The 576,716-nt window shown below is 39.3% G+C and overlaps 7 protein-coding genes, 2 non-coding genes and 2 pseudogenes across 10 annotated transcripts; 7 read left to right on the top strand and 4 right to left on the bottom strand.

Annotated features, from left to right (window-relative positions):
• Positions 1–56,499: 56,499 nt before the first annotated feature.
• On the bottom strand, positions 56,500–77,565 carry PSMA6 (proteasome 20S subunit alpha 6). Its single transcript, XM_052659716.1, has 7 exons — positions 77,386–77,565; positions 63,726–63,820; positions 63,268–63,349; positions 62,390–62,545; positions 59,849–60,027; positions 58,512–58,606; positions 56,500–56,729 (listed from the first exon to the last, which is right to left on the bottom strand). Exons 1-7 carry the CDS (start codon positions 77,459–77,461, stop codon positions 56,672–56,674), a joined length of 741 nt encoding a protein of 246 aa, XP_052515676.1. The 5' UTR covers positions 77,462–77,565; the 3' UTR covers positions 56,500–56,671.
• A 20,719-nt stretch (positions 77,566–98,284) lies between these two features.
• On the bottom strand, positions 98,285–236,459 carry PRORP (protein only RNase P catalytic subunit). Its single transcript, XM_052659499.1, has 8 exons — positions 236,404–236,459; positions 234,777–236,082; positions 232,734–232,781; positions 232,119–232,251; positions 178,599–178,706; positions 106,485–106,633; positions 102,991–103,186; positions 98,285–99,825 (listed from the first exon to the last, which is right to left on the bottom strand). The coding sequence occupies exons 2-8, from the start codon at positions 235,763–235,765 to the stop codon at positions 99,694–99,696; spliced, it is 1,755 nt and encodes a 584-aa protein (XP_052515459.1). The 5' UTR covers positions 235,766–236,082; positions 236,404–236,459; the 3' UTR covers positions 98,285–99,693.
• On the top strand, positions 155,335–155,441 carry LOC128067168 (U6 spliceosomal RNA). Its single transcript, XR_008201369.1, has one exon. It is a non-coding gene; the product is annotated as a U6 spliceosomal RNA (small nuclear RNA).
• LOC128067146 (U6 spliceosomal RNA) lies at positions 219,969–220,075 on the top strand. Its single transcript, XR_008201348.1, has one exon. It is a non-coding gene; the product is annotated as a U6 spliceosomal RNA (small nuclear RNA).
• Positions 236,460–236,886: 427 nt separating the features above from the next.
• PPP2R3C (protein phosphatase 2 regulatory subunit B''gamma) lies at positions 236,887–264,789 on the top strand. The gene is made up of 13 exons (XM_052659500.1): positions 236,887–237,113; positions 243,286–243,413; positions 246,719–246,823; positions 247,752–247,864; positions 248,271–248,368; positions 249,206–249,276; positions 255,250–255,382; positions 256,587–256,642; positions 256,720–256,795; positions 258,076–258,212; positions 260,441–260,578; positions 262,665–262,724; positions 264,499–264,789. The coding sequence occupies exons 1-13, from the start codon at positions 237,056–237,058 to the stop codon at positions 264,685–264,687; spliced, it is 1,362 nt and encodes a 453-aa protein (XP_052515460.1). The 5' UTR covers positions 236,887–237,055; the 3' UTR covers positions 264,688–264,789.
• Positions 264,790–266,694: 1,905 nt separating this feature from the next.
• Positions 266,695–335,314, bottom strand: LOC128066390 (signal recognition particle 54 kDa protein). 2 transcript variants are annotated; one of them, XM_052659419.1, is made up of 17 exons: positions 335,110–335,314; positions 325,412–325,522; positions 323,140–323,231; positions 322,103–322,187; positions 318,266–318,370; positions 317,606–317,672; positions 317,467–317,524; positions 313,536–313,686; positions 311,887–312,035; positions 311,484–311,584; positions 310,896–310,982; positions 308,180–308,253; positions 307,874–307,982; positions 303,295–303,465; positions 300,533–300,628; positions 267,738–267,835; positions 266,695–267,439 (listed from the first exon to the last, which is right to left on the bottom strand). In XM_052659419.1, exons 2-17 carry the CDS (start codon positions 325,487–325,489, stop codon positions 267,233–267,235), a joined length of 1,728 nt encoding a protein of 575 aa, XP_052515379.1. In that variant the 5' UTR covers positions 325,490–325,522; positions 335,110–335,314; the 3' UTR covers positions 266,695–267,232. The 2 variants fall into 2 exon arrangements, with proteins under 2 accessions (XP_052515379.1, XP_052515380.1); XM_052659420.1 differs by lacking the exons at positions 266,695–267,439; positions 267,738–267,835 and adding an exon at positions 298,842–299,484.
• Positions 270,660–271,075, top strand: LOC128066391 (histone H3-like centromeric protein A; annotated as a pseudogene).
• A 469-nt stretch (positions 335,315–335,783) lies between the features above and the next one.
• LOC128066920 (uncharacterized) lies at positions 335,784–364,000 on the top strand. Its single transcript, XM_052660043.1, has 8 exons — positions 335,784–335,918; positions 351,700–351,821; positions 352,761–352,899; positions 355,545–355,666; positions 357,506–357,616; positions 359,285–359,391; positions 362,313–362,403; positions 363,839–364,000. The coding sequence occupies exons 1-8, from the start codon at positions 335,822–335,824 to the stop codon at positions 363,953–363,955; spliced, it is 906 nt and encodes a 301-aa protein (XP_052516003.1). The 5' UTR covers positions 335,784–335,821; the 3' UTR covers positions 363,956–364,000.
• A 60,041-nt stretch (positions 364,001–424,041) lies between these two features.
• Positions 424,042–511,086, top strand: BAZ1A (bromodomain adjacent to zinc finger domain 1A). The gene is made up of 27 exons (XM_052659643.1): positions 424,042–424,175; positions 424,636–424,806; positions 436,345–436,623; positions 461,979–462,122; positions 463,953–464,054; positions 465,597–465,684; positions 469,011–469,145; positions 469,937–470,036; positions 470,773–470,939; positions 472,993–473,088; positions 473,813–473,951; positions 475,240–475,386; positions 479,563–479,658; positions 479,781–480,005; positions 481,160–481,325; positions 481,774–481,887; positions 484,727–484,851; positions 487,566–488,162; positions 490,042–490,205; positions 490,883–491,037; positions 492,169–492,317; positions 498,853–499,100; positions 499,187–499,413; positions 501,316–501,788; positions 508,396–508,538; positions 509,817–509,904; positions 510,294–511,086. Exons 2-27 carry the CDS (start codon positions 424,694–424,696, stop codon positions 510,488–510,490), a joined length of 4,677 nt encoding a protein of 1,558 aa, XP_052515603.1. The 5' UTR covers positions 424,042–424,175; positions 424,636–424,693; the 3' UTR covers positions 510,491–511,086.
• Positions 511,087–525,876: 14,790 nt separating this feature from the next.
• CFL2 (cofilin 2) lies at positions 525,877–528,628 on the top strand. The gene is made up of 4 exons (XM_052659586.1): positions 525,877–526,001; positions 527,080–527,387; positions 527,505–527,581; positions 527,666–528,628. The coding sequence occupies exons 1-4, from the start codon at positions 525,999–526,001 to the stop codon at positions 527,776–527,778; spliced, it is 501 nt and encodes a 166-aa protein (XP_052515546.1). The 5' UTR covers positions 525,877–525,998; the 3' UTR covers positions 527,779–528,628.
• A 31,922-nt stretch (positions 528,629–560,550) lies between these two features.
• On the bottom strand, positions 560,551–561,230 carry LOC128066927 (cleavage and polyadenylation specificity factor subunit 5-like; annotated as a pseudogene).
• Positions 561,231–576,716: the final 15,486 nt, after the last annotated feature.

Here is a 576,716-nt window from a genome sequence, read left to right as displayed (position 1 = left end):
ACAGGATGAAGTGCAACAGTGACACTTAGTAGGGTTTAGGGTGCAGTGAGCTGTAAGGAGCCCAGCTAGCAAGCTGCTGCAGTTGTCCAGCAGTGAGAAAACACAGATCTGGCTGGAGGTGATGGGGGATGAATTAGGTACGAGATGTACTGCGAAGAGAAAAGTGTGGGGTACTCCAACCAGCTCCCAATTACCAACACATCAACACATCAGGTGAGGGGTTGATTCGGGCCCTGTTCTCTGTCTGTAAGCCATTAACCAGCTCTAGCTAATTTTGAAGCAAAGGAGAATTTAGTGGAAGCCCACAGGGGATGGCGGGCTCACAAAATGGACAAGAGACCAGGGAGTCCAGACTTGGGGAAGTCAGGAATTGAGAGCTCTAGCCACCCAGAAGGTCACGGCCAGGATGCCAAAGCTGCAGTCACCTCTCCTGTAACTCCTTCCCTAAATGACTTCTGACCACCTGCTGCCCTCAGCTCACTCACTCAGGGTCTGAAGTCCTGGGCAAGAACATCTGATTGATCAGGCAGAGGCCATGTGCCTGTCAAGACTGGGCTGGGGTGGGGGTGGAGCTGGAAGGATTTGGCCCCCATGGCTCTCTTGGAGGGAAGTAGGGATGAGGCAATCTCCAAAAAGGGGGTCAGAGTGCTCTTAGGACGGGGCAGTGGACACCGCCAAAATGACAACTAGATTCCATTTGCTCCATGTTTCCAGCCCACTGACTGCAGTTTGCCAAGACCTCTGACCATCACTATTCCTCTCCTGATACCGCTTTCCAACGTGACTGCCCAGAAGGGCTTGCCAGGGATCTCTGAGCTCCAGGACCTTCCACCTGGATCTGATGTTCCTGCCCACGAGAGGGAGAGCCTGCCACGGGCAGGTGAGTGACTGGTGGGCTGACCACCGACCTTCCAGGACTCCTCAGGATGGTCCCTGCCTCCTTGGGACCCTCTCTCCCCCAGTTGACCTTCATAGAGCCCCCAAGTGAGCCTTCCAGCACCCTCAAGATGAAGCATAAGGTCTTCTGGGTGGGCACAAGGCCCTTTATAAGTGGACCCTGGCTGCCCGACCTCCCAGTCTCTCTGTGCACCCTTGCTTCTTCTGGTCCCTATGCCCAAAAGGCCTCTGTCCCCAACCCAGCGGCCCATTCATCTGGCTGCAGTTGGCCAACTCCTCTTCAGCCTGCAGAACCCCTTCCTTATCTTCCCCAGGATTCTTAAGCATGCCTCCTTTTATTCCCTCACATTGGTACATCTCAGTCAAAGCATTTCCCCTCCAGGCATATCACATTTTGTGATATTTACTTGTAATACTTTCCTCCTTTCAGAATGAAATAGGACTCTGGACATAAAACAGAAATCCCCTTTAACTACCACCTGTGGCACCCGATGCATCGTGTATACTTTCATATACTTAAATGGCACGTAACCAGCGCCTGGTACCAGTCTTGGCAGAGTTGACTTCATTCTCATTTATATAACGGTCATCACACTCTAGGCTTTGTTCCATGCCTTCATTTCTCCTGCTCAGCATCATCACAGTCAGCAGACTGTGTTGCGTAACATTCAACAAGTGACTATTGTAATGGACCTGATCACGTCTCTAACATTAGATATTTAGTTTATTTCCTTCTTTTAGTACCTGAAATGATGTTGAATATAGAGCATCTTACGCATTTAAGGCTATATACTTAGGGAGGTGTTTCACAAGGGCATGTACTGGGTCAAAGGGCATGTGCTTGCTCAGTTCTTACATCTATTGCTAAATCAGTGCCCTCTCAGACAGCCAGTCTCCCTTCTCCAGGCAGTGGGTTAGTAAGAACACTTGTGCTGCAACAGCACTTTTTTTTCTAATCCTGGATGTGATACATTTTTGAAGTCAGCTAATTTGATACATGGAAAAGTATGTCTTCTTTTAAATGTGCATTTCTTTGATTATCATATCTTTTTGATTATTTAATAATAATTGTGCTTTTATTTCTTCTAATAAAATGGAGTAGCCCTCATTGTCAACAAAAAAGGGTCCAAAATGCAGTACTTGGGTGCAATCTCAAAAACAACAGAATGATCTCTGTTCATTTCCAAGGCAAACCATTCAGTATCACAATAATCCAAGTCTATGCCCCAACCAGTAATGCTGAAGAAACTGAAGCTAACAGTTCTATAAAGACCTACAAGACCTTCTAGCATTAACACCCCCCAAAAATATCCTTTTCATCACAGGGGACTGGAACACAAAAGTAGAGAGTCAAGAGATACCTGGAGTAACAGGCAAATTTGGCCTTGGAGTACAAAATGAAGCAGGGCAAAGGTTAACACAGTTCTGCCAAGAGAACGCACTGGTCATAGAAAACACCCTCTTCCTACAACACAAGAGAAGATTCTACACATCGACATCACCAGATGGTCAATACCAAAATCAGATTGATTATATTCTCTGCGACCAAAGATGGAGAAGCTCTATACAGTCAGTGAAAACAAGACGGGAGCTGACATGATCTCCTTATTGCCAAATTCAGACTTAAATTGAAGTAAGTAGGGAAAACCACTAGGCCATTCAAGTATGACCTAAATCAAATCCCTTACAATTATACAGTGGAAGTGAGAAATAGATTCAAGGGATTAGATCTGATAGACAGAGTGCCTGAAGAACTATGGACAGAGGTTCGTGACACTATACAGGAGGCAGTGATCAAGACCATCCCCAAGAAAAAGAAATGCAAAAAGGCAAGATGGTTGTCTGAGGAGCCCTTAGAAATAGCTGAGAAAAGAAGAGAAGTGAAAGGCAAAGGAGAATAAGAAAAATACACCTATTTGAATGCAGAGTTTCAAAGAATAGCAAGGAGAGATAAGAAAGCCTTCTTCAGTGGTCAATGCAAAGAATTAGAGGAAAACAATAGAATGGGAAAGACTAGAGATCTCTTCAAGAATATTAGAGATACCAAGGGAACATTTCATACAAAGATGGGCAGGATAGAGGAGAGAAATGATACAGACCTAACAGAAGCAGAAGATATTAAGAAGAGGCAGCAAGAATACACAGAAGAACTATACAAAAAAGATCTTCATGACCCAGATAACCATGATGGTGTGATCAGTGGACTAGAGCCAGACAACCTGGAATGCGAAGTCAAGTGGGTCTTAGGAAGCATCACTAAGAACAAAGCTAGTGGAAGTGATGGAATTCCAGTTGAGCTATTTCAAATCCTAAAAGATGATGCTGTGAAAGTGCTGCATTCAATAAGCCAGCAAATTAGGAAAACTCAGCAGTGGCCATAGGACTGGAAAAGGTCAGTTTTCATTCCAATCCCAAAGAAGGGCAATACCAAAGAATGTTCAAACTACTGCACAATTGCACTCATCTCACACATTAGCAAAGTAATGTTCAAAATTCTCCAAGCCAGGCTTCAACAGTACATGAACTGTGGACTTCCAGTTGTTGAAACTGGATTTAGAAAAGGGATCAAATTGCCAACATCCATTGGATCAAAAAAGCAAGAGAATTCCAGAAAAACATCTACTTCTGCTTACTGATTACACCAAATCCTTGACTGTGTAGATCATACCGAACTGTGGAAAATTCTTAAAGAAGAGAATACCAGACCACCTGACCTCCCTCCTGAGAAATCTGTATGCAGGTCAAGAAGCAACAGTTAGAACTGGACATGGAACAACAGCCTGGTTCCAAACTGGAAAAGGAGTACGTCAAGGCTGTATATTGTCACCCTGCTTATTTAACCTATATGCAGAGTAAATCATGCCAAATGCCCAGTCTGGATGAAGCACAAGCTGGAAGAAATTGCCGGGAGAAATATCAATAACCTCAAAATCAATATCAATAACCTCAGATATGCAGATGACACCACTCTTATGGCAGAAAGTGAAGAGGAACTGAAGAGCCTCTTGATAAAAGTGAAAGAGGAGAGTGAAAAAGTTGGCTTAAAACCCAACATTCAAAACACTAAGATCATGGCATCCGGTCACATCACTTCATGGCAAATAGATGGGGAAACAATGGAAATAGTGAGAGACTTTATTTTGGGGGCTCCAAAATGACTGCAGATGGTGATTGCAGCCATGAAATTAAAAGACGCTTGCTCCTTGGAAGGAAAGCTATGACCAACCTAGACAGCAAATTAAAAAGCAGAGACATTACTTTGCTGACAAAGGTCTGTCTAATCAAAGCTATGGTTTTTCCAGTAGTCATGTATGGATATGAGAGTTGGACTATAAAGAAAGCTGAGCGCTCAAGAATTGATGCTTTTGAACTGTGGTGTTGGAGAAGACTCTTGAGAGTCCCTTGGACTGCAAAGAGATCCAACCAGTCAATCCTAAAGGAAATCAGTCCTGAATATTCTTTGAAAGGACTGATGCTGAAGCTGAAAGTCCAATACTTTGACCAACTGATGTAAAGAACTGACTCATTAGAAAAGACCCTGATGCTGGGAAAGATTGAAGGCAGGAGAAGAAGGGAGTGAGAGAGGATGAGATGGCTGGGATGGCATCACCAACTCAATGGACATAAGTTTGAGCAAGATCTGGGAGATGGTGATGGACAGGGAAGCCTGGCCTGCTGCAGTCCATGGGGTGCAGAGTCAGACACGACTGAGCAACTGAACTGAACTCTGCTTTTATTTGTGATTTGTCTACTTGTTTCCTTTATTTATATTGAAGTAATACTGTTTTTTCTTTCCTACTTATTGATACTGTAAGAATTTTAATACTTTGTCACTTTGCTTATCAATATCTTTTACCAGGTTTTATTTAAATTCTTAAACACTTTATAATTACAGCATCAGACTTAGTTGAAATGTTCATTTCAGGTGTACCACATATATTCTCCAACTGGTTTCCAAGCAAAGTGGCACATTACTTCTGTGATGTTCCTGGAAAGGGATTTTTTTCATTACCTATATTTCAATGGAATGCAGAGGACATCAGCCTTTGCCTGGAAGTGTATTTCCCTCATTGCCTCAGGAAATGGTCTTTACTCAGCTCAGTGTGGCTTAAAATATTTTTTAAATCAACTCTATCAATATTGTCTTACATGATCATTTCCCTTTTAGACTTAGAAAGTCTTTTCACTTCCAACAATTATATTATTTTCTATTGTTTTCCTTTAGATTTCATGAGGGCTTCCCTGGTGGCCCAGATGGTAAAGTGTCTGCCTGCAGTGTGGGAGACCCAGGTTTGATCCCTGGGTTGGGAAGATCCCCTGGAGAAGGAAATGGCAACCCACTCCAGTACTCTTGCCTGGAAAATTCCATGGACGGAGGAGCCTGATAGGCTACAGTCCATGGGGTCTCAAAAAGTCGGACATGACTGAGTAACTTCACTTTCACTTAGATTTCCTAGTGGGGGTGGGGATGTTTGTTTTTTTCATATCTGACTCCAATACATCTGGAATGTATTTGGGTGGCTTGGGTCTAGGAACAGTTTGGAAATAAGCAACAAGAACTATACATATATACCCCCTGACTCACCTTAGAGGTAAGTGGGTCAGGGAGTATAAACTTATTACCTTCAAGGAAATCACCTAAAATAAAAGACTTGCAAAGATGTTTAGAGCAGTACTATGGTACCCCACTCCAGTACTCTTGCCTGGAAAATCCCATGGATGGAGGAGCCTGGTGGGTTGCAGTCCATGGGGTCGCTAAGAGTTGGACACGACTGAGCAACTTCACTTTCACTTTTCACTTTCCTACATTGGAGAAGGAAATGGCAACCCACTCCAGTGTTCTTGCCTGGAGAATGCCAGGGACGGGGGAGACTGGTGGGCTGCCGTCTATGGGGTCACACAGAGTGAGACACGACTGAAGCGACTTAGCAGCAGCATTTATAAAGGCAACAGTGTAGAAAGCCTAGATAGATGTTCTCCTGCAGAGGAAGAGTTAAGCAAACTGTGATACGGAATAGGAAAAAGAAAGGTATGATGAATTTTTAAAAGAACATAAAATGTACCTACCCCGTGTTTACACTTATAATATATCATCCAGGAATATGACCACAGCCTGGGAAAACACACAGGTGACAGGGCTGTGAATCACTGACTGCTGCTGAGTGGGTGAGTGGTCCTGGCTGTGCGTACCTTCTCTGAAAGGTGTTCAGAAAGGAGCTCTGGAGATGGGAAAGTTGCCACTGGGTGAATTATTTACCTTTTATATTTAAATTACATTCATATCAGCAAAAGAGTAATTATTTATTATTGAAGTGTAGCTGATCTAATATTGTGTTCATTTCAGGTACACAGCAAAGTGATTCAGTTTTATATATATATATACACACACACAAATATATATATATATATACACTCTTTTTTAGATTCTTTTCCATTATAGGTTATTACAAAATATTGAAGGTAGTTTTCTGTGCTATGGAGTAAATCCTTGTTTTTTATCTATTTTATATTTAGTAGTGTATATCTGTTGGTCCCATACTCCTAAATTATCCCTCCCCCCTACTGCTGCTGCTGCTGCTAAGTCACTTCAATCGTGTCCGAGTCTGTGCGACCTCATAGATAGCAGCCCACCAGGCTCCCCGTCCCTGGGATTCTCCAGGCAAGAACACTGGAGTGGGTTGCCATTTCCTTCTCCAATGCATGAAAGTGAAAAGTGAAACTGAAGATGCTCAGTCGTATCTGACTCTTACTGACCCCATGGACTGCAGCCCACCAGGCTCCTCCGTCTATGGGATTTTCCAGGCAAGAGTACTGGAGTGGGGTGCCATTGCCTTCTCCATCCCTCCCCCCTACACCCCCTGCAAAAACGTATTACAAGAAGACAGTAGCCACCTGACATTTGCAATGGATATGTTTCAAGATCCTTGCTAATCTCCAAATCTGAACATTGGGAAACAGCCGTCTCCGCACCCCTGGAGTCATGCCATCACCCAGGGGCCCTTTAGGTCTTGTGCTCACTCCTGCACCTTTTCCACCATCACTAGTTTTACCTCTCACATGGAGTCCCCCTCCCCCAGCCCCACAAATAAAAAGGTATTGATTTCTCCCCTCAACCTGTGTCACAACTTTGCAAGAGCTACCCTGTAACCAAGACAAATGGAGGCCATCCCAGCCCTGGTAAGAGTTAGGTGCTCTGTTGACAGCCAGGCTCACTCACTGGTAAGTGATTCTTACTTCAGCACTAGCCTGGAGGCACGAGTCTAATGTCATCCGTGCAAAGTCACAATGCCAACATCAGGTCCGCTCTCAAAGAGTTGAGCCTGAAAATGTCAAATCCATAACTATTACTCAACTGCTAGAATAAGAAGGAAGTGGTGGGAGGCTATTCCAGCGTGGTAGATAGACTGTGCCCTCCCAGGAAGCCTGTCTCCTCGAATCTGTCCCCTTGTGTAGTCCCTTCCACATCCTCTCTGGCTTAACCAGGTGCCTGATGATGGCCAACAAGCCCAAGGAAGCGTAATAAGAGAGCAGCCTTTATCAGTGCTGGTGCTTTAGATCTGTTCTCTTGGAAGGTGTCCTTCTTAGGACCCAGCTGCCATGCTGCAAGGAAGCCCTGACTAGCCAGTGGGAGGAGGAGACATCTTTGTGAACAAGGCAGCTCAAAAAGAGGAACAGAGGTGCCCAGGAGAACTCCTGGCTGAAGGAGCCACCTGAGTAATACTATATGGCACAGAAGAACCCCAGCCAACCCATAGGATCTTGAGGAATCATAAATCAAGGTTGCTTTCAGTCACTAAATGTTGGGGTAGTTTACACTGCTGCTGCTGCTAAGTCACTTCAGTCGTGTCCAACTCTGTGCGACCCCTTAGATGGCAGCCCACCAGGCTCCCCCATCCCTGGGATTCTCCAGGCAAGAACACTGGAGTGGGTTGCCATTTCCTTCTCCAATGCATGAAAGTGAAAAGTGAAAGTGAAGTCACTCAGTCATATCTGACTCTTAGCAACCCCATGGACTGCAGCCTACCAGGCTCCTCCATCCATGGGATTTTCCAGGCAAGAGTACTGGAGTGGGGTGCCACTGCCTTCTCCAGGGGTAGTTTACACTACATAGTAACAAATAACTGAATCACATGGAAATGTGTGCTGTGTACACTGTAGGATGTTAAGACAGAAAGGACAAAAACACAGGATCGAGTCTATATAAAAATACATAAACATATCATGATCCAAGACTAGGGGACGCTTTAAAAGTATTGAAAACATTTGCTGCTCCCCTGGTTACTTTTAAAGTATATATGTTTTTTGAAAGTGCTATAAGGAGTTTCCAAAAGTGTGCTGTGGCTCCTGTTCTCGAGAACTTCCAGTCCTTGAGGAAAACCAGTGCCAGGCTGCTCTTGGGACCAATGCTTGTGATTCCCAGCCCAGAGAGAGGGCAGGCCGAATGCAAGAAGTTCCGGGGCCAACTAAAGGCCAGCATGGCTTCCAAGAGAAGCAACTGACATCCTCTTTTTATAGAAAGGTGGTTCTCAGTAAGGAAGAAACTACACTTGATAAAGAGCTATGCATGTGTGCATGTGTGCGTGAATGTGAGCAAGAAGAAATCCAGCCTTAGAAAACCCCCCAGTTCTGAGTCCCCGGGGTTTGCAGCAGTGCTGGGCTCAGTTCCCTGGCTCAGGGAGATTTGGGGGGACTCTCAGACAAGTCTTGAACTCTCTCAACTCTTCCTGTCAGCTCCAGACCAAACCATGCTGTGGTTGCCATCCGCAAGCAGGTGATAGGATGTGACATGTACAGCTGGGATGTTCTAAAGTTGACTGAATTCTCACCGGCTACAATACATCATATCTGAGGCCTGTGCAACATTAGGAAAATTGCAGCATTGGTAAGGAGGGCATGGCATCTGGGAAAGGACTTTTTAAAAATAAACAACTTAAGTAACTTGGCAAAACAAGCTACTACAGAAACAGAAAACTCTATTTCCACTCATCTAATTTCTTGATGAATTATAGTTAATGTTCATATACCTGTTACAAACCACATTTATAAGAGCAAATGGATCATAGTGAACAAACTAGAAAACCACTGATCATGCTGTCCTTAAAAGATTTTTTTGGACACTTGCTTTTGATTGGGATTTCATGTCCTATTTGGGCCTCGCAGTTGGCACAGTGGTAAAAAATCTGCCTGCCCATGCAGGAAAAACAAAAGACTCGATCCCTGAGTCGGGAAGATGCCCTGAAGAAAGAAATAGCAACCCACTCCAGCATTCTTGCAGGGGAAATCCCATGGACCGAGGAGCCTGGTGGGCTACCGTCCATGGAGTCGCAGAGTCGGACACAAGTGTGTGCATGCATACTCTACACACAGGCTCATGTCCTATTCCTAGGAAAATCTTCTGTTGGCACTATTGCTTCTGGTCTGAGAAATGGATCAATAGTTCAACAATCTCTGGTGTTCCAGAAAAACACGCTGACTACCAGGCCTGAACCAACTCGTGATCCTTGGCTGAATCGCGTCTCTCAGCCATTCCAGACTCAACCATTTTTGAAAAGGTGAGGGCGCTCCTCCTGCCAACAAAGAATGTTCTAACTGAGCCCCAGGGGCACTCAGCAAAAAATTTAGGTGTCAGGTTCCTGGTTCAATCCCCTTATTTAGCAAGAACAACGTCGTATTTGCGAAACTTCTGGTTCCCTTTGTGAAATGGAGAAGTGCTGAGTCATCTTTCTGAGGTATTCCTGCAATGAGCTTCCTAGATTTCCCAAGACTTTCTATTTCATTTTTCCTAAATTAAGAAATTAGTACAATGAGTGGCCTAGTAAATGTCACAGAAGGTTGGAAAGCACAGGTGTTAACGGCTAGAGCTGCTTCAGATTCTGGAAGTTCTAAGCAGGACATGCCCTTTTTCCGTGCTGTGGGCTCCATTCACGTACACAGGAAAGATGGCCCAGACCCTGCCCTGGGAAACATGGGACTGGATACACAGTGTCTTTCCTCCAACACCCCCTCCTTCAGTGGCTACTTTGAGTTTTCATTGGAACTTTTTGTTCCAGCTGCTCCCTGAATGCAGCCTCTGTGATCTTGATAAGGGAGGTACCTTTCCTATTTTTTCTGGCTTCCCAGCCCTGCATCCTGGCTTGGTTTCCAGCCTTATTGTTTTGCAGTCTGTTTGAATAACCAAGCTTTCTGGTGAGGGTTCCATGACAATCCCCCCACCACCACCCCCGCTACAGTAGGCAGTGCCACGGATAAGGTTGGGGTGGCTGGATGAATTCCTCATGTTGTCCTCTCAATTCTGACCTTTCACCTCAGAGGCCCACTGGGCAACCATGGGTACAGGCTGGGCAAGGACTTCTCCCAGCTCAGGGGTCATGGAAAAAGCACAACAAAGAAAAAGCTTTTTGATTTTGGAGTCTGCCTTGCCTGGGCAGCCTTTGTGACTCTGCTCAGCAGGTACTTCAATGCCCTCAAAAGCAGGGAAACCACCGTGGATATCACTTTGGGGAGGGGGGCAATAGAATGGAGTAGTTAATGGAGGCCTCCGAGCCTCACCGCTTGCCAGCCATGAGGCCTTGAGCACACCACTTAACTTTTCTGTGCCTCAGTTTGATCATCTTTAAACTGGGGCTTTGGTAGTTCCAACCTGCAGGGTTGATAGAAGCAATCCAAACATGCAGGATCCATAAGCTCTCAATAATACAACCACTGATACTAGTCGTAGGGTAGTGGGGACAAGAGGAAGTCTTACCTGCTTTGCTTCAGAAAATAATCCGTATTAACCCCAGCTCATCTGGCGTCCACCCTCATCCCTGTCTGGGAGATAGAAGGCCCTGTCCCAGCTGGGATGGTCTGGGCATCGGCACCCAGTCCTTCTTTAATCTCAGTCCTTGGATTGCTGTAGTTTCTATCCTAGGATGACTATGCAACCAAATTCAATACACACTGCTCAGGCTGGGTATGAGGCAGGCTGGAATGTTGCCTAGGAATCGTTGCCAACATTGTACTGTGCAGGAAGAAGGAGAACTGAAATTCTCCAGGAAATGTGGACTGATCCAGGTGAAGGTTAGAGTTTACAGTCTACTTTGGGAGATCCTGAGAAACAGAGGATTTCAGAAAAGGGATGTACTCCCACAAGGCTCCTCAGGAGGAGGGGCTTCAGGAGGCGGCATCTACTTTCCTTTATGTGCCAGGGTCCTCTCTCCCCAGCTTCTGAGCAACAACTTTTCAACAAAGCTTCTTTGACCTGAGCCTGTGGGTATTCAGCAAGAGGTTTAGAAAAACTGCTCGGAAAACAGCTCAGTGCCAGAGAGCAGGGTTGGGTGCAAGGGTGCTTGCTGCTGGGTGCTGGGAGTCCTGGTTACCAGACCAATTCTGCAATCCAGGTCCCCTCCTTGTCTACAATATAAGGTGATTAGGGAGGTGGTCGGAAGCTTATCAACCTCTCCTCCTGCCTGCAAAGTCTAGGACTCTTCACTCTCCAGTCCCTGCCCCCACCTGTCAAGCCATACACCTGGGCACCTCGGGGAGAAGCCCCAACAGGACAGAACTGACTCATACATTACCGTAACAGGGTGCGTTTGATACTGCTTTCTGGACCTGGAAAAAGACCAGAGTGCCAAGGAGGGACCGGCCTATGAGCGTTGCCCGTTTCTCTTAGAGCTGACAGGCCGGAGGTCAGTATCCTGGGTGCAGCCCCTGCCAAAAAGGGCCGCGTTCCCTGGAGCGCGGGGCGGAGCCTCCCCTCGGCTGGTCTCGAGCTGACGCGGGAGCTGGGCGGCGGCGTCCCAGCCCTCGTGTCTGCAGAGCGGGTAGGGAGGGGTCGTTCTCAGCCCGGACGCTCCTGGAGGTCACGTGCGCCCTGCGGCCCGCAGCATCGGCCCTGACCGAGCGGAGGTCTCAGTCCGCCCCGTGGGTGGCCCGACCGGCCCGTGCCTCCCGAGGCTCCACACCCTGGAGGACTGCGCTTGGCACATCCGTCTGTCGGTTTCCTGCGGCGCCTCTCCCGGGAAGTAACCCGGCTTCCACTCGCCAGGCCCATCAGTTCCATTAAACCCAACGAGCTGGGATCTCCTGGGCTCCGGGCCCCTCAGAACGGAGGGTGGGGTTGGTGGAGGTCACTTTGACTTGATACAGTGGGCGTGAGGAGTGGTTGAGAGGAGAGGGTCCGCATAACTGTTGTGCACATTAGAGATGTAATAGGCCGCAACCAGCCCTCACCCGCAGATGGGTAATTGGAGAGCTTAATAAAGGGGCTGTTTAGAGGTGGCTCAGATGGTAAAGAATCTGCTTGCAATGCAGGGGACCTGGGTTCGATCCCTGGGTTGGGAAGATCCCCTGGAGAAGGAAATAGCAACCCACTCCAGTATTCTTGCCTAGAGAATTCCCATGGATAGAGGAGCCTGGCAGGCTACAGTCGATGGGGTTGCAAAGAGTCAGACACGACTGAGCGACTAACACTTTGAAAGATGAGGATCATGGCCCAGGCCTCGCAGCAGCCTCTGTGTTCGAGGCCTGGCCTGGCAGGAGTCCGGGCAGCCTGGTGGGACCTGAGCCCAGAGAGCCTGGTGTGGGGTAAGGGAATAGGCCAGCCTCACTAGCTCCTGCGTGCATCTCCGCTGTGTGCCCCCAGGCTGAGCCCAGCCTGGTCCTCTGTGCCCCCAGGCTGAGCCCAGCCTGGTCCTCTACGGAGAAGCACAGACTGGTGAGAGGAGCCCCAGGGACAAATGTCCAGCACTGCAGTGTAGAGATAACTGTTACAAAGAGCTGTGTCCAGATCCAGTCAGTTACCCTAATAGCACAGAGAACTATAGTCAATATCTTGTAATAACCTATAACGGAAAACACTTTCGAAAATATATGCGTATATGTATAATGCACTCACCTTGCAGGGCACCTGAAACACTGTAAGTCAACTCTACTTCAATCATATATATGTTAAAAGTAATTAATTTTAAAAAGTTACCCTAAAACACCAGGCCTCATGCTGGGTTGGGTTTGTGTTCTCCAGCCATTCACTGAGGCCCCAGTCCTGAGGGCAGTGCCGTCTGCAGCTGGTGCATGCCAGGTCTTCTGGCCAGAAAAGCCCTAGATCACGTGTCCCTTTTCCCGGTCAGGCTTGTGCAGAGTCCAAGCTGATGGAAAGCACCTGTGCCTGCAAATAGCTGAAAAATGAAGACCCCTGTACTTCTTACCCCAACAACATAAAATACTAAAAGGAATTTTGCTTTTACAAAATCCAGTAAACCACCCTCCATTGTACCTGCCAAGCAAAAGTGCACCTTCGTAAGCAGAGGGATGACACAACAGGTTAGGGACACTTGTTTTCATGTTCAGGGCACAGATGTAGGGACCAGTCTCATTTTCTGCCCAAAGGAGTCAACAGTCCAAAAAGAGCTGAGGGAAAGCCACATTTATTGGCTATTTTCTAGCTGTGTAACCTCAGACATGTTTCTTAACCTCTCTATGCCTCTGTCCTTTTATCTGTAAAAGGGAATCAGATTTGCCTTCTAGGGTTTTATGGGGATTCAATGAGTCCATCTCTGGAAAGCATGTGAAGTCCGGGACATTGTAACATGGTCACATTACCTCACTACCAGCTATGATCACGTGTTGGCCCAGAGGTGGTGCAGTTTCCCACCCCAGGAGACCACAGCTTCTAGGCTTTCTCAACACCCAGAGTAGACCAGCCATTTAGTGCAGCCAAGGGTCTCCTGGCTTGTGTTCCCTGGGAAGAGATGTCCCTGGAAACTCTCTCTGAGCCCTGCCTCTTCTAGCCTGTGTGTCAGGCACCTGCTTCTGTGTATACCTGGTGGTAAAAAGTGGCTCTGAGTTGGGATTCAGAAGACAGAGAAACAGTTGAGTGACCTTAATCTCTGGACCTCAGAGTTCCTATCTGTAAATTAGAGATAATAATTGTCCTCCTCATGTACTCACATGCAGGCTGGTTATAAAGATCACATGTGGAATAACTACCTTTTCCCAGATGTAACCATCGTGTCTCCAATTCCAAATTGCATTCTTGATTTAAAAATATTTATTTGGCCTCACTGGGTCTTAGTTTTGGCATGCAGGCTCTTAGCTGTGGCATGTGGGAGCTAGTTCCCTGACCAAGCATCAAATCTGGGTCCCCTGCATTAGTATTTGAGTCTTAGCCACTGGACCACCAGGGAAGTCCCCAAACTGCATTCTAATGCTCAACTGGGCATAAAATGGATTAAAATAAACCAACCTCGATGGGTATGAAAGGGCCTTAGAGTTGCTCCTTTGCCACGTGGACTCGTGGGCTATTCCCACTGCCAGGCTGCTGCAGGGAGGGGCCACTAGTCCAAGAGAACCCTTGCTGGGGATGGGGGAGAAGGAAGATGTCACATCTCAGCTGGTTCCCAGGTTCCAGGAGGAAGCAGCCCAGCATTGGTCTGGGGGTGGGGTAAGAAGGAGGGTCCCTGGAAGAAGTGACACTGGTACTGGGGCCCCATAGAGCTCAGAGGGAGTGGGTGAGGTGAGTGGATGTGAAGCAACCAGTTCCTTTACAAGCAAAGCTTGTAGTTGCAGCTGCATGTAGGGGAAAGTGCCAGGGGAGGAAAGGGGCCCTGTGAACAGAGCACCCTTCAGTGGGGGAGATAAAAATAGAATAGAGCTCTCCTCACCCCCACGCCTGCTGAGGAATGTACATGAAAAGCCACCCTCAAAGCAACTACACAAATGACCAAATGACTTGATGAAATGAGATACCCTGCGTAGCAGGTGCACAACGAATCTGCATCCCTTACACACCCCCTTTACACATGTATGTGCATATACACAGCTGCTTTCAGCCTCCCCACCAGACTTTCTACAAATGCCAAGCACCCACTGTGTGCTGGGCACTGCGCAAGTTTCAGGGGACCAGGCACAAGAGCTGGCCTTGGCCTCTGGGAACCCCAAGGCTGCTGCTAAAGACCGCCCTGAGCCCAGGAGGATGAGATGGATGGATGGCATTACCAACTCAATGGACATGAGTTTGAGTAAACTCCGGGAGTTGGTGATGGACAGGGAGGCCTGGCGTGCTGCAGTCTATGGGGTCGCAAAGAGTCGGACACAACTGAGCAACTGAACTGAACTGAGGCCAGGAGAGAATTGGAACCCTGACCGGGATGCTGGAGACACACTCCAGACCCGGGGGTGCTGGTGGATGGGCCTTCAGGCTGAAGGAAGAACAGACACACCACGAGGGGGAGGGAGCTTCGAGGTGGCGGTGGAGACCAGGTAGGGAGGAGGCAGGGTCCTGGGCAGTGTTTTCTTGTTATACATCTGCTTGATCTATTCCTTTGATACCTCCTGGAGAGGCGTACCTGGGCTGCCCACCCTGCAGGTATCCCCATAACCGGCACTTGGTAACCCCAGCATGGGGCCCCTGTCATGGACGGGCGGGATGGGGGCAGTGCAGCCCTTGCCCCTGGCGACAGCACAGGTGGGCTGGAAGAGTCCATAAGACAATCCTGCCCTCTGGGTTCCAGGGGAACATTCTAACCCATCAGAGTCCTCATGGGCTGAAGGCTCTCCCAGAGGTGGTTCCCAGGACTAACTCCAGACACAGGGCCTGGTGCCGCCCATCACTTCTCTCCTCCTGCGCTCTGGTCACCCTTCTCCTCCAGCTTTTGGGGGCAGGGAGCCAGTTCCCCCCACTCCAGAGTTCTCTGCAGGATGGCCCTGGGGGGTCCGATAGGAGTGGACAAGAGGAGGATGGTAAGAACCCTCCTCAGTGGCCCGCCCCTTGCAGAGTGTCTCAAGCAAGGCCACTCCTTCACACTGCCCAGAAGAATCAACTCCTTCGTGATGATGGCATTTCTGTCTCCTCCTCTAGCCACATATTTGCATGAAGAGTTGGGAGCCTGGATGCGGGGGAGGGACAGCTCTGAAAGTTGAGCCCTGGAGGTTGGGGCCAATCTGAAATTTGCCTCAGACTGAGAACGAGGGCCATGTATTAGAGCCCGCCACTGTGCCAGGCCCTTTGCATACAGCATCTAACCCTCACCACAGCTTATGGTAGGCATTCTAGACCCACTTGACAGATGAGAAAACTGAGATACAGCAAGTTTGATTTAGTTGTCCAGAGTCACACAACCACCTAAGGGGAGAAGCTTCTGGTTCTGTTAGCACTGTCCTTTTTTAATGAAGGCCCTTGGCAGGCTCCCAGGGCCTGTGTAGACTGTGGGAGGACTGGGATCTGTCACCCCAGGAGCTGTGTGTGGAAGGCTGATTTGGGGAGCGTGGCAACTCTGTCACAGATGGGCTGGGGCTATGGGTGCCCCACCCACCAGCAGGGCGCGATGGAAGGGGTTTGCACAGGCCATCTCACTCCCGTGGTCACCAGGACTAACCTGAAGTCAGTGGGGGTCCCCAAGCCTGAGCTTCCAGTGTGGGTGAAGGCTGCTTCCCAGTTGATGCACTTGGAAAAGCCCCTGCCTCTACCATGACCACAGAGTGCTGTGTAATTTCCTCTGTGGGTCAGTCTGCCACCAGGAGTTATGACAGGGCCATGAGTCAGGCTCAGCTTGTCACCAATAAGCCACCAGCTGCCTGGCTTCCAGCCGGCTCAGTGAATATAAGTGGCTGGCCTGCCTTCTCCCACTTCTGCCCCATCCTGCAAGGATGGTCAGGTAGACATCCACTGGGGTCACAGCAGACCCAGGGCATGTCAGGAGCTGGAAGCAGTTCTGGGCTGTGGCTGGCATGATTGTGACTGAGGCAGACCATCACCAGGTCGGCCATGAGCTTTCAGGGTCAGGAATTGAGGTGCCCCCAGCCAGCTATTTGAACTGATTGCCCCACTCAACTCCCTTGTAAGAACATTCTTCACCTTCCCCTCAAATTCGGAGGTCCCACAGAGGAATTTGGGCTTCCCAGGTGGCACTAGTGGTAAAGAGCCTGTCTGCCAATGCAGGAGACATAGGAGATGTAGGTTCGATCCCTGGGTCAGGAAGATCCCCTGGAGGAGGGCATGGCCACCCACTCCAACATTCTTCCCTGGAGAATTCCATGGACAGAGGAGCCTGGCAGCCTACAGTCCATAGGGTCGCAAAGAGTCAGACATGACTGAAGAGACTTGGCACACACAGAGGCATTCACTCCTCTCAGAAAAAGGCACTTAACCTAGGTAGGTTAAAAAAAAAAATTAGTGGTTACTTCAGCTGCCTTCAAGGAATTCACCATATACAGAGAAGGCCTTGAAACTCAACAACTGGCTTTTAGAAAACCAGAAGGCTCATCTTTGGATCCCTTGTTCTGTGTTGACAGTGGGTCCCCCTTTGGGGTGGGGAGGCACAAGCTGGGGTGCCAGTCATACTTCTGGGCAATTTGACGCCACGTGCTCTGTGTCACCAAGACTGTGATTCAGCCGCACGCTTGCCAAGGCTCATTCATGTTCACAGAGGGGCGAAACTGCTCTGTAGGCACTTTTCAAAGCAAGGGCTCTCCACCTCCTGGAGGAAAAACCAGGATACACCAGAGATAGGCCTTTCCAGCCGCCCAGGGGAGGGGCTGTCAGAGCCAAGACCAGGCAGTGTTCAGCTCTGTGTCTGTTAGATGACTAAAAGAATAACAGAAAAACCATGAAGCAAAGCTGGTATAAACCCTAAAGCCCATACTTTCCCATGTAGGTGCTCCCTGCTCTCTTGCTTCTGAGCACAAAGGAGTGATGCTTGTGGGGTCTTCATGAGGAAGCCTGGACCTCCACAGAGGTCGGCTGGGGACAAAGAGGCCTGGACACCCCAGGGGCTTGCCTTCCCTCTGCCTCTCTGCACAAGGTAGGGGATGGCCTGGCACCCTTTGAGGGAATGAGATCACTCTGTATCTGGGCTATTGCTGGAATTATCAAATTTGTGTTGGCTGAGACCCTCAAAAGAGTTTTTGGGTTTTTGTGTTTTTTCTTTTCACTGTGCTCCGTACAAAGAACAAAAGCCAGCCTGCTGACAGGTGCTAAGGGTCCAGGCTAGGTGAGCACGGTCCAGCTGCCCCGACAGAACGGGCAGGCAGCTCCCCACACTGTGGGCTCCACAGTGCCAAGGCATCCTCTCCACCTTCAGCTGGGTCTGTGGGTTGGACAGCAGCTGCCAACACAGTTCTCCACCCCTGCAGAGAGAGGGCACAGACATCTTGGCTTGGGATGGCTTTTTTTTTTCTCTTTCCTTTTCTCTTTTCTTTTTTTTGCCTTCTCTTTACTTAATCTATTTGTCAACCTGGCTGGTGGAGACCAGAAGCCAAAGAGGGTGTGGCTCTGAACAGAGGCACCCAGAGAGAGTGAGGGCTCAGCAGGGACCCCTGGGTGAGGAGTGGCTCCCAGACCAGCCCACAAGGCAGGCAGATCCTGCTTGTCTCCCTGATACTTGGTTCTCCAGGATCCAGCTGAGAGATACCTATAGGGCAGGAGGGAACAGAAGCAGGGCGGGACACCAACATCAACAGTGTATGAGACTGATTATATTCATGGCTAAAACACCAGAGTCTGTTGGATCAGAAATACAGAAGGTGTTGGAGCCCAGCTGGATAATTCAAGTTTGCTCCCGTGCTGGGGGCCAGGGCGTCCCCATGGTGGGATTTTTTACTTGCTGGGACCTTCCACAGAAGTGTGTTTTGACCATTCTCTGAACCATAAACAAAAATTCTCATGGTAAACAGCTTTCAAAGACAGTTATCTCTAAAAGGAAATTGGGACTTTATTTTCCCACAAGAAGTTCAAGGAATTGTGATTACTCAGAAATCCCTCTCAACATTCTTGTGAACATTTGAGAAATTCCCAGCGCCTCCTGTTGCCCCAAGAGCGGGAAGCCAGGGACGTACCGACTCACACATAGCTACGCAAGTGCTTTTGGGCTCATAGCAACTGCATAAATCATTGCATAACTGCAATTGTGTGTGTGTTTACTTTGATAATGAGAGGAAATGCAAGTAAAGAAGTAATGACTTCAGGTAAAATTATGCCTAGAAAATGACTTTCTATTCTCTATCTCTCCTGTCCCCTTAAAAGTCCTCCTCTCAAGATCTCTTCTCCAGGAACTTAGCTCCCAGAGTGGTTTTCCAGGATTGCTAAGGGACATGTGACAATCTCTGTCATTAACTCCATGAGACCTCTACTTGGGCGCTCAAAGTTTCCCTCAGGCCCAGAGATGGATGCAGGGACTCTCCAGGCTAGAGGAGTCTCTGGCCAGCAGCCAACTTCCAATGCAAAGTGCAACTCCAGTCACGAAAAAGACCTGGGAAGTCTTGCCAAGTGCTGAAGACTCTGCCAGAAAAGAAGAAAGGGCCTGCATAAGCCTGCCCCCATCTCCTCATGGAGAGAGCCAGCTCAACTTGTTCACCTACAACCAGGGAGGATGAGCATGTGGGGGCTAGATGTGTCCAGGGGAGTCTGATAAGGAGGCTGCCAGGAGCCTAAAGAGGGTATCTGCTCACATGTCAGCTGCAGCAAGCAGGAGAGGACAGCCCCCGGACAGCAGAGAATTCCAAAAAATAAGGCTTTCCAGGATTTCCTGCCTAGGTGAGCATTGTAGGCAGATAGGCATATGCCTCAATTTCTTAAAAATGGTATGTTTTAAAAAAGAAATATAGATGGAAGGAAGGAAAGAAGGGAGAGAAGGAGGGGAATGAGGAAGGAGTGAAAAGAACGAAGAGGGAAGGGATGGAAGAAGGAAAGAAAAGGAGACAGATAAAAGTTGTAGATCTGTGCAGTTTGATACAGTAGCTTCTGCTCACATGTGACTGTTGAGTACTTGACATATGGCTGATCCAAACTGAGATATGCCGTAAGCTGGATTTCAAAGACTTAGTATGAAAAAAGAATGTTAAAAATTTTTTTTTGATCAACTAAATACTGAAATGACATTTTGGAGATTTTGGATTAAGCAAAATATATTAATTATTTTAATAGTATGTTATTAAAATTAATGTCACTTATTTTCCACTCTTTTTAATGTGCCTCCTAGAACCTTTACATCCGTGGCCTGCACTCCGCGTATACTTGCTGGGGGGCGGGAACCATCCGGTGCGCAGCGCAGCAGCGGAAAGGAGGCGGGGCCACAGTCCCACCGCTAGTTCCCACCAAACTCTTCAGGTCTTTAGCCCCGCCCCTTTCCCCAGACAGAGAGTAACTGGCCCGGGCTTGTGGTGCCTTGATTCCTACATTCTCCACGTGAGATCCGAGCATCTCCCTGGAAAATCCTTTCTGTTTTAAGCTGCTAGTTTCTGACCTGCTTGACCTTTTAAAATCCTCAGCTTCATCTGAAGGCGCGCAGGGGCTTTCTTGCACTCTTGTTTGAGAAAGCCGGTAGGTGGCTGTGTGATAGTAACGGAAACTTTGAATAGGATGTGTGAGTCGTGGGAGGGTTTGGTTAGGCTTCAGTGGGGCTGAGGCACTGGCAGACGCTGTTCAAGTTTGAATCCAGGTTCAGCAGTAAATATTTAGGAGAGTTTTTAAAGCGATACTAGAGAACATCATAGCAACATTAAGGAAACATTTCTTCCAAAAGTATACCAGTTGAGCGACCTGTCTGTGCCTGAGAGTTCATTGGGTGAGGAATTCAGCAGGCTGTGTTGGACCCTGGAGGCCGGAGGAAAGGCTGGGTGTGTGATGCAAATGGAAAGGATCCAGGTGCCAACAGCCCAGCTGCTCAGCTTCCCAGACCTCCAGCCCATGTGTATACTTCTTTCTCGAAAATGCTCATAAGCATTTTCCATGTTACTTCTCATATACGTTTAGTACTCAAGTAAGATTCCACCAAGTGACTATCACTTTGTAAACTTCAGTGGAACATTTAAATAGTTTCAAGCTTTGTTCATTTGAATAAAATAGCAGCAAAATGCAATTTGTTTTTCCTGCTGTCTTTTCTCTGGGATTTATTTTCCTTGTGATTAATTTTCAGGAAAGAAACTACTGTGTTCAAGGGTATGAATGTTTTTCTACTTCTTCACAGATATTGCCAAGGTGGTGTCCAAAAGGCATGTATGAACTTATATTGCTCACAGTGATGGGTGTCTGTGCTGAAGTTTCTTGCAGCTTTGCCAGGATTGAAGTGTTACAGCATATATATTTATATTTTTTACAGCTTTTAAATTTGTAAATGTATATATAAATGTGTATATATATTTGCAAATTTAAATGCTGTAAAAATGGAAACAGATTTTTGAAGCTCTTATAAGCAAAATATTTATAGACAAGTAACACAAAAAATACATATTATATGTGTGTGTGTGTGTGTGTATTTCCTGCCTGAAAATGACAAGATATTGACTTGAGCATTTCTGGAATTTACATGCACTTCTCTTTTTAAATTGTTCTGCACAGCGGCTTCCCTGGTGGCTCAGTGGTAAAGAATCTCCTGCTGATGCAACAGACATGGGTTTGATCCCTAATCCAGGAAGATCTCACATGCGGTGCAACTAAGCCCATTGTGCCACAATTACTGAGCCTGTGCTCTAGAGCCTGAGCTGCAACTACTGAGCCCCCATGCTGCAACTCCTGAACCCTAGAGTCCTACTGAGCTCATGCACCCTAGAGCCTGTGCTCCACAACAAAAGAAGCCACCGAGATGAGAAACCTGTGCACCGCAACTAGAGAGAAGCCCCTGCTGGACGCAACTAGAGAAAAGCCCACACAGCAACCAAGACTCAGCACAGCCAAAAATAAAATGATTTGTAGAAGTCGCTCTGCACAGAAGATATGTCTCTTTTCCATTTATGAATATATTCAATCATTTATTTATATCAATATGGACTTGCTTTAGACTTTGGGGTATAGTCAATACTACTTTTTATTGTACTGCTCAAAATTCTCCGCTTAGCCATTGGGAACTCTTTCAGTTGACTCCTGTGCCCCTTTGCCATTTCTCTATCCATGTGTTTGTTTTGTGAGCACTGCCTTTCTCTCTGGCACTACAGGATGCTTCAGTTTCATCTTGTATATTTCCCACCTTAGTCCTGGAATCAGACCATTCTCCAGGGAGCCCTGGTTCTGGTTATGGGAGAATGATTCTAGAAACCAAGATTCAGGTACTTGGTGTTGCTCATTGCTACTAGAGTGTCGTTTCCCAGGTAACAGAGCAAAGATAAAAATGTGTTTACTAGTCTATAGATAGACATCCATAACTATTTCTACATGTAACCATCTGTGTCTGTATTAAGATAAACATGAATTCTTACTTTGCCTTACTCTATTCCAGTACCACATGGATCATTCTAGTCTTGCTTATCTTTCCACTCTGATTCTGACGCATTTTAAAGACATTACTTTGCCGACTAAGGTCCGTCTAGTCAAGGCTATGGTTTTTCCCGTGGTCATGTATGGATGTGAGAGTTGGACTGTGAAGAAGGCTGAGTGCCGAAGAATTGATGCTTTTGAACTGTGGTGTTGGAGAAGACTCTTGAGAGTCCCTTGGACTGCAAGGAGATCTAACCAGTCCATTCTGGAGGAGATCAACCCTGGCATTTCTTTGGAAGGAATGATGCTAAAGCTGAAGCTCCAGTACTTTGGCCACCTCATGCGAAGAGTTGACTCATTGGAAAAGACTCTGATGCTGGGAGGGATTGGGGGCAGGAGGAGAAGGGGACGACCGAGGATGAGATGGCTGGATGGCATCACGGACTCGATGGACGTGAGTCTGAGTGAACTTCAGGAGATGGTGATGGACAGGGAGGCCTGGCATGCTGCAATTCATGGGGTTGCAAAGAATCGGACACAACTGAGCGACTGAACTGAACTGAACTGAACTTAAAAGACCTCATCCCAGGGAGGGCTGATCACCCCTTTTGAAGAATTTCTTTTCTAGAAGCATGTTATCTGTGAAGAGGGGAAGAAAAGTCATGCCTAATTTCTGTCAACAGAGAGGGGGAAATATCATCTATGGGCAAAAAGTTTTAAATGTCCTTTAAGTTATCAGTTGAATCTGTTGCTGATGGGAACACAGCAGTCTGCGTAAGTCTCCAAAGCACAAGGTCTACACAGGTGATTCCGGGTCCAAGGCCTGGCTGACTTTGCTCCCAGCATCTCCCTGTTAGCACAGAGTACTAGTGGCTCCTGACCAGAACCCACGGGAGGATCCCAAACACAAGTGTTGATCTTCCAAAGTCACTGCTTCTCAGTGTCCCCCTCAAAGAGGTTGTGTCTCAGACAAGAGGGGCTCCCTCACCTTGGCTCACTGAGATTGGTCACCTCAAACTGCAGCTTACCAGCATGATGTACCACAGAAAGACTGTCCACATCGGCCCAGCGGTGCTCAGGGAGCACCTTCTGTGCCTTCTTGGCCTGGCTCCTCACCCTCCAGGGTGAGTTGTTACTCTCCCTTTGACACAGACAGACGCAGCAAGTTTCTCCCTCCCTTCTCAAGCCCTTCATGGGATACGTTTGGCCATATTGGTGTGGGATTCTCCATCCAAGCAGGCACAGACTCCTTGTGAAACAAAGTTTATGTTTAATTACACAAGTAGTGATAATCGAAACATTTTCCATGGGTCGGCTCTGTTCAGAGCATTTTGCTTCTATAAATTTAATCCTCATAACAAGCCATTATTAGCCCTATCTTTTTAGAAAAAAAAAAAAAGTAAGGTTCATTGAGATTTAGTTTTGTGCCTCTTATACAGCTAATAACTAATAAAACCAGGATGTACGCTAACCACGGCCATACATACTGCAGCTAAGCAATACACTGATGCAGGCTCATTGTCTAAAAATAAGTAATTAAAAATCCCCAAGCACAGAAATGTATAGTCTCTCTTTGTCACACCCTTCCAATTCTTCTCTTCCTCTTCCAATTCTTTTCCTCAGAGGTAACATCCTTCTAGAACTGTTTCTTTTCTTTTTGTCCATTTGGCTTGTGGGACCTTAGTTCCTCAACTAAGGATGGAACCCGTGGCCCCTGCAGAGGAAGCATGGAATCTTAACCAGTGGACCACCAGGGAATCCCCTAGACATATTTCTATGTATGATATAGTCTTTGGATTTGGGAGGGTCTTTAAATACAAGTATTACACTATATGTGCCATGCTTTTGACTTGTTTCGTTTGTCAATATGCCTTAAAGGTCATGTCCTGCCAACATATGTAAATCTGCCTCAGCCCTTCAAGCATTTTAAGGATTCCATGGTGTGAATGTCCCATAAATTATTTATCTGGTTGCCAATTGATAGCCATTTGGATTGTTTCTAGTATTTTGCTTGAAAAACCACAGTATGTTGAACAATCTTGAATATGCCTTTGTCAGAATGGCAGAGGGCAGATTCTGAGGAGTGGAATTTCTAGCTCAGGGTGAAGTGTTAGTGACTCACTCTTTGTGACCCCATGGACTGTAGCTTCCCAGGCTCCTCTGTCCATGGAATTCTCCAGACAAGAAAACTGGAGTGGGTTGCCATTCCCTTCTGCAAGGGATCTTTCTGACCTAAGGATTGAACCTGGGTCTCCTACATTGGCAGGCAGATTCTTTACAGTCTGAGCTACCAGGGAAGCCAACTTAAGGTAGTGTAGTAATATCAAGCTCAGGGTGAATCCACATTTAACTTGTTGCTACTGCCTAACTGTTCTTTAAAATGATTGGGGTGATTTTTCACTTCCCTCAATGATGTCTGAAATCACCTGTCTTTCCACATCCCCACCAACACTGAATAGCAGCGATCCTGAACATTGTTTACTAATCTGATGGGTAGAAAATGAGATCTTCCTGTTTGAACTGGAATTAACTCTGCTTGAATTTATGCTTCTAGTTCCCTCATTGCTCATCTATTACTAGGCTTTGGATTTCTTCTCTTATCCTGTGCAAGCATTTGCACCCTCCCCAGTAATAATCTAAAATGACTGTTTAAAACTCTTTACTGATCTCACCTTTGAGCTTATGTACATTCTGCTAAGAATGCTTATCAGTTCTTCCCAGCCCTTCCTGGAGCCCCTTTGGGGCTCCTTTCTCAAAGATAAATTGTTCTGGAACATGTCAGCAAAGCTTGCCTTTGGAAGGTTGTGGACTTTTGTCACAGTTGTGACTCAGCCCCTGTCCCTGCAGTCTGCGGCCATCCACGTGGAAAACGCTAATTCCCTACGCAAGAACCTGCTGCCCACTCGGCCCTCAGCCAACAGAAGTACTTGCTCGGCCTTCTTCCCACTGCTCCTTTGCTCCTGCCTGCCCCTTTACCTCAAAATGCTGGTATAAACAGAAGACACCCAGAGAAGCTGAACCATTCAAACACTACAAAATTATCCCATGAGAACACATGGATATTTGCTTAACCTCTGCAACCTCTTTAGAAATGTTCATGCATAAGCATGCATATATTTACATAATCTTTTTTTAATGCAAATAGAAGGAAACTATACATTGTATTCTCTACCTGGCTTTTTAAAAAAAATTATTTATTTATTTGACTGCATCATGTCTCAGTTGGGTGCTTAGGCTCTAGAGTGCGCAGGCTTAGTAAGAGTGAGCTGGCTTAGTTGCCCCTCAGCATGTGGAATCTTTGTTCCCAAACCAAGGGTCAAACCCACGTCCCCTGCATTGGAAGGTGGATTCTTTTAACCACTGAGGCAAGTCCCTGTTTTTTCGTTTTTTTGTTTTTTTAAGTAACAACGTATCTCCAAGTTCTTTCCGTATCAGTATACACAGACCTTTTTCATTTTGAATGGTCTTAGTATTTCATTGGTGTCATTATTTATTTATTTATCTAGTCTCCTATTAATAGACATTTGGGTCCTTTCCACTTTTTTACCACTACACACAAGGCTACTACTGTGAACGTTCTCGAACAAACATCCTTGTGGACATGTGAGGATGTACCTGCAAGGTCAATTCCTAGAACTGGAACTACAGAGTCAAACAAAAGAAATGTGTACTTTAATTTTGATAGATTTGCTGTGCCAATTTACCCAACCATCTAGAGTCATGGAGAGGTACTTCCCAGATGGTCCAATGGTTAAGACTTTGCCTTCCAATGTAGGGAGTGTGGGTTCGATGCCTGGTTGGGGAGTTAAGATCTCACATGCCTTGCCAAAAACACAAAAACATAAAACAGAAGCAATATTGTGACAAATTCAATAAAGACTATAAAATGGTGCACATCAAAAAAAAAAAAAGAGTCATAAAGAAAGGGTTGCCTGTCTGCTCTCTCATAGGGCTTTGTTAAACTTGCAAACCTTCTCCCATCACGTAGGTGAAAAATGGTATCTCATTGTAATCTTACTTTGCATTTTTCCAGTTATGGCTTAGGAATATGTTTCAAGCATTAAGAAGTCATTTGTATTTATTTTTCTGTAAACTGCTTATTTATATCCTTTATGAACTATTCTATTTGTTAATAGGACTTCCTCATATATGAACGAAATTAGTATTTTCATTATATATGGTATAATAATATCCTCCAGTTTACTATTTATCCATTATTTGTAGGCTTTTTATTAAATATTTGTTGTTGTTTAGTTGCTAAGCTATGTCCAAATCTTTATGACCCCATGGACTATAGCCTGCCAGGCTCTGCTGTCCATGGGATTTCCCAGGAAAGAATACTGGAGTGGGTTGCCATTTCCTACTCCAGGGGATATTTGAGACCCAGGGATCGAACCTGCATCTCTTGTGTCTCCTGCATTGGCAGGCAGATTCTTTACCACTGAGGCACCTGGGAAAATTTGCTATCTTATAAAAGGTTAGATTTTCAATATGCACATTTGGGTGGACAAGGGTTGATTTCTGTACCTCATCCTCATTTTTGCATTTCAGTCCCCACTCCCTTGAGGTGGCAGACACTTGATCTTGGCAATCAAGAGATTGGCTGCTTCCCTCATCCCCTCAAGGTTCCTGGGGGATCCTGAGTCCAGGTGGGCTTACTCAGGATGCAGGAGGGGGCCTGAGCTCATTCGATCCTTCTTGCCCACAAGGCCCTTCCGAGGCTGTGCTCTCCTCCCCAGTCCTGCAGTATAAGTGGAGTGCACAGGAATCCTCTGCCGCCCACAGGGTTGCAGGGGCCCAACTGCCTGACACCCCACTTGCCCTTCGTAACCTGGACCTTTGCCGCCTCCTCTTGGCTCATCCCAGAAAACTGGGTCAGGACCCCTTTCTCAGGGCCCCACCAACGTTTATGTATATCTCACAGACCCCTGACTCTGCTCCCAAGCCCAGGATGCTGACAAGCCTTGTTTTTCCTCCTCAAACAGTTCCCCAAATCTATTCCTGTGTCTGCCATTCCTCTGAGGAGCTGGAATTCTGGACCACAGAGATCAGGAAGACTTTTTATACTTTTTTCTCCTTTTTATATTGTCACTTCCCTTCCCTGAAGCAGTGTACACAGAGAATGGCCAGAAATGTGTGACAGTGTGTGTGTGAGAGTGTGTGTGCATGTGTGTGGCTCCCAGAGAGAGGAAAGGTCAAAGCTTATCAGAAACTGCCAGGAAGAAAGAAAGCAAACGGGTATTAAACCTTGCCTCTCCTGACAAGTGTTGCCGCACCCGCTGGCCGCCCCAGGCCTGGACTCCCTCAAGCCCCTAGCTGACACCATCTGGGGCTACTCTGGTCTGTATGCCTGCAAAGTCCCCTTCCCTAGAAGCCCTTTGTGGGTGGCGGGGGGTGGCCTGTCTTCCTCTCCTCGATGGCATCCAGCCCCATGGGCCTTGCAAGTCTGGGCACTCGGTCAGGTGCACGGCGCTGAATCACCTACTGGTCGTAACAGGCCAGGCTTTTTTCATCCTGGGAGCTCTCCAAGAAGGCCAGGATGGGTGGGGTCCCAGTGAGGGGGCTACTTAGGGTGTCCCCCCAAACGAACTCCCTGGCTTCTCCTCAAGGCTTTCCTCAGTGGAGCTTCAAGGAACCAGGAAGAAAGCTTTTCTCCAGAGAACTCTGTCTGCAGATAGGCCCTCCTCCCCATTTGTCTCCCCAGCCTGCCTTCCTGCCTTGTTGAGGTTTCATCAGGCCAGGGAGCTGGACAGTGTTAAATAACCTCAGACCTGGGCTGCTCAGGATAGGGAGCCGCAGGGGCCGAGCCACAGGGACGGTACCAGACAGGAAGCTTCATTTGAGCACAGCTGAAATCATTCCTCACAGGGTTTTCACCCATCGCTACTGCAGCCCTGGTGCCGCCATCTTTACTTTGCCTCCAGCCAAACCAAAGCTCCACCTCTAAGCCTTCTGGTCATGAGGGACAAGCTGTCACATTTCCCGAAAGTGGTGATTGCTGTAAAATCCAGCCATCTGCACACAAGAGGCTCCTCCCCACCCAGCAGCCCCTTTCCTTGCCCCTCTTTCCCTCTTCTGGACAGCACCAATTCTCAGGATAGTGCAAACGCATCCTCAGCTGTCTCCAGGCCTCCAGCCATTTCTAATTGTCTCCTCCAGCATCCTCCATGAGCTCAGCCCCAACCTGATCTAATTTTCCTGGTCCGTTACCCACCTCAGTGCCCACTACCTCCAAGGCCTTGAGGCCTATAGACCTTTCTTTAAAAAAAAAAAAAAGTGATTGGAGGATAATTGGCTTTACAATATTGTACTGGTTTCTGCCATACATCAACATGAATCAGCCACAGGTATACACATGTCCCCTCCCTCTTGAACCTCCCTCCCACCTCCCACTCCACCCCACCCCTCTAGGTTATCACGGAGCCCTGGTTTGAGCTCCCTGTGTCATACAGAGAATTCCCACTGGCTATCTATTTTACATATAGTAATGTATAGGTTTCCATGCCACTCTGTTTGTCCCACCCCCTCCTTCTCTCGCTGTGTCCATAAGTCTGTTCTCTATGCCTGCATCTCCATTTCTCCCCTGCAAAGAGGTTCATCAGTAGAAGATTTCTAGAGTCCTCTCCTCAGTAGCATCTCTGAGCAACATCATCCACCAACAGGCTTGCCTTAGGGCTGAAGGTCAAACTCAGGGGGAAATGCAGGCATTAGTGGAGCCCCACCTCTGGCACTTCCTGGATGGTCCCTTGATCTTCCTGGACCTCTTTCTTCATCAGTAAAGTGGTGAAAAATTCAGTACTTACCTCGCACGGCAATGAGGGGGGTCCATGGGTATCATATGGGTGCTTATAAAATATACACTATTATTCGTAGTATTTTGTGAAGAGCATTTTTCATTGTAAGTGATCCTGACCCACGTATCTAGCATAAATCTTGAGTCTTTTTTTTGGGGGGGGGGGGAGATTTCTCTACTATTTTCTTTCTTTTCTTACTACAATTTTTATTTTAATTAGAAGGTGGGATGGGGGTAGCAGTGTCAGGAAAAATAGTGTAGGATGTGGACGGAAAGACAAATGGGCTATATGGCAGCCTCACCTCCCAAAGTAGGTGTCAGCAAATTCAGCTAGGACCAAATAAAGTTTGGAAACCTAGTGCTGAATTCCTGGCCCCTGCGGACACTGACAGAACTCAGACCTCCACCCCTGCAGGTGTAATGTAGGTGCTCTCCAGCAGCCTGTGGTAGGAAGGCACCCTCACCCATGGGCACCCTCTCCAGTTACCTGACGTCACATCTGATATACAGGCTACCAGGCGAGTACTGGCTCCAGGACACATGTGCTGGGGTCACTGCAGAGCCGGGGGTGAAGGAGAAGGGACAGCAAGTCGGGAGCCCAGAGGACTGGAAGGCCCTGAAGTCACGGGGATGGTTGGTTTCCCTGTGGGGAAGCAGAGCAAGAGATGCAAGGTCATGAACCGGGAGAGGAAACAGGACGTTAGGAACAAACCGCAAAAGATTGAAAACACCCTCGGTTTCCATCAGTGTGGGAAAGGCTAAGCTCAGGGGAATATCCAAACAAGGGAAAGCTGAGCAGAAGGATGAGCGCGTGTATTATGGATGGATGTGAAATGATATTCAAGATAAAGTATAAAGTAAAAAAAGCAAGATGCAGGTGGTACATAAAATAAGCTACCACTTGTGGGTTTATTTATATTATTTGTTTGACCATGCATAAAATGTCTCCAGAAGGCGTCACAGAAAATCATTTTAGGAATTTTGTGATGGTGATGGGGTTCAGGGAAGGCCACTCCAAAACATGACACTATGGTATATTGATTATTTTGAATTAAAGTTACTTAAGAAGTAGCCAGTGCAAGGACAGCTACTCTGACCTTCCTTTGTGCCTCTGAGAGCAAGAAAAAAAAAATCCCCCATTTTGGAGATTTTGTGCCTATTTTAGTCGCTTTTTTGGGTCTCATATCTTTGGGACCCTCAGAAATATAAAATAAAATTAAATCTGTTTTTCTCCTGTTAATCCCTCTTTCATGAAAGAGGTGTCTTAGACAAGAACCTCAAAGAGTAGAGGAAAAAATTATTTTCCTTCCTGACAATGAGTACAGAGTTTCAGAGGGGCAGGATGAAAAAGTTCTGAAGAATGATGGTGGTGATAACGTGAATGCACTTAATTCCACAGAGTTATACGCTTAAAAACAATTAAAATGGAAAATTTTTATATTACTTTTAACTACAATTTTTAAAAACCCAAACATTTCATGAGCTGCCTGTGGGGAGAACTGGGTGTTCAAGAAAGAAAGGAAGGGAGACTTCACTGCACTTCCTTTTGTAACCATGGAAATCTTTTCAGAAAAATAAGGAAGGAAGGGACTTCCTTTGGCAGGCAGTGGTTTAAAGACTCTGCGCTTCCTCGGCAGGGTACACAGGTTCCATCTCGGGTCAGGGAACTAGATCCTACAACCACACAACTAAGAGCTCCAATGCCACACTGAAAGATCCTGCAGGCCTAACTAAGATCCACTGCAGCCAAATAAATAAAAATAAATATTTTTTAAAAAGAGGCAGAAGAGGAAGCAAACTGATAGGGCCCAAGACAAGGTAAGCCTTGCAGGATGGATGGCTGAGAGGCAGTACAGGGTGGCGAACACTTCACTGACAAAGGAACTATTTACAAAGATTGTAAAGGGCGAAGATGGTTGGATGGCATCACTGACCCAATGGACATGAGTTTGAGCGGAGTTGGAGAGATGGTGGAGGACAGGGAAGCCTGGAATGCTGCAGTTCAAGGGGGTCTCAAAGAGTTAGCCACGACTGAGCGACTGAACAACAAAACCGGAACCAAGAGCAGTGAGGTGTGAGAGGGTAGGGGATTGGGTGAGGGGGTACAGCACCTGGGCTCAATAGCAGTGAAGCTCCATGCTCGGACTACTTACTGGAATCAAGGAGAGAATCAGTGCAAGGGGCTACCTGACAGTAGCTACGACCTTCCTTCCAGGGTCACAGCCAGCCTGGGTGACCTGGCAGGGAGGGCGTCGGGGGAATTAACACAGACCTCCCTCTCTTCCCTCCCTTTGATCTCTCCTGGCTGCTCCACTGCCCAACGCGGAAAGGCAGCCTGTGGGCAAGGGCGCGGGGCGGAGCAGGATTGGACGCAAGGGTCACCCTCCTCCTGACACAGGAAAAGGGTGGGGATAGCATCTAGGGGGACAGCGGGACAACCTTGGAGGCAGCCTGCCAGCCGAGGAGACGGCCTGCCTGGGCGTGTAGCCTGGTTCGGCCATTCACCCCCTAGGCCTCCCGGGTTAATGACTGTAGGGATCCTAGACGCCGCTGCCAGAAGTACATTTGTTAATGTTGACGCAAAGTGCTTAGAACAGTGCCGGGCGCGGGGTACACACTGTACACGCGAATTGTGACAGCCTGCGGAGTGGAACCTCGAGCTCCCCGCGGCTCCAACCCAGGCAGGATGCGGTGGGCGGGGCGTCCTGGGAGGCAGGAGGCGGAGCCAGCCCGAGTGTCCAGGGGAGGCTGCACCTGCGTGTAGCAGGACTGCAGGTCCACTGAGCGCCTCCACGTGTCAGCCCTGAGCTGCGCCTGCAGTGTCCACTGTCACGAGACCCTCACCGCACGTGCCAGCTGGGTGTCAGCTGGGTGCCGGCTGGGTGCCGGCTGGGTGCAGCCGGGTGGAATCCTTGCTCCTTACAAAAGGGGGGAAACTAAAGCTTGGGAGGGGAAGCCCCGGTCCAAGCAGCCGCCGCCGCTAATGAAAACTTTACTCCCAGCTGGGCTCTCACTGCTCCACCCCTCCCAGTTGCTAAGTGTTCCCGCAGCAACTCAGCGCTGAAAGAGTTACAGATTGTAATATCAGAATTTAGAATAGCCATTATGTGCAGAATTTTCCTAAGCTGACGGGGCACTTATACAAAGGGTAAATTCTCATTCAAAAATTGTGGTCAATTGAAAGAGTCAATTAAAGTCTCCAAAATATCAAATTTATTAACTTCAAAACACAACTTTAAAGAAGATTGCAGGCAATTTTATGAAAAATTAAAAGTGATAAGCCGATATTGAAAGTAATGCACTTTTTTTTTCCTCAGAAAAATACCAGGGGCGTGGTACTTAGAGATAGCAAGAATAGTATTTTTCTTTTGCTATTTTAAAATACTGGACTAATTGATATAAATAAGTTTGCTATTTGCTTGAATGTACCTTATCTTTTTAAAGAACCTTATTTTGAAAAAGTTTAAAATAAATTATTTTATAAACCCAATATAATAAACACAACTTCTCAGTCAATAAATACTAAAAATTTTTTAAAAATCCGAGGCCACTTCACATATCAGTGGACGTGTGGATCCCTTCTTGCTCTGTCCCTACTCCTTCACAAAACGAAAGATGATTTTCATCCCTATAAATCACTGTTCATGGTAAATACAAATGAACAAATAAGTGGATGGACGATTAGTGTATTTGAAGGACAGACAGACCTGGCTGGAGTGGTGATGAGGCTGGGAAGGCAGTTTGGGCTGCGTGGGAAAGGCTAAAGAGAGGATTGTACCCAAGAGGCAGTACTGTACGCTTTGGGGTTTGGAGTTTGGGACAGAAAAATGTTGACACCAGACTGTAAGGAAGATCTATCTCACCAAGGGATGAGAGAGGTTATAGAAGGAGCCATGTCACGGTCACCATTTGGGGGCTCAAGGTGACAGCATCTTTATTTCTATTTATTAATTTTTCGCCATGCCACATGGCTTGTGGGATATTATTTCCCTAATCGGGGATCGAACTCAGGTCCTGGACCCTCGGCAATGAAAGGGTGGAGTCCTAACCACTGGACCACCAGGGAATTCCTGACAACATTTTTAGAAGGGCCTGGAAAGGGAGGCAAAGAAGCCTGAGAAGTGGTGAGAGGACTGGCAGGATCTGGTGGGTGCCTGTGTTCGGGGCCTGGGAGAGGGAGTGGTGGGGGCAAGCTAGCCCCTTGGCAGCACCAGGGAGGTCAGGATGTGGGGAGGAAGCCTTTTCTCTCTGCATTTCTGTTAAGCCCCCTGCTTCCTGAGGGAGGGGGAAGGGTTTCGATCATCTGCAGGTCATGACTCAGGTCTGAGGCTGTCACCCCAGCACCCAGAATGGAGGACCAAGGCCACAGCACTGTCACCTCCTCTGATCCTGGCGCTGTTTCCAGGGAGAGGCTCTACCCTGTCTTGAGTGGCTGGTAGGGAGCATCAGGGACTGTCCCATCTTATAGTCTCGGGACTTCTCCTACGCAGGTGGACCCTGGCCAGGACACCTGTCCAGACATGGTTTTGTGTCTCTCAGCATATTTCCAGGATACCCCGTGGAGAACTTCTCCACCACCTGCCACCATCCTGCTGTGCTGGAACCTGAGGGATTGAGGAAGCACTGGGAATCATCCCGAGATGATTCTAGATCATCTCTCCCTTGCTCTCTGCAGTCCTGCCTCAGGCGTCAAAGTTCAAATAGAACTAGACATCAGGGAGAAGTAAAACAAACCATAGAGGAAGTGGCCAGCCTCCTGTCGGCGCACACAGAAGGCACGCCGGGAAAGAGGGTGAGGGGCCACACCGGAAGCTTCTGATTCTGGTCTGCAAGGCCAGTGCTGGCCAGATGGGGTCTTTATCAGCAAGAATGTAGACCAAGTGGTCAGCAGCCCCTTCCCACAACACATGGATGATCTATGATACATGTGAGCTTCAGGCTGCTCCTCAGGCCCAGGGGTCAAGCCCCTTGCCTAAGGCAGCCTCAGTGCTAATTTTCAAATGAACCTCCTGAGTGATCAAAGGATGAACACCTGTTCCTGGCAGAGAGAATGGGGCTAAACCATGGGCATTTCATTCACTCAACACATGTATGGAGCACCTGTTAACGCACCATGCATTGCGTAGGAGAGGGGTCATGGAGGAGGGGCAGAAATCCCAGTGAGCAGAAAAGAGAAGGTCTCTTATGGAATGCACGTTCTTGTGGTAGAAGATACATGATAAACGAATATCTGCTCAGTCACTTCAGTTGTGTCCGACTCTTTACAACCTATGGATTGTAGCCCACCAGGCTCCTCTGTCCATGGGATTCTCCAGTTATCTAAGTTAATTTAAACAGTGGTGTGGAGAATGAGAGAAATGAAAAGTGTGCAGGGAGTACTTAGAAATGATGGTCAAGGAATGATCGTTTGAAGGAGATAAAGATGGCACTGGCGGCTCAGTGGCCAAGAATCTGCCTGCCAATGCAGGAGACACAGGTGCAATCCCTGGGTCAGGAAGATCTCCTGGAGAAGGAAATGGCAACCTACTCCAGTATGCTTGCCTGAGAAATCCTGTCATGGACAGAGGAGCCTGGTGGGCTACAGTCCATGAGGTCACAAAAGAGTCAGGCATGACTGAGGCACTAAACAGCAACGACACCATATCGTGAACTGTGAGAACTACCTCGATTTCTAGCAGTAAATTCCTCAATGAACCCTTGCAGGAAAGACCATTGTGTTAAGGGTTTATGATGCACATGGGTCAAGAGTGCCAGAAGCTCTGACCTTCCAATGGGCCTTTACTTTCAGGCTGGATGGCTGGGGAGGAGAGAGGAAATGGTGGTGGGTCCTCCTACCTCAGGGGGTTTGAAGATTCTGCCTGCATGGGTTGTGGTACTCTGGCTGCCGGAGGGGAGACCCCAGCCAGAACCCAGATGGACCCCGTGACGGTCCCCAGTGGCCCCCAACAGTGGGAAGGTTTTGCTCCTGTTCCTTTCTGCATAAGCACTGAAGTCATGAGCTATGGGCCAGTGTTTTGCTAAGTAGGGCACGGTCCCTGGGGAACACTTGAGGAGATGGTGTATGCTGGGGGCCTCCAGGAGTTTGGTGTCATTGCTGGGGAATGACAGTATAACTGAAAGTGGGGTTTGGCTGCTTGCTGCTCAAAAACCAATAAAGAGGCAAAGTTGGTGGAAAGGAAAGTTTGCTTTATTTTGGATGCTGGCAACTGGGGGGAGGGCGGACGCTTGTCCAAAGGCTGACTGAATCCCCCCTGCACTGACAATCAGTGGGTCAGAGTTTTTACAGGCTGATGGAGGGGGCAACATGTAGAAACAGCACAGTCAGCTCTGGCAGTTATTTTGAGATTGGTCATTGGTGGTCTGATCAGCATCAAATACAGTTAGTCTTTAGTTCCAGGGTTGCTTTGTTCCCATTTCCCTGAGGCCAGTTCTGGGAACTGTGGCAGCTAATGTCCTGGCTACAGTCTGGTCATCATAGAGTTAACTTCTTCCACCTGGTGGGGCGCTCAGTCTATATAGGACAGCTCATAGGAAATGGCTTAGAATATTATCTGTAACCCTTGAGAAGGATCTAAAAGGTCCTTGACTTTGCTTAATGACTATAGTAGTATTTGATCTCCTTTGATAGTTTTCCTTTGTTTCTTCACCTCTCTGATTAAACTTATTCTTTGACTAAATTTTATCTGCTGACAAAAGGCAGGCTGAGGATTGGGAGTGTGGGCCCATAGGGTTCTGGCTCTGTTTAAACAGGTTGTTATTGGAGGCTTGGACTTCAGAGTAACCCCTGGCTCTGCGTGCCTTCCAGAGTTTCAGCAGAGTCTGGAATCATTCCAGAGTCAAGGGCAATGCACCTGCCAGTGCCTGTGCCGCTTTCCTTGGCCACAGAAGACCAGGGCCAGCAGCAAGGAGGTGGGAGCCAGGGGTGGGATGGGGTGCAGTGGAGAACGGGGCCAGCGAAGGCCTTGGGACAGGCACGGGGCAGGGGAGGCCCTCGAAGTGCTGGACGGCAGGTTCCTCAAAAGCAAAACCACTTGAAACACCTCATCTGGGCCAGCCGAGGCCCCTGTGGCCAAGTCCCCCACAGCCCAGGACACTTCTGTTGTAGAAACCCTCGGCCAGTGAGGGCAGCCACTGGCCGGAGATGCCCAGAGAGGCATCTCCCCACCTACACCCTGCACAGGGTCTGGGATGGCTGAGGGCAAGGGTCTCAGGGGCTGATGGACGAGGGGGACACTCCAAGGCCTGCTCCGGGCTCAGGGACCCAGCCCCGAGCTCGGGCCTCCCCGACATGGCTCTGTTTCCCTCTTCTCTATCTGTTCTCAGCTCTTCCTCTCCCCACAGTGAGGGCAGGCTGGGAGGCTCGCCTATCCTGGGTGGCTGCCAACATGCTGTAGAAGGCAGGGGCTTGGCAAGCACAGTGTCGCCTCTGTGGGAGCGGCAGGCTAATTATATTTCAGCTGGCGGCCGTGGCTTGGAGGTGGCCGGGAGTTTCCCAGCTCACTGGCTCGCCGGGCCTCCTGTGTGGTAAACACTGCGAGGAGGTGTGTGGGCAGGAGCTCAAGACAGGCCTTGAAGGGGAGCCAGGTGGGGCAGTCCGACCAGTCCCTGGTCCCAACTAGGAACCTCACTTTGAATCCTGGGCCATGGGGCAGGTCCAGCCCCCTCCAGGGCCCAGGGTCCTACTGAGGGGGTGGGTAGCCCAAGATCCGCCCAGCTGGGATATGGTAAAGCCAGATGGAATGGAATGCTTGGGGAAGGCCCAGAGAAGGGGCCCGATGGAGAATGTACTGTCCGCCTTTCCTTTTCCTACAAATCTTGGGGACTTTCCTGAGGTCAGGACTATTATGTACAGCCATGCAGGTGTGGGCGGAGGTATGAGTGGGGGCCCATCCAGCCAGGGTTGGGCTGTGACCATCTGGATGGGGAAGTGAAGTGAAGTCACTCAGTCGCGTCCGACTCTCTGCGACCCCATGGACGGTAACCTACCAGGCTCCGCGGTCCATGGGATTTTCCAGGCAAGAATACTGGAGTGGGCTGCCATTTCCTTCTCCAGGGGAATCTTCCCAACCCAGGGATCGAACCCGGGTCTCCTGCATTGCAGACAGACGCTTTACCGTCTGAGCCACTGGTGGCCTTTATTTCAAGTTCACAAAGGCCCTGTGCCGGCTGGTGCCTGGTGCCCAAAGGTCAGGGTCAGAGGGGGTTACTCATCAGAGAGGAGCCCTGGACACTGGGCAACCCACCCCTGAGGCCAGTGTGGCGCTTTCAGGATCGAACGTCTGGCCTGGTCGTTAGCGCTTCAGGCTCCTGGGGTGAGCTCTAAGCCTAGGTGGTGAGTGGCAGGTTGACTGAGTAGCCTGAGGGCCCTGAGTGAGAAAGCCCAGACCCTACCCCAGGCTGTGTGCTTCCACAACCTGCCCTTGTTGTTGTTGTTTAGTTGCTAAGTCGTGTCCAACTCTTTGTGACCCCATGGACTGTAGCCCACCAGGCTCCTCTGTCCATGGGATTTCCCAGGTAAAAATACTGGGTGGGTTGCCATTCCCTTCTCCAGGGGATCTTCCAGACCCACGTCTCCTACGTTGGCAAGCGGATTCTTTACCACTGAGCAACTAGGGAAGCCCCATTCCTCCCCTACCTGTGAGCTAACTTAGGCCACTGTGGCAGGTCACATCCTAACCAATCATATTTCATCCCAGTGGCTTAAAGTCATGTCTATCCTTACACAATTCACAAACATGTTTAGGTTTACAAACAGTAATCTCGAAGCCCTGTGCACTCAGTCAACAAACATTTAGTGAACACTTGCTGGGTCTCACTTGCCATCGAGTCTGAAGACTCAGTGAGGAAGCAAATACACCCCATCCTCACTCACACTCTGGAAAACCAAAAAAAAACCGAGAAAGCAAACCAAAAAAATAATGGCAAATGGCAATGAACATCAGGGAGGAAATAGCCAAAGTCGAGAGCCATGAGCCTACCTGAAGTGTGGAAGGTGTGACTGAGCTGGTCTCACCTCTGAAATGAGATAATAGAGAACCCACCCAAATCCTTGTTAGGAGGGGAAAAAAAGAAGCTTTCAACTAACTCCAGACCACAAGCCCAATTAAGAACCACCTTTCTCACACACCTACTCCCACCTGTGGCTGCTTACAGAGGTGCGCCTGCAGGGGCGCTCTGCGTGCTGACATGAGGCCCACGGCGTGAGGGACATGAGGGACGTGCCACCTCCCCACAAGAAGGGAACATCAAGGCTCTGTCAGCTTGGCAGAAGGATTAGCAGAAAAGGTGAGGGGGCGGAGGTTGGTTTTGAAAGATGAATCCAAGTCTGCAGATTGGCCAGAGCAGGCCTCCCCGGCTCTGAGTGCAGAGGAGGAAGCAGGAGGGGGCGGGTGCCATGGGATGGGGCTCAGCCGGCACCCCGAGGTGGGGAGGCCTTGGCCTGGGGTGCCAGCAGTACCCTCAGGGGAGGTGGGGTTCCCAGCCCTCGCTGGCACCTCCTCTCCACCACCTCTGCGGCTCTCACGGGGCTTTCCCATGCTGTCAACCTGGCCAGAGGCCCTCGGGGCAGGGTCCAGGTGGGGTTACAAGGGTGGAAGGCTCTGGAGAGGGGCTCCTGCGAGGAATGGCTGCTTCTCAGGCCTAGCCACTGGCTCCTTTGCAGAGAGCACCAGGAGAAATGCTGCTTTTCTGGAATGTCTGGCCTTTAACCCAGAAATCCGGGGGCGGAGAAGTCTCCAGGGAAGAGGAAACAGGCTCTGTGTGGGGAGCTGCCCCTGGTCTGGGTTCGGCCTGAGCGCACAGGGAGATCGTTCTTAAATTGAGAGTCACCTGGGTGGAGGGGCTGGGAGGCAGTCCCTGTCCTTCCTCCTCTGCTTTGAGATCAGAACATCCAGGCTGGAACCCAGCATCGGGCAACTATAACAAGCACCCAGGCAATTCTGATGCAGGCAGCCAGGGGCTTCAGAGCCCTGAAGTGGGGCCTACTGGGGCCTGGGAGCCACCGGGAGGCTGGGAACTGAAGGCTCGCTGTGGGCATGGCAGCTCCCAAGAGCCCAGGACTTGTCCTTTAATCCTTATCAGTTCCATACCCCACTCTGCCACAAGTTCTCAGAAGGGGTCTTTTTCTCCCTGCCATCCCCACCGGGTCCACCTGCGTGTCAACAGAGTGGCTCTAGACCCTGGAGTCTCGAGAGGCCCCACCCCCATACTCTCAATAACATTTTTCCCAACCGGAAAACAGCGCAAATAAAGCAGACGTGAGGATTTGCGGCGGTCTCCTGTCTGGGAAGCCAAGGCTGAAAGGCATTTTGCCTATCCGTCAGTCCTCAGCCTCTGGGCACTCACAGCTGATAGAGATGTTGTCAGCTGAACATTCCAGAAGAAAGGCTGGAAACCACCAGGCAACAGAGAGAGCTCCCAGCTGTTAAGAACCTGGAGGCATTAGGGCTTAACGTCTCTGCTCACCCTCCACAGCTGTTAGACCACAGATGCGGCAGGTGGGGGTGAGTGGCCCGGGGGGTGAGAAGGTCAGAAGAGGATGGAGCGGTCCCCAAGGGGGATCTTGGGCGGGTCAAAGACATTGCCCTCTCTCCAGGGTCACAGGCACACAGCGCTCGTCTGAGGGCAGATGGGCCTCATTTCAAAAGCTTTCCGGCCTCAGTTAAGTAACTCATCTTCTCCTGTAGCCTGTCTCCTGGGTTCTGACCTGCAGTCTGAGGGCTGCAGGGCCTGAAGGCAGACAGGCCATAGGCCTATAGGCTTGGCCCCAGAGCCCTAAACCCCTTCTGGCCTCTGGCTGGTGAGAACCAATAATGGGCCACAAGGATAAATGTAGCTCATCCAACATGAGGTCAATTCTTCCTTGGAATCAGAAGGCACAATTACTTCGGCTTGCTTCTTATTAGGCCTTATACCTCATTTGGTCTATGTCCTAATTTGGAGGCTTAAGGTGAAAATGGACTTCCCAGGTGGCCAATGTGGGAGACATAAGAGACGAAGGGTTCAATCCCTGGGTTGGAAAGATCCCCTGGAGGAGGGCATGGTAACCCCCTCCAGCGCTTCAGTACTCTTGCTTGAAGAATCCCCATGGACACAGGAGCCTGATGGGCTACAGGCTATAGGGTCACAAAGAGTTGGACACCCCTGAAGAGACTTAGCATGCACACACCCAGGGTGGACATGGGACCTTTTCACCTACTTTATGTCACTTTTTTTTTTTTTTGGCTGCTGCACATGGCTTGCAGGATCTTAGTTCCCCAATCAGGGATCGAACTTGGGCCCTGGGCAGTGAAAGCATCAAGCCCTAACCACTAGACTGCCAGGGAATTCTCACTGCCATGTTATTCTCCTCCAGTCAGTCCCAGGCCAATCCAGAAAGCCGAGTTTTCAAACACCTGTCTCTTTTAGGGGCACCCAGGGAGTCCCTGGGCTCCCCTTGGTAGGTGCAAAGATGCTATGGGTCTTGGAGTTTGGAGCTGGGTGAGACTGGATGTGCTGGCTTTCACAAGGTGAGGGCTGTGTCTTCTGGTTGATGGCAGCCCCGAAACTGGGAAAGACTCCACAGCTGTTGCATTTCAAATAGCCTGGCTTTGAGTCACCAGCTACCACCTGTGTGACCTCACTCATCTCTCTGAGCCTCAGGAGCCCATGTCAAATGGGCATGAACACATTTACCTCATAGGATTGCTACTGAGAGAGTCGACGGGGTAGAGTTCATGTGCGGTGCTGGTCTGAGGGATGATACACAGGAGACGGTAGGTGAGTGCTCCCACCACCTCTGCTGCACCAGGAGCCAGAGCCCCTGGGATCCCACTCCTCTCCTGATCAAGCATGGCGGCATCATGGAGGCGGTAGCCACAGGAGAGGAGAGCTGGGGATGGGCCACGTTCTCCTCAGCCCCTCAGCGCAGCGACCCCGAGTGGTGGTGAGGGGAGGGGTGAGAAGAGCTGAGGGGTCAGGCCACTGAGAGGCTTTGGGCATCACTCGATTCTGCCCCGGACACTTCCCATAGCCCCCACCCTACTGCCATTCTCCTCTGCAGAGGGCAACCCTCACCCCTGCCTCGTGCCCTGTGCCCCTGGGCGTGCAGGGCATCAGGCCACTGTGACCAAGGGGTGTAGGTCAGGGCACGGCCCCCAGACACTGCCCAGCCAGGATTCGTTGCCCTCCTCCAGCCCCACCTTGGGCACTCCCCAGGACCGTGGGGCTTGGAGGTGTCTGTGCCCATGTCTTCCCTTTCTGCTCCTGACAGGGCAAGGAGTGTGAATCAGATAAACAGAAACAGCTGAGCACGAACACAAACTTTTCCTATTATTAAACAGACAGAAAGGGTCTGGGAGCGTCTGAGGGTCTCGTGTGGCCTTTCCCTGGCTTGGTTCCCTTAAGACAATGCGCCAAGGCTTTGTCTGTCCCAGGCCCTGCGGTGGCTGTGGCTTGTTCTTGTCCCCTTCAGGGTGTCTGGAGAGGGGGGACCAAGGGGCATTGACCTGCCTCTTCCTCCCTCTCCAGGTCTCTGGAAGGCAAAGAACACTGTGGCCCAGGCAGCCTCAGGAGCATATTTGCATTATTTTGTGGCAACAAGCATATTTCCTGGAGGGGGTTTTTGGAAGAGTCAGAAGCCGCCCAGAGGGAAAGCCAAAGGAAATAAGACAGCAGGAGGCTAGGAGGAAACAGGCCTGGGCAGAGGCTGGGTGCAGGGTACCTGGGGCCCGAAACCCGCTCCTGCCCTTGTGAGCTGCAGAGCAGAAGCCTGGGCTGAGCAGGTCCAGGCCCTGCAGGGAAGCTTGCCCAACCCGCCTGGTGTCAGTGGCAGGATAATGATCTGAGGAGGAGCCGACAGGGCTGCAGAGTCAGATGGAAAATTCCCACAGCGCTCTTGCCCCTGAGCCGCACCGGGAGGGGGCGCCGGGCTCCAGGCAGGCCCTGGCTGCATGCTGGGGGGCAGGGCAGACACTGGGAGCAGCAGAGCTGAACAACTTCAAGGGGAGGGGAATGGAGACCAGGCCTCCCTCCTTTTCTCTCTATTCTTGGGAACTGGCCTGACTGTGGGCTTGGGTGACGTGTTCATTGGGTAGGACCTGGACTGCGCTCAGTCGTGCGTGCTCAGTTGCTCAGTCATGTCCAACTTTTTGTGACTCCATGAACTGTAGCCCTCCAGGCTGCTCTGTCCATGGGATTTCCTAGGCAAGAATACTGGAGTGGGTTGTCATTCCCTTCTCCAGGGAATTTTCTTGACCCAGGGATCAAACACACCTCTCCTACATTGCAGGCGGATTCTTTACTACTGAGCTACCAGGGAAGCCCAGGATGCAAAGGCCATTAGGAAATGAGAGAAGACAGACCTATTTTCTGCATATAAAGGAGGTCCAACAACCCTCTAAAATAGGCTGAGAATCTGAAAAAACAAAAACGACCCACGTTTGTTTAAACAAATCAAGCAGCATTCCACCAGCATGTCAAGATTTTAAATTTGTCACTAGTAACGCTCAGGTGCAGACACTCACAGGCAGGATTCATACTGATGAATATAGTCCTTTGCTGGGCCCAGGGCCTTGAGGGAGCACAGTCATGGGCACCTTTGCATTGCCTACTGTTCAGTCCTAGGCTGGTAAGGGCCCCACCAGCAGGACATGCTCCATGAAGTCCAAAGTAACCAACGTTACTGCTCGGCTTCTCACAGGAAGCCAGGCTGGAGCAGGATGTTTTGAGGCCCTGCAAATACAGGTGTTTTCCACGTAGTCTCCAGAGCAGGAGCCTCAGGTTCCCTGTGCCCCAGGAAGACGAGAGGGAACCAGGTGGCAGGAAGGGTGTCCCCTGGACACCTGGCAGAGAGCCCAGCAGCCTGGGTGCCAGGTCCAGAAAGGCTGCCCCACCCCTGTGAGGTCCAGTCAGAGAGGGGGAGGAAGGAAGCCATGCTAGATGGGATTTCCCCACCCCAGGCCTGCAATCTTCTTGGCTCCAGTCACCTGATAAGCAGGCTGGTTTGTAAGATGACCTGTGTAGTTCCCCACAGGTGACAAAGCCATGGGCAATTTGCAAAATTCTCCTGCACAGGTAGGCTTCAAGAGGACACAGTCTTCCGACAAGGATGTGAAGAGAAGGTGGAAGATCCCTGGACGTTCTATCAGGGTGACCCTCTTCAGGGTCTCCTGGCTCAGCTCAGAGAAAGAGCTCCAGAGGACCTGGGCAGCCGTGGAGAAGGTTCCATTTCCCCTTCCTTCCTGCTGTCCCCAGAGCTCCACCATCTCGGCCCCGCCCCCCCAGCTGGCCTTGACTCACACTCGCTGGGTGAGGCACCTGTCCTCTGGCCCCCCTCCATCAACCCCACCCAGGTCCTCAGGACACCCTGGGTGAGGTGAGAGGGGTGGGGTGTGGGGGGAGGGAAGCAGGCTCCAGGGACCTCATAGCTGGGGGGCAGGCTGAACCAAGCATTGCTTTGCAGGCCCTGCCTGGAAGGGGAGGTGAGTGGGAGTCGACAGGAGTCCAGGTTCCCCTCGGAGCTCCAGGAGGCTTTGGGTTCATGCAGGGTCAGAGAGGCTGGCTCCCCAATGCCATTTTGTTCAGCAGGAGAATCTGGAGCCAGGTCAGCCATTGTTTTGAAGGCCAGGGTCCCGCCTGAGGAAAGGCTGCGTGCGGCCTGTGCATGTTGCGGGCAGATGAGCAATGGGGGGTGCCCAGGAAGGAATCTCTTCATCCAGAAAGAAGCAGGGATTTGGCTCCTAGGCTGAGCAGCAAATGTGGCTTTGCAGGTTGCCCAGGGCCACACTGGCTCTGCTCTAGCTGAGGAGGGAGGCTCTGTAACTGCAGGCTGGCTTCTGCCTTGCTAACCCCATTACTTGGGTGAAAACATTCTCATATTTTGGAAGGTCAGGACACTTTTGAAACTTTTGAAAGCATTTAAGAGGAATGTGAAGTCAAGTGGGCCTTAGAAAGCATCACTACGAACAAAGCTAGTGGAGGTGATACAATTCCAGTTGAGCTATTTCAAATCCTAAAAGATGATACTGTGAAAGTGCTGCACTCAATATGCCAGCAAATTTGGAAAACTCAGCAGTGGCCACAGGACTGGAAAAGGTCAGTTTTCATTCCAATCCCAAAGAAAGGCAATGCCAAAAAATGCTCAAACTACTGCACAATTGTACTCATCTCACACGCTAGTAAAGTAATGCTCAAAATTCTCCAAGCCAGGCTTCAGCAGTATGTAAACTGTGAAATTCCAGATGTTCAAGGTGGTTTTAGAAAAGGCAGAGGAACCAGAGATCAAATTGCCAACATCTGCTGGATCATGGAAAAAGCAAAAGAATTCCAGAAAAACATCTATTTCTGCTTTATTGACTATGCCAAAGCCTTTGACTGTGTGGATCACAATCAACTGTGGAAAATTCTGAGAGATGGGAATGAATACCAGACCACCTAACCTGCCTCTTGAGAAACCTGGATGCAGGTCAGGAAGCAACAGTTAGAACTGGACATGGAACAACAGACTGGTTCCAAATAGGAAAAGTAGTACATCAAGGCTGTATATTGTCACCCTGCTTATTTAATTTATATGCAGAGTACATCGTGAGAAACGCTGGGCTGGAAGAAGCACAAACTGGAATCAAGATTGCCAGGAAGAATATCAATAACCTCAGATATGCAGATGACACCACCTTTGTGGCAGAAAGTGAAGAGGAACTAAAAAGCCTCTTGATGAAAGTGAAAGAGGAGAGTGAAAAAGTTGGCTTAAAGCTCAACATTCAGAAAACGAAGATCATGGCATCTGGTCCCATCACTTCATGGGAAATAGATGGGGAAACAGTGGAAACAGTGTCAGACTTTATTTTGGGGGCTCCAAAATCACTGCAGATGGTGATTGCAGCCATGAAATTAAAAGATGCTTACTCCTTGGAAGGAAAGTTATGAGCAACCTAGATAGCATATTAAAAAGCAGAGACATTACTTTGCCAACAAAGGTCCATCTAGTCAAGGCTATGGTTTTTCCTGTGGTCATGTATGGATGTGAAATTTGGACTGTGAAGAAAGCTGAGCGCTGAAGAATTGATGCTTTTGAACTGTGGTGTTGGAGAAGACTCTTGAGAGTCCCTTGGACTGCAAGGAGATCCAAACAGTCCATTCTGAAGGAGATCAGCCCTGGGATTTCTTTGGAGGGAATGATGCTAAAGCTGAAACTCCAGTACTTTGTCCACCTCATGCAAAGAGTTGACTCATTGGAAAAGACTCTGATGCTGGGAGGGATTGGGGGCAGGAGAAGGGGATGACTGAGGATGAGATGGCTGGATGGCATCACTGACTCGATGGACGTGACTCTGAGTGAACTCTGGGAGTTGGTGATGGACAGGGAGGCCTGGCATGCTGCGATTCGTGGGGTCGCCTACCAGCCACACCTGTCCTTCACTATCTCCCAGAGTTTGCTCAGATTCATGTCCTTTGAGTCACTGATGCTACCTATCCATCTCATCCTGGGTTACCCTCCTTTTGCCTTCAATCTTTCCCAGCATCAGGGTCATTTCAGATGAGCCAGCTCTTCGCATCAGGTGACCAGAGGATTGGAGCTTCAGCTTCAGCATCAGTCCTTCCACTGAATATTTAGGGCTGATTCCCTTTAGGATTGACTGGTTTGATATCCTTGCAGTCCAAGGGACTCTCAAAAGTCTTTTCCAGCATGACAATTCAAATGCATCAGTTCTTTGGCACTCAGCCTTCTTTAGGAAGTGGCAACCCCCTCCAGTATTCTTGCCTGGAGAATTCTATGGACAGAGGAGCCTAGTGGGCTACAGTCCATGGGGTTCCAAAGAGTCGGACACGACTGAACAACTAACACTTTCATCCTTTTTCACTTTCTTCTTTATGGTCCAACTCTCACATCCATATGTGACTACTGGAAAAACCATAGCTTTGACTAGACGAACCTTTGTTGGCAAAGTAAGGTCTCTGCTTTTTAGTACGCCCTCTACATTTGTCCATAGCTTTCCTTCCAAGGAGAAAGCAGCTTCTGATTTCATGGCTGGAGCTGTTGGCTTTGACCTTTTCAGCAGGAATTTCCCCACTCCCAGTTTTGCTCTGTTGTCCTGTGTCCAAGTTTTTGGACAGAGGTTCCTGTGACTATCTCCTTCCCTGGAAAGCCCCTGCCTCCAAGGCCATCAGCTGCCCACCTCCTCCACTTTGGGTAAGGGAGGCTTAGGACTGGGGTTTTTCAGAAATGGGAAAGGAGCAGTGAGCACGTGCAGCCTGTCCTGCTTCAGAAGAAGCTGCATTACTCCCTGTTTTACAATGATGTTTTGTTTTTTAAGAACACAGAGGAGAAAAGAAAAGCCATCCCAGGAGGGATGTCCACATAGTGTGTGGAAGGAAAGGAGTGTACTATGCATGTGACAGTCAGAGTTGTTAGAGGCATCTGCTCTCTCCTCCTGGGCAGGTGGCCAATGGTCCCCGGGGATCCCCCTTGCAGAGCTTGTCTAGAAGGGGGCCTGGAGCCTGGTTTAACACAAGAGGCCTCTGTGCCCAATCTGCTTCTGTGAAGGGGAGCAAGCCCCTGCCCTGCTAGATGCAGACAGGAAGCGAAGCTGCCACAAATTTCTCTCAGCTCACTTGGAGGAGACACTCTCCAAGAGCTGCAAGGGCCAAAATTCTTAGTCCCCGGAGAGGCTTAGCTCACGTGGCTTTGTTCATCGCCGTGTCCCCGGGCCTCAAGGCAGGGTCTGACTTGGAGGCCCCACGTTTTTGGTCATCAGTAAGAACTAAGGGGACTTTCCTTGCATTGACAGGAGATGGTACACTCCCATGGCAATTGCAAGACAGCACTCCTCCCCTGGTCCCTCTCGGAGCTCATTTTCTCAGGAGGCTGCTGGCTGGACACAGAGGCACAAAGAAGCTGGTGGCCTTCTCCAGGTCACCCTGCAACAAAGAGTCTCTCCAGCCATTCTGTCAGGATCAATGAGCTACTTTTGCAGAGGGAGGTGATTTTGTCTGATGCTGCTGCTGCTAAGTTGCTTCAGCCGTGTCCAACTCTGTGTGACCCCACAGATGGCAGCCCACCAGGCTCCCCCGTCCCTGGGATTCTCCAGGCAAGAACACTGGAGTGGGTTGCCATTTCCTTCTCCAATGCATGAAAGTGAAAAGTGAAAGTGAAGTCGCTCAGTTGTGTCTGACTTCTAATGACCCCACGGACTGCAGCCTACCATGCTCCTCCATCCATGGGATTGTCTGATGAGTCCATCCGAAACTTAGAGCTTAACCTATATTACTTAAGGAACACCAGCATGGCTATCTTCAGCTTTTTTGCCTTCAGTCTTGGCAAGAACTTATGAAGTTCCCCAGTGACCGTCAGGCCCCTGGAGTCTGCCTAAGGAGAGTGACTCCAGTTATACGACCAAGGCGAACATGGCTCTGATGGGGGTTACCAACACCAGCTAGATCCAGATGATAACCAAGGTGCTGTTCTCAGCTTCTATCCCTGGAAAACCCAAGCTCAGGCGGGCACTCTGAGTCTCTTAGATGGGGCTGCCCCTGGTTCATCCCTACTCTGACCAGGGAAACTAGGTCTGTCCTGTTCTTCTTCTGCTTCTCCTTTTCACCCTCATTCCAGTAGTACCCAGTAGAGGATTAATCACTGCAGTTCTTGGTAAAAACCTACATGATTGGATTAACTCTGAGGTTTGCAGGTCAACTCCTGAAATAAGGTTAGCTGTTGATGTCTGTCATGCAGACAATCTTGTGGTAGCTGCTCAAAAGAAGCATCAACAACTTCATCAAAATTTCGGTAACACCACTTGCCTTCTGGGACAATGGCACGTTCTCTTCTCCTGCAAGCACTTTCCCCTGTGTTCCCTCCATGTCCCCCTGGATCTGGAGGAGCCCTAATATTGCACAGGAGGGGGTGGTCTGCAGAAAGCCCCGCTGGAGCTGCCTGGAGCCTTTGCAAGGGGCCCCCAGGCTGAGGTTGCCACAAGCGGAGCTGCCCAGAGAGGTTAATTATTGTTGAATATTTGCATATTTTGTCCCCTGACCGGCTTTAGGAGTCAAGGATGAGATCAGCAAAGGCACAGATGACAAGAACCTAAGGCATATGGGTCAGTTCCTGGAAAACTGCTTGCCTCCTCAGCACACTAGTAAGCTGCCCACTGACCAAAAGAGGGGTAAAGGTGGGATGAGCCCCAAATACCCTTGACTATGACCAGGCTACCTGCAGTTACCTCTTACAGCGTTTCCTAACGATAAGCAAACACCAGACCTGACTGGGTAGCATCCTCAAAATACACATGCCCAAAGCAGCCTCCTGAGAACCCTCTGTGATGTGAGAGATCAAGGCAAGGGGCCAGGCTTGTACACTTGGGAAAAGTTCCTCTGGTGGTTCTGATGTGAAATTCTGGCTAAGAACAGTCAATCTAGCACATTTCAGTTTAAAAGTCTTCACTGCTTACTCTCATGGGATGTGGGCATAGGAAAGTGGTATTACACAGAATTTCAAACCACACCGAGTTCAGTGATTTCCTTCTTGTGTAGGGGTATCATTGAGCAAATCGTGCTTATTGTTACCTTGGAGGTGCTTTTTGAGTCAGAAGCAAGCACCAACACCCATCTGATGGTGTGCTTTAAAATCAAGAAAGGCAGGACCCTCTCTTTTAAAGGAAGGGTCACTCCAGCTGAGGTCAGTCAGATGGACAACGAGTGAGAAAGGTGAGAATGTGCGCCAGGGAATTCTGGAGACTCTGTTTCCCCTTCGGAGGCACCTGCATTATGTGTGGCGTTCACAGTTTTGCCTGGGGGAATGGGAACACACTTCATGCGTGTGCTGAGTTTAGGCCACCTGGGTTAGGGCTTTCCTGTGGTCTGGAACTGAGAAAAGCCAGTGTCATACGCAGGGTTCACACGAGGAGTCTTGACCAGCACATGACCAGATGAGCAGGGCTCCTCTCCAGTTAATATGCTAGGATGTGTGAACACTTCAAAAATGGGTATGACTACCCATACCTTCACTTTTGGTATTTTACTGGGAAAATTTAGGCCTGTTTGCTCTTAGTAGGACTGAAACTTCAATCAAGTTAAAAAAAAAATTGTGCTTTTCAGTATAGGGTTTTTAGAATTCAGGGCTTAATGTTTGTCTGATTCTATGAATAAAAACTAATCCACTGGAAAACATTTTAAAAATACATTAAAAATAAGTGAGAAATTATTTATAGCCAGAAATTATTTATAAATTTGTTAAAATTTATGAACATTTTACATTTTTTTTTAATTTTACATTTAAAAAATTAGTAAGATTTATTTTTTAGAAAGTTTTAGATTTACAGAAAAATCTAGTGGTAATTGTACTGAGTTCCCATTAACATCCAGCTTCCCACATACACGTTTTCCCTATTATCAACATCTTGCATTAGTGTGATGTATGTTACAATTAATGGACCAATATTGATACATTATCATGATCTAAAGTCCATACTTAAAGTTAGGTTTACCATTATGTTGTACGTTTCTTTTTTATATTTATTTTTTGGTCGAGCCACGTGGCTTGCAGGATCTTAATTCCCAGACCAGGGATTGAACCCGGGCTATGGCAGTGAAAGCTCCGAATCCTAACCACTGGATTGCCAGGGAATTCCTTGTGTTGTACATTTCTATGGGTTTTGACAAATGCAAAATGTCCTGTATCCACCATTATAATATCAAATAATAGTTTCACTGCCCTAAACCTGTTCTCCACCAGTCTTTCCTCCCCACTCTCCCCTATTCTCCCACATACCCCTTCCAAACTCCTGGCAACTACTGGTCTTTTTACTGTCTCTATATAGTTTTGTCTTTTTCAGGACGTCTTATAGTTGAAATCATACACTATGTAGCTTTTCCAGACTGGATTCTTTCACTTACTTAAAGATGCATTTCACAACTTAAAGATGCATTTAAGTTTCCTCCATGTCTTTTGTGGCTTGATAGCTCATTTTCTTGTCACCACTGAATAATACTCCATTGTCTGGGTGTACCAGTTTGTTTTCCATTCACTTAATGAAGATTATTTTGGTTGCTTCCAGTTTTGGGCCAATTATGGATAAAGCTGCTATAAACATTTGTGTGCAAGCTTCTGTGTGGGTGGGCATAGCTGGATGTTATAATAAGAGTGTGGTTACCTTTGTAAGGAACTGCTGTACTGTCTCCTAAAGTTGTTGCATTTTGCATTCTTACCGGAATTCTTACTGCTTATTGCTCTGTACTGCTCTTACATTTTTATGATGCTCTGAAGCCTCATCAACAGTTGGTATTGTTGATTTGAAAAAAAGTTTTCCATTCTAAAAGATGTGTAGTGTGGTATCTCATTGTTTTAATGTGAAATTCCTGAGGACATAGGATGTTGGGTGTATTTCACATGCTTCTTTACTATCTATATTTCTTCAGTGAAGTATTTGTTAGGATTTTTTGTGAACTTTTAAATTGGGTGTCTGTTTCCTTATTGTTGAGCTTTGAGAATTCTTTGTAACTAATATGCACACACATACAAAGAATTCTTAATATATTTTGGATACCAGTCCTTGGTATTCTTTGGACACCAAACACATGTATGTTCCAGTCTGGCCTTGTCTCTTTAAAATGTCTTCATAGAAGTTTTCAATTTTAAAAGTCTATCAACTTTTTCTTTCATGGATTGTGCTTTTGGTGTTTTATCTAAAAGCTCATTGCCAAACCCAAGGTCACCTAGATTTTATGTTATTGTCTAGAAGTCTTACAGTTTGGTGTTTCACATTAAGTGAAGTTTAACTTAATGATCCAATGTAAGTTAACTCTGTGACAGACGATGGTCTGTATCTATTAGTAGATCCATGTTTTTGCATGTAGATATAGAATCGTTGCGGAGCGCCATTTTCAGAAAGCATATTCTTTCCCCAGTGGATTGCTACTCTCCAGTGGATCCACACAGTCAAAGGCGTTAGCATAGTCAATAAAGCAAAATTAGATGTTTTTCTGGAACTCTTGCTTCTTCGATGATCCAACGGATGTTGGCAATTTGATCTCTGGTTCCTCTGCCTTTTCTAAATCCAGTTTGAACATCTGGAAGTTCACGGTTCATGTACCGTTGAAGCCTGGCTTGGAGAATTTTGAGCATTACTTTGCTAGCATGTGAGATGAGTATAATTGTACTATAGTTGGAGCATTCTTTGGTATTGCCTTTCTTTGGGATTGGAACGAAACCTGACCTTTTCCAGTCCTATGGCCACTGCTGAGTTTTCCAAATTTGCTGGCATATGGAAATCGTGAAATGATTCTAAACAAAATTTAGTTTAGAATCCAACCCATACCCACCAGAGATGCTCAGAGAGCTCAAACAAACCTTGTGCACACCAGGACCCAGAGATCCCACAGAGCCTGAACCAGAACGGTGTTTGAGTGTCTCCTGCGGAGGTACAGGTCAGTAGTGGACTGCTGCAGGGACAGGGGCTCTGGGTACAGCAGACTGGGGTATGGCATAAGCCCTCTTGGAGGAGACTGCCATTTACCCACAATAGAGGCGCCAGAACTTACACAGGACTGGGAAACAGACTCTTGGAGGGCACAAACAAAATCTTGTGTGCACCAGGACCCTGGAGAAAAGCAGTGACCCCTCAGGAGACTGACCCAGAATTGTCCATGAGTGTCCAGGAGTCTTACTCCTTGGAAGGAAAGTTATGACCAACCTAGATAGCATATTCAAAAGCAGAGACATTATTTTGCCAACAAAGGTCCATCTAGTCAAGGCTATGGTTTTTTTTCCAGTGGTCACGTATGGATGTGAGTTGGACTGTGAGGAAAGCTGAGCGCCGAAGAATTGATGCTTTTGAACTGTGGTGTTGGAGAAGACTCTTGAGAGTCCCTTGGACTGCAAGGAGATCCAACCAGTCTAAAGGAAACTCTTCTAAAGGAGATCAGCCCTGGGTGTTCTTTGGAAGGAATGATGCTAAAGTTGAAACTCCAGTACTTTGGCCACCTCATGCAAATAGTTGACTCATTGGAAAAGACTGATGCTGGGAGGAATTGGGGGCGGGAGGAAAAGGGGACGACAGAGGATGGGATGGCTGGATGGCATCACCGACTCAATGGATGTAGATTTGAGTGAACTCTGGGAGTTGGTGATGGACATGGAGGCCTGGCGTGCTGCGTTTCATGGGGTTGCAAAGAGTTGGACACGACTGAGCGACTGAACTGAACTGTCCAGGAGTCTCCACTGGAGGTGTGGGTTGGCGGTGGCCTGCTGCAGGGTTGGGGGCACTGAGTGCAGCAGTGCGTGCATGGGACAGTCTGAAGGAGGTCGCCATTATCTTCATTACCTTCACCATAGTTTGGCCTCAGGTCAAACAACAGGGAGGGAACACAGCTCCACCCATCAACAGAAAATTGGATTAAAGGTTTACTGAGCATGGCCCCATCCATCAGCACAAGACCCAGTTTCCCCCTCAGTCAGTCTCTCCCATCAGGAAGCTTCCATAAGCCTGTTATCCTTCTCTATCAGAGGGCAGACAGACTGAAAACCACAATCACAGAAAACTAACCAATCTGATCACATGGACCACAGCCTTGTCTAACTCAATGAAACTATGAGCCATGTGGTGTAGGGCCACCCAAGACGGATGGGTCATGGTGGAGAGTTATGACAAAATGTGGTCCACTGGAGAAGGGAATGGCAAACCACTTCAGTATTCTTGCCTTGAGAACTCTATGAAAAGGCAAAAAGATAGGACACGGAAAAATGAACTCCCCAGGTCGGTAGGTGCCTAATATGCTACTGGAGATAAGTGGAGAAATAAATCCAGAAAGAAGGAAGAGACAGAGCCAAAGCAAAAACACCCAGTTGTGGATGTGACTGGTGACGGAAGTAAAAGTCTGGTGCTGTAAATAAAGTAAAAGTCTGATGCTGTAAATAGAGCAATATTGCAGAGGAACCTGGAATGTGAGGTCCATGAATCAAGGCAAATTGGAAGTGGTCAAACAGGAGATGGCAAGAGTGAACATCCACATTTTAGGAATCAGTGAACTAAAATGGACTGGAATGGGTGAATTTAACTCAGATGACCATTACATCTACTACTGTGGGCAAGAATCCCTTAAATGGAGTAGCTCTCATAGTCAAAAAAGAGAGTCTGAAATGCCATACTTGGATGCAGTCTCAAAAATGACAGAATGATCTGTTCATTTCCAAGGCAAACCATTCAATATCACAGTAATCCAAGTCTGTGCCACGACCAGTACTTTTGAAGAAGCTGAACGGTTCTATGAAGACCTACAAGACCTTTTAGAACTAACACCTAAAAAAGATGACGTTTTTAATTATAGGGGAATGCAAATGTAGGAAGTCAAGAAATACCTGGAGTAACGGGCAAATTTGGCCTTGGAGTACAACATGAAGCAGGGCAAAGAGTTATGCCAAGAGAGCACACTGGTCATAGCAAGCACCCTCTTCCTACAACACAAGAGAATACTCCACACATGGACATCACCAGACGGTCAATACCAAAACCAGACAGATTATACTCTTTGCAGCCAAAGATGGAGAAGCTCTATATAGTCACCAAAAACAAGACTGGGAGCTGACTATGGCTCAGATCATGAACTCCTTATTGCCAAATTCAGACTTAAATTGAAGAAAGTAGGGAAAACCACTAGACCATTCAAGTATGACCTAAATCACATCCCTTATGATTATCCAGTGGAAGTGACAAATAGATTAGGGATTAGATCTGATAGAGTGCCTGATGAACTATGGATGGAGGTTCGTGACATTTGTACAGAAGGCAGTGATCAAGACATCCTGAAGAAAAAGAAATGCAAAAAGGCAGAATGGTTGAGGCCTTACAAATAGCTGAGAATAGAAGAGAAGCAGAAAGGCAAAGGAGAAAATGAAAGATATACCCATTTGAATGCAGAGTTCCAAAGAATAGCAAGGAGAGATATGAAAGCATTCCTCAGTGATCAATACAAAGAAACAGAGGAAAACAACAGAATGGGAAAGACTAGAGATCTCTTCAAGAATATTAGAGATACCAAGGGAACATTTCATGCAAAGATGGACACAATAAAGGACAGAAATGGTTATGGACCTAACAGAAGCAGAAGATATTAAGAGGTGGCAAGAATACATAGAAGAACTATACAAAAAAGATCTTCATGACCCAGATAACCAAGATGGTGTGATCACTGGACTAGAGCCAGACATCCTGGAATGTGAAGTCAAGTGGGCCTTAGGAAGCATCACTGTGACAAAGCTAGTGGAGGTGATGGGATTCCAGTTGAGCTATTTCAAATCCTAAAAGAAGATGCTGTCAAAGTGCCTGGAAAATACCATGGACAGAGGAGCCTGGTGAGCTCTAGTCCGTGGGGTCGCAAACAGTTGGACACAACTTAGCAACTAAACCACCATGGCCCATTCCAGAAATGCCCCGCAAGAACTTAAATGTTTACTCACCAGTTTTGGCAGATGTTCTTTATATAATTTTTGGTGTGTTAGGCTTGCACACACTGAACAGGGTTTCCTGTTCAGAGAAAATGCTGAGACAGGGAAGCAGAGAAATGTACAAATTAGTTGGATTTTCCAGAATGTAAAATAAATGAAGGTTAATAGTCATCCTAGGATCACTCATGGTTTCAGTCGAAGTGCTATTATCATGTTAGCTGTTAGGACGTGTTTCTTGTATTTTGTGATTATTTATCATCAGAATATATTTAACCTTAGCATTTCTGATTCTTTAAGAGACCCTGCTAAGTCGCTTCAGTCGTGTCTGACTCTGTGCGACCCCATAAACGGTAGCCCACCAGGCTCCCCTGTCCCTGGGATTCTCCGGGCAAGAACACCGGAGTCGGTTGCCATTTCCTTCTCCAGTGCATAAAAATGAAAAGTGAAAGTGAAGTCGCTCAGTCGTGTCCGACTCTTCGAGACCCCATGGACCGCATCCTACCAGGCTCCTCCATCCATGGGAATTTCCAAGCAAGAGCACTGGAGTGGGGTGCCATTGCCTTCTCCGTTAAGAGACCCAAAGATCCTTAATACAGTAATTTGATTGTGGCACGTATCTGAATGTTAGATTTGGGGCTAGTGAGGGAGCTGAGTACCTAGTCAGTTGTTCATGTAATCTAAACGGTAAAAGATGTTTCTTCATGTGGGTACTAAAAGAAGGAAAGCCATATGTTTACCCAAAGAACTTCATATTCATGAATGTCTGGACATACCCCTCTGAATGTCAGTATTCAACTGCATATTTCTTACTAGGAGTTGATCAAAATGCCCTTTGGGTAAAAATTTTTAGTTTTAACATTTTTTTTTACCATTTGAATAAGACTTCCATGTTAACCCTGCTGTCAATCCAAGACTCTGTTAAAAACACTGAATGTTTACATACTTAAAACCAAAAAGCACTGAATGTTTACATACTTAAAACTCATCTCTGTTTCTTCCAGTTCTTTTAAGTATAAAATAACCAATATTGGTTCACTTAAAACTACTTCTTAAATTCATCTAGATTTTGTATTAACATTTTTCTTAACAAATGAGTAAATTTCCACTTTCTACAGTAGAAGATATTTTCTTATAGAAAAAATCGTTATTTGTCTCTCTCACCCACGATTCCAGGAGGGTGAAGCTACTCAAGGCCGTCAGAGTACAGAAGTTCAGAGTCTTTTCAGGGGAGCAGTTCTTCACAGACTCTACTTTCAAAATCGAAGCAGCACCTTTATAGAGCCGAGTTGATCTGGATGGGTAATCCCAGGGCAGCGGCCTCAGAATCGGAAGAACTCTGCTTCCCTTTTAGGACACAGTACAACTCATGACTCAGTTCTAAAGAGGATGTGGTCGGTGAAGTTTCCTGCATCTAGTGGTCACAAGTTCACATTGCTCCCCTTCTACGGGCCTGTTGGCTACAGGAATAGGGGCAGCTGACTACAGGGATTGGTATTAGACCAGCAGCCATGCTCACCTGCCTGAGTTAACATCAACAGCACCAGACTCACCCGGTGTAAACAAGAACATGGAATGTATTGGCCTTAGACATTCCAAGATTTTTGAATCCTCTGTAATAATTAGTGAGGCTTCCTAGGTGGCTCAGTGGTAAAGAACCTGCCTGCCAATGCAGGTCTGATCCCTGGGTCGAGATCCCCTGGAGAAGGAAATGGTAATCCATTCCAGTATTCTTGCCTGGAAAATCCCATGGACAGAAGGGCCTGGTAGGCTACAGTCCATGGGGTTGCAAAGTTGGACAAGACTAAGCTACTAACCACATACTTACATAAAAAGAGCAGAAATACTGGTTCTTATTGAGTATAGATTAAATGTGTACCCCAACTACTGAAGATCAATAATGCTAATCATTTTACTATAGTTAAAACCTCCAATGGTACTTGGAATTCAAGTTCAGGAATGAATGAGGAATTGTAAAAAAGACGGCTTCCCATGCCAAGTAACTACAGTCAGAGCAAGTTTTGAAACCAGAGTTTTAGTTTGTGATTTATTAATTATGCCATACTAGCTACAGTTTAAATATCTGGCTATTAAATTCCTTAAGCCAAAGAAACGTGGATCTCTCAACAAAGATGAATAAAAACTACCATGTGAAGGTGGTGAACATTTATTTACTAGTCTGCACGTACCAAAGACTTAATACTCTAAATCTGAGGTAAAAAAGACAGGAGGCGATTATTTTCCAAAAGCATTGGTTTTATTTATACAGACAGAGTCCTAACCATGTCAGTGGCAGCAAGAGTGGGAGAAGTTCCTTTTTCAATCGAGGGGCCCCCAAAATGTTGGTCTGTTGTTACCAAACACACAGGCAAGTGGCGTCACGGATTTGGTAAACTAACTACAGTGTCTAGTCTCTCTCTGCTAGAGCAACAAGGTGAGCGTCAATCTCTGCTTCTGTCAGAATCCTGGAAGGCAAAGGGAAAAAAACCCCACAACTATTTACTTTTTGAAAACCTTTTATTATGCAAAATAAACACCACACACACACAAAAGTAGGATAGCAACGACCTCTTGTGTACCTATCTCCCAATTTGATAGGTTGATACCCACCTGATTCCAGATTTAGGAAGATGCCCTGGAGGAGGGCATGGCAACCCACTCCAGTGTTCTTGCCTGGAGAATCCCATGGACAGAGGAGCCTTGCGGGCTACAGTCCACAGGGTTGCACAGACACAACTGAAGTGACTTTGTATGCATGCAAGTGGTTTATACAGTTGTTTATGCTTATTATTTAAATACTATCTAGCTATTATTTATATATGTAAGTATATATATATATTCTATTTATTATTTAAATACTATCAATTTATAAATGATACAAGAGTTTTCTGAAGACATAGGCTCTTTGGTTTCTTATTTAACTAGTAGATGAAAATAAAGACTTGAAAGGTTATAGAAGGGTCTCAGAATAGAACAAAAGAACTGGAGGTCCTTTAGAGAAATTGCTCCTGCTGGAATTTTACTGCTTTAAGAAAAAAAAAAAGAAAGGAAAAAAAAAAGGCAACCTTTTCCTCCAGGGGATAAAGGGAATTCAATTATGTTTTTTTAAAAAGTTCCATAAATTTTTTTCAAATCTTTCAAGTTTATATCACTTATCCGAAGGCAACAAAAAGGACAAACTAGAAAAATGTATTAACGAAGCTCTGAAAGGTCTGGTTAAGCTTAGTTTACTACTTTTGTTTCCCAGCCCTAACCTTGACATGTGTTTTAAAAATTCTGACCTAAGAGTAGATACACGTAACAGTTAACGTGCCTTCTAGCAGGTTCTCTGCATCTGTGATTTAACAGAAACATTCTCTATTCACAAGAGTATCCAGGTTCATGGTAAAAGTAAACCACCTCACAGATTTGCTGGGAGGATTAAGTGAGCTGATAACATGTTAAGCACCCAGTACAGATTTGACTCATGGAAGCTCTGAGTAAGAACAGACAAGCATTCAGTCCAGCATCAGATATTCAATTAGCTGTATGCAAAATCTGGGGGTTTCAAAGATGCCCAGATAGGGTCTGATGTACATCAGTATTTCATATTGTTCTTCAAAGCTTCATTTAAATAACCACTAAATAATCAAAGCTCCATCTGAAAACTACTAGTTTGGAGCTGAATTTCTATTGGCTTTAAGCTAAAATAAGAAAAACACTTATACTTACTTTACTCCTTATATAAAGGAGGTTATTATACATCACCTCTGGTATTAGGTATAAAATAAATAAAGTGAGAAAAAAAGCAGTTATGTCTTTTAAGGAGACATCCAATAAGTTTTAAAACAGACCTCTCAGGACCTCGCTGATGGTCCAGTGGTTAAGATTCCACCTTGCAATGCAAGGGGACGCAGGTCCAATCCCTGATGGGGAACTAAATCCCACAGGCTGCGGAGCAACTAAGCCTGTGAGCCGCAACTACCAAGCCTGTGAGCTCCGGAGCCCACACACAACCACAGTGTGCAACAAGGATGCTGCGTGCTGCAACCAAGATCCGACGCAGTTAAACAAATAGTAAAATAAACGACAATAACAACAAAACCAGATCTCTCAGGTGCTGGGGAAAAAACCCAACTCTCGTTCAAAAAAGTGGTTTTTCTTCAAGTTATAGGACAAATGAACCAACACACCTCTGCCTTTCTACACTAGAATTTATCACTTGGCAAACTTCCTTAAGTACCCAGCCAACAATAAATATATCTCACCTGAATTTAGGATTTTCGACTGTAACTACTCCAACTTCTATTTCTGAAGGTTTGAAATCAATTGATAGAACAGTAGACAGGCATGTAATCGCAGTCTGAAAAAAAGTATCAATATTTAAAATAATATAGAATTTTTCAGAGATTCCAAGATTTTTCTCATCCTAGTCTTATTCAACTCATGAATTAACCACAAGCTATTCATTTTTTAGGTGGTAGTTCAACAGCCACACAGATTGCTTAATTCTAAGATGCTGCCTGCCAATAACAAACTTGTTTATACCAAGTTGAGCTATAAATGAAAGGCGTCTCACAAGAAAAATAGGGTGATTAAGACAAAACAGTCTGTTTACCTGATGATCACTACATGCCAGACAATATACTCAGCACTTGGAGTGAGATGCGGAGAGGATAAAGATGAATACAGCCTTCTTTTAAGCAATTTACAGTGATAACACTTTAAGAATGTTTTAAGTGGCTTTGTACGTGATGTGATTAATTCATTCACATAACTATAAATTGCAATTTAAAAAAGGGACCTTAAGAGACATTTAGACACTACCTCCCACATAAGAATGAGATTCACATTTCCTGTTAGTATATGATAATACTGCCAACCATACATAAAATTATTAGATGATAATTTTTCCTTTCTTGTTTATCAGAATCATGTTAGTCTTCAGAATTGCTGTATCCCAGACCTTCTTTTCAACAGTTCACTAAAATTTTGTTTTTAACTTCTTGGCAATAAATAAGAAGCTTCTTTAGTCTAAGGTTACTAAGTACTTGTATAAGAATTTTGGCTTGTCCTGTCAATTTAAAACTTTCCAATCATAACCAACAATCTCCTCAAGAATACTGCTTAATGCTGACTCTAGGCATTTCAGTTATGATTTCTCTGTCAAGTCCTCCTGTGAGCATTCTATTTTACTATGAAGATATCTGCTTCCCTGAAAACTTGGTGTGTGACTGCTTTTCTTTTAGGGCCGTAAGAGCAATATTACTGACTCAACTTTCTCACTTCTGCTTCCAGTTAGCTTAAGTCTAATTTGAATCACAGCCATGCAGGTTTTCGGCCTGGTCCTGACTTGATTCTCATTTATATTTTCCCATTTTATGTGTTTTGCTGAAAGCAGTCTAAAATACAGTATGAGACAGAGAATTAGATGAATAAAGCAGTCCTCACTGTTCCCATGTGACACCAATTTTACTATTAACCTGACAAACTTGGATATCATGAATATCCCAGGAATAGCTTATAAAGATTGTCAATTATGCAATGATCTTCATTATTCTATATAGCATTAAAAAAAAAGGTCAGCTCCTTTCAGTTAACTTACTTCCACTGTCTGTTCAAAGGTCCAGTCAAATTTCTTCTTTACTTTTTTTTCAAGGAAGCTGGTTGACTCAGTTTGTTTAACTCCTGCTGCAGTTGCTTTAAACCCACAGTAGTAACCTGCAGGATCACACTTGTACACCTGAGGGCCTTGCTCTTCATCTATACCAATTAAAATCATACCTAAACAGAAAGAAAGACCCTCATTAAATATCTTCAACTTTCATACAACCAGATTCCGTCTCTCTTGGTGTTGTCACGTATCTGTTAATCATTACTCTGGCTATTTTAGGATATATACATATATGTAATTCCTGAGAACAGGTTTTTCAATGTGACAGATAGTAAGTGCTCAGTAAATGTGGAAATTAAATGATGTTATATAGAAAAGGCAACTGATGAAAGCAAATAAAATCAAGTTAGCCGACTTCATAATTCTTTAAAAAAATTTTTTTTAATGTTTTGCTTTAAGAAAACTAGTAACAAAACATAATTTATCACCACAGATAAATTAGGTAATAAATCTCCACTTTGCAAAAGGTTTTATCACAGATTTTTAAAAGGTCTGAATGATCAGAAATATAACATATAATTTTCTAATCCCTGCTATTACCTAAAGCATGTTCCTCTGAACCCCAACCTCTCAAGATGTTAACTGGTCAGATAAATTTGGAAAATAGACTTTTCACATATTATTTTTAGAAAATATACAAAAGCATATTAAGTGTTCTAAAATCTTCTGCTGTAAGCTGATCTACTTTACCTCAATAGTTCTTAAATTTATTTGCTCACAGAATACTTTTTTAAATTTAGGAACTACCTATTAAGGTTCCAGAGAACTGTATGGAACTCACCTGGGGGAATGCTGGCACTAAGTGAAATAAACCTAGGGACTAGTTGCTCACCTCTATCTGTAATGCCCCTCTTTGTTACTGTTGATATATATTCCTGTACTAGTCAGTAAAAACCAAATTCTAAATTCTGTACACATAACGTATTATAAATGTTATTATAATGACATACAATTAAGATAAACACCACTGCCAAACTTCTCTCTACTCAGCAGAACAGGTAACAAAGTATTTAAAGAAGGGCTTAACCCCATCTGAACCTTTTTAATATAGTGTCTTATGTTATCCATAACATTTCTTTACATTTTATACTTGACATACAATAGAAAGTACCAAGGACACCACAAAAGAGATACCCACTTACTGCCTGGGGGGTGGGGGTGGTGGTTAGTTAACACTTCCTTACTCCAGATGAGCAGGGTTTAACACATAATAAGGAACAGAAGGGCAATCAAGGCAAAAGAAACACACACAAAGGGACACAAAAGGTCAGGATACACCCAGGACAAAATACATGGACAGAAAGATCCATGTATTACAGTAGCTTCAGGAGAAAGAAATGCAGCACAAGAAAGAAGCAACTTGGGAATAAACTGTAAGGGACCCTGCACATCATATTAACAACAAAACAACAAAACTCTAGGATGACAACTCAGGTAGCAATATGGAACAGTCTAGGAAAGAGTAAGAAGGGAGAAAGGTGGTAAAATAGGTGGCAAAGGCAAGAGACGATGGAAAAGTGACACAGGAGGCGGAAGGGCCAGGTATTCTGCAGTAAAGCTTGACAGTCTGACTAAATAGAAGGCCAGGGAAGGTGAGGTGGGGGGAGGAAAAAAGTTGAGGATGAGAGTAGGAAAACAGCAATGATTTCGAGTTTGAAGTATCTGTGGGACATGAAGGAAGAGACTGGGATAAAGCTAATGAGGGAGTGACTGGCATATAGATGAGACAGTAAAGTAAAGCCAAGAAAGCGGATGAGATTACCCAGACCAAACAAAGAGGACAGAAGGACCAAGGAGAGAAATCCGATGAACAACATTTAAGGGACCAGTAGACAAGGATAAACTAAGGAAAGTGAGGAGGCGGAGGAGAAGAGTATCACTGAAGAAATGAAGGGAGACTTTTTAAAGTAATAGGTCAATCATTACACTGACTGCTTTAATTCTCATAAATAAATGACATGCTGTCTGAAACAGTCATGTTGAATTTTCCAGGCTAACTTATTCCATTAAGTTTAAATCAATAAATCTTATTTCTCTCCCAATAAAAATTTACTTGTTTTTTAAAAGAAGAAATTTATTCTTCTTTATACGACTATAAAGCATATAAAATATAAAGTATATGAATCACAGGCCTATGTGTGTGAGCCTGAATCTTTAGGGTGGTCAAAAGAAACAACTACAATGTTAAGATGCCTAATTTAGGCATTTTCACTGAACCAGTAATCTGGAGTTGCAGTGGAATCTCACTACAAAAGCCTAATTGTGTCTCATGTTTAAACGTAGTGCCTAAAAGACTGCTGTGAAACCTATCCTTCCAACACCCATTTGTTATAAAGAGTTTTCTCACCCTTCATAATTTTCCAAACCACATGTTCAAAACCCAAGTCTTACTGAAATAACTTTCTTAATGTATGTTCTCTAAAAAACAATCTGAATTCATTAATTACTTGGGAGACTTCTTTGCATACTTACAACAACCAAGAGGCCTCATTTCAGCATTCTGTGTGTAGACCTGAGAAATATCAGCGATTCTTTTACACAGCATGTCCACGGGAATTTCGTAACCATACTTGTATTTCCAATTAGCTGCCTCATAGCGTGCCCTCTGTACCTGGGATCTACTGTCAGCTTAGAGCATAAGAAACAAAGGTTTATTTCAGGAGAAGGAAAGAATGAACCTGAAAGCCAGGTAACTGTCCCAACATATGCACGCATCTCATTATGACTTAAGGAAACCAGAAGCGGTCCACAATGGCTTTTTCTCCCACCAACATACAGTGAATGACTCAGCAATAAGTATGTGACAAAAAAGGAAAAGAATGTGAAAGACGAAGTCCTATACATAGCTCTGCTCTTTTTGCTGAACTCTCCATCAGCCATCACAATAATTTCTAGAAGTGTCTAATCATCTCCCAAAGAACAAGGTATAAGGAGAAAGAATAAGGTTTCTCTCCACCTTTTTGTAGGCTTGAATGTTCCCTTGATTTCAGAAAACAGAAACCCAAAGTTATTTTCACAATTGTCACCCACTTCTAACCAGTGTCACGATCACCAGGTTTGAGATATACTGACTTATGTCCTCTTAAATTTTAATCATATCATAGATGAAATAACTTAATAAACCATTTCATAGATAAAATCAATCATTTTTGAGAGGGCCTTCGCTCAGTTTCCCTGAGAGCAGCATAGGTATCTAATTCTATTAAACTTACGGTTTCAAAAACGCACACAATACTCTGAAGACTGATACTAGCCTTGGAAGATTGCAAATCAGATATGCATGGAAGCCTTTTAAAATTAAAAATAATGTGAAGAAAATAACAAATCTAAGTAAGTATCAAGCCAGTCACCTGTCATTCCTGTCATCACACAGCCAATGTTTTCAGTTATCTTGAATAAGTGAGTCACTGTGCTGGAATCCAGTAATTTGTCCTAAAGAACAAACCAAGATAATTAAAAAAAAAAAAAAATCACAGGTCTCTGTGTAGTGATAAAAAAACATTATGGAATTATAACAATGAACTATAAATGTCTTCTGTTCATTTTACAGTTAAAACCAAAAAAAAAAAAAATGGAGGTGTGGATACTACCCTATTTTCCTTTTTAAGATGATATGTTTTCCGTGGGCAAGAACTTTAGCTCACCAAAGTGTGTTCTGAGGTGCCTGAAGACAAAAGACCTAGGAATGCCATTGTGCTTATAAAAATAACATCAACATATACAGATAATAATATACCCTTGTACAAACTCATGAGACATTCTTACACTGCATTCTGCAACAAGTACCTATCTGGGCAGTACTACTTACAGGTACTTTCTTCTGTGTGACAATCACTGCACAGTCTTTCCCTCTGACAGCTACTGATGTAAGGCCACCCTGGTTAATAGCCTTAAAAGCATATTCTGGAAAATAGAACAGTTTTTTAAAAATGTAAAATAAATGATCATAGATCCATGCAACTGAGTAATAAACAGTTATTAAAAATAAACAGCTTGATTAACATGGAATGCCATCTAAGATACACAAAATCAAAATAATAATGATAATAATAAACCATGATTAAACCAACTGTATTTCTTTTCATTTTGATCATTTTCATCAGGAGCACACCACCAAATTTCCAATAAACAATTTTTATCATATCATATCTTTATCAATTGTTTTATCATTTAAAAAATCTTTTATAGCCGTTATTCCTACCACATTTGGTTTTTCTGGGTCAACTTTGGATGCTCTACATTTTCTCAAGATTTACTATTTCTGTTAACTTTTGGTCAATAACTAATTGACTGTATGCAGCTTTAATTGCTGTTAGATTACTCTGTCTTTTTTACCCTCTCTACCAAGTTGAAAATTTCTGGATCATGTTTTTTGCAACTTGCACTTTACCTACACTATTGGATTCTTTAGTTTATCTATAACAAACTACAGCTTGTGCACTTCTCTAGTTGCTGTCAAACCACTCCCACTTTAAAACAGCTGATCAAAGTGATTTATAAAAACTAACTACTTTGCTACCAGGTGGTTTAGCTGAGACTGCCTATGGAGAGCAGAATTACAGATGAGACTATCCCTTTCAACGTTATTTATTTCTGTAATATTTAAACTTAATAAAAACATATTTTGTAATCAGGAAAACTGCAACAAAATTTAATATATGCTCACTGTAGAAAATACAGAGGAAATATAGAAGAAAAAAAATCACTCACTACTTCAGTTGTTATTTACATCTGACACATAATAAATGCTTTCAAAATTCTGTCAAGTATTACTCTGCACACCAGGTCTGAGGCCTGGTCTCATTTGGTTCAAAAAGCCACTGGTGATGAGGCTCATCTAAGGAAGATATTACCTATGACACCAAAGAATTTCCTTTAATAGGAGCTGTGATAAAAATCCTTTATCAAATTATAATAACTTGTTTTTACCATCTCATTATACCACAAATAATTTCTAAAATATGTTTCATAATGCTTCTCAGTTCTGTTTCTCATATGGTCAATAAAGTCTGTACCAGATCAATCCTCCAGACAAACTATAAACTCTAGCCAAAACAATAACTGCCCAAAGATACCAGAGAGAGGCCCAAAGTACACAGATTCCAGAGAGGGAGTTAGTGCCTGAAGAAGGGAATGGAGTGGGGTCAACCTCCCTTTTTCGTGACTTATAGCTTGCCTGCAGGCCCCAGTCTGGGCTAAACATCCACAGAAAATTCAGTCCTTCTGACCTGTAGAGCTAGAGAAAAGCTTGGGGGTGTAATCACAGCTGCTGGAGAATGAGGGAGAAGAAAGGAGAGAGGGAGAGCCTCAGTGTCTTTATTGCCCAAATCTCTGGCTGATTCCATAACCACACATAACAAAAGACAGACTCCAAGCATCTTAGCTGGGATAAAAGAATTAAGGTTAGATTTAAGCTGCCATCAATTAACTGCCTGCTCGAAGGAGGAACATAACAAAATCCAGTCTTTACTACCCAACATTTACAAATGCCCAGGATATAATCCAGAATTGCTCAACATACTAAAAAAGGAAACAAACGAAACATAGTTAAATGTGATCTACTTATAGGAGACCAACCCTGAGATGATCCAGATGATCCAAGTTATTAAAACTATGTTCAGTGACATAATAAAAATATTCAAGATGAAGTAAGAAATCTCAGTAAAGTACAAAAGAACCAAGTAGAAATTACAAAACTAAAAAATACATTTAAAATTTAAAAATTCACCAAATGGACTTAACTGCAGAATGGAGATAATATAGCAAAGAGTATGAAAAATGAATCAAAGTACACTTTTTGTTTTTTGCCTTGCTACATGACAATGTGGGATCCAGTTCCTGGACTAGGTATAGAATCCACGCCCCTGCAGTGGAAGCACAGAGTCCTAACCGGTGGTCCACCAGGGAATTCCCTACCCAATTTTAAACAAGAGAAAACAGGTTTAAAAACACAAGTCTGCAGATTAATATCAACAGGTATAAGTGTGTTTAACTGGAGAGGAAAGAATGAGACCCAAAACAGAAACAAACAAACATTTGAGAAATAATGGTTAAAATGTTCCAAATTTGGCAGAAGACATAAAATTCCATATTGAAGATCCAGCAAACTCCAAGCAGGATAAATAAAAAGAAACCTGACTCATTACAGTCAAATTCCTGAAAATCAAAATCAGAGAAAACTTTGAGAACAGAGAAAAGGAACAGATTATATACAAGAGAACAATGATTTAAACTCCATGGATTTCACCTGAAGATAGTGGAACATCCTTAAATTGTGGAAAGAAAAACCATCAATTCAGAATTCTATTTTCAACAAAAACATCCTTCAAGAATGAAAGTAAAATAGACACTTTCAGATCTGCAACAAAAATGCTAAAAGAAGTTCTCTGGGCTGAAAGAAAATAGTACCAAGAGAAAACTCCAATCTTTAGAAATGAGAAACATCAAAAAATGGTAAATATCTGGATAAATATAAAAGACTTATTTTATTCTCTTTAATTCTTTAAAAATACATAACAAAAATTATAACATTTATGGAGTTTGTAAAATATGGAGATGTATTACTTATAGAAGGAAAGGGAGTAAGTTGACTTACAATGTTTTAAGGCTTGTACATTTTGTGTGAAATGATAAACATTAACTCTAAGAAAGATGGGAAGAAGTTAAGCATATATATTGTAATCCTTAAAACAAGACTAAAAAATGCTAAGATGCAGCCAAAAGGCTAATAGATTAAAATGAAATCCCCAAAACCGTTCAAATAATCAAAAAGAAGGCAAGGGAGGAGGTAATGAGGAAAAAACAAGCAAACAAAACAGAGACAAACAGAAATAAATAAAATGATGTTAAAATCTAACCATGTCAAAAAGAGAGAAATCTAACCATGTTGACAATTACATTAAATGTTAATAGATGAAATACTCCAATGAAAAGCATAAACTGTCAGAACGGATAAAAAAGCAAGACTCAAAATATATGCTGACAACCGGAGACACACTTTTCAAAATGGATGAAAAAAGTCAATTAGCCTGGGATGGAGTGGGCACACAGGGGAAATGGATGGTATTGCAAAGTGCTAGAAACCCTATATTTTGGAAATTTTTTAAATTTGAAAATTTCAAACCTTATTTCTAAATAATCCATAGGTCCAAGAAGTCATCACAAAGGAAATTTTAAAATATTTTGAACTGAATAGTAATGGTAAAATATAACAAAACTTGTAGGTTGCAGCTCAAAGTGTTCAGAGGGAATTTTACCACTATGGTGGATGGATCCTAAGGTGGCCTCCTCTCAACAATACCTGCCTCCTGCTGTTCACATCTCTGTGTAATCCCCTTTCCTGAGTATGGGCAAAATCTCTAACTCCCTTCTAACTGAATACGTCAAAGGTGATGGGATGGCATCTTCCTGATTACATTATATAAGACTATCTTGCTAGCAGACTCACTCTAGACCTTCTTCCTGCTGGACTGGTAAGTGGCTCCAAGGCAAGAACCACTGGTGGCCTCTGGTGAAGTCAGTCAGTCAGAAAGCGACTAGGGCCCCCAGTTCTACACTGCAAACCTAAGTTTCTATTTTAAGAAGCTAGAAAAAGGCAAAATAAAACCAAATTAGAAAAAACAAATAATAAAGATCAGAAATCAATGAAATAGACATAAAAGAGGACATGAGCAAAGTCAAAAATTGATTGTTTGAACTAATTCCTAGAACCTGCAAACATTACCATGTATAGCTTCTTTCCCCCCAAAATACTCTCTGTACACATGATTAAGTTAATCTTGAGATGGGGAGATTATTCTGGTGGTCTCTAAATGCATTCCTATGTATCCTTATTAAGAGAGACAGATGGAAATTTTACACACAGAGAGAAGAAGGTGCTATGAAGGAGGAGCAGAGAGATTTGCAAATGCTGGTCTTGAAGATAAGAGGGATGGAGCAGGAGCCACAAGCCAAGAAATCCTGGTAGCCTCTCGAAGTGGACAAGACAAGGGAAGCATTCTTCCCTAGAGCCTCCAGAGACAGAATGGCCCTGCCTGACACTCTGATCTTGGTCCAATGATACAGATTTTAGACTTCTGGCTTCCACAACTGTGACAGAATAAATTTCTGTTGTTTTAAGCAACCAGGTTTGTACTAATTTGTTATAGCAGCCACAGGAAACTAATAAAAACCTCTAGCCATACTAACTAGAAAATGAGAGAATACAAATGAGCAGTTAGTTATCAGTAATAAAATGATTATCACTATAGATACTACAGAGATAAATATTAGGAACAACCTTTTCTATACAGATGTATATCTGGGTCTAATAACTGGATCACTATCCTTGATCTCACTTAATTCCAGTACATTTTCAATTGCCAGCTGTTACTACCTGATTGTTCAGAACACAATTTTGGCCTAAAAAATATTCTGTCTATGGGTGTTTTTGTTTAGTTACTAAGTCGTGTCTGACTCTTTTGCAGCCCCGTGGACTGTAGCCTGCCAGACTCCTCTGTTCATGATATTTCCCAGGCAAGAATACTGGAGTGGGTTGCCATTTTCTTCTCCAGGGGATCATCCCAACCCAGGGATTGAACCAGCATCTCCTGTACTGGGAGGCAGATTCTTTATCACTGAGCCATGTGGGAAGCCTGTCTATGGATATGGAAGGCTATTAGTTTGCAATTTTACCATCTCTCCTCTTACGATGTACTTTTTGCTTCTTCAAGTCCTCTCTGGACTGCCCTATCACTCTTATTTCCACCTAGCTAAAAAAACCTAAAGCCTGTCCTTCCCCTCAGGTGTCCCATGGATAAGTATCCCATCCATAAGTATCCATGGAAAGTATCCATTTCCCATGGATACTTTCTCTGATTGTCCTAGAAGGGATTCTTCAACACTTTCTCTAAATTTCCATAGCATTTCCTATTTCACTAGAAATTTTAGCATTTTCAACTGTGTTACTTCCCCCTCCACCACCAGACTGCATAGTCAAAGTAGGAACCAAGGAGCTTTAAAATTGCATTTGCAACCAGTAGACACTAAGTCAAAGGTTGGCCATGGATCCAATCCAGCTTACTCAAATTGGTTTAGAATACACAGTTTTCTAGGAAAATTTTAATTAACTAAAAGTTGGATAAAATAAAAGCAGGATTATTTTTTCTTAGAAAACAATTCTCGTATCATTTGACCCTCACAGCAACTGTTCAGCAGAGCATAAATCATTTAGGGCTGACATGTGTTCTGCAGTTTTTCACAGTTCCCATCACTCCTCCTCCTGGCTCACCAGCTGGTTTCACTCATGTGCATTACTTACCTGTTCTGCTTAAATAATGCAAAACATAAAAAGCCACAAAGGAAAAGAGCTATGGCTCTCACCACATATTAAAATTTGCTCCCACAAAATATAAAAACAGTTTTTACGTATAAAAAATGTTTCTCAACAGAGAATGTGCCTATGAATTAGCAAAGATCCACTAAAGGGGTCCTAGTCCTCTCTTCCTCTCTCTATAGACTACTGCTGTCCAACAGAACTTTCTGTGATGAAGCCACTGTTCTATATTTGCACGATCCAATATAATAGGCAATAGCCACGTGTGACTACTGAGCACCTGAAATATGGCTAGTGCATCTGAGAAACTGAATTTTTAAAGTTCTTAGTTAAGAATATCATTCCTGGACTTGCCTGGTGGTCTAGTAGTTGAGACTCCACACTTCTACAATAGGGGGCTCAGGGTCAATCCCTGGCTAGGAAACTAGGATCCCATGAGATGTGGGCCCCCCCAAAAATTCCTGCTATTTATCTCCTACTTTTCTGTCTCCTTCACTGCTTCCATCTCTTCAGCTGGCTCCTTAAATACTGGTATCCCCAAGGATTCTATCACTTCTCCCTATCACTGGGTGATTTTCCTATATAATCACTACTACCTGTCATTTTTAGCTCTGAACTTATATTTGTAAATGCTCATTTCTCCCACAGGCATGGCTGAGATTAAATAACTCTTGGGCTTCCCAGGTGGTGCAGTGGTGAAGAATTCGCCCTGCCAATGCAGGAGACTCGGGTATGATCTCTGGGTCGGGAAGATCCCCTGGAGAAGGACGTGGCAACCCGCTTCAGTATTCTTGCCTGGGAAATGTCATGGTCAGAGGAGCCTGGTGGGCTGCAGTCCATGGGGTCACAAAGAGTCGGACTGAGCATGCACGCAGGTATCTCTGCAAATCTGCTTCTTATAGTTATCTCAGATTACCAACCACTCAAGTTTTCAAGCTGCAAACCTGGGTATCATTCTTGACTCTTCACTTTCCTCTTATCAGAGAAATGTCCACTCTTGTATCTAGGATTTGCTTTAAAATATTCCAGCAGAGAGGGCTAAGTGTTTGAGATTGACAAATGACAACTGAGATTGACAAATGCGGACAGTCATTAAAGCTGGGTTATGAATACATGTGTCATTGTACTATTCTACCTACTTTTGTTGGTATGGATTACTGGAACAACCCTCTCCAAAATGGTCTTCCTGTCATCTGTCCCTTTCTATTCTTAACTCTAATTCTATACCCAACTCTTCTGCTATCTTACTTAATAATCTTGTTCTTAACGATTTTTACTGGATATGTCCAAAATCCATGGGACAAAGTCCAAACTGTAGTATGACATCCAAATCTTTTCAAAATTTTGCTACAATCTTTTTCCAGTTGTCACTGTCTGCTCCAGCTACACCTGACTAACCAATACACAGGTCTCCCTAAGTTTCCTTATCTAATCTTCATGTAAATCAATTTATCTCCTCTAAGGAAACATTCCTGGCTCTCTCTGTCAGTGTCACTTCCTAAACCCTTCTCTGTACCAATATTTTGGTACTTACCATGTGGCATTACAGTGTAATTTTCAGTAAGATTTTGTGTAAATGAATCCCCATTATAACACTACCACCAGCATAAAATAAGCTATAAAGACACACGCTGTACAGCACAGGGAATATAGCCAATATTTCATAACAATTATAAATGGGGTATAATGTTTAAAGGTTGTGAATTACTATGTTGCACACTTGAAACTTATATAATATTGTACATCAACTATACTACAATTTAAAAAAAAACACCACCATAAAATATATTAATTTCTATAAAAATGGAAACTGTCACGTAAAGAATTTAGAGACAGTAATTAAAAAGAAACACTGGTAGGGTAAAAGTAGTATCAGTTTACAACAGAGGAGAGCATGAAGGCCAATTAAAAAACAGAAGTTTATAGGCAGTATTTAAAAGGTATATTTAGTTTTGAGTCAGAATTCAAATGTCAAAAACAGTAATTAAACACTTTATTTCCATCACTAAAAATTTTGCTTTTTGGATGAATTTCAGAAACTTACAAAACTAGCAAACACTGTTATGCTGATCTCAGTAATCTGTTTTTGAATGTCCAAGATTATGCAAGAAAAGAACTGATAGCCCATTTCTTATTTTTTAAATAGGAAAAATTATAATGGATTATAGTTCATCTCAAATCCTCAATTTCTTAATCTTTAATTTAAATACATAATTAGTTACCAGTATATATGTGTGTGTGTATATATATTAGGTTGAACCACATGAAAGAGCTAGTTTTACAGGTAAAAAGCAGTCAAACACCAGCAGGTTCAGAGGGCTCAATCTAACAACAAACCGTTAAGTTAGAATGAAAACTGCATCCTTGATTATAAATAAACAGTTAATAAACAGTTGTCTGTATATAGAGACCTCTTTCCACAGTAATCTCTCTTATACATTTTGCTTCCTCCCCTACAATTTTCCCCAACACTTTCCAACTTTTCCAGGACCGAGTTGTATAACATTAGGAAAAAACAAGGGCTAAATATAAAAGGTACTGTGACAAAATGTTCAGGACAAGCACACAATGCCCGACAGCGGCTCACAATAGGAGCTGCTGGTGCGATGCTAGCAACAGCAGAGATGCACATCCCATTTATGGGCACTCACTGCGAAGCATCTACAGGTGATTCTGAAATTCTGATAATTAACGGAATGTAAGCCAAGATTTTTCACCCATAATTTTGTCTAAAACACTGTACTGAGATGGAAACTAAATTTTTGGTGGTGATCATGATGTAGTATGTTGTACACACAAACTTATATAATGTTATAAGCCAATGTTACTGCAATAAAAAACAAATCTAAACTTAAATTTCAAAAAAGAATGCAGCCTCCTTGTGATTTTCAGCCTGTGTGACCCTAAGCCTACCAGACTTCTAACTTACAAAACTGGGAGAAAATAAATAGATGTTGTCTAAAAACAAACAAAAACCTGTGCTGAATTCTGGAAAATATTTTTCCCCATATTAACACTGGCTGGAAAAATATGGCTCCTACATTCTTTGAAGTTTGCTTATCAAAAAAATAAGAGGTGTTCTACTGGGATAAGGCAGGTATTCTGCATGATATGTCAACATCCAATTTGAATGCTGTACAACTAGAATCTTATCGTTAAAGACTTTTTTTGAAACTGCCATTCTGTCTTTCCCTAACCTTTAAACTTAAGCAGGAAGTGCTTCTCATTTCACAGTGCCTCCTAATATTACATTCCTCAAAATGGTGATTTTTCAAGCATGTGGGGTCATTAAAAATATTGGTGGTGTGTGTGTGGGGAGGAGCGTGTGTATGTGGGAGGGCAGATATAAGGTTGAAAACATAGCAGAGTTTGATCCCATGACTTTTTTGTATACTTTTAATATGTGGAAAATTCTGAAAGAGATGGGCATACCAGACCACCTGACCTGCCTCTTGAGAAACCTATATGCAGGTCAGGAAGCAACAGTTAGAACTGGACGTGGAACAAGACGCTGTTTCCAAATAGGAAAAGGAGTACGTCAAGGCTGGATATTATCACCCTGCTTATTTAACTTATATGCAGAGTACATCATGAAAAATGCTGGGCTGGAAGAAGCACAAGCTGGAATCAAGATTGCCGGGAGAAATATCAATAACCTCAGATATGCAGATGGCACCACCCTTATGGCAGAAAATGAAGAACTAGAGTCGCTTGATGAAAGTGAAAGAGGAGAGTGAAAAAGTCGGCTTAAAGCTCAACATTTGGAAAACTAAGATCATGGCAACTGGTCCCATCACTTCATGGCAAATAGATGGGGAAACAGTGGAAACAGTGAGAGACTTTATTTTTTGGGGCTTCAAAATCATTGCAGATGGTGATTGCAGCCATGAAATTAAAAGACGCTTACTCCTTGGAAGGAAAGTTACGACCAACCTATACAGCATATCAAAAAGCAGAGACATTACTTTGTCAACAAAGGTCTGTCTAGTCAAGGTTACGGTTTTTCCAGTGGTCATGTATGGATGTGAGAGTTGGACTATAAAGAAAGCTGAGTGCTGAAGAATTGATGCTTTTGAACTGTGGTGTTGGAGAAGACTCTTGAGAGTCCCCTGGACTGCAAGGAGATCCAACCAGTCCATCCTAAAGGAGATCAGTCCTGGGTGTTCATTCAGTTCAGTCACTCAGTCATGTCCAGCTCTCTGCGACCCCATGAATCACAGCATGCCAGGCCTCCCTGTCTATCACCAACTCCCGGAGTTCACTCAGATTCACGTCCATCGAGTCAGTGACGCCATCCAGCCATCTCATCCTCTGTTGTCCCCTTCTCCTCCTGCCACCAATCCCTCCCAGCATCAGAGTCTTTTCCAATGAGTCAACTCTTCGCATGAGGTGGCCAAAGTACTGGAGTTTCAGCTTCAGCATCATTCCCTCCAAAGAAATCCTAGGAAACTCCAATACTTTTGCCACCTGATACAAAGAGCTGACTCACTGGAAAAGACCCTGATGTTAGGAAAGATTGAGGGTAGGAGGAGAATGGGACAACAGAGGATGAGATGGTTGGATGGCATCACTGACTCAAGGGACATGGGTTTGGGTGGACTCCGGGAGTTGGTGATGGACCAGGAGCCCTGGCGTGCTGTGGTTCATTGGGGTCGCAAAGAGTCAGACACGATTGAGTGACTAAACTGAAATGAACTGAATATGTATGTATTTATGAATATATATATATACACACACATAAATATGTATGTATGTATACATTTAATTTCAAATCAGATCCAAGGACGGCATGACAAGTCTGGGTTGAGAAACACTACTTTGAAACAAGAATTCTTATGATTATTGTTACTTTTTGGCTCCACCGAGTCTGGGTCGTGGCACACAGGCTCTTTAGTTGAGGCATGTAGACTCTTAGTTGCGGCATATGGGATGTAGTTCCTTGACCAGGGATTGAACCCAGGCCCCCAGCACTGGGAGCATGGAGTCTAAGCTATTGAATCACCAGGGAAGTCCCCAAAACAAGAATTTTTTTTTTTTAAACATTAAAGGAGGCAAACAGTAAGTAAGTGCATTTACTTGTGAAACTCCTGAGGTAAAAAAATTTCCATTTTTATCAGCCATGGGGGTGAGGGATTTTAACAGCATTCCTCACAGAAACATTTACTGACTGTTTATTAATACTATGTGACAGACACTAAGTGCTTTACATCTATAGGTAAATGGGATATATTCTACATATGTAGTATATGTAAAATTCTATACTTCCTCTAGTTGGTGTGGAGTTAGGATTCCCCAGGAATCCTGGCTTCAATTCACACTTTCACTTTCTAGATTAGAAAACCATCCTCTCCAGTCTGTCTCTACCAGTCCATTTCTTTCCTGTTTCTTATCAGCATGCTCCCTTCTCAGGAACAACCAGGCAGTGCTCACTTCACCTGAGAGGCAAATTCAAGTGACTGCTTCCATCTCCCTTGCCAGACATATTCAGCAAAAAGGCAGAAGACAGGGGCTCTAAAGTAGCCAGGCTTATGGACCTATTTCCCCACTGATAACATATGAAATTCCTGAAGTTGGATTTCAAAGCCAAATACTCTTTATATAGCTCTACAGTTTACACACCCCCCCCATCTTGAACACATTAAGAGAAAATTTTCAACAATTATTAAAGTGTACAGGTAAAAATAAAAAATTTCCCTACTCCTTGAGAACAAACACCATCAACAGTTTATGATTATAATTAAGATTATAACTTTAAACTTATATCTGTATTTTTCTAAACGTATCAACTTTAGACCACATTTATCTTTTGAATCCCAACTACAGAAGATGAGGAACATCTTTAATCCTTTCCACTCCCTTGTCATCTCCCTATTTTTCCACTGTCAGCCATTAACAATTTGCACTCTGTCTTACATGTTTTGTCTTGGGCAGATTCTAAAGTTTAGAAACTAACAAACAATATTCATAACATTGTGACGATGTATGTATATTTCATTAGAGAATCAAGCATGGATGGACCATAAAAGAAACAGTCCATGTCTGCAGAGCTACTATCTAACAGACCACACACACACACAAAGGCCAAAGAATCAAACAAAAAATAACATTTACTGAGAACTTAATACTGTGCTAAGCACTATACATATATTACTTTATTTAATCCTCAAAACCAACACAAAAGGGAGGAATTATTAGGCCAACTATGAAAACAGAAACTAAGGCTACAGTTGTATCACTTGCCCAGGTGAGGACTATCTATGAAGCAGAGCAGGAATTTGTATGTAGTTATGGCTCCAGGGCCTGAACTCTTCACCACTATACTGCTTAATCATACTATTCTTTCACTTTCCCTTTCCTGCTGCTGCTAAGTCACTAAGTCATGTCCGACTGTGTGCGACCCCATAGACAGCAGCCCACCAGGGCCCCCCCCGCCCCCATCCCTGGGATTCTCCAGGCAAGAATACTGGAGTGGGTTGCCATTTCCTTCTCCAATGCATTAAAGTGAAAAGTGAAAGTGAAGTCGCTCAGTGTCCAACTCCTCGCACACCATGGACTGCAGCCTACCAGGCTCCTCTGTCCATGGGATTTTCCAGGCAAGAGTACTGGAGTGGGGTGCCATTGCCTTCTCCGTTCCCTTTCCTAGCAATGCCTAATCAGTGCTGCCCTGAGTTGCAGAGGGAGTTAGCTACAAAGACAAAGCTTAGGGAGTTAGCTAATAACAGACAAAGCTTAAAGTTATTCTGTCTAGATAGATATTTAACCTGTTCTGAATTGCATGCTCTATTCTAAGTCTTTTTAAACTATTAAAATGACACCATATTCAGCCTTTCAACTCACCAAATCTGGGAAGCATTAAAGCCTATTGCTGGACTTTACAATACAGTATACAAAAGTCTACTTTAAGTTACTTTCCCTGTTGGCATATTAAAAACCATGAAATAGAACATTCAAAGCACAGCCAATACAGAAGTCTTTAAAACTCAGGAATGAAAATTTTAAAACGAAACTTCCTTGAAGATACAGTTATTATGTCTGTTTCATCTTAGATCATATTTTTCAACTGGGAATGAGTTAGAAGGGTTAGCAAATTACCCTATATGATGTTGCTTCTTGCTACATTATATCCAGTGTGTAGCCATAAAGTAGTCTGGTTTCATTCCAAGTTACCTTTATTTCTAACATTTACACTGTGAAGAGAACCTCCTTTATAGGCCAACTCCCTCCTTATGATTTCCAAGCACAGACGATCACTGACCTCACCAAGGCACTGGGGTACTAAATTCACTCAAAAAGAAAACCATCACCGGCCAGTTGTAAACCAGGTTCTCCTAATACTGACTTCTCCAATCACAGCCTAAACCCTGATACCTTTTTGATCCACCAAAATGTACTGCTATACTGAATAACTACTTTAGGGTTTATCTCCAGTGAAGCTGTTCTTCAAGAAACAGCTAGTTCACTATACCTCACCTACAGTTCAGAACCAACTTTTAAATTACAGTAGCACCCAATCAGACGTGGGTTAAGACAGGATGTTAGTTTCAAGAGCAGCTCTAGAGCTGATCGCCACTCATCCCGTCTACCAGTTTTTCACAGATGTCCTGAACTCCAGTAATTTGTTATTTGGCACTTTTTATCCATTTGTTTACGTATGTCACTGCCTTTAAGCCGCGAGCTTCAATATAAGTGAGGGTGTGACATCTTTGCGTCCCCTAGGACCAGCACAACGTCTGACACACAGAGGTTCTGAAAGTCTACGTGTAATTAACCACAGGACCAAGAAGTCTATACTGCAAAGGAAAACGAAGAGGAAACGTTTTCACTAGATGGTTAAGGAATCAATTACCCTTTAGATGGCTACAGACGTTGGGCCCATTCAGGCTAAACAGCCATACCTTCCTGTAACTCTTTATAGTGACCAGGCAATGCGGCCGCTTGCCCAGGAAAGCCCGAGACCTTCCGCCTTCAGGCTCCCATCCCAGCCTGCGGATAGCAGTGGGAACATCAAGGGACCTCGACATGGACTCGGCCCTCTTCCAGTCCCAGCTCAGGCCACGCTTCAGCCCGGGACTGAACGCCGGCCGCGTCTTCCTGCTGCAGGCCGTACCATGACAGAGCAATTCGAGTGGACCAAAGGCAAACGCGATTCACTCACCTACTTGGTAGAGCCGCCCCTCGGGAGAAAAAATGGTAATGTGCCGGTCAAAACCAGCGCTGGAACCTCGGGACATGGTGCACCACTATTCCAAGCACAATCTCGGGCCCCTTAGCTCCCGCACCAGGCATACAAGCCCCTCCGGAAGTTGCTACGACTGTTTCCGGGGCATCGGCGGGCTTCTTCCGCTCTTGCGCACCGAAGTTAAGACCCCAGCGCGGAGAGAGCTCCAAGGCCCCGCCTCTGGTGGGGGTGGGGAAGAGCGGGTTCTTCGACTTGAGCTTGCGCCAGCCCCACGTGTGGGCGGCTTGAAGATTGCAGGTGAGGTTCGGCTTGTGGCGGTTTAGAGCTTTCATCTGGAGAATGAATTGACTGTAGCAAGAGCAAAAAAGTCTTCCGGGGCCTCGAGTAGTGATTTGCCTCTCTGATCGCGTATTGAAGTCTTCCGTTAGTTTGGGTACCTGTGTATCTAGCCTGGATGTGGCTTGCTGGCGTTCTTAATCTGTTTACCCACTGGCTTTCTTCCTTCCTTCCTTCAACTGGAGTATAGTTGCTTTTACATTGCTGTGTCAGTTTCGCTGTACTGCAAAGTCAATTAGCCATACGTATACATATATCCCCTCCTTCTTGGATTTCCTTCCCATTTAGGTCACCACAGAGCACCAGGTAGACCGTGCCTGTGCCGTACAGTAGGGACTCATTAGTTATCTACTTTATACACAGTGAAAAAAGTGAAAGAGAAGTCGCTCGGTTGTGTCCGACTCTTTGCGACTCTTTGCGACCCCATGGACTGTAGCCTACCAGGCTCCTCAGTCCATGGAATTTTCCAGGCAAGAATACTGGAGTGGGTTGCCATTTCCTTCTCCAGGGGATCTTCCCAACCCAGGGATTGAACCCAGGTCTCCCGCATTGCAGGCAGACGCTTTACCGTCTGAGCCACCAGGGAAGCAATATACACAGTAGTAGTGTATATATGTCAGTGCCAGTCTTAATTCATCCCACTCCCCTCCCTCACCCTTTGGTATCCATAGCTTAGTTCTCTATGTCTGTGTCTCAGGTTCTGCTTAACAAGATCATCTTTACCATTTTCCTATTTCCACATAAAGGGCGTTAATATACAATATTCGTTTTCCTCTTTCTGACTTCATTCTGACAGTCTCTAGGTTCATCCACGTTTCTGCACATGACAAGTTTCTATCCAACCACTGTCTTTCCTGCTATGAGAGGGAGAAATAAATGGATCGCAGCTGCTCTGGCAATGAAAGTGAAGTCGTTCAGTCATGTCCGACTCTTTGCAACCCGACTGTAGCCTATGAGACTTCTCCATCCATGGGATTTTCCAGGCAAGAGTACTGGAGTGGGTTGCCATTTCCTTCTCCAGGGAATCTTCCTGACCCAGGGTTTGAACCCAGGTCTCCTGCATTGCAGGCAGATGTTTTATCCTCTGAGCCACCAGGGAAGCCCCGGCAGTAGCCAGTTAATTTTAGGTACAGAAGGGAGAGGGTGTTGCTAGCCACTCCAGAGCAGAATTTTATTCTGGCCAGGTAAGATCTTCCTTTGGCCAGGAGCTCTGGACAGTTTTGTCTTAAAAGTGGAACTGAAGTTGAAATATTCGTGTAATAGGGCTTCCTGATGGCTCAGTTGGTATAAAGAACCTGCCTGCAATGCAGGAGACCTAGGTACAGATCCCTGGGTCTGGAAGATCCTCTGGAGAAGGGAATGGCTACCCACTCCAGTATTTTTGCCTGGAGAATTCCATGGACAGAGGAGCCTAGTGGGCTATAGTCCACAGAATTACAAAGAATTGGACACAACTGAGCGGTTAACAATAGGAAACATAGGTGTAATAAAGGAATCAGTAGCCTTGATTGATAATGAACAAGAACTGAAGGGACAAGGCTCAAAGCAGGCTTGTGGTAGATCAAGTAATGAGAATAATTTCCAAACAGGCAAGTTAGCTCTGGGAGAACAGCAAGTGACTTCTGAAACTGTAAAATGTGCCTGTTTTGACCTACCCCAAGATACACACTTCTATTTAGTGACTGTAAAATGCAAACCAGGTGTTAAACTAGTGTAGCTGGCCAAACAGCTTGTGTACCAGGAAAGCCAGGTATAACAAGAGTCTGGCACTTCAATACCAGTTGCAAGTAATATTGAAGAAGGAATTCTTACCTCTTTAATGTATTTTCTCTTAAACTCACTTTCTATTTAAAAGAAAAAAATTTTAAGAGCCTCCTAAGGAGTTTCTTAAGGAAGTTCTAATTTTTCAAGAGTATTTTAAAAAAAATAAACTTCTATTTCACTACTGAAAAAGAAAATCCAAAACTGAAACTCAATTAAGAAAATACTAAGTGCAGACATCATTTCTGGCACACAGGGTACTTTCCGGCTCCCTCTGATTCCCAAGTGTCCTGATGAAAGGTGTTCCTAGGTTTAGGTCCCTATCCGTGGGACCAACTCCTCCTGACACTGAGTACTTTTTTTCTTAGACTCTGAGCAAGCCCCTTAGACTGTAACTTCAAAAGTTCACCTGAATAGTCAGATAAAATGACTTCTCTGTAAGGCTGCTTGGAGGGTGAACTCACTCAACAACCCCCTCTATGATGATATTTCCTCAAAACTAGGTCTCTGGCTGTATGACTCTCTAGTGCTGAGTCTTCTCTAATTGCCTATGGGGTACTTTTCATGTTGAGACACATAGTACCTCCAAACCTAACATGTTTAAAACAGAACACACCTCATTCCATCTCTTTTCTCCCAAGCCAGTTAGTTCCCTTCCCTCATACTACATTTTCCAAGTCCTCAGAGTCAAAACCTTGCAATAGTTATCAGTTCCCCAAAATCTCCCCAGGTAATTCTGATCCTTTTTATTCTGCTCTCCTCTTTTCCACCATATAATACATAATTTTGCTCACTGTTTATTGTCTCTCCTCACCCAACCCAAGGGCCAAGAGGGCAAGAATCTTTGTTTTGTTCACTTGTACAATTCAGGCAGCTTGAACAATACCTAGCATATATTTAAGTGCTCAATAAATATTAATTGAATGAATGAATTCCCTTACAGCACAGGGGCTAGGAGTGCATCCCTTTCTATTTAAACTTGAATTTAAATACCATTTGTGACAGTTACCAGATATCTGACCTTATGCAACCTCAAGGCTGGATTCTTTTTATGGGGGCTGTTTAGGAGATTAGATGAGAGAAGGCAAGAAAGTGAGGTACTAGACAAGATACGTAGCACATCTGTGATTGCTGCCTTCCAGTCACCAAATCCTGTTGATTCTCCCTATGGGATAACTCCTCCTGCTTCTCACTCCCACTGCCACTGCCTGGATTAAGACCAGTTGGCATGGCCTGGCACAGTAGAGTCTCTTCCTGTTGATCACACTCTGGGAATCATTTTCCTGAGCAACATCTCACTGAGTTGCTTCTCTGCCCAGACTTCTTTGAGGTACTCGATAAAATTTAGTCTTGAACTTAGCTGACCTGTGCCTTTCTTTTCAGCCTTGTCTTGCAATTCATCCTCCTGTTTCCACTGCAGGGCTACATTCCATGGCACAGCTCTGAGATACACTGCCTGATCCCTCCTCAAGCTCTCCAGTTCCCTCACACCCCTATTCCTCCTGTAAGGACACTCATTCTCATCTCCTCAGCTAAGAAGCTCAGATTCACCGATCTGCCTCTTGCCCCCTATATGCCCAGTGCATATAATTTGAATTTCTATTACCCTGAACCAAATAAAATGGCCACTTTTGTAGGTCAAAAGCTTCCAATATTAGTAATCATATGGTTTAACTTAAAAGAGCTGTAACAGGCTTCACTAAAGATTGGCAAAGCAGGACTTTCCTGGTGGTCCAGTGGTTAAGAATCTGCCTGCCAATGCAGGGGATATGAGCTCGATCCCTGGTCTGGGAAGATTCCACATGCTGTGGAGCAACTAAGCCTGTGCCTCAGAGCTACTTAGCCAGCACACTAGAGCCTGTGCTCCACAAGAGAAGCCACCACAATGAGAAGCCCTCACACTGCAACTAGAGTAAGCCCGTGCACAGCAGCAAAGACCCAGTGTAGCACAGAAAGAAAGATGAGCAGAGCCTGAATACCTTTTATCTTTGTATTCTCTACCACCCTTGCTATGCGGCTTGGCTCATAAAAGTTCAGTAAATGAAAAGTTGAACTGAAAACTGTGGAAAGATAAGGGAACAACTGAGAAATGTTTTCATAATTGCCTTTCCTTCCCACATAGACATGACTCTCAGTGAGGCACCCTGGGTGTACCCTGCCATGCAGTGATGGAATATCTAAAATCACACACACACTGGGCTATGAGAATTACTTCACAGGTTCAAATAAATTCTGATCTTCTGTTGAGGTTGCCTTTAAGCTGGGCCCTAAAAGAGGCCTAGGATTTTGGATGGCATATACTTATTAATGGTGAGGGACAGAGAGGCCTGGTGTGCTGCAGACCATGGAGGGTCACAGAGTCAGACAAGACTTGGTGACTGAACAACAACATACATTAATACCCTAAAGGATACTTCCTGCAAGGAGTCAACTTCATTTTCAATACAACACAAACTGAAAGCTAGAATTAGAACATCAGGCTCCTTGAGGGCAGAGGCCATATCTGCTCCTGAGTGTATCATCAGTGCTTGGCATGAAGTAAGCACTCTGATCATTCACTGAATATGCATTCTCACTACTTGGGTTTTGTACTATGTTGAACTGTTTTTATTCGAAGAGATTTGTGAATAAATGAGAAATTCAAACTCAAAAACCTAAAAGCCCAGAGATTTCATATTAGAATTTGAGTTTTTTTCCACAGGCAAATAGATTTCCTCTGGGAAATCTTTCAGAAGGACGAACCCCTTGCTGATTCCATTGCTAAGGGAAATCCCCAGGAAACAGAGACTTCAAGAATATGTGCCTTGGGTGCCAAGCAGCAGCTAAACTACTCACCCAGGTGGAGTTCCCCCTGGGCTGGGGAGCTTTCATGAAAGTCTGGGTACGAATACTCCTGCAGCTTTAACACAAGCCTATGGGGGCAGACTTGCTGTGTCTGTGTGGAAAATTTGATCTTCCTCTCTGTGGGGCCACTAAGTTAGACATTCTGAAATGACTTTCTGGTTTTTTGAAAAATTTTAGAGATGACTTGACATCTCGTGAGTCTTGGAAAATCTCCTGGGGGCCTCCATTTGGCAAGGCCCACATTCTCCCCTGGGGGTGGAGGTAGGTGGAAGGTAGGGGTTACCCACAAGGCAAAGGTAAAGTGGCAGCGTAGATTCCCGGTGACTGCAGACATGCTGAATCACGTGGCATTTAAAGGCAATATAAAAATTTAGTCCTTGGCTTAGGATGCTCTGCTGGTGGTTTCAGTGAGCCAGGGAATATACAAATGAAGCTTATCTGTGTTTCCATGTGATATGAGCAGGTGTTGGAACACTGGTAGGTAGAGTATCTTAGGAGAGTTAGGATGCCCCAGAAGTCAACTGTGGCCACGAAAGAGCTGGAGACGTAGCGGCTCTGGCTGATCAGCTGAAGGGAGGTAGCTCCCAGGCCAGACCATCACCAATCAGGTGCCTCAATAGAGGACTGAGGGCAAGAACCTGGTTCTGTTTGTCTCTTTCTCATACCAGTCAAAGTCCTTAAGTTCTTTCTGTACCCCAGCAGCTAAGGTAGGGAACCTAGGAGTTGTCATTCTTGCTGAGTCCTGGGGAAAGAGAAAACGGTGATTTCTCTGTACTCCAGTTCTACTTATACAATTTATGGGCAAAGGAGAGGGACAAATGGAGCCTCAAATGTGGTGTGGGATGTGCTACTGTGACTTACAGGAGGCATATGGTTATGTTTCTGCTCAAAATCTCTTCAAACCACATTTCAATAAAGTAATATACCCCAGCGCTCTCGGCTATAACACCTAGTGTGTGGTTCTCTCACTCTCCAGTACCAGTGGTGGGTACAATATGATGTCTATCGACAGAGCAGTCACAAATTATCATTGCCTTGCTACTCCACCCTTCTCTTACCAGTCTATATAATTCTGTGCCTGGAATTCGATCGGTCATCTCCAAAAATGGTAACACTGTCCTTTGATTTGAAAGGGAATAAACTTGTATCGGCTCAACCCAAAGGACATTTTACTTAACTGTATCTATCCAGGAACTCCTTCTAGAGAGCCAAAACCTTTAGCTTTCAGGTCACCCTTGATTTTTAGCTGTAACACCTTTAGAATTACCCTCTTAAAACTTTTGATGCTTCTCTTGTTTTTCAAAACTCCCCCTTTAAAGGAAGACCCAATGCTTGATGGATGACTGAGCTCATTTCTGAAAGCCAAGGACTTAGAGGAACACTAAGAATTCTTGTGGGTCTCCCCAGAGTACTGGAAGCAGCGATGGAAGGCCCCAGCTGGTTTGGGCTTAACCGTTGGTGGTTTTTTAACATACAACTTCCCCTTAGGCATGATAACACAGGAAGCCCTTCATAGCTTGAGAGAACAGCAAATGTTCCAGTGAAAAATGAGATTGGGGAAGGGAGGGGCCTGAGTCCTGAACAGGGTCGGGCTTTGCTCCAAGTGTCAGAAGCACTGGATTTGGATCTGACGCTGGCCAGAGATCACCTGGTGACCACCACCTCGATTTCTTCTCTCAAACAGGTGAGCACGCTGTACCTACCCTTAAAGGCATGGAGGAAAAAAATATTAAGCACTACAAAGAAAATAAGTCACCTACTAAAGACTTGCTTCTGCCATTGTGAAAGGAGGGGACACCAGTGAATAAAGCCTGGATCGGTGGTGGTTTTGCTCTTTCTCTAGCAAGAAGGAAGCCAAGTACTGCACCAGGCTACACTGTATGCTGCGACTGTTCAGAAGAGAAACTCAGTCTGTTTTCTTAACTTTGAAAGCAGCCAGTTCTTACCCACCCTATCCTGCACACATGTGGCCTCAGCCGTGAATGTGGACAGGGGATGGGAACTGTAAGCATCAGTCAGTTCACCGAGAAGATTTTCACACCTATGATGCATCCCTATATCTTTGTGAATGTTATTTGACTTCCTTCACTCTACTAACTCCAACTTCACCTCACACCCATTCCCGGGCCCTGATCAGGTGGAGAAAGGTGGGTGCAGGAGTTGGTCAGGCACTGAGAGGATGAGTCAAGAACAGAGAGGAAATAAGACTCAACAGCCTTCTCTTCAGCCTGGAGATACTTCCTCTTCCTTGAGGTTTCCTAATTGGCTTCCTCTCATTCCTATTTTTTCACCGCAAAATTAAGTCATCGCTGGTGCTCAGAATAAGCCCAAGTTCTCTTTAGATAACTGGGGGAGAGAGAGTAAATGAATGAGGTGTCTAATCATTATAACCAATATTTTCAGTCACTAATTTAGGAACTAGTTCTTGAGAACCCAGGTACTGATGAGAAAGCAGAGTGCTCCAGTTTTACTTCCTACTTGCTTTGAAAGTACCTGATAGACCTCAGCTGAGATCCGCAACTTCTAGTGTGCAATTCATCCATTGTGGTGAGAAAAAGGCAAGTTTCAACAATCAACCACAGACAACAGATTAAACACTTTTCCAGACTAAAGACTCTGAAATGATGTCTTATAGGTGCAGAGCAAATTTTATTCCGGTTTTCATAGTCTATGTAGATGCCTAATATTTAATTCGTTTAAGACATGGAGGGGGTTAAATAGTATGATCAAAGAGGGTGGCATTGAGAGGTTATCATTATTTCTTGAGGACCTGTCAAAGCACCAGACACCAAAGACTATGCTCCTGAGCTAGCCAGCACACACACACACACAATACCAAGGAGCAAGAGGGGGAATTCACTCAAAGGAGAAGTGGGAATCAGAGGTAAAAATTAGGAAGACATTTTCAAACAACTTCTCCAAAATAATTCAACTAGCATCTATTCAGCTTCTTCTATGGGTAAGCAGCTGGACCAGTTGCTCTGGAGACACACAGATGAGACAGATGGGGCCCCGCTGGAATTCAGTGGGCAAGAAAGATGAAACACAAATGAGAGCTAAGTACAGGGCAGCTCATGATACATAAGGTAGTGTCCAACAGAGCACGGCAGATGGGAAATGACCGTGGCCACAGGGAATGCAAGCTGCCTGCTGAAAGAAATACGTCTGAGCTCAGCCTGGGAGGACAAGAACTCGGACGGATGTGTTGGCTGTTAGGGGCAGTTTGAGTGGCACCATGATGCAACGTGGACTGGGAGTGGCCAAGAACAGGGAGACATAGGAAGAAAAAAAGAGTCTGTGTTTAGGTTATGGCAATGGCTTAGCCTGACCCAAAAATGTTCTGGAGTACAAATGCAGGGAGGAGGCCTTGAATGCCAAGTAAAGGAACTGCTGTGGCTGAAAGGTAATGGGGAGACATTGAATGTTTCCGAGTAAGGAAAGTGGCATGATGAGCATTACGCTCCCAGAAGATAAACTTGGTATATTTATGAACTGTAGATGGGGATATCAATCAGGAGGCTACTGCTGTTAGTCCAAGTGAAAGTTTGAGAAGGTATGAACTGGGGTGGTAGTTAGGGAAATGGAAAGGAAATAAGATGCCAGAGATTTTTAAATAGTTCTCTGCCCATTATTAAATGTGATAAACTATTCATAGCACTATTTCTAATAGGCAAAACCTAGAAGCTATCCAAATGCCCATCAAAGCAGAATGGATAAACTGTGGTATATTCACACTGGTGTTAGTCACTCAGTTGTGTCCAACTCTTTGTGATCCCATGAACTGCAGCCCCCCCAGGCTCCTCTGTCCATGGGATTCTCCAGGCAAGAATAGTGGACTGGGTACCTGTTCCCTTCTCCAGGGGATCTTTGCGACCCAGGGATCAAACCTGGGTCTTCTGCATTGCAGGCAGATTCTTTACTGTCTGAGCCACCAGGAAGTCCATATTCACACTATAGAACATTATAGAATAATGAAAATGAATGAGATACAATTACATGTGACAATACAGATGAACCTCCCACAATACTGAATGAAAGAAGCCAGGCACAAAAGAACACATCCTCAATGATTCCATTTACATGAAACGTAAAAACAGGCAAAAAAAAAAAATACTATTAGAAGACTAGAGAGTGGCTACCTTTATGAGGGCAAGAAATGATGGAAGCAAGCAAAAGGAGGCACCTGGGTTCTGGTGACAAGCATGATGAACAGGCTGATAAAACTACAATCTGACTTTCCTTCTCCCACTCTTCCTTTCATTTTTCCTGCCTTTAGACAAAAACTCTGGAAAGCCCCCTTACTTTTCTGTTCCTCTTAGATAATATGCAGTGCTATGGTCACTGTAAGTCACCAGTGCAGTATCAGTTCAGAAATTACAATACACAGTTCTATACCAACAGATTCTAGGCAGTACTGTATCATTTTTTTCCTGCCAGCTTAGGTCAGTTTCACACTAAAGCTTCCAGTGGAAAGGGGTTGGGGCATGGTTGACTTTTCCTTCCTGACCACTCCTGGCTCAGTTTTACACCTACCTCCCTCATTCACCCACCTCCACCAGCCAAGGTGGAGGACAGGTAAGGGTGGGTGTCTTAATGCTTTCTAGGCCTAGCCGCTGTTTATAGCTGGTGTCTCTGGTGAGCCTGACAGATAGTTAAATTGGATGCTTCCTGCTTGGCCACTTTTCTAGGCTCTTTGGTGGTTCTGTGCTGAGTCCATCTATTTTTATATGTAGGTTGCCCCCTTGCACTCTTTCCTCAACCCCTGGCCATCTAGAAGTTCCCCTCCAGGCTAAGAAAAAGTAAGGCAACTCTCTTTCCACCCAGCTGGCCTCCACCTGGCCCTTGGGGCAGCTTCAGGGCAGCAGCCCTCTCTGGCTCATTTTCAGTGTCCCTCGTCAGCTCTGCTGTCATCTTCTAGCTTTGCTGGCAGAGTCAGGCCCGTCCACAGAGGCTTCAGCTTTCACTGAGGTTGGTGGGTTCCCCAGGCTGCTGAAGGAGCCCCGAGTCTTCCTATTGAGGCGATTTCCCAGAGTCCTGAGGTCAGAGGGCACCCAAGGAACCGGGAACCTAGCCACAGCTCTCTATAAGGGAAGATCTTTATCTTTTTCCTTCCTCTGACTCTCTTACATCTTTGCCCTGGTTGAGGGGATTTCAAATTCTAAAAGATGATGCTGTGAAAGTGCTGCACTCAATATGCCAGCAGATCTGGAAAACTCAGCAGTGGCCACAGGACTGGAAAAGGTCAGTTTTCATTCCAATTCTGAAGAAAGGCAATGCCAAAGAATGTTTAAACTACTGCACAATTGTACTCATCTCACACACTAGCAAAGTAATGCTCAAAATTCTCCAAGCCAGGCTTCAACAGTCCATGAACCATGAACTTCCAGTTGTTCAAGCTGGATTTGGAAAAGGCAGAGGAACCAGAGATCAAATTGCCAACATCTGCTGGATCATTGAAAAAGCAAGAGAGTTCCAGAAAAACATCTACTTTTGCTTTATTGACTATGACTATGTGGATCACAACAAACTGGAAAATCCTTAAAGAGATGGGAATACCAGACTACCTGACCTGCCTCTTGAGAAATCTGTATGCAGGTCAAGAAGCAACAATTAGAACTGGACATGGAACAACAGACTGATTCCAAATCAGGAAAGGAGTATTTATTTAACTTATATGCAGAGTACATCATGCGAAATGCTGGGCTGGATGAAGCACAAGCTGGAATCAAGATTGCCGGAAGAAATATCAATAACCTCAGATACGCAGATGACACCACTCTTATGGCAGAAAGCAAAGAACTAAAAAGCCTCTTGATGAAAGTGAAAGAGAAGAGTGAAAAAGTTGGCTTAAAACTCAACATTTGGAAAATGAAGATCATGGCATCTGGTCCCATCACTTCATGGCAAATAGATGGGGAAACAATGGAAACAGAGAGAGACTGTATTTTGGGGGGCTCCAAAATCACTGCAGATGCTGACTGCAGCCATGAAATTAAAAGACACTTGCTCCTTGGAAGAAAAGCTATGACCAACCTAGACAGCATATTAAAAAGCAGAGACATTACTTTACCAACAAAGGTTCGTCTAGTCAAAGCAATGGTTTTTCCAATAGTCATGTATGGATGTGAGAGTTGGACTATGAAGAAAGCTGAGCACAGAAGAATTGATGGTTTTGAACTGTGGTGTTGGAGAAGACTCTTGAGAGTCCCTTGGACTGCAAGGAGATCCAATCAGTCCATCCTAAAAGAAATCAGTCCTGAATATTCATTGGAAGGACTGATGCTGAAGTTGAAACTCCAATACTTTGGCCACCTGATGCGAAGAACTGACTCATTGGAAAAGACCCTGATGCTGGGAAAGATTGAAGGCAGGAAGAGAAGGGGACAACAGAGGATGAGATGGTTGGATGGCATCACTGACACGATGGACGAGCTTGAGTAAGCTCCAGGAGTTGGTGATGGACACAGAAGCCTGGCATGAGTTGGACATGACTGAGCGACTGAACTGAACTGAGGGGCCAGGAGTTGTGAGGCAGAGTCTCCTTTATTCCTTTTGTAAATTCTGCATGTGCAATGTCTGCCTCACACTCACCATTTGGGAATCTTGGTATGTACTGACATTTGTGCCTCAGTGGAAATGGAGACAGACAGAGTCCTAATGGTTTGTTACTCAAGTATCAGTTTGAAATTGTGCAGAAGACAAAGAGAACTAAAAATCAACCACAATCCCAGAACCCAGAGATTCTGGAATCAACAAAATGTAACACTGTGGAATCAACAAAATCTTATATTGTGGAATCAACAAAATCTTAACCCATGCCAAGACACAGAGTATCATTTTAATCACTGTAACATTTTAAATTATATTTGTCTCTTCCTTCCCTTGTTTTGAACATTTCATTATTCCCCATTTTGTTATTCTTCTCAATAACATTATTATGAAGAATATCTTCATGTACAAACCTTTTTCAAAAAGAATTATTTCCTTTGGAGAAGTAGTTAAGAGTTGAATAACTAGTGTGACAGATATTTTGAAGGTAAAATCGACATGCTTTGCTAATTGAGTAAATAAGTAAGAGATAAGGAGGAGGAAAAATAAAGTAAGGCAGGAGATCACTTTGTGGGGGTGAAGAGGAGTTGTTTTCATAGTGGTTGAGGGTCCACAGGCTACCAAGGTAGAAATGCTCAGCTGCAAATGGAGAACTGGAAAGAAAGCAAGGGTAGAGATGGCTCCTTCCTCTGAGAAGTCTGGCTGTTACACTATACCTAGGGAACCACATGTCAGGCTAGAAGTCGAAAGGAATTTGTAGTTAGATGAGGGAAAAGTGAAAGTGTTAGTTGCTCAGTCGTGTCTGACTCTGTGACCCCGTGAACTGTAGCCTACCAGGCTCCTCTGTCCATGGAATAGGTAGCCACTCTCTTCTCCATGGGATCTTCCAATCCCAGGGATTGAACCTGGGTCTCCTGTATAGCAGGCAGATTCTTGACCATTTGAGCCACCAGGCAAGCCCAAAGATGAGGGAAAGAGCCCATGAAAAGAGATTACCTGAGAGGACAAGTTCTGAAGTTAGCAAGAAAGGATAGTATGGATGCAGGTAGAAAAACTAACCTAGAAAAGTAAGAAAAAGGTGAGGGCAGAAAGTTGTTGGAAAGAGCAAAAACTGATGAGGCTCTTAACAGATGGTTCTTAGTTCCTGCTAAGTTCATCTGCCAAGAATGAGTGGTGAGGTTATGACTCAGAACATAGAATCCTGAGTGTTGTATTATAATTATTTTTAAATAACCTTGGAGCTCCTTTGAGACTATTTAAAACATGGTCTGTAGCACTGGCATCACCAGGCACATGAGACCTGAACCAACTTTTTAAACAAGATCCTACATCCATCAGAGTGTGAGAGGTATGCTGACTACCTTCCCCACTGAACAGAAAGGAAATGAAGGCTGCAGGAGAAAAGCTATTTTTCAAGTTAGGATGACAAAGACTGCGAGAGCTCCTTCAGGAAATTAATGGGAATTCACTGAAAGATGAAACAGAGAACCTTCAAATGGGAGTAAAGTTCCAGCAGCGTAATTTCATGACTTTTGTAGCAACACTGTGGTGTGTAGGAGCAGAGGAAGTGGACAGATAGATCTCGGGTTACCCAAAGTTAGGTTTAAAATTGGTAAGATGGGCACCACAGGAGGTAGAATGAGTAAATGAATCTGAAGTGTTACTGAAAGTAAAAGTCGCTCAGTCGTGTCAGACTCTTTGCGACCCCATGGACTGTACAGTCCATGGAATTCTCCAGGCCAGAATACTGGCGTGGGTAGCCTTTCCCTTCTCCAGGGGATTTTCCCAACCCAGGGATTGAACCCAGGTCTCCCACATTGCAGGCAGATTCTTTACCAGCCGAGTCACAAGGGAAGCATTACTAGAAGCACAAGGGAAGTGTTACTGAAGCATTCATGAAATGAATAGTTTAAGGGCAGGGTGGGATGAGAAGGCAAGCAAAGCCAGATGGGAATGGACGAGAGAGGCCTCTAGGTGAGGAAGGAAGAGGCTTAAGAACAGGTCTAGGAACTGAAGGTAGGGATGAAGCAGTGGGACAGGTAAGGAGGTTGTGCTCAAAATGAAGAGCTTGAAAGTCTGATATCCTGAAAGTGGAGCACTTTTACATGTTTAAAAGATCCAGGTTGGCATCTCCTGGGAGGCATCATCAGAGCTTAAGTGGTTAAGAAACCATGAGAACAAGGACTTCCCTGGTGGTCCAGAGAGCTGAGACTCCGCACTCCCAATGCAGGCAGCCTGGGTTTGATCCCTGGTCAGGGAACTAGATCCACATGCCACAACTAGAGGTCCCATCGGTTGCAATTAAGACCTGGCACAACCAAATAAATAAATAAAAGTATTGAGGGAAAAAAACAAAAGAGAAGGAAATGATGAGACCAGAATATGGAAGCTGTTGAAATCTCTGGGGGTAATAGCAGTGGAAATGGGAGACAAAAAAACTGCCACTTATAAAGCACAAACTGTTCAATACTGACTTCCTCACAGAAACTTCCCTATCAAAGAACAAAAAGAGCCACATGATTTACTTTTAAAAATACAAAGCTCTCTTAGTTGTGTAAAGCAGCAAAACTTCCTTAGGCTTTGCCTTCAAATAGTTGGTCTGACCAGAGGTTTATTTCATTAGGAGTTGGAGATCAGAGGGCCTAACTTGGAAAAGACCCATTTCTTTAAGGATTTGATTATTCCTGCCAGAACACGACTATGGGCCAAAAGACATGATCTTTAATTTGACCCAGTAGCTATCATCAGGGTGACAGTTTCCTGGAACACAAATTTCCTTCTGAACACAAGGAAACCTTGATTAGTGTTTTGTGAGTACACCACCATGTGAGCAGGACTTTATGGTGTACAGCAATGCCCTAGCTTAACTCGACTGCCTTGTTTTATGAATTTATATTATGATGTTTGAAGTAAATGAGGAAGAAGTGCTAGAAGACTATGAGAACAAGGAAAAGTTTGTTTTTTGTCTGAGGGGGAGGAAACGTATTACAAAAGAGCTCAAAGAGAATGAATGATCTTTTAAAAATTATGTGGATAAATGTGTAATATATGGGACTTCCCAGGTGGCTCAGTGGTAAAGAATTCTCCTGCCAAGGAGGCTCAGGTTCAATCCCTGGGTTGAGAAGATTCCTGGAGAAGGAAATTGTAACCTACTCCAGTATTCTTGCCTGGGAAATCCCACAGGCAGAAGAGCCTGAGGGGCTATAGTCTGTGGGGTCCCAAAGAGTCAGACACAACTAAGTGACTAAACAACCAACATATATATATGTATATATATATAAAACAGGCATAGATATATATAAAAACTGAATAGTGTTAGATTACTGAGCTTTGCAGCAGAGGACAGAAAAAAATGAAGCTTTGGATTCTATGGCACGGTCACTGGAAAGAGGAAGAAAATACAATGATTTATTTTTAAAGAATTAATAATACAGTACATCTTAAGTAATACGTCTGGGTGAGGAACTTACCTTTGGTTTGACCTGCCATAACTACTTCCAGAGGAACCTGTTTCAGGAAGGTGGAGGCCCCATACTATCCTGCCAGGCCAAGATGTCACCCTGCCTCTGAGAGCCAAATGAGGAGCGGAATTGTCAGGGAATTCCGGACATTGACATTCTTGGTTCTGATGCAGTCATAGAAGACACAAGAGAGCTGTTTTATTAATGGCTTTCATAAACAACAAAGATCTACTGTATAGCACAGGGAACTATATTCAGTATCTTGCAATAACTATAACAAATACACACACACACACATATATATTTGAATCACTTTGCTGTACACCTGAATCAATGTAATTCAACTATACTTCAGCTAAAAAAACCCTTTTTTAATAAATAAAAAAAGAAAAAAGTGGACTTTCAATATACAGATGTGAACTAAACTTGATATGTAGTAATGTTCTAGCCCAGCTGAGAGTGACAGGATGATCTCAATTGGTCTCCTTAAAATGAATTTATGTGTCTATCATATAAGAAATTATGATTTCTCAAGCCTTTGCTTTTTGAGTTGGACTTTAACTAACCCTGGAAACATTAATGTTGTGATCATTTAAATGTGGTTGAAAGTAATCCTACATTAACTTCATCAGAAGCTACCAAAACCCTGTTACATAACACTGCTATTTACAATAAATTAACAAAGGTCCGTCTAGTCAAGGCTATGGTTTCTCCAGTAGTCACGTATGGATGTGAGAGTTGGACTCTGAAGAAAGCTGAGCGCTGAAGAATTGATGCTTTTGAACTGTGGTGTTGGAGAAGACTCTTGAGAGTCCCTTGGACTGTAAGGAGATCCAACCAGTCCATCCGGAAGGAGATCTGTCCTGGGTGTTCACTGGAAGGACTGATGCTGAAGCTGAAACTCCAGTACTTTGGCCACCTCATGCGAAGAGTTGACTCACTGGAAAAGACTCTGATGCTGGGAGGGATTGGGGGCAGGAGGAGAAGGGGACGACCGAGGATGAGGTGGCTGAATGGCATCACCAACTCGATGGACATGAGTTTGGGTAAACTCCGGGAGTTGGTGATGGACAGGGAGGCCTGGCATGCTGTGATTCATGGGGTCGCAAAGAGTCGGACACGACTTTGTTATTTGAATAACTTAATCCATTTGATAAGAGTGTACTTTTTCAAGTACTCTGGTAGCAAAACAGATTATTTTTAGCTCTTATCTGTGACTAGATAATTGGCTTCCTGTTTACTTCAATTCCTGGTTGAGAGCAAGTTGTATATATATAGTCTCTGGAAGTATCTGTCAAATATTGCCAACAGAGACAAAATGTGGGGACAAAAGTCTTCAGGGAATCTTGAAACACCATAACAGAGACATGACAAGAGAAAATTGAAGATTATTTCTCAAGATTTACTGCATTTATTCATTGGTGATCCCATCTCTTTTGTTTTGTGGCACTTATTTTCATTAAATACTGTGTGGATCACAATGAACTGTGGAAAATTCTGAAAGAGATGGGAATACCAGACCACCTGACCTGCCTCTTGAGAAATCTATATGCAGGTCAGGAAGCAACAGTTAGAACTGGACATAGAACAACAGACTGGTTCCAAATAGGAAAAGGAGTACGTCAAGGCTGTATATTGTCACCTTGCTTATTTAACTTATATGCAGAGTATGTCATGAGATACGCTGGGCTGGAAGAAGCACAAGCTGGAATCAAGATTGCTGGGAGAAATATCAATAACTTCAGATATACAGATGACACCACTCTTATGGCAGAAAGTGAAGAACGAAAGAGCCTCTTGATGAAAGTGAAAGAGGAGAGTGAAAAACTTAGCGTCAAGCTCAACATTCAGAAAACTAAGATCATGGCATCCAGTCACGTGACTTCATGGCAGATAGATGGGGAAACAGTGGAAACAGTGGCTGACTTTATTTTGGGGGCTTGAGAATCACTGCAGATGGTGATTGCAGCCATGAAATTAAAAGACGCTTACTCCTTGGAAGGAAAGTTATAACCAACCTAGACAGCATATTCAAAACCAGAGACATTACTTTGCCAACAAAGGTCCGACTAGTCGAGGCTACGGTTTTTCTAGCAGTCATGTATGGATTGAGAGTTGGACTATAAAGAAAACTGACCACTGAAGAATTGATGTTTTTGAACTGTGGTGTTGGAGAAGACTCTTGAGAGTCCCTTGGACTGCAAGGAGATCCAACCAGTCCATCCTAAAAGAGATCAGTCCTGGGTGTTCATTGGAAGGACTGATGTTGAAGCTGAAACTCCAATACTTTGGCCACCTGATGCAAAGAACTGACTCACTGGAAAAGACCCTGATGCTGGGAAAGATTGAGGGCAGGAGGAGAAGGGGACAACAGAGGATGAGATGGTTGGATGGCATCACCAACTCAGTGGACATGAGTTTGGGTAGGCTCTGGGAATTGATGATGGTCAGGGAGGCCTGGTGTGCTGCAGTTCATGGGGTCACAAAGAGTCGGACATGACTGAGTGGCTGAACTGAACTGAGTGAACTGAATACTAAGAGAACATTCTGTCTCCTATATTTTCTTTCATCTCACTGGTCTGTATGGCTTCCTCTAAGTAGACCTGTGAATGGAACTTACTTCATTTGTATCATGTAGACTCTAGATTGTCATTGGCTGGGATAAAGCAGAAAAAAGCTGGTCTTCTCTCCTCTGCCCTCAGCCCCACCTCCTGCCCAGGCTGCCTTTTATTTGCATCTTTTCTTATCCTTGCTCCCCTCCAGTCTCCTGTAGTGCTATGGGCCTTATAGATGCCTCATTCCCCACTACCCCTCATCTTCCCATCTAATTCCCACCTAGAGTTTCCAGATGGAGCAAATAAAAATGTAGGATGCCCTGCTAATTGTGAATTTCAGATAGGCAGTAAGTAATTTTAGGGTAAATAAGTCGCTGCAATACTTGTGACATATTTATACAGAAGAACTGTCATTTATCTGAAATTCAACTTTAACTGGGAGACTGTATTTTACCTGGCAACCCTACTCTCATCCTGTGGGTTATCGGAGGCTCGAGCAGCTGCTTTGTTCCACTTACTGAGAACTCTGTCTGCCTAAGTCCCAGCTCTGAAAGAACTCAGACCTAAACCCCACAATGTCATCACACTGGTCTGTGTTCCTCTGCTCCCAGTCATTCCCACAAGGGCTCCCTAGATGTTTCTCATTCTAGAAATTCCAAGTTGCTGAAAGCTGGGCAAATGTATCAGGTCCAGGACTCCATTTAGCTTTGCCCTCAACTATCCTGGTAATTTTGATTTTTAGCAAAGACTCACCATGATAGGCCAGAATTCAGGTGCCTAAACTGATGAAAGTGGAGAGTGAAAAATTTGGCTTAAAGCTCAACATTCAGAAAACGAAGATCATGGCATCGGGTCCCATCACTTCATGGGAAATAGATGGGGAAACAGTGGAAACAGTGTCAGACTTTATTTTGTTGGGCTCCAAAATCACTGCAGATGGTGACTGCAGCCATGAAATTAAAAGATGCTTACTCCTTGGAAGAAAAGTTATGACCAACCTAGATAGCATATTCAAAAGCAGAGACATTACTTTGCTAAGGTCCGTCTAGTCAAGGCTATGGTTTTTCCTGTGGTCATGTAAGGATGTGAGAGTTGGACTGTGAAGAAGGCTGAGCGCCGAAGAATTGATGGTTTTGAACTGTGGTGTTGGAGAAGACTCTTGAGAGTCCCTTGGACTGCAAGGAGATCAATCCTGGGATTTCTTTAGAAGGAATGATGCTAAAGCTGAAGCTCCAGTATTTTGGCCACCTCATGCGAAGAGTTGACTCATTGGAAAAGACTCTGATGCTGGGAGGGATTGGGGGCAGGAGGAGAAGGGGACGACAGAGGATGAGATGGCTGGATGGCATCACTAACTCGATGGACGTGGGTCTGAGTGAACTCTGGGAGTTGGTGATCGACAGGGAGGCCTGGCGTGCTGCGATTCATGGGGTCGCGAAGAATCAGACATGACTGAGCGACTGAACTGAACTGACCTAAACATATCCTTCCTTTCTATGCCTCCTTTAGAATGAAGTTATCAGGGAAAAAGAAATCTATTAATAATATGAACACATATGCATCTTATAATATCTTAAGACAGTTTTTTTAAAAAGCAAGAAACTTGCTAGAGGACCAGGGAAGCAGTAATTATATTTAAGTACAAACTTGAAGAGAAAAATTCATTTAATGTGAAGAACAAGGCATCTGAGGTGAGACAGTCCCAGTGGAACCCTAAGAGAATGAACTCTGGCTTCTCCTTTGAGATGTTCTCTTTATTGGATCTGAGAACAGCATGAGGAAAAGAGAATATAAACTCAGGGGCATGCCAGGGGGAAGTACAAAGCACTTTAGAAATACTTTTCAGTGGCAGAGTTTCAAAGCCTCCGTTGTTCATGGCTGGCTGACTCTAAAGATACTCTCAATCCAGGGCGCAGGTTTTAAAGAATTCCTTCTTCCCACAGTGTCTGGGACTTTGAATTAGACAGGTAGCTTTTGTTTCACTCAGGTGATCAGAATACAAAAGTAGCCCAAGCGCTGGGTACCAGCTGTCTTCATTCAGAGAAAAATCTGCACACCCCAGGGTTCCATGTCAGTGCAATTGACTCTGAGCAGCCTAAAATTCCCCTCCTTCTGGACAAATGACAGATGCACCTCAATTTACCTCCAGCAGAGATTAGGGGTTTTGTTTTGGAATGGCATCAAAGAGTTCAAAAATAATATAATTTCCCTACCACAGTTTTCTACCCTGATGAGCCGCTATGGAAACGTGGGCCCTTTAAGACATTGTCCTCCCCGTTCCCTTTCTCTTGTTTCCTACTTTCTCTTTTGTAGCTAACAAAGTTTCTAAATCTATACACCGGATGCTCTACCATTCAGGCTGAGTTTTTATGAACTACTCTAGCCTAAATCACAGTGTACAGTACAAGAAAGACTATTTGGCTGAGAATCAGAAGAGCTGCATTATGGCTGAAATGTCTCCACTAACTAGCTGTGGGATCCAGGGGAGCCATCGCATCTTTCTCCTCTATAAAATGCAACTGTTTGGCCTTACATTCTTCAAGGTTCACTTCTGCTCCAAAGTCCCACATTCTTTCTGCATCCTACCCCATCCCTAGGAGCAACTTGTGAGGAATCTGCATTAAGCTTTTAGACAGGCTTATTTAACAAATGCATTTCCCCCTAATTTTCTTTAAACTAGGATAGATCCTTTAAAAAAAAGTTTAGCTCACTGAAAGCCCAGTGTTCTAAGTATATAGTTCATGAAATGTAGGAAAAAAGGTTGGATTTGAGAGCGTTCTGCCTCTCATCATCTTTCAATGCCCTCAATTTATCAGACCCTTGTCTGGAGAGCTCCTTCCTCTGGGGGTGGCAGTGTTGAATCCAATAATGGGTAAGGAAATCAAACATCCCTGCCTCTGTTTTTCCTGGATTGTTTCCCTGTGCATAATATATACCCTATATATATGGTATATATCTGTGTACATGGTCTTATGTAAATTAGGTCGCTGTTCATTTCACGTAAATAACTTTTTAATGCGAATATACTTTTTTCAGTTATGTTGTTGTAAATGCATCAATTTTAAGTGTTTAGTGGGATGAATTTTGACTAACATTACATACACTATGTTTGCACCACCCAGAACCTTCCATCACCCCCACAAAGTAAGTTCTCTTGTGCCCTTATCCTCAGGCAACTACTATTCTGATTTTTTCTAGCATAGATTGGTTTTGCCTATTCTTGAATATGAAATCAGACAGTATGTATAAGGAAAAATATATTATTGTGTTGCAGACATGAATTTTTTCAGTTAAAATCAAGAAATAACATTGCCAAAAAAGGAAAAAATACACTGCCGAGCAAGCAAGTAAAACAGAAATGCAATTATGAAAATTTACTCACTTTGGTAAAGTAAACCAAACTTGATGAAATGAAACAAATCTATATGATTTAGAAAACCCTCATCCCAAGTGATGGAATTAATGAAAGTGAAAGTTGCTCAGTCGTGTCCAACTCTTTGGGACTCCATGGACTATACAGTCCATGTAATTATCCAGGCCAGAATACTGGAGTGGGTAGCCTTTCCTTTCTCCAGGGGATCTTCCCAACCCAGGAATCGAACCCAGGTCTTCCACATTGCAGGTGGATTCTTTACCAGCTGAGCCACAGGGCAAGCCCAAGAATACTGGAATGAGTAGCCTATCCCTTCTCCAGTGATCTTCCCAACCCAGGAATTGAACTGGGGGTCTCCTGCATTGCAAGTGGATTCTTTACTAACTGAACTATCAGGGAAGCCCAATGGAATTCACAAAATGATGTATCAATCCTGAAAAGGCATTATAGGATGAAGAAAAATTATCATAGTCTAAAAAGAAGGAAGTGCCCCCTTTCCTCCAAGCCAAATCACTGGATACTAAGTAAAAGTTGCTAATAAGCCTTTGACATCTGAGCCAGTTCATCAGAGCTTCATAAGTGATTCACTGTGGGTAGGAGATAACATGTAGAGGATGAGATGATACCAGAAATGGAGAAGGGGTTTACAGATAACCTGGAGCCCAACAGCAGATGAACTGGTTCTGCTATTGATGGACCTGGAAGAGCAGCAAAAAGGATACCAGAAGACCCTATTGCCCATGTAAGTGGAATGGCTGGCCCAATAAGAGAAAGGTAGGCATCACTCTGTCTTCCCTGGTGGCTCAGAAGTAAATAATCTGCCTGCAATTCAGGAGTTGGAGGAGACTCAGGTCTAATCTCTCGGTTGGGAAGATCCCCTGGAGGAGAGCATGGCAACCCACTCCAGTATTCTTGCCTGGAGAATCCCATGGACACAGGAGCCTGGTGGGCTATAGTCCACAGGGTCACAAAGAGTCGGACATTACTGAAGTGACTTAGCACACACCAATGCAGGCATCACTTTGTATTGAGTTCCCAAACTTCAGATAAGCCTTCAGTCAGTTCAGTCGCTCAGTCGTGTCCGACTCTTTGCGGCCCCATGAATCGCAGCACGCCAGGCCTCCCTGTCTATCACCAGCTCCTGGAGTTCACTCAGATTCACGTCCATCGAGTCAGTGATGCCATCCAGCCATCTCATCCTCTGTTGTCCCCTTCTGCATCCGGTTATGAAAAGATATTATATCTCATTTAATTAAAAAGTCAACTTATTGATATATAAACCAACTGGACCAAACAGGAAAAACTGAATCAAACAGAAGCAATGCTCTAAACAAGCATCAATTTAAGAGCTCTGATGCCAACCAGGAGGACACCCAGACACAAGTTTAGCATGGGGTAAGAGTCTTTACATCTTCCGGTGAAGGCAAAGCCATTTGGTTGGCACTTCGTAGGAATATCTTTCCACCAGGTTGTCATCATAAGGTATGTGCCACGAGTCTCCAGTTGTTTGCACCACGGTGTCATAGCTGAGAATATGCTGTTGAATTAAAAAGGGAACCACACATTGAGAACAACACTAAAGGAATATCTGGCCATTTCCCTTTCTTTTCTGACGGTTTCTTAGTTTGCTTCAGAGATGTATTATTTGTCTTACTTAAAAATGGATTTTCAAAGAGCAGCTAGCTCTGTGAAGATGAATTCTGGCAGTAGGAACAGTAGGGGTTGGAGGATAAAATAGGAGTTAGGATTAACAAATACACATTACTACATATAAAAGAGAAGACTTCCTTGGTGGTGCAGTAGATCAAGAATCTGCTTGCCAGGACAGGGGACATGGGTTTGATCCCTCATCTGGGAAGATTCCACACGCCAAGGAACAACTAAGCCCATGCCCAGCAACTGCTGAGCCATGCTCTGGGGCCCTCGAGCTGCAACTGCTGGAGCCTGCACGCTCTAGGGCCCAAGAGCCAAACTACTGACCCCTGTGCCCCAGCTACCGAAGCCTGTGCACCTAGAGTCTGTGCTCCACAGCAAGAGTAGCCCCCACTCTGCACAATTAAGAAAAAAACCTGCGTGCAGCAATGAGGACCCAGTGTAGCCAAAAATAAAGACAAAAGAAGAAAAAAAAAAAAAGACTTCCTCACTTAAAAGAAAATAGGTAAACAACAAGAACCTACTGTATAGCACAGAGAAAGATAATCAGTATAATAACCTATAATGGAAAAGAATCTGAAAAAGAATATATATATACATATACATATACAAACACCCCCCCCCCCGACACACACATATATATATCTACCATTGTATTACTGCTGCATACTGGAAGTTGACACATTGTAAATTAACTATACTTCAATTTAAAAAAAGATGAACCCTATTGTTAGGAGTTCGTTTTGGGGGAGGTTTCATATTTAAGGTTAAGGATCTCTATAAGAAAAAAATATATATATTCCTTTTTGTCTTTAATGATTTTGTATGCAACAGAGAAAACTTTCAAATATACAAAAATAAAGAAACAGCACAATGAACTCATATATACCCATTACCTCAGAGAGGGCAATGGCAACCCACTCCAGTACTCCTGCCTGGAAAATCCCATGGACGGAGTAGCCTGGAAGGCTGCAGTCCATGGGGTCGCTGAGGGTCAGACATGACTGAGCTACTTCACTTTCACTATTCACTTTCATACATTGGAGAAGGAAATGGCAACCCACTCCAGTGTTCTTGCCTGGAGAATCCCAGCGACGGGGGAGCCTACTGGGCTGCCATCTATGGCGTCGCACAGAGTCGGACACGACTGAAGTGACTTAGCAGCAGTAGCATACCCATTACCTGGCCTCAAAAATCATCAAAATTCATGGCTAATCTTACTTCATCATTCATCCAAAACTCCTCAGATTATTTTGAAATAAATCTCAGATATTATATCACTTTTTCTATAATTCAGTATGTATCTCTGAAAGATAAGAACTTATTTTGTAAGTGTAAAAGGAATATTATTATTATACTTAAGAATTAACAACTCCTTAACATCATCAAATTTCTACTGTTTACATTTTTCCAATTACTATATGCGTGCAATTATATTTTACAGTTTGAATAGGAATTGAAATAAGGTTGTTACATTGTGACTGGCTAAACTTTCAAGTCTCTTACAATCTAGAGCTTCTCTTTTCAACTCTGTTTTTCTTGCAGTTTTTTGTTATTGAGGAAACCAGGTCCTATACTATATCCCGCAGTTGATTTTGCTGATTGCATTTCTGTGGTATCATTTGATACCGTGTTTCCTACAAATGCTGTTTTTGTCTGTTTGTTGAGCCCTGGACTGTATTTACCATTGGCTAGTGTATTGGTGACTGCACCCATGAAATTAAAAGATGCTTACTCCTTGGAAGAAAAGTTATGACCAACCTAGAAAGATTATTCAAAAGCAGAGACATTACTTTGCCAACAAAGGTCCGTCTAGTCAAGGCTATGGTTTTTCCAGTAGTCATGTGTGGATGTGAGAGTTGGACTGAGAAGAAAGCTGAGTGCTGAAGAATTGATGCTTTTGAACTGTGGTGTTGGAGAAGACTCTTGAGAGTCCCTTGGACTGCAAGGAGATCCAACCAGTCCATTCTAAAGGAGATCAGCCCTGGGTGTTCTTTGGAAGGAATGATGCTAAAGCTGAAACTCCAGTACTTTGTCCACCTCATGCGAAGAGTTGACTCTCTGGAAAAGACTCTGATGCTGGGAGGGATTGGGGGCAGGAGGAGAAGGGGATGACAGAGGATGAGATGGCTGGATGGCCATCACCAACTTGATGGATGTGAGTCTGAGTAAACTCCGGGAGATGGTGATGGACAGGGAGGCCTGGTGTGCTGCAATTCATGGGGTCCCAAAGAGTCAGACACGACTGAGCAACTGAACTGAACTGAACTGAGTGTATTTTTCTATAGTAAATTGCCTTTAGATTTTCTCTTTGCTTTTACACGAGACATCCTTGAACTTACATGTATTTCAACTAGAATCAAAAAAGAACTCAATTGAGATTGTGCCACAAAAGTGGATTAAACAGGAAAAAGAGTTATTCAGCAGAAACAGAAGTATGATGAGTCATAAGACATACAGAATTTTGAGCTATGGCAAATAAATAGGAAAATAAAAAACACATATAGGATTTGTAACTGATAACATAACTGAAGTCATAACTGATGACACTTCAGGGGTTTTCAATACATCAGTTAACGTGGGGTTGGCCTAGGAAAACATTGCTCTGGCAGACTCTGTGTTTTTAGGATCTGGCTAATTCCAAATACCAAACTGATGCTGCTGCTGCTGCTAAGTCGCTTCAATAGTGTCTGACTCTGTGCGACCCCAGAGATGGCAGCCCACCAGGCTCCCCCGTCCCTGGGATTCTCCAGGCAAGAACACTGGAATGGGTTGCCATTTCCTTCTCCAATGCAGGAAAGTGAAAAGTGAAAGTGAAGTTGCTCAGTTGTGTCTGACTCTTCGCGACCCCATGGACTGCAGCCTACCAGGCTCCACGGGATTTTCCAGGCAAGAGTACTGGAGTGGGGTGCCATTGCCTTCTCGGAAATACCAAACTAAAGCTAAGAAAAACAAAACATTGAGAACTAGATGCACCGTTCTTTGACTATGTCACATTCTTACTATATAGTTGGCTCTGCTGATGTTATGGAGAGGATGGATAACATACCTGAAAGGTTATTTTTGCTCCTGGATGCTTACTAACAATTGCCAGCTGATGTCCCTGCTGCCACTTAAAGAACAGGCGCTGGGTCTTGGCATCAGGCAGACAGGCCCTGTGGTCTCGCATCAGGTCTTTTGTGATAAACTTGCAGTGGTTTCCTGAGTGCAGTGTGGCATACAGAAGGAACGGATCATCCTCAGAGCTGAGCCGGACATAAGAATGGACACAATCAAACACATGTCCAAAGAGGCAGAGAGCAGCATTCTTCACCATGCTAATTACTTCTTTCTCTACTTTCCTCAGAAGTATTCTTTGCTCTTAACTGATATGATCAATTAAGGATACTTATGAACCACCTGCAAGTCTTCAGCTGGTAGACAACATGATTGAGAACACAGATGGACAGCTACAGGGAAAGGAATGCTAATGCTTAGGATTCTTAGCAGTTCAACTGGACTCTACCGCTAGAACGGAGAATTCTAACGGTAATGCTCTCTTCATACTTAAAAGCTGGTTCTCTGGGTCCCCATGGAGTTTTCCTCATCTGCCTCATCCACTACAGAGCACATCTTTTCCCTGCCCCTTTCTTCACTTGAATTCAAGAAACATTCATAATACTAACAGGGCAGGAGGACACTTTCTTGCAAAAGTAAGGGGCTAACCTCAAAGCTGAAACTGGTATCTCCAAGTAGCTTCTGGGTAGCCATCCTGATCAGCACCCAAAGGCACCTCTAGAGAAGAGCCAGGAGCTCAAAGTCTCCAATGAGCCCTCAACATCAGTAGTGAGTGCTTGAATACATGTGCTGTAAAAACAGCAGTAGTTACCTTGACTCAGGAGATTCAGATGGCAACATGTAATTAAGCTATATACCTTGATCCAAATGACCCAAAGTGGACCCTTTACAGGATACCTTATACAGTTCCTTGACCAGGGATTGAACCTGGGCCACAGCAGTGAGACTGCTGTCCTAACCACTGTACTGCCAGAGAATCCCTCCATTTGACCTTTTTAAGAACAAATAGTTTGGACAATACTGACAAATCTTGAAGTTATCACATTCAACCCAACAAAACCTAGACTCAGGACTGAGGTTCACTCATAATCCATGCTAAGTTGTAAATCCCTGGTATAAGGTATCCCTTTACAGGATACCTTATACTAAAGTATTTCAATTTCAAGTGAAATGATAAAATAACTGGAATCTGTCTTTAAAATAATCTTCAGGAAAAAGAAAAACTGTGGGGGTTATATGGAACAACATTAATAAATGACAGTAGTTACGGGAGCTGAGTGACAGTCATGGGGGCATTCACTGTACTATTCTCCCTAGTTTAGGTTTGAACACGCTTCTTTGGCACATTAGTGGCAAACAGAGTTAATGTTAAAAATTTAAATACTCAAATCCAAAGCCACAGAAGGTGGCTGAATCAATCTTTACCACTGGGTTTGGAATTTCAGCATATACAATATATACAGGCTCCAAACCAAGCACGAGACCAATTTCCAACAGGCTTCTTGGTTATAACACTACCGTTACTTAGTTCTTCCATCTATGAAAAATAATGATGATGGTGACAACAACAAATATAGATGCTTTCCATGTACTTGGTGCTGTGCCAAGAGTTTCACATGTATTATGTGCAAGTATTTTCTCACTGAATCCTCATGAGGGTTACCTATGAAGAAAAGAAGACACAGAGAAGGGAAACACTTCCCAGACAGGAAGTGACAGGGCCATGATCTGAACCAGGGTAGACTGATTCTCAAGCCTGCGATCCTCAGGTTTAGCCAATGCTGCCTAATGTGACTGAATGAAGGGCATTACTACTATCTTATAGTCTTGGAAAGATGGAAGCACCCACTCCATGAATAAATAAAAGAACTTAGCTATAGAAAAATGAGATTTGGTTTGGGACCTGAAGGAGGGGTTAGCTTCCAGCTTTATGCATTGAGTGCCATTCGACTTTTTTTTTTTTTTTTTGGCTGCAGTGTTTGGCCTGTGGGATCCTTAGTTCCTTGACCAGGGATTGAACCTGGGCTACAGCAGTGAGATTGCCATCCTAACCACTGTACTGCCAGAGAATTCCTCCATTTGACCTTTTTTAAGAACGAACGGTTTGGATAATACTGACAAATCTTGAAGTTATCACATTCAACCCAACGAAACCTAGACTCAGGACTGAGGTTTGCTCATGATCCGTGCTAAGTTGTACATAAACCTTTGTCAGCATAAACAGTATGAGAACCTAAATGCATGCTAACAGTTAATACATGGTGTTGTAGATCTGTGCTCCTCCTGACTAGCTACTTTCTGCATACTGTATGGACACTGTGTATTTCCTTGCTGATCATGTTTTCCATCTTCCTTTGGTTTCCTGGGAAGCGGTAGCTCACAGCAACACTCCCTTTATATTTAGAATAAAATCCAGAGCCCACGAGGTCCTCTGTAATGCGGTCCCTGCCTTCTCTGTGACCTCAGAACTGACCATCCACACTGGCCTGCCAGCTCCCCTCATTCCTGACTGACAGCCCTCTTTTCCCCCCTCCCCATCTGCGGTGGGTCTTAGTTGTGGCACGTGAACTCTTAGTTGCAGCATGCAGGATCTAGTTCCCTGACAAGGGATCAAACTTGGCCTCCCTGCACTGCGAGTGCAGAGTCTTAGCCACCAGACCACCGGGAAGGCCCTCTTTTGTTGTTGTTCAGGGCCTTTTGAACACTTGCTGTTCCTTTTGCCTCATAGTTTCTTCCCACTACCTCTCCTCGTTTCTCAAACGACTCACTTATTTTCTTCAGATCTGTGTCCTCCCCAAGGCCTGTCCTGATGATCTCTCCATTCACCCCCCTCGATATTGGACCTAGTCCTCTTCCAGCTCCCTACTCCCTTCACAGCTTTGATCATTGCCTGTTTATCTGTTTACCTGTCTACTGTTACGTTCCAAGACGATAGGGACTTGGTTTTGTTCACTGGTGTTTCTCCAAGAACACAGATGGTGCTCGTATTTGCTAAATATTTGTTAAATGATCTGTTCAGGAATCTATGGCATGCATTCTGTGTACTAATCTCATTTGGGTTTTAACTTATTTCTCCTTTTTGGCTTCCCTGGTGGCTCAGATGGTAAAGCGTCTGCCTGCAATGCGGAAGACCCGGGTTCAATTCCTGGGTCGGGAAGATCCCCTGGAGAAGGAAATGGCAACCCACTCCAGCACTCTTGCCTGGAAAATCCTATGGACAGAGGAGCCTGATAGGCTACAGTCCATGGGGTCGCAAAGAGTCGGACACAACTGAGCGACTTCACTTTCACTTTATTTCTCCTTTAAACTGATTTCTCATCTATTTAAGTTTATCCTGCTATAAAAACGATATTTTTATAAATTTTTTTTTTGAATGAGGCTGAGTATACTCACACACACATGCACTTTCAAAATAGAAAAACAAAAATAGGTAACAAGCAGATGACTGGAGCCTAGTGTAATTCACTTAATAACTTCAATACCTACATGTTGTCAGCGAAAAAAAAGCTGGCTTGCTTTTGCATCTTTTCCATCTCAACTCTTCTCCACCGGGAATTCTGCGTTAACATATGCTTCCGGCCCAGGACCAGCACTTGAAGATTCTGCTTGGCGAGGTGAGAGACCACATTCAAGAGCTGAAAAACACAAAGTCAGTCCCCAAGAAAGTCAGGGAAGAATCTCAAGTAAGGGGAGTGATTCTGCTAGATGGTAATCTCAATGGGTCCAACAGTCTTTTCTGGTAAGAGGTGAGAAAACATTCCTAAACATTCTTTTCTGGTAAGAGGTAATTGCCCATCTTTGTAAATAAGCCGGAGGAAAATACTTCCATGTTACAAATGATTATCTAACACCTGCCCACTGGCCAGGCTACATGGGATACCTGGGGAGGTTTCTAAGCATAGACAAGATGAGCCATTTTAAAAATGAGTTCTGTAGGGCCCACTGGGAGAGAGGTAGGGGAGCTAAGAAGGATGGGGTTTGGTTCCTATACACTCCCAACCCTGTTTCAACCCAAACAGCTCAGTTTTTGTCACTTATATATTGGTATTCTGCATAGATTTTTATTTAAATAAAGGATGGCTCAGATGGTAAAGAATCTGCCTACAATGCAGGAGACCTCAGTTCAATCCCTGGGTCAGGAAGATCCCCTGGAGAAGGGAATGGGAACAGTTAGGAGCCTAGCAGGCTATAGTCCATGGGGTTACAAAGAGTCAGACACGACTGAGAGACTAACGCTTTCATTAAAAGTTTGTAAATGGCTGGAATAGACATTTCTTTTTTTTTTTTACTTAAGGTTTTTTACCTTTTAACTTTGTATTGGGATATAGCTGATTAACAATGTTGTGATAGTTTCAGAACAATGAAGGGATTCAGCCATATGTATACATGAAGATACTGAATTTTCAGTCAACTTTTCCACATCATGATTCTGCTAAGACTGCTGCTTTTCATTGAAATCCCTCTTTCCTCCAAAAGGTCTGTCAACTTTCATCCTCCAGCTAATTTTCCACTCCGTGAATTTACCCCATATTCTTTCCACTTCCCACATGTCTTGTGTGCACATGGATTCCTCTTAAAAGTTTGAAGTGGGATTTTTAGTAAATCCTACACTTTGGTGAGCTTATTTACATTCAATCTTTCATAAGTAAAAGTCTATAGACTACTTTCATGTACAACCTATTAAACTAAGCTATAAATGAATATTACTAAGTGTAATATGTAAAAGCTAATAAAATATTTTAACTTGTTATATAACAGTGTATCGGAAATATAAAAGTTCTATAATTTATAAAAACTCCAGGGCCTATGAAAATCACAAGTTGAAAGTCACTGAAGAAATCCTTAATTTTCTTGGGTCTTGGTTAGAAAGGCATTTATTTTAGCCTAGCTTTCCCTAACTCACAAATTTATTCCCATGTAGACTTTCAGGATATTAGCTAAAATTCTTTATTCAATAATTTTTCATTCATTTATTTGGTCAGTTGTCAAATACTGCTTGAGTACCTGTTAGTCTAACACACATGGATTCTCTCAGTTAGTCTAATAATGAATTAGCGAGAGCTGAACTTTTAAGTACTGTTTAATGCTTTGGATTTATATGTATTTTTGGCCCATTCTACCCATTCTACTCCATTACTAATCTTATTATTTTAGGAAACAGTAGTTAGTTATATGATCTCTAATTCTTAGTTCTAGAATGAATGGACAGAATGAACACAAGTTGGCCACTGAATGTGAGCAGAGAAATGTACCAATACCACTGTGAGGACTCTGACCCAAAGCTTTACAACCAGAAAAAGTTATGAGTAATGGCTTCTCTGTTCACTCAACAGTTACTTCCCAGAACTCTCCATGTATAAGGCACATAGTAGGTATTATAGCTTATGAAGTTTTGAAAGATATGGCCCCTGACTTCAGTGAGGGAGCGCCTAATAATTTTCTTATCCAACTCTCAAGCCTGGAAAGATGTATATGCTGGTTCCACATATACTGAATGGTTAATAGACATTTTCTGATTAGCTGAAGAAAACGCCTACCTCTATTACTGAAAACTTGAAAAATATAGGCAAGAAGAAAAGTGAAAAAGGAAATCACTTATAACCTCACTACCCAAAGATCTAACTCTATTTGCCAGTGTATTTATCCTAAGCATTTTAATATAATCTTATAAGGTACTATTTTAAAAGCTGGGTTCGTAATCAAACATCTTCACTATGGAAGTTTAGTTCAGGGATTCAAACACCTCAAAACATTGAGAGTGAATCTCTTTCAAAATGCACTTATAAATTTTCTTCTTAAAGCTATGCTGAGATTACAGATTATTTTCAATGAGCCCAGATACAAAATGGCAACTGAATTCATTAAAAGGAATGACAACTGCTTTCTAAAAACTCCTGTATGAATTCCCATAAAGTTACTCTCAATGCCAAAAAAAAGAAAAAAAATCAAACAAAACCAATTTTTGATACTGATTCCACATACATGAGAAGACATGGCTTAAAGAAAAACACAATTGGGTCTTCACATTTGTGTGTGTGTGTGCTTAGTCACACATATCTATACCTCGGTTTAAATAAATAGCCTTGAATTTACTAATATTAAGTTAAAGACAGGGGCCCAAAGAAGAACAGAAAGGGCTTAGGTTAGCTTGAACAACTCTGGGGCACCATCGTGTGGCCGAAAGGTCTCTGCTAGCAGCAGCTCTCTGGTAATGATGCAAACAAGGGAGAATAAAGACACAGGAAAGAGAGATGAGTGTACGGGATGGAATAGAGGCATTTGCCTGAAACTCTATAGCAATCTAGCTATGAGCCTACTTCCTGTGAGGTAAATTCCAAGACTGGATCCAATGGGCTGGCCCAGAGTCATAGATATACTTAGAATAGTAAAGAAAAAGAAAAGTGACCTTAATTCTATGTTAGATCAAAAATAAAAATGGGAGAAATTTCTACTTCTGGGAAAACAGAGTGGATGTACTCTTCCCTATTTCTTCCACTATGTACAACTAAAACCCTCAGATGTTTTATATATAAAACAAATGCAAGACTTTGTAGAGATAAAAAGGCAGACTGGCTAGGGACCTTGGGATTTCCTTTTCGCCTCATGTATTCTATACTTGGAGACCAAGAAGCCAGCAGCCTGGAAATGCCATGGATACAGACAAAAAAAGACCAATAAAGGCTGGTTCTCTCTAGCCAAAGGACTAGAAAAGATGCAGTCTAGCAAGACAGAAAACCTGTTAAAGTGATAACACCAGCAGACTGATGTTACATGTGTGTGCGTGTGTGTGTGTATACATATGTGATGCTTTTAGCAACCATTAAAAATGCTATGCAAAGATATATATTCAAAAACACTATGATTTTTTTTTTTAAAGCCAACTATAGACACATAAAAATGGAATTCTAAGAAAAGTTCAGGCAACCCACAGGAAGGCAGGAAAAATAAAACAGAAATAGGAAATAATGGTAACAGAAAACAAAAAATAAAATGGCAGACATAATGCCTAACATATTCACAACAACATAAAATATAAAGCATTTTAATACATCAATGAAAAGACAGGGCACATATCAGAATTTTATTCATTTTTAAGGCTGAATAATATTCCATTGTATCTATATACAACATCTTATCTATTCATGTCCATGGATATTTGGGTTGTTTCTAAAACTTTCCTTCCTGAACTTATCCTATAATGAGGAATATTGACCATAGCTATCTTGCTTGGGAAACCAGCATAGGACTTCTATAATGTCTGCAGATGTCAGATCCTAAAGGCTTTAGAGTTCTGAAGATCTACAGTCCATAAAACCCAGGAAGTTCCAGAGACTGCAGAGGGGAGGTAAAAAGTTAAAAGACTAGGGAAAGGAAGTTACACTTGCTATTTAGGGTTACTCAGAATAGCTCTTGCTCTCATGACCCTCTCCCACCTCTCAGGCAGCTTTTCTACTTCCTGAGCATCCCTACCCACTTATTTCCAACACATGTAGCTCGGCCAATTGTATTTTTAACCTAAGCTCAGGAACTACTGTTCAGGTTTACACCAAAAGTAAGTCATGTATGAGTAATGTCACTTATGAATTAAAAAAAAGAAAAACTTCTTATCTATTCCTACTAGAGACAAACCAAATTAGAACAGAAGCCAAGCCAAATATTAAGCTGCAATCTGTGTTTACTCTTCTGGTTTTTGGAGAATTATCCTTTAGACATCGTAAAGAGCAATGTGGGAGGGAGCATGGTGAGAATGGATCTCAGCTTAACCTTGAGGTGCCAAGTACCTGGAGTTCTGGAAGCAATTTGGAATTTGAGATATTCTCCAGAATCAGCGGTACTATGTATTTTGCTCTGCTGTGTGGTTCAGACTCCAGACCCCTTGGGCAGGTCCAGAACTGTCCTCACCATCTCTGGATTCTCCAGGTTGAGAACTTCCCAGAGTGGATCTCCGCTTCTCTTGTCAGAACTGCCCTGAGCTCAAGGAAACCCGTCCACAGCTCTCATTTAAACCGAATCCCTGCTCAGAGTCTCAAGGGGAGAACCGCCTCCTCTACGATATCGACCATTCTGTACACATGGCTATTTGTCACACACTGCTCGATCCTTCCTATGAAGGCCTAGTTTGGTCTTGGATGAACCTTGAAGATACGTCAGACACAAAAGGACAAATTTTATACGATTTCATTTATATGAGTTACCTAGAGGAGTCAAATCAGAGACAGAAAACAGAATGGTGTTTGCCAGGGGCCAGAAGAGAGGTGAATAAGGAAATACTGTTTAACAGTACAGAGTTTCAGTTCAGGTGATGTTCTGGTGATGGGGATGGTTGCCCAACAATGTAAACTGCTTAATGCCACTGAATGGTACACTTGAAAATGGTTAAAATGATACACTGTATGTTATGTACATTTTACTACAATAAAAGTTTTATTACCAAAAATTTTAAATATAAACAAAAGTAAGCAGAATAGCATAATGTGCCCATCACCCAGCTTCAATAATTATCAGCTCATGGCCAATCCAATTTCATCTATATTTCTACCAACTTCTGCTTTGGATTATTCTGAAACAAATCCTAGACATCACATCAACTGTGAATATGTCAATGTATTTGTAAGTATAAGGACTCTTAAAAAAATAAGCATAACACCATTATCACATCTAAGAATATTAACAATTCCTTAATATCAAATATACAATCAGCATTTATATTTCTCTAGGTTATATTGCTTTTTAGTTTTAAAAAAAATCAAGATTTAAAATAACTCTATACACTGTGATTGTCTGACTACCATTAAAGAAATGTGGCTGCTATTCTGACAGAAGTTCCCACGTTTAGACTTTGCCAACAGCATCCTTGTGGTATCATGTAACATATTCTCTAGTCTTCCTTGTTTCCTATAAATTGGCAGCTGGATCTAGAGACTTGATCAGATTCAAGGGTTTCCGGGTATGTACGAGTGTGCACGTGCATGCGTGGCCCTGATAAAGTGAAAAGGGTAGTTTATTCATTAAAAATGAATGACAACCTTCTCTGTCAGTCATTAGGCAGAGGGTACTGGGGATGTGAATACCAATATGAAGACACATTATTCCCAGCTCCGGGAGTTTGCCGTCAAATGACTGTAATGTGATGTAAAAAGTGCTAAGACAGAGGTTAAAGGACGGGCACCTAAATCAGACTGGGGGTGGGGATGGTGGTCAGGGAAGTCACCACTAAGGAAGCGATGACTGAGCTGAGTTTTCAGATGAATTATTCAGGCAAGGAACGGGAGTTTCCAAGGACAAGAAGCAGCATGTAGTTTTTTTTTTTTTTTTTAAAGCAGCAGCATATTGGTTGAAGGTGAGGGCTCTTTATTAATGCACTGAATTCAGGGAACCGCAAGCTATCAAATGTGGGAGGATGTCACAAGGAGTCCCAGAAAGAAGGCTGGGAATGACTATAGGGGTCAGATCATGAAGGTCCTTGTAAACCGTGATAAGGAATCTTTTACCAGCTGAAAGCAGTGGAGAACAACAAAGTATTTAAATAGGAGCATGACATGACTACCAGTTTAAAGAGATCAACCCTGTGGATTGCAAGGAGGCTGGACTAGAATAGGGTGATCAAGTAAGGGAGCTTCTGCAGTATTTCAGGTAACAGATGATGAGAACTGAGATGCTGGTGGTAAGGATGGAGAGAAGAGAGCCTTCTGGAGTAAAGCAGAACTAAGCAGACTTAGTCACTGACTGACTGTGGGAAACAAGGAGAGAAACAAACCAGAGAAGAGTTGGACAACTGGACAGATGATGGTAGCAAGCCAGGGTCTGTGAGAGGAGGAGCTCATGATATGTACCAGGGGGTAAATAAGCCAGTGGGCAGCCAGTCAGGAGACCCTATCCAGGAGAGGACTTTGGGATGAAATAAAAGATCTGAAGTCATCAGGAAACACACATTGGCAGGAGCCATCAGCAAGTGGAAGAGGTCTCCAGTTCAGTTCAGTCACTCAGTCGTGTGACTCTTTGCAACCCCATGAACCTCAGCATGCCAGGCCTCCCTGTCCATCACCAACTCTCGGAGTTTACCCAAACTCATGTCCATTGAGTCAGTGATGCCATCCAACCATCTCATCCTCTGTTGTCCCCTTCTCCTCCTGCCCTCAATCTTTCCTAGCATCATGGTCTTTTCAAACGAGTCAGTTCTTCATATCAGATGGCCAACGTATTGGAGTTTCAGCTTCAACATCAGTCCTTCCAATGAACACCCAGGACTGATCTCTTTTAGGATGGACTGGTTGGATCTCCTTGCAGTCCAAGGGACTCTCAAGAGTCTTCTCCAACACCACAGTTCAAAAGCATCAATTCTTGAGCTGTCAGCTTTCTTTATAATTCAATTCTCACATCCATACATGACTACTGGAAAAACCATAGCCTTGACTAGATGGACCTTTGTCAACAAAGTAACATCTCTGCTTTTTAATATGCTGTCTAGGTTGGTCAAAACTTTCCTTCCAAGGAGTAAGCGTCTTTTAATTTCATGGCTGCAATCACCATCTGCAGTGATTTTGGAACCCGCCAAAATAAAGTCAGCCACTGTTTCCCCATCTATTTGCCATGAAGTGATGGGACCGGATGCCATGATATTAGTTTTCTGAATATTGAGCTTTAAGCCAACTTTTTGACTCTCCTCTTTCACTTTCACCAAGAGGTTCTTTAGTTCTTCTTCATTTTCTGCCATAAGGGTGGTGTCATCTGCATGTCTGAGATTATTGATATTTCTCCTGGCAATCCTGATTCCAGCTTGTGCTTCTTCCAGCCCAGCGTTTCTCATGATGTACTGTGCATATAAGTTAAATAAGCAGGGTGACAATATACAGCCTTGATGTACTCCTTTAACAAACTCAAAAGGAGCAGAGGAAGAAAACTGAGGAATCCTATTCTTTAAAAGATACAGAGCTATAAGAAAAGCCATTAATGGAAGCTGAGGAATGGCCTGAGAGATAGAAAGAAAACCAGGAGACAGTGATGTCTCAGAAAGACTATAAGCAGCACTTCAAGAAGGAAGGAAAGAGTAGGTAACAGCACTATAGAAACACCAAAATGTGGCCTGCACCCCGGAGGAGACATCCTGATGATGCCATGGTGGCAGGAGGGAGATTGCACTTGCCTTCCTTAACTCTCTTCAGCTAGTTAGAGCCCAGCACTCTTGGACACCGTACCCAGCGTCATTCCCTGACAGCTTCTAATGCTGTTATTAGATGTGTGAAATGAATGTCAGTTGCTCTTCAAGAACCAAAGGAAGTTTGAAGATAGTTTTCTTTAACGGATCTGATGTAGAAGGGGAGCTTGATAAAGTAGAAATTATTCTCCCTGGAATTGTCAGATGCTGTTATAGGTGCAAACTGCAACCAGGTAAGGGTGTTTGAGAAGCAAGGCCTCATGTATTTGATGAGTCTAAGCTTTTGAAGGCTTCACTTTTCTCAGATAAAACCATGAAGGTGTTCACACCGAGGAGGCTTTGAACTGATTTCATCTTTGACCTGTCCTTCTTTACATACACATATACACACACACACAGCCCTGCAGTTCAGCACCTGAGCTAAGAAAGGAGATCAAATTAATTTTAAACAGAATGTTGACATTAAAGAAACTATTTTTAGTTATAGGTGGAAAAACTTAAAATTCCATTAAAAAAAAGAAATTTTTAAAACAACCACAACAGCCTGCATACTGTTCCAACATGAAAAGATATCGATTTCTCATAACAGTTACACACTGGTTATCTGGAACACTAAAGCCAGGAAACACATCCACTTTTTATGCTATTGCTTCACTAAAGACAACCTCATGGTAATGTGGTTACTTGATCTAGGATGGAAGGTGGGGGGCTTCCTATTTGAGTCTGGGTGGATTTTAGGATATGATGAGATTAAGTCAAAGACAGACAAGAGAAAGCAAGAAAGGAAAAGAAAGACCCTGGATCCTTTAAAACCTCAGGCACAATGACTGATGAACTCTATGGAAGGCAGTGTTCTCAGATTCAGAAGACCAGTTATAAACACAGTGTTTGTAACTGATGCATTGTGCTCTCCACCAAGTTTACAGCAGAAGACACACAGGAAGTTATAGTACAACCCTGGAGTTTTCTACTTGTTTCTATGTTCCTACAATCTGCAGGTAAGCTAATATTCAGTTTCAGTCCCTTTGTCTTTGCTCCTACCACTTTTCTCCTGAACTATGTTTTTGGAAGAGAATCCCTGTTTTAGAAATAGTCCTTGAGTGACTGCTATAGTCAGCATTTTTCTGTGCAGCTCTGGAAATGCCAACTAGGAGGAGAGTGCAGGCAACCCACCACTGTTGTGGCTCAAGGCTTCTCATGTTTTCATCTGCCAGCTACCCACTGGTACTGTTTCAGCCTCAGTTCTATGTTTGAGAATTATTGCTGCCTGCTAGACAGAATGGAAGGGAGTAATATCACTTTCTATTTAAAGAATGTTAATAATACTTCCTTTTAAATTAAAAAAATAATAATTTTATGTATTTATTTATTTGGCTGTGCTGGGCCTTTGTTGTTGCAAGGGCTTTTCTCTAGTTGCAGCAAGTGGGGGCTACCCTCTAGTTGTGGTATGCGGACCTCTCACTGTGGTGCCTTCTCGTGTTGTGAAGCATGGGCTCTAGGCACGTGGGTTTCAGTAGGTGCAGCTCTGAGGTGCTAGAGCACAGGCTCTGTAGTTGTGTTGTATGGGCTTAGTTGCTCCAAGGCCTGCGGGATCTTCCAGGATCAGGGATTGAACCTGTGTCTCCTGCATTGGCAGGAAGATTCTTTACCACTGAGCCTAGTGATACTTCTTTGCTGGACTTGTTTAAGTGTTGTATACCATGTAAGATCCAGATTAACATTTGTTGAGGATGAGAGTACTGCGAGAAGGTAAGAAAAGGAAATGTTTTAGAGAAGCAACAGAAGCTGGGGCAAGGAGGGAGACGGAAGCTTTCACTGGGTGGTATTCAAGGAGTGGAAACTTCGTAAGCCTGTTGGCGTAGTTTCAGAGAGGAGAGACGGACACTGAGCTGGAGTCCTGCTCTCACCTCTGGGACCATGTGCTTTAAGTACAGCTTTAAAAATCTGATTATTGACCAAATATATAAAGCTCTTTGAATCTGTTGGGAGAAATTACATACACAAAATACTACTACTTTATTATGATGTCATAAATGATCCCATTGGTTTACATGAGACTCACCATGTCCTGTATCCTGCTTTCGTCAGTCATTGGTATTTTAGGGAGATTTCAATGATCTCATGTTGTCTTTAGTCAATGAAACAATTCTACCGAGGAAGAGAAATGCCCTTCCTGCCTTGGGAACATCCTGCCAAGTGTGGGATGTGTTTCCTGCCTGCCATGTCTTCTCTGATGCCATTAGCACCCACACAGTTATCCAGCCTTTTAGAAAATGATTAAATTATTGGTCTGGATGGATTTCCCCACTCAGCCGAGAGTCAGAGCTGTCTAGGAGTCAGAAGATTTGGCTCCTGACTCATAGTGTGACTTGTCTGCAAACATTTACACACATTCTTTGGTCTTTCTAGTTTTTCTGTAAAATATCTGTCTTTCCTTTATCATTGTGAGGCAGGAAAGCATAGTATTTTGAAGACTGAAAACTAGTTTCAAGACAATTAAATTAACTTATTCTGATACATATTAATTTCCACTTTTTTTTTTTTTACTGCTCTGCATGGCTTGTGGAATCTTAGTTCCTCAATCAGGGATTGAACCCAGGCCCCTGGCATTGGAAGCTCAGAGTCCTAACCATTCAACCACCAGGGAATTAATTTCCACTTTTACAAGTTGATCAAAAACTTCTCCCAGGGTTCTAGATACAGTCCATGTACAGGGAACAATTTGCTCATTCTGGGAAAGACTTTCAGGCTCATAAGCCACCATTTAATGACTAAAAGAGAGAATATGGTGAGCAGGGCTCTGGAGGATTGAAAACTTCAGTTTTCTCTCCATGGCTGCACAGCTTCACACAGCTTTTGTCTTGGCAGAGAGTTACAGACAACTGTACACTATGGCTGTGCTTAGTCGCTCAGTCGTGTCCGACTTTTTGTGACCCTGTGAACTGTACACCGCCTGGCTGCTCTGTCCATGGGGATTCTCCAGGCAAGGATACTGGAGTGTGTTACCATGCCCTCCTCCAGGGGATCTTCCTAATGCAGGGATCGAACCCAGCTCTCCTGCATTGCAGGCAAATTCTTTACCGTCTGAACCACCAGGGCTACTGGTTTTGTTTTCTGGAAAAACCTAATCAGTTCAAAATATATAAAAGACCTACGTATATAAAAAGACACCTTGGACATGCCCAGTTAATGCTCCAAGCCATCTATCTACCTGTGCAGTAGAAGGGCTTATATAGTATGAATCTAACAGACATAAAAAAGACTTTTCCAATTTATATCTACTATTTAATAGCACAGTAATTAAGTAATAAAATAGTAATAACAACAGTAATGAAGAGCACAAGCTTTAGCATCAGGCTGCCAGGGTTCAAATTCTAGTTCTTCTAGGACAGAGCTGTGTGACCTCTGATACATTTCCTCTTTGAGCCTCTACTTCATTGTTGGTAAAACGGTGATATGATTCTGTGATGGCTGAGAAGGTAAAGAATCTGCCTGCAATGCGAAAGACCTGGGTTCAATCACTGGTTCGGGAAGATCCCCTGGAGAAGGGAATGGCCACCTACTCCAGTATTCTTGCCTGGAGAATTCCACTGACAGAGGAGCCTGGTGGGCTGCAGTCCTTGAGGCTGCACAGAATTGGACACAACTGAAGCAACTTAGCACATGCACACAAAATGGACATACAAATTGGGTTATTGTGAGGATTAATTCAGATGCATGTAGATATAAAGCACATGGAAAAGTATTCAATAAATATTAGCTATTACTAGACAGTACAGCCTGGATTAGTAAATTTAGACCTCAGAAGCCTGGCTGTTCCAATGCCCCCTGCTCCCCCATCAAAATAAATAAATAAATAAAAGGAAAATGGAAGGAAAGAGAATAAAGTTTAAGAAGAGAAAGAAAATAAAGATTCTTTCGGTATTATCACAGACTTGGATGATTTTTGTGTTACTCTCTCAACATGTTAACAGTAGAACATAAACTTACAAGGTTCAGGTGGCAAAAAGAACACGTGCATCTAATCTTAATCTCACTTGAGACTCCTATTAAAACTATCATAGAGTCTTTCTAAAATGACAAACCCACAGAAACCTGAAGAATAAGAGGGGAGGCAATAGCAATAAAATCTGGAAGCTGGCGAGCAGACACACAGGTGGCAACTACCTTGCAGATCCGACAGTCAAATCTGCAGAGGGGTCAGTTAAGAGGCAATCCAGCCTTTCAAGACCCCAGAACTGGAAACAAAGGGGTGAGGCTAAATGGGGGTGTGAGGTTAACTAAGGAGAAGCAGGTAAACACTGCTGAAGAAGCATTAGATTCCTAAATTTGTGTGCCTTCTGCCTGCATCCAGCTTCCTTGATGGCTCAGTGTTAAAGAATATGCTTGCAATGCACGGGATGTGGTTTCAATTCCTGGATCAGGAAAATCCCCTGGAGAAGGAAATGGCAATTGACTCCAGTATTCTTGCCTGGGAAATCCCATAGACAGAGGAGCCTGGTGGGCTACAGCCATGGGATCACAAAGAGTAGGACACGACTGAGTGACTGAGCATGCAGGCATGCCCCCATCCATGTCACCTCTGACAGGTGGGGAGGGAAGTCTGAAGATTCATTACTTGGATGTGGTAAATGAGGGGAAATCTAGACTAAAGCACCTAGCACATGTGACAGTGTGGTCACCACACTGAAAGTAGAGATTGAATGAATGCATGCATATTGAATACAGAATGCAGAGAGACTCAGATTTTTTTCCCCTGTACTTGGCTCTCAGAACACTGGTAGGAAGGCCTTTACCCTGCAGTCAAGAGACTGAAAACTCTTCTATGGGGAATCTGACCAGTGAAAGAGGGAAAAAACCCTAAAGAGTCTGATTACTGGGAATTCCCCAACAAATGACCCACCCAGTTCACCTGGCTGGTAAAGTCAACCGCAACAAGCCCCATCTACATACGTACTCAAGAGCTTCCAATGAGCTCTTGAGATCATGTTTAATCGTAAGCAGACAGTAGATAGTTATCAGAAAGCTGTGAAGAGAACTCCGAAAGGGAAGAGTCTAAAACAAACAAAAAAAACTGAAATAGCAAGGACTGTGAAGTGAGAAGGCAAACCCCCTGCAAAAACCTCTTGTAAAAATCCTATGAGGGGCTTCTCTGGTAACTCAGTGGTAAAGAATCTGCCTTCCGATGCAGGAGACCTGGGCTCAATCCCTGATCTTGGAAGATCCCACATGCATGGAGCAACTAAGCCTTATGACACAACTACTGAGCCTGCGCTCTAGGGCCTGGGAGCCACAAGTGCTGAGCCCACGTGCTGCAACTACTGAAGGCTCATGTTCCTAGAATCCGTGCTCCACCACAAGAGAAGTCACTGCAATGAGAAGCCCGTGCACCACAACTAGAGAGTAGCCAACACAGCAAGGAAGACTCAGCACAGCCAAAAATAAATAAATTAAAAAAAATCCTATGAGGTAATATAGTGCATTCATGAAACAGACTTTTGTTTAAAGGAAGAGAATAAAGAAAAGCCCTTGGGAATTAAGATATGACTGCCATTCTTAATAATAATAGAAAAAGTAATACATAGAAGACCCTGAGGAAGTCTGCCATGAAAGGAGCAAAGAGACAAAGAGTAAGAAATTAAGAACTAGTCTGGGAGGTCTCACATCTGAGTAACAGAGAGGAAGGAGTCATCAAAGAAACAGCCAAAGGACACTTCCCCAATCAGAAAGATGTCAGTTTCTAGAATGAAACAGTCCACTGCATATCCAACTTCATGGATGGCAAACAGACAATACCAAGTTGTTCTACCGTAAAATTTCAGAATACCAGAGAAAAAAAATTTTCTAAAGCTTCGGGGAAGGAAAAAAAGAAAAGCAGATCATACAAAAAAGGAATCAGAACAAACTTCAGGGGTAATTCTGGAAACATGATAACACTGTCTTCACAATTCTGAAAGAATGTATCTTCAGGGAGCTGTCATCTAATAGTGACAATAGAGCCCTTTCCTCACACAGCTGGGGTTAAGTTTGCTATTCAGGTTTTCAAACCTAAATAACGAAAAGCAAGAAAACTTACACTATAGTCAAGGTGGCGTTACCTGGCTGGGTTTGGGGGTGGGTAGGGGAAAGGAGAGGTTTAGAATAAAGAAAAGATTAGTCAGGGCACATGGGCTTCTCAGGTGGCCAAGTGGTAAAGAATCCACCTGCCAGTGGAGGAGATGGAAGAGATGTGGGTTCAATCCCTGGGTCAGGAAGATCCCCTGGAGTAGAAAATGGCAACCCACTCCAGTATTCTTGCCTGGAGAATCCATGGACAGACAAGCCTGGTGGCCCTTGGGGACACAAAGAGTCAGACATGCCTGAGCACACAGGGCACATAAGGAGCTTCTTAACTCGGTGGGTACAGGGGTGTTAAGTTTTATTGTCAGTCTTTACATTATACATTTCCATTTAACGTCTTCATACGTGATATGTTTTACACACACACACACACACACACGCTTTGTACTATGAACCGTATGAAGTTCCCAATATTCTACCATTTTTGAAGTACAAAAAATAAGCCCAGAGGTTTAAACCAAACAGTTCAGGCTCAGCAATGTAGCTTGTGCCCCTGAGGCAATTAAGAATCTAAGTTTCCCCACAGGCAAAATGCAAAGTGAAAAAAAAAAAACCCCAGAGGATTTCTTAAGTGTCAAGAGCTCTCATAACTATAAAACTCTCCTATTGTGTATGTGTGATACAATAATTCCTGTCCTCCAAAATGTTAAAATGTAAGACTTGAATGGGGAAATTCCTTTGTGTTTCCCAGAGAAAAGATCTGGCAAGTACTATATTCGCATAACTATAGTTTAATATAATAACAATGAGGACTTAGGAACAGCTTTTAGAAATCCCCAAGCCCTAACATTTCCCTCACTTCTGCTTTTCTTAGCAGAAATGGGGACACAGAAACTGGAAATGACAGGAAGCAATAAAGGGGATGTGATGTGAAGGACAGATGTGAGAGGAGGAATTAGATATAAAAGGAGACAAGGGTACTTGCTATTCTCTAATCAAAGTAGAGACACGGGTGGACCTCGTGGGTTTGGGGAGAAGAGCTGTTTTGAGGCTCTTTATTTCAGGCATATTGACTAAAAATTAACATAAACCAAAAAGTAGAATCTTTGTCTCCCTTAAGCTCTAATTTATCTGGCAATTATGATGCATCAGAAGCACCTTACAAATCTTTGTATATACATTATCATTTCATTCTCATAGGTGCCCTATGAATTTGAATCATGTTACCACCCTGCTTTAGACACCCTTTTCATATGAGGTAACTGAGGCTCAGTAAGGTTAAGGAAGTAGTGCAAGGTCACAGGCCAGTCAACAGCAGAGGTAGGTTTCTACCCTGAAACCCACCTTAGTAATCTGTAACCTTATGGTGATTCAGATGGTAAAGAATCTGCCTGCAATGCAGGAGACCTAGGTTTGATCCTAGGGTCAGGAAGATCCCCTGGAGAAGGGAATGGCAACCCATTCCAACATTCTTGCCTGGGAAATCCTGTGGACAGAGGAGCCTGGTGGGCTACAGTCCAGCAAGTCACAGAGTCAGACACAACTGAGAGACGAATGCTTTCACTTTTCACAACCTTATGCAATAAACTCTCGATCCTAACTCCTTTCTTTTCAAAATGTTCCCTTCTTAATCCTGCTCCTTATTCGTCAGCTATCTGTAACTATGATTTTTCCAGCAGCATCTACTGCCCCATCCTTCCTAAGTGAGTTGTGGGAAATGCCTAGGTACTTTTGTTTGAAAGCCTAACACTGTATTTCTCACACTGGGCTATACATGAGCAGCACTCGGCAATATCCTCCTGAAATGACAATTTACTGCAGGTTTTATTTTGTGGGAGAATCTTGGTTATAACAAACACAGAGATGCTGTGTTATCTTTAAATGCAAAATGTGCACTAAATTTTAGGATAAAACAAGGCTGCAAGATACTTTGTATTACTTCCACATGACTTGAGTCATGGGAGGTCAAATCTTCCTTTATATTCATTCAGTATGAAATACCTTCACACAGACATGTGTCAAAAAATAAACCAAAATAAATAAATAAACCCTCCCAAGTATGTGAGGTTGTACATTCCATTTCCAAGGTAACAGTTTCTTGCACTAATAGTGCAGCCATAATCTTCAATACTTTTGAAGATAATAAGATTTTTTGAAATGTTCCTAATTTAAAAACTGATGTAAAAAATATGGTCTCCAAGGCATTTTACCCAATTTTGTAAATACAAACCTAAAGTGGGATTTTAAAATTTCATCAAAATTATGTCCATACTGTAGATGAAGATATTAATTTCTAAGAATAATCTAACAGAAAATTTCCAAAACCTTCTGATATGCTAAAGATTCAAAAAGTGAAAGGACCCAGTCTGATTAGTCTGATTCTATAAACTAATTCCAGAATATTTACTTGACCTTAATTTTGGTTTCCCGCCTAGCAGCATAGGAAAAATGATACCCTTAAAGGGTAGGTGACACCACAGCTGTCCCTTAGATTATCTGCCATCTCAAAACACAATCGGTCGCCTTAGAAATGGCTGTGATTACACACACATGCATGCATGCAGATGTGCAATAAAGGTATCCATGTATGAACAGGAATAAACAAGCAAACACAAAAACCAAAAAACCCAAAATCTGTTTTTAAAGGCATGATCTTCCATAATAGAAATAGGTAAACTGAAAAAAACCCCACCTGAGTACATTTTAAAACAAAGGAAAAAGTGGTTGAAAAGTTGACCACTATCTAGGAAATAGGAACCACAATATTTTTAAAGGATGCTAAAATTAGAATGTATATATGCAGAATGCAAGGAAATAGTTTTGAGTAGTCACTTCAGTGGTAGTGGAATGATTTATGAACCATCAGTTGTTATGCCAGTTCATATAACATTCCTGGTTAAACATTTTGTTTCAAAAAGTTCTTTTTTTTTTAAACAGAGGCCTGAACAGAAGATCCTTGGTTTTCCTTAGTTAGACAAGGCATGACAATTCATGTGAGTAGGAAACTTGCTTCAAAGTGACATGCCACAGAGTTAATGTGACACTGATACGCCTTCATTTACATACTGCTAATAGGCAATGTATGAAATGCAGAAGAAATAATGCGTCATGCATGCATCTGTCACCTGTCAAAGGGAATGAGTATCCTGTTTACAACACACAGACCAGGCATCCGGAGAAGGCACTGGCGACCCACTCTGGTACTCTTGCCTGGAAAATCCCATGGACGGAGGAGCCTGGTAGGCTGCAGTCCATGGGGTTGCTGAGAGTAGGACATGACTGAGTGACTTCACTTTCACCTTTCACTTTCCTGCATTGGAGAAGGAAATGGCAACCCACTCCAGTGTTCTTGCCTGGAGAATCCCAGGGACGGGGGAGCCTGGTGGGCGGCTGTCTATGCCATCACACAGAGTGGAACATGACTGACACAACTTAGCAGCAGCAGCAGACCAGGCATCTAGTTCTTGAGTATACTGCACTTGGGAGTTATCATGAGAAAATAATCTTATGAACTACCTTATTAGCTCAGGCTGCTGTAGCAAAATACCATGGACTAGGTGGCTTAAACAACCTGGACGAGGTTCAGGTGAGGGCTCCCTTCCTGGCTTGTAGATGGCTGCCCTTTGCTGTGTCACATGGCAGAGAGAGAGAGCTCTGTGTCTCTTCCTCTTCTTATAAGGACACTAATCTCACCAGAGGGCTTCCCTGGTGGCTCAGGTGGTAAAGAATCTACCTGCAATGAGGGAGACCTGGGTTTGATCCCTGGGTTGGGAAGACCTCCTGGAGGAGGGCATGGCCTGGAGAATCCCTATGGACAAAGGAGCCTGGCAGGCTACACTGCATGGGGTTGCAAAAAGTTGGACACTACTGAGAGACTAAGCACACACAATCTCACCAGAAGAGCCCCATCCTCAGATCCTTATCTAAACCCAACCATTGGGGGTTAGGGTTTCAACACACAGATTTGGTGGAGGTGCACAACTCAGTCCATAGCATGAATCATAAACACTTCCCTGTCCTCATCTATTCATTAGCTGATCTAACCAACTCATAACATGCTGCCAAGCTGGCATTCAAATGCTGAGAAGAAGAGGCTTCAATTTGATCATCTGCTTTAAAAAATACTTTTGTTCTCAGCAAAGCAGAACATCTCTGACAGAAGCCCAGGATGTGGATTCAGTGTAGTACTAGAGAGCTGTTACCACCCTGCAAATACTTTTTGCTTCTAAGCCAGTTTCCTCATACATAAAACTGACAAAAATACATAGAGATATGCGAGGGTAAAAATCAGATAATATCTATGAAAGGGCTTATAAAAGACTACACTGTTATTGTTAGGCCATGAAAGCACAAATGTGGTACATTTATATATAGCTTTGATATGCCCTAAAAGATTAAGATTTTAGGAGACTTAAGTTTTCATGAAAACAAAGTTGACAGATATTTTCAGAGATCCTTTCCTTTAATTCCTTGACTTAAGCACATTCATCTTTTTTAGATCCACTGTCATTACTTTGGTTCAAGGTGCCATAAGATCTCCAGATTGGTCTCCCAACCAGGTTCTTTCTCCCAACTATGTTTTCCTGCAACACTGCTTTCTTTGCATCATTTTCCTATTCACTCCAGCTTCTGGGATTGGTAGGCTGTCTAACCTGCAAGTGGGAACAAATGGAGAGAACTACCTGGTGAGGGGAGGGTTACATATGTGGGTTTGGAAATTACAACTGCATACTACAAGTCATCATAATGTGACAGAGCGGGAAGACCATGGACTTTAAATCATATTGGCTTTGCATTCTGGATCTAGTACTGTAGTTTTGACCTCTGGGAAATGAGTTAATTGCACCTCAGTTTTCTTATTTGTAAAACAGAAATGTAATCACTCACTTCATAGGATTGCTTAAGCACAGTATCCAACTTTAATAATGTGTATAATATGTTTTAGTTTCTGACCCTTCACATAAAACAGACAGAAACATAACATGTGTTTGGTGGGAATGTAAATTGATGCAGCCACTATGAAAGACGGTATGGAGATTCCTTAAAAAACTAGGAATAAAACCACCATATGACCCAGCAATCCCACTCCTAGGTATATACCCTAAATAAACCAAAACTGAAAAAGATACATGTACCCCAATGTTCATTACAGCACTATTTACAACAGCTAGAACATGGAAGCAACCTAGATGTCCATCGACAGATGAATGGATAAAGAAGCTGTGGTACATATAGACAATCAAATATTACTCAGCCATAAAAAGAAATGCATTTCAGTCAGTTCTAATGAGGTGCATGAACCTAGAGCCTATTACACGGAGTAAAAGATAAACATTGTATACTAACACGTATATATGGAATTTAGAAAGATGGTAGCGATGAAGTTATTTGCAGGGCAGCAATGGAGAGACAGACATAGAGAACAGACTTATGGACACGAGGAATTGGGGAGGAGAGGGTGAGATGTATGGAGAAAGTAACTTGGAAACTTACATTACCATATGTAAAACAGCCAGCCAATGAGAATTTGCTGTATGACTCAGGAAACTCAAACAGGGGCTGTATATCAACCTAGAGGGGTGGGATGGGGAGGAAGATGGAAGGGAGGGGACATATGTATACCTATGGCTGATTCATGTTGGTGTCTGACAGAAAACAACAAAATTCTGTAAAATAATTATCATTCAATTAAAAAACAAATTAAAAAAACCCAAAATGGTTATATGCATTATATGCATAGAATTTTCTTTGCTCTGCTTCAGTTCAGTTCAGTTCAGTTCAGTCGCTCAGTCGTGTCCGACTCTTTGCGACCCCATGAATCGCAGCACGCCAGGCCTCCCTGTCTATCACCAACTCCCGACGGGCAGATATTATATCTAATTCAATACAATAAAAGGGCTAAATTGGAAGGGGGAACTACTTAACAAAAAACTCATACTAGTGACCAAAATAAATCTTTTAATATATTCAGCTATCTCCATGACCAAAACATAAAATGTAAATCTACAGTCAAACTATAAATCCATTTCAGTTTCAGAGTCAGATGGGTCATTTTGGCCTAAGGAAAAGAACTGGATTTGAAAGACATAAACTAGAGATGAGAAACCATTTAGGAGGGTATGGAGCTAATAAAGATCTAATGAGAGGGCTACAGAATAGAGGGAGAAAAGAGAATTGATTTAAGAAATAATTAGAAGGAAAAACTAGCAAGACTTGGTAAATGACTGGATAGAGGGAAGAATCAGAGATCATTCCCAGGTTTCTAGGGTGGATGGCTGGAAGAATGGTGGTACCATCTGTAGGTGGAGAGGGCTGGAAGAAAGACTCTGAGTTCAGCTTCGGATATAATTAGCTTTAAGTACTTCAGAGCAGAGATGAAGATCTGGGCCTTGATAGCATACAAAATGGATGAGATCCACCATAGTGGAGCCTGAGACAGAGCCTCAGGTTAATACCAACATTTAGGGGGAAGAGGAACTAACAGATAAGCCAGAAATGACAAGGATGGTCAGAGTATAATGAGAAGGATAACATGGACTCACAGAATTCAAAGACAATTAGTTTCAAGAAGAAAAGAATATATAACAAACACTGAGAATAGGTATGAATGTTATGTTTCCTTCTAAATTTACATGTTGATACTTATTTCCAATATGATGGTACGGAGAGGTGCGGGTTTGGGGGAGGTGGTTAGGCATGAGGACAGAACCCTCATGAAAGGTATTGATGCCCTTTATAAAAAGAGGCCCAAGAGAGCTCTCTTGCCCCTTCTGCCATGGAAGATGAAAAGATGACTATCTATGAGCAAGGAATCAGGCCCTCACCAGATACCAAATCTGCAATGACATGATCTTGGACTTCCTCAGCCTCTAGAACAGTGAGAAATAAATGTTTGTTTTTCACAAGTCACCCAATTTATGATATTTTTCTAATAGCAGCCCAAACAAATTAATACAAGGACTAAAATTTGTTCACTGGAAGTGGTGATTAGGAAATTATTGATGGCTTCAGTGAAAACAGTTATGATGGAGTGATGGAGGCTAAGCTATCCCTTAGGGGTTAAGGAACAAATGGGTAGCAAGAAAGAAACTGTGTGCCAGTCTTTTGTGAAGTTTAGATGAGGAGAGAGACGAGAGCAAGCTAGCTGTTTAATGATTAAAGCTGTTTAGTGAAAGAAACTAAAGACCTATATATAGAAAACTATAAAACACTGATGAAAGAAATCAAAGAGGACACTAATAGATGGAGAAATACACCATGTTCATGGATTGGAAGAATCAACATAGTGAAAATGAGTATACTACCCAAAGCAATTTACAAATTTAATGCAATCCCTATCAAGCTACCAGCGATATTTTTCACAGAACTGGAACAAATAATTTCAAGATTTGTATGGAAATACAAAAAACCTCGAATTGCCAAAGCAATCTTGAGAAATAAGAATGGAACTGGAGGAATCAACTTGCCTGACTTCAGGCTCTACTACAAAGCCACAGTCATCAAGACAGTATGGTACTGGCACAAAGACAGAAATATAGATCAATGGAACAAAATAGAAAGCCCAGAGACAAATCCACACACATATGGACATCTTATATTTGACAAAGGAGGCAAGAATATACAATGGAGTAAAGACAATCTCTTTAACAAGTGGTGCTGGGAAAACTGGTCAACCACTTGTAAAAGAATGAAACTAGAACACTTTCTAACACCGCACACAAAAATAAACGCAAAATGGATTAAAGATCTAAATGTAAGACCAGAAACTATAAAACTCCTAGAGGAGAACATAGGCAAAACACTCTCCGACATAAATCACAGCAGGATCCTCTATGATCCATCTCCCAGAATTCTGGAAATAAAAGCAAAAATAAACAAATGGGATCTAATTAAAATTAAAAGCTTCTGCACAACAAAGGAAAATATAAGCAAGGTGAAAAGACAGCCTTCTGAATGGGAGAAAATAATAGCCAATGAAGCAACTGACAAACAACTAATCTCAAAAATATACAAGCAACTTATGCAGCTCAATTCCAGAAAAATAAACGACCCAATCAAAAAATGGGCCAAAGAACTAAATAGACATTTCTCCAAAGAAGACATACAGATGGCTAACAAACACATGAAAAGATGCTCAACATCACTCAATATTAGAGAAATGCAAATCAAAACCACAATGAGGTACCACTTCACACCAGTCAGAATGTCTGCAATCCAAAAATCTGCAAGCAATAAATGCTGGAGAGGGTGTGGAGAAAAGGGAACCCTCCTACACTGTTGGTGGGAATGCAAACTAGTACAGCCACTTTGGAGAACAGTGTGGAGATTCCTTAAAAAATTGCAAATAAAACTGCCTTATGACCCAGCAATCCCACTGCTGGGCATACACACCGAGGAAACCAGAAATTGAAAGAGACACATGTACCCCAATGTTCATCGCAGCACTGTTTATAATAGCCAGGACATGGAAACAACCTAGATGTCCATCAGCAGATGAATGGATAAGAAAGCTGTGGTACATATACACAATGGAGTATTACTCAGCCGTTAAAAAGAATACATTTGAATCAGTTCTGATGAGATGGATGAAACTGGAGCCGATTATACAGAGTATAATCGATTATACAGAGTGAAGTAAGCCAGAAAGAAAAACACCAATACAGTATACTAACACATATATATGGAATTTAGAAAGATGGCAATGACGACCCTGTATGCAAGACAGCAAAAAAGACACAGATGTGTATAACGGACTTTTGGACTCAGAGGGAGAGGGAGAGGGTGGGATGATTTGGGAGAATGGCATTGAAATATGTATACTATCATGTAAGAATTGAATTGCCAGTCTATGTCCGATGCAGGATACAGCATGCTTGGGGCTGGTGCACGGTGATGACCCAGAGAGATGTTATGGGGAGGGACGTGGGAGGGGGGTTCACGTTTGGGAACACATGTACACCCATGGTGGATTCATGGCAATGTATAGCAAAACCAATACAGTATTGTAAAGTAAAATAAAGTAAAAGTAAAAATTAAAAAAAAAAAAGCTGTTTAGTGATTAAGCTAGAGTTAGTGATTAAAGCAGTGGTGATCCAAGAGATCAGAGAATCAGAAAAGCATGTCTGCAATAGCCCAGGGTGGTATTTCAACAAAGAAGGGATAAGCAGATCTGCTACAGAAGAAAGAACATGGATTTTGGAAAGGGGTATGTCTAATCCTTTGACTCTGCCACTTATTGGCCATGAGGCAAGTTACTTAACGCTTTTTGAGCCTTAGTTTTCTCATCCTTAAGAAGGAAACACCACTATCTATGGGACTGTTGCAAGAACTAAAATGAGACTCTGCATATCAAACTGCCCAGCATAGCTACCTTCTGCTTGATCCACAGAAGGTCCTCAACAATATGAGCTCCCATTTTCCCACAGAAGTCACTGGTTATCACTGAAGAGTGTTATGCCAATGTAAGCAGTAAAAATATATGCTGGGTTGCCCAGGATTAAGGCATTGAGTTACGAAATATTAAAAATAGGAACAAGAATCAAAAGAGGAAAGGATTTGAGAGCATTAACCATGTTTGAAGTCTAAAAAGGATGCAGCAAGTGAAGTACCAAGAGGGAAGTGAGGCTAGGGGAAAGCAGCCTTCATGTTTTATATGTGATTCATATACATCCAAAAATTACTTGAAACAGAGGTCCCTCATAGGCCTATAAAGGATGGGATCTGCAACAGAAATGAACTTTTAGAAGGCTGGACATGGAAAAGATCAAAGGACAAACTTTCTTAGGGAAGACAGTTGGTGGAGGTGATGTCTGATGTTCATCATTTCAGTAAAGATCTAGGAAACAAAATATTTGGGAAAATTAGTTTCCAAAGCAGATTTGAATCTCAGCATCCTTGAGCCTAGTTATTAATGAATGTACAGTACCCAGCAAGTGAATTTGTGGATAGAAAACTTTCCCTAATTGCACAATCTCTAAACCTTTCCATCTGACTAGGGAAAGGTTTATTATTAAAGGGGTATTACTAACACGCATTTTAACTCCATATTTTGATTACAAGGAAAACCTGAGCTTTAAAGAATTTAGAACTGAGCTGTTACAAGGCAAGATAATGGTATAATGAAATTCAACGCTATTCTTTTCTCAAATCTCTCTTCCTAATACATACATGAAATGCAACTTTGTCTTCAAAATACAGGGTACAGACTCCTTACCAACTGCACATTTAGTGGCCACAAATCAAGGTGGAAAACCACTACACAGCTCAGGGAAAAATGCTGTAATCATTGTGAGGGAAAAGAAGTTAGAAAAAACACTTCATGTTTCACGATACAAAGAAAAAAAAAGAACTGCTCAAGGCAAAGGAAAAAAGTCCTTCAATTACTACTGAAGGTAAAGAAAGAAGTAGTAAGTGTATTTTAGAGTGGCTCACACAGGTAGTCTGAGGAAAAGACAAAGGCTGGTTCCCCACAAAATCCTCTTCCACCCCACAGGAGAGGAATGCGTGATTTCCTTTAAGAAGGGGTTGCATTCTGGGCACTGTTGGAACATAGCAACTGATTGACTTTACTATAAGAAATGAATTTTGACTGGTAGACAGTCAATTCAGCAGGGTAGACAGGACCACTGTGTGGAGCTGAGCTGGCCATGCACCGCACAACTCTGGGGGCAATATCCACACAGGCGAAAATGTGAGAGGAACCTGGGAGATTATCCACAGCAGCAACTCTGATGGTTGGCATGTAGTTAAAAACAAGGTGAGCTTCATGAGGGCAGGGAGTTCTCTTTATTTCATTCACTGATATATCCCTGGCACAAAGAACAATATCTGCTGACTGGGTGAATGAATTAATCATTCAAAGAAAAGGGAAAACAACTTTGAGAGCAGAGAACAGAGATGAAGTATATGTCAGAACAGGATTCCTTACGATTGGAAGGTATCAAGTGGGTCAAAAAAATTCCACCACTTTAGAAAGGAATCCTACCTGCTATGAAGGAGCAGGAGGAAGGGGTGGCAGAACCAGTTTGGAGAGTCTTGCCACGTGTTACAGTGCTCTGGCATGGACTTACGAACGGCAGAGCTAAAAGTATATAAAAAAGGGGTGGAAAGATGGGATGTTACCGTAGATGTGAGATTTTTCTAAGGACATGGGCAATGGCTTCTTCAATGGGATTTCTTTTAGAATACTCAGTATTTGAAAAATCTTTCAACTACAGAAATTTATTTCAAGAGAGCTGATACCGCTACATATCCTATTATGAGTCCTTCAATGGCATATCACAAACAATTCATCTCAAGAAGGAAATCTGCTAAGCTGCTCCAAATTCTGAGCAATGCATAGGGACTGAACCACATTTTTCTGTTCACAATCTGTTTTGTGCCAGGGTTTCTGGGCACACATCATCTATAATTTCCATTAAAAAACAACCAAACAAAAACACACAGCTCTTCGCTACATTAAAAAACAAAACAAAACTATAGCTGGCTTCTCTGGGAGGAACTACTCCCACTCAGCCACTTGATGTTTATCAGGATATACTTACTAGTTGAGCTCTATGAAAAGTAAGAGTGGGAAGTTCCCTGTAACCAAAACAAAAAATGTTACAGATGCCTAAGTGATCCTTAGCAAAACTTTTTTCTCTTGTCCACTACATGTTTAGGAGTTTAGCAGGTTATACAACCCACCAAATAAAGGAAAACTAGTATACAGTCTCCTCAAATATGGTAATGTGATGTACCAAAGAAGTAAAGCATTAACTTTATTTTTCTGGGTAATAAATTCACATGGCTCAAACTCTAAAAGAAATCAAAGGTACTCAATTAAAAGTTTCTCTCCTATGCTATGCCCCAGCCACCTAGCTCCTCACCCCAGAGGCAACCAACATTGGCTATTTCTTAGGCAACCTTCTAGAGAGTTAAGAACAAGGAAGTGTGTGTGATTCCCTTATCCTCCTTTACACAACTGGTGGCCTAACTTATGGCCTTCCCAGGTGGTGCAGTGGTAAAGAATCTGCCTGCAGTGCAAGACTCAAGTTCAATCCCTGGGTCAAGGAGATTCTCTGGAGTAGGAAATGGCAACTCACTCCAGTATTCTTGCCTGAAGAATCCCACGGACAGAGGAGCCTGGTGGGCTCTAGTCCACAGGGCCACAAAGAGTTGGACACACTGAGCACACACACATGGCCTAACTTACACAACTTCTAGTTAGACTCTTAGGCACTTCTCCCTCTGGCTATGGACAGGAAATAGGCTTCTTCTTGTGTGTCTTTTTTGATAGAACAATAGTAGCTTCCTCAAGTGCTGTGCTTTGAAGGAGTTTAATGCCAGCAAACTTGGAAGGATGGCATTTTGTGATTATTTTTATGTCTGTTACATCTATCTATTCCTCTTCTATGTCTTACTGTATCTTCTACATGCCTCTAATATAGGAATTACCACACTTTATACTTGGGAAGAGTGTCTGAGGGTAGGTACCCTGTCCTTTTATGTACATAATGCAGGATATGCCTACCCAGCACAATGCACAGTATATAATTAGCATTGAATAAATATTTACGAAAGAATCCTGCAGCAGAATTCCCAATGCTTAGGGAGAACAAGAGAACTTTTCATATTCCTGAGTGAGGTTCTTCCCTCCATGCAAAGAGACTTCACTGACCCTGGAACTGTAGATTTGTAATGAACGTGTATTTGAAACACATATGACAGTGCTTCCCTGTCCCTGTTAGAATTTATAGCAATGCCATCTGGTACTCGACCTGCTTGAGAAAAAATACTCATACAGAACTACACAGGAACCCATCATGGGCCTGATCAACTAGTTTCCAATCACTGCCATCTAAAGAGAAAATGGTTGTATAAACATGTGATTTCTGAAACCAAAGTGAGGTGAAGAGGGAGGTCAGGTGATGGTGGAAGAAAACTTGAATGGAAATAGCATGAGTGAAAAAGAAAGTTTATGATTGTTTAAAAAAAATCCAGTGAGTGAGAAAAATTAACAAAGAAAGAACATTTCAATTGAACTTTACTCATTAAGACACGACCTGCTAATCATTCTCAAATCTCTTGTATTGCTTATATTTTCCACTCAAGTACTGCCATCTACAGTACATGTAGGAATCACGGTTTTCTTAAAGGGGCCAAATAACTGAAATGAAAGCATGGCATATTATATAGGCTTACATTTTTGTATCCTTCAAACATATGCATTTATCAAAGTTATATGGTATATTTTCTCTTTATCACATGCAAAGAAAGGCAATAATACTCAATGGGCTGGTTATTAACTTTTAAAAATTAATGTTGTAAAGCTACAGCTTATGGACTAAGTCTTTAAATAACATGTTATGTAACTATGAACAACATAGAAAAAATAATTTATAATTTGAACTATAATTTTAAGAAATGTTTTAAATATGCCCCAACTTCCATTTATTTCATTTTGCTGTGAGATACAAACTGGGACTCTCCAAGAAGTAAAAAGAATCTCTTATTTTTGGTGGGATTCCTCTTTTCTGACCAATAGGTTAGCCTAGGGATAGACAGGACAGAAGAGGAAGAATATAAAAAGCAAACAGATTAACTCAGATTTACAGAAAAAAGCAGAAAAACCTAAATGAAGGTATCCCAGACCACAGTTGGCTTTCATGCTCCCAAGAGGACTTTATACCAATGTGTTATGTTATTATAAAAGAACTTTCAAGGTAAATAAGCAGACTCCATTAAAACTACTTTTTAGAATAAAAAGAAAAAGAAAATATGATTTTAGAGATAGATAAACAATACTACTGGGCTTCCCTGGTGGCTCAATGGTAAAGAATCCGCCTGCCAGTGCAGGAGACACAGGTTTGATCCCTGGATCAGGAAGATTCCCTGCAGCAGGAAATGGCAATTCACTCCAGTATTCTTGCCTGGAGAATTCCATGGACAGAGGAGCCTGGTGGGCTGCAGTCCATGGCATGGTGTTGCAGAGTCAAGACACGACTTAGCAACTAAAACAAAAAGCCAATAATATTAAGAAGACAATGAGAAATTTTCTGCTTTGTTTAACCAACTATTCTCAACTGGGTATAAAATTTCATATTTCCTCTCAAATTATATCACATTAAGCTGCCACGTGTTGATAAAAGAAAAAGAAATTAGGTGATATTTTTTACTTTCCCTCGACTCTTTACCCTGTATCTCCTAAGTACTACTTGGCTACATGGTGCTATTTGAATAGTGTGGATGTGGAATCAGCCTCTCTTCTTTCCCATCTCCTAACTCTAGCTCTCAAAACCTAATTGTCTTGGCTCAAATTAAATGCCTATGTCTCCATAAAGTGTTCTTTGATTCCTCCTTAGCTAGAAGTAGTTTTCTTTAGCCTAGGCATTTTTTTTTTAAAGCTCTTTCCTTAAACATTTCTTAAGGTCCTTATAAATATTCTACATATTAAGAATTTAAATATTTATAGGATTATAAGCTCCATAACAAAGAAAGAAATGCTTTTTGTTCATCTTTGCATGTCACAATACCTAGCACAGTGCCTGGCACAGAACAGGAAGTGAATCTAATAAATAATGAATGTTCATATTTGAAAGTTAATATGGCTCATAATAAACCAAACAGTTCTTTTGAGAAACATCATAGCACAAAAATCAACAATAGAGGGTCTTCAATAAATATTTCTTGTACAAGTAAGGCTAAAACTATGGCAACTAATGTAAAATATACATATTTAAATTCACAGGTTTTATGAGAGTAATAATTAAGTCATAATAATTGTCATTAAGTCACCAGCATTCTAGCAACAATGCTGCAGCTTGTTAGAACTTTGGTCAGGCTAAGGTATGTGATTCACCAGGAGCTAAATTTCTTAAGCTCTTTTCTAATCATACTTTAATTTATAGATTAGGCAGGTTGTACTATTGCCAGAGAGATGTCACAACTACCAAAAAGGAAAGCATAAACAAATTTTAAAAAATGTGAAATGTTGAAAGGAAAGGCAAGTATTAAAAAGAATCCTTTGCTTAATGTTTACTAACTTTGTTTCTTGGGGCTCCCTTTACTGAAATAGAAAAATGGCCTATCAAAGTAGCCAAGCCCTTGTATATTTATTCAGAATACGTGGTAAGTTTATGTGTGTGGTATGTGATACTCTATAAAAATAACTGTAAGAGTTTCCGTTAAAACAATTAAGATTAACACACTTAGAAAAGAGGAACAGAAAACAGACCCAGAGACATATAAAAGAATTAATTTCTGATACTAGCAAAATCTACCAGAAAAAGTAAATTAGATGTGAACACGGATATGTACAAAAATTAGCAGACAAGAATTACAATTAAGCTAAAGGAGAAACAGATGAAAGGACATTATTAGTCTAACCCTGAATATAATCAATTTCGCACAATCCCATAATATACCACAACCTAGAAAAAGGAGCTTGTGGTCAAAAACACCCACAAAAGAGCTAGATATAAACCATGTCATTTGAAAATTGGGATACACGTGGAAGAACCAAGCAGACAACAAACAACAGGGAGGGAACATTACTGTAATTAGCAGCTTTGGGGGAAGTTATAACTACAAAGATCAACACACTACACAGATGACAAAGTCCTTAATTGGTTTGTTTTTTAAATAATGTTTCATGCTCATCAGGTATTTTCTGATATAGGCTTTAACACTGAGGTTGTATTATGCAGTGTTTAGGGCACTAGACTCCAACTCAGATTTCCTGAATTCTAATTTCAGCTCGTTTACTTACTAGCTGTGTGACCCTAGAGATGTTACCTAACCCAAGTCTCAGTTTTCTCAGCTATAAAATGGAAACTAATACTAGCTCTTCCTTGAGAGGAGGATTTGTTATGATGATTAAATACCAATTTACTGAAATATTGTTTATAAAGCACCTTTGATATATATCTCACAGTAAGCATTAAATAAATGTTTGCAATATAAAATCTGTTGTAAATAGTTGAAGATTTCATCTGATTTAAGAATAAGTTTCTTGACTTCCTACTTTTGCATTCCAGTCCCCTATAATGAAAAGGACATCTTTTTTGGGTGTTAGTTCTACAAGGTCTTGTAGGTCTTCATAGAACCGTTCAACTTCAGCTTCTTCAGTGTCACTGGTTGGGACATAGACTTGGATTACTGTGATATTGAATGGTTTGCCTTGGAAACGAACAGAGATCATTCTGTCATTTTTGAGATTGCATCCAAGTACTGCATTTCGGACTCTTCTGTTGACCATGATGGCTACTCCATTTCTTCTGAGGGATTCCTGCCCGCAGTAGTAGATATAATGGTCATCTGAGTTAAATTCACCCATTCCAGTCCATTTTCCAGTCCATTCCAGTCCCATGATTCCTAGAATGTCGACATTCCTAGTATGTCTGCCATCTCCTGTTTGACCACTTCCAATTTGCCTTAATTCATGGACCTCACATTGCAGGTTCCTATGCAATATTACTCTTTACAGCATCGGACCTTGCTTCTATCACCAGTCACATCCACATCTGGGTATTGTTTTTGCTTTGGTTCCATCCCTTCATTCTTTCTGTAGTTATTTCTCCACTGACCTCCAGTAACATATTGGGCACCTGGCCACCTCATGTGAAGAGCTGACTCAATGGAAAAGACTTTGATGCTGGGAGGGATTGGGGGCAGGAGGAAAAGGGGACGACCGAGGATGGATGGCTGGATGGCATCACTGACTCGATGGACGCGAGTCTGAGTGAACTCCGGGAGTTGGGGATGGACAGGGAGGCCTGGCATGCTGCGATTCACGGGGTCGCAAAGAGTCGGACACGACTGAGCGACTGAACTGAACTGAACTGAAGAATAAGTTTGGGCCCCCTGAGTGAGAAGGTCCCCAGATATCATGATAACACTAGGCAGAACTTTCAAAGTTCTTTATTTTGGAAGAAGCTCTGATTTGGAAAACTCAGCAGTAGGCACAGGACTGGTAATGGTCAGTTTTCATTCCAGTTCCAAATAAAGGCAATGCCAAAGAATGCTCAAATTACCGCACAATTGCACTCATCTCACACGCTAGTAAAGTAATGCTCAAAATTCTCCAAGCCAGGCTTCAGCAATACGTAAACCGTGAACTTCCAGATGTTCAAGCTGGTTTTAGAAAAGGCAGAGGAACCAGAGATCAAATTGCCAACATCTGCTGGATCATGGAAAAAGCAAGAGAGTTCCAGAAAAACATCTATTTCTGCCTTATTGACTATGCCAAAGCCTTTGACTGTGTGGATCACAATCAACTGTGGAAAATTCTGAAAGAGATGGGAATACCATACCACCTGACCTGCCTCTTGAGAAACCTACATGCAGGTCAGGAAGCAACAGCTGGAACTGGACATGGAACAACAGACTGGTTCCAAATAGGAAAAGGAGTACGCCAAGGCTGCATATTATCACCCTGCTTATTTAACTTCTATGAAGAGTACATCATGAGAAACACTGGGCTGGAAGAAGCACAAGCTGGAATCAAGATTGCTGGGAGAAATATCAATAACCTCAGATATGTAGATGACACCACCTTTGTGGCAGAAAGTGAAGAGGAACTAAAAAGCCTCTTGATGCAAGTGGAAGAGGAGAGTGAAAAAGTTGGCTTAAAGCTCAACATTCAGAAAACTAAGATCATGGCATCCAGTCACATCACTTCATGGGAAATAGATGAGGAAACAGTGGAAACAGTGGCTAACTTTATTTTTTTGGGCTCGAAAATCACTGCAGATGGTGATTGCAGCCATGAAATTAAAAGACACTTACTCCTTGGAAGGAAAGTTATGACCAACCTAGACAGCATATTAAAAAGCAGAGACGTTACTTTGCCGACTAAGGTCTGTCTAGTCAAGGCTATGGTTTCTCCACTGGTCATGTATGGATGTGAGAGTTGGACTATGAAGAAAGCTGAGTGCCAAAGAATTAATGCTTTTGAACTGCAGTGTTGGAGAAGACTCTTCAGAGTCCCTTGGACTGCAAGGAGATCCAACCAGTCCATCTTAAAGATCAGTCTTGGGTGTTCTTTGGAAGGACTGATGCTGAAGTTGAAACTCTAATACTTTGGCCACCTCATGTGAAGAGTTGACTCATTGGAAAAGACTCTGATGCTGGGAGGGATTGGGGGCTGGAGGAGAAGGGGACGACAGAGGATGAGATGGCTGGATGGCATCACCGACTCGATGGACATGAGTTTGGGTAAACTCCGGGAGTTGGTGATGGACAGGGAGGCCTGGCGTGCTGTGATTCATGGGGTGGCAAAGAGTCGGACATGACTGAGCGACTGAACTGAGCTGACTGCTTTGACTTTATTTTCTGCCCTTCTTTTTCTTTTCCCCTGTATTATTTCTAACTCTGCCTCTATAATGCAAGTTAAAAGACAGTTATCCAGGAAATACCACAACTCTTGATCAAGTTTCCTAAGTGTTCATTTCCTTGAAATCTGCCACACCCCACAGGAAATGAGAGGGAAAAAGAGGATATATATCATTTCATATTAGGTATATGACAGGAAGCATTAAAGCAGATGATTGGGTGGTATCTGAAGTCTCAATGTGCTCAGCCATTCAGTCCTGTCCAACTCTGCGATCCCATGGACTGTAGTCTGCCAGGCTCCCCCATCCATGGAATTTTCCAGGCAAGCATAATGGAGTGGATTGCCATGCCTTCCTCCAGGGGATCTTCCTGGCCCAGGGATTGAACCTGCATCTCCTGCACTAGCAGGTGGATTCTTTACCATTGTACCACCTGGGAAGCCCCCAAGAAGTCTCAATAAAATAATGTAAAATCAAGAAGAGCTCCAACACAGAGGTGCTGGTATGACACCTAAAGAATACTATAGTGAAAGTGAAAGTGACGTCACTCAGTCACTCAGTCGTGTCCAACTCTTTGCAACCCTGTGGACTATAGCCCACCAGGCTCCTCTGTCCATGGGATTTTCCAGGCAAGAGTATTGGAGTGGGTTGCCATTTCCTTCTCAAAGGGATCTTCCCAACCCAGGGATCGAACCTGGGTCTCCTGGTTCAACTGGGTCTCCTGCATTGCAGGCAGATGCTTTACCCTCTGAGCCACCAGGGAAGCATGGACTATACAGTCCATGGAATTCTCCAGGCCAGAATACTGGAATGGGTAGCCTTTTCCTTCTCCAGGGGATCTTCCCAACCCAGGGATTGAACCCAGGTCTCCCACATTGCAGGCGGATTCTTTACCAGCTGAGCCACAAAGGAAGCCCAAAGAATACTACAGTAGAGCCTTTAAATAATTTATCAACAAAAATATCAAGTAGAGAGCAGGCTATGGCCTCATTCCTAATTAACAATCTCTGCTGCTGCTGCTGCTAAGTTGCTTCAGTCATGTCCGACTCTGTGTGACCCCATAGACAGCAGCCCACCAGGCTCCCCGTCCCTGAGATTCTCCAGGAAAGAACACTGGAGTGGGTTGCCATTTCCTTCTCCAATGCATGAAAGTGAAAAGTGAATGTGAAGTCACTCAGTCATGTCCGGCTGTTAGCGACCCCATGAACTGCAGCCCACCAGGCTCCTCCATCCATGGGATTTTCCAGGCAAGAGTACTGAAGTGGGGTGCCATTGCCTTCTCTAACAATCTCTAGAACATGAATAATAAGAAAAGTAAACTTGAAAGGTTAACACAAGGAGGCAAGTGTCACCGAGACCCACAACACTGGAAAGGTATGTTCTATTCTAAGGATGCTATTGTGGTCGACACACAATGATGCTTTCCTAATACAGATTACAAAACAGATACAGACACAATGTACAGCAGTAACGGGAAATGTCACCTCTCCTGGCACTGGGGAGAGGTTTCATTCTGGTAAAAGTAGAACACCTGATAAATTGATACCATATTGACAATTTCTCAGAAAGCAGAGGAAATGACAGAGAAAACTGCTATTCAGGACTGACAGAGAGGAAACTGTAGGTGATGTAGCAGTGACAAGTGCTTGCTTGATTGGACTTTGTAACAGCAAAGGCAGGAAATCTTTCACATGTGAGGACCTCAGACTCAGAGAGAGTAAACGTCAAAGTGTTCACAGATTAGATGGAGATGTGGGTTGGAGGTGCAGCAACGGAGATCCAAGACAACCAAGAAATAATAATTAAAAATTTAAAAAAAATAGTAAATAATAGGGTCATGCTAAGTTGGACTGAGGGTGCCAAATGCTCTATAGAAGTCAGGGAGTCAGGACAGGCCTCATCAGTGAATCTAGTGAGGAGTATCGATATTTCTCTTGACCTCTCCCTCGGGTAATTGTTACTGTTAAGCTTCTTGTTGCTTTTACCAAATATGTTTGAATTTTTATTTTCTGAGTTTTGCTATGAAGTTCCTGAACCAGACCTGTAGTTACTGCTGGACATATGACAGCTTGGGGACTATTCTTTCCCAAGACTGGAGTTTGGACATAAGTTCTTACTGAATAATGTCTCTAAATCTTCCAGCTGTCTCTTAGTAAACATTATTGTTTCCTCCATGGATGCCTCTGGCACTTGTGAAATCCTCTGAGTCTAGAACTCATTAATCTCTGCTGTTCACATATTCAGGGCCAATGACTAGCTGTTATTTTTATTTTTAAGTTATAGACAACAAAAAAGTCATTTTATTTATGTTTTGACAGTTAGTATAATATTATGAAATGATGACTAAAAATAATAAATGTTCAAAATTATGTTCAAGCTGGAAATTCTGGTCAAAGACTGAATGAGAAAAGAAGTACAAGGCAAGGGGACGTGACTGAAAAAAGTCATCTCAAATGAGTTCGTTTCTCCAGCCCTGGCTGAATTTCATCCTAAGGTACCAAGAAAACTTACACATACAAACAATCATGCAACCATTACTGGTTTTCTCTAAAGAAGGGAGTATAAAAGTCCGCAGATAAACAAAGATGATTGTGATTTTCAAAAAGGAAGGAAATATGGATTCTGAACACAACACCACCAGCTCAGAAAAGGAGCAAGGCCAAGAGGGGGCCACAGTAGTACATGACCAAGATCATGGCACAGGAGGGGCGTTACACACGGCCTCTGGGACAGCCTCTAGAGGTGTGCCTGAGAACACACATCACACAGTCACAATGGAGTAGAACACAGATGTCCACTGCCATTGCTGTGAGATATTTCTAACCACATCTCTGTCTTTACACCCTCTAGAGTCAAGCCCCAGGAGAGACTGCCCAATGGGCTAAGCATGGATCCTGTGTGTGTGTCTTAGTTACAGGGCTGGGACCCGGGTGAGGTGACTGAAGAACTTACTAGCCTTGAACACACAACATAAAGGGGCACCAAAAAACTCACTAATCAAGATAAGTAGTATGTTAATGCAGTATTTTTAAAAGTCAAAATTGATGAAAAAATCTATGATGAACAAAATATTAAAATTTAAAGAAAGCCACAAAACAGTGCCATGCTGAAGAATTGATGCTTTTGAACTGTAGTGCTGGAGAAAACTCTTGAGAATCCCTCAGACAGCAAGGAGATCAAACCAGTTATTCCTGAAGGAAATCAACCCTGAATATTCATTGGAAGGACTGATGCTAAAGGTGAAGCTCCAACACTTTGGCCAACTGATGTGAAGAACTGACTCATTGGAAAAGACCCTGATACTGGGAAAGATTGAGGACAAGATAAGGGGGCAACAGAGGATGAGATGGTTAGATAGCATCATTGACTCAATGAACATGAGTTTGAGTAAACTCTGGGAGACAGTGAAGGACAGGGAAGCCTGGCATGCTGCAGTCCATGGGGTCACAAAGAGTCTGACACAACTTAGCAAATGAACAACAAAGAACAACAACAACAATGCCAAAGTGTATTGGTGCCTGAGGCAAAAGAGAAAATCAATACTACTGATCCTTCCTTCTTTAAATTTTTGTTATTTTCTTCAAAGATTTTTTTACATTAATTTTAATTCTTAAAATACTGCACTAAAATAGTCCTTAGTTACTGAAGTTTTCTGGCATTCCCTGAAATGCTATAGTTGGATGAGTGACTCATTCTCTTCACCCCAGGCTCACACCTGCCCCTACTTGCTAGGGAGCAACAAGAGGGAACTATCAGGTGCCATTTTTGATTTCTCCTGTAGGAGGTGTGGCTCTAAAACAGGAAGTGAGTATGGATGCTCCTTTCTGCCTGGAACACTAATCTAGCCACCTCCTTCCTCTCTCCTTCCTTTTGATCTTTTGTTTTCACTTTAGATATCACTTTTTCACTACTGATCTAGGTGTTCCTTCTCTGTCTTACCAATTAATACAGTTCAGTTCAGTACTCAGCCATGTACGACTCTGTGTGACCCCACGGTCTATAGCACGCCAGGCTTCCCTTTCCATCACCAACTCCCAGAACTTGCTCAAACTCATGTCCATTGAGTTGGTGATGCCATCCAACCATCTCATCCTCTGTCATCCTCTTCTCCTCCTGCCTTCAATCTTTCCTAGCATAAGGGTCTTTTCCAATGAGTCAGTTCTTCACATCGGGTGGCCAAGGTATTGGAGTTTCAGCTTCAGCATTAGTCCTTGCAATAAAAATTCAGGACTGATTTCCTTTAGGATTGACTGGTTTGATCCCCTTGCAGTCCAAGGAACTCTCAAGAGTCTTCTCTAACACCACAGTTCAAAAGCATTAATTCTTCAGCACTCAGCTTTCTTTATAGTCCAACTCTCACGTCCATACATGACTACCGGAAAAACCATAGCTTTGACTAGACTGACCTTTGTTGGCAAAGTAATGTCTCTGCTTTTTAATATGCTGTCTAGGTTGGTCATAGCTTTTCTTCTAAGGAGCAAGCGTCTTTTAATTTCATGGCTGCAGTCACCACCTGCAGTGATTTTGGAGCCCTCTACCAAATAAAGTCTCTGTTTCCATTATTTCCCCATCTATTTGCCATGAAGCGATGGGACTGGAGCCCATGATCTCAATTTTCTGAATGTTGAATTTTAAGCCAACTTTTCCACTCTCCTCTTTCACTTTCATCAAGAGGTTCTTAGTTCTTTGATTTCTGCCATAAGGGTGGTGTCATATGCACATCTGAGGTTATTGATATTTCTCCTGGCAAAACTTGATTTCAGCTTGTACTTTATCCAGTCCAGCATTTCGCATGATATACTCTGCATATAAGTTAAATAAGCAGAGTGACAATATACAGCCTTGACGTACTCCTTTCCCGATCTGGAACAAGTCTGTTGTTCCATGTCTAGTTCTAACTGTTGCTTCTTGACCTGCATACAGATTTCTTAGGAGGCAGGTCAGGTGGTCTGGTATTCCCATCTCTTTATAAGAATTTTCCACAGTTTTCTGTAAGCCACATAGTCAAAGGTTTTGGCGTAGTCAATAATGTACAAGTAGATGTTTTTCTGGAACACTCTTGCTTTTTAACACATCAGCATATCAAAATACTTATCACCAAATACTTATCAATGTTTCACAATTAGTTAGCATGCTGTAAATTAACCTGGCAGAATGTGGAGCGAGACTGGGAGTGCAGTACTGAACAGTGTGCCTCAGAAAGGCATATCCATGGCCTTAATCAGTGAATGAGATCTTATTTGGGAAAAATTTTCAAGTGTAATCAAGTTAAGGATCTCTGAGATGACATCATTCTGAACTATCCAGGTGAGTCCTGCATCCAATAACCTTGCAAGACACAGAAGGAAAGAAGCCAGGAGACAGATAAGGCAGTCACATGAAGACAGAGGCAGGGGGAACTCAGACAAGTAGACTTGTAAGATTTTCTAAATCTAAGAATCTTTGTTCTACTCACTTCCTGCCTAGTGGAAAAAAGTAATAACAGGGTCCATGTGGAAAGCCACCACTTAGGAAAGTTTTTCTGCAGTGTTTCTAGAAACTGATACCTCTACTCTCCAGGCAATAGACAAAAGGAGATACATTTTGATATAAGCAAGTAAGCATATAGAAATTCACAGGTAAATTTGTTAGGGGAAGCACACTGATTGAAACTGCCCACCCTGGCCAGGCACCATAGTAACCATTTGCATGAGTTGTTTTATGACAGGAGATCCTGATATGGAATACGGAACTAATAAGCCACCACCAACCGGAAGAGTTTGGGAAAGGTGGAAAGGAGACACTGCGTGTCTGTCCACTTCCCAGAATCCCTCTCACCAGCATCCATCTTGGCTGAGCAATGCGTGCACCACCAGGAAAGACCCTGAATTAGAATGATTGGCCAAAGACTACCCGGAAACTAATCCCATCACCATAAAACCCGAGACTGCAAGCCACGCGGCAGAGCAGTTCTCCTGGGTTCCCTTACCCTACTGCTCTCCACCTGGGTGCCCTTTCCCAATAAAATCTCTTGCTTGGTCAGCACATGTGTCTCCTCGGACAATTCATTTCCGAGTGTTAGACAAGAGCCCAGTTTCAGGCCCTGGAAGGGGTCCCCCTTCCTGCAACAAATTCACTGTGATATTATAAAATTCATAGTACCAGCCTGTCTCTAGAAAATACATGAAGCTGTGTCTAACATGTAGGGTGCTGTTAGATGTGGACTCCATTCAAATATCATGGTCACAGAGGAAACAGTAGCTGAGCCAAATCATTCAGGTAGGGTCCAAACTATCTTCTGAGTGGCCATAAAACACTTTTCAAATGTAGAAAACACTTTCAAATGTTAGAATCTGTTTACACCCAGAGTCTAAACACTTTGAAACGTAGGCCCTAGCTTTCATGTATGTTTTATGTCACTTTGTAGAAAAAATGTCACTATAGGTCCATCTCACTCTATCCTTAACTCGCTGTTAATTTACAAAAGGGGCTTAGAAAAGTCTGAAGTCTTAGAACTTCACGAATTCTTGAAGAAAATGTAAATATTCCAAAATAATGAAGTTCCAATTTCATACCTGTTTCCTAGTGGTTAATTAAACAGGGGGACAGTACAGCTAAAACAAAGGGATACATCTTGATTGTATGGCACCAAAGAATGTGATTTACATCTCTAAATTATTTTTATTTTTTTTCCTACTAAAGTTTTATTTGCTGATCACAAAACCATTTTATTGAACAGTCCAGTATATGATAAGAGTTGGCTGCACACAGATAATAAGTGGTAGATCCAAACCCCATTAACTATGCTCTGCGCTCTTAACCAGTCTGTCATCCTATCTCCCAAGTTACTATTCTGCTGGTGTTAGAATAAGCTACCCTCGTAATAGGGAAGAACAAATCTAAATCCTTAGGTTCTATTTGTTTCTTCTACATTAACCTCTGTATTCTATTGCTTTTGCTGCCATCCCTAAAGGGATGTTGCCTGTAGCTTAAAGTATATATAATGGTCTATTTCTGGGAACCCTGCCTCCCATGCCTATGTTAAACTAAAATCTTTGTTTAAGTTCACAGGAAACATCCTGGCCAGGCCCACCTGTGAATGGCTGCAAGAAAGAAAAAAATAGCACATCCCCTCTAAAGTCTGGCTAAAACCAGGAAATATTTGCAACAACTTACTGTTACGCAGATGATACCACCCTTATGTCAGAAAGTGAAGCAGAACTAAAGAGCCTCTTGATGAAAGTGAAAGAGGAGAGTGAAAAAGTTGGCTTAAAGCTCAACATTCAGAAAACGAAGATCATGGCATCCGGTCCCATCACTTCATGGCAAATAGATGGGGAAACAGTGGAAACAGTGCCAGACTTTATTTTTCTGGGCTCCAAAAGCACTGCAGATGGTGATTGCGGCAATGAAATTAAAAGATGCTTACTCCTTGGAAGGAAAGTTATGACCAACATAGACAGCATATTAAAAAGCAGAGACATTACTTTGCCAACAAAGGTCTGTTTAGTCAAGGCTATAGTTTTTCCAGTAGTCATGTATGGATGTGAGAGTTGAACTATTAAGAAAGCTGAGTGCCGAAGAATTGATGCTTTTGAACTGTGGTTGGAGAAGACTCTTGAGAGTCCCTTGGACTGCAAGGAGATCCAACCAGTCCATCCTAAAGGAGATCAGTCCTGGGTGTTCATTGGAAAGACTGATATTGAAGCTGAAACTCCAATACTTTGGCCACCTGATGCAAAAAGCTGACTTATTTGAAGAGACCCTGATGCTGTGAAAGACTGAGGGCAGGAGAAGGGGACGACCGAGGATGAGACAGTTGGATGGCATCACTGACTCAATGGACATGGGTTTGGGTAAACTCTGGGAGTTGGTGATGGACAGGGAGGCCTGGTGTGCTGTGGTTCATGGGGTTGCAGAGTCAGACACGACTGAGTAACTGAACTGAACTGAACTGAACTGAACTGTTTTCGGGTCTTTTTTTTTTTTTTGCTTTACTTCTTTACCCTTCTCTCTGTTCTATAAAAGAACTAGCATCCAAACTTGGAAAAAATGGTTTTGGGGACACCAGTCTACTATCTTCTCAGTCTGCTGGATTTCCCAATAAAGTTGCCATTCCTGGCCCCAACACCTCATCTCTTGATTTATTGGCCTGTTTTGTGTGGCAAGCAATAGAGCTTGAATTCAGTAACACCCTGAGCTTGTTCACCAGTTCAGTTTCTAAGTTTATTTACTTATTCAAAATATTTAATACTACTGTACTATGTGAGAATGTGTTGGATGGACTATGAGGGTGAAAGACACATTGAGAACTGTAAGGAGTAGAATGACAAGTGTAAGAAAAGACATGTACATTAATAACTATAACATAAGGTAAAGAGTGCCAAGTGCTACAAGAAAAAGAGAAAATACTTTTCCAAGGAATTCCAAGGAAGGTGAGACTAGTTTTAGCTTGAATGAATAGCGTAGAAGAATCAGGGACAATTTTTGAGATATGCCTAAGTGCCATCTCGAAGGCAGCTCAATAGAGGATGTGAGCAATGGAGTAGTGATGATGGTAATACAACATCTACTTTTAATTAAGCATTTACAATGCGGTCAACAATTAAAAAGCATTGTTTTATTTTTGTTGCTGTTTAGTCATTAATTAGCGCCCGACTCTTTTGTGACCCCCATGGACTGTAGCCCGCCAGGCTTCTTTGTCCATGAGATTTCCCAGGGGAGTATACTGGAGTGTGTTGCCATTTCCTTCTCCATAAGATCTTCCTGACCAAGGGATCAAAACTATGTCTCCTGCATTGCAGGCTGATTCTTTACCACCAAGCCACCAGGGAAACCTTCTTTTTTATTTAATTCTCATTAAAATCCAATCAGTAGGCAGCCATTAAAAAGAATGAAATAAGACCATTTGCAGCAACATGGATGGACCTAGAGAGTGTCATACTAAGTGAAGTAAGTCAGACGGAGAAGAAATATACGACATCCCTTAAATGTGCAACCTAAAAGAGAAATGACACAAATGAACTGACTTACAAACAGAAAGAGACTCACAGACTTAGAAAGCAAACTCATGGTTGCCAGGGGGGAAAGGATAGTTAAGGACTTTGCAAAGGTTATATACATACTACTATATTTAAAATGGACAACAAGCAAAAACTGACTGTATAGCACATGGAATTCTGCTCAATGTTAATGCGCCAACCTAGATGGGAGAGAGGATTTGGGGGAGAATGGATACATGTATATGTATGGCTGAGTCCCTTCACTGTTCACCTCAAACTACCACAACACTTTTAATTGGCTATACCCCAATACAAAATGCTTTTGGTGCTAAAAAAAATTAAATTAAAAAAAAAATCCAGTAAGTAGGTATTTATCCTCCTTTTATAGATGAAGTTATCAGAGAGATATAAGGTCATTCAATTAATAAATGATAGCTCATGGGCCAAGTACATAATGCCAAAATGTATGCTATGGCTAATATAAGGGATGCTTCTGATAGAGCATCAAGTTATAGATCTAATGGGTAGAAAGGAAGAATTTTATTTGGTTCTAGTTGGGGAATAGGTAAGAAAAGGTAGTGAAGAAAATACAGTTGAGATAGGCATTTGCATTTTGGAACTAGAATAGTTGGTTTGCTTTGTCAATTACAGGATTCTTAACTGAGGGATGGTTTTGCCCCCATGATATCTGGCAATGTCTAGAAACACTGGTATTCACAACTGAGAAAGGTGGGGAGGGAATGCTACTGGCATTTAACTGGGGAGAGGCCAGGGATCCTGATAAACATCCTACAATGAATAACATAACCTCACAACAAAGAATTATCTGGCCTAAAATGTCAGTAATACCAATGTTCGTTGTTAAGGTAGAACCGGGAATGATATACTTTAGAAAGTGAGTCAGAATGAAGGTGAAAGGTCAACAGATGATTGACCTAGAAATTATCATACTAAGTGAAGTAAGTCAGACAAAAAAAGACAAGTACCACATGATATCACTTTTACGTAGAATCTAAAATATGATACAAATGAACTTGCAAAATAGAAACAGACTTACAGACATAGAAAACGAACTTATGGTTACCAAAGGGTAAAGAGGGGTGAGGGATAAATTAGGAATTTGGGATTAACAGATACACATTACTATATATAAAATACACAACCAACAAGCACCTAATATACAGAACAGGGAATGATATTCAGTATCTTGTAATAATCTATAATGGAAAATAATATGAAAAAGAATATACATATATATAAATGAATCACTTTGCTATATACCTGAAACATTATAAATCAACTATAAGTCAATTAAAAATTAATTTTTTTTTAAAAAGAATGAAGATGAAAGGGGTAGTGGGTTAATTCAGCACACAAAAAAGAAGAAACTCTGTAGCTCAAAGCTGGCCAATTAGAATGAGAAGCAAAAGGAAAGAACAAGAGAAATAGAGAAAAAAGAGAGAATGAGAGAGAAAGAAAAGGCTGCAGTGGGATGGGGGAGGGTAGAGAGAAGAATAACTACTCTTCTTTTTACAGTTTCTGATGCATGGAAAGAAGTAAGAACAGAGCGCATAGGAAAAGAAAGCCAAATTAAACTCTTTTTTCAGAATTAAAAGTAGAAACAGGAGAATCAAGAATATACTCTTCCTAAAGGAGGCTGTATGTAAGAACTTGAAGTTACACTGTTGTGCTGAATGCACAATGACAGGAATGTGCATAGAATACTCTTTTATCATAGTAACTATTACATATAATAGCAAGATATTTTGGTGAGGTTTGTGGGAAAACAAAAATAACACAAAAAACCCAAGATAGATTGATGTATTATAAATTATTTTAAAATTTGTTTTTTTTAATACTAACAAAACATGTCTATTACATATATTTTAAGAATAAGTGAGTTTTTTTCAATATTTTATATATAATTTTATTTTATCTCAATTGATGATCAGGCAAGGAAAGAGACATATTCATCCATGGAAGATACAGTAATTGCATTAAACTGGTAAGTTTCTTTTTTCCTTTTTTTTTTGCTTTTTATGATTTTTTTTTATTAATTTTTTTTTAACTTTACAATACTGTATTGGTTTTGCCATACATCAACATGAATCTGCCATGGGTGTACATAAGTTCCCACTCCTGAACCCCCCCTCCTACCTCCCTCCCCATACCATCCATCTGTGTTACCCCAGTGCACCAGCCCCAAGCATCCTGTATCCTGCATTGAACCTAGACTGGCAATTCATTTCTTATATGATATTACATGTTTCAATGCCATTCTCCCAAATCATCCGGCCCTCTCCCTCTCCCACAGAGTCAAAAAGTCTGTTCTGTACATCTGAGTCTCTTTTGCTGTCTCACATGTAGGGTTATTGTTATCATCTTTCTAAATTCCATATATATGTGTTAGTATACTGAACTGGTGTTTTTCTTGCTGGCTTACTTACAAAAATAACACAAAAAAACCAAGGGATTAAGGTAGATTGATGTATTATAAGTTATTTTAAGATTTTTTTTAATACTAACAAAACATATATATTTTAAGAATAAGTGAGTTTAAAAATGTAATAATCTAACTTTAAATTGTTTAACTAACCTGACTTTCTGGATCAAGGTGGCCAAGGTTCACCTGCTTTACTAAGAATTAATTCAGGAAGAAGCAAGATTTTCTAAATTTAAAAAAAAAAGGAAAAAAAATGACCTGATTTCTTAAAAACTCAAAATTTCTATATACCAAAGTTCATGAAAAAAAAGTGACATGTTAGTTGCTCAGTCATGTACAGCTCTTTGCAACCCATGGACTGTAGCCCACCGGGCTCTTCTGGGCAAGATGACTCGAGTGGGTAGCCATTCCCTTCTCCAGGGGATCTTCCTGACCCAGGGTTTGAACACAGGTCTCCTGCATTGCAGGTGGATTCTTTACTATCTGAGCCACCAGGGAAGCCCTAAGCAACATGAAAAGGCAAATCAAGAAAATATCTACAATAAATATCATAAGGGCCAATAAGTTAATTTACAAAGAGTGCATACAAAGTAAATAAATATTAATAAGCCCAGTAGAAAAAAGCATAAACATATGAACTTACAGAAATGATATGAATTCAAATAACTGTTAACAAACATATAAAAATGTCAGTCTCATCATTTATTTTTAAAACACCTAAAAATATCTAGATTCAATGCAATCCCTATCAAAATTTCAGATGGCTTCTTTGTAGAAACTGACAAGCTGATTCTAAAAATTCACATGGACTCAAAACAGGCAAAACAATCTTGAAAAAGAAAAAGTTGGAGGACTTATACTTGCCAATTTCAAAATCTACTATAAAGCTACAGTAATCGAGACTGTATGGTACTAGCCTCAGAATAAACATTAAGATCAATAAAACAGAACTGAAGGTCTGTTAAAACCTTCAGTTTTGTGGTCAATTGATTTAGGGAGGGCAGGGGTCAGGGGGAGCGTGCGGTCAACTGGTTTTTAAAAAGAGTTCTAAGATAATTCAACTGGGGAAAGAATTGCTTTTTTAACAAATTATGCCAGACAACTGGAGATCCATAAACTAAAGAACAAAGTTAGGTCCATACTTTATGCCATATATAAAAATCAGTTCAAACTGATCAAAGATCTAAATGTAAGAGCTGAAACTATAAAACTGTAGCAAACAAGGCACAAATTTTATGATCTTAGATTAGGCAATGGTTTCTTAAGATATGAAAACAACAGAAAAATATTAGATAAATTAGACATTCAGTTTAGTTCAGTCGCTCAGTCTTTTGTCCGACTCTTTGTGACCCCATGAACCGCAGCACACCAGGCCTCCCTGTCCATCACCACTTCCCAGAGTTCACTCAAACTCATGTCCATCGAGTCAGTGATGCCATCCAGCCATCTCATCCTCGGTCGTCCCCTTCTCCTCCTGCCCCCAATCCCTCCCAGCATCAGAGTCCTTTCCAATGAGTCAACTCTTCACATGAGGTGGCCAAAGTATTGGAGTTTCAGCTTCAGCATCAGTCCTTCCAATGAACACCCAGGACTGATCTCGTTTAGGACGGACTGGTTGGATCTCCTTGCAGTCTAAGGGACTCTCAAGAGTCTTCTCCAACACCATAGTTCAAAAGCATCTATTCTTCAGCGCTCAGTTTTCTTCACAGTCCAACTCTCACATCCATACATGACTACGGGAAAAACCATAGCCTTGACTAGATGGACCTTTGTTGGCAAAGGCATGTCTCTGCTTTTGAATATGCTACCTAGGTTGGTCATAACTTTCCTTCCAAGGAGTAAGTGTCTTTTAATTTCATGGCTGCAATCACCATCTGCAGTGATTTTAGAGCCCCCCAAAATAAAGTCTGGCACTGTTTCCACTGTTTCCCCATCTATTTCCCATGAAGTGATGTGACTGGATGCCATGATCTTAGTTTTCTGAGTGTTGAGCTTTAAGCCTACTTTTTCACTCTCCTCTTCCACTTGCATCAAGAGGCTTTTTAGTTCTTCACTTTCTGTCATAAGGGTGGTGTTATCTGCATATCTGAGGTTATTGATATTTCTGATATCTTGATTCCAGCTTGTGCTTCTTCCAGCCCAGTGTTTCTCATGATGTACTCTTCATAGAAGTTAAATAAGCAGGGTGACAATATACAGCCTTGATGTACACCTTTTCCTATTTGGAACCAGTCTGTTGTTCCATGTCCAGTTCTAATTGTTGCTTCCTGACCTGCATATAGGTTTCTCAAGAGGCAGGTCAGGTGGTCTGGTATTCCCATCTCTTTCAGAATTTTCCACAGTTGATTGTGATCCACACAGTCAAAGGCTTTGGCAGAGTCAATAAAGCAGAAATAGATGTTTTTCTGGAACTGTCTTGCTTTTTCCATGATCCAGCGGATGTTGGCAATTTGATCTCTGGTTCCTCTGCTTCCAGCTTGAACATCTGAAAATTCATGGTTCACGTATTGCTGAAGCCTGGCTTGGAGAATTTTGAGCATTACTTTACTAGCGTGTGAGATGAGTGCAATTGTGTGGTAGTCTGAGCATTCTTTGGCATTGCCTTTCTTTGGGATTGGAATGAAAACTGACCATTACCAGTCTTGTGGCTACTGTTGAGTTTTCCAAATTTGCTGGCATATCAACATTCAAAATTTTTGTGGTCCCAAGGACACATTAAGAAAGTAAAAAGAATCATAGAATCAGAGAAAATTTTTACAAATTCTATATCTGATAAAAGTTCAGTATCCAAAATATACATAAAAAATTCTTACAACTCAATAATAAAATTAACCCAATTTAAACATGGGCAAAAGATCTGAATAGCCATTTCTGCAAAGAAGATAAGCAAATAGATAATAAGCATATTAACAGATGATCAACATCATTAGCCAACAGGGCAAATCAAAACCACAATAAGATACCACTTTACACCCACTATGATGACTAAGACAGTAACAACTGTGAATGAGAATATGGAGAAATTAGAACCCTTATATATTTACTAGTGGGAATGTAAAATGGTGTGGTCACTCTGGAAAACAGTCTGATAGTTCCTCAAATGATTAAACAAAGAGTTACCATATGACTTGGCAATTCAATTTCTAGATATACAGCCAAGAGAAACAAAAATACATATCCACACAAAAGTCTGTACACAAATATTCATACACATTGTTATTCATAATAACCCCAAAGTGAAAATAATAAAATTGATAAATGTATAAACAAAATGTGGTATATCTATACAATGGTATATTATTTGATGATAAAAAGAAATGAAGAACTGATACATGCTACAACATGGATAAACCTTGAAAACATGCTAATTAAAAGAAGCCAATTGTGGTGATCATTTCACACTGTGTACAATTACCCAATCATTTCATTGTACACCTGAAACTATGGTGTTATATGTCAATTATACTTGAATTTAAAAAAAAAAGAAAGAAGCCTGAGATAAGAAGTCACACATTGCATGATTCCATATATGATTTGATCAAAATGGCTTTATTTCAGGAAAGCAGTTTGACAAATGTATCAAGAACTGTAAAATGTTTATAGCTTTTGATTCAGAAATCTGAACATATTATGTCACAGATTCACATCCAAGATATTCTTTACAACACTATTTTTAATATTAAAATATGAAACAACCTAAATATTGAATAAGAATGTGGCTATATAAACAATAGTTCCCAAAACAAATTCTATAGAAAGTCTCACCAGATGGGAAAAGCCAAAAACAAAATAAAATCTCTACTCCCTCTCCCATTCTCTCTAGATATAGATATGGGAAAAATTGAATGATTAAAAAAAAACCCTCAGAAATACACTAAAATGTTAATAGTGTTAAGACTGTGCATTTTTTATTTCTTCTTAGAAATTTTATTTGCCAGATTTTCTAAATCAACATATTAAAAAAAGCTTTTAAAAGTATCAACAACATCAAGAATTAGTTTATGTCACCTCAACTAAACAACTAAATAAATTTAGTGAGTTCAGTGAAGTTGCCCAGTCGTGTTGGACTCTTTGCAATCCCATGAACTGTAGCTTACCATGCTCCTCCATCCATGGAATTTTCCAGGCAAGAGTACTGGAGTGGATTGCCATTTCCTTCTCCAAAATAAATTTAAGGAATCAGTATTTCTCAAAAGCGTAAAGTCTAAAGACAGGAAATTAAGCTGAGATTGCACCTCTTTTCAGTTCCTCTCAAGAAAATGCTAGAGCACTCAGAAAAACCACAGCACCCTCTTTTGGAAGAAATGCATTGCTGTTCATGGGGAGCCTGATGGAATCATTAAGTTTTTTAGAGCTGAGAGTCTTTAAAGATTATTAAGCCTGGTCTTCTCATTTTATAAACAAGGAAATTGGGGTTCAAAAAAAGAGACCACCCAAGATCATAAAGGGAGGTAGCAACAGAGTTGGGAACAGAGCCCTACATCAGATCCTAACCAGAGTTTATTTTTTCTGATCTTTCCATTTTTTATTCAACAAATTTTTTTTTAAAGACAAAAAATAATAACTCTTCCAATCTTTAGTAAGTATGAAGGCCTATACTCAATAGGCAATCTAGGCACCCAGCCATTTAAAAGCATTGTTTTAGAAAGACATGTCCATTCTTGCGTATTCCTTGACACAAATCAGAATAAGAATTTATAAAACTTCACAACCTCTGCATTTGTCTATTGATAACAGACATTTGTCTATTGATAATTTCTTCTTCTAAAACAGTACATAACTCTTTCCCAAAATATAAAATACTATAGGTATTGCTATTTTGGCTTTTATCATTTTCCTATTTCTAGATCTGAATAGTACCCTGCTTCCCTGACAGACAGTATTCTTTGTAATACCCTGTTTTTCTCATCATCGAAAGATGATTGACAAAAGAAACAAACAAATATTCTGATAAGTGAAAAGGATAAGGTGTAGCTTTTTATCATGAACAGCACTGACAGTCATTAGAGTATACAGAGCATATGCCCTGGCGATATTTTCTCTTGGCTAATCGTTATTTACTGATGAATCTATAAAGATAATCACTCGTTCTTTTGACAATATTTACTGAGCAGTCATTATGTGCATGGCATGGTTTTAAGTGCTTGGAATACAGCAGTGAACAAAAGGGGTAAGGTCCCTATTCTCATGGAACTTACATTCTTGGTAGGTGGGAAACTGTTAGGAAACAAAAACAAGTAAATGAATAAGGTAATTGCAAAGCATGAATAAAATGATAATCTAAGAAAAACATTAAAAAATAATCTTTTCAGTGTTATACACCCACTAAAAATGTTCATCAGTTTCATGGTGGCATCTGAGCCAGTCCTATTAAGATGTAATGTGAGTGCTCGCTTTGGCAGTACATATACTAAAATTGAAATGATACAGACAAGATTTGCATGGCCCCCATGCGATGATGACACACACATTCATGAAGTGTTCCATATTTTTACAAAAAAAAAAAAAAAGATGCAGTGTGATGTGGTCATGAAGCCTACAGTGTGTGACTTGCTCTGCTCAAGAAAACTGGAGGAGGGGAATTGTTTTGCTCTTTTTATCAGAAACTCAGTAGGCATGTCTTAGTCTTCCAGGGATTCAAATCAATCTATTTATCCAATACCTGAATTAGGCAACATTTAAGGTACTTCTAGCTAGTCACATATGTAGATTTTTCAAGACAATTAATACTTATTAACATGAGCCTCTTCCTCCAAAATTGTGTCACTATCGGAATTATTAGTTATTTTTGCTACTCCTGCCAAATTCCCAATCTAAGTTTTTGCTATGTGCTGGTCAACACATAACTAGAAGCTAAAAGTTAAAAATAAAAACCACCCAGATGTATCTGAAATCAGATAAATTTTGTATGACCTGTGGCTTCTCCTCATCCACTTTCTGGATAAAATATACTAACTGATCCTTTACTCTTCATAAATAGGAACATCTTTCCAGTTACTCAGACAAAACTCTTTCTTCTAGCCAATAAAGTAAAAACTTCAATTTATAACAACTAGTCAATTTCTTCATTTGTGCTTGTGTATGTGTGCACGCATGCATACAGGTGCACAAACACAATTTTACAACTTTTAATTAATACTGCAATCAGGATATAGAACAATTCTACCATAGATCAATTTTTAATTTTTATAACTGGACTCATTAATATTTTAACACTAGCATGTAGTCTTAATTTTTACAAGTGAAATTTAAAGTTCTTACCTGTTCTAGAAAGAGTGTTCTAGCAAAAAATGAGAGAAGACAAACTGGTAAACCCTGATATTAGAAGGGTAGCAGAAAAGTAATAAAATACACTCAATATTGGTATAGGGAATGTAACTCAACTCTGAGTGTAGATGAGAAGTGATTGAAAGAAAAAAATGGGAAGTTTCTGACAAGGAAATGAATAAAAATGGCCTCAACATGAAAGGGTATAATTAGGGTTTGCTGTGATGAATATCACTACTTCTTTCACATTCATTAGGAAATTTGACTGCTCTGTCAGCACTTTCAGACATTGGACATTTATGAGGAGGAATGGTATACCCATTAAGTTTGAAGGTCTAGAACTATACTGTTCAATATATTGGCTAAAGTTACTACTAAGCACTTGAAATAGAACTAATCAGAATTGAGATATACTGGATTTCCATGAAAATTACCATATAAATAGAATATAAAATATTTTCATTAGTAATTACTAACGTATTAATTACATGTTGAAATGCTATTTTGGATTACGATGGGTTAAAAAAAAGCTAAAGTTATTTTACCAAACAGGTGAACTTTTCACTTTTAACATTTTTAATGTGGCTACTAGAAGATTTTAAATAACATTATATTTCTATTGGATAGTGCTGATTAGAATGTCCCTCTAGAATGTCACTGGTCTATTCTGTGAAAACCACTTCATATAGGCCAACAGCACTGTAGGAAAAGGCTTGTGATATGGGTAAAGCCTTGAATGAGTCAGTCAGAAATGGTCATGCCTACACACAAGAGTTCAGTCAGTTTTGGCAGAAATGAAAATACTGATCAAGAGAGAATAGGTATAAATATAGATATCTGTAATCTATTTTGAAATGCATAAAAAGTCCACATGAACTTATGAATGGACAGAAGACAGAACAACAGACACCTAAAGAAGAAAGTATAGTAAAACGGTAATAGTAGAATCAAAGAATTGAGTATGTAGATATCCACTATAAAATTCTTTAAACTTTGATGTATTTAAAAAATTTTCATAATAAAATGTTAAAAAAAACCCAACTAACAGGAAGGTTGCAGTTGTATGGAACAGTAGAATAAGGATAGAGTTGGGGGGGTTAGGAGCCCATTGACAGATACTCTCACTGTTAAAATGTTGTATACTGTGCATTTCTTTCTTGGTGGAGAACAGGACAATGATCTATTTATGTATTTACGGTAATACCAAAGGAGATACCTTTTTCTGATGACTATAGTTCTTAACTCTTAAAATCTGATTTCTGTTTTCAGGAAGTAAGGCTTTTGGTAAAGTATAAGGGCTTTTACATAATACTTAAGAACTTTTTTTTTGAGAGTAGAGAGTTGAAGGGCCTAGACAAAAACATTTCAGCCTTTATCTCATGTGTTGATTGATGTAACATGCCCCAAAGGTACTAGGTGTCCTTAGGTAAATACTCTGGCAGTATATTCTTGCTTAGCATATTAGGCCCTTACCCCTAAAGAAAAATATAAAAGAAAAACAATCACTATAAGAGGCCTCCATGTGATATTAATAATCCTAATACCAGGAAACTTTGGGGTTAAAAATCAACACACTAAATGCAATACATTCATGTGTTAGAATTTGAGCACTGCTAAATGGCAAACCAATGGCAAATACATAATCTCTAGAGGGGAAAAATATTTTGATCAGCCCTCTCAGTGAACAATGGCACACTGATAAGTAATTCATATAAATTATGTATCTTAAAATGGATAGAGAATGGACCTTGAGAAGTAATCCAGTTTAGTTCTATGGTCTCAGGAACACAAAAAACAGGACTCTCACTTTCAAAAGGAGAGGACTGAGGCCCAAAGAAGCTCCACTGTCTTACTTACAGTCATCCAGTCAATAAATGGTGGGGGAAGGGGTAGTTTTCCAGCCATCTGATAGATGATGGTGCTGCTAGTCTACAAACTTATGATAAAGAAGATAGGGATCTCAAGTCAGGGGTAAACACTTAAGAATGATCTTCACAATGAGCTACAAAGGTTCAAACTTGCTGATTGGTGGGGATATAAAGTTGCATTAAAAAACTATGGGTCCAAACAGTGTGGACCTGGCCAGTACCTGTCAGAGGTCCCAATCAGTCAACAGTGGGCTACTGACAGACTCTGAGGTTACATGTTTGACACTATCTTACCCCTAACTTTAAAGCATGGCCCTGTTCTCACTAGGGAGGGAAGGAAGCAGAACACCAGTGTCCTCCGCCCCACTCAGAGAATCTACTAGCAGCATTCCCTCCTTCCTCGCCATCTATGACCTCAAGGCTTCAGGAAAATGAAAAGCACTTGTTATTCACCAGAAACCCTTAAGAGCCAAAAGGTACATTGTCCCGCATAAGCACCACTATCAAAGTGATGTGAGGTGGCTTCCAGAGTGTTTTGCACAAGCCTCAAAACACTTGAGTCAAACATCCATCCATTCAACAGTTTTCGCATACTCACCACAGGCCAGACACCGTGTTGGACACTGAGATTGCTAAAATGAAGGGCAGTCCCTTCTATTAAAAAATGTAGACAATTCAATCATACAACTGGTGTTATGACAGGGATGAAAGCAGGCTGCTTGGAGAGCACACAGACGAGGACAACATAGTGGGAGAAAGAGGACCTCCTGGGTGGTGGGGCAGACAGAGAGATGGGGGAACTTCCTAGAGAGGATTCTGAAGCTGAGCTATGAAGAGTGAGAAGAACGAGCCACACTAAAGAAGCTGTGTGTACAAGGACACACAACCACGGTGATAGTAAGTTTGAACTCTTTGGCAGGCTATTTTCTGTTTTAAGATCACGTCAACAGCTAATTAAAATAAATGAACAGACACTGTTGATGGCTTTCCTTTCAATCCTGAAGCTGTTTTCCTCTGTTAAAAGAGCAGAGGTATTGGCAAGGTCCATAGAGAGAGAATGTAATAGAGTAATTAAGATAAGCCTCTGACATTAGAGAGCCTAGGTCTGCAGCTCAACTCTGACATTTACTGGTTGTAAATTTATCACAGGCAAGTTTCTTGAATTCTCTAACCCTTAGTTTCTCCATCTGAAAGGTGAAAATAATAAGATTCTGATAAGGATTAAATGAGATAATGTATGTATGGTACTCAGAGTAGTTCCTGGCATTTGTGAAATTCTTAATAAGTGTTAGCTAAAACTAAGAAAAACAATATTAACAACATTATAAATAAACTGGAAACACCATAAATGTTTATTACTTCTGAGTAACTGGACAGAAAGAGTAGTTTGAACAACTAGGAAAATCTAAGAAATGTTACTTGCAGTTTGTGCAGAGTTACTGGTACAATTAACATGCTGATCATATTCTGTCTGTAGACATTTATCTTTTTCTCCTATTTCCCCTAAGAGACTATAAAATCCTTCAGGAAAGAGACTATGCCTCTTTCACCTTTGTACTTTGGATACACTCTGTACAGGGCCTTAAAACAAGGAAGCTTTGATGAATATTTGAAGAATAAAATGATTACAACATTCTGATTAATATAACTGGAATAAGTGGAGACAGACTAAATGATAAATGAGTTCGGTATCGCTACTCCATGCTCTAAAAAATATACTGAAGTCATAAAGTGATTAGAATGTGATCTATTAAAGAAAAGAACAGTATTCTTAAGAAGTTACTTGGTGACTAAGAAGGTAGGAGTCTTGACATATGCCTTTAGTGTGAGCACAGAATTCAACATTAGATCTTGTGGTCTATTGACCCATTTCTTTTTCAGTAGAAAGCATTTTTTTTCTCCTTTCTTTCACAAATCTCCCAACATTACTTTCCAGTAACATGATCATGTGGCATGAGCATCACCTTTAACAAAGGTTTAGGGTGGAAGAAAAAAATTAAAAAGCAGAAAGGTAAGCAAGCAAAATGCTAAAATGTAAGTTGTTTCTCTGCAGGAAGTTTTTTGTGGTTGCCAGATTAAAGGAGATAACAGATACTATTTATGAACTACAAAGCTCAAGATTTAGTGGTTCAGAATTTAATGAACCAATTCACTAAAAAAAAAAACTTTAGGATGTTCTAACTTAATTTTCAAGGTAAAATTTTCTTTTAACCTCAATACAAAATGAATTCTATCAAAAGAACATCTTTACATTAAAATCTATGTAATTAATGACAAGAATCTAGCAAAAGTGAATAAAATATAAACCTACACTAATATATAATTTCTTCGCTCTTGTAGACTAATCTTAAGAAAGTACAAAGAGCATTTCACTATTTAAAATTACTCTTGCTGCTGCTGCTGCTGCTAAGTCACTTCAGTCATGTCCGACTCTGTGCGACCCCATAGACGGCAGCCCACCAGGCCCCTCTGTCCCTGGGATTCTCCAGGCAAGAACACTGGAGTGGACCGCCATTTCCTTCTCCAATGCATGAAAGTGAAAAGTCAAAGTGAAGTCGCTCAGTTGTGTCCGACTCTTCGCGACCCCATGGACTGACTGCAGCCTACCAGGCTCCTCTGTCCATGGGATTTTCCAGGCAAGAGTACTGAAGTGGGTGCCATTGCCTTTTCCAAAATTACTCTTAATTTACTCTAAAAATAATTCAGGATTAAAATCCACTAAGGAAAAAAAAGAAACAATTTTCAGTATCTGTTACAGCTTCTTGTGTAACAAGTGAACAGTAACTGACGCCTTAGAAAGTTCAAAAGATAGTTATGTTTTAGGGTAGTATTTCCCCAAGTATATTTTGAAGGACTAGTATGTCCTTCAAAATGCTCTGTGAATAAAAGTTCCATGGTCAAATAATAGATCCTCTTTTGGAAAATATCTGCTGCATACACTGTATTCTCCTTCCTCCACACTTCTTGTTTTGGCTAATTCCTCCATCTATGAGTTGGACCCTATAGCTTTCTACCCTCTCAGATACTCTACACTGCCATTCACTCCTTTTCTCTTACACAGTCAGCTTCAACCCTTCATCTGGATCCTCTCCTACCTGACCACACACCTCATTCTCCCTTCAGATACCACCCTATTCCTATACTCCTTGCCTTACTGTTCTGCCTCAATTTCCTTTACTCTTTGGAAAATAAGAAATTATATATTGTTTTCTGCCTTTGGTTCCTGTCACAGAGCTCCAAAAACCCTTATAATTTCCTAAGTGATAAAGGTACTAAGGTCATCTTTTGTTCTAATATTTGGTCTTTGATTCCAGTTCCTGAAACAGAGCTTCTAAATCCCTTGGAATTTCCAGGGTGTTAGATCCATCTTTTATTCTCATGAGGTAGGTTCCTAGAGTGCTTCAGGATGGGGGCTGGTCACCAGAAAGACCAAGCCATGTTTAAAAGCTTGAAATTTTCAGCCCCAGCCCACTTCCATCCTCTAGGAGGGCAAGAGGAGCCAGAAACTGATTCTATGATGATGGATCGTGCCTGTGTGATGAAGCCTGCACAAAAACCCTAAAAGGATGGGGTTTAAGAAAATTTTTGAGCTGGTGAACACATCCAGGTGCAGGGAGGGTGCTGTATTTAAAATGTATCAAACAAATGTTATAGTAAAACAAACTTCTTTGGTTTTGAGTTATATAAATGTTTGGTTGTTCTGTGCATAAAAATAAGAACACATAGGACATAAGGATGTATTTTATGGTTTCTAAAGTGACACAAATAAATGTAAATAAAGCCCTATCAATATTTTACTTATTCTTTCTACTATTAAATCTTGGAATATCTTAATTTCTAAATGGGATAGCAACAGCTTAAACTTTTAGATTTTTTTTTGGCAGGGGGCAGTAGGGAGAGTTGGAGAAATAGAGAGTGGAGTTGTTTCCTTCTAGAGCCTGAAAGCACTTAGGTAAGTGGCCACAGGGCACTCTCATTTTGAGACCAAGCCATATCCCATGAAAATCTGGAAAACGCTTTCCTTGAGTTGGCAAGTAAATGCTGGAGAGTTAAAGGAGAGAGAAAGGACACAAAACGTTAAGTAATCTCAGGGTGTTAAGGTTCAGCAGGTGTGGAGCAGAAAAACCAATGGCTATAAATAAAAAAGAAAACAAATCTCAGGACAGCATGGAAAAGCAGCAAAATCAAGAACCAGTAGGAAAGATTCCTACCTATTCCTTTACAGCAACACACCAAGATTACTTTTTATGAGAAATACATGAAGAATGGTCTCTACATATACTGTATTTATAACCTTGCTAAAGAGAAGCCTTACATACTTGAGACAATCATCACAGAATTCAAGTAATCTTTAAATCTAAATATAATCTTGCAGTTACATAAAGTAACTGTGCAGATGTGCCAGTTTCACTAATGCAGCTAAACTAGTGAAAAAACACAGGTAGAGCTAAACAGAACTCATGCAAAATAACCTAGTGTTCCGTATATCAAGGGTGGAAAAAGTTAAGTTCTAAAGCATTTCAAACCACAGAAAGGGTAAGTTCTTTTCTTTGCATTTCCACTGACTCTAAAAATAAACCTCTATTATTATTTTCCAGATTATAAAAGAAATATAAGCCCATTATTTTAAAAAATTCTAACATACAAGTGCATCATAATGAAAACCAACATTCTATATAACTATTCCCTTTGGAGGTAACGGGTGTTATCAGTTGGGAAATAGCTCCTGTTGAAACACTTGAGACACAGGAACAGGAGAGCCACTCTAAATAAGTGGATGCTATTACTTCAGTTTCTCCTTTGACTTGGACCCTTCATTCTCCACTGCTAAGAACAAAGAAAAGGAAAAAAGAACATCCAAAACACATGCTGATCCTCCAAAACAGGCAAACCACAAACAGATTAACCCCTGGGTGGCGGGGGTGGGGGTGGGGGTGGGGAAAGGGATCAAAGGTGACTGGGTAAAATCGTTATACTATGTGGGAGAAATAAATATTACTTGATTTTGAGAAATGAAGTAAAAGTACAAAAAATGCTACCCTTTCCTTTTCATTGTCCTCAATAGTCAAAAAAGCAGGTAGCACATTTTTCCTTCGAAGAAAATTGAAGCAGCCTACCTAATTAGCTAGCTTTTTAGTTTTTTAAAAAATAATGTAGTACCAGCAATGAATTTTGCCAGAAGTAAGGAAGTACTTGAAAAAACACACAATTATGGGGTTTTGTCAAAGGAACATGGGAACAAACAAAACGCTTGTAGTTGCCAAAGCTAAAGTGGACAACAAAATAAAGTAATATTAGATTATAACCCAAGTATAAAATAAATATCCATGAGTTCATAATACTATAAATAAATTATTAAAGAAATAAGTAAGTAGGGGAGAACAGACAAATTTCTAAATCAGAAGAATTCCAAACAATTTGTGTCAATATTCTGCCCCCAAAGAGGTGGAATATGACCGCTCGCTCTTTAAGTGTGGGCTGCACACTGACTTCTTTCCAAAGATTAAAGTATGAAAAGGGGGAAAAAAGAATAACTTCACAGTGGAGAAACCTGACAAACACTTGCAGAGCCAGTGTTTGACTGAAGTTAACATCAACAGTAGTTAAGTTATGTTGCTAGTGTCTACTTTTACTACAATGCTTTGGCAATGGCATTTTATCTCTGCAACCTTCTTCCCTCAAAGCCATAACACTAGGCTACTCAATGAGAAAAACATATAAATCCCAACTGAGAGACAGTCTACATAATACCTGACCAGTACTTCTCAAGACTGTCAAGGTCATCGAAATAAAGTAAAGTCTGAGAAACTGTCACAACCAAGAAGAGTCTAATGAGATATAACAATTAAATTTAATTTGGTTTCTTAAAAGGGACTCATGACATAAAAAGGACAGCAAGTGAGAACTAAGGGATCTGAGCAAAGTATCAATTTTGGGTAAAGAAAATGTATCCACACTGGTTCATTAATTGTAACAAATGTACCACACTAATGGAGGATGTTAATGGCGGAGAAAACTAGATATAGGCATATGGGAATTTCCTATATTCTTTTTAACTTTTCTCTAAATCTAAAAATACTCTAAAATAAAACCTTATTCATAAAAAGCTTTAAAAAAATCTAAAAAAGGGGGGAAGTATATCATTTTTTTGTATGAAGAGAATAAATGTCATATCAATTTTTTTCTGAATAAAAATAATGCCAATAAAAAGAATACTATTTACAAAAATGAGATATAAGATGATGCTATACTTCTGAGTTGAATGAATAAACAGCCAACCTTTACTTTTTCTATCTCTGTAACTTAATCCTTTTTATTACCCAATAAGACTGTGTCACCAATTTCTTCATTGTCAAAATATATTTAAAAGAATTATATGAGATCCAAGCTGGATGTCAAGTCATGATGGCAGTACAGAAGAGTCAGGATATGAGCAGACTGTTGAATCGACTGACTACTTTGAACACTGACCCTCTTGTTATTAGCAATGTGACAAGCTAACTTAATCTTTCTCTTCTTAGTTTCTTCACTGTAGAACAGAAATAATAATAGTACCTGCCTTATGGAGTTGTACAGATTACATGAGATAATGCATTCAATTTTTAACACAGAGAGAGAAATCAAAGTTTGTTAGCTACCCCCCGTTGTGGTTCTCATCTTCAGGGTCAGTGTTTACAATGAATAGGTTAAAATCACGAACAGAACCTGTAATTAGACACTACCCTGTGAGCATGAGTGACTGTGTGTGGGTGTGTGCATGGGGATGGCGAAGGACTTGGCTAAGGCCTGCAGCCTGACATCCTAGCACAAAGTGGCTCCCTAAAGCTAGGACTTAATTAGAAATCAAAGTGTAAGGAACCAAATATTATAATGTCTATGTGTCATTCTTTCTCTCTGATGACAAATCAAAGTGATAACCAACCAGGTGATGGACACTGAAATGTAACTGATAAAACACTGCAAAGAAGAATTTGGTATATTTAAAATGTTTTTACAACCACAGAACTATATAGCTTTGTGATTTTCCCTTTCAAGTTCTTATTCTGGTAAAAGATAGATATCGATAAAACATTTTATGTATATTTTGTGGGGTCATTTTGGTCCATTTGAAGAGGAACTACTGTTTCCATTTATCTTCCAAGCTTAAATCCAGTAAGATCTGCCTATCTATTACCTCTTCCCTAAACAGATGAGAAATTTTTCAAGAGGTTTTCCTGCCATTCATAACATAATGTATATGTATCTTTATGGAGAGGGAGACCTATTACATATAACTGCAAAGCTTCAATTGGAGAAGGCAATGGCACCCCACTCCAGTACTCTTGTCTGGAAAATCCCATGGACGGAGGAGCCTGGCAGGCTGCAGTCCACGGGGTCGCTAAGAGTCAGACACAACTGAGCGACTTCACTTTCACGCGCTGGAGAAGGAAATGGTAACCCACTCCAGTGTTCTTGCCTGGAGAATCCCAGGGATGGGGGAGCCTGGTGGGCTGCCATCTATGGAGTTGCATAGAGTCAGACACGACTGAAGCGACTTAGCAGCAGATGCAGCAAAGCTTCAATTAAGACTAATTCTATAACTTTATACACATAAGAAAGTTCTTGGTATTTATAGTTCAGACAAGACTGAGAAAAATGCTCTACTGATTGAATGATGTCATGTTGAGTTTGTAAGTTTCCTTTTTCACAGTAAAGAAATGGTACTTGCTATAATCACTTAACAAAATCCAAAGGCAATTCTGATATTTAAACTCACCTATGTCTTCAAATCTTATTTACTACAAATGAGATATATTAAGGATATCTGCTTTCTGACCAGATTTTTTTTAACTGCAATGAAATTATAAAAATTTAAAACAAGATTTAGTACTGCTGTCAATTACTGTGGACCAGAAGTGAAAAATCAGCTTACCCATTTCCCAAAGAGATCAAGAAGCTTGAGTCCCGCCACCAGGCATTCTGACCAACTGGAAAGAGCATCCGTGATACTGAATTACTGAATCAGAGGCCTCTCTCAAGCTCATACATGTCTGATTCCTTTACTGCTGATGTTTATACAATTCATTCACCTGGTCATAACAAGGATGCTGTGAAGGGCGTGCACTGAATCATTAGGGCCCACAGGAGAAATCTGTCTGGCTTATGCTAATACATAACAGTACCTGTCCTGAACAATTTGTTTCTATTTGAATTTATGAATTATGTGAATCCTACAAATCAATGAATCCTATAGTGGAAGTAACTTCCTTGGAAGAAATCTTGGAACTGGATGTCTTCAAACTTCACTTTCTGCTCTCTCTCTCCCTCCTCGTCCTTAGCCTAGCTCCCTTGAGTATCTCTTTAAGAAAAAAGAAATGTTATAATGGGGTTATGGGGTGCTTATGAATGATGTGCAGGCAGACAAAAGTTTGGATCCCTGCTCATCAAGGATTGTGTTTTCATCTTCAAGTTTGTCAACAGAATTTACAGTCAAATTAATAGAGCACTTACTTCATGGCACAAATTTCGTGCACCAACTTCAAACCTCTTATTTTTCCTAAGCTTGTTTTCCTTTTGTGCTCTTTTCTTAAGTTTATTTTCTGTATGTTATTATAAGCATTTTATATCTCTTATAGAACAAAGTTGAGCAGAAAATAATCTATAAATAAATAATCTCCACTTCAGAGGGCAGTGAATACTTCCTAAAAATACCCAGGGAAAAAAGCCACATCTAAATGAAACAATGCAATAAAACCTATGATCTGAATCGACTGATCTTAATTGTATCTGAGTGAGAGAAAAATCAGCCTTTACAATGATGAAAGGTCTGAAATAGAAACTATTTTAAAAAGAAAATCATTTTTATCTTAAAATAAGTATCTTAATACAAAATAATGAATAAAGTGGTATCACTGTGACAATAATTAAGAATAATTTACATAGCTTCAAAAACACATTTAAGTAAATTTACTACTCACTCTGGAATTGCAGCTCACCAGACTTAACAAATATTTAAAAAATTTTTTGGTTAAAGTGAGTACTCTACCTACCACATTCCTGAGATACATGTTTTAAAATACTGTCATAGAAGTAAAGTACACACAGTAATGATTCACAAAGACAATCTCACCACACCCTAAATAGTTATCACACAAAAATTATCAGTGACACAACAAGAGGAGAATCAACTTGCCGTTAAGATTTCACCAGAGAGAAAACAGATACGGGAACGTGGCAACGCTGTTTCCCTAACAATGATGTTTTAAGATATGTGATCACTTGACTAATGCAATTGGGGAAATTTCTGTTTCAAACACTATGCAGAGTATATCTTTTAGGGATATTTGGAAAGAAAATGACATGAGGCCAATTCATTACCAAAATTTTGCCTGACTTCCTCATCTTTCTACTTACTTCCTTGATCTCTTCACTAATAATATTACCCACTTTTCTGACAATTGATCATTCGCTTCATTAGCAACTCGTACATGTAAGAATAATTCTGAGTGGTGCATACCATTCTAGCAGTCACATGACAAGACAGAACTCTTATACATGTCAAGCAGGTGAACTGGGTAGAATGGCACGTGGATGAAAGGAAGCACCTCCTCAGTTTGGTATTATTTGACCTAGGGCAACGTGACTTCTCTGACTTATCAAGTCATGAAAGATTGATAGTAAGAAAAAAACCCAAGAACCATTTTTTGTGTTCAGTGAATTCTGGATTGGCACCATCCACTAATGCCTATTTATTTCCCCAAGTCACTTGGGGGAAATCACTGCTGACTAGTTAAAACTAACTTTTAAAAATGAGGAGTCAAGATTAGGTCTATCACCCATGCCCAAGTAATAAATTAGGGATGAGAGAACTCATCAAACCTTCTTAAAATCCAAAGAAATAGGACTTAAATGCCACTTAAATCCCAATGAAACGGGATTTAAACGCCACCAGATGAGTTGCCTTAAGAGTTTCAGTCCAAGTTTATGGTTTCCACTGATTAACAAAAAATCTTCAGGCTTATAAATACATACTAACAGTGACTTATTTGGGTGATTATTTCAGATGCCTTATAAAGAAACATGCAATTCCAGTGCTTTGATATTCCACATAATTACTTTCAATCTCAGGTTTTCCCCAATTAACATATTCTCTTTGGATCATTTAGCAGAGTTTTGTGTTTTTTTTTTTTAAGTTATTCTCTAGGCACCGAATGACTTTAATCATCATAATGCTAGTATAACTACTTGATAACATAGCTGTTGGTTATGGAAACTTGACAAACTTCTATTTTGAAAGTGGAAGAAGTATATTATTCTTAGGACCAGGTTTCAGTACTGTAAAATGAGTTTCATATATTCAGTTTAAAAAATAGATTTCTACTAGAAGAATCATTTAGACATCTAATAATCTTGAGTATATGACTTCTATAATTGCTTGTTTTTGTAAAGTAGTATGAGTGCATTTCAGAAGAAATGTCTTTCTATAACAGTGGTTCTCAAAATGTAGTCCCCAAACCAGCAGCATTAGCATTACCGAGGAAATTTTAAGAAATATGAATTCTCAGCCCTAACCTAGAACTTTTTAATCAGGAACTCTGGGTGTACGGTCAGAAATCCTGTTTTAGCAAGTCCTCTAGGTGAGACTGATGCACACTAAAGTTTGAGAATCAATATTCTAAAATATAGCAGAAACATTAGTAGTTAAGTTTAAAGATTTTAAATGTTCTTTTCTTTAAAAATACATGAATTTTTAAAAAGAGATCTAGTGAGTACTCATAAATATATATAATTCTACAAAGTAAAAAGTGAAGTCCCTTCCTGGATTATAAATAATTGGATTAATAATTGTTCCTGTAATCCTTCACCTTAAAAACACTGAGAGAATCACTTTTTAAAATTCACTGGAAAGAAACTATTGTTAAGTAGTTAACTACAATTAAAATGTTTAGATGTAATCTCCAATCACTTATTTCCAGTCATTAGCAATGAGCAAAATTTATGAAAGTAAACTGGGAAAAATGACACGTTCTTGATTCCAGATTTCAATACAGGAAAAAAATTACTCAAACACCTCAGAGCAGACATGGGTCAGCCTTCTTTGAAGGCAATAAAAGCAGCATGACCCCCAAGTTCTGAAACCCCAGGAAAAACACCTTCTACCTCTAAAGGCAATCCTTAAGAGCTAGTCTTTAAGCAGGAGAAACAATTACATAGAGAAGAATATTAAAAGTTGAGGAGGTATAATAAAAATTTTACTTCAATACTTAATCTAACATTTGCACTTACAAACCTAATAAGGAGTTTCCTTGTCACTATAACATTATTGAAACATAATTTCAAGCACAGCTGGTGTCAAACTCGAAACATTTCTTTCTATAACTTGGTTAAAAAAAAATGCCCAGGTTTTATAAACGCATACCAAAAAACACTGAGTATAGTTTATTTTATCTTAGGTTCTTTATGGTATTGAAACATTTACAAAGGGTTATGTAAATCAATAGAAAGAAATAAAATAACTTGGGTGGCAGGAAAAAATGAGAACTCACTGCCAAGTAAATGCTACTGCCAAATAACTTTTAATGGCTAATACCCTTTCTTCCATTTTTCTCTCACTGTAGTAAAACCCAAAGAGATGGCAATCAAAACAAATTCTGCAGTGCTTCTATCAAACTACTTTCTATTCAATGCACTAAGCATGCTGTAAGAATGAAAGCATTTGGTGCTGATGCCTGAACATAATTCTTTTAAATTACATTATAAATTTTCTTTCTGTGGAAGCTATTTTAAACCAATTCTCTGTTATCTACAAAAATAGGGAACAGAGTTTGGAACAGCTAGCAACTAAAATGATGTACTTTTTCCCCTATACACCCTCCACTAGAGGAGCTTATGAACAAGTGAAAACCCTAAATGCAACCTGCAAAAGGAGCAAGATACAAAAACATTAGGACTAAATCCTGGGTAGGTACGTTTACGATGGTGACAGGGGAAGTGGTTAACAAGAGAGGAAAATGTAGGGGGAAAAAAAGGAAGTTTTCTAGTTTATATCCTTCTGTTTTCTGGGTGAAAGCTCAGTATTTCCCTGTCCCCACAGGCAAACTTACATCACCAATTATGAACAATGACTTGATGGCTCAAAAGAAAAATCCATGTAAAAATGAACGTTATGAAAGTATGTGTAAAGTATGAGTTATAGAGACTTTAGAATTCCTACTTGATCATTCTAGGGAAAAGGATCAATAAAAGCATCAGTTCTTCTCACATAAAACCACAGTAAAGGAATCTGATACTGAAAAAAGAACTAGGCACAGACAGGTTGCGTTGACAAGATAAACCTCATTTCTGGTTCCTGGATTTGACCATTGTAACAGGCAAGACATCACTAACTAGTGTGGTAGTCATCAGAGCTGTGAAAAAACACTAATCCTCTTTCTCCTCCTAGATGCATGGTGGGACTGTCTTTCCTACCATGCTGAACTCAGGTTAGCTATGTAGCTTGTGTTTGCTGGAATCACAACTGAGCAGAAGCTCTGAGTCAGTGTGTACTTCACGACTTTCCCTTTTCCCTCTGCCACGGTGACTGGCGATATTCCAGAAAGTTATTCTAGGTCCTGGAATCAGAATGGTGATGACAAAAATGACCTAAAATGGACATACAGCATGAACAAAAAATGGTTCATTTTAAGCCACTGAAAATTTGAGTTTATTACTGCAGCATTACCTAGCCTATCCTGACTAATATAGTCAGTCTTTTATTTTCTCTATACTGTTGGTATATTTCTTATTTACTTACTCTACAGAGAAGTTAGGCATTTATTTACAGATTAAGTTTAGGTTCTAAGCATCAGTTCAAAAAGAATGAAGATCTCAAACTGAAAAAACTACAAGATTAGATAGTCAGTTATTTAAATTAGGAGACTAAACACATAATAAAAGAAAACCATGCTTTTATTTTTATAAAGTTAAGACCATGAACAACTAAATACACTCACAGATTGTTGTGGCTTTTTCCCTTTTTAGTTTATTGGAGTAAGTGCCAGACACTGCAATAGTGCTTTCCAAGAATTAGCTCACTTAATCATTACAAAGGAACCAGGAGGTTACATAACTTATCCTAGGTTCTATAGCTACTGCGTGACGTAAGCAGCCAAAAGTAAAACTCAAGAAGTCTTTCAGTTAATCCTGAAAAGCAGATAAGTCATTTCTAACAGGTTATATGAATTACTTTACATTCATTTGTTCATTCTTTCATTCATTCACTAAATACCTACTGAGTACTTATTATGTTCAAGGCCCCTTTCTCAGTGCTGAGGATATGACAGCAAGCAAAGTACACAATACGTTGAATCTCAGGGTATTCGCATTGTAATGGAGGACACTAATAAAGTAAATAGAGAAATGTATAGATAACTATAGATACTAAGTGCTACGAAGGAATTAAATCAATTATCTACTGCTGTGTGATAAACCACTCAAACACTTGGGTTAAAATAATCACTACCTTTCTCACAACACTATGGGTTGGCTCAGCTGGATATTATTCTGTTCCACATATTATAGGCTAGGCTAATTCATGTGCTCACAATCAGCTGGCAGGTTGCCTGGACGTTGTCTGGTCCTAGATGACTTTACTCACATCATCCACCACAGAAACAAATAAGTCTGTATAACTGAAAATACAGGGAGACGTTGGGTGAGGAGCGTAAAGTTACTTCAGAAGAATCAGGGAAGACCTCTGGTATGTTTGAGAAATAGGAAAAGTTATACTGTATCTATAATTCAGTGAAAGGCAAAGAAAAAAAAACAGAGATGAGGTTGAAAACAGAGGTAAAGATAAGATGATGAAAAGTACCACAACCCATGAAAAGGAACGTGGCTTTTATTCTAAGTATCCTGCAAAATCAGTGAGGCAAGGATGAAGAAGCAAGGAGGACACTTGGGAGTTTAGGTGAGAGATGATGTTAATGGAGATAGAAAGAAATGGTTAGATTACAGGATATACTTAGGAAGTATGATAATTAAGATTTGTCAGTCAATTGGATGTTGGGTTACTGAAAAAAGTAGCTGAGGTTACAATCCTTGGAGGATAGTGGTGCAAATCACTCACTCACTTAAGTTTTAAAAAAATGGCTACCCCTTAATTTCTACATAGTTTCTAACTTAATTAAATTTAATTTCTTAAATTTAGCTAATTAAACTTAATCTCTAAGCATAATTTTTGCAGTGTTTTTCCTCAAAAGTATCTGTAAGAGCCAAAATAACATGTTGTTGGGAGGTGACTGTTCATAAAATAATCCATGCTGCTCCATAAACGTAGTTTATTAAATTAAAAGAAATTGAGTTCAAGAAAATCCAAAACACTGCATCTTGCAGCAGGTAACAAACAAGACATTAGTCTAAGTGCTATATAAAGGCTGGCTCAAGTGCTACACAAGGGTTCACACGTAACACTTTCTAATCTAGTCATTGTTTCTCCAAAATTACAACATGTTCTGGAGAAAATGTTACAAAACTGTTTTGTAATACTTGGGAATTTTTTTAAAAAAATTCTTACCCCATGTATTTTGGGTAAACATTATTCTCCATCTGACATTCCAAGTAAATTTTTAAGAAAAAAGTTATATATAAACACAAGAATCGCAGTCATGGACAAAAGGATGCGAAGTATACTATGACTTTCTTGTTTACATAACATAAGCGTTAGCCTAGTCATGTTCCAGCATTCATAGCATTTATCAGCCTGCAGACACATCTTCACATTTCAAAACCTTTTACCTGGCACTGAACAGTGGTCAGTAAACAGTAACTGATTCTACACTGGAATTCCCTGCTAAGATGCTCTGTTCTTAAAATGAAAGCTATATTAATTAATCTACTAGTTACTCAGAACCCTTCCGTCTTCTCAAAAGTAAAAATGCAAACCAAAACCTTTCTTCTGAAAACGTGCAATAAAAAAAGTACTGTTTAAAAGCAGAATACACTTAACCCTTGAAAAACATCTAAAAGGTGAGTAGCAAGTTTTATTAAACAAATGAATTGGGCTTCCCTCATAGTTCAGTTGGTAAAGAATCTGCCAGCAATGCAGGACACCTGAGTTCGATTCTTGGGTCAGGAAGATCCCCTGGAGAAGGAAATAGCAACCCACTCCAGTATTCCTGCCTGGAGAATTCCATGGATAGAGGAGCCTGGCAAGCTACAGTCCATTGGGTCGCAAGAGTCGGACAGAACTTAGCGACTAAAGAAAGAAACAAATTAGAAAGGGTCAAGGCTAGTCCTGTCTAAATCTCACTGTACCCTAAAATATGTTGGTTTATCATCCATTTAAGATTGTTTCTCTAAAAGGGAACCCTCCTACACTGTTGGGGGGAATATAAATTGGTATAGTTACTATGGAAAACAGTATGGAGGTTCCTTAAAAAACTGAAAATAGAGTTACTATATGATCCAGCAATTCCACTCCTGGGAAGATATCTGAAGAAAACTCTAATTTGAAAAGATAAATGCACCCCAATGTTCACAGCAGTACTATTTACAACAGTCAAGACATGGAAGCAGCCTGTGTCCAATAACAGATGAACAGATAAAGATGATGTGATGTACATATACAAGGGAATACTACTCAGCCACAAAAACAATGAAATAATGCCATTTGGAGCAACAGGAATGGATCTAGTGATTATCACATTAAGTCAAACTGAGACAAATATCATAGGATATCACTTATATGAAGAATCTAAAAAATGATACAAATGAACTCATTTACAAAACAAAAAGACTTACAGCCATAGAAAGCAAACTTATGTTACAAGAGAGGTAATACATTAGGAGTTAGGGATTAGCAGAAACAAGCTATTATATATAAAACAGATAAATAATAAGGTACTACTATATAACACAAGAGAACTCTGATCAATGTTATATGGCAGTCTAGATGGGAGGAGAGTTTAGGGGAGAATGGATACATGTATATGTATGGCTGAGTTCCTTTGCTGTACACCTGAAACTATCACAACATTGTTAACTGGCTAATACTCCAATATAAAGTAAAGTTTAAAAAAAATAATAAAACTTCCAAAAAAAGAAAAGACATGCTGTGTACAGTTAAACCTGTACATTCTCAGGCAATGGCAACCACCAGTTAAGTCTCAACTCTGCATGGTAACTGGCAAGTTTCTACTGATATCAATTATAAGATATAATCTGACTTCCAAAAAATTCCAAATATAAAAAGATATGTTTGAAAATTGAGAAAATAAATTCACAACCAGAACTATTTTTAGTTCCTTAAATCTCAATCACCCCTAAGCTGTAGGCTCTGAGTTCAAGATATGTGATGATCAAGGTGCTACTCCCTAAGTAATGAATTTAAAATGGTCTCTTCTTATTTATGAACTTACAGAGAACAATGCTGGCTATATAATTAACCATTAATGCAAAAGGACAAAGTAGAATTTGTAATATATAATGCAGAGAGTTCATGAGAAGAACATAAATGAGCTGTACATTATTCCACAGAAAAAGGCTGGAAGATTCTGCACACAAAGATGAAAAATTCAAGAATTAGGATTCCTAATCTTTTCCTTTGTGCACACTTAAAGCCAACCATATTAAGAGAGAGAGAGAGAAAGGACAAATAAAATGGTCAAGAATATTTCCTTTCCGGGCTATTTTATTAAACTTTGTTTACAAATTTTAAAATGCTTCAGCTAAGGAATCTGGGTTAAAAACTGTTCAGCTCTATTCACTTAGCAGATTAATAGCACAAATGCAACTAAGTAGTTGAAGCAATCATGTAATGAGCAACTCTGAATAAACGTACTCTATTTGGGCACTTTCATAACTGTTGGTGGGAATATAAATTGCTTCAATCATTTTGGAAAGCAATTTGGTAATATATAGTGAGACCTTTAAAATTATCTATACCCATTGACTCAAGAGTCCTATTTCTGGGAATCTGTTCTCAAAAAATCATCTGAAACATCCTGAGATCTTCTTCCAAGCATTATTTACCATAGTGAAAAATGAGAAACAATCTAACATGCCCACCAACAGGCAAATGATTAAAAAATTGTGGTACATCCATAAGATACAGTTATTTTAGAATATTTACCAAGAATGCCTTTTTACTTTTCCTGATGATGAGTTTTAAATTTCAAACATATATTCATTGTGAAAGAAAATTTTAAAAACAAAAAATTGAAATTCTCTTGTTGTCTTATACTATATCCCCAATTCCTAAAGTTAACTATCCTAAAGTTTTTATGTGTAACTTCTGGAATTTTCCAGTCATATACAAATTTACCTAACAAACATTTATATACGGGTAACCCTTTGGTCTGCTTTTAACACAAGTAGGGCCATACAGTTGCTGTACAACTGGTTTCTTACACTTACTTGGGCTATCATTCCATATCAGTACATATAGATCTATCTCATTCATTTAAAATAGATGTTTCAATATGTATCAGGTCCTAGAATGATAGATATTTAAGTTGATTAGATTCTCTGCTTACAAGCAATGCTGTAACTAACACATTGGGACATAAAATTTTATATACTAGTGTGAATATAACAGTTCCTAAGAGAAGAATTTCAGCATTTTAGGCCTTCAAAGTTACTGCCAAATTACCCACCAGATAAACACTGTACCTAACTACATCTAAAAATGCTCAAACATTTTTAAAATTTGTAAACAAAGTTTAATAAAATAGCCCAGAAAAGAAATATTCTTTACCTACTCATTTGTCGTTTTTTTCTCTCTCTCTTAATATAGTTGTCTTAAAGTGTGCACAAAGGAAAAGATTAGGAATCCTAATTCTTGGTTTTTGTTCTTGAATCCTAACCCTCCTCTCTACCTCTCTAAACCAATCAAAATATAGGATACTATTAACTTTTAAATTTCTGCCAGTCTAGAAGACAAACATTTTCATTTGCATAACTATAATTATGAATAAGGTTAAACCACTTTTCTACTGCTTGGTTCTTCTTTTTCTTACAGACTTACTTATAAGAAACCTTGGTACAGTCAGGAAATTAGCCGTTTGTCATCTGTGCTACAATTTTTTTTTTCAGTTTGTTTTTATGTTTAAACAATGTTATAGTATTTTTTATCTTCCAGCAAATTTCTCTATTCTTCCCATTAGAGTTCCTGAATTTTATATATGCTTCAAAGGTCCTTTCATCTTAAATATTTTAAAACAGTCCTGATTTCTCTTACTCCTTTTATAGTTTCGCTTTTATTGAGAGTTTTCAACAACTATGAATTAAAATATAGATATATAAGCTCACTTAGGTTAAAAAAATGGAAAAATACTGCAAGGAAATAAAACATTGACTGTGATTATAGTTGAATGTTAGGATTATATAAAATTTTCTTTTCTATAACTTCCAAATTTTCTACTGTGAACATGCATTACTTTTATAATCATAAAAAAATAACATTTCTTAAAATCATATTTTTAATTTTTCTTAAGTTTTTGATGGAACTGGCTTCAATTCTCAATCAAGTATTATTTGAGTACCTCACCTAGAGTCTAACAGTAATACTAAATCTAATACTAAGGCAGAGATTTGTTATTTCCTTTTAGCTCCGTTGACATGGATGACAAAACAGGAGAAAATCTTAAACTGCTCAACAGGGGATAGCTGAAAGCAAGAGTTACAGTTCCATTTGGGAAGTTACTTTGAATAGTAATCAATAATAGTGACACCTATTAGGTACTTAGTATATACCAAGTATTCTTCACAACATCTTTAAGAGATAGGTACTATTATTAGGTCTGTTTTACAAATTGGGAAAGTAAGGGACAGAGAGGTTAAATAAATCATTCAAACTATGAAAGCAATTTAAAGTGGTAAGTTGACTATAAAGAGCCTGGTTCCAGAATCCCCGTTCTTAACTTCTAATCTAAAATGCTACTTTAAAGCTATTTAAAATGTTATTAAATGCTATTCAGGTGATGTCTCTTAAGCTGAGTCTCCAAGCTGAAATTTCCCAAATATAATGCCAAGTGCACTGCCACAAGTGCTCTGAAAAGCTGGGTAATAACAACTACTTGTCACATAAGCGGTTGCTTACATTAAATTATTTAAAGAGTAGAAGCTAAAAGTAGTGGCAGACATCATGATTTCCCTGGCCCATCATTTGTTCTCTGCCTCTGTACTTGCCAAAATCTGCTAAAATCTTAAAAAAAGTGCAGTTTTCTCCCACAAAGCTGGAAGATGTGTCCACTACAACATATTCAACATTGTACTGGCAAAAGTGAGCCCATTTGGGCTACATATTTCAGGCAAGCTAATCTTTTGCTTCGTGTGAAGCTGAAAGTCAACCAAAAAGTAAACAAACAAGAAACTTTTTATTCTCACAGATTAAATGGGAATGAATCCTTCTGATTCTGAGCTCTACCATGCCTTAGTGATAATACTTTCATGTTTCCTATTCTGGCTTTGTCTTTGTCAATGTTACTGCTTCAAAAGACCCCTCGAGTACCTAAGAGACAAAAATAATTTCAACTTACTTTTGTCTTTTTTAAAAATAAAGCAGTAAAAAGTACATATCTGACCATAAAAATGCAGCCACAAACAAAGGAAAGGCATATAAAGAAATTTCTATAAATCAACCTTGTCCTTTGTGAGTACTTGTAAGCTTTTCTGAGTATAAATGGTCAAATTGGACCAGTATTGATAGCATCTCTGAGAAAAAGCTTTTAAGTTGGCAGCAATTTTTACGAAATAATAGTTTAACTACAGATAAATGGCCATAGATTGCCAGTGGTAAGATCCACAAGTCTGAAACCCAAGAGCTCTCTACAATCAAATTTTGATGTTATGACTGCTTTCTAAGGATGTACTGTACAAAATTGGCCTTAATTTTCTAATCTGTAAAAATGAGAATTAAAATAATTGCTCACTATGCTATAAAAAAAATCCTTATATTCCTATTAAAAACTACTAAGACACTTAGAAATTGATTGAACAAATGATTATCTTACCAAAAAAAGAAATGCTTAGTTTAATTTATGAACACAGCATGTCTGGAAGAACAGATATGTGAGTAATGGGTAGCCTATCCCTTCTCCAGTGGATCTTCCCAACCCAAGAATCAAACCGGGGTCTCCTGCATTGCAGGTGGATTCTTTACCAACTGAGCTTTCAGGGATGCCCCAATGAGTGATTAACACTTCTTAATAGTATAAGTTGATAAATTTCAAGTGGAGGGATGTGATCCACAGGGACAAGATAGAATAACCCAAAGAGTAGAGACCTATAATGTTAGCTAAAGGTTACACAAAAAAAAGGCTGAACTGGCCCTTTATTACATAGACTTTTGAATCTCTCACTCTTGCCCAGCCAGCAAGAGCCACTTACTTGTCAGAAACAAAAACAGTGAATCTTAGATGACTGGTTGGTCACTGTGGCACTTTTGAGAACTTCTTTTTAGAGGAAGGGAAAATGGGGAACTAAGAGAACCAAGGAAGATCACAAATGAGTCCAATAAATATTTCTAGAGATGCGGAATAACAAAACTTGTACTTACAACTTGAGATTCACGAGCTTTAGGAAACATCTTGGCAACATTGAGCCCATCAACGACAACATCAAAAGGAGGACAGTATTTTACAAAGTTCTGAAATCTCTTAAGTTCCTAAAAAAATAGTCAGATAAAATAATAAGAACCTAGTAAGGTCTTTATCATAAACATACAGCCATAACTTCCATTATTATTCTGGAAAATCAAAATATTCTTTCCTTAAAAATATACAAACACACACACATACAGAAATATGCTTTCAAAATGAAATCTGTAAAGACTAGCCTACCAGGTGCAACTGCATGTAATTATCTGATATCTCGTAATCTCATAGTGCTTTACACTTCACAAAGTACATAACATGGTATTTCAACTGAGCTGTAATCAGTTATCTAGCCTGCTAAACTGACACATACAGCAGTAATGAGGAGAATAAAATGTCAAAATCTCTATGCTCTATTCTGTAAACCAAGGAGAAATTAATCTGAGATATGCTAGTCTACCAATGTAACCATGTGCAAGAACAAGGCTCTATAATTTGTACTCCTCTTTTATCAAGAGGATTTGGTTACTCATGGCTATTTTGAAGAGCTGAAAATTCATTCAACTTTCATCAGCAAATATTTGTTCAGTGCCTACTCAATTTTTTTGCCTAGCAGTTACTAAAGAGAGAAAATCCCAACTTAATGGAGCCTGCATTTTAATGGGAAGAGACACAATATAAACAAGTTAATATATGAATGGCAAAGGTGATGAGTGCTATGGGTGGACGAAACGTAGAAGAGAAAGTTCTACTCCTGGTAATGAAGTAGTCTATAATGGACTACCAGATAACATGACATTATCTATATAAAAAGTAATTATTTAATGGCACCCCACTCCAGTATTCTTGCCTGGAAAATCCCATGGACAGAGGAGCCTGGTAGGCTGCAGTCCATGGGGTCACGAAGAGTCGGACACGACTGAGCGACTTCACTTTCGCTTTTCACTTTCATGCATTGGAGAAGGAAATGGCAACCCACTCCAGTGTTCTTGCCTGGAGAATCCCAGGGACAGGGGAGTCTGGTGGGCTGCCGTCTCTGGGGTCACACAGAGTCGGACACAACTGAAGCAGAGACTTAGCAGAGAATGACCAAAAGCAAGGGAAAATTGAAGGGAACACAACATTTAAAAGGTTTGATAGTTTTAAAACACGTCTGAAAAATTATGACATTCCTCACCCTCAAAAGTGTAGTTGCTCAGTTGTGTGCGACTCTGCAATGTCATGCATGGTAGCTTAGCAGGCTTTTCCATCCATGGAATTTTCCAGGCAAGAATACTGCAGTAACTTGCCATTTCCTTCTCTAGGGGAGCTTCCTGACCTGAGATTCAAACCCAGGTCTCCCACGTTGCAGGCAGATGCCTTATTCTCTGAGCCACCAGGGTGGAGTCTAATTCTCCCCACTTGAATAGAAGCTTTTCTTTGTGACTGCCTCAATGCATGAGTGTGGCAAAAGTGACACTATGTGACTTCCAAGGCCAGTTAATAAAAGGAAATACAGCTTCCATCTGGCTCTCCCTCTTGGGATGCTTGCTCTTGGAAGCCAACTATTATTAAAAAGCTCAGGCAGAGGTCATGCACAGGTATTCTACCTGAAAGTCGAACCTAGTCTCAGCCAAAAGCCAACATCAACTGTCAAATCGATGAGAGTGAGGGAGATTTCAAGATGACTTTAGCCTCCATTTGATCACAACAGTAGAAGAGCCAAGCAAGAACCACACAACTGAGTTCAGTCAAACCCTAGAATCATAATAATAATAGGTGATTGTTTCTGTTTAATGCCACTATATTTGGGGTGATTTGTTATGCATCTATGGATAACCAGAAAAGAAGTGATCTGCAGCAGGAGAAATTTGCCTGCATACAGCTTTTTGCCAGAGGGCACTCTAGTCAGCATGGTGAAAGTGAAAGTGAAGTCGCTCAGTCATGTCTGACTCTTTGCGACCCCATGGGCTGTAGCCTACCAGGCTCCTCTGTCCATGGGATTTTCCAGGCAATAGTCCTGGAGTGGATTGCCATTTCCTTCTCCAGGGGATCTTCCCAACCCAGGGATCAAACCCGGGTCTCCCACATTGTAGACAGACGCTTTACCATCTGAGCCACCAGGGAAGTCAGCATGGTAGAGAGGGGCAATTGAAAATCAACCAGAAAACTGTAGACTGATTGGTTTGAGAAATCATAATCAATTGGTTTGAGAAGATAAGAGTTTCAGGTTGTCAGAGAGGCTGGAAAGTTATAAAAAGAATATTAGGAAAGAGGCAACTGCAAAAATCTGTGTATAAATCTGCTAAATCCTTAGCTCTTGATCTACTCATGTACAGAAGCGACTCCAAGGAGCCCAGGGCGGGGGGTGGGGGGAACAGGTGAAAGACTTGAACAAAAATTTCAATTACTATCCACTGCAAAAACAGCTTCCCTGGTTGCTCAGATGGTAAAGAATCTGCCTGCAATGCGGAAGAGTGGGATTTGACCCCTGGGTCAGGAAGATCCCCTGGAGAAGGGAACAGCACCCAACTTCAGTATTCTTGCCTGGGAAATTCCATGGACAGAAAAGCCTGGCGGGCTACAGTCCACTGGGTCAAAAAGAGTCAGACAGGACTAAGCGACTACACTTTCACTTTCAGCAAAAGCAGCAGAGTTTAGACTTTGAGTTTAACCAAGTTTAACAGTCTGGCAAAGCAAAAAATCAATTACCTCTAGAGGAAGATAACAGAATCCAAAGCCTTTGAATTTTACAACATGCCCATCACAATGTCCAAAACACAATTTAAAAATTAATAAACAAGAGAGGAAATAGGAAAATGCGACCCACAGTCAAGAGAGAAGAAAGTCAAAAGAAATCAACCCAAGGTCCAGATGCTGGAGTTAGCAGGCAAGAAATTTATTTTTATTTTTTATTTTTTTTTTAATTTTTATTTTTACTTTATTTTACTTTACAATACTGTATTGGTTTTGCCATACTTTGACATGAATCCGCCATGGGTGTACATGAGTTCCCAATCCTGAACCCCCCTCCCACCTCCCACCCCATATCATCTCTCTGGATCATCCCCGTGCACCAGCCCCAAGCATCCTGTATCTTGCATCGAACATAGGCTGGCGATTTGTTTCTTACATGATAGTATACATGTTTCAGTGCCATTCTCCCAAATCATCCCACCCTCTCCCTCTCCCTCAGAGTCCAAAAGTCCATTCTATACATCTGTGTCTCTTTTGCTGTTTCACATACAGGGTTATCATTACCATCTTTATAAATTCCATATATATGTGTTAGTTTACTGTATTAGTGTTTTTCTTTCTGGCTTACTTCACTGTATAATTGGCTCCAGTTTCATCCATCTCATTAGAACTGATTCAAATGTATTCTTTTTAATGGCTAGTAATACTCCATTGTGTATATGTACCACAGCTTTCTTATCCATTCATCTGCTGATGGACATCTAGGTTGTTTCCATGTCCTGGCTATTATAAACAGTGCTGCGATGAACAATGGGGTACATGTGTCTCTTTCAATTCTGGTTTCCTCGGTGTGTATGCCCAGCAGTGGGATTGCTGGGTCATAAGGCAGTTCTATTTGCAATTTTTTAAGGACTCGCCACACTGTTCTCCATAGTGGCTGTACTAGTTTGCATTCCCACCAACAGTGTAAGAGGGTTCCCTTTTCTCCACACCCTCTCCAGCATTTATTGCTTGCAGACTTTTGGATCGCAGCCATTCTGACTGGTGTGAAATGGTACCTCACCGTGGTTTTGATTTGCATTTCTCTGATAATGAGTGATGTTGAGCATCTTTTCATGTGTTTGTTAGCCATCTGTATGTCTTCTTTGGAGAAATGTCTGTTTAGTTCTTTGGCCCATTTTTTGATTGGGTCGTTTATTTTTCTGGAATTGAGCTGCATTAAGTTGAGCAGGCAAGAAATTTAAAGTAGCTATTATAAATAGATCTAAGAATTTAAAGGAATATATAGTTATAAATGAATGAAAAGAAAGGACCTAACAGAAGCAGAAGAGATTAAGAAGATGCAGCAAAAATACACAGAAGACCTATATACAAAAGGTCTTAATAACCACAGTGGTGTGGTCACTCACCTAGAGCCAGATATCCTGAAGTGTGGAGTCAAGTGGGCCTTAAGAAGCATTACTACGAACAAAGCTAATGAAGGTGATGGAATTCTAGCTGAGCTATTTCAAATCCTGAAAGATTATGCTGTTAAAGTGCTGCACTCAATATGCCAGCAAACCTGGAACACTCAGTAGTGGCCATAGGACTGGAAAAGGTCAGTTTACATTTCAATCCCAAAGAAGGGTAATGCCAAAGAATGTTCAGACTACAATACAATTGTACTCACTTCACATGCTAGCAGGATAATGCTCAAAATCCTTCAAGCTAGGCTTCAGTAGTATATGAACTGAGAACTTTCAGATGTACACGCTAGATTTATAAAAGGAAGAGGAACAACCAGAGATCAATTTGCCAACAGCCACTGGATCATAGAAAAAGCAAAGGAATTCCAGAAAAACATCTACTTCTGCTTCATTGACTACACTAAAGACTTTGACTATGCAGATCACAACAAGCTGTGGAAAATTCTTAAAGAGATGGTTTATTCTTAAAACCACCTTACCTATCTTCTGAGAAACCTGTATGCAGGTCAAGAAGCAACAGTTAGGACTGGACATGGAATTAAAAAAGTACTGGTTCAAAATTGAGAAATGAGTTTGTCAAGGCTGTATATTGTCACCCTGCTTATTTAACTTATAGGCAGAGTACATCAGGCAAAATGCCAGGCTGGATGAATCCCAAGCTGGAATCAAGACTGCCCAGAGAAATATCAATAAGTTCAGATACACAGATGGTAACACTCTAATGGCAGAAAGTGAAGAGGAACTAAAGACCCTCTTGATGAAGGGTGAAAAAGAATGAAAATTAAAACAACATTCAAACAACTAAGATCATAGAATCTGGTCCCATCACTTCATAGCAAACAGATGGGGAAAAAGTGGAAACAGTGACAAATTTTATTTTCTTGAGCTCCAAAATCACTACAGATGGTGACTGCAGCCATGAATTAAAAGATTCTCGCTCCTTGGAAGTAAAGCTAGGACAAACCTAGACAGCATATTAAAGAGCAGAGAGATCACTTTGCCAACAAAAGTCCAAATAGTCAAGGCTATAGTTTTTCCCGTGGTCATATACGGATGTGAGAGTTGGACTATAAAGAAAACTGAGTGCCAAAGAATTGATGCTTTTGAATTGTGGTGCTAGAAAAGACTCTTGAGAGTCCCTTGGACAGCAAGGAGATCAAAGCAGTCAATCCTAAAGGAAATCAATCCTAAATATTCATTGGAAGGACTGATGCTGAAGCTGAAATACTTTGGCCACCTGATGCGAAGAGCTGACTCATTTGAAAAGACCCTGATGCTGGGAAAGATTGAAGGTGAAAGGAGAAGGGGGAAGCAGAGGATGAAATGGTTAGAGAGCATCACTGACTCAATGGATGTGAGTCTGAGCAAACTCTGGGAGATAATGAAGGTAGGCAAGTCTGGTGTGTTGCAGTCACGATGCTGCAAAGAATTGGACATGACTTAGAACTGAACAAATAATCTAAACTCTAAGTGGACTAGGTTAAGAATTCATATTATAACCCCAATTCATATATTTAAAAATATAGAAAAGTATAGATAATAAGCCAACAAAAGAATTCAATGAAATTTTTTAAAAACATTTGATTAACCCAAAAGAACATAAAAGTAGGAATAGAGGAACCAAAAATTTTTTGGATAAATATAAAACAATACCAAAATAAAATATTTAAATTCAACACTACCAAAAATGCTGTATATAAGACATGTACTTTGTTTTCCCTTCTAATTCCATTGCAATATAATTGAAATACAACACTGTATAAGTTTAAAGTATATGGCATGATGATGTGACTTACATATATTACGAAATGATTACCACAGTAAGTTTAATGAGCATTCATCAATAAGAACCCTTAGGACTTACTCTCTTAACAACTTTTACGTATGACACACAGTAGTGTGAATTTGATAAACAGAAAATATAAAATAAAGTAGATAATAAAACTATTGTATTTATAAAGTTTTACATTATATCCCTAGCACTTATCTAAGTAACTGGAATTTTGTGTCTTTGGACTAACTTCATCCCATTTGTCCTCCTTCCATTTCCTGCCTTTGAAACCACAAATCTGATCTCTTTCTTAAATTTATTTGCTTGTTTTAGAAACATCAGTTCAGTTCAGTTCAGTCGCTCGGTTGTGTCCGACTCTTTGCGACCCCATGAATCGCAGCACGCCAGGCCTCCCTGTCCATCACCAACTCCCGGAGTTCACTCAGACTCATGTCCATCGAGTCAGTGATGCCATCCAGCCATCTCATCCTCGGTCATCCCCTTCTCCTCCTGCCCCCAATCCCTCCCAGCACCAGAGTCTTTTCCAATGAGTCAATTCTTCGCATGAGGTGGACAAAGTACTGGAGTTTCAGCTTTAGCATCATTCCCTCCAAAGAAATCCCAGGGCTGATCTCCTTCAGAATGGACTGGTTGGATCTCCTTGCAGTCCAAGGGACTCTCAAGAGTCTTCTCCAACACCACAGTTCAAAAGCATCAATTCTTCGGCGCTCAGCCTTCTTCACAGTCCAACTCTCACATCCATACATGACCACGGGGAAAACCATAGCCTTGACTAGACGGACCTCGGCAAAGTAATATCTCTGCTTTTGAATATGCTACTTAGGTTGGTCATAACTTTTCTTCCAAGGAGTAAGTGTCTTAATTTCATGGCTGCAGTCACCATCTGCAGTGATTTTGGAGCCCAGAAAAATAAAGTCTGACACTGTTTCCACTGTTTCTCATCTATTTGCCATGAAATGATGTGACCAGATGCCATGATCTTCATTTTCTGAATGTTGAGCTTTAAGCCAACTTTTTCACTCTCCTCTTCCACTTGCATCAAGAGGCTTTTTAGTTCCTCTTCACTTTCTGCCATAAGGGTGGTGTCATCTGCATATCTGAAGTTATTGATATTTCTCCTGGCAATCTTGATTCCAGCTTGTTTCTCTTCCAGTCCAGCGTTTCTCATGATGTACTCTGCATCTAAGTTAAATAAGCAGGGTGACAATATACAGCTTTGACGTACTCCTTTTCCTATTTGGAACCAGTCTGTTGTTCCATGTCCAGTTCTAACTGTTGCTTCCTGACCTGCATACAGATTTCTCAAGAAGCAGGTCAGGTGGTCTGGTATTCCCATCTCTCTCAGAATTTTCCACAGTTTACTGTGATCCACACAGTCAAAGGCTTTGGCATAGTCAATAAAGCAGAAATAGATGTTTTTCTGGAACTCTCTTGCTTTTTCCATGATCCAGCAGATGTTGGCAATTTGATCTCTGGTTCCTCTGCCTTTTCTAAAACCAGCTTGAACATCAGGAAGTTCACGGTTCACGTATTGCTGAAGCCTGGCTTGGAGAATTTTGAGCATTACTTTACTAGTGTGTGAGATGAGTGCAATTGTGCAGTAGTTTGAGCATTCTTTGGCATTGCCTTTTTTTGGAATTGGAATGAAAACTGACCTTTTCCAGTCCTGTGGCCACTGCTGAGCTTTCCAAATTTGCTGGCATATTGAGTGCAGCACTTTCACAGCATCATCTTTCAGGATGTGAAATAGCTCAACTGGAATGCCATCACCTCCACTAGCTTTGTTCGTAGTGATGCTTTCTAAGGCCCCCTTGACTTCACATTCCAGGATGTCTGGCTCTAGATGAGTGATCACACCATTGTGATTATCTGGGTCATGAAGATCTTTTTTGTACAGTTCTTCTGTATATTCATGCCATCTCTTCTTAATATCTTCTGCTTCTGTTAGGTCCATACCATTTTTGCCCTTTATCGAGCCCATCTTTGCATGAAGTGTTCCCTTGGTATCTCTAATTTTCTTGAAGAGATCTCTAGTCTAGACAGGTTGACCACAACTTATCTATTCAGGTTACTATCTGTTATTGATTATATTTCCCACACTGGGAAGTGTGTACCTCTTAATCTTCCTCAACCTATTCCTCTCATCCCCCACCTTCACCCCCTCTGGCAATCACCTGTTTGTTCTCTATATCTATAACTCTGTTTTTCTTTTGTTATGTTGGTTAATTTGTTTTTTAGATTCCACATATAAGTGAAATCATACAATATTTGTCTTTCTCTGTCTGACTTACATCAGCATAATACCCTCTAGGTACATTCATGTTGTTGCAAATGGAAAAATTTCATCCTTTTTTAAGACTGAGTTCGTATTCTGTTGTGATACATATACATACCACATCTTCTTTATCCATTCATCTACTGATAGGCACTTAGGTTGCTTCTATATCTTGGCAATGTAAATAACGCTGCAGTAAACATGGGTGGGCCTTTATCTTTCCAAATTAGTGTTTTCATTTTCTTCCAATAAATACCTAGGAGTGAAACTGCTAGATCATATGATAGTTCTAGTTTTAGCTTTTTGAGGAACTTCCATACTGTCTTCTATAGTGGCTACATTCCTATAAACAGTGCACAGGGGTTCACTTTTCTCCACACCCTGTGAAACTTGTTATTTGTTGTCTTTTTAATAATAACCATTCCAACAGTTGAGAGGTGATATTTCACTGTGGTTTTATTTTCATGTTCCTGGTGATTAGTGATGTTCAGCATCTTTTCATGTGCCTTTGATATCTGCACGTCTTCTTTGGCAAAATGTCTATTCAGGTCTTCTGTCCACTTTTTAATTGGGTTGTTTTTTTAATGTTAAGGTGTATGAGTTCTTTGAGTATTTTGGATGGAATTCTCTAGGTAAAAATACTGGAGTGGGTAGCCTTTCCCTTCTCCAGGGGATGTTCCCAGCCCAGGGATCAAACCCAGGTCTCCCGCATTGCAGGAGGATTCTTTACCAGCTGAGCCACGAGGGAATCCCAAGAATACTGGAGTGGGTAGCCTAACACTTCTCCAGTGGATCTTCCCAACCCAGAAATCAAACCAGGGTCTCCTGCATTGCAGGCAGATCCTTTACCAACTGAGCTATCAGGGAAGCCCCGTATAGTTTGGATATTAACCCTTTATCTGATATATCCTTTGCAAGTATCTTCTCTCATTCAATAAGTGGCATTTTCGTGGCGTCTACAGTTTCCTTCACTGTGCAAAACCTTTTCAGTTTGATTAGTCCCACTTGTTTTAAACCTGAATTCAATCCTATTTAAAAATACTGTTTATAAGAGAGGTACTTTAAATATAGCAATATGGATAAGCTGAAAGTGAAAAGTAGGAAGAAAATACACAGCACGCATGCATCAGCATGCTTGAGAAAGTTGAAGTAGCAATACTAATTTGAGACAAAATAGATTTTTTTTTTAAAAGGGTATTATAAAAAATAAAAAGGGACACTTTGTAATGACAACAAAATCAATATATAAGGAAGTCACAGTCATAAATAAGAACAGAGCTTGGAAATACAAGAAGCAAAACTTGACAAAACTGAAAGGAGGAACATCAGTTCAGTTCAGTTCACAAATGTCTATAATTATAGATGGAGATTTCAACACTTCTTTCTCCATAATTGATAGAAAAGGTAGACAAAAATCAGTAGGGATACAGAAGAGCTAAACTATAGTATTAACCACTTTGACTTGATCAATACCTAAAAGAGAATACATCCAATAATGGCAGAATATTTCTTCCTTTCAGGAACACATAGAACATCAAGACAAACCACAGCTTCAGGTCATAAAATAAGTTTCAATACATTTCAAAATATTAAAATCTGAAACATGTTTGCTGATTACTCACACATACACACACAAAAGTGAAGCCCTGTATACTATTGGTGGGAATGTTAATTGATGCAGTCACTATAGAGTGTCAACAGCAGCAAGATACCTAGAAAAGTTCCAAATATTTCTGAATAATACTTCCAAATAACCCAAGGATTAAAAGAAAATTACACAAGAAATTAGAAAATATTTTGAACTAAGTGATAGTAAAATATTCAGTTCAATTCAGTCACTCAGTTATGTCTGACTCTTTGCAACCCCATGGACTGCAGCACGCCAGGCTTTCCTGTTCATCACCAACTTCCAGAACTTGCTCAAACTCATGATCATCAAGTCAGTGATGGCATCCATCCAACTCATCCTCTGTCATCCCCTTCTCCTGCCTTCAATCTTTCCCAGCATCAGGGTCTTTTCTAATAAGTCAGTTCTTCGCATCAGGTGGCCGAAGTATAGAAGTTTCAGCTTCGGCATCAGTCCTTCCAATGAATATTCAGGACTGATTTCCTCTAGGATGGACTGGGTGGATCTCCTTGCAGTCCAAGGGACTCTCAAGTCTTCTCCAATACTACAGTTCAAAACCATCAATTCTTCGGCACTCAAGCTTTCTTTATAGTCCAACTCCCACATCCATACATGACTACTGGAAAAACTATAGCTTTGACTAGATGGACTTTGTTGGCAAAGTAATGTCTCTGCTTTTTAATGTGCTATCTAGGTTGGTCATAACTTTTCTTCCAAGGAACAAGCATCTTTTAATTTCATGGCTGCAGTCACCATCTGCAGTGATTTTGGAGCCCCAGAAAATAAAGTACCTCACTGTTTCCATTGTTTCCCCATCTATTTGCCATGAAGTGATGGGACCAGATGCCATGACCTTAGTTTTCTGAATGTTGAGGTTTAAGCCAACTTTTTCATCAATATTTGTTGGTTGCTACCCTTATCTTGTCCCTTCCCTGATTCCCTCTCCCCATTGGTAAACACCAATTTGGACTCTATATCTGTGAGTCTGTTTGTGTTTTGTTACAGTTATTTCATTTTTTAGATTTTATATATCTAGTTGTATATATAAATAATAACACACACAAAAATATTTGTGGACTGCACTAGACTAATACTTAGCTTTAACTGACTACACGAAAAGAAGAAAGGTCTAAAATCACTGATCCAAGTTTTCACTTTAAGTTAGAAAAAGAGCAAATACATTTCAAAGAGAACAGAACAATAAAGAACAGAATCAGAGAAACAGAGAACAGAGAGGAAAATTAATAAAACTGTGGAGAAAAAAATGTACCTCAATCTCTAGCTCACATCATAGTCAAAAATTAGTTATAGATCATAAAGGGTTAAAAAGTAAAAGTCTAAACCCAAAAGCCAAAATTGTGAAATCTAAATGCAAGAGCCAAACCTAGAAGAAAATAGAAATCCACATAACATCAGGATAGAAAAAAAATTTCTTGGGCAACACAGTCATTACCAATATTCACACAGTGTGCCTCTTGACACGATGCCTCTGACAAGGAGTATTGTTGTTTAGTCGCTAAGCCGTATCCAACTCTTTTGCAACCCATGGACTAAAGCCTGTCAGGCTCCTCTGTCTACGGGATTTCCCAGGCAAGAATACTGGAGTGGGTTGCCATTTCCTTCTCTGGAGGACCTTCCCAACCCAGGGATGGAACCTGAGACTCCTGCATTGACAGGTGCATTCTTTACCAGTGAGCCATCAGGGGAAGACCCTAACAATGATACAACAACATTTTTGTGATATCTTGCCAAAAACGCATGAATCTAATCATAACGAAATATTAGGTAAACCCAAACTGAGAGACATTCTACAAAACACTAGGTCTATAGTTTTCAGAAAAAAAAAAAAGTCAAAGTTCAAGAAAGACAAAGAAAACAGAATTTTGTTGCAGATGAAAAGAGACCAAAGAAACAAGATAACTAAACTTAATGTGTAATCCTGGACTGGATCTGGGCGAAGGAGAAACTTACAAAGGACATTATTGTGACAAGTGACAAAACCTGAGTAATCAACTGTGGATCAGATATCACTGTGTCAAAATTACAAAGAGGAAGTTTCCCTTTTAGGCCAATAAGCACATGATTAGATACTCAACACTGTTAGTCATTAGGGAAATATAAATTTAAAACCACTGTGAGAAATCATTAACCACCCACCAGCATGGCTAAAATTTAAGAGACTGACAATAGTAAGTATATGGAGCAGCTGTAACTTCCAAATATTGCAAAATGTAACAACTATAGTCGGGAAGGAGATCCAACCAGTCCATTCTAAAGGAGATCAGCCCTGGGTGTTCTTTGGAAGGAATGAAGCTAAAGCTGAAACTCCAGTACTTTGGCCACCTGATGCGGAAGAGTTGACTCACCGGAAAAGACTCTGATGCTGGGAGGATTGGGGGCAGGAGGCGCGACAGAGGATGAGATGGCTGGATGGCATCACCGACTCGATGGACATGAGTTTGCGTGAACTCCGAGAATTGGTGATGGAAAGGGAGGCCTGGTGTGCTGTGATTCATGGGGTCGCAAAGAGTCGGACATGACTGAGCGACTGAACTGAACTGATAAGTCGGGAAGACAACTGAGCAGTTTCTTAGAAGATTAAGGGCTTCCCTGGTGGCTCAGACGGTAAAGAATCTGCCTGCAACACAGGAGATCTGGGTTTGATCCCTTGGTCAGGAAGATTCACCTGGAGAAGGGAATGAAAACCCACTCCAATATTCTTGCCTGGAGAATTCCATGGACAGAGGAGCCTGGTGAGTTATGGTCCTTTATAAGGTTAAACATATATTTATCCTACATCTCAACAAATCTACCTCTGGTATTCAAAGAAGAGAAATGAAAACGTGCATCCACATGAAGACTTAAGTGTGGCTGTTAATAATGGCTTTATTTGTAACTACCCCAAAGTGGAAACAACTCAAATATCCATTAACTAGTGAATGAACAGAAAAATTGTGGTATATCCAGACAATGGTGTACTATTCATCAATAAAAAGAAACTGCTGCTGCTGCTGCTGCTGCTGCTGCTGCTGCTGAGTCGCTTCAGTCGTGTCCTACTCTGTGCGACCCCAGAGACGGCAGCCCACCAGGCTCCCCCGTCCCTGGGATTCTCCAGGCAAGAACACTGGAGTGGGTTGCCATTTCCTTCTCCAATGCATGAAAGTGAAAAGTGAAAGTGAAGTCACTCAGTCGTGTCCGACTCTTAGCGACCCCATGGACCACAGCCTACCAGGCTCCTCCATCCATGGGATTTTCCAGGCAAGAGTACTGGAGTGGGTTGCCACTGCCTTCTCCGAAAAAAAAGAAACTATAGATACACAAAAACATATGAATGGGTCTCAAAAGAACTATGCTAAATGGGAAAAAAAAAAAAGGGCAGACAAAAAGGGCTAATCCATACTGTATAATGTCATTTATATGAAATTTAAGGCAAAACTATACCACAGAAAGGAGATTAATGGTTTCAGAAAGGAAGGAAAGGGAACTGACTGCACTGAATGCAAGAGAACTATTGGGGGGTGATATATCCCATACCTTGTTTTCGCTTTTATTTGGCTGAGCAGCATGGCATGCAGGATCATGGTTCCCTGATCAGGGATTGAACCCAGGCCCCCTGCAGTGGAAGCGGGGAGTCTCAATCACTGGACCACCAGGGAAGTCCCTAAACATCCCATATCTCAATTGCAGAGGACATGACACAACTGCATGTATTTGTCACAACTCACCGAACTGTACATTGGCCAGTTTTATTATGTGTGAAGCTGATTAAGAGACAAAAGAAAATCCTAATAGTAACATGTATTTCATCATTAAAATAACCATTGATCCATAAACATGCTTTCATGTGTCACTTGGCTGCTTTAGCTTTTCTACCCCTGCCAACTCCAACTGTGTGGGACCATCCTCTTTCCTTTCTACTCAGCAAATACTTTGTTTAAAATTTCTCTGCTCAAATATATTTCCTATACAATGTATAGAAAGTTTCAGTTCATATCAAAACTAAATATTGGTTGGAATACTATTTTTTTATAAATGGAAATAAAACTACAAGGAAATTAAGTTTACATACAATGTGACCATTTCCTGTTTAAGTCTGAATAAACCAAGGAAAATAAGTGCATTAAATTTCTAAAATTCAGGTTTCACTAGTAATTCACATGAAAAATATTTCCCATTATATTTCCAATTTATCATCTTAGTGCTATACTTGGTACTCATTATATTCACTTCAGGATTAATGATAAACAAAGGTAGTTCAGTATTACTGGAAAAATGGACATCTGTAAAAATCAAGAGTTAAACTAGACAACGTATAAAATCCCCTTCCAGTTCTGATATTCTATGTTAACAACTTTTGGAAATCCCTTAAAACCACAGAATGGAAGAGGGTATAGTTAAAAAGCTTTGTTTGAAAGGTAAGTCTCTGGAACCTCTGTGCAATCACAGAATGTGTAATATAATCTCATCCAAAGATTATCCTCCCAATCCACATCTTCTAATAAAGAACAGAAAAATCTAAGATGTTGGGTTGTTTTTTCTCCCATTACTAAAGTTCTGCTCAGTAAATAAATTACTAGTCAGACAGTAATACTTTCAATTACTTTGTAATACTTTTGGTGGGTCCCCAAGATGTTCCCTTTCCAAACTAAACAAATTTATATCATTGCGCACAAAAGCCCTTGAATGGAACGTGCGGAGAAGGCACGAAAAAGAATGAGTTAACCCACTGAGACATCAACTTACTTACTGTGGCATGTGCAGCACTACGCTACGTCGCCTCAGTCAAGTCTGACTCTTTGCGACCTTGTGGACTATAGCACCCAGGCTTCTCTGCCCATGGGATTTTCCAGGCAAGAATGCTGGAGTTGGTTGTCGTGCCCTCCTCCAGGGGATCTTTCCCACTCAGGGATTGAACCCGAGTCTTTTATATCTCCTGCATTGGCAGGTAGGTTCTTTACCACTAGCACCACTTGGGAAGTTTACTATGGCATAGGGCAATACAAATATGCAAGCTTAGCTGTTTTAATGGGTGGTACGTTAAAGCAAGAAACAATTATTTCTTTCTAGGGCTACTGCCAAAATTGTAATTGATAGATGATTGGCTCATGATCTGGGGTATGAAAATTCACTAATCCTTTGACCATTTGTTTCTTGGCTATTAATAAAAGAAGTTCTAACTAAAAAAATAATTTTACAGACATAATTCATATACCACACAATTCACTAGTTTGAAATGTACCATTCACAGGTTGTACCACATCACCAGTCTACTTTTAAAATAGTCTGTCCCTCCTAGAGAAACTCCAGGAATTCCCTCGAAGTCCAGGGATTAGTACTCTGCCCTTTCATTGCCAAGGGAGTGGGGTTCAACCCCTGGCTGGGGAGCTAAGATCCTGCAAGCTGTAGCGCCGCTCCCTCAAAATGAAAGAAGAAAGAAACTCCATACTCATTAGTGGTCAATTCTCATCCCCAGTCCCTGCCCCCCAGTCACTCAGCAACCACTAATCAATCTACTTTGTTTCTATAGATTTAACTATTCTTGACATTTCCGATAACCAAATCACACATTTATGTGACGTTCTATGATTGGTGGTGGTTTAGTCACTCAGTTGTGTCCGGCTCTTAGTGACCCTATGGACTACAGTCTGCAATACTCCTCTGTCCAAGGAATTTTGTCCAAGACAAGAATACTAGAGGGGGTTGCCATTTCCTTCTCCAGGAAAACTTCCCCATTCAAGGATTGAACCCGGCTCTCCTGTATTGCAGGCAGTCTCCTACACTGCAGGTGAATTCTTCACCAACTGAGCCACCAGGGAAGCCCAACTCTATAATTAACTTCTTTCATTCAGCATAAATCTTTTCAAGGTCTATGTTGCAGCACATATCAGTACTTCATTCTTTTTTATTGCCAAGTGATATTTCACTGTATGGATATTGTGCTGTGCTGTGTCAGTCACTCAGTTGTGTCCAATTCCCTGCAGCCCCATGACTGTTACCTACCAGGCTTCTCTGTCCATGGAGTTTTCCAAGCAAGAATACTGGAGCAGGTTGCCATTTCCTACTCCAGGGGATCTTCCCAACCCAGAGATCTAATCTGCATCTTCTGGTGCAAGAACCTGTATCTTCTGGTATCATCTTCTGATACAAGAAGAACCTTGGATCTTCTGCATTGACAGGAGGGTTCTTTACTACTTAGCACCACCTGGGAAGCCCCTGTATGAATATATCATATTTTATGTACTTATTCATTAATAGATGAACTTCTGGGTTATTTCCACCTTTGGGCTATTATGCAAAATGCTGCTATGAACATCTGTGTACAAGTTCTGCATGGATGTATGTTTTCATTTCCCTTGAGTGTATGTATCTAGGGAATGAAACTGTCAAGCTACCATATGTGGTAATTCTGTTTAACTCAGAGAGGAACTGCCAGACTGTATTCCAAAGTGGCTGCACCATTTTATTAATATATTCCTGACTGCAAAGTATGAAGCTTCCAATTTCTCCACATCCTCAACCAAAACTTGTTATTGTATGTCTTTTTTTATTACAGTCATGCTTGTGGGTGTGAAGTGGTACCTCCCTGCAGTTTTGAGGTACATTTTCTTCATGACAAATGATGTTGAGCATCTTTTCATGTGCTCATTTGGTCCAAAGGGAGTTCTTCATTTTTGTAACATACAGGTTTTATAAATTCAATATATATCTCCTTCAATAATAGGCACAACTTCTATCATCTTTACTCAGTTTATATTTTTAAGTTTAAACCTGAGAGGTTTAACTGCATAGGAATTGTAAAAACTATAATTTACAAGTGTTAGTCACTCAGTCGTGTCCTATTCTTTGCAACACCATGGACAGTATGGACCATAGCCTGGCCAGGCTCCTCTGTCCATGGAATTTTCCAGGCAAGAATACTGGAGTCGGTTGCCATTTCCTTCTCCAGGGGATCTTCCCAACCCAGGGATCAAACCCGGTCTCCTTCATTAGAGAATTCTTTACCATCTGAGCTACCAAGAAGTTGTAAACTCAGATGCCTACAGGGACTAGACAGGTGATATAAACAGGTAAAGTGAACAAAGTTGAAGAAAGCAGAGCAAGCAAAATCATAATTAGCAAATAACATAGATCTCATTGTCCAAGACTGTACAGAAAGAGGTGACAACTGTGACAAAAGGGGAGAAAGTAGGTCCATTAAAATAGAGGAAACAGCCCAGTGTTCAGTCCAGATAATTGTTGCCACATAAAAATACAGATGCAGAGTTAGCATGTTTGATTTTTTAAGGAAAATTTAAAAATTGGCATTTTGAAATATGTGAAATAACTTTTTAAAGAGTAAAACACAAAAATGCTCAAACAAAAAAAGAAACTTATAAGGGCTAGATCTCACCCTTAGGCCACAAGTTTATAATATATTCACTTGGTCAGTGAGTCAAGAGATTTTCATTGAGCATCAAATGTATGTGTAAAATAATGCTCTTATTCCTAGGAACAGAAAAGTAAAAACATTTCTTGCCCTCAAGGAACTTACAGTATATTAGCTAAGGAAACAAGGAACACCAAGATCACAAATACTTAATTTCAGGTAGAGAAAAGTGCCTTGAAAAAAAAATAAGACAGGCAGGGTATTAGCATCATTGTGTGCATGTGTGTGTGTGCGTGTGTGCGTGCACGTGCGCACACACCTGACTCTTTGTGACCCCATGGACGGTAGCCCACCAGGCTCTTCTGTCCATGGGATTTCCCAGGCAAGAACACTGGAGCAGCTTTCCATTTCATACTCCACAGGATCTTCCCAACTGCCTAGCCTCTATTTTAAATTTGGTGAAAGGGCCTTCTAATGAGGTGACATTTGAACAAAGACCTGAACAAAGTGAGAGAGTAAACCATGCTCCCTCTGGAAGAAGAGTCTTCTAGGCAGAGGAAAGAACCACCAAGGTTAAGAAACACCAAAGAGCTTGGCATGTTTGAGGATTAACAACCAGGCAATTTGGAAACTCCAAAAATAAGTATAAAATCTTCATGTAATTAAAGTTTGAGCTTAAATTAAAAAAAAAAAAACACCGCTTATTACTACAATATGGAAAAGAGTAAATAAATGTAAAAACAGTTCTAAAACAGTTAATTAAAAGTTTTAAATTCTTTCTTATCCAACCTTTTATTAGAAACAATTATGAAGAACTGATATTTTTGCTTTGTGGTCATCATCTAACTACAAGTGAGCAGCAGAAAGATCCAAAGATGCATAGTAACAAAGAGAAACAAAAGATTGGCCCTTACACACCAGCTTTCTACTCAGAAGAGGTGAAGATTTTCAAATTTGGGGGATGATGATCCATATGTTTATGACAGTTTACTTCTCTTCTAAGACTTTCATACAGGTTTCACAAGGAAATTAAAAACAGATCTCTCATTTATTTTATTTAATTTCCTACTTTAAAATAGCAACTAAGAGGAAACAGAACTATAATAACATATACTCAAAATTTCATATCCTAAAAGAAGTAGTTATCTTAACATGTCAATTATATCCAATGTGCTGCAAACATCAGACAATATTTTCCAAAGATCAGAAGAAAGGGAGTGTTAAAACAACTGGCTTTAGTCACAGTGGATACGGAAAAACAGGGGAATACCAGTTATTTTGGTTGGAAGCACTGTTCTAAACATGGGAACAACAGTAAAAACCAAATTTCTTTATGTGCCTTTAAACCATGGGATCCAAATAAGTCTTCAATAAAAGGAATACTAGGATGACTGCCTTAATTTAGCCAGGGAAAAATGAAGTCACATGTCTGGAAAATGCCACTCTAACTAATAATTTTAGAAAGTTTATACTCATTTAATAGCAAGTTATATTTTAGATGTTTTTTCATTCAGTAATTATAGTTATAACTACTATTGTGTAGAATCCTATTTAAGAACAGTTATAATTTTATGTGAATTTTCTGATTCCACTAAGATGAAAACACAAACCAAAAAACCTTCCTGCTACAAATATGTAAAGAGCCTGGATAAAATATAACAAAAATACTTAATACATGGTGAACTTTTAAGAAAATAAGTGAAATAAATCTCTAAATGCCAGAGATGAAGCCAGATCTGAAAATCAGAATGGTATAGATAAGAGTTGATGCTAATGTTGTCCAGAAAGGAAGTTAAAAAGCAGAAATGGACTGGGTATCAGCAAACAGGGGAGTGATCTATCAAACCTTGGGCTCAAATGGCAGCGGGGGGGGGGGCGGAATCTGGAAGTCAACTCTACAATAAAAGAAGAATCTTTACAAATGAGCACATTGATGTTCAAACACAATATATCAGCTTCTCCACCTTTACCAGGGGTCTGTGTGCTAGCTCAGCCATTTCAGTCATGTCCAACTCTTTGCAACCCTATGGACTATAGCCCACCAGGCTGCTGTGTCCATGGGATTCTCCAGGCAAGAACACTGAAGTGCGTTGCCATTTCTTTCTCCATTACCAGGGGTCTAAGTAGGAAAAGAGAAAATCTCTTCAGAAAAAAAAATTCCAAGAATTCCCTGGTGGTACAGTTGATTAGGACTCCATGCTTCCAATGCAGGAGACATGGGTTCGATCCTTGGTCAGGGGACTAAGATCTCGCATGCAATGTAGCATGGCCAAAAATACAATAAAATTTAAAAAAATAAACAGAAACTCCAGGCTTACTTCTTAAGTAAGTCTGAAGTACAAATTTAAACAAACTGTATGATATCAATGATCATGCTCCATTAAAAAATTACATAACAACGGGTTCTGGTCCAGTAATATCTCCTGGGCACTTGGCAGAAGTAAACACAAAACTTCCCTGGAGAGACACCATCAACAATCCAAACAATAACGGTAATCTCATAGAAAAAGTAAGCTCACCAATTAAGAGTTGTAAAACACAAGAGAAAATAATCCACCCTGTACGAGAGTCCTCTAACACAACAGAAGGATTAAAGCCCAAAATACTCAGGATAAAGGACAACAGAAAACTCTAAGAGACAACATAAAATAAGTACATAAAAATAACTAAAACATAAAAGAATCTGAACTTAAGACAGAGACCATGAAAAAACAAAGGAAAAAACTGCAAAGAGAAGCTCTAAAATTAAAATTCTGAAGTAAATGGAGTTGAATGGACATAAACTCCAATGTCCATGAGCTGGTACTGGAATACTATTCAGCCATGAATAGAACTATGGATACATGTAACAACATGAACTCAAAAACATTATGTTTAAAACTAAATATAATATACTGCAAAAGAATTACGTTAAGTGAAAGATAACAAACCAAAAAATTACAGATTATATGATTCTATTTATGTTCAATTTTTAATAAAGGCAAAACTACAGAGACAGAAAGCAGGTCATGGAGCTGGGAGGAGGAGTAGGGATTGACCTCAAAAGGACATGATGAAACTTTTTGGAGTGACAAATATTCTAAAACTGAATTGTGTGATGGTCAGACAAGGGACAGATTTACTCAAAATCACAGAACTGTATACTTAAAATGGGTCAATTTTATGGTCTGTAAATTATTGAAACATTAGGGGGGAAACCCTCAACACATGGGTAAAGAGAAGAACAGACACATCTCAGATGAGAAATGGTGAACTTGAAGATAGATCTGAAGATGTTACCCAGAATGCAATTCAGAAAGATAAAGAGATGAAATATATGAAAAAGAGAGTAAGTGACATGAAGGAGAGTAAAAGGATCCAACAAAAGTCTATTAGGGATTTCAGAAGTAACATTTGAACATACAAGGTCTGAGAATTATTCAGAATTGATTCAAGACATGAAACTTCACATTCAGGAAGCTCAGTGAATCCCAAGATGGAAAAATATATTCCTACATACCCATCACAGTAAAACAACACTAGTGAAAAAAAAAAATCTTAAGAGCAACAAGATGGATGGACATGGAACAAAGATTGGACCAAAAGCAAACTTTTCAACAGTGACTAAAACAGAGGTCAGAAGACAATGGAATACTATCTTCACAGTGTTGAGGGAAAATACATAGTTAAGCTGTCACTCAAGTAAATACTTTCAAACAAAGAATAAAATAATTTACCACCCTTATCCTGTTACTGAAAGAATGTTATTCAGGAAGATGCCCAACGGGAACTTTGGGGTGCAGTGAGAATGCAAGGGCTGAAGCTATATAGATCTGTGCATCACCAGCATACAGGTGCTAAGAGAGGCGTACAGAGAAGGGGGTGAAAATGAACAAGGAGAATGGGTTGAGTAGGAAAAGAGGAAGGAAGCTGTGGAAAACTGGAGCCTTGGGAATCACCAAAAACTCAAAGGATAGGCTTAGGACAAATTGTACTATTGTCCTTTTAACATACAGGGAAAACTTAGTTGCATCTATAAAGAAAGAGCAATGAACTTTAGGGAGAGCATGGCAACAGATGGAAAGGGATCTGACAAAAACAAAGTAGAAGGGCAAGAAAAAACAAAATGCAACAGAATTAAAATCTTCATTGAAAGCATTAAGAATAGTTACACACTAGGATATGGATTCTGTGAAACCCAGCACAAACTTAGAAAAATTCTATTAGAAAAAAGAGAACAAAAGATAAGAGAAAAAAACATTAGAGATATGAAGGAGAATAGAAATCCAACTTAAGCCTCATAAGGGTGTTATGGAATAAATCAGAACAAAAAGATGAGAACAAACCATTTTTTAAAATTTTCCTAAGATAAAAGTACGTCTTTAAGGACTCACAAGTTTCAGGGAAACTTAATGAAAAAATTCATCTAGTCCTCTTCCCACAAAATTTTTAATACTGAAACTGAAGAAAAATTTCTATAAATATCCAGACCAAATAATAACAATAACACAAAGACATTTATAGGGCTTTCTACATGCTATGTAAATCACAAAAATATAGAAAAATAAGAATTTTAAGTGCTTTCCATGGATTTCCACAGAAATCCATGTTCTCACCAGAGGTACAGTGGAATAGAGCAACATCAATCAAGCTGGGAGCCCTAAAAGCCAGAAGACAATAAAACAACTCTGTTTAAAGATGGTAAAATCATCCTCACATGGGCCTGAACCTCCTGGCACCTGCAGTCCAACAGTTTTTCCTTTTCCTGAACAGTACATATGAATAATCTGTGGCCTATGTTTTTAAGAAGGCATTCCAATCCAGACTACTGTCCTTCCTTACAAGGTACTTGCAAAACGGGAGAGAAATCCAAGTGCCCTGCATGAGTTCTTCTGTTGAGAAGTCCTGCTTGCTTTGATGTGGTCTTCCTAGTTCACATAGCAAGAGATAACCCTTTTTCTCCTGCTCCCTACTCCAAAAAAGACTGATAAGGACTACTGGGATTTCACTGAAATAGAAGTCCAATGAGTTATTTTTCAACTGCAGGTCACAACCAGTGACTGGGTCATGAAATCAATTTAATAGGTTACAACCAGCTTTTTGGAGGTTTACAATGAAATAACAATTAAAATGCAGTCCAACACATGTAGCAAGAGCAGGTAAATGTTTTTATTGGTTATCAAATGAGTTGTTACACAGAGTGTATTTTATACTTGAGTTGTGGTTAAAAATGTTTAAAAAACACAGGACTGTCATATTTACAAGACACGATTTTGCCCCAGGGAACGTTATTAGTACATTTTATCATGGGCCTATAATATTTACTCCTTGAAAGTTTATAAAGAAAGGGCCAGAACCCCAGTTCTAAGGATTAGCATCACCAGATATTAAGACATATTATAAAACTACAATAGTCAATAGAGTATGGTCATGTAAACAGATTAAAGAATGAGAATAGGTAAGTCCAGAAGCAGACCCAAATATACTGGAAATTTGGTATTTGATGAAAAGTGGCAACCCAAACTCAAAGAAAAAAAGATGGGTTGTTAAATAAATGGTGTTGACACAACTGGATAATTAACTGAAGAGAAAAAAAAATCAAATTGGAACCCTATCACATTTACTTCAGAAAAAGTTCCAAATGGATCAAAAATGTAAAGGAAAAACCACAAATGTAATAGGGGGCAAAAGGAAGCTTGTATTTGTATTTATTCATTCTTAAATAATCTTATAAAGGAAAAGGTCTTTCTAAGTATGAAACCCAGGAGTCATAAAAGTTTAATAAATTTGACTATTTTAAAATGTGCAGAAGGAAAAAAACTACAATTCAAATTACAATTTTTCAAATAAAGAGCTTCTACAAATGAACTAGGATTTCCCTAGGGGTTCCGATGGTAAAGTCTGTCTGCAATGCAGGAGACAGAGGTTATCCCCAGGTTGGGAAGAACCCCTGGAGAAAGAAATGGCAACCCACTCCAGTATTCTTGCCTGGAAAATCCAATGGACAGAGGAGCCTGGTGGGCTACCATCCATAGGGTTGCAGGGAGTCAGATACAACTGAGCAATTTTCACACAATTCAACTAAAAAACCTCAATAACTCAAGTGAAAAGTGGGTAAGACAGAAGCAAGCACTCTGAGCTTTAAACCTAAAGATGCTTGACTTACCCATTAAGAAAATGGTAAATTAACCCTATACTGAGGTTTCATTTTTCACTTGAGATAGGCAAAGATCAAAATGTTTGATGACACACTGGAACAAAAAGATGTGGAGAATCAAGACTTCTCATACTTTGCTAATCAGTATGTGTAAATACTGACAAAATTTCCACAAAGGCCAATCAAAACTGACGCAATCTCCACTGCCCCAGCAATTCAATCTTCAGGAATCTTACAGCTGTGTTAGAATATGTGAGAAATTACAAATGTGTAAGGTGATTCACTGTTGCATTTTTGTAATAGTAAAAGACTAAAACAACCTAAATATCTATTAACCAAAGACTGAATAAGTAATTAAATTATGGTCACTCGACAAAATGGAAAACTATACAGCTTGAAATAGGAAAAAGAGGAGGAAAAGGAGGAGCAGGGGTTAAGAAGGAAGAAGATAATCTATTTTGGTCTTCAAATACAAAATGATAGCCCAGTATCAATTACATAAAAGACTGAAAAAGTTTCACTAAAGAATCCTTAGCCATTCAGAATCACAAGTTAGAGACAAGTTCTCTAGCAGCCAGTTATATTTCCAAGCAGATTTTTCTACTCAATACCCCAGGCAGAATATAATTTACTCATAGGATAAAGTTATTTCTTAAATTTTGCTTGTGCTTTATGGAAATAGAGGTTATTCAGGTAAAGATAGTTTAGAAACTAGATTAAGAGGTAGAACAAAAAGGTATGTTCTTTTTAATCCCACTCTCCTTCCCTTTCGTATCATATCCTGAAAGACAGAGAACAGTTAAAAGAAAGGCAAAAAGACAACATGTTTTTCATCATAGAATCTTGCTCCCAAATTAGAAAAGAACAAATCAGGCAAAGAAAGGCAATAACGTGGCTTGGATCCTGGAAACCCAGAAATCCTGTTAACCACTTTTTTAAAAAAATTCTGCTTTCAATTCAAGGAGTGCATCCACACTTACACACCCTGGAAATCCCCACTGGTTCACAATCAACCAAGAACCGGCTCTAAAACACCAACTCAATGCCTAACTTCCCCCATTCCTTGGAAGCAAACATGCAAAATATTTAACTCCTTTCACTGGATGATCCCAAAACAAAATAAAAATATCACTCACCAGAAATAAAACTAAAATAAAAACTAAAATAAAATAATAAAATAAATTAAAAAATAAAACTCACCGGAAAACTCCCCCTCCCCAAAATCTGAAAGTAAATACTTATTTTTCAAATATGAGACAGAACAGTCTTATAGAAAAATTGAGCACTATACATAGATAAAACTTAATTCAGAGTCCTCAAAAAGAATTTCCAAAGAAAAGAAAATATGGAGAACTGCCCAAGGCTCTTTTTTTAAGAGTCTTTATCGTAAGAATTAAAGATTTTAAAATTAAAAAAAAAAAAAAAAGAAAAAAAAAAAAAAAAGAGTCTTTATCGACGTTTCACTGTTCACTCTGAAAAAGTGACCAAATTCAAAATGCTTCGTTTAACAATAACTTTGGATACCATATTATTATCATCCTCCTCAGGTACACAGCACAAGCCCCTGGATGCTAAAGGAGCCTGGGCTAGTCATGATAAGCCAGTTTGGGTTTGTATTATCTCTGCTGGGGCATCTACAAACTGATATGACTTTGGTCAAGTCTCTTCACTTTTCTGGGCCTCAGTATAAAGTGGGGCTAGTACTTACTGAGAAGGGCTATTGTAAGGACTCAGTAAAATTAAATGAGCTGACTATAAAAAGTCTATACTCTAAAAGCCTCCACAGGTGCCATGGTAAGCAGTTAAGAGTACAAGTTGTACCAACAGTTTGTCACCATCTCTAACTCTTTGGTTTTTAAAACAGGACACCAGGAAAATAACTTTTCCATGCTTTCTGTTCCTGACTCAGAAATGGGTTTCTGTCTTCATATGGTGGCAGGATATTTGAATCCCTAAAGTAGTAATAACCCAACTCCCTCTATATGTGACAGATTTTATTTTCTTGGGCTTCAAAATCACTGAGGACAGTGACTGCAGCCACAAAATTAAAACATGCTTGCACCTTGAAGAAAAGCTATGACAAACCTTGCTGACAAAGGTCCAAAGAGTCAAAGCTATGGTTTTCCAGGAGTCATTTACAGATATAAGAGTTGGACCATGAAGAAGGCAGAGCACCAAAGAATTGATGCCTCTGAACTGTGGCACCAGAGAAGACTCTTCAGAGTCCTGCAAGGAGATCAAACCAGTCAATCCTAAAGGAAATCAACCCTGAACATTCATTGGAAAGACTGATGCTGAAGCTGAAGCTTCAATATTTTGGCCACCTGATGCAAAGAGCCAACTCACTGGAAAAGACACTGATGCTGGGAAAGATTGAAGGCAAAAGGAGACAAGGGTAGCAGAGCATGACATGCTTAGATAGCATCACGGACTCAATGGACATGAATCTCAGCAAATTCTGGGAGACAGTGAAGGACAGGGAAGTCTGGCATGCTGCAGTTCATGGGGTCACAAAGAGTCGGACATGACTTAGCTACTGAATAACAACAACTCTATACATATAAGAAAGGTATGTTTACATGTCATTCGTTTCCATGTATTCTGATTCAAAGGCCAAAGAGACAATTCAGCCCACCCCATTCAGAAAGGCTAGATCCACTGCTCTTGCAGTACATATGTATGTACAGATGATTCATAAATCAAGTGTTCTCTGCTGGGGATTGCTTGAAGCGCACACTTGCAGATTACTCTACACTTTACAACATGTATACATCTTCCGATATATCCTCAAAACAATCCTGTGAGAAAACTGAGATGCAGAGGGGGGAAAAAGGCCACATTAATGACTACATAAAAAATATATGATCTCTAGTTCTGACTCCTACTTAATTCATTACTTCATTGAACTGAATAAGCTATTTGTTTATAAAGCAGAAAAGAACAATTTATCAGTTGTACCTGCAAAAGTAACCAAAGTTTAAAATTTTCTCATAGCAATGAAGCAGAATCTATTATCATCCAAACTCAGTTTTACTGCTAATATAAAAAGAAAATGGTTTACTCTGTCTTTTTGTCCTCTTTTAATGAAAAAAAGGAAAGGAATAGAAGAGAGAGAATAGAGAAGGAAAAAATTTAAATCTTGGAATTTCCAGTGCTTAAGTTAAACAATACTAAATCTGCCTCATGTTAATTAAGTATATTACTTACTGTCTTTGTGCACTGCAGGAGTGAGAAAGGAGCCAATGGAAGTTGTTCCCGTGGAGGGCAGGGAAAAAATGGGAAGTGATTTTACTCTGAAAGAAACTCAGAAGGCCAAAGAATCAAACAGTATATGGAAACGGCAAGACAGGTAGAAATCTTGGGGATATCCCGGGAACACTCATGAACTCAGACGACGTGTCCTGTACATCTCATCAGTGGTTTTCCCTTCCATGTGTAACTTATATAAATATTGAATAACTTAGCAGCAATGTACAACTGGAAGATGAGTCATCCCACCAGTAATAAAGGAGATTAAGGGAAATTCTATCTTCCTGTGAACTTTGACACAGTTTGCATCTGTTTCATTATTCCTGCTAGCAGTTACTGCTAATTCATGTCTGTACACCTTCCCTTCTGCTGCTGCTAAGCAAGTAATAGCAAGCTAAATATTGAGCAACATCATGCTCAAAAGTGTACACCAGACTATCAGTGACATAAAAGTAATGTGTACTTTTTACAGACATAGGTACATGCTGTTTACAGGTACAGTGTAAACAGCATGGGTGAATGGAATCCAGAGATGAGGGTTTGAATCCTGGCTCTGTGACTTAACCCATGTGGCTTTAGCAAGTCAATGAGCTTCTTTGACCCTGTTTCCTCTCTGTAAAGTATATAAAATACTCCTTCCTTCAAAGTTATTGTAATGATTAAATGGTACAATTAAATAAATGGTAACTATGGCATGAGAGTGAAGTCGCTCAGTCGTGTCCGACTCTTTGTGACCCCATGGACTGTAGCCTACCAGGCTCCTCCCTCCATGGGATTCTCCAGGCAAGAGTACTGGAGTGGGTTGCCATTTCCTTCTCCAGGGAATCTTCCCGACCTAGGGATTGAACCCTGCTCTCCTGCATTCCAGGCAGATACTTTAACCTCTGATATAAACCTTGGATGACTTAATGTATAAATAATACTTACTGCACACCTACTGATGCCAAACATTGTGGAGAATACAAAGAAGGGTGTCCTGCTCCTCAAAGAAGGAGAGGAATGTACTCCTGCACATTTGAAGTGAAAGAAAAAGCAAAGAAAAGAGCAGAGTAGTCCATAGCCAGTGAGTAGCCAGCTCTGCCTGAAGCAGGCATTTGTAAAGAATAGAAGAGGAGATGAGGCTTGAAAACTGGGTTGTAGCAAAACTGTGGAGAAGAAGTTACTTTCAGGGTAGGAAGGAAAACTGCAGAAGATTTTTGGGCAATGGAATAATATGATTAAACCAGTGTTTTAACAAGACTGATTTAGGAAGATTATTTTTTTTTAAATGGAAGGAATAGACACAAGAAAACCAGTTAGGAGGTAACACAGACATTGAAGCTCAGATGCAAAAGGCTTACACAAGATAGAAGGAGTAGAAATCGAGTAACAGAAGCAGATACAAGAAGTGCTGCACAATAGGGTTACTGATGGATTTGACACAAAGGTTAGGGATAAGAGAGGAGTCAAAAAATTAGTTTTAATTGCCTCAGTCTGGGCAGCAAAAAGGAAAGACACAAAAGGAAACTCAATGGTATGTGTTCAGAGACTAGAAAAAAAGAAGCATTTATGAAGTACTTGACTTTTGACACCTTGAATTTGAGTTCATAATGACATATTCAGGGACATCACTTTGCCAACAAAGGTCCGTATAGTCAAGGCTATGATTTTTTCAGTAGTCACATGTGGATGTGAGTTGGACCATAAAGAAGGCAGAGCACTAAAGAATGGATGCTTTCGAACTGCAGTGCTGGAGAACTCTTGAGACTCCCCTGGACTGCAAGGAGATCAAACCAGTCAACCTTAAAAGAAACCAACCCTGAATACTCATTGGAAGAAACTGATGCTGAAGCTCCAATATTCTGGCAAATCTCACGTGAAGAGCTGACTCACTGAAAAATATCCTGATGCTGGAAAAGATTGAGGGCAAGAAGAAAAGGGGGCGATGGAGGACGTTATGATTGGATGGCATCACTGACTCAATGGGCATGAGTTTGAGCAAACTCTGGAAGATAGTGAAGGACAGGGAAGCCTGGTGTGCTACAGTTCATGGGGTCAGAAAGAGTTGGACACGACTTAGCAAGTGAATAACAACAACAATGTCATATTCACATAGAAATGTCTCACAAGCAGTTAGTTGTATTGATCTAGCATTTAAAAGAATAGCCAGGATAAAAAACAAAACAACAACAACAACAATCCAAGAGTCCCTTGGATAAGAAGAGACTAAAGCTGAGGAAGAAATCCCACCAGGGTCACTGAAAGGCTCTGGGTATTCTTTCAGGAGAAAAATACACCTGCTCATTGTAGGAAAATGGATTTTCTCTGGTAAGGAGAGGACATGGATTCCAGGAAAGTCCAACATTCATAAAAGAGGCACACAGATTGTGGCTTAAATCTCTGTGAATAGTGGTATCAGTCTAACTATAAAAGGTATGTGATGCAACATGAATTAAGATGCAGAGCTTACCTTGAGTGGACACTGTTACTAGCTATTCAGCTCCACTGGGGACTCCGGGGGCCTGCGGAAACACACTGAAATATGCTTCTTCTCTAACTGGCCCCCTTCTGATATATGTCAGCATTTTTACTTTATAAACTAGGAATTAAATCTAATTTTACTCTGGATGTAATGTGTGGTGTCTGCCCGCTAGTCCATAACCCAACTGAAACACTGCACATGAATTTGCACATTTCTGGGTGTTCAGAATCCCATAGAACAAAATCTGAAAATCACCATGACTTATCATAAGACAAGGAAGGGAAGAAATGCGGTCCTTGCCTCCTCCTAGTGAATCCATTATTGTTCCTTTACTTAGAGGGGTATTCTACTTTAAAAGTTTTACACAATAACAAGAAATACATTTGGATTGAAATACTAGCTTTATTGTTGTTGAGTCGCCAAGTTGTGTCCAACTCTTCACGACCTCAAGGACTGTACCATGCCAGGCTTCCCTGTTCCTAGCTCAGCTTCATTGATAACATGGCTGACAGTCAGGACCAAGAATGCTGTGCTTCAGCTATGTTCTGGAAGTGGTCTGTCAGGTTATTTTGGTACATAACAATAATCAGTTTCTTACAGATAGCATATCATTTATGGTGTTACACCTCAAACTAATACACTTATATGCCAATTATACCTCAGTGAAATTGGAAAAATAAAATTATAAACATTTACAAATAATAATAATAGTCACTTCTTATTTTCTGATAATCATAATGGAGTTTCTCTGAAGGTCTAGAAACCTTGTACCATCAACAAAATAGTGAGCAACCTTGGAAGAGGTCACTTCAATAATTTCTGTCTTCAAAGGTCTGGCCCATGTGCAGAGATAGTCCTGCCTGCCTGCTAAATTGCTTCAGTGGTGTCCGACTCTGTAACCCCATGGACTGTAGCCCGCCAGGCTCCTCTGTTCATGGGATTCTCTAGGCAAGGATACTGGAGTGGGTTGCCATGCTCTCTTCCAGGGGATCTTCCTGACTCAGGGATCAAACCTGAGTCTCTTACATCTCCTACACTGGCTGGCAGGTTCTTTACCACTAGCTCCACCTGGGAAGCCCCACAGATGTAGTACAGGCCCCTAGATGTATTTTGAAAAAATGAATCACAGTTATCAGGCCATGAGACATTGACAACGACTGCAGAAGGGGTATTAACTTATAATAAATCCTTTCATCTTTCACCTAATGCTGAATAGCTCCTAAGCATTTACTAAGTTATTTTCATTTCTCAGTGACACTGCATGTGGGCACTGCCTGATAAGGCTGTATCCTATTTCCCTGAAAAAATACCCCCTGCTCACCATTCTCATGCTGGAGAATTTTACAGGTTAAATAATCAATTCAACCCAAAACATAAGCATTTATATGGCATGACTCTACAAAGAAAATATAGTATTTTTATTAACATAGGAGAATGTAATTTTGCAATTCTTTGTCTTTTAGTCAGCTTGCAAAGAATCACATTTCTAATTACAGCAATGGTCCATGAAGACGGACGTCTGCCTGAGTTTGTCTGCTAATTCAAATCATCTGAGCAGATCTACCACTGGCACAAATGCAGGGAGTCAAGTTTTTAAAAAAGTGTTTAAATCATCTGTGTAGCTAGCTCAATCCACACACATTCCACTCTTCCAACTATAAATCTCCAAAAAAAAGCCAGCACTCCTAAGTGTAGGAAATCACATTTGACCTCCCTGCAGCTGCTGCACAGCTGAGGAAAATGCGAAAACAAAAAGGAAATGTGTCTGGAGATCTTATTAACAAAGAGTGGAAATCCCCTTCCTCCACATCTCCCAGCCAGCACTGCTGAGGATGCAATGAGCTCTCAGGTTCAAATTTCCCTTCACAGAAGGCCTCACCACCCAGAATCAAGCTGCAGCTGCTGCCTGCACTAAAGGCAGGGGTGATGCACACTGGAGCGCGCCAGATTGCCACTTCAGCTACAGTTTTCACTACAAATTAGACTCACATGTACAGGATTTTTTTTCAACTGCAGAAAAAACATTAATAGCAAAAGCAATGTGGTTCAGTAGGAAATCTCTCCAGCTCTGATCTAAATTTCACCTCTCACGCATTTCGTGAGTGGAAAAAGAAATGTACTACCATGTGCAAATGTTATGACAATTTTCAGTATTTTTAAAATATTTTTTGACTAAAGAAATGGACTTTCACTTTCTATGATGACATTTCTAAACTATTTTCATCTTTTATAATGATTATGTTTGTTAGGGGAAAATACACTACAGGAGAATTTGCCTCTGCATGAAATTCACTAAGGATGCATTATTTTATAATCTCCCTCTTCATAACTTCTCCTGAAAACATATAAGCATTTCTTTAACATGTCGTCATTTCGAGAAGATTTTTACAATGGAAATTTCAGACATATACTAAAGTATACAGAATAATCTAATAAGAAATCTCAGTGAATCCATACTAACTTTATCAACTCATGGCCAATCTTGTTTCATATGTAACCCTACCTACTCCATCCCCCAATTTCCAGTTATTTTTGAAGCATATCTCACCCATCACATCATTTCATCCATAAATATTTCAGTGTGTAGCTCTGAAATACTTCTGGGTTCGGGGGGTGTTTTTGGTCATGCCGTGTGTCTTGTGGGATCTTAATTCCCTGACCAGGGACTGAATCCAGGCCCTCAGTAGTGAAAGTGCCAAATATTAACCACTGGACTGCCAGGGAATTCCCTGAAATACAGAGTTTGAAAACAACTCACTAGCATTATTACATTAAAAAAAAAAAATCAGCAATAATTTCTTATCATCTCCAACAACTGTGATTGTTCAAATGAGGAATATAAGCCACAATACAGTCCATACACTGCAAATGATGGATAAATCATAAATCGCTTTGATCTACAGGTCTTTTCCCTCTCCTTCTCTCTGGTTCTCTTTCTCTCTGTCTGCAATTCATTTATTGGGAAAAGCTAGCTTGTTTGTCTTAGTTTCCTAGTTTGGATTTGGTGACTGTATTCTTGAGGTATAATATGTCCCATATATTTCCTGTATATGGAATTATATATGCAGGATTATATACAAATTAGTGGTTGGGCCCTAGAGGTTGATCAGATTAAAGTTTGATATTTTCACATAACAAATCCTTAACTCTTCTATTTCCTATTTCTTGAAACCCCAAAGGAGAGAACCACTTGCAGAGCTTCACCCTTTAGATAACAAGTACTCCTGGATTCCAAGGAGGTGTTATGTGCTCTGCTCAAGGCTTCATTTATACTCTGTAATGACCTCTATGGGAATAGAACCCAAAAAGAGTGGACATATGTATATGTATAACTGATTCACTTGCTGTACAGCAGAAACAACACTGAAAATCAACTATATTCCGATAAAAATTAATTTAAAAAATATATAAAGGAAAGGAAGTGAGGTAGTCTAAAAAGCTTCACACTATCAAAACCTCAGCAATGATTTGATGTCCTTTTCTTCCTTTCCAGACTGACACCATGCTAGACACAGATTCTGTACTTTTATTCACCTAAATCACAACTTCCTCTTCTACCCTGCACTGTCTTCAGGGCTCTACCCTCATCTCTGCCCCCACTAGGAAAAGATGATCTTATCTGACTTAAGACATAATTAGGTTGCCTGGCAACAGTCAGAACAAGAATCATGAAGTAACTTTCTCATGGTTATTATAAAGATGATGTTAACTAAGCTAACAGTTGTAAGGTACTTATAGTAGTGATTAGGATACAGTAAGCCTTATACAAATGTTTGCTTTAGAAAAAAAGCAGTTAAAACAAATCAAGCAGAATTAATATCTGAAAAGATCTCTCAAACTTCTTCAAGAATACAAATATACTCCTTTATATCTTGTATTTTGGTGGAATAATGTGTTCTACATACAAATAAACCGCATTATTCCACCAAAATAAGGGCTTCCCTGGTGACTCAGACAGTAAAGAATCCACCTGCAATGAGGGAGTCCTGGGGTTCAATCCCTGGGTCCCCTGGAGAAGGGAAACGGCAACCCACTCCAGTATTCTTGCCTGGGAAATCCCATGGACAGAGGAGCCTTGCGGGCTGCAATCCATGGCATCAAAAAGAGTTGGATACGACTGAATGACTAACGCAACAACACAGAAGTAAACATTTCAGATAATGAAGGTGTGTTCTTTTAGACATTTAATTTTATTTCATTTTAATCTTTTAAAAGTCTAGATAATACAAAATGGAAACTGTTGTTAGAAATGCACTACATACTTTCCTTTATCAAATGAATATCAAACAGTATCTTTGAAAATTTCTTAGGGACCCAGTATATCATTATGAGCATAAGAAAACTTAATGAACAAAACTCAGATTCTGGAAACAAGAGAGACAAATCTTAGCTCTGCTACTAACAAAGTTGGCTCAGGAAAGCCACTTAACCTCTGTGAGGCCTAGCAAAAATGAGATGCTGCCTTCCCTGTAGGATTAACTCAAGGATTAGAAATAACAAAGACCCTTGGGGGAATTCTCTGGTGGTCCAGGGGTTAGGACTCCATGCTCTCACTGTAAAGGGTGTGGGTTGACCTCCTCGTTGAGGAACTAAGATCCCACAAGCTGCCCAGTGAAGCAAAAGCAAAAAAAAAAAAGAAAAGAAATAAAGATCTTAGCACACTGCCTGACACACAGTAAGCATACTGCAGGGTTCAAACAGACAGAAATTTCTACTCTCATGGAGCTTCTAATATGGAGAAAAGATAAATAAAAGCATATAAAATACATAATATGTCAGATGGTGGTAAGTGTTATGGAGAAAAATAAAGCAGGGACCAAAAACAGAGTGCTTGGGTGAGGGGATACAGGCAATTTTGAATAGAGTAGTCAGGAAGAACCACTCTAAGAAGGCAATATTTAAGAAAAGAGCTGAAGCAAGTAGATAAATAATCACACAGATATCTGGAGTAAGAGGAAATAGCTAGTACAAAGGTCTTGAGGCAGGGGCATATCTGGTAGGACCAAGAAACACCAAGCAGTCCAGCCGGCTGGAATGGAATGCAGTAAGATCCGAGAGGCTAACTGGGGTTTTAGAGGTCACTGGAAAGATTCTGTGTTTCAGCCTACTGGAGAGTTTTAAGCAAAGGGGTAACATGATCTGACATGGATTGACAAAAATCACTCCAGCTGATAGCAGGGTGATCGGAAACAAGAACAATTAGATAGATGGCTATTGTAGTTGTCTAGTCTAGAAATGATGTGCCTTAGATAAAAAAGTGGTAGCAGTAAAGGTGATGAAAGTGAAAGTCGCTCAGTCATGTCTGACTCTTTGTGACCCCATGGGCTATCGAGTCAACGGAACTCTCCAGGCCAGAATACTGGAGTGGGTACCCATTCCCCTCTCTCCAAGGTATCTTTCCAACTCAGGGATCGAACCCAGGTCTCCCACATTGCAAGCAGATTCTTTACCAGCTGAGCTACCAGGGAAGCCCAGGAATACTGGAGTGGGTAGCCTATCCCTTCTCCAGCAGATCTTCCTGACCCAGGAATCAAACCAGGGTATCCTGCATTACAGGTGGGTTTTTTACCAAGTGAGCTACCAGGGAAGCCCAAAGGTGATGAGAAGTGGTCATATATGCCCTGAAGAAAATTGATATATTTTCTGGTAGACTGGAGGTGGGGTATGATGCAAAGAGGGGAGTTAAGGTTGACTTGCATTTTTGATATCTGAATAACTAGAAGGAAGTTCTGTTTACTGAGATAAGAAAGACTGCAAGATGGACATCGTATAAAGATCAGAAGTCTGGTGCTGGAGAGAAGGGAGGAGGCCTTTGCTGTTATTCTCAACATCTCAGCAGTTGCTCTTTCACACTGGTAGTTTTCTCTTCCCTCAGAAGCCAGCTGTTAGACTTCAGTACCCATGTGTTATTGTTTTTATTCTTCTGTCTTATTCACACTATTCTATTCGCTTGGAAGAACAAATGAAAAGGCAATGAAAATTGATACCTTTAGTCAACACTGAAAGAAAAACTGAATCAGAAATCTGAGGCAACATTTTCTAAGCAAAACAAAAACTTAAAACTGTGGCCACTCTGGTACTACCTCACTTTCATCACACTGCTTCTACAATTCATTTATAAAATGCTCACTTAGAACCCACAATACTTTTCTCATAAACACAGATTTATAAAAAAATGACTTGGTTTTCAAGCCAAACTATGTCATGGGGTTATATTATAACAATAAAAGTACTAGCTTAGATCTGAGGGAGGAAAGATCACAGGATATAAGAAAAACCAGACCTTCTTGCCCTTGGCTTAAGAAAAAAATAAGTCAAGTTTCTCTTCACACACTTCTACCTTGTCCAAACCTCCTCAACCAAAGGTGCCCCGTCCCTCTGCCTCCAGCACTGTAACCTACGTGAGACCTACCACTCTAGCATCCAACTCAGAAGTTGCCCCCCAAATGTCCTCCATGTCTAAAAATCACCCACCCAACTCTAAAACAGCAGTTACCGCTACAGTCGCACATAATTCTCCTTCCCTTATAGAACAGAACTCAGCTAGCCATCAGGAGGAAATGCACCGCTTTAAGCTAATTCTCATAAAAATGACTGGATCCCAGTTGGAAGAATTTCAGTAAGTGCTATCTCAGAGCAAATGAAGAAGGATGAAGAAATGGAGATGTCTGATGTCGAGAAGGCAAGGAGTCAGCTTGCTTTTCTTTTTACATTTTTACCCTTCCTGGGCCTCTGAACTCATTGATTTTTCTAGAAGTTTCACATCTTTAACCACAACTTTTGCACCAAACCACCTGGATGATCCAGAGATCACATGCCTAGTGTTTTACTGTGGAGCTGAAGAAAAGGAAATGGGGAATAACATTCGTGATTAAGTATACACTGGGTAAAATGTTCGTAAGTTGAGGATCATTTGTCCATTAATGAGCTTTTTATAAATAGACTTCACAGCACATGATTTTAAAACTATACCTGAGAAACAATTACATTTCTCAGGTTTTTTAAACTACCAAATCTGCGAAGTTTGCCATTTACCACTCGACTTTTTAAAAAAAAATTCGGGGGGAAAACCTCTTATGCCTCTTAGAGATAATCAAATGTTCAAACCCACAGAAGATGAGAGTGGAAGGTTCTGAACACTGTGATGAAGAGCTCAGTTGGTTCACATCTTTCATGGTTTGCAGCTGCAACTCTCAAATTAAAAAAAAAACAACCTACATTAGATCAGTTTTATACAGACATTTCATTTAGGTCACGTGTGCTGTTTTAAATCTGCAGTTAGAGAAACACCAGAAGGCCTCCCTTTTGTCAATTAACTGAAGAGATATTATCAAGCAGAACAAATGGTCTGATTTAAACTTAACCCTAAAAATTCAATTAAGTGGACTACAGGCAATTTGCCTTTCTCCAATTTCTTTTCTAGAAAACAGAATCTTAAGTCATTAAGGTTTTAACAAGTTCTAAATCACAGGATTAAGGGGGACTGTTATCATGATTAAAGTTTCATTAAAAGTTACAAAAAAAGCAGCTTCATTAAAAGTTCTATTTCTTTCTTTACAGTTATCTATTTCAACTGCAGATTTTTTATAATTAACAAGTTATTTTTATTTTCCATTTTACAAAGTGAAAGATGATGAAATAAGAATAAGAATTAAAAGAATAGAAGAAACTAAATACAAGATGCACTGAGTAGTAAGGCTGCTGTCTTTGTTGTTTTTAACTTCCTTTGTTAATGTTTGCATAATAAAGTTGAGGAAAATAAATATTACGGAAACTTTTAAAGAGAAAGAAAAAGCAAACTACAGCTAAAGCAGAGTATTTCTAGAGCAGTGGTTCTTCAACTGTGGTATGAGGACCCCTGCACATCTTTAAGACTTTTTCAAGCTTAAAAATTATTTTTAAGGCTTCTCTGGTGGCTCAGTGGTAAAGTATCCACCTGCCAATGTAGGAGACACAGGTTCAATCCTTGATAGAGAAATATCCCACAACCCCCGGAGCAACTAAGCCCAAGCGTCACAATAATCGAGCCTGTGCTCTAGAGCCCGGGAACCACAACTACGGAGCCCATGCGCCCTAGAGCCCATGCCCCACAACGAAACAAGCCACCGCACTGAGACGCCCATGCACTGCAACTAGAGAGTGGGCCCCGCTGGCCACAGCCAGAGAAAAGGCTGAGCGACGACCAAGACCCAGCCCAACCAAAAATGAATAATTAAAAAACAAGCTGTTTTTATAATAATACTAAGATATTATCTGCCTTTTTCAAACTCGTTCCCTCACAGGTGCACAGAGGAGACTGGTGTAATATCAGAGAATAACTATCTGAAAATGCCAATAAAATACTTTCACCCTTTCAGACTATCTCTAAGAGCCTCCATTGTCTTTATATGCTTCAACCAAAATAACAAACCACAAGACTGAATACAGAAGCAGATATGAAAATTCAGCTATCTTCTAGTGAACCAGGTAATTAGAAAAATTTACAAATATGTAAGATGGTGCCTCTCTTCTCCCATAGTGTTCTTGTTTTAGATGATAGAGCTATTCTTGAGAAAAGATATTATTTATGTTCATGTGATAGTTTTTATTTTGTTATTTTAAATTAATATTACTCTTAAAGGTTCTGGATTAATTTCTAGTCTGGTAATTATCAAAAGATACAATACTACATGAACAAAAGCTCTCAGGAATCCTTAATTTTTAAGAACATAAAAGGGTCATGGGACCAAAAAGTTTGAGAATTGCTGTTCTAAAAGGTTTCCTACTCTGTCAGAAAAATATCACTTTACAAAGGAATATTTCTTAAGAGATACAAAGAAAGTTGCTTAAAATTGAATTTATAATTTATAGGATAAATGATTAAGCTCAGATTTGCTTTACAATGATCTGAGCCGCAAGGGAAGGATGGTGGGAGTATAAGTGAAATAAGAGTGGCCATGAGTTAACAATCATTGAGTAGGAGTTTGTTATTCTAGTCTTTCTACTTTTGCATAAGTTTGAAATTTTCCCTATTAAGAAGATTAAAGAGAAATTCATACCTGGACAACTGAATATGAAAAAAAAGGTGTAATTTTATAGTATCACTATTATAAGAATGAAGGAAAATGAGAGGGAAAAAATCTTACTAACATTAAACTAACACTTTCCTCATAGCTCCAAATTTACCTTTTTTATTTTTATTGATGTCAATGAATTTCATGTAGTTGAATCAATAGTACATGGATATTATTTGGAGCTCTGCCTCATTCACTTAAAATTTACATATACAGCTCCTCTCTTTACTAAAACTAACTTGACAAAGAAAAATTATACAGAAATCTTTCAGTCTAATATTAAAAGCTCATCAAATCCTTTTAACCTGACTGACCTGGCCATAACCTAGAATAATTTTTTTTATTAATACATGTTACACTATTGCCATCTGCTGGTTGTGATGTGGAAGCACAACTAACAATTTACCTATGACTATGGTTTTCTCCCAAAATTATCCTGTAGAAAAGAAGCTGTCATACATACATTAGAGTTCTTCAAAATCTCACATTAGAAGCAGTGGTTCTGGACCCCACTTGCACTTTAAAATCATGGGAGTTTTTGAGAATCCTGATGCCTGGACCCCAAACCAGAGCAATTAAATCAGAACCTATATTCTGTAAAAATGAAAGGCAAGCCAGACTGAGAGAAAATATTTGCAAATGATATATCTAACAAAGGACTTTACCTAGAGTCACTTTTCAGTTCAGTTTAGTCGCTCAGCTGTATCCGACTCTTGGCGACCCTATGGACTGCAGTATGCCAGGCTTCCCTGTCCATCACCAACTCCTGGAGCTCCCTCAAACTCATGTCCATTGAGTCGGTGATGCCATCCAACCATCTCATCCTCTGGGTCATCCCCTTCTTCTCCTGCCTTCAATCTTTCTCAGCATCAAGGTCTTTTCTAATGAGTCAGCCCTTCACATCAGGTGGACAAAGGATTGGAGCTTCAGCTTCAGCATCAGTCCTTCTAATGAATATTCAGGACTGATTCCTTTTAGGATTGACTGGTTTGGTCTCCTTGCAGTTCAAAGGACTCTCAAGACTCTTCTCCAACACCAACTCAATAATAAGAAAAAAAAAACAATTTTTTAAATGGGCAAAGATCTAAATACTGCCTCACCAAAGAAAATAATAAATGGATGGCAATTCAGTACATGAAAAGATGCTCTACATTATTAGTTAATAGGAAAATGTTCATTAAGACCACAAGAGATATCACTTCACATCCACTGTTGTCTAGTTGCTAAGCCGTTTCTGACTCTTAACAACCCCACAGACTGTAGTCCCCAGGGAATCTTCCTGACCCAGGGATCAAACTCATGTCTCCTGCACTGGCAGGCAGATTCTTTACCACTGAGCCACCAGGGAAGCCTCTTCACATCCAAAGAATGGCTAAAAGTGAAGAGACTGACCTTAATATTAAGTGTTGGCCAGGATGTGGAGCAACTATAAGCCCTCTCACACTGCTGACAGAAATGTAAAATGGGACAACCACTTTGGAAAACAGCTTGGCAGTTTCTCAAAAAGCTACACACATACCTACCATAAGACTCAGCCACTTCACTCCTACATATGTACCCAACAGAAAGAAAAGTTGTAGTAGGTTAAACAGTGTCCTCTCTAAAATTCACGTCTACCTGGAATGTGACCTTATCCAAACAGGGATCTTCACAAATGTAATTAATTAAGATGGGGTCATATTGTAAAGTAGGTCCTATGTTCTTACAAGAAAAGATGACACACAGAGAAGAGGAGGCAAAGAGTAGAGTGATTCAGTTAAAAGCCAACAGACAGCAAGGATTCCCAAGAGCTGGGAGCTTCTGAAGCTAGGAAAAGGGGATAAGCTCCCCCAGAGTCTTCAGAAGGAAAATGGTCCTGTCAACACCCTGATTTCAGACTTCTAGCCTCCGGAACTGTGAGAGAATGACTGTCGGTCATTTTAAGCTACTCAAGCTGACGAACTTGGTTACAGCACCCCTAGGAAATAAATACAAAAGCAGAAAGTGCAAAGACGTGTACAAAATGTTCTTATGAGCTTTATTTTTAAGAGCCTCAAACTGGAAATAACCCAAACATTCATCAACAGGTGAATGACTATACAAAACTGTGGTATAGCCACACAGTGGAATTTCATATAGTGGAATTCCTCCGTCCATGGGATTCTCCAGGCAAGAATACTGGAGTGGGTTGCCATTTCCTTCTCCAGGGGATCTTACCGACCCAGGGATCAAACCCAGGTCTCCCGCATTGTAGGCAGACACTTTAACCTGTGAGCCACCAGGGAAGGAAGCCCTTTTCACAGTGGAATACTATTCAGCAATTAAAATGAATCAATGACTGAGACACAAAATGTAAGTGAAATCTCAATTATGAATTAAAGAAGTCATACAAAAAGGATTATATGTAATATGATTCCTATGGTGTTTATCTGAGGTGGCAAGAGTGAACAGTGGGTGGGTACAGAAGGGGGTCATTATACAGTGGCAGCACACTTTTGACATTGACAGATATGTTCACTGTCTTGATAGTGCTGACAGTTCCACGGGTGTACACGTGCGTGTGTGTGAAGTCGCTTCAGTCATGTCCGATTATTTGCGATCCTATGGACTATAGCCCACCAGACTATAGGAATTCTCCAGGCAAGAATACTGGAGTGGGTTGCCATGCCCTTCTCCAAGGGGTCTTCCCAACCCAGGGATCAAACCCATGTCTCTTCCATCTTCTGCATTAGGCAGACAGGTTCTTTACCAATAGCGCCACCTTCTCCATATGTCAAACTTCATCAATTTGAAGAGAAGATGGCAGAGAAAAGTGCACCAAGAAATTAGTCTCCCTAGAAAGACTAGACAACAGTGTACTGACAGAATCTGTCTGATTCTGTAACCACTTGGCAACTCTGAAGCCTGTTAAATGCTTGCAACTTTCAGGCGAAGCCTTAAATGATGAATTCTGGTTAATTTAATCAGTTTTAGCTCTCTGAACAGCAATATCTACCCATCTCTCACCCCAACCCACATGGCAGGCACCTGTATGTTTAACGTGTTCCTAAAGCAGTCTGCACACAGCTTATGGGAGCCAGGTTGGGCAAAAAGGACCTTGTCCTCCAAATATTGGAGATTTGTGCTCTGATTGCAGACTGCTGCTTCCGGTCACAGGAGTGTAAACAAACAGGCATTATCATCAAGAAAAAGAAAATTTGAATATACACTATAATGAGTAAGCAGAGTGAATTACTAATTTTAAAAATCCCTCGTGCTCGCTTCGGCAGCACATATACTAAAATTGGAACGATACAGAGAAGATTAGCATGGCCCCTGCACAAGGATGACACGCAAATTCGTGAAGCGTTCCATATTTTTTAAAGATCTAAATGTAAGACCAGAAACTATAAAACTCCTAGAGGAGAATGTAGGCAAAACACTCTCCGACATAAATCACAGCAGGATCCTCGATGATCCACCTCCCAGAATTCTGGAAATAAAAGCAAAAATAAACAAATGGGATCTAATTAAAATTAAAAGCTTCTGCACAACAAAGGAAAATATAAGCAAGGTGAAAAGACAGCCTTCTGAATGGGAGAAAATAATAGCAAATGAAGCAACTGACAAACAACTAATCTCAAAAATATACAAGAAACTTATGCAGCTCAATTCCAGAAAAATAAACGACCCAATCAAAAAATGGGCCAAAGAACTAAATAGACATTTCTCCAAAGAAGATGTACGGATGGCTAACAAACACATGAAAAGATGCTCAACATCACTCATTATTAGAGAAATGCAAATCAAAACCACAATGAGGTACCACTTCACACCAGTCAGAATGGCTGCGATCCAAAAATCTGCAAGCAATAACTGCTGGAGAGGGTGTGGAGAAAAGGGAACCCTCCTACACTGTTGGTGGGAATGCAAACTAGTACAGCCACTATGGAGAACAGTGTGGAGAGTCCTTAAAAAATTGCAAATAGAACTACCTTATGACCCAGCAATCCCACTACTGGGCATACACACCAAGGAAACCAGAATTGAAAGAGACACATGTACCCCAATGTTCATCGCAGCACTGTTTATAATAGCCAGGACATGGAAACAACCTAGATGTCCATCAGCAGATGAATGGATAAGAAAGCTGTGGTACATATACACAATGGAGTATTACTCAGCTGTTAAAAAGAATTCATCTGAATCAGTTCTGATGAGATGGATGAAACTGGAGCCGATTATACAGAGTGAAGTAAGCCAGAAAGAAAAACACCAATACAGTATACTAACACATATATATGGAATTTAGAAAGATGGCAATGACGACCCTATATGCAAGACAACAAAAAAGACACAGATGTGTATAACGGACTTTTGGACTCAGAGGGAGAGGGAGAGGGTGGGATGATTTGGGAGAATGGCATTGTAACAGGTATACTATCATGTAAGAATCGAATCGCCAGTCTATGTCTGACGCAGGATACAGGATGCTTGGGGCTGGTGCACGGTGATGACCCAGAGAGATGTTATGGGGAGGGAGGTGGGAGGGGAGTTCAAGTTTGGGAACGCATGTACACCCGTGGTGGATTCATGTCAATGTATGGCAAAACCAATGCAGTATTGTAAAGTAAAATAACGTAAAAATAAAAATTAAAAAAAAAAATCCCTCAAAAAAAATGTCGTGGATCTGATGATTCACTGGTGAATTTCACTAAACGTTTAAAGGAGAACAAATACCAATCTTTTTAAACTTTTCCAAAATCTTAAAGAGGAAGGAATACTTCTCAACTCATTCTACAAGGCCAGCATTACATTGATACTACAGTGTCTTTATGCTACAAGAAAGGAAAACTATGAACACTGATGCAAAAATCTTCAACAAAATACTAACAAGCAGAATTCAGCAGCATGTTAAAAGGATTTATACACCATGACGAAGTGCAAGCATGCAAGGATGTTTCAACATATGAACACTGATCAATACAATATACCACATAAACAAAATGACAGAATAACACATGATCATCTCAAATAACGAAGAAAAAAGCATTTAACAAAACTTAACACTCTTTAAAAAACTAGACAAACTAGCAATAGAAGGAAACTAACTCAACATAAAAGCCATAGTTAAAAACCAACAGTCAACATCATACTCAGTGGTAAAAGACTGAAAGTGTTTCCTCAGGACCAGATCAGGAGCAAAGGAAGGATGTCCCTGCCCCTTGTACCACTTCTACTTATTGCAAGTTCAAGCTGGAGCAATTAAGCAAGAAAAAGAAATAAAAGGTACCCAAATTGGAAAAGAAGACGTAAAATTATCTTTGTTTGCAGATGATACGATCTTATATACAGAAAACCATAAAGATTACACACACACACACACACACACACAGAAGTAATAAATCAATTCAACAAAGTAAGAGGCTATAAAGTCAACACACAAGAATCAGTGTGTGTTGCATTTCTATAAATAATGAATAATCTGAAAAGAAAACTACAGAAACAATTCTATTTATAAAAGCATAAAAAAGAATAAAATTCCTGGGAATAAACATAACCAAGGAGGTGAAAAACTTGTATAATGAAAACTACAAAACACTGCTGAAAGAGTAAAGGCATAAATAAATGGAAACAAATTCCATGTTCATGGATCAGAAGACTTAATATTGTTAAAAGTCAACACTATGAAAGCAATCTACAGATTCAATACAATCCCTATCAATATCCCCATGACTTCTGTTGCAGAAACAGAAAAACCCATCCTAAAAATTCCTATGGGGGACTTTCCTGGTGGTCCCCCAGGTTGACCCTTAATCTAGTTAATGATTAAGAATATGCCGTGCAATGCAGGGAAAGCAAGTTTCCATGGAAAGGGAAGGAACTGAGATCCCACACGCTGTGGGACAACTAAGCCCATGCGCGACAGGTAGGGAAGCCAAGCACTGCAATTAGAAAGTCTGCGAGCTGCAAAAGAAGACTCAGAACAATCAAAAAATAAAAAAATAAAATGCATTTGTTTTAAAATAACTAACTAAAGTTCATATGGACTCTCAAGGGATCCTGAATAGCTGAAACAATCTTGAAAAACAAAACCAGAGGATCCGTACTTAATGATTTCAAAACTTACTACAAAGCCACAGTAATTAAAAACAGTGTAATATTGGCATAAAAATAGACATACAGGCCAATGGAACAGAAATAAATTCAGACCCTCCCATATACGTTAAGAATGACTTTTAACAAGAATGTTAAGACCATTCAATTGGAAAAGGACAGCTAAAGACAGTGCTGAGAAAACTGGCTACCCACTCACACACACAAAAAATAAATTCAACCCTTTCCAAATACCGTATACAAAAATTAACTCAAAATGGATCTAAGACCCTAAATATAAGATCTAAAGTAATTAAACTCTAAGGGATTAAAACAGAACAAAAGCTTTACAACACTGGATTTGGCAATGATTTTCTTAGATATGATGCCAAAGGCACAGGAATTGAAAAAAATAACAAACTGGACTTCATCATAATTTAAAAAATTTTGTTCATCAGAAAGCACTATCAGAATAAAAAAAGGCAACCCACAGAATGGGAGAAGATATCTGCAGATAGTATATAGGGATCAATATATGTCAAAATATACAGAAAAACCTAAAACTGAACAACAAAACTCCAACTCCCATTCAAAAATGGGGAAAGGACTTGAACGGGCATTTCTCCAAAGAAGATAGATGAATTGCCAATAAGCACATGAAATGATCACTAATCATTAGAGAATGCAAATCAAAACTATGAGATACCACCTCACACTCATTAGGATAGCTACTATGGAACAGAGTATGGAGATTCCTCAAAATATTAAAAATAGACATAGCATATGATCCAGCAATTCCACTTCCCAGTATATACCCAAAAAATTGCAAGCAAGGTCTCAAACAGGTATCTGTACACCCATGTTCATAACAACACTACTCACAATAGCTTAAAATGTGGAAGCAACCCAAGTGTCCATTAATTGATGAACAGATATACAAAATGTGATATAAGCATTATATGGAATATTATTCAGACTTGAAAAGTAAGGAAATTCTATAATATGCTACAACATGGATGACCCTTGAGGACCTTATACTAAATAAGACAGTACCAAAAGACAAATACTGTATGATTTCACTTATATGAGGTATTTGGAGTAGTCAAAATCATAAAGACAGGAAGTACAATGGTGGCTGGCAGAGGCTGGAAGGAGTGGAAAATGAGGAGTTCCTGTTTTATAGAGTTTCAGTTTTATAACATGAAAAGAGTTAGGGGATACATGATGGTGATGGCTGCACAGTAATATGAATGTATTTAATACCACTGAACTGTACACTTAAAACCAAAACTTCGAGGGGGTAGGGCCAGAGCATCAGTAATTTAAAAAAAAAAAAAAGCATAACTCAACATGGATTTTGTTTTGTTTTGTTTTGGGGGTTTTTTTTGGCCACAGTGCACAGCACGTGGGGTCTTAGCTTCCTGATCAGGGGTCGAACCTATGCCCCCTGCAATAGAAGCTCAGAGTCTTAACCACTAGATTGCCAGGTAAGTTTCCATCAGTGATTTTTAAACATCACCTAAACTATTCTAACAAGTAGCCATGGATGAGAACCATTTCATTAAAGGGTGCCATTTCATTTATTTTGTTTTGAACAAAAGAGTACTTCCTGATAAAAACATATAAACCTGAAATCATTTTTTTTTAACTTTTTATTTTGTTTTGGGGTATAGCTGATAAACAGACAATGTTGTGATAGTTTAATTAACCTGAAACAATTTTGATAATGCTCTTTTTGGATACTTACGGAGATCAGCAGAAACCATAATTTTTTAAAGCAAGCAAACTCAATGTGGATTAGTACTTACTCCATGGTTTATACCTCACATTCCCAAATTATAAACAAGCTTTTAAAAGTAATATTGAAAGAAGTTCCAGCTGTTTACATCTAGTACAAAATAATTTAAAATGCTGAACATAATACAGTTTTAATACATATTTGCAATGAATGGTATTTATAGACTGAACTATGGCCTCCTCAGAATCCTCAAATTGAAGCTCCTTAGCACCTCTTACGGAGAAGGCGATGGCACGCCACTCCAGTACTCTTGCCTGGAAAATCCCATGGACAGAGGAGCCTGGTAGGCTGCAGTCCGTGGGGTCGTGAAGAATTGGACATGACTGAGCGACTTCACTTTCACTTTTCGCTTTCATGCATTGGAGAAGGAAATGGCAACCCACTCCAGTGTTCTTGCCTGGAGAATCCCAGGGACGGGGGAGCCTGGTGGGCTGCCGTCTATGGGGTTGCACAGAGTCGGACACAACTGAAGTGACTTAGCAGCAGCAGTAGCAGCAGCACCTCTTAAGGTGACTGCATTTGAATATAAGGCCTTTAAAGAGGAAATTAAGATGAAATTCGATCATAAGGATGAGCCCCAATCCAATCTGACTGATGTTCTCAAGTGAAAAAGAAATTCAGACACATAAAGACGCACCTTGGATGCCCTGGCATGGAGGAGGTCTTTATGAGAACAAACCAAGGACCATCTGCAAGCCAAGGAAAGAAAAAAATCTTCAGGAGAAACCAAACCTGCCTATACCTTGATTTTAGAATTGTGCAAAAATAAATTTCTGTTGTTTAAACCACTCTGTCTATTGTATTTTGTTATGGCAGCTCTAGCAAATTAACACACATAGTAAGCCAAAAAAACAAACAAAAAAAAAAACACCACAAGATGAAGAACCTTTGGGCAATGACACTCTGCAGCTGAACTTTATCCTGGGGCACAGGCCACACTCTTGGAGAGGTCCCCCTGGATCGGGACAGGGCTCAGGATGGCTTGTCCTCTGAAATTTTAACCTCAAATTTTTACTCACCTGCTCTCTGATTTTGGCCTTCTAGCTTTCATTCCCTTACTGGCACAGTATCTCCTATTACTCCACATGAGACTGCGAGGCCCTGGAGCCCTCCCAGACAAGTGCTCTCTGGCCTGCCTTCCTTTCCTATCTAGTCTGGGTCCCATGATGATCTATCAGAACTACCTTCCCTAGCTCCCTGCTACGTTGCCACAACTAAACAACGAAACCCAAAATCTGAACCAACGGTGCATTTTGTCTTCACTACTACCACTTTAGATGAGTCAAGCTCTGTTGGCAAAGTACTAAACCACACATTCATGCACAGTAATGTCTACAAATTCACTGATTCAAATCTCAGCACCCACCCCTTGCCACATCCTTCTGTTGGAGTTGGCATCTCTCAAGGACCACTCCTCTCAAGAACCACCCCAAGCCTCTTGACTCTCTTTAGTCCTGCATGGATGCCTGTCTCTCAACATGCACCATTTAACACAGCAGATGTCATTTCTTTCAGTCTTCTCACCTCCTACCTATATATTTATCTGTATCCACACCCATCCTCACTTTCTTTTCTAGTCTCAAAGAAGTTTCTTCCATTTCTAACCTTCCTATCTGTGCTCTTTTTGTCAACCCTTCCTACTTTTGAACCTTTTCATCCATTCTCTCCCTACTTGCCCTGCTTATTCAACACCTTTATCTTTACTAAGAACTCTTACTTCATCCTATGAGTATGCACATCTCTCTCACCTCCCTAAACCCTTCCTTGATCTCTATCAAACTCAAGCCACCACTATCCATCTGTCTTCTTCTTTTCATCCAAGCTTCTCAAAAGAAGAGTTCACCCTCAAGAACACACCCTCAATGTGTGTTCACTGAGTTACAATAACCTGGATGGCTTTGGCCCCCAGTGTACTACTGATATCCCTCTTCTTATGGTCATCAATGACTCCTTACTTATTCTTAAGTGATATCTAATCATTCTCTCAAAGCATCCTATAAGAGACATCCTTGGTGGTCCAGTGGTTAAGACTCTGCACTCCCAAGGGGGCAGGGGTTTGAGTCCCTGGTCGGTGGACCAAGTTCCCACATTAAAAAAAAAAAAAAAAAAAAGCATGTTATAGAATTGAGGGGGAAAGAGAGGCCCTCTCCTAGTCCCTGCCGAACCTTCGAAGCTGCTACTTTTCCACCTCAACTGAGGTTCATGAGGTTCATCTAGACCAGGGGTCAGTAAATTGTTTTCTGTAAAAGGCCAGATGGTAAATAGTTTAGGTTCTGTGAGCTGGTCTCTTTTGTACCTTCCCAACTCTGCAGGGCACAGGAAGCCACAGAAAAGACCAGCATACCTATCTGATTTGGTCCCAGATCCTCACAATAAAGCAATACCACAATGAAGTGAGTCATACAAATTTTTTGGTTTGCCAGTATGTATTAAAAAGTTATATTTACATTTTACTTTATTCAGTGTGCAATAGCATGTTTTTAAAAAATGATGTATATACCTCAGTTTAGAAATACTTCATTGCTAAAAAATGCTAACCATCATTTGAGCCTTCAGTGAATCATCTTTTTGCAATAGTAACATCAACGTATCACCCTAGCAAACACAATAAAAATGAAAAAGTATGAAATATTGCATTGCTTACCAAAATGTGTCACAAAGACATAAAGTAAGCAAATGTTGTTGGAAAAATGGCACCAGTAGACTTGCTCAGGAGAAGGCAGTGGCACCCCACTCCAGTACTCTTGCCTGGAAAATCCCATGGACGGAGGAGCCTGGTGGGCTGCAGTCCATGGGGTCGCTAAGAGTTGGACACGACTGAGCGACTTCACTTTCACTTTTCACTTTCATGCATTGGAAAAGGAAATGGCGGCCCACTCCAGTGTTCTTGCCTGGAGAATCCCAGGGAGAGGGGAGCCTGGTGGGCTGCCGTCCATGGGGTCGCACAGAGTCAGACACGACTAAAGCGACTTAGCAGCAGCAGCAGCAGACTTGCTCAATGCACTCCTGCCACAAATTTCCAATTTGTAAAAAAACAAAATACAATAAAGCAAAGAGCAATATACTGATATACACCTGAACCTAAGTGAATGAGTGTGGCTATGCTCCAATAATACTTAATATACAAAAACAAGCAGTAGGCTAGTCTTTGTGGGCCATGGTTTGCTGACTCCTCTTAGCTGTGATCTGTGTTGTTCCCGGAACCTGTACATTTATCAAGAATTTGGCCTCCAACTCACAGTCTTCACTGCCAGCCTAAGGGACAAAGTGCAGTGCCAGGCACCTGATAAGCATTCTATAATGTGGTTGCAATTATTATTTCTTAAAATTATCCCATGGACACTGTAATTAGCTTTGTGGATGACCACCTAGCACTTTAGGCCTCTCAGTTTCTTCATCTGCTTAACCCTCATACCGTGGATTTTGTCATCTAGAGCCCTCTATCTCTCAGATCAAATACCTACTGGACACTGATCCCTCTCACTCCCTTTATACTTGCTCTCCAACCTCAGTGAGCCTCCAGTCCACTTGTCTCTCTTGTCTCCTAAACCCTGAATACTCACTGGAAGGACTGAAACTGAAGCTGAAGCTCCAATACTTCGGCCACCTGATGCAAAGAGCCAATTCACTGGAAGAGACCCTGATGCTGGGAAAGACTGAAGGCAGAAGAGGACAACAAAGGATAAGATGGTTGGATGGCATCACCGATTCAATGGACATGAACTTGGGCAGACTCTGGGAGATGGTGAGGGACAGGGAAGCCTAGCATGCTGTAGTCCATGGGGTCACAAAGAGTCAGACACAACTTGTCAACTGAACAACAACAGCAGCAACGAGTTGGGCATGACTGAGCAACTAACACTTACTTACTTACTTCGTCTCAGAAACAGTTGGTACTACTTCAGTCTACCAGAAATGATCTGGATCCATGTCTGTCCCTTCTGCTTCACCAATACTATTGTACAAAAGCTAAATCCCGAACCAATCCATCCGCATGTTTTCCTTCACTGCCTGTTAACTATGGATATGGTTCAGATCCTGAGCTTCCCCATCTTCAAATGGGTGATGTCCTTTCAAGACTGTTATGTGCTATGAGTTTAACAGGCCTAAAAGTGCTCAACATAAGGTAATGATTCCATAAATGGTAGCAATGTTCTTATGTTAAATCAATAGCTTAAGACGAAAGGTGGATGACAAAAAATAAAAAACGGGATACAGATTTGGGGAGCTACAGGAGGGAAAGGGGAGAACATCCGGAAAGAGAAAGGGAGAAAATTTCCCTCGACATAAAATGTCCCAATCCTTCTGTGAATATATTTAGTTGCTTTGTGAATTACTGGTAACCAAATGTATGATTATTCTTTTACTAATCTCACCAGTCTGGAGCCTGAAGCTTCTGTAGTAGAACACTCTCCAAGGAGAAGATTTGCTCCAGAGTCTCAGTCTCTGTCAGGAAAGAAAACTAACAAATCTTCCTTCTATTAATCTAGACTTACAGTGATATCATTAAAAAGGAATTATGATGGGGGACTTCCCTTCTGGTCCAGCTAAGTCCAAGCTCCCAATGCAGGGGGCCCAGATTTGATCCCTGATCAGGGAACTAGATCCCACATGCTGAAACTAAGAGTTTAGCCATTGAGAGTGTTAAACAAAAGTATTCAACTAGTGATTCCATGACTGAGGCAGAAGCTATTCAAGGTAAAAGCGTAGGACATCTTGTGCCAGAAAGCACAGAAGTGCCCCCAAATTGATGTGTATATTGGAGGGGAGTGCATGAAAGGGTGTCAAAGAGACAGAGAAGCTGGATTGCAAGAGGTTCCAACAGGCCAAATTTGGGAAAATTTGAGCAACAAAAAGAATGATGATGGTAATGGAATCTAACCCCATTTTTTTTTTCAATGAAATAACCAGAAATTCATCACTTTGCATCCTTCCAAAGGCAGAGTTCATTTTCATGTTGCAAAAAACACTGGGTGAAGTGTTAATGGGTTACAGAATATCTGCATAGTTTCAAACTATTACTCCACAGATTACTTAACTTTTAATTACAAAAATTACAAAGGGAAATTATAAAGGGAAAAAAATGAGCCTTTGCAATGGAGATATCTGGCAGTCGCCTCCTTAATCAAGCGCTCAAAGAGCATCAGCAATAGAGAGCAACCTGCTACTATGTGGCTGCTGTAACGCAGTAAGAAGCACACACCATCGCCTATGTAATACACCCCAAAAGCTTATAAACTGAATTAATGGAGAGAAAGCAATCAGACAATTAATCCACAGTCTTGTTACTCAAAAGTGGTCCAAAGACCAGAATTCCATCACCTGGCAGCTTGTTCAGAAGACAGAATCTCAGATTCCACTTGGGACAAGTGAATCATAATTTGCATTTTCAACAGATTCTCAAGTGATTCTGAGGTACAAAGTATGAGAAGCCCTGAACAAGACAAACCACTTAGACTTCATAAAAAATCAATGTCATAAAAACAAAAAAGGCAGAGAGGTGAGCTCCGGATTTAGAGACACGAACAGCCAAAAGCAGTGAGTGAATCTTGATTGAATCCTGGATAAGAGAAAAATGTTTTAAAATACATTTTGGGGGAACTGGAAAAATTTGAATATGTGGTCTTTACTAAAATGACACTGAATTAATGTTAAGGTTCTTAAATGTGATAACAGCATTTAGTTACACAGAATGTTCTTATTCTTAGAAGATACAAGGGGTTCCCTGGTGGTCCAGTGGTTAGGACTCGGCTTTCACTGCCACTGCTCGAGTTCAATCCCTGGCTGGGGAACTGAGGTGCAGCCAAAACCAAACAAATAAAAAAAGTTACATACTGATATATTTAAGGTAATATGTCTAAAACTTACTTTTAAATGGTTTATAAAAACACACAGAGAGAAAACATATGTGGAATAATAACTGGTTATTCTAGATGAAGAGTATGTGTCCGTTGTGGTTTTTTTTTTTTATTAAATAAAAAGTTGAGGATGGGAAGAATATTCAACTAACCCACAACAGAAATGGTTAAGTCTTTAGGAGCAAACAGCATGATTTACACAGTCCTGCATCTATCTTAACATTTACTTCAGAAGATACATGTACGTGTTCAATAGATGTTGGATGAGAGAAAGAAATTTGTTTAAATCAGTTTAGCTGGCAGAAATTCCCAAGGCATTAAGAACTGCTACAGCCAGTCAGCTGTCAAGTACATACAGAACTACAACTAAATTTTTGTTCAATGAGAGGCAGCAGAGTGTAAAGGCAAAAATGTGGCAGTCACTATGACCTAATTTTATTAGTGGAGCCTCCTAGGGCAGATTTAACCTTGCAAAGTCTCAATCACTCTATCTGTAATACAGAAATAAACCAACATCTTACAGGGTAGGGTGAAGATGAAATAAGATATAAGATAATGAATATAGAAGGCAATGGCACCCCATTCCAGTACTCTTGCCTGGAAAATCCCATGGACGCAAGATCCTGGTAGGCTGCAGTCCATGGGGTCGCTAAGAGTCAGACACGACTGAGCGACTTCACTTTCACTCTTCACTTTCACGCACTGGAGAAGGAAAATGGCAACCCACTCCAATGTTCTTGCCTGGAGAATCCCAGGGATGGGGGAGCCTGATGGGCTGCTGTCTATGGGGTCACACAGAGTCAGACACGACTGAAGAGACAGCAGCAGCAGCAGCAAGCATCATTTAACAAATGTTAACTATAATTTTATCAGTAAAGTCAGCTAAAAGGTGTTCCATAAAATGAACATAATGTTTTCAAGGACCCAACTTTGACTTTATTCTGAGGATCAAAGGTCTTCATATTAGCATTTTCTAACAATTTTAAGTCAAAGTGAGATGGCAGAACCCTTTACACTTCTCCTTTTTATTTGGTATTTGGAGAAAGAGCATTCAGTAAGATGACAGGCAGCCTCCCCTCAAGGTAAAAGCATTTTACGTCAACTTAATCTTAGTAAACTGGCATAAAATACTGAAGATTAGCAAAATACATCTATTAAAAATGACTTCAAGAATAAACAAATTCAATATGAAGAAGACTTGGATATAATTTTGTCAAGTTATCTTAGACTCTCTTAACTAGAAAACTTATGAGAAACCTATGTTTCCAAGGAATTTTATTAAAAACATCTTTTGGAAGCACTTACACAAAGAATAACCATCTATTGAGCACTTGTGCCCAGATGAAACAGAATTGAGCTCAACAGATGGATGATAGTCTAACCCAATTATTCTATGAAAGTCTAAAGCAATCTCTCCTAAGGGTTGGCAACTATGGCCAGCTGAAAAAATCCAGCCCATGACTTATCTTCATGAATACAGTTTTACTGTATTCATTTGTGTATTGTCTGTGGCTGTTTTCACTACAACAGCAGAGTAGAAAAGTTGCATCAGAGACATTATGGCCCACAAAGTCTAAAACACTTACTATCTAGTCTTTTAGAGAAAAAAATTGTCAACCTCTGCTCCAGACAAGCAATCCAAGAATGAAGTTAAGACCTGTCCCAGACTCACCTGAGGTGTCGTCTTTTTGTATTGGTCACCTCCATCTATCACATCCCTCATGATTTTTTCCTTGAGAAATTCATACTCTTCCGAACTCAGGTGAATAGACTCTATAGTTTTTCCACAGCCCAAACACTGACCACTGTAATTATAATTGAATGTATTAAAGAATGTCCTGGGCAAAGAACTTTTTCTAAAATGAATATTTCTAGGACACGAGAAAATTTGAAGGTAATTTAGAAAAAGAACATCATAACCTTTGTGATTATCATACACATCTCATTTTTTGTAACCCAGACAATATAACAAATTAGGGTCCCAGAAAAAGCCAAAAGAGTAGACTGCTGACCTCCAGATAAAGTTTTAAAAGTCATTCTTAAAACACAACTGGGCCCACATTTGTAGGGAAAACATGTCAGAGAAATCACACCAGGCTCACAGCACCTACCAAGAAAACGATTTTGGATACTGCAAATTCTCGAAATGCGAAATATGACCTTCTTGGCAATCCTAAGTAACTTAATCTATCCTATTTCTAAAATGTTCTTAAATTCTTTTTAACTAGTAGCAACACAACCTACTAAAGCTGAATTGAAAGATTAAAAATAAAACATTGATCTTTACCTTTGCTGGATTGTGGTGAACTGTCCTTTCCATTGTTCTCCAGGAATACTACAAAAAAATTGCAAAACCAAATCACCAGAGGGTCAAATCCCTACTGAAGAGATATTAATTGTAGGAAAGAGCTCTGAAAAGTTTGGGATAGTTTCTTAGAACAGTTCGATTAGCAGAGTGGATGCTTAGACAGCGATGGTACACTACTCGGGACCTCCTCCTCTTTGCTTCTTCTCTCATCATCTGACTCTCATCTTTAAGTCTAAATTTACCTTCACAGGACCTACCCAGAAAGGAGCTATAACTTCTACACAAAACTCAACTCTAGGGACTTCCTTGGTGGTCAAGTGGCTAAGACTGCAGTCCCAATGCAGGAGGCCCAGGTTCTATCCCTGGTCAGGGAACTAGTTCCCACATGCTGCAACTAAGACCCAGCACAGCCAAATTAAAAGAAAAAACTCAACTCTAACCTTCTCCATAAAGCTGCCAGATACTGTTCGTGACCCATTCTTTCTCTTACACTATCAAATTTTATACACCACTCTTAGATAACTGTCTACTATTGCATTCCCAACTACCTCATGAATGCCATTATAATAGATCTTACATCACAAAACACCCACAGTGCTTAGTCTAAAACTGCAGGCATTCAAAACTACTTACTCATTTATTTGCTCAATCAACTTACCCTTTCTTCTTTCCTCGTTCATACACTGCCATCATTTTTTTTGGTGGGGGAGCTGTGCTGGGTCTTTGATGCTGCATGGGCTTTTCTCCAGTTGCAGCGAGCACAGGAAACTCACTAGTTGCCGTGGGCAAGGACTCCTCTCTGTGGTGGCTTCTCTTTGTGGAGCATGGGCTCTAGAGTGTGCAGCATCAGTAGTTGCAGCTCACAGGCTCTAGAGCACAGGCTCTAGTTAGTTGCGGTGCAAGGGCTTAGTTGCTCTGTGGCCTGTGGGATCTCCCCAGATCAGGGATCCAACCCATGTTTCCAGCACTGGCAGGTGGATTCTTTACCACTGAGCCACCAGGGAAGCCTCATTGATTCTATAAATTCTACTGCCTTCTCTCCTTTCTCCGTTCTTAATTCAAGATCTCATCATCCCTTACTCAAATCTACAATTGCCTCCAAACAGATCTCCCTGTTTCAAATCTTAATCCCTCTCTAATCTTATCTCACTGCTTTGGCATCATCTTTTATAAACTACTCCAAGATCAGCATTCTTGATAAGAGAATAAAATCCAAGATCCTTGGCCTTCAAAGACTGTCACTATCTAGTTCCTCTGCAGATATTCAATAAATGTGGTAAGAAAGATAATTAACCATGATTGCTACTGCAAAGCTCTGTAAAAATAACATACAGTAGAAAAGCAAGAGAAAAGCAGAGATGAAAGGAAAGAACCTGTAGGAAAAAGCCTGAGGCAAATTAGCAGTAAAGAAATAAAGAACAAAAGAACATCATCAAGCTGATAACATGAAGGAAAGCAAAGGAGAGAGTTTTGGAGAGAGTAGTCAAATATGATCAAGGACGGATGAAGATTTTCTTTTTTAATGCATATGAGGTTTAAGCAGAATCCCTCTCTCTGCTCTAACTACTCAAGTTGGTGAAATGCAGACAGTAAACAGAATATATATAGCATTATATACATTATACCAATCACAATTAAGTTTCAGAAGAACTTCTGAAAATAGTAATATGACCCAAAGACAGCTCCAGTTTTCTTGCAACGAACTCCAGCCACAAGTGCTATTTGTAAATACTCATATACTAGACACCTCAGAAAACAAATGAAACTTCTAATAGGAAAAACTACATAAAAACAAGAAGTGTTCTATAATCTCCCTTTTATGTGATGAGCAGAGATTATCGCAACAGGTTTTTCAAAGAGAAAGAAAACTGTCTTAAAGGGGAAACAATCTTACTAAGCGAAAAAAAGTATAATCTGAATAGAACAATCCTCAGCAACTAATTATTAAAAAAAAAGGAAAAGGCTACTTTTAGGTATCAGTATTAAAATAAAAATACACATATAAACAGAAATCAAAATTACCTCTCAAACCATGTTTTTATACTGTGTGCAAAAGACTCCCCAGGATAAAGTTGATTATTTCTTAAATACAAAAGAATGTTGTGCAGTTTGTTTGAATACTGATCATCTTTCATGTCTTTTCCAAAATCAAAGAAGGCTTTTAAAGTTTCCAACATAGGAACAATATCATGATTTAACAACTCCTGATACAAATTCCAAGCTACATTTACATCTTGATGAAACAGGGCTCCCTGGATACAGTCATCATAGTTCTTTTTTGAAGGAATCATGACTTTTTTGAGGTCTTCTAACAGGAGCAAGGCCTCTCTCCATCTGTCTGTATAGATTAATCCCCGCATGAGAAGAGTGTAGGCTCCAGATTCTAAACGCTTGTATCTGGCTTTCATGATTTCATAGACATCAATAATTTCTGATGTCTGCTTATGAAAAACACAGAGATACAAATACTTGACCAGTAAATCATAACCTACAATACCATTGTTTTTTGCAGCTACCCAGGCCAGCACAGATTTGGCCACATCTAGAGAGCTATGGCATTTAACCATCTGCAAAATAATCCAATTTTCAAAGTTAGCCTTTTCTTTGAACTCTTCCTTAAGTTTATCCCACTCATCTGAGTTCAAAGGTTTTGTTGGGAGCTGGATAATGTTCTTCACAGGTGGCAAGACAGGAGTTTTACTAGAAGGATTCATCTGTGATCTCTTCTTAGCTGCTCCAGCTGCAAACATGTGAGAAGAATCAGCAGAAACTTGCTTATTACTACCCTCATCTAGTTTCCTGACACATCTGGCCTTGGCAATCAGCAGGTTCATTGCTTTGGTATTTTGTGCAGACATCGTTTTAACAGAAAACCACTTCTCTTGATTCCTGATGCCATAACAGTCTTTGAGAAAGAGAGAGAGGTAAGAATGACTTGAACTTAGCCCAAGGTATGAGTTGCTCTTCCAAAGCTTAGGAAAGCTTCGAATACCAGCGAAATAGAAAGTCATTATGCAGTTAAATCAGCACTAGATTGTGAGAAAGATGTTCAAAAAGCCCCAACTTCTGCAGGCTTGTGAGAAAGATGTTCAAAAAGCCCCAACTTCTGCAGGCTTGTGGCTGGGGGCGGAGAATCGAAGGGCAACTTTCTACAAGGCGATTTTCAGCTTCTCACAAATCGAATGCTTTGGGAGCTAGCAGCAACGAAGCTTGGTTGAGTTCTCTCCATTAAACAAAGGTATGGGGATATCCAACCTCTCTCGCAAGTTCCAGGACTAGGAGACAGAGCAGGAATCCTCTGCTGCCTCTTATATTCCAGTCAGCGAACCTGAGGGAAAAAGCACAAAGACCCGCCAGCTGACTCACGCGGAACACCCCTCTTCTTGAAAAGGAACAGGAACCCATGGGAGACAGGCTGCATAAGGGGCGAGGAGTCGGAAGCCTCCTACCTCAGGCCCATCCGTAGCCTAGGAAGAGGCTAAAGCCCAAGTCTAGGGGCCCTGGCCGCCAAACTCTTCAAATGGGGGAATGAGAAAGGGCGGTTAAGAGAGCCGAGCCAGAGACACAAGTAAGGAAGAGAAGTCCACGAGGGCAACCCCTCTGTGTACGGGTCGGTCACAAACGAAGTTCACTAGATTCAATCACCCACCTCATCACTCACGCTGTGTGCAACCATTAGCGGCGAAACTACGGCGTCCACAATGCACCGCGACGGCCCCTGCCGCAGAGGCGTGGCTAAGCTGGTCGCAGGCGTTCCGTCCCGCCTGGAGGCGAGAAAAGGCGACTTGTGAGCCTTTTAATGGCGGGAGGGGGCACAGGCGGCTGCTGAGCCCACCTATTACATTCAGGGAGCATCTAAAGCCGCCAGATATCCGCAATAAACAATGAAAAGAAACTGTGAAATTAGAAACCTCTTCCATCCAGCCGGGGGAGCCAAAGGAACCCCTGGGTCACGTGACGCACAAGTGCCAAAGGGCCAAGATGAAATAAAAGCGCGGCCTCCCTTATCCGGCGCCTTTAGAATCAAGCATGGTGAGGCTGGGAAGCTGCTTTAAGGAAGCAGCTTTTCTTTTTCACGTCTGCCCTCCCTGTTGTGACCGCGTCCCTACCGTTGGCCTGATCGTGGTATTCTCCGCAGTGGCCTCTGGGATCGATTTACCCCACTTCCGCCCGCGTCCAAGATGGCAGTTACGCGGCCTTCATGACTTTTTACGGGACTGGGCGGCGTTGACGCCGGAGCTGGCAGTGGGTGGAGCGGTTAGTAAACAGCAAATGCGGGAACTGGTGGGCCGGAATCAGCCATGGACTGGAAAGAAATTCTTCGCCGGCGGTTAGCGACACCCAGCACCAGTCCAAACAGTGAGTTTGGGAGGAGCCGCCCGCTGAGAGATCCTGGCCCCAGGGACCTGGGTGGGACGATGGATGGGGAGGAACAGCACCTTTGGTAAAACCTCTCCTGACAAAAGAGGCTGCCTGGGATGTGGTTGAGCGATCCAGAGGGGTTTGACCTACACTTCTTTGGGAAGGGATTTGCAGGAATGAAAAGCTACCTAGACAATCACTTGCTTGGTCCTGACCTCGACTTGTGAGGGATAATTCAAAGTCTCGGTGCCAACAACCCTTCGATCCTACCGTTGCTCTTACCGCCTTTTTATTGTCACACTTTTTACTTCCCTCCTTGCCCATTTTAGACTTCATAATCCGTTTTTCCTTGTCTCTTTCCCACTACTTCACACTTGTTTGTTAATCAGTCTGGTTAAATCTATCATTCCTATTCCACACCTCCATCCAGGGCAGCTGAATTGTCTCACTTTTAATTCATGTCCACTAGATGTTAAAGCTGAAACTCCAGTACTTTGGCCACCTCATGCGAAGAGTTGACTCATTGGAAAAGACTCTGATGCTGGGAGGGATTGAGGGTAGGAGAAGGGGACGACAGAGGATGAGATGGCTGGATGGCATCACTGACTCGATGGGCGTGAGTCTGAGTGAACTCCGGGAGTTGGGGATGGACAGGGAGGCGTGGCGTGCTGCGATTTATGGGGTCGCAAAGAGTCGGACACGACTGAGCGACTGAAATGAACTGAACTGAAGCTAAAGTAGATGTTGCAGTCATTCAGCTACACTTCTTTCATGTGTCCCTAGACATTGACTCTGCTACAGTCCAAGGCAGTTCCTTCTCTCACCTCCTAAACCTCCAATCCTCCAGTATTTCCTATCTACTCTTTATCTGCTCTCCCTCATCTGCTATTCCCACTGGCTCTTTCTGCTGCAGCTCACTGGCCGCCTCCCCCTTCCCTGCATACACCAGGCATACTCCCATTTTCGTGCCTTGGCACTGGCTGTTTCTTTTGTCTGGAATGCTCTTTTGTTTGGATATCTGTATACCTTCTTCAATTTTTGTTGTTGTTGTTCAATTTTATCTCAGTGAGAGTCAGTATCCCTGACTCTGGAAAGACGCATGTGTGTATGCACTCATCCACTCACACATATACTTGTATATCCCTAGAATAGGTGAATGGTAGAATGAGAGTGCAGAGAAGGCAATGGCAACCCACTCCAGTACTCTTGCCTGGAAAATCCCATGGATGGAGGAGCCTGGCAGGCTGTGGTCCATGGGGTCGCTAAGAGTCAGGCATGACTGAGCGACTTCACTTTCACTTTTCGCTTTCATGCATTGGAGAAGGAAATGGCAACCCACTCCAGTGTTCTTGCCTGGAGAATCCCAGGGACGGTGGAGCCTGGTGGGCTGCCGTCTGTGGGGTCGCACAGAGTCGGACACGACTGAAGCAACTTAGCAGCAGTAGCAGAATAAGAGTGACTCTTGGGATTTGGGCTCAGTTGATCGTAGTACCACTTACTGAATTGGAAATAAGGAATTAGAAAAAGAGTAGTAAGGTGAAGGAAAGTAGTGAGGTAAGGAAATCAACCCTGAATGTTCATTGGAAGGACTAATGCTGAAGCTGAAGCTCCAATACTTTGCCCACCTCATGCAAGGAGTAGACTCATTGGAAAAGACTCAGATGCTGGGAAAGATTGAAAGCAGGAGAAGGGGGTGACAGAGGATGAGATGGTTGGATGACATCACCAATTCAATGGACATGAGTTTGAGCAAACTCTGGGAGATAATGAAGGACAGGGGAGCCTGGCATGCTGCAGTTCGTGGGGTCACAAAGAGTCAGACACAGATGAAGCGACTGAGGACCCAGGCATGCCCAGTATACTCAGTTGTTGGTGAAATGAGCGGGATTCTCATCTGTTGAGGGTGAACAGAGCAGGTTTGAGAAATGCAGTGAAAGTTTGGAACAGTCAGTCACCAAGAGGAATAAGCAAGAGGACCTCAAGGGCAAATAAAATATGTTTTGGTGGTTTTGAGAGGCTGAGTTACTAACTACCATGAAATAAATTTGTGGGACCAAATGTTTACATAGTTTGGCAGTTTTCTCCAACACAGTTATTAAAAAAAAGGCAAATCCAGATATAGGAGAAATGCTGGCAGAAGAGTTTCAGGAAAAGAACTACAGGCATATTGAGAAGGAAGTGAGACCAGGAAGAGGGAAAACTTTTGAGAAAATAAATCATAGAATCAAAGATCTCAGTGAGGTTGAAGTGCAGCGAGGTTTTGGTAACCATAAGTTTGTTTCCTATGTCTGTGTCTTTCTGTTTTGTAAATAAGTTTATTTGTATCTATTTTTAAAATATTCCACATATAAGAGAGATAGTATGATGTCTGGCAGGCCTTAGGAAGTATCACTACGAGCAAAGCTAGTGGAAGCGATGGAATTCCAATTGAGCTATTTCAAATTCTAAAAGATGATGGCTGTGAAAGTGCTGCACTCAATATGTCAACAAGTTTGGAAAACTCAGCAGTGGCCACAGGACTGGAAAAGGTAGTTTTCATTCCAATCCCAAAGAAAGGTAATGCCAAAGAATGCTCAAACTACTGCACAATTGCACTCATCTCACACACTAGTAAAATAATGCTCAAAATTCTCCAAGCCAGACTTCAGCAATAGATGAACTGTGAACTTCCAGATGTTCAAGCTGGTTTTAGAAAAGGCAGAGGAACCAGAGATCAAATTGCCAACATCTGCTGGATCATCGAAAAAGCAAGAGAGTTCCAGAAAAACATCTACTTCTGCTTTATTGACTATGCCAAAGCCTTTGACTGTGTGGATCCCAATCAACTGTGGAAAATTCTGAGATGGGAATACCAGACCACGTGACCTGCCTCTTGAGAAACCTGTATACAGATCATGAAGCAACAGTTAGAACAGGACATGGAACAACAGACTGGTTCCAAATAAGAAAAGGAGTACGTCAAGGCTGTATATTGTCACCTGCTTATTTAACTTATATGCAGAGTATATCATGAGAAACGTTGGGCTGGAGGAAGCACAAGCTGGAATCAAGATTGCCAGGAAAAATGTCAATAACCTCAGATATGCAGGTGACACAACCCTTATGGCAGAAAGTGGAGAGGAACTAAAGATTCTCTTGATGAAAGTGAAAGAAGAGAGTGAAAAAGTTGGCTTAAAACTCAACATTCAGAACACTAAGATCATGGCATCTGGTCCGATCACTTCATGGCAAATAGATGGGAAAACAGTGGAAGCAGTGGCTGACTTTATTTTCCTGGGCTCCAAAATCACTGCAGATGGTGATTGCAGCCATGAAATTAAAAGATGCTTGCTCCTTGGAAGGAAAGTTATGACCTACCTAGACAGCATATTAAAAAGCAGAGACATTACTTTGCCAACAAAGGTCTGTCTAGTCAAGGCTGTGGTTTTCCCAGTGGTCATGTATGGATGTGAGAGTTGGACTATAAAGAAAGCTGAGTGCAGAAGAATTGATGCTTTTGAACTGTGGTGTTGGAGAAGACTCTTGAGAGTCCCTTGGACTGCAAGGAGATCCAACCAGTCCACCCTAAAGGAGATCAGTCCTGGGTGTTCATTGGAGGGACTGATGTTGAAGCTGAAACTCCAATACTTTGGCCACCTGATGCGGAGAGCTGACTCATTTGAAGAGACTCTGATGCTGGGAAACATTGAGGGCAAGAGGAGAAGGGGACGACAGAGGATGAGATGGTTGGATGGCATCACCAACACAATGGACATGGGTTTGGGTGGACTCTGGGAGTTGGTGATGGAGAGGGAGGCCTGGCATACTGCAGTTCATGGGGTCACAAAGAATCGGACACGAGTGAGCAACTGAACTGAACTGATGATATTTATTTTTCTCTGACTTATGATAGTCTCTAAGTCTATCCTTATTGTTGTAGATGTCATTATTTCATCCTTATGACTAAGTAATATTCCATTGTATGTATGTATGTGTATATGTATATACACACACACGCACACCACATATTTAGCTTTTCATATGTCGATGGACATCTGGGTTGCTTCCATGTCTTGCCTATTGTAAATAGGGCTGCAGTGAACTATAGAGTGCATGTATCTTTTCAAATTATAGTTACCTTAAGATATATATACAGGAGTGGGCAGTGGCCACAGGACTGGAAAAGGTCAGTTTTCATTCCAATTCCAAAGAAAGGCAATGCAAAAGAATGCTCAAACTACCGCACAATTGCACTCATCTCACATGCTAGTAAAGTAATGCTCAAAATTCTCCAAGCCAGGCTTCAGCAATACGTGAACCGTGAACTTCCTGATGTTCAAGCTGGTATTAGAAAAGGCAGAGGAACCAGAGATCAAATTGCCAACATCCGCTGGATCATGGAAAAGGCAAGAGAGTTCCAGAAAAACATCTATTTCTGCTTTATTGACTATGCCAAAGCCTTTGACTGTGTGGATAACAATAAACTGTGGAAAATTCTGAGAGATGGGAATACCAGACCACCTGACCTGCCTCTTGAGAAATCTGTGTGCAGGTCAGGAAGCAACAGTTAGAACTGGACATGGAACAACAGACTGGTTCCAAATAGGAAAAGGAGTACGTCAAAGCTGTATATTGTCACCCTGCTTATTTAACTTCTATGCAGAGTACATCATGAGAAACGCTGGACTAGAAGAAACACAAGCTGGAATCAAGATTGCCGGGAGAAATATCAATAACCTCAGATATGCAGATGACACCACCCTTTTGGCAGAGAGTGAAGAGGAGCGAAAAAGCCTCTTGATGAAAGTGAAAGATGAGAGTGAAAAAGTTGGCTTAAAGCTCAACATTCAGAAAATGAAGATCATGGTCTCCGGTCCCATCACTTCATGGGAAATAGATGGGGAATCAGTAGAAACAGTGTCAGACTTTATTTTTTTGGGCTCCAAAATCACTGCAGGTGGTGACTGCAGCCATGAAATTAAAAGACACTTACTCCTTGGAAGAAAAGTTATGACCAACCTAGATAGTATATTCAAAAGCAGAGACATTACTTTGCCGACTAAGGTCCGTCTAGTCAAGGCTATGGTTTTTCCTGTGGTCATGTATGGATGTGAGAGTTGGACTGTGAAGAAGGCTGAGCGCCGAAGAATTGATGCTTTTGAACTGTGGTGTTGGAGAAGACTCTTGAGAGTCCCTTGGACTGCAAGGAGATCCACCCAGTCCATTCTGAAGGAGATCAGCCCTGGGATTTCTTTGGAAGGAATGATGCTGGAGCTGAAACTCCAGTACTTTGGCCACCTCATGGGAAGAGTTGACTCCTTGGAAAAGACTCAGATGCTGGGAGGGATTGGGGGCGGGAGGAGAAGGGGACGACCCAGGATGAAATGGCTGGATGGCATCACAGACTCAATGGACGTGAGTCTGAGTGAACTCCGGGAGTTGATGATAGACAGGGAGGCCTGGCGTGCTGTGATTCATGGGGTCGCAGAGAGTCGGACACGACTGAGCGACTGAACTGAACTGAACTGGGATTGCTAGATCATATGGTAACTCTATTTTTAGTTTTGTAACGAACCTTAATACTGTTCTCCATAGTGGCTATCAGTTTAAATTCCCATCACCAGTACTGGAGGGTTCCCTTCTCTCAACACCCTCTCCAGCTTTTATTATTTGTGGCCTTTTTGATGATGGCCATTCGAACTGATGTGAAGTGAGATCTCATTGTAATTTTGACTTGCACTTTTCTAATAAGTAGCAGTGTTGAGCATCTTTTCGTGTGCCTGTTGGCCATCTGTATGTCTTCTTTGGAGAAATGTCTATTTAGATCTTCTGCCCAATTTTTGATTGGATATTTTGTTTGATACTGAGTTGTATGTGCTCAGTGAGTACTTTTGATTAAATGAATTAGAACATGTCAGGTCTATAAGAGAGGCAGTGACTTGAGGAAGAGCAAGTACAGTGATAAGAAGAAGTAGGAGCATCTGAGAACTTGTTGAAGATGTAGAAGAGGCTATTTCAGTGGAAGATAGTGATTCTTGGTATTTTAAGAAAGTTAATAGATGCTTAGTATCTAAACACAATTGTGAAGGCCTTTTTTGTGCCATAATTAGAGCATAGTATATAGATGTCTTGAAAAAAATGTTGTCTGATTTTAAAAGTTCTTTCCCTCCTTAATCTGTTTTGTTACCAGAAAAAAAAAGTGAACAAGAGTTAAAAGATGAAGAAATGGATTTATTTACCAAGTATTACTCAGAATGGAAAGGAGGTAGAAAAAACACAAACGAATTCTATAAGACCATTCCTCGGTTTTATTACAGGGTAAGTGATATCTAAGCAAATGTCTTGCAGAGTTTATAAATTAAGTATAATTTTTTAATGGGATAAAAATCTTTTATTTTATAAACAGATAAATTGATTATATTTTAAATTTTGTATATTGTTTTATTATAGTTGACCTTATTAATTTTGACCTGGTTAAATCTTAGTTTTTCATAAAAATTGGTATAAGAACACAAAGTTGTTGCTTGCCACTTTTTTTAAGTTCTTTCTTCCTAATTTTTATTATGGATATTAGTTGTGGTATTCTATTGGGTTCTGTTGTCAGGCTTTCTATAAGACTTAGATTTACTTGGTTGGTCATAATTTTTAACTTTGTCTTTTACTCATATGGTGTAAAATGTTTTGCTCAAGGCTAAACTGAAAAATAGATTGAGAATGGAAAACTTTAAGAGCTATACTTAATTATATGTTTCTTTGTGCCAAAATGGTAAAAGAAGGCTTTGAAGAGCCTTATAGATAAAACAGTAAGACTTTCAGAAAGCTATTTACAGCTAAAGTCGAAGGCTACTGAAAACAATAAGACCTATTTAGTATTGTGGAAAGTGTAGCTACCATCATAAAGTTAACTTTGGAATTTTAGCTGAATGTCTCTTAAACTTATTGCCTTCTAAACTCAATTAATTATAACATTATTTGCAAAGAAAGTAAATATTATGTTTTACTTCCATTAAGGTAAGTGAGGTATTGATATAAGTGGATTATCCAGATAATTTTAACTTATTTCTTCAAGTACAAACTTTTTTCATTTGAATCATTTTACTGCAAACTTTTTTGTAATACTGTGTCTCCCAGCCTTTGAAAAATTATGAGACTAATCCATGTTTGTTGTGGAAAAGCAGCTAATGCCAGAGACATAAACAAAGATTTTTATATGTGTGTGTTTAACAAAAAAGAGGTCACAGCATACATACTTTTCTTTTTGCTTTTTTGCATTTCATACTTTCTTAATCAAAGGCAGTTAGACAACTGAGAATTTTTTGTAGTCTGAGGGAGTGGGAAGGGAATTGACATTTATTGAGTGTCCACCTACTTCAGAACATTTTATGTTCATTATCTCATGTAATCAGAATTGTGAAATTGTTATCTTACTGACCCAGAAGGAGCCCTCAGATGCTGACATCACTCCATTCCCAGGACTCCACTTTCCTGTATTTCCAATACCAGCTGTCCCCTTGTGGTTCCTGAGGGAATCCCCTTTTCCCCTATTTCTGTCTCTTCTCTGACCTCTTCTAGATCCCAAATGGTTGCTGGTTTGCAGATGTGGACTTGTGGGATGTTCTTTCCCTGGTTTCTTCTTCTCCTTCCACTCCACTGCTTCAGAGAAACTACCTGTCACCTTTGGTCACCACTTCTCTCCTTGGCTGGTTAGCTGGTTGACTAGCCACTGGCACACAGTTCCTATCTCAACCCCAGCCTCACCTCCTGATGCTTATTCCTTCTCCATCCTCTTTGATGGGAAAGGATGGCATCTTAGTTCTTAGAAATAAAGTAAAATCATAGCCCCGAATTTGGATTATGGATTACACAGCTACATTTGATGGGGCAAAGATACATAAAAGAAAGAAGAAATTCTCAAAGCAAATTATTTGAAGTTGTTGGGATGAGTCATTTTAAAGCCCAGCTTAGGGAAATCACCACAATAAGCAGAACCTCTGCCTTGGAGGCCAATTAGTTAGACTTTGGCTTGACCATCTGTGAGAAGTAAGGTGATCCAATCTCACCAGGCATACTTGGCTAAAAGTCACTCTTCAGCTAGTCCTGATTTAATTCTGTATCAGGCTAAGGTTACACTGGGAATGGTTCTATGAATATAAAGTGAAACTTGGGCTACATTGAGAAAATAGAAAAAGTGGTGGGTCATAAAGAAAAGTAAGCATGACACATTCTGATACATTTAGTTTGGGGATGGTTATCTTCCGTTGATTATCTGTCACAGTACTTTACTCCTAGCAGTCACTAGGAAGTAGCATTGAAGTCTGCTTAAGGGAGAGATAACCTAACTACCCAGTAATGGAAATGAGATGGAGAGAGAAAATACACTGAATCCCTGATGTCAGAAGACCCAGATGCATGTTTTATTATTCTAGTTGCACAACTTTGGGCAAGTCATTAACATTAGGACATGAGGATATAGGGGAACAAGGAACCAAAGAAAACAACTCATAAAAAATTAAAATAGACTGGAACTCCGAAGATTTAAATCTTGGGTCTGGGACTGATTAATTGCATATGAATTCTTGATAGTCATCCAGCCCTTGATTTCCTTACCTCTAAACTGAGTGTGATGAAATCCATCACACAGGGCTAGTAGGATTAAATTAGAATGTGTGTGATATTTGATATATTGTGGACACATACTAAATGTGTTTATATTTAAGTAAACTCTGGATCACAAAAAAGAAACTTGGGCTAGATGGTTAGCTTTTTCCAGGCAGAACTGGCCTTGCTGATCACTGAATTCTCTGTGGATCTCTTTTTGTTAACTTTTTAGATAAATGATGACTTGAAGTTAAGCAAAATTGAGATACAAAAAGTACTTTTGAGACAGTTGCATATATAGTTTTTTAGACCAGATCAGTTCAGTTCAGTCACTCAATTGTGTCTGACTTTTTGCGACCCCATGGACTGCAAGCACGCCAGGCTTCCCTGTCCATCACCAACTCCTGGAGCTTACTCAAACTCACGTCCGTCAAGTCAGTGACGCCATCCAACCATCTCATCCTCTGTTGTCCCCTTCTCTTCCTGCCTTCAATCTTTCCCAGCATCAGGGTCTTTTCCAGTGAGTCATTTCTTCACATCAGGTGGCCAAAGTATTGGAGCTTCAGCTTCAGCATCAGTCCTTCCAATGAATATTCGGGACTGATTTCCTTTAGGGTTGACTGGTTTGATCTCCTTTCAGTCCAAGGGACTCTCAAGAGTCTTCTCCAACACCACAGTTCAAAAGCATCAGTTCTTAGGCGCTCAGCTTTCTTTGTAGTCCAACTCTCACATCCATACCTGACTGCTGAAAAAACCATAGGTTTGGCTAGACAGACCTTTGTTGGCAAAGTAATGTTTCTACTTTTTAATATGCTGTCTAGGTTGGTCATAGCTTTTCTTTCAAGGAGCAAGCATCTTTTAATTTCATGGCTGCAGTCACTGTCTGCAGTGATTTTGGAGCCCCCCAAAATAAAATCTGTCACTATTTCCATTGTTCCCCCATCAATTTGCCATGAAGTGATACATTTTGCATAATCCAATGGTCTAGAATTTAAGTGTAGAAATTAACTGCAGTGCATTTTTAGCTGCCAGCTGAAGATGAAGTGTTACTACAGAAATTAAGAGAAGAATCCAGAGCTGTCTTTCTGCAAAGGAAAAGCAGGGAACTATTGGATAATGAAGAATTACAGGTAAGAATGGAATAATTCTTGGCCGTTTCCTATTTGTACTACATGTGTCATGTGGGATCCCAGGGCGCCTAAATGGAGACAGTAGTGCCAAGTGGCTGAAAGCACAGGCTCTGAAGTGATGATTCCCACCAGAATCAACTGCAAAGCTTATGTGTCCCAAGGAGAGTTTTGTCTTGTTTTTTAAAGTCCATAGGTAATTTTAATGTGAGGCCAAAGTTGAGAACCACTATTGTAGGGAGTCATATTCAGAACAATATCATCTTCTTTATCCTTTGATTACTAATAACATAATAAAAATAGCTAGCATTTATTGAGTGCTTACTAAGTTCTAAAATTTTCATATACAGTTCCTCTTTTATCCATATAGCTGTATGATGTAGAGACTGTTATCCCTACTTTACAAATGAGATTTGAAACACAAGAAGCTGAAGTCCACCATCCAAGATTAAAGACAGGGCTGGGATTTTAACCCTTGCAGTTTGACCCTACAGTGAAAGTGAAAGTCGCTCAGTCATGTCCGTCTCTTTGTGACCCCATGGACTATACAGTCCATGTAATTCTCCAGGCCAGAATACTGGTGTGGGTAGCCTTTCCCTTGTCCAGGGGATCTTTCCAACCCAGGGATCAGACCCAGGTGGAATCCACACTGCAGGTGGATTCTTTACCAGCTGAGCCACAAGGGAAGCCCAAGAATACTGGAGTGGGTAGCCGATCCCTTCTCCAGTGGATCTTCCTGACCCAGGAATTGAACTGGGGTCTCCTGCATTGCAGGTGGATTCTTTGCCAACTGAGCTATCAGGGAAGCCCCAGTGATAGACAGTAGTCTATCATTTTAATGGAAATAACACATTTTAAAACTATTTTTAAAATTTTTTGTTCTGTTGATAATAACATCTTAAATATCTTAAAATTTTGCAATTCTCCTAAGAACTTATGGTTTTTGCTGGACAAGCACCAGACACCACCCATGATTGGAGAAGAAGCAATGATTAATTATGAAAATTTTTTAAAGGTTGGTGAAAAAGCTGGACCGAAGTGCAAGTAAGAATAATATAATTAATGTAAGAGTATGTTACATTAAGCATTTTAAATGCATCAAATAAATGTTAATGAAAATTTAAGTCAATGATATGATCATTTAAGTCAACTTTTCATTAAACTAATCAAGTTTAATAAAATTATTTATAGTCAAGACTATTACATTGGTATAAAGTTGTTAAAAGAAATAATATAGTTTATTTACAACACTGTAGTCCCTCATTCTTAAGGCAATAGAATTTAAAGATGTATGACTTAGTATTTTAAGTTTTGATAGTTCTCACTTTGATTTTTTTCCCTCTACTTTGATTTTTAGTTGTTTGAATTTATGCTATTTTCTGCTGAATCATATAGAAGTCATTTTTTTATTATATTGGCAGATGATTTAACATTTATTTTCTTTTCTTAGGCAATTTTTCACAGCAAAAGTCTTTGCTAAACTCCTTCATACAGATTCTTATGGAAGAATTTCCATCATGCAGTTCTTTAATTATGTCATGAGAAAAGGTGACTCCATTTTCATTTTGCTTCAGCTCCTATCTGAGAATCAAGAATTTGGGTCTTTGCTTTTATAATAGCCCTTCCATGTCAAACATCTCTTTTATTACATTTGAATAGCAGAATTTCTTGTCTTTTGACCAAGATTTGTTTTCCTATTATTATGATTCTCTCCTGGAACTTACTAGAGCTGAAATTTGCTACCATATATTTGGGTTCACTATTATAAAAAAGTTTATTAAAAAAAAAAAAACTCTTCTGAAGATGCTAGCTAACTAGATATATCAAAAGCTGAACCAAGAATTTTAATGGATTGTTATTTGAAATATTTTAATTCACTGGTCATTTCATTTCACAAATATATTACAGGTTGAGTTGCCTGAGAGGATAGTTTCAAACTCAAAACTGTAGCTGCATACTCAAGGAGCTTTTATTAAACAACATGGAGTTGTTATGATTCCTATAAGTTCCATAATGACTTGTCAAATTCTGTGTGTACCATCTTTAACTGATATTTGGTTGCAGTAATTAACCTCAGTAGAATAAAATCTGCTTCATTGAAGGCATAACTTATACTCCTTTTTGGTGGAACACCAGGATTCTCAAGGGCATCAACTTTATTGTCACTTTAGGCATGGTAGAATTGTTGATATCTGTAGTTAATTCTATGGTATATTTATTTCAAACAGTTTTTGGATTAATGAATAGTATATGTGAGAAAATATATGTTTATGGAGTTATTAAATTAGCTTGTCCTTCTAATCTCTCTTTATCTCCTTTTATGCATATATATACCAAAGGCTAGATCTTAATAATTATATTTCATTTTCTCCCGTTTACTGTCAGTTTGGCTTCATCAAACAAGAATAGGGCTCAGTTTATATGATGTTGCTGGACAAGGGTATCTTCGGGAATCTGTAAGTATTAACCTACTTTCATAATTACTCTAGATACCAAAATGCTAAATAATAGTTATCACTGGATGTTGAGATTACAGATAATGTAAGGGCAAGGAGTTTTTCCTTTTTTAAGAAATATAAGAAAAATAATGTGACTATATTCCTACCTGTAGGTTTGGGTCATAAGGTCAGTTACCAAGAGGATATTTATTACCCATTAGGTGGTTGTGAAGAGTTGGACATGACTGAGCAATTGAGCATGCACAGACACACACACTTACACACATATACTAATGTAATTAAGCCGGGTTATCAGCAAAGAATTATATTACAGCCTCATGATACAAATCATTATTTTTCTTGTAAGTGTAACTATTTTAATTATATGGACATGTTTCTTTTCAGCTCAGAATTTTTTCCCAAATATATATAAAACAGGAATGGAGTTATGCATAAATATGAACCAAGATAATTAATCACTTAGGTATATGTTCAAATATAAGATTTAAAGAAATGCAGATTCCCTGTTATAGTTTGTTTCCTGTTATAATTTGTTGCACTCTGTTTTATCCAGATTTATATAGATAGAATCTGTTAGCTCATACTGAACATTTACACTTAACCTTTCTAGGGCCACAGTACTGTTCTTGTCCTTTAAGGTTCAGATCGACTTGACAATAAAAGGTTCTTGGTTCTATCCATCTCTCTATAGCAAAGAAGATATATTAACTCTTTGTTGATACTTATTCAGGTCAGATATTGGAATACTTTTTTTTTTTTTTTTTTTGTGTAGCAGAGTTTTCTTTTTTTTTTTTTTTTTTAATTTTAAAATCTTTAATTCTTACATGTGTTCCCAAACATGAACCCCCCTCCCACCTCCCTCCCCATAACATCTCTGTGGGTCATCCCCATGCACCAGCCCCAAGCATGCTGTATCCTGCGTCAGACATAGACTAGCGATTCAATTCTTACATGATAGTATACATGATAGAATGCCATTCTCCCATATCATCCCACCCTCTCCCTCTCCCTCTGAGTCCAAAAGTCCGTTATAGACAGCTGCGTCTTTTTCCTGTCTTGCATACAGGGTCGTCATTGCCATCTTTCTAAATTCCATATATATGTGTTAGTATACTGTATTGGTGTTTTTCTTTCTGGCTTACTTCACTCTGTATAATCGACAGCTTTCTTATCCATTCATCTGCTGATGGACATCTAGGTTGTTTCCATGTCCTGGCTATTATAATCAGTGCTGCGATGAACATTGGGGTACATGTGTCTCTTTCAATTCTGGTTTAGATATTGGAATACTTTTATAGCTCTGAGGATTCTTGTCAGCCATTAGTTGGTTTACAAAACAAACATCTCTTTTTGCCTCTTGCCATGAATGGAAACAAAAATTTTAAAAGGGATGGGGAGAAGGGAGGAAAAAGCAACAGTGTATCTCTATAGTTGTGTTTAAAAGGGAATAATCTTCCCTTCTGTCAATGAAAGGAAACACTTCTCTCAAAGGAAAAAAACCTCTCTCCTAACCTTGGTGCTTTGCCTTTTGAAACCAGACTTTGTGTCTCCCTTATTTAAAAGATAGTGATTTCCAGCGCCGACATCTGTAATTTGAGTAGTATAGGCAAACTTTCATTCAACTATTAAATCTTAAATAAGCAATTACCAAACACTTAATTTATGCTAGGTACATCGCCAAGCCTTACCCTTATGTATAATAAGGTGCTTTTTTCCTAACAGAGTGAGGAGCCAGACACTAAATTATCTGCAATATGATTTCAAAGAGTGACAAGTTCTAGGGAAAAAATAGGGTCATAGGAAAGAGTATGACTGGGGTTGCGAAACTATTTTAGATAAGATGAAAGGTGCCTCTTTGAACTAGTGACTGAGTTTTAGCCGTGAAGGATGAGAAAGAACCAGCCTTTTGAAAATGTAATACAAAGGGAATAGCAAGTTCAGTGTCCCCAAGGCACAGTTAAACCTGATCTGTTTTAGAAGCAGAAGGAAGCCAGTGTGTCTAGAGCATATGAGCAAGGGTTAGAGTGACAAGGGGCTTCCCTGGTAGTTCAGCTGGTAAAGAATCCACCTGCAAAGCAGGAGACCCCAGTTCGATTCCTGGGTCAGAAGATCCCCTGGAGAAGGGATAGGCTACCCACTCCAGTATTCTTGGGCTTCCCTGGTGGCTCAGACAGTGAAGAATCTGCCTGCAAAATGGGAGACCTGGGTTCGATCCCTGGGTTAGGAAGGTCCCCTGAAGGAGGGCATGGCAACACACTTCAGTATTCTTGCCTGGAGAATCCCCCTGGACAGAAGAGTCTGGTGGGCTACAGTCCACGGGGTCACAGAGTTGGACATGACTGAGCGACTAAGCACAGCACAGCACCAGAGTTGACAGAAGGGGAAGTTGGAGAAGTAGGCAGGGCCACTTGTATTAGGGCATGGTAGGGAGTGTGGGTTTTATTTTGAGACTAATAGGAAGCCAAGAGAACTTTTAAGCTGACTCTGTCAGATATGGTTTACATTGTATTTGTTTATTTATTGGCCACAAAGCATGTAAATCTCAGTTCCTCAACCAGGGATTGAACCCAGGCCACAGCAGTAAAAGTCCAGACTCCTAACTACTAGACCATCAGTGAACTCCCTGGTTTACATTTTTAATTTGGGGGGTTTTTTTTGGCCATGCTGCTCGACCTGTGGAATCTTAGTCTCCTTACCAAGGATCAAACCCATGGCCCCTGCAGTGGAAGTGCAGAGTCTTAACCACTAGACCACCAGGGTACTCCCTGGTTTACATTTCAAAAGATCACTGGATGTGTGGAGAATGAATTGTAAGGAGCCTGGAGTCAATGAACAATTAGGAAACTACTGTAGTTGTCCAGGTGAGAGATGATAGTGGCCCAAATCAGTATGATGTCTGTGAAGAACCCAGTAATAGATCAATTTAGTGTTTATTTTGGACACACACACCCCAACAACAGCAAAAATTTGCTGCTGGATTAGATGTTGGAGGTAAAGCGTAGGGGCCTTGGTAGGAACCAAGTTTAAATTTTTTACTTTGAATAAATAGTGGAAGAGGGGGAAATAGGTGAGGACTAGGGTTGGGGATGATAAGAGTCCAGTTTTGGGCTCACCATGTATGAGATGCCATTGGTTATACAACTTAGATTATAAAGTATCTCAGAGGAAGTAGAAACATTATATATCAGGAGGGATAAAGCAAAAGTAACAAAATTGTAAAATATAAGAAACCATGAGAGATATTTAAATATATAATCTTGGAATAGGGAAAGCTTTTCTGAATATGACAAAGCTGAAAAGTCTAAAAAACAAGTTCAGCTAATTTTTTAAAAAATCTGTAAAGCAAAGACCATCATAAACAAAGTAAAAACAAGAAGCTGGGACTTCCCTGGCAGTCCCATGGTTAAGACCTTGCCTTCCAGTGCATGGGGTGCAGGTTTGATCTGTGGTGGTTGGGGAAGTGGTCTGGGAGCTAAGATCCTACATGCCTAGCAGTCAAGAAGACAACATACAGCAGAAACAATATTGTAACAAATTCAATAAAGACTTTTAAAAACAGAAAAGAAAACAGTAAGCCAAGAAAAATATCTGCAACTTATTCACAGACAAATGACCAATTACTCTAGTGGATAAAAAGCTCCTGGAAATCAAGAATAAAATGGCTGTTAACCCAGTAAAAACTGGGCAAAGGATATAAATAGTTTGCAGAAAGTAAATACAAATGCTTCTTAATCACAGGGAAAAAATGTTAACCTCACTTTATATGAGAGAAATGCCAAATAGATCTACACTAAAATATCATTTTTTACCTATCAGATTGTCAAAGATCAAAAAGTTTGATAATGACTTTAATGAAGGAATGTAAAATAGACCATGAGTTCCCAAACTTTTCCAGTTCACTGAGGTACCCTTATTGTCTCAGTAATTTTTTCCATAGAAAAATGGCCAAAAGAAATACCTAACAACTCCATTTATTAACCAGTTGTTTTTGTTGTTTAGTCACTACGTTGTGTGTGACTGTGTTGCGACCCCTACTATACCCCACCAGACTTTTCTGTCCATGGGATTTCCCAGGCAAGAATACTGGAGTGGCTTGCCATTTCCTTCTCCAGGAGATCTTCCTGACCCAGGGACTGAATCTGTGTCTCCTGCATTGGCAGGCGGATTCTTTACCTCCAGTGCTGTGTGCTCAGTCATGTCCGACTCTTTGTGAGCCCATGGACCATAGCCCACCAGGCTCCCCTGTCCAGGGAATTCTCCAGGCAAGAATACTGAGGTGGATTGCCATTTCCTTCTCCAAGAGCCACCAAGGAAGCCCAGTAACCATTAGTTTTAGCTGGCACTGTACAGTTACTCGGCCCTGGGTCGGACACGGTCATCCTTGATTCCTTTGCCACACTAATTTTCACGATACTTGCTTTATCACAGCAACCGCCAAAACCTAGCTTTGCAAGGATGAAATGGAGTCAAGGGAAAGTAGCTCAGACATGTCCAATTCTTTGCGACCCCATGGACTATAGCCCGCCAGACTCCTCGCCCTATGAGATGTAGCAGGCAAGAATACTGGAGCGGATTGTCATTCCCTTCTCCAGGGAATCTTCCCGACCCAGGGATTAAACCCAGGTCTCACACACTGCGGGCAGATTCTTTACCGTCTGAGCAAGAATAGATGTTATCAAAAGGACTAAATTTCAATCTAATGTGATTGAAATGTGAATGACCTTGAATTCATAGCTCTAGCCCATGGTGATATGTTGTGCAGTATCCAATAGATGTCGCTGTGTTTCCTAGAGTTTAGTGTATCACTTCTGGGGCATAATTTGGAAGCTGTTGATAAAGCCTTCACAATGCTGGTGGTAGTGTGAAATCAATATGTCCTTCCTGGGGAAGTGTGAAGTTTGCTGATGTCTATCAAAATTATAAATGTGCACATGCTTTTGACCCAGCACTTCAACTTACAGAAGTTATGTCCTATATTCTCCCATAGTATCTATGAGTGAAAAATTACCTTGGCCCCTATAGTATGTTATTTTTTTCTTTTTTGGCCATGCTGAGTGGCATGTGGAATCTTAGTTCTCTGACTAGGGAATCCAACCTGTATGCCTTGCAGTGGAAGCATGGAGCCCTAACCATTGGTCTGCCAGTGTATTGCCTATAGGATTTTAGTGTCGCAAAATATTATAAACAGTGTAGATGTCCATTAGTAGAAGACTGGTTCAATAGATTATGGTACATTCATACAGTGAAATAATAGACAGCTGTATTTTAAAGAGTAGAAGTTCTTCAAGAGCCAAAATGGAATGACTGCAAAGTATATTGAAAGTGAAAAAGAAAGTGAAAGTGAAGTCGCTCAGTCGTGTCTGACTTTGCGACCCTGTGGACTGTAGCCTACATGGGATTCTCCAGGCAAGAATACTGGAGTGGGTTGCCATTTCCTTCTCCAGGGGGTCTTCCTGACCCAGGGATCGAACCCAGGCCTCCCGCATTGCAGGCAGATGCTTTAACCTCTGAGCCACCTGGGAAGCCCACAAAGTATATTGCTAAGTGATAAAGGAAGATAGAGAAGAATTTTCATGGTATGCTGCTACATCCTGGTGAAAAAGGAAAAGAAATATACATGTATATGTATTAGCTTAGATGTGCATCGGTTATCTTTGGACATATATCAAAAACTGATAATGTAGGTTACCTCTGCGGAAAAGAAATAGGTGAGAAGAAAACTTTTCAATGAATACTTTTTTGTTTCTTTTGTCTTTGGAACTATGTAGAATGTGTTACCTATTCAAAAATATATTAAGATGTAAATAAATGGGATATATAAAATAACTTCAGCACTAATACAGTTATAAATTTATTTCATTATTATATTTTCAATGCTGAATAATTTTCGGACTGAAATTGTATTTTAGTGTCTAATGAAAAATCAAGATCAGGCATTTAACACTATAAAATTGTATTTTGTTCTTTCAGGATTTAGAAAACTACATATTGGAACTTATCCCTACTTTGCCACAGTTAGATGGGCTGGAAAAATCTTTTTACTCCTTTTATGTTTGTACAGCAGTTAGGAAGTTCTTCTTCTTTTTAGACCCTCTAAGAACAGGTAAAAGAAAATCTTGTCTCACTTAGACATTTTCTAAATCTCAGTAACTAGAGATAAGTCTTTAAAATGTAATTAATTTTCCTAACATGTCATTCCCACTGATATATAAATATTTTGATATATAGATCTTTTGATTTACTTGCACCAACCACCATCAGCTATGTGACAGTGGGCATGTCACGTAACCATTTACAATTTGTCTTTAAAATGAAGTATCAACTAGGTGACCTATGGTTCTTTCCAGTTTAAAGAAGCCAGGTATTGATATATTTGCTAGCCCTAATGGGTAATATACTGGAGAGTTATTCTTTTTGATGAAAAATATGAATTGGGAGATAGGAGGACCATTTAGCCATAATGTATTTTTCTCATTCTCAAGTTAACCATCCTATATGAAGATCAGATTTGTAAATTTTGCCTCGTGTTTTAACAGCACACTCTATCAACTGTTCTAACCTGCTAGACTGGGACAGAGAAAGGAACAGAAGGCCCAAACCAAAGTCCTTGGTTCTTTTAGGTCCTTGAAAGTGGCAGCTGTGTGAATCCATCACAGTATGGGGTAGCTGTCAGTCTTTTTTAAATGCCTTTGTTAAAGACATACACATCTTTTCCCTTTGAAATTTACAAAATAATAATAGCCAACAGTTTTGACTGTTTATTATGTACCGAGTATTGTGCTAAGCAGTTTACATAGATTCTTTCATTTCCTTCTCAAACTCCATAAAGAAGGTATTATTATCCACATTTTATGTGTAAAGCAGCTGAGACTTAGATAGATTGCATGTCTAGAAATGGTATTTAAATCCCAGCTCTCTACTCTTAACCGTGCTTTATATTGTTTTCTATTCCAGAACCTCCAAAGGAAAATGGAGACAGTCTCTTTATTTGACTACTAACAGTATCATATCCATAACCACAAAAAAAAATTAACTTTTTTTGGAATCTTGTATCAATGTAATTTTGGAATTTATCAACTGGATATATATTTGGTGGTATATAGGTAGACATATCTATATGAGATTTTATTAACTATTCCCTGCAGATTTCCCCTTTTAATATCAATATATAGTAAGGACTTTGGAACATGAGAGCTAGGAAGCTTTAAAATACCAATTGTGTGATTGCTCTTCTAAAACAACCTTTTTTGTAAAATTGAGTTGCTCTTGTTTTTAAAATTAAGTAATTGTGTTTCTCTTCTTTAAAGGGAAGATAAAAATTCAAGATATTTTAGCATGCAGCTTCCTAGATGATTTATTGGAGGTAAGTATGTTTTTAAATTACTTAATTCTATCACTTGATAGTTGCTATCTTCTAATTATGTCTCTATGTTCATCTAGTTAAGGGATGAGGAACTATCCAAGGAGAGTCAAGAAACAAATTGGTTTTCTGCTCCTTCTGCCCTAAGGGTGTATGGTATGTTCTTATCATAATGCTAAAATTTGAATTATCTGTTCCTCAGTAAATGTTTCGTTAACTTCTATTCAAAGGACAGTTTTAAACATAGCCTGATTACCTTAGGGCGTCCCTGGTGGCTCAGGCAGTAAAGAATCCACCTGCAATGCATGAGACCTGGGTTCGAATCCTGGGTTGGGAAGATCCCCTGGAGGAGAGCATGGCAACCCACTCCAGTACTCTTGCCTGGAAAATCCCATGGACAGAGGAGCCTGGTAGGCTGTGGTCCATGGGGTCGTGAAGAGTCGGACACAACTGAGCAACTTCACTTTCACTTTTCACTTTCATGCATTGGAGAAGGAAATGGCAACCCACTCCAGTGTTCTTGCCTGGAGAATCCCAGGGACGAGGGAGCCTGGTGGGCTGCCATCTATGGGGTCGCACAGAGTCGGACACAACTGAAGTGACTTAGCAGCCGTAGTAGCAGCAGCACTTTAATATAAATAAGGAATGTGGTTTGACTATTGTTGACTCAGGAACATTAATATGAACATCACCTATGATCTTGCACTGTGATAAAATGCTGCTCTCAGGGTCCACAGAAGGATGTCTTTGGACCTAGTTTGCTTTTTTCTTGAATTTCATTAATCTGTTACACTGTTCTATTGAGTGATCTTCTGGCTTGTTTTGGCAACCTTGACCTCTGCTTTCAAATGCCAGCATTCCAGTGCTTTATGTTGGTTGACCCACTGCTGCTGCTGCTGCTAAGTCGGTTCAGTCGTGTCCGACTCTGTGCGACCCCACAGACAGGAGCCCATCAGGCTCCCCCGTCCCTGGAATTCTCCAGGCAAGAACACTGGAGTGGGTTGCCATTTCCTTCTCCAATGCATGAAAGTGAAAAGTGAAAGTGAATTCGTTCAGTCGTGTCCGAGTCTTCACGACCCCATGGACTGCAGCCCACCAGGCTCCTCTGCCCATGGGATTTTCCAGGCAAGAGTACTGGAATGGGTTGCCATTGCCTTCTCCGAGTTGACCCCCTACCTCCATCTAATTTAGAATCCTAGGAAAGTTCTAAAAGGTTGCAAACTGAAAACAAATAATGTAAGTGACACAGCATAAAGGCATCGTGAATTTTCTTTGACTGGTTTCTGGCTTAACATTGTTCTGATAGAGATTAAAGGAATAGTAGGTGACTACCTTGACTGTTACAAAATTAGTTTAAAGATCAAAATATTAACCAATAAAAATAACTTTTTGTTTGTTTTGGTCATAAGTGTCTTTTTATTGTCTTTCTTCCCAAGGCCAGTATTTGAATCTTGATAAGGATCACAATGGCATGCTCAGTAAAGAAGAGCTCTCCCGCTATGGAACAGCAACCATGACCAATGTCTTCTTAGACCGTGTTTTCCAGGAGTGTCTCACTTATGATGGAGAAATGGTAGTAGTTTAAACCTCTTGAGTTTTGAAAATTTAGACTCCCACAATTTCCAAAGCCCTTTTTTTAAAATAGAAATATAGTTGACTTACAATGTTACATTAGTTTCATGTATACACCATAGTGATTCAATATTTTTATAGATTACATACCAAAGTTATAGCAAAATATGACTATATTCCCTGTGTGAAGATTTCATTCTTTTTATGGCTGAGTAGTATTCCATTGTATATATACCATGTCATCTTTATCCACTTATCTGTCGATGGATACTTAGGTTGCTTCCATATCCTGGCTTATGTAAGTATTTCTGCTGTGAACACTGGGGTGCATACCTTTCCAAATTACTGTTTCCATTTTCTTCACATAAACATCCAAGAATAGAATTGTTGGATCATATAGTTCTATCTTTAATTTTTTGAGGAACCTCCATACTGTTTTCCATTGTGCTGGACCAGTTTGCATTCCCACCAACAGCGCATGAGGGTTCCCTTTTCTCCACATCCTTGAACACTTTAGTTATCTTTTATTTGGTTTTTTGTCTTTGCATGCGGGGTCTTAGTGGGATTGAACCCATGCCCTCTGCAGTGGAAGTGCCAAGTCTGAACCACTGGACTGCCAGGGAAGTTGTTAGTACTTTTTGATGGTAGCCATTCTGAACAGTGTGAGGTGATCTCATTGTAATTTTGATTTGTGTTTCCCTAATGACTGGTGATATTGAGCATCTTTTCATGTGCCTGTTGGCCATCTGATATCTTCTTCAGAAAAATGCATGTTTAGGTCCTCTGTCCATATTTAATCACAAAAGCCTTTTTCTTGATGTGTCAGTGTATAACAGTATCTTAAGAAGTATGAACTGATCAAATTGTTTGAGATTCGGAGCCTTTGATCTTAAGGTAAATTTGCTTAAAAACATTACTTCCCTTATGCACTCAGGACAAATAGAAATTTTTACTGTTTTGTTCATTTCATTGTTGGTACAACTACTGTAGAGGAATGTTGTAGGCTAGTAAAAAAAATAAAAATCTGAAAAACATGTAAATACTATTGACTATTTTCATATAGATGGTTCACTCACTGAGTTACCAGGTCAGATATAGTACCATATATGCCATGATTTAAATCTAAGAATCAGGTTGTATTATTCTAAGTGACTACCTTAGTAGCTAAAGATTCGCTAACATGCGCCTGTCCTTTTATCACAATTCAAAATATATACTTGAGAAGAAAATTCTAAATAGCATTTTTAAGTCTCCATTCTTGCTATTAAAAATATGTGTTAAGGATCTGATAGCTTTTTCAAACCAATGATGCTTAAGAAATAGTCCTACTGTCAGCAGAGAATCAGGGTTTTAGGTTTTATCATTTAGCTTCAATAACAGTTTTCTAAATGAATCCATTGTTAACCAACTGCCAAAGAAAAAGAGGGAAAAGGCACAGAAACTGCTTCATGATTCCCACAGCTGCCTAAACAGTGAGCAGCTTGGCATATACTAATGACGTGATGAATAAAGAAAATCAGAAGCTACCATTAGGCGTGGAGTTTAGACCATGATAAGGCTGCACCTCTAGCTCTTATACATAGAGTTTATCAGAAAAGAATTCTTAATCTTAGCCTAAAAAAATCCTTTCCAAGATTATAAACATTTTTTTCCCAAGTGAAAATCTCTGAAGTACTTTACTTCTTTTAACCATGCAAAAAAAGTAATGTGTGACTACGCCTTTCTCATAGAAAAAGCTTTCTGTTCTCTTCATGTCTTTTTAGGCTTCATTTGTATTCGTTTGCTCCCTTTTGGATGAGAACAGTGTCAGATCACTGTAGAATATCTGGCACTCTGAAGATGACTTATTGGAAATCATCTGAATTAAAATTTCAAAGCAGTATTTCATACGACCACACTGAACTGAAAATGTAAATTTAGTGGCCATATACAATAGCTGTCACTCTCCTGTCCATTTCAAAAGCCTGATAAATGAAAATTATGATTTAACACAGCAAATCTCATAAGAAAATGAGCTGTGCCCCCAAAAACTGTCTGTACAGGTTAACTGCAGTGTATAGAATTCCTAGAAACCAACACTAAGTATAGTTAAGTATGAATTTTGCATTTCATATTAAAAAATTGCCATCTTTGATTATAAAATAGCCTCCAATCATCAGACATTCATTTGAAAAGTTAATTACAAATTACAAATAAGGATTCTAATGATCATCATTTTCTTTTCTTTAGGACTATAAGACCTACCTGGATTTTGTTCTTGCATTAGAAAACCGCAAAGAACCTGCAGCTCTGCAGTATATTTTTAAGTTACTTGACATTGAGAACAAAGGGTATCTGAATGTCTTTTCCCTTAATTATTTCTTTAGGGTAAGTCTCATTTGTGTAAGTGTACCTTTGTTATACAGTTTGGTTTAAATTACCTTCTAAGGGACAATTTTATCTAACTTGGGGTGTTTAAATTTAGCAAAAGGATTTATATAACAGATTTCAGAAGGAAATCAAGTCTAGTTTTAGTTTTTTTCTATTTTTGAAAATATAAATGGGCTAAATCAGTGCTGATTTGATTAGTTGTAAGGTACTTTAGAAGTGTGTAAATACATGTCAGGCTTATTAACCAGTGGAGATAAAAACATGCCTGAGAAAGTCTGTGCTTTTGGTGATCAAAAACTAGTATGTAAAATTCTATAGAAATATGACACATTCAGAAAAGGGAACTCCTTTCCACAGAAGTTTTGCCAGCCTGGTAGTTGTAGATTCTTTTAGTTGCTATGCTATAACAAATATAAATTTAAATGTTGGCTAGAATTCATATTTCAGTGTGAAACAGATTTGCTGAAATACTTATTCTGTGCCATAGGTAGTCTCAGAGAATAGCATGATGAGCTCTGAAGTGGAATTTGATTGTATCTGATAAGCATTCAGCTGTAGCAGGTGTAAATGTAGGAATGTCCATCCTTTTAAGATAAATCATTCCTCAGTTTGAATGGTGGCTTTTCTACTTGATGGAATGGTTTTGTACAGTCCTATTCCACTCCACTGCCACATAGCTAGTTTTCAGAAGACCATCTGGTTTTTATATGGAAGATCAATGGTAAGAAGACATTTTTTTTTTTACATTTTTTTAAAACGGTAAAAATGGACATTTTCACATTTTTGTTGTAAACCATTTTCCCCTGGAAGGTTTTTTTTTTCCATTTAAAAATTTTGTGATATTCCTAAAATAACTTTGTCTGATTTCTAAGTTTCAGAGTATATAGTTAATAATTTCATGTTAAATTCCCTTAAAGGGAATACAAGAAATTATGATTTTCTAGGTAGTCATGACTACATCTTATTATAAGGATAAATTACATCCAGCATGAGGATGCATTTTTTAAAAACTGAATGCCACATGGACTTATATCCATGACTAATCTGAGAATCTGTACCACCTATCATAGGTATGCCCCTGCTTTAAGCAGACCTATTAAATGAAAATTCAGTTTTAGGAAAACACAGTAAATATATCTTTCAAACTACTCAGTCCCTTTTCACAACTATTTCTTTATAGTATCTTCTACTCTTATGATATTTTATTTATTAAATACACTGAAAATATTTTATACATTTGTTTTAGACTTGGTTGTATGGGCCAAGGTAAAGTTACTGGTACCGAGCCTGGCTGTGTGTAAAGCCTTTGTGCATCAGTATCCCAGCGATGAAGCTAGGCCCGCATATGCACTCTAGATCACTTCATCCACGTCTGCTGCCCCAGTAGATGAGAGTGTACTCAGATTCCCGTATGCTGCAGAGATGCCCTGTGCACACTGGGATCAGTGGCACTACAGAGTGGCACTCAAAACAGACTTCACTGATTATTTCCCAAGAATTTTAAGCTTTCACATTTTCCAGTGAATGACTCCCACCTAAAATATTTGTTAGTCCAACTGGATCACCGCAGTTTCTTCAGACTTTTTTTTTGTTAAAGTTCATAAAATAATTTGAGGGAGGTTTTTCTGTCAAGAATATGAAGTATAGGGTGGGAGGGGAGGTGGTAGACTGGGTGCCTTAAAGAATGGTGAAGGTGTGAACAGCGTTCCTGGAAAATGGGAGGAGCAGATCATAACACAAATGCAAGGCCACGTTGTAAGGCCTGTCTGGGGTTGGAGACCATTCTTACATAATAGTAATCTTACATAATAGTAATCTGTACTCTTGTATACTTTCCTTATGAAGTTCTCCATGTGTAGGTCTAGAAAAGTTGATGACTACACCAATCCAGTGTTTAGGTTTTGCTCAACAGATTTAAAGCAAGGTCAAGGAATTTGAGAAAATTGGCAAGGATGGTTAAAACAATGAGACTTATGGTCTGATAGGATAGGAAACAGAACTAGAAAGGGGGCCATGGGAACAGGACAGGGAATGTTGTGTATTTTATATTTTTTGTTTAAGGATTTATTTCTATTAAATACAGGCCATACAAGAACTAATGAAAATCCATGGACAGGATCCTGTTTCATTTCAAGATGTCAAGGTTACTTTTTTCTTTAATTTATGTAATTTTAATTTACAGCAGATAATCGTTTGTATTAAATGAAGTTTTTACCTGAAAGCAACTTATGGTATACTGAACCAAGTATTTGCAGTTATTTGTTCTGAATTAATACTGAAGTCATTAGCAACTGAGACAATGATGGGACTAATGATTTACACAGTTGAACATTTTAATGTTGTCAGTCTTGTGTTCTCACTGGAAGCATTCGTTCAGATTGAAAATTAAAAGAATCAGTATAGCCTGTATCTTTTGGCAGTCTGTTCCACCATAAACTGAACTGGGGCAAACTTTAGGTTCAGGCACGTTTTTAGTCCACTCCTTCAGAGGGCTTGCTTGCTTTGGTATTATTTAAGGAGACATCAATCTTACTGTATGAAAACCACTACTATTTGAAACACATGTCACTACTTAACATTTTAGTAATCAGACCTTCATCAGCTGTAAAACACATAGGGGCATCCAGTACTGGTTCAGGTGAAGTAATGTAATAAAATAACCCATCCCATTTTAACCAAATATAATAAAAGGCTATGTCGGTTTAATATAAATGAGACAAATCTGAAACTATGCAACTGGCAATTTAAAAACAAGTCATTTTATACGGCCACCAATGTGGAAAGGGAAATTTCACATACACACCAGATTAAAAAGTCATACATTTACCTGAATTGTTCTAATCTTTAAAAATGTAATTTAAATACTACTAAATACATTGAGTGATTTTAATATAAACAGATTAGAAAACATATACTGATACCCCATAAGTAATCTTATAGTGCACTTAATAATATAGAAAAGGTTCTTCCATCTGTTCTAGTTGTTTTTATCACCATTTAGTGTCATTGTGGAAGACTAATTCTTTAATATTCCCCCTATCCATTCCAGGTCCAGAGTAAGACATTGACATTATTATTGGAAATGAAGTTTTGTCCATGTCTTGGCTCTAAAGCATTTAAGTTTTTACTTTGAGCCAAGTCTGCATTAAATCAAGGCCCTGCTTTACCCCTAATTAGAAGAAAATAGAGATATAAGTAATTACCACATATACAAAGAACACTACATTAGATAGTTTTGCCACTAATTAGCTATGTAGCTTTAACTGAGCTTCACTTTCTTTATAAGAAACATACAGGCATACCTTTAAAAAAATTGTTTTTAATAAATTGAAGGTCTGTGGCAACCCTAGTCAAGCAAGTCTATTGGTACCATTTTTCCAACAACATTATCTCTATTTCACATTTTGGTAATTCTCACAGCATTCATTGTTATTATTATTAGCTATATGTTGATCTCTGATGTTTGACATTACTATTGCAAAAAGATTACAACTTGTTGAAGGCTCAAACGATAGTTTGCATTTTAAGCAATATTCTTTAATTAAGGTATGTACATTTTATTACATATAATGCTGTTGTACACTTAAGAGACTACAGTGTAAAGATAAACCTTTGTAATGCACTAGGAAACAAAAAAATTCACATGAGTTGCTTTATTGAAATATTCACTTTATTGCGGTGGTCTGGAACTGAAATCAAAATATCCTCAAGGGTATGCCTCTACCTAAGGAATCTTCCACTAAAATTCTGTGTATATAGAAAACAGATGGATTGCCTATTAAATGAAAAAGGAAAAACTAGAACAAAAAAATTTTATATAAGCTCAAGTGCTAGCCCTAAATTTTAGATCACTGTGTGATAGAAATTAAATGAATCAGATAGCAAATTTCATTGTATTTTTTCTTCCTGTCTTGCAGGATGAAATCTTTGACATGGTAAAACCAAAGGATCCTTTGAAAATCTCTCTCCAGGATTTAATCAACAGTAATCAAGGAGACACAGTCACCACTATTCTAATTGATCTGAATGGCTTTTGGACTTATGAGAATAGAGAAGCGCTTGTTGCAAATGATAATGAAAACTCTACAGACCTTGATGATACATGATCTCTCAAAGACTAGACTGTATTCATTAAAGTAATCTTGAATGCTGCATGTAAATCTTTTGACACAGAATCCTTAGAAACGGTCTAAATAAAATACTTCATATGCCTACAGAACACAGCAAATCTGGTTATTGGAATTTTGGTTGCAGTGGTCTGGAAGAAATGGGACCAAATTAGGAACAGGAAATTCTGGTTACACTTAGCTCAGATATGGCAAGTGTGATCTGGTGAAGGTAGGAGTCCATTTTAAACATACATAATCTTTAGAAATAAAGGAAGTTTTCCTGGAATATATCTGACATTAGTCATTAAGAATTAAATACTTGAAAAGTTTAAATTATATCATTTAACTTTGAATCTTCTTCTAAAGTATTATATATATCAAAGATTATAGAATTCCTCATTCATCAGAGAAGGGTCATTTCATTTCTGGAAGTATTTGGACATGTTTATTTTAATAGAGTATTTCAATAAAAAGTATTCTAGTATTTTACTTTAATTAAAATCATTGGTATAAAAAAAATCTGTCTAGCTTGATTAACCAGCACCAGGGTTACATTTCACAAAATTTAACTCCATTTTGTTAAGAATTTTTGTTAGAGAATTTAATTAAGTGTAAAGATTCTCAATTATACTGTTTAGTTTTTAAGAGATGAAAGAATAGAAGAGGGTAGAATAGCATGAACTATGATTCAGAAGAACAGTAATTATTCAAAGGGTTAGAAAGGAAGAAAACGTGAAAGAGGCTTAAAAATAAGACAAAACCATTTAATGCATTCATGGGAAATTTTATACTCTGCATAAATAAAAAGTATAAAAGTTTAAGGCACAGTGAATATCTATATAAACATACAAACTGGCCACTGTTGGACAAGTAAAAATAAAATTCAAGAAATGTAACGCCTTCATAAATCATTATCTTCCTTCTACTACAATCAAAAGTTTCTGACTCAACTCTTTTACATCTGGTACCTCTAGAGAGAGGAGATTCAGGTCACCTTTAGATATGCTTGCTTTTACAGGATACCCAAATAAATATGAGTTTGAATATCTTCTTGAATGAAGATAAAAACAAGGGGAACACATCAGATTAGCATTCTTTACTGGTAAACTATAATTTATGATGACATTACATAATCTGAAGATTAACCCTTTAAGCACTAAATTATATAGTTTATACCCATGACTAAAAAGATCACCATCACATGCCATGAACCACCATACTATGAATCCATGTAACTGAGGATTCGAAATAAAGAATTATCTTGCCTAAATCCTTCAAATTTCAATTGAAGAACTTAGTGGCCAGATACTCACTGCTAACAGACAGACTTCCATAATAAGCCCAATGCACCTATGTTATTTGTTTGAAGCTATACTTTAGGCAGATATATTTAAGACTGAACTTAATGCTATTTAGAAGACTATTAACAATGATTAATCTCTAAAGGCTCTTGAAGTTTGCGAATAGGCTTGTAGCAGCCCCATATCTAAAATATACATTTCTCCTTACAGTAAGTTATAAATCAGAGTAATACAGATACCTCATAAGATTCTGAACACATACAGGAATATTTTCAAAATTAGTTTCATATTATACTTTTGTGAGGTCTGCTAATGGCACAGTGGGTACAGGGATGGTCAACCAGGTCAAGCAAACCATCCACTGTTGCTACTTCGAAGTGGTTAATGACAGTTAATTTCATTATGCCACCACTGTACCTTGTACAATATTTAACAGTGAACCGCAGGAGGGTTAAGTCTTCATTTGCAACTACTTGACCCAGAGGAGGCATTCAGGATTGAATGACTGACATAACCAGAATGTTATGTGGATAATCACTAGGTACTACTATTCGAATACAAATACATTAATAAATTTATCCCATAACTAGTGTTCTTAACATGTTCAAACTTAGTTATTTAAATCTGAATTACTGAAAGAGAAAGTAAGATTAAGTAACCTTCATTAAAAATGGAAACCCATCTTAATATTTGGTGTTACAAACACAATCACCTTCCCATGAAATAAAGTCTCAAGGAAAGAAAATTCAAAATGCTTTTATCGTGCTCCTTTTATTACGCTCAGTAAACCATCCTTAGTATGAAATGAATGGTTAGATATATAAATATAAGACATAACATGAGAAAATCTAGGGCAAAAATCCTCATTTTAATCTGAGGCCACAAATATCAGCTCCAGTTAGCCTTCATCAGCAACTTACCCATTTTTTTCCTTACACAAAGACAAGCTTGATAATTTAACCCTTCCTAGTTGGTGGTTAAGGCTCTAGAATGTCCTTACCTTTTTTAAAGATCATTTTAAAACCAAAGCACTAATTTGACACAGTAAAAGCACAATACAAAGATCCAAATTTCATATCTGGCTTTTGCTAGATAGAGCTTAAGAATAAAGAAACATTCTTCCCTTTCCTGATAATAATTTAAAATATAAATAATTGTATTAAGGCCCAAGACCCATTGAATAGAGAATGTGAAAATTCCTGGTATAAAAACTACCTTAGAAGTCTGATAGTCATTTCATTCTACAGAGGGACAGAGACTGGATTTTGTTTGCTTTCTGTAATTACTTCACAATCTCCCTCCATTTCAAAATTGAGATTCACAAATGAACTGGATGCCAGTGTTTCTGGTTGATCGGACTGAACAATGGAATCAGCCTGCAGCTTATTTTGTTGGTATTGTCTTTCTGCTGCTTCTGACATCCTATTTTCTTCTTCTTCTTCTTCTTCCTAAAAAGAAGTAGCAAGAACAGTTGAAACATAAATGTCCAAATGGACAGTATTTTTCTCCCACTTTCAGTACCCAGCACAATGAAATCTAGCTTAATTGTGCACATCAATCCTAGGAAAATCTAAGTATTACAAAATTCTAAAATGTATGCTAATCTGATAAAGAATGACTAGAATGAAATGCCTAGTGTAAGGAGGCTACCTCTGGGACAGCTAGAGGATACACGTCTTCATTAGGCAACCTATTCAGTCCACAACAAATGAAACTCAATCAAGAAAATGTAAAAAGGAGACACACCTCCTTCTTCATCCGGTAATACTCATCAATTGCATACTGGTATTTTGGGGTGCTGATGCCCAAAACAGATGCAATCTTCTCTCCAAGAAAGTCACAAACTAAAAATATAAAAGTTATAAAAAAAATACAAAAGTCAAATGGTTTACATAATTCCATGTACATTTCTTGAGCCCTTTCTATGTGCAAAGCGCTGTAGGAATACAAAATTTACAGTCCCTGCCCTTGGAGAGATTATCAACATCAGTACATCTTATCTGTGTATCTTCCTTGATTTCCCCAAGAAACACTAGTGGCTCCTTCTGGGCTCCCAATAACATTGCTGGGAATAAGCAGTCAAATAGAATGAGAACAATGTCAGGGAACGAAATGGCAAAACAGCAAAATAACTGCTAACAGACCTTTTCTGTTCATGTTCACAAACATGAAAACTATCTAAACGAGTATAGCTGTTTTTCAGTCCTTTTTTTTTTTCCAAAGCACATCCAGAAGCTAAAGAATGTGTTAAGGTGAAGTATAAGTCAGATTAGTATCTCCAATGGTAGCTAGCTAGCTGCTGAGAAGGGCGTGACTAAACTCCCCATTGTTTTTCCTTCATTTCTGAAACACCCTACTTGGCCAAGTTCCTGTTCTGGGAATATATGATACTGGTTATACAACAGTCAAACAAAAAAGCAATACCTGAAAGGGTGGATGTGGCAGCACGAAGCATGTGAAACCATAAGTAGGGGCCCCAGGTAAGTTTTGTCTGCAACAAGAGGTTAGGTTAGCAACCTTCATACTTAAATTTATTCTATATATTTAGGCCAGGATGAAGCAGTCAAATACTTGGTGGATACATAGAATATTCTATAGAGTATAACAAATAGGCTACAATCCAATAAAAAAATTAAAAGCTTTGTAGACAGAATGTAACAAAAGCATTTAACATTCACCTGTACAACTACCATTACATTAAGTCCATGGGATAACCCAAAAAAGTGGCAGTCACTGAAATGGAGTTGGTAGGTCACAACCTTGATATTTACAAACTGATAATCCAGAGCCTTCCTTTCTCCTGTCTTGCTGCTTTTTTTTTTTCCTGTCTTCATTGTTCAGAAACACATCAGAGTGTGTATACAGTCAACTGAAAGGGATCTAAGGAATCATACATACAACACACTTCTGGTTTAGTGGTGAACTGAGGTTCAGAGAAATTAAGGATAAATGAGGGCCTATCAAATGAACTTTTAATCGCAAGAAAATAAGTAACCAGTAAGTGGCAAGATGAGTTTTTTTATTTACAGATTAAAAAGGGACTAGACCATGCAACCCAAGAAAAGTTTAACATATAACTGGCAGGCTAGAAACATTGGCAAACTGCCATCCACACTACACACCTCATAGTTAACCTTGGTGCTGTAATTCCATAGAATACTTCTATAAAGCTTGACACATGGATGACAGTTTGCCTCTGTGGAGGAAACTGGTCACAGGAGCATGCTTCAATACACCAATATTTTTGTTTATGAAAAGAAAACATAGTATAGAGCATCAGTCAGTTCAGTCGCTCAGTCGTGTCCGACTCTCTGCGACCCCATGAATCGCAGCACGCCAGGCCTCCCTGTCCATCACCAACTCCCAGAGTTCACTCAGACTCACGTCCATCGAGTTAGTGATGCCATCCAGCCATCGCATCCTCAGTTGTCCCCTTCTCCTCCTGTCCCCAAACCCTCCCAGCATCAGAGTCTTTTCCAATGAGTCAACTCTTCGCATGAGGTGGACAAAGTACTGGAGTTTCAGCTTTAGCATCATTCCTTCCAAAGAAATCCCAGGGCTGATCTCCTTCAGAATGGACTGGTTGGATCTCCTTGCAGTCCAAGGGACTCTCAAGAGTCTTCTCCAACACCACAGTTCAAAAGCATCAATTCTTCGGCGCTCAGCCTTCTTCACAGTCCAACTCTCACATCCATACATGACCACAGGAAAAACCATAGCCTTGACTAGACGGACCTTAGTCGGCAAAGTAATGTCTCTGCTTTTGAATATGCTATCTAGGTTGGTCATAACTTTTCTTCCAAGGAGTAAGTGTCTTTTAATTTCACGGCTGCAGTCACCACCTGCAGTGATTTTGGAGCCCCCAAAAATAAAGTCTGACACTGTTTCCACTGTTTCCCCATCTATTTCCCATGAAGTGATGAGACCAGATGCCATGATCTTCATTTTCTGAATGTTGAGCTTTAAGCCAACTTTTTCACTCTCATCTTTCACTTTCATCAAGAGGCTTTTTAGTTCCTCTTCACTTCCTGCCATAAGGGTGGTGTCATCTGCATATCTGAGGTTATTGATATTTCTCCCGGCAATCTTGATTCCAGCTTGTGTTTCTTCCAGCCCAGCGTTTCTCATGATGTACTCTCTATCAAATACATTAGTAATTGTTTCCATATTGGTTTCTCAGAGAGAAGAAAAAGATAAGCCTTAATCCATAATCTTCTTAGATAAGATATGCTGATGATTACAAGGGCATTAGAAAACCAAATACAAGAATATCTGTAAGACTGAAAACCATAGACACTAGAAAGTGCTTCTTTTCTGTTGGTGAAATGGAAGTATCATCCTTTCCTGATATCTGAAGCTGACAAGGCTGCCAATTTCAGTGTTATTTCCTTTCTTCCTGGTTAAGGAAAAAATTTCACCTGAGGGCTTTCAAGTCATTTTGAGTGGACACTATCTGTCTAATCAAGTTCTCATGTAAATTATTTTTTAAAATAACATCATATATTTCAAATATTATTTAAAAAGGATATCTGTAAGACTTGGCAGACAGACTAAAGCAGAGGAGGAGAGCCGGGGCACGCGGCCGGGACGCCCCGGCCCTCCCAGCCTCTGTCCCCGGACCCAGAAGATCTAGAAGGAGCCGCGGGGCTGCAGCCCTGCTCGCCCGCCATGGGCCCGCACCGCCCGAGACGCAAGCCCGAAACACCAAGGAGGCGCCCCGTGAGCCCGGCTCCCGCCGCCCGCCACCGGCCGGGTCCTTAGGCACGTCCTCCCGTCCACTTGCTCGCCGGGGACGTGGAATCCTGAAGGAGCTCCGAACTCTTCAGAAGACCACACACCTGCTGTTAAGACAGACCCCCTTCTGCCGCCTGGCAAGGGAAATATGTGTTCAATTCACTCGTGGTGTGGACTTCAATTGGCAAGCCCAGGCCCTGTTGGCCCTACAAGAGGCGGCAGAAGCGTTTCTAGTTCATCTCTTCGAGGATGCCTATCCCCTCTCCTTACATGCCGGCCGCGTCACTCTCTTCCCCAAGGATGTGCAGCTGGCCCGGAGGATCCGAGGCATTCAGGAAGGGCTTGGCTGAGCTCTGGCCACCCGTCCGAGTCTCTGTAAGCGTTTCCTGCTCACCAGAGAATGAGCAGACCTTGCGCGGAGAGCGTTCAACTTCCCACCACCAGGGTGGGAATTTCTCTGAAAGAAGCTTCCTTCTCCATCCTGACTCCTTTGCTGCCTCGCCTCCCCTTTGTTGCCTTGCCTCCCCTTTGTTCTCTAGGAAAGCTTTGACCTAGTTTTAACTTGAATGTTTGGGATTCTGTGGCTCATGTCCTTTTGTACAGTTATTTTTCAGTTTTAATTTTGACTTCCCTGTAGCTCAAATGGCAAAGACTCTGCCAGCCGTGCAGGAGACCCGGGTTTAATCCCTGGATCAGGAAGATCCTCTGGAGAAAGTAATGGCAATCCACTCCAGTATTCTTGCTTGGAGAACTCCATAGACAGAGAAGCCTGGAGGTCTACAGTTCGTGGGGTCACAAAGACTCAGACATGACTGAGCAACTAACACATGCTTATTTTTCAATTAAATAATGACAGTTCATCCTCTCTGTTTTTCAAGGACCAGATGAACTTGTGGGATTCTTTGGGTTTGATTTTTTAATTGGAAAATAATGGCTTTACAATGTTGTATTGGTTTCTGTGGTATAACAACATGAATCAGCCATAATTATATATATATATATATATATATATCTCCCCTCCCTCTTGAGCCTCCCTCTCCTCTAGGTCATCACAGAGCGCCAGGCTGGACTCTGTATGTTATACAGCAGCTTCTCTGTTGCTAGTTATCATTCACACACAATAGTGTATATGTGATGACCTCGTTGTGATTGAAAGAAAGTCCTTATTTTTGAAAATGCCTTGTTAGTTAATATGATTCCTAAATTTCAGGGTTGGTACCAGAGCTTCTGCCTGTAGCCAGCTCCAGATCCACGGAGTACAAGGTGTTGCCTGGACTTGCTCTCTCGAAGCAGAGCGTGCGAGTTGCTTTCGTAGTTAGTTTTTTTTAGAAGATGACTGCATGGCTTTCCTCTGTAACAGAGGTAATATATGAGAGAATCAACACATTCCAGAAATCCTGAGAATAATTTTCAGATGAAGATACTCTAAGGTTGACTTCACTTTGCAGATTATTCATGTGACTGATGATTTGGAAGAGATCAGATTTTCTAGGTTAAGGGGGAAAAGGATATTTACTAATTATTTTAAATCTTCTTATACCATTTAAATTTTTTACCATATATATATATTTACTTTTATTTAAAACATGATGGAAAAAAATAAAAGACCAGTCAGTTGCACGGAAGAGCCTGGCGCATCCAGCATACAAATCTCTGTCCTTCAGATTGACTTCATCATTAACGGCAGAAGCAAGTTTGTATGTGGACTGTACCTGTCAAAAGATTATACAGCTTTTCAAAAACTCATTTGGAATGAAAATAGAAAATTTTTAAGGTTTGATGTTCTGGGTCCTTCTGGTAAATTCCTGCCAAAATCATTCAGAAATTCCAACTTGTAGAATTTATTTTATTTTTTATTTGCAAGTCATAGAAGATGTATCATAATTTATACTTCAGAATTTTTCATTCCAGGATTTTAAAGAGCCTTTTCAATGTTTTTATAGGTATTTTTATAACTTCCTTGTGGAGAAATAATAAAAATAATTCTTAATGAAAAAAACTTGAAGCAAAGTTACTGTTATACATAGATTATACTGTGTTCTTTGTGTGTTAGCATTAAATTCTTCATTTGGACACTTTGCCAACAACCACAATTTAAACAAGAGAATTGAGGGATGTATCTTTGCCTCCAGTGGAGTAGGGTATGAGCCGATAAAATCCTTGCCCTTCTCTTTTAACTGAAAGCAGTTTAAGAGACTTCCAGGGAAATATGAGGTACCATACTGTGTGTGATAATGATTAGTGAGGGCGGATACTAATAACGATGCGTCAGCCAACTGAATTCAAACTAAAGGGAAGGACCAAGTTCTGTTGTTTGATAAATTTTAACCCTTTGTAAAAACCTTTTCCTGTTCAACATCAACTCATTTTTATGTAAACATTGGAATAAAGCTTATCTATGAATACTTTAAAAAATAAATAAATAAAGCAGAGGAGGAAACAAAATGAAAAGTAGGTGATAGTATTTTTGAAAGGACACACAAGTAAGGTAGCTCCTTAGTCTCTCTTTACACAAGAATGGATGTCCAAGCAAACAAATACATTCAAGAAAGTACTGTATATTTCTGGCTCCCTGATCAAATCTGCTATATCTTCTATATTCAGAGCAGAAGGCATTTCTCATGTGGGATAAGGGTTAGTTCAGGGGCTCTGTTTAATATGCTCTAGCACTAGTGTCTACATATGTCTTACAGCAAGTGGGACAGTGCAGAAAAAAAGGGAATGGAACCAATTTCTATAACACATAGTAAGTGATAGGGCCAAGAAATTACTTAGAAAAAGATTCAACAAGCTTTTGAAGGAAAGTACGTATTTTCTCACTGGACCAACTCTCTTAAGGTTGTGTCTATAGAAAATAATTGCTAACGTCCAGACTATAACTACCAATGGGTCAAACCTGTTCCAGAGCTAAGACACTGGATAAGGAGAACTGATACAAGATCTAGAGTCTTTAAGACTTCGCATTTATGGGTGCAAACTCTAGCAGATTCATTCTTTTCTTCTAAAATTTAAGTACCTATTTCTTCCTGAATAACTATCCATGGCTTCCTTAATAACGAACTATTAAGCCTTGCTATCTTGGGACTTTCCTGGTGATCCAGTGGTTAAGAATCTGCCTGCCAATGCAGGGACACAGCAGGTTCAATCCCTGGACCTGGAAGATCCCACATGCTGCAGAGCAACTAAACCTGTGTGTCACAACTTCTGAAGCCTGCGTGCCTAGAGCCTGCGCTCTGCGCAATGGGAAGCCTGAGCGCTGCAATTCGAGGGCAGCCCCCACTCCTAGCAACTAGAGACAGCCCACATGCAGCAACAAAGACTCAGCAAGGCCGAAAATTAATTAAAATTAGAAAAACTTTTTAAACTTAAGCATACATGTGTTTTGCAACATTATTACACTTGTTCTATCCTGCTGGTTTTCCCATTTACTAGATTGAAAATATTAAGCATATTTCTTAAATGCTTTGATTTCTACAGGCAGAAAAACTAGGCCCAAAATATAATCATTTGGAAAGCTCACCCTTCACAATGTAAAACTTCACAACAGAAAATTTACCAATAAATATTCACCAGTAATATATGAGACTGTCCATTCCTTTGTACCCTCATTACAGTATATTGTCCTTTTCCTTTTTATCTATTTTTTATTATTTTGGCCATGCCTTGCATCATGCAGGATCTTAGGTCCCCAACCAGGGACTGAACCCATACCCCTTGCAGTGGAAGCGTGGAGTCCTAACCACTGGACCACCAGGGAAGTCCCACATCCTTTTCCTTTTTTAAAATCTGATATGCAAAACTGAGCCCAGATAATTTTTAGTTCTGACTATATTATGAAAGGCATCAATCCATTTGTATAGGTAGCAATTATGTGCATAATCAAAGTTTTTAATGTGTATAGTTAAATACACATATATATGCATATTTGAGGAACCCTCAACAAAAATACCACAGGTTAAAGGAATTACTGGAAATATGTCTATTCTTAAGACACATCTAAGGTAAAAAACCTAAGGAAAATTGTAAAAAGACCTAGATCTCCATTTCTTACTTTCTATCAGGTACCATATGCCAGGAGTATTATTCTTAAATCTTTATTTAAAATATCTGGGCTTATCTTTAACTGGGTCAGTTCTACAAATCTTCTATCTAAACATAGGCCAATACCTTTCCCAAATTTCTTTGTTCTCAGATTTATGATGCATTAGAAACAAACAGAAAATGGACAGTCTGCTCTTCACATTAAGTGAAGCTAGATCTGTCTTCAGTGATTAACACCTGAGAGGATAATTGGTACTTTGCTAAAAAAGATAACAAATGTTGGTGAGGATGCAGAGAAACTGGAACCCTTGGTTGCTGTTGATGCGAATGCAAAATGGTGTAGCCATCATGGAAAACAGTATGCAGGGTTCCTCAGAAAATTAAAAATAGAAATACCATATGATCTAGCAATCCCACTTCTGGGTAGTACCCAAAAGAACTGAAATTAGCATCTCAAAGAGGTATTTCCACTCTCAGGTTCACTGCAGCATTATTTACAGTAGTCGAGGGATGGGAACAACATGAAGCGCAGGGGGAGTCCAGTCTTGGCCACAGCAAGGTGACTACTCCACGACTGGCCAGACCTGAAAACCAGCTCGGACTAAGCATGCTGCCTTCCGGTGAAGGAAATACGGACAGGTTTCTTATCACCCAGGTTTCTTGTCTTAGTTTAGGCATAAGAATTCAAATAAATTCCAACGACATGTTACATACAGGGTAACTTACAATTTTAAGAATGGATAGGGACTTCCAGCAAAACAGTGAGAGGAACCCTGAGGACCCACCACCCAGTGAAACTGGTGAAAATTATTTAAAATGAACATTTAAAGCCTCTGGAAATGGTCCGAAGGGTATATGACAAATGAGTAAACAACTAATCAAGAAAATAAAGGAAAATGTGATAAGAAAATGAGAGTATGCAATACGTGAACCAAGATCACAGGCCTTCCCAGCAAAGTGAAATGGAAACTCCACTTCAGACTGGTACAACTAAGAACACAGGACTCCTTCTACCCTCAGATTCCAACTAGAGGCTTTTCTTTCCAGGAAGAATGGGACATTAATCAGCATTTCTCAACCTGCCCAGAAGCCATCTATTCCTGAGACTAACTTCCAGGTGAGTGCGGTTGACAGGGGAGGGCTCCCTTCTTCCATCAGCTTCCACTTACATAACGGAGGCTCTACCTTAAGCATGGTGCAAGCGAGAATACTGGGGTACTGACCCCAGTTCATTAGCCAGTGGTTCCATGCCAGAAGAGATGAGCCATGACCTAAGGCTTCCGCTCCCAGCCTCAACTGAGCATTCAGCTCCTAAAGTAGGGGCGTCACAGAGAAATGCACTACTATCCCTACCCCCCACTTCTGGAGCTCTACCTAAGAGATTTTCCCCAGGAGGAAAAGAGGGCCATCAGACAGATTGCTCCTAATTTCTGCCCATGTGAACTGACTTCATCTGCAACAGAAGTGGAAAAGTCCAAGCTTAAGGGTACTCTCATAATCAGTGAAGATTTTGGTAAAAGGTACTTGGGAAGAAATTCTTTGATCCTATCAAGATACAGGATCAACTGTAGTTGATCAGCTAGTTTGAAGCAGAGAACAGCAAGTGAGGAGGAAACAGAATTCGTTAAAAGAATCCATCAACTGACTAGACAAATAAACAAGCAAATATTACAACAAAATCAAGATCCTGGGTAGTGGAGATTTGGGAAGAGGGAGAGGGGCCCACCCAGAGTTGTTACAATATATTATCTAAAATGTCTAGTTTCAAACAAAAAAGTATGAGACATGGAAAGAGACGGGAAAGCATGACCCATACACTGGGAAGAAAATGAAAAAAGCAGACAACAAAACTACTTGTGAGAGTGACCAGACATTGGATTTAACAGGAAGAACTCAAAGTAGCCTTTATAAGTATGTTCAAAGAATCAAGGAAAGCATAGGGCTTCCCTAGTGGCTCAGATGGTAAAGAATCTGCCTGCAGTAAGGGAGACGCAGCTTCCTGGGTCAGGAAGATCCCCTGGAGAAAGGAATTGCAACCTGCTCCAGTATTCTTGCCTGGAGAAGACCATGGACAGAGGAGCCTGGTGAAATACAGTCCATGGGGTCACAAAGTGTCGGATACGACTGAGCGACTCACACACACACACACACACACACACACACACACACAAAGGAATAAAGGAAGGTATGATAGCAACGTCACATCAAATACAGAGTATCAATGAAGAGAAATTATAAAACAGAACCAGATGAAAATTCTGGTGTTGAAAAAGTACAATAACTGAAATGAAAATTTTAATAGACGGAAAAAGAAACTGACAGAAATGAGGGGAGAAATAGACAATTCAACAATAACAGTTGGAGATGCCAACACTCCATTTTCAATAATGAATAGGGCAACTAGGCAGCAGATCAAAGAGGCAACGGAAGACGAAGAACACAATAAAGCAACCAGACCTAACAGACATCTAGAGAACACTCCACCTAACAGCTCTACCACTGCAGGAAACACCTCTACAATATTCTGCATGCATTTGGAATTGCCTTCAAAGTATACTGTTTTACAGTCCTTTGAATATTTGCTACAATAGAGAATCTGCATCTGATTTAATAACTAAAATTTATTCATTAGAACCAAATCTGAAGAAAAACTAGTAATAACATTTTTTAAACCAAATCTAAATGAATACTTCTCTGTTCTGCTACTCCGCTTTATTTTCTTCATAGAACTCTCCACAGTCTGATAATTATATATTGCTTATTACCCTTCTGTCTACTGGTGTAAGAGCAGAAATTTATACTGCCCATTGCTGCATCACCAGCACCTAAAACAGTACCTTTTAGAAAGTCAGTAAATATTTCGGCAACTGAACTCTCAAAATGACTACTTAGAAGGGCAACATTCCCTTTTAAGAAATGTACAACTAATCGTAATTTTATAGTCACATCTTTTCTAGTTTAGAAATTCTTAAGTTCAGCTGGTGAGGAACACAGAGTTAAGAACTATACACTCCTATCTTCTAATCAAAACTTGAGGCGATATAAAAAAGAAGTGACACCATCAGTGGTATATAACATTTAATACAAAGGGACAGGAATTCAAGCACTCTGCTTAGTGAAGTAAATCTGAAAGAAACCTATCCATGCTGGCAAAAAACTTCTGACTCAAAAACAGACGATTCACGCTACTCAAGATAGGAAAGAGGTCCATCCATACTGTGTAAAAATACTGGTTTCTACCAAAATCATAACACAATGTTATAACCAGAATACAGTTTATTTAAACCTATCCCATGGATGGAGGAGCCTGGTAGGCTGCAGTCCATGGGGTCTCAAAGGACTGAGCGACTTCACTTTCACTTTTCACTTTCCTGCATTGGAGAAGGAAATGGCAACCCACTCCAGTGTTCTTGCCTGGAGAATCCCAGGGACGGGGGAGCCTGGTGGGCTGCCGTCCATGGGGTCGCATAGAGTCGGACACGACTGAAACGACTTAGCAGCAGCAGCAGCAGCAGCAGCAAATGGTTCCTTCCATTCAGTGTTTAAGGGAAACAAATCAGCTAGAACAAAACCCACTGACAAAAGGATCATCAGTCTCAAACCTACCGGATCAACAGGAGGCAGAACATCTTTCTTCTGCAGGCTGTCGACTTCATCTTCATCTGTGCTGTACTCTTCCATTGTTTCACCGCTAACAAAGTGGATGACTCTCCTTGGGACTTTCTTCTTTTTTCCTATGACTCCCAGTTCTACATTTTCAAAGCCTCTTTCATTACTCATCTAATGTCAATAATAAATCAGGAAAAGGAGAGTTTCAAGTGAGATTAATTTTCTTCCATATAACCAAAAAAAAAATTATTTGGGGTTGCTTTATTTAGGGAATAAAGAAATATAAGCCAGTCTATAAACAGTTTTTTAAAAAATAAGACAGGTCACACACACAAAAGAATATCAACAGCAAAAATGAAGGGTTTAACGAACTGAATAATAAAGCAAACCTCTGCACACTCACATCCAAGGTTAAAAAATAAAACTTAACCAATTAAACTTTTTAAGTCAAAAGCTTAGAAATCAAGCAGTACACTTCAGGTCACAGCAATTCCAATGCTGTATAATATGTGAAGATATGCTGGACATCAATAATTTTAAAGAATTATGAAGGAATTAATGTATAATATCAAAGGAAAATCATACAGATACATATACATATATTAGATATGTATTATAGAAAAACAATTTGTATTAGGTAACCCTGGTAAGTCTTTAGATTTGAGTTAAGCTATGTGTGAGCAAACCAAAACCAGTTCAGCTGAATTCTGAACCTCTCCTTTTCGCAAAACAGAAGTCCCAAATTCAAATGCCTTTTAGGTTCAAGCAGGTATCAAAAATGAGTAAAATACTACTATAGATGAAGAGTAGAGCTTTAAACAAAAGCATGCCCCAACTAAAGACATTAAAATTGAAAAACTTTAAAGCACCGTGCAGGTCAAATAAAACTCATTTGTAAACCAAATCTGGAAAGCAGGCCATCAGTGTTCTATATGAGAACTTCCAGACTTCTCAGGCACTAATATATACAGGACAACAGTTTTCCTGATAGTAAAAATATTTTTACAAACTTTAAAACTATAATAGTCTAAGGAATTCTAATTATATCCAAACTTCATTCCTAAAAAAACACTAATTTTACCTCATACATACAGCCGATGTTCCAAAACTTAGAGCAAACGCATTTTGTGGGAGAGGATGAAGAGCTTTTCCCTGTCATCTTGTCCCAAGTTTAAATTCCTAAGAAAGCCTCTCTTGTATCTTCTTAATAAGGAGATTTCAAAAGAGCACAGCACAAGTAATTGTAAAGAAAAATCTGACAACACTGGTTACCCTTTGGGTTAGGTATAAAGATGGAGAAGGAGGTACAGGTGAAGGAGTGGTCAAGTGGGCTTTTCATGCTTTGTGTGTTTTGTTGTTTTATTTTCATGATGAGAATATGTTTCTGTATTACTGGTTTAAATTTAAACCTAAACCTAAAATGACTACCATGCTTAGACTTCATGTTGGTGGGACTGTCCAGGACTGAGTCCAGAGTTCAAAAATTTCATCCTCCATAAGGATTCTTTGTGACCCCAGGGACTGCAGCTTGCCAGGCTTTTCTGTCCATGGGATTTCCCAGGCAAGAATACTAGAGTTGGTTGCCATTTCCTTCTCCAAGGGAGGTTGCCTCCCTTCTCCAAGGGAGGTTCCCAACCCAGGGATCAAACTCACATTTCCTGCATTGGCAGGTGGATTCCATCTGCTAATGCAGGAGATGCAGGAGACACGAGTTTGATCCCTGGATCAGGAAGATTCCCTGGAGGAGGAAATGGCAACCCACTTCAGGACAGGCCACAGTCCACAGGGTTGCAAAGAGTCATATGTGACTGAGCACGATGATAAGAATTCTTACGGTTGGAGATATGCCAACACATACTTTAAACCCATGATTGTTGTTCAAACCTAGGAAAGTTTTTTGAATTGCACCTGCAAAGACATGGAGTTGCACTGATAAAATAATGGGTGGACTTGCCCAGAATTGCCCAGTTATGCAAGTATAAGTAACTTTATTCTTATGAATTATTTCCTATTAACCCTCTAAAGTCCTTCTTAGAAAACAGATATGGTTCTTCTCTTTCCTTCACTTTCCAAAGGTAAGTTTAGTCATAGGCCAGGATTTGAATCCAGGTATATCGGAGGAGCCTGGTAGCCTGCAGTCCATGGGGTCGCTAGGAGTCGGACACGACTGAGGACTTCACTTTCACTTTTCACTTTCATGCATTGGAGAAGGAAATGGCAACCCACTTCAGTGTTCTTGCCTGGAGAATCCCAAGGACGGGGGAGCCTGGTGGGCTGCCGTCTGTCTCTGGGGTCGCACAGAGTCGGACATGACTGAAGCAACTTAGCAGCAGCAGCATATCCAACCCAAAGAATCCATGCATTGTTCCACGACACACGTGAACATCACTGACAGCAACTATAACTGATGTAGAACAAACTGAGATAAAAATCTTGACAACATGGCCTATCTATAAAATAACCTGAAAAAACAAAACCACAATTCTCCATAGCTGTCCTGAGGTTTCAAATATATCCTAGTCCTTAATAAAGGAAAACCACCCCTTTATAGTTTCCATAAATAAGATGGACAACAAATGGCCCACCCACACCATCTTTCTTCTATCACCAATCCCTAAGCATGGTGAGCCGTTCCTACCCAATCTCATTTTTTCCACCTTCACATGAAATTTGGTTTATGCTTGTCCTGACACCAATGTCTTCTTTTGGACCAAGATTTTATAGGCAAGGAAAAGTCAGAGGAGCTGGGTTAGATCTCCAGTCATCATATGAATTGGATGAATCTGATGCTAAAGCACCAGTCCCAATCAATGAACAGAGTTGAGACCTTTTGTAGCCCATCATGATGCCTTATTCCATCCCCACCCGACTCCCATCAGAGCTGAAGAAGGTTTTCATTCTCCCTCTAGCAATGTCTCATTGGTTTAAGTTTTCTTTTCTAAGACACAGGCAAAGGAGAAAGGGTGTCTCTCACTGGTTTAACTATTTTGTTTTCTTTAGACAGCTTTAATGAATAAAAACATTCTGGCTGGGTCATAATAACTGGTATAAACTTATCTAACTCCATTAACTGACTCTTGGCTATATTTTTTTCAAAAAGATTAAAAAAAAAAACTACAAAGAGGAAGGCTGAAACATGATTCACATTTTTTCATTCTAATCCCAAAGTTAGTTAAGTACAAACAGAACTTTGAGTACTCTATACATAATATGCAATTTCAAAAGGCATTTTATTTATTCTAATCATCACATTCCATATAAAGATCTTTATTAAAGAGATTTTCACTCAAGTTTTCTTTGAAAATTTTAACATTCATTTTTGATACAGTAAAACCCAAGCTTTAGGTATAACAGCTTAAACAGGAATGAGTAAACTTTTCCCATAAAGGAAAGATGGTAAATATTTTAGGCTCTGAGGGCCATGTAATCTCCGTCACAATTACTGAACTCTGCAAAAGCAGCCATGGACAATACATAATGAATGGGCTATGTTCCAATAAAACTTTATACAAGTCAGTGGCTGGTGGGATCTGGCCGCCCACAGGCTCTAGTTTGTCAATCCCTCATCTTAAGGAACCAAATTATCAAGTAGAAAAAAAAATCTGTGAAAGAACCTATGCCATGTGATTCCAACCTCTGCTTGGCAAGGAGGTGGAGTGGGAGTTAGTTAAGGGAGATACTGATAGGTAAAACCAATCAGAAAATAATTTGATTCAAAATTTCCAACAATTATGAAAGCTATTCTCTGAATTTGCAAAGGTTTCATTTTTACAGATAAACAATAAGCCTGCTGGTAAGAAAACTGTCACTGCCAACTACACAAACTCCATTTCAACAAATGCCAATGATCTGACAAAACAATTTTCTAACACCAGGAAATTATGAACTGCAATGTCAATTAACATTTTATTATCTTTCATGGTTAACTGTACTGTTAAATCTGCTTATCTTATTTCTTTGGCCTGTTTTCAATGGCAACTGTCTTTTTATATACTCCCATAGTACCCAGAACTTCTTAAAAACATGTATTATGCTTGGAATTTATTCTGCATCATCTTCCCTAGATAGGTGATCAGCAACATGGAAGTAGGCACAGTGTGTATCCTTCACTACTATATCCTTTAGCCTACAGCTCCTGGCACATCGTGCTTGGTAGCAGGGGTGCTAATAAAACAAATGAACAAGTAGTACTGAAATTTTAACTCCTTTAATAATACTGAAGCTGAGATTCTGCTTAAAAGTCTAGTTGGAGAAGATGCTGAATGGCCTGGTTTGAAGCCAAATTCTAAACACAGACCCAAGCTCTTTTCTCTTACTTCCTTCCCGACATGACCCTTGGGATTTCTCAGTTCTGATAAACAGAGGATGGCAGGCTCTCCTTCCACCCAAGTCTCCACCTCAGTGGCTTCTTCCCTCTTTCTGTGGTCAACTGGGCATAGATCTGGGGTTCCCGGAAACATCTCTGCTACAGGAATGTGCATGAGAAAGCACAAAGGGAAAGTTAGAAAACTGTGTGTATATATGAACTCACTTGTGTATAACAAGATTATACATGCACAGGCAATCCCAGAAAGAATATACCAGAAACCTAACAGTTACTTTTGGGGAAAGTGAATGTGAGAAACGGGTGATGGGGGGGATCCCTATGATTTTGCCTCTTTGCTCTATGGGCCTTCTTTACATTTCAATATTTATTTTATTATTTTTTAACCAAGAGTGCAAAAATAACATAACAGTATTAAGTTGCAACAAAGAGCCTCTCTTCCAACATTCTTCTGGTAAATCAGTACAGGTATATGTATACTTTGCTACTAGAGAGATTCAAAGCTGAAATCGGGACCGAAACAATTCCAGTAACAGAAGGAAAAATCAAATGGAAAACACATCAAACGCTGTGGACTAAAAGGGTCAGCTCAAGTATACCTCCTGTCAACAAGAGCAACTGAACATGACACGTGGCTTTGTAACCATTTAGCGTTACCCTCGAATTCCTTCTTGCAGGTTACCTTCCTCCTTTCTAAGCAGGAGAAAAAACAACTCCAAATATAGTCTAGCCTCTGGACAACTTTTTTTTAAGGCAAACTACTTATAATATTAGAACAAACATTTGGGCACCATTCTCCAGGAATCTGTAGTTTGGGGGAAATGTCTTATGTTCAGGTAATTATTCTTAAAAATGAAGCCACTCAAAAGCTCTGTTCTCACTGAGGACGGGAAGATTTTACACAGAAGCAACTCGGGTTTTTACCATCAAAACTGTATACTCCTGGGCTGGTTTCTTCCCTGGAGTGGGAAATGGCAACCTGCCTCAGTATTCTTGCCTGGAAAATTCCATGGAGAGAGGAGCCTGCCGGGCTACAGTCCATGGGGTCCCAAAGAGCTCAGCACGACTCCACACACGACTGAGCGAGCACACGAGCTGGTTTCAGGTAAAGCCATTCCTTCATTAGCTTTACGTGGCCAAAGATCCTACTACTACTATTTCAGACACGAAATCCAAAACAAAACAAACCTCCAAACCTTATCTAATGCTCTAAACTTATATTATTATAAGTTAACCACGTGTGGCTAAGGCTCACTTGAAATGTGGCTAGTTCAAGAAGAGATGTGTTGAAATACACAAAGGATTTCAGAGTAGCACAGAGAGACAATGAAATATCTCAGTGGTAACTGTCATATAAATTGCAAGTTTTGTTTTTTTTTTTTACAAACTGGGCTAAATAGAATATCAAAATTAATTTCACTGGTTTCTTTTCAGTTTTTAAATGAAAATACAACTTCAATGCAGATAGCATTAGGTCTATTGGACAGCGCAGCTCTGGGCCTTAGTTACCTCGTTGGTGAAATGGGGATAAACGTACACCTTGTGCACAAGTAATAAGGTTTAAATGCGGGGGGAAAGCCTGTAAACGCATATTACCTAGCTGCTATCTGCGAATCAAAGAGCAGATGCCGAGTAAGGCGCTCCCGAAAGGAGAGACTGAGAAGTGACTGCAGCCATCGCCACCTGGCTTCCAGCTACTCCAAGGACAGCCTTTCGGGTACACGCCTTCCCTCTAGCTATCGCAGACCCGAAGCCGCAACCTCACTCCGCGACACTCGAGGCCTCCCTGGAGTCTGCGGCGCTGTCAGCGGAAGGGTTGCCCAGCTGCGCCGCGACTAAAGGAGCGTTCGCCCCTTCCCTCCAGCCGACGCTCAGAGGCAGGAACACCGTGAAGAGCTCCATACGGAACCTCCGGCGGACGGCCTGCTCGAAGGAAGGCCGGGCGGCCCAAAAGGGCAGGCGGTGGACTAGGCAGACAGGAGGCGGGACTCTCTGGCCTCACTCAGCCTCGGGGCTGTCGCAACCGTCTGCGGCCCCACCTACCTGCTGTGCCGATTCCCCGAACGGCCGGGCGGCCGCAGCTCCCGAGGCATTCACGGCTTCTCCCTCCTCACGGCTCGCTGGCTCCCGCTCCATCGCTGTCGCCGCCACAGCACTGCTGGCGCTGGCGAGATACAAGGTTATGGTCGATAAGCCCAATTCCATCCTCTGCCTCCCCGCCCAGCTGCGGACCGAGCCAGAGGTCAGGAAGTGGGACTCACCGGCAGGGCCCGCCTAGCGCCGCGCCCCGCCACGCCTCGGCGGGAGGGGCGGGGCAGGGAGGCCTTGGGTGGGGCTTGTGTGGGGCGGGGCTACTGGCGTCCCGCCCATCCGGCTCGGCACCCCGGGCTTTGCCAGAAACGGCCTAGACTGCACAACTGCGGGGCGGGGCGAGGCGGGGCGGGGCGTCATGCTGCAGGGTTTCCGGCCCGGCCCAAGTCCGGAGCTCGCCGCCTGGCACCGCCAGTGACGTCATGTCTCGTACCTCTACCGGGAACCTGACTTCGGAATCTTCACGCAGCCGCTCACCAACTGCATCCCGGGCAGTCATTCCCAGACCTTGGTTTCAGTACTTCTGAAATATGAGCGGCTTCGTAGTGTGCTTCAAAGACTTGTGATGAGATGTGATTGCTGAAAACATGTTTTTTGTTTGTTTTTTTTTGAAAACATGTTTTTTAATGAAAGATTGATGCTACGTATTGCATTTCTTTTATGGATGGCGATCTAGCCAAGATACCTTGAAATAAGAGCCTCGAAGGCGAATTTTGCTTCCACGTATATGAAATACTTTATATGTAACTAGGACACGACTGAGCGACTTCACTTTCACTTTTCACTTTTGGAGAAGGAAATGGCAACCCACTCCAGTGTTCTTGCCTGGAGAATCCCAGGGACTGGGGAGCCTGGTGGGCTGCCGTCTATGGGGTCGCACAGAGTCGGACACGACTGAAGCGACTTAGCAGCAGTAGCAGCAGCAGAGAAGTTAAGTGAGACATGAAGAAGAGCAAAGGGCAGTAACAAGCTTCTATTTTACAATAACAAATGTGAGGAATAATTTATTATCTGTTTAGGGGTGTGTGTGTGTGTGTAAGAGGGAACATTTCAAACTTTTACAGTTTTTCCCAGTGTTCAACCAAATTAAAAAGTTATGATTGAGATCATTATTGCATTACTGTACTTGGAGCATTTCCAGGTAAGTGGTCTTTTATTGTAGTTTTTTAGCATGAGAATTTTCATGCAATTTTCACCAGTTGTAGAGGTCAAAAATAAAATATATAGAACAGTCTTTTGGACCCTGTGGGAGAGGGCGAGGGTGGGACGATTTGGGAGAATGGCATTGAAACCTGTATAATATCATATATGAAACGAATCGCCAGTCCAGGTTCGATGCACGATACTGGATGCTTGGGGCTGGTGCACTGAGAGGACTCAGAGGGATGGTACAGAAAAGGAGGAGGGAGGAGGGTTCAGGATGGGGAACACGTGTATACCTGTGGCGGATTCATGATGATGTATGGCAAAACCAATACAATATTGTAAAGTAGTTAACCTCCAATTAAAATAAATTTATATTAAAAAAATAAAATACACTACTTTGGTCATGAAGAGGAGCTTCATTTGATACTTTGAATTCGATTTTCAAGCCAGTCAAATTTCATAAATACTCCCCAGAGTTATGGCCCAGCATATCTTCTGTGTCTGCAGGCCCAACACGGCTACAATCTTAGTTATTCCTTTCTCTCCTATGCAAAATTCTTTTTCTGCTTAATATTCTTGTATACTTTCTATCCTGAATATAACTATGATGACCTAAAAACCAAATTGAAAACCTTAAAAACAGAAGTTGATTATTTGAAAACCATCTATATTTTTTAATTAGATGGAAATTCATCATCTATTGTTGCTAAGGTACACAAGTGCTATCTGGTGGCAATAGGAAGGGGTTGAGACAATCCAAAACAGCAAAAACCAACTGCAATAAGTTGAAAAGAAAAATAAAGAACCAATTGTTAAAGTCTCCATGGATTGGCTGTCAAAAACAAGCCAGTTGTTCTACATTACATGTATTCAAAAATCCCTTTCCTGTTAACTGGCAAGAAGAGTAATCAACAGCTTTTATCGTTAAAAAAAATTAGTGGAATGTTTATAATTGCATGATTTTATTTTGCAAATTGGCAAACATCAAATCATGATTTTTACTGCTACAGAACTTATTTTCATGGTTTACAAGTACATTTCTTAATTTACTGAAAATTCAAAATGCAAGTCACATTCCAAGAAAAACTAGAATAGTTATTTTTTAACACAAATATGCAATTGAAGAGCAGTCTTTTGCAAAAGAACAACTTATAGCAAGAAAAAAGCACAGCAATTCTAATGGTTTTATTTGGCATTGACATTTTTGTCATTATCTCCAGACTGTCACAGGTCAACTAAAAGTAGACAAAAAAACAACATGCCAAATCTTTCTTTCACTTTGTAATATAAGTTGTATTGTATACCTGTGACAAAAAGATAAATTCAGGTATTACTATAATTTACTTGAAACTATAACTGTTACCTAAATTTAGTTATCTAATGATGCATGTAGAGCTAAAAAGGTAAATTTAGTTATACCTATTTTTATGAAAGGCTGGGAAAACAAAAAATAACCAGGAGTGTCCATCAGATAAAAAACAAGACATTTCATGGTTTTGGCATAGCTACATATATATTTTAGTAAAGAATATTTAAAGTTATAGTTTCATAATCATGCACAAGAAAAAACGTTTTAAAGGTGTTAAAAATGCACTTTTTTGATTTGAAGCAATGGCCACTCCTGATTTGGTGAATTTAGTGAATAATCTCTCTAAAACAATCCTACACACAAATGCACAGCAAGTAGGTTGCGGTGCTGCCAGCGGAGGGGTTGCCCAGCTGCGCCGCGACTAAAGGGGCCGTTCGCCCCTTCCCTTCTTCAGACGCTCACAGGCAGGAACAACGTGAAAAAGAGCTCCATACGGAACCTCCGGCAGACGGCCTGCTCGAAGGAACGCCGGGAGGCCCGAAAGGGCAGGCGGCGGACTAGGCAGACAGGAGGCGGGACTCTGGCCTCACTCAGCCTCGGGGCTGTCGCAACCGTCTACGGCAGCATCTGACCACTGCCACGCAGCGGCTACCTCAACAGAAAGACCAAAATTCTCTCCAGGGTTCCTTTCAAGTCTAGGTCCCTGCCACTATCATAATCAGCCTGGCCACTGGAAGAATTACCCAAAGTTAAAACGAAGGCCTTATTCGCAGCCCAAAGCTACCCTCTCGGACCCTTTTCATGAATGTTCTGAGAAATTTGAAATGTACCTCCCTTTTGTAAACAAACACTCATGATGTTCTGAGAAAAGTTTGGGGGTCTTTCCAGTACTCCCACTAGCACCACTGGGAGAGTTGGACCTTCTTTCATAGGAGCTGAGGCTATTACCACACTTGTGGACATAGAGACATTGTGTCTTGAACCCCACCAGCCTTCAGGCCCTCTTCCTTAGGGTGCCAGAATGGTCCAAATGGTGTGAGTTCCAAACACAGTTGTGAAGGTAAGTCAGTTGGCCTCCTTGCCTTCTGAGATAGATTCTTTTCAGGGAATTCATTAGTTACTTCTGTCCCTGTACATTCTGGGGGGGCCAAGACCTCCTGGGAAAATTACACGCTTATATTTCCTGTTGTTCCATGTCCAGTTCTAACTGTTGCTTCCTGACCTGCATACAGATTTCTCAAGAGGCAGGTCAGGTGGTCTGGTATTCCCATCTCTTGAAGAATTTTCCACAGTTGATTGTGATCTACACAGTCAAAGGCTTTGGCATAGTCAATAAAGCAGAAATAGGTTTTTCTGGAACTCTCTTGCTTTTTCCATGATCCAGCGGATGTTGGCAGTTTGATCTCTGGTTCCTCCACCTTTTCTAAAACCAGCTTGAACATGAGGGAGTTCATGGTTCACGTATTGCTGAAGCCTGGCTTGGAGAATTTTGAGCATTACTTTACTAGCATGTGAGATGAGTGCAATTGTGCGGTAGTTTGAGCATTCTTTGGCATTGCCTTTCTTTGGAATTGGAATGAAAACTGACCTTTTCCAGTCCTGTGGCCACTGCTGAGTTTTCCAAATTTGCTGGCATATTAAGTGCAGCACTTTCACAGCATCATCTTTCAGGATTTAGGCACTATCAATTAAGATCCAGGTAGATTCTAATAAACCTTTGCCTCAGTTCAGACAATAGTCTCTCAGACCTGAGGCCCTACAAGGAATTCATCCAAGTGTCAAGGCACACTTCCAGAAGAGACTCATCATCCCATGCTTTGGTCCCTGTAGCCCACCAGTCCTTCCCACAGGCAAGTCTCATTCCTGAGGCTGGTATTTCGTTCAGGATCTCCAAGCCATAAACAGTATAGTCATACCACATCACCCCGTAGCCCCCAACCTCACAGCATCCTCAATTTAATCCCTCTGAGCACACAGTTCTTTACAGTTAAAGATTTATGTAGTGTTTTCTTCAGCCTTCCTGTCCATCCAGATAGCCAGTAGTTGTCTTTACTTGGGAAGGACATCAATATACTTGGATCATTATGCCTCAGGGCTACACAGAAAACCCCACTTACTTTTCACAGACAGTGAGAGAAGACTTAGCCAGTGTAAATTTTGCCCACAGCTCTACTTTTCTTCGATATGTTGATGACTTTGTTATGCTCGCCTTCTAAGGAAGCACAGCTCAAGGACAGCCTATTCCTTCTAACTCAGCTAGCACACAAAGGCAGAAGTCTCAAGGAGAAAGTTCCAGTTTGTTCAAACCCAGGTAAGATACTTGAGTCACACATCAAGGGCACATCTGTTTCCCACTTCTTCCCACCAAGTGCCATTTGAGTTGCTTTTTTGGACTAACAGGCTATTGCAGAGTTGGGTTCCTAATTTCTTTTTGTATGCACAAAACCTTTTTCCCTGCTAAAAGGCAGAGGCTCAACCCTCTTGTTTGGAATAACAAGGCTGAATCAGCTTTTCAAACTTTAAATGTTCAGTTGGCCACAGCCCCTGCTGTAGGGGACCCTAACTACTTTCTTCCCTTTCTGCTATTTGTTCATGAAGTTATTAATAACAGGAAACACCCTTGGAGAGCTCATTCAGTCCCATGGGGGAAAACAGAGATCTATTGGCTTTTAGGGCCAACAGTTGAAGGCTGTAGGTCAAGATCTTTCACCTGGCCTCCAAGTAGTAGCAGCCACCACTGCCATTCTGCAGGTTATAGAATGGACAGTTTTGGGGTCTCCCTTATGGATTTTTGTCCCTTAACTGGTTGAGGCACTCCACACGCTTTTATCTGCTCACTGACTGACATCCTGTGAAATCTTGCTTTTCTCTCCAAATGTCTTTTTGTGTTATGGTAATGCCCTAAATCCTGCTATCCTCTTAACATAAGCAACAGATAAGACCTCACATGATTGCATAACCACAGTTGATATTTTGACTAGTCTGCATCCAGATCGCAAGAAACACCTTTAGACAAGCTTGACATCTTTTGCTGTATCTATGAAATGCTAAGTCGCTTTAGTCGTGTCTGACCCTGTGCGACCCCATAGACGGCAGCCTATCAGGCTCCCCTGTCCCTGGGATTCTCCAGGCAAGAACACTGGAGTGGGTTCCCATTTCCTTCTGCAATGCAGGAAAGTGAAAAGTGAAAGTGAAGGCGCTCAGTTGTGTCTGACTGTGTGTGACCCCATAGACGGCAGCCCACCAGGCTCTCCCGTCCATGGGATTTTCCAGGCAAGAGTACTGGAGTGGGGTGCCATTGCCTTCTCCATCTACGAAATAGTGCTGGACAACTGAAATCTGGATATGCTGTCACTATTCCCTTCACTATAATAGAATCCAATGCTCTGCCCCTAGTTCTTCAGCCCAACAAGTTGAACCATACACACTAACTTGCACCTGCACACTTTAGCCTCTGGCAAATGTGCTAACATTTACACTGATAGCAGTTATGTTTGGGGAGGATCTCATGACTTTGAAATGCTCTGGAAACTGAGAGGTTTCTTGAGCTCGGCGGGGAATTAAATTGAAAATGGCCCCTTTGTTAAGGCTTTGCTGGATGCAATCTTGCTGCACGACAGTTGGCAATGGTAAGTTGCCAGGCCTTCCAAAGACAGTACTGAAGGAAAGAGAAACTGACTGGCTGACAGAGTTGCTAAGGCCGCAGCATTACAAGACTCAGGCTTCATAAAGAAACTTCTGTTGGTCACTGTTCACACCAAGTTAACTGTGTACTACTTGGAAGGACACCCAAGATTTAAAGGATATTATCGGAAACGGGAAAGTGCATGCTACAGTTAGGAAAGAAAAGTGATGGGCTTCTGAAGGATGCACATTTGACCAACATCCTTGGCTTTGGTATGGGCCAGACAACCATCCTGCTTTTTCTGCAGTCGCTCAAGCAACCATCTTAAAGTTAAAACAGGCAATAACTTGTTAAAGAATTGATAAAATGATAGCCTGAGGGAAACAATACTTTGAGACCTCCCATAGTAGCAGCTCAAATATGTCAACGGTATCAGATCTGAGGTATAACCCACCAAAACCTATTCATATTCTCAAGGCCACTTTCCTTTACCTGCTGGTTCCTCTACTATCCAGCAATTTTAGCCAGCTGCCTCCCTCTCAAGGATCCAAATATGTTCTTGTGATGGTTTGTATGTATTGTCATTGAATGGAAGCCTTCCCTTGCAGATAAGCAGCCAGCCTTACAGTGGCCAAAACATTATTGGAAGGGATTATTCTCACGTGGGGACTTCTCTTGGAATTACATGATGAAAGTACCATTGCACTAGACAACTTCCAAATGTTGCTTGTGAAGTCTAGCCTACATTTCTGCTGCGCCCATCAGCCTCAATCCTCTGGTCAAAAGGAAAGAACTAATGTGTGTGCATGTGTGCTTGGTTGCTCTGTCATGTCCAACTCTTTGCAACCCCACGGACTATAGCCTGCCAGGCCCCTCTGTCCACGGAATTTTCCAGGCAAGAATACTGGAGCGGGTTGCCATTTCCTCCCCCAGGGCATCTTCCTGACCCAGGGATCAAACTCATATCTCTTGTGTCTTTTGCATAGGCAGGTGGAGTCTTTACCACCAGGAAGCCAAAAGAATAGCATAATAAAAACATGGAATATTACTCAGCCATAAAAAGGAACACATTTAAGTCAGTTCTAATGAGATGGATAAACATAGAGCCTATTATACGGAGTAAAGTAAGTCAGAAAGAGAAAAACAAATACCACATATTAAAGCATATATTTGGAATCTAGAAAGATGGTTCTGATGAACCTATGTGCGGGGCAGCAATGGAGATGCAGCCATAGAGAAAAGACTTATGGACACAGTTAGGGAAGGAGAGGGAGGGATAAACTGAAATAGTAACACTGAAACATATACATTACCATATGTAAAATGGATAACCAATGGAAATTTGCTATATGACACAGGGAGCTCAAACCTAGTGCTCTGTGACAATCTAGAGGGGTGGGGCGGGAGGTGGGAGGCAGGTTCAAGAGGGAGGGGACATATGTATACCTTTGACCGACTCATGTTGATATATGGCAGAAACTAACACAATATTCTAAAGCAATTATCCAATTAAAAATATAAAAAAACACAATTGGCAAAACTCTCAGTGTCTTTCAGTCTCCTTGGCCTAAATTACTACTCATGGTTTTATTAAACTTAAGATCCACACCCTTTGGAAGACACAAATTGTCACCATTTGACATAATTACTTGATGACTCACAATTCTTGACTCAGAGTTATACAAGCCTCTTCTAGTCAAGGGATATCTTTTACATTATTGCCAAAATCTCATTAAGACTCTAAAGAAAAATGAGCACCTGGTTGAGAAACCTTTACATAGTAAAGCACTCCCGGGAGATGAAGAACTCACATACCACAATTTACAACCAGGGGACTACGTTTATTGGAAAAGACAACTTTTAAAAGACTCTTTGAAGCCCAGGTGGAAGAGACTCGATCAGGTACTCCTTACCGGCACAGAAGTGCTTTGTGCCAGTAAACCTAAAGGCACTGATTCTTAGACTCATGTTTCTCATTTGAAAAAGGCTTCCCTACCTGAATGGGCTTCTGAAATAGTTGGAGACTTAAAGCTGAAACTGACCGAGTGAAGCAAATGACACCTGACATAGACAACTCTCCCAAGATTCAGGTTAGGCCAGTATATTCCACAATCACTATTAATGAAGTCTTTGTTTTTCTTTGTTCTAATTGCTATCACAAAGTTGCTTTATCTCCTTCAATATGTAATAACTGATAACAGCAACTTGCTGCTCTTCTCCTTATAGACACATTATTTGGGAGTGAAAATCTTCATGCATGGGTCCATGCTTGGAATGAAAGTTTAAAGGAAGTGACCCAGGTCCTTTGGTCCCTTAAATTTGACTATGAAGGACTGGAGAATTGAACTTTTGGGACTCCTCCTTGTAGCTTCAAGTTTATTAATACTCTTTACCTTACTACATACATGGGCATCGTCCATTGGTAGTAATTCTATGAAAACCATATATCTTGTCAGAACTCTCCTGGAAAGAAGCCTCTAGCTCCAATTTTTGGCCATTCAACTAATCTATTCAGCTTAGTATTCTTTCTTTAACCAAGGCCATGAGCCACCATTTCTTCTCTTTATATTAAAATGACTGATTTTATTTGGATAATTTTTTCACTTATTATTCTTTCTTAAAACCCATCCAGAACCTTTATGACTGGAAGAATAATGCCCTAGTCTGCATTTCCCGAAGTCTAGCCCCTGAAGGAAATCCAACAGATTGTTGACTATGCTGTTGGAACCCGACTCATTCAACAATGGGATTCCCTTGCCTTAGCTATTTCCAATCTTATTAATATCCCTCCATCATATCCTGTATAGAATTAACTATTTTCCCAGCATACCATGTTTGCCTACTTGAATTCACAGCTCCTTTTTCCTGTTTGGTCAACAGAATCAGACAAAAACCCCAATAGTTCTTAGAACATTTGTTCCAGTAAGACTGGGAAACACTGGCTCTCATCTTTACCTTGCTATGCCACAGAATATATCCTCATGATGATCCCCACATGTTCCTACAAGGAAGGCTTCTAAAAGGCTGCTCAAATATAACTGACCCATGATTTAATCTTTGACTCCTTTCTCTGTGCCCCATCTGGCTGTGTCTCTATTTGTGGTTGGAAGATGTCCTGCCTCAACACCGCCCAACCCCAGGTTCTCAATGTGCCCTAGGGTTTTTACTGGCCCCTTTGTGTTCAGTTCTCCAGAAATTATCAGGTAGCACCCATGTTCTACTTCCCACCTCTGCTGAGATATCTCTTTTAAGGGATTTCAGAACTAATAGGAATTTTATTCCCCAAGTGGAGAATTGGAACCCTTGACAATATGGTTTGAAATTTCTCTGCCAAAGCAGCAGACATAGCTAATGCCATAGTTAATAGCATTAAGTGACCAAAAAATTTTTCTAAACTCACTCACACTCATGTTATATTAGATAACTGATTTGCCTTGGACTGCCTTCTGGTAGAACACAGAAATATCCATGCTATCTTAACCACCACCTGCTATACTTGGATAAGTATTTTTGGTATCAGTTCAGTTCAGTTGCTCAGTCGTCTCCGACTAGAAACTCAAATTGAAGTCCTACAAAAGAAATTCACTTGGCTTCATTCTGATTCCCTTAACATTCCAACGTTTGATCTGTTCAGCTGATCACCCTTAAACATTGGACTTGGTTCGGAACTGTTCTGGAAACTGGGATATTGCTCTTAGCAACTTAGCTTCTGTATATTGGTAAAGCACTTGCTTAAATTGTTTACATCTATACCTAACCATTCTTCTGCTTGGTTAAGGTTTTCACAGATCACTGTATTTGAGGCAGCACAGTATCACAATGCTGCCAATGATTTTCCTGACCCATTTATTGACTCTTACACCCAACCCCTGCTTTGAGGGATATGATAAATCCAGAACAGGCAACCAAGCCACTCCAGTTTTGTGGGACTAGACGTTGCTCCCGTGATGTTTCCTCCAGGAAGAACCATAGGCAAAAGGGGGAGACGCAAAAGGTACAACAGCATAAATGACTGATACTGAGGACATCCAGGTTTGCTGCCCATGCTGAACTTTGCTGAATTCTCTATATAAATTTGTTGATGTTAGCTCAGTGTCAAAAGGAAAAAATCCTGAGAACAGTACTTTTTCTAGACTAAGAAAACCATACCTTTTCCTAGTAACAGATGAGATGAACTTGATAATCCAATTGTATATAAAATAAAAATTTACCCTCCAATCCAAATTCTTGGGAAACAACAAGAAAGAAACTAAAAAAGAAAAAGACACATCAACTTATGGGCTTCATACTCCCTGTATTTCCTGTCAAATGGAATGTCAAGAAACAGGAGGGTATTTCTTACACTTCTGCCAGAAATAAAATGCTGAACCACTTAACTGATTCCCAAACTCAGAAATTATGGGTCCATGAATACACCTAACTCTTAGCCTATTTTGGGTTACCTCTTTATTATTTTTTTTTTCTTACATTCTAAAATCATAAAAAGCAAAAAGCATGATTCCTAAATTATGCAGCTATGCAGGTATTGCATCTCCTTATGACGTAGATATGGGACTTTTCGCTGGAAGGTCACAAAACTTTTTCATGTGTTTCTTAAGAAAAATAAATCACAATCACCGGTATTACTCACTTCTGCTTCCAATGAGAAGCAAGTCTTTATGTCAGAGGATGCTCAGGCCTCACATATGGGTTTTCTTAGTGTCAGACTCATCTACATTATCCCTCCTACAAACAGGTGCTGATGTGCAATTTGATTGTTTTTCCATTTATGATCCAACTGGTACCAAAAAATGCATTGTTTTAAGGCTAATGAGAGAATGCTTTAGGCCAAATGAAGCTAAAAGATATAAATGCACTTCAAATAATGATTCTGAATGAAGAGAAAAGTAACGAGAGTTGCAAGCAGGAGGACAGGCCTGCCAAATTCAAGAGCTTGTGTGTACATTAATATTACTGAAGGAAACGTTCCATTAGCTTCCAATTAATATTACCAAAGGAAATGTACCACTAGCTTACAATCTGTATTTTCATTTTAAAAGTATCCAAAAATTACCTTGTATGCAGTATGCCCATATTACAGACAAGAGGTCAGTAGAGAAGGGACTAGAGTCTTGGGTTAGCAATTACTCAACAATGAGCACAAATAAACTGTTATCTGCCCCTATTGACAAAGTGTGGGGAAAAAAGTCATAGCAAAATTTCATATCACATCAATAACAAGACACAGACTATACAGGTGATCTAGAAGTAAAATTTAAATTAATAACCCAAAATTTGAGATACAGATTCATCATTTTTATAACTTGTGGCTCAGAAGCAAAGAAGGTTTTAGGTTCAACCGTAATGCAATAGCTTAATGTTCAGAACATAGTAGCTGGAGTTTAGAGCAGAATTTTGAAGATGACTCCACTTCCAATCCAGTGAATGCCAGGAATGAACAGAACAGATAAGAGCTGTGGTGATGGTTTTCTAGTTTTGAACATGATAACTTACTTGGCTTTATTAATAATTATTGCCAGGTTTTAAGAAGACCAAAACTTACTTACATTTCATTATTTAGCCATGGTTCTCACTGATACAGTTTTTATTAGAGCTCATTCAAATTTTGTGGTTGTTATTTTACTATAATAAAACACTTGCTTTTACTACATACAATCAGTAAGCTGAAATTTCTTCACATTTAAACACTGTATTCCACTTTTCACTCAAAATATTTGTTCATATGTACTAGAGCTACTTAACCTCTACATTCACTGATAATAGATATTAATATAATAATTTTACCAGTATTAATATGAGACTTTAGTTCTAGTAAATTTCCTGGCTTTGTTGCCTTGCTGTATCAGTATTTCTGATAATAATACATTTCTTTTTAGACATGTGCACTATACTTCTATTCAAGGTTAGTATAATATTATTGCATATCAGAACTTAGGACTTCTCACATTTTGATATACTGTATTTATTTCAACAATATAATGGTTTATGCGACGTACTTTAAAAAATCACTTTTACTATATGATGAAAAGTAATTTTTCCCCACAAAAATGCCTCAATAAAGTTTCAATGCATCGTGTATATATACCTTATATCCTACATGCCAACAAATAGGATACTTTCAGAACACTGACATCCATTAAATTATTAATTTGCCTTTTCTTGGTATAATTTTTTTGATAATTACATTGTTTTTGTTTTAAAATTACATAAGCACTGTAAGTAAAATAAATTATATCTAATTTTATATTTGTACATATTTACATAACATTATAATCAAATCCAGGAAGAATCCAATGTTTTATGATATTAGATGTAGCTAGTGCTCTAAGTTGGTAATAGAAAATATATCAAAAAGCTAAGGAACTAATTTTAACAATAGTGAAAAATAAAAGGAAATTTGTTCAGATTATTAAAGGATTTCGGTATACTTATGCTTAAAAAAAATCAGTACTCTGATAAAAACTGAGAACTGAGGATAGCTTTTGTAATAAAAACGATGCCAGGCTGAGGCATTAATGGAGTCAGAGTATCTCCAATTTCCTTGTTCTATAAATGAGGAAAGAGAAACAGAAGCTGAATGACACATTCTGGACTTTTACTAGCCTTTGCCACTGTTATTTTTGCTTCTGAAAAAGATAATTTACATCAGACACAAAAAACGGTAAAAACAATGCCCCAATCCATAAAGCTTGGCCAAGAATCTCATTTCTTTTTTTGGTCAAAATGGAAAAGTGGTCCCTGAGGATAGAAATCACAATACTGCATGCCCAGAAAAGGTGGCATGCATGAGTTTAATAAGACTAATTTGGAAAACAGTACTTTCTATATTGTCAAATTTCTGTAGCTGGACCTTGTGATGACATTTCTGCAGAAGAAAACATACATAATTTTTACAGGGTCTACAAATATTCCATAGGGAATTAAAGTTTTTATCTTGTGAAAATGATTTAGTGGGATATAAAATCTTTACCCAAGTAAATAAGAAAATCAGTTGCATTCTCTATTTAAGTATTTTCTGAAGACACTTTGGCTTTTAAGATCTTTTTAAAACACTGGAGACATAAAAAATTAATACTCCAAAAACTAGCTATTTCTTTCACTCTCTTCTACTGCTATAAATCAGTTCTTCGCTGAAGATCAGTTCATGTGTGTGTGCTGAGTCACTTCAGTCGTGTCCGACTCTCTGTGACCCCATGGACCATGGCCTACCAGGCTCCTCTGTCCATGGGATTCTCCAGGCAAGAACACTAGAGTGGGTTGCCATTTCCTTCTGCAGCGATAAAGTATAAAGTGAGTGAAGGGAGTGAAGTGAAGTCGTTCAGTGGTGTCTGACTCTTTGCGACCCCATGGACTGTAACCTACCAGGCTCCTCCATCCATGGGATTTTCCAGGCAAGAGTACTGGAGTGGGTTGCCATTTCCTTCTCCAGAAGATCAGTTCATCCTAGTTCAAAATACATTGTTATAACAGTGTATCTATTATCTTCACAATGTGAATAATGAATAGGTATAAGAATTATGCTAGTGTTTTAAATTAATTACATAACTTACTTAAAAGCCATTGTTCTAAATGAACTGTACAGCAATCCAAAGTAACCAACAACCAAGTCAATCTTGTTATGGTCTCATTATTTTTAATATATAATAATGACATTCTAATATCTGCAATTATATTCCCACTAGGAAATCTATACATCAGCTATTGTCATCAAAGTATATCAATTTCTTCAAGCAGATTTTTGGTATGTAAGAAACATAACAAAATTGGCTTTGCAAGAAAATCAAATGTTGCCACTAAGGCTTCAAAAATATGAGGTAAAAAAAAATGAAAGTTATATACAAAACATTAAATTGTGAACTATAACCAAATTCACAATTTCAATTTAAATGTCAGAGTTAAGATTTTCTATGGCAAAATTATCTTAATTATTCCAAGTTAAACAAAAATTCCTAATACTAATGGTTAAGTTACTCTACCATGTGTCCCAATAAAGGTATACTTCTGGAAACAGTCTTAAATATTATCTTTTTGTCTGCCTTTTAACATGATACACTGATCATTTCAAACCATAAAGAAAGTTAACAACCCCTTAACTTATAATGACTTTGAAGTTTATTGTATAGCACTTTTATTGAGACGTCACGTAACTACTGACCCCAACTGTTTACAAAGGTAATGGTTGGCCTTTGAGACAATTAAAAACTTTTAAGTACTAAAATTTTACATCATGATTTAACTTCAGAAGCGTTAGGATGGTTGAAACTAACAGAAAAGAAAATCTAAAGCAAAAATATAATGATTTCCACAACAACCATATATTCCTCCCATATGAAAGGGAAGAAGGGAAAAAGGAAGGAAAGAAAAAGAAAAGGAAGGGGGAAAAGATAAGAAGAGAAAGAAAGGGGGCAAGACAGGCAAGAAAAATACTTTTTTTTTTTTCCCATTTGCAAAAAGGAGGGGAAATTCTGAGGTCTCAGCAAATAATGTAATCAACAGAATCAGTTTATATTAAGGCATCTTCTTTACATGTTATTGAACCCCATCATGCCTTTCATATTGCCAGCAGCACCCTGTTGAAACTGCCTCATCATTGACTGAAGTCCTGCCATACCGCCTAGAGTGAGAGTGGAATAAAATCAGGTAATTATTATATAGAACTTGAAACATCTGCTACTTTTGCCTAATAAGTACTTAAACTTCTAAAAAATATACTGCGTTCTGACTGCAAATTGGTCACCAGCCGTGAAGTACATAAAAATTTGTATTATCACCAGTATCCTCATCTATAAAAGAGAATAAATAACTTACTTCATCTCGTTATGAGGAATACCATCTACACGAAAAGATCTTAGAACAAACAGTACCTATCACACAGTAGGGAGTAAGTAAATTGAAACAAAAAATATTTTCCTCTGGGAAGTCTGAGTCTTATAAATAGTAATAAATTGGAGCGGTAGTTAATGCACAGGACTTCAAGTAGGAAAACAACTGATCATTACTGAGTATCTACTATACGCCCAGAACTATACTAACTTCCTGACAAGATATGACCTGTGATTTTACAGGAGAAAGGCAGGTTCAGAAAGTTTAAGCAACTTTTCATAGGTTACATGGTAAAAGTGGAACTTGGTTTTCAAAATTGTTACATAATTCCAAAGTCTCATCACTAAAACTATCCAGTTTCTAAACTAAGGCAAAAAGTCACCAGAAGAAGCATTAACGAAAGATGATTAGGGACTTCCCTGGTGGTCCAAGGTGGTCCACATGGCCATAATGCAAAGAATTAAAAATACAATTTTGGGACTTCCTTGGTAGTCCAGTGGCTAAGACTCTGTGCTTCCAATGCAGGGGGCATGGGTTCGATCACTGGTCAGGGAACTAGATCCCACATGCCACAACTAAGACCCTGTGTATAGCCAAATATATATATTTTAACAAAAGATGATTAAGTAGCTTGCTCAAAAATCAAAAACAGCAGCAGGGGAGTGAATGAAACCTCAGCTTATACAACACTATTACCACCATTCCACTTAGAAATTAGATGGGCCTTTTCCACCATACCCTGTTTGATCTGATTTTTGATTAACAGCAGAAGGCTTATTAAAACTCAACCCTTATAAACTAAACCATGTATTAGCAACTGGCAACAACTTCATAATTACCCATATGATGAAGAACTCTTGGATCCATCATTTTGGCCATTTGTTGATTCAATTTTGCCATCTGTGACTGGCTCACATTCTTAGACATGTCACCACCTGAAAAAATTTTTACATCAGTACAGACTGTAATATAATCAGGATATCATAGAAATTGAGTAAATATAAAGAAAAACCCTATAATCTTACTCTAACACAATTATTTCTATTTGTACATATCCCCTTCTAATCTTTGTCCCAATTACATATATATTTTTGAGAAAGAAAAAGTGAAACTCAATATTAAGCGACATCTAAGAGGCTTTTAAGGACTAAAATTCTTAACACTTTTATTTATACCTGTGAAATGCCACTATAAGCAAAACCATATCCAGTGGTTATTAACAGTAAGCTGTAACAATTGTTCAGTAGTGATATGGTATAATGTTGAACAAAAAATTTTAAAGATATGGGTTAACTGGGAATGAGAATGGTTTACTGATAAATGGTTATGAAAGAATGAGTCTGAGAGAACCTCAAGATGTATATATTTAAGAAGTTACTATAAATAAAAAGCTTCAGAGAATAGAAAAAAATATAACGAAACTCCATTTATCAGTGAATTTCTACACACTCAGTGAGATTCTACAGCAAAAAGGCAACCAATGAAAGAGATGCACACTGGTGCAGAAGAGAGAAAAGCATCCTTTAGAGAATAACTGCTGTGCTCTTAAAGACACAGAAAATCAAAGAGGTCATTGATGCAACAGCAATGAATAAGTAGAGCTTGTTTCAGCAAAACTATTTCAAAGAAACATTAACTCCAGTACTTCTCAGAAACATTTGTGAAAATTCAAATCAAAGCTGACCCTGATTCTCTGATCAAAGCTGGCTAATATGAATAAATTAAATGAATTAAGAATTACAAATGAAAGAAGATACGTTTTTATAAAACATGATAAAAATTTTTTAAAGTTTCCTAATTAATAAATCTGTGTAAGATGTGAATTCTATGACCACTGGGGAGTCATTGTAAGTTTTTGTCTCTGAGGACTTAAAACTTCAAAAAATTAAGGCTTTGGTGTGACAAGGGTGTGCACCAAATTCACTGCCCACTTCATCTGGTTGTGCCTTTATTGAGCAGTCAATGCTTAGATAAGATCTGACCAATGGATTTGTACTAGTTCTATCATAAACAGTTAGGGTCATTTGGGAAAGATGTTAAACTGACTTAATGTATTTATAAATCACTATCTGAAATAGCACGTGGTGTTAGGAAATATAACCAATTTTAAACAAGTTTGTCTAACTTTTCTCCCTTGTCACAAAGAAGAAAACAGGATATAGCAGGCAAGAAAAATAAGGAAACTGTCAAAGGATGAAAGGTGATATGTAAATACTCATCTGTTTTAGAAACCTATTCAGGGATATTATTCATCTTTGGAGCTTGCCTAATCAGGATTTCTTAGATAATAAATTCACTTTAATAGTGTTTAAGATAGAGAAAAAAATTTAAAGACAGGGCTAGGGCAGTTGACTTTAACTCTTTGGAAAAACAAACTTATCTTTTTACCTTAGGTAACACACAGCAAAATACATTCTAAGTGGGATAAAAAGTAAAATCTAAAAAAAAAGAAAAAAACCAGAATGAGTAGAAGAAAACATAGGTCAGAGCTTCCATGGTGGCCCTGCCAGTAAAGAATCTGCCTGCAATACAGAAGACATGGGTCTGATCCCTGGGTTGGGAAGATGCTGGAGAAGGGAATGGCGACCCACTCTAGTATTCTTGCCTGGAGAACTCCATAGACAGAGGAGCCTGGGGGCTACAGTTTATGGGGTTGCAAAGAATCAGACATGACTAAGTGATTAACACTTTCACACTGTGGTACCAACATGGGGAAGGCTTTTATGAGCATAAAAGAAATCATACCAAAAGGTTTGGCTGCATTAAAAGTGAAAACTTCAGTCTTAATTAAAAATATAAAAGTGAAAGGCAAATGAAAAACGCGGGAAAATATTTGCAGATATAATCCAAGAATTTTAAAGAGTTATTACAAAGCAATAAGGGAAAAAATAAAACAAATGGGACAAGAAACCTAAATAAGAGGGGATTCACCAAGAAAATTTAAACTAGTAAATGTACGAAGAAATGTTAAATATGAGTAATCTAAAACACACTGAAAAACTGACCAGCCTATGTTTCTGACCAAAACAGAAAAAATCCCTGGCTTCATGGGAGACTGAACAGAAACTGACACAAGAACTGATACTGATACAGAACTGACAGTGATATATCAATCAGCCTAAACATCCAACAAAGATGCACTTGTGCTAAACAAAGATACATAACTGGAAAAATGCTATCTGTCTAAAAGGTATACTTTGAAGAAAACTTGACAATATGGAAAAGAAGATCAGAAGAAACCCCTAGTTATATCAAATGTTATTTGCAGTAAGACCCATGGGATTCACTGGGGAGTGAATGTAATGGGTGTTTTAAACTTTTTTCTTATATTGTCTCATAGTCTCTAAATTTTCCTTAATATACAACTTTACACAAAGTCACTAAGTGTGATTTTTTAAAATATTAGTGTTTATTACCTTGAATCTGAAAACAGATAAATCACAGATCACATTATAAATTCTGGAAGTACTTGCATAAAACATGAAATTCAGCAGTATATTTTCTAATACTGGCAGTTCTTCCTGACTTTAATTTTTAGTTTCTCAGCCTCTTTCTTTCCTTTCAGAGTGTCAAATAATGATGCACTTGTTATTCCTCTTACCTTTGAAAAGTCCTTTGATACCTCCCATCTTTTTTACCATCTGTGCAAATTTGGTATACTGGGTCAGAAGTTCTTGGACATCTCTTGTTGACACACCTGATCCTCTTGCTACTCTTTGGATTCTTCCTGGTTGCTTACTGAAAACCTTGGCACCATCCGTACTGTCAAGTTCTGTAGGCAAGGGTCAATTACTTTCATGTACACACAACTTTCATTCACTGTCAAAGCAGTTACATCTAAACATCTCACACATAGAAAAACAGATATAAGGGTCAAACCACCAACCAGATTTAACAAATGCTGTTATCATCTGCTGTGTCTGCCTCTGATTTTTAAAAACTAAACATGGAATATATTCAAAAGAGTATTTATAATATTCATAAGCTATAAAAACAATAAAGCAAACACACAACATGCTCACCCTACAGAAAATGTCTTTTCTTTGAAAAAACTTTTTGTCCATTCTTTCCATATTTCAAGTCCAAGTCCTCCTCAGAATATATACCAGAGGTATATTTCAAAAAGCAACAAAACTGCTCACCTTAGCTCTAAATAACTATTATCCTTTAAATCATAAATTTAGGCAAATAAACAAGTGGAAGTAGGAAGGTTCTATCTACAATCAACAGAATAACTGTTATATTTCCTATATAATCAAGTAATTACTACTAGTATTTTAATTCTTTCTGTAACATAAAGAATGAACGTAACATAAACACTTCCAATGTTTTGGTAACTCTTAGAATACAAGGTCCATTTCTCATGGCGTTAGTTGCCTACATACAATCTCAGGTACAAAATTTCTATTATGCCTGCATTCTCTCCACAATATCTCCTAATAAATGATCACCTAACCTTGATCTTAACCACAGGAGAGATGATCCACTATCCAAAATAATTCAATCTATGTCATTCTATTATACCTGTAATTATGGAAAATATTTTCCCATATTAATATGAAATACATTTGTCTGACACTTCTTCCCATTATGCACAGATGTCTCCTTGCCAGGCACAAAGAATAAGGCTTTCAAATTATTTCAGAGTCACCATGTCGCCTGTGAATTTTCCTCTAGGTGACAAATATCCAACTCTTTTGACTGTTCCTCTTATAATATGGTTTAAAACCTCATCTATCATGCTGATTTCCTAAATACATCTTCTAATTTGTCTACGTCCAGTAAGCATATTGTCCAGAAGTGAACTTAAATCCAGGGGAAGACTGATTACCAATGCAATACAAAGATCAAATTATCTCACAGTAAACTTACAGTCCATTAAAACCTCTAAATCCATTTCATAAATGCAGTTTTAAGCCACATCTCTATGATAAAATATTTTGAAAATGTATATCATATTCTCCTAAGAGCTCAAATGGAGTGAGAGAATGGAGACAAGCTAATAACAGCACATCCTGGTAAGCAGTATCATGAATTTAACAAAAAGCAGAAGGGACCTAACTCAAAGAAGAAAGGAAATCAAGAAAGGCTCCATGCTGGCGGTTTCTCTTAAACTGTGTAGTCTTGAAGGATGAGTATGAGATAAGTAAAGAAGGAAAGGAGCAAGGGACATTGTAGGAAGCAGAATAAAGATTCCCAGAATAAATGAAAATAGTTTTGTGTAGAAGGAACCAAGCCTGGGTAAGAGCTGAGAAATTAAGAGGTTATAAAAATAAGGACAAGATTATAACAGAACTTGTGTGCCAGGCTATGGAAGTCACGCAGCAGTGTCTGACTCTGTGTGACCCCATGACTATAGCCCGCCAGGCTCCTCTGTCCATGGAATTCTCCAGGCAAGAATACTGGAGTGGGTAGCCATCTCCTTCTCCAGGGGAATCTTCCAGACCTAGGGATCAAACTCAGGTCTCCTGCATTGCAGGCAGATTCTTCACCATCTGAGACACCAGGGAAGCCCTATGCCAGGCTGAGGAGTTGGGAATTAATCATTAAGACAACTGTCATTGAAAGATTTTGATCCCAGAATTGTGATATTTAGAAAGATTATTTTTATGGCAGTGAAGAAGACAGATTAAAAGAGAAAGGGAAATGTCAGGAGGCTACTGTAGCAATCCAGGTAAGAAATGATGAGTGTATGAACTAATGCAGGGAACAAAGAGGAGAGAGAAAATACAAGAAATATTTAGGAAGTATAACTCACTAAGTCTAAGGTGATGTTAAGGTTTCTATATTCTACCGGAAGCAAAAAATACTGATAAGAATAGACTGGGATAAATTAAATATGTATATATACTGTAATACCTAGACCAATCACTAAGAAAATAAAATATACCAAAAAATACAGATAGACAATAAAACAGAATAACAAATAATGTTCAAACAACCCACAGGAAAGTAGAAAAGAGAAAACAGAAGAACAAAAACAGAGTGAACAAATAGAACCAAAGGTAAAATGGCAGAACTAAATCCTAATATATAAATATCAGTTAAAAGAGGTTATCAGAATTATTAAAAAAAAATTACCATGTTGTTGATACAAAATTCATTTCCAACATAAAACAGGTAGGTTAAAGGTAAAGGGATAAAAAAAGATATACAATGCAAACAACTAATTAAAGAAAGCTGGAGTGGTTGCATTAATAGCAGATGAAGTGGACCACGACAAAGGAGGGCATTACATACATAATGATAAAACAGTCAAGTCAATTCACTAAGAAGACAAAACAATCCTAAATGTGTATGCACCCAACAAAAGAACTTCAAAATACATGAAGCAAAACTAACACAACTGAAAGGAGTAAAGTCAGGCATCTCAACGCCTCTATATCCATAATCAATAAAACCACTAGACAGAGAATCAGCAAGGATGTAAATCTAAACTGACACTAGTTTCTAGCTTGGATGACTGAGTAGATGGATGGAAGTGTCACTCACCAAGGGAGAAGAACTACCTTTTGGAACTTATATTCCTCAGAAAACTCAAACATGTAATAGAGATACCTGTCCACCATTTAGTGAGCATCTAGACAGGAAGTAATCTAGAGTACAGACTCTCAAGCCAGAAGCTCAGCCTCTCCATCCCCTAGCTCGTGACTTTGGCAGATTAGTCAACTTCCCTGTATCCTAATCTGTAAAAGCTAGATTGGATTTTGACCCAGAATTGTCCCTTAAGAGTTGTTGTTGGTTAATGTATGTAAAGTGCTCATGACAGTGCCTAGGACAGAGTAAATACTCTAGATAAGGCTGCAGTTATTAATTCTACACACAAAAATTTTTGCAGTGTTGAAGATAAAGAGATGAGAAAGACACAACCTTATCTGGGTTACTATGAACGCCAAGAGATCAAGAAAGAGGTAGACACTATAAAAAATAATCAGGTAGTGTATATAGAAGTGATATTATTCAACAAAAGGAACACAATAATAAGAAATACTGGCTGAGAACAGAACCTTGTAGCATATATTCCTTTAGGCTGAATGAGGATGAGACCAGTGAAAGAGACTGCAGTTAACAAGTAAAGTAAGGGTAAAAGTGGAAATAAAAAAGTAATAGAAAATAAGAAGAAAACGTCAATGAACATCCAATGTTGTAAAAGTCAAGAAAAAGACTGAAAAGTCTCCACTGGAGTAGACCCAGTAGAAGGTTGTTGGAAATCTTTGTATAATCTATTTCAGAGCAATGGTGGGTACAGAAGTCAGAGTTCAGTAGTTTGAGGACACAAACCACTTTTTTTTTTTAAGAAACTTGACTGAAAACAGACAGAGTAAAAGTATGAGTGAGAAGTAAAGCCCAGAAAATGTAAAATTGTGAAGTTAATGTTCATATGCTGATGGATTGAAAAAAATAAGTAGGTAAGGAGAGACTGGAGACACAGGAGAGGATTTTACTGATGGAGAAAAGTCCTTGAACAAGTTTGAAGAATGGCTTGTGGCTGTCACAGCCTCATTGGTAAGTTAGCCAAAGACTGAAAAACTTCAATGCCAAGTACATGTATTTCTTTGTAAACAGAGGTCAGATGATAGAGAAGACCTGGCATGCTTGCTGCGTTCAATCAGAAAAGGTGCTAAAAACTGGGAGAAAGATAAAGGGGCCATGAGTCTAGAAATACTCGTGGGCTGAGGACCCAGAAGTACAGGAGGGAGGGATAATCTAGGATTACAGAGAGAGCAGTATACTTAAGAAGACTGAAACCTTGGCGTTTCAGAGCAAAGGAAGTTGGTAAATATTGCTTACACTGTCCCTCTCTTACAGATTCCCAATTCCTGTGAGTATATTAGAGCTCTGAGAAGACATGCAATAAATAAATGTGCCAGTTTTCTAAAAAACCCCAGATTATCTGACTACAGGACTCCCCTTTCAAGTTATTTCTATCAACACCCTGAAGAATTGGTGTTCTCACCACAGAACTCATTTGGAGAAGCCCTGTCCTAGACATTTCTCTCAAAGATGAAGTCAACATAATAATCATACTTTTTGAGTAAGAGCTTTCAAGCAGCTACAATCTCCCAAATAATAATCTCAGCCTAAATTTTTTCCCATCTTGTCCACAAGAACACAGTAAAATTCTCAACTTGCTGATATTGAGAACACGGTCCTCCAAGTCAAGAAATCTGCCATCTTACCTTGATCATTCATACTATCCATTATTGTCATTAATTTCTTTAGCCTTGCCATAGACTCTTGTTCATTTCCTTTGCTCATGAAATCTGTTCCAAAACCAGGGATCATCCCCTAAAACATGTATTTAAACATAAAAATCAGTAATAGCTTGAGATTAATTGTTCACATTTAACTAATGGCTTTAATATTAAATTTTTAAAGTAACTATTTTTACCCAAATATTAAAATAATTAAAGCAAGTGTATCCATTCTTAGAAATTGTAACAAGGACAATAGAGGTTAGAAAAAAACTTTTTAGGATAACTAACCAAGATCTGACTGAAGGGGCCCATTTTCATGATATTTTGAAATTGCTCATACATGTCTCGCAACGTAAACTGACCTGAAATACAATATAAATGATGCAAATATATTAGAGAGTGAACATTTCCATTCAATTAAACTAATGTTTTCCTTAATCATGGGCTCATCTTGAAGCACACTTATAAAATAGCCAATCAATAAATATTCACTGAGAAGTTACATAAGATTACAGGATCAATGCCACGGAGACATCCTGTCCTATAGAAGCTCATATTTTATCAGAGAAAATGGACGTAAACATACACAGGAAATGTGAAAACAAAGGAAACAATCTATACATACTAGGATAACTGAAATTTAAAAATCTGACAACACCAAAAGTTAGAGGATACAGAACAAGCAGAACTCTCATATATTGCTGATGAGAATGTAAAAACGGCAAAACTGCTTTAGATTATTTGGAGTTTCTTAAACAGCTAAACTGTCAATAAACTGGAAAACAGGTCGACGCTGGATGAAATACTACTCAGCTATAAAAGAACAGGGTACAGATAAGTAAAACCACTTGGATAAATATCAAAAATATTATGCTGAGTCAGGGAAACCAGGTGGGGAAAAAACAGATATATATACTCTAGGATTCCTATATGAAGTTTTACTGGGAAGGGGAATAAACAAACTTCCTGGAGTAATGGAAATGTTCTGTTTCCCAAAGAGCATTTGTCAAAATTAATGGAATGATATCCTTAGAATCTGAGCATTTCATTATTATGCAAATTAACTTCAGATATAAAAAAGAACGCCCTTGGTTTTAGGCATTCTGAATTTGAAGGAGCAGTAAAATACATCAAAAGAAATATTCTAGGCAGCTAGAAATATAGAATTAAACAGTGGTAGAGCAGGTTAAGGCTGAAGTAGATATTTGGCCATTACACAGAAATGACAGTGGAAGTTAAGATGATATAGGAAGTCCACTGTCCACTGTCATGGAACCCAAGTGCAGAGTTTGAAAATATAAAAGGTGGATAACACTGTTAAATTTTGGGAGCCAAGAGAAAAGAGAAAGGTCACTACATTTGGAAATAAGGAGGCCCCTGAAGCAAGGGCACAGACCTAAAGAGAGACTTAGGCGTTAGAAAGTAGGCTGTCTGGGAATATATTAGAAACCAATCTTCAACTTCAAGCAGCGAAGACAGATATCAAAATAATTGTAACGAATAATACAATTATTTCAGAGTCCAACAGAAACACATAGCAGGGGTTCTAAGTCTAGGGATAAGATAGAATGTTCCTGAAGCATATTTAAGTAGATACTTGGAAGCATGAGTGAGCCAGTTTGGCTGGGGGTAGAGAACAGAAACAGGAAGAAGAGAAGATAACTATCTGACAGGCAGAGGGACAGCAAGGTAAAAAAGACTGTAGCGTACATTTGAGAAACTGACAGAAATTCAGCATGACTGGCACATGGAATGCTAAGAACAACGGTGTCAAAACATGACTCAGAAGATGTGGATAAGATAGTGGAGTCATTCAAAAACACTACAAGAGCAATGAGAAGACACTAAAAGATTTTAAGAAAAGCAGTAGTAATAGGATCAAATCTGCATTTCTGAAAGATCATTTTGGCTGCAGGATAAAAAAACAGGTCCAAGGGAAAGAATCCAAAAAACTGCAAAACCTGATAAAAAGCCTTAGAATAAATAATCTAGAGAAGAGATTAATTTAAATAGCTGCTGGGAAGTAAGGGATGGAATGGAGATAATTAGGTAGAATCACTGGGACTAATAATTAATGGGAAAAGGACTGGGCAGAGTGAGGAAGACATGAGTGGATGACAACACCCAAGTTTCCGACTTTGGAAACAAGACAAATGATGTTAACTTTCATAGATGGCAACACTGGGGTGGGAGGTTGAGATGGGAAGATAAGGACAAACTGAAGTCAGTGTCTAAGGAACATCAAAGCACGGTCTAGCAAACATACAGATATGAGTCTGAAGCTCAGGGAAAGATGATAACCTAGACATGATCACTAGAAAACACCAACATCTAGGATGGAAAGACATAGGTACCTGACAAGATGAGTGAGACGGAGCAGAGGCAGCAGAGTATGTGGTCATGGACATTAAAGAGTCATGCCATTTTGAGAAAAACAGAAATGATCAGTAATAATATATGTTAAATGTTCCTGATGTGCTAGACATTTTATATATATATCAGCTCATCTTCACAACTCTATGAAGAAGATACTTAGCATTATCTACTTTTTACACAGAAGGAAAGTGAGGTTATTTTTAAAAGTTCTATGTTGGGTTAAAAAACTTCAGCTCTTAAACATACTTTCATAGGAGTTGTCTTCAATGTGAAGAAAATGTGTATTTAATCTCTTTTAATTTTTTTTATTACATAAAACTTATTAGTAAACAAAAAAATCAGAAGAGAATATTTTAGCTTACTTTTAACCTGTTTTACTCCAAGGAACCCAATGACAGCTTCAATACTAATCTTAAGGCAATTTGCTTATAAGAAAGAAAATAAAACACTCAATTCTACAGCTGCTTAGATGACTGAGATTTAAAATGATCTGCATATAAATCATCTAAAAAATAAACACTGGAAGAACTGACTTTAAGACTTATCACTTCAAAAACATTATAGTAGCTCTATCAAAAGAATACAAGAGAAGTCATCTGAGATCAAATGCTTTTTGTTACTCATATACCATGTTTCAACTTCTCTATAAGTGCTTCATTGTCATCCAACTTCAGCTCATTGACTTTATCTATCAGTCCTTCAATGTCACCCATACCTATAAAAGCCAAAACAGTAAAATTAATAACTAATAGTATACTTGTTATATTGCTACATTATGCAAAATGCATGCACATATAGTAATAAATCTGTGAGATAGGCAGCTCAGGTATTTCTACAACATTTCACAGGTGAGAAGTTGAAGCTAGAGAGGTTAAGTATCAAAGCAGTGATTGCAGTCCAGGGTTTAATTCCAAATTCTATGCTCTCAAACATGAAAGTTCTGCTGCCATTATCACTTCTATTGCTACAACCACATACTTCTGTACTGTGCTCTAAAACTTTCCCAAGAACTTTCTATCCAATAGCTCGTTTTTACCACTCTAACCTTGGGAAGCAGGTTACCATCATCCCTATTTTGTAGGTGAAGAAGATAAATCATAGAAGGAAATTATTTTCCTGAACTAGTCAGTGAGAGGGCAGAATTAAAATTCTAATCAGTCCTAAAAAGCCACACTATTTCTTGGAGATTTGTCTATATCCCCACCACTGTACACACCAAGAAGTTTGCTGATGAAAGGTTGTGTTTTGAAAGGTTCAAAGTCATCTATATGTTCCCCTGTACCAATGAAAATAATTGGACTTTTTGTGGCAGCAACTCTGCAAAGAAAAAGAAAACACAAAATAACCTCAAAAAGGAAAACAAATTTGTAGATGTCAAAGCTTATTAGACAAAGATACATAGCTCAAGCTTCTTTTCACTAGCTAAAACAGAACTATAGATATATCAGAGGGACTCGAAAATTCTGTTTCTATTTACACTTTCTTCATAGACTATATTAGGTCCACTATTGGAATAGATTTTTAATGATTAATAAAGTCATAAACATACACACACATACACACACACACACATAGCATGTATGTCCAAGGCACAGGACAACAGTGTTAATGATACTTACGCACTGAGAGCACCACCTCCTTTTGCATGGCCATCAAGTTTTGTCACTATTACTGAGGCTACATCTACTTTATCTTTAAAAGCCTTAGCCTGAGCTTCACAAGCCTGTCCAATGGAGGCATCCATCACATAAACAATGTTATCTGGTTGCTAGAAAATTTAAATAGAAAAGATACGTATTTTAACTGACCTTAAGTAAATTTCATCAATAGAAGCTATAAAAAGTATTTACTGTAATTATTCAATCAACAAACATTTACTGTAGAAGTAGTATGCATTAGGCATCATTTAGGTCCTCATAGAGATGAGTAAGAAAATCCTTGTCTTTACGGGGCCTACACTGAAGTCATTGGAGACAGATAAAAAATAGGCAAATAAACATTTCATCTAGTCAAGGCCATGGTTTTTCCAGTGGTCATGTATGGATGTGAGAGTTGGATTATATAGAAAGCTGAGTGCCGAAGAATTGATGCTTTTGAACTGTGGTGCTGGAGAAGACTTTTCAGAGTCCCTTGTACTGCAAGGAGATCCAACTGGTCCATCCTAAAGGAAATCAGTCCTCAATATTCATTGGAAGGACTGATGCTGAAGCTGAAACTCCAATACTTTGGCCACTTGATGCAAAGAGCTGACTCATTAGAAAAGACCCTGATGCTGGGACAGATTGAAAGCAGGAGAAGGGGACGACAGAGGATGAAATGGTTGGATGGCATCACCGACTCAATGGACATGAGTTTGAGTAAACTCTGGGAGTTGGTGATGGACAGGGAGGCCTGGCATGGTGCAGTCCATGAGGTCGCAAAGAGTTGGACATGACTGAGCAACTGAACTAAACTGAACTGAAACATTTTGAATGTACAACAATTAAAATGGGATGGAGAAAATCAGTTATGAGGTGTGGAAGGCTTCTTAGGGTGGTCAGAGAAGGCCTGTCTGAAGGTAAAATCTGAGCTGAGATCTGAATAAAGAGGAAAAAGTTAAGCAACAATCTCGAGCAATCACACTCCAGGCAAATGGAACAGTAAATGTAAATGAGAAGAAGAAAAAGCAGAAGAGTGTGGGCTGAAACCAAAATGGATAAAAACAGAGGTGAGGCTATTTCCCTTAGATCTGCTCCACTAAGTCAAAATAATGGCATGGCTAAAAAACAACTTATTAGCACTAACCATTAACCAAAGAATTACTGCCAGCACCTCAATGGCAAATATGGGCTCATAATATGTGCTACAGATTACCTATAAACCGTTTCTTATCCCCATGTTATTTCCATCACGATTTCAAAGAGACACTAAATGACGATTAATACTTTTAAATGCTTCATTTTGAAAATCTTTCAAAATTCACCTAAAGCAAATGTTTCTAATTTAAACAATTTACAGAAAGGAAATTCAATAGTTACTAAAGGTTATTCTCAATTTATTTGTTAGTTTTTCTTATACATACTAATAAGATGATTAAGCAATGAAATTTCCAATACTCATGACAATTTCATATTAATGTAGAGATTAAGTCCTTATATATAGATAAAGGAGCCCAAAATAGAAATAAATTACTTGGAATCTTACAGGCAAAAAATAATTTATATGGTTCACAAACTCAGTTAAGTTTTAACTGAAGTCCTTATAATGTTGTTAAATTAAAGCTACTTACTATAGCATTAGCAACTTGAAGCATTTCTTCAAACAAAGAGTCTTCTTGTTTATGACGGCCACTTGTATCAACAATAATAATTTCAAAATTTTCATTTTTGAATTTCTCCACTCCTTCAGAGGCAATGATAACAGGATCCATTTCTGTATAGCTATTTAACATGGAAAAAATGATTTAACAACCACAACAGCAAAATGTTCAAATGCTAGTAATTTGGAAATTGCTAGTATATCTTTATTCTGAAAAAGTCATATTGATAACAATTTCAATTAAGTATAAAATCCAGTAAGTATTAAATATGACAAGCCACTTAAAGAGCAGCATGAAGCAGTATCCAGTCTCCCAATTATGAAATCCTGTATGATTCTGCTTTATATCTTTTCTGAATGAGTTGTGTATCCCTCATTTTTTTTACATTTTAATAACTGAACTTGTATTATATAGTGTTTCATATATGCTTTTCCACTTAACAGTCTTTTGAAAGCTTTTTTAAATGAAGTATCGTTGATGTACACTATACATCATAGCTATACAATACAGTGAGTCACAATTCTTTTTTCAGCTGAAATTGTTGCAAATGGCAAATCCATTTATCTGTTAATGGACATTTAAGTTGCTTCCATATCTTGGCAATTATAAATAATGCTACTATGAAGACTGGAGTGAACCTAGCTTTTCAAATTAGTGTGTCTTTTTTCCCTCCTAAATATACACCCAGGAGTGGAACTGTTGGGTTATACGGTAGTTCTATTTTCAGTTTTTTGAGAAACTGCCATACTGTTTTCCACAGCTGTGGTACCAATTCACATTCCCACAAACAGTGTACAAGGATTCCCTTTTCTCCACATCCTCGTGATCATTTGTTATTTGTGTTCTTTCTGATGATAGTCATCCTTCTGTAGCACTTTATAAAACCATTAAATATTCTTGTAACACGTGACTTTTAAGTTATATAGCATTCCATCAGATGGCTATGCTATCATTTATTAAATAAATGCCCTACTGTTGGCCATTTAAGGTTTTCTAACTTCCTGGTATTAAAAATATAGCCAATATAAATAGTATATAATGTTGTTTCTTCTAAACTATGATATACTCCTACAAGCTGAATTTGGATCAAATGGTTTGATCATTGAGGCTTTTGGTTTTTAAAAGGAAAATATCCTTCACAAAACTTTAATTTCATTGCTATTTTATTATATTTTCATAATCCTTGAAACTCTACTCAACTTGAAAATCAAAAAATAAGATTTTATTTTAGTTTGCATTCTTTTGATTAGTGGCAACTTTTAATATAGATCAACGTTGTCAAATGAAAGGATATACAATGTTAAAAGTTTTCCCCGTAAATTAACAACAAAAATCAAGTAGAAATACACTTAATAAGAATATATGCGAAACTTAAAACAGGAAAATTAATATACTTAAGGATGAAATTTTTAACAAAAAAGACGTAGCAAGTTTCTACATGGAACTATACAAATAAGTAAAGATGTCAGTTCTCCCCTAAATTAATTGGCTTCAATATAGTTTTATTCATAATCTTAGGGAGATTTTTCTTTCTGGAACCTGATTCAAGAAACCAATACAACATTATAAAGCAATTTTCCTCCAAGTAAAAAAAAAAAAACTAAAATTTACTCAGGAAAATAAGCAGGTAAGAGGCAAGAAATGTTGAAAAAGAAGAAATTAACATTACCAGCTATTTTAAAATATGATAAAGATACAATTAAAATAAAATTTATAAATATATAAAGAAATAGGATCAAAGATGTTCATAGGGAGATTACTTACATACATGCATACAATGGAATACAGTAATGTCATAAAAAGAATTCTCTTTAAAAGCATATTGTCCAGAATTATTAAGATCCCATTATTATAATACATATTTTAATGAAATATAACATACATATGGAAAAGTTGCACAAATTGTTAAACTCAGTGAATTTTCACAAAGCAAACACACTCAGACCAAGGAAAACAAAATAATTAGTATTTTACTCCCTCCCAAGAATAATCACTATCTTGTCATAATATCTTATTTTTAATCGTCTATAGTAATATATTTACATAAAATGCACTATTTTAAGAATTCATTTTAATGAGCTTTGACAAATTTATACAACCCATATAACTATTACTAAAGCAATCAAGGTTCAAAGCATGAAAAGATTCTATTTCAACTTAAAATTATCTATCTCTTGTATATTTGTTTATATAGCACATTTGAAAAAAGCACAGATGGACTTGCTAAAAGCCGGCGGGAAATGAAACTGTTAGTACTTTCACTTCTTTAAAATGTTTTATTAAAATAGTGGGTTTTTTTTTAAAGACAGAAATGGTACAGAAAAAACATATCTACTGTTCCCCCAATAAATGCTAACATGTAAATTTAACATTAGAGATCATTTCAAATCCTTCCTTCCCCAGCCCGATCCACTTCATCTCTCCCAGAGGAAACGATGATCACTAATATTTTACTCCATACACATAAGCAAAGGAGAGATTATTTAATAAGCAGTACTGAGAAATTGGTTAAAAATTAAGGCTCTGGTTTTGGCTGATAGTTCAAGTAAGCAGCCTAAGCATTACTTGCTCAGTCATGTCTGACTCTTTGCAACCCACGAACTGTAGCCAACCAAGCTCCTTTGTCTATGGTATTCTCCAGGCACGAATACTGGAGTGGGTTGCTATTTCCTTTTCCAGGGTATCTTTCCGACGAAAGGATCGAACCCAGGTCTCCTGCACTGCCAGGTAGATTCTCTACCATCTGAGCCATCTATCGGCTCACACCTATCACTGTGCAAATTTGAACCCTAAATATGTAACTGCTTATTATTCTTTAATTTTTAAATCTATGTTAGAAAAAGTTCTTAACCTAAAAATTAAATTCCTAACATTATTCTTTAATCTATTTGCTAGAAATTATCATAAAAAAATAACTAAAAGAGGGAATTCCCTGGTGGTTCAGTGGTTAGGACTCTGTGCTTTCACTGCCAAGGGCCTGGGTTCAATCTCTGGTTGGGGAACTAAGATCCTGCAATCAGCGTGTTGCAGCCAAACAAAAAAGACTAATAAAAGAATTTAAAGAGCATACCACAGCCAAAGTTCACTAGATTTTTTGGCCAAAAAGTAGCAAATAATGATTTATAAAATGATATCATTCATTTAATTACTTCAAATTTTAGCTTAATAATCTTCTTATATTAATATATTAGTAACATTAAGAAAAATGTTATTCTCTCAAATAAGTCTTTCTAAATTTAATCTTGACTCAATTCTTTTAGTCATTTTAACATAAACAAATCACCTAACTGAACAGCAATGTAGCAAATGAAGGTTAGCAATGATCAGACTCTGAGATAAACATAGATTATAAAGCATTTTTGGTTGATCAAACACAAACTTTTAAAAAATGGTGTACTAAAGAAACAGACAATATAGAATTCACCAGGGTATGTTGAATCAAGAAAAGGTTCAGACAGGTCTTAGAAGAAACAACTAGAATAGAACCAGGAGGCTGGAAAGCATGCAAGGCAGGGTAAAGTATAGGAAGAATTATAAGCTAAACAGTATCTGCTCAGATAGATCAGGCTGGATCAGAAAAATCATGTTACAATAATTAAAGGTAACAAGGTAATAATTATACCCCTACCTTATTTCAAAAATGATTCAAGCTTATAGGTACATATTAAAATGTGGCCAGATAGCATAAAGTAAAAAGTCAGATAGATAAGGTAAGACATAAGAATAAAAACCATCAGGATGGGGAACAGTGTATACCTGTGGCAGATTCATGTTGATGTATGGCAAAACCAATACAATACTGTAAAGTAATTAACCTCCACTTAAAATAAATAAATTTATATTTAAAAAATAAATAAATAAATTTATATTTTAAAAAAAAAGAATAAAAACCAGAACCCACCTTCCATAGAATGGAATTCTTGCTTTGGTTGCATTCTGTTTTAGTTGGTCAAAAGCCCCTATGAAACAAAAAAGTTAATGAGTCCTTAAACTTGAAAATAAGACTTTCAGGAAATAATTTTCAAATTTTAGCACAATACCTGCTCTGAATGTGTCTGCACATATCAAACAGGTCTTCCAACCTTTCCTCTGATAATAATATGCTAACTGGGAAAGGAAGATTTTAAAAATCAATAAATACAAATTATTCACATGTAAAATAAAACAGCTCATATTCTCCTAAAAAGTAATATTATTACATTCTGAATACTGAACATTTCCTGAAGAGTTTAAACTCTAAGTGCCAAACAGTCACATTCAAAGGATATGAAACAACGAAGCAACAAATGACCATGGTAAAAAAATATTAACGTTAATTAAAAACAAACAATAACATAACCCTCTAAGAAATAATCCTGGGTTTTTTTTTTCTTTCTAAACTATACAGTTGAGGCTTCTAAAGCAAAATCTGGTAAGGAAGTTGAGGCACCCAATTATGAAGGAAAGGGTGGTATAATGAATTTAAAATTAGCAAAATGATATGTAAAATGAAGACCCATACATATTATACTGGGTGAGACATTGTAAAAAGAGAATCCTGAGCCACAGGATATAAGGTAAACTTTCCCCCTTTACTTCTCCAAAAATCATATCCTTATCTCCTTGAAGGAGAGGAACAGTTTTCTTGGTAAAAGCACTTGATTTACACAAACATAGCTTCTCCATGACTTTGTTTCTTTTTTTAATTAAGTATAATTTACCTTTGAACATGTAGTTGTTTTACCACTCCCTTGCAATCCAACAAACATGATCACATTCTGTTTTCCTTTAGTGGGTGTCCATGCTTTAACTCCAGGGTCTACAAGCTACATACCAAAAACAAAGATAAAATCAGGTTAGCACATGGTTACATTCAAAACCTCTCTCCCCACAACTTTCAAATTGTAAAAATGATTTACAGACATTTCAGTGTAAGAGGCATCCATAATCCTCCCATTCTAACACAACTCTATTTCCCTCTCTTATATATACACATAGTGAAATTTAAGAATTTAAAATAGTGCATTGTGAAGTTATAAGCAAGCCTATACTCCCAAACCAATTCAGAGGTAAAGATCTCAAAACATTTTTTAGAAAAAGTTCAAAGTGTATGAATGTGAAAGCAAGTTTGAGCAAGGGAGCAATCTACAATAGCACTGTAGAAATATATGGGTAGGCCACATAAGAATTTTAAAATTTCTAGTAGTGACATTTAAAAAAGTAAAAACAAGTGATATTAATGTTAATACTTTAACTCAATATATCTAAAATATTATAATTTTAACATGTAATATATATTTAAAAATTAATGAGCTATTTTATATTTCCTTTTCCCATGCTGGGTCTTTTTTTTTTCCCCTAAATAAATGTGCCATGCTAGGTCTTAAAACTTGGCATGGATCTCTCATCCATCTACTCAATATCAGATCTCAGTATGGAATAGCCACATTACAAGCCTCAATACCCACATGTGGCCAGTGGCTGCAATACTGCAATGGCACCTACCTTCCTGTTCAATTTCACCAGTGTTTATATATGAGCAAAATTACAAACTACATGTGAAAGGCTTTCCAAGTGAGTCAAAGGTTAAACTGTCCAATGCTATTGGATGCACTGCTCTATAAAGTTATTATATTTAAAGTAAAAAATAATCACCAATTTTATAATGACAATCAGTGGAGAAGGCAATGGCACCCCACTCCAGTACTCTTGCCTGGAAAATCCCATGGACAGAGGAGCCTGGTGGGCTGCAGTCCATGGGGTTGCTAGGAGTCGGACACAACGGAGCGACTTCACTTTCACGCATTGAAAAAGGAAATGGCAACCCACTCTAGTGTTTTTGCTTGGAGAATCCCAGGGATGAGGGAGCCTGGTGGGCTGCTGTCTATGGGGTCGCACAGAGTCAGACACGACTGAAGCGACTTAGCAGCAGTAGCAGCATACAGACAGTCTCCAAACTAACAAGCAGGAGGCATTTTTAACATTCATTTAAAAAAAATAATACATTTCCAAGTGGTCATTTGGAACTTGAAACCTCTATCTATATAATCAAACCGTAATAGCAGTTAATATCCTAGACCAGAGGACACAGACCATATTTACAACTATGTGTAAATAAAGTCTTAACATACACATGCCCACTCATTTACTGCTTTAGTGCTATAACACTAGACCTGCGTCATTGCAACAAAGACCATATTACCCACAAAGCTGGAACTATTTGTTCTTAAGAGAAATTTGCTGAGCCCATGCTAGATGATACCATAAAAATTACATAATCCACATTATATCTGATTTCAAGGAAAGCCATGTGGTAGAAAAGGGAGGAAAAGAAAATATATTTTGTTATCTTCTTCTTAGGCATAGAGCTACCCATAAACAAACTTCTGAAATAAACAACTCTCTTAGACACAAATCCACTGCCCTTCCTCTTAGACCCTTTCAGAACACTAATGCTGCCCTATATTCACCTCCATTCTCTATATCCAATGGCAGAATAACTCAGCTCTCTATGACCTACTATTTGGAACATACATTTTACTGAATAATGATTTTATTATAAATTTATCTTCTCTTCCTCCTGCATCCTAGAACTGCAGTACTGAATTTTCATATTATATCACATTAAAATCTGTTATCCTATCTTGGACTTTGAATCGATCTTATTACTGGTGCATGCTTCTGTAACATTATACACTAGTCATTTAGAAAATACTGGTTTATTGAGTTAGGCAGATCTCCCATTGTTGACACATGTCACTACACAACATCAAAAATTTTATTTATTAATATCCACACTGATCTCACCAGAGGAGTTAAGAATCGAGACATTGTCAAACTCAAGGGGGGGTGGGGATTCAAGCTTCCAGTTTTCACTTGAAAGCTAGAATTTTATCATTGGCTACAATACTGTTAGTTGTTTGCCTTAAAGTGACAGGCCAACTTTACTTACTTCAGAGAAAATGTCTTCCAAAGGTTCAAGGCCAAATAAGCACAGATTAACTGTTGCTTTCTTGAGGAAAAGAAAGCAACAGTTTCCTGTTAGCTACCATCAGATTTGGTACACAGCAATACAGCTTTCTGCGTACTTTCCATTTCATCACACAAAATCCTACAAACACATATATTTAAGGGTCAAGATTTAATACCACTAATAATTTCCATCAAGGACACATTTGAAAAAAAAAACCTTATTTTTATTTCACTGCAAGTGTCTGGGAGTAAAGGGTACAATAACTACTAGTATAGTTTAGTATCACTGCCTTGTTCATGCTAGGGAGTTTTACCCAAAGGTTTTACCTGCCATTGCTTTTGCACTGATATTTGCAGAGCAAATATCAACACAGTAAAGAGGGCAAAAAAAGGCAAATGATGTTTTAGTGTTATTATGAAATCAGTTTTGACCTTGCTTTGTACACCACTGCCCTAGATCATGAGCTTCTGAGTATAAGGCCCAGTCTTCTTCATCTCTTGTTATCAGCAGTATGTGGATACAGCCTGGAATAAAGTAGGCACTCAGTAAAGGCATCTTAACAAAGCACTTGATGTTCCAGAATTGCCTCAAGATGCCAACCCCTAAAAATAAAAATGTTCACTCACTCTGTGCTGACCTCAGGTGCAAGATGAAGAGCAAACTGGAAATACTGTGAGGAGGAGTTCACATAAGGAGTATGGAGATCAGACCTGGGTCTACCACTAACTGTCTCACTTTTCTCAAGCACAAACTGAAAAGACAGACTGGCTAAATTTCCTAACCTCTTTCAGGTTCTGAATTTCTTTCCCAATTGATTAGTCTACAGGACTAAAGTGAAGTGTCACAACCATCTGAGATACTAGGTTTTCTCAAAGTACCAATCAGTTCTGTTGAACTAAAGAAGTAAATGAAACTATTCACACAATATAGGGAAAAAATACCTGGAGATCACTAGCAGGTACCTGTTGCGCCTTAAAAAAACCTTTTTTTAGTTCCTTTCTTTTCTGCCCCTACCATTAGACTCAAACATATTTTCTAATGCTCTAAGACTCTCATCATAATTTTCACAACTACAGCAGCAATATCAGTTCTAAGGTGGGACAGGGCAATAGAGTATAACTTGTAAAATAAAATTTCACTGATTCAAAATTGCTTAAAATCTAGGCAAGTGTAGGATATTCAATGTTTTAGACATAATAAAAGTGTAGAAAAGAACTCTTTCCAAGAGTGACTTTCTGTACAAAAGTAGGACCTTCAATAGGCAAAACTTGGTATTAAAGAGAATAAACTCAGAGAGGCTCTTCCATCAATTAACATATAGTGAAGTTGTACTTTCTATAACTTGCTTTAGCATTTTTTTCTAAGAGTAAACTACCAGCCTTCACATCTGTACTCAGAATTTTAGTCTACAATAAAAAAAAGTCTACAATTTTATATTCAGAAAAGTTAATTATCCTATTAATATTTTTAATACAGATAAATATTCCATAAAAACATTAAAAGGTATTCTGAAATACATTCCTGTTTGCTGTGCTAATGCAGTGAGTGTATAGAAAATCAAAGCACAAGCTAGATATACTTTTACCTTCACAAGTTCTTTAAATACAGCATGCTGAATCATTTTTCTTTTGTTAAGACCAGATGCCATCTCTTCAAGATCAATAGCAGACCTTCATAATGATGGTTTTTGAGGATAAAAAGGGGAAAAAGTCAGTTAAGACACTTTATCCAATCATTTATATTAATATTTTTCTAATTAACATGCATACAATTACTACAGAGTCATAAGTTCATACCATAAAGAATTTACCATGAAATATTAGATATATGACTTTGGTTAGTTTTTCAAGGCTTATTTTTTGAAAGTCCAAATATTAATTTGTCCAAATATTAATACTTCACATTATTGTGAAGGATTAATTTTATTTTTCTTGCAGCATACAGAATTTATACATGCGTATACCAAGCAGCAAATAAGATTACTTCTTGCGGTTCTAAATGCTTAAATGCTAGTAGTCCTGTATTTAATACCCAGTCTGACAATACAAAAAAGAGGGGGGATGGCCTGAGCATGAGGAGGGCTAGAACTGAAACAGCTAACTGAAGTGCCCTCCGTTATTCTACGTGCTCTGCCCCAGCCAGTGCCTCTCCCAGTTAACACAATAACTAAGACCACACACACTACTCCTTTATTGAATATGGACAGAGAAACCAAAAGGGGATAAAAAAGAATACAATTCTCCAATAGTGAAGGAGGCTGATTAATGCCATCTTTAGTCTGAAGAGGATTAAAATGGCACCACTTTTCTTTAAGGACTCTGAATTGCTAACAGGCTTTTCTGTTAAAATACTATACAGTATATGATTGAATCCATTCAGATAAAGGAGTAGTAGAATGGGAAGAACTCCATAATTAAATGAAAGCCACATGTAGTTTATTCTTTGAACCATTATTATGGAAACGCACTATAAAAGAAGTCTTCCAACATATGAGTTCTATTCTTTCCCAGTGCTATATAGCAGAAACGTTTTATAACGCAGCAGACTTTTCTAGTTAGCTCCTCATCCCGGTAAACTAAATTTAGTTTTGCCTGTTTTTTACCTTTATCTTAATTAACTTACTTTACATTTTCTCTTAGTTGCTTCACTAGCTTAATATTAACATCTGCTTCCAATAATGCTGTGCATACTTCTTTTAGCATAGCATTTAACACCTACAAATAAATAAATAAAACTTAAAAAAATTCATTTCAATCACATAAAAACAATGACAAGTCATCAACCATACAACCATGACTAATTAAAAACCATAGTATACCATTAGAGAGGGAAAAGGTTTTCAGTTAGCCTTTGAGAGAGATTTTATTAAATATCTAGTCATTTTGTCAAAATAAGACATTTCAGGGAATTCCCTGGTGGTCCAGTGATTAGGACTCTGAATTTCCACTGCAGGGAGCATGGGCTGGATCCAAGATAGAGGAATTAAGATCTCACAACTTGCAAAGCACCACTTTAAAAAAAAAAAAAAGATATTCCATTTCATTTTATTCAACCAGGTATTAACCACCACAATTTTATCCCTATATTAAAGTAATAATAGTAAAGACAATATACAAGTCAAAGAAAGTTACTATACAATACACGTTGCCACTGAAGTTTTCTATGCCACTGAATTCCTGTTGTTAATATGCAGCAACATCTTCTCAACTGGACTACCATGGAGGAAAATGTGACAAAAGAAAATGACCCAGTCTGACCTAGTAGCCTTTACTATTTCCACTCAGAGCAGAGGAACAAAGTTGAAAAGAAAACTATCCTCCATTAATAACTCACTATCATCACATATTTGTTGAGTTGCAAGGCATTGTAGTTAAAAGATCACGAACTGTAAAAAAGTCTTTAAAAAAAGATGAGCCTTAGCTGCTCATGGAAATAGCTGTTTACACATTAGAATGCAATACACTCCATGAGGGTAGGGATTTTAGTCTATTTTGTTCATTGCTATATCCCCGGTGGCAGCAAAAATGTTTGCAAAAATGTAGGCCCTCAAACACTTCTTGAATGGATTCTCATCTTCAACTTCTGTCATATGTCATATAGCAGCTTATCAGATTTCTCTATCTCTCACTAAAGGGATTTGATAAAAATGGAACTGATCTTTCATTAGAGGGATTTCTCCTTGTTAATTCCTTAGTAGCAGAGTATCAAGAATAGAGAAGTTGCCAATTTAAGCAACAGCTGTTATTTTACTTCCCATCAACTTCATCTCCTTGGTTTCTTTCCTTTTTCTACTATAAACACAAACAGCAAAAGGGTTATAAACAGGGAAAATTATTTGAAAAGCTGTCATTTTATTTATTCTGAATTCCAAAGACTAAACAGTGGTTTAAATTATGATTTATTACTTAATATTAATTATTATAAAAAGCTGTGTATGTGGAATTAGAAACAAGATTTTAATCCTGGTTCTTCCAATAAATAAATATGTAAAACTGACTTCCTACTGCTGTTAAAAGAGAGGCTTGACTAGCTGAGCTCAAAGATGGTCCCCAAATTGTTTAATTCCACTAGCTTATTAAAGGATTGATATCAAATTTTATATTAGAATTTTCTTTAAACCTCCAAGTTAGAAAATACTTTTAATCTATTATTTCATTTGATCTTTAAAATCATCCTGAAAGGTAAATGATATTTTCTCATTTTAAACATTAAGAAATTCTGAATTTGACTTGCTCAAATTTCTATGACTTGTTTAGCAAGACACTAAACAAGGTCTTCTAAAACCAAAATCAGTACTTTACCACTGGAACCACAAAATGTAAAATATACTTGTGGACTATCATCATCTTCTTTCAATTGACAAACCATTAATATACAATGGAGGGGGTGGAAATGGGAGCAAGAAATACCTTATACTTAAAACTAGGAGGAAAAGTATTTCAGATATCATATTAAGGAGTCAGCTTACAAAACCTCCAAAAAACTAAAAGAGGATTTCAGAGAAAATGAATCAAAGTAGCCAAAATGGAATTATTAGCCTTATATAAAAATGTGAAATAAAAGTCAAGGAAAAAAGATCAGATATATGCATGTCTAATCAAGAAGGAAGAAGGAGGATACTAAAGTTATAGGCCTATATTAAGAGAAAGCAAAAGCATATTTCCAGACCTAAGCCATTTTTGAAATATAAAACATATGTCATTATTACATATAAGTTAAGGTGGGGTTTTTTTGGTAATTCATTATAGAAAGTTGAAATTAACATAGTCAATTTCTCATAAAACACATTACTATACCCATTTATGGGTTTTATCTAGAAGTAACTATACAGAGATTATTACTCATCTATCTGCAATGCTAGTGATGATGTACAATCACCTATATTTTTACATACCTCTTCATTGATAATGGTGGCATTGCTCAATGAGCGCAATGCTGATGTTATTTTTCTTCCAAGGTCTGCTAATACCATCTTGAAAGCTTTAAGATGTGATCACAAGAAAACCTAGGAAGGAAAAAAAGTAAATAAAAACATCTGAAAACAATATCAGTTCCCATAAATGAAAACTTCTAAAGCAGAGTTAAGTTCAAATTAAAATACTTGAGTGTTTAAAATACAGTAACTTCAAATTCTACTGCCTTAACCTGCATCTTTAATACTGTCAGGTCCAAAAGCTAAAGGTACCACTTGGTTACAATGCCTTATATTTGAATACTTAACTGGAATATTCTTTATGAATCAGTCAATTTTATATATCAGACAATACGCTTTGAAGAAATGATGACATTTCAAATTAAATCTGTTCTCATTTTGGACATACTTGTCAATATGAATAACTGACTAATGTGCTATGTACATTCTTAAATGAAAAAAAAAAAGGTGAGAAAGAAAAAGAAAAAGGTGAAATCTCCACCCAGGAAATATCTTCTAATTAAAGGACACATTCTGATTCATGCTCTAAGCAAAAATAAAGCTTTAAAATTAGTAAATCATTTTTCATAGATATTACATTATCTCATTCATTTTCCTAACTACTAAGGAAAGAGGTATATATTAATAAGTTGTTCTTGATTCCCCAACTCTAAAACAAGATAACCTTCAAGGCCCCTCTAGCTCTTAAAATGTTATGATTTCATAAAATACGGAGATGTACCTATTACATGTAAATCAGGATGCAGAAAGTCATGGATGGTAAGCAGGTAAATATGACTTGCAGTTCCTGCCCTCAAGTTGTTTACTAGCTAGCAAGACAAAGCACATCAATGAGCAGCAAAATAAAGTAAATCTAAAAATTCCTCTGCCTGACTGCCTAGGCTTCTTTCTGCCTTCAGAATCAAATTGAAACATCAGCTTTTTCTGGGTCTCAAGCTTGCCAGACTGCAGACTGGAAATATGCCATCTGCTTAGCTATCCTGGGTCTCCAACTTGCCAACTCACTCTGGGGATGTCAGGACTCATCAGCCTCCATGACTGCATGAGCCAATTCCATATAATATATAAAAAGTTTCATGTATGTGTATGCACGCACACATGAATGCGCATGTATACACACATCCTACCAGTTCTGTTCCGTGGAGAACCTTGACTAATACCAGTTAAGTAGTAGTTCAAAGCTAGCAATAAATGCTTATGGTCAAAAAAAGAGCTTATGGTCAACTGCCAATAATTATAAAAATTATATATATATATATATATATATACAAATAAGCTCAGGTAGACAGAACAGGCTTCACTGAGAAGGTTGTCATGAATTTGATCCTGATACAGGGGAAGAAGTTGAATAGGTGGAGAAGAGGACAAAGGGGAGTTTGAAGAAGGTGAAATGGTACAAGCAGAAATGGAGACATGGAAAAGCCTGGATGGATATATTCATACTTTATGTATGCACTGTACTCAAAAATTATTGAGTACTACTTGGAAGATAGTAAAAAAAACATTCCAGTCAGGACAGAAGGCTATACAGTTAGAAGGAAATACAGGGTGTAAAGGGCCCTGAAAACCAGGCATCAATTGTCCAACATAAGCCAATACTGGCAGAAGAGTTCATTGTTCAAAACAGCTGTTTTGGTAACTATTCCAAGCTAACTGGTCTAATTTAGTAAACCAAGATTATCTAGACTAGATCCTATCTACAGACTAAACAGCTGACTCATTCAACATAGAGAAAGTGGAAAAATGAGGGAAGTCAAAGGAAGCAGGCAGGGAAAAGGCACTCAAAGACCTGTCACTGGCAGAGACATTCCAAGGCGAGCTCTACATTAAACATCACACTTCTATTCAGGTAAAATCTGATAATTTAAAAACTAAAAACATTATCAATACTTGATGGAACTGAAAAAATACCATGTTATACCAAAAATACTTACTTTTTTTTTTAAACAGTTACATGGTTACTTAAGCAGGAAAAGCAACCACTTTGTAGAAAAGATCCAGAAGTTTTAACTTCTTATCCCAAATCATTATACTAAATTATTATTGTTTAAGCTAGTATTCTTCAGGTAAGAGATAGGATTCAGGGGTTTCAGCTTATATCCTTTACCACAGCACTACCAGGGGTAATATAATCCTAATTATGACACTACAATTAGCTTTTTTAGAGATCATATCATAAACAGATCATCCTTCATTTTACTTATTTTTTCATCCTCCATTTTAAAAAGCTATACTAGTTAACTCTTATCTTCCCATGTTGACTGGCTCTTTTAAATTGAAAAAAAATTTTCTGTGAAATTTCCCAACACAGTTTTCCTTATATAAATTACTTACTGGTAGCATATTTTTAAATATATTTGCCTGATTACAAAAACCTACACTTCAGTAGGGGAAAAATAATATCTAATAATAGCTTTTATTTATAAAGTGTTTTCTCCACAATTTCCAAAGATGTATTTCTGAAAACTCTGGTATTAAAATTCTGTTCAAAACCTCAATGACTTCTCATTTCATGCAGAGGTAAAGTTCTCAGAATGGACTGTAAGGCACTTATGCACTTACACATACACACAGACACACAGAGACACACACACGATTTTGTTCCTTGCTGTTGATGCTGTGCTTTGGCCAGCATGTTCATCCTCTGGTTAACAATACAGCTCCCTCCCTCATCTCCCTCATATTGTTGTTGCCCAGATGCAATTTCTCAATGAGGCTTTCCCCTACCTCTTGTTTAAAATCACAAATCCCTTCTCTTTATTTTCTCTCATTGTTTTGTTACCAACATGATTTACTGACAGCTGACCCTTTAGCAAAGGGAGGTTAGTGGCACTGGCCCATTCCCCATCCTAGTAGAAAATCCAGGCACTGCCATCTCTGCCTCAGAAACAAAAGAGCTGACAAATGACTTACCCTAAAAGAGGCAGGAAGCTGGAACAGCTTGGAGGTAATTGTCTCAGATACTAGTTTTTATGATTCCACATACTGTGGTCTCTAATTGAACAAACTTTTCCCCACACTTAGTTAATTTAAAGGTCTATAAAATGAAACTATAGGTACTGGGTTGCCCAAAATGTTTGTTTTCCATAAGACATAGTAGAAAAACCCAAACAAACTTTTTGACCAAACAATACTATATTTATTGAAAAAAATCCATACAAAAGTCGACGCACACAGCTCATACCCTGGTCATCAAGGATTAACTACACATTATTGCAGTCTATCTCCCTCAACGAAAATGTAAGTTGCATGAGGGCAGAGATGTTTGCCTCTTTTGCTCTCTCCTGTGAGCTCACTGCTTTATTTGCCCTCAGTCTTTACTAAAAATGAACTTTATGGATGAATGATGTATTTAAGACCTTAGTTAAATAACAAAACTAGGGAGCCAAAGTCACAAATGGCCTTAAAAATATCTCTCAAAAGACCACATAAATTAACCGATGAAGATAACATGACAATGAAGAAAATCAATAACCTAGATAATTGATATTGTACAATTAGTTTTCATTTGCCTTATTATAACTTTTCAGAAGTTCCAACAAGACTCTTAAAAACTAACTTCGCTTTGTTCTAATATGCACACTAGAATACATATATCTGTTACTGTTAATGGCTAACCCTGTATCTCCAATTGGAATAATTTACAACTCAAGCACACTCACTCAAAATTCTCTAGGCTAACTAAAAAGATTTAGAGAAGTAAATATGTGTATACATGTACTAGAGCATCACAAAAGAAGAATCTCTACTTAGATGGGGCTGTTGGAAAGGTAAGAGATTACAGTATAGCAATTCATACAGTTTAACATCTATTATCTCATTCCACCCTCACAACAATTTTACCATATAAGCAGGTGAAAGAATGGAACAGCCATTCCCTACCCAATAAAAAGCATAATGACGCCCTATAGTCCCTTGGGTATACAACCTTAGGTCTGAGAGTATGAATGATGCTTTAGACAACTGAGTTGAAGATCCTTGCTGGCAAACTCCTGGAACAAATTTTGCTGCCATAATATCATAAAACAGGAAATCATATTTTGAAAGCAAAATGTACATTCCTCTTCATGAAGAGTAATAATTGCAATATCCAGAAAGAACTGATAAGTCCACTGCAATCAGGATGCACAAGGACTGATCTTGGCCCATCACACTTTCTTCTAACATGAATCTAAGAGTTGGACAGTGAGGCAATGGAAACAGGCTCAAGTTTGGGGTGCCCTAGGTAAGGCAGGCACAGGGCCAAGTATCATACTTACCTGCTACAGTGTGAAGTACTGGAAAGAGCATGGGCTTTGGAGTCTGACAGACTTGGATTCAAATCCCAGCTCTGTTACATACTGGCTGGGTTACTTTGGGCAAGTTACTTAATCTCTCTGAGCCTCACATTCCTCACCTGCAAAATGGAGATAATACCATTATCAAGGTAGTTACCCTGAAAGGCTGTTGTGAGGATTAAATGAGACAGTACATATAAAACTGCCTGCAAGTGCACAGTATGTTAACTGTTATTTTCCTTCCTTTCTTGATGATGTCAGTTGGCTTTCCCTATAATGCTGAGGTGTGAATAAACTGGAAATTTTCTGAACACTACTAAAGTGTCTGTCCCACTACCCAGGAATCACTCCCCCAGAATCTTTTAACATTTAGTGCCAATTTCATGTACTTGGTTATTATTCAACGGAAGCTGGAATGCCCAAGCAGACATTTTTCTCTGCATAAACAATTAAAAACAGTCCTGCCAGAACCCTGCCCAATCTGGGATTATATAAACAGACTCTAATGATTAGATATTCCAAATCTTATTATAATGAAAACACCTATTAAAAAATTATTCTACCTACTAGGCTCTTCTGTCCTTGAAATTCTACAGGCAAAAATAAAAAAGTTTTTCTATGCCCTAGTAAATGACTAACTTATTGGATCAATATTACACTAAAGAACTAAACATATAAATATACCATTATTAGTAAATATCTTTAGAAAAATGATTTCTACATTATATACTTTCCTGTAAAATAGTCAATAACCCAGACCAGTATATGCTTTCCTGATTATAATATTAAACACTTATATATATTTTAAATTCTACATAGCATATGTATTTATAGTCTATAACCACAGAAAAGTAAACTAACAAAGCAACCTATTGGTATGTTACTTGGTAAAATGATTATATCTGAATAACTAATACAAGTTAATGCCTTTCAAATTTAGGAATATTTTTCATTCTGAATATACTCAGTCCTCTAAAGAAATAATTCATTTTTTAGTTTTGTGATTACAAGAGGATACACATTCATTATATTCAAACATTACAGAAACATTAAAGGTACAAATATAGTTTTCCTAACCCTCTTTTTGTCCTTTGATAACCACCAACAATAATTTGGCATACACTCCTATAGACTTTTTAATGCATTATAATTTAGGCAAGTTTTCACAAGAATTATGGTTTGGGAAGGAGTGAAGAGGAAAGCAGAAATGAGGGAAAATCTTTAGTAAATATCTTTGCTAATGCTAAAAATATGCTTAAAGGTAAAAGCCAGATTACAAAACTGCACATAATGTATTTTGTTTAAACAAATATCCAAAAAACACATTACCCAGGAGGGAAATGTAAATCAAAGGCACAATCAGATACCACTTGACCCACACTGAGATAACTGTAATAACAAGTTTTGGTGAGAATGCGTAGAAATCGGAACTCTCATACACTGCTAGTGGGAACGTAAAATGGTACAGCCCTTTAGAAAACAGTTTGGCGATTCCTCAAAATTTTAAATGCACAAAGTTACTGTATGACCCAGCAATTCCACTCCTTGGTACATCCGAGAAAAAGGAAGATACACATCTACACAAAGAATTATACTTAAATGGTCACTAGAACCATTATTTACACTAGCCAAAAAGTGAAGGGGGAAAAAAAGCCAAATATCCCTCAACTGATGAGTGGATAAATAAAAATGTGGCATACCCACCAAATGGAATATTATGTGATAATCAAAAGAGATGAAGTACTGATACACGTCACAACATGAATGAATCTTGAAAGCGTTGTGCTAAATGAAAGAAACCAGTGACAAAAGAATATATGATTTCACTTATATAAAATGTCCAGAAGAGAAAAACCTATAAAGAAAAGTGGATTAATGGTTGCTTAGGGTTTGGGAATTAGGGGGAAATGAGAAGTATCAGTGGGCATGGGGTTTCTTTCTGGAGTGATGAAAATGTTCTAAAATTGATGGCAGTAATGGTTGTCCATGCTCAGTTGCGTCTGACTCTTTGCAACCCCGTGCACTGCAGCCCGCCAGGCTCCTCTGTCCATGGAATTCTCCAGGCAAGAATACTGGAGTGGGTTGCCAAGCCCTCCTCCAGGGGATCTTCCCCAGGGATGGAACCTGTGTCTCTTAAGTCTCCTCCATTGGCAGGCGGTTTCTTTACCACTAGCACCATGTGGGAAGCCCTGAATGGTTGCACAACTGTGCAAATACACTAAAGACCACTGAACTGTACCCTTTTTATTGTAGTAAAGCTGCTAGAAAATAATAACATTTGTCATCTTTAGATGGTGAATAGTAATTTAAATTTTCTAATACATTCCTGTAATTTTCAAATTGTTGGTAACGACTATGAGAATTATTTTTTGTTAAGGGGAAAGTTATTTTTCAAAGAGCTCTTTGTGAGAATTAGAATGATATTATTCTAGAGGTTGAGACAGAATTACCCCTTGTATTTAGTTAGTCAGTCACTCATTATACACCTACTATGTGCTCCAGGAATTGCTCCAGCATGAGCAAAGTTCTAACTTCAAATCAATAAATTACATCAAGTTAACACAGACAAGACTCCTCTGTTAACTTCAGAAAATAAATTAGGTATCATGCCACCACTGACTTCTCTGTCTTATTTTACACCAATCAATATTAGGAAATATTCTCTTCAATACAATGATTCTGTTTTCAAATTTTAAAACAACTTTAAAACTCATTTTAACATTAAAAATAAAACCACTGCAACACTTCATGGCTTAATAGCGGAAAATGTATACCAAAAATTCAATTAGCAACAATAGCTAATAATTCAAAAACACTGGGAATCAATTCTCTAAGATGCTTTCTGGCTGTCAAGTCAATCATAAAAAGAATCTTTATGTAAACTGTTACCAGGAGGAAAATTAAAACAAACTCAAAAGAACTCCTTGGAAATAGTTTGCCTTGAAGCTAAAAAGAACACAGCCTGAAAATATGGATGAGGAGGGATGAGGCATATGCTCAAGTAATGGGCAATTTCAATGGCATTCAGCTAACACCTGTCAGCTAAAAATGAAGTATTCAATCAGAATCTCCAGGAATGGTAACATCAGAAGATTATGGGGGAACTGGCCTCATCTAAATTCTTGATTAGGAGAGCCAAACAAGGCACCTATGTTTTGAAACACTTTACTGGCTATACTGATGTGCAGCCAGGGTTAACAATCACTGCATGAAGCAACACTCATTAAGGGAAACAAGAGAATGAAAAAATCTGTTCTATAATTTAAAAATTAGAGACAATGTAACAAAGCCATTGAAGGGAGGAAAAACTGGAGAGTAAGGAGACTACATATACTAAACATACTCCAAAAGTCTATTCAAGAGATGTGAGCTTGAACTAAGGAAGAACACAAAACAGAGGGACAGGGCTCAAGTTAGGGGTTAATCATAAAGCAAAATCTATAGGACCTAATGATCAAATGGTTATGGAGAATGAAGGAGAAACACAGGCAAAAATGACTGAGGGCTCTAGTTTGAATAACCAGGTGGTTAGTGATGCCATTAACCAATGAATGGAACGCAAAAAAGAGAAGCTGATTTGAAAGTTAAAGAGTTAATAGAGGCAAGATTCAAGGGGCTTTAAAGGTTATTTACAATATTCTACTACTAGGTTGGATAGTTCGGAGAAGGCAATGGCACCCCACTCCAGTACTCTTGCCTGGAAAATCCCATGGACCGAGGGGCCTGGAAGGCTGCAGTCCATGGGGTCGCTGAGGGTTGGACACGACTGAGCAACTTCACTTTCACGCATTGGAGAAGGAAATGGCAACCCACTCCAGTGTTCTTGCCTAGAGAATCCCAGGGACGGGGGAGCCTGGTGGGCTGCCGTCTATGGGGTCACACAGAGTCGGACACGACTGAAGCGACTTAGCAGCAGCAGCAGCGGCAGGTTGGATAGTTAGTGTTCACTTCATTATTCTTTTAAAAATTGAACAAATACCACAAAATTTAACTAGAAACCCAAGGTCAAAACTCTGAGATAAACTAGGAAAACGAGTGTAATAAAAAGGGGAACAAAAAGAAGGTGCAGTGAACTTGGTTTTAGACCTACTGAATTTGCAGAAACTAAAATACTATTTCATGAAACGGGGGCTAGAGAAAAAGATGTGGAAATGGTTGGCATACAACAATAATACCATGGAAGTAGATGAGAACTCTGAGAGAGAGCTTATGGAATAAGGCAATGGTGAACCACCAACTAAAAGGAGTCCACTGAGACTTTGAGAATAATCAGAAGGAGAGAAGCTTTTACCAATTCCCTTTGCAAAGGCATACAGAAGAAAACCAATTAAAAAAAAATTAAAAGCTACCATTTATGATTATCTTACTGTATTCCAGTGGCAGGTCCAGAATTTCCAGATAAGTGAAGTTACAGGAGTAATCAATCTCTTTCAAGGAGGGCTTGTAGATGCTTTTGCACAGGACTTTATATTTAGCTTTCTACTAACTGACCAGATCAAAAAATCAAGGGAAAGAAGTTTGAAGGAAATAATTCCCCTCCCCTTTGGCACCACCACTGCTGTATTCTAGGCACGGTACCAAACATGTTACCTAATCTTCCATTCTCAAACTAAGGTAGATGAGGAAACTGAGGCTAGATTGGAATATCAACTTGCTCAAGGTCACAAATCTTTGTTCCCATAGCTCTCATGCCTCTTTACACCTTACTAGAACTTCTCATTACTCATCTTGATTATGATGTATATTTATGTGTCTCTGTATCACTGTACTGTTAGGTCCTCAATGCCAGGGTTCAAGTCATTCATTTCTGTATCCTTATAGCTAAGAAAGAGTAAATATTTTGTTGAATGAAGCATATGAAAGAACTATGTGAGAACAGCATCAACAACGTCAACAGGGGAGAGTTTCAAGAAACGGCTAGTAGCACCAGATGCTACGGACAGAGCCACCAGTATATCTTAGGTCGTCAACGGCACTGAACTGATATCCCTTAATCACTTTTGAAAGCCTCCTACAGGCGGGACACTTTGTTAATTAGACACAAGTTAACGTGGAAAAATAAAATCTGGTACAAGTCAACAGATTTTCGGAGTAGCAGCCACATCTAAATGCTTGATCAGGACAGCAAAACAGAGTCAGGGCTGAAATCGCTTACGTTTAATTTGGCTCTGGCAAATCTGAAGACAATTTTAAAGGCATCTTTTAACAAAACTTCTGGTGAGGGACAAGAGACGAAAATGGGCCAGCGCACCTCTGTCTCGATGACGAAAGCTGGTGGCCAAAGCAGCCGAGTCCCTGCGGAGTGTCTACCCCGCTGAGCAGGACTGGGGCTGCCCCCAGCTGCCAGTCGGTAGTCTGGGGCGGGAAAAAGCAGACACTTACCGCAAAAGGCACCGCTACCGCCGTGGCCCAAAAGGGCCGGGGAGACCTTCGCGAAGCCCCACGCCGGGGGAGGAAACCAGGGAACGCGGGGATCAGACAGACAGGTGCGACCCCACAGCCCGACTTCCCAAACTGGATAAACTAGGGTTCCAGCGCCCAGTACCGCAACGCCAACTCCCACCAGCTGGAAGCCCGACGACTGCCACCGAACCTTCCGCCCAATGAGGAAACGTCACCACTCGGCGTAGTCCAGCCTTTCAAGAAGGGGATACACTTCCGCTTCCGGGGCACTCGGCGCGTGTCTACAGTGTGTTTACAGAGAGTGTATTGAGATGTTTCTTTGCCTTGACTGGCCTTTGACATTCGTTTCTATCGCTTAATATCTGCGGCATTATAGTTAGTATGAAGATAGGAGGCTTTCTGGGGATGCGATCTCAGGAAAGATGTCCAGACTCCAGGCGCCACCTAAAGAAAAATGACTTGGCTGAGCATCACCAGCTAAGAGGGGAATTATGAAAGGTGGGGGTGGGGGGAGGGATGTCTCAGAGTAGGGAGTCCCAGGAGCACGTGAGAACACCAAGTAGGAGGCGGGGCTTAGACTTTGGTAGCCGAGGGAGGCGGGTTCCACGCCGGGTCTAATCGGGTGTCTGAACCGGCCTCTACCTGCGCGTGCGCAGTGCGAACCTTCCGCTGCTCTGCTTTCTTCTCCAACATGGAATTTCGCGCCGCGCGGCTCGCAGTACTGCAACTGCTCCGTACGGTGGCTCCGGCAGACCTCCCAGCGCTTCTGCAGTGGATGCGAACTACCCGTAAGCGATCAGAGCCAGAGTCAGACGGTTGGGGCAAGGATATGCGGTGGGCGCTGGCCTTGGGGACCTAGGGTGAGGCCAGAAGCCTTCCATGGGGTAGAGGTGCTGGTCTCTGCTCTGCTACCTGGCGGGTTGACCCGGGCATATCGCAAGCATCGGCAGAGTAAGAGTCCAGTTTAGGACTGGGTGCAGAAAGACCCGGCTCTGGGTTTTATGATACCGCCACAGACTTTGTCAGCTAAAGCCGCATAGTGTCTACTCTCATTCCTAAAGGAAAAAAAGGTGGGAGGAATGGGTTAGCCCACCTCCCCATTACTCCTACAAATTTGGGACGACCAATAGGATACTACCTGAAAAAGTCCTTTGCAATATAAGTTTTAAACTGTAGAACTGAAAGTTTTTTACCCTGTAGGCAAAGTCACATGTAGCTAATCTCAATGTGTGTGTTAGTTGCTCAGTCGTGACTCTTCGCGAGCCCCATGAACTGTGTAGCCCACCAGGCTCCTCTTGTCCATGGGATTCTCCAGGCAAGAATACCGGAGTGGGTTGCCATTTCCTTTTCCAGGGGATCTTCCTGACCCAGGGATTGAACCCGTGTCTCCTGCATTGCAGGCAGATTCTTTACCATCAGCTTCAGGGAAGTCCCAACTAGTCTTAATAGTCCATACATTTAAAGGAGTTGTTCCAGGGTGGGGAGAGAGAGAAAGAGGGGAGGGGAAGACTTTGTTTTGAATAATATTAATAGTGATACTAAAAAAGCACACGTTAGAATTGAAATGTGTAATTAGGTCGAGTTATTGAAGAATGGAGGTAGATCTATTTTAGCATAGTGAAAGCTGGTGAAAGCACAAAAAAATAGGATATTCCTCGTTTGAGAACTCCTCCAAACCATGCTCTCCTTCTGTACTCCTAAACGTTGATTCCATGTTTATTTTCAGCCAGACATGAAATATTCCTGTTTGCTGATGACTCCCAGTTTTAGACTTTCAGGCATGAGGTTCTTCCGGGAACTTCTCTCTCTTTGTGTTGTTAGAGTCAATAATCATTTAGGTGTTATCATTATTGTTATTACTTTTACACATTTTGGAAGATCATTTTAGCTAAGATGCCAAAATAAAATTACTTTGGACATCTGCTAGTGAGATTTAGCCTGGAAAGTAGAGAAAACCAAAGAGGTAGCTTCATATTTTTACACACAGACAAGATTCAAGATTGTTGTTCAGTCGCTCAGTCGTGTCTGACTCTTTGGGACCCTCTGGACTGCAGCAGGCAGGCTTCCCTGTCCTTCATCTCCCGGAGCTTGCTGAAACTCATGTCCATTCAGTCAGTGATGCCATCCAACCATCTCGTCCTCTGTCGTTCCCTTCTCCTCCTGCCTTCAATTCTTCCCAGCACCAGGGTCTTTTCTAATGAGTTGGATCTTTGCATCAGGTGGCTAAAGTATTGGAGCTGCAGCTTCAGCATCAGTCTTTCTAATGAATATTCAGGATTGATTTCCTTTAGGAGTAACTGGTTTGATCTCCTTGCAGTCCAAGGGACTCTCAAGAGTCTTCTCCAACACCACAGTTCAAAAGCATCAATTCTTTGACGTTCAGTCTTCTTTATGAAGAAGAAGATTCAAGATTGGTATTTTTTAATATAAGATCTTTTATTCCAAAATCCCCTGGGTGCCTGCAAAATTGCCATCTATTGCCTGTTTCTGGCAATTGCACAATTACTAAAATATCCTTGCTGTCAGGATTTTTCAGTTTTGTGGAACCATTTGTAATCTAAATCTCCAATTTTAGAAGCATCAGCTGAGACTCCATTTTTCCGAAATCACTGAAAGTGCGTTTTGGATGATGATTTTGTAAACAAGAAGACCCAACACTGTTGCCTAAAGAATATGTTTCTACTTTTTCTAACACCATGTTCTGTCTTTCTCCAACAGATCCTGTAGTCAGAGGTGCTCAAGCAGTTTGTTAAACAATTTAAAAAAACAAACTGAGTTTCTGAAAAATGTTTATTACAATGAATATTTTAAGAAATAAGTGTCACTTATTCTTGCCTGAAGAATCCCATGAACAGAGGAGCCTGGCGGGCTATTGTCCATGGGGTCACAAAGAGTCAAACACAACTGAGTGACCATACTTTTTTTCTTTAGCTTAAGACGAAGGAGTATGTTTTAATATAAATCTTAAAAGGTAGTGTAATTTATTGGTAAACCTTTTTTAGGTGGTAATATAATATATACATAATATAAAATTTACCATTTTCAAGTGTACAGTTCAATGACATGAAATACATTTACATTGTGCAACCATCATCATTATTGCCTCCACAACTGAAACTCATCGTGTACTTTTTTTTATTAAATACAGCACAAAAGATTCTTCCAATCAGCAATTTTTCATTTCCCTAATTCCCTTCTTCCAGGGGAAAAAAATTATGGCATGATGTCTTACTTGTATGATATTTGCTTAGACCTTTGTTAATTATAACTCTGCTTGAATTTTTATACCATTTAGTGGAATAGCAAGAGTTAATAATAGGCTTTATGATTTTGGTTTTGAGCTTCATAGAATTTATTGAAAGTTAAAAAAACTACATATTTCTAACAAGTAAAATCACAATAATTTTAAATACACAGAAGAAAGAATAATATTGTTGTTCTCTGAAGAAATAGTGGAATTATCATACCTAGACCTGGGGTCATTTGGAATCAAGCTAATAGAACCAGAATCGTAGACCAGGACAGAGATAAGCACATGTCAACGTCTGATATAAACTGAAGATGTAGAAAAAATAAAGATAGGCCCTGTATTTACTTTAGTACAGCTTATACCAAAGGTCTAGAAACAAATGATCACTGGTATAGGAGGGATGAAAAACACTTCCCCTGTGACTCAGACAGTAAAGCGTCTGCCTACAATGCGGGAGACCCAGGTTCAATCCCTGGGTCGGGAAGATCCTCTGGTGAAGGAAATGGCAACCCACTCTAGTACTCTTGCCTGGAAAATCCCATGGATGGAGGAGCCTGGTAGGCTGCAGTCCATGGGGTCGCAAAGAGTCGGACACAACTGAGCCACTTCACTTCACTTCACTTTATAGGAGGGATGAAACAAAGTTGAGGGACAAAGCACGCAAAGACAGCTCCCGCTGCAAATAAATAAAAGAGTAAAAAAATATAACAGGATCTCAGTGCATTGACTCTAATCTCATGGTAGAGCATCTGTTCTTTTCTACTTCTTTATATACATACTACTTCGTGTATGTATATGAAATGGACTCTTGGCTTAGCTTTCAACATATAGGAGAGTAACTACAATCTATTAAGGGAACTGAGAGCCAGAACTATATGTGCGGTCCCCATTAGGCATATTAAAAATTGCATTTTGTTAACAGTTGTCTGTTAACAAACACTATTCTGAAGCCTCTGAATTTTTCCTGAATATACATATACAAATGAGGATGTCAGACCAACAACGTGTAAAAGTTTCTATTGGGTCAAGTTACAAATACATACACGACCATGTGTAAAATAGATAGCTAGTGGGAAGTTACTATAGCACAGGGGCTCAGCCCTGTGCTCTGTGATGACATAGAGGTGGAATGCAGGGTGGGGTGGGAGGGAGGGTCAAGAGGGAGGGGATATTGTATACTCAACAGTGATTCATATTGTTGTATGGCAGAAACCAACACAACATTGTAAGGCAATTATCCTCCAATTAATAAATTTTTTAAAAGTTACAAAGGATAGAAAAGTGAGATATGCTCTAAGGAAATTAATAAAATCATCAAGAAAATATTTTAATATTTAAGGAAGATAATTGTAGATGAATAGAAGCTTTTAGAAGGTTCTCTGCTTCCTGTATTTTAAATACATCTTCACTGAACAGGCTGCTTAGCAGCAGTTAGAAAGTTGTTAGAGGTTCTTTGAAATTCCTACTAAATCTAAAAAGCAAAGGGCTGGGATCTAGTTACATTTGTCAAACAGCATACTATTCCAGTTCTACATTGTATTACTACTGAGGAAGTAGCCACATAACTTATAGATTTTCCAACCTTTATTAAAACATTATGAATTTGTGAAAGTTATCAAGTATATGAGGTAAATAGATTGTTTTTTCCAGAAATTAAAAAGATACACTGGGCAAATGCATACCTCTTAAACAAAATTTTTCTGTCAAATAAGTAAAAATAATTGTACTTTTCTCTTCAGCACATTTATTGTGTATTGAAAATGGCCACGATATATAAAAATGATAATATGAACAAGTGATTTATTCCAAAATGCACTGTTAGATTAACATTAGAAAATCAAGCAATGTAATTCACTATATTAACTGAAAAGAAAAACTATATGATCATCTCAAGAGACATAGAAAAGCATTTGATGATATCCAACATCTCTTCCTGATAAACACTTAACCAAACTAGGAATAGCAGGAAACATTCTCAACCTGATAAAGGGGATCTATGAAAAATCTACAGCTGACATCATACTTAATGGTGAAAGACTGAATTCTTTCCCCTAAGAACAAAACAGGGATTTGTACTCATCACTTCTAGCCAGCATCATAATAGAGCTGCTGAAAGTGTTAGTCGCTCAGTCGTGTCCAACTTTTGCAAGCCCATGGATTATACCCCACCATCCTTCTCTGTCCATGGAATTCCCCAGGCAAGAATACTGGCGTGGATTGCCATTCCCTTCTCCAGGGGGTCTTCCTGAACCAGGGATCGAACCCCAGTCTCCTGCATTGCAGACAGATTCTTCACCATCTGAGCCACCAGGGAAGCCTGTAACTAACAGCTACAATAACTGAGTGATTATGTAATAGAAAGTGTTAGTCGCTCAGTCATGTCTGACTCTTTGCGACCCATGGACTGGAGCCCACCAGGCTCCTTTATTCATGGGATTTTCCAGGCAAGAATATTGGAGTGGGTGGCCATTTCCTCCTCCAGGAGGTCTTACAACCCAGAGATCGAACCTGCATCTCCTGCATTGCAGGCGGATTCTTTACCCTCTGAACCATTGGGGGATTATGTGTAAGAGAGCTTCTAGCCAATACAATATGGCAAGAAAAGGGGGAGGAGGAAGGCATCTCCCTTAGAAACAGGTTAATGGATAAACAAATTGTGGTGTACTTTTATAATGGAATACTACTTGGCAAATGAATGAAGTGTTTGTTTGTGCAACAACATAGACAAATTTTGCTAAGTGAAATAAACCATACTGAAAAAAGACTTCCTACTCGTATTCCATTTATCTAAACCTCTAGGAAAATGCCAGCTAATCTATATTGACAGAAAATAGATCTCTGGTGGCTGGGTTGGTAGGGGATTAGAGAGAAGGAAGGATTACAGAGGGGCAGGAGGAGATATTGGGGATAATGACTATATTCACTATCATGGTTATAGTGATCTTTCATACTACATGTTTTATATATATATGTCAAAACATATAACTGTACACTTTAAATATGCACAATTTATTGTAGGTCAGTTCTACCTCTATAAAGTTTTTTTAAATTCCATGAGAAGTCAGGTCTGTGTTCTCTCTCCCCTTTGAATTTGGGTGCTCTCTGTGACACCTCTGGCCAATAGAATTTGACAGAAATGACAGCAGGCCAGTTTCAGACCTAGGGCTTAAGAAACCAACTTCTACTTCCTGCTTCTTGGAATACTTGCTCTGGGAGAATCTGGCCAACATGTGTGTAGTCTGACTACCCTGAGATCATCACAGTGTCAGGAAGTCCCAGCTAGCTCATGGGGAGCAAGATGTCCAACCAGCCTGCATGTTTCTGCTGTCCTAGCCTGGGCACCACACATGTGAGTAAAAAAGCCATATGAGGTATCCAGACCAGTAAAAAGCCTTTGTTACAAATACTGTTTCTGTGAACGTTCATGTACATATTTTTGTGTTAACATAAGTTTTCATTTCTCTGTGATAATGTCCAAGAATGTAATTGCTGCATCATATAGTAAGTGCAATTTTAGTTTTATAGGAACTGCCAGACTGTTTTCCAGAGTGACTGTGATCCTGTTTCTCTGCATCCTCACTATGCACTGCACGCTCAGTCATGTCCGACTCTTTGGTACTACATGGACTATAGCCTGCCAGGCTCTTCTGTCCCTTGAATTCTCCAGGCAAGAATACTGGAGTATGGGGACTTCCCTAGTGGCCCAGTGGATAAGACCATGCTCCCAATGCGTGCGGCCCAGATTTGATCCCTGGTCATGGAATTAGATCCTACATCCTGCAACTAAGAATTCACATGCCACAGCTATGTGCCACAAGGAAGGTCAGAGATTCTGCGTTGCCACAATTAAGACCAAGCACAGCCAGATAACTAAAGGTTTAAAAAAAATACTGGAATGGGTTGCCATTTCCTATTTCAGGGGATGTAACCCCCACCCCGCCCCCTGCCCCCTCCAGGGATCAAACCCACATCTTCTCCTGCATCTCCTGTATTAGCAGGCTGATTCTTTACCACTGAGCCACTTGCTAGTAAGGAAGACCTGTATTACTGCTGCTGCTGCTGCTGCTAAGTCACTTCAGTCGTGTCCGACTCTGTGCAACCCCATAAACGGCAGCCCACCAGGCTCCCCGTCCCTGAGATTCTCCAGGCAAGAACACGAGTGGGTTGCCATTTCCTTCTCCAATGCATGAAAGTGAAAAGTGAAGTGGAGTTGCTCAGTTGTGTCCAACCCTCAGTGACCCCATGGACTGCAGCCTTCCAGGCTTCTCTGTCCACTAGCATTTGGTATTTTCAGTATTTTTATGTTAGCCATTCTGAAAATTATATAATGATATATCATTGGGGGTTTTTCCCAATTTTTTTTTTTTTTAATAATTTCATTTGTTTATTTATTTTGGTTGTGCTGGGTCTTCATTGCTTTTCTCTGGTTGCAGAGACCAGGGGCTACTCTGGTCGTGATGTGTGGGCTTCTCACTGCAGTGGCTTCTCTTGTTGCAGAGCACGTGCTCTAGGGCACGGGGGCTTCAGTAGTTGTGGCACGTGGACTCAGTAGTTGCAGCTCCTGGGCTCTAGAGCACAGGCTCAATAGTTGTGGCACAAGGACTTAGTTGTTCCATGGCATGTGGGATCTTCCCAGATCAGGGATCAAGCTTGTGTCTCCTGCATTGGCAGGCTCTTTACCACTGAGCCATCAGGGAAGCCCTGTCTCAAATAATGTTAAACATCTTGTCATGTGTTTATTTGCCATTTGTATATCCTCATTGATGTAGTATCTGTTTATGTCTCTTGCCCATTTTCTATTGTAAACAGAAGTAATAAATAGTTATTAATAAATAATATAAATAAGTAGTATAAATATATTTTTATAAATATAAATATGTTTACATTTATATTACATAATATAAATTATATTTATGCTGCTGCTGCTGCTAAGTCGCTTCAGTTGTGTCCGACTCTGTGACGCTGTAGACTGCAACCCACCAGGCTCCCCCGTCCCTGGGATTCTCCAGGCAAGAACACTGGAGTGGGTTGCCATTTCCTTCTCCAGTGCATGCATGCATCCTAAGTCGCCTCAGTCGTGTCCAACTCTGTGTGACCCCATGGACAGCAGCCCACCAGGCTCCTCTGTCCACAGGATTCTCCAGACAAGAATACTGGAGTGAGTTGCCATTTCCTTCTCCAAATTTATAATATAAATTTATAAAATAAATACAAATAATGAATCAGTTCAGTTTAGTCGCTCAGTTGTGTCCGACTCTTTGCGACCCTGTGAATCGCAGCACGCCAGGCCTCCCTGTCCATCACCAACTCCCGGAGTTCACGCAAACTCATGTCCATCGAGTCGGTGATGCCATCCAGCCACCTCATTCTCTGTCGTCCCCTTCTCCTCCTGACCCCAGTCCCTCCCAGCATCATAGACTTTTCCAATAGGTCAACTCTTCGCATGAGGTGGCCAAAGTACTGGAGTTTCAGCTTCAGCATCATTCCTTCCAAAGAACACCCAGGACTGATCTCCTTTAGAATGGACTAACAGTTCTTTATTATTTTAGATAAAAGCCCTTTGTCAGATGTATGTATGCAGTATTTTCTCCCAGTAATTTGCTTGTTCATTCTCTTAACAGAACTTGCAGAGGAAAAGTTTTTAATGAGGTCCAATTTACCCTGTTTTTGTTTTTTGATGTTAAGTTTAAGATCTCTTTGGCCCTAGATTCTGAAGATTTTCTCCTATACTTTTTTTCCCTATTTACTTAAAAATTATGCAATACTGTGTTAGTTTCAGGTGCTAAGGTTTTTTTTTTACAAACCCTAAAAGAGTTTTGTAAAAAGGTTTTTTTTACAGAATTCTAAAAGAATTGTCCTTTTGTATGTTACATGTTCTTTGACCTAAGTTAACTTTTGTATAAAGTGTGAAGTTTAGATTGAAGTTGATTTTTTCCCCTGTAGATGTCCATTTGCTCCAGCACTACTTGTTGAAAAGGCTGTTCTTTCTCCACTAATTGCTTTTAAATCTTTGAAAATTATTTGTGCATTTTTGCCTGAATCTGTTCTGTATCTTTTTGAATGCTCTATTCCCTGTTGATTATGTAGCAATCATTATTTAAAAGTCTGTTTACTTTCTGAGCATTTGGCTACTTGCCTGTTGTCTTTCTGTTACTTTGGCTCCATTATGTTCAGAGAAGATACTCTGTATGATTTAAATTCGTTAAAAAATTTTGATACTTGTTTTGACTCAATATGGTCTATCTTGGTGACTTTTGTGGGCACTTAGAAAAAGTGTATTCTATTGCAGTTTAGTGGAGTGTTCTATACATATCTATTAGATCTTGTTGATTGATGATATTCTTCAGTTCCTCTATATCTTTGCTGATTTTCTGCCCTGTAGTCCTGTCAGTATTGTGTTGAACTCCCCAGCTGAAATTGTGAATTTTTCTATTTTCAGCTTTGTCAGTTTTTGTTTCATTCTGCCCACCTCTCCACTGCCATGCTGGATGTGGAATCTTAGTTCCCTAACTGGGGATCGTGGAAGCATGGAGTCTTAACCACTGTCTGGACATCCAGAGAAGTCCTTGTTTCATGTATTGATATTTTAAGGCTCTGTTTGTTCAGTGTATGCACATTTAAGATCACTGTGTCTTCTTGATAGATTGATCCTTTTATCAGTATGTAATGTTCTTTGTCCCTAATAATTTTTTTTTTTGCTTTAACGTCTATTTTATTTCATATTAGTATAGCCACCCTATTTTTTTTTTAACTGTTGGCACAATTTTTTTCCCATCCTTTTATATTCAGTCTTCCTGGTATGTTTAAAGTGAGTTTCTATTGACAGCATAATAACACTGGAGTGGGTTGCCATTTCCTACCCCAGGGGATCTTCCCAACCCAGGATGAGTTGTATTTTTTAAATCTGTGTTGCCCATCTCTGTCTTCTGATTGATGTATTTAGACCATTTACAATTAGCTTACTATATGTTAGCACTTAAGTATAGCATTTTATTGTTTGTTTCCTTTCTGACCCTTCTGTTTCTCAATTTCTTGTTATCGCCTCTTGCCTTCCTGTGGGTAAATGGAACCGTTTTAGCATTCTGTTCTTCTTTGTAGTGTTTCTGAGTGTATTTCTTTGTAGAGTTTTCTTTGTGGTTAGTCTTGAGTATTACAGTATACATATGTAACATCACTGCTGCTGCTGCTAAGTCGCTTCAGTCATGTCTGACTCTGGTTATCAGTGTTTTATCACTAGAAGCAAATATTGAAATCTTACTTCCACATAGTTCCCTATACCCTCCCCTATTTTAAAAATATGACCGTTTTATGTATTTCCTCTATATATTTACATAGAACACCATTACAGGTGGTTTTATAAATTTTGATTTAACCATCAAATATGATTTAAGAAACTAATGAGAAAGATAGTCTATTTTTACACATTCTGTTCTTTCCTGTCTGAAGTTCCAAGCCCTCTTCTGTTATTTCCTTTCTGTTGAAGTTTCCTATACCCATTCTTTAAGGGTAGGTCTTTTTTCTTATTATTGGAAGTTGTTTTTTTTTTTTAAGGGTAGGTCTGCAGGCACAAAAATTTTTTGTTTTTTAGTTTTTCTGCATCTGATTTGTCTTTACTTCTCCTTCATTCCTGAAGGGTAATTTCATCAGATAGAAAATATACAGCTTGTGGTCCTTTTCTTCCAGCATTTGAAAAGTTTTGTAACCTCCTGGCTCCCATCGTTTCAGATGAAAACATCACTGTAGTTTGGTGTTTCCCTGTAGGGAATGAATCATTTCTGTTTGGTTGTTTTTAAGATGTGTTCCTTGTCTCTTGTTTTTAGAAGTTTATGATATGTTCTTATGTGGATTTCTTTGGGTCTATCATATTTAGACTTTGCTTGGCTTCTTAAATCTGTAGGTTTAGATCTTTCACCTAATTTAGGGAGTTTTTAAGCTGTATTTCTTCAATACTTTTCAGCTCCACACTTTTCCCCCTACTTCTGGAACTCAGATACCAATGTTAGCTCTTTCGTTATTCCAAAGATCCTTAGGTCTCTGTTCAATTTCTTTTTCTATTTTCTCTCTGTTATTCAGCTGGAATAAATTTTATTGATCTGTCAATTCAAGTGAACTGGTTCTATCCTCTGTCATCTCTACTCCGGAGCCCTTCTAGCAAGGGGTTTCTAAATTATTATTATTTTATTTTTCTGTTTTGCGGTTTCTGTTTCTTTTTCTATGACTTCTACTTCTTTGCTGAGATTTTCTATTTTTTTCACTTGCTACAGGATAATTCATAACTACTTACTGAAGCATTTTCGTTATAGCGTCTTTAAAGTCCTTGTCTGATCATCTAAACTCTGACTAATTTGCACAGTAGCATCTAGATTGCAAGAATCAAATTAAGATTTTTCCTGTTCTTGATATAAATGATGTTCTATCGTGAACATTTTGTTTGTATGCCAGGATAATTTTTATTTTATCCTGGATATTTTAGATATTATGCTGACTTGATCCTGTTCAGATTTTCTATCTTAGTAGGCAGCTGCCCTGCTTAAGTTTAACCTGTTGATTCTGGCCTGCTTTTGTGAGCTGTAGCTCTGACAACATTTAGTTTTCAGTGCCCTTGCAGTGCTATTCAGGTTTGTTTCATTCTTTGGTACTGCCGGGGCTTCCTGCTCAATCTATGCTGGTGTTTTCCTGCTTGGAGAAAGATACCTATGTCACTGAGCTGCCTTCCACCAGTGGGGGTAGGGGGATGAGCAGTACAGGGCCTGGTTTGCTCTTGGCTGCTGGGCAGAGGACTGAGAGGCCTCAGGCCTGAGTCTGTCCTGCTGGGTAGAGGGCCTGGAGACAGCAGCCTCCGAGTTTGTTACCAGATAGCTGCCTTTGCCCCAAGTGTGGGCTAGGGATTAGGGCTCCCCAGTACACCTCTGTTATTCTTCCCCTTTACTGGTCTTTGGTGAGAGAGAGCAGACTTAGTTTTTGTTTTGTTTATTCGGTCTATAGGTGTTGGTAGTTCTGGTTGGTAGTCACTCACCTCTCCAGGGGCCCAGTCCAGGCTACGTGGAAGATGAAAACCCAGTAGGGAATTCACTACAGTGACCTTACTTCCTTAATTCCTGACATCCCTAGACAGTTTACCTTTTTTCTAGCCTTCAGAGTCCTTTATGGTTGCCGGTTGGTTTACGTCCAGGGTATTTCGTTGTATTTAGAGGGGAGGAGCTCGGGAAATTGAGGGAAGTAGCCATCTTGTCTCGGAGAAGGCAGTGGCACCCCACTCCAGTACTCTTGCCTGGAAAATCCCATATACAGAGGAGCCTGGTGGCCTGCAGACCATGGGGTCGCTAAGGGTCAGACACGACTGAGCGACTTCACTTTCACTTTTCACTTTCATGCATTGGAGAAGGCAGTGGCAACCCACTCCAGTGTTCTTGCCTGGAGAATCCCAGGCAATTCGTCCCTGGGGTAACACAGTTGGACACGACTGAAGTGACTTAGCAGCAGCAGCAGCAGCAGCCATCTTGTCTAAGGCCAGAAGTCCCCTCAGTAAGTTTTTAAACTTTGAATAAGAACTTCAAACTAATATAAGATATTAATGAATAATAGGAAATACATGGCCCAACGTTTAATTATATATTATAAGTCATTAGAGATAAGGATATGGGTGAATGATGGCCAAGGGCTGAAGGTAAGTCTTAACTTCCTGGAGATGAAGTAACTTGAGAAGGCCCTTATTGTGAAAAACAAGGTCATAGTTGAAAGGAGCAATATGAGCAAAAAAGAATATGGAAAACAACTGAGGGAATTTGCCTGTCTTAAGCAAACATTATGTTAGTGAGTAATGAGAGTAGAAAATAGGGTGGTTAGACTCTGGTGATATATAGAGGGCCCTGAAAGTCTAGAGTAATACTGGACAAATTGAAAAGTGAACAGCTGTCCCAAAATTGTAAGGAGAAGGAGTGACATGAGTGAAGTTTAAGCAAGAGTAGTTTAAATAGATGTTGTGTTGTGTTAGTCACTCAGTCATGTCTGACTCTTTGTGACCCCGTGGACTGTAGCCCGCCAGGCTCCTCTGTCCATAGGATTTTTCAGGCAAGAATACTGGAGTGGGTTACCGTTGCCTTCACCAAAATGGATGTGGAAGGTAACTTATATTGGGGAGAAACTGATCATTCAGGAGCCAATTATGAGTTTGTCCTGGTTTTCTAAGTGTGAGGTGGTACCTGTGACTATGAAGTAGTTGAAGCGGTAATAAAGAGGAAGTGGATTCAAAAGAGAACATGATGCGACTTAATACCTGGCTAGATATCAAAAGTGGGATTTGATTCATAGACTATCAGCTTTGGTGACTTCTCTTTTCCCATGTACTTAATTAAATATAAGTAGGAAACTTTTAAAGAATAGATTTTGCTCTGCAGAGAAACTCTTCTTTCTCCATTCCCTTCCCACCTGCATATGTAATTTGAGAAAAACCTAACTGTCCTAAGGCAACTGATTAACACCTTTAATCTTTTTCCAAGCAACATACTGTTACCACACATTCTGAAATTGTTATTATACATGTTGAACGATGTCCAGCCTCACTAGTAATTAAAGAAATGCAAATTAAAACAACAAAGTTTGTTTTTATAGTACAGTTCAATGCTGTAAGGCTTTCATGAAGTAAGGCTTACACATATTCTTATTTTTTTCTGATGGAGTAAATTGGTATAATCTTTCAGGAAAGAAATTTAGCAGTATGTAGCAGGTTCAGTTCAGTTTAGTCACTCAGTTGTATCTGACTCTTTGCTACCCCATGGACTGCAGCCCACCAGGCCTCCCTGTCCATCACCAATTCCCGGAGTTTACTCAAACTCATGTCTATTGAGTCAGCAATGCCATCCAACCATCTCATCCTCTGTCGTCCCCTTCTCCTCCTGCCCTCAATCGTTCCCAGCATCAGGGTCTTTTCAAATGAGTCAGCTCTTCATGTCAGGTGGCCGAAGTATTGGCATTGCAGCTTCAACATCAGTCCTTCCAGTGAACACTCAGGACTGATCTCCTTTAGGATGGACTGGTTGGATCTCCTTGCAGTCCAAGGGACTCTCAAGAGTCTTCTCCAACACCACAGTTCATAAGCATCAATTCTTCGGTGCTGAGCTTTCTTTATAGTCCAACTCTCACATCCATACATGACTATGTATGTTGCAAAAGCCTTTACAATGTTTAAGTACTTCTGCTAGGAATTTATAGTAAGGAAATAAATGCAAAGAGGCTAAATGTTATGCAAAGAGGCCAAAGTATGCCAAATGTTAGCAATGTCTCTAAATTTTCAGTTATAATTGTATATAAATGTATAGTAGTAGGAGTGAATGGTTAATACAAATATGGTAGAATATTACATAGCCTTTAAAAATAATGCAGGGGACACAAGTTCAAGCCCTGAGCAGGGAGCTAAGATCTCACATGTCGTGTGGCATTGCCAAAAAGATAATAATAAAAAAATTTTAAATAAATAGAAGAGTTTGGAATGAATCTTCATAATATTTTTGTCTATAATTTATATTCTGCATCCTCCTATAAATAATTTGAAGCAACATTTAGATCACTGTCACAGATAGGTGAAGAAAGAAAAAAAGAGTTAAAAGGCCTTTCTGCATTAGTTCAGGGAGTCAAATAATGTATCTTCATGTTAACTGCTATTGCTCAGAGGGATGTTATGCAGAGAAAGAACCTGTGTATGTAGGGACACAGTGGAAAGAGTGAACAGGAAGAGTGAAAAACTTAGGTTTATTTCTTTTGTTGCTGTTGGCCTGCTTTGTAACTTTTCACAATTCATGTCACCTTAATTACTTCCTCTGAATCAGAAAAGGTAATCTTGATTTGTGTTCTTCATATGGATGTTATAATATTTAATTGATGTAGTTTCTACCTGAAAGAACTTTGCAAGCTAGAAAATATCCAAATTTTAATTGTTATTTGTGACTTCGAGTAGCATTCTGACCCAACACAAGAATTATTATTAATATGTTTAAGAAGGAAATCATGAACTTATTTAAAAACAACCAAAGACTTGAGGGATAGGGTATGTGGAAATGGATGGGATTTTCTTCACAATCTACCTGTTTTCCTTTTATAGCTATTTTAAAACAGTAAGAAAAAACACAGTCCCCTTGAGGTCCTTTTACTCTAGCAAGAATTCAATATAAGAAAGATTTTTAAGAAAAAGGTAAAATGTTTTCATTAGTTGTTCTTTCCAGTCTATATTTGGCATTCAGGCTACAGCTAACTTTTACAGTGTTTTACTTCAAGGTGAGTCTGTTCTACTTAAAATTATGTATGAGCTTCTTAGAAACCATTCTTTTGTAGAGCCAATTAAAAAAAAATTTAAACACAGATAAGTTGAAAAAAAGAACAATGAAAACCACTTTTACACCCTCACGTAGATTCACCCAAGTGTCACTTTCTTCATCTTTATTGCTGTATACATTGGCACACACGCTCACTCCCCTTTTTCCAGTGTATCCAAAAGTAGGCCAGAGCCATCAGAAATGTGCTGTTTTAATAATCATTTTATCTGCTGTTCAGATGCAGCAGAACAACATGATTCATGTAAAGTTTATTCTATAGTTGGTGCCATCTGTTTGTGCTTATTATCTGATGTCTTGGGTACATTTTATTGGGGGCAGGGATACTCAGATTAAAGTTATCCCTGTGCGATGCCTCCTAAACTTATAAAGTCTACATGGTCACAAAAGGAATATTTGACTACTTCTTAGTAAGTTTAAGTAGTAAGAGTACTACATACTTTTGGAACGTCTCTGTTGTTCTGTAACAGGCTGAAATAGTCAAGTTTTATGTTTTCAAGCAGCTTGGAAAAAGAAAAAACTCAATGTTTTCCATGGAGCATTTGTTAGAATTTGAATATTTCATTGGACCTAGAATGTTTATTTATTGTTATAAATTGATGCTATCTGACAGGAGATCACCCCTGGGATTTCTTTGAAAGGGACAATGCTAAAGCTGAAACTCCAGTACTTTGGGCACCTCATGCGAAGAGTTGACTCATTGGAAAAGACTGATGCTGGGAGGGATTGGGGGCAGGAGGAGAAGGGGATGACAGAGAATGAGATGGCTGGATGGCATCACGGACTCAATGGACGTGAGTCTGAGTGAACTCTGGGAGTTGGTGATGGACAGGGAGGCCTGGCGTGCTGCGATTCATGGGGTCGCAAAGAGTCGGACACGACTGAGCGACTGAACTGAACTGAACTGAACTGATAGAAGATAACCATCCATTGTAATCACTTAGTCTAGGTATGACTGCAACCATAAAAACTATACTTTTTTTTTTTTGGCAGGAGATTTTGATGAATTCACTCAAGACAATAACGACATTATGTTGAAAAACATAGCAGAAGACCTTCGGAATTACTTACCTCTAGAAACTATGCTTTCCTCAGAACATCTAGCCCTCCAAAAAGTAAATATATTAAATTAATTTATTCCTAGTGCTACTTGAGGTTTCTTCTCTAACCCCATTAGCCTTTCCAGTCCAATCATTAGTCCTTAATTCTCTTTTTCATTTGGTGCTTCATCCATTTCCCCAATTCTTTTGAGTTGGTAATCCTCTGGCTCCCTAGTACCATTCATTCAAAAGATATTTTTTGAAGGTGTCCTGTTTGCCAAGCAGACCCCACCCCACCCCAAATCAAGGCCCAACAATACAACAGTAATCTGTCCCTGCCTATGTAATTGTCTTGGTTTTCTCTGCCCTGTTCCATTTCCCTAACTTTTATCAAGGGTGAAGTTCACCCTTTTGTTGATTCTTTATTATCGTTGAAGTAGAAGGGATCAAACATTTTTTATCTTTGTAGCTGCTTGCTGTTATATCATGTACTACCAGCATTAAGTTCTGTTATTTGTAAGCATGGAATTTTACTAAACATTTTTTATTATTTGAAAACTTTGCTTCTGGGAAAAGAGTACTTGCCAAGTATTTTGATGGGTAAGTCCCTGACATGTAGGACTCAGAAGACCTGGTATTAGTTTCTTCTCCCCCTCTGAACTAACTAGTGTCATTTCTTGGGAGAAATCTCTCTGAGTATGTTTCCTTATTTGTAAAATATACTACTTAGGATGGACAAAATGATCTCAGAATACTCCTTTCAACTAAAATTTTTATCTGTTTCTCAGAGCCATGTTTTGCATCGTGACATGGTCAAATAGCAAGTTGCCAGTGTCTCAAAAATAGCATGAAAACAGAGCCGAGTTGCTGACTTCCATAAGCGAAACTTGTCTTTCTGGTTGTTGTTGCTCTCAGAATTTCAGCATATGAACCACTGATGTTTTGCCTTATTTAGCAATAAAAAGAGACTTCTTTGTACTCTGTTTCTTTTGATGTTTTTCTTCTCTCCACCAGATACAGCAGCAGCCAGAACCCACAGTTCACGTTGATGCATTCCTTTATGATGAAGACTTTATTGATTCATTATGTGAGGAAGGAAAAATGAGCAGAAACTACTGTATGGCGTGCGGTTCACATCAGACGGCACCTCTAGGTGGGCACTCCAGCCTGCAAACCTGACGACTTTGTGTGCATTTTCCTTACATGTCATGACTATGCAGATTCTTGACCAGGCATTCACTGTTTTGGGGGTTTTTTTTAAAGCAAAAGGCCAACCTGCAGCCGAGCCATTACCAATTACTGAAATCAGAGAAACTAAATAGAAACATTGTCCAGGGAGGTTAGGCCACTTCATGTCCCCCGCGGTACTATTTCTGCTTTTTACTGAACATATTTAATATGAGGTGACTTCTCAGGTCCTGAAACTAATTGGAAGTGGTTGAATACAGGAAAACTAACTCATACTTTATATACTCAAAAGAGATTTACCTTTATCCATAGGGGTGATTTATTTACAGTGAGAAATACAACTGCCAAGGGAGCTGAAAACTTTCTCCCCATAGAACTATCTACTTGTGAAGTCAGATAGTAATCCGATATTGTTGGATGGGCATGAACTTAGAAGACAGAGATGGATAATCTTGAGAGTTTATGCAGGCCGTGATTTGACCTCATGGGGCATCTCCTGTCTGTAACACAGGACAGCTCTAGTAATAGTCTCCTGCATGTCTGTCCCTCAGATGCAACACCTGTGTTTCATATGGGAAACTAGACTGACTCCATGCCGCTAAGATGTAAACTCTTCTGTTACTATATCTTTTGTTCAAACTGGATTTGATTTTCTAGGGTATTACTTTAAACATGATATTTCAGTCTCCCTGCTAACCTAGATTTTGAGGCATTGCTTAGAGTGGGTGAGTCATAATGGGGTCATGTTACTGATCTTTAGTTCAGTTCAGTCGCTCAGTCGTGTCCGACTCTTTGCGACCCCATGAATCGCAGCACGCCAGGCCTCCCCGTCCATCACCAACTCCCGGAGTTCACTCAGACTCACGTCTATCGAGTCAGTGATGCCATCCAGCCATCTCACCCTCTGTCTCCTCCTGCCCCCAATCCCTCCCAGCATCACAGTCTTTTCCAATGAGTCAACTCTTCACATGAAGTGGCCAAAGTACTGGAGTTTCAGCTTTAGCATCATTCCTTCCAAAGAAATCCCAGGGCGGATCTCCTTCAGAGCGGACTGGTTGGATCTTCTTGCAGTCCAAGGGACTCTCCAGAGTCTTCTCCAACACCACAGTTCAAAAGCATCAATTCTTCAGCGCTCAGCCTTCTTCACAGTCCAACTCTCACATCCATACATGACCACTGGGAAAACCATAGCCTTGACTAGCCGGACCTTAGTCAGCAAAGTAATGTCTCTGCTTTTCAATATGCTATCTAGGTTGGATAATATTATTCTCAAAAGTTCACTGCTACCAAATTTGTAAAATGTGACTAATACAAATTTATAGTGCCTGTATTATAGTTGGGGATTAAACTACCCTGGTTTACTGCTTTAAGATTCTATTTCTAAATAGTGCTCATAATCGCCATTTGAAGTAGTGAAGTTCACAGAGTAGAAAAAGACTTAGACAAGAACAATAGAGGGAAAGTTAAAAAGTGAATTCTAACGATAATACCATATCAGATCTGATATACAGAAATTTATAGAAGAGCTATGTTCGACAAAGAAAAATTTGGAGATTAGGATGCATTTTTGCATAAAAATCGGATTATAAATAGTGACTGGGTGCCCAGACCAGCCCAGATAACTAGAGTGACTGTGAGAAAGCTGTCACCATGCGGGGTGAAAGGAGCTTGTCAGCTTTAAGACACTAATGATGACTGTAGCCTAGGGCAGGAGCACTAATGTGGCAAAGAGGGCATTGAGGACGAGGGGAGATAAGGACTGTGGTGCTCAATGCCCTTGTACCCCACCATCTCCAGTGTTACTTCTGAGGCCTAGTCACCCTTTTTTTTCTTCCCAGGGATTAGCCTGCTTGCTTCCATTTTATTTGCCACCATTCATTAGTTATGATCAAAGTTTCCTGACCGTTAGATTAAGTACTAGCACACAATAAAGAAAATCTTCGGGTTACCTCCATATCAGAAAAAACAGACTCAGGCTCTCCCAAGTATTTCATTACAGAAATAATGGAGTAAGAAAATGGGCTAGGAGGCTAGAAATTATAGCAATTAAACTAAAGGAAATAACAATTTAGGAGTGTCTTAACCTCCTCCCATACCACCCATCTCCGGCTCTCCAGACCACACTTGAGGTTGGCCAGGGTGCCACATTGTTCCACTCCAGAGACAGTCATTAATTTGGTAGTTTACAGTCTATGCAGCGAGAGGCGGCCGCTCTGTGATGGCTCTGGGGTAGAATGAGGAAAACAGGTGCTATGGGAGTTAGGAACCAGTCTCAGGGAAAAGCAGTTCATTGGGAGACGAGGAAGGGAAAGGCCTAGGACGCCCTAGAGGGTGGAAGAGAAAGAGATGAGAAACATGGGCGTAGGGACAGCCAGCTGAGTAACCGTTTTCTAGAGGCCTAAATGTCAGAGATTGCGTATTTGTTCTTGTGTCTCACAGCTCAGAGTGAATGAGTGCAAAGTTATCACAGTAATGTTTTCTAAATAACCTCTGAATGGCTTTCATCGATTAAGAAAAGCATGAAATATACTTTATAGGTGAAAGAATTAGAAGTAAAGAATGGCATTGTTAATCCTCAAGCAAAATTTAATGTTCGTTCTCATTCTCCAGGGTTTATTTCTCATTCCTTCTCTCTCATGGAATTGAAATTCATTTATCATCACGTACTCCCTGATCTGTCGGGAAAGGTCTTGGTTGACGTTGGCTCCAGGCTTGGCACCGTCCTTTATGGGGTAAAGTCCAACTTGTGGACGTAGTCAACGTTTGGAAATACTTTCTTCTACTAGCAACAGTTTTGCCTGCCACCATCTAAGGTGACAGCTTGGCTTTATTTATTAGAGTAATATGGTTAAAATAGTGTATTGAATTTGGACTTTTCAAAGGCCAGCTCTCTGATATCCTTTTCTGGTTTGTCTCCGTCACACTAGTGAAGGAATTTCAGCAAAACAGGAACAGATGGCCCTCATAACGCTTTGGTATTCTGTCACTCACTTACCGTGCTTCTAACTCCATTTTCTCTACTGTCATAAAATAGTATAGCACACTGAGCTTTGATAAGAGCTCTTATAAAACTGACAAATTTGCTCAACTAGGGAATTGCTTACAGCCATGAGCAAAACACTCCATACCCCTGGCATCAATATCCTCACCTGTAAGCGAGCAAGGCAAATGATATCATCTTGGACCCAGGACATACCGTGGTTTTCAGTGATCCAAAGTCTGAACGTAGATTTTTGTGTCTGAGATATCAGCTCAATGTGACTCTTAAAAAAATATTCAAATCATGAATATTTTTAATGTTCTTAAATGGTTTTATCAAAAAAACTGAAATGTGGTTTCTGGTTGTCATTAGCAGATGTGTTAAAACATGTGGCCAGCAGCAGTAGAAGTTCATGCCAGGAACAGGCTCTGTCCGTTCCCAGCATCACTGCCTGCTCTAAACAGAAACAATTAACCCTTTCATGCTTCATTTAGTTTTTAGCATTGACTTTTATCCTACACTTAGAAAAGACAGCCATGATATAAAGTACAGTTTATCTGCTGATTTTGCTTGGCGAACATTAGAAATTATGATCGTTTACCATATTTTGTCCACTTTTGTTTATTTTTTTATTTGTTGGAAACAAATAGAGCTAAATAATTGTGACTGTGCAAGTGTTTGGTAGTATCAATGGGTTTAAACATATGGTCATTTTTCTCTATAGAGGTCCCTGATTCAGTCAACAATATTTTTTTTTTTTTGAGTACGTGCATAAGCTTTGTTGAACATATTCTAAATATCTATGGTGAACTATAAATATAAATTGAGTTTACACATAGGTGTTAGTTGATGTAAAATGGTCTTCAAAATATGATTTGACCTCTCCTTCCAGATTGCTTTTGTTATTACAACCAAAAATAGATAGGTAATAATACATAGTCTGTTTTTGATGATCCTTGTTAACTGATGGCCAGTTATCTTTGATGGATTTACCGAACAGCAGGCTGGCTTCCATAAGCTAAACAGGACATACCTCCAGCCACCCACATCTTATGTCAGACTGTGCTGAGTGTCCATCATATTTCCGATAGGTTAACACCTTTCTTACTTTCCCCTGATGTAACATTCCAAGAAATTACAGAAATAGGGTATTAAAGAAAGAATCTATTTGCGATCACTTTCCTTATTTCCAACTCTGTTGAATGCAGCTTTATCGAGAAAATAAGAAATCAGTCCTTAAAAACATAATTACTTTTTAATTTTTATCCTTTTAGGAAGTTTAGCCTTTATTTGGAAAAAATGTATTCTTCTACAAATATACATAAAGGGAGGGCTTAAAATAGTAATATTTGATAAATAAGATAAAATTACTTTTAAATAATGGATATTAATAAACTACACTTGAGGTCTTGATGAGTAAGAGTCTAAGTTCTTAAAGTTATTTTATATAAATTATATAGTGTTATTTATCTTTACTTTTATTTTTAGTTTATTGAATTCTGTTTTAAAAGTTTGACTTTTAAAATTTCAAGTAGAAAGAAACCCACAACTAAAAGTTAATTCTTTTGTATCATGTGTCTTCATATTTTAGGGTTATCTTTACAGTTCAGCATCACAACTGTATGGAGTAGAACTGAATGGTGACTTTTGCCAGTTGCAGGAAATGGTCATAAAAAAGTATCAGTTCACTGACAGAATAAAGGTACTTTTTAAAATATTTACTCTGTTATCCATTGTGTAGCAAATTTAGCCAAGTTTCTTCTGCATTGGAGTTGGAAAATTTTTGAATCTATCCTTCATTGCTGTTGTATGGAAATAGATTGAGTTAATATTTTATAACTATAATGAAGATGAATTATTATCATTATGTTCCACTCACACTTTTCTCTTCCTCCCCAACTTTATTAGAAAGTAGAATTTTTTTCTTAGTTTTCTTCATGTAGTTTTATATATATATAGTTTTCTTCATATATAGTTTCGTTAGCAGCAATTTTAAATATCTTCATGTTGTCAGATGTGTATTTAATTAAACCCTGAATGTTGCAAGTAAGCAAAAAGATTAAGTAAAATGCTCACAGTTCTTTATCTTCTTTTATAAACTTGCAAGAGGAATTGTGGGTGCCACAGAGTAGCAGTTCCTGGGAGAAGGATGCCCTAAGTTGGGCTATGACAGAAATTTTCTGTTTGTTATAGGTAAGGGGAAAAATAACTGGAAAGGGGAAAGGAAGTTTTTTGGTTAATGCCATGATCCTTATCATTTCACTAGTGATCCTATACTTCTAATGGCAGTGCACAGAAGTACTGAGTATCTAAGGATCTCTGGTGTTCAGTTCAATCTAATATTCAAAGACATATCTTAGTAAGATTCAGAATCTAGCCTTCCCCTTTTTATAGAAGGAAAACTTTTCATTCTCTTCCTCCTTTCATCCTGCCTTTTTTTCTCTCTCTCATCTTATAAATTGAGAGGCAAGTGATCAAAGAGAATTCACTGTCCAATATTAAATTTATAGATTTTTCTCACTGTTCCATATTTAGTGAACAAAAACACACTGCTGTTACATAATAAATCACATGCAAAACAGGAATATCAATTTAATTAGAAATCAAGATTTAAACATTCTGAAAAACACCTCTGAATATTATTTATTTGTAAGACTAAGTGTTTTTTTGGAAAAAAAAAAACATCATATAATACAAAAAACTTTCTCTTCTTTTAAAATAAAAGTTAATTTGCTTTGCTCTTGAGCAAATAAATATTTCTTCTTGTTATCTTACCTATGTTCTACAAGACTTATTGATTATAGTCTAAGGTAATTTTTTGAAGTATATAATTTTCTAATAAATTGTTTTGTTTGCTTTCTTGGATAGGTAATATATTCAAGTAAATTTTGCATGAAGAGTCAGACAAGGCCAGTTAACATATTTGTATTAACATTTTACAAATTTACTTTTTAAACTTAGTCCCATTTGATTCTATGAATCAGGACAGATATTACTCCATTTTATTTATGAAGACAGTTGACTACTCAAATGTATAAACCTAGTTGATAATGCAGCCAGAATTTGAACCTAGGTCCTTTGACTCATAACTACGGATACAGTAGAAACAGCTCTGAATTGGGAGTGAAGAGAGTGTAATTATGACTATATAAACAAGTCTATCTAAAAAATAAGGTTTTCACAAGTTTATGGTTTTTATTAGACATTAAGTATCTTCCATAGGCAGTAGTATTAAATATACTGTACTCTCATTTTAAGAAGTATGAATCTCCCTTACTGCCTGTCTCACAATGTCATTGAATGAACAGCTATTTCTTAAGTGGTTATGTGATATGGTGTCCTTGTTCTCTTACATGAATTCATTCTTTAGGTGCTTCATGCAGACATTTGTACACAAGGTTCACTTCTGCAGAATGCTGATGTTATTATAATGAATAATGTCTTCGAATATTTTCTTGATAAGGCAGAACAGGCCAGGTACGTTATTTATTTATTTATTTTGGCATGGCCAGGCTTGTAGGACCTTCATTCCCCTACCACAGATTGAACATGGGGCCCTGGAGTGATATTAAACTTTTTAGAAATGACCTCAACTCTCAGAAGATTATATTAAAGAAAATGTGTTATGTCTAAGTGAAAATAAAAATAAACTTTGATTGTCTAACCTTGTAAAATATTACATCTGATTTTGAGGAGATAGAAAATGATGTCATGCAATGTATGGTAAAAACCACTACAATATTGTAAAGTAATTAGCCTCCAATTAAAATAAATTAATTAATTTTAAAAAAAAGAAACTGGTGTCATGACCCAAGCTTTTGCTTTGCAGTCAGGGATGCAAGAAGTTGTCAGTTCCCAGGGGGTCTTAAAATTTTTTTCTGCCTCAGTTTTCTTTTCTTTGAAAAAACACGTCCTTTGCTATCCTATCACAGAATGATAGGAATTAACTGCTGCCCATAAATGACTATAGAACAAAATATAAGAATATTCACCTAAAAAAAAATGACTAATTACCAAATTTTTAAAATGTTCTTAAGATAGTAATAGTCAGTTCCTAGACTTTATTCCACTATTTAAGCAATAGAAAAATTAGCAAATCTGTGATCAGTTTTTTTTGTTTGTTTCTTTTTTTTTAATTTTTGACCATACTACATTGCCTGTGGGATCTTAGTTCCCCAGGCAGGGATCTTACCCATGCTCTAGGCAGTGAAAGCATGGAGTCCTAACCACTAGACCACGGGGAGTTCCCTGTGACTTTTCTGACCTCTTATCAGGACTTATAGGCTCCTCTAATTAGAAAATTCTTACAGTCCAAGACACTGATTGTCTAGTCAGTTAGGCTTACTAACTTATTTATCATGACATATGTAACTCTAGATATAGGAAAGCACCTTTCCATATGTATGAAAGGGCATTACATTCGTGTTTGAATTAGTGCATCAGGGAGATTTCTGCTGCTTAGAAATAAAAAGGTGTATAATTATAGACCATAAACAGTTAATATGAAGTAGAATCTTGAATGACTAAACCTCTGTCTGCTGTCCCTTTACCTTCTCTCTCTCTCTCTCTCTCTCTCTCTCTCTCTCACACACACACACACACACACACACACACACACACACATATACATCTATTACTTCTAGGTTAAGATCAGTACAAAATTAGCAATGTAAATTGTTTATAAAGAAACTTGTTCAACAGAAAACTAATCATATCATCAAAGTGCAGACAGAAGAGGTGATGATTTTTTGTTCACAGGGTGAAGACCAGAAGCACAACATGAACAAAGTTTTTTTAATCATATTGTACTCTTTAAACTTAATTTCCAGTGGACAAAGTTTGTGTAGCTTTTTACCTTTTCAAGTTCATGACCAGTAGTCAAAACATTACATAATGGTTAGATAAAGAAATAATACCAATGTTATGAAAAGTTAAAAGAGAAAAGCACCTTAAACTCTTGGAAGATTCATAAAGAATGATTTTAAACGCTGAAAAATGACAGATATTACTGGTCGACTTGATACTGGAACTGCTGCATGCTTGTGCGATCTTGGAAGATTCATTTGCAAACTCTGCATGACTCACCAAATAGGTATTGACCCCATATGTTCAGTCACTTCTCCAAATTAGTCAAGTGCAATGAGTTTTAAATATAGATAATTAATTATCTTCATGAATGACAATACACGGGAGAAAGTTTAGGAGATAAAGCATCCTGATATTAGAGTCATTCTGACAGAACTGATCATTTACCTATATTATTATATATTGTAATAAGTAGAGTAAGTCTTAGTTTAAAAGGTACCTCTATGTATTTTTCCAGTAAGTAAAATCTATAAACTACTGCAATGACAACTTCTCAGAAGCAGCAAGTGCTGTTTTTAGAGCCATGCCAAATCATGCTAATATAATCAGCTTCTTCAGTCTTACTAAACAGACTTGAAAAAACATCATTTTTAGGGAACTGCATCAAAACAACAGACAGCTCTAGCCCAAGCACAGCAATAATTATTATCAAACATTGCTAGTTGGTTTTAGATCTAACCTGAGGAAAAGAACATTTATTATCATTTTGCCTAATAAGCTCCAGAATGTACTAAACCCAATAGCCATTGCTATAACTAAAGTAAATGCAAACAACATTGCTGCCCACCTGCCTCACTGCAGAGGGTGCACTTCCTTGCTTTGCTTGACCCCTGCTCCCCAATGGGGTGTGCTACCAAGACTCGTGCAGTGTAGAAATCCCATTCGTGTCTGCTAATCAAAACTGGTCAGATACTGCCCTCTGACACATACACATGGCCTGCCTGTCTGCTTTACACCTAGCTGATCACACTGAACGTCTCAGGTATCATATTGTCCACAAGGCTTTCCACTGACTATTTCTGACAGCCAAATAAAGTATGATTTCACTCCTAATGTTATTTTAAAAGATCTATATATTATATTCTTATTATTAGCCTTTGCTTGTTTTTGGCTTCTGTGGCTTTTCTCCATGACTCTTTCCCACCCACTCCCCTCAGCTCTGTTCCATTCTGTAGAAGGTTGACAGATCATAAAGAATTGAAGGGGCTTTAACCATGATCCAGCTTTGACATCTGTATCAGCTCTGAAAACTTTTTTGTGGCCTTATTCACAATTGCTTATATTAACCCTAATCCCCCATCTTGTTAAATCTCTCTCAGTATTGTAACTCCACGATTTTGCCAATATCCCTTCAGAAACTGAATTTGCCAATTACTAGTATGTTGCCGCAGGTCAGTTTCTGCAGGCTTAAGTTTTTGCCCATCTGGATCTCTAGATACCACCTATGCTGCATATTCTTTTTGTTATCCTCATTCAAAAAAAATATCCAGTATCTGGTAAAACCTAACATAGAAGTTTTTAATGTGTTATAGAGCCTGGGAATATATCTGCCATAATGTAAGGAAACAAGGGTCGTTATTAGTGACAGTGCCAGGTCTGGAAGATTCTCTCTCAGGTCTTCAGGTATGTAAGCTTCTTTCCCAGCATTTTTATTGTCAAAACTTTTCTCCTGCTTTTTTCTGATAGCTGTCACACTATTCTAGGAATGTTCACTCTGAACATAGTGACAACACTAGGAAGAGTAGCAAAACCTTATGGCTTAAGAACTGTTTTGTGGTTTGTTCACGTTCCTCCAGAGCTCTGAGAGCGTCATTCGGATCCTGATCTATATTCCTTTGCTTCTCCACCCAATTTTTCTAACTGTGGAGTTATAGTTTTAGGTTAACAAATGCTATTAAATATTTGTAAGAGGCTTAAAAACACCCACATCACAACTTTTTCTCCAGTAAATGGGCTGGAGGCCACATCCTGAACACAGTTTAGCTTCTAGGTCAGTTTGGAATCTTGCTCAAGCTGCTTTTGTATTCCTCAGATTCTCCATACAAAATAAGGTTGATACTTAATAATAAGATTCATCCCAATAAATTGACTCTTTTGTAAAGGTTAATTAATATGTGTAAAGCTCTTTGAGACCCCTCAATGAGATACTGTAGCATTTCTTAATACAAAATCATATTATTTTCTTTCATAGTGCTTTTGTTTCATATAACCCACTGCCAAATTTAAGTATCTTATTTCTTCCTTTAAGAAACTAAACAATCATGAATAATACCTTCTTTAAAAATTGTTGTCAGTCATCTAAATTACAGTCATGTTTATCATAACAGGAGAAACAATCCAAAAATACATGAAGACATGATGGTAATCTCCCCAGCTCCCTCCCCTTGAGGTCCCTACCCCATGAGTGGTGTGATTCTGCTATACTTTTCCATACTTATAAAAACACACCTTTAAAATACATGCTTTCCATTTTATGTTTATATGTATTGAAGTAATTCAGTGATTTTCACTTACCAAAGTAAATGTTTTTGAAAGAGTCCTTACATACGAATTCTTAAATAACATTATTGCTTTCCAATTTAATGAAACTTCTTTAAGTTAGGTATATCCATTGGTGGCTCCAGAATTTCTATGTCTTGGAGACCCAAGTTTGCAGTGTGACGAGAAGAGCCTGATGAAGGTTATAGAGGGAGATTAGCTCTTTTCATGCAACTTGTTAGCACCATCACTGTGTATATATGAAGTTTCTCTGTGTACTCCCACTGTTGTTTTAATCTTTTATTGTTTAAGCTAGTTTATTAAACTAGTTACATTAAAATAATTACTCTATTCTATATGTTCTTTATCCCTTCAAGTTCCCAAATCAAGGTAAATTAGTTAAGTCCCTGAATCTACAGGCCTGCCATTTACTATAACAAAGAATTGTTCATGTGGCACCGTGTAAAACTTAGTCCCTCTCATTGTAATATAAATCTGATTTCTTGAAATTGAAAACAGTAGGTTCATTCTGTTATTTTCATATGTGTTTATAATGTAAACAACTTTTTTTTTCCCTCAGGTTAATATACAGTTACCTCCTTGGGTTGAAGAGATACCTCTGAACTATGATGTATTCCCAGAAAAGGATATTGACAGAGAAGCTCTTGAACAAATACATTTATACAAGATTCTCTGAAACTAAAATAGTCCTGCCTTGGTGTAAAATAATTACAAAATAATTTAAAAGAAACAGAATTTCAGTATCCTAACACATATTATTTCCTGTGTGTTCCTTTCTAGTGTTTGTACATATGTTTGCATTTTTGTAAATAGTTGTATGTGTGTATATATATATATACACATTATCACACATTATCACAACTTTGTGTGATAATTATATTAAAATATTTATCTGGAAAAAAGGTTTCCCCTGGTTTCTTTGATTCTGTCAAAAATATAAACTTGTATCCTTTAGTCATCAACTCTGTATACCAAGTCCAGATATGACCAAAAAAAAAGATCAGAAGTAGTTTCTATCATGAAAGAGGGGGGAAGGGTAGGTAGAGATCTCATTTCTTAGATCTCTATTCTGTAAGATTCCTGTATCTGAGGAGACTAGCACAAAGACTAAAATAAAAAATTGCAGTTGCTAGGAAAAAGCAAAACTAGAAAGGTAAACTCTAAAATATAAATTGAGGTTATTTCTGTGGTAGAACAATTACTGGTAATTTATTGCTTTTTCTGTGCTTTTCTGGATTTTCCATTTTTTACTAAAATGACTCTACTTCTTTTGAAATCAGGAAAAGCAAAACTTTAAAAACAAGAATACAATGAAACATCAAAACTTGAACACTTACTAATTCTAGTAATTTATATTTAGCATTGCATATAAGTTACTTTTTTATACTAAACTAATCCACAGTTTGGAGTTGCAGATCCTTTTGGAGATCTATCTTTTGAAAGGGATTTATCTAATATACTTTTTGTCATCACTTGCTTATGAAAAATTTGCAGTGGCAGTCAACTGAAACTTTTAAAAGAAAATTATAGGCCAATAACCAAACAAAATGCTAAAATAAAAAAATGAGAGTTTAGAACTTTACTATTGATATTAATAAGTTTAATATTTGGGACCTGGTATAATATTAAATTTCAGAATAAATGCTGGATTTCCAGTAATATCTTGTTCATTTCCAATAATTTATTATTTAATGCTAACCTATTAAACACTTATCATGCTAGTCATCTAAAAAGAAATCACTATAAACTTCTAGCATCTTTGAGTAACAATTGATGGATGTTTCCAGCAGGCTATGCAGATTTTCTGAGATTAAAGTATTTTAAAATAGCTGGAAGCTGTAATTTATGTGATTGTTTTATATATGATTAAATATATCTAATTGGTTTATTATAGTAACTAGCAAATAGAGCATTACATAAGAGTCAATAATCATTCATGAAAAAAAATGAGTTTATTTGTAATATGACACATAATTATAAACATAACCCTTAATTGAATTTCACTTTATGCTGTGCCTGTTCTTAAGAAACTGGTCGCCAAATTCTGAATCCTATCTGCCTAATGTTCATTCAGCTGCTCCTCAGAAGCGTGACCCTCTAATGCTGTGGCCCTGGGTGAATGGGAGAATGCCCATTCCAAAAGGCCCTGACAGGACGGAAAGAGCGATAGCAACACTGGATCATGGTGGGCAAGTCTGTAAACCTAGTTTCAAATCATTCACCCCTCATCTGTAAAATAAAAAGTCTTCAGCTGTTGTTAGTGGAATACAGTCAAGAGTAAAGATTATAGATGGTTTCCATAGATATGTGATTTAAATTACAGAAAAAATGGATGGTTGTTTAAATACTGTTGTCACAGCTATGATTTTAGATGTTAAACTATGGATCTTTAAGTTGATGCAGCAGAAAAAAAGATGTAAATGGTCTAACATTGGAAAGTATCTTCTGTGTGATATGTATATGCTTAACACATTTTTAAATGAATGCTTGAGGCAAGTATTAGAACTATAAGATACTGAAGAGACATGTAAGTGAAATTATTTAATCTTTAAATGTCTTACTTATTTGTCTGGAGCTGATTATTGTATATGCAGAAACATAGAGGATAATATTATAGTGTGACTATAGTCCAGAATGGGACTGCATGCATCTGGCAAAGTGAATGCATGCCAGATCCAAAGGGGCATGGTATGCCAAGGAGATCCCATCTTAGAGTGAGCCATTCAAAGTTTTTGAGCAGCATACAGATATGGTCAGAATTAAACTATAGAAACATGATTCTGTAGACATTATGATTAAAAACAACAGGCAATGGGACTTCCCTTGTGGCCCAGTGGTTAAAAATCCACCTTGAGGTTCCCTGGTGACTCAGTGGTAAAGAATCCACCCGCCAATGCAGAGGACTTGTGTTTGATCCATGGGTCATGGGTCAGGAGGATCCCACATGCCTTGGAGCAATGAAGCCTGTGTGCCACAACTAATGAGCCTGTGCTCCAGAGCCTGGGAGCTGCTGTACTGAAGCCTAAAAGCCCTAGAGGCCATGCTCTGCAACAAGAGAACCCACTGCAGTGAGAAACCTGCACAATGCAACTAGAGAGTAGCCCTCGCTTGCCACAGCTAGAGAAAAGCCTGGGTGGCAACAAAGACCCAGGATAGCCAAAAATAAAAATAAAAATTTTTTAAATTTCCATAAAAAATAGGAATCGGCTTTGCAATGCAGGGGATGTGGGTTCAATCCCTGGTTGGGGAACTAAAATCCCACATGTCACAGCTGCTGAACCTGCACACTCTGGACCCTGCATGGCACAGCTAGAGAGTCCATGAGCTGCAATGAGAGATCCCACATGACCCAATAGAGATCTCACATACTGCAACTAAGAAACAAAACAGCCAAATAAATATTTTTTTTTAAGTGGGCAAAAGGATACTCTTTTCAGAAAGCCATTTGGTGGTCCAGTGGATCCAGTAAGAATGAACTAAGACAGCATCTCTGGATGGAGGGAAAGGAATCAGATATTTAGGAGGCTTTCGCACTTTGTTGGGGGAGTACACAAACCTAGAGTGAATAGAATTTTTAAAATTACATTTCTTAAGATACACAGGGCTTCCCTGGTGGCTCAGACGATAAAGAATCTGCCTGCAATGCCAGAGACCTGGGTTCGATCTCTGGGTTGGAAAGATTGCCTGGAGAAGGGATAGGCTACCCACTCCAGTATTCTGGCCTGGAGAATTTCATGGACAGAGGAGCCTGGCAGGCAACAATCCATGAGGTTGCAAAGAGTCAGTAAGAAAATCAATGAGGCTGTATAGCAAATTTATTAAGTCAAGAGACAATAGCAAGAAATCTAATGAATGGAATCTCATACTATCAGCATAATAGTTAAATACTAAGATAAGGTAAAAAAAAAAAAAAGAATGCTGGGAAGCAAAACTTGTAGACAATAGCTTGAAAAGAAACCTACCAAGAGTGAGAAACACACACACAAGATAAAGTTATTAGCATTGAAGAGAAAGAAGCATAAGATTGGTTGAAGCGTAAGATTTCAGGCATTTTTCATATAAATAAATAAAAACCTAGCGAGAAACACGAAGACAAAACAAACACCCTTAAGGGCTTCTCTGGGGATGTGCTAGAATGGTAAAAGATCTCTGCTTTTAAGAACTCATTTCCTGGATGCAATATTAATTAAACAAGGCTTGGAGCTTGAGCTGCTGTTAACTTCCCAAGACTTGTCTAGATGCCTTAAGCAACTCAACCATTTTAGGCTGCAGTTTATTCACTTGTAAAATAAGTTAATTAATGTTTCTGGTCCATGAGTTTCAGAGGAGTATTATGTACATTAACTGAATGATAAACATCTTGAAATACACATATGAAAAAGCACATGAATTGACTTTAGTCTTTTTATCTAAAGAAGCATCCCAAGAAAATTGATAGATATAATAATCATAATTGTATCAGGCAGTTGTATCAATGCTCCATTTCTAAGAACATCGAATTTCAAGTTATTTGTCAACAACGATGATCATCTTGTTAAATTGTCTAAAACTTAATTAACTTTCTCAAATTTCTGCTTTCTTTGAGGAAGATGAGAATAAGGAACATATTCCCAAACTAAGCTCCGAGGAATAAATTCAATATGGATTACTAAAAATGTAATCCTTTCGACTAAGAAGAAACAAATGTATGAAAACCTCACCTAAATCTAATGGACGGAAAGTATCACAAGTTAAGGAATCAATTCCTAACTAGGCTCTATTAAGACACTTCCAAACTTACCTAAATCAAAGACAGATTCCCAGACTGGAAAGGTGATATATATTTAAATCCTGAGCCCTCAAGGAACATTTTCAGGCAAACAGAAAAACCCTAAAATTTACTGACACATATTTTATATCTAACACTTTACCTATTGATCCTGTTAACAACCCAATGGCATAAGACCTATTATTCTCATTTAATGAGACTTTCTGTAAATGTGGCTCAGCAGTGAAGAATCTGCCTGCAATGCAAGAGATGTGGGTTGGATCCCTGGGTTGGGAAGATCCCCTGGAAAAAGAAATGGTGACCCACTCCAATATTCTTGCCTGGGGAATCCCATGGACAGAGGAGCCTGGTGGGCTACTGTCTGCAGGGTCGTAACAGTGGTAGACATGACTGAGCAACTGAACAACAAACAGCAGATGAGTAAACAGTTTTAGTGAAGGTAAGAAACTTTCCCAAAGTCGTTCAACTAGTAAATCGCAGGGGCAAGATTCAACCCTGTTTTCTATCAACTCCGAAACGTATGCCCTTCTGCTATGCTCCCTCTATATTTTACATTTCATCAATTCAGTTCAGTTCAGTCGCTCAGTCGTGTCCGACTCTTTGCGACCCCATGAATCGCAGCACACCAGGCCTCCCTGTCCATCCCCAACTCCCGGAGTTCACTCAGACTCACGTCCATCAAGTCAGTGATGCCATCCAGCCATCTCATCCTCTGTCGTCCCCTTCTCCTCCTGCTCCCAATCCCTCCCAGCATCAGAGTTTTTTCCGGTGAGTCAACTCTTCTCATGAGGTGGCCAAAGTACTGGAGTTTCAGCTTCAGCATCATTCCTTCCAAAGAAATCCCAGGGCTGATCTTCAGAATGGACTGGTTGGATCTCTTTGCAGTCCAAGAGACTCTCAAGAGTCTTCTCCAACACCACAGTTCAAAAGCATCAATTCTTTGGCACTCAGCCTTCTTCACAGTCCAAATCTCACATCCATACATGACCACAGGAAAAATCATAGCCTTGACTAGATGGACCTTAGTCGGCAAAGTAATGTCTCTGCTTTTGAATATGCTATCTAGGTTGGTCATAACTTTTCTTCCAAGGAGTAAGCGTCTTTTAATTTCATGGCTGCAATCACCATCTGCCGTGATTTTGGAGCCCAAATAGTCTAATATTAATGGCAAAATCAACAGAGTCTAGTGGAGAGAAGCTTCTTCATTTTTCCCTTTGGATTCCTCATGAATGTGAGAGTTGCTTGAGTAATTGTCAAATATATGAGCTATAGCTGTGATGTGTCGATTTGTTGGGTGTTTAATCCAAGAGGAAAAATGACAACTAGGTCATAGTTTGAATTTTGTGGCTTTTGAATAAAAGAAAAGCTTTAGTAGTATGGCTTTAATATTTTTGTTGGTATTGCCTGATACTATGAATACAACATCCTAAATGATCATTTTTAATGTGATTCTATTTTCACACAGAAAGTTACTTAAGTAGAAAGTAGATTCAGTTTCTTCCTTTTTCCCTCCATTTACTAAATTGTACATACATTATAAAATAATACCTGAACTTTTCAAAAACAACTGAAAACATGGAAAATATGCCACAATTTTGGCTTATAAGCAAAGAGGGCAACAAGCAGAGAGAGATTTACTTAAAACAATGACTCAGTTTTTGGACTTCAGTTTTGTTTATTTTTCCTTGCCAAGCAGACATCATTATTTAGGTCAAACTGTAAGGTGCAAATAACATGAACCATTCTTTCTGATGGAAGATGAAGGGTTCAGAGAAGCATAGACTTTTAGAGTTAGAGGACACCCTAAGATAAACTAGTCTAACTCCATTTTCTTAGAGAAAGAAAAATTATATCTGGAGCTTCTTTGCAAAGTGGGAAACAGGAACTTCCTTAAAATACATCTGTATTCTGGCAACATGAGACCCACAATTTATAGCATAAAATGAAACTTGAAAAGTAGGTTATTGTTAAGACATTGGAAGCTTTCTGTATTGCTGGTAGGAATATAAAATGGTGTAGATGCTTTGTAAAAGTTTTGGTAGTTCCTCAAAATGTTACCGTAATTCCACTCCTAGATACATACCCAAGAGAAAGGGAAATACACATCCAACACAAAAACTTGTACTATGAACAAATATTCACAGAACATTATTTATGACATCCAAAAAGTAGGGTTGTTGTTAGCCTGTAGCATGTCCCTGTGATTTCCCAGGCAAGAATACTGGAGTGGGTCGCCATTTCCTTCTCCAGGGGATCTTCCCAACCCAGGGATCAAACTCACATCTCCTGCCTTGGCAGGCAGATTCTTTATAATTGAACCACCAAGTAAGTCCAAAAAGTAGGGTACAGGCAAAAAATATCCATCAACTGATTAATGGAGCTGATTTATTCAGAATAAAAAGAAATGAAATATTCATACATGCTACAACATGGATGAATCTTCAAAACATGCTAAGTGAAAGAAGTGAAATTGCTCAGTCATGTCTGACTCTTTGCAACCCCATGGACAGTAGCCTGCACCAGGCTCCGCCATCCATGGGATTTTCTAGGCAAAAGTACTGGAGTGGGTTGCCATTTCCTTCTCCAGGGAAAGAAGCCAGTCACAAAAAGTTGAGGTATGATTCTATTTATGTGAGTGTTCAGATCAAGCAAATCTATAGGGACAGAAAGTACATGTGTTATTGTTTAGGGCTGAGAGTGGGGCAGGGGGAGGAAGGGAAGTGACTACCAACAGGTAAGTTTCTTTCGAGGATAAAAATAGTCTAGAATTAGATCCCAGGGACAGTTGTGCAACTCTGTGACTGTACTAAGAACTGTTGCTGTACACTTTAAATGGTTAAAACAATATGTTGTATGGTGTATGAATTACATCTCAATAAAACTAGTTTCTTTTTTAAACAAGGAAATGAAGTAGAAAAAAAAAAGTACCCTAGATTATAAACAATATATGTGGCTTTATCCTGTAACAGTTGGGTAATTACTAAGCACAACAGTGTTTATATTATTAAATCATGAAGTGAGAGAACTATCTATACTTAAGTTTAACAAGTACATGCTTGATTTTCAGAAAGCAAATAATTGTATTTAAAATGATGTTAATCTCAGTAGACTCATTAGGAGAAATGAGATAATTTTAGTACGATCACTACTATTTTACATGTTGTTGTTGTTTAGCCACTAAGTTGTGTCCAGCTCTTTTTGAAACCCCAGGGATTGCCTCCCTAGGGGAGCCTGATGAGCTACAGTCCATGGGGTCACAAAGATTCGGACACGACTGAGTGATAACACATACAGAGGCTTCTCTGTCCATGGGATTTCCCAGCCAAGAATACTGGAGTGAGTTGCCATTTCCTGCTGCAGGGGATCTTCCAGGACCAGGGATCAAACCTGTGTCTCCTGCATTGGCAGGCAGATCCTTTACTATTGAACCACCTGTGAAGCCCACTATTTTACATGTAGGTAGACATAAAGTTATAACTCTGTAAACACTGTGAACCAGTGGTCTTCTATTCCTCATCTCATATGTGTCCACTGAGGCCATTGGATGGATATCTAGAATTTTCAGAGCCTTCATACATTGTTTAGCACTAAAGATAACTCTTATGACTGTAGACATAAAACAAGATTTTGAATATGTCTGGCTGACAAATTTCTAAAAGAGCAAATTTCCCCAAAACCAAAGAGGCAGCAGGCCTAAAAGCCGTGGAGTAGTCTGTCTTTTCTATTTAGTGACAGTTTGCTGGGAAACTGATCATCAGTACTGGAACTGATAGATGCTTTTATACTCAAAACTGAAGGGTCAGAGTGACTCATGTGAGAAAGAAGTGGCACCAACAAAATATGTCTTTGATTATTACAAAAGGACTACAGTGTTTGCAGGTAAAACAATTTGCAGAAACCAATTAGTAGGGCTCAATTAAGAAACACATTTAGAATTCTAACTAGTTCTTCTATGTACTACAACTAATGTTAATATTGGTATTAAGCCATACAATTTTATTGAAGTATAATCAACATACAATAAAGTGCAGTAAGTATAGTAACTGCAGCATGACATAAGCCTACATCTTTGAAACCATTACCACAATCAAGATGATAGACACTTCCATCTCCTCTAGAGTTTTCTCTCTTTGTCATCTATCCCTCTCCTGACCCCTGCCCTGGACTGATCTGATTTCTGTCATAATAGGTCAGTTTGCTCTATATCAATGAAATCATACTGCATGCACTTTCTTTGTCAAACTTTTCTCATTCAGCAAAGATTTTAATATCCATCCATGTTGTTGCATATATCAATATTTTTTTTCCTTTTTATTGTTGAATAGTGTTCCATGGTGTGTGATGTGTTAGTTGCTCAGCTGTGTCTGACTCTTTGCAACCCCATGGACTGTAACCTTCCAGGGTCTTCTGGGGATTTTTCCAGGCAAGAATACTGGAGTGGATTGCCATTTCCTTCTCCAGGGAGTCTTCCTGACCCAGGGATCGAACCCGAGTCTTGCACATTGCAGGCAGACTCTTTAATGTTTGAACCACCATATGGATATATTAATACTACCATTTTCTATCCAGGTGACAGACTTTGGGTTCCAATGTGGGCAATTACAAAGAAAGCTGCTATAAGCATTTGTGTATAAGTTTTTGTGTGATTATATGCTTTTATTTCTCAGGTAAAATCCTAGGACTGGAAATGTCTGGGTTATATGAGAGATATAAGTTTATCCATATGTAAAATAGCTAGCCAACAGGAATTTGCTGTATGGCTAAGGAAACTCAAATAGGAGCTCTGTATCAACCTAGAGGGAGTGGGATGGGGAAGGAGATGGAAGGGAGGTTCAAAAGGGAGGGGATATATGTATACCTAGGGCTTCCCTCATAGCTCAGTTGGTAAATCATCTGCCTGCAATGCAGGAGACCCAGGTTCGATTCCTGGGTCAGGCAGATCCCCTGAAGAAGGAAATGGCAGTATTCTTGCCTGGAGAATCCCATGGACAAAGGAGCCTGGCAGGCTGTAGCTCACGGGATCGCAAGAGTCGGACACGACATAGTGACTAAATCACCACCATATGTATACCTATGACTGATTCATGTTGATGTTTGACAAAAAACAACAAAATTCTGTAAAGCAATTATCCTTTAATAAAAAATAAATAATTTTTTAAAAATATATAAATTAAAATTTTTAAGTTACTGACAAACTACTTTCCAAAATAGATACAACATTTTGTATTGCAAAAACACTGTGTAAAGGTTACAGTTCTTCTGCCAATACTTAGTATAGTCACTCTTCTTCATTTTAACCATTCCGATGGTTATACGGAAATATCTCAAAAAAATTTTTTTGCCCCTTTTAAAAGTGGGTTGTCTTATTATTGAGTTCTAGGAGTTTTTTTTTAATATATTCTGAATACAAATTCTTTATCAGATAAGTTTTGTAAATAATTCTCCTAGTCCATAGCTTGACTTTTCATTTTCTCAATAGTGTCTTTTAAAGAGCAAAAGTTTTTAATAATGTCTACTATATCAATTTTTTTCTTTATATTTTGTGTCTTTTGTGGTCCTTCTTATATGAGAAATCTTTGTCTAACCCCAAATTACTAAGATTTTCTCCTATTTTTTGGTAGGAATTTAACACTTTTAGCTCATCCATATGTATGTGGCATAAGGTAAAGAACTAGATGTTTTTCCCTGCATGTGGATAATAACTATTTAACACCATTTTTAAGACTATTGCTTCTTCCAGTGACTTGCTATATGGTCATTTAGCCATATAATGTATGCTTATTCCTGGACTCTATTTTGTTCTACTTGTCTGTTCCCCTACTTTTTTTTGCCAGTGCCATACTATCTTGATTACTATAGCTTTATTATGTCTTGATACAAGGCAATGTAAAAGCTGCAACTTTGTTTTTCTTTCAAAACTGTTTTGGCTATTTTAGGTCCTCTACATTTCCATACAAATTTCAGAATCCACTCGTAAATTTCCACAGAAAAGCATGCTGAGATTTTCATTGGCATTGCATTAAATCTGTAGATTAATTTGGAGAGGATTGACATCTCAATAATTCTGAATCTTCTGACCCACGAAGAAGGTATACCTTCCCATTTACTTAGGTCTTCTTTAATATCTCAGCAATGTTTTATAGTTTTCAGTGTACAAATTTTGTACTTCTTTTGTTAAATTTGTTCCTAAGTATTTTGTGTTTTTAGTGTTTTCTATGAACGGAATTTAAAACTTTTTCAATTTCTGATTGTTGCTAGCATATGGAAATATAGTTGATTTTTGTATATTGACCTATATTCTGCAACCTTGCTAAATTCACTTATTAGTTCTAGTAGGTTCTTGTTGATTTCTTTAGAAAAACAATTTTATTTCTTCTCTTCTAATCTATATACATTTATTTCTTTTATTTGCCTTATTGCATTAGCTATGATTTCCTGTTAAACTCTAAATCTAAGTGGTATAAACAAACCTTGTCTTGTTTCCAGTCTTGAGGGAAAAGCATTTAGTCTTTCACCTTTAAGTATATTAGCTATAGGTTTTCTGTGCATGTCCTTTATTAGTCAAAAAAAGTTCCTTTCATTCCTACTTTGCTTTGAGTTTTAGCATGTGTGGATATCAAATTTTGCCAAATTATTTTTCTTCATTTATTGAGATAATTACATGATTTTCCTTTTTCAGTTCATAAAAATTGTGAACTACATTATTTGATAAACGAATTTCATATCCCTGGGATAAACCCTACTTGGTCGTGATGTAGTACTGTTTTAATAAATTATTGGGTTTTATTTGCTAGCGTTTTTGAATCCATGTTAACAAGGGATATGGGTGTGTAAATTGAAGTTGTTTCCTTGAAATGTCTTTGTGTGGTCTTGTTAGCAGGCTAATACTTGTCTGTGACAATAGTGATAGTGAAGTTGCTCAGTCATGTCCTACTCTTTGAGACCCCATGTACTGTAGCCCACCAGGCTCCTCCATCCATTGAATTTTCTAGGCAAGAGTATTGAAGTGGGTTGCCATTTCCTTCTCCAGGGGATCTTCCTGGCCCAGGGATCGAAACCAGGTCTCCCACATTGTGGGCAGACGCTTTACCGTCTGAGCCACCAGGGACAATATCTGCCTTCAAATTGTGTGTTTGGACTATTTACTATAATTATTGATAGGATTGAATTTAAATTTACCACTTTTCTAGTTGTTTTCTATTTGTCTCATCTGTTCTTTGCTTTTCCCCTTGTCCTAACTTCTTTTGGATTAATTTGAATACTTTCTATGACTTTATCTGTATTTGCTTATTAGCAAGACATCTTTGGCTTTTTTATGATTGCTGTAAAGTTCATATATATACATCTTTAACTCATCATAGTCTACCTTATGTAATATCATGACAAACCCTGGGGCTTATTGCTGTGGCTTCTCTCGTTGCAGAGCACAGACTTTAGGCATGTGGGCTTCAGTAGTTGCAGCACACAGACTCAGTAGCTGTGGCTTGTGGGCTCTAGGGTGTGAGCTCTGCTGGTGCGGTGCACAAGTTTAGTTGCTGCGTGGCATGTGGAACCTTCCTGGACCAGGGAAGTCCTCAGGCTGCTTTCTAGATTTCTCTGTATTTTACTGGTCCTCAACAACCTCATTTTGATGTGCATTGGTGCTTTTATTTTATTTCTTTGACTTAGGATTTATTGTGTTTCTTGGATCTGTGACTTTATACTTTTCATCAAATTTGGAAATTTTTGGTCATTATTTTGTCAAATATTTATTCATCTCTCCATCTTTCTCCTCCCCTTTTGAGACTAACTACATATATGTTATGCTGAATAACATTCCTCAGTCCAAAGGCGCTTTACTCTTCTTTTCCTCCAGTCTTTTATCTTCCTGTGCTTGATTTTCAATAATTGCTATTGCTGTTTTCATAACAGTAGTTTACTAACCTTTTCTTTAGCAGTGTCCAGTCTGCTGTTAGTCCCATCCAGAGTGTCGTTCATTGTAGACATTGTTGTTGTTGTTGATTCTAGCAGTTTGATTTGGATCTTTTTTATATTTTACATCCTTCTTCTTATCATGCTTGTACTGCCTAGTTGAATATCTCTAGCTAAATATATCATCTGTATCTTTTCCGGGATGTTTTTATTAATTTTTCCTCACTAAAGATTGTATTTTCCTGCTTTTTTAATATCTCAAATGGCATTTTTCATTCTTTTTAATGACTGAGTAATATTTCATTATATTTGTATACCACATCTTTATCAGCAGTATTCCTCTGTCAGTGGAATACCTCCCAATTTTTGACTGGATGCCATTGTGCTGGAGGTTTTGTATTCCTTTACATATTTGGGGGTTTTGTCCTGGGATGCAGCTATATTATTTGAAAACAGTTTGATCCTTTCAAAACTTACTTTTAAGCTTTGTTGGACAGGTGCAGAACAGCCTTTAATATAGGGGTTATTTGGCCCTACTATTGAAGTAAGAACCTTCTGAAGACTATTCAAGGCTCTATGTGTTGGGAGGTCTTTCCATTCTACCTGATTGGAACACAAATGATTCCTGGCCTGTATGACTCCAAGTTGTATCCTGTTTATTATTTTCCAGTGATTCTCCAACCTTGGTAGTTTTCTCACATACTGAGTACTGAGCAGTACTCAGCTTAAGATCCAAGTTTTTCTCTAAAGCTCTTCCCTCTGGTTTTCACCATCAAAATGCTGGTACCTTCACCTCCCCAATTTTCAGATTCTGTTCCCTCAGCTCAAAGAGGTAGCTGACTTCAGTTTGTGTTCCTTCTCCTTATGCTTTTAGGCTGCAAAATCTCCTACAGCCAGGGACAATCAGGACTCAGGCTGTTTATTTTCTTTCTGAGAAACTGCTGTGCTGCACAACCTGCAGTCTATAAACTATTACGTTGCACAGTTTGTTCAGTTTTTAAATTATTTTAGGTGGGAGACTAGTTCTGGTCCCTGTTATGCCATCTTTGCTGATAACAGAAGTCACACCATAAATTTTTTATTTCCTAATATTTTCTGTTTTTAAAAATGTATTTATTTATTATTGTTTGGTTGTGCTGGGTGATCTTCTTTGCTGCCTGGGCTTCTCTCTAGTTGTGCTGCTTGGGCGATTCACTGCGGTGGCCTCTCTTGTTGTTAAGCGTGGGCTCTAAGGCTTGCAGGCTTCAGTAGTCACAGCAAGCGAGCTTAGTAGTTGCAGTTCCCAGACTCTAGAGCATAGGCTCAACAGTGGTGGTGCATGGGCTTAGTTGCTCCATGCCATGTGGGATCTTCACGGATCAGGGATCAAACCCATGTCTCCTACGTTGGCAGGAGGATTCTTTACCACTGAGCCACCAGGAAAGCCCCCTAATATCTTCTTAATTAACTAAACCATCCACATTAAAATTTTTTGAATCATTTCATAAGATAGATGAAGTTTAAAAAGTGGTGAAAATAAAAAAAAGACATCATATGGATATTATATGTTTGAATTGTTGGTAATGATTTGGGCAAAATGTAACATCTTATTGTATTTTAACTTTATATATTTTATACATAAAATTATAAATAAATGAATTATTTTAAATGTTAAAAAAAAATGTGGGAAAGGAAAAAAAAAGGCCTAAAACCGACAATTGAGAAGTGAAAAAAATAGTTATGATTTTTTGCCAAAATATAGTACCAGCTAATCATTAAGCTACTTATGTAACACCTCAAAGGCTTTTAGAAAACACATCAAAAATTCTTTTGCCTGGCAAATCCCATGGACGGGGGAGCCTGGTGGGCTGCTGTCCATGGGGTCGCGAAGAGTCGGACACGACTCAACGACTTCACTTTCACGTTTCACGTTCATGCGTTGGAGAAGCAAATGGCAATCCACTTCAGTGTTCTTGCCTGGAGAATCCAGGGACCGGGGAGCCTGGTGGGCTGCCGTCTATGGGGTCGCACAGAGTCGGACACGACTGAAGCAACTTAGCAGCAGCAGCTTGATTTTACAGCTTCAAGTATTAAGCACATTGTAGATCTAGCAGCTTTTTAAAAACCTAACCTTCAATTGCAGTTTTGCTCTTAAGTAAAATTTGACAAATTTGCTTTAAATTATGGAAGGCATGAAGCATAAAACTAAATTTTCAAGTAGTCAGTTTTTACTGGAATGAAGCCAAAAACAAGTAGGATCATTTTCCAGCACAAGTTACAGAATGACAAAGCAGAGATGGCAACTCAGAAGCAATTATTCTGAAAGAAAATTTTCAAAGTGAAAAAATTCATTTTTCCCTGTATTTTTTTTTTAATCACCTCAGATGAGTTATCTCACATTTTCCAAACAGAAAAATAATCATCTCTAGGTTGGTAAAAGGCACACACAAAAAACTGACCAAAAAAAAAAGGCATGACAAAAAGTTTGAAACAGTTTTTGTATAGTATGGCGTAGCCAATAAGGGACTGTAATACAGTGACCTCTCCAGATAGTAATCACCTAAAAGCTATATGGTCAGCATTCCTGTTAAATGAATGGAATGAGCCCACAAGGCTACTGATAAAAGTAGAAATGTTACTACACAAGGGCTTTAGTGGGCTGAGGATGTGGTTATTATCCTTCACTAATTGCCCAAGAATAAAGTCGCGAGCTCTGCTCCTTTTGGAGGCTCCTAATGATCCGCATAGATTTCACCCCCTGGTAATTCCCTCCCATTGTGGGTGGAGCGGACCGAGTCTCTTGTTTTTAATGAATAGAATATGGCAAAAGTGCTGTCCTATCCGAGGTTAGATTACAATACACAACGAAGTCCATCTTCGTCTCTCTCTTGATCTCTTATATTACTTACTCATTCTGATGAGAGAGACTGCTATGCTGTAAACTGCCCAATGGATAGGCCTAGGTGACAGAGAGGGCAGCCTCCAGTCAACAGCCAGTGAGGAACTGAAGCCATTAGCGCAATGCTCTGAGAGGAACTAAATCCCCCCCCCCCCCCCAAACATCCTCCTGTGTGCGATGGAAGTGGATCCAGGTCTAGTCAAGCATTAAGAAGACTGTAACAAAAACCAACACTTGACTGCACACTTGCAAGAGCCCCAGAGTCAAAAGACCAGCTAAGCCATACCCAGCTCCTAACCCACAGACTCTGTGTTGTTTTAGTCACTAAACTGTGTCTGACTCTTTTGCAACCCCGTGGACTGTAGCCTGCCAGACTTCTTTGTTCATGGGATTTCCCAGACAAAAATACTTCAGTAGGTTGCCATTTCCTTCTCCAAGGGATCTTCCCGACCCAGGGATTGAAGGATGTGTCTGCTGCATTGGCAGATAGATTCTTAACCACTGAGCCCCCTGGGAAGCCCTCACAGACTCTGTGAGTTATACTTAAAACAGCTATTATAAATATACTCCGTACTTTCACAAAGGTAGAGGGAAGTACAAGCATGATAAGAAGACGGGCGTAAAATGTAAAAAAAACACCCAAATCAAACCTCTAGAGATAAGCAACAACAATATCATCTAAAAAGAACAACACTCTGGATGTGATTAACAACAGACTGGACACTGCTGAAAAAAATATTAGTAAACTTGAAGATATAGCAATTTAAATTATTCAAAATGAATCTATGAGATAATAAAATTTCAAACCACTGTTCATTGTTTCAAACCCCTAAGTGGTGATTTGTTATGCAGCAATTTTTTGTTTATTATTGTTTTAGATAACTAATACAGATTCCATTTGAAAAATATTAACTTACCCTTAGCTCAAATCTCTCTCAAAGAAGAAATGTTCATCTGAGATTTATCCTTTATTCAGTTAAGATAGTTATTACCCAGAAAAATTTTAGAAACTTGCCTAATGATTGTGTCATGAGCTCACTTTTGAGTTTAGAAATTAAAGAATTGTAGTTTCCAGTCACACTTCTAACAAGGCATAGCAATCTTATTAGCTCTCTGCTAATCAGATAAATAGTATACTCTTCAACTCTGTAGTGGGCTTCCCAGGTGGCTCGGTTAAGAATCTGCCTGCCAATGCAGGAGACGCAAGAGTCGCAGGTTTGATCCCTGGGTTGGGGAGATCCCTGGAGAAGGAAATGACAACTCACTCCAGTATTCTTGCCTGGGAAATCCCATGGACAGAGGAGCCTGGTAGGCTAGAGTCCATGGGATTCCAAAAGAGTCAGACACAACTTAGTGACTAAATAACAACAACAAACTCTGTAGCAACTACCTTCAATTTTGGAAATAAGTACTCTGTAGTAGAAATTATCAGAGCTGAGGATCTTAATAAATGTATGTTATTTAATTAAACCATTTTGAGAAAGCTGAACATGAGAACAGACAATTCAATTGGCAGATTTCATAAATAGTTAATTTGAGAAATTATTCTTAAATTGGTGGGTACATAGATGTTTTATTAGTTATTGTAAAATATTTATTTTTATACACCATTTGGTTTCTATGATATTTCATAATAAAAATATGGTTTAAAAACCTGCCTTTTTCTGATATTAAAAACCAGCTGAAAGTTCAAGTTTGAAAAGGTGCACATGGAAGTCATCTGAAAAAATGATATGGCTTTTCAAGCTTCTATTATGTTTAACATATTTTAATTAATTCCCCTAAAATTATGTAAGTTATCAATTTATAAAAATCAGTTACTCAGATCCTCCAGAGTTAATTAATCCTCTAGGTTTGGGGTGATAAGGGTGAAAAACAAAAGTTAAACAGAAGCCCACAAAATCAGAAAAAGAGAAATTACTCCTCCAGTTGCTACCTTTTTCATCCTCTACAGACTTAAACACCTTCCCATACAGACTGATGCTTTATTGTTTCTCAAATGTTCGGTCAGAACCCCAAAGGCCACCTTTGACACTGGTATTATAAACCCCTGTATGCCTTTACTAGTCATCTGCATTTTCACTATTAGAACTAATATCCACTTAAATCATTCATTGAGAACCTGTAATGTGTGCTACCACTTTAAGGTTTGGAATCAGATTAACCATTCAACTCTGTTGAGAAGTCTGGTTTGTTTTATAATTGGATCCCTTTCCAACTTTTGTTTATAGCACTTTTATAAATTAATGCCATTTTTCATTCTTTTAAAATTATGTCTATTTTTCATTCATTCAGCAAATATTTATAGGCCTTTTACTACATATCTGGAACTGTTCAGGATAGGAATGCAGCAGTAAAGAAGACAGACAAGATTATAGTCTTTATGAAGTGTATATTCTACTTGGGGGAGGAGTGGGAGTGGCAAGTACTAGACAGGCAAAATAAATTACCAGGTTGAAATTTTCCTTCACATAGTATTTTTCATCATTAAATAATATATTGTTAGATATAATATATTATTATATATTAATTGTTAATGATGTAATTATTGTTATATATATTATTAATATATTATAATATTTTATTATTTAAGGATTACTATATATACATCTATATATTACTCAGTTCAGTTCAGTTCAGTTGCTCAGTCGTGTCCGACTCTTTGCGACCCCATGAATCACAGCACGCCAGGCCTCCCTGTCCATCACCAACTCCTGGAGTTCACTCAGACTCACACCCATCGAGTCAGTGATGCTATCCAGCCATCTCATCCTCTGTCGTCCCCTTCTCCTCCTGCTCCCAATCCCTCCCAGCATCAGAGTCTTCTCCAATGAGTCAACTCTTCTCATGAGGTGGCCAAAGTACTGGAGTTTCAGCTTCAGCATCATTCCTTCCAAAGAAATCCCAGGGCTGATCTCCTTCAGAATGGACTGGTTGGATCTCCTTGCAGTCCAAGGGACTCTCAAGAGTCTTCTCCAACACCACAGTTCAAAAGCATCAATTCTTCGGCGCTCAGCCTTCTTCACAGTCCAACTCTCACATCCATACATGACCACAGGAAAAACCATAGCCTTGACTAGACGGACCTTAGTTGGCAAAGTAATGTCTCTGCTTTTGAATATGCTATCTAGCTTGGTCATAACTTTTCTTCCAAGGAGTAAGTGTCTTTTAATTTCATGGCTGCAATCACCACCTGCAGTGATTTTGGATGCATCTCTTATTACAGGTTTGTAATAAAGTTGCAATATACTTTGTTCCCTTTTGTAAGTGTGTCAAGTTAAACCACTCACATTTGACACATATATCTTATAATTAGTATCCTAAATAATAGTTTAGAAATTTCTCAAAGACAGGTTGCACTGCACTAAAAATTGAGGTACATTTATATACTTAATGCCATACTCATTGAAACAGGAAGGGATTAACCCTCATCATATTCTCAAATCAAGCTAATGCCATTCGGTTTTATCTTTTTTTTTTTAATAAAAGTTACATAGTTTACAATTAAATACAAAAAAAACTAACTTTGCATTGATCTGATCTTGCACTCATGAATATTTAATGAAAATTATGATATTTGTTTTCTTTAAAGGAGAGAAGGTTCAGTTAAGAAAAACCCATACTATCCACTTACAGTTGACTGCTTTGTATTGCGCTGAAGGCATTAAGCAAAAGCAAACTGGAGATGAAATGAATTGCCCCAAACTTTTTTCCTCTTTGATCTATGTATTGTAGCTCAAGTGACAAGGATGTGATGCCACCTTAAACACAAACGTACCCTTCCCAACCCAAACACCAAGTTGGCAGGGTAGAATGGACAGAACATTGTGTTTCTTTCCTGGCATGACATGTCAAGAAAGAAAATCTCTGCTACACAATTTCTGCATCTTCAAAATAAAGTTTTCAAAGAAGAGATATTGTCACCCCTAGAAAAGTTTACCCATCAGAATAAGAAATCCTCACGTGTTGTTGGTAGGAGTATCATAAAAACCTAAAAATGCTTAAACACATAAGTAAGTGGTTCAACTTTTAGGAACGTAAGAAAATAACCTGATATTTACAAAATGATTTATGTATGGTAGTTAACAACAGTGTTGTTTATAATATTTGTAAATCAGAAACAAACTAAATGACTAATAGCAGAGATTAAGTATAGACCATCCATATTCTGGAAGTGATAATCAGATATACAAGAATATTTGAAGGTGTGAGTAAATATTCACAATATATCATTAGATTAAAAAATAATGTTACAAGGACTTCCCTGGCAGTCCGGCGGTTAAGACCCCATGCTTCTATTGCAGGGGGCAGGGGTTCGATCCCTGGTCAAGGAGCTGAGATTCCACAAGCTGTGTGGCAGGGCCAAAAAAAAGAGTGTGTTACAGAGATAAGATCCCAGTTGTATGTGTGTGTCTTGGTTGTTGTTGTTCAGTATGAGTATGTAAATGAAATGTCAAAATATGTATTCCAAAAAGTTGTTAATAGTGATTTTCTCAAGGTGGGTATTTTTTTTCTGCTTTTCTATGTTTTTCAAACTTTTAAAAATGAAAAACTGGTATTCCTTTTATCATCAAAGAAAAGAATTGTAATTTTTTTCAAATGGAGCTCTACTTTGCTAAAATTACATCATTCTTATTTCAACTTGTTCTCTCCTGATGTTACTTTCTGAGTATCTATTTACAGTCTGTACCTTTTTAATATTATCTGTCGATGTCTGATATTTATCATGGTTTCAAAGTTATAGAGGATTATGAGCTTCTAATTTATCTCACTGTATCTGTTTAACAAGTGTTTACTAAATTAAAATGAATACACTTATAAGGATAATTCTGAGACAGAGTTGCAAGGTGGAACTCTCCCTAATGGGAACTTGTGGGAGCTATCGATTAATATTATGCCAAATACTAACAGCAAAGCCACAGGCATGATACATTTGTTTGCAAAACAATATTTTGAGGATGCAATGCTCCAGGCCAGGAAGAGATAGAAAATGTTCCTGAAAGGAGTGTTCCATATTTCAATGTTCCATATTCAGCCAACTGAATATGGAAATGTTGGGGATGAACTCTAGGAGAAATGTGCTTGACAGGAGACCAAAGCAGCCTTTCCTGCCCTGGTTACAGCCCTCCCCCTAGAAGACACCTTAAGAAACTGGGATGCCTTTAATTATTTCTTTTTCGCCCCTTCCTTCCTCCCTTCCAATCTTCCTCCTCCCTCCCCCTTCCTTCCTTCCTTTCTTACCTTTTTAAAGTTATTTACTTTTCTTTTTTTTTTTTGGCAACTGTATAGTAAGAAAGGTTTTTTCTCACCGCCATCCCATCCCAGCTCACAGGTTTTAAGATCTCAAGCACGTGAAGTGAAGAGTGTTTGTGCTCTGTCAAACACTCAAGACCAAGCGCAATGTATGTGCTCAGGAAAGAGTAATGGAACTGGGTTCTCTACTCCTGGGAAACAGTAGAAGCCCTCTACAAGTGGAATTAGTAAAACGATAAGAAGACCTGTGGCTCAGGAGAGAACAAGAATAGTGAGAGTTACAGATATGCACAACAGAGGCTATGTGACGGTTCATAGCCCCCGGAGACAGAGTTGGGGCACATTCCACAGACAACTTTCATCAAAAAGCAGCTAGCTACAACTCTTGAGGGGAGGGCAATGTCCTGGCAGTGACAACAGCACCTCCTTCCATTGAGGGAACATAGAACTGAAAGCTGCAACTTGTCCTTTTTCTATTCGGTGCTTTGATTTCCAGCAAGTCACGTGTTTACTAGACTTCTCTTTATTTAAAAACTGGGTAAATACTTCTTTCTCACCTTACAGGTGCCTCTTGAAATTTAGTCCGCACAAAGCTGTGCTCCAGGTACTTTTGTTTTTTTAAGAACAATCCCAAATCAGCATTTTTCATCAGTCACATTGGAACAGATTGAGAGAGAATGACCAACGTTTTCCAGTTGCCTTGTTCCCCTTTATGACCAAGCAGGAAGTTTCAGAGCAAACCTCCACCTCTCAGGAAGTGTACGTCAAACTGGGTATTGACATCCTGTTTAATACAGTCTTAAATTTTTGTCCTCAATTCTAGATGCTCAGTATTTGAATTAAGATGTTTGAGTAATCTGTCCTGAAGTTGTGTTTCCTTTGACTTTCAAAAGACTCCATATATCTGTTTCTAATGACAAATGGAGTATCTCTATGACTAATAATGATAAATGTTGAAGTTTTTCTTAGCATTAAGTGCCTATAATTATAACTATTTATTGCCCTATTCCCTACCCCTTATTCATCTGATCTCTCAAGTAGGTCCTTATTAACCACGTTCTGAGTCATTAGGTATACGGCTTCTACACTAAAAACAAGCAAATAAAACCTTTCAATGGCGCATCCTGGGGCTTCCCTCCAGGACATACAATGTGATATTGAAGTAAGGGAAGTGACAGGACAGTGGTTCTGGATCTTCTAGAAACTGGCTGTATGGCTTTGGCTAAGTTCCTTAACCTTTCTGGCTTCGGTTTTCTCACCTTAAAATGTGAGGGATGGGTTAAGTCTTAAGCACATCCTGTGCAACTGTACTGTGGGGAAGTGGAAATCTTTATCTCAGATACTGTCAAGTCATACTTCTTAAGTTAAAAAAGTTGATAAACCATAATGGAAAAAACATTTTAAAAAACCAATGTACATATATGTAAAATGAATCACTTTGCTATACAGATGTAATTAACAAAACATTGTGAATCAACTATACTTCAATTTTTTTTAATTTTTAAAAAAGAATAAAGGAGAAATATGATTTTTTCTTCCTAGATGTACTGACAAGGATTTATTATGGTTGCAAGTAATAGAAATCCAAATGAATCTTGTTAAGATACGCAGATGAATTTACTAGAAAGGCATAGAAGGATCTCCCAAACCAAAGGACAGAAATTCGGCTGCACATAAGAAGCCAGGAATGTCCACAGGACTCTCCCTGTCCTGTGTCTCCCACTTTTTGTACACCTGCTTCACCTTACCTTTTCTCTGTAGACCAGGTTCTTTCTGCTATGCCTGATTACATGATGGAAAACAGGACACCCTAGATAGTTCTTGAATTCACAAGGTATAGGCACATGAAGAGAGACAGCTCTCAGTCCAAATGCCTTTTTTTTTCTTTTTTTTTTTTTTTTCAGAAGAAGGTGCTAATCCCCTCATTAGGATAGATGCCCACCCCTGGGCTAATCAGCCGCCATCCAGGTTTGGGATTGCTTGGACTGAACGTAATAGTTGTCACCACAATCCTGAGCCGGGGGAGTAGCGAAATTTCTAGAAAGGGGATATAAGTAGAATATTCAAAAGATGCTCACATACTAAAATACCACTTTACACTATTGAAGCTTTATTTTGAAATAATTATAAATTCACAGGAAATTGAAAAATCAGTACAGGAGTTTCCAGCCAGTTTCCCCCAATGGTAGCATCTTGCATAACTATAGTATAATATCAAAACCAGGAAACTGACATTGCAATCCACAGACTTTACCACTCAGACTCAGACATCACCACTTTTACATGCATTTGTTTGTATGTGTGTATGAAAAATCTACACGATTCCATCACATCTTTGTAGATTTGTATAACTACTGCCAAAATCAAGATACAGAACTATTCCCTCACCACAAAGATCCTGTGCATAAAAACACAGCTAAATTAATTTTCAGGACGTAAATGGACTCATGTGATCCAATTCAAAACACAAAACCACTGTCACCTTGGAAGACCTCTTCATACTCCTTTGAGTTACTGCTGTCCCTTCAGAGTGAATCACATATCATGTACTCTTCAGTATCTGGCCTTTTTTGCTGAACATTAGGTTTGTGGCATTCACTATATTGTTTTCTGTAATTATGGTTCACTCATTCTTCCACAAACTTATGTTTTTGAATAACTTTATTAGGATATGTGAGGGGCTTCCCTCATAGCTCAGTTGGTAAAGAATCTGCCTGCAAAGCAGGAGACCCAAGTTCCATTCCTGGGTCAGGAAGACCCCGTTGAGAAGGAAATGTCAACCCCCTCCAGTATTCTTGCCTGGAGAATTCCATGGACAGAGGAGCCTGGAGGGCTACAGTCCATAGGGTCACAAAGAGTCAGACACAACTTAGCAACTAAACCACCATACACCATACATTTTAAGTGTATAATTTGATGAGTGTTGACATACGTACATACTATTGGCAATACCACAATCAAGATACTGAGCATCTCTATTCTGGCAAAATATTCTATAAATTTTCAAAGCTAAAAATAGGTCTTGAAAGACATCTTAGGACTATGTTGGCTTCCAGATCCTTTGTGGAAAGTTGGAATAGGTAGTATTTACTTTTCTCTATTGTTAGGCAGACTTTAATGAGAAAGATTTATATGATATATATTCTATCAAAAAGCAAGTCTAGCTTCACAAGACCATAAATCGAAATAATTATTCTAAACCACCTCCTAAAGTGGCTCTGTGAAGTACTGTTATCTGTGAGAAACAAATGAGAAATCCTGACGTGAGAGAAAAACAAAATTTACGTACAAACATGCACACACCCATGCACACATGTGTCAAAGAGCTAACTAGACCAAATTTCTGGATTAACCAAAAGGTCAAAATCCAAAACTGTAGATATAAAAATGCTGTTTAGAATGACCAAGACTAAAGAGGATTTATCTATTTTGTATACACATAAAATTTACACAGCACTATTCTTGCCTGGAAATCCCATGGATGGAGGAGCCTGGTGGGCTGCAGTCCATGGGGTCGCTAAGAGTCCGACAAGACCGAGCAACTTCACTTTCACTTTTCATTTTCATGCACTGGAGAAGGAAATGGCAACCCACTCCAGTGTTCTTGCCTGGAGAATCCCAGGGACGGGGGAGCCTGGTGGGCTGCTGTCTGTGAGGTTGCACAGAGTCGCATACGACTGAAGCGATTTAGCAGCAGCAGCATTCTTTTCTTAAATGTGTACAATGTCTAAGCAGTTCTTATAATGAATGGTTTTTCACATTTATTCACCTATCCTCAAAACTTTCTTGGCAACCTTATTTAACTACCTTGGCTCATTTTGTAGAGAGTATATAAAGAATTTAGACTAAAGTTTAAGAGCAAGTCAAATGAGTAATCATGAAATTTAGTTCTTCATTTCATTACCTAGGCCATGAAGACTTGCCTCTTCATCTTCAGACCACATTTGCTCTCCAGAAGTAATAAACACAAACATCTGTGAAGAAGATGTACTAAATGAAGTGAGTGAAAATCTTTATATACCCTCTTTTGTTCTGTTCTCTTCATATAAATGATCTGAAAGGTAAGGTTCTCATTTATACAAAGATTTACTGAATTCCTCCTGCCCCAGGTACTGGGGATATAAAGACAAATAGTACAAGGTTCTATGCTCAGAGAGTTTATGCTCTAATGAACATATCTACTTAGAATTATACAAAAATAGTCTTTGTATTTTAATTAAAAGCATAGTGCTATCCATGCACTAGGTTTTTAAAGTTTTTCCTTACTGAAATGTGTCATAAAAACTAAGAAAAACAAGTTGAAAAATCTAAAAAAGTACAAAGACATCTTTATATCTAAAGAATGAATTTTATCTATATTTTATGTATTTTTTCATAAAAGTATAATACTTAGAAATGTCTATGGCATCTCATCACAGTTAAGTGTCTCTTAATCACTTAACAAATACCAATTGGAAGTCTAGCATGAGCAAGTCTTCCTAAGAGGAGAATAACCATTTCTAAAAATCTCATTTTACATTTAAAAGTCAGTTTTTAAATTAAATTAATCTGTGTCCAATATCTATATATTCTTATATTGTGGAAGCAGAGTAAATTTATAATCTCCACAAAAGTTTAAAAGCACCAGTACCCAAACCAGGCATGTCCCTAATTGTGCTTATCACACTAAAAGTCTTTCACCAAATTATTTATTAAAAATCATCAGAACTGTAGATTATACTTCTGTTGTCATATCTTTTAAATTAATGGTAGGAGTATAAACTATTCATATGTAAAAATAAGGATTTTTAACCTGAAAAGTGATCATTGTGATTAAAGACCTATTCACCATTGATTGTGTTGGTTATATATTGTGTGTCTATTGCCAATATGTACTTGATCAAAGAGCTCTACGTTTTAGAACAAAAAGTTAGCTATTTCTCCTCTAGTCACCTTCCAGCTTCTTTGCAGACTCGTCAGGAAGCTCTTAAGCCAAGCAATTAAATTAAAAACAATGGAATTTTTTTTAAACAATGGAATTTATTTTGTACTTTACCATTGATACAGCCTCCACATATACCATCTACCCCATTCCTCTCACATAAAGAAACTGCTCTTTGTGTTCCTGACTATCAGTCGCTGAAGAGTTGAACCTGCCTCACAACCTAGCCTGGACCAAAAAGGTTTCCACGTGAGGCCATTCCTGCTGTACATCGTCACAGTGACTCATAGTTGAGGATCTGTAACGAAAAAAAGAAGGATCAAAAGACTGTAAAGTCAGAACAAGGCAATTTTTAACAAAAGAAGGAAACTATAGTTGGCATACTGTATTCTGGCAAACTTAATATTAGTATCAGGAAAATGTCTAGACTGGATTTTCACTGGTGATTTGAGAGCTCTTAAGGAGGAGACGTTGATCACTTATAGCCAGCCTGAGTTTACCCGAAAAAGTTACACTACACTATTTCTTTCTCAGAGGGTATTGGTAGATTGGTAGTCAAGGAGAATCCAATACAAAGAGCATAAAACATTGAAGTCCTTTTGGAGAAGATGAAAAACTGTGGATTAGTTATAACACAGTTAGATTTTGTTTGAAGGACTTAGACCTAAGAAAAGCAGATAAATGTTCTCTTGGACAAGTCCTTCAGTTATGCTGCTGGGCTCTGTCACAGACTGCATCACACTTAACATTTTTATTAATGATTTAGATAGAAACTTATATGTAATTAAGTGTGTAGATCACATGCAGGTAAGAATTATTAACGTGCTCATTGACATTAAAGAGTCATTTAATAAACCTAGTTGTAAAAGCCAATGTTTCGTTGAAAAATCAACTTTATAATTATAGTTCAGGTAAACATGTCCTTCAGTCATATTTGGAAAAACAAAAATTTAACAGACTACAATCATGTTAATTAAAATTCAGTGCTTACAGGGAAATCAGCTGGGTGCTCTGTGATGACCTATAGGGGTAGGATGAGGGCAGGTGGGACGAAGGGAGTCTCAAGAGGGAGAGGATATCTGTATACTTACAGCTGATTCACATGGTTGTACAGCACACATTAACACAACATTGTAAAGCAATTATCCTCAAAAAAAAAAAAATCCAGTGCTTAGAATCAGAGGAATATTGGCTCTACCTACTCTTGCTTGATCCACTCACACAACATTTTCAAATTAACACTGATAAACCAAAGTTTTCCATAGGAGGCCAACCAAGGTAATAGGATTTGGAACTATCCTATTAAGCTGGTGAAGAAACGGGTTGTTTTGGGAGAGAGTGGGGTCAATACATGTTCACGTATCTGAAGGAGAGTTATATGGCAGATGTTAAACTTAATATTTGTGACTTTAAAGGACAAAGCCAGGCCAATGCACAAAAACCAAATGTAGGCAAAGTTTAGCTCAAACTTTCTAGCCATTAGGATGTGGGCTACTTTGGGGGTGTGGTAGACTAATGGCCCCCAAAGATGTTAATCCCTGGAGTCTCTGCATCTATTGCCATAAAAAGCAGAAGAGACTTTGTAGATTCAATCAGTTAAGGAAATTATTCTGGATTACCCAGATGAGTCCACTGTAATCACAATGGTCTTTAAAAGATGAAAGAAGCAGAAAAATTGAAGAAAATATGACAGTGGAAGCAGTGGGTCAGGAAGGAAAGTGTGAAGATGCTATGTCAATGGATTTGAAAATGGAGGAAGGGTCCATAAGCCAAAGAACACAGGCAGTCTCCACAGGTGGAAAAGGCAAGGAAGCGAGTTCTACACCAGAGCCTGTGGGGGGAACTCAGCCCGACCAGCACCTTGATTTTGGCCCCATCTTCACGACCAAGACAGTCATGATGATGTGATCACTAATCTAGAACCAGACATCTTGGAATGTGAAGTCAACTGGGCCTTAGAAAGCATCACTACAAACAAAGCTAGTGGAGGTGATGGAATTCCAGTTGAGCTGTTTCAAGTCCTGAAAGATGATGCTGTGAAAGTGCTGCACTCAATATGCCAGCACATTTGGAAAACTCAGCAGTGGCCACAGGACTGGAAAAGGTCAGTTTTCATTCCAATCCCAAAGAAAGGCAATGCCAAAGAATGCTCAAACTACCGCACAATTGCACTCATCTCACACGCTAGTAAAGTAATGCTCAAAATTCTCCAAACCAGACTTCAGTAATACGTGAACCGTGAACTCCCTGACGTTCAAGCTGGTTTTTGAAAAGGCAGAGGAACCAGAGATCAAATTGCCAACATTCGCTGGATCATGGAAAAAGCAAGAGAGTTCCAGAAAAACATCTATTTCTGCTTTATTGACTATGCCAAAGCCTTTGACTGTGTGGATCACAAGAAACTGTGGAAAATTCTGAGAGAGATGGGAATACCAGACCACCTGACCTGCCTCTTGAGAAATCTGTATGCAGGTCAGGAAGCAACAGTTAGAACTGGACATGGAACAACAGACTGGTTCCAAATAGGAAAAGGAGTATGTCAAGGCTGTATATTGTCACCCTGCTTATTTAACTTCTATGCAGAGTACACCATGGGAAACGCTGGACTGGAAGAAGCACACACTGGAATCAAGATTGCCAGGAGAAATATCAATAACCTCAGAAATGCAGATGACACCACTCTTATGGCAGAAAGTGAAGAGGAGCTAAAAAGCTTCTTGATGAAAGTGAAAGAGGAGAGCGAAAAAGTTGGCTTAAAGCTCAACATTCAGAAAACGAACATCATGGCATCGGGTCCCATCACTTCATGGCAAATAGATGGGGAAACAGTGGAAACGGTGTCAGACTTTATTTTTTGGGGCTCCAGAATCACTGCAGATGGTGATTGCAGCCATGAAATCAAAAGACACTTACTCCTTGGAAGAAAAGTTATGACCAAGCTAGGATAGCATATTCAAAAGCAGAGACATTACTTTGCCGACTAAGGTCTATCTACTCAAGGCTATGGTTTTTCCTGTGGTCATGTATGGATGTGAGAGTTGGACTGTGAAGAAGGCTGAGCGCCGAAGAATTGATGCTTTTGAACTGTGGTATTGGAGAAGACTCTTGAGAGTCCCTTGGACTGCAAGGAGATCCAACCAGTCCATTCTGAAGGAGATCAGCCCTGGGATTTCTTTGGAAGGAATGATGCTGGAGCTGAAACTCCAGTACTTTGGCCACCTCATGCGAAGAGTTGACTCATTGGAAAAGACTCTGATGCTGGGATGGATTGGGGGCAGAAGGAGAAGGGGACGACCGAGGATGAGATGGCTGGATGGCATCATGGACTCGATGGACATGAGTCTGAGTGAACCCCGGGAGATGGTGATGAACAGGGAGGCCTGGCGTGCTGCGATTCATGGGGTCGCAAAGAGTCGGACATGACTGAGCGACTGAACTGAACTGAACTGAAACTCATTTTGGACTTCTGACTACTGGAATTGTAGGATTGTATTTTTGTGTTGTTTAAGCCACTAAATTCATGGTAATTTGTCACAGTGACAAGAGGAAACTGATGCAGGAGATAATGAGCTTTCATCATCACAGGTACAGCAGTAGAGCTGAACTGTTTTGTTCTGGGGCATTGAGAATTACGGAAAGGACTGGACTAGAATTATCTACAAAGCCTTTTTCCACTTGAACTGAGCTATCTTTTTTCATTTTTGGAATATTTTCCCACAACTTAAACAATAATCTCTTGATCATAACCCCCAAATTCATATCTCTAGCTCTAATTTCTCTCAGTTTCTAGCTCCACATATCTTATTTGCTGACATTTTAATTTGGACATCCTGAAATACCTTTAAAACCAATAATGCCTCCGGAATGAAAAATAAGGGGATTGAGAGTTTAGAATATGGACAGATAAATGTGGTCTTTCCATGAAAGAGGAACAATAAAGCCAAGCTGCCTTCCATGAATGAACAAAACTCAGCAAAATCTGCCATGTAGAATTCTGATGACAAAGTTTCAAGTGCTTTGGTGCAGCAAACTACACAGAGGCTTTTAAACCTCAAAGAAAATAAAGTTAAAGCGTTTTCCCTTAAGTTATACTTCTTAAAATTTTTTTAAAATATTTATTCTTCACAAGAAAAAATAGACTAAATACTATCTGGACCTGATATGCATGTCTTCAGCCATCTCTCTCAGGGCTGAGTCCAATGAAATGATAGACAATAAGCATGAGTTAAAACTGCAGGAAGCCATGTCCTACAGTGGTATAGAATGAAGACTCTGAAGTCTGCCTAAAATAGAGTCATATTTACTGGGTGGGTAACCTTAGACAAGCTGGTTAACCTCCTTTACCTCAGTTTCTTCTATAAAATTCAGATAAACAGATTGTCTACTTCATAGGGTTGTTATAAAAATTATGGGAAATAATACAAAATAAAGTGCTCAGAACACTGATGGCACATATCAAGTGTCCAATAAATGTTAGATTTTTTTTTAAAGGAAGACTTAAAATGGAAAGCTTTTGACATCAACTCAAAGGTAGATTCTAGTTTCCAAGTGGCATTTGTTGGCATACAAGATTTAATACAAGGATACATTGGCATTTTCCCTTGGCAGCCTGACTCATCTTGGTCCCTAATTACTGCCCTCATAGGGCATCATTTTTGGTGTCCTAATTTCCTGACTCATTTTGGTGCTTGACTTGATGTCAACATTCTCTCTGACATCCCAATGACTAATGCTGAGCATACCACAACTCCCTTCTGGTTCTTCCCTTACCTGCTTTACTCTAGCGACCTGACCCACCTGTTCTTCAGGGCTTTCAGGAATGCATCACTCCAGTAGCCCTCTACTGCCTTCACCTTTCATCCATTTTAATAGTGCAACATTCCAGCTCTGACCTCAGCTCCAAAGGACTCTTTGATGGTTTTGGAAAGTTGTTAGGAAAAAGAGTTGAAATTCAGGGAGAGGCTTTGAATATAAGTGCTTCTGTGTGTCTGTATCTTATTGACTAAGGTGTCTAATATGTGTCATTAATGATTAAATTGGTCATGCTTTTAGGACTATTATTTTTTTTCAAAAAATAGATACAATAGAAAACATTGGTTAGCTTATAGACTAACTATATTCTCTTATCCAAATCAGAGAATATGCTAGAGAGTAAGTCCATAAAACAGGCACCACTATCCACTTGGTGGCACCTGAATTGTAAATGTCATGGCTCACAGAAAATAATAAATTTTCATAAGGTTGGCCCTACCAAAATTAAACCTATAACATGACCACAAAAAGTCATTTTAAAGTGGTGTCCAGTGATCAATGCAATAATGTAGAGAAAAGGAAAAGCGTCAATATTGACTGTAAAGGTAAAGAAAAAGAAATAAGTGGTTATGGGAATAAATGGTCACAGTATAAGTTGTGAACAAAAGACAAATTTGTTGAAAAATTAATATTTATATAGCACTTTACAATATACTTTTTTATATACTCTACCTCATTTATTGGAATAGTATTACAATACTGATGCTGGTTATACACTGTACACTTTCATTGTACAATAAGAACATTGTTCTTATTTTAAAGAATTTTTGGAAAGACAAGAATTTAATAGACTAAATTAAGGGAGGGGGAGGTTAGGTGATTTGCTCATGTTGACAACTTAGAAAGAGGCAGAACGGGTACTTAATTACATTTGCTCTGATTCCAAGTTCTGGACTTTCCCCATTATATCACGCTGCTTTCCTAGCACATGGACTACATTTACAAATGTATTGAAAAACTAAATAATCTTTTAAAACCTCCATTCTTACGAATCTTCAAGAAGAGAATACGTTTTACATGATTTTATCCAGTGGGTAAGCAGACTCTTTAGGCATAATCATCTTGAGGTTCTTTTTAATTTTTGATGACTATCAGCCTACTTCTCACAAAAGTTTGTGACTTATGATAGCCACCCCACACGTATGTATTAACAGAGGCGGCCAGAGCATCTGCTCTGAAAGGTATCATTCAATCAAAGGCAGGCCTGTGTAGGTGGCTAGGTAGGTAATCGTCTTACTAGGTCATAACCGTCTGACCAGGCCATAATTCATAACCTCACAAGAGGTTGGGTTGTCAACGTGTTCAGGGCCTTTCAGCTCCCCTACCTGCCCTAACCCCACCCCCGCCCCCAGCGACCCAGCGACCCAGCCTCGCTTGCTGCCCCGACTTCTGAAGATTTGCGGGGGGGAAAGGCAGAGTTGAGCTTCTGCAGTCTTTGGCGAGAGCCACTCCACATGCAGAAATCCTGTCCTAAAAGAACGGTGACCGGAAGAGATCTGCAGGTCTCTTGGGGGCTCACAGTCACCCTCCAAGGTCGGGGCCCACGCCAGAGGCCTGGCGCTGCGGGAGCTGGAGCTACGCATCCCCGCAGACCGCCCGGCTTGGTTGGCGCGGAGCGAGGGCCCCTGTCGCCCGGCGGCGGCTGCTGGGAGCCGCGAGATGCGCGAGTCCGCGGCTCAAGAGGAGCGGCGGGCTCTGGGGAGGGCAGGGAGGATGGCAAGGCCCGCGGAGCAGTGGCGGCCCCGGGGCAGGATGCGAGGACCGCGTTTAGGGCGACCCAGGCGCGAGAGGTGAGCGCCGGGCCCGCGGGGAGCGCAGCCGCGCCTCCCACCCGGGGTGAGTAGCCAAGTTCTTGGGTTAACGCAGGGCAGAAAACAAAACTGATGTGCTGCGAACAACCAAGGAATGCCTTTATTCCGCAAGAGCATCAGAAGACTCCTCTCTAGACTCACTTTCTAATTATAAAAATCCTTAATGGTAGAGGCCCGGCTGGGGCCTTAACACCACTTGTTCCCAAACCTCTTGCTGAAGCACAGTGCTCATCTGTAGAGTTGACTTCTCTTCTTAACAACCTCTGTTTTGGTTGGTTTGTTTGTTGGTTTAAATTCAGCCCGTGGTCCAGTTCTTTTTTCCCTCACACTTTATGTCTTGTTTTATAGGCCCCTAAGATGCTGTGGTGGAGAGTGTAGTCAGCCTATGATATACAATCAACAAAAAAATGTCTATTGAATTAAAACTTACTTTTTAAATTGCCCACAGTGTAGTCATCTTATTAACAATATAATGTTAAATATTTGCTGTTGTTCAGTCGCTCAGTTGTGTCTGACTTTTGGTGGCTCCGTGAACTGTAGCAGGCCACGCTTCCTTTTCCTTCACCATCTCCCAGAGTTTACTCGAACTCATGTCCACTGAGTCAGTGATGCCGTCTAACCATCTCATCCTCTGTCTCCCCCTTCTCCTCTTGCCTTCAGTCTTTCCCAGTATCAGGGTCTTTTTCAGTGAGTCGGCTCTTCACATCAGATAGCCAAACTATTGGAGTTTCAGCTTCATTCAGCACCAATCCTTCCAGTGAATGTTCAGGGTTGATTTCCTTTAGGATTGGCTGGCTTGATCTCCTTGCTGTCCAAGGAACTCTCAAAAGTGTCTTCTTCAGCACCACGTTTCAAAGGCATCAGTTCTTTGGCGCTCAGTCTTCTTTATGGTTGAACTGTCACATTTGTATAGGACTACTGGAAAAACTAATTTTGACTGTGTGGACATTTGTCAGCAAAGTGCTGTCTCTGCTTTTTAATATGCTGTCTAGGTTTGTCATAGCTTTTCTTCCAAGGAGCAAAAATCTTTTAATTTCATGGCTGCAGTCACTGTCTGCAGTGATTTTGGAGCCCAAGAAAAGAAAATATGTTGTTTCCCCATCTATTTGCCATGAAATGATGGGACTGGATGCTATGGTCTTAGTTTTTTAAATGTTGAGTTTTAAGCCAGCTTTTTCACTCTTCTCTTTCACCCTCATCAAGAGGCTCTTTAGTTCCTCTTCGCTTTCTGCCATTAGAATGGTATCATCTGCATAGCTGAGGTTGTTATTTCTTCTGGCAATCTTGATTCCAGCTATGAGTCATCCAGCCTGGCATTAGGTTTAAAAGAGAATATAAGATGTAGCTATTTTGTGCATGCTCAGTTGTTTCAGTCATGTCCAACTCTTCACAGCCCCATGGACTGTATCCTGCCAGGCTCCTCTGTCCATGAGATTTTCCAGGTGAGAATATTGGAGTGGGTTGCCATTTCCTCCAGGGGATCTTCCCAACCCAGGGATCAAACCCACATTTCTTGCATTGGCAGGCAGTCTTTATCACTGAATCACCTGGGAAGCCTCAGTCATTAGGGCAACACAAACCAAAATTACAATGATACTACTTATACTACTTCAAACTCACTGGGATGTCTCTTATTTAAAAAAAATAATAAATGTTGGTGAAGATGTGAAGAAATTGGAATTCTCATGCATGGCTGGGGATTGTAAAATGGTACATACTGGGAAACAATATGGCAGTTCCTCAAAAAATTAAACAGAATTGTCATCAGTTCAGTTCAGTTCAGTTCAGTCTCTCAGTTGTATCTGACTCTTTGCAACCCCATGAATCGCAGCACGCCAGGCCTCCCTGTCCATCACCAACTCCCGGAGTTCACTCAGACTCACATCTATCGAGTCAGTGACGCCATCCAGCCATCTCATCCTTTGTTGTCCCCTTCTCCTCCTGCCCCCAATCCCTCCCAGCATCAGAGTCTTTTCCAATGAGTCAACTCTTCTCATGAGGTGGCCAAAGTACTGGAGTTTCAGCTTCAGCATCATTCCCTCCAAAGAAATTCCAGGGCTGATCTCCTTCAGAATGGACTGGTTGGATCTCCTTGCAGTCCAAGGGACTCTCAAGAGTCTTCTCCAATACCACAGTTCAAAAGCATCAATTCTTCAGCGCTCAGCTTTCTTCACAGTCCAACTCTCACATCCATACATGACCACTGGAAAAACCATAACCTTGACTAGACGGACCTTTGTTGGCAAAGTAATGTCTCTGCTTTTGAATACGCTATCTAGGTTGGTCATAACTTTCCTTCCAAGGAGTAAGTGTCTTCTAATTTCATGGCTGCAATCACCATCTGCAGTGATTTTGGAGCCCAGAAAACTAAAGTCTGACACCGTTTCCACTGTTTCCCCATCTATTTCCCATGAAGTGATGGGACCAGATGCCATGATCTGAGTTTTCTGAATGTTGAGCTTTAAGCCAACTTTTTCACTCTCCTCTTTCACTTTCATGAAGAGGCTTTTTAGTTCCTCTTCACTTTCTGCCATAAGGGTGGTGTCATCTGCATATCTGAGGTTATTGACATTTCTCCCACCAATCTTGATTCCAGTGTGTGCTTCTTCCAGTCCAGCGTTTCTCATGATGTACTCTGCATATAAGTTAAATAAGCAGGGTGACAGTATGCAGCCTTGACGTACTCCTTTTCCTATTTGGAACCAGACTGTTGTTCCATGTCCAGTTCTAACATCACTTCATGGCAAATAGATGGGGAAACAATGGAAACAGTGACAGACTTTATTTTGGGGGGCTCCAATCCATTGCAGATGGTGACTGCAACCGTGAAATTAAAAGACACTTGCTCCTTGGAAGAAAAGCTATGACCCCCCCAGACAACATATTAAAAAGCAGAGACTATTTTTTGCCAACAAAGGTTCGTCTAGTCAAAGCTATGGTGTTTCCAGTAGTCTTGTATGGATGTGAGAGTTGGACTATAAAGAAAACTGAGCACTCAAGAATTGATGCTTTTGAACTGTGGTGTTAGAGAAGACTCTTAAGAGTCCCTTGGACAACAAAGAGATCAAACCAATCCATCCTAAAGGAAATCAGTCCTGAATATTCATTGGAAGGACTGATGCTGAAGCTGACGCTTCAATATTAGGCCACCTGATGAGAAGAACTGACTTATTAGAAAAGACCTTGATGCTGGGCAAGATTGAAGGCAGGAGGAGAATGGGACGACAGAAGCTGAGATGATTCGCTGGAATCACCGATTCGATGGACGTGAGTTTGAGCAAACTCTGAGAGTTGGTGATGGACAGGGAGGTCTGGTGTGCTGCAGTTCATGGGGTCGCAAAGAGTCAGACACGACTGAGTGACTGAACTGAACTGAACTGAACTGACTGAGCTGAAAGTCTCTTTTTTTCAACTTAAAATCATATAATTCCCTCAAGCAGTAGGCCTATTTCTGTTTGAAATATTTCTTTCCACAACCTCCTGAAGAGACTCTGCAGGTGAAAAATACAGAGAATTTTATTATCAAGACAGAAATTTAACATCCTCGTTATTTTCGGCTTACAGTTAGAGTGCTAAAGGCAGACTTGGCTCAACAAACATTTATCAACAAGTCACTTGTAACATATTTTGTCATCTGTCTCAAAAATCTGTCTTTCCCTACTTCAGAATAGTAGAAGGGGAGGGAGTTAATTATGATGACTGAAAGGCTAATATTTACTCCATGCCTGGAGCCCATTTTATTTGATCCTTAGAACAACCCTCTGAGGAAGGCACTAACTCCCATTACTGATCAGGAAGTAGGCACAGGATCAGGAAATAAACACAGATACACATTGTTTAGTTGCAGCTATTAAAATGCCAGAGTTAGAATTCAAACCCAAGCCTGCCTGACTTCAGGGTGCAAGTGAGAAACCATCACACAAACTGCTCTCTTATATGCTGTTGTTCTTTGCTACACTGGAAAGGAAAGGTACCTTCCTGCCTGCCTCCGTGTTGTCAGGGGGATAGTGAAGACTCAGATTTGAAATGGTGCTTGGAAGCTGCTGACTAAGCAATTTCATCCCTTGTTAATTCCATCCCTATTGTGTGTCTGGGGCTTCTCTGGTAGCTCCATGGTAAAGAATCTGCCTGCAATGCAGGAGACCCAGGTTTGATCGCTGGATTGGGAAGATCCCCTGGAGGAGGCAACTCGCTCTGGTACTCTTTCCTGGAGAATCCCATGTACAGAGGAGCCCGGTAGGCTGCAGTCCATAGGGTTGCAGAGTCCGACACAACTCAAGCGACTAAGCAGCAGCAGCATTGTGTGTCTGTGGTCGTGGGTTTTGGTTTTTTATTTTGTTTTGTTTTTATAAAACACTCTGGTTTCCTCCAGGAACATGTGGAAAAAAGAAGAGTGGGGGGAATGGTCCTTTTCTAGGGCCTCTGCTCTAGTTTTGGAGGAGGGTTTATGGGCTCAACCATAAACCATGGAGTATGGGCAACTCACTCCAGTACTCTTGCCTGGAAAATTCCATGGATGGTGGAGCCTGGTAGGCTACAGTCCATGGGGTTGCAAAGAGTTGGACACGACTGAGCAACTTCACTTTCACTTATGGGCTCAACAGTGCCTAGAGGGCCTATTTAAATGCATGCTTTCTTTTCTGTCTTTGGCATCCCTGCAGATAGCTGAAACAGGTGAAAATATGGACATATACCATCCCTCAAATATATTATCTATATTAACTATATCTTTAAAAAAAACTGTTTTAATTTATTTTTTAAATTTTTGGCTGTGCTGTGTCCTCGTTGCTGCACAGGCTTTGCTCTAGTTGCAGAGAGCAGATGCTTAGTCGCTCAGTTGTGTCCGACTCTTTGCGACCCCATGAACTGTATAGCCCGCCAGGCTCCTCTGTCCATGTGGATTCTCCAGACAAGAATACTGGAATGGGTTGCCATGCCCTCCTCCAGGGGTTCTTCTCAACCCAGGGACTGAACCCAGGTCTCCCACGTTGCAGGCGAATTCTTTATTTTCTGAGCCACCCAGAAGCCCAAGAATACTGAAGAGGGTAGCCTATCCCTTCTCCAGGAGAACTTTCTGACCCAGGATTCAAACCAAGGTCTCCAGCATTGCAGATGGATTCTTTACCAGCTGAGCTACCAGGGAAGCCCTATATTATCTGTATCTTCATATTTTGAGCTCAAGACCTGATTATAGGCATATAATCAAAACTGTGTACAGAGAATAACTGAGAAAGGAGAGTAAGAATATTTTTCTCTAATAACTTAAATGTTGAGTAATCTCAGTTTTCCTAATAAAAGAGATTGAAAATATAAGTATATCTTTACTTCACTATAATTGTCAGTAAGTCACCTTTCCCACTTCAGTATTGGCTCAGTTGCTGATTATGGGCAAGTTTAATAGAATGTTGAGATTATACTACTGCTTTCCGGTAGGTTACTGGTTTTTAACTGCTGGGAGGAAAAAACCAGTAGAATAAATAGAATACATTCACAGCAATACGAAATTCAGCCTGTAACTTTCCAACACCAAAAAAAAAAGGTAATTAATTATTTCTTGGCTGTTTAGAATGTTTGTTATCTGTAACTGCATTTAGTACTTAGGATTTGACTATTTTGAATACTGTTTGGAACCAACTGTCTAATACTCCAGCTTGTTTGAAAAATTGGGAACGAGGTGTTTGTCTCACTTTATCCTTGATCACCTTTTCTGTGGCATCTTTCTGCATTCTCCACTGTTCCAGGGACTTGTGTTCTGCCGCTGCTCTCCAGACTGCTTACTGTCACCATTGCAGACTCATTAGCTTGGAAGCTGTCCTTTCTTTCCCTTTTGGCACTGAGCTCCTGTTTCCTGCAAGTCTTCTTCAGGTTGGTAACTGATAAACTAATTCAAAACTAACATGTTAATGGCTGACAGCTGCCTTGGGAATCTGGGGAAGCGGTTTGGGGAAGGTGTCTCCCTATGGCTTTCAGATCCCACCTGGGAAACATTAATTAGCTTATCTCTAAGAGGGATCCTGTTCCTAACCAGGTTAATTGACAAGTACTGTATGTTTGGAAAGCCTGTATTGCTTAAATATAAAATATTTCTTTATTAAGAGGTTATTTGCTTAGATTTGATTGTGTCTTCCATGTGGGAATTTTTTTTTTAACATCCGGATTTGAAGTGAGAATTAGGAAACTGATCCCAAAAACATATAGCAGAAACTCATCTTTTTTCTGGCTTTGTTACTATTAGATATATCCCTATATGCAGTCTTATATTAATGTTTCATAAAATAGGAATAAAATGTGGTCATATCCATAGAAATGTCATGGAAATTAATGATTATTCATTATATTATAAATATAAAATAAATATTTATAAATAAAATAATAATCTTGTGGTTTCTACAAGAAATTTATTTTAAGGATAAATTTATCCTTTAAAATGTGTATAATGTTAATTCATATCAATATTAAATCAGGATGGATAAATCTTTGGAAATGTTAGACACTCAAAATGAATTTGCTGTAAAAGTTAACTTTTGTGTATGTGAACTTATTCCCTACTTAGCAAGTCAATAAAATAAGAAAATGATTGGAACTTTAGCTCTAATTATTGGTTCTAAATCAATACTGCTGATTGATACAAACTGAGCTATAATTTTGTTTCATATATACGTTTCAGTATATATATATTTTTTTCAGTATATATTTCAATTGCAGACCTCATGAATCTAGTTTTAAATTGTAGTACCTAATTTGGATTTCTCCTTGAGGGAGAAATCGGGGGAAATTTTTGCATTGCTCTGAAAGCAGAATTGTTTTCAGATTATGTTGAAAGATTCTTGTATATTTTTACTATCATCCAGATACTTTAACTTTCAATACTTTGTGGACAATTTGAATCATATGTACTTCTTTCAGTTAAATAAAAATATTTTTGGACTATCATATGAGCATGATTAAACATTGTGCATCATTTTAGCAAACATTTTATTTGCTCATTTATTTTGCTTATGTGAATGATGAATCATAACTTTTTGACTAATCGGTAATATAGACTGAAATGTGCAGAAAATGGGGTTGCTTTTTCATTATTGCATCAAACTGTAAAAATTAAATTGGATCTATATTTTCAGAGCTTAATAAATCAGAGATAAAACTCAGAGGTAATTTGTGAATTCTGCTTATTCTTTCTCATCCATTTTAAGTAGATTTTTCTGTTTACTTGTGAATTCTTTAAACATTTGCTGTACAATAATCACTCATTTATTTAGCATGGATTTATTAGGTATCCTTTATAGGCATAGCACTTGGCTAAAGGATATTTGAGTATAATAATCCTATTTTCTAAACCAAAACAAAGAGGACTCATGCTCAGACAAATATCTCTGGTGACTGTGCTTCTGTATCATAGAAATAAAAACTAACTAGGACAATCTCAAGCACAATGCTGCCAAATATACATTACTTAAAAAAAAAAGTAAAGACATCTATAAGGTAACAATCAAGTTACTTATTGAATATCAATTATATGTCAAGCACTTTGTATACAGTGTAGTGTACCTAATTTTTACAGCAACCCAGCAAGATAGGTGCAATTATTTCCATTTTATACTTGTAGAAGCTGATGTTTGGAAGTGGGAGTGAGATGGTTATGTAATTTGCCTGCTATCAAATAGCTGATCAGTGCCAGAGCTGAGTGTCAAAGTCTGATCTAACATGGCCTATGGTGTCCCAGTATCTCAGTGTATTGATACTCATGGTTAGAAAAGAATGAGGAGCTCAAATATGATACTAGATGTGGGTAAAATGTTTGATAAATGAAGCAACTAAATTAAATTATGTTAATAAACAATTTTGAAACTCTGAAATGCACTATTAATATTCACATTTTTCTTTTACTCAATAAGGAGGCTTATTTATGAGAGACTATTGTTGAACCTTCTTTTCTAGAGTAAACTTTGTAGAATTTGTAAAAAAGAAAGAAAGAAAGGGACGGAAAGGATGGGAAAGGGAATCAGGAGTCAGACAAGTCTGGGCTGACTATTGGGTATATGGCCTTCACTACTTAGTAGCTGTCTGACTGAGCAAGTCGACTTAACTCCTCTGAGCCTTAATTTTCTCATGAGTAAAATGGGTTTAATAATACCTATATTGCGGGATTATGAGGATTGAATTGAGATAATACATATATAGCACTTAACACAATGCCTACACATAGTAAGCATTCAAAAAATGTCATCTGTTATTTTTTGTTGTTATTATTTTTATTATTATTTCATAGTAACAATTCAAAGAAGAGTGACATTGATATATGCTAGTAAAAATGTTATTGCTGGTGAAAATTTTTATAACATAAATCTTCTGATCTCATGTAATTCTCTTTTATCAGATTTAATAATTACTAATAAAATTATTTCTGTCCGTTAAGTCAGTGATGCCATCCAACCATCTCATCCTCTGTCGTCCCCTTCTCCTCCTGCCCTCAATCTTTCCCAGAATCAGGGTCTTTTCCAATGAGTCAGCTCTTCGCATGAGGTGGCCAAAGTATTGGCATTTCAGCTTCAACATCAGTCCTACCAATGAACACCCAGGACTGATCTCCTTTAGGATGGACTGGTTGGATCTCCTTGCAGTCCAAGGGACTCTCAAGAGTCTTCTCCAACACCACAGTTCAAAAGCATCAATTGTTCAGTACTCAGCTTTCTTTATAGTTCAACTCTCACATCCATACCTGACTACTGGAAAAACCATAGCCTTGACTAGATGGACCTTTGCTGACAAAGTAATGTCTCTGCTTTTCAATATGCTGTCTAGGCTGGTCATAACTTTCCTTCCAAGGAGTATTTAGCCAGTTCAGTCGCTAAGTCATGTCCAACTCTTTGCGACCCCATGAACTGCAGCACACCAGGCCTCCCTATCCATCACCAACTCCTGGAGTTCACCCAAACTTATGTGCATCAAGTCGGTGATGCCATCCAGCCATCTCATCTTCTGTCGACCTCTTCTTGTCCTGCCCTCAATCCCTCCCAGCATCAGAGTTTTTTCATGAGTCAACTCTTCGCATGAGGTGGACAAAGTATTGGAGTTTCAGCTTTTGCATCAGTCCTTCCAAAGAAATCCCAGGACCGATCTCTTTTAGAATGGACTGGTTGGATCTCCTTGCAGTCCAAGGGACTCTCAAGAGTCTTCTCCAATACCACAGTTCAAAAGCATCAATTCTTCAGTGCTCAGCTTTCTTCACAGTCCAACTCTCACATCCATACATGACCACAGGAAGAACCATAGCCTTGACTAGACAGACCTTTGTTGGCAAAGTAATGTCTCTGCTTTTGAATATGCTATCTAGGTTGGTCATAAGTTTCCTTCCAAGGACTAAGCGTCTTTTGATTTCATGGCTGCAATCACCATCTGCAGTGATTTTGGAGCCCCCCAAAATAAAGTCTGACAGTGTTTCCACTGTTTCCCCATCTATGTGCCATTAAGTGATGGGACTAGATGCCACGATCTGAGTTTTCTGAATGTTGAGTTTTAAGCCAACTTTTTCACTCTCCTCTTTAACTTTCATCAAGAGGCTTTTTAGTTCCTCTTCACGTTCTGCCATAAGGGTGGTTACATCTGCATATCTGAGGTTATTGATATTTCTCCTGGCAATCTTGATTCTAGCCCAGCGTTTCTCATGATGTACTCTGCATATAAGTTAAATAAACAGGGTGACAATATACAGCCTTGACGTACTCCTTTTCCTATTTGGAACCAGTCTGTTGTTCCATGTCCAGTTCTAACTGTTGCTTCCTGACCTGCATATAGGTTTCTCAAGAGGCAGGTCAGGTGGTCTGGTATTCCCATCTCTTTCAGAATTTTCCATAGTTTATTGTGATCCACACAGTCAAAGGCTTTGTCATAGTCAATAAAGCAGAAATAGATGTTTTTCTGGAACTCCCTTGCTTTTTCCATGATCCAGCGGATGTTGGCAATTTGATCTCTGGTTCCTCTGCCTTTTCAAAAACCAGCTTGAATGCCAGGGAGTTCACAGTTCACATACTGCTGAAGCCTGGCTTGGAGAATTTTGAGCATTACTTTACTAGCATGTGAGATGAGTGCAATTGTGCGGTAGTTTGAGCATTCTTTGGCATTGCCTTTTGGGATTGGAATGAAAACTGACCTTTTCCAGTCCTGTGGCCACTGCTGAGTTTTCCAAATTTGCTGGCATATTGAGTGCAAGACTTTCGCAGCATCATCTTCCAGGATTTGAAATAGCTCAACTGGAATTCCATGACCTCCACTAGCTTTGTTTGTAGTGATGCTTTCTAAGGTCCCCTTGACTTCACATTCCAGGATGTCTGGCTCTAGGTGAGTGATCACACCATCGTGATTATCTTGGTCGTGAAGATCTTTTTTGTACAGTTCTTCTGTGTATTCTTGCCACCTCTTCTTAATATCTTCTGCTTCTGTTAGGTCCCTACCATTTCTGTCCTTTATCAAGCCCATCTTTGCATGAAATGTTCCCTTGGTATCTCTAATTTTCTTGATTAGATCTCTAGTCTTTCCCATTCTGTTCTTTTCCTCTATTTCTTTGCATTAATCACTGAGGAAAGCTTTCTTATCTCTCCTTGCTATTCTTTGGAACCCTGCTTTAGGTCTTATTTAAAAAAAGAAAATCTACAGCATGGAGAGCTGCTAAGGGAGAAGGAAGAATAAGTACAGGTGGAGCAAGAGGGCATGGAACTTTTTGAAGCCAGGGATGATTGGTTTGCATTTGGATGCTGTCCATGGTGGTGGTAGGAAAATTAAATTTGATTTGAGTGATATTTAAAAGAAACAAAAAGTTTTTTTATGGCATGGATCATAAGAATTAAAGGACAATGAAGTAAGTGGTTTTACCATGAAATATAGGCATGCTTTAGAGATAAAGTAATTTGGGAGCTAATTGTATTCACAACCACCACAGCAATAAATCAGAACAAAAATGCTCCTAGAATGTAGCTGAAGACTAAGTGCTATTAACAGATAAAATATTTTATCTACACATTATTGACTATAAAAAGCATTAGTAAAAATCTAAATTATTTCTGTTTTTTGGTGGTAGCCATGATGTGGAACATTTACATGTCTTCTTTTAAAATTTGAAATGGTATGTTAGATGTACTTTCAGATTCGCACATGCAAATTGTGACTGTACTCTTCCTAATGATGCATTAATCTTGGATCATCTTTCATCCCAGCATGGTAAAAACCTTTGCAGATATTAAAATTCACAAGTCCTCTGACAAACAGTTCTTAGGTAATTAAATGCTGTGATCTCACTCGATATATGATTCGTGTGTGTGTGTATGTGTGTGTGTGTTCAGTTGCATCTGACTCTTTGCAACCCTATGGATTGTAGCCCGCTGGGCTCCTCAGTACACTGGATTTAGGTTGCTATTCCCTACTCCAGGGGATCTTCCCAACCCAGGAATTGAACCTGAGTCTCCTATGTCTTCTGCACTGGCAAGCAGATTCTTTACCACTGAGCCATCAGGGAAGCCCCAATATATTAATCAGTTCCTGGTTAATATGCTCTCTTACCTATTTAGAGTGAAATATTAAAATTTAAATAACAATAATGACACAAGTCACAGAGAAATACAAAGGAGTTTAAAATAACTAGGAAAACTCCTTTATTCAACAACAGAGCTCCTTTACAAATATGTGAAATCTTAAGCTTATGATAGTTCACGGTGGACCTAAGACACTGAAAATTAATTCATTCTTCAAGAAATATTTGTAGATGTCTATAGTGCATCAGACATGTGCTGGAGGGGGTAATACAAAGATGCATAAATACAGCAGCACTGGCCCCTGTCCTTGAGGAGGTATGAGGGAAGCCATCAAGTAAGCAAATAATTACACTACAAAGTGACAAGTGCTATAACAGGGGTGTTTACAAAAGTGCTATCCTACTGATGCATAAGGATATTGTCACGTGAAAACAAAAAATACCTTCCTAAAAGTGATAACAATCACTTCAAAGACTCTGTTTATGATACTAATTTTTCTAAAGCATGAAGCTGTTTTTGTACAATGAAATAATGTGAGGGGCCTCACAAAATCTATGAATAAGCTGGTTCTGTGTCAAGCATCTAATTTAAGCCTCTGATTTTATAGATTCGTTAACCCACCACTGAGAAAACTGAGTGCCTATCACTATCAGAAGTTTAGTGAATAGAGTTAATAGCAGAGACAAAATCTCTCTGGAGTGGGTAGCCAATACCTTCTCTAAGGATTCTTCCCAACCCAAGGATCAAACCTGGGTCTTCTGCATTGCGAGTCTTCTACTTTGCAGGCAGATTCTTTATCATCTGAGCCACCAGGGAAGCCCACTGTTTAAAACATGTAGTTACTTCAACCTTGCTCTTGATTCAAGAAAGGAAAAACTACTTCAAATTTCTTTAAGTTCATACAATAGAGATGCAGGAAATACAGTCTAGATTATTTCTAGTGTTTATTCGTTCATATTCCTTCACTCAAGATATATTAAATAGGGTCAGGTCTTATTTTAGGGGAGGAAGGCCTACTCCCATCCCAGGAATACTGACCTTACAAACAAGTGGATACAATGTGTTACAGGAGCTCTGTAAGAGAGTAAGGACAAAAAGAAAGAGACTTTCAGCATTATGGGTGTTTGGGGGCGGGAGTACAGGAAGTGCTTCCTTGAGAAGATAATGCTTAGTCTAATATGTATTCTTAATCTGTACTTGCAAAACAAAGGCTTGGTTTATGCAGTTATATCTGACTTGTACAAAATTTGGAGGCAATAGTTGCTTTTTTCGGGCCAATTAAAGTTATGTAAGAACTTTCCTAGGTCCTGCTTATTTTGGAAATTTTAGCCCTAAGTTATTGCAATTTATGTTTTCTCTGACTGTTGACACACACTAATGAGCTTTTGTTCTTGAACAGACTGGTTGCAACAGCTTTGGAATGTGTTTGTTAAGTTAAAAGACAAACAGAAACACTACAGTTCAAATTTAGCTTTCTATTAGACCTGCTACTTTGCTTCAGACTTTAAACTGTGCACAGATAATGCAAAAAACAGATAAGTGTAAGTTGCTGAGAACCTTCTGTGCTGATTGCCTTTTGGGAATCAACATTTGAATATACTTCCCAAGGTCTGAACATACAGCAGGAGTGGACTCCGGAAGATACAGGCACCTACCTAGTTGTGAAACCCATTATTATGAAGAACAGAGTCACAGCCAAATGAAATTTTAGGCTGTCCTTGAGGACATGCATAGAAAGTTATGTTACTAATAGATGATTTGTAAGCCTGAAGCCGTTCAAAAGATTCAGGCAATATTCAGGCTAAAACAAAAACTGCTACTTCGTTAGAATACAGAGAATATGCTTTTGTTGTGAATATAAGTCCTAGGAGAGTCAGAGGCTAAATAAATATAGATAGCAAGTCCCAAAGAATCTTACTTTTATACTGAGTGGCAATGAGCTACCATCTGAACCACGGTGGCAGTTGTTTAGCTGCTCAGTTGTGTCCGACCCTTCTGTGACCCCGTGGACTGTAGCCCTCAAGTCTCCTGTGTCCATGGGATTTCCCAGGGGAGAATACTGGAGTGGGTTGCCATTTCCTACTCCAGGGGATCTTCCCAACCCAGAGATCGAGCCCACATATACTACATTTGCAGGCAGGTTCTTTACCACCGAGCCACGAGGGAGGCCCAAGACGCAATGACTTTCCTAGAAAAGTGAAGTGTTGCTGTTGCTATAGCATAGAAGGATCAGAGTGGTGTTTTTAGTGAGTTAGATCGGGGGCTTACAGGAACTCTGAGGAAGAACAGAACCAGCATAGGAATAGAGCTGAAATGTATGAATGGGGGTGTAACTTTGAGGGGAAGACTCTAGAACAACGTATAGACAGGGTTGGGCCCAGATTGTGTTATAATGCGTGCCTGCACAGCCTTTTTTGGCCCAGCATTTTTTAAAAGGTAAAATCAAGTTAAAATGAACATGAAAGCCTAAAAGTAGAAAAGAGATCTCTTAGGCTGCAGAGATAAGGCATGATTAGTCCACTTTTGGTGGGAGGGTGACTAAAAACATTAACCACTGATTTTGCTCCTATGTGTAATAGAAAGGGCGGCGTGTCTATAGTAGAAAAGTAGCGAGTTCATGACGGTATGGGCTTCCCTGGTGGCTCAGGAGTAAAGAATCTACCTGCAGTGCAGGAGCTGTGGCAGACCTGGGTTCGATCCCTGGGTCAGGAAGATCCCCTGGAGGAGGACATGGCAACCCACTCCAGTATCCTTGCCTGGAGAATACCATGGATAGAGGAGCCTGGTGGGCTACAGTTCATAGGGTCAGAAAGAGTCAGACATGACTGAAATGACTTAGCACACACAGGATGGTATGATAGTTCGATTTAGAATAGAAAACTTGCATTCCAGATAGAGCAATGAACCCATCTATCTCTATGTGTTGCTTGTTAAGTTGCATTTTTCATTGGAAAGAGCATTTTAAGTGCATCCGGTAAGGGTCTGGCACACCACAGATTCTACAAGTTCTTTTTCTTAGCTTCCACTGGTGGGGTGTGTAACATCTTAAACTTTTTATTTTGAAATTATGGTAGAGTCACGGGAAGTTGTTTTAAAAATGTACAGAGAGATCCTATGTACCCTTCACTCTCAGTCTGGGCACTTTTTGAGTGGGATCTTTCTTCGTTTATATTTTGCAAATGGTTACTGCTACTCTACGGGAAAGTTCTCTTGTAACCAAACATTTTTCTGAAACTCTCTTATTAGTAGTAATAGTTTTTTAGTTGACTCTTGGTTTTCTGGTTTTATGTCATCTACACATAGTCATATTCTCTCTCTTTTTTTTTTTTGAGACTATAACTCTTATTTACTTTTTTTTAATCTCATTTATTAACTAGCTTCCTGAACAAATATGAGGAATAGCAACAATTATGGGGATTTTTTGGTTTCTATTTTGGTGGAAATGTAACCAAAATTTTAATGTTGTTTGAATTTTTGAAAAAAAGATGAGTTTTGCTTTATAAAACATAAGCTTTATTGTGTCTTCATTTACCCTTTTGTTTGTTTACAAACCAGGAACAGACATTGAATCTGATCAAGTCCTCCTTTGTTCTGTCTCAAAGCACTCTTGGATTTTTACTCTGTGGATCCATCAATGTGGTGAAATTAATTTATTGATATTCTAATGTTGAACCATCTGTTCATTCTTGAAATAAGCCCCACTTGGTTAGGGCATGTTATTCTGATACTTTACCACTGAACTTGGTTGCTAGTATTTTATTTGGGAATTTTGGCATTGGTTTTCATAAATAGTGTTAATCTGCTGTTTTCTCTTTTTTGCCACTTTATTTTTCTTAATTGAAGGATAATTGCTTTACAGAATTTTGTGGTTTCCTGTCATACACCAGTAAGAATCAGCCATAGGTACACCCATGTCCCCTCCCTCCTGAGTCTCCCTCCCATTTCCCTCCCCATCCCACTCTTCTAGATTGTCACAGAGCCCCTGTTTGAGTTCCCTGAGTCATACTGTGGCTTTCTTTTGTGTGTATGTGTGTGTATGCTGTGTGCCTCAGATTTTGTTCTCAGATTATTCTAACTTTATAAAATGAATAACAATAAAGCTTTCCATAGCATTCTGTTTTCTAAATTAGATATTACTGATTGTAATCTACGTATACCTCAAAGTTTTGGTTGAATTTGTGTAGAAATATTTATGAGCCTGGAATCTACCTCTACTCTTTATAGATAAGGAAACTTCATTTCCCAAGGCTTGGTGTACCAAATGGAAAATTAAAACTCCCATCTTACCAAGGCATTTTCTATCTGCAACAGCCTGTTGTTTCTCCAGAATGATGAATTATCCTGAACTATTAAAAGGATATCTGGCAAATGAGGGATTCTTCTCATCTGATAGGATAGACTTTACCAGAAGCTTCAATAATCTGATGTGGAGGGGAAATGAAACTTCTGTATTTGTGAATTTCCCATATATGATCACCCAGTGGTTAGCTGTCCCTCCCGTCCCAGCCCCCATTTGCAGCTTCACTTTTAGCCTATGGGGGAGAACCAGTCAGGCTTAATACTCTCTCTTGAAAATACTCTTTCTGGCTTTGAGACTCTCGGCTGCTACCGAAAACCGCTAGAAACTGACTGAAGCCCATTCTTTAAGCTAATGCCTTCTCTCAACAGTATACCTCTGGCTGTAGCCTCCTTGTTCTTTTAGATTCCACAAAATTTACCTAGTAAGCTTTGAAACATAGACAAATTTCTCTAACGCCTATTAACAAAATAACATTTTCTCTATATTTGCTGGCCTTAAGCTGAGTCAGTAGAAACAATAACTTTCTTTTGCTGTACAGAGAAACTTTGGGTCTTTTCTTGCCTTGCTCAGAGAGCCCAGAAGCAAAATTAAAGCAGTTTTAATAGCAGTTCTTTAGTCCCCTTCCACCTAACAAAAATTATTCTGTTTATTTCAACCACTTACTATCAAAATCTTGTAAAATGTAAAGAAGTATCACCAAAGAAAATCTAAATGGCCAATAAACATATAAAAAGATAATTAACTTCATTAGCAATCAGGAAAGTGTAAATTTAAGCTACAGTGAGGTGGTACCACATCCTCACCAGAATGGCTAAAAAAGAGACAATACCAAGTATGAATGAAGGTATGCAGTTACTAGAACTTATATAATGCTTCTAATGAGAATGCCAATTTGTATGACTACTTTGAGAGAGTTTGACTTATCTAATAAAGCTAAAAATATATATGTCCTATTTCACTCTTATCTGCACACTCTCATGTCCAAGAAACATGCATAAGAATATTCATAGGTAAAAACGGCAAACAACCAATATTCATCAACAGAAGAATGGATAAATTATGGTGAATGCCATATAGTGATGAATATGAATAATCTACAGCCATGTGTGAAAACATAGATGAATCTCATAAACAATGGAGTACAGGCTACCTTCTCTTTCTGTACCTGGGTAGTGGTTTTTTTTTTTTCTTTCTTTCTGTGTGTGTGTCTGTGTGTGTGTGTGTGTATGTATGTGATAATTCATTGAGCTGTATGTTTATTTTGTGCACTGTTCCATGTAATTCACAATGGAAAGGATTTTTTAAAAGTGTATGTATATACAGTATATATATGTAGTATATACACACTGAGACTCTTGAACAGTATGTTGAATATTATTTTGTCTTTTCTTAATGATTTAGAGGCACTAAGTTGTAGTACTGGGCTGAAATAAACTTGATTTTTGTGGAACTTTTTGTCCTACCATTAAATGACTCAAAATCCATGCTTTTTAAATTCTTGTATCTGGTTCTGAGTGTATTACTTGAGTCAGAAGCAGTCTGAGTCACCTTCTGAGTGGTAGAAATGATATCTGACTTTTATACTAGCTTGTAGTTATCTCTACTTTTCAGTAAAATATATGATACAGTAACTATGAATATGTATTTTCTTGTTTGTAGAAAGCTCTTAAGATGTAAAAGGAAAAATTCCTCTAGATGATTTCAAGAAAAATTTAGCTAATTTTCTTATTCAACATCTTACTGTGATGACAGGAGATGGTCCTAGTCTCTCTTAAAGATACTCTTATGGATGTAGAAATATAGTTCTTTTAAAGCCAGGATAAAGGGACGTCTTATCAGTCAAGGAAGGAGTTTTCAGGAGTGGTCGGAATGTTTAAATGTTGTAGATAAATTGAGAGGCATGAGGACTGCCAACAACCTTTGGAAGGAAAAAGAGGTAGCAGAGGGCTAGAAGAGTGCTGTGGAACATGGGGTATGGTGTGGGATGAGAAAAAGAAATGAAAACAGGGACATAGAGTCATCTTTCAAGATGAGACATGACATGCATATTTAATGTGGTTGGATGGATCCAGTGAAAGAGGCAATAATGAAGATGGGTTTCAAGGAAGACTTGTGATAAAGGTGATAAAGATCAACAGCCTCAGTAGAAGGGTTAATCTTGGGAAAATAAATTCATCTTTATGTGTGTAGCTGGTGGCAGGCGAGAAGACAGAGGCGTTGTCAGCTAACAAATATTAATGCCGAGAATGCAGGGATCTTGTTTTCTTCTCTGATGAAGCCCAAGTCTCTAGAACTGTATCTAACATATAAAAGGCACTCAGAAATATTTATTGAATAAATAGACTTTGATATCTAATCGATCTGAAATCTAATCTCAGCTCTTCTACTTACGCAGAAGAGGGCTCTTGGCTGATTTCTTTACCCTGCTATCTCTCAGCTTTATTATCTCTAAGACAAGAATAATAATATGGAACGTAGTTCTCCTATACATGTTTGTGACATAAACCTTTAATCTGAGTCATTATGACTTTCTTATATTTAAATATTAAGCTCAGTGCTTGGCAAAGACCTTTACACCTAAAAGTTGCTCTCTAAAAGATTTAAATTTAATTTTTATACTTAATTAAGAGGAATAAACTTGCTGTATTATAGATCATTATATCTTTAGATATTTTTCAGGCGTTTTCTAGCTGTGGGGCCTTAATTTTGTTGAGATAACATTAAATACACACTTTATTTTTGTGAAATAACAAAAATAACTTTTTCTAAAAGTTGGTTATACAGTTAGTTTTTACACAGCTCATTCTTTAGCTCTTAAATCCAAATAATTAGCAATACATTCCAGCATTTTCTCTAACTTCATCAACAATTAGAAAGGCAGTATAGTGGACAAGGGTGAATGGTATCTATTTTTTTAAATTAATTTATTTTTTAACTGAAAAAAGGTAGCTTTTTATGCTAGAAGGAGAATAAGGTATATGTGTAGAGCAGAGAGGGGAAAGCACTGTCAACTTTCCTGATAGAAAATTCTAAAATGTAAATCATTTTTATGAAGTAAGATTAATTGTATCTAAATTAATAATGGAAAAAATTAGTATTCTCATGATGCCTTCTAAGTTTAAAACTGGAATGCCCACTTCTCGTGCATCTACATTTGTTGCTATAGGGATCGCCCAAGACTCGTGCTTATGTTCTTAAATGAGTATAATTGCTATTGTTACAGACATCAGAAAAATTCTGACTTACGACTAAGAGATAACCATCACATGACAACTCTAAGTGCATTTACAATTTTAACTCCTTGGAAACAGATAAAGGCAAAGTAGTGCTACATTATTTATTGTTTCTTAGAAGTCAGCCTCCCAAATCTCACAATTATTTCTTGATTAATCACAGCTGAAAACATTTTATGATTGATTTACCATATAATTTCTGCCCTACTGAAACTTAAATTTTGGAGTCTGCAAGACAAACATATAGGATATACATTAATAAAAATGCTCTAGTGAGAATTCAAGCCACTATCAAGATGACGTGGTAAAGTTTATATTAGTAACACCAAAAAGGAGTAATAAGTTGATAGTTCTGAGGGAATCAAAGTGAAGGAAAAAAAGGTTTTTTAAAGGACAACATGGGCTTGAATTTGTTAGCAGGTCAAAAAGGGAGCAACTGAGGGGAGATACTAAAGAAACAAGCATGGGATAAGATCCTAGAGGTTGAAAAAAATACGGTCAAAAGCACAGCTGTAGCCTTGGAAAGAAGACAACAGAGGAGGAAAAGAGGGTGAGGTGAAAAGAAACTTTGGGTTGAGAACAGAAGTCATACTGAGTGGCCCAGATTTTGTAAATAAATGAGGAGGCAAGATGCAGCTAAGAAAGGAAGATGAGGCTGGAGTCTTGAGAAAAATGAAGAGGTTTAGAAAAACTGTTGTAGCGTGGTCAGCAGAGATGGCTTTAAAAGACATTAGCGTGTCTGTGAGGTCCTAAGATTAGAGAGCATGTGTTTCATAACACCTTCCAATGACAGATCAGGGAGAGGCAGCAGAAAGCAAGTGCTGGGGCTGATTCATGGTGCGAATACCAGTGAGGAGCTCTGGAGTGCTGGTGAGGGTCTAGGGCATCCTGATGCTTGGGTTGAGCACCTGAAGAGCAGAAAGAGTATCAAGAGTTTTATTTATTTGGTATTATTTACTTTTGTATACCCATCAACTTTGTGTGTGTGTGTGTGCGCGTGCACTCAGTCGTGTCCAGCTGTTTGTGACCCTGTGGACTGTAGCCCGCCAGGCCCCTCTGTCCACGGAATTCTCCAGGCAAGAATACTGGAGTGGGTTGCCATGTCCTCCTCCAGGAGATCTTCTCGACCTAGAAATCAAACCTGGATCTCTTGCATTTCCTGCAATGCAGGTGGGTTATTTTCCACTGAGCCCAGTCTTCCCAATACCTGGAGGGCATCACTGCTTTGATATTCCATGTCTAAAATCCAGTGCTTCATCTTCCTCCCAAACCTATTTCTGTACCTGATTGCCCCAACTTTGTTAATTATGACCTTTCTAGTCTCCCATGTCTGAAATTTCTGACTCATCTCTGACTTTTCTTCTCTCTCCCTTGATGTGTAATCAAGTTCTGTCACTAAATACATCCACTGAAATATTTCTCCTGGCTTTTCTTCCTTTCCATTGCCAAGGCAATATTCAGGCTGTTGTCATCCCCTCCTCGTCCTTCTCCAGTGTCCTTTCAACTGGTTTCCCTGCCTCCAGGTGCTACTCAATACAGTCAGTCTTACCTACCACACCTAGATTAATCTTCATAAAATGTCAGTTTGTTGACTCATTCCTCATCTCAAAAAATCTTCAAGAAGCTGTGGTGGAGTCCCCAAGGGAACAGGAAGACCCTAGAAAAGCTCATGTTTCAGTGAGAATAGGGGCAGTTGATGTAGTCAGGAGGAGATGTTGGTTTAGAGGAGGCTTCCCTGAAGAGTGACAGGTGAAGAGAATGGATGGAAGAAAGCTGGGAAGCGACAGGGTTTAGGGAATAGGCTGAAGAGGAAGAGGTGATGGCAGAGACACTCAGGACAGTTCAGAGAGATAGAAGGAAAGCCAGAGTAGAGTGTGTCACAAAGCCAAAGGTAGGAGAGGATGCCAAGGAACAGAATGAACAAGGTGGACTCCTCCTTGGTTAGAGTCTATTGAATTTGGCAGTTAGGGGTTTAGAATCAAAAGCAGCTTCAGGGAGGAGTATGGGGAAGCTACAGAAGGTTGAGAAATAAAGAAGTAGAAACAAGGAGCATAGGTTTCCTTTTTTAAATGTTGGTTGAGAAAGAGAAATAGTGCTGAAGATCAAGAAAGATGTACTTAATCTCCTCCCCACCCCCACCCTCAGGAAAGAAACTTGCAGCTAGATTACAGCCGAAGGGCAGAGATCTCAGTAGTGAAGGAAAGCCTAATATTGGATAGAGGGAAGATTGATGGAGCAAGAGCCTAAGGAGGTCTGAGGAGATAGAAACTAATGAGGGGGCAAAGTCTTTGTTCACTGACAATCCTCTTACTATATACTGCTGCTGTTGCTAAGTCGCTTCAGTCGTGTCCAACTCTGTGCAACCCCATAGACAGCAGCCATAGACAGAATCCATTCCCATGCCTCTTTTAGCTTCTAGAGATCACTGCATTCTCTAGTTTATGGCCCCCTTTCTCCATTCCACACCAGCAACATCATATTCCTCTGACCTTTATTCAGTCCTCCCTTCTATCCGACCACACCCAGAAAAGTTTCTCTACATGTGAGCAGTCACATGATTAGATTGGGCCAACCTGGATAATCCAGGCAGCTTGCTGCATCTCTAGGCCCTTAACCTGAATCATACCCGCAAGTTTCTTCTTGAGTCTGAGTGAACTCTGGGAGTTGGTGATGGACAGGGAGGACTGGCGTGCTACGATTCATGGGGTCGCAAAGAGTCAGACACGACTGAGCGACTGAACTGAACTGAAGTTTCTTCTGCCATGTACAATAGCATTCAGACTCTGGGAAATAGGCTGTGGACATCTTTGGGGGCTATTATTCTCCCTACCACACTGGAAACAAGAGTGAGGTCTTTATTTTAAGAGGGAAGATTGAAATGGAAAAAAAGAGAGGTATTTAGTATCGAGGAATTTGGTTTTTGTTCCTAAAATAGGCAAGATGTTTATTCTGGTAGGTAAACTAGTTTCTAGATGCCAGGAATGTGGGGTCTAGATGCTAGGAAGTCATTGAGAAACATCTTACTGGTAGTTGAAAAAGCTTTATCAGCTGAAAAAGATAAATTTCACTTGTGCTAAGACAATAAAAGATAGGTGTTTTGGCCTAAACATTTAGACTAGAGAAAATAGGATAGCAGCATGACTGCTGGGTTCTAGGTATGATGACGGCAATGGAGGTAAGAGGGAGAAAATCCTAAATGTCTTAGAGTAACATAGCATGTTTCACCAGGAACTCTTAGATTCGAATTAAAAGTTCAGAACTGATTTCTGAATTTTAACTGTCTTAATTCTATCTCTTCATCCATAATTGCCAGGCAGTCTGTGTATACATTGCAATATGGGGCTAGTTATTGGTGTCAAACTTACAGTATGCTATGAATACCATGCTTCAACCATTTGAGCTAACTAGTAAAAAAGATGGTGGTCCTAATTACAAATATTATAAATAATAATCATTTAAATATTATAAGGAAAAAATGAAAGAATTTAGCACATTTCTATAATAGGTTTGAGTGCCTACAGTGTTCCAGGCATGGTAGTAAATTTTTTTAAAGATTTTTTTAAATACATAGTAATATTTTAAATGATATCTGATGACAATAGGTTGTAGCCTGAACACTAAAGAGAAAGAGGAACAAAGTAGTATATTCCGGTATTTTATATTCAGTATTAACAGAAATTAGTAAATGAGATAGCAAATATTAATGCAACTTTTATCTGGTAGCTATTTACTACAGATAAACTAAAACTTAAAAATTAGTTTTGCAACTGATATTCAAATTTTAAAACTTTCTACTTGTTCCTTATATGTCTTATTTTTAAAAACAATAATTAATCTATTTGGCTGAATATAGTATAACTTTTGCTGTAAATTGATATAGAGATAATAATTAACGTAGTCTAGAGAGAGTTTCTCGGTTGTGTGTAATCTAAATTCTATTTCTAGGATAAGATGAAAGTAGGCACCCATCCGACTTTGTTTCTTTCACTGTAATCAAATTAAGTTTGTATTTTATATATCCATTTAACTTCTCATTCATCCAACAAATATGTATTGAACTCCTGTCATGGAAAAAGCACTGTGCTAGGCCCTGTGAAATATTTAACAGACATTTTTTACTTTGTATTTGCAATTCTAAACTTATTTCCAATTGCTGTGTTGAAGACTTTATTATATTAGCTATCTGTCCTGACCTGCCAGCTTACCATCTAATCTCTGTATCTTAAAAATGTTTATTCAACTTTCTACAAGTGAAAAAATCTTCCTTTGATCCCTGTCCCCAGTAACTCTTTTCCCAGAGGCAACCAGTTTGTTATTTTACAGTGTCTTTCTAGATGCATTTTATGTATCAAGCAAATATGTATATATATTACTGCATTTAATATACACTAAATGCATATTTTAATGAACTTTTTTGTTACTTTCTTATTCTTTTTTATGTCTGCATACCATTCCATTGTATGAACACATCACACTTTAATTATGGACATTTCCATTAATTTTAAGATTATGCTATTTCTAACAAAGCCAAAATAGAGCCTAATATTCAAATATGGGATATTTTCCTAGAGATGGGAGATTTTATGTACATTTGTAATTTTGGATAAATATCACCAATTTGCCCAGACTTACCAACATATGATGATGATCTTTGCAAATCTGAAGGATGAAAAATGTCATCTCTGTGTAGTTTTAATTTGCATTTCTCTTATTATGGGTGAGGTTGAGAATCTTTCTATATGTTTTAAAAGCCATTTATGTTCTTTCTTCTGTGTATCTTGGCTTATTGTGATTTATTATTATGACAGGAAAACAGGAAGTTATACATTAGGGAAATCATCCCTTTGTCAATGAGTTGCAAATAATTCTTTTCCCAGTTTGCTATTTGTCTTCCAACTTTGTGGTAGCCTTTGTCATGCAGAGACTTTTAATTGTTATTTTATAGAATTATCTTTATGGATTTGGGACTGTGAGTTATAATACTTAGGCTTTCCCTGCTCTGAGATAGTTTTTAAAATTCTCCATGGTTTCCTCTAACAAACATCCTTGATCATTACAAGTTCTAAATGCATTGTTTACTGCATTGGCTCAATTTCCCTGCTTCAATTTATATGTGAGCTAGATTAGCAAATCAGTCCCTTGGAAATATAGAGTGGTAGTAAGGAGTTTGGACTCCATAGAGTTGATAATTTCATTTTCTCTGCTCCTGGGCTATCTGACCTTGAGCAAGCTACTTAATTATCCTCTCTGAGCCTCAGTGGCTTCATCTGTAAAGTGGAAATGATAAATAGTACTTTGTTGAGAGAACTGCATGAGATGATTCACTGAAAGCCCTTAGCACAATGCTTGACAAGCTAGAAGCATTCATTAAATGTAAACTATTTCTGTGATGATGATGATGGCTACAGACATTCTTTCAACTCCTACTTACCATCCCATAATTCATATCTTTAAGGGGTTGAATAAAAAATGAATTAAAAAATTGCCAACATTCCTACTTCAGCATTAACAATCCAATCTCCTCTTAGTAGTTCTCAACTTGGCAGTACATTAGAATCATGAGTTGATTTTTAAACCCCCCAAACCGGGGTCCCTACCCCAGAGATTGTTTTAATTAGTCTAGGATATGATGCAAGCATCAGTATCTTTCAAAAACCCCTCTGGTAATTTCAATGGGCAGCTAAGGTCTAGCACCTCTATCCTAATACAAGGCCAATGGTTTTGGGTACTCATTGCTTCTAAAGAACAATATATAAAAATCTTTTATAGGCAAAATTGCCATGAATTATAAAGACATTAAAAAGAGATCAAGATCCCCGAGAGGAGTGCTTGGCAGTTCATTCCAGTATTCTTGCCTGGAGAATCCCATGGACAGAGGAGCCTGGCAGAATACAGTCAATAGGGTCGCACAGAGTCAGACATGACTGAAGCAACTTAGCAAGCATGCATGCATGTTAAAAGAGATCACAGAGTTGAGACAGGTGTCAGAGATACTAAGGAAAGGAGTTATGAAGTTGAAGATATTCCTTGAATATATTTATAAGACACCTTTCTCAGCTATCCTCTAAATACTTGTATAACTGCTGCTTAGAGGCAAGGGACATTAAGTGTTTATATTTGTTAGATGTGTTTACTGAAGCATGGAGATAGGTCTTGTCAGCTCTTCAACTGGACAAATTTAGGATTTGTATTACCCCGATTGCTTTTCTGGATAATTCTCAGAAACTACTGTTTCTGATCATGAGTAGTGTATCTTATCCCCTTACACATTTTAGCAGTTTAGGAAGGATCTGTAATAGTATTTTAGCTCATTTATAGATACAGTGCAAGTAGGGTATACAAGAAAATTAAACATTATCAAATCCATATCTAAAGAGACTAGACAAGGAGTCAGGAGGCCTAGATTTCAGTTCCTGAACTTCCATTTCTTCAGCTGCAAAATGAGAGAATTGAGTTCCCAAAGCTTATTAAAAATAATTTTTAAAAAAATGTGTTAAAAAAAGAGTTCCCAAAGCTTTCTTTCAGTTCCAGATAATTACTGTCTTGCAAAATCACCTAAGTAAAGCTTTTCTTAGTCAGTCAATAGAAGACAGGCAAAGTATTCTAGCTCAAGCTTTTAAAAAAATACATATTTCATAGTTTTATCTTTACCTATCCAAGGCAGTATACCTTCTCAAATATTAAACTAGTCTTGATGGTATTTAGATTGGTGTATGTCCTGCCTAACTAGTATATTTACACTTTACATTTAAGTGGGGGCCACTGGTTTCTTCATCCAGAGGGGTAATGGAGTGGAGGGTTGCATCTTGAGACTTGAGAGGAGCATATGCTGGAACATGAGCTTTCTATTGCTGTTCAAATCATGCCCTGTGAATGACTTCATTTAGGACCCACCCTGGGTCCCCCTTCTATATTTTCTTTTAATCTTTTCTACATCTCCTTTTGCATTGTATTACTCTTGGTCATTAGAACTCACACAATTCTTGTATCAGTTATTTGCCCTTACATCATATCTTTCCTACAAGATTATACATTTTTTGAGGTCAGGATACATTTATATTGTATCACTTACATAAGCTAGTATAGGGTCTTGGCACATAAATGGAGGACAAATGTTTAACTGAATTAAATTGATAAAATTTTAAATTAATTTCATTGTTTTCTCTTTTTTTCTTTGTGATACTCTTTCATAGTTTCTTTTACAATGTTTTTAATTTTTTAAAAACACAAAGTCCTATTTCATGACAGTATCCTTTACTTTCCGAATACAGCAATCAGCTTTTCACTCTCAAGTCTAGAAGTAGTAAAGAACCACGAAGGTGATCATGGTACCAATATATGAAATTAATAATACATTAGGTAAGTTTTCAGTAGTAAACATGTAGGATAATTTTAGAAGTGTTATTTTGAGGTACCTTAGCCATGCTATTGATTTGATCAACTATAAGCATATAAAAAATAAACTTTGAATATGTTAATTATAATTTACTAAACATTAAAATAGTAACTTCTAAAATAGTAACTATGTATAACAATGACTAAATATCAGAAATTAAAGTAAATCTTATGTATGTAACTCAGAGAACTGAGTTATGATGGTACTGAAATTTGGGTATGGTAGTTGGGAAAATTAGATGGTTAGTAGTTTGAAGTAGAGTAAAATTTTAATTTTAGGTTAGTATAAAGAATCCAGTTGTTTAAAAATTTGTATTTAATAAAAGTAAAGTCAACATTACTATTTTTGATCATGATATTAACAAGATTATTTTAGCTTAGCAAATAGTGAGATCTAAGAAATATAAAGACTATATAATCAGATAAAATTTCATTTTAGCTTAACAGTTAAGGTGGGATTTTGAGTTGTGAGAGTGATGGTTCAATATTGGTTGAAAATTATCCATTTTGAAAATTATCCATTCTCCTTATCCTCATTTTGAGTTTATCTTTGTGGGTTCAACATTTTTATCTGGGAAGTTACCGTATAGGTAGGGAAATCTATATTATCACTCAGTGTACTAATTGGAGACCAGATTAAAACACCAAATCTTTGCATTCATAATTTTTTGAAGACTTTATCCAGGCTAAAGAATATACTTACTACTGAGAGCATTTCCAAGCTTCTTCAACTGTACACTAGGTGCATTAATTTTATTAATGATTTTTTAATCACGAAGTTTTATTTTGCTAGCCACCATAGAAGTATCTTAAAAGAAGTTAAAAATAACTCTTGAGATTTGGATAGAATTCTAACATTTTCTGCTCCAGTGTATATATGTACTTAATTTGAAAATACAGAGATGATCCCACATTGTTTCTTTAACTGAGATCATTTCATAGTATTACTGCATCCTTTGTTGAATGACTTCTTCAGACTGTCTTTTAGACCCATTCTTACATGTTAATCTGCAACTAAGCAAATGTCAAGGGCAGCAGCAAAAATGACCATTTAATACAAAGATGGCAAACATATTTTGACAATTATTTTAATTCATAAATCACATGTATTATATGCATTAAAATTAGTTTCACAAATGGAAATCACAGAGATGGGAAAGTTGTTTTAGGGGAAATTTCACTAGTAAATTCATAATCTTTGAAATTCTGGGTGATTGAACTAAATATTGATCCCTTGCATATATTTTCAGCGGCGTATTCTAAACATTACTTTTTAAAGGTGTGGTTTTTAAAATATGTGGGGGTCGTCCTACAGGCATGATGACATTTTCTGACGTATACTTTTCTTTTTGGTCTTTTCTTCTGCTAAATCTTTGAATTATCCTAAGTATTAAAGAGCACGGCTGTCAAGAAAAGTATCTTCTTTTCGAGATGAATGTTTACACTAGCAAAGTATTTTATTTTAGACATGAGATTTCTAATTCTGAAGAAGAAAATTTCAAAAGGTTATTCATTTCTTATTCCTTATCTCTCGTCCCATCCTTAAAATACAAGTTAAATCTTAATCGGAATCCTTTTCCCATCGTGGAACCAAGCGCTGGTGCCAAACTTGAAGAGGAAGTCTTTTACTTTGTTAGCCATGTGTTTATGAAACCCTAACGCTCTCCCCAGATCTTTGGGCTGATAATCGCAAACATGGAGGATGCTTCTGATTCTTCACTAGGGGTTGCTCCATTAATTAATAATGTAGCTCTCCCAGGCTCTCCGCCGTCTCTTCCTGTATCAGTGACAGGCTGTAAAAGTCATCGAGTAGCCAATAAAAAGGTAGAAGCGAGAACTGAAAAGCTCCTCCCAACAGCTCTTCCTCCTTCAGAGCCGAAAGTAGATCAGAAACTTCCCAGGAGCTCCGAGAGGCGGGGAAGTGGCGGTGGGACGCGATCCCCCGCGCGGAGCCAGGCCGTGGCAGCGGGAGAAGCGGCTCCCGGCGGTGCGGCGGGGCGGCGAGAAGCGACCCCCCGGGGGGACAGAGCCTCCCCTCGCCGCCTTTGTAGTTGAGAAGGTGGAGAAGTGGCAGCCGGCGTGCTCGCAGGTGAGGGGCTCGCTGTGGTCGCTCGGTAGCCGGCCGGCGCCGGCAGGGAAGTGTAGGCGAGCGGGGGAACAAAGCGGAGCGGCGCCGGGGTCCGCCCGCAGCGAACTCCCTCGCGGCGTCGGGCCGGCCGGCTGCGCGCCGAGCACGTTGTGAGCCCGGCGGCGGCGGCGGCGGCGGCAGGCAGGGAGCGGGCGCTGGGGGAGGGGGCCGCCGCTCCCGCACCGCCCGCGGCAGGGCGTCCGGCCCCATTGTGAGCCGGCAGCCGGGCGTGCGGAGGTGGGGCGGCTCCGCCGGTTCACTACCCTGGCCGCGACAGCAGCCACCTCGGCTCGGGTGGCAGCCGCGGTAGGTCAATCACACAAAAGGCAGCCGAGCTTCCCCCGGCGCGCGGACCGGCCCACGCCGCCGCCGCCGAGCGCTCCCTACCTTACCGGCTTTCCTTTCCCTCCAATTTTGATAGGGAAGCGGGGCCGGCGCGGGCGGCCGAGAGTCCGGGTGAGCCCGCGGGCGGACGCGAGATGCCGCTGCTACACCGAAAGCCGTTTGTGAGACAGAAGCCGCCCGCGGACCTGCGGCCCGACGAGGAAGTTTTCTACTGTAAAGTCACCAACGAGATCTTCCGCCACTACGAGTAAGGGCCGGGCCGGGCGCGGGGGGTGCGAGGGAGTGTGGGGACTCCCTCCCCAGCGTCCTTTTGTCTCTCTCCTTTTCCTCGCCCCGGGCTTCTGGCGGGGCGACTCGAAAGTGACGGGTGGCTGCGGGCCCGTGTTTCTCTGGCCCCCGGAGCCCGACCTGGTGACTGCGCGGGGGGCCCCCGGCGGCCCGCCCGGCCGCGGCGCGCTTGAGGGACAGCCGGCCGGGGCGGAGGAGCCTTTGGTCCCCGCCGGCTGCGGGGACCGCTTCTAGTCGCGGCTGCCACCCGGCCGCCGAGCGGCGGAAACTCCCCGCCTCGCCCCTCCCCGCCGCGGCCACACGCGCGCTCCGGGGCCAGTTCCGGGATCCCCGCCCGGCGGCCGAGGGGATCCCCTCTCGGGTCAGCGGCACGGAGTCGCCGTCCCCCGGCCCGGGGAGGGAATCCCCGCCCCCGGGGGCAGGAAACGGCCGGGGCTGGGCGTCGTTTTCCCCAGTCAGGAGTGGAGCCTGACGTTGGAGCTGCCCCGGGTAGGGGCGGGGGTGCAGTGGGAGCGGAGTTGAGACTCGGGGAAGGGGGGGGGTCCCCGACGGGCTGGGGGCCGTGGAGCGCGGGACACCAGAGCCTCGGCCGGCCGCCTCCGGTCCCGTGCGGCTAGGCCTTGTAGTGTGCGAAGCGAGCCGTGCGCTCTGTCACCGCCTCTTCTTGGTGACTAACTCCCGGCCCCGGGGAACTTGGCGTCTCCGCCCCCGGGAGACCGGGTGAGGAAGAAGTCGGGGCTGGGCGGGGGAAAAGGAGGGGGAGAGAGCCGGGCCCTGGGCGCCCCCTCGTTTTCACTTTCCCGTAGCCCGGAGCGCGGCGGTGGGAGTTGGGGGAGGGGGTTAAGACAAGTTCAACTCCAACCCTAACCAGCCTCCTCTTTATCCCCTTGAGCATGTGGGCCGCCTGACATGTGCCACTCGCTATTGTTTTGATAAGAATCCGGAGCTGCTGCGTGTGTAGTTTCAACCCCTGAAATTTTAGTCCCTTGCCTGGTGTATCCCAAGAGATCGCCTTGTCCTGTGACACCTAACAACGGGGGTGTTTCAGATCTCTGTGTTTAAGCAGGATCTCCAAGTGAGAACCTGAATTGATCAATCGCTCAAACAGCCGGACCCTCCCTTTTTCTTATGCTTTATCCTCTCCACTCAGAAGGAATCCTTTTGTGGCTTAGAAACCAAGTGTTATAGCAACCAAATAAATTGTGTGTAGGAGGCACCTTTTCTGAGTGGGGGCTTGATGGAAGGAGGGCTTTAGGCATCTGCACCTGTCTAAGGAATGAGCAGTGGTTAGAAAAGACGTTTCCTTTAAGCTTTTATTTTTAAGCAAGTCCTTTTCTCCAGCTCCACAGGAGTTACACGTAAACGTGATACATCTAAAGAAGTTTTTCAGCACACAATACTTTTCAATAAATAAGAGTGCACATCTTACTCTGCTCCTGTACAGACTTGTTTTGTTACTCAAGTAGAGTTCACTCTTGTAACTACTTAAGTGAATTTGGATTAAGTAACTTGACAAGGATGTTGTCTTATTTTTAAAGAAGATTTAAGTTAAAATCCTTGGTAATTCTGAATTTTTTCACACAGTTGTATTTAAAAGTGCCAACAAGATAGGAAATGGGGTTAAATTTCAAACTTTCCTTCTTTCATGTAAGCAGTCATAATTTTTGAGACGCTCTTTTTAGAAGGGAGCATAAATATGACCATTATCCTCTTTGAATTAAAAACTTTTCAAATACTTAGGTTCTTGATAATTTATTGTTAATATAATCATGGAGAAATCCGAAATGCCAAATAAGGGAAGAGACTTTTGGTATTCCAAACCTACCTTCCATTAATGTTAAGGAACTGCTTCCTTTATTGTCTTATGACATTAAAAAGAAAAAAAAACAGTTTTTTTTTGGTTTGTTTGTTTTCTGTTTTCTCTGTGCTGAAGTGTTTGGATTTTTGGAAATTACGAGCAGTTTAGGGGATAGGATTGGTTTGGGAACAAAAATATTTAATCATATATCCTGAGCAGAGCAAAACTAGAGATGTTCTTGGCTATTAATGTTTATGACTTTGAATTGGAAAATTGGAAGAAGATTGGCATTTGTGTTAAAATTTATTTGAATTACTTTCTCTTATATGATTACCAAGAGATTTTTCTAAAAATGCATTCATGATGAATGGTATATGGTAGTCTGAAGATAATGGTAATCTGACCCTTGCCACAAGTCTGGAGAAACTGTGATGGAAGCTTCTGTTTTCACTAATTCATTAAATTACATATTGATTTATGTGAATTTGTTTGAAGATTATCCTTTAAGTGCGTAAATTTGAATATTCTTTTGTATTTGTCTGAAGATCACTATGCTTACCTATTTGCTCAGGTTTTTGATTTCTTGAATATAGCTTTAATCAGTCTCAAAGATTTTTACAACAGCTCCCCACCTCATTCACTTCCCAGGCAAAGTAACTGTCTCTGACTCTGGTTAATAGAGGTTGCCAGTGACCTTTTAATTGCTAAGTAATGTTTTGTCTGTCTTACTTGGTATTATAGCCTAACACTTCCTCCTTTGTCCTTCCAGCAGCAGTGGTCACCACCTCCATTTTATCTAGTGTAACATCTGCAGTTATTGCTCTGTAATGTAATGTGTTTGTTGCATCACATTTTCTCTTTTTCTAGACTCTGAATTCTTCGAGACAGGGAGTATGACAAAGATGTATTCTTATCATAAGTATAACCACTCATACAGTTCAAACTCCTTTATTTATTTTTGAACTATATACTCTTTAATTAATTGCTAACTCTTGTTTGACCTGCTTTCCACAAGTAAAGAAGACCTAAAAAATAGCACATTAACTGTAGGCAAATGCATAAGCTAGAGTGCAAAAGAATGAAACTGAGCCACTGTCTTATGCCATAAACAAAAATTAACTCCAAATGGATTAAAGACTTGAACATAAGACCTGAAACCGTAAAACTCCTAGAAGAAAACATAGGTGGTAAGCTCCTTGACGTAGGTCTTGGCAATGATTTTTTAACTCAATACCAAAAGTAAAAGCAAAAATAGTGGGACTACATCAAACTGAAAAGGTTCTGCACAGCAAAAAAGCATTAACAAAATAAAAAGGCAGCCTACTAAATGGTAGAAAATATTTGTAAATCTTATATCTGATAAGGGGCTAATATTCTAAATATATAAAGAGCTCATACAATTCAACAGCAAAAAATAACAGAACAATTAGATTTTAAAATGGACAGATCTGAATAGATAGTTTTCCAAAGAAGAGATTCAAGAGCCAACAGGTGCTTTACATCATTAGTCATAAGGGACAAATGAAACCATAATGAGTTATCACCTCACACATGTTAGAATGGCTGTTATTATAATATCAGAAAGACAATAAGTGTTGGGGAGGATGTAAAGAAAAACAAACTCTCATGCACTATTGATAGGAATATAAATTGATATAGCCATTATAGAAAATATATAGGGGTTCCTCAAAAAATTACAAATAGAACTACCATATGATCCAGCAATTCCACTTCTGGGTATTTATCCAAAGAAAATGAAAACACTAATTCTTTTTTAAAAGATATATGCTGCCCCAGTGTGCATTGCAAGATAGAGAAACAGTACTAAGTGTCCACTGAAGGATAGATGGGTAAAGAATACACAATAGGATTTAATTCAATCTTTAAAAAGAATGAAATCTTTCATTTGCAACAATGCCTATGAATCTTGAGGGCATTATGCTAAGTGAAATGTCTGACAGAGAAAAGCAAATACTATATGATCTCACTTATATATGAAACCTAACGGAAAAAATATAAGAAAAATGAAACTAATAGATAAAGCAAGCCAAATAAAGTACATAATTTACTCTCTTAAATAAACATTCTATAATTTAGTTAGCTGACAACAATTTCATTAAAAATTTTTTTTGGTCTGTGGAAATGGAACAGTTAGGTCTGAATCCCAGAAATCCTAGTTTTGTAGGATAGGAAAATCATTTGTATTACCTAGTGACTTGACTCTCTTTAATAAAGTGACTTCTATTTTTAGGCATTTAGACTCTTGGAATGTATTTCCCATCTTTATGTGAGTCACATTTTTCATACAATGCAGAAATCTCTTCCACAACATCGCTGACAAACCAGCTTTATGTTTCAACCTGACTGCAATGAAAAGTGTGACTGGTTTATAAAACATCCTGTTTTCATTGTTCATCAGCTCTTCCCTTGTTGATTCAATCCTTTCTGTCCTCTTTTTGCAGATGAGAAAGCTGGGATTGGGGTAAGAAGAATTAAGTCCAAGATCAGTGTCCAAAACTACCTGTCTAGCAATTGGTGACAGTAGAGTTCTCAATCACATATCTAAGACTAGAGTTTGTGTTCTTATTTACCAACACGTAATGCGGGAGATCTGGGTTCAATCCCTGGGTTGAGATCTCCTGGAGAAGGCAGTGGCACCCCACTCCAGTACTCTTGCCTGGAAAATCCCATGGATGGAGGAGCCTGGTGGGCTGCAGTCCATGGGGTCGCTAAGAGTTGGACACGACTGAGTGACTTCACTTTCACTTTTCACTTTTCATTTTCATGCATTGGAGAAGGAAATGGCAACCCGGTCCAGTGTTCTTGCCTGGGGAATCTCCGGGGGCAGGGGAGCCTGGTGGACTGCCGTCTATGGGGTCGCACAGAGTTGGACACAACTGAAGTGATGCAGCAGCAGCAGCAGCAGCGATGCTTATTATATGTTCCCTGGTGGCTCAGATGGTAAAGCGTCTATCTACAATGTGGGAGACCCAGGTTCAATCCTTGGGTCAAGAAGATCTGGAGGAAGAAATGGCAACCCACTCCAGAATTCTTGCCTAGAAAATCCCATGAACGGAAGAGCCTGTTAGGCTACAGTCCATGGGGTCACATGGAGTCGGACATGACTAAGATACTTCACTAATGCTCACTAGTGAGAAGTGAATGTGTGTCTATATAACACAGTGATATAAATCACATATGCTGTGGAGCCAGTGTAATGGAAACATAGACAATGGAGCTGAAAACTGCTGGGGAGATGAGGAAGCCCTCAAATAGGAGATAACATCTAAGTTGGGTCCTGAAAAATGGAGCCATAATGTTTCACCTTTGTTGATTTGTACTTTAGGCTTTGTGTCTAGATTTTAAAAATCTATTGCTATTCCTCACCTTGCACTCATGCAAAGTCGCTTCAGTTGTGTCTGACTCTATGCAACTCTGTGGACTGTAGCCCACCAGGCTTCTCTGTCCACGGGATTCTCTAGGCTAGTATACTGGAATGGATTACCATGCTCTCCTTCAGGGGATCTTCCCAACCCCAGGATCCAACCCTGGTCTCTTGCATCTCCTGCATTGGCAGGCAGGTTTTTTACCACTAGTGCCACCTGGGAAACCCATTCCTCACCTTAGGGTCATCTGAAGATTTTAGGAGTTTACCTTGTATGTCACTATCTTAAGTCTGACTGAGGCAGCATTAAGTGCAAAGTAATATCTTGTTAAAGTATCTTTAAACTTTATATTTTTAATTGAACTCCCCCTCACCAAAACAAATGTTATTTTCCTCTTGCAGCTCTTTCTGTCTATAGGACATGTTTAGTCTACCATGCCCATAATTAGTGCCTAATCTGCTCTTGTAACCCCTTCAGTGAAAGCAATTGTTAGACCAACCCATGCTGTCTTTTTAAATAGTTACTACTTTTCTAAGTTCATAAACCATACTTTCCATCCATCTATTGCATGCCATATGCTGTTTTAGTCAAGTTATGTTAGTTTTTAACCTATGGATGGGTTTCTCAGTTACTAATTATTTTGCAGATGGAGGGGTTTGCTTATGTCCCTTAGATTTTTTCTGCAGTTTTGTGCTGAATCTTTCTTGTTGTATGTCTAGTTAATAGTTTGGGCCAGTAAGTAAATAGAGTATGCTTTGCATTTATCTTTTCTTAATTGTATTAGGTTTCTGTTTTTTATGTCACTTCGTTCTTAACCTTATTCTACCAGGTTTTTAGTTTTCTGGATACTCAGCAAGTTAACGGAAATGTTGCCCTTAGAAGTGTGTTCTTACCAGTACTTGACCTGGTAACTCAGAAGCAATTTTTCCTTACGAAATAATAGTAAAGGGCAGGGGTCATCAAACAATTTCTTAAAAGGTCAGATAGTCAATATTGTAGGCTTTCCAGGCTGTTAGGTGTCTGTTGCACCTACCCACCTCTATGGATGTAGTGAGAAAGCAGTCATAGGCAATACCTAAATATATTGTGTTCCAATAAAAATAGAAAAACAGGTGGAAGTCTGGATTTGACCTCTGAGCTAGTACTATGCCCATTTCTAGTAAAGAGAATTGTTTATATTATATGTATTATAGCAATCAGTTGGAGATATAATAATCTATATTAGTCTAAACTGATATAAAATAGTACTTTGTACTTTATAAATTTTTCTTCACAATAATAAAAATGTGCTTCTTGAATTTTTCATTATTTATAGCCTTATAATATTGAAATTGAAGAGGCACTGTAACCTGTTCCCTAGAGTTCAGTATTATTAACAAAACCCCACACATTTGAATGAGTATGATGAATGGGTGAAGAGCAGAATTGCGCAAGTGGAAGTAAGTGAAGGTATATAATGTTAGAGATGGTGCCATGTTGGTAGGGAGTGTTGAATAGGGAGAGATAGCTTTGGGCTTTATTTTCCCTTGCTTCCCACACCACTGTGGTAGTTATGTCCTGCCTCCCTCCTCCTAATGGTGGATTTTGTGCATAGCAGGGCTATAATGTAACAGCAGCTTTGTAGAATAGATACGCACAAAGGAAACAAACAGTAGAAACCCTTTACAAGAGGCTGTGGAAACCTGGTGAAGAAAGGTAGCTCTACATCACTGGTTGTTGTCTATTTACATGTTTAGTGGAGGTTTGTGGTACTTATACCATCCCTCTCCTTAGTACTTTGAACAGTGATAACAAATCTAAATAGTGTTTATTCAGGGAGCTCAGCTCCCTGCTTTGTGATGACCTGGAGGGGTAGAATGAGGGATAGGGTGGGAGGGAGGCTCACGGATGAGGGGGGATATATGTATACATAAGCTGATTCACATTATTGTACAGCAGAAACTAACACATTATAAAGCAATTATACTCCAATAATAAAAAATTAATCAAAATAAATAAGTAGTGTTTATTGCAGCTCAGTCTAAAGTCTTCCCCCTGCCATGGCTGCAAATACCCCAGCCTGTTAAATACCGACCTGCAATGGCTAGAGCTGTGTTGTCTAATGCAGGAGCCATTGGTTATTAAGAACTTGAAATGTCACCTGTCAGAATTAAGATGCACAATAACTGTAAAATACTTACTGGATTTTGAAGACTTAGTACCAAAAAGAAAAAAGTAAAATATTTCACTATTGATTACATATTGCAATATTTTGGAATATATTGAGTTAAATAAAATGTATTGATTTCATTAGTATTTCTTTAAAAGTTTTTAAATGTGGCCACAAGAAAATTTTAAATTGTATGTGTAGCTACCATTTTGTTTTTGATAGTGTCTTAAACTAGTTGGGCTTCCCAGGTGGCTCAGTGGTAAAGAATCCACCTGCTGATGCAGGAGATGCAGGAGACGCGGGTTCGGTCCCTGGGTTGGGAAGAGCCCCTGGAGCAGGAAATGGCAACCCACTCCAGTATTCTCGCCTGGAATACTGCACATGGACGGAGGAGCTTGGCAGACTATAGCCCGTGGGGTCGCAGAGTTGGACGTGACTGAGCAGAAGCAGAGACTAGTTAATGTGTAAAATAGCTAGATTTGAAGTATATTTTTCCTTAGAGTTGGGGCTTCCCTGGTAGCTCAGTTGGTAAAGAGTCTGCCTACAATGCAGAAGACCCCGGTTCGATTCCTGGGTTGGGAAGATCCTCTAGAGAAGGGATAGGCTACCCACTCCAGTATTCTGGCATGGAGAATTCCATGGACTGTGTAGTCCATGGGGTTACAAAGAGTCTGACACAACTGAGAGACTTTCATTTCACCTCACTTCCTTACAGTTGACTGTGAATAAGGAGAGCTGATTGTAAAGTTACATGCAGATTTTTGACTGTGTGGAGATTAGCACCCCTTCTACCTCTCTCCTCATAGTGCAGAGGTCACCTGTGAAAGTGAAAGTGAAGTCGCTCAGTCGTGTCTGACTCTTTGCGACCCCGTGGATTGTAGCCCACCAGGCTCCTCTGTCCATGGGATTCTCCAGGCAAGAGTACTGGAGTGGGTTGCCATTTCCTTCTCCAGGGGATTTTCCTGACCTAGGGATCAAACCCAGGTCTCCTGCATTGCAGGCAGACGCTTTAACCTCTGAGCCACTAGATATAGCTTAAATTATTAGAATATCTGATGCACATTAAATATGTGGCTTGGGAACCTCTGTTTGTTTCTAAAGGAAAAAGTTTAAAACTTTTTATGAAGCTTTCTAAGTGAACTGCAGTTTTAGGCAGTAAAAATTGAATAAGACCTCTTCCAAGATCTATCTGTTCATTCATTTTATTCTGCACTGTTGATAATCCTTGATTGGGTATGTCTCTTGCCTTTCACTTAGCTAATAAATTATTTATCTGACATAGATTTTATTATAAAAATCAGATTATATTCATTGTTTTTTCTCTCTGACATATTTTTTCTTCAACTCTACTTTTCCATTTCATCCTAACTGCCACTTCCTCCCAAAGGTGTTTGCTAGCATTTCTTGATCTTTTGTGCCTGTCTCTCCTTGTTCCCTTCCTCTGAATTCCCAAAGGATATCTGCCTCTGTCTAGTAAAGATAATCACTTTTTACTTTTGATGTACACCCATTATCTCCATTACTAAAGCGTACATACTTCAAAAGGATTTTCCTTTGTACTGAATTAGTCTGGGTTTTCCAGATGGCGCTGGTGGTAAAGAACTCGCCTGCCAGTGCAGGAGACCCAAGAAATGTGGGTTCAGTCCCTGGATCAGGAAGATCCCCTAGTGGGAGGGCATGGCAAACCACTCCAGTATTCTTGCTTGGAGAATCCCATGGACAGAGGAGCCTGGCAGGCTACAGTCCACAGGGTCTCAAAAGAGTCAGACACAACTGAAATGACTTAGCATGCAGGCACAGTCATATAACTGGGCTTATATGTATTATCTCTGTAGATCTCATTTATGTTAAGGTATGATTAGTTTCTCTTTACTTTTATAGGTTTTATTTTTTGTTGTTCTAATAGACTACAGACAAATATACAAATGAAACTATCTTAATGGAATTACTCCAAAATCTTCTTTGGAAATCAGACCCTACTGTAAGGGTAGCCCATACAGATATACTAATGAGGAAATACGCATGTAATAGTTTTTAACAATTTTTAGAATGATGGTAGAAAGAAAGGTGGATCTCAGGAAGGAGAAAAAGTTAGAGAATTGTGAGTTATGTTGGTTACACATAATTGTTGAAAAGGAGACCAAAATATAGAAGAGGGCAAAATATTTACCCAAATCTTGCCACTTAGAGGCAACTATTGTCCATCTTTTTGCATATTTCTAACCTTTTCCATTTAAAAGTATTTTTGTTAACAAAAACATGAATCAGTTCAGTTCAGTCGCTCAGTCGTGTCCGACTCTTTGCGACCCCATGAATTGCAGCACGCCAGGCCTCCCTGTACATCACTATCTCCTGGAGTTCACTCAGACTCACGTCCATCAAGTCAGTGATGCCATCCAGCCATCTCATCCTCTCTCATCCCCTCTTCCTCCTGCCCCCAATCCCTTCCAGCATCAGAGTCTTTTCCAATGAGTCAACTCTTCGCATGAGGTGGCCAAAGTACTGCAGTTTCAGCGTTAGCATCATTCCTTCCAAAGAACACCCAGGGCTGATCTCCTTCAGAATGGACTGGTTGGATCTCCTTGCAGTCCAAGGGACTCTCCATAGTCTTCTCCAACACCACAGTTCAAAAGCATGAATACTCATCATAAAAATTCAAATAGGGACTTTCCTGGTGGTTGAGTGGCTGAGACTCCACACTCTCCATGCAAGGGGCACGGGTTCAGTTCCTGGTCAAGGAACTAGATCCCACATGCCGCAAGTAAAGATCCTGCATGCCTTAACAAGGATCAAAGATCCCATGTGTTGCAACTAAGACCTCGAGCAATCAACTAAATACTTTTAAAAATTCAAACAATATGGAAATATTTAGAATAACAAATTTTCTTCCTTCCCAGTTCCTCCCTTTCTCCATAGGGAACATCTGTTTATGGTATTTGTATAAATGCAAACCTTTGCACATTTTTGCTATTATTATATTAATGCATGTGGAATTATATCATTCAGTTATTGAGTTTTTTCTACTTAATATACGTTAGAAGTCTATCTCTATACTAGATCTCTTGCATTTTAAAAATGACCGAATTAAAGTTTTGAAGAGAAGTCAATGCCATAGTAAGAAATCCCAGCAGTGTAGAAAAACACTGAGTAGAACAGTCCCTTAATCCCATCCCCATTCTGTAGCTGTTACCTTGATTTTTGTATTAATATAACATATAATATATTTTGTGTGATAACTCCAGAAATATTTTATGCTTCCTAAAGTCATTTCTCTACTTTCCTTCCATCTTTCTTTTTTTTATTTTAACACAGGTGGACCATATTCTATATATTGTTTTGATAAGCTCTTTTTATATATTTACTTATTACATTTTTTGGGGAGTATAGTTGATTTAGAGTGTTGTATTAGTTTCAGGTGTGCAGCAAAGTGACTCAGTTATACATGTATGTATATCTACTTTAGATTCTTTTCCTATAGGTTGTTACAGAGTATTGAGTAGAATTCCCATGCTATTCAGTAGATCCTTGTTAGTTATCTATTTTATATATAGTAGTGTGTATATGTCCATCCCAATCTCCCAATTTGTCCCACCTACTTTTTCTCTTGGGAACCATTAGTTGTCTTGGTAAGCTTTTACTCTGAAAAAAATATAGGATGGAAGCAAACTGGAAAGTTGTCTTTCCTGTTTACATTATTTAAGAACTCTCATACTGTTTAATGACTGTGAGTTTTCATTGTATGAAGTACTGGAATTTATTTAATTTTTCTCTTATTGTTAGATGCATAGCTTTCCCAGTTTTTCACTATTATGTTAAACCCTTTCAAAATTCATAGTCAAGTGCTTGAATTCAATGTTCGACTGCTTTGGAATAGAAAGCTTAAAAATTAGAAGGAAGAAGAAAGGCTGAGTTTATTTTGTTTCACTCAGTTTCAAAACTGATAGAAATCACAGTCCAATTTTGGCTGAATATACCTTTAAATTGAAAACTATAAATGTCTAGTTTAAGTATACTTTTTCTTATGTTTGTATTAATGTATAATTTTTGTATGAGTTGTATGATTCTGTATAATATTTTGCAATAAAGTCTCAATCCTTTGTCAGCTTTTAATATAAAACTTGTGAAATGATAGGTAATGCATTTTTGTTTTTGTTTTTGAATCAGTGACTTTTTTGAGCGAACCATTCTGTGCAACAGTCTTGTGTGGAGCTGTGCTGTGACGGGCAGACCTGGACTCACCTATCAGGAAGCACTTGAGTCAGAAAGAAAAGCGAGACAGAATCTTCAGAGCTTTCCAGAACCACTAATTGTTCCAGTTTTATACTTGACCAACCTCACCCATCGTTCACGCTTACATGAAATTTGTGATGATATTCTTGCGTACATCAAGGATCGATATTTTGTTGAAGAAACTGTGGAAGTCATTAGGAACAATGGTGCAAGGTAAAGTACTTTTAATTTTTTCTTTTGATATACATACATTCCCATTGCTCAGATACACAAGCAGATGAAATGAGGAAAAGCTTACCTTTTACTACTTTCTGGCTACCCTGTTATCCTCCCCTCAAATAACCCTTGTTTTAACAGTTTCATATGTATTTCTCCAAAGCTGATTTGGTATAGACCACCAAAAGCGTGTACACACATGCATACACACACACAGTCTCGTGCTCCTTTCAATGCGAAAGGTAACATACTGAATTTTATACCTTGTTTCACTCAAAATATCTTGAAGATTGGTCTATTGCTTTATAAACCATTTTCCTTCTCTTTTTCATTTACTGTGTATTCTATTATATCAGAGTTTCATCTCTCTTTTTTACCAGTAAAAAGATCTTAGATAAATGTATCTACTATGTTGTCATTATATTATCTATTAAATATGCCTATATTTCTTGCTGGGTTTTAGTACTTGATAAGATGAGGACTACATTTTTGATAAGATGAGAATTTTTGCTAAGTTCTCTTCTCCTTTACCCAGAAAAAAGTGGATTTTTCATATATGAAATTTAAAATGAGTTTATCTGTGGCAGTAAGTTAAAAATTATCTGCTTTTCTGAAATGTTAAGAATTTATGATTGGCTAGTCACTGATACTTATTATAGTAATCTATTTGCATTAAAACTTTTTATATCCTCTTTTGAGGCAGTGACTCTTTTGGGATGCCTTTTTCCCCTTTGTTAATCTGAATGCAAATTTCTTTTTGAATTTTAAACTTCAGCAGCCAAAACTTATTATATATGTTCTTAATTATATGTCAATAATTATGTTCTTTATTATTTTATTTTGGAGAATCATCATGAATCTTCAATATAATCCATTTCACTTATTAAATGCTACTCTGTATGAATGTTAAAAAGGCAAAAGATATTTATGTTTGAATTTGATTTTGGTGAATTACTGAACAAGTTCTTTTTTTAACTGTAGAAGTAAAAAATGGTAAATACTGAAGCATTTTTCATTTGTCTCCTGACATTTAGTAAAAGACATATCTTTATTTTCAAGAGGAAAGATTGGTATGTCACCAGTAATCCCACCAAGAACATACCAATCTGTATTACGAAAAGGGCCTATTTGGAGATGAGGGCAATTTTTTTCTCCTTATAGTCATTATTTTATTTGACTTATGCCAATAGTGTTTTTTAACTTACAAATCATTGCGATACATTAATCTTTAACACTAGGTTACATATGGCTTACATCTAGGAATATAGTTGTTTAGTGTTTTTGGCATAGCTTTTTTTAGTTGTACCAACTATCTTTAGGTTCAGGTAGTTATTGCTTTAATCACAGTAGTAAACTAGGATACATTGTAGAAATGGGAAATCTGAGAGTCACAATTTTGTTGATTATTCATCAGAAACACACTTCTGCCTTACGAATCTTTTAAATGGTAAAGTATAAGAAATTGATATTTTTCTGAGTAATTTAAGGCTTTATTTTCATAATACATATTGGCTGTTCTTAATCTGCGTGTGAAAGGAGAAATCATTGATGACTCAATCTTTATTTTTTGCCTTTAGCAGCTGGGTGGATGATAAGATACAGAGGCCTCAGGAAGTAATACTGTCAGAGTCTAGCCTTCTTCACTGTCATCTCAGGCGTAGATATTTCTGATTGCTCTGATTTTGTCTTTCATGCACATACTGCTTAGGTGATTCATGAGTATCACTTAGAGGGTAGACGCCAGTTATTGGGGATGTAGAAAGCATTAAGATGTCCTTTAACAGTTCAGTTAAGGGAGAGACAAACATGCCAACTTGTGGGATATTAAAAAACATATGAATGAGGTGATTCAGGAGCAACCAGGTCCAGAGTGCCTGTAGAGACTAGGCCTGGGTTTCTTCACATTAACACTGGTTATTTTGGTCTTTTCATCTTTGCCAGATTTGATGATATCTCAGTGTTTAATATGCTTTTCAGGTCCTTCGCTCATTTTTCTTTTGGTTTGTCTATGATTAGTAGATTTCTGAGAGGGCTGTTAAATATGAGGCATATTAAACTTTGTCACTTTGTTGCAAATATTTTTGTTTCATTTTTTGCTTTTTTTTAAATATTCAGTAAATGTAAAGTTAAAAGGACTTTAAAAATATGTATAAGGAATACTAGAAGAATTAAGGAATAATGAATAAAAATTCTATAAATACACATTCACCACTTGGTTTTAATAAAGTATCTTTGTCTTTGATGTTTGTTTATAGTTTGAGAAAAAGTATAATTTTTTAGTTTTATAGGAAGCAGAATTGTGTGATACTGAAGGTTTAGGCTTTGGAGTCAGACTGACCTTGCTGGGCAATGACATCTTTTCAGGTTTTTGTGAGGCTAAAATGAGAGCGTGGCTGGAGCGATGGCGGGGGGCGGGGGATTTAAATTGCTGTATAAATAGAATATAGTGGCATTTTACTGGGGGAATAATGCTGCTGTTGGCCCACAAGTCTTATATGGAAGTTAGTATTTTTCTTCTATTATTGGCTAGTTTTTCTATTACTTTATATTATAATTAAGCTTCAAGCCTGACTTGATATTTCTGCAACCTTAGGTACTATTTTCTGCATACACCCTTATCTTTTTCACTTAAATTTCAGTTTAAATAACTTTAATATATATTAAACTTGACTAAATTTCCTTTGGTTGGAATTGTACCACCCCCATCTATTTGTTATGGACATGAACTTGGACAAACTCCATGAAATTTAGGGGAGAAGCCTGGTATGCTGCAGTCCATTGGGTCGCAAAGAGTTGGACATGACTTGGTGCCTGAACAACAACATGTATTTGTTACTTGTGCCCATGTCTCCTGCATTGGCAGGAGGATTCTTCACCAGTGAGCCACCCAGAAAGCGTTTGAATTCAGTTTTGAGGTGATGATGCTAGTGGTAAGGTTCTGGTGTCCTCTGGGTAGGCTAGTGCAAACCTAGCTTCAGTGATGAGAGAAGCGTTACATTGTTTCCTCAGTGTCTCTGTTGACTTTAACTGCAGGCTCCTGTGGCCTTTGTACCTAATTGTGTCTTGAGGCTTATCCTTAGGAGGCTTATTTGGAGAATTCAGTGGATTTCTCCCAGTGGCTGAGAAACAGCAGGCACTATCTTCATGGGGATCCATAGGATCCACAGTATGAGATATCTGTGTTCTTACTCCCACTTGCCACTCTCTGAAAGTTAGAGTGTGAAGTTAGGAGAATTTTCTTCCACAGTACATATATTTTTATCCACCTTTGCTCTTAAGGTTTATTGAGATATAATATTCACACACTGTAAAATTCACCCAGTGTACAACCCAGTGGGTTTTAGTTATGTGACTGTTTCTGCTATCTAATTCCAGCATATTTTCATCACCCCGGTAAATCCTGTACCAATGAACAGGCCCTCCCAACTGCATTTTGCCTCAGCCCCTGGCAACCACTAATCTATTTTCGGTCCCTATGGATTTGTCTATTCAGGATATTTCATGTATATGAAATCATTAAGTATGTACCTTTCTTTTCTGTGTTTGATTTCTTTCTCTTAGTGTCATGTTTTTCAGGTTCATCTGAGTTGTAGTATGTATCAGTATTTTATTTCTCTTTATTAATAAATTCTGCTGTATGGCTCTATCACATTTTGTTTATCCATTCATCAATGGATAAATAAATTTGAGTCATTTCTACTTTTGGACAATTATAAATAATGTTGTTACAAGCATTCCTGTACAAGTTTTTGTGTGGACATATGTTTACAGTTTTCTTGGGTATGTACATAGAAGTAGAATTGTTTGGTCATATGGTAACTCTATCTTTAGCATTTAAGGCATCTTCCAACTTTTTTAAGCAGCTTCATCATTTTACATTCCTGCTAGCAATGTATGAGAGTTCCAGTTTGTCCACGTCCTCACCAAGCCATACATATTTATTTATTATTGTAAATCTTTTTTAAAAAACATTAGTTTATTTTAATTGGAGGCTAATTACAGTATTGTGGTGGTGTTTGCTATACGTCGACATGAATCAGCCACAGGTGCACATGTGTCCTCTGCATCCAGAACACCCCTGCCACTTCCCTCCCCACCCTATCCCTCTGGGTTGTTCTAGAGCCCTGGCTTTGAGTGCCCTGTTTCATCCTTCAAACTTGCACTGGTCATCTATTTTACTTCTGGTAATATACATGGTTCAGTTCTATTCTCTCCAATCATCCCACCCTCACCTTCTCCCACAGAGTCCAAAAGTCTGTGTCTCTTTGCTGTCTTGCATATAGGGTGGTCATTACCATCTCTCTAAATTCCATATATGTGCATTAATATACTGTATTAATGTTTCTTTTTCTGACTTACTTCATTCTGTGTAATAGGCTACAGTTTAATCCACCTCATTAGAACTGACTCAAATGTGTTGTTTTTAATAGCTGAGTAATATTCCATTGTGTATATGTACCACAACTTCTTTATCCATTTGTTTGCAGATGGACGTTGTCCATCTGTTTTGTTTTACCATCCTAGTGGGTGTGAAGTAGTTTCTGTTTTTGTAGTTTTGATTTGCATTTCCCTAGTGGCTGATAATGTAGAGCATCACTTTATGTGCTTGTTGGTCATTTGTGTATTTTCTTTGGAGAAATGTCTGCTCTCGTCCTTTGCCCATTTTAGTACTGGGTTATTTATCTTTATTACCAAGTTCCAAGAGATCTTTGTGATTTTGGGTACAAGTCCCTTAGCAGATACGTGATTTGCAAATATTTGCTCCCTTTCTGTGAGTTGTCTTTTCATATTCTCGATGGTACCATTTGCAGCACCATTTCCCTTTGCTTTTAAGCTTTTGTGTCAAAAGTATCTACCTTTTGTTTCTATCTCTGTTGGCAGAATTTAGCAGTAGTCCTAAAGACCTCTTCATCTATTAGAATTAGATTTACTGGAAAGAACATGCTACATTACAGAGAAGCAGATGGGCCCCTTCTTAGGCTGAATTATTTCAGTATGGGTACTCTGGATCTCCTCACTTGAGTATTCTTATTGTCTTGTTTAGTGTTGGATATTCCTCCCTCCTTTCTTTTTTGCATGTTAAGATTAGGTGCTTCCCTCCTCACCAGAACTTTCTGTTTTGAAATTAGCAATCAAGCTGACAGATTCTTCTAGAAGATCCTTTGTCATTTCTGTGTTAGATAAAGGGAACAGCAGGCTACCTTACTGAACCACACCAGTTTAGTTCTTTATACAGCCATCTGCATTACCACCAGCTTGCCTGCCAGTCATGCTGAAATGTTTTCTGCTACTTCCTTGGAGCCTATGGGAGAAGTGAAGGGGTGAGTGGTCTTGTGAAAAAACCACCTAACAGTCAGGTCTGTGAATTCTTAAACAACTACCAGATGTTTGTATATACATTACATCAGCAGATATGAAGCAGGGACTTATGGTTTCCATTTACAGATGAGGAAACAGATCCAAAGAAGTGATTTTTGGGGGGGTAATGTTTTTAACATGTAGATACTGATACCTGCTATTTACTTACACTGGTTCCAGATACTGGAGATTAAGCAGTGTACAGAACGGAGTCAGGGACTGTCCATTCCAATCTTACAAGTCATAAATGGTAGGATTTAAATTCAGATAGGCCTGACTTACAGATTATTTCTTTTTCTGTATCACTGTGTCCTTGGTTTTGGATTCTGCCGTCTGTGACTAGCTGTGTGGTTCTGTGCACGTGATTTAAACTCGAAGTTTCAGTCTGTTTTTCATGTGTTAAATGGACCCCTGACTTACAGGGTGACCTCATGGGATAAAATGGCATAATGAATGTGAACTTTTAAAAGCTATGTTAATAGAATATAGCTGTAATATAATATATTATTGCTGTAATTGTCTTGTTAGCATTTGAATGTGTTTATCGGTGGCCATGCAGTTGTGTTTTTTTATTTTTAATTGAAGGATAATTTCTTTACAGTATTGTGTTGGCTTCTGCCATACATCAACATGAATCAGCCATAAGTATACATATGTCCCCTCCCGCTTGAACCTCCCTCCTACCTCCCATACCATCTCACCCCTTTACGTTATAGAGAGCCATGTAGTTTTATTGTTTTATTTTTGTTTGTTGGCACATGCTAGTAGTGATGTGAGGCTAAACAGTAGGCGCCTGACACTGTAACTTGGAAACAAATTTCTGTTACAACTCTGAAAGGAAACCCCGCAGTGACATCCAAGTTTCAACTAACTTTACCATCTCTTTTTTAACCACCTTGATAACCATTGTTTAATGAAAGGTTAGGAGGATGATGAGCTAGAGCTCAAATTCTTGCATGATAAACTCCTCTTTTGTCCCTAACCCTAGAACTATAGAAATTAGGAAAAAGGAGGTAGAAATCACACAACAAATAAACATTTTGGACTGTTGAGTCATCATTCAGTGTAAAGAAACACCTATAGAGTTTGAAAGAATTTTTTAAAATGAGTCAATTATAATTTTATATTTGGTAATTTTTTTTTTTAGTTAAAGTAGGCTTTGGGCAGCTTGTTTTCAGGCATTTTACAAGCACAGTCAAGATGTTCTGGAAGCTGAAAGATTCATAGGAAATGTGAAGCAACAGGTGTGAGAAGGTACTTCTAAAAGTAGATATACTGACAGCAGCAAGAAATGGCACCTTATGACAAAGGAGGAGATCGACTAAACATTAACTCCGAAATATACTGACCTGGCTCAGTATATACTTTGATAAAGTTTGAAGACATTGCAGAATGGCAGTGTGCTAGATGCTTTCATTTTAATTCTCATGATATTGATGGGTGACTCAGAACTTCTGAAAGGTTATTTTCATGTTGGTATTTACCTAAAAGAGTTGAAAACTTATGTCTGCATAGAACCTGCACATTATTGTTTCTAGCAGCTTTATTAATAATTGCCGTAAGTTGGAAGCACCAAAATATCCTTTAGTCAGTGAATGGGTAAATAAATGGCAGTACATCCAGACAATGGAATATTAATTCAGTGCTAGAAAGAAGTGAGCCTTCAAGCATGAAAAGACATGAATGAACCTTAAATGCATATTACTAAGTGAAGCCAATCTGAAAAGGATACATATGGTAGGATTCCAACAATGTGACTTTCTAGAGAAGGTAAAATGTGAAAAAGATCAGTGGTTGCCAGGGGTTAAGAAGGATGAAAGGGAGATGAATAGGTTGAACTTGGAGGATGTTTGAGGCAGTAAAAATACTCGGTGTTGCTATAATAATGGACATATTTGTCCAAACCCATAGACTGTACAGCACCAAGAATGAAACTTAGTAACTGTGAACCTCAGGTGATAATGATGGTCAGTGAATGTGCGTTGATTATAGCAAGTGTTACTTCTCTGGTGTGGGGTGCTGAAAGAGCTCTGGTGTGGGGTGCTGAAAGAGGAGGAGGTTATTCATGTGTTGGGCAGGGAGTGTATGGGAGATTTTTGTGTCTTCCTCTCAGTTTTGCTGTGAATCTAAAACTGCTTTAAAAAAACATGGTCTTTAAATTTTAAAAAGTTATATACTCTGCTTATTAAGACTGAACTTTCTCACTTTTAAAAAATCTGCTTTTTTTCCCTATAAAAATTCACATGTAGCAGAGAAAAGTAAAAGGTGAAGGCCTGGAATATATTTCCCAAATGCTCCTTTCAGAGGTAACCATGGTCCAAAAAAATAGTGCACAGTTTTTGGGAGGTTTTTTGTATATAACACTGAATTTTTTTCTTTTAAAGTAACTTTTTCAGTTAGTGATGGTTTGGATAGCTTCTTATATTAGAAAACCACACACACTGTTTCTAACTGATTTTTGCATGAATTAGCTAAACTGTTTAAAAAGCTTAATTGGAATATTGCTTTTTCTGAGGGTGGAGAAAGTTATTTCGTTTGTTAAACCTTGTGTGAATTTGCTGTTTGAAAATAATGACCTGCATTTTCTTTCACATAATCTGTGACTTAATGACAGACCTTTTCTCCAGTGTAGGTTAAATCAGTACAAAAGCAGAATTAGATTTGCACCAGAGTTTCCCCTGTAGCTAGATTTTCCAAATACTATCCCCATACTATTTAGATTTAACATTTCAAAATGTTCTCTAATTAAGCATAAGAGACTGTAGTTCAGTATTGTTTTTAGAACTGCTTTGTAAAATGAAGATTATGAAATTCCTTTTAATCTTACAAACTGATATCAATTTTGGCATGAAATAGAGACCAACCACCTAGTTCCTAGAACTCTTATCTATTCAACTATCAAGGTGTATTCCCTGTGGCTTTCTATGTTGCATTGCTGGGTTGCTTCAAGCACTTCAGTCTAATGAAGTAAGAGAAGATTAGCACATAAACCGAAAATATAGAGAGTAGGTCCTTATATATTAGAATTGGAAATGAGAAAATGAACTTTTTATCTTTATGCTCTTTTTTGTGCTAACCTAAATGATATTATGAATCATAATGCATTAATTAAAATGCATTAATATTAGGACAAAGGGAAATACTAAATATATTGAGATAAGAGGAACATAAACGGTATAAGTAAGGAACAATACAGTTATTTTTATTTTAAACGATATGTGCTTGGATATCAGTGACTGGATCCGGATGAGATTAATCCAAGAAGAAGTTTTCAGAAAAGTGTTTTTTGACTAGAAATTTGAAGACAGAGAAAAATAAAAATTAGCAGAAAGGATTGAGGGGGGAAGCCTTCTTCTTTAGGTACTGAGATAGAGCGTATAACTTTTATTGGGCACACCATGCGGCATACACAAGTGCCTTGACCAGGGATCGAACCCATACCCCCTGCAGTGGAAGTGCAGAGTCTTAACCACTGGACCACCACGGAAGTCCATAGTGTATAAATTTTAACAACATATATTAGTTAAGTTTATTATAGTTCTTTCAGATAAAGGCTTTCTATTGGTCAGCTTACTCGGCTGCCCTTTTAAGATCAAAGTTCCTGGTTCTTAGGCAAGGAGAGTCCTAAGGAACATCCCCAAATTGATGTTTCAGTCTTTAATTGCTGATGACCCTAGTATGTTGATGATAAATAATTATTAATAGGGGAAAAAAGGCTGTTTGGGATAGCTGTTCATTCTTTGGAATTCTAAGTTAGAATGGAACCATATTCTTTAGATGTAAATTATTGTATATACCAGAGACGCAGACTTACAACCTGACTACCGTATTGTTGCAAGCTTAACAGTTAAAATTTAGAATTCTTATTTACTTGTATAATAATGTAAATTGAGAGGCCATCCTGGGAAACACTTTTTATACCCTAAAAATCCCCATTAAGTAGTCACAAAAATAAATGAATTTGTCTTTCTAAACATGTTTAATTCAAATAACATATAAAACTTCTGTTGTAAATTTTCTGTATGGACTCAACTGCCTGAGGCTTAACAAAATAGTTCAGTTAAGTTTGGACTGATCATACAGACGTATTCATTTTCTTCAGTGTTCTAAGGACCTTCACATTTGCATTGGCCATTAGGAGCATCTGTCTAATGCCTCTCAAAAGTCTTTGGTAAATATTGGAGGAGGGTAGTTGGTGCATGTGTGCGTGCTAAGTTGCTTCAGTTGTGTCCAACTCTTTATGACCCTATGGACTGTAGCCTGCCAGGCTCCTCTGTCCATGGAATTCTCCAAGTAAAAATACTGGGATGGGCTGCCATGCCCTTCTCCAAGGGTGGTTGCTTCTGTGGCAGTTTCTTTATTAATCCCTTGTGCTAATGCGAAGTCCAAGAGTCAGCTGAGTCTCTACCACGGCTTATGATCTCTATCAAGGGAGTCTTACTTATAGTAAGACAAAGTGATAAAGATACGGGATGGCAAGTAAATTGAGGTCACCTCTTTTCTTCTATGAAAGGAAATCAGTGTTTACTTCAGTTCATGTCTTGTTTAACTGATTAGTAGCAGGATGTCTGTAGAATGGTAGTAGTCCTAAAGTTCTTAGTTCACTGTGGCCAGAGAATATTAGAGACAAATCTCACAAAAGAGAGGAGACTATAGCTACTTCTGCCCTGAAATCTCTGTTAGGAATAGAAGGGAAGTCCATTTCTGTGTGGTTGTTACACAGGCCCAGGTCTGGGAAATTAGAGGCCTTCTGAATAAAATCTCTCTCCTACATCATCTTCTACTTCCTATCTGGTCTGTTCCATTTGGCCAATATAAGATCACAGTGGTTCCAAATAACTGTTGTGAAAATGAAGTTATCTGTCTTCTTAGACCAATTCAGAGACTATCCAAAAATAAAAGTTAAAGAGAACTTAGAGAAATGACATAAGCTAAAATAATTTCCAGTGAATGGAAAAGGGGTGATAAAAGTACAAAAAAAGTCTACTCATCACTAAAGGCCAGGCAAGGTCCTTTGTTTAACTTAAAAACATATGCCAAGAGAGTGATTCTGAGCAGATATTGGCACACCTTTTTGAAAATAAAGAGCCACATAGGAAATAGATAGACTTTGATGTCCATATGGTCTCCAGCACAGCCAGCCATAGATAATATATACGTGAGCATGGCTCTATTCTAGTAATTATTTATGGACACTGAAATTTGAATTTCATATTATTTTCATGTGTCACAAAGTATTCTTATTTTTATTTTAAGCCATTTTAAAATGTAAAAACCATTCTTGGCTCATAAACCACACAAAACAGGTAGTGAGTTGAAATCTGGCCCTTCGCCCATAGTGTGCTGATTCCTGGTAGAAAGGAAAGATTACTTACTGCTTTAAAAAGGGTTCTAGAATAAAGTTTCCAGAGATCCCCTTTTAATCTGGAACCTCAGAGTATAGCATAAAGAGGTGGCTTTATGTAGTGGAAAAACCTTTTGGAACCAGCCTGAGTTACTAGTGTTGGGAATCTTCTTTGCTCATCTGTAAAACAGTGTCTCCATTCGTATAGAGGTTCTATTTGGTTAGCTTTTGCTGCATAACAAACCATCCCCAAAATTTAGTGGCATAAATCAATAAACATTCTCATGTTTCCTAGTTGACTGGAATGTTCTTATTATCTGGAGCTAGATTGTCTAAATTGCTTACTCTGGCCCTGCATGTCTGGGGCCTCAGCCCAGGGTGGATATTTTCTTGTGGCCTCTTATCAAGAGACTAATCCAAACTTGTTCCCAGGGTAGGAATAGAGTTCCCAGCAGCAAGAGAAGGCAAAGCTGCAGTGTGCAAGCACATATCAAGCCTCAGCTTGCTCCATGTTTGCTAGTGTCATAGACCAGCAAGTCACATGAGCAAATCTAGAGTTACCGTGCGAGGGGATCAAGGAGGTGGGGGCCATAACTGCAGTAGTCTGTCACAGTGGTTAATATTTTTTGGCGCCCAGCATAGTGCCTGGCACATAAAGCACTCAGTAGATGTTAGGTCCTTCCTGCACTTGTCAGAGACAAGTACTGCCAGCTGTGATGACTCATCTTTTCTTGCAGCCAGTCACTAATTTTCTTACATCATAGTCACTGTTCTTCAGAGTTCACTATATGACATTTTAGGGAGATGATGGCAATACCACTAAGCTTTTGAGAACTTACTGTATGCCAGGCAGTGTTCTAATCTTTTAACTTAGACTATCTTATTTAATTCCCACAGCAGCCACATGTGATAGGTGCCCATTTGCTCATTTTACAGTTGAGGAGTTCATGCACAGACGTTAACTAACTGAAACTTGCCTACGGTCACAAGCAATGATGTTATCAAGCCCAGGCAGTTCTCCTCTGTAGGAGGAATGAATGTGAAAAAATACTGAAAGAGAGCCCTTAAGCAGGATTGAAAGATTATAACTTGAATGTACTTATTGATTACTATTTACTTTTCACTTTACTTAAGCATTTTATAATTCTGTCAAAGTGTGAAGCAACATAGGATTGTATATGATGTGGTTAGATTAAGCTTTTGATCATTTACTCTTAAGACTGACAAATATTGTTGAATGTCTGAAAATTAACACTGTCTTATGATCGTTGATTCAAAATGAAAAAAGCTCCTGCATTTAAACAGGTTCTTCTGTTTATATTTTTAACCATTGTACTTATCAAGATGCCTTAATAATTTTACTTCTGCATTCTGGCTATATAAGCTTTCTTCTCTTCAAATATTTTGCTTGCAGATGGAAGAATGCTTTTGAGTGGCAACAAAAGGTGAAAGTGACTGCAAACATGCGGGAAAATAGAATTTTTATTTATGTATTTTTCTGTCTTTTGGTACAGTTTCAAGGGATGAAATATATAACAGTGTATGACTTTTTCTTAGAGGTGGTAGAGAATATTCTGATTTAGTATTATACAAAGCCAAATTTTTTGTAATTCATTTATTGAACGTTGCATGCTCAGTTTTGCTGTAGGTATTGGAAAGAGGGTAGTGAATAAGACAAGGACTCAGTGACTTATATTCAAGTGCAAGAGAGAGAAAAACAAATCAGGATAATTTCAGATACTGATGAGTGCTGTAAAGAAAGTAAAACTTGATGGAATAATTTTGAGTCATTTTTTGTTTTAGTCACTTGAATTCAATTCTGTGAAAATCACTGTGTTAGAGGCAAGTGGTTAATCAAGTGTCAGAAAAGCATTAGTACTTACTGTTCTCTCAGCATTATATAGCCTGTTGGTAGTAGGAGTAGAATTTTTAGGGCAGAGATAAGCAAAATACATATGAGTGACTAATGAAGAACTGAATAAGATAAATGCATTACGAGGACATAGAGGGAAGGAGAATGAAGGAATGGTAGTCAAAAGGTGGGCTTCCCTGGTAGCTCAGTGGTAAAGAATCCGCCTGCCAATGCAGGAGATGCAGGAGACGTGGGCTTGGCCCCTGGGTCAGGAAAATCCCCTAAAGAAAGAACTGGAGCGAGTTACCAGTTCTTTCATCTCATGGACAGATGAGCCTGGTGGGTTAACAGTCCATGGGGTCACAAAGAGTCAGACAGGACTTAGGAACTAAACAACAGTCAGAAGGTACACACTTCCAGTTATAAGATAAATAAGTACTAGGAATGTAATGTACAACATGATGACTATAGTTAACACTGCTCTATGATATACAGAAAGTTGTTAAAAGTAAATCCAAGAATTCTCATCACAAGACAAATTTTCTTTTTTTTTTTGGTCACTTATGAAACACTGGGTGTTATATGAGATGCTGAATGTTAGCTGAACCTATTGTGGTAATCATTTCACTATATATGTAAATCAAACCAGCATGCTGTATGCTTTAAGCTTATATGGTGATACAGGTCAATCCAGTTCAGTTCAGTCGCTCAGTTCTGTCTGATTCTTTGTGACCCGATGGATTGCAGCACGCCAGGCCTCTCTGTCCATCGCCAACTCCCGAGTTCACTCCAACTCATGTCCATTGAGTCAATGATGCCATCCAACCATCTCATCCTCTGTCATCTCTTTCTCTCGCCTTCAATCTTTCGCAGCATCAGGGTCTTTTCATATGAGTCAGTTCTTCACATCAGGTGGCCAAAGTATTGGAGTTTCAGCTTCATCAGTCCTTCCAATGAATGTTTAGGACTGATTTCCTTTAGAATGGGCTGGTTGGATCTCCTTGCAGTCCAAGGGACTCTCAAGAGTCTTCTCCAACACCACAGTTCAAAAGCATCAATTCTTCAGCACTCAGCTTTCTTCACAGTCCCACTCTCACATCCATACATGACTACTGGAAAAACCATAGCCTTGACTAGACGGATCTTTGTTGACAAAGTGATGTCTCTGCTTTTGGATATGCTATCTAGGTTGGTTACAACTTTTCTTCCAAGGAGCAAGTGTCTTTTAATTTAATGGCTGCAATCACCATCTGCAGTGATTTTGGAGCCCAAGAAAATGAAGACTGTCATTGTTTCCACTGTTTCCCCATCTATTTGCCATGAAGTGATGGGACCAGATACCATAATCTTCATTTTCTGAATGTTGAACTTTAAGCTAACTTTTTCATTCTCCTCTTTCACTTTCATCAAGAGGCTCTTTAGTTCTTTGCTTTCTGCTGTAAGGGTGGTGTCATCTGCATATCTGAGGTTATTGATATTTCTCCTGGCAATCTTGATTCCAGCTTGTGCTTCTTAAAGCCCAGCATTTCTCATAATGTACTCTGCGTATAATTTAAATAAGCAGAGTGACAATATATAGCCTTGACATACTCCTTTTCCTATTTGGAACCAGTCTGTTGTTCCATGTCCAGTTCTCACTGTTGCTTCCTAACCTGCATCCTGACCGGCATTACAGTATGTTTTATTCATTCTATTTGAATGTTAGTGATATATTCACTAGCCAAATAAGACTTCTTATGCCCCTTTTCCCAGTTTTATTGAGAAATAATTGAACAAAGCTAGTGGAGGTGATGAAATTCCAGTTGAGCTATTTCAAATCCTAAAGGATGATGCTGTGAAAGTGCTGCCCTCAATATGCCAGCAAATTTGGAAAGCTCAGCAGTGGCCACAGGACTGGAAAAGGTCAGTTTTCATTCCAATCCCAAAGAAAGGCAAAGCCAAAGAATGCTCGAACTACCGCACAATTGCACTTACCTCACACGCTAGTAAAGTAATGCTTAAAATTCTCCAAGCCAGGCTTCAACAGTGTGTGAACCATGAACTTCCAGATGTTCAAGCTGGTTTTAGAAAAGGCAGAGGAACCAGAGATCAAATTGCCAGCATCTGTTGGATCATGGAAAAAGCAAGAGAGTTCCAGAAAAACATCTACTTTTGCTTTATTGAGTATGCCAAAGCCTTTGACCATGTGGACCACAACAAACTCTGGAAAATTCTGAAAGAGATGGGAATACCAGACCACCTGACTTGCCTCTTAAGAGATCTGTATGCAGGTCAGGAAGCAACAGTTAGAACTGGACATGGAACAACAGACTGGTTCCAAATCAGGAAAGGAGTACATCAAGGCTGCATATTGTCACCCTGCTTATTTAATTTATATGCAGAGTACATCTGGGCTTTTTGTTTTCATCAAGAGTCTCCTTAGTTCTTCGCTTTCTGCCATAAGGGTGGTGTCATCTGCATATGTGAAGTTATTGATATTTCTCCCGGCAGTTTTGATTCCAGCTTGTCCTTCATCCAGCCCAGCATTTCTCAGATGTACTTTGCCAAACAAAGCCTTGATGTACTCTGCAAAGCCTTTCTTTGGGATTGGAATGGAAACTGATCTTTTCTAGTCCTATGGCCAATGCTGAGTTTTCCAAATTTTCTGGCATATTGAGTGCACCACTTTCACAGCATCTTTTAGATTCGAAATAGCTCAACTGGAATTCCATCACCTGCATAAGCTTTGTTGGTAGTGATGCTTCCTTCCTAAGGCCTGCTTGACTTTGTATTTTGAATAAAAGGTACTGTAATGCCAAATTAATTTAGTGCTTCATTATAATTTCCTGTGATTAACACTAGATGGGCTGATGTTTACCTTTTATCTTTATAAAGATGTGTTTGTATTTTTATCTACTTCTTAGTAAGTGATTCAGCATGTTGATTTCATTATCATATTAAAAATGCTTATTGACCATAAGGATAACAAAAAATATTCAGAGTATTTAGTTTGAGCTTCTAGCTCAAAGAATCTGAGAATGCAGGGAGTAAAAGTATAATTTTGTCATCTTAACTTGTTATATAAAAATCTCTTTGCAAATTCTTGTAGTTTTTTTTGCACTGTATTTTTATACACAGAAGTCATCAGATTTTGTTTAATTTGGCTATCTTGAACTTCTTTCTATGAAAAATAGGAATTTTAAGATGAATTTTTGTGATGTTGGAATGGAAAAAAATTCTAGAAAAGGATTTGTTACTCCCTTTTTGCATTACAAAGAACTCTCTGGCTATCTTAAGTATCTTAGGACCCATCTATATAATTCAGTGAGATCTAACATATAGACCTACTTCAATTATCCATTTTCATATATATTGTTTTAAGAAGAGCAATAAATATTTTTCTTTTATGTTAAAGAATAAACTGAATAAGTTATATTCAGATAGGGCTTTATCCTAAGTAGTAAACTAATTAATTTTAATTAAGGTACATTGGGCTTCCCTTGTGGCTTAGCTGGTAAAGAATCCACCTGCTGTGCGGGAGACCTGGATTTGATCCCTTGGTGGGGAAAGATCCCTTGGAGAAGGAAAAGGCTACCCACTCTAGTATTCAGGCCTGGAGAATTCCATAAACTGTATAGTCCATGGGGTCGCAAAGAGTTGGACAGGTCTGAGAGACTTTCACTTTCAAGGTACATTACTTTCTTCTGATAAAATTTATCCTTTTTAGTGTATAGTTCTGACTTTTGATGCATAGTTGTGTAACCCATCCCAGTAAGATATAAAACATTTGTAGTATTTCTTTGTGCCTCTTGTTACTGACCACACTGATCTTAGTTCCCCAGATCATGGATTGACCTCTGCCCCCTGCAGTGGCATTTGTACCTCTTTGTAGTCACCCTTTACCTCCATCTTCTAGACTGAGGCAACCAGCGATCTGTTTTCTATCCTCGTAATTTTGCCCTTTCCAGAATATGAATGTAAATAGAATTTTGGGTCTTTCTCTCAACTCCCTTCTATTGAACTGTATGGCTGTCCTGCCAAAACTACAGGGTCATTCTTTATTGTAGCTTTTTAGTGATACATATATATTACTTCCATCTTTTACTGATTTTTTTCCCCCATGATGTGAAATGAATGCTTTTAATTGGAGTTAATATTTTCCTAATGTTTATCATTAGCATTTTTAAACTGAACTTTCTATTTTGAGATAACTGTCGAATCACATGATGTTGTAAAATAATACAGAATAATACAGAATTTCCCCCCACTGGTGCAGTATCACAACCAGGATATTGACATTACTATAGTCACAGTACAGAATATTTCTATCACTGTAAGGATCCCTCATATTGCTCTTTTATGCCAGACCCACAAATCAGAGGTCGTTAAACTTATTTTCCTACTTCAGACTTTGTTTTCTGGAACAAATCTGACTTGAAAAATCTGTATTGCCAATGACAAAGTAACTTTCAAGTTTGAAAATCTTAACTCAGCTTTTTTGGCTGAATTGAAGAATACAGTACTCTGACTCAAAATAAATTTAACATATGTCAAGTTATAAACTGATTACTGTTTAATAAATAGAATACCTGATGGATTGCTCATATCACTTTTCCTTATCAGTTGGTATTTGACTCGTGTGCCTATAATAGGACAAATATTAGTGGCATTAACAAAATTTTAATGTTTAATATTTTAATTTTAATGTTTTGGTTTTTTCTGATCTGCATATGTTGGTCTTTCCTCCTCACAAGGTTATCGTTTCTGTTGGCGTCAACATAAAGCTGAGCCCACAAACACCTTACTTGAATACACTAGTTGGAATTTTGTATAAAGTATTTTGGTGAGGCTTTCATTAATTTGATTGATACTTTAACCAAACTTAATCATGTGGCTAAAACATTATTTTGAATACTAAAGAGTTTAAACAGCATATTGATAATATCCAAGTGTTTGAAACTTTGGAGATATGTAGGATATAGCCCATATCTTAAATCTAGAATTCTTCTTTCTAGAGATTTTTATTTGTTATATATATCTTTTAATAAAAGATTTGGTCTTCAGTAAAAATCTAATGATTCTAGTTGTCTTAGGATATTTAGACTTATAATAAGTCAAATGCCAATTGGAGAAATAATAAGATGTGGTTCTCAGGTCCACAAAGAGCCTCAGAGCAGTTCAGGATGAAACATTCTTTGAGCTACTCTGATCAATTTGTCTAAAAGTGAGAGATTACAAACAAAGCAACCTTTCCTGACCTCTTCTTCCTCACTGACAAGTAATCAACATAATTCACAGTCTTTTTGTTTGAAGTAGCAAACTTGTTGAGTGGTCTAGTTTCCTCCACTTAAAATGAGGTATCACTTAACCTTTAGTTTTCTTAAACTCTAAACTTCAAATTAAGCAGGTTTTACTCTGTTTCTACCTATAAACTTGAAGTAATTATTCAAGCATAACATTTTTAAAATAAATGTTCTTGGCACCTGGATTTTGAGGGAATAAAAGGTAGCACAGGTGAGCAGATAAGCATGCCATCAGTTCAGCGTTTTCCATTTTTAGAGACCCAAACAGAGAAGGGCAATCTTTTATGTCAAGCAGGTCTCCCCGGGTTTCTAGTCTTCTTTTCTTTTGCTGTTAATTACTTATCTTCTACCCAAATGCCTTGTAATGCATGTTTCAATTCTAGAATTTCCTTTTATATTAATTTGTATTTTGGCACATAAACTGAACTATGTGCATGCATGTGCACAAGGTGCTTCCGTCACGTCCAACTGTGACCCATGGACTGTAGCCCACCAGGTTCCTCTGTCCTTGGGATTTTCCAGGCAACAATGCTGGAGTGGGTTGCCATGCCCTCCTTCAGGGGATCTTCCCAGCTCAGGGTTCGAATCCACATTGCTTAGGTCTCTTGCACTGGCAGACATGTTCTTTACCACTAGTACCACACGGGAAGCCCCAAATTGAACTATAACTATTATTAAGTGACTATTAAAAACAACTTTTGCGGGGAAAGACATACACCATTCCAGAATATTCTCATAAAAGACTGTTTGCATTTGAGCTGGTCACTATTAGAAGGTTATGACTAACTTCTGCTCTATCCTCATCGTGTGCTTGCTGCTGTTCCACAGACTTGCTTTCATTCTGAAACATGTTTTAAGTTTGAAGTGTGTTTTGGAGAGGCTCCAAAAGTGCCTCTTGACTACTTGGGCTTAAAGCTCTGAACTGCTCTTGTGTCAGTATAGTGTTGTGTTCCCCTTACCTCCAGTAATAGAGTGGAAGATTGGAAAATATATGGGCTTCAGAGTCACATCATACCATTATTGGTTGTGTGACTATAAGCAAATGATTTAACTTCTCTGACTCTGAATTTCATCTTCTGAAAAATGTGTCCCTTGAGGAGCTGATATGAGGAGAGAACTTTGTGTGTTAGGTACTTATGTGGCACACAGGAGCTCTAGTAATAATAACGACCATCTCTTGATTGTCATTCTCTACTCTGTCCTCAAATAATGGAGCATAATTTTAGAGTTGCCATACTCTCCAAGACCCATTAGCTGGGTCTTAATTCATGATCCTTTAACCTTTTTTTAAACCCCAATCTTTTTTGAACTCCCTAGAACTAAGAAATTACAGCAAGTGGATTTGAAAGAGAGTCTCTTTGGAAATCTATTAGAACACGTTGACTTGACATCTTGCAGTTAACTGAAGTTTAGACAGGCACCAATGAGAGGCCCAGCCTTGATTAGATTAGCAAAACTTGACCTATGTTTTGGGTGTGGTGCGAAGTTATAGTAGCACTGATAGTAACTAGTATAATTTATATATAAAACGTTCACTACATTATAAGCAGTGTCTGTTGGAAAACTCAGCAGTGGTCACAGGACTGGAAAAGGTCAGTTTTCATCCCATTCCCAAAGAAAGGCAATACCAAAGAATGCTCAAACTACCACACAATTGCACTCATCTAACACACTAGTACGGAGAAGGCAATGGCACCCCACTCCAGTACTCTTGCCTGGAAAATCCCATGGATGGAGGAGCCTTGTAGGCTGCAGTCCATGGGGTCACTAAGAATCAGACACGACTGAGTGACTTCCCTTTCACTTTTCACTTTCATGCATTGGAGAAGGAAATGTCAACCCACTCCAGTGTTCTTGCCTGGTGAATCCCAGGGACGGGGGAGCCTGGTGGGCTGCCGTCTATGGGGCTGCACAGAGTCAGACACGACTGAAGTGACTTAGCAGCAGCAGCAGCACACACTAGTAAAGTAATGCTCAAAATTCTCCAAGCCAGGCTTCAGCTATACATGAACCGTGAACTTCCAGATGTTCAAGCTGGTTTTAGAAAAGGCAGAGGAACCAGAGATCAAATTGCCAACATCTGCTGGATCATCAAAAAAGCAAGAGAGTTCGAGAAAAACATCTATTTCTGCTTTATTTGACTATGCCAAAGCTTTTGACTGTGTGGATCACAATAAACTGTGGAAAATTCTGAAAGAGATGGAAATACCAGACCACCTGACCTGCCTCTTGAGAAACCTGTATGCAGGTCAGGAAGCAAAAGTGAGAACTGGACATGGAACAACAGACTGGTTCCAAATAGGAAAAGGAGTACGTCAAGGCTGTATATTGTCACCCTGCTTATTTAACTTGTATGCAGAGTACATCATGAGAAATGCTAGGCTGGAAGAAGCACGAGCTGGAATCAAGATTGCTGGGAGAAATATCAATAACCTCAGATATGCAGATGACACCACCCTTATGGCAGAAAGCGAAGAAGAACTAAAGAGCCTCTTGATGAAAGTGAAAGAGGAGAATGAAAAAGTTGGCTTAAAGCTCAGCATTCAGAAAACTAAGATCATGGCATCCAGTCACATCACTTGATGGCAAATAGATGGGGAAACAGTGGAAACAGTGGCTGACTTTATTTTTTGAGGCTCCAAAATCACTGCAGATGGTGACTGCAGCCATGAAATTAAAAGATGCTTACTCCTTGGAAGGAAAGTGATGACCAACCTAGATAGCATATTCAAAAGCAGAGAAATTACTTTGCCAACAAAGGTCTGTCTAATCAAGGCTATGGTTTTTCCAGTAGTCATGTTTGGATGTGAGAGTTGGACTGTAAAGAAAGCTGAGTGTCGAAGAATTGATGCTTTTGAACTGTGGTGTTGGAGAAGACTCTTGAGAGTCCCTTGGACTGCAAGGAGATCCAACCAGTCCATCCTAAAGGAGATCAGTCCTGGGTGTTCATTGGAAGGACTGATGTTGAAGCTGAAACTCTAATACTTTGGCCACCTGATAAGAAGAGCTGTCTCAGTGGAAAAGACCCTGATGCTGGAAGGGATTGGGGGCAGGAAGAGAAGGGGATGACAGAGGATGAGATGGTTGGATGGCATCACCAACTCAATGGACATGAGTTTGGGTAAACTCCAGGAGTTGTTAATGGACAGGGAGGCCTGGCCTGCTGCAGTTCATGGGGTCACAAAGAGTCAGACACAACTGAGCGACTGGACTGGACTGAGCTGAACTGAAGCAATGTCTCTATAAAGCTGTACTGATTTCCTTCTCCGTTATTTCTCTGCCAGGGAATTGTTTTTCTGTCTGTTAATTTTCTGTTAGTTTTAAATTAATTAGTTCTTAAATTATTGTAGCTCTGTGGGCCCTACAGGAATCATAGACTGTTCCCTTCAGTGGGCTGTCAGACCATTTAGGCACCACACCAATGTCCCTGTGCCCAGCATAGATGCATTTATTTTTTCTCTGATGGCCACCACTCTGGCTACTTAGGGGCATGCACCTGGTCTCTGCCAAATGAAAACCACCCCTTTTTCTAATCTGAAGAAGCTTGTTGCAGGTTCTTGAAAAGCCTCCTTTATCACCTCCTGTAACTCTGAGCCATATAATCCCTGCATGTCATACCTAGGCCCTTCAAAGTTGGTTCCATTTGATTATTGCTTATTTTTGTGCAGTTCATGTCACTAAATTACAGAACCTTTTAACCATCAGACTACATAATTTCCTGTAGATGTTCCTCTTTAGAAACACTGTTTTGTTTCTATCAGCCAGTGGTGAAAGTTGACCTGCAGTTCTTTTGACACCATTTCCATTTGCTTGGTAGGCTTGGTAATTGGGCCTTCTTCAGCTTTATTGTTGGGACAAAAAAAATTTGTTTTTTTTCTCAGTTGTGGTAAATAAACATAAACTTTACCGTTCTAATCATTTCTAAGTGTATTAAGTACATTCACAGTGTTGTGTAACCATCACTACTATTTCAAGAACTTTTTCATCATCCCAAACAGAAACTCTGTACCCATTAAGCAATAACTCCCCATTTCTCCATCCTTTCTGCCCCGGTAACCTTTATTCTACTTTAAGTCTCTGCGAATTTGCCTAGATACTTAAATAAGTGAAGTCATACAATATTTGGGTTTTTTTGTTTGGCTTATTTCACTGAGCATAATGTTTTCAAGGTTCATCTGTGTTATAATATGTATCAGAATTTTATCCCTTTTTATGGCTGAATACTATTCCATTGTATGTGTGTATACTGCATTTTTTAAATTTATTCATTTGTTGATAGATACTTGAGTTGTTTCTACCTTTTGGCTATTGTGAATGATGTCATTATGAACATTGGTGTACAAGTATCTGTTGAGTTCCTATTTTCAGTTCTTTGGGGTGTGTGTATGTATATATAAATATATACATAAACATATATGTATACATATACACACATATATGTATGTATACATACACATAGAAGGGGAATTGCTGGGTCATAGAATAATTCTTTAATTTTTTTAGGAACTTTCATATTGTTCTCCATAGCAGCTGCATCAGTTTACATTTCCACCAGTAGTGTACAAGGGTTCCAGTTTCTCTATCCTTCTCAATACTTTCTTTTTTTTTTAATAATAGCCACCTTAGTGGGTATGAAATGGTATCTCATTGCAGTTTTGATTTTTCATTTCCTTTATGACTAATGATGCTGAGCATTTTTTCATGTGCTTATTGGCCATTTGTATCCTTTTTGGAGAAATGTCTGTTTAGATCCTTGGCCCATTTTTTAGTTAGTTTGGTTTTTGTTTTGTTTTTAGTTTTAAGGTTTCTTTTGTTCTTTTGTCTGGTTTGTGTATCAGGGTAATGCTGGCCTTAGGAAATGAGTTAAGAACTGTTCTCTCCTTTTCAGTCTTTTGGAAGATTTTGAGAAGAATTGGTATTAAGTCTTTAAAGGTTTGGTAGAACCTACCAGTGAAACCATCTGGTCCTGTACATTTCTTTGTTGGGATGTTTTTGATTACTGATTCAGCCCTTGTAATAGTTACAGATCCATTTAGATTTTCTATTTCTTCTTAAATCAATTTGTGTGTTTCTAAGAACTTATCCATTTCATCTAGGTTATCCAGTTTGTTAGCATACAGTTCATGGTATTCTCTTATAATCTTTCCCAACTTTTACTTCTGGTTTTAATAATTTGAGTCTTTCCTCAGTTCTTTTTTAGAATTTGATTAGTAAGGAGTCATATATGATGCTTGAAATGAATGGAGGGAGGAAGATAAAATGCTTGAGGGTTTTGTATTCACCCACATAGTCTATATTTTATTGATTCTTAAACCTCAGGGTTCCATGGAACCAGTTGTTTTCTTCTATTTGTTTACAGTGCAGAATTCCTAGCAGAGAATCCATGGTGTTGATTTCCTCTGCCAACCCATCCAGTATTCTTCCCTGGGAAATGTCATGGACAGAAGAGCCTGGTGGGCTATAATCTATGGGCTTGCAAAAGAGTCGGGCATGATTTAGTGATGAAACAACAACAAATAGCAATATTAGATTTTGTTGGGGATACTTAATGTTCTCCTAAAGGAGAATATAAGCAAGCATATGCTAAAATTTACATTAATGAAAATAAGTTCAGTTATCTTGTAAAAGTCAATCAGCTTCCCAAAATGAATCAGCTCTAAATAAACTGTTTGTCTTTCTGGAATTGTATGCTTCTGTTTTGACTGTAAGTACAACATTTTATTTTGAAAATGTAGGCAAAAGGCCAAATTATCAGTTTATAGGATCAAAGGAAAGATTATAAACAAGTAAACTTGAGATTGGGCTAGATGCAGCAAGAATAAGAGAACAAATTGCCTCTAGAACCCTTGCTGTCTCTCCTCTTTTCTCTCACTGCACAATGACTTGTTGCACATGGCAGAAAACATGGCTGCTGGCAGCCCTGGAATTTTACATCGTACAGATTCCATGATGGGAGAGGAGCTGATTTTTACTTTCTTGATTGCAAATGTTTAAATCTTGGAAAAGATATATTGACTCAGCAAAAAGGTACCCTCTGGGTAGCAACTGACTCTGGCCAGGGTCTTGTGGAAGCATGTCAGCTCTACTATTAAAAAGATGGAGTGTGGAGGGAATGAAGTTCCTGGAAGAGGAGGGCTAAGTGGACAGGCAGCTTTAACAATGCCCACAATGTATCATAACTTGCTTATGGTATGGTATAACCAAATGAATGATACAGTGAGTAGAGTGTCTAATTTTGAGCCACTGTTTCTCAGAGACTAGGGGTTTATCCCATTGGTAAGTGTATATATGCCTTATATATTCTTAGTTAATACCTTGGATTGCCTGAGATTTGTAGAGGTGCCATAGATAAAATTCCAGAAATGCCCTCTTTTTTTTTTTTAGTTAGTGTGTGTTAGTCACTCAGTCTGATTCTGCGACCCCATGGACTGTAGCCTGCCAGGCTCCTCTGTCCATGGGATTTTCCAGACAAGAATACTGGAGTGGATTGCCATTTCCTTCTCCAGGAGATCTTCCCAACCCAAGAATCGAACCCAGGTCTCTTGCACTGTAGGCAGATTATTTACTCTCTGCACCACCTAAACCTTGCTATTACTTGTGACTTTTGTTTTTTAGCAACTTAGGATATATTTCGCATACCATAAAAGACACCCATTTAAAGTGTATAGTTCAGTGGTTTTTTAGTATATTCATAGAATTGTACAACCATCACTACAAACTAATTTTAGAACATTTTAGAACTCTCCGCAAAGGAAGCCTATACTCACTAGCAATCACTGCTGATTACACTCCTCTTTCACTTTCTCCCTTATTCCCCTTTACCTTCAGGTTCCTTGAAACCACTCATCTACTTTCCCTGTTCTGAATGTTTCATATAAATGGGACCTTTTCAGTCTTGTTTCCTTAATTTACCATAATGTTTTAAAGGTTCATCCATACTATAGCATGCATCAGTATTTCATTCCTATTTTTTGCTGAATAATGTTCAATTGTAGGGCTATACCAAGTTTAAATTACTTATCAATTGAAAATTGGCACAGTAAAAATGAGGAATATTTCAGTTGTGGTGAGTGAGTCTGAAATTGCAGCCCATAAAATCCAGATACATCAGGCAGAGGTAAGGGAAGACAAAATGTTACTATGAGAAAGATTATGATCAGGAGAATTTCAGAATTTAAAATATTGAATGCTTAAAAAAAAACTCTCATAATACCAATCTGTATAATGAGATATTATGCAATAATTGATTTTCTAAACTTTAGTGATAAATATAATTGCTAAGAATCTTGATAAACTGACTTTTAAAATAAGTTTGTATTGTTTTAAATTGTAGCTAACCTTTACTTAAATTGGCTGTTTCTTAAATTGACGGTTTTCTTTTGTACTAAATTGGTCATATTAATCAGCCATAGTTTCTGCAAAATTACTTTTTACTTGTTCAAAATAGATTGCTCTGAAGTGTTTGATTATAAAATATCAAATGACTTATATTTTTAAATGTCCTCTTTTCTTTCAGATTACAGTGTAGGATTTTGGAAGTCCTTCCTCCGTCACACCAGAATGGTTTTGCTAATGGACATGTCAGCAGTGTAGATGGAGAAACTATTGTCATCAGTGATAGTGATGATTCAGAAACACAAAACAGTTCTTTTCAAAATGGGTAAGCGATTTTTATCAACTTTTTAAATGTACGAATTCTTTGGCTGTCCACATTTTCACTGCCAGGGGCCCAGGTTCAATCCCTGGTTGGGGAACTAAGTTCTCATAAGCCACACACAGCTTAAATAAATAAACAAATGTATATGTTATATATGTATGTATGTCAGATTGAGTACTGGTAACCCATTGAAGTGACTTTTTCTTCTTTCTAGCCATACACTGGTATATACTGTGCATCTAAATCATGTGGTTCAACAACACATGTTAGAGTTTGCAAAGTTGAAATTTACCTAGTTAATTCTAGTCAGCTATTGAAGATCAATTGAAGCTCACTTCATTCACTTATACATTCCACTGTTGTTTACTTGGAAAAATTCATTCTGTACTTTATTTTTCACTTTATGGTGAATATAGTAAAGAAACTATAACTTTCTGAGCTTTATGTTTCACTTTATAGTGCAGGTAGTAAAGAAACTAACTCTGAAATTCAGTCAGTTGACAGTTTTGGTCAGCTGAGTGTTCCCGGAGAAAGTCATATAAATCCAGATAGATTGACTCTGCAGTGTGTGTACTGTATTCGTATCACTTTGTATCTTACGTTCCTTGCCCAGTGCTTCTCTTTATCATCCTTTCATATCATTTTCTTCTCTATAACCTCCACTTATATCCCCTTTACATTTACACTGGCATTCTAGAGGCACCTTTTCTAGAATCTAACCATTTCTCTCTACTACCGTCTTATTCGTCCTGCCAACATTTTTTCCCATTTAGTCTATTGCATTGCAGATTTCTGATATCCCTATTTTCACTCTGTCCCCCTGTTCACAGCCAAGATGATCCTTCAGAAGCATTAAGTTAAATCGTCATCACTCCAGAATTCAGAATCCTCTGGTGTCTTTACTCAGAGTAAAATGAAAGCCCTTCATGGTGACCCCATCATCTGTCCCTGCTTTTACCTCTCTGACTAGACCTTCTTTTTTTTCTCCCTATTTATTCTGCTTCTTGTGCAAACCATGCGTGCTTCTCTGTCAGGACCTTTACACACTCTTTCTCTCTTACTTTAAAAACTCATATCCCCAACGTTTTTCTCATGAGTTGCTCACTCATTTTTTTCAGATCCCTGCTTACATGTCAACTTTTTGGAAGGCCTACCTGGTCCATTTATTGGGGACCATCACCCTATATGAAACAGGAGCCTTTCACTCTGTACCCTATTCCCTCCATAGCAGTTAACCACCTACCCTGTTGTGTATTTTGTTTGTCTTCTTACTGTATTTCTATTTTGCTCACCACTGAATCCTTAATCTTTATTAGTATTTGGCACACTGTAGGCTCTTAACTATTTAGTGAATGGATGGACGGATGAATGAATGAATGTACCCTCAAAGGGCTGGAAAAATGAGAAATTGGTGGGGGTGGGAATTAAATGTGTAGCCTTTTGCTAGTTCATGAAACAAGGTAAACTATAATATCTCTACTTATGCTCTTGGACTACATGGCTACGAAGAAGAAAGTAAATCCAACAAGAAGTAAATCCAGAGCTGTTTGTTTGTTTATAAATTTTTCTAACCTAAACTGGGTATTCTGCTTATTTATCTGTAGTTAATTTCTTCACTCAAGGAAAACTTATTGAATGAGCAATTAAAGTATCTATCTAACAAAATAGCACTTTGTACTATTTTGGCTAATAAAATAGTGAGGCATATCAGTAACATAAAATCATAATTATGCATTAAATTCTGTTACAGTATGTTTTTCAAAACTAGATTTCATTTAAAATATCTTGTTTCCAAACAAATTATTAACTTATTCGTATCTTTGCTTTTTTTAGAAAGAAAAAAGATGCAATCGATCCCTTATTATTCAAGTACAAGGTGCAACCCACTAAAAAAGAATTGTATGAGTGTGCTATTGTTAAGGCAACACAAATCAGGTAAAATTCTGTATCTTCTCTATGCTCGCTTAAAGTAGAATAATTATATTGTTCAGTTTATGGGCTAATGAATAGTATAGTTGAGATGACCAGTGTTTTCCTTATTCATTACTGAGTTTTTTCTTTTTTTTGCTTTTAGCTCAAAATATGTTCTTTATATAATGTAACCCCCTATTTAATATTTTTCACATTTTTATTTAATTTTTGACTTATACTTTCAATATAATTCTGCTAGATCAGTTACGGTCTTATTAACTCATTTTCTTCTTAACTGGTGAACCAGAGATTATAAGGTGGGAAAGTTATGCTTGATAATAGAAGATTTAATTGACTTGCAGCTCTTTGTTAGCATCAAATGATAATACTATTCCTATAATAAAAGAGATAGTAATATTCCTGTAAGGTAGCCTTACCATGATAGAGTAGCTCTGACAAGGAGGACTTTCTTCAGTAATAGAAAGGTTTTATGTGTACTATCTAGTATGGTGGAAGTGTGGCTAGTAATAGTGCAGAACTGAAGTTTTTATTTCAATTTTATTTAAAAAAACATATGGCTAATAGGTGCCATGTAGAACAATACATTTCTTGAGGACTAGTATATTTAGTTAACAGTCAAAAGATAATTACTCTCAGCTAGTGTATGGTGCTGGGCTCCTTTTTTAGACCTTTTTTTCATGTAGTCCTTCCTATAGTTTAGGAAAAAATACATATTTTGGGGAGGGCCACTACTTAAGAACTCCTATATTGTTTGTTTACTCATAGAAACTTTTAGCTTTTTCTTAAAAGGAATACATTAAATTCAATTGAAATATTTGCTTTCTTTCCAGAACCTTTCTAGAAATACTTGTATGTTTATTTTTTGTCTTCTGTGTGTGGTGATGGCACTATTGTGGTTGCTGTTTTTCAACTGGAGCCTAAGGAAAATGAAAAATGGTGTATTTTTAAAGCTTTAATCATTCTAACTCTTTAATTTTAATCTCATGAATTTGCTGGTTGCCATATGAAGTTTAAATACAAAATATTTTACGATTTGATAAAACCCATGTTCACTTCTGTTCACAATATCCATTTGAATGTTGGTTTATGTAGCACTATGTGATACATGGTAGTCTGTGAATTTTGATTATGTTAAGAATTTTAATGGTAATATTTATAGGGATGATCATCTAATTTTATAAAATTTGGTTTATTCTGTGTAGTATATTTTCCTTGAGGTTTATTTGATTTCTAAGTGGTTCCCAAGCAACAAATGCATGTACTGTTTTTGAAATAGACTTTTATGGTAGATCCACTCAAGTAGATCTTATAACATTCTACATAAATGCTTCTTTACATATAAATATATATATTCTCTCCATCTTTTTTGTTTAATGAAATAGTAATGTAAATAGTTCTATATAAGTTTCTTGTGACTTATAAATACTATTGGAAAATGTTCTTTTCCTAGGTTTGAAATTTAATTATGGATCTAAAGAGATTATGGAGCTCAGATTGAATTCTTGCATATTAACACTTTCTTCTTTCTCCTCCTTTTCCTTATAGCCGGAGAAAACACCTATTTTCTCGTGATAAACTAAAGCTTTTTCTGAAGCAACACTGTGAACCACAAGATGGAGTCATTAAAATTAAGGTAGTTAGAATAGTGATATTATTTGTTGAAAAGAAGGAAGAAAGATAAAAATGAGTAGTGTTATAAGGTTGTAACATTGTAGAAATGTTACTCCGAAGTTGCTTGAAAATAGCTCTCTATCTGGAGCCAGTTTTTAATAATTTTCTTTGTATTCACTGGATTAAATACTGTTTACATGCAATTGCTAGAGATGCTAGATGCCTCAGTTACTTCCACTCTTCTCCTTGTATAAAAAGGTCAACCCCGATTGATGAGAGTAGATGGAAAACTATGGGGGAAATTCCCTAGCAGTACAGTGGTTAGAACTCTGCATTTCCACTACAGGGGGCTCAGGTTCAATCCCTGGTCAGGGAACTAATATCCCACAAGCTGCATGGCCAAAATAAAGGTGAATGGGTAGGGCAATTAGAGTTTTCTAATAGTATAATACTGGCTCAGAAAAACAGATTCAAAGAACAATGCTAAAATAGATCCCCATAGGTAAGAAGATAATATGTATAATAAAAAGAATCTCAGAGACCAATACTAAGCAGATAGATTATATTTCATTAATAACTATTTAGAGGGAAAAAATCAAGTTTAGAAACCTCATATTGTACAAGTAAAAAGTTAAATGATAAAACTAAAACTAATTTTTTTTAATGAGAAATACTTAAATTGGGAGAGAGAGATTAAGTAAAACAATAGAATGGATTAGAGAAATGTATGCATGTATCAAAAGTCAGTTACTATATGCCTAAGATTTGTGCATTTCATCATATGTATATATTACATCAAAAGAAAATATATGAAGGAAAAGGGTATTTGAGTTTATTTGAAAAATAGTATTTCACATATCTAGAGACAAAGATAAATAGAACTGGGACACTTGGTTAACTACTTGGAAAATAGTTGGGTCTATTTGGAAAAATGTTGGGTCTACCTCAAAAAATAAAAAGGACATAAATCTTAATGTTATTTATGCTAAAATACTTAGGTGGAGCAATAGAAAAGAAATACCAAAGATGAGATTGATTTGACAATATGAATTTATGTAGGATTAAAAATGTCATGAACAGATTTGAAGGGCAAGTGCTGGAAGAAAGATACTTTCAGTGAATACATTGAGGATCTCAAATCAATTATAAAACATGAGTACTCCATTAGAAAAATAGACATGATCAAATTTTACAGTGGATGAAATATAAAACTTGAAAACATGTAAGATCATCTGAAAGAATTTTTAAAGTATTTGTCTTGATAAGAGAACATGATTTAAGGATTCTTCTGTCTATAGTATTGAACAGGTGGTCATGTAAAATGATGCTTAAAAAAGTTGATGATTTAGACACTTGTGATAAATGGCTAGAACAGTGCCTGACATTTGATAGACAGTCAATGAATATAGCCGCTTATGTGTATCATAAATAGCCAGTTGGCCAGTTCACCTAATTTTATAAGATTTCTTCCATATCAGTGAACAAAAATAGCCCAAATAAGGGAAAAATGATGACAGACATACGTTTTCACCCAGGAAAATAAAGTCAGTAAATTTGAAAAGTTCAACTTTACTTAATAAATAAATAAAAATTAAGGTTATAGTAAACATTTTTCTCTTATGAGTATAATGAAAGATGGTTAGTGGCTATTCTAGTATACTTGTACACACACACACCCTTAAAACAACCAAGGTTGATGCCAGTATGGTGAAAGATGGTTAGTGGATATTCTAGTATACTTACACACACACACACACCCTTAAAACAACCAAGTTTGATACCCAGCTAGTAGATATTCTAGTATACACATACACACACACACACACACACACACACACACCCTTAAAATAACCAAGTTTGATACCTAGTACAGTGAAAGATGGTTAGTGAATATTCTAGTATACTTGTACATACACACACACCCCCTTAAAACAACCGAGTTTGATACCCAGTATGGTGAAAGATGGTTAGTGAATATTCTAGTATACTTGTACGTACACACACACACACCCTTAAAACAACTGAGTTTGATACCCAGTATGGTGAATGTAGACTGTTGTTAGGAATACCTGCAAGAAAACAAAGATGTGGGATTTTCGTGTGTGTTGTGTGTGTGTGAATAAGGGTACCTTGGCAGTTAATATACTAAAGCCTATTTAATCCTTTTTGGGTATGTGTTTCAGAAGAAACCATCCACTCATACTTAAAGTACTGTTCTCTGTGAAGTGAAAGTTGCTGAGTTATGTCTGACTCTGCAACCACGTGGACTATACAGTTCATGGAATTCTCCAGGCCAGAATGTTGGAGTGGGTAGCTGTTCCCTTCTCCGGGGGATCTTCCCAACCTAGGGATGGAACCCAGTCATGCTCCCACACTGCATGTGGAATATTCACAGGTTATATAAGTGGGACAGTAGACAGCCATCTTAATGGAATTTAATGTGAAATCTTAATGAATTATTCATTTACTGTGTTAGGTATTAAAAGCTATGTTCTACCAAAAGTAAAAATACTATTATAGTAAATTGAATTCCCAGTAGAATCAATCCTATTTTATTAATAACTTAAAATTTTATATCATCACATTTTCTGTATTTCTGTAAATAGCATTTTTTTTGGAGAGGAAGAAAGAAGATAATCTTTGCTGTTAGACCAAAACTTATCTTCAGAATTGCTAATCGAAAATAAGAAGTTTAGAGTTGGACATGGATGAAAGTAGAAGGAAAGAAACTCTTGATTTTAGCAGATATCCAGGAACCACACAACTTACAGTAAAAATGAGGTTGACTTCTATGAACTTAAATTTTGAGTTCAAACTTTATAGAAATTTATCAATATTTCTGCTTTTATCCAGACCAGCTTTAAAATTTGATACATAAAAAAGTATTTAAGTTATTATTTCAAAGTGGAGGGGGAAGTCTAAATGTTCAGCAGTTAGGCTAAGAAAAATTTATTGATTTAATATAGTGGATTTTTAAATATTTAATATATGGATTATTTATTTACTAGAAAGCCTCATACAAAATTAGTCAAAAGCGAACAAAAAAGATTATTGTATAAGTGAAAATTTGAGATAGTTTTAGAATTCAGGAAACTGTTGAAGCATTCTTGAATATTTTATGGTGAAGGAATCCTTCGAATTCTGGTTTTCTTCCTGGTAAAGCTGATTAATTATGTAATTTTTAAAAGGATCAAGAAATAAAATGTATGTTACTATACAATACACATAAAATTCTAATGCTTTTGACCTGGTTTTTAACAGTAATCGTATGACATGTTAGAGCTTATCTCTATATATGATTTACTAATGTGTTATTGTACCCTGTGTCTTCTTTTTTTTTTAATGAAGCCATCATCTCTTTCAACATATAAAATAGCAGAACAAGATTTTTCTTACTTCTTCCCTGATGATCCACCCACGTTTATCTTCAGTCCCGCTAACAGAAGAAGAGGGAGACCTCCCAAACGAATATCTGTTAGTCAGGTAAACAAGAGAATAGATAAAAAGTACACAGTAATTCTTAATAAAACTAACCAAAATTAAGAGTAAGGTTTGGCTCACTTCACCCCTGGGTGCTGTAGGAAGGAACACTTTCCTTCACACAAGAACAGGGTGTACTGTATTTTGACAACTGCTTAGCAGTGAGGCTTGTAGAAGTTTCAGGTGTGAGTTAGACATGAGTCTTATGCCACAGGGGTTTTGTACTGAAATGTGAGCAGTTACTAAAATGTAAAGCAGGATGAAATATAGGGAATAAATTATGGAACTGAAATGTAAAGATCATTTAAAACATAAAATATCACAGTTAAGCAAGCTAGAGACCTTAATCTCCCAAGAAAGAAAGTAAAAATAAATTTGATATCTTTAATATTGACTACAAAAATGTCTCTGACATATATTTACTCTGTCTCTTTCTTATTTGATGTCTAAGACTCCAGCAAGTTTAAGTTCCCTGAAATATTTTTGTTTGTTTTTCTAATGCATATTTTTAAGGCTCCCCTTATGTATTACTGGTTGTTTTTTCTGGGAGGTTTTTGTACTGATTTGTAGAACTACAGAATTAACTGATATTCTATATGTTACTATGATTAGAGTTATTAAAAGTTCAATTATATTTCAGAATAAAACCTTAGTATAAAGAAAGTATAATTGATGAGGGCTTTAAATTTGTTCATTTTTTAAGTGTAAGAAAAAGGAAACCAGTTTGTAAAAGTTGTGGTTACAACTTTAGTTTCTTGGTTTTTATGTGTGTGTTTTGTTTTTATTTTTTTTAGGAGGATAGCATTGCCAATAAACAGACTATTGCAGGTTATAGGAACAAAACTACTAAAGAAAGAGACAAACTTTTAAAACAAGAAGAAATGAAATCACTGGGTGAGTTTTAATGTAAAGGATATACCAAAGATTTTGGCAAACAGAAGAGGCTTAATAAATGTCTCCAATTCCTTCACCGTCATTTGTTGTCGGCCCTCTTAATACCTTTTTTTGTCTCAGAAAAGTGTATTTCTCTGTGCCTAGGTAGGGGATGTTTCTAAAATGGCTTATTTCTGGTTTGTCTTTCTTAAGATTAGTTTTTTCCCTCAGATAAGTATTAATTTCTTTGATAAATGAGACCTCTGTTTATCTCTTAAAACAACATTTTAAGGTATAACATATCCTCTGTTAAACTGACCTAATGCTAGATTAAGCACAAGTTGGCAGTTTCTAGCCATTTTTGTTTGATTCCTATAGCCTTATAAAACATTGTTTCCCAAATGTGACTATATACATGAATCACTTGGGAATCTTACTAAAATGAAGATTCTAAATTAGTAGGCCTGGGTGGGAGAAAAGATTCTGCATTTCCAACAAGATGCTACCTTGCTGCTGGTCTTAGGGCCACACTTTGAGTAGCAAGGCTTTCAAAGGCAGGTTTGTGTTTGTCCTATAGCAGTAGTTTGTCTTACACAGAGAGGACTTGCTCTTCGCATTTTAATCACCAGCTGACTCCCTCTGTGAGTGTCTCTTGATCTCACTTAAACCTTAAAATACTTCTGAGGTTCTTTTGTTACATTTAAAAAGTGTGTTATTTTCTGTCTGTGTACAATTCTAAGTCTGATCTTCTCCACAGCTTTTGAAAAGGCTAAATTAAAAAGAGAAAAAGCAGATGCCCTAGAGGCAAAAAAAAAAGAAAAGGAGGATAAAGAGAAAAAGAGGGAAGAATTAAAGAAAATTGTTGAAGAAGAGAGACTGAAGAAGAAAGAAGAAAAAGAGAGGCTTAAAATAGAAAGAGAAAAGGTATATCCAAGTATATTAGTTATACTCTCCACAAATAGTAAATAGTATTCAACACTTTATATATTTAAATTCATGGTTAATTTTAAAATACTTTTATCACTTCCATTTACATTTATAGTTGTGCATAGAGCACTGATAAACGGTATTGAGATATCTCCATTTTCCTTGGAAAATTTAATGAATGATTTAAGATTCAACATATATGAGTGACTTTATACCTCAGAGCCCCTTCAAAAGTACAATTCTAATGTTGCTTTTCTTCATTGTTTAGACTTCCATATTTAGGGAAATAAAACTTTCAGAAGTAAACTACATTGTTAGAAAAATACAATAAAATGTATGAGGATTAAGAATTAGTGTAGTGTTCTTATTTTCCTTGAAGAATAAAGTATCTTTGTTTCAGCAAATCTTTTATTATCATCTTCAATAGTAGATATTAGAGAATTCTATAGCTTGTTTCTTCTGAAGTCCATCATTGTCATTGGTTTTCTGGATATTCACAAGTACCCTTGGAGAAGGACATGGCAACCCACTCCAGTATTCTTAACTGGAGAATCCCATGGACAGAGGAGCCTAGTGGTCTACACCCCATAGGGTCGCAAGAGTCGGACATGACTTAGCGACTAAACCACCACAAGTACCCTAGGTGATCATGTTTGTTCATTTTAATTGCATGTGTTTCTTGAATTATTTCAGATAGGCCCTTGCGTGGAAGTAGGGAGTGTCTGATATGTATTTACTCCAGAAAGTATAGAATACAAGAGAAAAAAAAAAAAAACCACTTGTAATCTAAATGGTAATATTTAGAAATAGCATTATTACTTTGATTAATTTATTTCTAATCTTTATTGTGGCACTTAAAGAATAAGGTCCAGCATTTATAATTTTGTATATATATATTTTAACATTATTATAAACATTCTGTCCTGCTACTAAATAAGTAATGTGAAATTTTTAGTGACTGCATGTAATATTTAATCAAATAGATACAGGTAACCATTTTACAAATTTTTGCTCATAAACAAGGATACTTTGTTCAAATTTATGAACAAAAGTCTTTCCTGTTTTTGGATTGTGTCTCTGGATTACTTTGTGGAAGTGAAATACTAGATCAATGGGTAAGAACATGTTAAAAACTTTCTGTACCTGGTGAACATAGGTATTTATTTGTCAAATCTGTTGTACTTATGTATACTCTTAGCAACAGTGAATGAAAATACCCATCTTATTATACCCTACAAGGATTATTTGGGTGGAGGGAGGGCTTATTTCAGCGGGCCACTCAAAGCACAGTTAAGTTCTGTAACTATCTAGGTGTTTTCTGTTAAACTTGAGAAGTGTACATCTGTTTACTTTCAGTGTTGCTAAATTTCAAAGAGAGAATATTAACATGCATTAAACATATGTATTATTACATAGTTAACATATTTATTGGAAATAATTATAACAAAATATTTTGTTTACATTCTGCTTTACCAGAGACTTTTTAGGGTCAATATTTATCCTGCAGTTTCAAATACCAGAACCAAGAAGAAAAGTTGTCAAAAGACCAACTGAGCAAAACGTTCACCAATTGCACTCTAATATTGCTGTTACTTACTGTCCCCTCTGTGTGTCTCTAGGCAGTTAATTAGGTTTAAATGAATCTTGAAAACTAATGTATTACAAATATAAGGGGGGTAGTTATTTAGGTACTCTAATAATCTCTTATCTCTTCACTTGAGATCTAATTGATTTAAAGTGGAGAAAGCACTGCTATAGACAAGGTCAGATTGAATTAATATTTATCCAGGAGTTGCTATGTGTCAAACATCTTTCATCTTTGTAGCAGTTCTATCAGATAGGCATTGTTTTGATCAGTGGTTTTAACACTGTTATGTACAGCAGAATCCCCAGAAGAGCTTATTTTAAAACATCAATTGCTGGGTCCCAACCCTGGAGTTCCTAGTTCAAGAGATCTAGGTAGGGTGCAAGTATTTATGTTTCCTACTAGCTCTGAGGTGATGCCGATGCTGCCTTATAAATAAGAATTTTTATTGACCTTTCATTTTAGGAAAGAGAGAAGTTGCGTGAAGAAAAGAAAAAGTATATGGAATACTTAAAACAGTGGAGTAAACCCAGAGAAGATATGGAATGTGATGACCTTAAGGTATAAGCACCTTATGTGATTTTCACATACCTGTGTAACAGAGGAGATAGCCAATTAGGCAAATATGTACATTTAGAGTTTCAGGATAGCATTGTTAGTATTTTATAACAAGCTTTGATAATGATTCTTATCCTGTGGAAATAGTTGGTCATCTGTGCTATCGTTGGTAGTCCAGTAACCACTGAAGCCAGGCAAGCATTTAATGTGGTTACTGGACAAAGATTCTGCCTGTCTCCAGAAATAACCAAAATATCTATACCAAACTCATTCATCTCGTTTTATATGGTACCATTTCTAAGACAATAGATGGTGGATTAATTTTGTTCCATATCCTAAGGAAAATACCACATTAGAGATCATACTGATATGGCTTATGCCTTGGCCTCAGAATCTAGGTTAGAAGTCGCTCGTAACTGGGAAATGTAGTCAGAAGTGTAGCTCAACCTAAAGTTATGCTGTTAGTTGAATGAAAGAAAAAATAATTTAGTAAGTGATTTAGAGACTGTGATTTAGTATAAGATATAAGGTTGAATTAAAGCCACAGCATCTATAATTTTTAAAGCTCTAAAAGTGATTATAATGAACATCCGGGGTTGAGAAATGTGAAATAGTTCTTAGGTGAAGAATATATCATATCTGTCTTTATACAATTTCCTGTACTTGGTTCAAATAGTTATATAAATTGTTTAATTCAAATAGTTATATAAATTGTTTAATCTTGCAGGAACTTCCAGAACCAACTCCAGTGAAAACTAGACTACCTCCTGAAATCTTTGGTGATGCTCTGATGGTTTTGGAGTTCCTTAATGCGTTTGGGGAGCTTTTTGATCTTCAAGATGAGTTTCCTGAGGGAGTGACCCTAGGCAAGTACTATTGCTGTGTGATAGTTCACCCTAAAATTAGTGGTTTAAAAGAACAAATTATTCTCTCTCAAAGTTCAATGGAGTCACTGGACCCAGCTATCCAGGCCTCTCTTGGGGTCCTTCATGTGATTACAGTCACAGTGGCTGGGACTGGAGTCACCTGAAGGCTCACCTGGCTCGATGTTCAAGGTGGCTTCTTCACACGCATGCCTGGAACCTCGGTGTTCCTCCACATGGTGTCCGCTTCATCAGAGTAGCCTGTACTTCCTGTGTGGCAGCTGAGTGCTCCAAGGGGCTGGAAACAGAAGCTGTCACTTTTCTTAAAGGCCAGGCCTAGAACTGGCAAGCCTTGCTTCTGCCATATTCCATTAGTTAGGCCTGCTGGGATTCAAGGGGGTGAAGGAATAGACCTCATTTCTTGAGGGTGGCATGGTATGTAAGTGCAGGGAAGGGAGGGATTGACAGCCATATTTGAAGATAAATTACTGCCTAACTTTAACTTGTGATTGCTTCTCCTCTGCACTTACATACTGTTACTTTGTATGTACATCATTCATAAGAGCTAAATTAGTATGAGAAGGGCTTTAGATCCCATTTTAGATTTTTAGCTAACCAATAGAAAAATAATCTTCTTTAGATCCAAATAAAAATTCTAAAAGAATTTTAATGCCACTCTTATTTTATCGACTATATTCTTCAGGAGGGCTTTCACTTTCCCTTAGTTTTTCTTTATGAGCTAGGTGAGGCATGAATCACTGTGCCTTACAGATCAAGAAGGTTTAAACAACGCTGGTTGAGGTAAGATGTTTAGGGTAGGTGAATTAGATGAGAAACATTTATGACCTGAACACAATATTAGGATTACAGCTAATGCTGATGATTACCTCTTATGTGTACTATTTGGTAAACAGTCATGTCCCACATAGCTCTTGAGAACACTGGGACAACAATAATATCTTTGGTGTGATTACTCAAATTAGAGTAAGATTATAATTTTTAATATATGACTAATTTGCATCTCAGGCTTAAATTTAGATGAAATATTGTATCAACTGAGGCTAATTTGACTTTCTTTGAATGCAGTGATTTTTGGCTTATGATTTTGTTGTAATTACTAAAAATTATTTTGTGATTTTGCCTTAAATAATAATACTTGGCTTTACCTGATGGGCACTTAAGAAAATAGTTACACAGGGTATTGTTGATTAAAATGTTTATTGTTCCAATGGAGTTGTTTTTCCAGTACGTGACCAGAACTTTAAATTCATTTTAAACATTTTATTCACAGAAGTGTTAGAGGAAGCTCTTGTAGGAAATGACAGTGAAGGCCCACTATGTGAATTGCTTTTTTTCTTCCTGACTGCCATCTTCCAGGCGATAGCTGAAGAAGAAGAGGAAGTAGCCAAAGAGCAAATAACTGATGCTGACACCAAAGGTCAGAATTCAATGTTATTGCTGGCTGATAGTAGCTTTGTAGTGAAATAAACTTTTGATTATTTAAATTTTAAATTAACTTGGCTTTTACAGTTATAAAACATGGTTGTTCAAGTTACTTGATTTTTGAGTCATATACTAGCAACACATTATCAGTTGTTTTACAAAAGCTTTGTTTTAATATATCCTGTTTCTGATGACCTTAAAAATGCTGCAACTCCCACCCTGGTTGTTTTTTATTCCTTTAGATTTCTCCTGTGATTTAGGAACCTTACAAATTTCATTGACCAGTATCTGTAATTCCAAGAAATTTACTGAATAGCACTGAGTTTTTGTCCCCATCCAAGAAAATACTTCAGTTGTTGTTATTAATATTTTAAGTTAAAAGTATTACTGATTTCATTTCATATCTGACAATTTTTAGATCAGAGTTAAGTAACATTTAATTTTTTTAAATTTTGCTAGTTTGAACTAGAAATTTCGCTCTTTAATTTCTGTACAGTTAAGTATCTTGAGTCTGTATGGTACATATTAATGTAGGAATAATTCTTGGGGAAATCTTGTTTATTTTTAATACAGAGTAACTCTACTCTGTATTAAAGTTTACTGTTTTATTTAGGATTTTATTTAGGATTTACCTCAATCAGAGGAATTGTTAAGCATTTATATTAACAGGTTGATTTGACTTCCTGAATAATATTCTCTGTGAATTTTGCCACCTATGAGATAGGACCATTAAATAAACTTCAGTGTATTACGTAGAAATACACGATAAATAGTTTGGAGCCATCTTGATAGCAGACTCTTAGTAGGAAAAAAAATGGAACATTCCTCCATTCAGGTAGCATGGTTGGCCTTAGATAATTTGAGCTAATTCCTTTATGCCTGGTCGATGGAGCAATAGAGTCATGAGGATGTAGTCAGTTCAGTTGTCTTTTGATTTTGCAGCCTAAGTTCAAGCAAAATATATTCTCTTGCTTGAGTGCTAATCACTCTAGCTCCCTTATCAAGGCCATTTTAGCAATGTGGTCTTTGTTGTCATCTCAGATGATTTAGTCAATTTCATAAAAGGGAAGGGAGAGGGGTATATCTGTTTATAAAACATCCAAAGATTTTCTAATGATAAGTACCACCACTAAAGATGGATGATCTAAGATAGACACCATATATGTGTTGTTTTGTGTAACCTATATTCATTCTTTTAGCCTTTAGGTTGTCTTAATGACCAATAACATCACAGGGTTATTGACCAAATTCTGACCTTAATACAAGACATAAAGCTTTAATTCAGGATTTGAATTAGGTGAATTTTGTAGTTTTGAAAGCCTTAATGATAAAAAGTGGGGTCAAAAGGAAGTTGTCTTGGAAAAGCAGCTAATATAAAGGAAAAATATATGTAGCTGTTGATGTTTGTATTGCCATTTTATTTTCTATTCATGATTTGTTGTTCCTGTAATTTTTATAGCTCTCCTCCTATACCAACTGTCTATAAAGTCTACCTCAGAATAAATATTGACCATTAATAATGCTTCTTTTGGAACTATTTAAATGTTATGGAGGGAGAAAAAATTACTTCAAAAATTTCACCCTTCTCTCATTTGCCTATTACCACATTTTAAATGGTCACTTCAGTTTCATTAAGGGCCCCAGACTGTTCCCCCAGGTATTTTTCATATATTCTCCCATCTCAGTAACAAAAAGGCTTTTCCGTAGTCTTCCTGAAAGCACCTGAATAATCACATGGGATTGAATATTATTTACTTCTTTATTAGCTGGCCTTACGTAAGGTGTTTCTTGCTCCTTTTAGAAATGGGGAAATTGGGCAGACAATAAAAGCATGTATTTACCTCAATGATGAAAAAACATGAGGTTCAGTGAAGTCATTTACTGAAGATCACGTAGAGAGTAAGTGATCGCGTAACTAGTAAGACACCATGTATGTGTTGTTTTATCCTCATACCACCATTATAAGGAAGATGTAATTATTTTCTGCCTTTATATGTAAAAGAAATTTAGTCTCAAGGAGTTTAATTAACTTTCCCAAAGACATGTGGTTAATAAGAAGTGATGGATACAAACTCAGGCTCTCTGGACTGGAGCCTCATAATGATTACATTTTATTACCTTATAATACGGCAAAGAAGTAATTATCTGTCAAGAACATGTAATTTTTTTGGCCTCCTTTTTATATCAAATCTTAGAAATTTTGACCAGTAGTTTTTTAACTCTTACATTGTAAATATCATTTCCTCTCTTTAGTCTTACATCATGAACTTCAATGCATTTCACGAGTATAGGGACAGAAGCATTCTCCTGATATGTAATAGTTTTGTGTGTTGCTGAGATGTTATTGTTTAGTGTTGAAATTATGTGTACCTGATTCTAGATTACAATGATGATAAATGTATCTGTTTCAGGTGGTCATCCCCCACACAGTTTAGCTGTATTCTCTTGGTATGATGTATCCAAGTGACTGTCTCAGCAAATAAATCCTAGAATGATATTTATGGTTTCTTGAAAGAGCAATTTGGTAGATAGTTGAATTGAATAATATGTATTTTAGCATGTTAAACACAACTAAAAGTAAATTGTCATGTTGTTGGTTGTCCATTTCCTGAGGCCTTTACAGCCTTTGTCCTAGGAAATTATTACTTACTATAGATAAAATAAGTTGAATTGCTGCAAAGGAAGAGAGGCAGTACACTTATACAGCTTTTTAACTAGGACTTGTTAATTTTAGAGTGCCTATATTAATTTTAAATTTGTTTGGCTTTATATGTAAAATGAAAATTGAAAAAAGTTTTACATCTAGTATTTCCCTGGCGAGGAATATTATAATATCTGTCATTTCAACTAAATTCATGGCCTTGTAAGAATAATTTATGTATATATGTAACATTTAGTTAGGTAACTTCTCCTGTGTGGTACTGTTTATGCTTCAAATGCCGTGGAATTGTCAGTAACTGTAATCAGACATAATCCCAAAGGGCCTTTTTCCTTTAGTAAAGGACAGCAGTTCTTTTCTCTAAGGTTCATTTTTTCAGCTTCTGAACTTTGAGGAGGGAATCATAAAGTAGAAAATGAAGGAACCTCAGAACCGGGTTAGCTCAGTGATTTCCCAGCTCTAATCCATGGAGGCCTACAGATTGTACAGGGATTCCTCCCTGCTAGTGTAGGAGAGTTGAAAAGATGAATGAGCAGGATTATCATCTCCATTCACTTTATATGGTGCTTCCAAGAAATACTTGAAGAATTTGAAAACTGCTGATCTTGACTTAGCACTATAAAAAAAAATGAAGCCAATTAAGTGCCTGATTTAAAGGATACATAAGTAGGAACTAGGGATGGACAGAGCTAAGAGTAGAATTTACATTATCTGAGACTTAGTCTGAAGCTGTGTCTACTGTGGTAGAGCAGAAGGGCTTTTTATCAGCTTAAAAGTTTTTTCATTGATGACATTTTAATTTTATTATCTATGTCAGGAATAATTATATATCCTAATGGTTTAAATATATTTGTGTCAGTAGACTTGCTCTTTGGTCCTATTTGTAGCTTAAGCACTGTTTTCAAAGCTGAAGCAATTTACTTAGAAAATACAGGGATATCTTCCTATTGTTTCATGGATCAGAGAGTTTTCAAAATAAAAACAGGCAATTTAAATGAAGAGATAAATCTGTGGTTAAGTGACAGTAGTATTGTCTTTAAGTTCTTTTAGCTCTTTTTCTGTGTTGGTTTTGTGATGATTACAACTTATACTTTGTTATGATTGAGTATTTGTAATTGAATATTTATGAAAGATGTGGATATCTTCAAATAGATTCTGATTTTCAAAGTAGACTTTTTTTTAAGTTACATTGAGCAAGGAAATTTGTCTTTCATTTTAAAGTGTATTTTACCATTTTTTTGGAATGTGTATGTGTATCTTGTTGGTAACTTGGAAATTGTCTTCTCTATGTTAAGTAAGGGGAAAATTAGTGTGTAGTACATGTCTTAGGATTTATAGTTTTAGTTGGAGCCTAGGCAGAATGTGAATGATGCTTGTGGTACCTAGTGTCAGTTCTTTTGAGGTTCCTGAATGTTAAGCTGTTTGCTGTTTCTTTCATCATTTTAAAAGGGCATTATTCCCAGATATTCAAGCTTTGATTTGCACTAGAATAAAGTATTTATTTCCTTAAAGATCTAACAGAGGCTTTGGATGAAGATACAGACCCCACAAAATCTGCACTGTCTGCAGTTGCATCTTTGGCAGCTGCATGGCCGCAGTTGCATCAGGGTATGTGTGGGTTTTTGTTTTTTTTTTTTGATTGCCTTTTTACTTTTATAAAGGTATATTTTACATTACTGAGGATTTATTGTTTACATTCTAAATGACTGTTTCATTTTTAACGACTATAGGCTGCAGTTTGAAAAGCTTGGATCTCGATAGCTGCACTCTTTCTGAAATCCTCAGACTACACATCTTAGCTTCAGGTGCTGATGTAACATCAGCAAATGCGAAGTACAGGTATCAGAAACGAGGAGGGTTTGATGCTACAGATGATGCCTGCATGGAGCTTCGTTTGAGCAACCCTAGCCTAGTGAAGAAACTGTCAAGCACTTCAGTGTATGATTTGACACCAGGTAAACTTTGCAAGTTAGAATTTGTATAACCTTCCTACTTAGGCCCAGAATACTCGGTAGCTGATGAGAAAATTTTAGATGACACTCAGTTTTAAAAGAGAAAGAAAGAAAGAGTCTTTTTTTAAAAAAAAAAAGTCAGAATACAAATGGTGACCTAAATTAACTATAGTTGTTATTCATATTAAATTTAATTACTTATGATTTTCTTGTCTTTTTTCTCTTTGGATTTTCTATTACTTTAAAAATGTGTGGTTAGTTTACTACATCTAGCAAGTCTAGAAGGATTGTGGGAATTAGCTAGCTTTAATTTTTATTAATTAATATATCAGAAATGTAAGCTGTAGCTGCAGAATTCTAACTTTCAGTTGAGTAAATGTTTGAGCAGTGAGGCACAATATGTAAAATTAAGACAGTTATTTTTTACTTCCTTTTATAGATAAAAGTAAAAATTGTAATGTACAAGTATATAGTATTGAATTTATTATGCTTATTTAAGGAAACATATAACAAGAGTACCTAATTCCTAAGAGTCATGTAGTTTAAAAAATTTTTATTGTGGTATAGTTGATCTAACATTCATATAATTTTTAAAATTTATGGTAGTGTTTTTGTACAGTCTTTTCTGAGTAGCAGTTTGCCTATTGCCATTTGTGTGTGTGTATGTGTGTGCATGTATGCATGCTCAGTCACTTAGTCATGTCTCTTTGCAACCGTGTAGACTGTAGCCTGCCAAGCTCCCTCTGTCCAAGGGATTCTCCAGGCAAGAATACTAGAGTGGGTTGCCATTTCTTACAGGGGATCATCCCGTACCAAGGATTGAATCCATGTTTTGTGTCTCATGTGCTTATAACTTAGTTTTGATTTGAACCTCATATATAAGCTACATAACCCTAAAATTAAAACTTAAAAGTTAACTCTTTGCAATTAGAAAGTTTGTCATGTCTGTTTAACTAGTAGTTATTAGTATTTGAAATGCATTATATATCACATAACTGTTAATTGGATTCAGAGTTGTTTTTTTCCATAAATGCCACTAGCCTAGTTGATTTTAAGAGACTCTTCCCTAGTCTTTATTAAATATTTTCACATTAAGCCACAAATTAAATTTTTTCTTGTCATTGATAATCTAGAAGTTTTTTACCAATTTTTGGCAGGAGAAAAGATGAAGATACTTCATGCTCTCTGTGGGAAACTACTGACCCTAGTTTCTACTAGAGATTTCATTGAAGATTATGTTGACATATTAAGACAAGCAAAACAGGAGTTCCGGGAGTTAAAAGCAGAACAACATCGAAAAGAGAGGGAAGAAGCAGCTGCTAGGTGAGAGATAATTATAGTCCGTTGTGCTAATGAAAGCTGTTTATTTCTTTTCTTTTTTTAATTTTTAAATTTTATTTATTTATTAATTTTTTTGAAAGCTGTTTATTTCTTTGCCTCTTTGCCTTTCTTTGTTGGGGACTTTCTTGGCAGTCCAGTGGTTAAGATTCCACACTCCCAATGTAAGGGACATGGGTTCAGTCCCTGATCAGGGAACTAAAATCCCATACATGCTGTACAGCATGGCAACAAAATAATAATAATAATAAAATTTATTAAAAAAATAAAACCATATTGGGCTGTAATGTGCCACTGGCTTACCACTGAAAGGTTATGAATAGATTACTTTATAGTTTTGTGATAACATTTGGAGCATTTTCTGTAATTGGATGGTTAAAGATAAAATGTTAGAAGTATCATATAGACTATAATATTTTATTTTAACTTTCAGAATTCGTAAAAAGAAAGAAGAAAAACTTAAGGAGCAAGAACAAAAAATGAAGGAGAAACAAGAAAAACTAAAGGAAGATGAGCAAAGAAATTCAATCGCAGATATATCTGTTGGGTATGGTTTGAATTACACTGCTTATCTTGACATAAAGAATAAAAATCAGCACCTTAAACTCTCAACTGCTTTCCAAATTTTTAGAAAACTAATTTTCTGTAGTTTTGTAATAGTGTCAGCAAGCCTATGAAGTTTACATACAAAGAGTCCTCAGGTATACATGTGTTAGTTTTTTTTTTTTAAAAGCACTTTCAGGGAATCTAAAACTCATTCCAGCATTACTAATAGTACTTCTCCCTTCCACCACCATCATCACACTTGTACTCTGTGTTTCACAGAGTTCCTTCAAGCTTTTTAAGGAGGAAATTGGAGCTTTTGACAGAAGGTGGAGGGAGAAGATGTCAGCACCTTAAATAATTCAGTGACTGCCTAAAGTATTTTATTACATATTGACACATTAGGGATGAAGATTGGCTGTGAAGACAAGTGGGAATTTTTCCTATATTGTAGATGGCAAATCATATTCAAAATTAGCAGAAATAATCACTCTAAAATAAAATCAGCAGAAGAAATTCTAAAAACCTCAGTATTCCAAATTTAGTGTTATTGACTTTTGATTATACTTACATGTAAAAATACCTGTTACATTTCGAGATCATAGGTCACAAACTTGGAACAGTTGTATTTTATATGGCCATCAGTAATACTCTAAGGAATTTATTTGGATACCTTAAAAAGTTAATAATAGATATGACACCTAAACTACAAGCAACTAAACAAAAAAGACTTCACCAAAATTGGAAACTTTCGTGCTTCAAAGAACACTGTTGAGAAAGTTAAAAAAAACAACCCAGAGAATAGAAAAAATTTTTTATAAATCGTATATCTGCTGATGGTCTGACATCCGGAATGTATAAAAGAACTCATACAACTCAATAGTAAAAAGACAACTCAGTTTTAAAAACGGGCAAAGGATTTTAACAGGCATTTCTTCAAAGAAGATCTATATGAAGCACATAAAAAGATGCTCAACATCTTTAGTCATTAGGGAAATACGATGAGATATACTTCACACTTACTAAGAAGGCGGTGTTTCATTTGAGAGATGGTAACATATGTTGGTGAGAATAAAGAAATTAGAACTCTCATACATTGCTCACAGGGATGTGTAAAACAGTGTGGCTGCTTTGGATAAGTTTTGACAGTTCATCAAACAGTCTAAACCATATGTTACCATGTAGCCAGCAATTCCACTCCTAGGTATGTACCCAAGAAAATTAAGAGCATACATTCACCCAAAAATGTATACATGAAAGTTCATAGCAGCGTTATTCTTAATAGCCAAAAAACAGTCCAACCCAAATGTCCCATCAGTCCATCAGTTGATGGATAAAATGATATACTACTTCTGTGGTATATCCTTATAGCAGAATGTTATTGAGAAATAAGGAATGGAATTCTGATACATGCTATAACATGGATGAACTTTGAAAACATGCTAGGTGAAAGAAGCTAATCACAGAAGACCATATGAGTATTCCATTTATAGGAAAAGTCCAGAATAGGCAAGTCCAGAGCAGAAAGTACAATCAGTGATTATCAGAGGCAGTGGGGAAAAGGAATTGAAAATGGCTATCCAGTTTTTCTTCTGAAATGATGAATTAGATAGAGGCAGTAATTGTACAACCTTGTTAATATTACTAAAAACCACTGAGTTGTACACTTTAAAATGGTGATTTTTATGGTATGTGAACTATGTCTCAAATTTTTTTTTAAACTTTATAAACATTTTTCCAATTATGTCAGTTATACATAAAATAGTATATTCATTTAAGGTATATAAAATAATGATTTGATAAATGTATATATTGTTAAGTGATTACTATAATATAGTTAATATTCATTGCCTTGTATAGTTGCAATTATTTTTTCCTTGTGATATCTTCAGTTTAAAAAAAAAAAAATTAGGCATGTAATAGATCCCACCACTTCATATGTTTGTACTCATCTAACCTCACTCATTTACATTATCCCTCTGGCTCCTGAATACATTGAGTTTGTAAAACTCTTTGAATGTAGAACATAAATGGTGGAATTCAAATTCCATGCAACTTTAGTTTTGATTTGGACAATACAGTGATAAAACATCCATATTGTTCCTACTTACTGTATCTGAATTTGTCTACTTCTCCCTGCTTCTGTTTGTCTGCTTATCTTCTTTTATACTCTGAGCCACCATTACCTCCCAGCCAGCTACCTGGACTAATTACAGTGGCCTCTTTATTGACCTCCCCTCATCTGGTTTCTATCTCAGATGATTTTCCACATAGCAGCAAGAGTACCTTCTAATCATGTCATTTGCCTTTTCTAAACTCTTCCACTTTTTCCCTGTAGCTTTTCCCCACCTACCCCCATTGCTCTTTGAATAATGCCCTACAAGGCCCAATATGATCTTGCCCTGATTTTTCTCATTCGTATCTTAAATTGCGTCTTTTTTGTTTACATTCTTGTCTAAATTAGAAGCTCCTTCCTTTTCCCTTGAGCTCAGTGGATTTGCATGTTATTCCTTCTTCTAGAAACAAAGATTTCTTACCTGCCACCTCACCCCTCCCAGCCTCCTTAGTCTTGCAGTTTAAATGTCACTTCTTTAAGCAAGCATTACTTGATCCCTGAGACTAGGGATCAAGTTCTCCTCCAAATGCTTTCATAGCATTTTGAACTACTTCTTTTTTAGTATTTATTACGTATTTTAATTTTGCAATGATTTATATAATTATCTGTAAGACTATAAACTCTGTATTATCTTGTTTACTACTTCCTAAAGGATAAACCCTGGCACTTCATAGGCAGGCAATAAATATTTTGTGAATGGAATTATAAATATTTTTTTCTTCTTAAGGGAGGAAGAAAGGGAAGATTTTGATACTAGCACTGAGAGCAAAGAAATAGAGCAAAAGGAACAAGATCAGGATACAGTTACTGAAGATGAAGATGACCCGGGACCACATAAAAGAGGCAGAAGGGGTAATACAGAATTTCTTAAGGGCATGCTTGCTTGTTTTTAATTGATAAGGCATTTTATTAATTCACTATTCTGAAATATATATTAGGTTACTTCCATTTGTGATTCCAAGGTGTGTTGATTTTTTGTATTTGCTATTTTATGTTGACCAATTAGAAATTTTTATTCTATAGTATACCAGTTCAGCATTGAATGCCTCTTAGATGCTAGAGATGCAAAAATCAGTAATGCTTTAACTGGTGTCATATTGCTGAGAATGGAAATCTCTGCTGCCTTGAAGTAATCTCATAAGTCACTGGATCAAAGGAAATACATTTTTTGAAAGCTTGTGATACAAGTTACTTCTGAGGATCTCTAACCATTTTAATTTGATAACTATTAAAGGAGATACTTAAGTTTATTCTGTGCCTCTAATTTAGACAGTATCTCTTTTTTTGCATTATTTTTTAAATGGTTATTGTAAGTGGACAGAAAATCTCTTATACAATATCATGGAGGCTGTATTCTCTGACTACAATGCAATTGATTTGGAAATCCAAAACAAATCTCACGCTATTAGAATTTAGAACATATTTCTCAGTAATTAGAGTTTCAAAGGAGAAGCCCTAATAGAAATTTTAAAATATTTAAAACTAATTAATACTGCATGTTGATGGATATAGTCCATACAAGTCCATACTTGTTGGATACAGTCCCTCTACTTAAAGGAAAATTTATAGCTTTAATACATATTAGAAAAGTAGAAAGGCAGATTGCTCTAGGCATTCATTTAAGAAGTTAGAGGTAAAAACTAGAATAATCTCTCTCAATATAAGGAGACAATAGATATGAGTAGAAATTAATAGAAAATAAAACTGTAATAGAGAAAAACAACAAAGCCAAAAGTTTGTTCTTTGAAAAAGACACAAACTAGACAAACCTTTGTTGAATTGACTTTTAGGGAGTGAGGGGTCACAATAAACAAAATTAGGACTAAAAATTAAAGCAGCATAACTAGAGATAGGGTAGAAATTTAAAGATAAAGGGACAACATAATTTAATAGCAGTAAATTTGAAAATAGAGGGCAAAAAGCAAAATCCTAGAAAAAATGCAAATTATAGAAATGAATTAATACAAAGATTAAAAATGTGAATGGTCCTAAACTGTTAAAGATCTTGAATTAGTATTAAAAACCTTACTATAAAGAAAACATCATTCCTAAGTGAATTTATGGTGAATTCTGCCAAATTTCAAAGAAGCAGATAATTCCAATCTTACACAAACCCTTTCAGTCAAAAGAAAGAGAAGAAACATCCCCCAACCGTTTAAACAATTTGGCAATGACTGAAACAGGAGAGAAGTCTAATGCTTCGACATAGCGTAAAAGGCCAGCCGAGTCTAGGCTCCTTCTGTCTTGTTGGTACTGTCATCCTTGAGGGTTTGCTGCCATCCTCATGTTCCAAAATGATTTATCACCCTGTCTCCATTCTGTCTATGGAAAGGGGAAAAAGACGCATAACCCTGAGGTTACAGACAGTGCTTCTGCTTCCATCTCTTTGACCAATAATTTCTCATGTAGCCATATTTACTGGGCAAAGAGGGTCTGGGAAATGTCCTTCTCTTGGATTGCTGCTGCTGCTGCCACCAAGTCGCTTCAATTGTGTCCAACTCTGTGCGACCCCATAGACAGCTGTCCAGTAGGCTTCCCCATCCCTGGGATTCTCCAGGCAAGAATACTGGAGTGGGTTGCCATTTCCTTCTCCAATGCATGAAAGTGAAAAGTGAAAGTGAAGTCGCTCAGTCGTATCCAACTCTTAGCGACCCCATGGACTGCAGCCTACCAGGCTCCTCCGCCGTGGGATTTTCCAGGCAAGAGTACTGGAATGGGGTCCCATTGCCTTCTCTGTTGGATTGCTGTGTGCATGCTAATAATTAAGGCTTCTGTTACCTTAAAGCGGTGGTTGTTAAAGTACAGCCCATTGGCCAAATCCACCCTGCCCCGTTTTAATATCACGCATAAGCCTGTGAAAGGGTTTTTACATTTTTAAATAGTTGGGAAAAAAATTAAAAAGAGTGATACTTTGTGACATGTGAAAATCACATGAAATTCAGACTCAGTGACCATAAATAAAATTTTGTTGAGTATAGCCATGCTCATTCATTTGCATATTGTCTGTGACTGCTTTCATCCTACGGTGGCAGAGTTGGGTAGCTGTGATGGAAACCATATGACCCACACAGCCTAAAATATTGACAACCTAGCCCTTCATAGAAGTGGTTTGCTAACTTCTGCCTTAGAAGAAGGACTGAATGTATCTTGCAGAATAACTAACAGACTCTGGCACACTCTCTAGTATGGAGATAGAAGGTTTTATCACAGTTCTGGAGACTGGAGGTATAAGATCAGGGTGCCAGCAGGGTTAATTTCTGGTGAGGCCTTTCTCAGCTGGTAATAGCACCTTCTCACTGCATGTTCATATGACCTTTCCTCACCCACAAGTGGAGACAGAGAGTGCCCTGGTCTCCCTTTCTCTTGCTTAAAGATATCAGTCTGACCTTAATTACCTCCTTAAAGGCCCTGTCTTCAAATTCAGTCACATTGGGGTTTAGGACTTCATTGTACAAATTGGGGGTATGTGGGAGTGGCACATAGTTTACTCCATAATGTATAGTAACTTGGGGTAGCTTGGCATGTTTTTCTAGTGAAAAATTAAAATATGATGGTTTCAATGACAGGAAAAAAGGGACAAAATGGATTTAAAGAATTTACGAGGCAAGAAGAGGTCAACTGTGTAACAAGAGAGCCTTTTACTGCTGAGGAGGAAGAAGCTTTAAAACAGGAACACCAACGAAAAGAGAAAGAGCTCTTAGAAAAAATCCAAAGTGCCATAGCATGTACCAATATCTTTCCCTTGGGCCGTGACCGCATGTACAGGCGGTATTGGATTTTCCCTTCTATTCCTGGATTGTTTATTGAAGAGGATTATTCTGGTCTCACTGAAGACATGCTGTTGCCTAGACCTTCATCATTTCAGAATAATGTACAGTCTCAAGCACCTCAGGTATCCACTAAAACTGGAGATTCTTTGATGTCTGAATCTACCTCCGGCATTGACCACAGTCTGTGTGATGATACTGTGCAGCTGCCAAAACCGGTGCATAAGCCGAATCGGTGGTGCTTTTACAGTTCCTGTGAACAGCTGGATCAGCTGATTGAAGCCCTTAACTCTAGAGGACATAGAGAAAGTGCCTTAAAAGAAACTTTGTTGCAAGAGAAAAGTAGAATATGTGCACAGCTAGCCCGATTTTCTGAAGAGAAATTTCATTTTTCAGGTAAATTTTCAGTGAAACCTATTTCCTTTATTTTTCTTTTCCTGTAATCTCTGGCTTAGGAGTAAACATTTTTCAAACTTATCAAAAGCTGTATTTAAAACACTTTCTCTTTCCTCTGGACAATGCTCTCAGTTCTTGAGTTAGAGAAATTTGCTGGTTAGAGAAATAAGGTTTTCTAGATTCTCCTGGGTTCCACTTGGATTATGAGAAACACATCTTAACAATATGAGAAGTTACATACTCTTTCTGAGCTCGTTGTTTGATCAGTAGATTGAATACTTGAGGCACTAGGGTTACCATCAAGTTTTGAGATCTAATAGTGGGTGAGGTCACTCACTGAAGGTATTAGCTGAGGGTCCAGGGACAGGTTCTATTCAGGATCACACCTTAGCAGATGGGCTGCAAGGACAGTTCAGGTAGCAGTATTTCCTGTTCGCTGGCTGGTCTGTTGACGACAAGTAAGAGAAGTAAGGCATTTTTAGGTGTAAATGGGGTTTTCTAGGTAGAGTGAACTTAAGTTTAGGGTTATATTATTACCATGACTACTTTAGTTCTCTAAAAATTGTTGATCACAATTCTTTAACAGCTTTTTTGAGATTTAATTCATTTATCATACAGTTCACCCTGAAGTGTACAATTGAGTAGTTTTTTACATATTCTTAGATATCTTACACAGTCAATTTTAGAACATTTTCATTATCCCCAAAACTGGTATTGTGTAATATATGGTCTTTTGTTACAGGCTTCTTCTACTTAGCATAATGTTTTCAAGGTTCATTCAAGTTGTACTATATATCAGTACTTGATTCTCTTTATGTTCATTGTATACTACATTTTAGTACATTTTACTTATCCATATGTTAATTGATGGACATTTCTACTGTTTCTGCCTTTTGGCTGTTATGCTGCTTTGAACATTTGTGTATAAATTTTTGCTGACATATGTTTTCATTTCTCTTGGGTATATACCTAAGAGTGAAATTACTGGATCATATGGCTTCCTCAATGGCTCAAGTTGCAAAGAATCTGCCTGCAGTGCAGGAGACTCAGGAGACTCAGATTTGATCCCTGGGTCAGGAAGATCCCCTGGAGGAGGGCATGGCAACCCACTCCAGTATTCTTGCCTGGAAAATCCCATGAGGAGCCTGGTGGGCTACAGTCCATGGGGTTGCAAAGAGTTGGATACAACTGCAGCAGCTTGGCATGCACACATTATCACTACACACTATGGTAATTCTGTTTAGTCATTTGAGGAACTGTCATCAGACTGTTTCCTGAAGTGGCTCACTATTTCATATTGAAGGTTAAATTTCTCCACACCCCTCTCAATGCTTGTTATCAGACTTTTTTATTCTAGCTATTGTAGAGGTGTGAAGTGGTATCTCATTGTGGTTTTGATGCGCATTTCCCAAATGACTAATGATGCTGAGCATCTTTTCATGATTTTATTGGTCAAAGAAAAATGTGTTCAAGGAAATTCCCTGGTGGTCCAATGGTTAGGACTCAGCACTTTCACAGCCATGGGCCTGCGTTCAATCTCTGGTCATCAAACTAAGATCCTGCAAGCTTCATGGCACAGCAAAAAAAAAAAAAAAAAAAAGAGCAAGAAAGGAAGAAAAGTGTGTTCAGATCCTTTGCTCATTTTTTAATTGTATTATTTGTCTTTTTATTGAGCTGTAAGAGTTCTTTATATATTCTGTTGGATAGATACAAGTCCCTTATGAGATAAATGATGTGCAAACATTTGCTTCTTTTTTTCCCCATACTTGAGGACTTACTAGGAGTTTTTATATCCACTGTCTCACAATCATACAGTCAAATGGATAATTATATTTTTTAACAAGAAAATCATAATAAAGATGTTTGCTAACTATTTCAGACAAACCTCAAACTGATAGCAAACCTACATATAGTCGGGGAAGATCTTCCAATGTGTATGATCCATCCCAGATGTCTGCAGAAAGACAGCTTGAGTTGAGGCTGAGAGATTTTCTTTTGGATATTGAAGACAGAATCTACCAAGGAACATTAGGCGCAATCAAGGTTTGTACCTGTTCCCATTTTTAACTTGCCTAATTACCAGAATTTTGGTAACTTATTTGATATTTTATGTTTGTTAACTTTTTTGATATAGTCAAGGCATGTATGTTCTGAATAAATAGCAGGAGTGATGCATTTTTTATAACTAATTTTATTTCCCTGTATCAAATTATATATAGATAGATAGAAGTCTTGCTTAAAACCTTTTTTAATATTAGCTTTTGGTATTTAAAAAAGATCTGTTTTACAGTATTTTCATCCAAGATGTTGAAATGTATAAGGATATTTTCTTCTTCCTTGACTAGCTCCTGCCTGCTCTGCTGGGTCTGGTTTGTTTATTGGTTTCTTTGTTACCTTTTTAAAATCTGTAAGTAATTCATGCTTGATATGTGTGTTCTATTCATTCCTTTGCTATCATCTGTCACTTTTTACTACTGTCAGGTGACCAACCTTAGAGTCATTTATAATTTCACTATATAGAGAGTAAGGTATTAAAGCTTCCATCTATGAATGATATGAACTCCATTTTGGCCACTTAGTAACCTTATTTTTAGATCTGTTTTTGATTCACAATCTGTTCTAGAATATTCATGAATTTTTCATATGTACATTGAACTTCATACTTCTTAGGAAAAGTACATGTCATTTTTCAGCGTTAGTAAATTTGAGTTTTGTTACAGGTTACAGACCGACACGTCTGGAGGTCAGCATTAGAAAGTGGACGGTATGAGCTGTTAAATGAGGAAAACAAGGAAAACGGGATAATTAAAACTGTGAATGAAGAGGTAGAGGAGATGGAAATTGATGAGCAAGCAAAGGTCGTAGTAAAAGACAGGTACAAAAAAGGATTTTTCTAAAGTAACCGTCACTTTTTCTTGCCATTTTATGTTTGTTTTTAAGAAAATGTTTGTTTTTCTTCAAAAAAGTGTCTTAAAACCTTATTGTGAGGACATTAATATTTATAACCACTGAAATGACGATTTTGGTAAACCGCAAGTTCTCTGTTACCTCTCTTAGTACTAAAACAGCCGAAAGACAACTTGTTAGGATGATGATAGTTACCCAAGTTTTTAAAAAGTCTTTGAACTTAAAGTTTTATTAATTTCAGAAAGTAGCTTTACATTATCCATTTTCCTTTTCTGTAAGAAAACTTGGTAAACTGTAACAGACTAAAATATTATTTGAGCTATTAATCAGAAGTGATTTCTCTATAGACAGATACTTTTACTTTTTCAGATAGCATTTGCCCTTAGGATAAGTTTATTGTGTAGAAGGAAATGGTGGAGGGACCTTAAGCTAGCAATTACAGAGCAGTGTCAGAGTTCTGGTAGAAGTAAATACCCAGTGGAAATGTAATATTGATACATAGGAGAATATGGAAGACAGCAAAGGAAATGCTAGAGGAAGTGACTGTGAAACTGAGACCTAAAGGTGGAAAGGATATAAAACTGGGAGGGAAGATATTATACAGGTTTTGAGTAAATGGGCTTGCATTTTTAAATGATCATTTTAGGTGCAACATGGAGATTTATTGCAAAGGGAGTAAGATTGGAGGCCAAGGAACTAGTTAGTTAGGAGGCAGCTATAAGTAAAAGTTGAAGCACAAGAAATAGAAATGAGCTGCCTGAGCTACTCCTCCCTTAAGGCCCATCTGATATAACCTCTCTAAGGAAAGGTTTCTTTCCTTAGAGCCGTCTAAGGCTTCTTTCCTAAAGCCTTCTAAGCCTTCTCTCATCCACCTTCCCTCCTCTCTGTATTTGCCCTTGTGATGTGCCTAAATGACTTGATAGTTTAGCTCTTGATTCATGTTTTTCTCTCCCTTTCCTGGTGGCTTATGAGAACTCCTAGAGGTTGAGGAAACCATTTCTTACACAGGTATAAGTAAGGATCTGGATAAGTCAGTGGACTCAAGTTTCATCTAATAGTGGTTTTAAGTACTGTAAACTCTTCAATGTTTTAATTGTAGACTTTTGGGCATAAAAACAGAATCTCCAAGTACTGTCTCAACCAATGCAAGTACACCACAGTCAGTGAGCAACGTGGTTCATCATCTTGCAATGGCACTTTTTCAAATAGAACAGGGTATTGAGAGGCGTTTTCTAAAAGCTCCACTTGGTAAGTATCTGTTTTTAATTCAAAATATGTTATATTTTAAATGCTTTTCAATTACCCCTTAATTAATAGAACTTTACTGGCTGACAGAATAAAATTGATCAACTAATTTGAAAATTTTGAGATTACATTTTCATTTTAAAATATAAGTTCTCTCAGGTGAGATTTATTTAATAATACTTTAAAAATTTATTCTAGGTATTCATTCATTTCAGTGAATGTCTGTTTAACTATTTCTGTCCATCTCTTTTATGAATGTTTCTTCCAAAGAGATTACCAAGTCCTATGACTTGCCAGACCCTGGATAATCAAACACTATACATAAATGTATTGTCATTTAAAACAGAACCTCAAAGAAACTACTTAAATGCCCCCCATTAAGGGTATGGTTTAATAATGTGGGTCACTCACCTGAGCATGTGTACGAAGTGCTACATCAGAAATACCAAGTGTTTCAGGGTACATAGATGAGGATGTGCTCTACAATCTATGGTTAGGATGACAGAAATAATTCTGTCGTGAGTATGTTTCAGTAGTTATGAAATTAATGTGCTTTTTAGGACTAATCTAGGAAACATAATCCGTATGTTTTTAGGAAAATATGTTTCAAGTTCCAAATCAATTTTCATATCATAACTGCCTCTAGTTTGCTGTGGTCTTTCTGAAAAACTGAATTAATTTATAATTCATTATATTGAGATAGTTTATATCTCAATAGTGAGGTACTAGAAGAAACAGTTGTTTTAAACCTTATCTTTTTGATCTCATATTGAGTCTTGAGTAGAGTAAAATCCTTTAAAAATGATTTGAATGTTAATGTTTTGAGTAGTAAGAACAAAGTTTTCATAAATATGGTGCTTGAAACATTAGTATATTCGTAAATCATCTATTTTTAAAATGAAGAATTTGTAGTTAGTATCTCATTGTTTTAATAAATCTGTCCATATTTTAATTTTCTTACAAATTGATAATTCCACCATGAGCTTAATAACTCACTTTTCACATTGAAAGTAACATTTGTAAGAAATAAAATACATATAATCACAAAGATTCAAATTTGTGTTTGTTGTATCACTGTTGTCTTCAGTATTTCCTAATACTTTCTATGTCAAAATCAAATTATGTATATGAGGGATCTCTGTATTGTTTCTTACAAACACGTGTGAATTTACAGTTATTTCAATTAAAAGTTATTTGTAAGTCATAGGACTCTTACAAATACAAAGTGTTATTACTACTATTAGTTATATTAATTCTGTGATTCCAAAAGGGGTATGGGAATAAAATGTAATTCTGCTGATTTTTCCACTTCTGAAATTGCCATCAGTTAAAGCTATTTATAGGTTTGGTGAGGGTGGATCAGATTTATTATTTAATATGTTTGAATTTTCATCAGTACCTTTTATTAAATATTTAGATAAAGGGAAAACGTTGACACTGAGAGACATTGCAGGTTACATCTAATAGATTATACAAGAGCAGAGAACTATAGTGTTCCCTATGCTTGTTTGTATGCAGCAGTGTTTAGACATTCATTTCATCCTGAGACATATAAAAGAAAAAATAAATGAAATAAGACAAATTCAACTTACGTTACTTATTTTGTAAGTGTTCAGCTTACCTTACTTTGTAAATGTTGGTCAAAGTAAGATGTTGATCATTTGTAATAATGGATGTTACCATCTACCATTGCTGCCTCAAAGCTAATAGAACTGGTGTCTGTAATTCTTTAAGCCTTTGAATGATCTATTTTGAATGAAACAGCAGGAAATGGAAGTACCTCTAGGGTTTTAAGGTAGTCTAAATATTTGGAGAAAGATAATCAAGAATATGTACTTAATCTAGGAGAGAAAAGGGTGTTCCACTTTATGAATGTTTGAGATAGAAAACATTAAAATTTCCTATTTTTGATAATTTTTCAACATAGCAAATTAACTATAGTAGAAATTTTCCCAGTTTAACTTTAGAAATTATTTCAGTTTCTTGAAGAATCAAGTAAGAAATAAAATTTCTACTTATGTTCCACCTTCTCTAGATGTCCCTCTTATTCTAGTGATCAACCACATTGATAAAACTTGGCTTTTTTAACTTGGGGAACATAATCATATTTCACTTAATTTTAGGTAAGATGTGATAATTGTTTCAGGTTGATAATTTAATAATTTATTAAGTCATGCTTATGGTTAAACCCTTAAGCTGTAGGGGGAAATTGTCAAACTAACTATCAATTTGAAACTTGGTAGCACAAAAATTAATAAAGATCAAAAAAAGGAGATAGAAAAAAAAAGGGACAAGAAAAAGAGGAAGATCAATCTAGTGTGAGAGATGATAAATATTTAACTTTTTAAAGAATTTTATATTTTTAAGGAATTATGATTTTACTGTTGAATATTGATTTACATTTTTAGCTTTTGAAGGAAAAACCTTAAATTTGGTTTTTTGGAGAGAATAGGGTTGAGGGCAAGCTTATCAAACTGACTGGATCGTATGAATCTTCTTAAAATTTTTCTTTCTCTTGATACATTTCATACCTCAGCTAATCAAACTCTTTTACCCTCTTATATAAAAAACTGACATTGTTGAAACTTAGTATACTTAGTTATTGTTAAAGAATGAACATCTATGGAATTTACGTGTACTTGTTTTACATATAGTATTTATTCACATTATTTTTTCCTTTATGAGCACAGGGAGAATTCTGGAGTAGCAGAGTCATTGTTTTATTTCCTAGGGAAGCCTGCATGGCATGGTGACATGAATTACTGTATAGTGGCAGTTAACAGCATAAAATCTCCTGGTGTGATATTTGATCATATGAATCTACCAATACTTTATATTAGTAAAATGCATTTAATTAGCAATATCTTGAGGAATTTATCTGTGCTAGCTTAATGGAAAATGAAAGACATTTCTGCCCTTGAGAATTGTGTAATCTAGAGAAACAAAGTTTAAGATGAGAAAACAATTAACAGAAAAAATGGAATCAATTTTATATACTATTTTTTATCCTTTTTAAAGTAGTTATATGAAAATAGAAAAATATGGACATCCATTTATATTTCATATTTAGAACATTTTAAATGGATTGGAGTAGGTAGGATAAAAATGGAGCTACCACTGGGTTAATTTTCTTAAAACACATCTTTGATCAAAACTCATAGTTTCACCAGCCGTTGAGTCAAGAACCAGTCAAACTGACTTTTAATGTTCCAAAGGTTTGTCGTAATTTTTCTTCCATTCTTCCACATTGGTCTCTGCAATCTTATTTTTTGCCATTACCAATAAGAATACCCTCTGATTTACCCAGAAATATTTCTTTAAGATCTTTGAACTAGCAGCACTTGTTGCTTTCTTCCTTGGAGAGTCCCACTTAGGCCAGAACTTTCCATGAAGACTTAGATTAGAAAATTAGGATAAAGAGAAGCACAAAATGAGAGGGTGGAAGTAAATCACATGAACTATATTATTGCATTTATGTCCCTTTTTGCTAATATTTCTCTTTAGCTTTGTCTGAAGTCATTTGACCCATCCATTTTTCTCCTTCTCTCATGAGTTATAAATCTCAATTATTTTTAGAGATCTAGATGCTTTTTCAAATGGCTTGGTCATTTATGCATATTTTCAAGTGTTTATTTCTTAAGACATGTTAAACACAGTTATTTTATATAGTGTCTAATTCTGTGTCTCATGCCTCTTTATGGATCAGATTCTGCAGGCTCTTGCTTATAGTGTTTTGTTTCCACATGTGCCTTGTGGGTGTTGACTATTAACTCACTCCATAGAACTTAATCTGCAGAAGTTTCTTCATTGCAGAGATTTGCCGTTGTTTCTGCCATTCCTGAGGTCACCAGGTCAGTTCATTCGCTCAGTCGTATCCGACTCTTCGCGACCCCATGGAATACAGCACACCAGGCCTCCCTGTCCATCACTAATTCCTGGAGTCCACTCAACTCATGTCCATTGAGTCAGTGATGCCATCCAACCGTCTCATCATCTGTCGTCCCCTTCTCCTCCCACCTTCAATCTTTCCCAGCATCAGGGTCCTTTCAAGAGTCAGCTCTCCTCATCAAGTGGCCAAAGTATTGGAGTTTCCCCTTCAACATCAGTCCTTCGATGAATATTCAGGACAGATTACCTTTAGGATAGACTGGTTGGATCTCCTTGCAGTCCAAGGGACTCCCAGTTTGAAAGCATCAATTCTTCAGCACTCAGCTTTCTTTATAGTCCAACTCTCACATCCATACATGACCACTGGAAAAACCATAGCCTTCACTAGATGGACCTTTGTTGGCAAAGTAATATCTCTGCTTTTGAATATGCTATCTAGGTTGGTCATAACTTTTCTTCCAATGAGTAAGCGTCTTTTAATTTCATGGCTGCAATCACCATCTACCATGATTTTGGAGCCCCCAAAAATAAAGTCTGACACTGTTTCCACTGTTTCTCCATCTATTTGCCATGAAGTGATGGGACCAGATGCCATGATCTTATTTTTCTGAATGCTGAGCTTTAAGCCAACTTTTTCACTCTCCTCTTTCACTTTCATCAAGAGGCTCTTTAGTTCTTCTTCACTTCTTGCCATAAGGGTGGTATCATCTGCATATCTGAGGTTATTGCTATTTCTCCCTGCAGTCTTGATTCCAGCTTGTGCTTCCTCCAGCCCAGCATTTCTCATGATGTACTCTTCATAGAAGTTAAATAAGCAGGGTGACAACATACAGCCTTGACCTACTCCTTTTCCTATTTGGAACCAGTCTGTTGTTCCATGTCCAGTTCTAACTGTTGCTTCCTGACCTGCATATAGGTTTCTCAAGAGGCAGGTCAGGTGCTCTCGTATTCCCATCTCTTTCAGAATTTTCCGCAGTTTATTGTGATCCACACAATCAAAGGCTTTGGCATAGTCAATAAAGCAGAAATAGATGTTTTTCTAGAACTCTGGTCACCTGGACCACTTTAAAATCTTAGCGTGTGTTTTTTTAGGTTTTAAACCTGTTCAAGGCTTTGCTTATAGTTACATAAAATAGATGTATTTCCCCTTTCCACCCAGTATCACACTGTAGATGAGCGGATTTCCTTGCCTGCTTCCTTCTTTGTGGTACCTGTTTCCACCCTGACACTTACAGGTGCGGCCTTTTGGGGCCCTAACTTTTAAGGGAAGGTTGACCACAGTGAGTGGGCCCTAGGTTTCATGTCCTGTCTCTCCCTTCTGCCTCACAGTCCAAACAAAAGTTCAAGATCTGCTGGTGTTTGATAGGTCTCTTGCTTTATGACTTCCCCTCATTGTGTACATCTTCATCCTCCCAGCTATATTAAAATTTTCTTAAGAGCAGGGGTCATAGAGTAGACTTGTTTCATATCTTCTAAAACGCTGCATATTGGAGGGAAAATACAATGCAGGAATAATAACAATAGTAGCATTTACACTGTGACAGAGAGAGTGTACATGTCTCGTGTATTATCTCATTTAATCAGCGGTATAAGCTAGCCACATACTGCTAGGCACCTGAGGCACCTTAAGTACCTTGCCCAGCTGTATAGGGAAGCTAGTGCTCGCCTCAAGGCAGATTGACTCCATAGCCTATGTTTTCTTAACTGTCATGCTGCTATCCATGAGATTCCATTTGAGGATATATCTTGCAGAATTTTGATGTGATGTGGTAGGCACTTTACAGTTAAGTATAATGTCTTAGGAAAACTAAGGTAGTTGCAGTAGTGAAGATCAATTTGAGGTCAATATCACATGCCAATGTAAAATGATAGACTAGCTAGATTAATAGCATCCAGTCAAATGATTTTTAATAGATTCAAATGTTTCTGTATAAAAATTGGTACTGAAAGTTATTTTAAAGGGGTATTAACATTTTTTTAATTTATCTTATTTTAAAAATAATATTTTCTTAGATACAGGAGGCAATATAGTTGGCATTTATACATAATTGATATTTTTAGTAACAGTTTCATTGAACCATATTTCACATATATAAAATTCACCCTTTTTAAATTGTTCTGTTCAGTGGTTTTTAATGTATTCACAATTGTACAGTTATGCACCGCTATCTAACATCAGAGCATTTTCATTAGCCCCAAAAGATACCCCAAATATGATTGAGACTTAACTTAAAGAGCAATCCGTCTTTTATCTGCAAATGAGGCAGTGACATTCTTGATTCATATGAATAGTAGCTGACTTGTTACTGTATTTAGCCAACTTTCTAAATAAGATCAAGATTTGATACAAAGAACTAGATTGCTAGATTGAGAACACATTGCCCTAAGTTATTTTTCTCTTTTAACTGTTGAAATCCCCAAGCATTTGTTTTACAGATTTAAGTAATTCTTCATGTCATAAACAAGGTGTGGCTCGGCAAATTTTCTTTATCATGAATTTTTTGTTTTTAATATCAATATGGTCTTTTTGTGAAGTATTAGGAGAGAAGAACTCTAAATTCTTACCTATTTAACAATACCAATAAAAATAGTTCTAGGAGATGTCTAGGGTTTGCCTAGGAAGTTTTAATTACTTTCCCTTTCATTTAAGATGCCAGTGACAGTGGGCGTTCTTATAAAACAGTCCTGGACCGTTGGAGAGAGTCTCTCCTTTCTTCTGCTAGTCTGTCCCAAGTCTTTCTTCATCTCTCCACCCTGGATCGTAGTGTGATATGGTCTAAATCTATACTGAATGCCCGTTGCAAGATATGCCGAAAGAAGGGTGATGCTGAAAACATGGTACTTTGTGATGGCTGTGATCGGGGTCACCATACCTACTGTGTTCGACCAAAGCTCAAGGTATTTTTTTTTCTTCTTCTGCTTCTCAGATTAGAATTGAGATTTTGAGTGAGAGATGATTACTGATCATTTATGTGATTTATCAGACTGTGCCGGAAGGAGACTGGTTTTGTCCAGAGTGTCGGCCAAAGCAGCGTTCTAGAAGACTCTCCTCTAGACAGAGACCATCCTTGGAAAGTGATGATGAGATGGAAGGTAGTATGGAAGGTGAGGATGATGAAGTTGACGATGATGAAGAAGAGGGTCAAAGTGAAGAGGAAGAGTATGAGGTAGAACAAGATGAAGATGATTCTCAAGAAGAAGAAGAAGTCAGGTAAATCCTAACATTAAATAAAATGAGAGTTCGGGAGTCATGACTAGGCAATCTCTTGACTTTTCAAATACAAATGGAATGGTTGGGCCTCTAATTTTTAAAAAACAAGTGTGCAGTATAGTGTCATAAAGTTCCCCTTGTTTTTTATGTATTATAAACATATGAAATTATTCCCAAAGGAGTATAGTCCTTGTGTGAACTTAGCCAGATAACAAAGTCAAGTATGAGTTTAAGTTTGGATAGAATGTCAAGTCAGAGCCTCATTAAGGTTATTACTTTAAGGTTTTTACTTTAGCAAATAAGCAGTCCAGAGGACAGCTAGGAGACACAGATGAGCACAGCTCTGGGTGCATGTTTTGCTTTCTCAAGAAGTTATACCCAAATATTGGTGATCTTAGTAGGCAACAGAGAGAAATGCCAGGAAGCATGTTGTATTTTTATACTCCTGCCACGTCAGCACCTACTACACTACTACACTATACTGGTGCATAGCCAAGTATTTGACAACTTAGCGCAAGCTGTGTCACCCAGACCTAACGAATGGATTTGGTTATTCTTGCTGGGAAGTCTCTTCTTGTTTGTCTCTAAGACTCTCCATCTGTTTTCAGCATTTGAACTCCATTCATGTGGAATCGCTTCCCAGATGGTTCAGTGGTAAAGAATCCACCTGCCTACACAGGAGATGCAGGTTCAATCCCCGAGTCGGGAAGATCCCCTGTAGTAGGAGATGGCTACCGATTCCAGTATTCTTGCCTGGTAAATTCCACGAGAGAGGAGACTCGCGGGCTATAGTCCATGGGGTTGCAAAGAGTTGGACAGGGCTGAGCGACTGAGCATGCACACATAACACACGTGGAATCAAGAAAGTGAGTGTGCAGCAAGGGCAACCGGAACTGACACAGTCCAAAAAGGTCACAACCTGAGGGAGATGAAAGAGAGCCAGCCCCTCTATTTCAAGCAAGTTGTGTAGTAGCACCAACTCAACAGTATTATATTAAGCATAAAGACAATAAAGAACTTGGAAAATTCTTGGAAATATTTTAGGCAAACCAGAGGTTCAGGCATATGGGGAGATGGATATAGGAGGCTTAATGGGATTGTATCATCTTTATCTGCAACATAAAGGCAATTAAAAGGCTGAATATAGTTTGGTATCTTACAGTAAACATCAAAATACAGCAAAGAGATTCTTGGCCTGGTGTTGAGGAATAGTAGGTTTAAGGCCTACTTTTGTGGGACCCATTGGCCAAAACTGTAGGTTACCTCAGTATCAATAATAATGAAGAGTGACAGTCTCCTGAAGCATATGGAAACTAAAGATTTGCATTTTAAGTTTTCAACATGATCAAGTCCATTTATTCAGTTCTTCTGAGGATCTGATTGCAGTTTATTCATGACTTAGGATTTGATTTTCATGATGATGTGCTGGAGTTATATTGAGAAATTATTACAGGTTCTCCTTGCATTACAAAGAAATAAATGAAAGTACATTTTAGATTTCGTCAGTTCTAAGTTTAAAAAAAAAAGTGAAAGATGGTCACTCAGTCATGTCCAACTCTTTGCAATCCCATGGACTATAGCTCTCCAGGCTCCTCTGTCCATGGAATTCTCCAAGAAAGAATACTGGAGTGGGTTGCCATTTCCTTCTCCAGGGGATCTTTCTGACACAGGGATCAAACCCAGGTCTCCTGCATTGCAAGTAGATTCTCTACCCTCTGAACTACCAGGGGAAAAAACTGAGTAATAAGGATGTTACTTATCCATGTGTTACTGAGGATAAGTCTCAGTAACACATAAGTTATGTGTGTTAAACTCATTGGCTGAATAGTAGAACAAGGGGATAGAAGTATCATATGTGCATCATTGCTCTGTACAATAATTGTTTTCTAACACTGTTTATAGCCCACCAAAACGAGGAAGACCACAAGTTAGATTACCAATTAAAACAAGAGGGAGACTTAGCTCTTCTTTCTCAAGTCGTGGCCAACGACAAGACCCTGGAAGATACACTTCACGGAGTCAGCAGCAGAGTACACCGAAAACAACTATTTCTTCTAAAACTACTGGTAGAAGCCTAAGAAAGATAAAATCTGCTCCTCCTACAGAAACTAAATCTTTAAGAATCTCCAGTCGTTCTACTCGCCAGAGTCATGGCCCACTGCAAGCAGATGTATTTGTGGAACTACTTAGTCCTCGTAGAAAGCGCAGAGGCAGGAAGAGTGCTAATAATACACCAGAAAATAGTCCCAATTTCCCTCACTTCCGGGTGATTGCCACAAAGTCAAGTGAGCAGTCAAGTCCTCTAAATGTTGCTTCAAAACTTTCCCTCCAAGATAGTGAATCCAAGAGAAGAGGCAGGAAAAGACAATCTGCAGGTATGAAGATTCTAAATTAATCTGTTTTCACCTAAGAAAATTGAGTAATCTGGAATGATTGAATGTTGAGATAGTTTGTATCATTTTCGAAAGGCTGTCCACTATACAGAGTTTTTAGGGAGCAACCTGACCTGAAGCATAATGTTCAAGGAAGGGGCAGCTCTTTGGGGAATAAAGGTAAACTACACTGCTAGTGTTTGTAGTAGTGTAGCAGAGTACTTGAAAGAAATTCGCTAACAGCGTTTTGTGATTAATGGAGAAATTTGGCCAAAACTTGAATGCTGAGGTCCAGCCTCTGCAGGATCCAGGGGTACCCTCAGGATGAACGGCGTTGACAAGAGCAGAGAGAGAGACCAGACTAGGGTGTGCAGCAGGGTCTGCTGGTCTGCTGGTCTGCTGCCGCAGCTTTATTTTTCACAGTAGTTTTTATACCCTAAGTTAGTACATTTCTAAAGGGAAATGAGAGAGAAGCGTACAGAGTTAGTCCAACATTACATCAGTTTGTCCTTTACGACACCCAAGATGTTTTCTACATACTTCTTTGTTTATGAGAGTCTTTTCCATAGTAGACTTTTGTGCGTTATCTTCTGGCCTTGAACTTAACAGAAACCAGAAAAGTTGCAGTCTCATAGGGTAAAGGTACAGCAGGTTGCAACATAGTAGAAATGTAACATAAAGGTCAGCTCTCTTGCGAAAGTCACCAGCTAAATTTATATTCTTGGCTAAAATTAACAGTTGTTTTATTGTTTTCACACTAGGGCTAAACTCGTATCTTCTAAATTCCTGACAATAGTTTTTATTGTACAACCTCAGCACATTAAGAGCAAGAACACAGCAGGCAAGCATTGATCCAGTAACAACTTTATAGAATAATATTTTTTATGTTTTCTAATAGGGCTTGCTCACCCCCCCAAAGGGCCCTGTGCCTATTAGGGCCTTTTGTGTGTTCAAGTTCTTTATGCTGTTTATGATTAAGGTGTTGTGAACAGTCATGTGCATTAGTATCAAGGGCATAAACACATTTGTCAAGCAAACTAAAATGCTAGCAAAAGGGGTTCAGATTGAAATACTCTTCTCATCCCGGATAATCTTATAGGATGCCACTGTCCGGGGGACATATTGATTAAAGTTTTAAGTTGATTTTGTTCTGAAAGAGATTGGGGAAGGCCTTCTGCCTGTGTCACAGAAATTAGGGAGCAGTCTAGTATAGCAAGCATCAGAAAGATAGATATCATCTTTAAGGTGAATGCCGGGGCAGCTTTTTGAAATCCCTGGAGTCCTGATCTGCCTTGCTTGTCAGGTCTTTTCCTCATGACCTTGTCATGGGTGGGATCTCGGGTGCTGGCTCCTGGCATCTCCCCCTTTTTTATTTTTTAAGACAACCAGATGGATCTCGAGCTTCTGAGTGTTCTGTCAGAGAGTTTGTGACTGGCACCATAGGGTGAGGTGGGCGTTGCAACACCACAAAGGAACTAATATTATATTCAGGGGTTAGGCAGGATGAAAGCATATGTTGTTCATAGTAGACTATATTCGGTCCTCCTGAGTAGTTCATCTGTATATGAAGCCTTTTGGAGTCGTTAGTGCATAGAAAAGTGTAAGGGGAGGGTAAGCAGGCAAGTACAGAATAGGTAGAGTCGTTTTCTGGCTGGGATAGGGTGACAAGAGAGGTGGCAGCAAGGGCTTTCCAAATTTCTGGTTGCCAAAAGGTCTTGCCCTTAGCTGTATAGGACAACATGGGGGGAGCAAGTTGATTATGGTGCCATCTGTTGGCTGCCAATGGCCATGGGATGGAATGATCTTTCCAATTACTAAATTTAGTGGTATAGCCATGGACAGATTTTGGATCTTGACTTGGGTTTGGATTGCTCCAGTCTTGTGCCTAATAGTTTCCGCCTCCCGGTATTCTATAGTCTATTCTTCAATTGTAAGTACAAGATTTCCATGGCGGGTATCCTAGGCGGTGGTCAATAGTTTTCCCTACGATGTCTAAAGGAGCAACATCAATACAATTTGGATATTTCGGTGGAGCGTTGAAAAACAAGGATTTATAGGGGTCAAGGACCCTGGGCATACGAGCTTGTAATATCCAAACTGACTGGTCCCCTTTTTTATATGTAAATTTTGATGTTGGGGAATCTGTCAGAATTGCCTTTTTGAAGGCTCCAATACATCCGTTTTTAGTGGGAGTAATAAAGCTTTTTGTATGGCTAGGGGGGGGAGTTAAAGCAAACAGGAAGATCATCTGTTAATCCCCTAAAGGTATAATTAAAATTAATAGGATAATGATCTTTATCATAGGAAGTGGAGGATCCTCCCAAGAGATGAGGCTGGTTTGTGTGGACCCGTAGAGGGTCCTGTTCCAAGTAACTACTTGGAAGGTCGGGGGATCAGGGAAATATGCACATTATTTTTCCAATGTAGAAGGGGTAGCACTTACCTGGCAAGACAATAAAGCAAGAATAGCAATAAAAACCCTTTCAGGAGAGGCTGAAGATCCCTGTAGAGAAGCTATTCCCTGTGCTTGGTGGCAGAGTGACTTAATTTGCCCCCACATGGTTATAGAGGCTTGTTGAGTTGCCCTCACAGGACGTCCTGGTGGTTTCCTGTGACATAAAGGAATAGGGGGATCATGGTCTTTTATGCAAAGCCATGACATCTGCTTAGTGGGTGGTTCTACCATTTGTTCTTCCGGGATCTCCACTGCCGGTTGTCTTAGAGTCTGCTGGACTTTCCAGGTGGGTGGCGGAGGCAGGGGCAGAGGAGTGCCCTTCCTCTTTTGTGGTCGAAGCAATGGGGGAACCAGATGTCTGGGGGACTGTCACATGGCGAATATATAATCATTATATTATATATATATATATGTAATTATATAATATATATACATATACATATATATGTATATACATAAAACATAAACTATACATATATTATACATACAGTTATAATTATATATAGCATCATATATATAATTACCATTGGATACCATGGATTCAAATATAAATTTATATTTATATATTATGATGTATTATGATCTGTATATCAATTATATATGTATTGTATATATATACAATATATAATATATATCACAATATACAATATAATATACAATTTTATAAGAAAGTAAAATATAAATTTTACTATATATTTGTGTAAAATATAAATTTTACAGAAGGCCTAATTGGAGATGTATCTCTTAGACTTTTAGGAGCATTTTTAGCAAAAAAGGACCAATCTTCATCAGAATGATAGCGAGCTGCTGCTGCTTCTAAATCTTTTTCATCTTGGGGCGAAAGCTGTTCCTCCTTTTCATCCCCACTTTGTAAATGACTGTTGGTGTTCCTGGCAGCCAGCATCTCCCTTAGCTGTTGATAACTCTGTTTGGAATCAGTATCTTCTTCCTCCCCTTTAACTTTTATTTTTTCAGATTCATGAAGGGGGTCTAAAGCATCTCTAATCATGTTCCATAAAGAAAAGGTTTCATTAGGAATTTTTTCTGGTCCGTGCAAGGTATAATAAGCTTTTAATTTCTTTCCAACCTTCTCCCAAGTATCTAAGTTAACAGTGCCCTCTTCCGGAAACCAAGGACATTGCTCCTGTACAAATGTGAAAAAAGATTGAACACTAGCCTTTTTTACTTTAATACATCTTTTATTTAACAACTGTAATATAACCCCAATAAAAAGCTGTCTTTCCTTTGATTCACTGTTGCCCATCGTAGCTGTTTCTTAAACGTGAAAAGAAGTTTCAATCCTACCCACTTGTCTTACCCTACCTTTCTTATGCAGGGGGGCCTGTAGCGCTCTAGTGAGGACCTAGCCATCCCAAAAACTGGACAGTGGGGGGCTTACCTTTGGGTCCCTGTTCGGGCGCCACTTGCTGGGGTCCAGCCTTGGGAGGATCTAGGGGTACCCTCAGGATGAATGGCGTCAGCAAGAGCAGAGAAAGAGAGAGAGAAAGACCAGACTAGGGTGTGCAGCAGGGTCTGCTGGTCTGCTGCCGCAGCTTTATTTTTCACAGTAGTTTTTATACCCTAAGTACATTTCTAAAGGGAAATGAGAGAGAAGCGTACAGACTCCAACATTACATCAGTTTGTCCTTTACGACACCCAAGATGTTTTCTACATACTTCTTTGTTTATGAGAGTCTTTTCCATAGTAGACTTTTGTGCGTTATCTTCTGGCCTTGAACTTAACAGAAACCAGAAAAGTTGCAGTCTCATAGGGTAAAGGTACAGCAGGTTGCAACATAGTAGAAATGTAACATAAAGGTCAGCTCTCTTGCGAAAGTCACCAGCTAAATTTATATTCTTGGCTAAAATTAACAGTTGTTTTATTGTTTTCACACTAGGGCTAAACTCGTATCTTCTAAATTCCTGACAATAGTTTTTATTGTACAGCCTCAGCACATTAAGAGCAAGAACACAGCAGGCAAGCATTGATCCAGTAACAACTTTATAGAATAATATTTTTTATGTTTTCTAATAGGGCTTGCTCACCCCCCCAAAGGGCCCTGTGCCTATTAGGGCCTTTTGTGTGTTCAAGTTCTTTATGCTGTTTATGATTAAGGTGTTGTGAACAGTCATGTGCATTAGTATCAAGGGCATAAACACATTTGTCAAGCAAACTAAAATGCTAGCAAAAGGGGTTCAGATTGAAATACTCTTCTCATCCCGGATAATCTTATAGGATGCCACTGTCCGGGGGACATATTGATTAAAGTTTTAAGTTGATTTTGTTCTGAAAGAGATTGGGGAAGGCCTTCTGCCTGTGTCACAGAAATTAGGGAGCAGTCTAGTATAGCAAGCATCAGAAAGATAGATATCATCTTTAAGGTGAATGCCGGGGCAGCTTTTTGAAATCCCTGGAGTCCTGATCTGCCTTGCTTGTCAGGTCTTTTCCTCATGACCTTGTCATGGGTGGGATCTCGGGTGCTGGCTCCCGGCACTTGAACAACCTCAGTATATCACATTATAACACATTTAATTCTCATCCACCTTTGCTTCCTTCAAAACACACATACTCAACATCACCTAGACAAGCTCCAACTGGTAATTTGGTAAGGTTCCCACCTGATATACTGAATTTGGGGGCAAGGCAGAGTTGGGAACATTAATATTGTTAGGGAGTAATTACCAGCTATCTTTTTTATTTTGATAATTTTTAAAATATATATAATATATAAATTGTTTACATACTATATAGGGCTGTGTTGTTTTTATCATATTTATTATATGATAAATTACTTGTCATATTTATCTATGTAATCTCTTTACCCATTTAAATGCTATATCCTCTTTTTTCTTTATCAGTGGTAATAAAACCTTGATATTTCAAAAAGAAGTTACACATAAAAAAATGCTACTAGTCATTGACATAAACACACTACTATTTGTAAAATAGATAGCTAATGGGAAGCAACTTTATAGCACAAGGAGCTCAGCTCTTTGCTCTATGACAACCTGAAGGGGTGGGATGGGGGAGGCAGGGCAGGTGTGAGGAAGGCTCAAGAGGGAAGGGTTATATGGATACTTATAGATGATACACACTGTTGTACAGCAACAACACAGCATTGTAAAGCAGTTATCCTCCAATTAAAATTTTAATGCTAATTACTGTTCTTTGAAGAATTTTAGGTAGCATGTACTGCATAAACACATGACAGGATTAATTCATTGGTGAAAGAATACAACAATGCAGTCATCAGGTTGTCAGGTTTGGTGGGTTGTAGATATGAGGTAACTTTGTACCAAGATGTAATTGAGCTTTTCCTGTCCTCTTAGGTGTTTTGCTCTTCCACAATCCTGAACCCCAAGCTATTTGGAAAATAATACACCTGAAGCATTTTTATTAAAAAAAAAAAAAACTGCTGGAAAAAAATGTTTTTAACCTATTTGTAACATGGTTCTAAGGACAAATAAACAGGGAAATGTGTGGATTTACATTTAAGCAGGGAATTTAAACACCTAGATTTATCTATGGACTATACTACCCTTTCCTACTAATTCATACACCTTAGATCTCATTATATACATTTTATGAAAAAGCATTTTGCTTTAAGAAAATTCTCCATATGAAGTTAGATTTATAAGAACAATCTTTTATTTCATCATTGAGAAATATTTTCTGTTATGCAAGGTAATTTATAAAGAGGCCAGGTTTCTAGATTTAAAGAGGTTATTTTCTTAAGGATATATTTCAAGAAATACCAGACAATTGCTTACTTTCATCTTACTGTAGTTGAAAACATATTTTTAGGACAACCCAAAAACTTTGTGTTCTAGAATTACCTTTTGTATTACACTCTTTATACACCAATCTATTCCCAATGAGTGTTTATTTCCATTTGAAATTTTTAAGATCAAAAGAAAATAATGAACACTTGGTCCAGATTTGCCTGTCTCTCAGAATATATGTTAGTTTAACATCAGTGTGTAGAGTGTTGATTTTCTGTTTGAATGTAGTTTGTATTTATATGCCTTATTTAACTTATTGTTAAATATTGTTAGGGAGTGATTACCAGCTATCTTTTTTATTCTGAGAATTGTTTGTATTGACCAAATACTTCATTTTATCATCACCTAAAGTTAATATAATTATTTGTTCAGAATCATCCCCTATGACACTTAATCGAAGGAGTTCAGGTCGACAGGGAGGAGTTCATGAACTGTCTGCTTTTGAACAACTTGTTGTGGAATTGGTACGGCATGATGACAGCTGGCCTTTTTTGAAACTCGTTTCTAAAATTCAGGTAATAATACTGGACTGTATAAAATATATTTGTATATATTATCTGATTCAGTCTGCATGGCAACTTGAGGTGGTCAAAATGCTTATTTAGTCACTGTCTACTTAGAAAACAAAGCAAAACTTGGACAGTTGGTTCCTATATTGAAGAAAATGAAGTTAGCGTAGTCTCCTCAGTCCCTTCTAGTCCTGTGACTGATTCTTATAAACGATGACAGTGTGTTGCAGTAACCTCGCTGTTTTTATTCTGTGTAATGAATATGAATAGAGTTGATTCAACTAAGTACCATTTTTGGTACTTCTCTTATGTAAAATAGTGTTTCTTAAATGTTAGCGTACACCAGAAGGCTTGTTAAAACACAGCTGACTGGGCCCCACCGCAGAGTCCTTGAGTCCCTAGGTCTGGGATGATGCCCAAATGATGCTGATAGTGCTGGTCCAGGAACCCCATTTTGAGAAACATTGATATAAAAGGTACTCTTAACAGAGATGGCATAACCTAACTAAGGAGTTTGAGATGGTGGTGTGGTTATTTATATATGTATGGCAGAATATGATGTGCCATAGCAGAGACAGGACAGTGTTAAGAGTACTGTACTGGAAGTTATACTGGTCTTGCAGAAGTAGAAAAGAGAGGATAGATTTGAGCATTTCAGAGGGAGGAAATAGCAGGAATTAGAAAGTTTTTTTACGGAAGAAAAATGGAATTTCAACGGTGACAAATGGAATAAGGACATCTTAGGGAGAGAGGGCAAGTTAAAGACCTAGAAATGAGAATACGGGAATGATAGATATAGTTTGAATGGAGCAGAGGGTGTATTAGAGGGGCTCAGACACAACTGGATTGTAAAGGGCCTCATTTGTCAATATCAAGGTTTCTGAATGAAAAAGTGACATCATCAGATTTCTGTTTTGAGACTTACAGAGCCAAAATGTGAAGGGTTAATTGAAATAGCATCTTACAAAAATTAGCTCTCAGTTGGACTGCAACTTGTTTTTCCTGAGTAGTTTTTCATGCCAAATTTTGTTATACATGTTTTACTCTTCATTACAAATGTAGTCATGCTCATTAAAGAAGTTTTTTATAGATACATATATGTATATATATGGAGAGAGACTTTTACAGTATCAAATAATCTTTTACAACATTATAATGACTAAAATGTATTATGTAATTTTAATGGAATAATAGTATTCAGAGGTTAATATTCAGTTGCATATATTTGACTACTTATCTTCAATAAATTATCTATAGGAGAGATATATTTGAATTATTTTACAGGTCCCAGACTATTATGACATCATCAAAAAGCCCATTGCCTTAAATATAATTCGTGAAAAAGTGAACAAGTGTGAATATAAATTAGCATGTGAGTAATTTATGTTTTTCTCTGATAATTATTTTTAAGGAAGTAGAGGCTGTTTTTCTTTCAATGATGCATATTAATGTAATTGTGTAGATGGCATCCCAAGAAATCCCTAAAATGCATATACATGCATATATGGAAATGAAAGATGGATGGGGATTAGATAAGTTAAAGATATTTTATAGAATCTGATCTTAATAGATGTTCTATACAGTTATATAAAATACATCTAATTAAATATTAAGCTTCAGTTCTTCCACCTTGTTTCAGTTTTCGATTTCTAAAAAAAAAGTGGACTTACATTTTCTTAATGAGATTTCCAGATATGATACCAACAAAGATTATATTTATAATTGACTTTCATCTCATCTCATTTGGTTTTTTCATTCTAGCTGAGTTTATTGATGATATTGAATTAATGTTTTCGAACTGCTTTGAGTACAACCCTCGTAACACAAGTGAAGCAAAAGCTGGAACTAGGCTTCAAGCATTTTTTCATATTCAGGCTCAAAAACTTGGACTCCATGTCACATCTGGGAATGTGGATCAAGTTAGCACACCGCCGGCTGCAAAAAAGTCACGAATCTAATTTTGTCCTTCTAAAGGATATGAAGAAATCAAATTGTTCATGAAAATGGAACATTAAATCATGCTCTAAAGCAGACATCTATGTATAAAGCAATAACAACTGATTGACCACATTGAAGTGTGGCCTGCACTATATTCTCAACTTTAATATTAAGCACTCAGGAGAATGTAGGAAAGATTTCCTTTGCTACAGTTTTGTTCAGTATCTAATAAGTTTGATAGATGTATTAGATACAGTACTGGTTTACAGAGGTTTTTGTACATTTTGAGATCATTCATGTGTCCCAATATCTCAGAAAATATTTTTCCACGTATGATTTATTTTGTCATTGACCTTTTTTTAGAAGTGTGGTATTAAGGGAGATTTATCTACACAGAAAAATCTTCCATTATAGCACAGTTTAAGGAAAAGTATATACATCTAAGAATTGTTTAATGAGCACATTCTTTCAACACTACACATGAATGAATCCAATTTTATATCCTTGAAGTGCTGTACCAATGCTGGCTGGAGGTATTGAGTCTGAGTTTATTAACTAGATATTTATTTAGCATTCAAAGTAATTTGTGAATTTGTTTTGTATTTATAAAATTTGTACCTGGAAAATGTTCTTTAATTTTTTAAACATTTAATTGTGTTTTTGTTTTATTTCTCTAACTTCCTTAATGATCAGTCAATAAAGGTAACACCCTCCCTTTTCCTTGACAGTTCTTTCAGTTTTACACAACTGTATTATAAGTTTCTATGTACAACTTTTTAAGTGTACAAATAAAATGATACATTTTTTTTTCAAGTATTCTGAGTTGCTGGGATTTTTTACAAATCAGAATTGGGCTCCTACATGTGATAAATACAGGCCATAGGAACCAATATTTTATTGTACCCAAGTCTCAAGCTGTGAATTGAGTCTTTTCTGCCCAAACCCTTTAGGAGTAAGATACCTCCTGTCAGAACAGTAACATTCTATCCCAGGGATTCTTATTAAAAAGAAAAAAGAAAGTTTGGAATATACCCACCTGTGTTAAGAAACACAATTCTGAAAATTTTTTTTAAATAAATGCTATTTCCTTTTCAGACAATAACCAGTCTGTTCCAGCCATAGGAAAAAACTGGCCTTATTCACACCCACACCAGCAACGACAAAATAGGGAGCCTAGACCTCACCTTCATAAGGATAAAATGAAATACCAACCCCCCCCCCACTGGTGTAGGGCCACAGATGACCAAGTCCAGAGATCCTGGACTTTCATCCCCATCAGCCAGGAATGAATGGTCCCTCTATCCCTGTGCAGTGTCAGTGGAGACCAGGTGTGGGGCCAGGACTCACCCAGCAATAACGAGAAGCACCCAATTTCTGGTGGCAACACAGGCTGAGTGGATAACCTTGACTTAATGCTTGCATCTGGCAGTCACAAGGTTCAGCCCCAGCTTCTGTCAGTGGGGTCAGGGAAGGCCAGCTACTGATAGACGGTTTAAATAGCATCTGGAGTCTCATAATGCAAAAAATGTCCATGATTCAATTAAAATTATACCAAGAGCTAGAAAGAGCTCAAATTGAAGGGAGAAAAAAGATGCCAACTTCCGGGAGCCAGCACGAGAGATCCCACTCATGACAAGGTCATGCAGAAGAGACCAGACGAGCAAGGTGGATCAGGACTTGAGGGACCCCCGGACCTGCTCGAGCATCTACCCACAAACCAGAATCTGTCTGTCTTACTATTTTATGCCTTTCACCAACTCCTCTGACATTAACAGGGGCTATCCCCGACCACCTTTCTCTGGAACAAGTCCACTTAGGGCTTTAGTTAATAAGTCTCCTGGGCATGATAGGAGTGTTTCAATTCAAACCCCTCTGATGGCCTAACTTGCCTGACAGGTTTATCCGGACTCTTACAACTATGATTGTTCACAGCCTCCCAACCATGAGAGGCACGGGAAGCTTAAAACATTCTAAAAATATAGAGCCTTTCGAGGAGTTAAAAATTATTAGAATAGTATTGGTGAAGGATTTCATTGTGGAGCCAGTGCTTGCTGCCAAGCTTTCATATCTTTTATTTGTTGTGTACCTGGGAGTGCATTAATTAATACAGTTGATATATAGAAAAATAAGCAGTAGCCTTGGTATTAACATTAGACCTTGAGTTAATAAATTCTCTCTTTTGTTGTAACCCACAGTACCTTTGATCTATGAAGAATGTAACTTTATTTAGTACTTTCTGAGAGTGGCGCCAGACTTTAGATAAAAAATGACTTTTAGAGAAAATAAGTTTTCTGGTTGACTAGGAAAAGGAGTACGTCAAGGCTGTATATTGTCACCCTGCTTATTTAACTTCTATGCAGAGTACATCATGAGAAACGCTGGACTGGAAGAAACACAAGTTGGAATCAAGATTGCCGGGAGAAATATCAATAACCTCAGATATGCAGATGACACCACCCTTATGGCAGAAAGTGAAGAGGAACTAAAAAGCCTCTTGATGAAACTGAAAGAGGAGAGTGAAAAAGTGGGCTTAAAGCTCAACATTCAGAAAACGAAGATCATGGCATCTGGTCCCATCACTTCATGGGAAATAGATGTGGAAACAGTGGAAACAGTGTCAGACTTTATTTTTTTGGGCTCCAAAATCACAACAGATGGTGACTGCAGCCATGAAATTAAAAGACGCTTGCTTACTCCTTGGAAGAAAAGTTATGACCAACCTAGATAGCATATTCAAAAGCAGAGACTACTTCGCCGACTAAGCTCAATCTAGTCAAGGCTATGGTTTTTCCAGTGGTCATGTATGGATGTGAGAGTTGGACTGTGAAGAAGGCTGAGCGCCGAAGAATTGATGCTTTTGAACTGTGGTGTTGGAGAAGACTCTTGAGAGTTCCTTGGACTGCAAAGAGATCCAACCAGTCCATTCTGAAGGAGATCAGCCCTGGGATTTCTTTGGAAGGAATGATGCTAAAGCTGAAGCTCCAGTACTTTGGCCACCTCATGCGAAGAGTTGACTCATTGGAAAAGACTGATGCTGGGAGGGATTGGGGGCAGGAGGAGAAGGGGACGACAGAGGATGAGATGGCTGGATGGCATCACTGACTCAATGGACGTGAGTGTGAGTGAACTCCAGGAGTTGGTGATGGACAGGGAGGCCTGGTGTGCTGCGATTCATGGGGTCGCAAAGAGTCGGACACGGCTGAGTGACTGAACTGAACTGAACTGAACCTTTATCAGAAGAAAAGGGTCATAAAATGTTAGCAGGCCTCCTGGCCAGAAGATGATATAAATCACATAAGACCTTTGTGTATGGAAAGGTATGCAGAAAGAAAGCCTGGTCTCGATAAGAGTCAGGACTGCTGACCCTTCATGATTCTGCATCTTCCATTATTGTCTATATACAACTCAGGGTATAAAAGCTCCCTTTGAAAAAAAGTTGCAGGCCTCGCTCACCAAAGCTTGGTCTCCCCGTGTCATTCTTTCTCTCTCTCTTTCTTTCTCTCTCCCTCTCTTTTTCAGGCTGATCCCTTGGAGCGCAGAGGCTCTCTGAGATCACTTTCCTGCCCGGGCTTCTAAGACCCTCTCGAGAAGGTGGTCTGTGCCTTCGCCCCATCGAGAGGGCGCCTGAGGCCTTCATGAACAGAGCAAGCCCCGTGCAGGGGCTTTATTGGCTTTCTGGGAAAACCAAGGAATATCAACCTCTTCCTCTCAACATTCTTTCTTTCTCTCTTTCTCTCTCTCCCAACTGCTGCCGTGGATATAGAATATCGAGAACTTGTGTTCATTGTTGGTGGGAATGCAAAATGGTTCAGTCGCTTTGGAAGAAAGTTTGGCAGTTTCTTACAAAATGTATCAACGTAACAACTACACTCCTTGTTATTTACACGAAGAAGTTGAAAACTTAAAACATATCCACATGAAGATCTATATACTAATGTTTATAAGCAGTTTTGTTCATAATTACAAAACCGGCATGCAATCAAGATATCCTTCAGTAGGTGAATGAATAAACTGTGGTACAAATAGACAATGAAATATCATTCAACACTAAAAAGAAATGAGCTATCAAACCATCAAAAGACATGGAAGAACCTTAAATGCATAATCACTAAGTAAAAAGAGCCAATCTGAAAAGGCTCCATACTATATGATTCCAACTATATGACATTCTGGGAAAGCCAAACCTATTGAGCTAGTAAAAGGATCAGTGGTCACCAGAGATTAGGGAGGAGAGTGGGATGAATAGGTGGAGCTCAGGAGGTTTAGGAGACAGAGAAACTACTCCATATGATACTATAATGGTGCACATGGGCTTCCCTGGTGGTTCAAAGGTAAAGAATCCGTGTGCCAATGCAGGATACACAAGTTCAATCCCTGGTCCAGGAAGATCCCCTGGAGAAGGAAATGGCATCCTACTCCAGTAATCTTGCCTGGGAAATCCCATGGACAGAGAAGCCTGACCAGCCACAGTCCATGGAGTCACAAAAAAGCCGGACATGACCTAGCGAGTAAACAGCAACAACATATCTTTATATTAATATTTCTCCAAATCCATAGAATGTACACCAAGAGTGAACCCTAATATAAACTATGGACTTTGGGTGATATTAACATGTCATTGTAGGTTCATCAGTTGTAACAAATCACAACTCTGATGGGGTATGTTGATAATCTGGGAGACTATGTATGTGAGGGTAGGGGTATATTGGGAATCTGAAGCTTCCACTCAATTTTGCTATGAATGGGACAATTTTTAGGACAGGAAAGTAATCTATATGATACTATAATGATGGCTACATGTCATTATAGATTTGTTAAAACCCATACAACACAAAAAGTGAGTCCTAATATAAACCATGGGCTTTAGTTAATAATAGTGTGTCAGTGGTGACATATCAATTGTAACAAATGTACCACACTAAATGGAAGAGACTAATACAGGTAACCAGGATTAGGAGCTATATGAGAATGCTGTACTTCCTGCTCTATTTTTCTATAAAGCTCCAAGTGTTCAAATAGTCTATTAATTTTAAAAAGAGAGTGGCAAAATGGATTAAAAAATATGATCTATCTATATGCTGATTTCTATAAGAAATCACTTCAAATTTAACTATATAGGTAGCTTAGAAGTTAAAAGGATGGGAAAGATATAGCATGCAAACATTGACAAAAGAAAACCAGGAGTGGCTATTTAAAAAAAAAATTTACTTACTTATTTGGCTGCACTGGGTCTTAGCTGGGGCATATGGGATCTTCGTAGCAGTATGTGGAATCTATGGCATTTGAACTCTTAACTCTTAGTTGCAGCATGTGGGGTCTAGTTTCCTGACCAGGGATCAAACCAAGGCCCCCCTGTGTTGAGAGCGCCGAGTCTTAGCCACTGCATCACCAGAGAAGTCGCAACCCTGTGTCATTTAAGCAAGTTTAAGCTCTTTTTTTCTTAAAGAATTTTCAGTATAAATTAATAAATGGGAGTTTCCTGGTGGTCCAATGGTTAAGACTCCATGCTCCCAATGCAGGGAGCCTGGGTTCAATTCCTGTTTGGGGAACTAGATCCTGCATGAGGCAACTAAGACCCAGCACAGCCAAATAAATAAAAATAAATGGATCACTTTCTCATTGTTTCAAATTCTACCCCACTCCTGAACTTTATTCAATATTCCATCTCTTATTCGTCTATATTCATCCCAAGCCTGAAAGTTTCCATTTGAAGGGTTAAAAGAAGCAATATGATGGAGTGATTCAGTCTTCTACAACATGCGGTAGCAGAAGACTAACTTTCCAAGTTCTCAGATGCTGATCTAGGCTATAGAATCAGATGATGAGAACTATGCCAGTGACATAAGCTCATCAGTGAATTACTTCTGTCTGTCTCTGGGCAAAATGGAAGCTTCAGAGATAGACGAGTTTTTGATGTTTTCTATCTCATTTTATAATGGTGCTTATTTTTGGTTGTTGAAAGTTAAGAATTGGTAGAAATGAGAATGTCTCCTAAGTCTCAAGTATCTATTCTTACTTGAAAGGATAGAGAAGCAGATGACAACCAATGTACCTCTTTGAACACTTGTATCTGCTGCAAGGACTATCACTAAATTCTCTGCTTTGCCATTAGAGTTGGTAATGGGTTGGTTAAGACTTTTTGCACAAAGAGTTGGGCCAGTAAAGTACCAAACACATAGGGGATACTCAATAAAATAGCATGACCTCTAAATCTGCAGGAAAGGAAGCCAGGTTTCCTTTGTGCTGGGTTGTATTACAAGAGCATATTTAACTTTATTCTGAGATTTCCTGGATCTCAGTAAGGCTGGGCAATCACATTTTATTTCAGAGGAAGAAAAAAATTGTTTTCAAGCCATATGCTTCTTCCTTACTACTCTTCCTCCATTTCAACTCAGAGCTTTTTCTCTCGAAAGTCTAAACTAACAATGTCAGAATCTACACTATATTGTACTTAATTTACCAAATGTTTTGATACTTTAAACATCTCTTAGGGCAAACAAAGATAAAGGGCCCACTAGTCCAGACTATTTCTTAACAATTTCTTGGAGTAAATAAGCAAACTACAAATCAAAAGAACTTCTGGAAATCCATCCCATGTAATATAAAGCAAGCAGTCTGTAACTAAAGCAGCTTATGAGTTGATGAACTCTGTCTGAACAGCTTGGCTACATCTGGTAGAATTAGAGAAAGTGTGTTGAGGGTTCACATGGGTTAGAAATCTGAGCAGATCAGTGACCCTGAGCTTGAACTCTTTGCTAGTAGATTCAAAAACATCTCCCATTCACCCCACCCCAAATGTAACAGGAGCTCTTCGTCTCTCTCACTGTATGTGTTACTTTGAAGGTAGGAATTTGGGGGGAAAATATTGAAGAGTGAACTTCTGAGGTGAAGGCTTTAGCAAAATTATCTTATACAGATCAATAGGCATTCATTACATTTTTTAAAATATTCTGACATCACTGAAAATGCATAAATGGTCAAAAAGAAACCAAGGATTTAAAAGTATTTTAATAATTTCAGATGTTTCCTTTGGTTATTCCTATTTCATAGGGATTTCTCAAATTTGTGTCCAAAAGCATGTTTCTACATGGCCAAGGCAAGTTGTCCCATTAATTTGGAAAGGGCTTTCCAAAGACAGAGAAATGTCATAGGACCCAGCCAGCCACACAAGCACTCCTCGTGATCACGTGTGGGGAGCCCAATAAAAGCCCATTCTCTGATGCTTTTCCCATTTTTCTATGATGCTCCTTCAGAGTTATCTGGGATTAAAGGTCTAAATGGAAAAACAAACTTTAACATTATTTGAAGAATGTATAGGAAAATATTTTTATATCAAGATTAGAAAGGACTTTCTCTTCTCTCTCTCTCTTGCCTAAATAATAACAAAAGAAGGAACTGGCTAAAATCATTGAGATTAATTTGGGCTGAAATAGTTCCCAATTAGGAACATATCCTTTGATACTGAATAAAACCCATCTGTGAAAGTGGTGATCGCCACCTTGGGGAAAGGGTTCAAAGACTGGAATCTTAGTTCAAGTAATCATACACGAGGACTATTAGGATAGATTTGGTTCCATAAAACAAAAAACAGTCCAGGCCAAGTAACAGCAGCTTGAATAAGACAAATTTCTCTATCAAAATGACTCAACAGTTAAATAAAGCTGGAAGACCAGACGGGGAAGCACTCATGCCCTGTGAGGAAGAAAGACTTCTTTCGTGGCAAAGATTCAGCCAATGAAAAGCCATAGATCCTTTGTTTAATATAGCCTGCCTACTTCCCTCCATATAAAAAGCATGGGGGGCGGGAGGGGGGCAGGGGTGTGGTCGGAGGTTGGAGTTCCCTGGTGGTCAGGACACTGTGCACTGCGCTTTCACTGTTGTGGCCCAAGTTCAATCCTTTAGCTAGGGAACTCAGACCCCACAAGCTGCTTGACACAGCCGAACTAACTAAATAAATAAAAAGCACTCTCCTTTCCTTGCCCTGAGAGGAACTGCATGTGGCTAGCGCCGTGGCTGGCCTTCCCAGGTGGTGCTGGGAAAAAAACCTGTCTGCCAATGCAGGAGACATAAGAGACACAGGTTTGATCCATGGGTCTGGAAGATCCCCTGGAGGAGGGCATGGCAGCCCACTCCAGTAGTCTTGCCTAGAGAATCCCATGGACAGAGAATCCTGGCAGACTACAGTCCACGGAGTCACAGAGAGTCGGACACAAGTGAAGCGACTTAGCACACACACGGCAGCACCACAGTAGCAGATCCTGAACTGCAATTCTTTGCTGATCCTAAGTAAACCCATCTTTGCTGGAGAAATATCAATTTGTTTTAGGCCAACAAATATGAGTTCCAAGGAGGACTGTCCAGGACTACCGTGGTGGCTCCACAGTCATCAGAGACGCTGCTCCCTCATCTTTCTGCTCCATCATCCTAGCATCTGGCTTTCATTCTCAAGGTCATCTCATGGTTCAGGAGAGCTGGTAGTCCTCTATGAAATCTGTGCCACAAGCCAAAAGAAGGAAGGGCAGAGAGAATACACCTTCCAGGTGACTCAGCTGATCACATGGCCACATCTCAAAATTCAGTCTGTTAGCTGGGGGACCTAACTCCAAATAAAATGGAGATTGATGCTCTTTTGTTTACTAAAGTAGAAGGGAGCCAGTGGACACTGGTAGCACCAGGAATCTCTATTACAATCGTCGAACCCATTTGAAAGGATACAAATTTCAAGCACTTATAAAGGAGGCAGATTTCCTGGCATGAACCATGTTTAGATTTCTATTCCATTCTTTACAACCTCAAGTGAACCCAGAGTCATCAGAGTACTGGGTCCTGCCCCTCTCCACCTTTCTGTTGACAGTTTGTGGAAGGAGAAACAATTTTAAGTCAATAAAAGAAGCTCACTTCTGCTTGGTTTCTTGATTGGTCTCTAACCTTGGGGCAAACCTTTCTCTTAGGGAGGAAAACACTGGCGTTCTTAATTAGAGCTAAATCTAAAGACATTTTTGTAATTAAACAAGTAATTGAAAGCAAAATCACTTACGTAAAATGTCTAAATTTTTTAAAATATCACTTCAGTAGAAAACATCAAAGCCTCCAGCTCACTCTCCCCATTTCAAACCTTTTAATAATTGCCTGTAGTATTTAGAATAAAACTCCAAAATCCTTCATAGTAGAGGCTCCCAAATCTCTGTTTACAGTGCCCTTGGTATAGTAAAGATTTCTTCACAGCACTGGTGGGCCAGAAGAAATATCTAACAGTTCTGTTTATTAAGTAGCTACATCCAAACAATATTTATGTCTTAGCAGCTTTGCACCAGCTGGACACTGCATAAGTTCTCAAATCTTGGAATCATGTTGGACACAATCACCCTCATTTCTGGCTCCACACTGATTTTCTCGACGGACTTGCTCTTTATCACACCAACTGCGGAGAACCTCTCAGATGGAACTGTAGAGGTATCTGAAATTAAAGTGTAAAACCGAATGATTTAGTAGTTCCCTTTGTGTCCGACAGATGGCGCTATGTTTCCCATAAAATTTAAAGCATCTGCGGTGCCCCTGAGAGTTTGGCACACGGTTTATGGGTCCATTCACTGGCCCTGACCACTTCTTCAGCTTCATCCTGTACTTCTCTTCTTCTCCGGAGCACTTTAGTACCACTGGCGTTCCCCCTCGCCCCCGCCCCCGGCCAAGGTTAAGCCCTGGAGAAGGAAATGGCAACCCACTCCGGTATTCTTGCCTGGGGAAACCCGTGGAAAGAAAAGGGTGGCAAGGAGGAGGACATGACTGAGCGACTGAGCACGCAAAAGTCAGGCTCCTTCCTTGCTCAGTCTTTTTTTCATGCTGTGGTTTTGTTTACGGGACTCTTCAACCAGAGAAACCTTCCTCAGTTTCTCTAATCTGTTAATATATCAGGGTCCCTGGATACTTTCTCACCAGACTACAAGATCCATGAAGGCAAGGGACTGTGTCTATTTTGGTCATCTTATACACAGCGCCTAGCACATTTCCTGGCACATAGTAGAGACTCAATACTTTAAAAAAAAGAAAGAAAGAAAAGAAAAGAAACTACATTCCTACTGACGTGCTTATTAAGGAATCGATTTTCAGACACACAAGTAACTAGTTGTGAAATACAAGGGAAATTCCTCTCTTATAGTCAGTTAAATTCATCAGCAAGTAATTAGAAATCTAAAAATTGACAGCATTTTACAATGTGATTGCCAGCATACCTGTAACAGCATTTAAAAGGCAAATTTGAGGAAAAGAATAATCTTTCAACAAATGGTTCTGAGACAACTGTATATCCACATGCAAAAGAATGAAGTTGGACCCCCTACTTCCACATACTAAAAAAGAAATCTCAAAATTAATCAAAGACCTATTCCTGAAGCTAGAACTATGAAACTCTTTAAAAAAAAAAATAGAAGTCTACAAACCTATTAGGTTTCTTATAACACCCAATGTATATGGCATTTTTCTTTTGGGGCATAATTAAAATGTTCTAATATTAGATTGTGGTGATGGTTAAACAACTGTGAATACACTAATAAACACTGAATGTTAGTGCACTTTAAAGCGGTGAATTTTATGGTATCTAAATAATATGTCAACATAGCTGTTATTATAACAAGCAAAACACTGCTGAAAAATCTTTATTACCTCCCTGATCTCCTGCAGAATACATTTCTGACTGTGGACTTGTATACAAGGTTCACAAGAGCTAGTACTTCCTACCATTCTATCTTCATTCTCTACCAAGGGCACAGGCTCCAGCCGTAGCTAACAACTTGGGGTTTCTTGTGCTTTATATGGGTGCTACTGAGCACCCATACGTTTGTACGTTCGGTTCCCTCTGCTTTGAAGGTCCTGTCTCTATCTGCCTAGTCAACTTCCACTGGTCCCTTCAGACCCAACTTGATTGAAACTGAGCTGATGGTCCTCTTCTGTGTTTCCAAAGCATCTTGTATGTACCCCATTGGAGCATGCATTGGATTGTTCCATATACTAGCTTTCTTGAAGAACCTATTTTCTTCAAAGCAGGAATTTTGTTATTCTTACCTTTGTATTCTTTACCCTGGCAGAAATTCTCAGTAAATGATGTAAGGGAATGAATGAATAAATGAAATGAACAGACTCTTCTCATTCTTAATTTGGTTTTTGATCTCTTGCCTACTTTTATTCATATCAGTTAACATACAGTGTAGGTATATTGCATTTTTTCTGTATTACATTTCTGTATGATTCTCTAGAATATAAAAATCCACAACTTTTATAATAAAGTAATCTAAATAAAGGCTCTGCGCCTTAAATAAATTATAAGCCAGTTTCTTTTCTCAGATGCTGTTTTTGTATGGTTTGTATAATTTAGATAACCAGTTGCTACTTATTATCATGAATTCAATCAGTATTAGAAATAACTGATAGGTGGATCTGATAAATGTGCTTGTGAGTAAATAAATGGAAACTAGCATTTATAAATTTAGAGTTTGAGACCATTTTAAACTACATTTCACTACTTAGTGCATTTCACTGCTGCTACCCTGTACCTCATCATCTCTTTCCTGGACAGATGCTAAGTTCTTTTAGTGTGAGGGCATTTTCCCAAATTAGAAAGAACTGAAGATGAGACATGGAAGACCCAAAATGAATTTTGTGGATGAGGGAGTGAGTCACAGAGATCAGACTCCAACACACATTTCCCACTATGTTTATTTTCTAGTTCTAAGTTCAAATTTGGATTTAGAAAAATGAATGATTTGCCTCCTGACTGGTCTTTTAGCTCAGGCGTGGGTTATGAAGATGTCAGATGAAGCAGGCATGTGGGTGGAAAGGTACATTTGGAAGTGATGAGCATCTTTACGTTTACCTTTGTCTTTGTCAGGAAGTGGCTGTGGGAGCTGAATATGATGTGTCTTGACAGGGAGTGGGGCTCGAACAGAATGTATCTACGTCATCCTCTGGATGCATCCCTTCAGTTAAGACTTGATGGGATGGGGAGGGATGTGGGAGAAGGTTTTAGGATGGGGAACACATGTACACCCACGGCTGATTCATGTCAATGTATGGCAAAAACCACTACAATATTGTAATTAGCCTCCAGTTAAAATAAATAAATCTTTTTTAAAAAAAAAAAAGACTTGAAAAACGATTCTGAGCTTTTACATGCCACAGGAACCATATTGTCTGCTTCGTGGGAGAATATGCATTAAGGGGTATTCACTTCTCCAATCTTCTAAGAAATCTTCAGCAAACAAACTTTAGCTGAGCCTTACAAATCAATAACAGTGAGGTTTGGGATTGCTTCATGACTGCTGCCTGTGTGTTGGAAATGTCACGCTCTCCCTTTCACTCTGTACTGGGGGTAATAGCCCCAGGGTTCCTTTTTCTGTACTGGAAGGAGCTTTACATACACTATTTCACTTGATCCTCACCACAACCTTGAGAGGGAGGTTGTAACATAATCCCCATTTCACACGTGAGGAAACAGCTGTGGAGCAGTTAAGTAAATGGCCCAGGGTTACACCACTGCCGTGTCAGAGCCAAGATTCCTTTCAGATCCATCCTCTTTGAGGTTACCCTCATGTAGTTCCTATGATTTTCTGCAGCTGTCACCCATGTGTGATCCCGCAAATGGAACATTTGAGTTTTGGTGGCACTAGTGGTAAAGACCCCGCCTGCCAATACAGAGACATACGAGATGTGGGTTCAATCCCTGGGTCGGGAAGATCCCCTGGAGAAGGAAGGGCATGGCAACCCATTCCAGTATTCTTGCCTGGGGAATCCCAGCAACAGAAGAGCCATGGGGTAGCAAAGAGTTGGACACCATTGAAACAACTTAGCCTGCATGCACACAGTATTGTTTAGGGTCCTTCTGTCCTACCTGTTAATCTTTTCTTTGGGCTTGAGATGGCTAAAGAGAACAGATGTGGCATGGTAGGCAGAATAACGGCCTCCCAAAGATGTCCCTGTCCTGTGAATATGTTACCCTACATAGGCTTTGTGGATGTGATTCAGTAAATGATTTTTGAGATGAGAGATTATCCTAAATTATCCAGTGGATCCAAAGTAATCACAGTGGTTCTTAGTGGTGTAAGAGGAAGCAGGAGAGAGCGAATCAGGGATGCGATGACAGAAGCAGAGGTGCGAGTGATGGTACTGCTTTCTGGGGGCCACAAACCAAGGAATGTGGGCAGCCTCCAGAAACTAGAAAAGGCAAGGACACAGATTTTTCTCCTACAGCCTCAAAAGCAACGAAGTGCTGCTTTTAGTCCCATGAGTCATTTCTCACTTCTGCCTCTCAGAACTATAAGAAAATGTGGTAGCATGTTAGGCAGCCACAGGAAACTGACACACGTGATGTCTGACACTCAGATCCCTCCACCACATAGGGGCCAAAACTCATGCAGCAATGCTTGGTAATGCTGTCTCTCTAGCAAGCAGCGGTAAATTCTGGTTATAAATAACAGGTGTGAAGAGTTGTTACTGGTTTCTACGTCCTAAGAGCTGGCCTTACAAGGGCATGTAGAAAGGTCTCACAGTCTGGAGGTGCTTCCTTTTTGTTCTCTTTCTAGCACTAAAGCATCTTAAAGTTATTTTATCATCTATTGAGTACCTGTATGTGTGTGTTAAGTCCCACTCTTTGCAACCCCATGGACTGTAGCCTGCCAGGTTCATCTGTCCATAGAATTCTCCAGGCAAGAATACTGGAGTGGGTTGCCATTTTTTTCTCCAGGGGATCTTCCCTACCCAGGGATCGAACTTAGGTCTCCCGCATTACAGGCAGATTCTACGGAATAACCCTCCTCATTATGATTTTCCATCCCTAAATTTACTTAATCCTAAGAACACACACACCATTTCCTGAGAAACACTGGCACTCTAGGAAACTGAGTTTTAAAGCCGGAAAGGACTTCAAAGATAATCACAATGGCTTTCCAGGTGGTTCAGTGGTAAAGAATCAGCCTGCAATGCAGAAGACCTGGGTTTAATCCCTGGGTCGGGAAGATCCCCTGAAAGAAACGGAAATCCACTCCAGTATTCTTGCCTGGGAAATCCCACGGACAGAGGAGCCTGGCAGGCTACAGCCCGTAGGGTCGCAAAAGAGTCAGACAGTGACTAAACAACCACCACAGCTTATAATACAGATGAAGAAGGTCTGCAGCGGTTGAAAGTCCTTCCAATTTATAGAGACGGGGCAGTGCTAAGATTCATACTAGTTTCTCAACTCCTAGTTCTTACCCTGCACTTCTGGCTTAGCTCACTTTGAAGCTTATCTGGACTATTTTGTTTCCAACAGTTTTAGTCATTAACAATTCTACTTTTTAAGAGCAAGTCTTCTTCACTTGAAAATAAGTTCAATTAATCAGAGTTTTAAATTCATTTTGCCAGTTTTACAAATGAAGAAAGTAAGGTGGAAATGATGAATGCTCAGGAGAAAAGGTGATATAAATTAGCCCCAAAACTCATGAATGAAAAACTTTATTGATTTTTCCTTGTATTAAACATAACCGCATAAAGTGTTTCATTTAAACACTTTCACTATAAACTCATAAAGTATTGAATCTACATGTAAAATTTCCTCAAAGTATACAGTGACAATTTTTTTCTATGATAAATGCAATGGATACTTGTAGTAAGTATCAAAAAGGTTTAGTCAGAGAAGAGCCTTGGCTCAGTCATATGGGTTTTGCTAGAAAAGGTTGTGATCGCCAAAAAGAGGGAGGAATCTCTATTCTTGGGTCCACTTATTTGATGCCAGCTGTCAAAGGTAGGGGCCTCATGAGGAAAAGACTATTAGCAGAGAGTACAATCCTACTAAACCTAATAATATATAAAAGAATATTACTAAAGGATGTTATTAATATTACCCCCAATTCTCCATTATTATTTCAACCATAGTCTTTTAGAAAGTAATTTCCCACCTCTGTTTATCATTTTCTTTTTGCTGAGTAATTCAGTTGTCTAGGTTTAACCTCCGCCCCACAGTGTTTGTTCTCACTGAATTGATGGAAGGAGATCTAAATAATTTTCGCCATTTCTGACAGGGGTTTTCCATAAAGACCCACAACGTAGGCATCCAATGGAAACCACAAACGAATAAAAGACACCCAGTGAGCCGTTCGCCTCACACGCGCCCAACCCGGGGAGTAGCGGCCTGGCGCTCGGGAGGCAGGGTGGAAACGCCCTCCCGGGAGCCGGCTGGACCGGACAGATGGTGCCCCGGGGTTGGAGACCTTTCCGCCAAGGCCCGCGGCGCCCACCGCGGATGCACAGCCCGCGGGGGCCTGCCGAGCGCGCGCGGGGTCAGGCCGAGGACCCGCGGGGGTGAGGCGGGCCGGCCAGCGGGAGGGCAGGCCCGGGCGTGCCCACGTGACCGCCCCGCCCGCGCCGCAGCCCCCCGAGCCGCCGCCGCCTCTCGGGCCGCACTCCCGGCGTGCCCCGCACTCGCCGCCGCCCGCCTGCCCCTCCTTCTCGCAGCGCCACACCGCCGGAGCCCGAGCCGCCGCCGCAGCCTCAGCCGCGGGCACTATGGTAAGGCGGGCGCGCCGGCCGGGGTTCGCGGGGTCGGGAGGCCTAGGGGGCCGAGGCGTGGCGAGTGCAGCCTCCCGCGCGGCTCCGCGGGGCCCTGGACCTGAGGCCGCCATTTTAACCTGATTTCGGCCTCCAAGGTGGGCATTCCTGCGGTGCGGCCCCGCTGCTCTCTTTCCACCCGGCGGGCTTGCCCTCTCGCCGTCAGGCCCGGCGGGGCCGCTCTTCGGATTCCTGGGGGCAGGGAGGGCCCGGGCTGGGGGCGACGCGCGGAGGTTCGAGGCTTGAGCCGGGCGGGCGGAGGCCGGGGGCGCGGGAGGGTCCGCCGAGCTGTTGCCCGGCCATCCCACCCAGCTCGCCGCCTTTGCCCTTCGCTTCCTTATTTTATTCCCACGCGCGCTCTCACTTCGGTATGTGCGGTAAAAACCCCTCTCTGAAGGCTGAGCGTCTTGAGGGCCTGTCATAAAACCCTTAGGGGGGAGATTAAGGAGGTGGGAAAACTCTTGAAAATGCTTTCTCGCCGTAAAAAGCTTTTTACACGCGATCCGTTAGTTTTGAAGTGCCTGCATTTGAGCTGTGAGTCAATTATGTTGTAGCCGTGGGCGGTTTGGAGTTCACACTTGATTCTCTTTCCTTATGAGGAAACGGCACTGGCTAGGATGACTTTAAAGAAAAAAATAGTAGAAGCATTAACTGAAATCCAAAAGTGTTTTTTTAAGGCCTGCCGGGTTGACACAATACAGAAGGTATTTTTGCTGCTGCTCCTGAAGCTCTGACATCACCCAGTGAAATAGGAAACATTTCAGGGATGGGACAGCCTGTATTTGTCCCTTTCCGTCTACCTTCCACTTGCTTCAACCTCCACACACCTTTTTAAAAAAGGATGAATGAAGCAGGATGAGTTAGAACCCTTAGGTACATCATATACTGATACTTGAAATGTGGCAAATCTGATTAGACGGCTTGCATGGTATGATGCAACTTTTGATGTCCCGACTAAAATGAATCCTCTCGAGCAAACAGTAATTTTGGTTAAAACCGAATTACTTGTTCTGAATTTCTGTCCTTTCTTTACTTTCAGGCTTCTGGAGTTACAGTGAATGATGAAGTCATCAAAGTTTTTAATGATATGAAAGTAAGGAAATCTTCTACACAAGAGGAGATCAAAAAAAGAAAGAAAGCAGTTCTCTTCTGTTTAAGCGATGACAAAAGACAAATAATTGTAGAGGAAGCAAAGCAGATCTTGGTGGGTGACATTGGTGATACTGTAGAGGACCCCTACACATCTTTTGTGAAGTTGCTACCTCTGAATGATTGCCGATATGCTTTGTACGATGCCACATACGAAACAAAAGAGTCTAAGAAAGAAGACCTAGTATTTATATTCTGGTGTGTAAAAACAAAAGAAAAAAGTACTTTTAAAATGCAAGGATTATTATTAACATAGTCAGTTTTGCCTTTGTTTTTCTTTTAAATAGGAGTCAACAATTTTTTTTTCCCCTGTAGGGCTCCTGAAAGTGCGCCTTTAAAAAGCAAGATGATATATGCTAGCTCTAAAGATGCCATTAAAAAGAAATTTACAGGTACAAGCATTGACTATTTTGTGCAGAAGAATTGCTCCTTCTTAATTATAATAAAGTAATTGGATAATATTTTTTTCTTTTCAGGTATAAAACATGAGTGGCAAGTAAATGGCTTGGATGACATAAAGGACCGTTCCACACTTGGAGAGAAATTGGGAGGCAACGTAGTAGTTTCACTTGAAGGAAAACCCTTATAAATCAGTCAAGTGCCATCTGGATCTTAAGGAGCTTCCATTTCTCCAGCTCAGTCAATTGGAATAGTATTAGGTTTTTTTTTTTTTCTTTTCCCACTGGGTCCTTCCAACACAGTGAATGAAGGAAATATCATTCATGTAAGCAGCCTACCAGTGATTGCCATTAGACTGTTTAATACTGTTACTATTATGTAGAACCCAAGGAATGCCTTCCCATCATATTTTAGCCAAAACAACTGGGTATATGCCTCCTTTGCAGCAAACACTACAGTTAATTGTGATCGTCAATGTGAATAGCTTAGAATACTACAAAGGGTTAAGCTAATTGAATGCCTTCAAAGTATTATCCACTGGTGAGATGGTCAACTTTATTCAGTATTACTGATAGTTGCACTTGATTGCAGTTCTGTGAGGCTTGAGCATTCATACACCTCACCTGCCTTGGCAAGCCTATTTTTTTGTGACATGGCAGCACAGATATAACACTATGCATTAAAAACACTTTTTTTGTAATAAATTTAATCCCCCACCAGAAAAGGAATGCCAATTAAGTTGTGTTAACTGTGTCATCAGCTTATCCTAGTACCTCAGTGTTCATTCCTTTTACCTGTGTATCTTCTTAAAAAAAATAGCTATTATTAATGCCTTTTTCCCCCATTGAGTGTACACTACTGAATACATGTAGTTTTATGTTTACCATGTAAGTGTTGCAACACTAAAGATATTTTGAGTATCAGTCATGATGGCAATTTCTGTATAAAAGAGCCTTAAATGGAACATTGTTTTTGAGATCAAACTCCCCACCCTCACAAAAATGGCCACGTTGCAATAAAAATTGTGGCATGTTACAGAACGGTTGCCTTGTTTTCCTTGGACATGTTGCAGAATACCATGTGAAGCAACTCCTAGGCTAAACAGATATTATTAATCTCTACACTGGTCATTTAAGAATTTTTTTGTATAACATTCTTGCATGATATTTTCCAGTTTGTTGATTTTATTTGGTTTAAAAAATATTCTAAAGCTAATATAAAATATTATTACAGAGGTATACTTTTATAAGCTTTATTTATTTCCTTATGTATTAATATGGTGATCAGGAATTATTTTTTGCACTTTGACATAAATACTCTTCAGTATCTGATTAGTTCTCTGGATAAATTAGCATAGTTATTTTTTTAATTCAGCGTTTACATTTCTAAGTAGTTGACCAGTAGAAGAAACAGGAAGCTCTTATTGCCTATTTGGTCATAATGAAAATAATTTATAAAATGTTGTCCTTCAGAAGTTTAATAGTACTTCTCCTGTTTAGGAACTTTAATTTCAGCTACTATTTCTTAATATATTTCACCAATTAAAAAAAAAAAGTTTATATAGCAGTCTTAAAGATTAGTAGTGGAATTTGGCTGTGGTCCAGGCGGCTCTCCTTATAGAGAATTTGATCTGTTCAGTGTGAGCAGTTTGCTGTTAGCCAGAGCTATTTATGGCAAACACATGCTTTTGTATCTTGTCATAGTTACCCACAAATGGCAAAACTGGACTTGATTCTGCTGGTATGCAAAACAGGCATGCTAGTAAGCAGTGGATTGTAGCTTCGAATTTAACCCCATAGCTCTGAAGAATGCTCTTATTAGAAAACGGGAACTGAAAAATCCCTTCTTTTTCTAATGTCTGGAAGTAATTTGAGTTTAATTAGGTTTTTTTCCCATGTTTTCAAAAGGTTTTTCAGATGAAAACAAAAATAGAAGGTAAATGTCTAGGTTTCCATTTAAAATTATATGAATGGCTTGGGATCTTTTGCACTGAGCAATTTTATTTCAGGCTTCCAGCTGTCCCTGTGAATTATTCTGGACGTTTTGATGGCTTTTTGGTAAGGCCAAACTCGTATAAGTAGAGCATGAGAATACTGACATATACTAAACCATATGTGTAACTGATACTTGTACCATGAAATTTTTCATTATTTTCCTCATTCTAAAAAATAAGGTACTATATCTAAAGTTGTGCAGTCTCTTGTGTTTTTATAGCTGATTTCTCAACTTTTCTTATGTACCTCTTTAATTATATAATAATTTCAGAGGTTAAATATTGCTTTAAACTGTGGTACTTTGATTTGTTAGATTGGCAGAACTGATACTAATAATTAAGTTCATCTTTGAAATACATCTTTGTGCATAAAGCCAAAAATAATGATAATTAATGGTTCTTATGTTACTTGAGACTAATTTGGCATTTGAAATGATCATTCTACTTTACAATCATTTACATTTGAAACTATGTTCCAGTTAGCTTTAAAAGGTATACGGTGCTAATTAGTAAAATATCAAGGACAATATTTTACTGCTAGCTTGCAAAATTATAAGTGTTTAAAAAATAAAATATATGAAACTATGTAAAGCTGTTGAGATGTGTTTACTTTGGGACACTAAAATTTTTTTAAACTAATATTTCAAATCAGAGAGGCACCATTATCTTTAGTCTGTTTTTTAGGATTTTAGTTGATATACTTTCTCGATGGATAACAATATTCTTTCAAAACAAAGTGTTGTTGCAATTAATTTTGACATTTTTCAGACAAATGGGAACAGTTGGCATTTGTCCCAAACTGGCTATCAGCTGTTGTTTTCCTCCATCATCAAAAATAATGTGGCCAACGTTGTGTATTTAATGTGCCTTTCTGATAGTGTAAGAAAAGCCTCTTCCTAGGTTTGAATTTCTCTGATATGGATTCTTTGTAACAGCTAATTTATGGAATCCAGCAAATGAGCTCTAGGAGAAAATTATTTTTCCTTATTAAAGAATAATCTCAGCAATGGTAATCATAGAAACACTATGGTAATCATTGGTAATCATCGAAACACTTTTCCTTAGGTGTGCCACGGAAAAATAATCTACTTTAGTTCTCTACTTTAGTTCTTTAATAATAGTTTGAGATCGCAAACAAGCATGAATATTCATTTTCTGTGAACATTAAAGCTACTAGAGATGTGCAGACAGGCTCCAATGAATATTGCTTTTGAAACAGCATGAATTGACAAATGTTCTGTGTCTCATCTCAGCCAATAAGGAAGTTTGAGGTTTTTATTTTTCTTTAGAACATCCAAATAATTGCTTTCTTTCCATGTAGATCAGGAGTCATCCTTCCACTTCAATTTCCTGTCAAAAAGCAGTTGTGCAAATTAATTTCTCTGAGCCTCAGTTTCTTCCTAAGAATGATGATATCTGTCTACCATACCTGGTTGCTGAGGATCAAATATGGAAATACTTTTTGGAAGACAGGAAAATACTATGTAAATATAATTATTTAAGCTTCACTCTTAAATATATATAGTTAAGAAACGTGTTAAAAATAAGATTTATTGTAAGCCTTTGAACCTCTTTATTGTAACTATTTAATCTGCAAGTTCTTTAAGGATTGATTAGCTGATAAATTACAACTGTTTCACAGAATGAAGTATAAAGTGTGGCCCCTGAGTTGTTCATGACTGCTGTTAATGTTTTTAGTGTAATTTTCTTTTTCACATGTGATCAGTGAGAGACTAGCTTCTTTTCCCCAGACTTTGAAGTAAAGAGTAAATGAAGAGATATTCTTGTTTTGGAATACTTGGCATAAATGTATGATCTAGGTTGTTGAAAATCTTTGACTGTTTATTAATTAATACTAGAAGTTTAGGTAGTGCTTCATAGTTCTCAAGGCACTTGAAATCCGTTTGATCTCCTTAGGTCCTTTTAACAAGCTAAACCGTATTTCTCTGCTGCACATGAAGAGACTGACGTTTGGAGAGGTTAAGGGACATCCAAGCTGTTGAGTAGGAAAATGGATTCCAGTCCAGTACACTTTTCAGTCTGCGTTCATATTGTAACATACAGTGAGTTACTAATTTTCTTTTTTAAAAGATGGAATAATCTGACTTTTTGAGCAGAACCTAACTAATTATTTAATATGTCTTTAAAGCATCTCAGAGAATATTTGAAAAACATTCTTGGACTATTTGTTTTCTAGGAAAGCCCATACTCATAAAGATCTGAAAATATTTTTACACTTAAAATATTTTCTTGGATGTTTCAGTATCATAAGTTTTTTGAAAACCATAAGGATTGTATAGACACATTTTTAGAAAGCTGATACCTCTCAATCCTTATCCAAAATGTTGGATATTTTCCTCCATCTGTTCCTCTACTCACCTTTCTAAGAAATAGTACAGTATATTATGATGGTTAAATATTAAGACTTTGGTATCAGACTGTCTGGGTTCTTCACACATAGACCTTTAATACTTTCTAATTGAATGATCTTAGGAAAATCACTTAACCTCTCAGAGCCTTTAGTTCATCTGAAAAAGGGGATAATAATAATACCTCATCTCATAGTACTGTAAGGATAAATGAAAGCCATTGGAATAGTTCCTGCATGTAATAAGCATTCAGTCGGATGACCCTAAAATTTAGTCCAAGCCATTCTTGAGACTGAAAGGGAGAGCTAAAAATAATTATGCCTATAGACAACAACCTTAAACTGGTACAGTCTAAAAGCAAATCAGATGTGTTCCTCCATCGAAAAGTAGGCTAATAGCAACATGATAGTTAAATAGAAGAAACTATTGACAACTCAAGGTCATCATCATTTCAGTTATATGTACTAGCATACTAACTTGGGAGTCTCCTGAAGAATATGATTTCTGTTAAGTAATGAACCTCAAAAGGATTGATTCTGGCTTTATAGACCTTTTTTTTTCTTTTGATTTTCATACTTTTAGACTCTCGGATACTGCATTTTGCTCTTTTCAGTATGCTTTGCCAATAGCAGCTTCTCTTACTGTTGCTTTTCATCTCATGTGGATTTGGAAAGCTAAGTTTGTTAGACTTGGTGTAGAAGAAACCCAGTAGACTCAAGAGTGAGGGCTTGAGAGCAGAATGCCTGATGGAGCACAGGAGCCTTCTAACATTCCTTTTGACTGTTGAGAGAAAGTTGTCTGGGTTTTGGTTTTATTTTATTTTTTTATCAGTAAGGTTTGTATGAGATCTGAGCTGTTGGTAAAGGAAACATTACTGTATTCCAATGAGGTGTCTAAAATACCATTAATTAGAGAAGTTATATTTGCTTTTGATTGTGCTTTTGGCATTAAAGGCACACAAAAATAATTTGTTCCCATTATTAAGAGAGAGAATGTTTATTCTTGATCCAGCTTTTCTGGATTATTGAAACAATAATAGGATCTGAGAACAAACATTTGATAAATCTTTAAAAATATAAAATGCAAATTGATTTTTTTTTGTTTGTTAGACTTACATGTACCCTAGACATGTTCACTTGCAAGTAGCTTTGATTACTCTTCATCTAGATACGTAGATACTTCTCATTGACTCTTTTCTGTCAACTAATTTGATTATGCATATATAACATTTTGGTACTTTATTTGGCATAACAAAAATTCGGAACAGATTTTTTTCAAATGTGTAATTTTCTCACAGAAATGAAAAAGCATCTATGTTAATTATGTTTTATAGTATCACTTTTTTTCTTGTTTCATGTATTCCTAATAGTGGAATTTCAAATATTTCCTTTGGGAAGATGATAGTTACTGAGTGAATCACAGAATTCCTGGGCATGTGGCCCAAAACCTTTTATGTGTTCCTGTGAGTTGATGGGGCCCTTTTTAATTAGCTGTAAACTAAATCACCAGCTAAAAAGAAAGACAGTTCCCAAATTGGCATAATTTGACAGTTTTATAAAATGTAAAAGTGATAGCAGAGTATTTGTTCTAGAAATCATAAAGTTCTGCTGTACCACATAAGAAATAAGATACGAAGGAGATGTATAATTTATGAAATAAGAAAATAATTGTATGTGAACATTAATATTTAAGCCTTTTGTGTGTAAAATAGCTATGGTTCAAGGTAGATTCCTTAACTCATTACTGCTTGTTGATAAATGTGTTATGAAGGAATATATACAAATATAGTTTTCATTTCAAAAAGTCTTTTACATGAGAGAAAAGGGGGATGAGCTAGCAAAACTGGTGTTAATCATTTTCCTATTTTGAAATATATTTAGACTTTAGAATGTATCTGGGTTTTTTCCTAAGGTTTAAGTAAGTTTTAAAAGTAAAAAATAGAATTGTTGATTTACCATTTTCAATGCCTTTAGATATTGAGTAATATGTACACTTTGAATAATTACTGCATTAGAATTATATGAAGTTAATTTAACAGTGCTTCCCTCCTGAGAGAGGAAAGAGAAGAAATAAAAGGAAGCGAAAGATAAAGATTTCACCAGGTGCTATAAAAATCTGGGAAGGAGCTATATAAAGTATATTCTTTTGTCTATTTCGTACAGTATATTTAAAGTGCTTGAAAATTCTGTTAAAAAAAAAAATATATATATACACACTTGCCTCTTTATTTTAGTTTTGTCTTTATCTACCTGATAAAGAAAAATGCTTTATGGTTATCATAGTGTAGCGGTTCTTAAGAAATAGCAGGTGACTGAATTAGGTATCTTGTGCCCTGGCTTTAGAAAAAAAGGTTTGGGGACTAGTTGAAGTGTCACTGCTACTGTAACAAAAAGTTTCCTTCTCTGAGCTAGGTATTTATTTCACTCAGTTTTTCTGTTTGCAATATGTAAAATAATAGAATTTTTTGAAACTGAGCCTTAGGTTAAACAGAGTAGGTCTAATGTTATTCTTATAGGAAAACCCTAAAAATTGGGGCAAGTTAATATTTTTTTGTTTGTGCTAGATAACTCTTTAAAATAATTGTGTTTTTATTTCAAAAATAATATGTTCAGTGTGGAACCTCTATAAAATACAGAAAGGAACAAATAAGAAAGTGAAATCATGAGTTATTTTCTTATGTTAAATTATTATGACTAATTGGAAGATTCCTGTAGTTAAAACTAGTTTTAAGTTATAACTATTAATATATGCTGATCAAAGGTGAGATTTTATCCTTAAATATTATTTGTGCACATTCCTTAGTATTTTTCACCCTACGAAGAATTTTTTTGTGGCTCTAGACAGAGGAGCAGATTTAACTCTTGAAAATTATGCATTGTCCCTACTTGAAAGATTGCTGTATGACTTGGGGCCATCCACTGTAAATATTTGAAGCCACAAAATGTCCCCGTATTTATCATGCCACCTACTTTTTTCCCATTGGAATTTGATAATAGGCATCCCTTGCATAATTTTTATTTTTCTCCGGAGGAATTATTTGGGGCTTTCCAGGTGGCGCTAGTGGTGAAGAACCTGCCTGCAAATGCAGGAGATACTGGTTCAATCCCTGGGTTTGGAAGATCACCTGGAGGAGAACATGGCAACCTACTCCAGTATTCTTACCTGAAAAATGCCATGGACAGAGGAGCCTGGCAGGTTACAGTCCATGGGTCGCAAAAGAGTCAGATTCTTTTAGCAACTAAACAACAACCCTGCCCAAAGATTTAAGGTAAAACATAATGTATATATTTTGCACTAAGCCAGAAATACTCAACCTATATTAAAGAGTTGTGTTTTGTACGCTGTTCCAAGAGGGTCTGGTAATCCCTCTGATTAAAGAAACGTATGATTTATGCTTGCTGTGGCAAAGCATGATGATCTTGGCCACTATGAATCACTCTGGAAACATTCCACCTCTGTTTCCCAATTACTCAGATCGTTAGATCAAATTCAGTTCAACAAACATGAAACACCTTTCATGATCTCAAAAGGTTTACATTGATAAAGAAAAGGCAGGAAATATAATCAAGTAATTATAATGCAATGTGGTAACTAAAAGATAAATGTTAGATTTAGAAGAGGGAGTGGTTAATTTTGGTATTGGATGGACTTCAAGGCGGCCTTACAGAAGTAAGTAAATCTTTGAGCTGGGTTGTGAAGGATGATGGCGTTCACCAGAAGCCAGTGTGAAAGGATGGTCCTGGAGAAAGGAGAGCTGAGAAACGAGCCCTTCTAGCAGATTAGTCTAGCATGAAGCACTCGGGCAGGAGAAGTACAGGAAAGGCGGGTATGAGCCAGATCACCAAGGGCCGTGGGTACCCTGCTCACAAATAAGAGACCTGTGCATGGTGAGGAGCCACGGCAGGGTTTTGAGCAGAAGGATGGGCTGATCCTTCTGAAGTACACATCTGATCACTTTTGAGCATGTTGAGAACCTATGGAAGAGGAAAGCAATTGGAAGCAGTTAGGAGGCTTGAATTGAGGCAGTGGCAAGTGCACTTGGAGTGGATGTGCTTGGGAGGTGTGTAGGAGAATTGACAGGACTTGATTAATTTCATAATTAAATGAGAGGGTACAAAAGCTTTAGTCATCTTGAGAAATGTTAGCTATATTTTTAATATTGTTGACATTTAAGATCATTTAATCATCAGATTGTCTTAGGGAAAACAGGAAATTTGGAAATGTGGAGAGAAAAAATATTAAACACATTTTTAATGAAGGTAACATTTTGAAAGTATGAAATAAATCACTGACTAAAATGTCATAGGTCTGCTGTTTGAATTTAGATTTATGAGGCTTATTTGTAGTAATTTTTGTATAACTGGTTTCAATAGATAAAATTTTAAACTACGATAACAATAGCATCTTTGAAATGAAATATCCTATAGTTTAAAAAAATTATTGTTTTTTTTATTATTCTGTGTTTGAGCTTTCATTATAAAACTCATGTCTGTCCACATGTAAGCTGTGGCTAAATTCCTGGATCAAAGATTTTAGAAAGAATTTAACAATGTTCTTCATCACATAATCTGCTCATTAGGGACAGCCTGGCCCGCTCTGCTGGTGTTAGAATATGGAATTTGCAGGTCATCTGAGGGATCACTTTCTATTAAAGAAGACTTTTAATCCTTACTAGTAAATAAAAGTTATTTATAAACATGGTGTCTTAATTCCTTTCACAAGTACTGTCCAGAATCTGAGATTCCTCTTTTTTCACTGCCTTGTAGTAAAATTTCTCAACCATACTGGCTCTTAATATGCTTTTATGGTAAATAAATTCACGTTTCTGAAAAGCTTTATACTCATCAGGAAGCATTTATTGAGTGTCTATTTGTAGAACACTATTCTGGCCCTCCTGAGAAATAAACTTCTCAAGGGCACTTTTATAATCCAGCTGGAGAGACAAAATAGACCTGTGAACTAAAAAGTATTCAGTGATAAACTATTGAATAACCATTGAGGGAATGCAGGGAAAAAGAAGGGTCAAAAAATGATTTCCTAGAAAGGAGTTTTAAACGGTACTTAGAGGTAATGTTTTTTTTAAAAAATTGAGGCATTTTCACTTCAAATATACAATTACTACTTAAAATGAGGTTCCAAGAGGCTCTTCACTGAGAATGTCTCCATAACATCACAAACAGAAAGGGCCTATTTATCACCACTTTCATTAGATCATTTTGGAGTACTGGAGCCAAAGTAGAGAACTTACTCTGGGAGTTCTGCATTCAATGTGAGTAAATTGTCATGGAGCCCTGAGTTTCCACAGGGGTTCTTAACGTTTTCATGTGCCATTAATCCTTTTGGCAGTCTAGTAAAGCCAATGAAGCTCTTCTAATTTATTTTTAATTGGAGCATAATTGCTTTACAGTGTTGTGTTAGTTTCTGCCGTACAACAACATGAATCAACTATAAGTATATATATATATCCCCTCCCTCTTCCTCCTTCCTGTCCCCCAACCCCTCCACCCCCTAGTTCTCCTACCCCCACCCCCCACCATCCAGCCTGTCTAGGTTGTCACAGAGCAGGGAACTCCCTAATAGTATACTTTTTTGTGTCAATCAAAAGTGATACCTTCACATGTATGCTTTTGCTTAACACATTGTATAACAATATCTCTGTCAGTAGTAGCTACCATAGTATGTCCTGATGAAGGTAAATGATACTTTGAGGTATCTACAACCACATGATATGACTTGTATGAGTCTATGATTTCTATTGGTGATGAATGTTTATCCTACTATGGTGTGGCCTAAGTTTAAAATTGAAGGAACTGGTAGATTTCAAATAATGGTTAGTTTAAAATGAAGTCTTAATGGGTCCTCTGAATTCTTCCATGGATCCCTTCAAGGTCCAAAGATCCCTAGTTAAGAAACCCTGCACTTTAGTGATTACTGAGAAGCCCCAGGAAGTAAAAGACTGAATGAATAGGGGTCACCTTCATTTCAAGGAAACTGCTTTTATTTTGCTTTATATGTTAGAATTTCATATAAAATTTCATTTGAAATAAAAATGGTTTCTGGAACTAAATATATAATTTTGAAGACAATTATAAACAAAAAACTTGATTCTTTATCTTTTTTTTTTAAGTTAAAACTTTTGTAAACATTCTCAGTACATTAGTATATGATCAAGTTGATAAATAAAGATTTAGAAGTCAACAGTATATGGTTGGAAAGTATGGGACATCAGTAAGGTTGCCCAGCAGTAGTATGTGTCAGTGTAGCCCAAGATGAGGAACAATAGGCAGAAGAAGAGTTGCCTGGAAAGAAGACAGAGAGAAGGAGTTGTCAGAGGGATAAGAGGAGAACATGATTTCTGCTGTGTTAAAGAAGCAAAGGGTATCAGTGCTGCAGAGATGTCATAGATGATGACGAGAGTTCACTGAACCTGGCTAGTGAGGTGAGTCACCTTTCCTACATCATTTTCAGCAGAGTGAAGAGGGCAGATGCCATATTGAAAGGGCTTGAAGACTCATTGAGAAATGATGTGGAGACTTATATATACCTGTGATTTTCAAAGGTCTGTGTGAAGCACAGTGCCTCATTTCTAACCTGTTGTGGACTTATGGCAGTCCTGCCACACACAACCAGCATGCTGTTTGTACCAGCTGTAAGCTACCCTAAGGGATGGATGGCAACCAAAGTGGTCCAGACTTTTAAACAAGACAGGTCCACTGATGACAGGCTTGGGTGGCATGGCTGTGTCACATTGCTGTACAAGCTTCTAAATGCTTATTAATTCCATACAGTAGTATCTCTCCCATGCATGCTCAGTCGTGTTCAACTCTTCCAACCCCCTTGGACAGTAGCCCGCTAGGCTCTGCTGTCCATGGGATTGTCCAGGCAAGATTACTGGAGTGGGTTGCCATTTCCTTAGGGAATCTTCTCGACCCTGGGTTGAACCCATGTCTCTTGTGTCTCCTGCTTGGCAGGCAAATTCTTTACCACTGAACCACCTGGAAAGCATAGTATACGTACAGATTATTCTTTCAAGAAGCTTACCTGTCAAGGAAGAAGGAGAATAGCCAGTGCTCTATGGGGCCTTTAAAGGGTTGAAAGAAGGTCTCTACCAATATTATTTCTTACAACTCTCCATGTTCTTCGTGCTTCACATTCTTTTCAGCCCCTAATTTGCATCTCCAACACTGAAAATAGTTACCTGGTACATAGAAAGCATTTATATAGAAAGGTTGCTGGGAATACCCTGGCAGTCCAATGGTTGCGACTCTGCGCTCTCACAGCTGAGGACCAGGCTTCGATCCCTGGTCAGAGAACTAAAATCCCATAAGCTACATGACATAACCAAAAAATAAAATTAATTAAAAGGATGTTGAAAAAAAAAAATTTCATATGAACTGTGGAGGATCTTAGTGGTCGTGTGTTTCCAGGTTTTACAGTAGAATATCCTGCCTCTTTAATCTCTGGAGATTTGTTTTGTCAGGGAATTACCAGGGAGACCCATAGTCTTCACAGTCTTTGAGTGCATTAAATCATTGTCCTCTCTTTTCAAAGATGACATCGCTGACTTGTGCTTTGAGGCGTTTTGTTTCTTGTTTTTAAAATTGGAATTGGGTTTTCCTCTTGATTTGCCTCTTCTTTCCTCTTCATGGGCATACATTAACAAAAGACTAGACAGGTTTGGGGCCATACCATGACCACAGAATAAGAAGAACTGAGTTGAGCAGCGAGTTAAAACCTAAGAGTATCATCTAGTATGAAGGACTCTGGTTTTCCATAAATCTCTTCACTTTCCTCTTTCTCTGACAGGAATGATTTTCAAACCTCTTGTTTTCTCATCTACAGCAGTGCCTATGGCCAACACAGCAGAACTCAAATTTGTACCTGAAAAAAATGAGAATTCTAATCTAAAATATGGACAATATGAATAGGAACCAAAGAAAAAGGGACAATTTCTGTCCTTCAGCCAGCAGACTTTTACTGCTGAATGTATCATATGTGCCAGGCACACATGTGCCAGGTATATAATGTCTCTCTGGGGAAGTGTAAAACTTGGGCCTAATTGGTGTAGTAGGTTGCTGCTGCTGCTGCTAAGTCGCTTCAGTCGTGTCCAACTCTGTGCGACCCCATAGATGGCAGCCCACTAGGCTCCATCTCTGGGATTCTCAAGGCAAGAATACTGGAGTGGGGTGCTATTGCCTTCTCCAATGCATGAAAGTGAAAAGCGAAAGTGAAGTCATTCAGTCATGCCGACTCTTAGCGACCCCATGGACTGCAGCCTACCAGGCTCCTCCGCCCATGGGATTTTCCAGGCAAGAGTACTGGAGTGGGGTGCCATTGCCTTCTCCGGGTATAGTAGGCTAGACTTGTGTATTTAAGTGCTCATCCAGACTTGTTTCCTATCATAGCTGGAAGGCTTTCCATAGTGTGAGTCACTTATGCCACTCAGATTCATCCTTTACTAGATTGTCAACCTTAATCAGGCCTTATGTAACAGATTTAAGGATCCTAGCTGTGTATGTGTGTTTGGTTTTGTGAGTGGAGTAGAGGGGAAAGAGATTAAATGAGAACTTTTAGTAATTTTTGCAAATAAATGGTAGTTGAATTTACAACTTAAAAAGGATTATTATGACTTTTTAGCCATTTCTGGGATGAGCCAAGGACCTTGACTCTTTAGCTGTAAATCTTGTTCTCCATCTGGTCCTTAGTATGAAGTTCTCAATCTCTAGGAAAATCTATTGCCACACTAGAGCCAATGACTGCCAAAGGGTGTGGCTTGCATGTGTTTGTTCATTCATTTATTAATTCAAAAACAATTTACTGAGTATATTCTACATTTAAAATCCTTAACATCTCTAAAAGAGCTTGCCTGAGAAGGGAAGAGAAGAAATATGTCAATAGCCATAACAGGTGGGAAGTGTTCAGTGCTGTGCTTAGATAATACGTTATTAATTCAATTAACCTGGCCGTAAAAATAGCCCAGTACCATTCAGAAACACCCCATGAATAAAAGGAAAGTCTGCTTATTTCTCACAATGACAAATTGTGATCTTATGGCACTTCTTTGTATCAGATCAAGCTAGAGAAGTTTTATGTGTTTACTTACTAAGTCATGTCCAACTCTGCAACCCCATGAACTGCAGTACACCAGGCTTCTGTGTCCTTCACTCATTTCCTGGAGTTTGCTCAATTCATGTCCATTGAGTCAGTGATACTATCAAACCACCTCATTCTCTGCCACCCTCTTCTCGTTTTGCCTTCAGTCTTTCCCAGCATCAGGGTCTTTTCCAATGAGTCAGTTCTTCGCATCAGGTGGCTGAAGTATTGGAGCTTCAGCATCTCTCCTTGCAATGAATATTCAGGGTTGATTTCCTTTAGGATTGACTGGTTTGATCTCCTTGCAGTCCAAGGGACTCTCAAGAGTCTTCTCCATCACCACAGTTTGAAAGCATCAATTCTTTGATGCTCAGTCTTCTTTATGGTCCAACTCCCACATCCATAGATGACTAATGAAAAAACCATAACTTTGACTATAATGGATCTTTGTCAGCAAAGTACTATCTCTGCTTTTTAACATGCTGTCTAGGTTTGTCATAGCTTTCCAAGGAGCAAGCATGTTTTAATTTCATGGCTGCAATTATCATCTGGAGTGATTTTGGAGCCCAAGAAAATAAAATCTGTCACTGCTTCTGCTGCTTCCCCTTCTATTTGCCATGAAGTAGTGGGACCAGATGCCGTGATCTTAAGTTTTTTGAATGTTGAATTTTAAGCCAGCTTTTCCACTCTCCTCTTTCACCTTCATCAAGAGGCTCTTTAGTTCCTCTTCACTTTCTGTCCTTAGAGTGGTATCATCTGCATATCTGAGGTGGTTGATATTTCTTCCGGCAGTCTTGATTCCAACTTCTGAGTCATTTAGCCCAGCATTTCGCATGATGTACTCTGTATATAAGTTAAATTAAAAAGTGAAAGTGAAGTCACTCAGTCATGTCCGACTCTTTGCGACCCCTTGGACTGTAGCCTACCATGCTCCTCAGTCCATGGAATTTTCCAGGCAGGAGTACTGGAGTAGGTTGCCATTGCCTTCTCCAGGAGATCTTCCTGACCCAGAGATTGAACCCGAGTCTCCCGCAATGCAGGCAGACGTATTACCGTCTGAGCCAAGGAACCACCTATTAAGTTAAATAAGCAGTGTGACAATATACAGCCTTGTACTCCTTTCGCAATTTTGAACCAATCAGTTGTTCCATGTAAGGTTCTTACTGTTGCTTCTTGACCCACATACAGGTTTCTCAGGAGACAGGTAAGATGGTCTGGTATTCCCATCTCTTAAGAATTTTCCACAGTTTGTTGTGATCCACACAGTCTAAGATTTTTGCATAGTCAATGAAGCAGGAGTAGAGAAGTTTGGGAAATATTAAATAATACCACTTTGACATAAAAAATTTGTCAAAATTATGTGGGTTTCTTTCAGCATATTGATTTCTCATATGAGTTACATGATTCTTAAAGCACTTTCTTTAAATGTATATTATACCACTAAAGATATCTCCACTCTGGCAGGCACAATTACATGGTGGAAAAGCCTGGCTTTTGCAGTCATGTGTCATCAGAATGCCCACACAGTTGCTTAGAGGTTAAATAACTTGCCCAAGGTTGCATAACAAAGCAGCAGAAACAGGATCCAAACTCAGGCAGTCTTTTTTTTTTTTTAATTTATTGTTTAAATGAAACAAAGATGAATTTTTTTATTAATTTTTTTTAAATCGAAGGATAATTGCCTTACAGAATTTTGTTGTTTTCTGCCTAACATCAACATGAATGAGTCACAGGCACACACATATCCCTTCCCTCCTGAACTTCCCTCCCATCTCCCTCCCCATTCCACCTCTCTAGGTTGTCAGGGTCCCTGTTTGAGCACCCTGAGTCATACAGCAAAGTTTCCCTGTTATTCTCTCCATACATCCCACCCTCTCCCTCCACCCCTCCCCACCTCTTCCCCCCCAACTCCACCACATTGGGTCCACAAGTCTATTATTTATAGTCCATGTCTCCATCGCTGCCCTGCAAATAATTTCATCAGTACCATCTTTCTAGATTCCATATATAAGCATTAATATACGAGATTTTTCTTTCTCCTTCTGACTTACTTCACTCTGTATAATAGGCTGTAGGTTCATCCACCTCATTAGAACTGACTCACATAGGTTCCTTTTTATGACTGAGTAATATTCCATTGTATACATGTACTACAGCTTCCTTATCCATCCATCTGTCGATAGACAGCTAAGTTGCTTCCATGTTCTAGCTATTGTAAATAGTGCTGCAGTGAACACTGGGGTACATGTGGTCTTTTTCAATTTTGGTTTCCTCCGGGCATATGCCTTGTAGTGGGTTTATTCCTAGTTTTTTGAGGAATCTCCATACTGTCTTCCATAGTAGCTGTATCAATTTACATTCCCACAAGCAGGGCAAGAGGGTTCCCTTTTCTCCACACCCTCTTCAACATTTATTGTTGGTAGACTTTTTGATGATGGCCATTCTGACTGGTGTGAGGTAATTATCTTATTGTAGTTTTGATTTGCATTTCTCTAATAATGAGCAGTGTTGAGCAACTTTTCATGTGTTTGTTAGCCATTTGTATGTCTTCTTTGAGGAAATATCTGTTTAGGTCTTTTTTCCATTTTTTGATTGTTTATTTTTGCTTGCATAGTTGTATGAGCTGCTTGTATATTTTGGAGATTAATTCTTTGTCAGTTGTTTCATTCGCTATTATTTTCTCCCATTCTGAGGTTTGCCTTTTCACCTTGCTTACAGTTTCCTTTGCTGTGCAAAAGCTTTCAAGTTTAATTAGGTCCCACTTGTTTATTTTTGTTTTCATTTCCATTACTTTAGGAGGTGGGTCATAGGGGATCTTGCTTTGATTTATGTCATCAAGTGTTCTGTCAATGTTTTTCTCTAAGAGCTTTATACTTTCTCACTGACTCGATGGACATGAGTCTGAGTGAACTCCAGGAGTTGGTGATGGACAGGGAGGCCTGGCGTGCTGCGATTCATGGGGTCGCAAGGAGTCGGACACAACTGAGCAACTGAACTGATAAAGCTCTTGGCAGCTACTAATCTATTTCATATTTCTATAGTTTTGTATTTTCTAAACATTTTATGTAAATACAATAATAAAATATGTTTTTCTTTATAATTGGCTTATTTTACTTGACATAATGCTTTCAAAATGTATCCATGCTATTGCATATATCAGAACTTCATTCCTTTTTATTGCCAAATAATATGCCATTGTATGGATATACCCCTTTTATCTATCCATCCATCAAATTTTGGGTTATTTTCACTTTTTGCCTATCAGGAGTAATGGGGCTGTGAGCATTTGTGTACAAGTGTCCTTGTGTGCAAAGTTAGGCTTTCATTTTTCTTGGTTATGTATCTAGCAGTCATATGCTAGGTCACATGATGACTATGTTTATCTATTTAAGGACATTCTTTTTTATTGTGAAAAATTTCAAAAGTTGGAAGAATATAGTACAGAGTACCTATACACCCTCCATTTAGATTCAATAATTGTTAATATTTTACTGATTTTACATCCCTGCTTCTTCTCTTCCTCCCTCTTTTTCTCTCTCAGATTTCATTTTTTTTAGTCAGTCTTCTTAACTACTGCTTTATATTAATTTGCAATTAAATGAGTGAAATAGATTAAGTAGTTATTATAATGCCTAGCCAATAATGGCTTCTCAATAAATGTGAATTTCTTCTTTTTGCCAGTGCTTAGAAACACTGTGTAGAATCTGGGGCTGCAAGCTCTACATCAAGATAAGAGAAGTGAGATTTAAATAGAGATTCAAGAATTTTCTATAGTATTTCTGGACCAAAGTCAGTGGAATTAGGTGGGTGATTAATATGTGATTAATTTGTGGTTAATTAAAATATTGTGATTAATTTGTGGTTGCCCTTTCAGGGTGATGGATACTATGAATAGTTAAATTAACAGAAACAAAACAGACAACTCAAACCATCATAACTTTTTTTAAGGTAGCATGAACTTCAGCTCATGTGATGTACAAACAGGCCTATCGAAAGCAAATTAAGAAGTCCCATTTACTAATGCCACTTTTTTCACATCCCTACATTTCATGCATGGACATGAGGAAGGAGTTATGAGAGAGAACTGACCAAACAGGAAGGGTTACTTTCTTCCTGGACAGTGACATATATCAGGTGAAAATTGGGTAACACATGACTCTACTCATTATTGACTTCTTCTGAAGAATTGATCATAATATTGGCTCCTTGGGGACTTCAGAACAGTTTTCAATCCAGTGAAATTCACATGCTTCCCAAAAATCCATGGGACTTACTGGAATTTTTGTGTATTATTACTCTTGATCTTGTGAACACCTAGGTCTGGGGCCCAAGTCTCACTGAGCCCGAACCTGAGATTCTGAGCCCTGGCTGTACACCAGAGACCTTTATCACACCTAACAAAATTAGCAGTTTCTTAATATATTCTAATACCTGATCTACATTAAAATTTCCCCAATTTCCCCCAAAATGTCATTTATAGCTGATGTGTTCAAACCACAATCCAACAAAATCCACATGTTGTATTTGGTTTTATTCTTCATAAGTCTCTTATAATCTAGCATAGTCTCCAGCACCTTTTTTTAGTGCCATTGATTTGTTGAAGAACCTCTGTATGTCCTGAGGAATATTCCTACCTTATCACTCTGATGATTTCCTTGGGATGTCATTTCCCTTGTTCCTCTATTCCTTGTAAGCTGGTAGTTGGATATAAAAGATTGGTTAGATTCAAGTTAAACATTTTGGGTAAGAATACTTCATGGGTGACACTATGTCCTTTGTGCTATATCATGTCAGGTCCACACAATATCTGGTTGCCCCACCAATACTGAGACCAGAATTGATCAGTGCAGTCATACGATGGATCACAGCCTGATCATTCTCATTGCAGAGCTGTGTTTTCCCCTATAACCAGTGTGGGGTCCTGATACTTTGGTCCTTCTATTCACTGCCACCATGTGCCATCCAAGTCAGGAAAGATTAAACAGAAACAAAACAAAAGATTATCTTCACTTTCCTAGTTTGAATCAGAGGATTTAAATGAAATATATTCTCTGATCACAATGGAGTAGAATTAGAAGTTAGTAATAGAAGGAAATTTAGGGAACTCACAAATATGTGGAAATCAGCTCCTAAATTTTAGATTAAACCAAGATTGGAAAAATTGATTCTTTATGAAAGGAAAGAGATTTCCTAACCCAGCATCATGATTGTACCCCCGCCTCCACTGTTCCTCCAATGCGCTGTGCTGCTTCCTGTCACAGGGACCTTGCATCCACTGTTCCCACTGCCTAGAATGCTCTTGTCCAGCTTCCTTGCTCAACTAGTGCCTACCTTTCACTCAGATCTCAAGCCCAATGTTACTTCTATGGAGAGAACTTCCATGATCCCCCACACACTAGGGCAGGTCTTTCCGGTGGTGTGTGCCATCCAGTAACATATGCCTTTCCTTTTTATCATGGAATATATTTACAATCTGTATGTGATCAGTGATTTAATGTTTATTAAATTTCCCCTGCTAGGCTGCTAACTCCCCAAAGAATGGAACCATGCTTCTTTTGTTCACCTTTGTCTCTCTTGTGTTGAGCACAGTAGCTGGCGCACAGTAGGAGCTCAGTATATATTTGATCATTCATAAGAATAGAACAAAAATTTATGTAGATATTTCTCATAATTTTATGATAAAAAAGATCAATATAAAGGCTAAAATACAGAAAATTTACACAATGAAATATGTAGCCTTTAAAAAATCATGTTTCTCAAAAAAAATCATGTTTCTGAGTAATATTTAATGATACTGGGAAGCATTCATTATATAATGTTAGATTTAAAAATTAATGTGGCATAAGAGTCCTATTTATTTACCTTTTCCACATATTTTTCAAAAGTAGAATTATTAAGTATAGTTTTGTTTCATGCTTTTCACTTAATACTTAAGCCAGTATATCAACATATTATGTATGCATAAGATATAAGCAGAGAAATAAGTTGAAGACAATGTTACTGGTGATTTATTTTAGTGGACAGAATTTCAGGAGGATTTATTTCTTCCTTAGACTTCCTGTATTTTTCAAATGTGTTGATAATAAGCATATATGCTTTTATAATTAGGAGCCACTGTAATTAAGAACATGGACTTTGGTGTTAGCCTGATCTGAGTTCCAGTTCCAGCTCTGTCTCTGCCACTTAGTAGCTGAGTGACCTGGACAACATTCTCCCCTCAAAGGAATACTTAAAACACATAAACCTCTTAGACCTCTTTATGCCATATTAATAATTAGCAGCTCTTGTTATAGATTTGGATCTGATAAAAATATCACTTTTAAAATTTAAAAAACCTTTCTTCTGGAAAGAAAAAAAATGAAAATAATACCCATATCTACTTTCAACAGTATTTTCAAAACGAAAAAAAAGTTTAAAGTCATACTCAGAACATTGAAAAAGTGAAGGATTACTGGCCCTGGAGAATCAGCTGTAGGAAGAAAGACCATTGAAATTCAGAAGTTAATTCCTGGGTCACTTTCTAAAAAGTAAAAAACAAAACTCTTAACGTTGCCAACCTAAAGAGAGGTGAATGAATTCCTATACTAAGTGCAGCTGCTGCAACAGGGTCCCTCAGAACTATTCACAAGCAGGTAATGATTTAGCCAAACTGTTGGACTCAGCTTGTGTCAGCAATATAGTGGACAGCTCTACTTGATAGGCAAACTTACACGACCTCAGTTTCTCCCTGGTAAGTTGACAAATTGGCTCCACAACCAAGTTGATAATTTGTAAGCTATCCACAATTCATGCATCTTGTTCTAATTGGAACAGTGTGTAGTCAGGGAGATCAACTTTAGTAGAAGCTATTAGGTTTATCTCTAGTGGAAAGACCTGATTAGAATCTCAGCCCTTCCACTTACCCAATTTTATAGCTTTAGGCTAAAACTTAATCATGCATGAGCTTCATTTTCTCATTTGTAGCTGGGAATGATGGTTTCTACCCTACTAGAAAGCTGTGCAGATAAAAAGAAATGATGTCCATGAGAACCTGGAGCAGAGCCTGACAACTGACAGGATCAGTGTATTACTTCCCACCTCCCATGGGGACCCAGTCCGTGGGACAGAACCAGACAGCCAGGCCTGTATCTGAGCACGGCTACTGCAGTGAGATATGCAGCCCAGTTCCTTCATGGGGCTCACATCCAGCTAACAGAGCTGTCTGCCAGGTGGTAGAGGCCTTCAGAGAGCAGACTGACGCAACCCCTGCCTTCGGGAAGCAGCATTGCTAAGCAGCCCTTCGACCGTTAAAACAGTTCAAACTTTATTGGTTTTAAATAGATAATGATCACCTCTGTTTCTTGAGTGATTATACCTCCATCTTTTCTAAATCTAAACTTAAACCTTGATGCACCCTACACACATACACACACACACATAGACACACAGAGTCCTTGAATCAGAAGGGTGGTTTTCTCCACCAGTCACAGCTTTTCCTCAACTTTTTATTTTGAAAATTTCAAACAAATTGCCAACAGAAAAATTACAAATAGTACATGAACACCATATACTGTTCGTTTAGATTCATCAATTGAATTTCCCCGTTTGCTTTCTCTCTTTTTAATTTTTTACTTCTGGCTGAACCATTTAGAGTTAATTATAGACACTGACACTTCATCCCAAAATACGTTAGCGTGTATTTCCTGAGAACAAGGACATTCCTCCTACATGGAATAAGACTCTCGCTCAGGAAATTTAACGGTAATGCACTAGTAGAATCTGATACACAGTCCATATTAAAATATTTTCATTTGTCCCAACAATATCCTTTGTAGGTTTTTTTTTTCTTTTAATCTAGATATCAAAAAGAATAAAAAGGAAAAAAGACCACACATTGCATTTATTTGTCATCCATTCACTCTGAAATCTAAAAACCTTTCCCCTTTGGAGCTAGAACTATTGTTTTCCTCTTAATTTTTATTTACAGCAGTGGGCCTCATGACTAAATGCAGAAATTTGTCATCTTCATTTTTGGCCTATGTACTCCTTGAAAAAGTGACTGGTACTGAATGTAATCCCACTGTTTTTCAGATCTTAGCTTTAAACCATATTGAAATAGAATGATACCTGTTAACAGCAGCTATATGATGACAAGTCTGGGTGGAAAAGGAATGGGGCATTCAGCTTGGGGCATGTTCAGGTCAAAGAACTGACAGAACAGGAAGGTGACAAGACCAGCAGGCCATGACTGGAGTTAGGAACCTGACTCTCTCCCTAGGGAAGGTGAAGAGAGTCACAGAGGAGTGAGGGGGAGCCACAGGATGGTGACTTTCCTAGGGGACAGATCTTTCTAAACCCTGGAAGACTTCCAGGCCAGAGAAACAGCAAAGTACACTGGAGACCCAGAAGAACCGGGGGTGGGGAGAGTGGGGGGTGCCCAGGTAATGAGGAGAAACAGTGAATCCCACCCTTGAGCTGCTCATGGTTTTAAATTCAAATTAGTTCTCTAGAAGAGGGGCCTTGGGACCTAGACCTATGCCAGCTGGAGTCAGATCAGGTAACCTTCTGGAGAGGGAAGGTAGAGGGCAGGCTAGAGGTGCAAAATCCCAGATCTTCAGATCTCCTGAGGCAGAACTCCTTCAGGTAAGGAAAACGGGAGAAAGAACCCAGAATAATCATTAGGAAGAGAAGTTGCCGATGAGACTGTGAAGGGACAAGTGGGAGGACGAAGGCCAATTCAGTTGGGATGGCCAGGGAACAGTGGAAAGAATCCGTGTCCCTGACAACACTGATCCACTGAGCTAACCAACTCCTAAGCCGCCCCACCTCTGGACTTCTTGCTACGTAAAACAATAAACTTCTGTACTTTTAAAAACAAGAGGCCACCTTAAATTAATGAATTAAGAAGTTATCAGAAAAGGATATTTGCCAAGAAGTCTTGAGAACCAAAAGAATAAAGATATCAAATAGGTGAACATAGTCGCAGTGACAACAGCAAATCCATTCAGCTTGTTGGCTAGATCTTATGCATATGATTACCTTGAAAAATTGTGAAGAACAAACCTATCAACTCAATGATTTTAAAAGGATTAGAGAGAAAACCAGTAAAGGCAGGTGAAAGGAAAGTCTGCTCTGTAGGCAGTTTCTTAAAACATATACACACAAGTATATACGTGTATGTGCAATGCATATGTATATAAACATGTGAGTGTATATACTAATATATATGGACAAAATGTGCCCCACACAGGAGGCACTGCTGAATACAGAAGCATTCCAGGTTATTCAAGTGGGGGAGAACAAGAGAAAGTAGGATACTCACTACTAAATGTTGAAAAGAGGTTTGAGGTGCTCTTGCTACCTAACAAGGAAATTTGTACCAGAATAACTAGAATAAATAGAGCTTCCACAATGCACCAGCTTTAATAAGGTTGCCAAGCAGTATGAGTATTAGAAGAGAGGGAAGTGTCCTGACTCTGTTCCTGTTGTCAAGTTTCTCCACTGTAAACTCTGCAGATACTGAATCACCAGGGAGAGGTTATTCAACCCTCTCTGCGTCTAAAATTTAACCCCATTGTACTTCAGTTTCCTGGCACAAACCTTACTTTAAAGTTGTTTGTAGGACCGTGAATGAATTTAACAGACTGTAAATTTAACCCTAAAAATATGTAACCTTATTTCCTCCAATTTAGTGTGGAAAAAAAAATCTGTGCTGCAGTTGGGAAGAAAGGGAGAAAGAAACATGTTTTCACCCTTTTCACCTTCAAATTAAGAGCGTGATTGTTGACATGGAACACCCACCGTTCATTTAGAAACTGTTGTATTGACTACTTCTTTCCTATTCCTCGGATCTGCTCATCTGAAGGGGTGGTGCTGATGGGGATTCGAACAGCTGCACATTTCCAACATAGTATTCCCTAAATGGTGTCAAATGACTGGGAATGAAGTTTTGGTGACTGGATGATTTATTCACTTAGTCATCGTTGTTCCGTCAGGGGAAACAATAAGAGGCTTTTGTTTGTGTTTCTGAGTGTAGGGTGTGAGGGATGAAGAGAAGAGAATAGCCATATAATGAAACTTTGGTCCTCTTTCTCCCTCTCTCAAAAGAGGTCTTTATCTTCAAATTACTATAAATATATCATAAAAAGAGAACATATACTGCATTGTGGCCCCTTCTACATTGTTTTTTCACATTTTCCTGGAAAGGTTCTTTTTTTTCCTTCTCTATTAAAAATACTGCAAAAAATACTGCATGAATATGTTCAAATCATAAAATATTCAAACATTACAGAAATAACAGTGAAAAACAAGTCTCCCTTCACTGCCCTTGCCCTTGCCCAACCCCCCTCTCCCAACAGTCAGCCCCTACAAAAAAAAGTTCTTTCTTTGTTTCTTTTTTTTTTAACCTTTAATACCCTGGTTTGGGGGGAGTTTCATAACAACAGACGGTATATTCAGCCAACAGGCAAATTCCTAAATACAGACAACCAGGAATCACTGAAAGTGAACCTCCCTGTGAAATATAGTCCCAGAAAGTGCCAGGGAAATTCGTGGCAGAGTGGCTGAACGCAGACCAGAGTCCCTGAGTGAAAAGGCTCCCAGGGCCAGAAACATCTGGGTTTGCTTCTCCCCTGCCACTAGCTAGCTGGATGTCTTTGAGCGTCTTTGTTTCCCCAGCTGTAAGGTAGGCTGGACAACAGGAGTCCGAAATGAAGCTTATGGCCAGGAAACACCTAGCAAGTGCCTGACCTATGCTAGATCTTTGGCAAAAATAGTTTTCTTCCCAATTCCAGAGGAACTTTGGTGCATCTAAAGCACATGTTGATTTCTGGTGAAATTCTAGTTTCATCTGCATGTTTGTGGGGAAGTTATAATCCTATTTGTGCACTGTTTATAAAAGGTGAAAAAAGAGCATGCTTTGTTGCCCTTCCAAACTGCTTGGAGGGCATCAGTGTTTTTACAGGTTAATTAAAGGCTGGCACAGAAATACATCTGCATTGGACTTAGGTTCAGGCAATGGATGTGGATTCAGGCAAGAGTGTTCAGGATTATGAAATCCTGATAATCATGTGTAAGTTATCTCTGGGAATCCTGTATCATAAAAATAATTCAAAGACAAATTTGAATAACTGGGGAACACTGATGCAAGAACATTGGATTTAATTTTTAAAATTATTTGTGTAATATTAAGACGGCTATCACCGACTCGATGGACGTGAGTTCGAGTGAACTCAGGGAGTTGGTGATGGACAGGGAGGCCTGGGGTGCTGCAATTCATGGGGTCGCAAACAGTCGGACACTACTAAGCGACTGAACTGAACTGAACTGAACTGAAGACGGGCTATTTGGGAGTTCATAATTTTTTATTTTCATCACACACACACACTCAAAACTCAGCAGTCATCCAACAGGCAAGCTCATAATAAGGTGAAAAGTAACTTGCAAAAGGTAGAAGATAAGGCTTTTGGCAATTCTGGGGCTTTTTCTGCAGTCTTTGAAGGTTAGAGTGCCCTCTACTGGTTACTATCTAGAAAGGCAGGCAGCTAATAGCTCACAGAGGACTCAAAATTTTTGGAAACATGGAAATACAATACTTAATCTCTGTATATTTCCTATTGAGTGATCTTTTTTTTCTAAAGGCTTATCATCTGAAAAAGATAGAGCAGTGAATTTTTTTGTTCCAACTTGATTTCTTAATCAGAAATACCATATTAAGTAAGTAAGTGTCAGTTGCTCAGTCGTGTCCGACTTTGCAACCCCATGGACTGTAGCTCTCCAGGCTCCTCTGTCCATGAGATTCTGTGAGCAAGAATATAAATTTTGTCTGTTGGATCCTAAGTTTTAAAGTAATCAGCATTTCAGAAGAAAGATTAAATGGAGTAAAGTGGCCCCCAAATATTTAAAACTAGATTTTACATTCAAAAAATATATTTTGTTGCTGGGTATACAGTTTCTAGTATACACTAGTCTCTCTGTACTAAATTTTCAATTTCCTGTAAATCTATGATTATTTCAAATGAAAAGTTGGGGGAAAAAATCTAATGAGTTTATTTTGCAGCTTTAAATCATGTAAGTCTTTTTTGAGCTTGTTGAACTGTAATGGAAAGAAAATAACAAAGACAAAGATTAAAAATGTGCATGAGTTGAAATTTTGACTTTTCTGTTCTTTTTCTTGCCCTGCTCTCCTTTTCTTGCCCTACTCTTCCTGGCTACTGGCCAGGAAGGGTGGCCTTTGCCGATAGTCCCTGAGGAATCTGCAAGAGGAACCTGCAAGAGGAACCTGCAAGAGGAATCTAGCCAGAACAGGAATGTGCATGCTCGTCAGGCAGAGCAAACCATATTGCCCATGTGAATTAGCTTACTGCTTTTCATTCATGTATTGAAAAGCAGAATTCTTAGCTTCTAATGCAGTGTGACCCAGAATTCACCCACTTTTCATCCATGCATTAACTTATTCCACAGCTATTGAGCACCTATTATGTACTGCACACTATATGTCATGAATATATGTTGCTTCTACCAAATAGGGGTCTAAAATTTAATCACATTCCTTTTAAAACCAAAACAACACACAAACACATGCACACACCAGTCTCAGGAAAATCCTTTCTTCCTTCCCTCTGCAAAATTCCTCTGTGTTACAAATCCATGAACACCAGAGGGCTAAAACTCATGCTGGGACCCAGTCCTGCACTTAACTTGCCTGCTGGTCTCTACTGGGAGTGTGGGTGTGGGAAATCAGATTTGGACAGCTTCCACCACCCTGGAAACATTGCCCGATTGTCCTGCACCACAGATACCTGCAGTGGCTTCTAGAAAAGTGACGGTGGATGTTTGTTCCCACCCAGTGTTATCGCATACAGATAAGACTTCCACACTTTGTGACAGAAAGGGTGCCGCACTCTTGGTGTGTTCATCCCTCAGTTGTGTCCGACCCTTTGTGACCCCATGGACTGTAGCCTTCCAGGCTCCTCTGTCCCTGAAATTTCCCAGGCAAGAATACTGGAGTGGGTTGCCATTTCCTTTTCTAGGAGATCTTCCTGACCCAGGGATCGAACCTGGGTCTCCTGCATTGGCAGGCAGTTTCTTTACCACTAAGCCACTAGGGAAGTCTGTTACTGTACACAGAGGGCAGAAATCCCAAACTGTTCTTTAAACACACACATACATCAAAGCCCACTTTTCCCTAGAGGACTGGCAGCAGGAATACGCAGTTTTGCATCCATGACCTGAGAAATCTCCAGAGCAAAGTAGCCTGTCCTTGATCTGGACTCCTCAGTCACATCCTTGGTTATCTTGTTCCACGTAAAGCTTACAGCACAGCTGCCCTGGTTGAAGCAGGGGCTCTGTCTCTGTCTACCTTTTTCTCTTTGCATCTCTCCCCTCCCAAGCTAGTGGACATTGAGGTACCTCTGTGAAGCTGTGGGGTTTTGTGAAATGCAAATTGAAAACTGCTGATCTATTTTAAAACTCATACTTTATTGAAAAATGAGGCCCAGAAATGTTGTAAACTGCTGATCTAGAATTCAAACTGAGATCTCATTTCAAACCTCTTGCTCTTCCTGTTGCTTTGTGTTGTTTCTCTTCTATCTCTATGAAGCTTTATTTGTCGTAGGTCCCATTCCCTCCGAGCTCAGCCTTAGGTAGTTATATATTGAAAAGCAATCTCATAATATATAATTGGGTGTTTATGGCCAATCATAGCTCAGTAAATTGCTTCTATCAAGGAGTATCTGTCAAAGTCCCAGGAGAAAACAGATGGCACACTCAAATTAGGATAATTCAAGGCGGGTTTAATAAAGGTACTATTTACACAAGTACATGTAGTGTGTAAGGAGAGACCACAAGGGACAGCAGTCCCAAGGGTATTCCCACCCCTACTCCCAGAAGGATGCAGGGAGTGAGCAGATTCTCTAGAGACACATGGAGCGTGCCAGAAGAGGAGCTGTGACCTTTGGTCATGGGACCCAAGCTGCCCAAGGTGACCTTTCAGGCTTGAAGTTGGGTAGTTATAACAGCACCTCCTGGGCCTAAGAGTGAGCTCTTATCTTCCACTTGGAATGAATTGTCAGAGGAGACACAAGTGCTAACGAAGCAAGAGACACTTTTGGAAAGAGGTGCCCAGGCGGAGAATAGTAAGGTAACAGAACGGAGGAGAACTGCTCTGCCACGTGGCTCTAAGTCTCAGGTTTAATGGTAATTTGGTTAGTTTCCAGTTGTCTCTGGCCAATCATTCTGACTCAGAGTCATTCCTGGTGGCACATGGATTGCTCAGCCAAGATGGATTCCAGGAGAAGGATTCTGGGAGGTTGATAGGACATGTGCACTAGAGTCTCCTCCCTTGTTTTGACCTTTCCAGAATTCTTCCAGTTGGTGGTAGCTTGTTAGTTCCACATTCCTTACCAAGATCTCCTGTTGTAAGATAACTCATGTGAGTGTCTGCTTCCTGTGGTGCCTGGCCAGGGCAGGTGGTTTCAGTCAGTGGTTCCCTGAACAGCTTCACTGTCCTCTCTTCCTCTGATCTCTCCCAGGGATCGTCGTTGGTTAAACCCAACTAGAAGTCAAAGGCACTGAACTAGTCTGTAGGGATCAGCCAGCCTATTATAGAGCAGGCCGAAGGTGGGTGTAGAGTGAACCTAGGAGCAGTGGAAAATCTTTTACTACAAGGTGCTGAAATAAAATTCACATTTTATGGCAAGACAAGAAAAATTTTAATTTTTACATTTAAATTTTTAAATAAAATTTTTCTTTGCCTGTTTGGGCTGCTAGCCTCTCCTTCAGTGCATGTTGTATATCTGCTTTAACCAGTTCTCTTTAGGAGATAAAATTCCTGCTTAAAGTCATAGAGGCTCACAGCTCCTTAGGAGATAACCTTCCTTCTTAACCTTGTAAGGGGCCAAGAGCCATGTGTAAATCTGGATTGTGTAAACTGTCAATTGACTATAGCCCTTTGTCTTAAAGACTTATATCACTGTACTTCGACCTCTAAAGAAGGAGCTAGTCCTCGGAACTTTCTGAAAGACTGTTTCCCAGGTTATAATCCTCAGGTTGGCAGCAATACAATTTTCCATTTCTTTCTTATATCTACTATTAATTACTAAATTGTATGTGACCTTTCTTGTTGACATATGTGACAAAGGGCACATACAATTTAGTAAGGGACTCTTGGAGTCGTCTAATGATGATTCACTGTGATGTTGTCATTTATACTCAGATATTTGGTCTTATCCTTGTTTCTAGCACAGAGCTCCTAAAACCCTTGGAATTTCCCGAGTGAAGAAAATGACCAAGGTGTCTTTTGTGATGGAGTGGTGACTTTCAGGCTGCACCTCAGATTGAAGGCAGTAGGCCAAGAGAACCAACCAAATAATAAGAGGATTGGAACTTTCAGTCCCATGCCTCCATTTCCAGGGAGGAGAGGAGAGCTACAGTGGCCAATGATTTAATCAGTCATGCCTGTGTAATGAAGCTTCTGTAAAAACCCAAAAGGATGGGATTTGGAGAGCTTCTACATTGGTGAACCATAATGTTTTCACATGCCAAACTGTGCTGGGCCCCAAGCTCCATGGGGACAGAAGCTCCTTTGTTTAGGACCTCCCCCTATATATTTCTATTATCTGGCTGTTGATTCCAACCCTTTAATATCCTTTGTAATAAACCAGTAATCCAGTGAGTAAACTGGTTTGAGTTCCCCAAGTCACTCTAGAAAATTAATCGCACCCCAGGAGGGAGTCATGGAAACCTCTAATTTCTAGCTGTTGGGTCAGAAGCATCTGGACTTGTGGTTGGCATCTGAAGTAGGGGCAGTCTTGCAGGACGGAGCCCTCAATCCGTGGGATCTGATGATATTTGGTTAGATAGTGTCAGAATTGAGTTTAATTTTAGGACACTCAACTGGTGTCAGAGATTTGCTTAGTGTGGGGAAAAAACCCACCCATCAGAGTTAGTGCTAGAATCTTGCTTATCTAATAATGGGACCCCAGAATATGGAAAAACAAAGGAAAAGCAGTCACTGGAAGGGAGCTTTCCAAGTGCCCTGAACTACACAACCTGAAATGAACCTTACTGTGATATGTGCTCTATATTTCTTTGAAATGATTCAAACACAGGGATTTTTTTTTTTTTTTTTTTTTTGCCACACCCGCAGCTTGCAGGAACTTAGTTCTCTGGCCAGAGATCAAACCCAGGGCCACGGCAATGAAAGCACCAAGTCTTTTTTTTTTTTTTTTTTTTAATTTTAAAATCTTTAATTCTTACATGTGTTCCCAAACATGAACCCCCCTCCCACCTCCCTCCCGAAAGCACCAAGTCTTAACCACTGGACCACCAGGGAATTCCCCACAGGGATTTTAAAAGATTTTTAAATTTTTATTCAACTATGGTTGATTTACAATGTTGTGTTAATTTCTGCTATATAGCAGAGTGACTCATATATATATATGCTGCTGCTGCTGCTGCTAAGTCGCTTCAGTCGTGTCCGACTCTGTGCGACCCCATAGACGGCAGCCCACCAGGCTCCCCCATCCCTGGGATTCTCCAGGCAAGAACACTGGAGTGGGTTGCCATTTCCTTCTCCAATGCGTGAAAGTGAAGTCGCTCAGTCGTGTCTGACTCTTAGCGACCCCATGGACTGCAGCCTACCAGGCTTCTCTGTCCATGGGATTTTCCAGGCAAGAGTACTGGCTTGGGGTGCCATTGCCTTGTCCAATATATATATATATACACACATATTTATATATATATTCTTTTTCATATTATTTTCCTTTATGGTTCATCACAAGACACTGAATATAGTTGCCTGTGCTAGATAGTTCAGTTCAGTTCAGTCGCTCAGTCGTGTCCAGCTCTTTGTGACCCCATGAATCGCAGCACACCAGGCCTCCCTGTCCATCACCAACTCCCGGAGTTCACTCACACTCACGTCCATTGAGTCAATAATGCCATCCAGCCATCTCATCCTCTGTCGACCCCTTCTCCTCCTGCCCCCAATCTCTCCCAGCAACAGAGTCTTTTCCAATGAGTCAACTCTTCACATGAGGTGGCCAAAGTACTGGAGTTTCAGCTTTAGCATTATTCCTTCCAAAGAAATCCCAGGGTTGATCTCCTTCAGAATGGACTGGTTGGATCTCCTTGCAGTCCAAGAAACTCTCAAGAGTCTTCTCCAACACCACAGTTCAAAAGCATCAATTCTTCGGCACTCAGCTTTCTTCACAGTCCAACTCTCACATCCATACATGACTACTGGAAAAACCATAGCCTTGACAAGATGGACCTTAGTCGGCAAAGTGATGTCTCTGCTTTTGAATATGCTATCTAAGGTTGGTCATAAGTTTTCTTCCAAGGAGTAAGCGTCTTTTAATTTCATGGCTGCAATCACCATCTGCAGTGATTTTGGAGCCCAAAAAATAGTCTGACACTGTTTCCACTGTTTCCCCATCTATTTCCCATGGAGTGATGGGACTGCATGCCATGATCTTCGTTTTCTGAATGTTGAGCTTTAAGCCCACTTTTTCACTCTCCTCTTTCAGTTTCATCAAGAGGCTTTTTAGTTCCTCTTCACTTTCTGCCATAAGGGTGGTGTCATCTGCATATCTGAGGTTATTGATATTTCTCCCGGCAATCTTGATTCCAACTTGTGCTTCTTCCAGTCCAGCGTTTCTCACGATGTACTCTGCATAGAAGCTAAATAAGCAGGGTGACAATATACAGCCTTGACGTACTCCTTTTCCTATGTGCTAGATAGTAGGACTTGTTTATCCATTCTGCATATAATAGTTTGCATCTGCTAATCCCAAACTCCCAACCCATCCCTCTCCTGCCCCACCTCCCCCTTGGCAACTACAGATCTGCTTTCTATGTCTGTGAGTCTGTTTCTGTTTCATAGATAAGTTCATTTATGTCATATTTTAGATTCCACATATAAGTGATATCATATGGTATTTCTTTCTGACTTACTTCACTTAGTATGATAGTCTCTAGGTCCATCCGTGTTGCTGCAAATGGCATTATTTCATTCTTTTTATGGCTGAGTAGTATCCCATTGTATATATATGTATATATACCACAGCTTCTTTTGCATTCATTCTGTCAGTGAACATTTAAGTGTTTCCATGTCTTGGTTATTGTGACTAGCGCTGCTATGAACATAAAGGTCCATGTATCTTTTTAAATTATATGCCCAGGAGTAGGATTGCTGGATCATATGACAATTCTATTTTTAGCTTTTTGAAGAACCTCCATACTATTTTCCAAAGTGATGGCACCAACTTACATTTCTACCAACAGTGTAGAAAGGGTCCCTTTTCTCCACACCCTCTCCAGCTTTTGTTATTTATAGACTTTTTATGATGGCTATTCTGACCAGTGTGAGGTGGTATCTCATTGGAGTTTTGAATTTGCATTTCTCTAATGATTAGCGATGTTGAGCATCTTTTCCTGTGTCTGTTGGCCATCTGTATGTCTTCTTTGGAGAAATGTCTTTTTAGATCTGCCCATTTTTCAATTAGGTTGCTTTGTGTTTGTTTGTTTGTTTTTTAACTGATTTGCATGAGCTCAAATGGGGGCTTCCCTAGTGGTTCAGATAGTAAAGAATCTGCCTGCAATGCAGGAGACACAGGTTCAATCCCTGAGTCTCGAAGATCCCCTGGAGAAGGGAATGGCAACCCACTCCAGTATTCTTGCCTGGAGAACTCCACGGACAGGGGAGTTTGGCAGGCTGCAGTCCATGGGGTCACAAAAAGTCAGATACAACTGAGCGACTGACACTTTCACTTTTCTTTTCATGAGCTCAAACATGGTTTTTAAGCAGAAGTGTTATGTTTCTTAGGTTCACACAAGTAGCTGGGAAATCCCTAACAGTACCACTTGAGCAAAGAAAGAGAGTCTTGTTTAGGGTCAAAGCCACAACAGGTCAAGAAGGGTGTCTGAGGTAAATGGAAAGAATTACTGAACTACAGATAAATGTTTGTTCAAAGTAAAAACTAGTTATACCCCAAAGATTTCTCCAAAGTTAAAAAGAAAGCCTTAAAAAAAAACTTTGGAGATTAATGTCCCTGTTTTTTCTTGGCTAATTTCTTTTCTTTTAACAGCACAATCTAGCTTTTCACGTTAACTTTATATTCAGACAATAGAAAGTAGGTGGTAATTTCAGGACTGGGAAAGAGATAATACCAAAAAAGCTCTTCCTGGACGTTTATTCTATGCTGTGTGTAGCTGTGCTCACAGAGACGGCTTCTTTTACTTCTCTGCTGCTGCTGCTGCTCAGCCACTTCAGTCGTGTCCGACCCTATGCAACCCCACAGACAGCAGCCCACCAGGCTCCCCGGTCCCTGGGATTCTCCAGGCAAGAACACTGGAGTGGGTTGCCATTTCCTTCTCCAATGCATGAAAATGAAAAGTGAAGTTGTTCAGTTGTATCTGACTCTTAGCGACCCCATGGACTGCAGCCTACCAGGCTCCTCTGTCCATAGGATTTTCCAGGCAAGAGTACTGGAGTGGGGTGCTACCGCCTTCGCTGCTGTGCAGCAATTCAGTTGTATATAAAATTGACCCTGCTCAAAAGCTGGGGGAGACTAGAAATGATGGGTCCATATCCAGGTGCATTGTTACACAGTTCAAACAGTGGTGCAACTACCAGCTTGTAATTTTTAGGGACTGCAAACAAGGCTTTCTCTTGAAGCTGAACCAAAAACAACTTATGTTCCTTAGGTTTTGTAATATATGCAGGAATATATGGATACAGAGGAGGTTCAAAATTTGGTCTCCACCAGTTGCCAATGCAGTCATCAAAGACCCAGTCTTGCAGGACCCCATCTTACCACCTGATATCTCCTGTTGTTAAGCGTTTTAGTCCTTCAACTTCATCTTCTCCTCGGTTAAGCTCAGCACCAGGTAATTTGAAGAAGTTGTTCCCAGCTGTGGTAGTAACACATGGGGTAGCCCGTGCTCATGGACAATCAAAACTGGTTCTACAGCCCACCTCATGCCAATTTTATCAAAGTCCTTCCTCATGCGCTAAAATCTGGCTGCAACAGAGCTGTCCTTCTCATAGAGGGGCTCTTTTGTACCAAAAAGGGAATTGGTAAGAGGGTACAGGTTGATGGTGCGCTCCAGGGTGAGGGGATTGGTCTGCTGGAATGTACTCGTTGCCGAACTGGGTGACACCTGGGGCCAGCTGTTCTGCGAGCGATTGGGTGGCACCACGGCCATGCTGATGAGCTTTGGCACTAGAAGAAAGCAGGAGGCAGGGAGGCTGCCTGTGTGGGCAGCTGTTACCTGCGTCCCACTCAGCAGCCGCTGCCCGCCATTAACAAGAGAATGCCGAAGGAAGCCTTGGCTAATTTCTTAATGGGCAAATGGATATGTTTGAATTTAAAGTAAGTCAATTTACTATTAAAACTAGATTACATCATTGATGTCTTAAAAATATTAAGTAACTTAAAAGAACATTTGAAATGAAGAGTACATTTTTAGTGTTTCTTAAATAGAAAAATGCTGATGTAAGAAAAACCTTGAAGAACAAAATATTTTAAAGAACACTTAGTTTAAGGAAAATACTCACATACTCCACCCTCCCCGCCAAGTTATGGGAAGAAGTTGTGCTCACAGAGACGGCTTCTCTTACTTCTCTGCTGCTGCTGCTACTAAGTCACTTCAGTCGTGTCCGATTTCTATCTAGTACTTATTATAAATCCACAAAGTGCAACTAGGTAAATACATTTATCTTAGATAAGAGTGAGACCTTCAAAAGGAGATTTCTGTGCTGAGATGGAGAAATAGCATGGGACTGACTCTTTCTTCAGCAAATAGCCAAAGCTGGGGAATCGATACATTTGGCAAGATTCTAGAAGGAAAAAGAAAAACCACAAATCATTTTAGTCTCCATCTTTCTTGTCACAGCCCATCAGTCTCTTTTATAAACACTTCTTGATCCTGATGACAAACGGAAATTCTAATGGCGTCATCCCAGTGCAGGCATACAAAAATGGAGTCAGGGAGCCGTTTAGGATCTGGTCTCTAGCAGTCTCTCCATCAGTGAGAACCTGAATTTTGCTGAACTATACCAGACCCGAGGACACCATCTGCCAGCTGCAACGTTATGGTCTCAGGGTCTCCCTTTGCGACTATGTGACCATTTCAGACCCCAACCAGTCCTTACTTAAGAAGCACCCTGACTTCTTGGCAGTTCCAGTTACAATTCTTGCTAAAGAGCTCATTTAACTGACTCTAACCTTGCATTTTTTGCCTTTATAAGCCTCCCCCATTTTGTAGTATGGTGGAACACAATTCAAGTTCTCCTAGAACTTGTGTCTCCCCAGCAGCAGTGCTAACAAACCCCATATAAGCACTTTTTCTTTCAATCAGGTCTCTGCTTCTAAAGTTTTCTCTAACCTCCAGCTTGATCACCATACAGTCTCAGTCCCTACTTCCTCACCCGTGGATGGTATGATCCCTTCCTCAGTAGTGTCTGACCTTTAGTTTCTCAGTGTCCACCCCTTCATCCAACTTCTACCTCGAAGGCAGAATTATTTCTAGATGCATGTCTGACCATTTACTGCTCCACTTAGTAACCTTCAATGACTTAACCTCACCCCAAAACATTCTGTATCTGTAATGAGTTATCCTAAAATGTAGTGGCTTCAAACAACAGTAATCACATATGGGTCAGGAACTTGGAAAGGGCTTGGTTAGGAAATTCTTGCTTGGAATCTTTCATGAGGATACAAGCAGATTTTGCCTGAGGCTGCTGTTATCAGTGGCAAGGATCTCTAGGAGCCCTCTTGGAAACTGGCTAGTACAGGTACCTAGGATAACCTCTAATCTTAAAGTGTCCTTCAAGGCCATTTATTCTTTATCATCAGGAGCAAGGACCTGCCATGCAGCTCAGACAGTAATGAATCTGCCTGCAGTGTAGGAGACCTGGGTTCGATCCCTGGGCAGGATACCTAGAGGAGGGAATGGTTACCCACTCCAGTATTCTTGCCTGGAGAGTTCCATGAACACAGGAGCCTGGCGGGCTATAGTCCATATGGTCCCAAAGTTTTACATGACTGAGCGACTAACACTTTCACTTTCATGTCCTAGTACATTTTCAGGTTTGCTATTTCAGAAGTAGTGGGTAGGGACTTCCCTGGTGCTGCAGTGGTTAAAACTGCCCTGCAGTGCAGAGGGTGCAGGTTCAATCCCTAGTCAGGGGGCTAAGATCCTACCGGCCTTGCAGCCAAAAAAGCCAAAACATAAAGCAGAAACAGTAATGTAACAAATTCAATAAACTTTAAAAATGGGAAAAAAAGAGATAAGAAGTAGTTTTTTATTGATTTACTCCTTCTTCTTGTTCAATCGCTAAGTCACGTCCAACTCTTTGTGACCCCATGGACTGTGGCACACCAGCCTTCGCTGTCCTTCATTATCTCCTGGAGTTTGCTCAAATTCATGTCCATTGAGTCAGTGCTGCCATCCAGCCATCTCATCCTCTGTCGCCCCCTTCTGCTCCATCTTTCCCAGCATCAGGGGCTTTAAAATTGGTTGAGTCAGCTCTTTGTGTCAGGTGGCCAGAGTATTGGAGCTTCAGCATCAGCCCTTCCAGTGAATATTGAGGGTTGATTTGCTTTAGGATTGACTGGTTTTCTTCCAAGGAGCAAGATTCTTTTGTTATTTATTTATGTACTAACCAATACAGAATTATCTCAGAATCATGTATATAAAACAGTATATATTAAATATGTATATTTAAAGCAACATAACGTACTTATTGTGTTGTTAGTCATTCAGTCATGTCTGACTCTTTATGACCCTATGGATTGTAGTCCACCAGGCTCCTCTATCCATGGAATTAATTCTCTAGACAAAAATACTGGAGTGAGTTGCCGTTCCCTTCTCCAGGGCCAGGGATCGAACCCAGGTCTTCTACATTGCAGATTCTTTACCATCTAAGCCAAGAGGGAAGCCCCTAACCTACTTAATACCTAAAGTTTAATATATTTGAGAACTTAAGTATAGCATAGTCAATATTTAAATACAAAGTTCAGTTAATAAAATTAAATGCGCCCAATATCTCTCATCTGCTCTCTCTTCCTAAGACGAGATAGGCACAGAACTCTTCTTTATTTTCTCCTATAGCACCTCCCAGCCCAATTCTTAGCATAAAGTGGATGGTCATGAAGTATTTGTTAGATTGGGTTGAATAGTACCAAGAATAAGTAACACTCCAGCCTTCTCTTTGCGGTTCCTTCTGAATTTCTGCGGAGGAGGAGACAGTATTGTGTTCCAGACACTATGCTGAGCGCTTTACATGCGTTATTTCATTCAGTCTTCACACCTATCAGGATGGTGGTACTTTATTTTACCTATTTTGTAGATAAGAAAACTAGTTTTAGAGAAGTTGTTATCTGTTATTCATAGCCTCACCAAATTCTTTATATTCTGTAGTTTGAGTCAAGAAAAAGACTATTCGATTAATATTATGCCTAGTTTTGAATATACTGATTCTATCATTTCTATTTGAAAGCTTATTTTGCATGTATTTAGCAATACTATTATTGAAATAACTTTTTCTTCAGGATATAGAGGAATGCGCTATAGAAGACCTAAAGAGAGAGGATAGTACTCCTTACTTCTAAGATACAGTTTTATTGTTCTGATTTTAAAGTTCCTAAATCAGGATGGATGTAACCTAATGCTGGTGTGAACATCTAATGCACTGCCTTTTTTCTTTCTCCCAAATGCTCTTGGCACACCTTAGAATTGCAGAAATACTCTATGTCAAAGACATGGCCCATGCCTCTGCTTCCTCTTGGTCTGTTAAAGAATGTGATGACAATACGTATGCTTCATAAAGCTGGGCTGACATCCTTTTGTCTTCCAGGAACTTGCTGGCTTTCTGCCAGACTTATACATTTGCAGAATGCATCTACAGAGATCAGCATTTTTAATTTTGAGAGCTTAAAGCACTTTAGAGACTCTGGTTTCTATTCTGTGGTATACAGGGGTATAATATACAACCTCTTACATGTCAAAGAAAGGACTATTGATTTTCCTGGAAAAGACCTCATGTGATAACTTGTATTTACTTAAGGGCTACTGTCGTTATCACTGTCATCATGATGTACACGTAGTGACAGAAAAAAGTCAACACCCCAGGGTTCCTTTCAGAGTTCTAATCGTTAAATTGAGCGCATTTTAAAATTAATTATGAAGATGAAACCTTTGGGAATAACTTGGATGGCCTGGAGCCTGTAAAGAAAGAGCTAACCTGCTCTGTAAGAAATGAATGAGAATTTGAGGGATTGAGGACCAGTAAGGAAGGGAAGGATGGGGACTAAAGCAAGATGAAGGGAAACCAATGCTCAAATCTGGTCCACTTTCTGTTGTGCTGAATATTGCAAAGGCTGCTGAAGAAGCGCAGCCTTAAAAAAAAAAAAAGTTCGCTAAAGTGTCATATGGGTCAACAGTGACCCCAAGAGGGACCCAGCCAAACCCCAGCTGGAAAAGGTATGTATGGGGTGAATTCACCATAAGAAAAAATGGACCAGGAATTTTTAAGTTCAGAAATATTAAAATCCTCTTTAGGTCCTTCTGCCCTGGATCATCATCTCCTCCGTGGTTCTCTTCCTTTGACAATATCTGCTTACATATAGCATGGATGAGTGATGTTTCAGGGTGAAGAAATTGGGGGACAAGGTGGGGGAAAAGGAGAAGAAACACTGAGTAGAAGGGCTGTAGTGTTGCTGGAAGGAAGACTCACCAGAGGACACCAAGACTAAGCCCCAGAGTATCCTCAGAGACACGGGGGATGGGTGTTTGAACCAAACCTCATTTGAATTCCAAAGGGCTCGGGAATATCCATAGAGCTGACATTTATATTATACAGATGTAAATATCATTTTAAAGCATTTGAGTTTTCAACAAATGGTGCTGGAACAACTAGACATCCACAAGCAAAAAAAAAATTAGACACAGACCTTATACCCTTCAAACATAAAAAACCCCTCAAAATGGATCATAATTTAAATATAAAATGCAAAACCATAAAACTCCTAGAGGAAAACATACATTAGTTAGTCATTGTTATCTAGTAAACCACTCCAAAATCTTTTGCCTTAAAACGACAGTTACTCATTATAAACACAGATTTGTGGGTCAGCTGGGATTTGGCTGATCTGGACAAGCTCAAGGCAGCGCAAGCTCATGAGAGTGACAGAGACATATGAGTGCAAGTGGAAACACAAGCAATGTCTTAGTAAAGCCTAGGCACACAGTCAGTCACTCCCACTCACACTTCATTGACCAAACCAAGTCCCATGGTCAAACTGAAAGTCAAGGGGCCAGGAAGTTCAAAGAACCACAGTAAGAGTGTGGACCCATAGGAGGACAGCATATTAAAAAGCAGAGATATTACATTGCGACAAAGGCCTGTCTAGTCAAAGCTATGGTTTTTCCCGTAGTCATGTATGAATGTGAGAGTTGGACTATAGAGAAAGCTGAGTGCTGAAGAATTGATGCTTTTCAACTGTGGTGTTGGAGAAGACTCTTGAAAGTCCCTTGGACTGCAAGATCAAACCAGTCAACCCTAAAGGAAATCACTGCTAAATATTCATTGGAAGGACTGATGCTGAAGCTGAAGCTGAAACTCCAATAGTTCGGCCACCTGATGCAAAAAACTGACTCATTGGAAAAGACCCTGATGCTGGGAAAGATTGAAGGCAGGAGGAGAAGGAGATGACAGAGGATGAAATGGTTGTATGGCATCACCGACTTGATGGACATGAGTTTGAGTAAACTCTGGGAGTTGCTGATGGACAGGGAGGCCTGTCGTGCTGCAGTCCATGGGGTTGCAAAGAGTCGGACAAAACTGAGTAACTGAACTGAACTGAGTTTTCTCCCTTATTTCACAGTCTATCTTGTGTGGTAGGCAGGGAAACTCTGCCTACCCAGTCATCCAGCAACCCAGCCTCCTTCTGTTGTGTGGTTCGTTCATCTCTTTGGGCTTTATCATTCTCTCCTTTCAGCTCAAAGATATGGAAAGAGAGACAAAGTGTGTAGGATCGCTGTGGTAGTCTGAGTAATAGCCCCCAAGGATGTCCACATTCTCATCTCTAGTATCTGTGAATGCTATCTTACACTGCAAAAGGGACTTTACAGATGCAGTAAGGCTTTTAAATTGGGGAAATTATCCTGGACTATCTGCTGCTGCTGCAGCTAAGTCACTTCAGTTGTGTCCGACTCTGTGCGACCCCATAGATGGCAGCCCACCAGGCTCCTCTGTCCCTGGGATTCTCCAGGCAAGAATACTGCAGTGGGTTTCCATTACCTTCTCCAATGTATGCATGCATGCTAAGTTGCTTCTGTCATGTCCGGCTCTGTGCGACCCTATGGACAGCAGCCTGCCAGGCTCCTCTGTCCACAGGATTCTCTAGGCAAGAACACTGGAGTGGACTGCCATTTTCTTCTCCCACTGGCTTATCTGGGTGCACCCTAAATGTAACCACTCAGCAGCAGCAGCAGCAGCAGCAGGGTCCTCATTTTAGAGGGAGGCAAGAAGGTCAAAGGAGAAAGAAGTAAGATGTAAAGATCAGAGATTTCAGAGTGATATAAGAAAGGGATCAATAATGCAGTGGGTGGCCTCCAGGAGCTTAAAAAGGCAGAGATGGATTCCCCACTAGAGCTTCCAGAATAAATGAGTCCTGCTAACACCCTGACTTTAGCTAGTAAAACTGATTTGGGAGGAATGGCCTCTAGAAATGAGAATAAATTTGTGTTGTGTTAAGTGACTAAGTTTGTGGTAATTTGTTGCAGAAGTAATAGAAAAATGATATAATTGCATAAGAGGTTTTTCAGGGGCAGACATTTGCACACCATTTTCACTCACAGCTCATTCAACTTAGTCAGACAGTCACTCCAATGTTGATGGGGTCCCCAGAATGTAACCTCCTCGAATGGCTGGGAAAAAAAAGAGAGTTTGGTGAATATCTGGCCAGTCTCTTCCACAGCCTTTCATGAAAGCTTCCAAACCATGGAGCCAGCCAGTCAAACTGAATATCTTTTAGTGCCTAAAGAGCACCACATTCCTGCCTCACACCAGACCATTACAGTGACTGCAGCCTCAGTCTCGCAGTGAATCCTATCGGGCTGATGGTGGTTTTCACCTGAATTTCTGGGAGCCTCCCATACCAAGTTTATACATTTCTGTTCAGTTAAATACAAGAGGGCAAAAGAAATACCTGTAATGATTCAGAAATTAGTGTATGTTTCCAAGATGCCTTTAAAATGATGACAAACATGTTCTGACTTTCCTTTTTAGAAATTGCAAGCAAGGCAAAGGAAATTGTGTAAATAGCAAGGTCAGAGAAGTGGCTAAAAATGTGGTTGAAGAACATAAAAGCACATTCAGAAAACGAAGATCGTGGCATCCGGTCCCATCACTTCATGGGAAATAGATGGGGAAACAGTGAAAACAGTGTCAGACTTTATTTTGGGGGGCTCCAAAATCACTGCAGATGGTGACTGCAGCCATGAAATTAAAAGATGCTTACTCCTTGGAAGAAAAGTTATAACCAACCTAGATAGCATATTCAAAAGCAGAGACATTACTTTGCCGACTAAGGTCCGTCTAGTCAAAGCTACGGTTTTTCCAGTGGTCATGTATGGATCTGAGAGTTGGACTGTGAAGAAAGCTGAGCACCGAAGAATTGATGCTTTTGAACTGTGGTGTTGGAGAAGACTGTTGAGAGTTCCTTGGACTGCAAGGAGATCCAACCAGTCCATTCTGAAGGAGATCAGCCCTGGGATTTCTTTAGAAGGAATGATGCTAAAGCTGAAACTCCAGTACTTTGGCCACCTCGTGTGAAGAGTTGACTCATTGGAAAAGACTCTGATGCTGGGAGGGATTGGGGGCAGGAGGAGAAGGGGATGACCGAGGATGAGATGGCTGGATGGCATCACTGACTCAATGAACATGAGTCTGAGTGAATTCTGGGAGTTGGTGATGGACAGGGAGGCCTGGCATGCTGTGATTCATGGGGTCGCAAAGAGTCAGACATGACTGAGCAACTGAACTGAACTGAACTGAACTGAGAACATAAAAGAGTAAATAATTCAGTACCTTTTCTGAGTCAGCGAGCAAAAAGAAAACTCAAGAGGTCATTTGGCCCAACTCTCTGCTTCTGAGGAGGCCCAGATGGAAGTCACGCCAGGAGGTGTGTGATTTCGGGTGGAGACACTAAGGTATCATGTGTCCTGCTCCAGGATCTTTAAGCATGGAGAAGGTTGTATAGAACTTTCAAGGTATTGTCTGAGTCCTCATAGCTGACATACGAAATACCAGTATCTGCTAGATGCCTTGCCCATGGAAGACTTGCCGGCACCCAACTCAGCTGTCTTCTGACTTGGAGGAAGGGCTGAGGGGTGGGGAAACTCTGGGCCTCAATCATATCCCAAGAGAAAAAAACTTACAACTTCTCGCTGCCTGGTGGGGCTGAACTGCTAGATTAACAAGGGGGCAGCCCTCTCAGCCCTAAAACTGAGCAAGAACATCTCCCTACATTAGCGTATGCCCTATGCATCTGATGCCCCATGCTTTCCAGAGCTTAAGTCGGCAGAGAGGAAATCAAGACCCCTGTGACTGTCCATGCCCTCTTCTCTTCTCGATTCCCTTTCTCTCCATCAAGGCTAAAAGGAACTGGTGATACTCTCTCCATCTTCACTCCAGCCCCATGGCAAAGTCTTAGGAACAGGCAAGCATATCGTCAGGGAATTCCCTGGTGGTCCAGTGGTTAAGACTCTGAGTTTCCACTGCAGGGAGCAGGAGTTCAATCTCTGGTCATGAAACTAAGATCCCACCCACTGTGCAGCCATAAAATTAAATATATATATCTTGTTTCAGCTGTTGTGGGCGCTCTATGTTATAACTACTTTCTCCTGCAAACAAGAGCAAGGCACCATACTTTGTTCCCCCGGGGCAGTCACCCTCTAGACTCAAGTCAGAGGTGGAAAGCTAGGGAACACAATTTAGGGATGTATTTATATTCTGTGTTTTAATATTTATAAAAAACAAGCCCTATTTCACCAAGAAATGACAGAGTAAGTACTCAAGTACAGTTCTGACTCAGTTCTTTGCACCTGAAGGAGTCATTCTTTAACCTTTTTTTTTTTTTTTTTTGCTCATCATCAGCCTTACTCTATAACGTATTTCCCAGCTTTTTTCTCTTACTTTTTTATCTTTTAATTTCATATCATATGCAGCTATCAGTTAAGAATTCCCATAATATATCTTGGAGACCATTCCATATATATTTCCCAGCTTTTAAATTCCAGTTTATTGCAATTTAGTTAATACTATTTGTTGAGGATCCATTAAGGATTTCTTACTGTGCTCTTGCTATGGTGGACTTATTCCTGTCCTAAAGATTTAAGTCCTTTGGGGACTTCTGCTGGCTTGGGTTCTGCTGGCCCTAGTCCTGCCTTATCCCCACCCTCAACCTTGAACTTTTTCACTTTGTAAATGAACCTCTTTTGAATCTCTTAAGGAGTGTGACATCTGTTTCCTGTTAGGATCTTGACTGGTAGACAGGAAGTCTGTGACTCCACTGCTTGAACTCTAGTGGCAGATGGCTAGCTGAGTCACACGCCCTTCCAAAACATGGAGTTGTTGCTCAGCCCAGAGGTTACTGTCATTTCCCAGACCCCTTGCCTCAGGAGGGGCCATGTGACTGAATGTGGGCAGAGGAGATGTTCCTGTTACCAGGCCTGGGCCACCAAAGCTTCCTATTTGATCCTGGTGCTTTCTCAGCCCTTGTTTAATAACATCTGAGCCTCCTGGGGAGGCGTTCCTATTTATTTTGTACCATGGATGCCTGCATTCCTTCTCAGAACCTTTTTCTTTTTTCATAAACTTTATACTTTAGAATAATTTTAGATTTACAGAGAAGTGGCCAAGATAGTATCTTAGTCCATTTGAGCTATTACAAAAGATAGACCCAGTGGCTTATAAACAACAGAAATTTATTTCTCACAGTTTTGGAGGCTGGGAAGTCCAAGATCAAGGCACCAGCAGATTTGGTGTCTGGTAAGGGCCTTCTTCCTACCATAGGAAGATAGTCATCTACCTACTGTAACCTCACATGGGGGAAGGGGTGTTGGGGTCTCTCTAGGGCCTTGTTTATGAGGGTGCTAATCCCATTCATGGGGACACTAATCACCTCCCAAAGAACCCACCTCCTAATACCATTACCGTGGGGCTCAGGATATGGATCTGGGGGATATGAACATTCAGTCCATTGCAATAGTAGAATTCCCACATGCTGTCCACTCAGCTCTAGTTTCCTCTGATGTCATCATCTTGCATTACTGCAGTACATTTGCCAAAACCAGCATCGGTACAGTATTATTAAGTAAACTCCAGAATTTATTCTGATTTTACCAGTTTTTCCGTTAACATCCCTCTTTTGTTCTGGGATCTAGTGGTTATGTCTCCTCAGCTTCCTTCAGTCTATGACAATGTCTTGGTCTTCCCTGGTTTTCATGACTTTGACAGGTACTTTTGAGAAAAACTGGTCAGGAATTTTGTGGAATTCCAGAATAATGTTTTGCATGCATAAAACAGGATTATAAAGAAAACAAACCACAATGAAATATAGGTATTGGAGTTTTTTAAGACTGTGATACAATAATTTATGTGCTTTTTCTTTTCTTAACACATTACATGGAGAAGGCAATGGCATCCCACTCCAGTACTCTTGCCTGGAAAATCCCATGGACAGAGGAGCCTGGTGGGCTGCAGTCCATGGGGTCGCAAAGAGTCGGACACGACTGAGTGACTTCCCTTTTACTTTTCACTTTTATGCATTGGAGAAGGAAATGGCAACCCACTCCAGTGTTCTTGCCTGGAGAATCCCAGGGACGGGGGAGCCTGGTGGGCTGCTGTCTATGGGGTCACACAGAGTCGGACACGACTGAAGTGACTTAGCAGCAGCAGCAGCAGCACATTACATAACTAGATTTAGTAGCTACCTTGATTTTGAAATAGTAGTGAACATAAACATTATTTTGAGATTCTGTAACAACTGTAGTATAACATAAAAATATCCGTGAGTTGTCTCCATGGCAGTCATGGGTACTGAGATTTTTTGCCTACAGTAAAGGCTAGAGAAAATAGAAACGTAAATTTTTTCCCATACAAGTCTACAGATTCTCTGAATTCTGTGGCCACCATGACTGTCTTAAAAGGGATGCAGAACCCCAGGATTGGAAGCTTGAGTTCCTGAGTCTCAATCTTCGTGTAGCTGAGACTCTCAAAATAGCCCCCCACACCCTCACCACTGCCAAATACATTTTGCCTAAGTTAGCAGTAAATCATACAGGGTTACACCATTGAAGTTTTAGGTGTATCTATTAAAGCAGTTGGCATAATCTCAAATAATATGGCTCTTAAACATTAAATTTTATTTATATGTGCACTTGTATTAACTAACAATACAAAAGTACATATATTTGTATTCATTGAGACTTCTTTTCCTTACAAGTAACCAAATGCTTAACCAAAGGAGGAGATGTTACTGAAAGAGAGCTGGACTATCTCACTGGATACAAAGGCATTTTAATGGACTGGAGTCAGAGCAGCTCTAGGAACCTCAGCAGTATTCTGGGGTGCCTGCCTCTTCTGACAGGCCCTGCCATTAATATGACTGGGCTTCCAACTCTGTTTTTGCATGTCTCAAGGCAATGGCACCCTACTCCAGTACTCTTGCCTGGAAAATCCCATGGATGGAGGAGCCTGGTAGGCTGCAGTCCATGGGGTCGCTAAGAGTCGGACACGAATGAGCGACTTCACTTTCACTTTTCACTTTCATGCATTGGAGAAGGCAATGGAAACCCACTCCAGTGTTCTTGCCTTGAGAATCCAGGGACGGGGGAGCCTGGTGGGCTGCCGTCTATGGGGTTGCACAGAGTCAGACACGACTGAAGCGACTTAGCAGCAGTAGCAGCAAGACCTTTACGCAGAAGAATCTGATTGGCCCAGCCAGCTTCAGTCAGATATCCTTCTCTGGCCCAGTTGTCTGTGACCAGGGATTTACTGTCCATGACTGAAACATGCTTTTGGAGGCCCACTATCTCTTGAGTGGACAGATAGTTCTAAGCAAATGATAACAATAGCATTAAAACAAATATCTGAGCTTTTGCTGTAAGCCAGGTACTCTTCTGTGTGCTTTATAAGGATTATTTTAAACCTCTCCAACCACTTTAAGATAGGTATGTGCTATTATTCCCATTTTAATGAAGAAACCAAAGAACCAAAAAAGTTTATAAAAGTGTCTGAGGCTCCATGATGATCAAATGGCAAAGGTGAGATTTACACTCAGCTCATCTAACTCCAGAGTCTACATAAGCATTGCCATATTACAAAGCAAGGAAACAGGGTCAGAAAGATAACTTTCTTCACCCACAGTTACAGGATACAGGGCCAAGATTTGGACAGGAGACTGTTCCCAAAGCCCATGTTCTTTCCTAACTATTCCAGGTAAAGTAGGGGCAGTGGTGGAGGCAACTTCTGGGCCCATCTTGAAGGATGGTTAGGTTGGGGAGGCACAGATGAGGAGGGAAGTGAGTTCAGGCTGTGAGAACAGGGGAGGTCTTGCATTACCTGCACAGACTAAAATCTGGACAGCTCCCCTTTCTGGGCCAGACACAGTCTGATTCTATTCCCTATAATGAGAGGGAAAGTTCAGCACCACTAAGCGAAGGGTTCCTGGACCTGTCATTTTTTTCCTACTGAGTGCAATGTTTAAACTGACTCCTAAAGTGGAGAACTTCATGTGTGTGGATTCTCTTGTGTCAGCTGGGGCCGAGCAACACTTCTGAAGAGACAGACAGAAGGAGGAGCAGGGCCTTGGGCTCAGCCTTTTGGAAAAGCCTTCTAGGCCTTTTGCTTGGGAAACTCAGAGAGTTTTCTGATTCCTGAAAGTTTTCTTTTTTGAGACTCCCATGACATAGCCATAGGCTGAGGCCAGTTCACAGGATTCCTGGGGTTTAACCCCATTAGTCTTTGCTGGAAAAATGGTTCTTCCCCAGGTACTCTTAGATCTTAAGCAAAGGGATAAGCTACTCCTAAAAAGATGAATGCAAAGAGTCAGACATGACTTAGCGACTAAACAATAACAAAAGATGAAAGCAGTAGGGAAGCAGCAGGTTTTCCAAGCAAGGCCTGGGATTTGTAAACAGTCCTCATCATCCCTTTATGCAAAGATGCAGCTATCTTTTCACAAAAGAGTTCTGTGACCTTTTGGAATGTAATTCTTAAAAAAAAAAAAAAAGACCGTGTGTAGGATCCTAAAAAAGAAATTCCCCAAATCACTTCTTTCTTTCTTCTTTAAATTGAGAGATAATTCACATACCATAAAATTCACCCTTTCAAAGTGTATGATTCCATGGTTTTTAGTATATTCACCTTGTGTAACCAAAACCACTAGTTTTAGAACATTGTCATCACCCTAAAAATGTAACCACATACCTTTTAGCAATCATTCCCTATTTCCCCATCCCTCAGCCCTTGGCAATCACAATCTACTTTTCGAGATATATGTGTGTGAAGAGACGATCTTCAATTTAATTTTCTAAACTTTCTACTTGGGATTTCTTTGGAAGGAATGATGCTAAAGCTGAAGCTCCAGTACTTTGGCCACCTCATGCGAAGAGTTGACTCATTGGAAAAGACTCTGATGCCGGGAGGGATTGGGGGCAGGAGGAGAAGGGGATGACCGAGAATGAGATGGCTGGATGGCATCACTGACTCCATGGACGTGAGTCTGAGTGAACTCTGGGAGATGGTGATGGACAGGGAGGCCTGGCGTGCTGCGATTCATGGGCTCGCAAAGAGTCGGACACGACTGAGCAACTGAACTGAACTGAACTGAAACTTTCTCCTTAAAAAACACATCAATTAATATCTGGTACTTCAATAAATGGTGTTGGGAAAACCAAATAGCCACAAGCAAAAGAATGAAATTTTTTACACTATATTAAAAATTAACTCAAAATGGATTAAACACTTAAATGTAAGACCTGAGACCATAAAACTCTTAGAAGAAAACAGATAGTAAACTTCTTTTTCTCAAATTTATTCTTTTCTTTACTTATTTTTTGGCTGTGCTGGGTCTTAGCTGTGGCATGTGGGATTGAACCGAGGTCCCCTGCACTGGCAGGCAGATTCTTTATGACTGAGCCACCGGGAAGCCCCTTCTTCATCTAACTTAAACAATTACTATTTCATATGTTTAAAGTTTTTCTTCTAGGAAAAAAAAACAAAACTTGACTTTTGTTTGACAAAAAATGTTCAACCCCAATAGTCTATTTCCAGAATTTTAAAGTAACTCACTCATTATTCTCTGAAATCTTACTCTTCTTTAAAATCTTCTAATGCATGTCTTTTTTTTTTTTTTTTTTGGCTACATCATGTATGTTTGATCTTAGTTTCCTGACCAGGAATCCAACCCATACCCCCTGCATCGAGTCTTAGCCACTATACCACCAATGCATGCCTTTTGAAGCACGCCACTGGGAAACTATTCATAATTGTAACATTTGACTTTCCTGTTGAATTTGTGAAGTAATCAAATTGTGATTCAACATAATTTGCTCATGAAATTTATATAAAGTAGGTAGTTTCACAGAAATCTGTCAAAACAAGATGAAAATTAATTACTTGGTTAAAAGTATTAGGAAAGGGGTTTAGCTTTAATATCTTCTTGATTTTACAAGTAGTTGAAAAATCTGTTATGTAAACTTCTACCTTAATTTCTTTTCATATTCCTGAACTTCTATAACTATCTTCTTGATAGTTGTATCAGTTACTTATAACTCCTTTTTTTTTTATCATTTACAAAATATATCTTGAGACCTTTGCTCAGAAAGGAAGGCTCAGATGTTAATGAACAACTTTATTATTTCAAGATTGGGTTCTCTATTCATGTGAGTTTTCAGCTATTGATTTTAGCTACAGTAATTACTATATGTCTTTGTTGATCATTTTAGTTGGTTACTCATATCTTGTTTTAAAATTTTATTTTTATTTGGCTGCACCAAATCCTAGTTGTGGTATGTGAACTCTTAGTTGCAGCATATGGGATCTAGTTCCCTGACCAGGAATCAAATACAGGCCCCCTGCACTGGGAGCTCAGATTCCTAGCCATTGGACCACAAGGAAAGTCCCATTTACTCATAATTTAAATCCTGCCTTTTTTTTTTTCAGAACTAGTGATCTTAAAGTTTTGGCATTTGAGAGTCTCAGTGTTTCTGTATAGTGTTCCTGGACTTGGCTTAAATATTGAAATTTAAAACCCTTGGTTAATGCAGAAGCATTTGAAATCATCTTATGTGGCGCTTCTTGATCTTTGTCCACAAGGACACACCTGACCCTCCTACCAGTTGTGTACAAATCCTGAGTTCATTAATTGTAGCTCCTTGCTTCTGTCTCTGCCTAGGAAGTGTAACCTTATAGGCATTATCTTAAAAACAAAAACAAATTATTGGGAAATATTGACACATTTTATCAGCAACAAGTTACTGGGACATTCCTCCTGACATTTCATCACACTACACTGACACCACATGATGCCTCATGACTCCCAGTGAAAAACATCACCCTAGTAGTTATTACATTGCACTGGAAACAAGAAACAAACAAAAAATAAAGCCACCCCCCCC

Source organism: Budorcas taxicolor, chromosome 21, assembly GCF_023091745.1.
Source record: "Budorcas taxicolor isolate Tak-1 chromosome 21, Takin1.1, whole genome shotgun sequence".
Taxonomy (NCBI): Eukaryota; Metazoa; Chordata; class Mammalia; order Artiodactyla; family Bovidae; genus Budorcas; species Budorcas taxicolor.
The sequence above is the reverse complement of the archived record's forward strand: the minus strand, read 5'-3'. Positions and strand labels throughout refer to the sequence as shown.

What these genes read in the sequence shown, in the direction of transcription:
- CFL2 (XM_052659586.1), top strand. An exon ending in GACCTAGTATTTATATTCTG is followed by an intron (nt 527,388 to 527,504) that starts GTGTGTAAAAAC and finishes TTTCCCCTGTAG; the next exon opens with GGCTCCTGAAAGTGCGCCTT. An exon ending in CATTAAAAAGAAATTTACAG is followed by an intron (nt 527,582 to 527,665) that starts GTACAAGCATTG and finishes TTTTCTTTTCAG; the next exon opens with GTATAAAACATGAGTGGCAA.
- LOC128066390 (XM_052659419.1), bottom strand. Translation starts at nt 325,489, where the DNA reads ATGGTATTAGCAGACCTTGGAAGAAAAATAACATCAGCATTGCGCTCA. An exon ending in TGCAGACACATTCAGAGCAG is followed by an intron (nt 317,525 to 317,605) that starts GTATTGTGCTAA and finishes TTTGTTTCATAG; the next exon opens with GGGCTTTTGACCAACTAAAA. An exon ending in ATTACCGGATGAAGAAGGAG is followed by an intron (nt 267,440 to 267,737) that starts GTGTGTCTCCTT and finishes ACTTCTTTTTAG; the next exon opens with GAAGAAGAAGAAGAAGAAGA.
- PPP2R3C (XM_052659500.1), top strand. Translation starts at nt 237,056, where the DNA reads ATGGACTGGAAAGAAATTCTTCGCCGGCGGTTAGCGACACCCAGCACC. An exon ending in ACCCAGCACCAGTCCAAACA is followed by an intron (nt 237,114 to 243,285) that starts GTGAGTTTGGGA and finishes TTTTGTTACCAG; the next exon opens with AAAAAAAAAGTGAACAAGAG. An exon ending in TTCCTCGGTTTTATTACAGG is followed by an intron (nt 243,414 to 246,718) that starts GTAAGTGATATC and finishes GTGCATTTTTAG; the next exon opens with CTGCCAGCTGAAGATGAAGT.
- PSMA6 (XM_052659716.1), bottom strand. Translation starts at nt 77,461, where the DNA reads ATGTCCCGAGGTTCCAGCGCTGGTTTTGACCGGCACATTACCATTTTT. An exon ending in CCTTTGAACAGACAGTGGAA is followed by an intron (nt 58,607 to 59,848) that starts GTAAGTTAACTG and finishes ACTTTTTTTCAG; the next exon opens with ACTGCGATTACATGCCTGTC. An exon ending in GTCGAAAATCCTAAATTCAG is followed by an intron (nt 56,730 to 58,511) that starts GTGAGATATATT and finishes TTTGCCTTCCAG; the next exon opens with GATTCTGACAGAAGCAGAGA.
- BAZ1A (XM_052659643.1), top strand. Translation starts at nt 424,694, where the DNA reads ATGCCGCTGCTACACCGAAAGCCGTTTGTGAGACAGAAGCCGCCCGCG. An exon ending in TTTTCTAAAAGCTCCACTTG is followed by an intron (nt 492,318 to 498,852) that starts GTAAGTATCTGT and finishes CTTTCATTTAAG; the next exon opens with ATGCCAGTGACAGTGGGCGT. An exon ending in AACTCGTTTCTAAAATTCAG is followed by an intron (nt 508,539 to 509,816) that starts GTAATAATACTG and finishes ATTATTTTACAG; the next exon opens with GTCCCAGACTATTATGACAT.
- PRORP (XM_052659499.1), bottom strand. Translation starts at nt 235,765, where the DNA reads ATGACTTTCTATTTCGCTGGTATTCGAAGCTTTCCTAAGCTTTGGAAG. An exon ending in ATAAAAACATGGTTTGAGAG is followed by an intron (nt 232,782 to 234,776) that starts GTAATTTTGATT and finishes ATTTTTTTGTAG; the next exon opens with TATTCCTGGAGAACAATGGA. An exon ending in TTTTTTTTCGCTGACAACAT is followed by an intron (nt 103,187 to 106,484) that starts GTAGGTATTGAA and finishes TGTCCGGCTCAG; the next exon opens with CTCTGAGGATGATCCGTTCC.
- LOC128066920 (XM_052660043.1), top strand. Translation starts at nt 335,822, where the DNA reads ATGGAATTTCGCGCCGCGCGGCTCGCAGTACTGCAACTGCTCCGTACG. An exon ending in GCAGTGGATGCGAACTACCC is followed by an intron (nt 335,919 to 351,699) that starts GTAAGCGATCAG and finishes TTTTTTTGGCAG; the next exon opens with GAGATTTTGATGAATTCACT. An exon ending in TTGGCACCGTCCTTTATGGG is followed by an intron (nt 355,667 to 357,505) that starts GTAAAGTCCAAC and finishes TTCATATTTTAG; the next exon opens with GGTTATCTTTACAGTTCAGC.